General features: G+C 38.7%; 3 protein-coding genes, 3 long non-coding RNA genes, 1 other non-coding gene and 3 pseudogenes across 11 annotated transcripts; 8 read left to right on the plus strand and 2 right to left on the minus strand.

The window, feature by feature from the left end:
- Positions 1-2,217: 2,217 nt before the first annotated feature.
- TRNAV-CAC (transfer RNA valine (anticodon CAC)) lies at positions 2,218-2,290 on the plus strand. Its single transcript has one exon. It is a non-coding gene; the product is annotated as a tRNA-Val (tRNA).
- A 54,004-nt stretch (positions 2,291-56,294) lies between these two features.
- ANXA5 (annexin A5) lies at positions 56,295-87,712 on the plus strand. Of its 2 annotated transcripts, none has more exons than XM_004320984.4 (13): positions 56,295-56,413; positions 56,599-56,646; positions 70,056-70,140; positions 71,446-71,540; positions 72,714-72,827; positions 74,814-74,904; positions 77,704-77,783; positions 78,221-78,277; positions 82,719-82,812; positions 83,750-83,845; positions 85,382-85,440; positions 85,648-85,770; positions 87,183-87,712. In XM_004320984.4, exons 2-13 carry the CDS (start codon positions 56,638-56,640, stop codon positions 87,240-87,242), a joined length of 963 nt encoding a protein of 320 aa, XP_004321032.1. In that variant the 5' UTR covers positions 56,295-56,413; positions 56,599-56,637; the 3' UTR covers positions 87,243-87,712. The 2 variants fall into 2 exon arrangements, with proteins under 2 accessions (XP_004321032.1, XP_073660987.1); XM_073804886.1 differs by having other exon boundaries at positions 56,295-56,407.
- A 19,871-nt stretch (positions 87,713-107,583) lies between these two features.
- LOC141278747 (uncharacterized) lies at positions 107,584-242,261 on the plus strand. The gene is made up of 3 exons (XR_012331887.1): positions 107,584-107,810; positions 135,719-135,882; positions 223,889-242,261. It is a non-coding gene; the product is annotated as an uncharacterized lncRNA (long non-coding RNA).
- LOC141278748 (uncharacterized) lies at positions 153,256-324,440 on the minus strand. Of its 4 annotated transcripts, none has more exons than XR_012331891.1 (5): positions 324,304-324,440; positions 264,948-265,036; positions 263,291-263,339; positions 190,303-190,363; positions 153,256-153,425 (listed from the first exon to the last, which is right to left on the minus strand). It is a non-coding gene; the product is annotated as an uncharacterized lncRNA (long non-coding RNA). The 4 variants fall into 4 exon arrangements; XR_012331890.1 differs by having other exon boundaries at positions 153,257-153,425; positions 190,303-190,368; XR_012331888.1 differs by lacking the exon at positions 153,256-153,425 and adding an exon at positions 177,403-178,011 and having other exon boundaries at positions 190,303-190,368.
- On the plus strand, positions 277,590-286,586 carry LOC109548761 (lysine-rich nucleolar protein 1-like; annotated as a pseudogene).
- Positions 324,441-335,385: 10,945 nt separating the features above from the next.
- Positions 335,386-416,758, plus strand: QRFPR (pyroglutamylated RFamide peptide receptor). The gene is made up of 4 exons (XM_019927878.2): positions 335,386-336,856; positions 347,411-347,504; positions 415,166-415,251; positions 416,272-416,758. The coding sequence occupies exons 1-4, from the start codon at positions 336,520-336,522 to the stop codon at positions 416,406-416,408; spliced, it is 654 nt and encodes a 217-aa protein (XP_019783437.1). The 5' UTR covers positions 335,386-336,519; the 3' UTR covers positions 416,409-416,758.
- Positions 416,759-450,186: 33,428 nt separating this feature from the next.
- On the plus strand, positions 450,187-546,188 carry TNIP3 (TNFAIP3 interacting protein 3). Its single transcript, XM_033856723.2, has 14 exons — positions 450,187-450,362; positions 453,913-453,998; positions 486,485-486,605; positions 508,705-508,791; positions 512,221-512,301; positions 514,234-514,299; positions 515,717-515,824; positions 517,869-517,997; positions 522,533-522,652; positions 525,544-525,669; positions 529,733-529,783; positions 530,918-531,016; positions 533,903-533,963; positions 543,071-546,188. The coding sequence occupies exons 2-14, from the start codon at positions 453,967-453,969 to the stop codon at positions 543,100-543,102; spliced, it is 1,113 nt and encodes a 370-aa protein (XP_033712614.2). The 5' UTR covers positions 450,187-450,362; positions 453,913-453,966; the 3' UTR covers positions 543,103-546,188.
- Positions 522,540-534,788, minus strand: LOC141278749 (uncharacterized). The gene is made up of 3 exons (XR_012331892.1): positions 534,723-534,788; positions 527,648-527,745; positions 522,540-522,734 (listed from the first exon to the last, which is right to left on the minus strand). It is a non-coding gene; the product is annotated as an uncharacterized lncRNA (long non-coding RNA).
- Positions 546,189-555,208: 9,020 nt separating the features above from the next.
- Positions 555,209-555,326, plus strand: LOC117312492 (small nucleolar RNA SNORA11; annotated as a pseudogene).
- A 6,585-nt stretch (positions 555,327-561,911) lies between these two features.
- On the plus strand, positions 561,912-562,371 carry LOC101325788 (NADH dehydrogenase [ubiquinone] 1 subunit C1, mitochondrial pseudogene; annotated as a pseudogene).
- The last annotated feature ends 4,504 nt before the right edge of the window (positions 562,372-566,875 follow it).

The raw sequence follows: 566,875 nt of genomic DNA on the forward strand, positions 1-566,875 counted from the left end.
GCACATGGGATCTTCCCGGACCGGGGCACGAACCCGTGTCCCCTGGATCGGCAGGTGGACTCTCAACCACTGCACCACCAGGGAAGCCCCTCAAATAACTATTGTTTTGACTATGTGGGACTATTTCTGGGCTCTGTATTCCATTACGTAAGGTCATCCTTAGGCTACTACCTCAGTGTCTTGATTACTGTATTTTCACAATAAGTCTTGGTATTCACCACAAAATGTTACGAATCTGAACTTTTTAAAAATAAACTTCTACTAAAGATTTAGTTTACACACAAAAAGTAATTTCAGTTGAAAATGGTTAAATTCAGTAAGAAAACCCGACTATGATACCAGGCTTCCTTTATTCTTGCTTGTAGCCCCACCCATAATCTGAATCAAGATCTAGAGTTGAACTTGGTTAAAAGGATCCTTGTAAGTAGAAAATATCCTTTTTTTCTGTTTTTATAGTTGAGAACAAACTGTACTTTTTAAAGGGACTTTTTACTAGAAAGCTAGAGTGATACAAAACAAACCAAAAAGCATAGAAGCTCATGAGTTGTTAAGGTCCCAGCCTCTTTACCAACCTAAGTCTAGCCACAGATTGGACTGCCTGGCTCAAGTATCAGGACATCCATTCTGATGTTTTCCACTCATCTCCACGGTGGCTGACATTTGAGTGGTTGGATACCAGATCATGCTTTTTAGAAATCTAGCTGAGGTAGTTTGATTGGCACCAAATCATGTCTCATGCCCCATTTTATTTGCATGCAGTTTTCCAGACACACTATTTCTTGTCCTTCACACATCTCAACTGGGGACTCATTGTGAAGTCTCAACCCATTATAGGAAAAGCAAATGGTCGCATCCATCTCCTACTACTATAATCTCACCCCACTCCTCAGAGCTAACAGTTCTTAACAGTTTGCTATCATCTTTTGAAATGATATTCTGTGTATTTTCATGCTCTTACAATGTGACTTTGACATTGAGAGATAGGGTCTGTATCCCTTCCCCTGGAATCTGGGCAGGCTTGCGACAGTAGAAATTGGCAGAAGTGACACCGACTTATGAAACTAGGTCAGGAGAGGCAACGCAGTTTCTCCATCGTTTGATGGAATATCTACTTTTGGAGCCCTGAGTCACCATGTAATATTGCAGTATCCTGAGGCCATCATCATTTTCTGAAGAAGCTCAGGCAAAGGGAGAGGCCCCTTGTAGGGGCTGTAGTTGAGTGTCCCCACAGATGAATAACTCAGTGAATAACTGTTGAGTCCTCGCAGCTCCTTCCAGACTTCCTGGAGCAGAGACCAGGCAGTCTCACTGTGCCCTGTCTGATTCCTGGTGGTTGTTTTAATTCACTAAGTTTGGGAGAGTTTGTTATAGCAATAGTAACTGGAGAATATGTCTTAGAAAATTTTAATAAAAATAGAATCATCTTTATTTTAAATTGCTGCTCGAATTCTCAGCAATTTAACAAGCATATGCTACTGATAGACATGAAATTCATTGCCAATTTTTCTACAGATTGTATTTATACAAGTACGATTGTTGGGTTAATTGGTTTAGAAATCTCAAGAGTTGGTAGATACTGACAATCTCAATCTTAAATGACTGTGCCAGTATCGATCCATCTGCTTTCCTATACTATTTGACATTATGGGTCTTTTAAAAATTTGCCATGATAGTGAACAAAAAACAATAGAACCTTATTGGTTTGATCTGAACCAAAGAGGACTTTGTTCCTCGTTTCATGTTTATTGGCCATTTTAATTTCCTCAGCTCTAAGTACCTATTCATATTTTTTACCTATTTTTCTTACAGGTTGTTTATCTTTTTATAAGTAATTTATATATACTAGAGATATATAATGACTACATATATAATGAATATATACATAACATAATACATATATAGTGACTATATATATATATAAAATCACTAAACATGTGCGCATATATACATACAATCAGTAATCATTCATCAGCCGGAAGTTGAAGCTTTTTTCTCCTAGTCAGTTGTCTGTGTGTTAACTTTGTTTTTATTTTATCATACTGATGTTTAAAACTATATATACACATTGTTTAACTGCCATAACTATTTGTGGTAGCACAGTCGTCTCCCTCATTTTATCTTCATTTTTCAAAATTTTCTTGGCTATTTGTGTGTGTGTGTGTGTGTGTGTGTGTGTGTGTGTGTGTATTTCACATAAAAAGTTAAGAATCAGGGACTTCCCTGGTGGCCCAGTGGTTAAGACTCTTTGCTCACAATGCAGAGGGCCCGGGTTCGATCCCTGGCCAGGGAACTAGATCCCTCCTGCTACAACTAAGAGCCTGCATGCCGTAACTAAAAAAGATCCCTCATGCTGCAACGAAGATCTCGCAGGCTTAAATATTTAAAAAAAAAAAAGAAGAAGAAGTTAAGAATTTGTCAATTTCCATTAAGTAAAACTCCTTTGGATTCTGGTTGGGATTACATTGAATTTATACATTAATGTTGGAGAAGAATTGGCATCTTTTAGTCCTTTAATGATGGCTTAGATTGTTCACCACATATGGGCAATCTTGGATATTCCTGCTTAAGTATTTTATAGTTTTGCTTGATAATATATAGGGGATACTAAGGGGTTATTGCTCATAAAAGAAAGCAATTGACTTTTATTTTATTTTATTTTTGAGTTTATTATATTTTTATTGGTGTAAAATTGCTTTACAATGTTGTGTTAGTTTCTGCTGTACAATGAAGTGAATCAGCTATATGTATACACATATCCCCTCCCTCTTGGACCTTCCTCCCATCCTCCCCATCCCACCCATCTAGGTCGTACCATCTAGGTCGTAGAGGGCACCAAGCTGAGCTTCCTGTGCTATACAGCAGGTTCCCACTAGCTATCTATTTTACACACAGTAGTGTATTTATGTCAAGCCTAATCTCCCAGTTCGTCCCACCCTCTCCTTCCCCCACTTTGTCTACATGTCCATTCTCTATGTCTACATTTCTATTCCTGCCCTACAAATAGGTTTATCTGTACCATTTTTCTAGATTCCACATATATGTGTTAATATACGATATTTGTTATTCTCTTTCTGGCTTACTTCACTCTGTATGACAGACTCTAGGTCCATCCATATCTCTACAAATGACCCAATTTCATTCCTTTTTATGGCTGAGTAATATTCCATTGTATATATGTACCACATCTTCTTTATCCATTCATCTATGATTGGACATTTAGGTTGTTTCTATGTCCTGGCTATTGTAAATAATGATGCAATAAACATTGGGGTACATGTGTCCTTTTGAATTATGGTTTTCTCAGGGTATATGCCCAGTAGTGGGATTGCTGGATCATTTAGGTCTTTAATGCATTTAGAGTTTATTTTTGTGTATGGTGTTAGGTAGTGATCTAATTTCATTCTTTTACAGGTAGCTGTCCAGTTTTCCCAGCACCATTTATTGAAGAGGCTGTCTTTTCTCCATTGTATGCTCTTGCCTCCTTTGTCATAAATTAGGTGACCATATGTGCGTGGGTTTATCTCTGGGCTTCTATCCTGTACTGTTGATCTACATTTCTGTTTTTGTTCCAGTACCATACTGTCTTGATTACTGTAGCTTTGTAGTATAGTTTGAAGTCAGGGAGCCTGATTCCTCTAGCTGTAAGACCAGAAACTATAAAACTCTTAGAGGAGAACGTAGGAAAAACACTCTTTGACATAAACCACAGCAATTGACTTTTATACATTGATCTTATATCTCGCCCCTTATTAAACTCCTCTATTTATTGAATAATATTTTTTTGGTGATTTCTTTGCATTTTCTAGGTTGTCAGTCATATTGTACAAATAATGAGTTTTGTTGCTTTGCAACCTGCATTTATGCAGTTTATTTCATTTCTTTTCATATGGCAATGACCAGGACAGTTAGTACAATATTGAGTATTACTTGTGATAATTGGGTATTCTTGTCTTTTATCTTATTTCTAATCTTAATGATTGTACTTCTAATGTTTAACCTTTAAATATGACATTTGCTGCAGGTTTCAGATATTTTTCTTTTCATTTTTTTAATGGGAATTCTTGTTGTTTTCTTTTGTAATCTGTTTTCTTTTACTCAACAATATGTTGTGAACAGCTTTCCAAATCTAGAAGTATATAAATAAACAAATTTAAATATCTGCATGATATTTCATTGAATATACATACTAAAATTTACTTACTGTGATACTGTGATTAATAATAAGAAATACATATTTGGTCTTCATCCCTGTTACTGGCACAGAGCTCCTAAAAGCCTTGGAATTTCCTAAGTGACAGAACAACAAAGGTGTCTTTTTATACATTAATGATGTGACTTTTGAACTCTACCTAAGGATTGGGGCTGGTTGCCAGGAGAACCAACCCTGTGATTAGAGGGTTGAAACTTTCAGTCCCATCCCCATGACCTCCTTGGAGGGGAGAAGGGCTGGAGATTGAGTTTAATCATGAATGGCCAATGATTTAAACCATACCTATGTAATTGAAGCCTCCATAAAAATTTCAAAAAGATGGCTTCAGAGAGCTTCCAAGCTGGTGATTTGGAGATCTGGGGAGTGTCGTGTGTCTAGAGAGCACATGAAAGCTCTGCATTCCTTCCCCATACCTTGCTCTATGCATCTCTTCCAACTGGCTGTTTCTGAGTTATATCCTTTTATAATAAACCAGTGATCTAGTAAGTAAAATGTTCCTCTGAATTCTGCGAGCCACACTAGCAAATTAATTGAGCCAAAGGAGGGGGTTGGAGGAACCTTTGATTTATAGCTAGTTGATCAGATATACAGGTAACAACTTGGACTTGCGACTGACTTCTGAAGGGGAGGTGGGGCAGGGAGGTGGCCGTCTTGTGGGACTGGGCCCTCAACCTGTGGGATTTGATGCTATCTCCAGGTAGACAGTGTCAGAACTGAGTTGACTTGTTAGGACACCCAACTGGTGTCCAAGAATTGCTTGGTGGTGTGGGGAATAACCACACACCTCTACCCAACAGTGGAATTGGGTTCATTATACCTAGTCTTCTATTAGTAAACAAAAAATTTTCCATGTGTATATAAAATAATCTACATTGCTTTTTTTTTTGGCCGCACTGGATGGCTTGTGGGATTTTAGTTCCCTGACCAGGGATCAAACCCAGACCCTTTGGCAGTGAGAACATGGAGTCCTAACCATTAGACCAGCAGAGAATTCCCATAATCTACATTGCTTTGAATCTCTTTGTGCAAACAACTTTTCACATTTCTTTTATCCTTGGCAGTTAGATACCTTGGGTTAAAGGCAAGGAAGGTATCTAACTTTATTATACATTTTGTTACAAATTGTTGAAGGCTGATTTGCCCTCCAGAAAGGATATACTAATTTATACTGTCATCAACAGTGAACGAATGTGCCGTTTCCCTCTACCCTTGTTAACTCTACATTTTGACGATCTTTTTAATCTATAAATTTGATAGGTAAAAGCGATTATTTGTTTTTACTGGGATTCATTCTATTATTAGTTTGAGTATTGATCATTTCTCTTTCTTCTTTTGTGAGTTGCGTATTCATATCTTGCCCATTTTTCTATTGAAGCATTCTTCAGTTCCTTATTGATTATTTTTGTTGACCACAGTGAGGTTAAATCCTCTTCCTTTCCCTAAATACCCGTCTCCATTTCTTCTTCCTGGTTACCAGATTCATATGTATCCTTGTAGAGTAAAAAAATACATATTCATGCATATATATTTATATCTTTTTAATTTACATAAATGAAGCCACACTATACCCACATTTTTTGTTCCTTGCTTTATTTATTTATTTATTTATTGGATTTTTTTTTTTTTTTTTTTTTGGCTGCGTTGGGTCTTTGTTGCTGTGTGTGGGCGTTCTCTCGTTGCGGTGAACGGGGGCTACTCTTTGTTGCGGTGCCTGGGCTTCTCATTGTGGTGGCTTCTCTTGTTGTGGAGCATGGGCTCTATTCGCACGGACCTCAGTAGTTGTGGCACGCAGGTTTAGTAGTTGTGGCTCTTGGGCTCTAGAGCTCAGACTCAGTAGTTGTGGCGCATGGGCCTAGTTGCTCTGCGGCATGTGGGATTTTCTCGGACCAGGGCTTTGAACCCGTGTCTCCTGCATTGGCAGGCGAATTCTTAACCACTGTGCCACCAGGGAAGTCCCTGTTCCTTGCTTTAAAAAAGTATAACAATTATTCCCTACTCATTTATTCAACAAATATTTATTGAGCACTCTTCATGTGCTAGGCACAATACTAGTTATTTGGGATATATTAGTGAATCAAAAAAGAACAATTCCTTTCCTCACGGAGCTTATTTACATTCTACAAAGAGGCTGCTGCTTTTTTAACTGCCTTGTAGTATTCCACGTGTAAAGGAAGCACAATTTACTTATCCAATTCTTTTGTAATGGATATTTAATTGTTCCCTGGCTTTTGCTATTCCTAACAGCACTACATAGTCCTTTGACATAAATTTTTGATTAATGTTTCCATATATCTATAAGGATAAAATCCTAGATATGGAATTTCTAGATATGTACACTGTATAAATTTTTTTGTTATAGAAATTTGAAAGATATATAAAGGTAGGGGGAATATTACTATAAAATTTATTCTCATTGATTATTTAAACATTAATTTTTATTTATTTGTTTCAAATCATATTCCATTATCTGGATATACCACATTTTTTTATCCATTTACCTATTGAAAGGGCATCTTGTTGCTTCCAAGTTTTGGTAATAATTAATAAAGCTGCTACAAACATCTGTATGCAGGTTTTCATGTGGACATAGTGTTCAACCCATTCAGGTAAATACCAAGGAGCACAATTGCTGGATCATATGGTAAGAATATATTTAGTTTTGTAAGAAGCTGCCAAAGAACATTTACAGATGAGGTAAGGTATTTAGCGGAGGTGTCTGTTTAGATCTTTTGCTCATTTTTAAATTGGGTTTTTTCTCACTGTTGAGTTTTAGGTGTTCTTTACGTACTTTGGATATAAGTTCTTTATTTGCAGTTACGTCTTTGCAAATATTTTCTCCCAGTTTGTGGCTTGTCTTTTTGTTCTCTTAACAGTATCTTTTGCAGGGCAGAAGTTTTTAATTTTAATAAAGTCCAACTTATCAATTTTTTTCCTTTATGGGTCATGATTTGGTGTTTTATCTAGATTTTCTCCTATGTTACCTTCTAGGAGTTTTATACTTTTGCATTTTACATTTAGGCCTATGATCCATTTTGAGTTGATTTTTGTGAAAGGAGAAAGGTCTGTGTCTAGATTCATTTTTTGCATGTGGATGTCTAGCACAATTTGTTGAAAAGTCTCACTGATTTTTAAAAAACAAAACATGTCATTGGAGGATGAATCCTCATCTCTTCATGCTACAAAGTTCTACTCATTAAATTGCCTGTCTGTTTTTATCTCTTTTGCCAAATGATTGACATATTCTGAACCTAATGAATTATCAAGCCCTTACTGGGTTAGACTGCTTGTCCTGCCTATTTCCCTATTGCCTTTTGGTTGCAAGTAAGAGAAATCCAAGCTCAAACTGGTATAAGCAAACAAAGAAAATTTATTGACTGAATGACCTAGGGGTAAATTTAGCTGAGGTACAGAGATTCAAACAATGTCATTAAAATTGAATTTTTCCTTCAACTTTTAGCTCCATTTTCAGATATTTAGCATTCAGTCATATTTATTAAGTATCTACTTTGTTCCAGACATTGTTTTAGATGCTGTGGAAGCAGTGCAAATAAGACAAGGAAGGAAGTTCCCTACTTTCATTGGGTTTACATTCTAGTAAAAGTCTTGAGATTCACTCTGATTGGACTAGCTTAGGTCATGTGCTTACCTCACGAACCAATCACTTGGCCAGCAGTGGGCTGATCAGGCCTAAGCCTGGGTAATGTGTTGCATCCCTAAAACTAGGGATGGGCCTGCACTGGACCACATGGACTAAGAGTGGGATAGGGCTGGATACCCAAATGAAAACCAGGGATGTTGTTGAGAAAAGGCAGAATGGATGCTGGGAAACAAGTGACAAATGTTCCTTTTAATTATGTCTTTGGGATGACTGAGTATGAAAATTCTCCAAGAAGCTATTTCTTTAACCATGATTCTTGAGGGGTTAGGCTATATTAGGGCCAACCAGCTAGCTCTTACAACTTTCATATTTCTTGAGCCTCTATGGAAGAAACCTGATTTTATTCTGAGTTGTACACGTGAGACTCCCTTGCCAATGAATTAAAAGCAAACATGGCTGGACAATGTTCTCTCTTTAAAAGGAGAAAGTGCTAGGACATGCCCTATTGCCCTTTCTGCCTTTCTCTTTCCTATTGCTTGAAGCATGATCACGGTGGCCTCCACTCCAGCAGTGCCCTGGAACGTTAGCCCACCTTTATGATGGAAGCTTGTGCTGAGAATGACAGGTGTGTACGTATAGGATGGCTATAAGAAGAGCGCTTCTCATGTCCATCTATGTATGTATAATTTCATGTGGACAGAGTCTGTTCACCTCAATTTTTAAATGAGAATAGCTCTGTTCATTTCAAATTTCTCAAGTAACAAATGCCTAAATTACTCAACATATTTATCCCTCCTCCATACTATTAATGTATTGGTGTTTCTGAATTCTTCAAGATTTGGAAAAGATGAATTTCCAGTCAACATAGATGCTAATTGGATATGATTTATGCTAACAGTAGATTATCACAGTGTTAATTTTTATGTGGGACCTGAAGTACATATAGGCTTTTTATTGGACTACTCATAATTATTCATAAAACCATGATAAAATTTGATAAGAATCATCTGAAATCACATTGTAATGGCCAAAATGGTTTTCTTAGTCATTCTATTTACTGAGTTCCAAACACTGCATAGTAAACACGATTAGGATTTGGAGTGCCTTGAGGGACTCACTATGTGCTAAGGTTTCTGGGAAATATATTTGTTCCTCAACAGCATCCCGGGAGAACAAAGATTAAGCAGTCAGTGAAATTCTTTGGAACTAAGGAATAATTGGAGAGGTTTCTGGGAATGTAAAGTGGGCAATATAATGAGGTTTTCTTTTTAAAGTGTTTTTCTTTTGATGTTTCAATATGAGCTTTAAAATATGTTATTTAATTACGTGGCCATTTCAGTTTTTGTTGGCCTTGTACATGATTTTAATTGCTCTTATTTCTGTCCTAGAGCCTTGTACCCAGATGTGAAAGTACTTAAAAAGTTAAAATTGCACTCACAAATATAAGTTATCGATGTCATGACCATATCATTATCCTGCCGGTTTTTGGTCTGAGGCAATATCAAAAAAGGCATAATCATTGAAGGAGAACAAATAAAAATAGGAATTTTACATATCACAAATACATATATGTTTGGATTAATTTAGTAATTCCAGTAATCCCCTCTCTGTTGCTCTGGATGACATTATCTCCTAAACTTATTAATTTTGTGTGGATCATAGATTTTCTTCAGCTGCTTCTAAGTTTCTTAAAAATTGTTTCATGTCCCCTCTGTTTGGTTGAAATTCTAACAAAGGGGACACAAACTCAGATTCCTTCAAAGGTCAGGTAGGTGGCATAAAGGCATAAAGCTATGTGTGTTTGTGTGTAGGTATGTGGTTATGTGTGTTTGTGTGTATGTATGTAGTTGTATATATATGTGTGTGTGGTTGAGTGTGTTTGTGGATTGTATGTGCAGTTGTGTGTGTTTGTGGTTGTGTGTATATTTGTAGCTGTGTGTTTGTAGTTATGTGTATACTTGTAGTTGTGTGTGTATGTGTGTATGATTGTGTGTATTTTTGGATTGTACATACAGTTGTGTGTATATGGTTGTGTGTGTTTGTATGGTTGTGTGTATTTGTAGTTTTGTGTGTGTATGTGTGTATGATTGTGGATTATATGAACAGTTGTGTGTGTTTCTGTGATTGTGTGTTTGTGTGTATGTGTGTAGAGGTATGTGTGTGTGTGTGTGTGACTGTGCACACTCACATGTCGGTGAGGGGTGCACATGGGGTGAGGGGTGAAGACTATGGCTGGCTGCACGTACCGGCTCTATTTTTAGATGTGCTTGTCCACAAGTTTGTAAAATACCATGCTGGCCAAACAAAACATCATAGGAAACAAGTCTTTATGCTCAGACTAAAATGCCTTAGTATTGCAAGGCTGTTTAAGTTGTCCTTTATTTACTTATTTGTTTGTTTATTAAAATTTTTATACAGTTTCAAAGTTATTACAAAATATTGGCTTTATTCCTCATGTTGTACAATATATCCTTGAGCTTATCTTATACCCAACAGTCTGTACTTCCCACTCCCCTGCCCTTACACTGCCCGCTCCCACCCCCCCAACCTGGTAACCACTACTTTGCTCTCTATATCTGTTGAGTCTGCTTCTTTTTTGTTATATTCACTAGTTTGTTGTATTTTTTAGATTCCACATATATGTGATATCTTGCAGTATTTGTCTTCCTCTCTCTTATTTCACTTAGCATAATGCCCCCCAAGTCCATCCATATTGCAGCAAATGGTGAAATTCTGTTCTTTTTTATCTCTGAATAGTATTCCATCGTATATATACACCACATCTTGTTTGTCCATTCACCTGTTGATGGACACTTAGGTTGCTTCCGTATCTTGATAATTGTAAATAATGCTGCTATGAACATTGGGGTGCATGTATCTTTTTGAATTAGTGTTTTTGTTTTTTTTCCTTATATATTACCAAGAGTGGCATTGCTGGGTCGTATGGTAGTTCTGTTTTTATATTTCTGAAGAATTGCCATACTGTTCTCCATAGTGGCTGCACCAATTTACATTCCCACCAACAGTGCATATGTGTTCCCTTTTCTCCAAACCCTCTACAACACTTGTTATCTTTGTTTTTTTAATAATAAGCCTCCTAATAGGTGTGAAGTTATATCTCATAGTGTTGATTTGCATTTCCCTGATAATTAGTGATGCTGAGCACACTTTTATATACCTGATGGCATATTTGTATATTATTTTTTGGACCATAAATTGGAACCTACTCTGTATGTTGTTTTTCTTATTTGCTTTTCTTATATAACGATGTTTTTGACAATTTTTATTCACATTACTTTTTAACTTGGACCCTGTTATTTGTAATCACACCAGACATTTCTTGAAAATAGTTTAATGAATAGCCTGTCTCAGAGAAGTATCAGAAAAGATAAGTTACTAATTATCCAATACAGCTCTTCATGTACATATTCTCACTCTGCTTCAAAAGTTATAGCTAATGCCATTATAGCCATGGCAGTCAAATAGCATGGCTTTTATCCTTTTGAAGATTCTTTTTAGGATAATAACAGTAAAATGTTCCCTATTCTAACACACTTGCTATAAATTTGTTCTGCTTTGATCTTCACCTTTACTTCTGTCTGCTGCTTTTATTAGCTTCACTATATAGCCTTGGTTGAAAGCAGTAAAATTATTAGCAGAGGTTATCATAGACCAAAATAGAGACTTTCAAACAGTTTTGACCAAGATTCACAGTAAGAAATGCATTTTGTCTTGTGACCCAGTACACAGACATGTACATGAAAATAAACACATTTCATTATAAAGTATACTTATGTGAAATACACTCTGATATTTTCTATTTTAATCTAATTCTCTTCTAGTCTCTTTTATGTCATTAAAAAATACTGCTTGCCCCTTCCCACTCCATCCACTAAATTGATTTCAGGACCCACTCCTGGGCCTTGGTCTGCATTTTATAAAACAGATTTAGAAGGTAACTTCTGCCTTGTTGGTAGAGGGAATCCATATTACCTATGAAAATAAGTCCAGTGCTTCTTAGAGATTGTTCCTATCCCAGCTATAATCTAAATTATTAGTGTTTAAAAGCTAACCTTGATAAGATCTTATATATTTAGAAAAAATGTTTGAAACATAATGTATAAGAAATATGTCTTGATATTGAGAGAAAAGCTATTCTCATTTAAAAATCTTCCCTGAAGTTTTAAAATTAAGGCTGATCACCTTATATGTTTTTATTTTGAAAGTATATTAAAGAAGGTAATTATGTGATTGTTTAGATACCTGACCTTTCTCCACTTAATGGGATTCTTACTGCTTTATTTAAATCCGTGGTTGTCTGGGGGTCCTTCTTATCACCCTGACACTTCAGGACATGTTCCCATTTGCTTATCAAAGTGTTTTGTAACAGATTACTTTTTCTTCTTCAACTCTCAGCTTGATACTTTTCTTTTTAAATGGCACTCTAAAACAAGGTACAATAGTTAGTATAAAAAGCTGCAAATTTTTGTGCGTTTTAAATTCTGCATGCATCTAAATTTTGTTGTGTCCCATAAGCAGCAACATATGTTTTGATATACAATTTTGGACTAGTTAAGGTGAAATTCTCTGCATTTCCTTACTCCTTTGTCTTTGAACTGTCAAGAGTGGATGGCAGAAGCTAAACCTGTATTACGGAACTGTGGTAAGATCAAGGGAAACCAGCAAAGGCTGGTGAAGCTCCCCAAGCATAGTGACAAGGGGGGGCCGAAGCTGTTATCACCCCTAGGCCTAAAGAGTAAAGGGAAGTGTGGTTACTAGGACCTAGGAGTAGTGGCAGGACAAGGCCACTTAACAAAGGCTGAGGTCTTTGGAAGAGGGCCACAGGCACCAGGGGTGACTCAGCAGAGAGGAAACAGGATGAAATACTCAGATTGTACAATCTGCCCAACTATTCATTTCCTACCAGTTCCTCCCAGCGACCAAACCCAGCCAGAAGCCAGAGACAAGGCAACCCATTCATGCCGCTCCTGGGGCACCAGGCAGGGTGGACAAGGGTGAAAAATAGAGCTGGGGGTGGAGTAAAATGGGAAATAATCCAGCACACAGATCTACTTCAACATTTTAATGGCTACATGTATTCCATCATACCTAATACCATAATTTACATAACAAACTGTGCATAGATGGCGATTTAGATTGTTTTCAATTATTCATTAGTATAAATGAATGACTTTGGATGTCCTTATTAACTCAGTCATTGTGCATATCCATAATTATTTTCTTAGGATGAATTCCTAGAAATAGAACTCTTGAGTTAGAGCGTGTGCACATTTTGTATTTCTGTCATTGTTAGATTTATTTCCAGAAGGGTTATACCCATTTATACTCTACCCAACAGTACAGCAAAGTGTTCATTTCCTTACACCTTTGCAAAAAGCTTTTATTGGTTTTTTTTATATATTTTCCAGTCTAACAGGTTGAAAAAAAACCTCTTACTTGTAGATTAAAAATTATTGATGAGATTGAACATCTTTTCACAAATTAATTGGCTATTAGGCAATTTTTATCTAAGACATGTCATCTTAATATCAGGGTGCAAATAAAAGCTGAGAAGTTATTACATTGTTACAACTACCTTATAAGATGGAGTCAGCTCCTTAGCAAACATGATACCAAAAAAGATAGGTTACTCAGTTGGTATTTTGTCCTATGGTCATTATGCAAATGATTTGAGTCATTAGTATCTTTAGGAACATGTAATAACATGGAATTTAGAACCAGGTGTGGGTGGACTTACTTGCCTTGTAGCTGTGTGTGGGAAAGCAGAACTTTACCCACACTAGAGATGATAAAGAATAATTTGAATTCTTTCACATGTGGGTTCTTTAAAATTTCTCTCTTCTAGATTAAATATCTGAAGTTTCTTTTACAAGATGCCGTACTCTACCATTCTGTTTGCTCTCCTCTGGAAGGGCTCCAATTTGATAATATTCCACTTAAAAAGTGGTGTTGTTGGCATGGGTGTGGGTGAGAGAGTCCTCTCATACACTCTGGCAAGCGTGTGAATCTGAACAGATACATTGGAGGGCAACTTGGCAGTATCTACTAACATCGAAACTGCACATAAGCAGTAATTCTACCATTTCCTTTTTCTTTTAGAGAAAGACATAGACATGCAATAGATAACACTGTGTGGGCCGTCAGTCCATTGACAATGGGTCAGTGGCTGGAACTAAAGGAAGCTGGACCAGTGGGTTAGAGCAAAGGGTAAGCCTCCAGGACACACTAGAATTAGAGAGGAAGGCGAAGCAACTGGGCTAGAAGCCTAGTCATAGGGTCTAGGCCAACACAGCAATGAGTAGAAATAGGCAGTCAATCCGAATTTTACTGGCTGTCTGGTCGGTGACAGAAGGACTGATTCCAGATTCCCCATTGCCAGCACATCCGGTGTGCTGAGATGGTTGGTATACTTTCTAACCTGGCGGGCACAGTGGATTCTAGGCAGGAAAGGCTGGCGTTGAAGGAACAGGAAACCATTGATTTACATCTAGAATATTATCTTCACCCCTGCAAAAAGAGAAGTATGATTCAGTGGTTTTCAGATGGCTTCATTTCTAAATGCTCACAAACTAGGTTTTGAAATACATAATTTTGATGTGGGTTGACATTAAACCTTCCTTCATAATTTACAGATTCCTCGCCCCAACCCACTCTGCCTGCTTTTTGAAAACAGGACCATTTTGCCTGCCTCCAAACTCAAAGTTTCCACCCTGTTCTTGTGGTTCATCTGCGCCCCTTGCAGTCTTGGTGTGAAACTGTCTCTGCCAACCTTGGCTTCTCGAACCCAAGCGGAGGAAGGGAGGGCATTTGGACAACAGCTTTCCGGAGAGCCGAAATTGCCAATCTCTACTACATTTATCTCGGTGCCAGTTTTCCGTCTGAACTAAACTGCATTATTATGTCTGGATGTCTGGCCGGGATGCCAATCTTATAAGAATTTCACTTTTCTCTCTCTCATTTTACTTCCAACTGAGATCATCTCACAATGATTCCACTCTGTAGCTTATGAATTTCTCTCAGCCCATATTGGATAGCTCTAATCTGTTAGAGAAACAGTGCTTAAAAACTTGGACACTGATGCCAGAGTGTTGCATTTAAATCCTAGTTGCATCACCTTTCTGTGCCTCAGTCTCCTGTCTGCAAAATACAGATAATAATACCTGCAAAATACCTTGAATATACGTGACCATATGTGACATATAGTAAGTGCTCGATAAATGTTAGCTAGTGTTTCTATTAGACATGATATACTCTTCCATCACCGAGTTCTAGCTGTTTGTCCCTTTTCACCATATCTTCTTTGTCTGACATAGCATTCCTCTCCTTTGGCTAAAATTTCAAGTTAACTTGATTCATAGCCTATACTTTGTTCATTTGTATATAGACATGTGAGGTCCTAGTACTGTTCCCAATTCAATTCCTTGTTTTCTGCCAAGACTTACCAGTCTTCTGTAACGTTGTTGTTCTTCTCATGGTATTCTCCGTATGAGTACAGTTTTATCTGGGCATTTTTCCTTCCCTGCAAATTTCAGGTTGGCACTTTTCTGCCAAACGTAGTTCTTCCAGCCATGCAAAAACACTCCAGCCTCTGCAGGAGTTCACTATCCCAGAAATCCATATTCATCCCTACCCATAAAGAAAGCTGGCTGGTCACTTCTCACATCCTCCTTTATCTTACAAAGACACAGCCTTTTCCTGGAAGGAAGATAAAAGCATATCTTGTGCCCTGAGGTCCTTCAGCTTCCTGCCTAGAACTTCAAAAATTCGCAGAGAGACATTTTGGACAGTTGTGGCTATGGTCTATAAGCCCAGATGAGCCATTAGAAGTTAGTACTAAAAGGATTTGATCAACAGCAGACTCTTTGTCTTAACCCAGATATAATCGAGAGCCAAAAATATGTGGGCACATAGCTAATGAGTATCTGAGTGGTCGGGGAGGAAAGAGATGCAAAGTTGGACTCTACTTCCAGTGTGAGCTCTCTGATGTTCAGGAGGGTCTGAAGGGTCATACATTCATTATGCTTGTGAGGTTTCTGCCCAGCAAGGTGCTGGAGACACTCCGAGTGTGGGTTGTGTGATGTAGAACAAGGGGAGCAAGGACTGAAGTGTTTTCACATTCATTATACCTAGAGATTTTATTCCATGTAGAGACTCTCAGAATTATAATCGAAGCCTGTTCCATATGTATAATCTTAACTGGGTCCTTTCTCCTGTGGGAATTTATGATATGTAACAAGATGTGAGCTCAGGCCTCAGATAAGAGCTTCTCTCCACATTCACTAAATTTCATCAAATTCGTAGTCTCACTCTCTGTTTTCTCATGTGAAACTTCTGTGCTGGGAGAGGGAGTCTACCTTCTGTATATCATCTTACCTCTCAGATCTGCCCTCGACAACCACAGTTCCCTTTAAAAGTGGAGTTTGGGTTAGTCTTTTATTTCCATGGGCTCCCACCACATGTCTTCATCTTAGACTAATGATAATAAAAGCATCTACTAATATTAAGTATTTACCATGTGGCAGGCTCTGTGCCGATGACATACAGTTACTCAATCCCGGCATCAGGGATTGAGGAGGGTGCTGTTTTCAGGCCCGTGTCACTTTCCCCGCACCTCCTTTCCTTTAAACACTGTGTGGCCACAGCACAGACGGCTCCCCCATTTGCCCTTAGCCTTGGGCCCTGGGGTCCACCATTGTGACCAGAGGACTCGGCACCCCCAAATATATTTTGGGGGACACATTGCCACCCTGACTGACCTTAACTCTTTATGTCCACCAGGTGGGAGTATTGAGATTTTAAAGAACCCTCCAGAAAATAGACTCAGCGTGTGAGGTGAGCCACCTCAAACAGGTCGCTTGTGATTTCAGTGGGTGAAAAGGCTTATCAAAATCAAAACCAAAACCAAACTTCTTTTATAAAAGCATATTTTAGCTATTTCAGTGATACCAGAGAGTGGGATATATCAGAAACACTGCATTGTTTTGAAGATTTTCTGGATGTAATAACTCCATACACATTCACCCTTAAGCACAAACATTCTTGGATTTACAGTTCTTGTTACTAGTTCTAATGGTTTCCATGAAAGCTTGGATTATCATTTCCTGGGCTGATGCTTCTCCAACTTGCTCCCAACGGCAGAGGAGAGAGAGTAAATGTGTACCCCAAGAACTACGGACTAGCATAAAGTGGCTCTTTGGAGAAAAGCAATGTCTTCGAAGTCCCAGGTTTCATTTTACAAGTTGTGTGGATTTTGCTTTCTATTTTTTAATATATGTAAGTGTTTTTAATTTCAAAACTAGCATTAAGTAACATGGCCATGACTGGGAAATGTGGCACGCTTAACCTCTGGTCAGTCTGGGAGCGTGGCGTTATTATTTCTGGAAAGGCAGGAAGGGATTGGACATGCAGTGTCCTTCAGTATGGAGAGCTCATCAATCTGTGTCTCCCTAGGGATTTTCCTGTGCTTATCTTCTCCATGTTTGACCCCTCTTCGCTGCTTAGATCATTTTTCATTCTGCATTTTGGCCCTCCGTATTTGTTTCGATTAATGTTTTGATTATTTTTCAATTAAATGTGGTCTTGCAAAAACAGGGCTTCATTTCTGGCCTTCAGCTTCATTTCTGGCCTTCAGCCTTCATTTCTGGCTTTCTTCCATTCCTGAGGCTGCCACTTACTCATGATAACTCCCAGACTCTTCCCTGACTTAAACCTTTCTGATTAAACTTGGGTTTATCTTAATTCTTTCACACTCTCATTTTAGTACTGTTCACATTGTCAGATTTTGTTTTAAAAATAACTAAATAATATAGGTATGACAGCCTTACATCTTCTACCAGAACAAATTTAAAGTGATTCCTATAAATACATACAAGAGCATCACAAATGGGAGAAGGAGAGAAGCATGACTAATAATAATTATACTGTTCATGATATCTATAATGATGATGATAATGATGATGGTGGTGGTGATGGTGAATAAGAGTGGTAAACATAAGAAGCAGCGAGGGAGAATGTTAGTTCACATGGTCTTACTTAAAGGCCCAGTCCTTATCTTCAGACATCCCTCCTGAATGTTTGCCAGACTCAGAGTAGAAATGCTGCTGATGACTATAACCACGTTTGGGTGAATTTGGAAGTGTGTTGCTGCTTCACTGTTTTATTTATAGCTCTCTTTTACTGCCCTCATTTACCCCCATCCCCATCATCCTTTATTAAAGTTGAGATGTTGGAATTAGTAAATGACTGAAGGAAGAGTGTTGCTGAATATTTTGTCAGTTTGATTGACACAGGAACTTACTTTCATACAATTACAGTATAGGATTAACTCAGGGAAGCTAAACATTTATTACAGATGTCAGATTCTGGAGGACTTCCCTGGTGGTGCAGTGGTTAAGAATCTGCCTGCCAATGCAGGGGACACAGGTTTGATCCCTGGTCCAGGAAGATCCCACATGCTGCAGAGCAACTAGGCCCATGCACCACAACTACTGAGCGTGCGCTCTAGAGCCCTCAAGCCACAACTACTGAGCCCGAGTGCGACAGCTACTGAAGCCTGTGCGCCTAGAGCCTGTGCTCCGCAACAAGAGAAGCCACCACAATGAGAAGCCCACACACCGCAACGAAGAGGAGCCCCAGCTCACCACAACTAGAGAAAACCCATGCACAGAAAAGAAGACCCAATGTAGCCCAAATAAATAAATAAATTTATTTAAAAACCCCCACAAGATGTCAGATTCTGGACCTTCCTGTTAGCAGTTGTGGTAGATTGTATCATTTCTTCAAAACATTGCCTGCTCCTCTTATTTTTTTTTGAATTTTATCTTATTTGTTTTTTTATACAGCACATTATTATTAGTTGTCCACTTTATACATATTAGTGTATATATATCAATCCCAATCTCCCAATTCATCACAGAACCACCACCCCCACCCCCGCCGCTTTCCCCCCTTGGTGTCCATAAGTTTGTTCGCTGCATCTGTGTCTCAGTTTCTTCCCTGCAAACTGGTTCATCTGTACCATTTTTCTAGGTTCCACATACATGCATTAATATATATTTGTTTTTCTCTTTCTGACTTACTTCACTCTGTATGACAGTCTCTAGATTCATCCACATCTCTACAAATGACCCAATTTCGTTCCTTTTTATGGCTGAATAATATTCCATTGTATATATGTACCACATCTTCTTTATCCATTCGTCTGTTAATGGGTGTTTAGGTTGCTTCCATGACCTGGGTATTGTAAATAGTGCTTCAATGAACATTGGGGTGCATGTGTCTTTTGGAATTATGGTTTTCTTTGGGTATATGCCCAGTATTGGGATTCCTGGGTCATATGGTAATTCTATTTTTAGTTTTTAAGGAACCTCCATACTATTCTCTATAGTGGCTGTATCAGTTTACATTCCCACCAACAGCGCAAGAGGGTCCCTTTTTCTCCACACCCTCTCCAGCATTTGTTTGTAGATTTTCTGATGATGCCCATTCTAACTGGTGTGAGGTGACTGTGGTTTTGATTTGAATTTCTCTAATAATTAGTGATGTTGAGCAGCTTTTCATGTGCTTCTTGGCCATCTGTATATCTTCTTTGGACAAATGTCTATTTAGGTCTTCTGCCCATTTTTGGATTGGGTTGTTTGTTTTTTTAATATTGAGCTGCATGAGCTGTTTATATATTTTAGAGATTAACCCTTTGTCTGTTGATTCATTTGCAAATATTTTATCCCATTCTGAGGGTTGTCTTTTTGTCTTGTTTGTAGTTTCCTTTGCTGTGCAAAAGCCTTTAAATTTCATTAGGTCCCATTTGTTTACTTTTGTTTTTATTTCCATTAGTCTAGGAGATGGATCAAAAAAGATCTTGCTGTGATTTATGTCAAAGAGTGTTCTTCCTATGTTTTCCTCTAAGAGTTTTATAGTGTCCAGTCTTATATTTAGGTCTCTAATCCATTTTGAGTTTATTTTTGTGTATGGTGTTAGGGAGTGTTCTAATTTCATTCTTTTACATGTAGCTGTCTACTTTTCCCAGCACCACTTATTGAAGAGACTGTCTTTTCTCCATTGTATATCCTTGCCTCCTTTGTCATAGATTAGTTGACCATAGGTGTGTGGGTTTATCTCTGGGCTTTCTATCCTGTTCCATTGATCTATATTTCTGTTTTTGTGCCAGTACCATATTGTCTTGATTACTGTAGCTTTGTAGTATAGTCTGAAGTCAGGGAGTCTGATTCCTCCAGGTCTGTTTATTTCCCTCAAGACTGCTTTGGCTATTTGGGATCTTTTGTGTCTCCATACAAATTTTAGGATTTTTTGTTCTAGTTCTGTAAAAAATGCCATTGGTAATTTGATAGGGATTGCATTGAATGTGTAGATTGCTTTGGGTAGTACAGTCATTTTCACAATATTGATTCTTCCAATCCAAGAACATGGTATATCTCTCCATCTGTTTGTATCATCTTTAATCTCTTTCATCAGTGTCTTATAGTCTTCTGCATACAGGTCTTTTTTCTCCCTAGGTAGGCTTTTTTTTTTTATTTATTCATCTAAGTTGCTGCTATTCCTCTTTCTTTTTTGTTTTTTTTTTTTTAGAAGATGTTGGGGGTAGGAGTTTATTAATTTATTTATTTATTTTTGCTGTGTTGGGTCTTCATTTCTGTGTGAGGCCTTTCTTTAGTTGTGGCAAGCAGGGGCCACTCTTCATCGCAGTGCGCAGGCCTCTCACTATCGCAGCCTCTCTTGCTGCAGGGCACAAGCTCCAGAGGCGCAGGCGCAGTAGTTGTGGCTCACGGGCCTAGTTGCTCCACGGCATGTGGGATCCTCCCAGACCAGGGCTCGAACCTGTGTCCCCTGCATTAGCAGGCAGATTCTCAACCACTGCACCACCAGGGAAGCCCCCTAGGTAGGTTTATTCCTAGGTATTTTATTCTTTTTCTTGCAATGGTAATTGGGAGTGTTACCTTAATTTCTCTTGCAGATTTTTCATCATTAGTGTATAGGAATGCAAGAGATTTCTGTGCATTAATTTTGTATCCTGCAACTTTACCAAATTCATTGACTAGCTCTAGTAGTTTTCTGGTGGCATCTTTAGGATTCTGTATGTATAGTATCATGTCATCTGTAAACAGTGACAGTTTTACGTCCTCTTTTCCAATTTGGATTCCTTTTATTTCTTTTTCTTCTCTCATTGCCATGGCTAGGACTTCCAAAACTAGGCTGAATAATAGTGGCGACAGGGCTTCCCTGGTGGTGCAGTGGTTGAGAGTCTGCCTGCCGATGCAGGGGACACGGGTGCATGCCCCGGTCTGGGAAGATCCCACATGCTGCGGAGCGTCTGGGCCCGTGAGCCATGGCCGCTGAGCCTGCGCGTCCGAAGCCTGTGCTCCGCAACGGGAGAGGCCATAACAGTGAAAGGCCCTCATACCGCAAAACAAACAAACAAAAAAAAAGATCACCTCTTCGGGACTTCCCTGGTGGCGCAGTGGTTGAGAGTCCGCCTGCCGATGCAGGGGACGCGGGTTCGTGCCCTGGTCCGGGAAGATCCCACATGCCGCAGAGTGGCTGGACCTGTGAGCCATGGCCACTGAGTTTGCGCGTCTGGAGCCTGTGCTCCGCAACGAGAGAGGCCACAGCAGTGGGAGGCCCGCGTACCGAAAAAAAAAAAAATATAGTGGCGAGAGTGGACATCCTTGCCTTATTCCTGATCTTAGAGGAAATGCTTTCAGTTTTTCACCATTGAGAATGATGTTTGCTGTGGGTTTGTCGTATATGGCCTTTATTATGTTGAGGTAGGTTCCCTCTATGCCAACTTTCTGGAGAGTTTTAATCATAAATGTGTGTTGAATTTTGTCAAAAGCTTTTTCTGCATCTATTGAGATGATCATATGGTTTTTCTTCTTCAGTTTGTTACTATGGTGTATCACATTGGTTGATTTGCATATATTGAAGAATCCTTGCATCCCTGGGATAAATCCCACTTGATCATGGTGTATGATCCTTTTAATATGTTGTTGGATTCTGTTTGCTAGTATTTTGTTGAGGATTTTTGCATCTATATTCATCAGTGATATTGGTCTGTAATTTTCTTTTTTTGTAGTATCTTTGGCTGGTTTTGGTATCAGGGTGATGGTGACCTCGTAGAATGAGTTTGGGAGCGTTCCTTCCTCTGCAATTTTTTGGAAGAGTTTGAGAAGGATGGGTGTTAGCCCTTCTCTAAATGTTTGATAGAATTCACCTGTGAAGCCATCTGGTCCTGGACTTTTGTTTGTTGGAAGTTTTTAAATCACAGTTTCAATTTCATTACTTGTGATTGGTCTGTTCATATTTTCTATTTCTTCCTCGTTCAGTCTTGGAAGGTTATACCTTTCTAAGCATTTGTCCATTTCTTCCAGGTTGTCCATTTTATTGGCATAGAGTTGCTTGTAGTAGTCTCTTAGAATGCTTTGTATTTCTGTGGTGTCTGTTGTAACTTCTCCTTTTTCATTTCTAATTTTACTGATTTGAGTCCTCTCCCTCTTTTTCTTGATGAGTCTGGCTAATGGTTTATCAATTTTGTTTATCTTCTCAAAGAGCCAGCTTTTCATTTTATTGATCTTTGCTATTATTTCCTTCATTTCTTTTTCATTTATTTCTGATCTGATCTTTGTGATTTCTTTCCTTCTGCTAACTTTGGGGTTTTTTTGTTCTTGTTTCTCTAATTGCTTTAGGTGTAAGGTTAGGTTGTTTATTTGAGATGTTTCTTGTTTCTTAAGGTAGGATTGCATTGCTATAAGTTTCCCCCTTAGAACTGATTTTGCTGCATCCCATAGGTTTTGGGTCATGGTGTTTTCATTGTCATTTGTTTCTAGGTATTTTTTGATTTCCTCTTTGATTTCTTCAGTGATCTCTTGGTCATTAAGTAGTATATTGTTTAGCCTCCATGTATTTGTATTTTTTACAGATTTTTCCCTGTAGTTGACATCTAGTCTCATAGTGTTGTGGTCAGAAAAGATACTTGATATGATGTCAATTTTCTTAAATTTACCAAGACTTGATTTGTGACCCAAGATATGATCTACCCTGGAGAATGTTCCATGACCACGTGAGAAGAAAGTGCATTCTGTTGTTTTTGGATGGAATGTCCTATAGATATCAATTAAATCTATCTGGTCTATTGTGTCATTTAAAGCTTCTGTTTATTTATTTTCATTTTGGATGATCTGTCCATTGGTGAAAGTGGGGTGTTAAAGTCCCCCACTATGATTGTGTTACTGTCAATTTCCCCATTTATGGCTGTTAGCATTTGCTTTACGTATTGAGGTGCTCCTATGTTGAGTGCATAAATATTTACAATTGTTATATCTTCTTCTTGGATTGATCCCTTGCTATTATGTATTGTCTTTCTTTGTGTCTTGTAACAGTCTGTATTTTAAAGTCTATTTTGTCTGATATGAGAATTGCTACCCCAGCTTTCTTTTGATTTCCATTTGCATGGACTATCTTTTTCCATCCCCTCACTTTCAGTCTGTATGTGTCCCTAGGTCTGAAGTGGCTCTCCTGTAGACAGCATATAGATGGGTCTTGTTTTTGTATCCCTTCAGTGAGCCTGTGTCTTTTGGTGGGAGCATTTAATCCATTCACGTTTAAGGTAATTATCGATATGTATGTTCCTATTACCATTTTCTTAATTGTTTTGGGTTTGTTTTTGTTGGTCCTTTTCTTCTCTTGTGTTTCCCACTTAGAGAAGTTCCTTTGGCATTTGTTGTAGAGCTGGTTTGGTGGTGCTGAATTCTCGTAGCTTTTGCTTGTCTGTAAAGCTTTTGATTTCTCCATCGAATCTGAATGAGATCCTTGCTGGGTAAAGTAATCTTGGTTGTAGGTTCTTCCCTTTCATCACTTTAAATATGTCATGCCACTCCCTTCTGGCTTGTAGAGTTTCTGCTGAGAAATCAGCTGTTAACCTTATGGGAGTTCCCTTGTATGTTATTTGTCGTTTTTCCCTTGCTGCTTTCAGTAGTTTTTCTTTGCCTTTAGTTTTTGCCAATTTGATTACTATGTGTCTTGGCATGTTTCTCCATGGGTTTATTCTGTATGGGACTCTCTGCGCTTCCTGGACTTGGGTGGCTATTTCCTTTCCCATGTTAGGGAAGTTTTAGACTATAATCTTTTCAAATATTTTCTCGGGTCCTTTCTCTCTCTCTTCTCCTTCTGAGACCCATATAATGCGAATGTTGTTTCGTTTAATGTTGTCCCAGAGGTCTCTTAGGCTGTCTTCATTTCTTTTCATTCTTTTTCATTATTCTGTTTCACTACAGTGAATTCCACCATTCTGTCTTCCAGGTCCCTTATCTGTTCTTCTGCCTTTGTTATTCTGCTATTGATTCCTTCTAGTGTACTTTTCATTTCAGTTATTGTATTGTTCATCTCTGTTTGTTTGTTCTTTAATCCTTCTAGGTCTTTGTTAAACATTTGTTGCATCTTCTTGATCTTTGCCTTCATTCTTTTGCTGAGGTCCTGGATCATCTTCACTATAATTATTCTGAATTCTTTTTCTGGAAGGATGCCTATTCCACTTCATTTAGTTGTTTTTCTGAGGTTTTATCTTGTTCCTTCATCTGGTACATAGCTCTCTGCCTTTTCATCTTGTCTATCTTTCTGTGAATGTGGTTTTTGTTCCACAGGCTGCAGGTTTGTACTTCTTCTTGCTTCTGTCTGCCCTCTGGTGCCTGCCCCTCTTTAGTGGATTTATTTCTACAAAATCCCTCCCTTGGTAAGGAGTTGTATTTGTCAGGCTTGGCCACATAACTTATTTCAGCCAGTGAGCTGTGAGCTGGAGTAACATATGCCTCATTCAGGAAGATGGTGTAAGAGCCATCCTGTGGTTTTTCCATTGCTCTTTCCCTCTGCTATAAGAACAACATGCCCCAGTGAGGGGTATCTCCTTTAATGTGGATCCTGGAATGAGAAAATCATGTGAAACAGAGCTACAGTGTACCATTATGAGTGACAAACAAACCTCTTTTGTTAGCCACTGAGATTCTGAGGTTATTTATTACAGCAACATAGCCTAGCAATAGCTGTGTGACGTGCCAGTGAAATCTTGTTTTTTTATAATTTATTTTTTATACAGAACATTCTTATTATTTATCCATTGTATGCATGTTAGTGTATATATGTCAATCCCAATCTCCCAATTCATCACACACACCCCCGCCACTTTCCCCCCTTGGTGTCCATACGTTTTTTCTCTACATCTGTGTGTCTATTTCTGCCCTACAAACTGGTTCATCTGTACCATTTTTCTAGGTTCCACATATATGCTTTAATATACGGTATTTGTTTTTCTCTTTCTGACTTACTTCACTCTGTATGAGTCTCTAGATCCATCCACATCTCTACAAATGACCCAATTTCATTCCTTTTTATGCATGCCAGTGAAATCTTATCAGGCAATTTTACCTAACCATGAGAAATAGTAGTTGGTCCTTGATATAGTGTATCTATTATATCTTTAATATATTAGTCATGCAAGAACAAGTGTAGCTGGAGTCTATAGCCCTTGATTATTTTCAGCAAAATCCTTTCTTAAATTTTATTTTTTAATAAATAAGGACATGTACGTTCTATTATTTTGGTATTCTTCCTTTTCCACTAAGAATTTTAGAGAAAACCCATGTATGAGCTCAGTGTACAGATATATAGTACATTGTCAAATGAACTGGTTTTCCAGGTACAATTATAAAGGATTGTTCAGTAGTCAAGATTCCTGGGTTTCAAGGGATGGTAGGTTGGGTTCCTTGGAAGAAGAATCTGAGATGGAGATTAGTGTGCAGGAAGTTTAAGGAGAACCCCTGGTGTCTATACTTTTGGAAGGGAAGGGAAGGGAAGAAAGTGTGACTGGGAAGAGAGGAAAGTTGGACTGCAATGCATTCTGGAGAAAGGACTCAACCAGCCTCACAGGGAGCTCTGAAGCTGGGCTGGCCCTTCAGAGTTGTCCCAAGTTGAGATGGGAGGCGGGTGTGGAACCTTTATACTACATTAACCCGTCTTGGATGTGAGCTTTCTAAGGGGGCGTTATCTTGGGCAAGGCAACTCTTTTCAGCTGAGGCAGTTCCCCCAGAGAGCTGACAGTGGAGTCCCCTCTGCTGACTGCACTCTCAGCTGCTGGGGGAATAAGTCCTTTTGTCCCAAAGGGTATCTGTGTGACACATCATGACCTCCACTAAAGTCTTCCCCTTGTGCCACTCAGAGTCATTTCATTATGAAAGTTCTGGGAGCATATCATCCAGGATTTTGATGGGCTTCTTTTCCTGGGGAAACTTATGAGAACAAAATTGGTGGATGTGAACAACAGCACCTACTGCTGCCATTGGTCTCAGGGCTGCAACCAAAATCCACTGTCTCGCTCCCGTATGATCCATTCTAGATTGCTCTCACTCTCCACATCTCCACTGGTCTCTGTGGCCTCCCTAGCATCATGATTTTGCCGCTGGTAACCATGCCCTTCTCAGGCCATGGCTCATATACTTGTCCGTTTACTATCAAAAGTCGGTGATGGAGTACGTGGAGATGCCTAAGTGAATCACCATATGTTGACATTTTCCTCCCTGGGCCCATTGTGTAACAGTAGCTGTTACCTCCTCCTGATGATTGGGGTCAGTTATCCCAGCCAGGTTGGTTCTCTATCTCTCATCTGCTGGTCTCTTGGCAAGAGGAGCCTGAAACGCCCAAGAGGCAGCTGTAGCTTATGGGGCTCTTGCCGTGTCCCCTGGAGGAACTGTTTCCCCTTTGTGAACCACGATCTCTAAACCCACAGAACCCAGAGTTAACAGGACAGGAAGCACAAATTCTCCAAGTATTGATAGCTCACTGGGAGTGATAGTAAACGGGCTGTTTCTGCTTCCATCCCTTGATTCCTAGGCTCGTGGATTCTGCCTACTGGGGAACACAGTACCACAGAAGTCATCTGATTTCCAATGTTTATTGCAGGATCCTGGAGGATGATGCCCTATCCCCGCAAAACTTTAGATAGTCATATGTGCTGATAAAAAATAATAACAATAATAAGGCAAGGAGGCAAAGGGAGTATAGGGTGGGATAGTTACAATTTTAGATAGGGTGGCCAGGGAAGGCCTCACCAAGCAGTGACATCTGAGTACAGATCTAAAGGAAGAGAGCAATTTAGGGTGAGATCATTCCAGGCAGGCGGAGCAGAAAGTGCCCTGGCCTATGGCAGGAGTTTTCTGGGAGTGCTCAAGGCACAGTGAGGTGATCAGCATGCCAAGGGTAGAGAGAAAGAAGCAGAGAATTGGTAGATGAGGTCAGACTGGTGGTAGGTGACCATACTATGTAAGGTCTTAGAGGTCATTGTAAAACGTTTGCTTTAACTCAGAATAAACTGAGAAACCACGGGAGGTTTTGAGGTGAGAAGTGATATATGTTTTACCAGAATCTCTGTGGCATCACTGAGGACAGACCAAAGGGGAAAAGGTGGAAGCAGAGGTGCCAGTGACGAGGCTGCTACACAACTAGCAAGAGATGGTGATGGTGGGACCAGGATGGTGACGGTGGGGGTGATCTTACAGAGCAGGCTTCCAGAGGCACCTGTCACAGTACATTCAATGTCAGAGGGGCCTCTTAGAATTGTGTAATGTGGTAATACCGGGTGAGTCAAATTTTGCTACAGTTTAAGGCAGGGGCAACCAGATTTGATGATACAGAATGTGAGAGGAAGAGTGGTGTGATGGACGGCTCCAAGGTTCTTGGCCTGAGCACCTGGGAAGTTGGGGTAGCCATCCATCGAGATGGAGGAGAGAGTACAAGGAGCAGCCTGAGAGATGGGAGCAACAATGGGAACTCAGGAGCAAACACATTAAGCTTGAGATGCCTGGGACTTCCCTGGCAGTCCAGTGGTTTAGACTTCGCACTTCCACTGCAGGGGGCGCGGGTTTGATCCCTGGCTGGGGAACTAAGATCCTGTATGCCTTGCAGCGTGGCCAAAAAAGTTAAGCTTGAGAACCCTGTTGGGCATCCAGTCAGCAACCAGATATTGAGCCTGGAGACCATGGAAGGCTTCAGAGTTATGCATTTGGGAATCATTAGCATTTAGATGGCATTTGAAGCCATGAGAATGAATGAGATGGCTTAGTTAGTGTGGTGAGAATGTGTGAGATCACTTAGAAGTGAGAGTAGGTAAGAAAAAAAAAAAAAAAAACCCGAACCAAACCAAAGACTGGACCTAATGCACTCCATGGTCAGAGTGTGGGGGAATGAAGAGGATCCAGTAAAGAGATAGAGCAGGATCAGTCAGAGAGGTGGGAGAAATCCAGGCCAAAGAGCTATCCTGGATGCAAATGAAGAAAGAGCTTCAAGAAGAGCCCCAGACGGAATGAAGTAGCCAGGCATACGGTCTCAAGGATGTTCCCTGGGCTATTTGAATCTGATCTAGACTTATGCCAGTGAAGTATCATAGAATGTGCATCCTGGCATCCCTTCAGAATGTTGGTCCAGCTCATCATTTCCAAAGCAAGCCTGGTATTCTAGAGGAGGGACCCAAGGGTACAGAAGACGTTTCAAAGCATTTGGTCAGGACGGTAGTTCTTTCATTTCTATCTTTCTGAAAACGCCTATTTTAACAAGTTGTTTTTGGAGTCTTGCCTGGAAAGCTAAAAAGAGCCGGAAGCTGCCTGTTGTCCAGAGCCCACAGCTGAGCACAGTACATGAGAGGATGTGTGAATATCCATCGCTGCGCTTGTGTTGAGGCACTGCTAGAGCCATGCCCAGAAGCGGCAGCAGCAGCTAAAACCACCCTGGAAATTCCATTTGTTACCAACCAACTTTGAGAATGCTTTTCTGTTTTCTTAAATAAGACTTTTGAGGAGGGGGAGGCGGCAATGGGAATTTTAAAACAAATATTTTCAGGAGACAAAGGATTGTCATATTTTGTTATTAGTAACTACAAGCAGAAATGTGAAAGCACTTTTTAAAAATGTGGTGAAAACGACTCTTTTCTTGATAAGAATACAATATTTGGGGAGAACGTGGATCAGATATTTCCTCCTGAATTACTGCATCATAACAAATTCTGTATGATTTTGCTCATTTCAAATATATTTTAAGACAGGGAAATGGGGGAGAAGGAGTTAAATAAATGAATATCCAAAGCAGTTTGAAGTAATGAAAAGTTTCCTTTTCCATAGGATATAATATTTTTTTAAATGTTTACTTTTTTTAATGCTGTTCATTTCAAATTTAAATGTTATTCACAGGATAGCTATTGGAAAGTTTGTACCTCTGAGCAAATTTTTTTTTAAAGTTGGAGGAAACAAAATTGGGGGTTTTTGTTATTTTGCTTTTGAATAGCTTGTTAAGAGTAAGCAACTTTGTTAAGCAACTATCATTTATTTCTAGCATATTTTGGTTAGTTATGAAAATTAATGGTAACTAACTTCTTCAAACCCTGGGTTTAAGCATTATCTGAAATAACTCAATGTTACTGGATTATTGTCCCAACCTGCACATTATTGGCCCCAAGTCCCTTCCCTAGCTTTCTTTAGTTTCTCAATGAGTCTCTGGGTGAAGGCAATGATTCTTCTCTTGCCCCATAAGAAACCACTTGGGGATGACATCTCACCACAGTCCTGGCTGCCTGAGCCCTGAGAAAGAGGTGGGTCTCTGACACCCCAGACCTTGGGTTAGAAATTGGGAGAAGGCAGCCCCCTGCTAAGCTGTTTCTCTTTTGCCATCTCTGCCCTGAGGCAGCTCTTTCTCTTTGTGAAAACAGATCCTTCACCTGTTGCTCAAGGCTTCTTTCTCTATAGCAGGATTTTTCGAAACATGAGCTGATGAGTTGTGAAACCAATTTAGTGCGTAAGGAGGGAGTTATCAATAATTACATGGGGACAAGAGGCATAAGCTGGGACTGCCCTGGACAAAGCAGGACATGTGCTCACCCGCTAGCTCAAGATCAGAATTAAAGAAAGTGAAGTTGAATCGGAAGAGAAAATATCAGCGTGTCACATATAGAAAGTGTAAATAGTATTTTATGACACTTTAGCTGGGAGCAGGTCAAACACATTTCTTTCTGGAGTCAAGGACAAAAACATTTGAAAATCACGGCTCTATAGGGCTGAGACTAGTCTGCAGAGGAGACTTTGGGTAAGGCCATTATGCTTTCCTTCTAGGTTGTTCTCCTCTACTCTAGCCTCCTTTTGCCCTAAATAAGGCTCTCAAACAACGCAAGTCTTATAACTAAACTCCTCCCACTTGAACCCCAGCACTGGGCCTGGAGTAAGCCAAGTTCCCTGAAACGTCATGTCTTTGCTTATAGGATAACACTTTGCTTGTCTGAAATCATTGAGGAATGTAAGCGGTTCATCTATTATAAGGGTATCTAAATGCGAACTTTCATGGAATAGAAGCTGATATAAATATATTTTTTCTCTGCACGCTCCTTAAGGATAAAAGCCTTCTGAGAAAATAGCAGCACCCTGACAGGTAGAGGTCCTCAGTAACCGCTCATTGAACTTTGCTGGTCTGATGACTGGGTTTTCTCTCCTGCCCCGTCCTGTGAAAACTGATAGCCACATGTTGTTTCTTGGGTGGTATAACTGCCCTCTTTGTGGAATGTCTTCAGTATTTTCTCTCATAACAAGGATAAATCTCTAGCAGGAGAAAATGTACACTCTGGAAATAATAGTGCACTGGGGAAAGGTTCAGTTAGAGAGTTCACATAAAGCAGTTGGCACAGTGCTGGGTACCCGCTAAGTGCTCAGTAATGTGGACTGTTGCCATTATTAAGTAAACAGAGTAAAGACAGAACAACACAGAAAAAAAATTGTTGGCTCTTTTGTCACTTCACAAGAAGAGCCAGGGCCTTTAGCACTTAGCTGGGTGGTTCTGTTTATTAAATAACCATTAGTGAATTGATTTTCTTTTCTTTCTTTCTTTTTTTTTTTTTTTGCGGTACGCGGGCCTCTCACTGTTGTGGCCTCTCCTGTTGCGGAGCACAGGCTCCGGAAGCGCAGGCTCAGAGGCCATGGCTTATGGGCCCAGCCGCTCCGCGGCATGTGGGATCTTCCCAGACCGGGGCACGAACCCATGTCCCCTGCATCGGCAGGCAGACTCTCAACCACTGCGCCACCAGGGAAGCCCTAGTGAATTGATTTTTAAGTGATACCATGGATTCTCAGGACCCCTGACCCCCCCACTTTTGTATGTCTTCTCTGTGCACTCTCTTTACCCAGATAATGCAGAGCAGGCTTTCCACCAGGTTGTGAAGCAAGAGCGGGCTCATGAGCTCTGGTGCTGATTCCTCTGAAATTGCAATCTCTGTGGTTTTGTTCAGGGGGGCTCTTGCCCTGGACTTGGATGGTATTCTGAGACAGAATCATGGCTTCCCAAGCAGTTAATCAGGGATTCTCAACCTCAGCACAACTGACACTTGGGCCAGGATAATTCTTTGCTGTAGGGGTTAGCCTGTGCATTGCAGGATGTTCAGCAACATCTTTGGCCTCTGTTCACTAGATTCCAGTCGCATCTTCCTCCTCCACCAAGCTGTAACATCCAAAACAGTTTTCAGACATTACCAAATGGCCCCTGGGTTCAAAATGGCCCCAACCAAGAATCACTGAGCTAAATTAAGGACAAAAAGGCAAGATAATAGTCTTAAAATACACCAGTCTTCAGTGACTTTAATTAGTTACATATATTTTAGGACTTACCGAGTAGACATGCTTAAAGGACACTTTTGCAAGGTTTATTAGTATTGTGTCATGAATAACATAATTTAAAATGTCTCACCTTTTAAAATGCAGCGTGAATCAAGAAATCACTCAACCTGATTCCCTCACACTCCACGCACAAGCCTTGCCTTCTGCTTACAACGTACTTCCCTTTCTGGGCAAACTCCTACTCACCCTCCAACACCCAGCTCAAATGTCACATCCTTTTAAAGAATTCCATGTGTTCCAGTGGTATTTTATGTATATCTTCTACCACCATATTTACATATTATTATAATTATTCATAGGTCTGTCTCCCCAGCAAGGGTAGGAACTATGTCTTACTCACTTTTCCACCTCTAGCCCTTGGTACAGTGCCTGTCACAAAGCTTTTCCACAGCTGGTTGTCAGAGAGTCAGTGTGGAAGCTGCAAATCTGAGTTTCAATCCTACTCCGCTCCTTATTAACTATAGGACTTTAGACAAGGCATTTAACTCTCAAAAATGCTGTTTCTCCACCCATAATATGAAGATAATAGTATTTACAACTTGATGGTTTTAGTGATTTCAAAACAATGTTGTGATTTAAAAACACCCAGTTACATCAATGCCTCTTTGAGAAATGAGCTGTGGCTGACCATGGGTTAGAATATATGAAGTCCCTCCTTCGAGTTTTGTAGCTGGGCAGAGTGTAGTTCAGACACCTTGGGGAAATGTTGTGCGTTATTACTTAATTATGACTGTGTAATAATTTAATAGTGATTTTCATTAATATATTTTTTCAAAGAATTGTGTACTTCAACTCCCAGAAATATATCCAAGGGGCTTCATTCAGGGCTGGAAGGAGGCCTAAGAACCACCATTATTTGTATGTTACTGTTCATGGGACCTCATTAGCACCACAGGCTGAAGAGGCCTGGTGACACTGGCTTATGTCCTCATAAATTGGGTGCTGCTCTAGGGAACATTAATCATACTCCTGTGATTCATCTGCTCTCTGCTTGTTCCATTGGAAAGCAACCAGGAACAGAAAGCTCATGGACTCTGGGGCCAGATAATCCACTTGTTAATGTATAATCTTTAGTAAATTGTTTAACCTCTCCAAGCCTCATTTTTCTCATCTTTTAAAAATGGGATGAAGAATAATTGTTCTCATAGTTGTTTTGAAAATGAAAAGAGGTCACATACAATGGATTTTTGGCACAGTGAAACTACTGTGTATGATACTATAATGATGGAGACGTGTCATTATACATTTGTCCAAACCCACAGAATGTACAACACCAAGAGTGAACCCAAGTATAAGCTATAGTCTTGAGGTGATTGTGATGTGTCAGTGCAGGTTCATCAGTTGTAACAAATGTCCCACTCTAGTTGGGGATGTTGATAACTGTGGAGGCTACGCATGTGTGGGAGCAGGGGGTAAACTGGAAATCTCTGTACCTTCCCCTCAGTTTTGTTGTGAACCTAAAACTTCTAAAAATTAAACTCTATTGAAGAAAAAAGAGGTCACATATATAAAACATCTAATACATGCCTGGCTCATAGGAAGTACTTGCCCAATATCAGCTACATTTTGTTCACAGGTGACATAGTGCATTTCAAACATCACTCAGCTGTCTGTCCACCATGTGGAATATATCTGGCTTGCCTCCTTACTGTCAAAGGCTCTGGTATAAAGAACTGGAACCCATGTCAGGAATTATTCCAGTATTAGTAACGGTATTATTATTGCCTAGTAATAATAATCATATTAACGACGATATCAACCACAGTGAACAGGTATTAAACATTAGTGTGCCTACATTTTTCTACATGCTTCATACACACTACTCAACAAACCTATGCAGGAAGTTCTATTCTTAACCCCACTTAACAGATTAACTGAGGCACAGATGGGTTAATTATGCCATGTCTCACAGTTGAAAGGTGGGGCAGCCAGACCTGAAAACCACAGACATCTGGCACCAGAGTGCATCTTTTTAACCACTGGGCCTAACTGATGGCCGTTCATTGTTTTGTTCACTGGCTCAACAAACACACAGTGAACAGTTATTTTGCTCTAGGCACTGAAACTCTGGAGATAAATAAGACATAAGTCCTCAAAGAGTTCACAATCTAGTGTGCAGGACAGATATGTGAACAGATTTTCCATGAAATGGGATAGGAACAACAACAGAGGTCGATGTTACATACAGGGGAAGCACCCTAGTGGCAGTGGTGGGTTCTCTGGGTTATACCCTCCTGAGAAAGGGCCCCTGGAGTGGATTAAATAGAGGAACAGCCTGCCACAGCAATGAGTACTTGGCAGCTGGGGTGGCTGGTCAGACACAGGTAACCCCTGATAAACTTAGTCTGAAACCGACTTAGAGATAATGTAGCTTGTCATTAGTCACTGGGCCCATAATTTTACTACTTGGTATCTTTGTCTGGGAAAAGAACAATAATCAAATATCATGTGACTCAGAAGCTAGGCAGTTGCTTATATTGTTCTCATTATCAATGGAACTGATAAACTGTGAAGCAGGTACTCAACTTGTTCTATAGAAATAAAAAAGTGCTGTACTTTGATGTGTACGTTCTATGATGAGACTGTGTTTTCCGTGGTAGGCTGCAAAATGGTGATCTCAAGGTTTGTTCTGAGCAGGAGGGAATTAGAAAGAAATGTTTCGGATTATGTCCTTCCTCTGTGAGTGCTTGTTTTCTGAGTTGTTAGGGAAAATGTGAAATGGCAAGACTCCTCAGGAAGGCTGCCCCACCGAGCATATGTTTGTGCTCTTCTCATTTTCAGTGATGTCCTGGAAGAGAACTGTGACCTTGGAGAAAAAGCCATTGTTCCAGGAACGCCCATCTATAATGCATTGTGGCTTTCAACCAATACATCACTTAAGGGATGGAAAATCCGTATGCGTCCTCAGTGCCTCGGGGTTTCCAAATGAGCAGAGAAATGAGCTTCTCTGGATTCCAGTGTTGCAGTTTGGCAATACAGGCCTTTCCCTGCAAAAAAAAAAAAAAAAAAAAAAGAAAGTTGTGAATTTAAGGGAGACTTCTTACATAGATCTCCTTGGTAGCTGGGTTAAAATGTGGAGGAATTGTAAGCATTTAAAAACACCAATAAGAGCTAATTCCAAGCATGGTGAATTTGCCTTCATTATGAAACAATGTCTTGTGTTGTGAAGGGAGATATTACACAGGGATGTGATGGTGACTTGGAAAGAAGAGGGGCTGATGAGGGAACAGGAGGACTGCTGAGGGGGAAAGCCATGCAGAGCTGATGCTTTCTGTTGTAGCTACAGACTCAGCATGGCAAGGGGCTTTTTTTTTTTTTTTTTTTTGCGGTACGCGGGCCTTTCACTGCCGTGGCCTCTCCCGTTGCGGAGCACAGGCTCCGGACGCGCAGGCTCAGCAGCCACGGCTCACCGGCCCAGTCGCTCCGCGGCATGTGGGATCCTCCCGGACCGGGGCACGAACCCGTGTCCCCTGCATCCGCAGGCGGACTCTCAACCACTGCGCCACCAGGGAAGCCCGGCAAGGGGCTTTTAAATGATCTGGACCAGTGCCGCTCCTCTTTTTTCTCTGCACCAAACACTTGACAGACACAAAATATTTGTAGTAGAAATCATTGCAGGGCTGGGTATCAGAACCGGGGTGGAGGTGGGCGCATTGGGAGGAAAGGGATGAGGTGGGGAAGGGAAGCAAGGCGGTTCTAAAAACAACCCAGCCAGGTGAGCGGGCACTTGCCTCCTGAGCCTCCCAGGAGTCATTACTGCTCCAGGGAGCCGCTCTCCTTTGGGACTGCTGTGACTGAGGCCACCACCCCTCAAGGGTTACACTGGGTCATACGCAGGCCACTCCTCCACGTCTGCTGGCCCTAAGTTCTCTGGAATTCCGCCAAACACACCTGCTATCCCTTCCTACGTGACCGTTCTTCAAATACCAGGAGTCAGATCCCTTCTAAGACTCCTTTTCTACATGAAACTTCTGCTATTTTTTTTTTTCTTACCCATCCTACACTCTCATCCCTCAGGACGCCGCTATGTGCCAGGTGAGGCCAGGTAACCTGAAAAACAAATCCATGATACTGTGTCAGTCAGTGGTAATAAGTTACTCTTATGTCTACAATCGCAAAACAGGAAGAGGCCTTAGAGGTCAGCTCAACCCAACTCCACATTGATACGTGGAAAAAAATGGAGGTTCAGTTGTTGGTGGGTAAATTAGGACCAACATGCAAATTTCTGAACCCTCAGCATAGCAGGGCATGTGCCAGACCACATTCCCGGGAAACATTTTAACAGGCAGCAAATCAAAGTTTAAGGCGGGATTAACTAACAGCGCGATAAAGAATCCAGCCTGCTGTAGTTTTTGCCTCTTTCGGCACACTCCATATAATTTACTTTTACAAAATAAGATCCTCCCGAAACCAGTGGGTCTCCTAAGGATGTTTTTTTCTTACTATTAACCTGATAGTTTGTGGTTGTTACTGTTTTGTGGGTAAAATACTCACACAAAGTGAGTTGTTCTTCCCCTTGTTTTCGGTTGGTGGTATTTTACCTTCAAAGACGTAGCTCTATGGATGCAACTTATTTCCAAAATTGAAAGATCCTCAGAGGACCAAATAACAGTAAAGTGTGGGATTGTATTATGTAGCAGGTGTATCATTCCCTATGAAGGAAGGAGAGAGGAAAAAAATTCAAAGCAATATTATTGGTGTGAACAGTTTGCTGAAAATACACAAAGAGTTCATATAATTCTTTTAAATGAACTTTTAATTTAGAATAGTTTAAGATTTACAAAAAATTGCAAGGATAGTACAGAGAGTTCCATATACCCCACACCCAATTTCTCCTATTATTAACATTTTACATTAGTATGATACATGTAACACAATTATGAACTAATATTGATGCATTATTATTATTAACCAAAGTCCTTTCTTTATTCAGATTTCCTTTGTTTTAATCTAATGTTCTTTTTCTGTTCCAGGGTTCCACCCAGGATATAACATTACATTTAGTCATCGTGTCTTGGCTATGACAGTTTCTTAGACTTTCCTTGTTTTTGGTGACAATTGTGAGAAGTGTTGGCCAGGTGTTTTTTTTTTTCCTAACTTTTGTGTTTTTTTTGGCCACGTGGCGTGGCTTGCAGGATCTCAGTTCCCCGATCAGGGATTGAACCTGGGCCATGGCAGTGAAAGCCAGGAAAAGCCAGGAATCCTAACCATGAGGCCACCAGGGAACTCCCACCGGCCAAGTATTTTCTGGGTCTCTCAATTGGGACTTGTCTGATTTTTCCTTATGATTAGAGTGGGATTATGGGTTTTATGGAAGATGATCTAAGAGGCAAAGCGCAGTTCTCGGCAATTGTATCAGGAGTATATGCTACCCACATGACATAGCTGTTGTTAATCTGGATCACTTAGCTGAGGTAGTATTTATCAAGTTTTTCCACCATGAAGTTATTCTTTTTTCCCCCTTTCCATACTGTACTCTTTGGAAAGAAGTTGCTATTTGTAGCCCACACATAAGGAATAAGGAGTTATGCTCCGCCTCCTATGATCCATTTGGAGTTAATTTTTGTGAAATGTATAAGGTCTTTGTCTAGTTTTATTTATTTTTGCATATGGATGTCCAATCGTTACAGCACTGTTTAAAAACTATCCTTTGAATTGCCTTTGTGCCTTTGTAAAAATGAGTTGACTATATTTGTGTGGGCAATTCATTTGACATTGAAGGTACACTTGAGAGTGATTCTTGAGAAAATTAGTTGACTTTGATTTTATTTCCACTAGTCTGTGTAATTTCATTTTATTAAAATCTTTTATCTCCATACAGGTAGCTGTCATCTCAGCCTTTGCAAGTGGCTTCTCTTAATAAGAAACAAAAAATCTTCAATTTCAATTTTCTCTTCCATAGGTAAGATTAATAGAAAGGAATTTTAGAAAACCTCCACTCTCCCGGTATTGTTTATCTTTTGAGAAAAGGGAAGATGCCTGTGAATGACTTAAGATCAAACAGCTGGCAAGTGGTAGCACCACTAACCAATGATCAATGATTCATCGAGGACTCCAGCCAGGACTGTCACCCCGCATGGTCTCCTAATTTGAACAGAGGCTTTTGTCTCTTCAGATCATTTTCTCCAGTCATACTAATTCATAAATATACATACTTCTCAGGTGACTGAGTAAACAAATCCTCCACAAGGCTAACCAGAAAACTAGCCCAGGGGAAATCACCCTGGGAAGGTTGGTTAGAGCAAAGCACTAACGAGGCAACTCCTGAGTTCTTGCATCCCGGGAGACAGCTTATTTTTGATCTGCATCCAAATGGCACCTATAAAATCTCTTAAGTTTCTGGTCACAAAAGGAACTCAATGAGAAAATGCTGGATTTTATATGTGCCATCCACTACTATTATTGGGAAATATAGCTCAATAGCTGAACGGGCACATCCTGTGGATACTGTTAGGAAGATAATTTTCACATGAGAAAAACAATAGTGCACCTAACCTTGTGTGGGTGGGCATTATATTAGGTGAGTATTTTGTTCACAAGCAAATAGACATATGGAGAGATGATGAACCACTCAATAAATGGAAGGAGAAACTTGACATTTTGATTCCACAGAATTTCTTAAATATATTAAATAGATTTGTGAAGCTATGAATAGTTAGGTCTGTATGCTAAACAGTTAGATCACAAGATGCTTCCTAGTCTTTCATACATCATCCAAAGCAGCAAAAATGATCTTGGACGGTGAATGGAGGGGTTAATTTTATTCTTTCATTAAACTTTATTCAGATCTACTGCCCTAACCATCTTGCCAATTCTTTTAAAATATATTTGACTTTAAAACATTTCTCCATTATCTCCAAAATCATTATAATTAATTATAAAAGTCATCATTTGTTAACCCCCTACTGTGTGCATAATATTATCTTAAGCATATTTATGCTCATTAGTCGCATGCAGTCTTCACTTCAGTTCTATGAGGTGCATTACATCATTGTTTTCATTTTGAGTGATTAAGAAAATGACAACAACCCTGTAGTTTATGTTCAAAATTGTTTTGACTTGTGCTTACTGCGTCCCAGTCAAAACTCTAACTTCTTTATGTCCCTGATCACAGCTAGCTGCCCACGAGATTGAGTCATTTCAGTAATTCATACTACTATGAAAATGATGACAGATGTTTATCTGTATAGAAGATTTGGAGAAATCAAATCTAATGGTAGATTTTTATGTCAGTGAAAAGACATTGTTGGGAAAGGGAGTGCAGGAGACAGAGAAGGATTTCATACCTTCCTTTCAAATACACTTCTTAAATGTTTACCTGGTAAGATGGAAAACCAGGTATGTGTGTCTATCAATAAGAACAGCGTGTATTAGAGAATGAAGACTTGGCTTCTTCAGGGAGTACTGCTGGAAAGAGTAGAGACCTATGTATGTGGTGGGATTTTCTGTCAAGGGTTATCTACCCACAGGTGGGATAAGTGAATTAACTGTAGTTCTGCAGCTAAGAATTCACAGGTTACAATTATAATAATTAGAGCATGTCCAGGAAAAGGTTTACAAAAATAACTTAGGTGATGGTTAGTATTGGGTACTATTTTTGGTCAAATATACATCCTTGTTTTTATTTTCTATTTTTCTTCCACTTAAAATTAGACACATTTCTTCTTGGTCTTTTGTACTTTAGACAGACATTATTGGGCAGCGTGGATTCAAAAATACATCTCTATTCAGTTTAGGCTAAATTGGAACTCTCACATTCTTATGGTTTGGGGCTATGAGAAAACAGAAGAACATTTTGGTGACCTAAATAATTTGACCTGTCGGGATTCTACATCATTTTAACCGAAACATATACTATCTATGGCTACTGTAGTTGTACAAGACGCATACCGTATATAGTGTTGTGATTAAAAGTGAGGGCTCTGGAGTCGGACTATCTGAGTTCAAATTCTAGCTCTGCCATTTACTAGTCATGTGACCATAAACATTTGTTTAACTACCTTGTACCTCAGTTTCCTCATTTGTAAAGTGAGAGCAATAATAGTACTTTTTTCATAGGATCACTGTGAGAAATCAAAGAATCACTTAGAACAATGCTTGGTACAAAATAATCATTCATGTTTGTAGCCACATAATTTTGAAAAAGATGAGACAAATTATTAACAACAGGAAAATGTGATCGTGATGAAAGTGACAATAGGGCTCATAATTATGAAGGCAAGTTGTGGGGTTATAAAAATCTTTCCCTTATAGAATATTCTTGGTTTGGTCACATACACACACACATAAAAAGAGTTTGGTAAATTCCAGCTATAGTTTTTTCTTTAATTCAACAACTATTTATTGAGCATCTACTATGTTCAGGCATTTTATTAGGCACTGGGAATTCAGCAATGAAGAAAGCAAACTCCTGTCCTCATTGGAGATTATATATATTAAGGAGAGATATAGAAAATACAGACATGAATAATGGGAATTCCCTGGCTGTCCAGTGGTTAGGACTTGGCACTTTCACTGAAGTAGCCTGGGGTTCAGTCCCTGGTCGGGGAACTAAAATCCTGCAAGCTGCACAGTGTTGCACTCCACAGTTCATATCTGTAGTTTTAACTAATAATATACATTCTTTTCATCTATTTTTCTTGAGCATGTTAATCATACTTAATATCTGGATCAATATCTCTTTGTATCTTTTGTTTGCTTTTTGATTTACAATGTTGTGTTAATTTCTGCTGTAAAGCGAAGTGACTCAGTTATACATACATTCTTTTTCATATTCTTTTCCATTGTGGTTTATCACAGGATATTGAATACTGTGCTATACAGTAAGACCTTGTTGTTTATCCATTCTATGTATAATATTTAGCATCTACTAATCCCGAACTTCCAACCTATTCCCCTCCACCCCCCTTGGCAACCACAAGTTGGTTCTCTATGTCTGTTTCCGTTTCATAGATAAGTTCATTTGTGTCATATTTTGGATTCCACATGTAAGTAATATATGGTATTTATCTTTTTCGGACTTACTTCACTTAGTATGATAATCTCCAGGTCCATCCATGTTGCTGCAAATGGCATTATTTCATTCTTTTTTATGGCTGAGTAGTAAACCATTGTATATATGTCCCACATCTTCTTTATCCATTCATCTGTCAATGGACATTTAGGTTGTTTCCACGTCTTGGCTATTGTAAATAGTGCTTCTATGAACATAGGAGTGTATGGATCCTTTCAAATTATAGTTTTGTCTGAATATATGCCCAGGAGTGAGATTTCTGGATCATATGGCAACTCCATTTTCAGTTTTTTGAGGAACCTCCATACTGTTTTCCACAGTGGCTGCAGCAAATTTTAAAATGAATTTTTATTGGAGTATAGTTGCTTTACAATGTTGTGTTAGTTTCTACTGTACAGCACAGTGAATCAGCTATATGTATAAATATAGCCCCTCTTTTGTTGGATTTCCTTCCCAGTTAGGTCACCACAGAGCATTAAGTAGAGTTCTATTACTATCTTTCTCTTTATGGTTTTAGTACTTGTTTCTGTGTCCTGCAATGCCTGGGAAATTTTGATCCAATTTGATCCAGACATAGTATTTTAAAAATTAGAGGGCTTTGGGGTAAAATCTTCCTCCAGAGAGGCTTTACCCCTTCTACTAGGGAGCTGATCACTTTAATCCAATCAGAGGTAGAACCAACTGCAGGCTGCATTACAGATTTTTATATTTAGACTTTATTTTTTAGAGCAGTTTTAAGTTCACAGAAAAACTGAGCAGAAAGTACTGAGTTCCCATTTGCCTCTTGCCCGCACCCTTGCATAGCCTCCTTCATTATCAACGTCCCTCACCAGAGTGATACATTTTTTTTTAATTTATTTTATCGAAGTACAGTTGACTTACAATGTTGCATTACTTTCTACCGTACAGAAAAGTGATTCAGTTATATATATACAAACATATATATATATAAACACGTGTATATATATATATATATATATATACACACACACACACATATATATATATGTGTATATATATATATATATACTTTTTCATATTCTTTTCCACTGTGGTTTATCACAGGGTATTGTATATAGTTCCCTATGCTACACAGTAGGAGCTTGTTGTTACCCATTCTACATATAATAGTTTGCATCTGCTCATCCCAAACTTCCTGTCCACCCCTCCCCCACCTCCACCCCCTTGGCAACCACAAGTCTGTTTTCTATGTCCGTGAGTCTGTTTTGTAGATAAGTTCATTTGTGCCATATTTTAGATTCCACAGATAAGTGATATCATATGGTATTTGTCTTTCTCCTTCTGACTTACTTCATTTAGTATGATAAACTCTAGGTCCATCCATGCTGCTGTCAGTGGCATTACTTCATTCTTTTTTATGGCTGAGTAGCATTCCATTGTATATATGTACCACATCCTTTTTGTCCTAGAATGGTACTTTTTTTTTTTTTACTAGGGATGATTCTACATTGACACATTATTATCACCCAAAGTCCAGAGTTTATGTTAGGGTTAACTCTTGGTGTTGTACATTCTACAGGCCTTGACAAATGTATAATGACATGTATCCATCATTATAGTGTCATACAGAGTAGTTTCACTGCCCTAAAAAATCCCTTGTGTTCCACTTATTCATCTCTCCGTACCCCTAACTCCTGGCAACTACTGATCTTTCTATTGTCTTCATAGTTTTGCCTTTTCCAGAATGACATATAGTGCATTACAGTTTTTGTGAGACTCTTTTACATCTCTGATCTGTCCCTGTTCCTAGAGAGTAGCCCTCTGCTATAGACTGAATGTTTATGTCCCCCCAAATTCATATGTTGAAACCCTAACCCCCAATGTGATGGCAATAGGAGGTGCAGTCTTGAGAGGTGATTTGGTCGTGACGGTGGAGCCCTCATGAATGTGATTAGTGCCCTTATAAAAGAGACCCTGCAGAGCTCCCTCATCCCTTCTGACAAGGGAGGACACAGCAAAAAGATGGTCATCTATGAACAAGGAAGTTGGCTCTGGCCAGACACTGAATCTGCCAGAGTCTTTTATTTATTTACTTATATTTTGGGCCGTGTTGGGTCTTCGTTGCTGTGCACGGGTTTTCTCTATTTGCGGTGAGTGGGGGCTACTCCTTATTGTGGTGTGCGGGCTTCTCATTGTGGTGTCTGCCAGAGTCTTGATCTTGAACTTTCCAACCTCCAGAACTGTGAGAAATAAATGTTTGCTGTTTAAGTCACACAACCCGACCCAACTAAAACACCCTCCTGGAGTTCCACCTGAGGACTTGGGGTGCTCACTGTAGCCCTGTCCTCCTGTGAGTCTTTTAAGTTTGCAAAATCTCTGTTCTACTTTATAGAGGCTTTCTATTTAGTTTCTTAACATCTTGATCCATGTAGTGTCAGAACCTGGGAAAACAGGTCAAGTGTCAGACTCGGTTTTCCAGACACCCTTCTCACTGGCATCCCAGCCTCACAGGATTCTGATTTTTCTCTCCAGCCCCACAAACTGCTGACAATTCTGCTGCCTTCTCTGCCCCTTGGTAATCTCCTGCCCAAATCTCTGGCTTAGATTCCTGGCCCCTTGCCAGGTACTCAGAACTGGCAAGTGCCCCCAAAGAAAACTCGACTGCAGAATGCCAGCACTCCTGTCCAAGTTTCGTCTTTCTCCAGAATCTTATTGCTCAAGTCTGAGTTTCCCCAGCAGTTCTTCAATGCCTTCAAACAGGTACTGTTCTGGGTATTTTGTCCAGCTTTTCTAGTCATTCTCAGTGAAAGCATTGGCTTTCATCTCAGCTGAAAGCAAAAGTCTTGACATACATTCCTGACAGATGCTTCTGTATTTTCTCATTTATTCTGTTAAGATTGACAAATAATAGAAACAGTTTAGCCAAGCAATCTACCTACATGCTTGATTTTATGGATGATTTGTCATTCACAAGTATAAATCTGTACTTTAATTTAGGATGTTGCTATATTAACATATTTGATCATCTGTTGTGTAAATACTTATGAATTTTTTCATGAATTTATAAATGAATATCTGGTGGTCAATAATCACCATATTTGTGTACTATACATGAATTTCAACTGACCAATAGAAATATTGGGGAAATATAATTTTTTTAAACTGAAGTATAGTAGATTTACAATTTTGTGTTAGCTTCTGATAATTTTGTTTTATTTTTTTGTAACTCAAATTACTTTCAATCTTGAGCTTCATTTTACTTGGGTGGCAGAAACTAATCTCAGTCAATGTGGGGATTTCCCTAGGACTGTGTTTAAATAATGAGGGACTTACATAGTGTCAAAGCATCAGGGATGGGAGGGATCTCAGTGTCATCTGTCCATGATGTATCTGCCACACGGGCATCATCTGTTCATGATGTATTCACTGACATGGCACCATCCTGTCTCCCCACTCAGTGGTCTAGTCTGGCATTTCTTGACCTTCATTCTTATCTATGAGGCTCCTTTAGACCCACTGGCTCTCTCTGTTTACCTTGTTTTCATCCATGAATGCAAAGGAAACTTTCCGGGGCTCCTGAACCATTCCAGTGGGATGAAATGATCCCAACTGTCTAGACACACTATCTATTTTTTCTGTAGGACTTTGATGCCTCCCTGGAGCTGAGCTCTGACTCTCTTTTGGATCAATCTTCCAGATTTATGGGAGAGATAGAGGTATGCTTCACAATGCTTTGCCCCAATATTTTGTTTATGCCGTAAGCCCTTTGAATTTTCCTAACAACCGAAACATTTGAAACTCAAAATCCTGGCAGAGTTTGCTTTCTGTTGTCCCATGCATTCCCTGAAGCCATAATAACAGATTAGTCTAGCTGAAAAAGGGAAAATGAAATACTGGAGAGAAAAACAAAGCAAAACATTGGTTACTATTTCAAAAAAATTACCGTGCTACGTGTGTTTTCATTCCATAAACCCTTACTTTCTTACTGAGCGCCTCATCTACGCCAGGCAATATGCAAGACACCAGACTATCATGATAAATGAGACACAGTCCTCAGCTCAGCTACCACCAGACGGAACACAGACAAGAAAGAGGCAATTTCAAGACTTCTGGTTAAAATATGGCAGAGTAAACGTGTTTACTCACCCTCCCTCCCAAAATTACATAAAAGTAACAGTGAAGAGTTTTTTAAGAAACCATGAACATATAAAGACAAAAAATGAAATACTTGTAAGTAGAGTATATGGCAGCAATGGAATGTTGGAAACTAGAAAGAGGTGGACTAGTGATAAAACTGATTAATAATTGAAACCAAAGCTGGCAGTAAGGAAAGCTAAGAAGAAGGCTGATGTGAACTACAGGATCTCAGAAATATTTAGAGATATTAGAGTAGGGGTGCAGGTGTTGCTGGCAATGGGAGGATTCATTGCTGTTCTGTAAAAGAAATGAACTGGCAGCCAAACTTCTTTTATACTTTCCTGGTGAGAGTGTGGTTGAGTCATCTGTGGGAAGCTAGCTAAAAACAGAAGCAAAGAAACAAACAAGAAACAATGTAAAACCTAGTCAGACCTGCTGTATAAAAAAAAAAAAATTAAATTAAAAAATTAAAAAAAAACAAAAAACAAAGAAACAAAAACCTAGTCAGATCACCTACAGGGATGTATACCAGTCTATTCCAGGCAGTTTTTAAAAATTGCTTTATTTTTAAATATGAGCAGACAACAGTGTTTTAAATTTTAATGTAGTCAAATTTATTAGTTTTCCTCTTACGATCTGTTATTCCTGGTCTTAATTTCTTTGTTAATGTAATGTCAAAACAAAGTAGAGTGAAACAATTGCTAAAAAGCACGTGTAGTATGTTACTAATTACATTGAAATGGAAACATATCAAGAAATACTACACATTGTTTTTCATTAGATACATGAATATGTAAGGGATAATAACAATAGTAATACTATTCTGTGTCTACAATATTTTATTTCTTTATTTTAAAATCTGTTTAATTAAGGTATGAATTGTAACAAGGTTTAATTGGGAACAAAGTCTCCCTTTTTACTTTTCTATAATTTGAGATATTTCATAGTTAAAAGAAGATAAATAGGCAGCCACAATACCCTGAGGCAAGGCTTACCATAGAGGAAGGTACTTGGTGTTGGGGAACCCATAGAAAGGCAGATTGCTGGGTGGCTAGGGAGGAGTTGGGACGGAGTGATGGCATGCAGTCTACAACCCAAGGGAAACACTGGCAGTGCTGGAGGGGGGGAAGCGGGGGCGGGAGGGGGGGCACCAGGAGTGGTGGAGCTGTGTTTCCCTAAGAAAGTTAGGGGCATTTGTGGTATGTGTGTTGGGGGAAATAGTGAAGATCCTATAAAACCAAGTTCTGTGAGTCTGGATCTCATCCCCAGGAAAAGGTGAAGCATAAAGAGGGCTGAGCATCAGGGCCAGGGAAGGACCCTGGAGACCTAGTGAGTGAGGAACCTGGTGTCAGTATGTAATTGGCAGGAGCTCAAATTCTTTACAAAGGGGTTTTCCCCTAACATAATGCCTTCCTGTCTCAGCGGGCTATAGTGTTTTTGCCTTTTCCCCTTCCCCGCGGCAGAGGGGAGGGAGGAGCCCTTGTTCCTAATTGCTTTCCCCTTGTGTCGCAGCCCCTGGCCTTCTAAAGTCTCCGCTAAGCGTGCCCAATGCTTCCTTCCTGTTCCATCAGCCGATCCCAACAGTCTCTCAGGCAGCCCCAGTTTGCACCTGTGAAGGCCTTGTCAATATGTTTTTTCCTTCTTAGTCTCCTTTCTAAGCCCAAACCCTTCCTCCTCTGTCCTTGCGGGGTTCCTGCACGCTGAGTCGCCCGCGGAGCCCTCTAATTCCTGCCCACTGCCCTGACTCCTTTGCTCTGCCTGCCGGCCTTTCTGCTGCATGGCAGATCCCCTTCCTGCAACGTGTGCTTGAGCAGAGCAGTGTCCCAAGTGAGCAGAGGTAGACGTTGATTTTCCTATCCAAGCCAGCTTGAGAGACAAGGCAGGGCTTGTGCTATGAATCAGAGGGTATTTGTCATGGCTCAGGGGCTGGGGTTTACTTTTCTCAAAGGTAATTTTGGGAAAATATTTGGAAATATTTACTTTCTTTCACTTGTGTGATGTGAAAGCTCTTTCTATTTGGTGTTCTGAATTCCCTGTTTACACCTTCTAAAAGAGAGGTTATCCATCCAAAGGGGAAACATGATTTGGTTTTGGTGTTATGCACTACTTTTTTTTTATGTTGTCTTTTTTAGATTGAGGTAAAATTTACATATAGTAAAATGAATATAAGTAAATTGTGATTTTTGATCAATATCTACACCCATGTAGTTATAATCCAATCAAGATAGAGAAGCTTTCCATCCTTCGCAGGAAATTCTTTTGCTGCTCTTTTTGTTAACTTCACTCCTACAGCAAACTACTCTTGATTTCTCTCAGCTTAGCGTAGTTTTCATGTTCCTGAACTTCATAAAAATGGGATCAGATAGAATCTATCCTTCTTGTGTCTTGCTTCTTTCTCTTTTGTTCAACACGTTTTTGAGATTATTCCTGTTGTGTTCTTTTTTTACTGCTGAATACCATCCCATTATATGAATATACCGCAATTCATTTATATATTCTCATTGTGATAGACATTTCAGCTGTTCCTATACACTAGTGTAAACTAACTGTGTAGAAAGATGTAGAACTTTTCTTTATAGTGGAGAGTGTTCTTTATAAAATCAAAATTACATCAAAATTACTTGTAACTAGTAGTTACAAGTGAGGAAAGTGGGAGGAGCAAGAGGGTAGGGGATTAAGAGGTACAAACTATTAGGTATAAAATAAAATAACCGGGCTTCCCTGGTGGCGCAGTGGTTGAGAGTCTGCCTGCCGATGCAGGGGACGCGGGTTCGTGCCCCGGTCCGGGAAGATCCCACATGCCGCGGAGCGGCTGGGCCCGTGAGCCATGGCCGCTGAGCCTGCGCGTCCGGAGCCTGTGCTCCGCAACGGGAGAGGCCGCAACAGTGAGAGGCCCGCGTACCGCAAAAAAATAAAAAAATAAAAAAAATAAAATAACCTACAAGGTTATATTGTACAACATGCGGAATATAGCCAATATTTTATAATAACTATAAATGGAGTATAACCTTTAAAAATTGTGAATCACTATATTGTACACCTGTAACTTATATAATACTGTATAGCACCTATACTTCAATTTAAAAAAATTACATCCCTAGCTGATTATCTAACATACTGGAATTAGAGTCTCTGTATCTTATAGACTCTTCTATTATTGGAAAAATAGAAGCTTGAATGTCAAGATCCTTGCAGCCCTACTCCCCAGTTTCCTGAGTCAGCTGGCTTCTGGGAGTTCCCTGGCGGTCCAGTGGTTAGGACTCCACGCTCTCACTGCCAAGGGCCCGGGGTTCAATCCCTGGTTGGGGAACGAAGATCCTGCAAGCCATGCGGCACGGCCAAAAAAAAAGACAAAAAGAAAAAGAAATGTCTTGATGTTTCCTCAACTCCCATCCTGAGTCTTTAAGGCCATATTAAATAATAATAATAGAATTTTGAACTGTTACTCTGCATATTACTGTATGAACATTGAGTAGTTAATCCACTAAAAATATAATTAGTTTTACCGTGTTTCAAAAAGAAACTGGAGGAATAAAAGACAGTTCCTGGGTATTGTTTAAAGACCCCCTGGAGGCTTGAGTTAGGAGGACTGAGCACCCCACACTTGAAACTTGGGTCTGGAATTTCGTTCATGCTGACCTTTGCAGGTAAACTGTTTGAACTGGTTTTCTATTGCTCTGTCACAAAGTACCCCCAAACTAACTTGGTGACTGAAAACAGTAAACACTTTTTATTTCATCATTTGTGTGGGTCTGAAGTTCAGGAGGCGCTTAGCCGGGTGGATGAGCTCAGGGTCTGTTGTGAGATTGCCGTCAAGGTGTCGGCACACGTGGCCAGAGAGGAGCCTTAAGAGAAAATTGAGAAGAAGATGCTTAGCGATGGGCCTTGAAGGAGGAACAGCAGCTCACCAGGGAAACTGAAAGAAAGAATGTGCTTGAGGCAGGCAGAGGCGGTAAATGCAAAATAAGAACCTTTTTTTTTTTTTTTTTTTTGTGGTACGCGGGCCTCTCACTGCTGTGGCCTCTCCCGTTGCGGAGCGCAGGCTCCGGACACGCAGGCTCAGCGACCATGGCTCACGGGCCCAGCCACTCCGCGGCATGTGGGATCTTCCCGGACCGGGGCACGAACCCATGTCCCCTGCATCGGCAGGTGGACTCTCAACCACTGTGCCACCAGGGAAGCCCAAAATAGGAATTTTTATGTGGTTCATTAGCAAGAAAGTAGAGAGTGCAGTAAAGTTGGAGGAAAAACTCAGGAAGGCCACAGTAACATCTCGCTAAAGAATTCTGAATATTTCCTGCAAGCAATTTGGATCTGCAAAAAATCTGTTGATTTCAAGCATGAAGTAACACAATCAGATGCGCATTTAGAAGACAAATTAGAGAGAGGGAAAATTAAGAGGCCAGTAGAAAATGATTGCAAAGCAAATGGGTGGAAGGGAGCCGGAACAAGACAAGGAAGGGTGTTATTAGAATCTACCGCCTTAGATGTGGTGGTGCGAGGGGCTGGCGAGGGAAAGTGAAGGATCCAGAAGTATTGCCGGGATTCTGCATCAGTGACTGCTTAACAGTGATGTCTTTAACCAGGACAGGGAGTGTGGAAGAAGCTGGTCTTGAAGGAAAAATGGTAAGTTCGGTTTGGGCATGTTGCTTGTGAGTTACCTGTGGCCCATCCTGGCTGAGACATGAGAAGCAGGCAGGGAGCATGTAAGCCTAGAGTGCAGGAGAGAGGTCTGAGCTGAAGATGAGGATTTGGAAGTGTCCTTTGTTGTGGCCGGGCCTGCTGGAGGCTGGGTGACACGGTAACGAATGAACATGGAGCTGTGGCTCAGCAAGGAACCCCTTATATAGGTTAGTGGTTCTCAGCTGGGGACAATTTTGCCCTGCAGGGGACTTTTGCCAATGTTGGGAGACATTTTTATTTCTCACAACAGGGGCGGTGGAGGGGGTACTACTGACAGTGGGTAGAGGGTGGAGAGGCTGTTACCAGAAAACTGGGTTTGCCTCTTGGTGGGTATTGAGCCAAAAGACACAATCAGCCAAAGAGCAGGAGAAAGAAAGATTTATTATTACTTGCAGCAAGTAAGGAGAACACCGGGGATCTTTCCCAAAGGTCCTGGGATATCCTGGGATATCTCCCAGGATAGCAAAATTGGGGAAGTTTTAAGCTAAGGGTACATGCAAATTAATGAAGGGGCTTGAGCAGAGGAGAATTCAGTGTAGAATTGGGGCAAAGGTTGACGGAGTCCAAGCTTTACTTGACTGAAGTCAGAAAACGTCAACATCATCATTCCATCCTCCGCCTGGGTGGGTGCTTTATTTCCTGCAGAACTCAAAGATATATATCGGATTGTTATGTGTATCCCTGGAGGAGGACCTAGGACTCTATTTCATGCTGAACTATTATTTCTTGTAGCCATGTTTTTGCCACAAGAAGAAAGCTGGTCTCTGAGAGAGGAAAATGAGACAGAGAGAGCTAAGAGTGTGTGATCAGTCATACTTTCCCTTTATTGGCATTTCTGTTTCTGTTTTTCTTTTTTAATTTCTATGAAATTAATGTGGGAAGGAAGGATCCTGCTTCCATAAAGTTGAAGTTAGCACTCACTTCCCAAGACCTTGAAGTATGACTGATGACATGCTCTTAGCTCTCTCTCTTTTTACCAAAACTAGCTTGAGCTGCGTTTCTGTCACTTGAAACTAAGAAAGTCCTAACTTAAACAGCTTTGTTAATTTAGCCTGAGAAGAAGCTAGTGAAAGGAAAAGATTTAAATACAGATGAGAATAAGATCATTATCCTGGAGGATGAACCTTAAACCTTGGGTAGGAAGAGGGTCCTCTCACCTTCTGAGTAAGAAAGAAGGAGGTAAGAATGGGCATGGGTGAAGATGAGTTTGTAGGTGTAGGGTGAGAATTCAGGGCAAGGAGACTGGCTGAGTAGGAATTAATGTCATCTGCTGGGAGAAAGGATGAGGGCTAGAATCTTAAGGAGAGCAGTGAAGATTAAAATAAATATGATGAGGGATGGAAAAAGAGCTGAGCAGGGACATATTAAAGGGTCACTAAGAAACGCCAAGGGCCCAGTTGAGACGGAAGACTCCAAATCTGTTTCATGGCCACTCTATGGTATGATTTTGTTGTGTCCAACTGTCCTCAGCAGCCTGCATGTAGGGGCAGATGATGATGGGGTAGCAGTTACTTGGACGTGTGAAGAGAGTAGGCTGGAGGAAAGTGACAAGACTGTGGGGAAATGACTTACTCTATAGGCCATAGGTAGGATAGACAGGGAACGAAGCAGGAGAAAGGATGGGTGGTAGTCTGGGTGGGAAGAGAGGCTAGGGGTGGGTGAAGTCTGAGAGTACTAGCAGATGTGGCTGGAATGCCAGGAGAACATGGAGGAAAGGAGGGAGCTTCTGGGGGTGGGAATTAGTAAGGTTTTAGAGGAGGAACCGTGTAGAGAATGGCAGTGTTCAGGGTGTGAGAGAGCGAACCCTCATTCCCTCTCATCCAAATAATAAGGTTGCATAAAGGGGAAAAAAATAACACTACTTCCATCCATCTCGTGCCTTGATATCCCCGTTAGGCTGACTTCTGGGAAGGACACCACCCTCCCGCCCTCCTTCTTCCAGCCCTCCACGCTGCACATACACACCCACCCGGTGGCAAAGGCTTTCCTTGTTTAAGCCTACTTCCTACTCTTACCTCCTACCCTAAGGTTAACAGAATTCTGCTGTGTCATCTCATTTAATCTGCTAGACTGAGCACTGTAATTAGACAGATTCTATCTTTTCTTTTTTTTTTTGAATCACTGTATCCTGAGTGCCTATGACAGGGTGTGGCACACAATAAAGTTGTTGAATGAATGAAGATAAACTTCAGATAAAGAAACCAATGCTGAGAGTACCATAAACTGGCCCCAGAAATGGGAGTGGGCTGGGGGTAGGGGACCAGTGCTGAGAAGCTGGCTGTTGATGGGTCAAGCCTGCTGCAGTGGAGCAGTGGATGCAGAGGGACTTAATTTGGGTTTTTAAGTGGGATGGGTGGGGACTGAATCATCAGCATGGAAGAGATGAGGGTGGGGTTTCGTGGTGAGAGTTTTTTGGAAGGAGAAAGAGGGATGAGAAATTGAAACCAGTCTTCCTGTTATTTTTAGGCATTAAACAAGTGAGCTCATCTAATCCTAGCCACCACCCCAAATTAGGAAAAATCAAATCATTGTCCAAGGTCACACACTACTAAGATCATAAAGCAAAACTTTACCCACCCGGGGATGAGTCCTCCCCAGAATTCAGAATCCCTGTCTGGGACTACATCTATTCCACTGGCAAAATTCTCTCTTACAAGGTTTCCTTTTCACTTTTTTTATATCTTCCTAGTCATTTTGAATATCAACGGTTTGCAGTTAATAACCCACACCACAGTGGATTCAGTCAGCCATTCACGCATCCATTCAAAACATTCACTGCGCTGCTATGAGCAGGTACTGAGTGTTCCTAAGGGCACTGTGCTAGGTGTTGGGGACTCAGCAATGAACAAGAGAGACAGGATGCTTGTCCTTTTATAAACAGGCTGAGTAGTTTGGGGTTTCTTTTTACTAATTGCTCTGAAGATCTTAATCAAGCTTAAAAATCCTTCCTGAAAGATTCCTATCAGAAACTTTTTTTACCTAATTATTTACCCAAGACCTATATTCCAGTCTCCTGCTAGGGAAGCTGACTTACATGTTACTGGATAAACACAAATATTGTTTTGAATAAAAACAGTGGAAGGCCTTCTAAAGATAAAAATCTCCTGAGGAGTCTCTGCTTTTAATTTCTGGTGAGCACGTGGATCTCAATAAGGGGAGATTATTAAAGAGTCTCCTCATAATTTCACACTGTTGGCTCAGGATGAGTTTCTGAAAGTAAATCTGGACCTATTTCTCCAAAGGACATTACAACCACTTTAAGTCTAAAGGGCAAGGTTTGGGGGGGGGGGGGCACTAGAATGCTGGCTACGTTCCAGGATTACTTCTGGGAGGTAGAAGTGATGGTGAAAATGGACAGGGCAGAATCTGCAGAAGAATGAGGCCTCACCTTCTCACCCTGGGAGGTTCAGGGATGGATGAGATGAGGCCACGTAGACGGCTTGAATTAAATTCCAAATGGTGCTTCTGGAGTCTTTGGCCACATCAGATGGGGGCCGTGGGAGCCTGCATATGGAGAGGAGTATAGAGGGTGGGAGTCTCATTTTGCTGTACTTGATAGGGGCCACTGATGGGAGACTCTAGTAGAGGAAGGATAGGAGGGAACCAGGAAGCATCAGCTTGGCCCTGGAGAGTTGGGGCCTGCCAGGCCTGAGGGATTGGCTGGTGATAGGACAGGTCCTGATGCATGGGGCAGTGGGACCATCAGAGAGTAATTTGTTTTAAATGTGAGAGTAGGGGCTGAATCATCAGGTTAGGAGCCGAGAATGGTAGTGAGGGTTTTTCAAAGGAGGAAGAACTGTGGAGGAATGAAACCAATCCTCTTATAATTGCTAGGCATTTTTACAAATTAGCTCATTTAATCCTTAATTTCTTGCAATTCACTATCTTGTCTTCTTTTCTTCTTCTTTAAGTAATCATAATTTGTAACAACTATATTTATTCAATGAAATTAATTTAAAAAGAAGACTAATTGAGAATTTTATATTCTAAAAAACAAGACTAACTCTTCTAGAATTAGGGAAAATTGTTTTACTTATACAAAGCCTAATACTCATTTTTTTTCTCTTTATGCATCAGTATAATTAAGGGAAGCAGTAGGTCAATGAATATATGATGAAAATATTAGATTTGAGACATGTAGAAATTACAACACAAGGAAGCTAGACCTGTTTAGAATAAATTGGCTAGTTCCTGAATGATCCAAATAATTGAGGTAAAGAGGGAAATCAGGAAAGTCTCCAGTTTACAAATAAACTGAGGTTCAAAAATGTGTTTGGGGACTTCCCCTGGTGGTTCAAGGGTTAGGACTCTGTGCTTGCACTGCAGGGTACGTGGGTTCTATTCCTGGTCGGGGAACTAAGATCCCACAAGCTGCGTCGCTTGGCCAAAAAAAAAACAAGAACAAAAATGGGTTTGTAAATTAGTTATCTGAGATTTGGTACATTTCCCCAATGGAAAGAAAATTTTAGGTATGGCTGTAACCTGATAGCTGATTATCTCATCAGAAAATAACTGAAATCCATTATTTGTACACAAGAACTGTATAGCAAACAAACCAAAATTATCACAAAATACTTAAAATTAATGCAACATAAAGACAACGCACTAAGAAGACTTTAATTTTAAATTCAAGAAAGAGAAAGTTTAATTAGGAGGTTGAAAGAGTTAACTGAAGAATCTGGTGGAGAGTCTGAGGATGCCCTTTGGACACTGAGTAGGGACTTTTGGGCTAGATGACAGATACTGTTTTTAAGACATAATAAAGGAGATTTTCTGAGTGCCCATCATTTATAACACCCAGTAGGTAAAAAACACCACTCATTCAAAATCCATCAATTAAATATACCATTCAAAGCAGAGTCTTTAGGTGGTAGTTTTTATGCACTTTGCACTCCAGCCATTTTAGAAATTCAATTCACACACACACAAAGGCACTTTCCTTCTTTTGGTTTTGCTGTTCACTTAACCAGATCACCCTTTCTCCTCTTCATTTCCTGACAAAATATCCTCCCTCGAAGCCTAATTCAAATGACACATCCATCAATTTTTTAAAATCCCTTGACAAAATATTAGCTGTCTCTCTTCTGAAACCAGTTGCATTTTGATTACATTTTATGCATCTCGTTTATGATTTACAGTTTGTCTCCCATTGTAGTATTTGTATTCATGCTCTGTCTGTAATGTTAATGGGAGTAGACTCTTGTGTAGGCCTTCTCCACAGCTTCAGACCACCTTTGCAAAACCCTCAGCCTGATTCCCCAGCTCCATTTAATTTTTTTTATAGAAGACTTCATACTGGACATAATAGGTATTTTTTATTGTCTGTCCCCTCCCCCAGAATGTATGACTTATGAGGGCAGGGACTTTGTTTCATTTACTGCATTACCCTATCCCCAGTGCCTAGAACTGCACCCGGCCCACAGTAGGAACTGAATAAATCCATGTAACTGGAAGTGAAAGAAATACCAACTGGGGTATGTATATCAAAACACTGAGTCTAATAATTCATTAATTCTATCACTATTTACCTGCAGGACACAGCAAGTCATTAACCTGTGATGGGCATCATTTTCCTATAAAATCAACAACATCGTTAAACATAGGATTGCTGAGCTCTGGTGTCATTCCATTACTCTGAGAGTAGAAACTGAGAGAGATGATGAAGTAAAGGACTTCAAGTAAGTGGATGTGTGAGGGGAAAAGAATGCTCCAGGCCACACTGAAGGAGCTACTCTTGGTGAAGGTCAGAGAGAAAATGATAAGCAGAAGTGAGGAGAAAAAGATGCAGAGGAAAGGGCTGCCTTCAGACTCCTTTGCCTGTCAACAGTGCTCTGGGAGAGGTGCTCAAAGCAGAGAGGAGATGTGCTCAAACTAGGGAGCCTGAGGCCACGTAGAGAAGCCGGCTGCTTGGGAAGAGGCTTCCAGGGAAGAGGAAAGGCAAGATGAAAGGGGAGTGTGCGCGCGCGCGCGCGTGTGTGTGTGTGTGTGTGTGTGTGGCGAGCTCCACATGCTTTGCAATTTTGCCTTCTCTCCAGCAAACAATCACTCTGCTGTGACTTTGTCAAGGCCTGATTAAGCGTGTGGCTCATATGTGAAAGCAAATGAGAAGTTCTATCTATACAAAGAACACATTCGTTCTACATTTAATTTATGACAAAAGCTCTTCTTTATTCCCCAAAGCAGACTAGATTCTTATCTCTTACCTTGAATCTCCACAGCACTTTGCGCTTCTCATCCTAGAATATCTTACTGCGTCTAGGGTTGCCGGCTTCTGTCCTCTTGCTTCCCGGCGCCCGCCCGGTGCCGCCCCTCTCGCCACGCTAGTAAGTCTGAGGAGGGCACTGTCTTTCTGTCTTTGCATTCTCTGCACCAGCCTAGTACAATCTCCTGTAGTGTCTGTCTCCGTCTGTCTTTCTCTCTCTCATACTCATGTATTTTACGTTTAACTAATAATAGGGAATGGCTCAAATTTAAGTTATTTGAAAGTTCTAGGCTGGTTCTGAAAATAGGAACCGATCCCAGGCGGAGGTTTTTAAATTTCCCAAGCAAGTCACCATCGAGATATATACATTTAAGAGAAGGCCATCTAGGAAGCAACGATTGACACTTTTTTTTTAAACAAACTTAAAAATAAACTTGGGAATTCTAAACCGTGGTCAAAGACGCGCTGTCCTTGCCCGCAGAGACTGTCTGGTCTTCACGCCCCTACACCGTTAAGGCCGAGCACCGGGTGAGGCCCGCGTTCCTGCGGCCACAGAGGGGAGGGAGGCCCCAGCGATCCCAAACACGGAGTCCTGGACAACTCCCCACGCCCTCCCGCTGCGCGAAGGCCAGGCTGTCCCCGGGGCCTTCAGGGAGCCGCGCCCCTCCCAGGCTGCGAGAACTCGGACCGGCCGGGCTGCACGCAGGCGCACTGAAGCCCGGGCAGGGGCGTGTCGGAGGCGCGTAGGGATGGGCCGGCGGGGGCGGGGCGGGGCGGATGCCGTTTCCGTTGCCTGGAATCCCCAGAAAGCAGCTGCCTGGAGCGTTCTCTGCCCGCGTCTCTGCCAGCCGTCTGCGCCGCCGCTCTCCCGGAGGTTCAGGTCTGGGTGAGTGAGAGCGCGCCTAGCCCGCCGAGGGCAGCGGGGGCGCCGGGGTGGAGCGGACGCTCGGCAGAGGGCTGTCCCAGGAGCTGCGGAGAGGGCGGGTCTGCGGCGGCGCCCGGGGGGCTGTCTGGACGCCGCGGCGGCGAAGTCCCGCTCGCTGAACCCGCCATCTCTCTCTTCTCTTGCAGTCCTGCATCAGTCACCTTCTCCTGACCTGGGCAGTCGCCATGGCACAGGTAAGACCGTGCGCCCCCGTGCAGCGCTCGGATTTACGAACTTTGTAAACTGTTCAGGAGTTCTAGAATTTGTTGGAAAGCCAGAAGAGTTTAGGAGTAAACTGAATCTGTCTTCGGGAATTTCTTACACTTTCTGTTTCCCCTTTGTTCCCCTTCCTAGGGAGCGCCCGCCCGAACCTGCTCCCACCTGGCGCTGCAGCGCAGCCGCCGGTGACGTGGCCGGATTTGGGGGGCGCTCCCTCTTCGTGAGTGAATGTGTAAAAGGGAGCCTTCCTAAAAATCCAGAGAGTGGCTGAAATTAGAACCAGAGCAAGTACAACTCCTTGTGGTCATGTGAAGCGAACGCATTTCTTTTTTTCTTTTCTTGGCTTTATTTATTTATTTCGCCAAGTTTCCTGTATTTGAATACTATGAGTGGGCGTTGGCTTTTTCCAGTAGAGTTGTAGTGGAGCTTTTTCCAATCGCTCAACCCAATTTAACTAAAAGGAACATTTCGTCGTTGGCACAGATTTTTTTTTCCCCCCCAAGCAAAAAGATTAAACCGAAGAGCTGCTTTTCCTAAGTAACGAACTCGCGGAACGAGTTATGAATTGAATCTGCCTTGGGACTGTTTCAGAATTTGATTACCTAATAACGGCTTTCTTTGCTGTTCTTAACATTTATCAAAAATGTAGGGAAGAGAAAATCATTTAATTTATATAGCACTCTTTAAAAATTGACCGTGTTGTACAATCTTTTGTGAATAAAATATCGGTGCTTACGACAGCTCCACCCCGAAACTAATTTTACAAGATCTCATCGATCTAACTGGCTTGTCAGAGTCCAGAAACTTTTTTTAAACAAGTGGTTCAACTCAAACAATGCCCTCTTTCATGTATAGTTCACTTAAAAAAAAATCAGATTGACTTATCAAAATTGAATAAGGTTTCATGATCCTTTCCAAGACAAGATGGGAGGATTAAGAGGAGTTGGTAATTTTATTAAATTTATACAGTACTTCCATTCTTACTTCCTCTTTTGCACTTAAGAAGTGTTACAAAAAACCAGGTCTCATATTACTTCAAGTGGAAACTTCGGTTTAGATTCTTCAACATATAAAAGGATACTTTTATATGGAATTAACTTTGCTGAGCATTATTTTTCCAATCTTGATATGCTGGTGTGGTGATGTAAATGATGATTTCGCAAGCATTAAAGAATAATTCTCTTTATCCTAGCTCTTTTGGCTGTTTCTCTTTTGTAAATTTACCCAGTGATTTCTGAAGTTTTTCAGTCAGTTCCTTTAATTATGTAGACTCTACCAAGATAGCATAAGTGAACACATTTCCCCAAATGTGGACATTGATAATTTCAAAGGATGAAAATAGTGTAAAAGCCCTTATATATACAAAACCTGGGAGAATGGTGGCTTGTATTATAGAATTTTGTACATGACCGCTATTACAATATAACCAGGACTGTTTTCTATCCAAGCCACAGTTTTTAGTTATCATAAAAGTTACAAGTACTATTAAGAAAGATAGTGTTGAATTTACACTAGCTTTGTTATTAGTTATCCTTGGAAACCATGGAAGTAAAACATTTTGTTAAATATTTAATATTAAGGTGAAGTTTTGTTGGCTTTATACTTACATTTGATGGTGTGCAGAATGCCTACATTATGGAATTGCACTTTTACTGTCTAAAATTTCCTTTGGACCCCAGTGTAAGCTGAAGTACTTCAGTGTTGGGTTTCAAACAGTTTCCATGGTAGTACCTTTTGTTGACGTGCGGTATGGGCTTCCACTCTCTGGCCATCTGTAGAGTAATGGCATCATGGCTGAGTCTTAGAGGTGCACGTTCTGGCAATTTAAAATATGTTGTTAAATATTAATGTCTTTTATTTAATGAAAAGTGAAAATATAGCCTTCCACAAAAGTGATTCTTCATGTTTATGAGCTACATCTTCCATACCAGTGGTTTTCTCTTCTTACTTAACATTGGGACCACCCTGCAGATAACAGTTTGCAGATATCCAGGAATCAATTATCGCATATGTAGATCACGGGCACGACTGTCTTATTACAAATTTGATTGATCTTTGACAGATACATTGGAGTTTCTTTTTTTATGTAAACAAATATTATTAGGTATATTTTACACTCTTATGAATATTTATATTAATATATTTATAAGTAAATTATACATTATATTGTAATGAATGTACTTCATGTCAATGCTGCTCTTTTTTAAAATTTTTTTAAATTTATTTTTTGGCTGCGTTGGGTCTTCGTTGCTGTGCACTGCACTTTCTTTGGTTGCAGCGAGCTGGGGCTACTCTTCATTGCGGTGCGTGGGCTCTAGGCATGCGGGCTTCAGTAGTTGTGGCATGTGGGCTCAGTAGTTGTGGCTCGCGGGCTCTAGAGCACAGGCTCAGTAGTTGTGGTGCACGGACTTAGTTGCTCTGCGGCATGTGGGATCTTCCCGGACCAGGGATCGAACTGTGTCCTCTGCATTGGCAGGCAGATTCTTAACCTGCCTGGCAATACTGGGCAAATATTGGGAACAACATAAAAAGTGACTTATCATGTTAGGTAAATACATTCAGAGTTGGAGGCATTTGTTGGGTACCACTACTTGAGCTCTGCCCTTCTTCTGGTCCTAATTCTTATCCATTAGTATTGAAATATGTGGGATTCAACCAGTTAACGGTTATTTGGAGAGAAATAGTCTAACCTGAGGCTTCCCAGTTTTTCTCAAAGAGAGCACCCTGGTTAACTCTATCTTCTCCATGACATACAAGAATATAAATTACAGATATACCTGCATGTAAACAGTCCCTGGACAGTACTTTTTTTTACAGGTTTGAAACTATTCATTTGAATGGTTTTATATTTATCTGGTTTGAAACCACAGCATCCATGTTATTTTAGCATAAAAGGCTAAATGAGTAATAAATTATTATGATTATTGGATCAGTAACAAAATCTACTATGTTAAATTTGGGTACAAGCTAGTTGAATATATTTACTAAGGAATAGCCAAAGAGCTGTTAAAATTGCCTGAGTTATCTATGTATAGTAAATATTTTTGAATCCCTTCATCTTTTTTCTCTCAACAATCAACTTCTGTTTATGTAAGTGTGAATTTTTCATTAGGTTTTAGGGTCATTTCTTTAATCTGACTTACAGTATTTTGGGTTGGATTTCTTAAATAGGCTTCTGACCTATTTCTCTCCTATAGCTTTACTTGCTTACACAGGTTTGTTTTTTTTTAAATCTAAGTATTTAGCTACGGCCAAAGTATTTCATAGATATTCTAATTTATTTAAGTATTTGAAAGTACATTGTGTAGTTCTGTGTTCTTTGGTTTGAAAAAATCAAGAGTTGGCTATATTTCATAGACAAATGATCCATTTAATACATTTTAATTCAATTTAAGGCTTTTATGTCTTTAATTTTCTTTAGGATAATGAAACTTTAAAAAATTACATTTTGGGCAGTCTGAACCTCGTTTAATTTATAGTGTTGTTTACAAAGAGTTAATGTATTCAGGGCATCAGGAATGTCATGAAGCAAAAGCAGGGTACATAATTTTTGACTAGAAACTTCATGAACATCATAGCTATCAGCCTGATACATATTTAAACTGTACAAAATTTGAAGAGAAATTTTTTTGGTTGGCTTGAAATCACTGCACTATGATCATTTACAAGGGCCCTGAGCAAGCAGGATCAATATAAATAAGGAAATTTGAGATGAGGTTCATTCCAGAGGAGTTGACTGGAGGTTGAGTGCATCTTTTCATGCCATTCACTTTCAGGCCAAATCTCTCTGTAGTGATTCCCTTGGGGGTTCTTAGATCAGGTTACCTGTTTACCCATGGCTTTGGGTTAGTCTTTCTCAGTTCCTGATTCCTTGACTATGGTCTTCATTTTGGATGCTGAGAAAGAACTACATCACACGCTGCTTGGCTGCTTTGCAAGCCGCTGAGCAATTCATTGGTGTTTAGTAAACCTTAATTCTCTTATCTTGAGCGAGTGCCCCTTGGACACAGTTGGCAAGTTAGTCTGAGGTCCAGTTCTGAAATAAATTTTATTCGTATAACCTGTATACTCTTCTAAAACTTCACAAATATATCAGTTGATTTTGTTTGTTTGTTTGTTTACCAAATTAGTGCTCCTAAGACCTTTTCTTTGTGTTTTATGGACCCATCTTTCAGTTTATTGGTTTGTATAATATGTACATCTGTAAGCAATTGATTAATTGAAAGGAATACATATTCCGGTTGGTATCATTTTCTTTGGACTCCAGTTCCTAACTGTTCTCTTTACTTTGTCATTCATGCATACATTCATGAATGTTTGAAGCTTTTGAGTTCCTACTATGTGTCAGGTATTATTAGACATGGGAAATAAAAAGGGAAATGGAGCTAAGATTTATTGATACAACAGGTGCATTGCCAAGTCCTTCTATGCATTATTTAGTGCTCATAATACAGTTTTGGAAATAAATATTACTATTTCAGTTTCACAGAAGAGGAAACTGAGGTAACTTAGCCGACGTTAGTCATATGGGACAAAGGAGGAAAGGCATGATATGTAGAGGCAACAGGAGCAAAACTACACGCTCGGGGGTGTAAAGGAGTTTGGCAGGGCCAGGAGCTGCGGGCAGTCTGGTCTTGCTGGCGTGAAGCTGCAGGCAGTTGGGGAGATGGAGCCCTGCCTCGGAAAGGGGAGCCAGAGCTAAAGAATATGAGCCATTTTGTAGGTAATGCAGAGCTACCAGAGAGTCATTAGTTGGGGTATGCCATGGTCAGATTTGTGTGTAACAAAGATAGCCCCGGGGCCAATGTGATACTGTGCTTCTGGGGGCTGCAGAGGCGGGATGGTGGTGTGGGAGTTGAAGAGGGGAGAGGGGAGCGGGACATTGGAAGTCTACTTGGGCATCTGTTGCTGTAATCCCGGTGAATCTTAAGGGCTTAAACTAGGCAGTAGCTGGGACTTTAGATAGGAGGGGACTGTAGGAGAGAGTGGGCAAATTGGATGCATGAGTGAGTGGGAGTTGGTGAAGGGCCAGGTTAAGGTAAAGATGAGCGGCTTCCTTGATGGAGTGGTTTGAGAAAGGAATGCAGGTTGGAGGTGGGAGAAAAGCAGAGTTAGTAGATTTGTTGAATTTGAGTTCTTTATAAAACATTTAGGTGGTGCTATCTAGTACACAGCAGGGTGTATGTGGTCTTTAAATCTATTTTCATCTCTATAGGTCATCCATTTGATTATGTATTATCTGTCTCTTCCTACAACTAAAGATTTGAAGCTAACTTATTTCTTCCCTTTGTCTAGGACCAGCCAAGTTCATTAGATTTCTGTCTCTCATTTAGATGCAAAAGGAAGTAAAGTTGTGAATCGATGCACACTCTTCTCTAATATGGGAAATCTGTAAACTTGATTGTTTTCTGAAGCATCGATGTGAATGAATTGGTTAGTGAAATAGCTTTTCACGTGCTATGTGCAAAATGGCCAATTCAACAACTAGGTAAAATAGCCCCTTTGGAGGTTAATACATTTGCCCGCTTTACCGACTCAAAGGTATCACCATTATTCACGGACAGTTAAACTTTCCACTTTATTAGTATTTGCCAAGGGAAGGCATTCTTATACTAGCAGGGAGGTAGCCATAGGCGCATTAAAGAAACACAACAAAAATCTAAATAATGTTGACAAAACCTTTATTAAGTTACTAAAAACTTTTCTACCGCTGTGCACATAATGTAAACTATTTTATAGTGATGCTTTTTTTCCTTACATCTGACTTTGAGAGGTCAGAGGTAGTTGGATGATTAGACAAAATGGAAAGAAGCAAAAATAAGGAGGATGAAAGGGAAAGGAAGTTATGTGAAAGTTAGCAAAAGTTATAGACCAGTTTGAATTTGAGGCTTTGAACTATAATTTTCACCTCTTTTGATGGGATTGAGCAACAGTGAAGATTAGGACTTGAGATCTTATTTCTGACGCCTCATGGTATGTGTTTGTGCCCCTCGGTCCTCTTGGAGGTTCTAGTTTTTTCTGATATTTAATTTACTTTGCATCTCAAATCACAATCGTGTTTCCCTGGCTTTTTCCTCCTTTCTTGCTCATCTCATTTCTTTCCTAGTACAGTGATTTTCAATTTTTTTTTTCTTTGCTGATCAGTGGGACCCATCATCAAAGGAAATATTAATGGGCCTGTTCTGTATTGTGTCCGTCAGATAAGACCTGAACTGCTCTGCCTGGAGAAGGAAGGCAGAACTCTGCCCTTGGCCTCCTCACCCAGCCCTTTCTTGGGGGAGGGGGGGAAAGACTTTGCGAAACCTGAGCCTCAGAAGAACCGTAGGTAAAAACCATTGTACAATGGCCATCATCAAAAAATCTAGAAACAATAAATGCTGGAGAGGGTGTGGAGAAAGGAGAACCCTCTTGCACTGCTGGTGGGAATGTGAATTGGTACAGCCACTATGGAGAACAGTATGGAGGTTCCTTAAAAAATTACAAATAGAACTACCATATGACCCAGCAATCCCACTACTGGGCATATACCCTGAGACAACCATAATTCAAAAAGAGTCATGTACCACAATGTTCATTGCAGCTCTATTTACAATAGCCAGGAGATGGAAACAACCTAAGTGTCCATCGACAGATGAATGGATAAAGAAGATGTGGCACATATATACAATGGAATATTACTCAGCCATAAAAAGAAACAAAATTGAGTTATTTGTAGTGAGGTGGATGGGCCTAGAGTCTGTCATACAGAGTGAAGTCAGTCAGAAAGAGAAAGACAAATACCGTACGCTAACACATATATATGGAATCTAAGGAAAAAAAAATGTCATGAAGTACCTAGGGGTAAGACGGGAATAAAGACGCAGACCTACTAGAGAATGGACTTGAGGATATGGGGAGGGGGAAGGGTAAGCTGGGACAAAGTGAGAGAGTGGCATGGACATATATACACTACCAAACATAAAATAGATAGCTAGTGGGAAGCAGCCGCATAGCACAGGGAGATCAGCTCGGTGCTTTGTGACCACCTAGAGGGGTGGGATAGGGAGGGTGGGAGGGAGGGAGACACAAGAGGGAGGAGATATGGGGATATATGTATATGTATAGCTGACTCACTTTGTTATAAAGCAGAAACTAACACACCATTGTGAAGCAATTATACTCCAATAAAGATGTAAAAAAAATAACAATAATAAACGCTTTACATGTTAATATTAAAAAAAAACAAACCATTGTACAGCTGCTCAGCTGTAGTGTTTTGCTTAATGATTTCTGGCTCTTAGTTAGTAGTATGTGGAATGGTGGGTAGCTGTTTAGGTGTTGATTTTATTGAACTGGATGACAAATTTAAAGATGGTTTATTTCTCCTCTTAAAATGTTCCAGACCAGGTGATGTTTTCTCATCTTTAAATTTGAAGTGTTATTTCTGTATTATTTTCCTGTGCATTTAAATTCTGTGTCTAGAAAAGCAGCTCTTCACTTGTGTTTTGGTTTAATTTTATTCGTTTTATTTTGGCATAACTAGTCTTTGCAGGCAAAGAACTTTTTCATTTAAAGCAAACAAGTGAAAAAAGCCAACAAAATTATAGAGCCAAAAGAATGGATAATTTTGAAGTTGAGAGTTAACAGACCGAATTATATGTTTTGGCCACGTACTGTCTGAGCATATATAATAATTCCCTTGGTACGGCTCTGGTGGCAGAGGATTGAGGTAAATGAGGGTGAACTGAGGCTGGGTGAAGGGAACAGTAGCTACTTACGGTTGGAATTCATCTGGGGAAGGTGTACTTGTTGAACACCTTGAGGCCAGTGGCAAAGATGGGAAGCAGGGGAAGCCCTCTCCGTGAGTCATGTAGAGTCCCATTTGCCCAGTGTAGATGGTTTTGAGTGGGTGGGGATGGAGCTTGGACAGGATGTCCAAACAAGGGTTCGCTCTGTGTGAGTCACGTCCTGCGATTCACATCTGCTCCCTTACTACCGCTACGTGGCTTTGCTAGCTTTCACAATGACTGATCAAATGGAAATGTAGCAAGAATGTTTCCCAATCTTTAGAAAGCTCTCAAAAATACAATCAGCAGTTATGTCTTCTTCACAGTAACTGAGACTCAAGGATACTTCTCTTCTTTCCATTGTTCACCTCATCTCCTTCAGGCTCAGGGGTCAGATGTCTCTTCTCTTTAAGGCAAATTCCTCCTGTCTTCTCTGTTCTTAACCTTTTCGCTGTTTCTCTATCTACTAGAAACTTCTTCAGAGCCTATAAGCTGGAAAATATTTTTAAAGTGTGTGTTTTCTTTTACGTATTTTAAAAAAAAAAGCCTGTTTGTAAAATGGGAGTGCACAGAGATGCTCTGCCTCTCAATTCACTCTTTAGTGTCCTCCAATCAGGCTTTTACCGCCACCAAAGACCTCCTAGTTGCCAAATCCAGTGGACCCTTTTCCATCTTCCCGCTTACTTGATTGCCCTATGGTTCGGGCACTGCCTGTTCTTCCTTTCCTTGGAATGTTTTTCTCCTTTGTCTTCCATTCCATCACCTTCTTTGGATTTTCTTTTTGCCTTTGGGAGGCTGTGTAGAGCCCACAGTTAAGAGCCCACAGTCCCATGGCCTGTGTTCAGGTGCCGGCTCTGCTACTTGCTTGGGTTACCTGGGTGATTCGCCAAACCTTTCTAAGCCAGTGTGTTTCTTTATCTGGAAAATGGGGTTTCACTGAGGTGGTCCATGTGAAGCTCTGAGCTCACTGCCGCCCTTAGCTGATATTAGCTGCCATTCCGATTGTAGGTGACCTTCCCTCCTCCAGCTCTTCTTTCCATTCCATTAATATTGCCTTTCGTGAAGCCTCCTCCCACAGCTCTAGTTATCACTTATGTGCCCCAGTAACTGACAAGCCTGCTTCTCTTTCAGTATGCGGAGAAGTGCAAAACCAGCCACCCTGTTCCTTATCCAAAAAATGAATCATCCTCAGTGGTTTCCTTCTGCCTTGGCCCCGTTCCTGTCTGCCTTTTCCTTTCCATTTCCACTGCTCCTGACTTAGATCAGGTCCTTTTTAATCCTTCTTATGTTTAGTAGTTTTTAAAACAGTCTTTCTGTCTCCACACGTGCACAGTTCTGTCCTTTTGTCTCCACTGCTGCCCTAGTGATATTACTGTGCAGAGTCGACCTTGTTCCTTGCCTGCTTGCTTAAACGCCCTCCAAGGGCTTCCTTTGCCAGCGGGGTGAAGGCTGCTCTTCTCAGCCTGGTTTCCAGCTGTCCTCGCTCCCCACTGTGACCTTTCCCTTGTTTTTCTATCCAATCTTACTGCTTGCTCTAGTCTGTTGAAATACTTAACCCTTTGTCCAAAGCACCACATTGTTTCCTTCTTCCATGTTTTTAATCCGTACTGAAATCGCTGCCTGCCCTTTTCTACTTTGCTGAGCCAGCCTGGCAAAATTACAGGCAACTTTCAAGACATTTTGGGGAAGTTTCTCTGATTTCTTTTCTTTCCACTCCTCCTGTCTCAGTCCCTCCTTTATGTGCTCATATTACCCTGAGGAAACCTCTGTGTGTATACTCTACTGCGCTTGATTACTTACATGCCTATCATTTTCTCCTGACTTCAGAGATCTTGACTTTTTCCTAGTGATTAGTACAATACTTGGCAGTGGAAGGCATTCAGAAAATGGCTGTTGAGTGAATAGATAAGCAGACAGGTGAGCTAAGTCATTCAAGTTCTCACAGTGAGAGAACCCATGGTATTTGTTCATGTTTATGATGATACTGATGGTGTCTTCCTCATCAATCTGAAGTGGTCTTACTAAACAGAGAGGAACTGCAGTTTGCCTTGAGAGAAATAACTTTCCTAACCCATACCAATTTTGAAGGGCCATCTCCTCAAATCTTACCAGTTTCTCTCCCAACCTATTGCTCCTTTTAATTATGTTGAGCCATTTGAAGCTGCCGGTATTCAACCATTCACTTTCCTATGGTCAAGCTATAGAACAAATGGCAGGGAGTTTATTGGCCCTTATTGCATCTGTGCTTTTTAGATAGGGTGGAAATGGAGACTAGCCTGGCTTTGGGTGGATTTCTCAAAGGGTTCTGAACCCACTTCTAATGTGGGGTGTGGTTTCCACACACCAACAAGCAGTTCTCCTGTACCAGATGGGTGTCTTGCTATTCAACTCAGTTCTGCCATTGTCTGCTGCAGATAGCATCAGCTCAGCCCACAGGTTGAGGGCTCAGTTCTGCAAGACCACCCCTCTTCATACTCCCACCCCCATTTCAGACGCCAGTTGCAAGGCCAGATTGTCACCTCTGATTCTGCCTGACTGGCTACAGATCGGAGTTTCCAGTGACCCCATCATTGGCTCACAGAACTCAGAGAAACATTTTACTTACTAGATCACTGGTTTATTATAAAAGGACACAACTCAGGATCAGCCAGATGGAAGAGATGCGTAGGGCAAGGTGTGTGGGAAGGGGCAGGGAGCTTCGGGGCCCACTCCGAGTGAGCCACTGTCCCTACAACGCCATGTGTTCACCAGCCTGGAAGCTCTCCAAACCGTGTCCTTTTGGATTTTATGGAGGCTTCATTACATAGGCATGATTGATTAAATCATTGGCCATTGGTGATTGAACTCGATCTCCAGCCCCTCTCTCTTCCCTGAGGTGGGGTTGTGGGTGTGGGACTGAAAGTTCCAACCCTCTCATCACATGGTTGTTTCCCCGGGCAAGCAGCCCCCAAACCCCCATCCTTAGATGCTTCCCAAAAGTCACCTCATTAACAAAGTCAGGTGTGATTGAAGGGGGTTTGCTATGAATATCAAGCTCTTATCATTATGAAATTTATCACTCTTATCATCTGGGAATTCCAAGGGTTTTAGGAGGTCTGTGCAGGAAATGGGGACAAAGACCAAATATATATGTTTCTTATTATAAATCACAGTATCGCATTTTCCCACTTAGTAGAATGAAGAGCTCTGGCTTAGTTTCATGACCTCCCCATGAGATAAGTGAGGCTTCCCTGCCCCTCCTTTTCCTACTTGGCCACAATCTTTTGTTTGGCTGTGGGCGTGTGGGGGGGGGTGGCTTGAGGGGATGAAAGCTGCTACCAGTCAACACTCTGGGGCTGGGAGATGGAACTGGGAAAAAACACCTCTTTTCTTGGATTGTATGCTTTTGGCCACATAATTACAACACTAAGGTTTTCCTGTAGGTTCTCTCAAGGCTGACTCTGTTCAGAGGAAAGAAGAGTCTTTCTTCTTTCCTTGAACAAGAGGAGACTATTGTTAAAGAAAAAATTATTCTCGTACTTGTTAAATGGTAAAGAAGACTTTCAAAACTACTGCAGTAAAGGTCATGCCTATTGCAATGGAAGAGAAGAGATTGGGTTCAAGTCCAAGTATAGCAAAGGCAGCTGGGAACTTACAACCAGTGAGCAGGATGAAGGGGGTCAGTGGATGGAAAGTTACTAAGAGGAGACATTAAGGGTAGAGGGATTCTTGCTGAACTGGCCTAATAGGATTCTTGCTTAAGGCAGCCCATGGATTTATACATCAAAGATGGAGGATGAGGAACTTGAACAGATATTAAGGTTTGCGGGATTCTCTGTAAACTGACTTTAGCAGGATTCGTGCTACAACTGGGCTTGGCAGCCTAGAGACCAGTCCTAGTCAAAAAGTGTGCTCTGAGGAGCCTGTCTGAAGTTTGGTCAAGGAGAGAGTCTGTCTCCTGGAGCCCTGAGTGCTACTTTTTCAGGAGGCGGAATGCAGTGCCACTGAAGAGAGGTCTCAGAGCTGACCTCTGGTGCTTTGTCCCATGCAAGTTCTTCCCCATGGATATGTCTCTCTGTTGTCTTTTTTTTTTTTTTTTTTTTTTTAATGTGGTTGGTGTTAAGATACTGTAGGCAAATGCAGCAGTTGGATGTTAAGGTGGAAGAGAAATTTTTTTCCTTGTAGGTGATCGTGCTTCCTTGCATTCATAATAAAACAGAAGTGATCATAAACCAGACAAGTCTTCTCAGTCCCCAACCCTTATAGCTGTTTATTTCTCAGTTTTGGATGGAACCTTGACAGGAGTTGTGAGGGACTTCAGGAACATTTATTGGTAAAAATAAATCCTGGGAGCCTCCCTTTATCATAAGATAAAAATTTATGGCTCAGTATTAATAAAGCTTTCTGATTCTAAAGATCTATTGATATTACAAACAGTTTTTGGAGGTATTAAAATATTTGGATGATTAAAAGTACTAGATATGATAACATAAAATAAGAACTCTTACAAACAGTATCTTCTAATATATCTTGAAAAGTTCTAAATTCAGAAATTTGTATTCTTCTGGCACATGAACTACTGAAAATCTTTTCAGGTTTTGCCAGGTTATCTTAAAATCCCTAAATAAGTATAAGGAAACAGGACTAGATTTATTAAGAGCATTGCTTAGAGTTCAGTGCCTAGGGTAAGGCCTCAAGTTTTTTTTTTTTTAACATCTTTATTGGAGCATAATTGCTTTACAATGGTGTGTTAGTTTCTGCTTTATAACAAAGTGAGTCAGCTATACATATACATATATCCCCATATCTCCTCCCTCTTGTGTCTCCCTCCCTCCCACCCTCCCTATCCCACCCCTCTAGGTGGTCACAAAGCACCGAGCTGATCTCCCTGTGCTATGCGGCTGCTTCCCACTAGCTATCTATTTTATGTTTGGTAGTGTATATATGTCCATGCCACTCTCTCACTTCGTCCCAGCTTACCCTTCCCCCTCTCTGTATCCTGAAGTCCATTCTCTAGTAGGTCTGCATCTTTATTCCCGTCTTGCCCCTTGGTTCTTCATGACCACTTTTTTTTTTTTTTTTAAGATTCCATATATATGTGTTAGCATACCGTATTTGTTTTTCTCTTTCTGACTTACTTCACTCTGTATGACAGACTCTAGGTCCATCCACCTCACTACAAATAACTCAATTTTGTTTCTTTTTATGGCTGAGTAATATTCCATTGTATATATGTGCCACAAAAGGCCTCAAGTTTTAATACAGGCTCAGCATGCTCCCAGATCAAAGTGGCGAGAGGCTTAACGGGAATGAAGCCTGCGAGGAAGTGCCCTCCGTGAACCAGGAGGTGCTGGTGGAGCTTGATCACTGGGGCGATGCCTGAAGGAAGAGGGCCTTGGAAGCCAGCCTTCCCGCTAATGGTATCGCAGGTGGGCCAGGAGAGCTCGTGCACTGAATTGGTGCACTGCTAATCCACATTGTAATGGTCTGTTTCCCATTTCAGATGGGGTTATGTTGATATATCTTATCAAATGATAAGTTTATGTAAAGTCTGAACATGAAACAGAGCAAGCAGCTTACTGTTTATGTTTATCGTAGTAGTCATGCTGTGAATAATATTGCTGTTTTCCCTGTGTCAGGCGCTCAGAGGCACTGTGACTGACTTCCCTGGATTTGATGAGCGGGCCGATGCAGAAACTCTTCGGAAGGCCATGAAAGGCCTGGGTAAATTCAGCCTTCTTTTTGTTCTAAAAAAAAATGTGACATTTGTTTTTCTGAACAAAAAAGTCATTGTTTTACAGTAAGATTAACTTTAAAATATTTTGAGCTGAACATATATAGAGAGAAACATTAAAGGAACAAAAAAAATGACTGACCACCCCTAGTATTTAGTCTCTAGAACCAAACAGGAGTTAAATTCAGCCTCTTTGTTTTTTTAGCTTTTCAGCTTTACCCATACGGTAGCTGACTGAGTAGATAAACAGACATTCCTGAGGGTGATCAGCTGTGCAGCCTTTTGCTCTCAGTGTCCAATCAGATATCCAGTTCTATCAGTTTCTTACATCCCACTGTCTTCACTTTCTCAGCTTTCCTTTTTTGCAGTTTAAAAACCTCTCTTCTTGAGGACTTCCACATATAATTAATCCTCCTGTCCTCAGGCTCCTTCTGTACCAGTGTCCATGTGAAGGGATTCATCTTCCTCAAACTTGGCTCTGACCCCATCACTCTCCATTCTGAACATCTTGTGAGATTTCCTGTTGTAGCAGGATCGGGTGCAGGCTTTCTGGCCTTGTAAGGCCTTCCCTGGTATTCCAGCCCACCTTGTCGGTCTCAGCGCACATTACTGCCTGATGTGTCCTCTGATCCATCCATGCCAGGTGATCTGCTACTCAGGAAAGCTCTGTATTTTCCTACTGTTGAGCTTTTCCTGGATTCTAAAAGCCTGTCTTTCTTCCTTACATCACTGCCTGTCAAAATCTTTTCATCCTTCAAGACTGTTTTGGGTGGGTGTCACCTTCTCCATGAAGCTTTTCCCAAAACTGTCTTCCGCTGCCTTTCAGCTACGAGAACCTCCTCTGAACCCCATTTAACACCTGGACCTCTCCTGAGGCCCTTGTCACATTCTGCCTTACCTCACACAAAAAAATTTGTATTTTTTACCCTAAATTGTTCATAACTTGAAACCAGGGTCTATATCTTTTCTCCTTTCTCAACCCCCTGGAACACCCAACACATCATGCCTTGTGAAGAGCTGTTATTTGAGTAATTATTTGTTGCAAGAAAAGCTAGGTGCACTCAGTTTTTAAAAAGTCAGGAGAATTTTTGCGTCTCCTTCACAATGTGTAGGGGTAGTACATATTGTTGGAAACAATAACATTTTGATATTGTAAATTTTATAGTTTAATAAATTATTTAATAAAATATATTTTATGAGGCAAGGAATTAAAGTGACTGGGGAGCTGGTTACAAAGGTTATTGAGAGAAGGGGCATGTGGGAGCCTGGATGTAATGGTTGGAACATAATTGCAGGCACCGATGAGGAGAGCATCCTGACTCTGCTGACATCCCGCAGTAATGCTCAGCGCCAGGAGATCGCTATGGCTTTTAAAACTCTATTTGGCCGGGTAAGACTGTACTTCATCCCAAGGTGGAATGTGAGAGCAGCTTTCTCTTTTAAGACTAGTTTGAAATCTACTAATATTCTTTTGTAAATATCATTAATCTTATGATTCTGACTTTCCTATTCCTCGTTTTTTCTTTTCTAGTTTGTTTCTTAGTTATCAGCTGTTGGTTAAAATGCTCACTCAACTTATCCTCATATGATTGTTTTTCCTCACTTGACACTGTATAGGTGCTGAAAGATCCCAATGGGGATAACTGCCCTTCTTTCCTTCTGTGTTTCCCACTCAGGATTGTTGTATTATTTTCCAGGTGTAAACCTGTATTGCAATATGTTTTGCTCTGACACAGTCACACTTGGTTCCTTTTGGAGTGATATTTTAATAAATGAGTTTTTAATTCATTGATTTAAATGTTCTTATTTGATTAACAATTCAAAGTAAAAATTAAATTTGTCACTAAATGAATTAGTACAGACATAAAAAACTTAAATGTAGTTTTATTCTGAAAATTTTTGTTCATTATTTCGAGAAACAAATGCAAAGAAAAAAAAAAAGCATGTATTTTAAACACAAATTCTAGTTGCCTGTGTGCTGAAACTGAAATGGATGAGAAATACTGCTTTTATCTTTATAATTATGCAAGTTCCCCGTAATAGCAGCTGTCCTGCAGTAGTCAGGGGCATAGTAATGAACATAATCTATTATGTATGTATTAGAATATTACTAGATATGGAGAGAAAAGAAAACATTGTTTTGTTTAGGTATGATAGGCCAAATTTTGTCCTTTGTAAAAATGCATTATGATATTTTGGGGAAATTATTTTTTTGAGATAGACATGTTTCTCAGAAGAGTATTTTTAAAATATTTTAGGCTTATTTTAAAATATCTTAAAATAAATATTTTTTATAAAAAGCATTCATTTTTTAAAAACTCTGAGATTAAGAAAAACATCTTAAAAACAAGTACCTTGACACATGAGTGGCTTTGCTTTAGCTTAAGGTCAGATGTCAAAAGTACATTATTAAAAGCCACAGGGTGTTGTTTAGCTCATGTGTCTTCTACTTGGAGATAGCAATGTAAAGAATTCATTAGAGCAAAGGGCTATCGTTCATATTTAAGAAGAACCTCCTTAAAATTTCTGCATGGTTAACCAATTTATATTTTCTGTGAGTTAGGACCTTCTGGATGACCTGAAATCAGAACTGACTGGAAAATTTGAAAAATTAATTGTGGCTCTGATGAAACCGTCTCGGCTTTACGATGCCTATGAACTGAAGCATGCTCTTAAGGTGAAAGGATGAGTGCGAGGAATATTCCTGTCATGTGTATAATATTATTTTGTGTTGGTAATTACTTTATGGTATTTTTATTTTTATTTATTTATTTTTATTTTATTTATTTTTTATTTTTTTTGGAACATATAAATCATCACATCAGTCTATTACAGTCATTAACATGACAATTAGCTGTTTCAACAACTATTTCTTTTTTTTAATTTTATTTAATTTTTTTTATACAGCAGGTTATGGTATTTTTATATTAAAACAAATTGAATTATTTCACTGAGGGTTTCTTGAAGGACAAAACTGCGTATGAGGCAATAAGAAAAGGAGAGAGGAAATGACAAGTGTGTCATTTAGTCTTTTTGTATAGTTAACTCAGTAGTAGTGGGTTTTTAAAATTTTAGTGTATTTTACAGCCTTTTGTACTTTATTTTCATGCTTGTTTTCTAATTTTGAGATATGTTTTTTTTGTTTGTGTTTGTTTTTTGGTTTTTTTTTTTGGCGGTACGCGGGCCTCTCACAGTTGTGGCCTCTCCCGTTGCGGAGCACAGTCTCCGGACGTGCAGGCTCGGCGGCCATGGCTCACGGGCCCAGCCGCTCTGTGGCATGTGGAATCTTCCTGGACCGGGGCACGAACCTGAGTCCCCTGCATCGGCAGGCGGACTCTCAACCACTGCGCCACTAGGGAAGCCCTGAGATATGTTTTTAAAATGTTACAGATTAGGTATTTTATCTTTTAGTTTAGAAATTTGCCTGATTAGGGAACAATAATATTGTTAATCGTTTTAGCATAAAAGATGAAGCTTTGGAGAGAATTTTGAGATAAGAAAGATTTTCTAATACCCTTTCCTTCTTTCCTGTACTTCTAAATACTAAAATGAAGCAGCTGGTAAACTTGATATAATTTCATTGTAGCAAGTAACTAAATGTATATTCCCTTGCCTGGTGTTTGCAATGTTGTATAAATGTGATTACATTGAATCATTTGTTTAGACTTATGGGACAGGGAATAACTCAGTCACTAGTAGTTAGGTTTTGAATGGACAAACTGAAATTAACAACAAGGAGATGATGTAGCTCAGGTGGAGGGAGGAGAGGGTTTGTCAAGTTAGGAACCTTTCTGTGCGTCTTCATTTTCCTACAGTGATTCTTTGGAATAAATAAAATCTTAGGTTATTGGAAATGGGCATTTTTGCAGCCTTCTGAAATATTAGCAGTGGCTAAAATTCTGCCCGAGCATAAACCTAGTTCTTTCAGTGTTTGATTTTTTGGTAAAGCAACAGAAATATAAGGAAATTAAGGCTTAAATATGCTATCTTTTAAAATTAAGTTCAGCTATGTCATTGCTTGTATCTTCTAATTTAGTAGTGTAGATATGACTTATAATCAGAAAAAGGAAAACCAACTACAATTATTCTTTAAAAATCCAGAAAGCAAGTCCCAATTCCTTTATGCTGATCCAATAACTGATTCCTAATAACCAAGCCGTGCTATATTTATTTTTACCTGTGTTGCAGAATTTCCCTGTGATCCATAGAGAACTTAATTTGAGAGCAGGGTTGTTTATGTTTTGAGGTACATATTGTTTAAGTATCAGTGTTCTTCCATGTAAATTTATGTGAAGTTTTCATTTTTACTATTTCAGCCTTTTTTTAATTTCCTGTTTCATCAAAATGTTTCCCTTTAAAACTATTTAGAATTAAACTGATAAAATTACAAATTTATGTAATCTGTTATATGTCATATATGTAGACACATTCATACAATCAACATTTTTTTCATTAGGCAAAAAAGGATAAAATTGTCTTTGGAAAGAAAACTAATTTGAAATTTCGTATTTCTATAACTAATAGAACTCATATAGAAAGTGAACGTTATGTTGGATAATATATATATATTTATGCAGTTGGGGTAACATCTGTTCTGGGAAAATCACTTTCTTTTTAATCTTATTAACATGTTTTTTTCTTTTAAAAATAAATCTCCAAACAGGGAGCTGGGACAAATGAAAAAGTCCTGACAGAAATTATTGCTTCAAGGACACCTGAAGAACTGAGAGCCATAAAGCAAGTTTATGAAGAAGGTAACTGTTTCGAATTACATCTCCCTTCACTTCCGCTGTCACTTTGTCATTTCTCTAAAGGGAGTGGAGTTCTTTGGAGTTATGGGAGGGCAGGCCATACGTGATTTCTGGATGAGTGAAGGAATGAGTAAACAAATAAGCAACCATTCAAGCTAGTTTCTCTTTCAGTAGGGAAGAGACTGCCTTTTTCTATACCTATAACTACTTTAGTATTTGTAAGAAACTTCTGTTGAGGATGGGACTTATTTTCATATAGGATTTACAGTCAGTGTTGGGATATACAGGTTGTCTCTTTCACTTTACATTTAAGATGTAAGTGGTTTTTCTTCCTTAAAAATTTCAGTTTTATGTTGGTAGAAGTTAAGAATTACTAAAAAGGAAAAGAAACCTTGTCCAAATCAGAGTCGATAATGTCTGAGTAAATGTATGTCATTCTAGCTAAGGGGGGTGCTTGACTACTCTGCATTTTGACTTTGGTGTCTTTTCTTTTGCATTTTTAAATTTTTTGTGTGTGAAAAAAACCCTATATTTCAATCTGAAGCATATCCTGTTAATGGAACCAAGAAAATGTAATAAAAAGCAAAAGTAGGGAGTTCTTTTCTCATCAGATTTTCTGTAAAAGACTCTGCCCTCTGCGTGACTTAGGAGGATCAGACTGTCCAGATGGTCAGCTCAGTCAACAGACCTCCAAGCCTAGTGCTTGCAGCTAGGAAAATGGGTCCCTATCTTGGCATTAGTTGGTTAATCTTAGAAATGACCCTGTAACCCAGCAAGTTAGAATGGTGTGAAATTTATGGCCACTAAACAATTACCTTTTTTTTTTTTTTTTTTTTTTTTTTTTTTTTGCGGTACGCGGGCCTCTCACTGTTGTGGGCTCTCCCGTTGCGGAGCACAGGCTCCGGACGCGCAGGCCCAGCGGCCATGGCTCACAGGCCCAGCCTGCTCCACGGCATGTGGGATCTTTCCGGACCGGGGCACGAACCCGTGTCCCCTGCATCAGCAGGCGGACTCTCAACCACTGCGCCACCAGGGAAGCCCAACAATTACCTTTTGAAGCGCTGGAATCTTTCTTTCCTGCTCCTCTTTTTGTAGTTGGATAGGACCCAACCACTAAGGCAGAGGTGATACATGTATCTCAGCTGCAGGTGATCACGCTTGAGTTTTTACCTGATATAATATTCACATATCTCCTTCTGGGGTTGTTGACATTGATGAATGAGCCTTTGTGCTGCCGGGTGACAGATGGGGTGCCACAAGAGGTATAGTAACTGTGTGTGGTCCATCCAGTCAGCCGTGCTGTTGTGCACTAGCTATGTGTCCAGCAGCGTACTGGCTGTCATGAATGATGCAGAAGATGCACATAACAAAGCTCCTGTCCTCAAGGAGTTTGCAGTCCATTTAGGGATGACATGACTTAGAAAAAACTGCAAGAGTTACAGGATAGTAAAGTTCAAACATCGAACATGTTTAATGAAAGAATTCATTCAGAGAAGAGAGGTCATTTTGGCTTTGGATGTCAGGAGAGACTTCTTCACAGTGCAGCCAGACACTGAGCCAGGGTTTCAAGACTAGATAGGTTTCGAGTGGGTGAAGAAGGCATTTTTGGTCAAGGTCCACCCACTGTCTGCCATGGCATGGAGACCAGTTTGAGAAAAGTATGCTGAGGGAACAAAGAGAATGTGACTGTAGTGGAGGGAATGTGCATGTCCATTGTGGAGATAAACTGAATAAGTGCAGTTAGGCTCTGTTACACATGGTTTTGTATGACTGGATTAGAAGTTTGGACTTGGTTCAAAAGCATTGTAAGCTCCTGAATGGATAGTAGAGTATTAAAGGGACAATTGAGGTCAGGAAGAACGTTTGAATTAAGAGGCTGATTAGTTAGCTGTGTTGGGAGAGGTAAGCTGGGCAGTTATGGCTCAGCCTAGGCTGGTGGGAGGTATGAGGCAAATCAGAGAGAGGAGAAATATAAATGGATTTGATGGTTGATTATATATAGGTGTTGGAGTAGAGGAAGGAATAAAAAATTCCTTCAAGGTTTTGTATTTGAGCAACTGATTGAAGTAGATATGTATCTTTTGTATTTTTAGAAGTGTCAAACTTTTAAACTTTGTCTCCTTTCAAATAATGATGAAATGTTTAAATGCCTTAGAGTAATACCTCCTCTCCTTCAATGGCAGCTGGTTGTGAGACGGTGAAAAGTGCCTGTAGACTCTTGTAGATCCTGGTTTTCCCCTTTGCTGTGGCTTTATGTCTGTCGAATAGCTGGAAATGGAGGGGAGAAGGGCATATTTTAAAATATCACTGCTGTCTCTCAGAGTTAACTTTATTTGTTGCAGAGGAAAAATATCTTATTAGGAGAAGGAATGCCCATGCCCCAAATGAAAAAAAAAACTCAGAATATTTGAGAGTGGAAGACCTTTCGAGATGAATCATGTAAAACATTTGAAAGAAAGGGAAACAAAGTTTAAAATTAAGATTGATTGTATTTTAGAGACTTTCCAGTACGATCATGTATCTGATTAATAACAGATTAATAACTACATTGGTTGAGAGCATTTCTAAATGGCCAAGTCATGATTTAGGTTTGAACTGAGTGCTTTTGGGAGACTTTAATTTCTTTTCTTCCAGCCACTCACCACTTAAAACATTTGCCTTCAGTCTTCAGAGTGCTCAGAGAAGCATGAACTATTATGCTAATCAGATATTTCTTATGTCTCTTCCATTTGATTAATGGGGCAAGATATCCTTTTCTAGTTGAAAGAAGCTGTAAATAAGTGTGAAATTATTCTGTTGCAGAATATGGCTCGAGCCTGGAAGATGATGTGGTGGGGGACACTTCAGGGTACTACCAGAGGATGTTGGTGGTCCTCCTTCAGGTATTGGGTGGAGGCTCTTTGTGGTTTAAAAAATCTGAAGCTGGACTGGTCTGAATCTAGTTAAGTCAAGTCACTTAAAATTCTTTTATCTATTTCTGGTACTTGCTTGATTCTGGCTGTGTGGTGCCAGTGTGTGTTTGTGTTTCAGAACATCTGACCTGAACTCGTAATAGCTAACTCATAGTTTTTTGTTTTTTGTTTTTTTGGATATCACTGTCCTCTTTTATTCATAGATTTTAAAATCAAGAGGGTCAGATTGGTTTTGGACAGTGTTTGTGTGATAATGTAAAAATACTGTAGAATTGATAAGATCTTAATTAATGCATATTATTCCTAAGAGAAAAAGCTTTATGTGCATAACCATTAGGTGGAACCGTTTTTTCTTTAGAACAAAAATACTCATGTAATGCAATAACGTGACATATTATCTCTTCTAGGCTAATAGAGACCCTGATGCTGGAATTGATGAAGCACAGGTTGAACAAGATGCTCAGGTGAGTGAGACTTAATCTGTGATGACTTTATTATGACATAAATGAAAAAAGAATCCATGCTAATGGCAAATCATAATATGTTGTAATAGCATCTAAAAATAGTCTAACGGGTCGTTTACAAATCATAAGACCCATGTAAGTAGATGGCCAACAAAATGTTTTATCCCAAGGCTGAAATGAAATAAAATAAATTACATGTAAATAATGAGTTCCACCTGGATATGTTATTTTCCTTTAGATTATGGGACATTCTCAAAATAGAGAATTTTACAAGAAAACCAGGTGTTATGGATGGTACTGCCAATGTGGCAGTCTCTTCGTAGAAAAGGATAAAGAAGAAAAAATACTTTAGTGGTAAATGGTGTTTTATTACATAATAGATGACACGTTATTGTAGAATTTGAAAATTCCTCCACCTTTCCTTTGATAGACTTCTAAACAGGATTGTTCTTTTGTCAGTTGCTCTTTAGTCACTCCCTAATGAAATTTTATACTTAAGTGGCTTTTAAATTCCATTATTGTCTCAGTATGGTTTATAAAGTAGTCAAATGTAGGAAATAAGTGTTAGGAAATTTGAAACATGAGACCTGAAAACTGGAAAATGGTAATAAAGGAATTACTTGGGTTCTTAGAATCACATATCATAGTCCTGTCTCTCTGGTCACATGTTTCCAATATAGGCGTACCTTGGAGATATTGTGGGTTTGGTTCTAGACCACCACACTAAAGTGACTATCACAGTAAAGCAAGTTACATGAATTACTTTGGTTTCCCAGTGCCTATAGAAGTTATGTTTACACTATACTTCAGTAACTATGCAATAGCATTATATCTAAAAAACAGTGTACGTCCCTTAAATAATTCCTCTTCAGGGGTCAGTCCTCAAATTAGCTGCTTTTCAGGTCTCCCTGCCTGACCCCCAGGTGTGTGTCAGGTGCTCCTTACAGGGGAGACTATAGCATCTCAAGCTTCCTGCCACAGTTCTTGCCACCTAATATGGAAGCTGCCTATTTACTTGACTGACCACCCAGGGCACTCTGAGCTGTCAGTTCAATCTGTATCCTTTGTCCCTAGCATATGGTTAGCACTTAGTAACTATGAGTTGCTGACGAGTGACCCAATGCATAACTCTAACATAGAGGGGATCATTTCTGTCTTCTAGATAAGGAAACCGAAGCTCAGGGGTTCGAGAAACAAGCTCATAGCCCCCACTGAGTGGGAATGGAGCTGGAATTTCCACCTGGGCCCATCTGACCCCAAAGCCCTTCCTCTTTCACTAGACAACAGTCTTGGCGTTCTTACCTGTTAGCTCCTTTCTCTCCTTTCCGCTACGGTAAAACAGGCTTAGTAAGTATAGATTGGAAGGAAAGATCTCGCTTAACCCTGCCTGCTTACAGACCCGTCCTCCCAAGCTGTTAGGGGCTTTGCTCATTGCTGAGCCGAGCCTGTTGCTTTCCAGGCTTGCACTGTCTGTGGGTCTGTAGGAGATGTGCTGGTCCTCACACTCCTGCTCTCAGGACTGGGACCTCTGGATGCTTTTCAGCGGTCGTGGTCACGGTGAAAGGAGCAGCTTAATAGTCTCAGACGACTGCAGTGAGGCCTGCATTAGCGGGCGGTGGGCAGATTTCCCAGCACAGCTGGTGGTGTGACGAGAGCACCGCTGCAGTGTGAGGCTGCTGAACGGGAACAGTACATTTGTACCTCGTTTTCACTGATTTCTCTGCTTGGAGCACTCACTGTGGAGCAGTGCTTCTCAGACTTTAATGTGCCTATAAATCCTTTGGGGATCTCCTTAAAGTGCAGATTCTGACTCAGTAGGTCTGGGTGGGGCCTGGGATCTGCATTTGTAACAAGCCCTCAGGTGATGCCCGTGCTGGTCCTGGGGCCACACTTTGAGTACTGAGGCTATATAGGCATCACTTAACCTCTGCTGCAGGGGATATGACCATTCAGAACCCTGAAGGGGAAACTTTGTACATCTGAAAACTGACTTACGAAGTTACTTTAACATACCCCTGAAATAGTATCCAGGCTTTCTTTACCTTTTCAGTGACCAGGGACAACACAGAATACAGGCTGGCTGTTGATCTTTGATTCATAAAAATCTTATTAATTAATTCAGCCTGTTGAAAACAATTACCCTTTCAGCATTATAAAAAAGGAACACACCCATTTATACCTTGTAGCAAGGGTACCTGGGCTGTTATCACTGATGGGAATTTCAGATTTCTTAATTGAGAGTCATCCAACTAAGGGGCCCTTTTATAAGCATTTGAATTTTTTTCCCTACTGATACCTGGCACTAAGAGGAGTCCTGTTATTTCAGGGATTTGATAAGCCTCAATGAGTCATTCACCTGGGAATTGAACATTTTGTAGTTAATTCACTTAACTTTTTAACATTTTTGATGCGTTGAACTGATTTTACTTTCTCCCCTACCAAATCCTTGTGTTATGCTTTCTCTGGAGAGAAAGTTGAACTCTTAAGGAAGGAGAGAGAAGGGAGTCAGTGCTTATTGAGTACCTGCTATTGATTGCCTGACACTGTTCAGTGCATTCATTATGTGAGTTATATAATCTCCATTAATAACTCTATAGAAATATTATTCCTACTGTGTAGGTGAAGACACTGAGCCTCAAGAAGAGATTAAGTAACTCATCTAAGACTCACAGATAGGACAGGACCAGTTCTGTTTTGATTCCAAAACCTCTGTACTTTGCACTGAACCAGAGGTTATCAAACTGCTTGGGCTAAACTGTAAAGCCCCCTCTGAGGGAAGGGGGAGGGTGAGGAGGTGTGAGGGTCCCTCATCCAGAAGAGCTCCGTGGATACTGGGCAGCCTCATTTAACCCTTACATTAAGACAAGACAAAACAAAAGGCTTTTAAATATTGCTGTATATGATGATACCGTCATTATTATTGCATATGATTCAGTTAGTAGTAGTTTTAGACTAGGTAATGATCCCAAACGTAATTCTTCCAAGAAAATTAAGAGATTATAGTTAAAAGTAGCCATCTCACCAGGTTTTTCCATACAACTGCTACAGCTACTAGAGAACATCCCTAGAAATAGAGAACAATTGGTAAGAAAGGAGGCTTCAGCAGCGCTTGCAGTATTGTACAGGATGAGCCCTTCACCACTTTTAGGCATTAATGTATACGTATATCTCATCTGTGTGTGGAAAACATACTAGAGGTAGTAGCCAGTATCTTTGGGATGTTGATATTCTTGGTAATTTAAATTTCCTTATTTATGTGTTTTCTCTGTTTTATAAAATTTATCAATGAACATGTGTAATTTTTGTAATTAGATTAAAAAAGTTATCTTAAGAGAAGTGTACAGCACCCTGATATAGTTCTAAGGTTTAGATACTTGCATGACTTTCATAGTAACACTCTTTTTAGTTTTGAAGAGCATGCTCACATGACCAGGATTGATGTTGTGTATTTTTATCATTAAAATAAATTAATTTCAATATTGAGTGTAGAGATGATTCTCTGGAAGTGTAATACAAAATAGATCTGTAGTAGCATAGTCTATATTCTTAAACATACTGTGATCAAAATTCCTACATCCAAACACGTGCTTTGATCACCTCGTATCATTCGTTTTGCCGCTTGTGGCCGTAAAGGCAGCTCGGAGTGGTAGTCTCAGCAAATTGCATTTGGCTTGCTTTAATCGGTATACTTACCTTGAAATGATTAAAAGGGTAGTATAGACATTTTAAAGATTGATGCTTTGGGTTTTAATAAATAAGCTACAACCCAATAAGTGGACTCAGAGTTAATGATGTTTGTATATAATTTTTTCAGCAATGATATGGACATTGGAAAGCATATATTCTTTTCCATGTAAAAAGGTAAATGTAGACACTCAAACTACTCAACAAGTATATGTTAAGTGCCTGCTGTATGCCAGGCACTGTGCTGTACTCACAATGTTTTAAAAATTCGTTGTGATCTCTTAAAAATGGGAAAACTTTTTGTAGCTAGCATTGGTTAAATTTCAGCTGTAAAGAGAGAATATGGAGTTTTATCATGTATTACTGAACAGCTACAGAGCAAGCAAAACAGAAAACGCAGACCCCTTAGCTCCTAGTTAAACTTTCCCAGTCTGTAAATGGATGTATCAGCAGTGAGGTAGGTAATCAGAACTTTCCACCAACCATATCATTGCTCCTGGAAGTCATGGTAGACATTTTGGGGACATTTAACCTGGCACCATTGCTCTGCTTTATTGCTTTGCCACAGTTTAGTGGCAAGCTCCCAAGTAGCCCCAGACTTAGTGAGCTGAGTTTCAGAGTAGGAAACATCAGAACTGAAAAACATAAGATGATGAATCAGGCAAATTCATATTCAGGGAGTAAAACCCAAGTGTGATTAAGAACCTGGACATGAGATGGGAGAACAATTTATTAATTGAGGTTGAAATTTTCACAGGCTTTGTTTCAGGCTGGAGAACTTAAATGGGGAACAGATGAAGAAAAGTTTATTACTATCTTCGGAACACGAAGCGTGTCTCATTTGAGAAGGGGTGAGTGATAAAAATGTGTGTGATACGTATGGTACTTTGATTAATTTTGAAAGTACGGGAGTCAGTATGCCAGAATACCTGCTGCAGAACAGGCCCTTGCTGAATGGATCAGTTTTTAAATTTCTTCCTTTTGGTGACCTTGAGAGATCTCATAGTTCTCTGCTTCTCTTGTAGCTTTTACAAAACTTAGAGATCCTTAGTCCACTCTTTGCTATCAGGGTGATGAGGGAGATAGGCCTCTAGATTGTTACTCATAGTGACAAACCACTGAGCTGTAGCTCACTCCAAGTATTTCCTCTTAGATAGTGGTACCTAAGAGCTCACTTCTGGGTATTCATCAGTACTTGTGGTATCAAGTGGGAATAAGTTCACTGGCAAGTGACAGAAAACCCTACTAATAGTGGCTTTAATATTGGGCTTTCTGTAGGTAAGATTCCTTGGCTGATTTGGCAGGACGTAGGCTCTTTCTGTTTTCCTTCTCCACTGTCCTTAGCACTTTGGTTCTCTTTCTCATCTTCGGTACCTCATTGTCACACGATGACTGCTGTTGCTCCAAACATGCCAACCATTTTCACAGCAAGAAGAAAAGAAAGGGGTAAACTCACCATATCTGTCTTATTACTTTTAATTGGGAAAGAGAAAGATTTTTCAGAATCGTCTCCCACAGATTTCCCTTTAGATCTCATTGGTTATAACCAGTAAGGAGGGGATGGGAAATGAGTGAACAAAGAACACTTAGAATCCATTAGATCCAATGGATCTAATGGATCCATTAGAATCCATTGTTTCGGGCTTGGCACGTTGAGGCTCTGAACAAAATCAAGGTCTGTCAGCAAGGAGAAAGGGGAGATTTGTGTTTGGTAGGACAGTGCCTGGTTAGAGTATCTTTCTGGAAAGAGTGATTCTTATGTGATTCATAAATTGTCCTGTTTTCTAGTGTTTGACAAATACATGACTATATCAGGATTTCAAATTGAAGAAACCATTGACCGAGAGACTTCTGGTAATTTGGAACAGCTGCTCCTTGCTGTCGGTAGGTAATTTTATAATGTATATAATATTCATGGTGTTAAGAGGTAAAGTATTTTATTCAGTTGAAGCTGTATCTGAAAATAACCATCTATTTCTTTATTAAAAAAGAGCTTATCATGATATTTGGGTGAAGCAAACTCCTAAATTTCCAATTCAAAATCTGTCTTGATGTTGGAAATACGTGAACTATCTGGTTATTTCATTTAATCTTATGGAAACATTAAGAGAATTGTTTAAAACTCATTTTGAAGCTGCATTAAAAGTATTACTGTTTCATTGTGAACCTGAAATGTGGGCATTGTAATCTCAGGCTTGTAAATGTTACTTCTGATATCTGTGGAATTTTATTTTTCTTTAGAATACCATCCTCACAGTTTTGAAGCAGACTGAGAAATTGGAATCTGATTTAGAATAAGTATCTTTGACATAGTGGAAGATGTGTGATAGTGGTTATTTTTCTGAGTAAATAGTTTAGAATTTTATTTTAGCTAAATATTCAGAATAACCTGGAAAAATTGGAGAAACGAGTTTGTGCAGTTTATTGTCGTATTACGTACTCACCAAATTCCAGGGAGAATCTAGTTTGTGAGTTCCCTGTGGTCCCCGTTTTCATATGGGTTTGGAGTGAACCTCTGTCTGCTGTTTGTTCTGAGTATCTGGTGTTGAGCTGAAGCTTCTGTGCTCTCTGTCTTCTGGAGAATAAGCTACATGTGTGCATGTACCAGCACTAACAGTAACCTTTCATTTGAGTCCACAGTTAATGAATTTTAACAGAAATCTTTTAGATGACCCCTTCATAATAGAATACACATAAAAGTTATGACAGATTTAGTTACTGGTGGCTGTTTTCTTAAGCATTGGAGAAGAACACACCGCCCCCAATCAAGGATTTGTTATTTTTGTATATTAGGGAATTTTTATGATAGTTTCTGAAGCTAAGCAGACTGAGTTCTGAGGAGCCCTAACATACAATAGATATGTGCGTGTTCGAGGAAGATACTCTTTTCTGTTACCAGTTTATCTGGATGTTTCTACCAAAATGGGTGAGTCTCGTGCTGCTCTGTGTGAATCATGGACGCTATATCCATAGAATACCTATATTAAGATTACAGACAGATAGTCTAAGGTTTGTCAGATGAGATGGGGTAGTAATCTTACATTATTTGCTTGAATATAGTGGAATGAAAACTCCCAGGAGGTTTGTATAATTTACTGGGGATGAAGAAGGTTGTGGCATAACAGCCCAGGCTGCCAAAACTGTTACAGCAAAAAGGTGCTCATAGAAGAAAGGGGCACTGAAAAACTTGCAGCCCCTGTCCTACGTGCCTTTCTGTGTAGAACTCAGAACTCTACGGAAAACTCAAGCCTGTATCTATGGAGATTCTCTGTAGTCAGGAGATCAGAGCAGCTCTTGAGCCTGTGTTACTTTCGTACTGTATTTAAGTAGAGCTATAAGCGTCAGGCAGCTTTGATTTTAATTACTTTATCCTTTTCACATCAGAATAGCACGTGACCATTATATTACTTATTTTTGTAGTGAAATCCATTCGCAGTATACCTGCCTACCTTGCAGAAACCCTCTACTATGCTATGAAGGTAAGTGCATGCCTTGAGTCTTCTATCTAATTAATTTATCTCTCTAGTATGTTTTAGATGATAGACTTTGAGGCTTTTTTCCTCCTTAAAACAGGTAGTTCAATTCTACTAAATGGTTTTACTTGATTGACTCACCCCAACTCAGGGGAGTTTGATGCTATAATTGACATTTTTAAACATGTGCCTCTCTTTTGTTCTTTTTTAAAGGGAGCTGGGACAGATGATCATACCCTCATCAGGGTTGTGGTTTCCAGAAGTGAGATCGATCTGTTTAACATTAGGAAGGAGTTCAGGAAGAATTTTGCCACCTCTCTTTATTCCATGATTAAGGTAGTAGAACCTTTCTTTAAATGTTGAGAAATCCACAGCAGCCCAGTGCATAGCTTGCGAGACATGGGTGGGAGAACCTAATTCCTGTGTTAAGTTTAGAGTTTTAGGGATGTGATTAGAGCCGTGAGTTACAAAGTTTGGCATCATGTCCCCTGAAGTACGGGTGATGGCTCCTGAGTGAAAGACTGGCTCTCGGTGAAGGCCGAGGCTCCTGGTGAGCTTAGAAGCATTATTTAGTAGTGGTGACAGATGACTCACTAAACCCAGTCTTGTCCACGGTAATAATATGTTGGTTCTTTCTGCCTTTTATCAGTTCCAGCTGTCTTGATTAGTTTCTCCTTTCTTTCATATCAGTGTTTGCTTTCTTTATTGTCTGTTATCACCTTATCTCTGGTATTGGTTCATAGTTCAGGAAAGAACCAACCAGGTCATATCAGGAGTAAGTAAAGAGCTTAAGTATTACTGTCATTTTTATCCTTTTAAGAGCAAGGGACACTGTGGCCTATAATTAAATTTGGCTTAAAGCCTTTTGACTTCCTCATTCTTTCTTTTCCTCCCTCCCTCCCTCCCTCCCTCTGTCTGCCTTTCTGTCTTTTTTTGTCTCTCTGTCTTGGTCTTTCTTTTTGATAAAGGGGAATGTGGGCTGTGTGCAAAGCAGCATCTCAGTTGAGAAAGCATGGAACTTTGTGTGTGTGTCGTGTGCTGGGCTGAAGGGTACTAGAGAGTTCTTCCAGTGACTCATAGCTTGAAACGTTAACTTATCCCACACATCTGTGCATGACACAAGCAGAGGCAAAATGTACTTTACCCTTCTGTCTTTGAGGCAAAGCCATAACAGCCAGGCGGTCCCAGCCTTGCCCCCCATAGCCAGCCATATGCTATGTGATAAGACAGGGGTCCCCAACTCCCGGGATGTAATGCCTGATGATCTGAGTTGGAGCTGCTGTAATAATAATAGAAATAAAGTGCACAGTAAATGTAATGCCCTCAAATCATCCCGAAACCATCCCCTGCCCCCCGGTCCTTGGAAAAATTGTCTTCCATGAAAACAGTCCCTGGTGCCAAAAAGGTTAGGGACTGCTGTGATGAGAGACTTAGAGTTTGTTTAGAAACCTTGACTTGAACATGGTTGTAAAAGCTTCCCTGTTCTCTGTGTTACTAGAGGGAAGAACATACTTCACTGTCTTAGGTAGAACTGTGCTTTTAAGGGGTAAAATTAGAAAGTTAAACATCAGTTGCATCAGTAGGAAATTCTCTGTAAAGCATTCCTGTTGTGAAAGACACTCACAGAGAGATTACCCACATGGGGGAAACGTCATGTGAATAAAACCTGTTGCCAGATATGTCTTAGTTTTTTATTTTCTTTGGCTTCTGTGAGTCATGGGGGTTAACGGAGTACATTTGGCTTTCAGGGGGACACATCTGGGGACTATAAGAAAGCCCTCCTGCTGCTCTGTGGAGAAGATGACTGATGTGCGCCTGGAGAGAGACCCTGCACCGTGCCTGCCACTGTCGCCACTGCCTTCCTGCAGTGCATCTCACTGCACTTCTTGCACGCCAGAGCGTGGCACGTTGCCTTATTCATGCCAGCATGCTATGACCAAAACATATATGTTGTAGAAGAAAATAGTAGTGCTCCTTTCTGATCTTCGCTTAAAATCCTTCTCCTTGACTGTCGTAGTCCTGAAGTGTACTTACGTTACTAAGACTAAAGTCTGGATCATTTATATTTTCCTTTAAGAGGTCAGACTGCTTTCAGCCTTTTTTAAAAACTTCATTTATATTAAATTGATAACCGCATTACCTTAACCAGAACCTTAGCCTTGAAATTGTGAACTCCTGGAAATGTTATTAATCAAGTTTGCTACTAAATTAAACCTGAAACATTATGGAGGTTGCATTCAAAGGGTTAATGAATAATAAACGTTTCCTTCCTCCTGAATTACGTGTGGGTGTGTGTCTAAAGAAAACTTATTTAATTTACCTACTTAACAATGATATGTTTTTTCAAGCTAGTCGGTTGACAGTGTTGTCAGTTGACAACTGAATTTATAGTTGGCTTTTGGGTGAAAAGCTTGAAATACAACATGCAAAATGAATTGTCTGTGCAGTGTGGAATGAGGGAAGAGTTGAAGGGGGTCTCTGATTTATTGGTGGCGTGTTTATGTGGGCATCAATTAAAGCAATGCTTATGTTAGTTGCTTACTAGAAAAGCTGATTTTAAAACTTAACCTAAAATTTCAGTTACTTTTCACTTTTCTGTTATCAACTTGTTTTTCCTGTTTTCATCTACTACCTTCTTTGAGATAAAAAAGCAGGCAATATAGAGGCAAAAAGAGAGAAGTGGCTTCTTTCTTCTAATATTTACCTTTCAGTTTTCTGCTTTCAAACTGCTTCTTGAATTGGTGTCAACTTCCTTTTTTCACTTACTCCCTTATAAATGTGTGTTTTTAAAAGCAAGTGATTGCTATTAATAAGACATTTTGATAAATGGACTACTCTCCTACTGGAAACTCTTAATTAGTGATATTGTTCTTTTCACAAGCTTGGCTGGTCATCAGAATAACCGTGAGAGCTTTGAAAATTATGTGTGTGTATATATGACATGCTATTTTTTTTTTTGCAAAAGCTCCGTAGGCAATTCTAATGCAGAGCCAAGTTGAGAATCAACTGCCTCTACTGCCCCCAGCCCCGCATGCTGAGATATAATTGACGTACAACACTGACAGGTTTAAGGCGTACAGCATAACGGCGTGACTTAGGTATGTTGAAAATGATTATCACAGTAAGTTTAGCTAATATCTATCATCTCATGTAGATTAAAAAAAAGAAAGAAGAAAACGTTTCTCCTGGTGGTGAGAGCTCTTAGGGTTCTCTCCTAACAAGTTCCAAAAGGCCAGACAGCAGTGTTAAGTATAGTTACGTTGAACGTTACATCCCCAGGACTTACTTATCTCATAACTGGAAGTTTGTACGTTTTGTCCACTTTCTTCCAATTCCCCACTCCCCACCCCTGCTTCTGAGAGCCACAAATCTGACCTCTTTTTCTATTAGTGTGTGTTTGTTTGCTTTTTAGATTGTACATATAAATGAGGTCGTGCAGTATTTGTGTCTCTCTGACTTATTTCACTGAGCATAATTCCCTCAAGATCCATCCACGTCGTCCCAAATGGCAAGAGGTTCATTTTTACGGATGAATAATATTCTGCTCTGTGTGCGTGCGTGCGTGTGTGTGTGTGTGTGTGTGTGTGTGTGTAGCTATCACTTTTTCTTTGTTCATTCATTGATGGATACTTAGGTTGCCTCTATGTCTTGACTACTGTAAATAATGAACATGGGGGTGCATATATCTTTCTGAGTTAATGTTCTCATTTTCTTTGGATAAGTATCTAGAAGTGGAACTGCTGGATCATATGGTAGTTTTAATTTTTTGAAGACCCTCCATGCTCTTTTCCATGGGGGCTGTACAAATTTACATTCCCACCAACAGTACACAAGGGTTCCCTTTTCTCCACATTCTCGTCAACGTTTGTTATTTCTTGTCTTTTTCATAATAGCCATTCTAACGGGCAAGATGATATCTCATTGTGGTTTTGATTCACATTTTCCTGATTAGTGACGTTGAGCACCTTATCATGTACCTGTTTTGGCCATCCGTATGTCTTTTATAGAAAAATGTCTATTCAGATCCTCTGCCCATTTTTTCATTGGATTATTTTTTGTTATTATTATTTGAATTCTTTATATATTTTGGATATTAACCCCTTATCAGACATATGATTTGCAAATATTTTCTCCCATTCTGTAAGTTGCCTTTTAATTTTGTTGATGGTTTCCTTTGCGAGGCAGAAGCTTTTAGATTGATATAATCCCACATGTTTATATTTGCTATTGTTGCTTTTGCTTTTGGTGTCCAAAAAGTCATCACCAAGACTGATGTCAAGGAGCTGACGACCTATGTTTTCTTCTAGGAGTTTTTGTGGTTTCAGGTCTTACATTCAAATCTTTAATCCGTTCTGAGTTAATTTTTGTGTATGGTGTAGTTTAGTGGTCCAGTTTCATTTTTTTACATGTGGCTGTAAATTTCCCAGCACTGTTTATTGGAGAGACTGTTCTTTTCCCATTGTATATTCTTGGCTCCTTTGTCAGACACTAATTGACCATATATCCCTAGGTTTATTTCTGGTCTCGATTCTGTTGCGTTGATCTGTGTGTCTGTTTTTATGCCAATACCAGACTGTTTTGGTTACTGTAACTGTGTAATATAGTTTGAAATCAGAAAGCATGTTGCCTCCAACTTTGTTTTTCTTTCTCCAGATTGCTTTGGCCATTCGGCGTCTTTTGTGGTTACATACAAATTTTAGGATTGTTTGTTCTATTTCTGTGAAAAATACCATTGAAATTTTGATAGGGATTGCATTGAATCTGAGGATTGCTTTGGGTAATAGGGACATTTTAACAATATTAATTATTCTAATCTATGAACATGGAATATCTTTCCATTTATTGTGTCCTGAATTTCTTTCATCAATGTCTTGTAGTTTTCAGTGTAGAGGTTTTTCACCTCCTTGGTTAAATTTATTCCTAAGTATTTTATTCTTCTTGATGCAATAGTAAATGGAATTGTTTTCTTAATTTCTGTTCCTGATAGTTTGTTATAGGTGTATAGAAATGTAACAGGTTTATGTATATATATTTTTTATCCTGTAACTTTACTGAATTCATTTATTCTAGCAGTTTTTTAGTGGAGTCTTTAGGGTTTTCTCTTTAGTATCATGTCATCTGCAAAAAATGACAGTTGTACTTCTTCCTTTCAGTCTGCTGTCTGTGTGCTGTGCCCTGAGTAGGGGTAACCAGTCAAGGATTATTTGTTTGTAAGAGTCCTGTGGGACATATGAGTGCAAGCCCCGCTGGCCACCAGAGCCAGGTAACCACGAGATGTCTCCTGATCAGTAGCTGCAAAAATTGTTGCATCATACAAGTGCACAAGCTCCTTCCTGGGAGAGACTGGCAGTCTGGAGCGAGGCAGAGTGAGTGAGCAAAGATGTCACCCACGGGCATCCTTCCCCAGAGAGCACCTCTACAGGTCTCTATAATTGTGCCAAACCAGAAGCCTGCCCTCTTATCAAAGCTCCAAGATAAGCAGATAGGCCTCTTACGCAGAAAGACTGGGGGTGTGTTTTTGTCTGCTCTCTGTGAAGTGCCCTGAGAGTGGCAGTCTGCCAAGAACTATCCCCACATTTGTTACAGCCTCAGGAAGGCGAGCAGCGCTGACCACCAGAGCCAAGGGATCAAGGGGTGTCCCCTGGGCGGCATCCACAAAAACCAGGGCACCAGACTAAAAACTGGGGCACCAGATATGTGCCCAAGCTCCCCTATGGGAGATACCGGTAACCTGGACCGTGGCAGAGGGAGAGCACGAAGATAGTGCCTGCCCTCCAGGGTCTCTGGAGAGAATTACAGTTAGCTCTAAGCTGTTGTGTTCAGTTAGAAACCTGCCCCTCAGGATGCAGCCAGGAAGATATAATAGGCCTCTTTCACAGAGAGACTGGGTGCCTCAGTCTTTTGCATCTCTGCTGTGCGCTGGGGGTAGCCAGTTAGGAGCCCTTTCACCATTTGTTACAGTTCCACGGGACCTGTGCATGTGAGCTGCGCTGGCCGCCAGAGCAGGCGATTTAGATTTGGACACATCTGGGCAGCAGCCGCAACACCTGGAGCACCAGATGAGTGTGTAAGCTCTTTTCTGGAGATACCAGTGGCCTGGAGCGAGGCACAGGGAGAGTGAGGTACGGTGCCTGCTGGCCTCTATCTTTGGAGAATATTTCAGGAGGCCTTTAGAGGTGTGTTCAGTTAGATGCCTGCCCCTCAGGCTGACACCTTAAGATATTCACACAAGTCTCTTTCACAGAAAGTGTGGGCACTTTTCAGTTAGCTGCCTCTGTGCTGGGCCCTGGGTGGGTGATCTGTGCCAGCCTTTGAAGAACTGTTTCTCGCTTTGCTGTAGTCTTGTAGGTCTCATGGGTATGAGCCCTATTGGTTTTCAAAAGCCAGAAATTTTGAGGGTTTGTCAGGGGTAGGTGTTAAAAATCGGGGTGCCTGGTGTATGGTTCAAACCCTTAGCTCCTCAGGGAGAAGCTTGGGGTTTTGAGTTCTGTCCCCATTGTGGGGTGTCGCTCTGGGGTGGGGTTTATGGTGAGACTGTGTCTCAGCCTCTCCCACCTGCTTCGCTGTGGGGTTTTTCCTCATTTGTTTGATGTGTAGGAGTCACTCAGCTAGGTGGTTTTTTTTTTAACCCTACAGAGGAAATTGTTCCCTATGTAGCTGTAGATTTGGTGTGTCTGTTAGGGTGAATTCAAGATCCTCCTATGTTGCCATCTTGAACCAGACTCTTGTTTTTTCTTCTTTTTCTATTGATAAGGTGAATTACATCAACTGATTTTCAAATCTTGAACAGTCTTGCATTCCCAGTATGAACTGCACTTTGTCATAATGCTTTATCACTTTTCTATGTTGCTGGATTTGTTTTGCTAATATATTTTTGAGAATTTTTGTTTCTATGTTCATGAGAGATACTGGTCTGCGGTTTTCTTTTATTGAAATATTTTTTTGTCTAGTTTTGGTATCAGAGTAACGCTACTGTCATAAAATGAGTTGGGAAGTATTTCTATTCTATCTTGTGCAAGTTTGTGTAGAACTGGTATGAAAAATTTCCTTTTATGTTTGGTACATTTTCCAGTGAAGCCTGTCATGAGCTTTTTTTTTTTTTTTTTTTTTTTGGAAACTTTTAAACTACAAATTCAAATATCTATCTATCTGATTTTTATTTTTTAGCCATGCCGTGTGGCATGCAGGATCTTAGTTCCCCAACCAGGGAGATTGAACCTGTGTCCCCTGCATTGGAATCGTGGAGTCTTAACCACTGGACCGCCAGGGAAGTGCCACTATCTGATTTTTAATATATAGACATCACATATTTATCACAAACTCAGTGGCTTAAAATAACACAAATTATTATCTAACTGTTCTAGAGGTTGGAAATTCAAAAGCATTCTCACTGGGCTACAATAAAGGCGTTGGCAGGACTGTGCTCCATTCTGGAGGCTCTAGAGGAGAATCCATCTCCTTGTCTATTCCAGCTTCTAGAGGATGCCTGGATTCCTTAGCTCTTGGGCCCTTCCTGCCTCTGCAAAGCCAACAATTAATTCACTGCAATTTCTGCTTTCTGACCTCACATCTTCTCTGTCTCCGACTTTTTCCCTTTTTTAAGGGCCTTTGTTGTTTACACTGGTCTTGCCTGGGTAGTCCAGATGCTCTTTCCATTTCAAAGTCACATCTGCAAATACCTTTTTGCCATGTGAAGTCATGTACTCACAGATTCCCGGGATTAAGACATGGATTTTTTTTTTTTTGAGTGGGAGTGGGGGCATTTTTCCGCCAACCACAGATGGTTTCCAGAAAATGTTTTTGTGGTATACAGAGCATTTTCCCTTTATTAGGGTAAGAATGATGCTCTCTATATATAAGTATATATATAAGTATAAGTATATGGTATAAATGAAACTTCCAAATAATATATACCCTTAGTTAATTTAGCTGACATAAATGGGGAAAAACATTTTATTCCTGGATGTTGAATGTATACTTAATTTTAATGATCAAAAACCTCTGAGAATGTTTTTCCCGCCTTGAACATATGTATGTACACATGCGCTTTGAAGAATCTCCCACCAAGTCTGTAGTAGTCTATCTTGTGACAGTGGGTGGTGCTGTTGGCACAAATTTACTTGCATCACATAAAACTGCACTTCTACTTAACTGAACTTGTTGATTTTTCCGCAGCAGAGGGTATTCCTACACAATCTTCCTCACCCCAACACTCAGACAAAAAGTGAATTTAAAATTTACTTCCCTACTTGGTTACTCATCTGTCACTTGGTGGCTTAGAATCATCTTGTTTTCCCTGGTTTAGGATGTTCAGTGTTTTCTGAAGCACTGGTTTGTCTTTTGCCCCTGAGATGTTTGGTAGTTAAGTCCCACCTTCTCTTCTGCTCCCAGCCCTGCAGTGGAGCATGGAGCACGTCGCCTTCCCTGTAAAGTCTTTGGATATTTTCTGTGGATGATGTATATTTCTCTTCATTTTTCAACCTGACAGCATTTAAGATACAGCCAGAGGTGCACATAGAGAGAAAAAATCCCCTTCTGCAGAATGAATTTGTCTTCTGGGTTTTGATACTTGAAATGAACGAATATTTTAAAAATTTAAATTCACTTTTTTAAACCATTGTCTTTTCATACACAAATGTCTAAAGCTGTATTCATCACACATTCCCACAGACAACTTTGCCCTCCCAAATTCCCTGTTTTTGGTAGTAGCTCTAAAATTCTTCTAATTATTCAGTCTCAAAACTTTGGGACTATTTTTATATCCTCCCTTTCTGTGTCTTTCATGTTAAACTAATTATCAATCAAGTCCCAATAATTCTTCCTTCATTATGTCTATCACATCTGCCCCCTCCTTTCCATTCCTGCTACTCCCCTATTTCTAGAACTAACTTATTACTACACAAATGACTTCCTTTTATTAAAGAAACATTTCTTTATTTTTTATCAAAGCAATAAATGCACCAGGTAAAAAAAGTCAAAAAATGTGGAAGTATAAGGAAAAGAAGTCCTTATCCTCTCACTTCCCAGCCTATTCCATTCCCCACTGGGGTGGGTGTCAAAAGCCTTAAATAGCCTTAAAGCCTTAAACGTTTTTATCACTTTCCATTTAAATTTTTCCAGGAAGTTTCATCCATCAAATATATATATTTGTATGTAATACTTGTTATACTACTCTTTCCTCATTTATTCAGTTCAAGGTTTTCTGTTGGTTCTGTGCCGTAGTAGGTGGTGATCAAGCTCATCTACTCCACTTTCCTTTCATCTTCTCTTCTCCCTCCTCTCAGTGTTCTTATGTTGCTCTTTTTTGTTCCTCCCAGGTTACCTATGTACCTTTAAACAATATATTTACATTTTCATTTTTTGTTCCCACAACTGTCAAAGAATCTCTAGAACCCTCATTTGGAAGGTAAGGGTACTAGAGACACTTCACCTCTCCTCTCCCCTTTTCATCTTCCAACTCTTGTCAACTGTAATTTTGCTTTGTAAATGGTCAGGATTAATGCTATAAACACTCTGGTCCATGATCCCAGTTAAGTCTTTTGTCAGTATATTGATTCTACAATTTGAAATGCGAAAGTTCAGATTATTGACTAATCTCTAACCTAGGTGTGTTCTGTGATTTTATTTCCCTCCTGGTATACCTTTTTTTTCACACACACACACACACACACTGTATTTTATTTTTACAAGAGATAAATAAACTGACACCACCTGGTATACTTTTATCTTCCAACCTCATGATATCTGCCTTTATTGTTTCTTAAGTGTCTGTAATATCCAAGCATTGTGGGAACTCTACGGCACCTTCCCCACATTTTTCCTCCTGGGATATCTTTCCTGGAGCCCCCATCCTTTGATTGGACTGATTTCTCTCTAGACCTGCTGCATACTGGGCACCTCCAAATCTCAGCATGTGCATGGCTTGGCTCTGAGTGTGGCCGTACTCACTATCGGACCTGGTTCTCCTTAGACATGCCCTGCAATCTTTTTAAAAGATCTTCCCTCCCCTCCCCTCCCTGCCTCCCTTCCCTTCCCCCCTCCTCTCCCGTCTCCTCTCCTCTCTGTTTCCTTCCTCCCTCCCTCCGTCCTTTCCTTCTTTCCTTCCTTTCTTGTTTTGTGGCTGGGGGTAGGGGTAAGGAGGTGGTGAGAGGGGTTCTGAGCTCCAGGGCATTGTGTGTGTATGTGCCTTGTTTCATATACAGATTTTCAATTAATTCTTCTGTTTTAGGCCCTGCATGCCTTTCTCACCTCCATGCTACTTGATATTTGTGAGTCACAATCTTTTCTGGGGTGCCGTGGGGCAGTCTGTCTTTCTCATTGTGTGCAGCCTCTTTTCTGTGTATTTTTGGTTAGGGCTTCATCAGACAACACTTGTCCTTCCCTTCTTTCATTTCCCAGAAATTTGATGACATTTCTCTTGCGCTGATGGCTTCCCCACCCACCCACCCCACATTCTTTCTTTTGTGAGATTTTTAACGCCTTGATACTCATTCTTAGAGTCCAAGGTTCATAACCACTCAGACTGCCACCTAGAACTGCATGTCTTGAAATGACTTTGTAAGTGCCCGTGCTGGTTAGAGCCTCTTCTGCCAGTCCTGCCAATTTCCCGTGCCCTTGCTCTCCTACTTCCCTTTGCACCAGGAGTGCGTCTCCTTTGCAGAAGCCTTGACCCCGTTCCTAATGCACCAAGCAGGTTGATGTAAAGAAGACGGTATCTAAACTGCTTCCCTACCTCCCTCACGGAGGATGGTCCTGCTGGGCGGGATTCCTACTGCTGATCTCTGGGTCCCAGATTTGTCTGAAGACACCACTTCTTCTGCCCCTTCTACCAGGCTCCCAGGACTTCACCTCTGCTTCATTCCACTTTCTAGCAACCTTGTCTTGTGTCAGCCTCTTCTCTTGCCTGTTGGCAGTCTTGTGAGTTGGCCACGGTGTAGCACATCTCCAGGGCGATCGTGGCTGGCAGGCCCCAGTCACCATTTCGGATGCCCTGGTACTATGTTCCGTCTGCCTCGTTGGGCCTCTTGCCTTCTGGAAATCCAGCCTCAAGCTGCTGCCCCATCTGCCCTGAAGTGGCACCTCTTTGAACCTTTCCTTGTCCTCCTGGTTGCCCTTCCTGCTGTTAGCTCATTCTGCCGCCAGATAGCGCTCGGACCTAACACGTTTTCTCTCATTAGGCGCCAGCTTCTCCCTTTCCTTGCTTGCTTAGGTTGCTACAAGGAATACAAAAATACTTTGTACTCCCATCTGTTGATATATCACCCTCCAGTCCTACACATCTTACAGTCTATATATTCTCAATGGGGGAAATATCACCCCTAAGAGGGTGAAAGTTGGTTCTTGGGGGCTGAAAAAATTTACTCTTTTTGTGTGTAAAGCATAGATATATACATACAGTACATAAACAGATAAGCAATGTATCTGTGGTATTAAAAATTCATGAGGGCTTCCCTGGTGGCGCGGTGGTTAAGAATCTGCCTGCCAATGCAAGGGACATGGGTTTGAGCCCTGGCCAGGGAAGATCCCACATGCTGCAGAGCAACTAAGCCCGTGCGCCACAACTACTGAGCCTGAGCTCTAGAGCCTGCGTGCCACAACTACTGAGCCCACGTGCCACAACTACTGAAGCCTGTTCGCCTAGAGCCTGTGCTCTGCAACAAGAGAAGCCACCACAATGAGAACCCTGCCCACCACAACAAAGAGTAGCCCCCGCTCACCACAACTAGAGAAAGCCCGTGCACAGCAGCAAAGACCCAACACAGCCAAAAAAAAAAAAAAAAAAATCACAGGGAGTGGTGATTAGGGGAAAAAAATGCCTGTGAAAGCTGCTTGTTTGTGTGTTAGGGGACAATAATAAAACAAAAGTTAAGGAACGCTGCTATAATCTTTGCCAGTTCACTTTTTAGGTCTCGTTTTCATCATGTCTCCACTTGCCCAGAAGCCTTCAGTAGCTTCCTGTGGCCAACTCTATAAAGCCTGAGTCGTGTTCTGTAGTTCAAAGCTCTTCCTATTTGGCCCCCAACCATCTTTCCAGTCCTGGATCCCATGTTCTCCTTACATAGATCATCCACTCCAGTTAGATTGCTGTTCATAGCCTCCTAATCACAGCCTCTGCTCTCCTACTTTGCTCTTATCAGCTTGCATGGTTGGCCTTTGGCTGGCATCTGGGAACTTGGGTTTTGAGAAGGTTCTCATCATGGCTACAACTGATAAAAGCAGCTCACTGGATTTGGCTTGTGCTGAACCCCTGCTTTCCTTCTGGGAGTCTGGAATTTGGGTATGTGCTAGGCAGAGAATGCCTGCGTGACCAGCCCCCAAGGAAAACTTCGGGCAGTTGAGTCTCTGATGAGCTTCCCTGGCACACAACTTTTCACATGTGTTGTTACAACTTACAGCTGGGATAATTGAGTGCATCCTGTGGGACTTCACTGGGAGTGGGCTTTTGGAAGCTTGTGCCTGGTTTTTTCCAGACTTCTCTGCATACAGCTTTTTCTGTGCTGATTTTGCTTTGTATCTTTTCACTGTAATACATCTTAGCTGTGAGTATGAGTATATGCTGAGACCTGTGAGTTCTAGAGAAAGATGGAACCAGGGGTGGTCTTGGGAACCCCTGCAATAACATGACTAGTGATTTCCATTGTCCCTTTGGTTCTCAGCCAATCCTTCATGAAACGAGAGTGATAGTAGTCTTGTTGCCCAAAGATGTACAATGAGGCTTAATAGCTTTGGAAGGAAAGTAACGGGCAGGACATACGTCCATGGCCTGTGGTGGATTGTATTAGGTTAATTTAGCTAAGCTGAAACTGTGTTTTCCAGAATTCCCTTTCCGGTATGGTTCTGGGTTAGCATAGGTCATGAGAGAGATTTTGCACAGGATTCAGAAGGCAGAAGTGGAACAGCAGTCAGCTTGCTTTTTATTCTCTAAAGCTTAGTGAGGCGCTGTTACAGATCGTGAGTGCTGTCGTTTATCCACTGGCTCGTCTGGTTGGCATGGGACAGCAGCTGGGCTTGTATCAACTGCAGCTCCTGCCTCATCCTCCTTCAGGCGCCCCCTACCCCCAACTCCTGGGCTTAGGTGTGTGTTTAGCTTTAAGGTGAAGGGCACTGGGTCTCTTGCAGGACACACCCATCATCAAAGTTGGAGACTTGGAGGTGGTGAGAGACAGAGGCAGGTTCCAGCCCATCCATATTGTTCAAGCTCAGCCTCCCAGGAGCGAGGGAGGCAATCCACCATGGGCTAGGAGTGTCCACTGACGTTCTTGTTGGGAGAGCCGAGAGAGCAGGTCTCCTCCTACTTGGACATTTCTCAGGGCTGTGTTTACAGCAAGCCCACCTTGAGGGTGAGATAATATCTTACTTACAAATAAGAACACGTTTGCTTACTGCTTACTACAGTTACTTATTTTGGTGAATTTTCCAAACTCAGAGTGTCTCAGCTGGGATGCAAATTCACTGTATGTGCAGCATTCATCTGGGACCCTCTGCATTGCCCCCATGGGACTTGGGGGACAAGGGGACCCCAGACAAACCTCATGGTCATGCTGCTTGTTGTACTGTGAGTAAACAGTAAAAGGCTAACTTAGGAGCTTGTTAGTAGGTTAAACTCCTAGACTCTGACAGCAGGTTCTGGTTTGTCCTTCTTCCATTCTGTTTCCATCTTCCCTTCCTAACTGTCGGCTCTGTGGACTTCAGGCACCAGACACAGAAACACAGACTCACATAGATTATTTAATCAGATCCCACAATTGTGTAGGGATAAATCCCCCAAATAAATACCTATTACATATATTCCTCAGTGGATCTGCTTCTCTGATCAAAACCTGATTATTACAGTTCTCACAATCAGGCTAATCAGTTTCCTGAAGTTTCATATTGTTTCAGGTTCTGTGTAAATATAATATTTAATATAAATATCAATATTTAATTAAATATTATTTAATGGCAGCAGAATATTTCACATTGGGTATGTTAGACATAATTTATAGACCTGAATTTTTGGCACAAAAAATATTTGGGCAGTCTAATTATTCTAAAAAGAAGAGGGATTTGTGAAATTGAATTAGATTTTTGAAAATAACCTTTATCTTTCTGCATTATTAATTTTGTGTAAGTATTGGAATGCTCTGTTGTGTACTATTCTGGTATTTGTTTTTCATCTGTTTAGATCTGTACCACCTGCAATGTAACCTTGGGAGAGAAAAAGAACACTGAATTACAATATTCCAGGCTTTGGGACTACGTTCTTGTTTGATAGGGGGAAAGGTTGCTAAAGGAGAGGGTAATGAAACCCAGGTCAGTTAAGGCCCTCTATAAACTCCATGAACATTTTCATGTACTTACTTGCTATAAGAGTTAATTTTAAGGTATAGTCAACACAAAAACCAACCTGATTCTTGGATGTAAGGCAGTATGAAAATGTGTTTTGTGACAAACAATATCTGCATTTTTTTCCAGTTAAAAAGTTCAAATGACTCTGTTCATTAAATATGATCTTTAAAGAGGGAGAAATCATTATTTGCATTTCCTGGCAATGAAAATGACTGTTATTTTGGTCTGTGCGGTTCTGCTTCTGCGGAGGGGAAACCAAAGATCTTTCGTAGAATAATTCTTCTGGCAGTGTCCCAAGTATAAAAATAGCTTAACTATCCTAACATTGCTGGAACATGATAACACCTATTTTTTTTTTTTTTTTTTTTTGCGGTATGCGGGCCTCTCACTGTTGTGGCCTCTCCCGTTGCGGAGCACAGGCTCCGGACGCGCAGGCTCAGCGGCCATGGCTCACGGGCCCAGCTGCTCCGCGGCATGTGGGATCTTCCCACACCGGGGCACGAACCCGTGTCCCCTGCATCGGCAGGCGGACTCTCAACCACTGCGCCACCAGGGAAGCCCCCTATTTTTATTTTAAGTGGACAGCAGATATGAGAAGAGATTCTTGCTTAATGTAGTAGGAAGAATGTGACCCAAGAATGATCTTTTCTACTGAGAATGGAACAGAAGTGAAACACTAGACTGCAGGTTTTTTTAAGGAAGTGATTACAACTATCTGATTTACTGCTATATTCTTAGAGCCCAGCACAGTGTCTGGCACAAAGGAGGTGCTTACAGATTATTTGTTGAATAAATGAATGAAGAGGAACTCAGAGAGAGACTCATCAAGCTTTACCCCTAGAGGGCAGAACCCTCCTGAGTACAGATAATCCAACTAAATTCCTGAATTTGGAATTTAATTCCACAAAGGACTTATCAGTCTTACTATATATGATTTCCTGATATTAGTGTTTATTATTTTGACTTACTCTTGGTCAGTATATATTCTATGAGTTTTTTGAGCAAGGATGTTTGTGAAATATTTTTAATATCTGTGCATATCTGTGAATGTCATTTTGTTGTCTTCTGCATGAAAAGCAACTTGGTTGGTTGTAAAATTTGTTCTTGTTGAAAAGCTATAGATGTTTCTTTTTTTCATTTAGCACTGTAGAAGAAATTTTTAAAAATGAGACCAATCTGTGTTACTTTTCCTTCTCCCTTTACCTCCATCAGACCGGAAGTTTATAAGATTTTTTTTTCTTTCTTGTTTTAATTTAAAAATTTTACCAGGCTGTGTCTAATGATGAATTTCTTTTAGTTGGCTTTCCCTGGAATGAGGTGAACTGTTTTAATCTGAGACCCCAAGACTCTTTTTAAAATTTAGAGGATTGCTTAATTATAGGTTTGATTTTTTTCCAATTGTTTTAGTTGCTTCCTGAGAGAAAAATATAATTCTTCGGTTAGATCTCTCTTCTCTCCTTTCCTTGGTTTTCATTTCTTTATCATTTTTCTCTATGCTTTGAGACCATGTCTCAAATTTGTCCTTTCCCTCATGGTCTCAAGTTTTTATAATGTGAATTCTGATCTTTTCTTCTCCCGAAGTTAATTATAAGTGTTATTGAATATTTACTTTCTCTGCAACCCTCTTATCTGGTTTCTTTCCTGTCTTGCCATTTTATTTCAGGATCTTATTTCTTTATGCAAGCTGTACCTTTTCCATGGAGGTCCTGAAATCTGACTTCTTATAGAAGATGCCAAAATGTTCATCACTTTATAAAAAAAAAAAAGGGTATTATTTTCAGAATACTGCTAAGTCTTATTCCTATTGACATAGGCAGTTGCCTCAAGAAGAAATTAAGAAAACAAATGGCAGCTTCACAAAAATTATTCCTTGCTGGCATTAATCCTGCTACCACTAAAACGTGCTGAATAAATATTGGTGAAATACAGTTTTATAGGGGTGCCATGTTATTAGTCTCTCTAGAAGATGCGTATGTTTTATAATAGCCTGATCCTAAAATTATATGTGGTAGGAAGCAGAACAGGACATCACGGTACTTATGTAATTATTTATATCTATAGGTTGTTGAGGTTACATTCTGGAACTTAAGAAGAGGTTTATCATTTGGAGAAGCTTGAGGAGTCCCTGTGAGTGAGACAGGCCCCAATCATTTACTGGAGATAGAGGGCTGAGCCTTCTCTGATAGTCAGTCTTGGGCAGAATAGAGAAGCTCTGGATATACAGGAGGCATTGGCAGAGTGGAGGTAGGCGTAGGAACTGGGCAACTTACAGGGGACTGAATGCCTGTTCTAGTTAATTGAGGTGGGTCGAAGACTAGGGGGGAAAGAATGAATACATAAGTGATTTTTGATAAAGGTGGGTCCAGGTGAATGTCAATCTCCTGAAACTTCTGAGTAAGGCTTTTGAGGTCTTTATTATTTCTTTCAACAAAAATACTGTGCCCTTACTCTATGCAGAGCCATCAGTGGTCCCCAGTTGTCTAAGATGTGGTCCCCACAGCCACCAAGTGGTTTGCAGTTGAGTTGCCTTTACTATCAAGTCTTTTACTGTGAGTCAGTTAATGGCGTGTAACTGAGAACCCTGCAGGAAAAGGGCAGGCTGGGAAGCTCCTTGTCCCAGGCAAGCATTTTTAGAATTTATGCTAAATGTTTATGCTAGCATTTTTAGAATTCCATGGAATAATAACACATTATAATACTAATAACATTTCATTTGTCTTCTGCTTTTAAAAACCTTTTAAGGGTAGCATATTTTGAAAAATAAGAAAGGGAAGCAAAGAAAAAAGTCCTTCAAAATAATAACAACCAGAACAAACCACTCTTAACATTTTAGTGTACAACACTCTCCTTCTGAAATAGCCATTTACCATATTTTCCAATGTGAATAGTTTTACAAAATATGATACATATTTAACTTGTCTCTTTTTTCCCTAAATATGTGAGTCCTTAATTTTGAAGTCAATGCAACTAAATTATAAGTAAGGATGGGACTAGAATTAAAAATACAAACTATTACAGTCCACAGATGACAATGAAAACACTATCATTTGTTGGTTCACCAGTTCAGAGAAGAGTTAAAAATATTGTTACATGATTAAACATGTTCATAGTAGAGATATTAGAAAATATGGATATGACAGAAGATATAAAAGTCATTAGTAATCTCAGTGGTAACTGCAACTAATATTTTGTGTTGTGTTCAAAGAGAATGTCTTTCTTGAATTTTTTATGAGTGCAGAAGCATTTTTTTTACCAAAATGGGAATCGTAGTTTTACCAAAATGTTTCATAACTATTTTTTTTCACTTTTCAAGTTCCTTGCAGTCAATACATATACTTTGACTATGTTTTCTTCAACAACTGCATGGTAATTCCATCATATGACTATATCATAATTTAACTATATAGGACAATTAAATTGTTTCCAATATTTCATTAAGAATGATGAAAGACATATTCTCTACATACATTTGCCTCTCATTTTTATTTCCTTGATAATAAAATAGGCTTTTAAGGTGATGGAATATATCTGTCAGAATACAGAAAAAATATGATTGATGATTTTATGTCAAGATGTTATCACTCATTGTGTACTGAAGATTGAAAGCTATTTATCAAGTGGTGTAAGAAAAAATGACAGAATAATCATCTATACACAAGGCTGATACATAACTTGGGAAGTGAGACAATGTGGAAGGACTTCTCCCAGACAACTATATAATCTGTTCTTACATAACATCAGTTAACTGACTCTCCGACCTTGGTTTTGAGTCTGGTTACTCCTTAGTTGTTAGAGTTTGTTTGGTCAAAGGTTATATAGGGTTTGCAATATTTAGACCAGCTACCAGATTTCAACATATAAGTCATATAAGAAAGAAAGAAAAGGAAGCACAGAAACTGAATAGAGGGCTGTACTGACTGAACTAAGTGTATGATATAAATCTTGTTCAAGATGGGAAGAAACAGCTACAGTTGGGGATAAATATCTGATGAACATAATAGAACATTATGTTTTTGAGGCAGTAAGTTAAGACTATAAAAACAGTAGTGAACAGTATTACATCTTAGAATTTTACCAGACAAGATCCAGTAAATGATGCAGAAATGAGCTGACTCAAGGACCCAGAACCTGAATCCAGACCTCCAATGCTGGAGATGGGCTACAGTGTGCAGCTGTGCAGTACACGGACTCTGACATAGGAGCTGGGACTAAGTTCACCCCAGGAGGATGAGAATGTTTACAAAGCGTTTGGTAAGAGACAAACAGGTAGTACAACAGAGAGACTGTATTATTTTTTCCCCAAATTTTGTTGAGACATAATTGACATACAGCACTGTATAAGTTTAAGGTGTATAGCATAATGATTTGACTTATGTATATTGTGAAATGACTACCACGATAAGTTTAGTTAACATCCACTATCTCATATAGATACAAAAAAAGAGAAAAAGAAAAAAATGTTTTTTTCCTTGTGATGAGAACTCTTAGGATTTACTTTCTTAACAGCTTTCATATATACTGTACAGCAGGGTTAGCTGTGGCCATGATGTTGTACGTTACATCCCTAGTAGTCATTTTCCTTTAACTAAAAGTTTGTACCTATTGGCCACATTCATCCAATTTTTCCTTCCCCACCTCCACCTCTGCTCTGGTAACTACAAATCTGTTTTTCTTCTATGAGTTTTCTTATTTTTTTTAAGATTCCACATATAAGTGAGATCATACAGTGAGATCATCATACAGTGAGATCAAACAGATCTCATCATACAGTGACATCATACATGGTCTTTCCTTGTCTGACTTATTTCACTTAGCATTATGCACTCAGAGTCCATCCATGCTGTTGCAAATGGTAGGATTTCCTTCTTTTTTATTGCTGAATAATATCATATATACCACAATTTCTATATCCACCCATCCACTGATGGAAACTTAGGTTGTTTCCATGTCTTGGCTATTGTAAATAATGTTGCTATGTACATGGTTGTGCAGATGTCTTTTTGAGTTAGTGCTATTGATCCCTTTAAAGATATTCCCAGAAGTAGAATTGCTGGATCATATAGTAGCTCTATTTTTAATTTTTTGAGGAACTTCCATACTGGAAGTTTTCCATAGTGGCTATACCAATTTACATTCCTACCAACACCGCACAAGTGTTCCCTTTTTTCCACATCCTTGCCAGCATTCGTTATCGCTTGTCTTTTTGATGATAGCCATTCTAACAGGCATGCAATGATATCTTATTGTGGTTTTGATTTGCATTTCCTTAATGATTAGTGATGTTGAGCACATTTCCATGTACCTGTTGGCCTTTTGTATATCTTCTTTGGAAAAATGTCTGTTCAGGTCCTTTGCCCAATTTTAACTGGATGATGATGATGATTATTTTGTGCTGTTGAGTTGTATGAGTTCTCTGTATATTTTGGTTATTAACCCCTTTTCAGATATATGGTTTGCAAATATTTTTTCCCATTCTGCAGGTTGTCTTTTCGTTTTGTTGATTGTTTCCTTAGGCAGGAGACTTTCAGTTTGGTGTAGTCCCACTTGTTCATTTTCGATTTTGTGGCTTGTGCTTTAGGTGTTGTGTCCAAAAAGATCATTGCCAAGACCCATGTCAAGGACCTTTTTTTCTGTTTTCTTCTAGGAACTTTATGTGATGAAAATGACATTTATATCTATGGTCTTGCTCCTAAAAATCTGTAACTCCAGTCATGAGAAAAAACATCAGATAGAGTGCAGTGGATGGGTATCCTATAAAATACTTGACCAACACTCCTCACATTCGTCAAGAAAGTTTGAGAAACTATCACAGTCAAGAGGACCCTGGGGAGACAAGGCAACTAAAGGTGCTGTAGTATCCTGGTGGAAAGTTAGTAGGTAAATACCAAGGAGATCTGAATAAACAATTGACACTGTTTAATAATATATCGAGGGGCTTCCCTGGTGGCACAGTGGTTGAGAGTCCGCCTGCCGATGCAGGGGACACGGGTTCGTGCCCCGGTCCGGGAAGATCCCACATGACGCGGAGTGGCTGGGCCCGTGAGCCATGGCCGCTGAGCCTGCGCGTCCGGAGCCTGTGCTCCGCAACGGGAGAGGCCACAACAGTGAGAGGCCCGCATACCGCAAAAAAAAAAAAAAAAAAAAAAATATCGATATTGGTTCATTAATTGTGCCGTGTACCAAACCAATAGAAGATATTAATTAAAGGGGAAACTGCGTGCAGGATATATGAGAACACTATACTATCTTAGCAGTTTTTTGGTAACTCTAGAATTACTCTAAAATAAAGAGTTATTAAATATAATAAACAGATTTAAAAAATTTTTTAAGTACCAGAGTCAGGAATGGAAGAAGAGCAAGTTTGGTTGAGATGAAACTAGTAATAGGCAGAGGACTGGAGATAGAGCAGATGTTGCACTAGCACATGACCTGGTTAGGAGGCCTATCTGGCTGGTGGTTGTAATTGTCAAAAACAGTGGCCATTTGAATGCAATAGCATCAGTGACAAAGTAGATTTTCTGATGCCATTTACGAAATTACTATATTTATATTTTATTAAGCTCTTATATAGAGGACAGTGGTCCATTTTAACAACTTATTCCTTGAGGGGACTGGCTCTTCATTCTTTTAGAAGCTTTAAACACTTAAAAGTTATCACTTTAGGAGTAGATAAATGTATGAGAAGAAGTTTCAATCAAAAAGAATTCACCTGTGTTCACGCACACATGCAAAATATATACCTATTTAGTCTACAATAGTGCTTACTTCTCCTTCTACCAAAAACCCCACAAAATATCCCAGACTGAATAATGGGTTAAAGAATTATGTATAAAGGACGGAAGGTGTAGTAGATGCATGGATTCTTGCCAAATACAGTCGACCCTTGAACAGCACCGGGTGGGGCGCCAACCCCCTGCAAAATCGAAAATCTGCAGATACTTTATAATTGGCTCCACAGGAGCCTTGTGGGCAGCTTCAACCAACCAGATCATGAAGTACTGTAGTATTTACTCTTAAAAAAATCTGCATGGAAGTGGACCTGCACAGTTTAAACTTGTGTTGTTCAAGGGCCAACTGTAATGTAGTTATGCCTTTGCAGCAGCTTGGTTTCCATAAGTGCATTATAGATCAGAGTCCTGGATCTTATGGCGTCTCCTCCCCTCCCCTCCCCTCCCCTCCCCTCCCCTCCGTCTTCTCTTCCCTCTTCCCTTTCCCCCCTCTCCCCTCCCCTCTCCTCTCCCCTTTCCTCCCTCCATCTCTCTTTCTTTCTTTTCTTTCTCTTTTTTTTTTTTTTTGTCATGGTGCTGTGACCATATATAGAAACCTTTAGATACCCAATCAGAACAAGAAAAGTGGACATGCATAGGGTCTCTAATTCATCCTTGCAGTGAGGAGAAAGGCTCCGGGCCTCCACCCTCCTAGCTTATCTCATGTAGTCTCATTACATAAATACTCTCCAGGTGCTGGTTGTATCTCTCGCTCTGACCTTCCCACTGAGATTGAAAGCACAGATCCACCTGCCTACTCGTCATTCCCACTAGACCACTTCCCTCCAACCTACCCCTCTCTCTTACCCAGCCCAGTAAACAACATTCCTACCCCATCTGTATCCATTTGCAACAGATCAGCCAGGGTAAGCTTTTAAAACACAATCCCATCATGCCACTTCACTATTTAAAAACCTCCCAGTGGCTTCCCCTACCATTAAAATAAAATACAGTCAGTTCTACTGTAATGCTTTTTTGAAGAAGTGACTGCTATGTGTAAGGAACAATTTTAAGCATAATGCGAGTTTCACATTTGCTTATGTGTGAAAAACACCAGGTGAATGCAGGAACTGCCCCTGGTGAATGAGGCACACGTGCCCGCACCTCACACACCCAGCAGCCACCGCGGTTCACTGAGGGTTGTGAGCCACACCTGTGCACAGCAGGTGTTACAGCTCTTCCTGGGTTTCAGATAACCCTCCTTCCGCCACTGCAGAAGAACTCGGAGCCGCAACCCTTCAGACTCCCGCTTCCACCAGCAAACTTCGGGTCTTTTTAAAGGTAAAGTGCCATGGTTTTTGTAGTATCTATGTACTTAATTGTTAAAAAATATGCTGCTATGTTAGGTTTCTATCCTTTTTTAAAGTGTCGCAAAGTTTTTGAGTCTTTTACCTTTAGCCCTTTGTTTTCCCGTGAGCCCTGTGTTTTCACTGTAGGATTTTGCATAGCTCTGTGGTTTTCAGAAATGTGTATGTTGTAGTATAGCAGAACTTACTGTACAAATTCCTTACTTATAAAGACCTGCGTGTTGACCTCAACTTGTCTCTCCAAGCTCGTCTCGTACCACCCTTCCTTTGGCTCATACCGCCTCAGGCTCTCCTCCAGACTTGTTCTTTCTGCCTGGGAAGTTATCCTACCAGCTTGTCATGGCTGGTTTCATTGTTTTCTTCAGGTTTTAACTTCAGTTTCACATTTTTAGAGTAGCCTTTGTCAACCACTTTTTCTGATGTGTCACCCCCCAAATCTCCATCCGATATCTCTATCGTATCACCTTGTTTATTCCTTTTGTTGAATTTGTCACAATCTGAAGTTATATGAAATATAAGATTATTTACTTTTTCTGTTTACTAAATTGTAAGATCCTTAGGGTTACTTCTTTATATCTGTCAGCTTTAACAAGTTCTGGTACACTTAATTTTTTTTTTTTTAAACCCCACATTTGTTTATTTATTTATTTTTGGCTGTGCTGCGTCTTCGTTTCCGTGCGAGGGCTTTCTCTAGTTGCGGCGAGCAGGGGCCACTCTTCATCGCGGTGCGCGGGCCTCTCACTATCGCGGCCTCTCTTGTTGCGGAGCACAAGCTCCAGACGCGCAGGCTCAGTAGTTGTAGCTCACGGGCCTAGTTGCTCTGCGGCATGTGGGATCTTCCCAGACCAGGGCTCGAACCCGTGTCCCCTGCATTAGCAGGCAGATTCTCAACCACTGCGTCACCAGGGAAGCCCCACTTAATATTTTTTGAATGAATGGACGGAAACAAATATTTCATCATCTTTTTGCTCTACCATAAATGCTTTCACGAAAAACCCTTATTTTTCTGAAGTATAAGATCATGTCAGAAAATTTTTCATGTACTGAAAATCTTTCTCCAAAGGGAACTGTAGCATTTTACTAGAGTGAATAAACACTGGGAAAAAGGAAATACCCAGACTTTTGAAGGATTACTACAAGGCTCTGAATTGATGCTAAATCCAGGGGAACCAAAATGCCACTGTTGTCCACTAGTCAAAGTAGCGTGTATGGTGGTCAAGTGATACATAGGGAGGTTTTGGGCTAACTTTGAATCACTGTGGGCTCAATAGATCTGCAGACTCCTGTTATTTCCTAAGTTACTGACTGCTTAATTTGAATAGACATACTTGTCAGTTGGAAGGATCATCAGACAGCTTTCCTGACTTATGAAGTAAAGACATTAGATACAAAGGACCACGTGGATGCCCCTAGAACTTCCCCTTCCTGCCAGGATGGTAAACAAAAGCAATACTGCATCTCTGGAGAAATTGCAGGGATTGTTGCCACCATCAAAGACTTGGAAGATGCAGGTATAATGATATGAGTTGCATCTCTATTTAATTTGCTTGTTTGGACTCTGCAGAAGTAGGATGGATCTTGGAGAATGACCGTGGAATAGTGTACATTTAATCAGGTGTTGAGTTTAATTGCAGCTGCTGCTCAAGATGTGGCACCTTTACTGAAGCAGATAGTAAAGCAAATCACAACCTGGCATCTGGTGTGCAGCTATTGACCTGGAAAGTGCTTTTTCCCCTCCATATTAATTTGCAAGAACCACAAAGGTAGTTTGTTTTGCATGGTAGGACCTATAATAAACTTTCGTGGTCCTTCCTCAGCACTACATTAATTTTCTTGTTTTCTGTCATAATATCTTCCACAGAGAATACCCTGACATTTTAAACAACATCACATTTCCCCACTGATGGTAGAAGTGATGCGTTGTTGATGATATGCTTATTGTCTCTGATGAACAGGAAATAGCAAGTTATTTAGATGCCTTAGTAAGACATATGAGAAATAAAGACTGGGTTATAAACCCATGAAAATTTAGAGACCCGCCAAACCAACTCAGCGAAATTTCTGAGGTACCACCACAAGGGTGAAAGACAAGTTGCTGCACCTTGCACTACCAAATAACAAAAAGAGGCACAATGCTAGGTAGGCCTTTTTGGATTTTGGAGGCAATGTGTATCATATCTGTGTGTTTGCTACCTCTACTGAGTAACTGTAGGCTGCCACTTTTGAATGAGAACAGCAAGAGAAGGCTGTGTAGCAAGTCCAAGTTGCAATGAAAGCTTCTTTTTCACTTAGGGTTTATGATCTGATGGTACTGAAAAGCCTGTGGAATCTAGTGATGCACTATGAGGGCTTTGACAAGCAGTAATAGGAGAATTATAGGGCAGATAATCTAGAGCTTTTGAGCAAACCCATGCTCTCTTTTACAGATAGCTATTCTTTTGAGAAATAGCTCCAGATTTGCTACTAGGCCTCAGGAGAGACTGAATGTTTAATCATTAGACGTTAAGTGACTAGATGATCTAAGATTTCTGTCATAAATCAGGTGTTCTCTGAGCCACTGAGCCCTAAATTTAGGTATGAGCAATAGCAACCAATTATCAAATGGAAAATGGCAAATAAATTCAGCTGAGCTTGTGCTAAACAACACAACAAGGGAGTTGCATGAGCAGGTACCTCAGGCTCCTTCAGCACTAACTGCTGGTGTATTGTCTTTTTCTTTCTTCCATACCTATGGCTTCATGGAGAATTCCTTATGAACTTATGACTGAGAAGGAACAAACCTTGGGTAGGCCTGGTTTACAGATGGTTTGGTGGTCTTGGTTCCCAAGGGGGACACCACAGTGGTTCTGTTGAACTAAGTGTTGAGACTGCCACTTGAGTCCTCATGTCATTGAACTAACAGGTCAAGAAGGAGGTTATTCTACTGCTTGATTCTAATTTCCAGTGGGGAACTGGATTCCTGCTATACAGTCGTGGCAATGAGGATGTCTTAGTCTTTTTGGTGACAAAATACCATATACTGTTTAGTTTAAAAAGAACAGAAATTTATTTCTCACAGTTCTAGATGCTGAAAGTCTGAGATCAGACAAGGATAGTCTCAGACATGGTCAGGTGAGGGCCCTCTTCAGGGCTTCAGACTTCTTGTTGTATGTAGTCTCACATGGTAGAAGGACAAAAGATCTCTCTGGGGTCTCTTTTATAAAGGCACTAATCCCATTTGTGAGGGCTCCATCCTCAGGACCTAATCACCTTTCAAAGGCCCCACTTCCCAATACCATTACCATGGGCATTAGGTTTTCAACATATGAATTTTGGAGGGACATGAACATTCAAACTACATCAGAGGAATATGTTTGGAACCCAGGAAATTTTTTGGAGATTTCTTGGTACTTCCTGTTCAAGAGCAAAAGTTAATAGGAAACTACAGAAACTAAAAAAAGATAGGACAACTAGAGATTTAGAGCCTTCAGAAATAAAGTTTTGGTCTGCATGTAGGGTAGAGAATCCTGACCACCTGAGGCCCTGCCTGAGGACAAAGAAAACATGAATGGGATGAAGAAGAAAGGGGTTATAAATATCAGCAAAGGCTGAAATGAGGTCTGCAGCAGCTATTTATATATCTTCTTTCTTGTCGGTGTATGTGTGTACATACACATATACATTTTCCTTTTCTTTAGAAACTTATGCAAGTTTTGTTGGCGGTAAACTTTACAACATCATCTTTAGATAACAGAACATTTACGTATGGCTGTGACTGAATTTGAGGTGTAATTAACATAGCTCAAAGAGGGATACAATGATAGTTGGGACTTTGCATCTCCACATTTTGGGGAGAGTAAGAATGCCTTCACTTGTCTAAAGAATAGTTCCATTATGTTAGGTGCAAATACGGAGTTCTTCTTGTTGTTGTATGAAAGTTCAAATATATGTAGAATAAGTGTGAATGGATGCTGAGTACCAAAGGGGTAGATTGCATCAGTTATGCAGCTTGTGAGATTGAGCCTGAAATTGTGTCTCAGGTCCAAATCCACCCTTTATACTCTGCTTTGTGATGTTAGGGCTGGATTCTGCAAGTAAGATTTTCTTGTCAGTTAGCTTACTGTTAGACCCTGACAAAGGGGGCATCAGCGAGAACTACAAATCTGGAGGAGAAAGAAGAAAGGAGGTTCTTCCCATTCTTCTGGTCAGCTTGGTTTCTCATCAGTATCACTCTCCGACAGTGGCACTTAATTCGCATAGAAGCAATTGAATTCAGTTTGCAGATTTTCTAACCTTTGCAGAATTAAGTTTCATTGTGTCCCTCTGGGACACCAGCAGCTGTCACTAAGCATCCCCTCTGAGAAGTCTGAATCCCTGCCCCATGGGGTCCCTCCTCCAAACTCAGAGATACCTGCTACAGCTGAGGAACATCTTTTCTTCAGAGATCTGAATATCAGCTCCATGGGGCTCCTTGTTCAAAGTTCTAATTTTAATAGTTCCAATGTCTTCCCTTTGTTGTCCTAACCCTAGAGGCGGTAGCTGCTTCCTATGGTTGTTAGTTTCATGACACTTTATTGTTCTTTAATTTTTTTTGAATTCTTAGTTTTTCAGTTTTTCATTCTTTTACTTAGTTTAATTCTCTTTTTTTAGACATCTTTATTGGAGTGTAACTGCTTTACAATGTTGTGTTAGTTTCTGCTGTATAACAAAGTGAATCAGCTATACATATACATGTATCCCCATATCTCCTCCCTCTTGTGTCTCCCTCCCACCCTCCCTATCCCACCCCTTTAGGTGGTCACAAAGCACTGAGCTGATCTCCTCGTGCAATGCAGCTGCTCCCCGCTAGCTATCTATTTTACATTTGGTAGTGTATATGTCAGTGCTACTCTCTCACTTCGTCCCAGCTTACCCTTCCCCCTCCCCGTGTCCTCAAGTCCATTCTCTACATCTGTGTCTTTATTCCTGTCCTGCCCCTAGGTTCTTCAGAACCTTTTTTTTTTTTTTGATTCCATATATATGTGTTAGCATACTGTATTTGTTTTTCTCTTTCTGACTTACTTCACTCTATATGACAGACTCTAGGTCCATCCACCTCACTACAAATAACTCAGTAGAAAGCCCAGAGTTCAATTCTTTATACTAAATTCTCTCTGCTAAAATAATTTATGTGATTTTTGTCTCCTAACAAGGATCCATCAGTATATAAAAACCAATACTGTATTCACTGATTTTAACACTGAGTAGAATTCTTAAAAAATTCAGAAACCTTAACTGAACAGTTCTTGTGAATTTACATTACTCATAAACCATTTGTTATTCTTTGTACATGCATCTTCCCATTGTCATCCCCTTGGAGATACATGCTATTCATTATCACCTGGTTTCTAAGCAAAAGAGAATTTTAATTGATATCGTTGTTCTAAGCTCTTTCTTTTACATCTTTTAGATTTTCCAAGGGTAATCATTCAAAATGAACTGAATTAGAGTTGGGCATATGCTGACTTAGGTCAGGCAAGAAACACGCTAATCTAATGTATTGCTGAACTTCGTTTTTGATCTTTTAGAACAAATAGAATAACACAACATAAAAGTTGCTTCTGAGAAGTCAGGCTAATAGAATAATGTTTAAAACCCAAGAACAAGGTTTTCCTATATTTACTTCATCTTGATCAGCATTATTAAAGCAAGAGACCCAAAGCATGCACGATGTTAAGTACACAGACCAAGCCAACATGATGGCGGGTAGGGGAGCCTTTCAGTCACTGATGGGCTGAGGATTTGGACATTCTCTTCTTGTGTTTATGAGTAGGAGCATTTAGAGACGTCATCTGCAAGGGTCTAGGAAAGGCAGGAGCTGACACTCTTCAAGGAATTAACTAACAGACAAGGTCAGAAGCCCCAAAGCTGTGCTATTTGAGGAAATTTCTTTGCTAGCCTCCAAACTGCTCTAATTGTCTTATCAGCTAGTGTGTCTCTATTTTATAGCTCCTATATGGCAGGCCTTCTAGATGCTATGGCTGCTGGAGCACAAAGACAAGACATGAATGCTACTTCCATGAAAATTGCACTAAAATGTACCTAAATACGTGGGTAGCAATTAACGTCAAATTTGGTCTGTCAGTTTCTGACTCATCTTTAAAATTATAACTGAAAATTGAATGCGTGATAGGTAGATGATTTATTAATTTGTGCTTCTAGCCTGCATTCCTCCTTACCTTTTCCTGCCATCTCTCCTGAAGAGTTTAGTCTGTACCATCCAGACTCTGGACTTGTGAAGCAGAATCATGAAAATTGGGGGGAAAAGGATTGGAGTATCTGAAAGGACCAAGGAAGGTAGCAGAGATTTTTAAAGAGACACGGGGGCAGAGATTAGAGAATGTGGTGGAGTTTGGCTATGAGAGGTTGTGGAGCATTTGTGGAATGAGAAAGACTTGGGGAGGGGAGGGAATGGGCATTTGAGAAGTGTTATTGTGAGTTATCAATTCAACCTCACTCTACATTCTTAGAGAGATGCATATAAAGATGTGAATTCCTTTTAATACGCGTTTGGTTTCTGAACTGTGCTTCTCTGAATGTGATTTCATGCAAGAACTGGACTATATGGGTACTGACTTATTTCTGGGCTTCATATAAGTTACAGTTAACTCAACTTGTCCTCCTACAGTATCATGTTAAATCAGGCAACACCAGCATATGCAATTTCTATTATTTAGGGAACATTATTCAGTTGTGGTTTAGGTTTCAGTTGTGGCTCAGTGTCTCTTTCTCTTCCTGCTTCCAGTTCACTGTAATACAGATAGGTTCTCTGAGAACATTTGGTCAAGTTAGGACAAGGGTTTTGTATACCCAGTAAGCAGGGATTTTTAGGCTTTTTGAAATCTACAAACCGATATTAAGTGGCTTGTAAACCACTGTTCAGGGGAGTCCATGGACTCGGTCCTAGAACTTCACATGGTAGCAAGGCTCTTTTGCCAACCTCTGATATTCCCAATGATTTTGTCATTTTCTGGCAAATGGTCTCTTTAAAATAATCCCCTGTGTTAATGAATATCCAGATTCTGCCTTGTCCTCAGTTTAAATTATCTGGCACTTTTATGGCTGTAGCTGCTATTACTGCTGCTGATGATTCTATTACCTAATCTGGTTGACTAACTCTTTTTTTTTAAACATCTTTATTGGAGTATAATTGCTTTACAATGTTGTGTTAGTTTCTGCTGTATAGCAAAGTGAATCAGCTATATGTATGCATATATCCCCATATCCCCTCCCTCTTGCGTCTCCCTCCCACCCTCCCTATCCCACCCCTCTAGGTGGTCACAAAGCACCAAGCTGATCTCCCTGTGCTATGCGGCTGCTTCCCACTAGATATCTATTTTACATTTGGTAGTATATGTAAGTCTATGCCATTCTCTCACTTGTCCCAGCTTATCCTTCCCCCTCCCCGTGTCCTCAAGTCCATTTTCTATGTCTGCATCTTTAGTCCTGTCCTTCCCCTAAGTGTGTGTGTATTTTTTGTTCATGTCCACAGACTTTTAACCTAATAGTCTCAGTGTTTTTCTAAATTATTTGGATGATATCAGGAGTAACCATTGTTTGTTGTAAATTTTCCCAGTTCAAAAGCCTTTTACATAATTTTTATGCAGTTTTAAAATTTCATGTTGTCAAATTTTCTTCCTTTTTCTTTTAATTTTTAAATTGGTTTTAAACTTAGAAAGTCTTTTCTAGACATGCATGAGATACTACTTTGTATTTCCATTGAGTTGTGTTATGGATTTTTTTTAACATATTTCGTTCTATCTACCTTTTAATGTGGTGAATGATTTGGATTGAGATGCCAAATGAACTTTTTCCCAAATAGTTAACCAATGGCCCCAGCAATATTTATTGACTAATCCTGCCCTCCCAACTAAACTGAGATACTCTTTTTATCATGTATTAAATTCTTGCATAGACCTGGGTCTGTTCCTGAGTCTCCATTCAGTTCCGCTGGTCTCTTTTTGTTGTCAGCATCACACTTTGTAATTTTCTTTCTCAAAAAAGCTGAAAACCATTTAAAACTATTTGTTGTAACAGAGGAAGTTTAGAATAAGTTTTCCAAGTTCCAAAGAAAACCTATTGGTGTTTTTGTTGAAATGCTTAAACCTATACATGAATCCAGCCTTCTTCAAGATTCCAAGTTAATTTTTATTTCATCAGTTCATGTTATGATCAGAATTATTGATTCATAAATAAAACAGTAATATAAATTTTCGGATCACTTGGTGCATCCCAGTTGTTTGGAAAGAACTCTAAAATGGAGTGTTTCAAGTTCCCTAGAATTTCAGTTATTAATTGATCATTAATGACAAAGTCTGTCTCTGGGTCTATATTAGACAGAACGTAGAAACTGGTTGAATGTAAGTCAGTGGATGAATGAATGAGATTGCAGATGGGCCATGAAAAACAAAAGATCTGGCTTACCAGAGGCCTTCAGTGCCATCTGGGCAGAGTGACTGTTACTTGTAAATCCCTGATACTACCAGTGGTTCCCCATGTATGATACAGAGATTGGAAACTAAATATTTATTGAACTATGCTAGGCATTTTGCTAGGTGCTTTTCACATGTTATCTAGAAGAAAATAAGGTAGAAGAAAGTAAGAGACTTTCCAGAAGTCATGGAGTTTATAAGAGGTAGAGCCAGACACAGATTCGCCTCTCTCGGTGTCTAGAGTCTTTGCAATCTGTTTCTGTTGCTATAGCCTATGCATGGGCAGGTCAAATGAATCAGTTCTTAAAGAAGGTTATTTCATCTCTTCTGATTTTAATGTGTCAAAAACAGCACAGGAAGTAACATCTTAGAAATAGAGTCCCACTGATGATTATTTATTCTTGGAAAAGGCCCAGAGATTAATCGTCTATCCCTATTACATGGAAGTGGATCCACAAAGACGCGGATCACACGTCTACCGGAGGTGTGCTTGGGGACCAGAGGACGTTGCATAGATTAAAGTCCAGTCCGTATCAATTGTGATTGCATAGACATGTCTCATGAAGCCTTGACCTGGCATCTAGTCTTAACAAGAGCAGACCTTCTTTTATCTACTTTCCACGCTGCCACTCTCCATCCAGGCGAGATAGTCTACTTATGGCCTATGCGAGTTTATGAACTGTGGTTTACTCTTCCTAAAAAAAAAAAAAATGCATTAATGTTGCTGTAATCATTCTTTAGCTGCATGTATTAGAGATTCCTTCCCCAGAGCTCTAAACACTTTGCAAATACGATCTCATGAACCTACATGCCAGCCCACCGTGGTAGGTCAACCGTCTTGGCAGCATTCGGTAATTGAATTATCCAAAGAGAAAGTGGTCTTTTCAGAGCTGCCTGTCATCTGGGGATGGGATCAAAATTAGCAAGGAATCTTAGAATTGTACAGGGCTCTAGGTATCACCTGGTCCAAAATTCTTGTTAAATAAACAGGAAACTGAGGCTCAGAGGGACCATATCACTAAAAGCCAGGATTCTCAATCAGGGCTGTTTGTTATCATCACCTGGGAAGTTTTAAAAATAGGTGCCCTTGTCCAGGTTCCCATCCAGACCAGTTTAATCAGTGTCTTTGGGACCTTCCTGCATGAATGGTTTTAAAAGCTTTGTAGATGATTCTAATGAGTAGCCAGAGTTGAGATTTAGGTGGACAGAAGCAAACCCAGGGCCAAAAAAATGCAAAACCAAAACACCAAAAAAAAAGCAACACCAGGCACAAAAGCAAACCCAGTCTAGGGATCTGTCCATGGGGTCCCTTTTTCATTCTACGTCATACAGTTTGGCTTTATGGCAAAAGTTCCTGAGGTTTTAACAATCCAGGCTAGCATCTTTGAAATGGGAAATATCTGTAGTAATTTCATTGCCTTTCACTTCATTTCATCAGCAGAGACACATTGCAAAGCTGTGGCAACATGATGCTGAAGTAACTGTGTTATTCCACCGAGCCAGTCAGTCAGTCAGTTCACTGGACAAAATCAGTCAGATCAGTTGGTTGGCTGACTTAGCCATTTCAGGTAGAATGGTCCGGCTAGTTGTCTAAGTGTAGACATTACTTTTCTAGACCTTGCCTAGGTGTGATGATATTATATTCATGTATTATATTATTTTCTATCATAAGCTCTGTTCTGGGGGGCACTGGAGAGGCTCAGCATTAGCCTTGTAAAGGAATCAATGAAATCCTATCCTCTGGCATTATAGGGATTAGAGATTCAAGAATCCCTCACTGTGCCCATAGTAAGTGCTTGATAAATGGTAGCAATTTTTATGCTCACATTGCCTTGGGATATTGTAGCGACCTAGACCTAGTTCCAGATAGGCAGACGTGCATGTGAGCTTGCATGCACACACACGCACACACACGGTGCACCAGTATGGAGCATGTTTTTAGATTTAGCTATTTGCAAACTGGGCTAAAGTTGAAGGTGGGAGGAAGAAACAACAATCTATTCACACTTTCACCTCCAGGAAAAAAGCAGCCCTACAGAAAGTGGCACCGAAGGGGGAACTGGAAACGCAAACAACCTAAAGCTATGTCTGAATCAGACAGTGCAGTTCTGCTTACTTTTTAGCCTTGTGTGAGGTACAGCTCTTGTGGGTCCCTTAGCTCCAGCTCCTTAGCTTGCTGGCTCCTGAAGCCAAAGTCCCTTGACCCCGGAACCTGGGATCACTGTTGTCCCTCAGCTCTGTAGTTCTGCATGTCCTTTTCAGTTTTATTATTTTTGACAATAAGCCAGTCTCATTGAAGTCCTGCCCAGTCCTTCCGTGACCTGAGTCTCACTATGTTGCCTGTGAACCATCTCGTCTCTCTTATTCAGAAACTGAGCCTTGGTCTACTTCTCTCCCTTTTCCTTTCTTATGAGTCCCCGTACAACCTCGGTTCTCCCCAGCCTCTGCATAACACAAGCAACAAAAATGCTCCCAGTTCCTAAGGCAGGCTGCTGGGGATCTGTCTAGACCTCTCTGGTTTCAGCAGCTAGACCTCTTCCTTCCTTCCCTGATGAAGTCTGTAACGTTCGCTTGTCCACTGGCACATCCCCTCACTGCCTGCCTCCCACACACTCTAGCCCTTCTTGTCTCGAAACCTGTCATGACAGGTGCTGTGGCACGTGGCCAGGTCGTGAGCCATGTCCCTGAGGCACTCGGCAGGTTATCACTAGGCTCCTTAATCTAAACAGCTGTTTCACTGTCAGATGGTTGGAAGAACTGAAACGACTGAATTTGCGGTCCTTGAAGACAGGTCACAGCCTAAAGACCAGGCAGAGGCTCTGGAGCACGTCTCTTATTGACTGTAATCACTGCCCGCTTTCCAGAAACTCTCTTACCTTCATAGAAGTCCTTAATGTCTGCAGCAAATGATGATGTGTTTCCATTCCTACAACTATGTTTACATGCCATGCCTAACCAATACTTTCATATACCAACACTTTCAATAAAGGCATGGACTTTAGTCTCACTTTAGTGAGATTAATGTTTACAGAAGAGTACCAAAGAGGATCCTTGGTGACTTTGATCCCATTCTTTGGTATAGGGCAGAGTTGGTTATGTAGTCCCAGACACCTTTGCAGCATCATTTCCTGCCTCTTCTTCAGAGAACTGAAGATGTTCCCCCTTATGGAATTCACCCTACTCTCTCACAGCTCCATATCTTTACACTTGTTGCTTCTTTTCTCTTGAATGTCTTTTCGCATTCTCTTCCTGGTTAATTTTTACTCATCCTTCAAACCTCAACCCTAATGTCAACTCCTTCCCCATGTCTGAGTGCCTTTTGTATACATCCCACGGATCATATTTCTTTGAGCTCTTCAAGGAGAGCTTTGAGATCCCACGGATCATATTTCTTTGAGCTCTTCAAGGAGAAGCCTGAGCATCATTTAGTTTCACATACATGATGTGCACAGTATGAGTGAAATAGGTGTTTTGGCACAAATGAATAAATTTATGTGCAAAGTAACAAACACGGGGCCCTCGATGGCCATCTGTTACTTCTTGATCAGTTGTTAAGTGGCTTGAGGAATGAAGCCCTGATTAATTCATCTTTGTATTCTTCACCCAGCACCTAGCACTGTGTCTAGTACATAGTGGGTGCATAATATATATTTTCTAGATGAACAAACCATTACCAGATGGCTCTCTGTTGTGCCAATATGCCCTACCTAAAAATGATATTTGCTTGGGTTAGATTGAGACTGACATGAAACATGCAGGAGACTGGACTCCAGGAAACTTTTTTTTGTTGAGTGAGTTTTGATCCCTTTTTGAAGGCTCCCAGGGCAATCCTAGGGACATTTGTCTCTGCAAACTCAAGAAGCAGAGGGAGGAAAGGAAGACTTTACATTTCCATTTATTTTTCACCTGGATTTTGGCCTCCCACCACCTAGACTCTGACCTCCTCCAGTCTGGGGACTGTGTGTTATTTCCCTTGAACTCTAATTTCCTAGCCCAGGGCCTCGTACACAGTCAGTGTTTTGTAATTATTTATTGAATGACCACGCGGTGATCTCTGCATTACTCAGCAAGCCCTCTAGCACCATCTCTCCTAACATACTTTTTGGTTCAACATCAGTCGTTACGGATGCCATTTCCTCTCTAGGTGAAGTTATTTGTTCAGCTGCAACTTGCTTGCCTTTGGACTGTCCTCGAAAAAGAATCTCTGATGGTTGTGCTGATGTTTAGTTAAATGGAATGAGGTGCTTCCATTTTCATAATGTTGGGAACTGCCGCTTGCGTTGGCTCACGGGTAATGGTGAGGACCAGGGAGCAGCCCTTGTCCTTTTAGGGCTCTATAGAAGTTTCAGATAATGCAAGGGAAAGAAATAAAAGATTGGATGGAAGAAGGCGAAAAACTAAGTTAGGCAAAGAAAACGAATATGAAAAAACTTCTCCAAAGGACACATTCATCACATTGGTGACATTCATCATTAAAAAGAGGAGCATCAATCATTCTCAGTTTCATTTTTATATTTATTTATTGTTTTGCGGTACGCGGGCCTCTCACTGTTGTGGCCTCTTGCGTTGCGGCGCACAGGCTCCGGATGCGCAGGCCCAGCGGCCATGGCTCACGGGCCCAGTCGCTCCGCGGCATGTGGGATTCTCCCAGACTGGGGCACAAACCCGTGTCCCCTGCATCGGCAGGCAGACTCTCAACCACTGCGCCACCAGGGAAGCCCAATGTGATACTTCTTGTCAATGATTTAGAGCATATTCACCTTGATCCCTCCTTTCTCCATCAGAGGCACATTCAAAACTGCTTTTGGTTGAAGATGCTGCCTTCTTGGACTCTTCAAGGATCCTCTACTTGAACTATACTTTATAAACTAAAGCAGAAGAGAGCACTGGATCTGTTGCTAAACAATTAGGAGAATGGTCTAGGAGGCAGTATAATGTAGTGGGAAGGCGGGCTTGGGTTCTTGGGTTCAATCACGGTCTAATTAATTATTAGCAGTGCGAACTTAGACCAGTTTCTAAACCTCTCTGAACCTCAGTTTCCTCATCTGTAAGATGGATATATTAATACAACCTCAGAAAGTTGTGAATATTAGAGAAAATGTATATACAGCACGGTAGGTGCTGAATAAATAGAAACCACCATTATCCTTAGTGTTTACTAGAACTAAAGTTGCGTTGACCTCATCTTTGTTTTGTCCTTACCTCCCCACTTCGTCTACCCTTCTGTTTCCTGTTACACGGCTCTTCTGGTTTTCTGTTCTCTGTTTTCTGTCTCCTCACTCCCTAATTTCTTCCCCTCTCTCTTGCTCTCTCTTACATCTAACGTTATGATATTCCCATTCTCTCTTCCATCTAAGGGTCATCACATTTCAAATCTAAAACAGCTCTTGGATATTCTTGGATCCAGCTCCTGTGTGTCAGATGAGAAAACTGAAGCCCAAGGAAATTGACATTTATACAAGGTCACCAGGTAGTGGAATCCTGGAGAACTTGGGTGCATGCTTAGCCTACCTGCTCCTTTATGACTCTGTCTCTGGGGGTGAACACGTGAGGGATGACTATCCCCAAGGAGCCTAGTGGGGACAGGGATGTTACAGTGCTTAGTCTCCCTAGAGGACAGTGTTCTTCTTCCTTCCTTTCTTACCCGTCAGGAGCATTTTATATTTCAAAGTTCTTTGATAAAACAGCTCTAAACCAGCTCATCTCCCGGGGTAGCAAAACTCAGATGAGATTTCTCCTGAAACTTCCTTGGTGTTGAACTGGGAGTATTTAAAAACTTCTTTAGTCATTAAAAAAATCTACAGTTTCTCATCAGGGATAGTACATCATGAATGAAAAGTAGTGGGCCTTTGATCTAATTTTGTGCGTGTCTGTTTTCTCAATAATAAATGGGCTTTTGTTATGAGACAAGTCGACACTGAGTTTGCTTTTCATCGGTCTGTGGTGAATTGGGAGCAGCTGAGGCTGTGTTCTCTTTTCTTAGTCCTATAGCAAGACTGTGACTTGACACCTAATTGGACATTTTTGCTTAGGCCCTTTCAATATTCCAGGCATTGAAGAGAGAGAAAATTGTTTCCATCCAGGAGAATAACATCCAAACTGAATGTCAGGTGACAGTGTAGCATAGTGGTGCCTCATATGATCCATTACAAAGGAGAGGTGAACTATTGATTATGATGCTGAAAAGAGAAAAGCACATCCCCGAGAAAAAAGGAAAAAATGGGGAGCCTAGAATGTAGCAGCTACCTTTAAGTCAGTGCCCTTGAGGAATGATAGATATCTTGCACAGGCTCAGATTTCTTTGAATCAGCCTGGAAATGGAGCCCAACGCCTCTACCATCAAAGGCAGCAGGAGTGATGATGTTAAAGCTGTTTTGAGTAATGTTAATGTTGAGGAGAATGGCTTACACAACAGGGCATCCGTCTAGAATGTGGTCATAGGACATTGTGCAAAAGGGTCTGAGAGTAAGGACTCAGGGATCAGAACTGGCATAAACACATCAAGAAGGCTTATTATTATTTTTTTTTTACATCTTTATTGGAGTATAATTGCTTTACAATGGTGTGTTAGTTTCTGCTTTATAACAAAGTGAATCAGTTGTACATATACATATGTTCCCATATCTCTTCCCTCTTGTGTCTCCCTCCCTCCCTGCCTCCCTATCCCACCCCTCCAGGCGGTCACAAAGCACCGAGCTGATCTCCCTGTGCTATGCGGCTGCTTCCCACTAGCTATCTATTTTATGTTTGGTAGTGTATATATGTCCATGCCACTCTCTCACTTCGTCCCAGCTTACCCTTCCCCCTCCCCATATCCTCAAGTCCATTCTCTAGTAGGTCTGTGTCTTTATTCCCGTCTTACCCCTAGGTTCTTCATGACCATTTTTTTCCCTTAGATTCCATATATATGTGTTAGCATATGGTATTTGTCTTTCTCTTTCTGACTTACTTCACTCTGTATGACAGACTCTAGGTCCATCCACCTCACTACAAATAACTCCATTTCTTTTTATGGCTGAGTAATATTCCATTGTATATATGTGCCACATATTCTTTATTCATTCATCCGATGATGGACACTTAGGTTGCTTCCATGTCCTGGCTATTGTAAATAGAGCTGCAATGAACATTTTGGTACATGACTCTTTTTGAATTATGGTTTTCTCAGGGTATATGCCCAGTAGTGGGATTGCTGGGTCATATGGTAGTTCTATTTGTAGTTTTTTAAGGAACCTCCATACTGTTCTCCATAGTGGCTCTACCAATTCACATTCCCACCAGCAGTGCAAGAGCGTTCCCTTTTCTCCACACCCTCTCCAGCATTTATTGTTCCTAGATTTTTTGATGATGGACATTCTGACTGGTGTGAGATGGTATCTCATTGTAGTTTTGATTTGCATTTCTCACAAAGCTACAGTAATCAAGACAGTATGGTACTGGCACAAAAACAGAAATATAGATCAATGGAACAGGATAGAAAGCCCAGAGATAAACCCACGCACATATGGTCACCTTATCTTTGATAAAGGAGGCAGGAATGTACAGTGGAGGAAGGACAACTTTTCAATAAGTGGTGCTGGGAAAACTGGACAGGTACATGTAAAAGTATGAGATTAGATCACTCCCTAACACCATACACAAAATGGATTAAAGACCTAGATGTAAGGCCAGAAACTATCAGACTCTTAGAGGAAAACATAGGCAGAGCACTCTACTACATAAATCAAGATCCTTTTTGACCCACCTCCTAGAGAAATGGAAATAAAAACAAAAATAAACAAATGGGACCTAATGAAACTTCAAAGCTTTTGCACAGCAAAGGAAACCATAAACAAGACCAAAAGACAACCCTCAGAATGGGAGAAAGTATTTGCAAATGAAGCAACTGACAAAGGATTAATCTCCAAAATTTACAAGCAGCTCATGCAGCTCAAAAACAAACAACCCAATACAAAAATGGGCAGAAGACATAAATAGACATTTCTCCAAAGGAGAAGGCTTATTTGTTTGTGTTCTCAAACAGGTGAGGTGAGTGGCAAAGGCACATGGAAGGCTACTCTGGGGAGCGATAATTGTGTTTGGAGACTTTCACTCCGGTGCAGGTCACTGGTTCAGTTCAAACCCAAACTGCAGGGATCATTATGACTTGATGGGTGATGGGAAATCAGGTCCTGGCTTTCAGTTCGCTTCCTAAAAGTAGTCCCTGTAATTGGTCTCCTTTCCTAGAAGACTGCCGAAGGCTGCGAAGGGCGACAGACATAGTACTGTTCTGAGGCCAGGAGGGGGTTCTGCTGGGATGGGAAGGAGAGTACATGCTGGGCGGGCACAGAGAGGAAAGGCAGTGCAGTGGAGGGAGGAAAATGCTTTACTCCTCTGGTCCCTGAAAATGCAAGTGTTGCTGGGATCCTGAGGCCAGGCTGTAGGCAGACCAGCTTGGGGACATTGGACAGAGAGTTGGACTGAGTCCCATGAAGAAACTATGTCTGACCCACAGGCCTCTTTGTCTCTCTCTAGTTCACCTCTAGCACAATTCCAGAGAGTGCTAATCTAATTTCAGGGCACGAGAGTATAACTTGTGAGCTAGCTTCCGAATCCCTTGTTTAAATCTCCAGCCTTTCAGGTTTTAGGCTGTTGCAAAGCCTAGGCTCTTGCAAAGCAAAAGTTTTTGTTCTTAGATTTCAACTGCTTTTCTTGGTTTTTCTACTACTGTCACCCCTTTCCTGATGCAGTGAATGGGGAAAGGTGGGTATCAATAGGTAAGAGGAAATATATGGAATAAAAAGCCCATCAGTTATTATCTCAAACTGTCATCCTGCTGCACTTCATTATGTGTTTCTTTCACGAATAACCCTATTCCTGGGCTTTTGAAGCCCGCACCCAGGTCAATCGGCGGACCCGCCTATGGGTCCGTCGGCTTCTTGTCAAGGAGAAATTCTCCCTGTGGGCAATTCACAGATCCAAAAAGCCCTGCAAAGGTCTATTTTGTAGAGTGAAATAGGGGACAGAGGAAAGAGCCCATGAGAAACCTGGCTGGGTCTAATACTCTATGGCTTACAACCTTTTGGTCACAGGATAGGAGATGAGGGAAAAAACTCAATACAGCTCATCACCCATCATAATAAGTAGGCAGTGTCATTTTTGTATAGATGAGAAAGTTTATTTGTTTGCTTTGCATATCGTAATGATTTCATGTCACTTTGCAGACGATCTGTTTCTAAACAGTGTGCCTAGCATGTCAAGTGTGTGATCTTGGGCACATTCTCTCTCCTCCCTGGAGATGGGAGCCCGGCCCATGGGAGAGTGGGGAGGCTGGTGTGCTCTAGCTATTGGTAAGCTTGGAAGAAGCCTAGAGAGTGGTTTCCACCTGTCTCTGCAACACAGGATTTGTGCAAAAGCTTCCATGCTGGGGTATATTTCTTTGGCCCTGCCAAGGCAGAAGGTGGGATGGAAAACAAGGGTCGTGTTCTCCAGAACAAGTTGCCACATTTGTGCTCAGTCCCAGAAGGAGGTGGATGTGTTTGAAGTATTTGTGTGTATGTTTGTCCTTCATTACACCTTGGACTCCCTGGGGGTAGTATCAGAATCATCTCCGTTTCCTTCATCCCTGGTGGCTGCCAGACACATAGTAGATACACAGAAATTGCTCTTGTTTTAAGAGTGAGTAAAGGGGGAAAACAGAGCGTGGGGTAGTTCTATCTTTTCTGAACATGATGCTTGGCTGCCTTGACGTATTTTTAGTCAGTTCCTACCTGGCCTGCTCTTCAAACTACACTTAAGCATCTAGAAAGTCATCAAAAAACATTTTGCTGAGTACACAAGAAACAGATTTTAAAAATTAGAACTTAGGTTTCCATGTGATGATAATGGAAAGGATGTTGGATGTATTTGGAGAATCTCTCGCCATCATCACCTTCCTTCTTCCTTGTGGCATCTGTTCCCACTACAGTCCTTGGGTTGTGCTAACGTGAACCATTCACTTCAGCCGAGGGTGGTGCTCAGATCTCCCCTGGGTGTCCAAGGATTATCTTTCCACACGTGGCTCCCTCCTGCATGCTCCCAACCCCACGTGAGCCTGTCATGTTGCAGTTGGGCCCAATCAATAGACTTTTAAAATAAGCTTTGCCCTTTGAAAACCATTCCTAAGCACTTTGCATTCCTTTCCTGTTTGAAAAGTTCATTTTTGTTCTATGCTTTGTTCTAAAAATACCCAAGTGTGTGGGAGGCCCAAGCCACGCAGTTCAAAGCTGTTCTAGTGGGTGAGGGTCTTGAGGGCTTGACAATGAACTCATTGAGGTGAACCCATCCCCTTCACAGCTTCAGGAAATGAGTTGTGTGAAGGACAAAGTAGGAAGGTGAGCATTCCATCACCTGGTAATCTCAACTCAGTGGAAGACAGGAGGCACCGAACAAGATCCTGAACGTTGTTGAGATGCCTGAGTTGAAAAGGGCTGTCACGTGGCTTGAAGTTGTTTTTCAAGATTGATGCAGTGTTTAGACAGTATTGACTGCAAGTCAATTGATAATCTTCAGTCTGTGTTTCTGAGTGTGCCTGTGGAAATCAGGAGTCGATACCCATTGTCCTCAGGGCTGGGATTCTTGATCCACAATTGATGCTGGTTATTAGTTTCTCAGCATTCCCAAGATCAAGAAGGCCTATCCAGAAGCCCCACAAATGAAAGACTGTTTCTGGGTGTGAGTGAAGTGCTATACTTGTCCCCGTTACTTATAGTTGTGTCAAAGTGGGTAGCAGAGGCCTGATCTCTGTTTTGACTCCACGCCGTTGGAGAATAAAGGCACGGTGAGATACGTGCTGTTCAAACACTAAGCTTTTTACGCTCTGTTTATCTGATTCTTCTGTCTAATTAAAGTTACCTCTACACTTGATTGGTTTTTAAAGCCCAATATTTGGCAATTAAACCTTCTTTGTTCTAACAACCGGGTGGTACTTCCCTGAGTGATTTAGCACGTAATGGATTATCTGCTAAACCAAGAACTGGCTTCCTTGGAGAGCTTCTCTTGCAGAATTTAATGTTTGGGTGGCCGCTAGGAACACCCACTGAGGAATCTGTAGACAGAATTGTGTGGATTCACTCAGGAGTCCATGGAGCAGGTGTGGGGGGATCCTTGACTTGGATTAGGAATCGGGAGACCTGATTTAATCCCCAATGAGACCACTTTTCTAGGGCTCCCTCAAGGTCTTCGAAGGTGTGCTTTATCCATGTCTATGAGTCATACCCAGAGAAGCAGGGTGGGTGTTGGTAGGGAAGCTGGCCTGCCCCCACCATCATAGAGGGAACTTAGCCCTGCCAGCCCGGCCCTGAGCTAAGCCTCTCTGGTGTGCAGAGTGCTTGATGGGAGGATGCTGGCAGATCATCTCCACTTGGTCCTTCCTGAGAGCCCACCACCAGTCAGACCACCACAAGGCTTTCCTTTATTCCAAGTCCTCTCAGACAGGAAGACCTGCAATAGGACATGCAGGGAGTGGAGGGGTGCCAACGTCGTAATCATAACCTCTCCCTTCACCTCACAAGAGTGGACTCTATTTCCTAGTCACATTTGTTAGGTTTTTGAAGGACAGAGTTTGAGTGTCATCTTTGCCAGGGAAAGAGAGAGGAGGCTGTTAAGGAGCTGGCAGCCGTTTTAAAGAGAAAGGATCAGCGTGTTTACCTCTTCCTCCCGGCCTTGCTCCTGCTGCCCTCCCAGCAGACACACACACACACACACACGTGTGCTCATACCCCAGTGGAAACACCTGCACACGCATACATGCAGGCACACGTGCACATACATACAACCTTGCGTCTTCAAAGCCAGTGAATCTGAGCTGTCCGGAAAGGCACACGTGCTGTCATTCTGGCCTGTTCTCACTCTGGTGGGAGCAGGTCTTCTCCAAGTCTAGCATTTGTGCCGAAGGTTATTCAGTGATAGTGGCCCTTCCTGGGAAGCCCGTCCAACCACAAAAGGCGTTCTTTATTTGTTTGGGAGTGATTTCAGTCTTTTATCCTCACATATGAGTCCACAGTGATGCTTAAGGGAGGCTAAATTACTGCCACCAAGCTGATCTGATTCACTGGACACCAAGGACTATGGGGCACATCTACATACAAATATGTATTTCCTGTACTGTGAATGCAAATGATTTAGGGTTTTTTCCTAGACTTTTTATCCTTTCCTGAGGACTCCCCTGGGGAGGATAACTGAAACCATTGAAGACCCAGTGTAGTCATTCTGGCACGTTTGTAAGCTTCCTCTGTGACACCTCTGTGTACTGGAGCCCTTCTATACCTGAGTTCACTGTTTCCACCAGGTGGAAGACCGGGCTGGTGTGCGGCAATGGCATGGAAAGCAAGGGGCCTGTAGGAATGACCCCTGAGATTCTGTTGTTCTGGGAACTTCTGGCTGGGTTGGTTCTGGGTGAGCTCACAAGCTCAGGGCAGTCAGAGCTGGAAGGATGTCTAGTCCCTCCCTACTCAAAGTTTGGCCTGAGGACCAGAGAAACGAACATGATCCAGGTGCTTGGTAGCCTGCAGTATCGCAGCCCCCAGCCTAGGCATGTCGAATCAGAATCTGCATTTTCACAAGAGCCCCCAGTGATCTGTAGGCATGTAAAAGAGAACGGCCAGTCAGCTCCCTCATCTTATGGGCTATTCTAATAACTGTCCCTCTGAGATATATTGTACTGAGAAAATGTCTACATGGGGAATGGAAAGGAAGCAAGGCAGCAGAAATTTACAGCATGGAACTCTGACTCTGGGGTCTCTGGGTGGCAGAAGGACCAAGGAACCCAGAGGTACGCAAAGAGATAGACAGTGGCATGAGAGGGCACAAAGGGAAGGTCTGAGTGGACACAGACTTCCTTGATATCCCTTTCTCCTCTCCTCTTCTCCTTCCCCATAAAGTCGCTGCCACTAACCTCATGGGTGCCCACTTCTAGGCTGGGTGATGATTTTAAGAGACCTTGGTCTCTAAGAGTTTTATGGTGTGTTCATTTGTCCACTCCTGCCAGAGAACTAAAAGTAAAATAACAGTAAGCTGTAAAACAGGTATAAAAAGTCTAATGAGGGGCTTCCCTGGTGGCACAGTGGTTAAGAATCCGCCCGCCAAGGCAGGGGACATGGGTTCAAGCCCTGGTCCGGGAAGATCCCACGTGCTGCGGAGCAGCTAAGCCTGTGCGCCACAACTACTGAAGCCCGCGAGCCTAGAGCCCGTGCTCTGCAACAAAAGAGAAGCCACCACAATGAGAAGCCCAAGCACCACAACGAAGAGTAGCCCCCGCTCGCCGCAACTAGAGAAAGCCCATGCGCAGCAATGAAGACCCAACACAGCCAAAAATAAATTTAAAAAAAAAAGTCTAATGAAATTCTGTTTCTCCCATCAATGAATACTTTGATCTGTGCTTTAAAATAGCAAATGCAAGTCGCATGTGTGAGCCCCAGCTTTGCTGGTGCCCTAGGCACATCAATGGGGAGTCAGACCCTGCCCAGTGCACCCTCGTCCTGCCCTTGTAGTGGTTTGAGGAGACTCATTCCTGACACTAGATGAGGAAAGGTCCCAGCTCTGTGGCTCCCTCCCAGTGACAGAGCCACTTATCAGTAGATTGGGGACCAGAACCTGGTTTCTGGGTTCCACCTGTTGAGGCGTTTCTACTCAGCTCACCAGCAATCCTAGGTCCACCTCAGCACAGCTGGTGCCCTGAAGAAATAATGAAAATAATGTTAGCTTCCAAGGCTTGGCACAAACTAGGATCTGATTTGAGTTTATCCACATCTTGGTGTCTGGGAGTTCTCTAGTCTTTGAAAATCATGTGACTTTCAAAATGATCTAGAATTTGTGAAACACCCTATGAGGCCAACGCTTTTCTTGCTGTAACCTTTATGGTTCTCCTTCAAGGCAACACTTTCTCACTAAAACTTTGAATTACAGCAATTGCTCATTCTCATATTCATTGGATTGTTACTATATTCCAGCCAGGAGGCTAAGCAGCTCTACTTAATTAATTTAATCCTACAATAGCCTATGGGTCAGTACTATTATTATCCCCATTTTACAGATCTAGTAACTGTCTCAAGGTCACTCAGTAAGTGGGGAAGCAGAGATTTGAACACAAAGAAATCTATCTAGATGAGCCTAAGCTATTAATCACTGTGTTATCATCCATTAAAGGTGTATGCAGCCCTTCTCTCTGTTTTTTTTTTTTTTTTTAAACCTCTGCTTTGGCTTTTTTGCAAGGGAGGGAGACTACTCATATCCTACCTGGTGGAACTGGTTTCCAACTATGAGTAAGAGGTTTGGGATATAACATCTCAGTCCTCCACCTCATTCTTCCATGTGGTATTCCGCTACTTGGGAGAGGTTTCCTTCTCTCCTAGTGGCATGACTATCTCCAGTTTCTTTGGTTAGCAAAATACCAAGACTATATCACCTCACTAGGTCAAGTGTTTTGGTAACAGAAATAGTCAGCTTCAGTGAAACATTTCCCCGACCTCCAAGTTAGAGAATGGTTTTGCTCAGATTTCAGCAAGACCTGAGGGTTAGAAAGGATTTTAGAAGCCCTGTTGTCCAAATTCCTATCTAATTTATGACTCCCCTTTATAACCTTCCACGAAGCGTCATGTTGTGTTTTGGTTTGTCTTTTAATCAGTCGAAGGTGGCCTTGTGCTTATTGACACTTCCAATGATTAAAATAAAAAATATTTTCTTTTGCCTTGTTCTGAACCTTCAACCTGGCTTTCTTGTCTCCATCTTTTTTCTTCTTTGAATCTATTTGTCTGCTTGATGTGAACATCCAAGTTAATTACATCTGGAAATAAATCCCTTCTTTCAGTTGTAGAATGATTAACTGTGTAAATTTAAATTAACCCAGCACCAAGTCAGAATTTTGAAATCATCTTTTTGGCAACTCTTTGGTGAAGCTTGTTTCATCTACTGATTTTTCTTGGGGATACGATTAAAACCGTCCATTTTCAACGAGAGGCCATATACACACAATGGAAGTCATTTAATTGTTGTCTCTGGTTTTTATATTTCTCTTCTGGCCTGAAGAGCTGTACCTTTTGTATTTTATTGGAAAAATTTATCAGACATGTGGCATTCTATTTTTATCTCTTAGGCTCACCTCAGAGTCCAAATGTCAGCATTTTTGGAAAAAACACTGGGCTAGAAGCCAAAACAACCAAGTGAATCCTAGGTTGGACTCTTCCCTCTTAACCTTTGGGAATCCTGGTTTTATCCTCAGGAAAATGGGCATTCTGCCAGCTCTGCCCTTGTCATAGGAATGTTGAGAGGCTTGAAATAGGGAACGTATGTAAGAGCACTCAGTAAACTGTAATACAGGATGGAAGATATAAGGCCAAAGCCCTGGGTTCACAGAATGGTTATGAAGTGGATAAGTATGGAGATGGGGAGCCAGAGAGCATGAGAACCCCAAACTCTCAACTTGACAGTTGATTCTTATCTATCTGGAGCATGTGTGTCTGCAGATGTCAGGGAGGGGTTGAGATTAAGTTGCCTCAGAGCTGAGCATTCCTTTCAGTGAGAAATGTGTCTGTCAGGGCATTTCAAAGCAACACAGAGAGAGTGAGTGGACAGTCATTGTACCAATTTAATGAACACTAATTAAGCACCCTGTTTGTAAATAGCACTGAAGATAGTATAAGGTGAACCTTACCTGGCCATTTCAGGAGGTGTCATTAACCAGAGGTGTGTTGCTCCGGCCACCACTGTGCATGGCTCTCAATGGCTCTGAGCATCGTCAGGCACCTGATTTACATCTTTCAGACATTTTCATCAACAGGATTAGCTCTCAGTTGGATATTATCCCATCAAATTGTATTTTTCCCAAGATTTTTAAAACTCCAGTGCCGTCCTAGTTCTAAGACCTTCTCTTTAAAGAAGTCTTCACATTAAAGAAGTCTTCACAGATCCTCTTCCTTCCCCTGTTCCTTTCGAGATTCTAAATTAATTTCTTTCTCCTTTAAATTCTTATTTTTTATGACGCTTTTTGAAAATAATATAATTTTATGAGGAAGTCCATGAAACAAAATTCAGCCCAAAACGCACGTAGTGAATGCTTAATGCAATAAATACTTCAGCTGTCATTTCCACCATCCATCCCAATGGATAAATGTTTTACTTGTATTTCTTTGAAAAATAATGAGTTTCAGTTATCAATAATTCTTAATTTTATACCAGAGAAACCCATCATTATGTAGTGAGTTTTGCCTTCTATGGGCATCAATGGCAATGCCTTTTGAGGGAATCTACCAAGGTAGTAACCGGTGAACTCAGAGCTAAACCCTGCCAAAGGGCAGAGGCTTCCTCTCCCAAGTCATAAAGAACAAAGGGGACTGGAGGAGATGTCGGTGGCAGGGGGAAGCTTTGGAGCCGTAGAGGAGAGCGCAGCAGCAGGGGTACAGAGGGCAAATCGGAGATTCCCACACAAAGGATCGGTGCCAACCAGCACTCACCAGCCCAAGAGGCTTGTCTGCTCATCCGCCGGGGCGGGCGGGGGCTAGGAGCTGAGGCTCGGGCTTCCGTAGGATCCCAGGGAGAGGACTGGGGTTGGCTGCGTGAACACAGCCTGAAGGGGTTAGTGCACCACGGCTAGCTGGGAGGGAGTCCGGGAAAAAGTCTGGAGCTGCCGAAGAGGCAAGAGACCATTGTTTTGGGGTGCGTGAGGAGAGGGGATTCTCTCAACCACTGCGCCACCAGGGAAGCCCCACATGACTCTTTTTGAATTATGGTTTTCTCAGGACATATGCCCAATAGTGGGATTGCTGGGTTGTATGGTAGTCCTATTTGTAGTTTTTTAAGGAACTTCCATACTGTTCTCCATAGTGGCTGTGTCAATTTACATTCCCACCAACAGTGCAAGAGTGTTCCCTTTTCTCCACACCCTCTCCAGCATTTATTGTTTCTAGATTTTTTGATGATGGCCATTCTGACTCGTGTGAGATGCTATCTCATTGTAGTTTTGATTTGCAGTTTTGATTCTCTAATGATTAATGATGTTGAGCATTCTTTCATGTGTTTGTTGGCAATCTGTACATCTTCTTTGGAGAAATGTCTGTTTATGTCTTCTGCCCATTTTTGGATTGGGTTGTTTGTTTCTTTGTTATTGAGCTGCATGAGCTGCTTGTAAATTTTGGATGATAATCCTTTGTCAGTTGCTTCATTTGCAAATATTTTCTCCCATTCTGAGGGTTGTCTTTTGGTCTTGGTTATGGTTTCCTTTGCTGTGCAAAAGCTTTTAAGTTTTATTAGGTCCCATTTGTTTATTTTTGTTTTTATTTCCATTTCTCTAGAAGGTGGGTCAAAAAGGATCTTGCTGTGATTTATTTCATAGAGTGTTCTGCCTATGTTTTCCTCTAAGAGTTTGATAGTTTCTGGCCTTACATTTAGGTCTTTAATCCATTTTGAGTTTATTTTTGTGTATGGTGTTAGGGAGTGTTCTAATTTCATACTGTTACATGTACATGTCCAGTTTTCCCAGCACCACTTATTGAAGAGGCTGTCTTTTCTCCACTGTATATTCTTGCCTCCTTTATCAAAGATAAGGTGACCATATGTGCGTGGGTTTATCTCTGGGCTTTCTATCCTGTTTCATTGATCTATATTTCTCTTTTTGTGCCAGTACTATACTATCTTGACTACTGTAGCTTTGTAGTATAGTCTGAAGTCAAGGAGCCTGATTCCTCCAGCTCCAATTTTCGTTCTCAAGATTGCTTTGGCTATTCAGGGTCTTTTGTGTTTCCATACAAATTGTGAAATTTTTTGTTCTAGTTCTGTGAAAAATGCCAGTGGTAGTTTGATAGGGATTGCATTGAATCTGTAGATTGCTTTGGGTAGTAGAGTCATTTTCACAATGTTGATTTTTCCAATCCAAGAACATGGTATATCTCTCCATCTATTTGTATCATCTTTAATTTCTTTCATCAGTGTCTTATAATTTTCTGCATCCAGGTCTTTTGTCTCGTTAGGTAGGTTTATTCCTAGATATTTTATTCTTTTTGTTACAATGGTAAATGGGAGTGTTTTCTTAATTTCGCTTTCAGATTTTTCATCATTAGTGTATAAGAATGCCAGAGATTTCTGTGCATTAATTTTGTGTCCTGCTACTTTACCAAATTCATTGATTAGCTCTAGTAGTTTTCTGGTAGCATCTTTAGGATTCTCTTGTATAGTATCATGTCATCTGCAAACAGTGATAGCTTTACTTCTGCTTTTCTGATTTGGATTCCATTTATTTCTTTTTCTTCTCTGATTGCTGTGGCTAGAACTTGCAAAACTATGTTGAATAAGAGTGGTGAGAGTGGGCAATCTTGTCTTTTTCCTGATCTTAGTGGAAATGCTTTCAGTTTTTCACCATTGAGGATGATGTTGGCTGTGGGTTTGTCATATATGGCCTTTATTATGTTGAGGAAAGTTCCCTCTATGCCTACTTTCTGCAGGGTTTTTATCATAAATGGGTGTTGAATTTTGTTAAAAGCTTTCTCTGCATCTGTTGAGATGATCATATGGTTTTTCTTCTTCAGTTTGTTAATATGGTGTATCACATTGATTGATTTGCATATATTGAAGAATCCTTGCATTCCTGGAATAAACCCCACTTGATCATGGTGTATGATCCTTTTAATGTGCTGTTGGATTCTGTTTGCTAGTATTTTGTTGAGGATTTTTGCATCTATGTTCATCAGTGATATTGGCCTGTAGTTGTCTTTCTTTGTGACATCTTTGTCTGTTTTGGTATCAGGGTGATGGTGGCCTCGTAGAATGAGTTTGGGAGTGTTCCTCCTTCTGCTATATTTTGGAAGAGTTTCAGAAGGATAGGTGTTATCTCTTCTCTAAATGTTTGATAGAATTCACCTGTGAAGCCATCTGGTCCTGGGCTTTTGTTTGTTGGAAGATTTTTAATCACAGTTTCAATTTCAGGTCTTGTGATTGGTCTGTTCATATTTTCTAATTCTTCCTGGTTCAGTCTCAGCATGTTGTGCATTTCTAAGGATTTGTCCATTTCTTCCAGGTTGTCCATTTTATTGGCATAGAGTTGCTTGTAGTAATCTCTCATGATCTTTTGTATGTCTGCAGTGTCAGTTGTTACTTCTCCTTTTTCATTTCTAATTCTATTGATTTGAGTCTTCTCCCTTTTTTTCTTGATGAGTCTGGCTAATGGTTTATCAATTTTGTTTATCTTCTCAAAGAACCAGCTTTGGTTTTATTGATCTTTGCTATCGTTTCTTTCATTTCTTTTTCATTTATTTCTGATCTGATCTTTATGATTTCTTTCCTTCTGCTAACTTTGGGGTTTTTTGTTCTTCTTTCTCTAATTGCTTTAGGTGCAAGTTTTGTTGTTTATTTGAGATCTTTTCTGCTTTTTTTTTTTTCTTTTTTTGCGGTACGTGGGTCTCTCACTTTGTGGCCTCTCCCGTTGCAGAGCACAAGCTCCGGACGCGCAGGCTCAGCAGCCATGGCTCACAGGCCCAGCCGCTCGGTGGCATGTAGGATCCTCCCGGACTGAGGCACGAACCCGTGTCCCCTGCATCGGCAGGCAGACTCTCAACCACTGCGCCACCAGGGAAGCCCATCCTGCTTCTTAAGGTAAGATTGTATTGCTATAAACTTCCCTCTTAGAGTTGCTTTTGCTGCATCCCATAGGTTTTGGGTCATCGTGTCTTCATTGTCATTTGTTTTGTAGGTATTTTCTGATTTCTTCTTTTATTTCTCCAGTGATCACTTTGTTATTAAGTAGTGTATTGTTTAGCCTCTATCTGTTTGTATTTTTTACAGATCTTTTCCTGTAATTGATATCTAGTTTCATAGCGTTGTGGTTGGAAAACATACTTGATACAATTTCAGTTTTCTTAAATTTACCAAGGCTAGGTTTGTGACCCAAGATATGATCTATCCTGCAGAATGTTCCATGAGCACTTGAGAAAAATGTGTATTCTGTTGTTTTTGAGTGGAATGTCCTATAAATATCAATTAAGTCCATCTTGTGTAATGTGTCATTTAATGCTTGTGTTTCCTTATTTATTTTCATTTTGGATGATGTGTCCACTGGTGAAAGTGGGGTGTTAAAGTCCCCTACTATGATTGTGTTATTGTCAATTTCCCCTTTTATGGCTGTTAGTATTTGCCTTATGTATTGAGGTGCTCCTATGTTGGGTGCATAAATATTTACAATTGTTACATCTTCTTGGATCGACCCCTTGATCATTATGTAGTGTCCTTCTTTGTCTCTTGTAATAGTCTTTATTTTAAAGTCTATTTTGTCTGATATGAAAATTGCTACTCCAGTTTTCTTCTGATTTCCATTTGCATGGAAAGACTTTCAGTCTGTTTGTGTCTCTAGGTCTGAAGTGGGTCTCTTGTAGACAGCATATATATGGGTCTTGTTTTTGTATCCATTCAGCCAGTCTCTGTCTTTTGGTGGGAGCATTTAGTCCATTTACATTTAAGATAATTATCAATATGTATGTTCCTATTCCCATTTTGTTAATTGCTTTGGGTTTGTTATTTTAAGTCTTTTCCTTCTCTTGTGTTTCTTGCCTAGAGAAGTTCCTTTAGCATTTGTTGTAAAGCTGGTTTGGTGGTGCTGAACTCTCTCAGCTTTGCTTGTCTGTAAAGGTTTTAATTTCTCCATCCAATCTGAATGAGATCCTTGCTGGGTAGAGTAATCTTGGTTGTAGGTTTTTCTCCTTCATCACTTTAAATATGTCCTGCCACTCCCTTCTGGTTTGCAGAGTTTCTGCTGAAAGATCAGCTGTTAACCTTATGGGGATTCCCTTGTGTGTTATTTGTTGTTTTTCCCTTGCTGCTTTTAATATGTTTTCTTTGTATTTAATTTTTAATAGTTTGATTAATATGTGTCTTTGCATGTTTCTCTTTGGATGTATTCTGTATGGGACTCTCTGTGCTTCCTGGACTTGATTAACTATTTCTTTTCCCATATTAAGGAAGTTTTCAACTATAATCTCTTAAAATATTTTCTCTCCTTTTCTTTTCCTCTTCTTCTGGGACCCCTATAATTAGAATATTGGTGTGGTTAATGTTGTCCCAGAGGTCTCTGAGACTGTCCTCAGTTCTTTTCATTCTTTTTTTTTTATTCTGCTCTGCAGTAGTTATTTCCACTATTTTATCTTCCAAGTCACTTATCCGTTCTTCTGCCTCAGTTATTCTGCTATTGATCCCTTCTAGAGTATTTTTAATTTCATTTATTGTGTTGTTCATTGTTGTTTGTTTCCTCTTTAGTTCTTCTAGGTCCTTGTTAAATGTTTCTTGCATTTTCTCTATTCTATTTCCAAGATTTTGGATCATCTTTACTATCATTATTCTGAATTCTCTTTCAGGTAGACTGCCTATTTCCTCTTCATTTGTTAGGTCTGGTAGATTTTTACCTTGCTCCTTCATCTGCTGTGTGTTTTTCATTTTGCTTATCTTACTGTGTTTGGGGTCTCCTTTTCACAGCCTGCAGGTTCGTAGTTCCCGTTGTTTTAGGTGTCTGTCCCCAGTGGCTAAGGTTCGTTCAGTGGGATGTCTAGGTTTCCTGGTGGAGGGGACTATTGCCTGTGTTCTGGTGGATGAGGCTGGATCTTGTCTTTCTGGTGGGCAGGTCCACGTCTGGTGGTGTGTTTTGGGGTGTCTGTGACCTTATTATGATTTTAGGCAGCCTCTCTGCTAATGGGTGGGGTTGTGTTCCTGTCTTGCTAGTTGTTTGGCATAGGGTGTCCAGCACTGTAGCTTGCTGGTCGTTGAGTGAAGCTGGGTGTTGGTGTTGAGATGGAGATCTCTGGGAGATTTTCGCCGTTTGATATTACATGGAGCTGGGAGGTCTCTTGTGGACCAGTGTCCTGAACTCGGCTCTCCCATCTCAGTGGCACAGCCCTGACACCTGGCTGGAGCACCAAGAGCCTGTCCTCTACACGGCTCAGAATAAAAGGGAGACAAAATAGAAAGAAAGAAAGAGGATAAAATAAAATAAAGTAAGATAAAATAAAATAAGTGTATTAAAATAAAAAAAAAAAGAAAAAATGTTTTAAAGTAAAAGAAAAAAACGGACGGTCAGAATCCTAGGACAAATGGTGAAAGTAAAGCTATACAGACAGAATCTCACACAGAAGCATACACATATATACTCACAAAAACAAGAAAAGGGGAAAATATAATCTGTCTTGCTCCTAAAGTCCACCTCCTCAATTTGGGATGACTCGTTGTCTATTCAGGTATTCCACAGATGCAGGGCACATCAAGTTGATTGCGGAGCTTTAATCCGCTGCTTCTGAGGCTGCTGGGAGAGATTTCCCTTTCTCTTCTTTGTTCTCACAGCTCCCGGGTTTCAGCTTTGGATTTGGCCCCGCCTCTGCATGTAGGTCGCCTGAGGGCGTCTGTTCTTCTCTCAGACTGGACAGGAGCAGCTGATTCCGGGGCTCTGGCTCTCTCAGGCCGGGGGGAGGGAGGGGTACGGATGCGGGGCGAGCCTGCTACGGCAGAGGCCTGCGTGACGTTGCACCAGCCTGAGGCGCGCCGCGCGTTCTCCTGGGGAAGTTGTCCCTGGATCCTGGGACCCTGGCAGTGGCGGGCTGCACAGGCTCCCCAGAAGGGAGGTGTGGATAGTGACCTGTGCTCGCACACAGGCCCCTTGGTGGCGGCAGCAGCAGCCTTAGCATCTCATGCCTGTTTCTGGGGTCTGCGCTGATAGCCGCGACTCGCGCCCGTCTCTGGAGCTCCTTTAAGCAGGACTCTTAATCCTCTCTCCTCGCCCACCAGTAAACAAAGAGGGAAGAAAAAGTCTCTTGCCTCTTCGGTAGCTCCAGACCTTTTCCTGGACTCCCTTCCGGCTAGCTGTGGCACACTAGCCTCGTCCAGGCTGTGTTCACGCAGCCAACCCTAGTCCTCTCCCTGGGATCCGACCTCCGAAGTCCGAGCCTTAGCTCCCAGCCCCGCCCGCCCTGGCGGGTGAGCAGACAAGCCTCTCAGACTGGTGAGTGCTGGTCAGCACTTGTCCTCTGTGTGGGAATCTCTCCGCTTTGCCCTCTGCACCCCTGTGGCTGCGCTGTCCTCCATGGCTCCAAAGCTTCCCCTCCGCCACCTGCAGTCTCCACCTGCGGAGGGCCTTCCTAGTGTCTGGAAACCTTTCCTCCATCACAGATCCCTCCCACTGGTGCAGGTCCCATCCCTATTCTTTTGTCTCTGTTTATTCTTTTTTCTTTTTCCCTACCCAGGTACGTGGGGAGTTTCTTGCCTTTTGGGAGGTCTGAGGTCTTCTGCCAGCGTTCAGTAGGAGTTTTTCCACATGTAGATGTATTTCTGATGTATCTGTGGGAAGGAAGGTGATCTCCACGTCTTACTCTTCCGCCATCTTCTCCACCAAGATTTCCTTCTTTTTTATGGCTCAGTAATATTCCATTGTTATATAGTTTATTTATATATATATATAATATATCCAACGTCGTCTTTATCTTCGTTTATCTATCGGTGCTTGTCTTACTTCTGTATCTTGGCTATTGTAAATAATTCTGCAATGAATATAGGAGTGCATGTACCTTTTGGAATTAGTGTCTTTGTTTTCTTTGGAAAAATACCCAGAAATGCAATTACTGTATCATATGGTAGTTCTATTTTTTTTTTTTTTTGAGGAACCTCCCTACTGTTTTCCATAGTGGCTGCATCAATTTAACATTCCCATCAACTGTACGTGAGGGTTCCCTTTTCTCCACATCCTTACCAATACTCGTTATTTGTTATCTTTTTGATATTAGCCATCTGACAGGTGTGAGGTGATACCTCATTGTTGTGTTTGCATTTGCTATTTGCGTTTTCCTCTTAGGATAAATGTCTGTTCAGGTCTTCTGCCCATTTGAACTTGGGTTGTTTGTCTTTTTGATGTTGAATGTATGAGTTCTTTATATATTTTGTATATTAACCTCTTATTAGATATGTCATTTGCAGATATTGATATTTTCTCCCATTCAGTACATGGATTTTTTGCCTTATTGATAGTTTCCTTTGCTGTACAAAAGCTTTATTGTTTGATGTACCCATTTATTTATTTTTGCTTTTGTTTCCCTTGCCTGAGGAGACATATCAAAAACATATTGCTAAGGTCAAGATCAAAGAATATACTGCCTATGTTTTCCTCTGGGTGTTTTGTGGTTTTGGGTCTTCCATTTAAATCTTTAATCCATTTTGAATTTATATTTGTGCATGGTGTGAAAAAGGAGTCCACTTTCATTCTTTTGCATGTAACTGTCCAATTTTCCCAACACCATTTATTGAAGAGAATTTTTTGCCATGTATATTCTTGCTTCCATTGTCATAAATTAATTGACCATATACACATGGGTTTATTTATGGGCTCTCTGTTCTGTTCCATTGATCTGTGTGTCTGTTTTTGTGCCAGTACTATACTCTTTTGATTATTGTGGCTTTGTAGTGTAGTTTGAAATCAGGGAGCATGATACCTTCAGCTTTGTTCTTTCTCAAGCTTGTTTTGGCTATTTGCTATCTTTTGTGTTCCATACACATTTTAGAATTATTTGTTCTAATTCTGTGAAAAATGTCATTGTTGTTTTGATATAAATTGTATTGAATCTGTAGATTGTCTTGGGTAGTATGGTCATTTTAACAATATTAATTCTTCCAATACATGAGCCCAGTGTATATCTCCATTTGTTTGTCATCTTCAGTTTCTTTCATTAGTGTCTTATACTTTTTTGAATACAGATATTTTACTTCCTTGGTTAGAGTTATTCCTAGATATTTTATTCTTCTTGATGCAATTTGTAAATAGGACTGTTTTCTTAATTTTTCTTTATGATAGTTCATTGTTAGTATACAGAAATCTGTTGCTTTTTTTTTTTTTTTTTTTTTTTTTGAGGTACACGAACCTCTCACTGTTGTGGCCTCTCCCATTGTGGAGCACAGGCTCCGGACACGCAGGCTCAGCGGCCATGGCTCATGGGCCCAGCCGCTCCATGGCATGTGGGATCTTCCCGGACTGGGGCACGAACCCGTGTCCCCTGCATCGGCAGGTGGACTCTCAACCACTGCGCCACCAGGGAAGCCCTGTTGCATTTTTATACACTAATTTTGTATCCTGCAAATTTACTGAGTTCAGTGATGAGTTCTAATCATTTTTTGGTGTTGTCTTTAGGATTTTCTATCTATAGTATCACGTCAGCTGTAAAAAGTGACAGTTTACCTTCTTTCCGATTTGGATTCCTTTTATTTTTAGTGTCTGATTGCTGTGTCTAGGACTTCCAATATTATGTTGAATTAAAGTATCAAGAGTGGGCATCCTTGTCTTATTCCTGATTTTAGAGGAAATGCTTTCATTGTTGATTACAGTGTTAACTGTGGGCTTGCCATATATAGCCTTTGTTATGTTGAGGTACGTTCCCTCTGTATCCACTGTATTGAGAGTTTGTTTTTTTTTATCATAAATGGATGTTGAATTTTGTTAAAAGCATTTTCTGTATCTATTGGGATGATCATGCAATTTTTATTCTTCACTTTGTTAATGTGGCATATCACATTGATTTGTAGATATTGATTTTCATCCCTGGAATAAATCCCACTTGATCATGGTGTATGATCCTTTTATTTTATTGTTGGATTCAGCTTGCCAATATTTTATTGAGGATTTTTGCATCTATATGTTCATCTGTGATATTGGCCTGTAATTTTCTTTTTTTGTGATTATCTATCTTGTTTTGGTATCAGGGTGATGCTTGCCTCATAGAATGAGTTTGGAAGCACTCCTTTCATTGCAGTTTCTTGGAATTATTTGAGAAAGATAGGTATTAACTCTTCTCTAAATGTTTGGTAGAGTCACTTGTGAAGCTACCTGGTCCAGGAATTTTGGTTTTTGGGAATTTTAAAAATTACTGCTTCAATTTCATTACTGGTAATTGGTCTCTTCATATTTTCTATGTCTTCCTGATTCATTCTTAGGATACTATATATTTCTAGGAATTTGTCCATTTTATTGGTGCGTTTTATTGGTGCATAATTGTCCATTTTATTGGTGCATAATTGTCCATGTAAAAAGTGCAGTGCACTTTTTACACCTGTGGTTTTGGTTGTAACTTCTCATTTTCCATTTGTGATTTTATTTGGGCTCTCCTTTTATAGATGAGTATAGTTAAAGGTCTACCAATTTTGTTTATCTTTTTAAAGAATCAGCTTTTAGTTTCATTGATCTTTTCTGTTGTTTTTTAGTCTCTTTTGCATTTATTTCTGCTCTGAACTTTATGATTCCTTTCCTTTTACTAATGATGAGTCTGGCTAAAAGTTTATCATTTTGTTTACCTTTTTAAAGAACTAGCTCTTAGTTTCATTGAGCTCTTGTTTTTTCTAGTCTCTGTTTCATTATTTCTGCTCTGATCTTTATGATTTCTTTCCTTTTACTAATTTTAGAGTTTGTTTGTTCTTTTTCTAGTTTTTTTTTTTTAGGTGTATGAGTAGGTTGTTTATTTGATTTTTTGTTGTTGTTTTCTCCCGAGGTAGGCTTTTATCACCATAAAATTCCTTCTTAGACCTGTTTTTGCTGCATTCCATAGATTTTAGTTTGTTGTGTTTTTCTATTTTCATTTGTCTCCAGGTATTTTTTATTTCTTCTTTGATTCCTTCAGTTATCTATTGGTTGTTTAGTGGCATATTGTTTAGCCACATGTTTGTGTTTTTCGCAGTATTTTCTTGTAGTCTCATAACATTGTGGTTGGAAAAGATGCTTGGTATTATTTCAGTTTTCTTAAATTTGCTGAAACTTGTTGTGTGGCCTAGCATCTGATCTATCCTGGAGAATGTTCTATGTGCACCTGAAAAAAATGTGTATTCTGCTGCTTCTGGGATGAAATATTCCAGGTATATCTGTTAAATCCATCAAATGTAAGTGTTGTTTAAGGCCAGTGTTTTCTTATTGATTTTCTGCCTGGATGATCTGTCCATTCATGTAAGTGGGATGTTAAGGACCCTTATTATTATTGTTATTGTCAGTTTCTCCATTTATATGTTTTTTTTTCCATTTATATGTTTTAATATTTGCTTTATGTATGTAGGTTCTCCTGTGTTGGGTGCATATATATTTATAATTGTCATATCTTCTTCTTGGATTGATCCCTTGATCATTATGTAATGAAATTCTTTGTCTCTCATTACAGTCTTTTTTTTTAAATCAATGCTACCTATTCTTTTTTTTAAAGATAAATTTATTTGTTTTTGGCTGTGTTTGGTCTTCATTGCTGCAGGCGGGCTTTCTCTAGTTGTGATAAGTGGGGGCTACTCTTTGTTGCAGTGCACAGACTTCTTATTCCGGTGGTTTCTCTTGTTGCGGAGCACCGGCTCTACTTCAGTAGTTGCAGCACACGGGCTCAGTAGTTGTGGCTCGTGGGCTCTAGAGTGTAGGCTCAGTATTTGTGGCACATGGATCTAGTTGCTCCATGGCATGTGAGATCTTCCTGGACAAGGGCTTGAACCCATGTCCCCGGTACTTGCAGGGGACACCAAACCACTGCGCCACCAGGGAAGTCCCAAGTTTTTGTTTTAAAGTCTATTTTGTCTCATATAAATATTGCTACCCTAGCTCTTTTTTCATTTCCATTTGCATGGAATACCTTTATCCATGCCCTCATTTTTAGTCTGTGTGTGTCTTTAGATCTGAAGTGAGACTCTTGTTAGTGAGCTTATATATGGGTCTTTTTTTTAATCCATTCAGCCACTTTTTGTCTTTTCTTTTTTTTTAGGTGACTTTGGGTCATTTATTTTTTATTTAAAATAACAACTTTTTTCACACTTATTTTACTTTTATTGGAATAAAATTGCTTTACAGTGTTGTGTTAATTTCTGCTGTACAATGAAGTGAATCAGCTATATGTATACCTATATCCCTCCCTCTTGGACCTCCCTCCCACCCCACCCATCCCACACATCTAGGTCATCACAGACCACCAAAGCTGAGCTCCCTGTGCTACACAGCATGTTCCTACTAGCTACCTATTTTACACATGGTAGTGTATTTATGTCAAACATAATCTCCCAATTCGTCCCACCCTCCCCTACCCTCCTGTGTCCACATGTCCTTTATCTATGTCTATGTCTCTATTCCTGCCCTACAAATAGGTTCATCTGTACCATTTTTCTAGATTCCTCATATATGTGTTAATATATGGTATTTGTTTTCTCTTTCTGACTTACTTCACTCTGTATGACAGACTCTAGGTCCATCCGCATCTTTATGAATGACCCAATTTCGTTCCTTTTCATGGCTGAGTAATATTCCATTGTATATATGTACCACATCTTCTTTATCCATTCATCTATCATTGGACACTTAGGCTGTTTCCATGTCCTGGCTATTGTAAATAGGGCTGCCATTAACATTGGGGTAAATGTGTTCTTTTGATTTATGGTTTTCTCAGGGTAAATGCCCAGTAATGGATTGCTGGGTCATATGCTAGTTCTATTTTTAGTTTTTTAAGGAACTTCCATACTGTTCTCCATAGTGGCAATTTACAGTCCCACCAACAGTGCAAAAGGGTTCCCTTTTCTCCACACCCTCTCCAGCATTTATTGTTTGTAGATTGTTTGATGATGGCCATTCTGACCAATGTGAGGTGATACCTCACTGTAGTTTTGATTTGCATTTCTCTAATAATTAGTGACGTTGAGCACATTTTCATGTGCCTCTTGGCCATCTGTATGTCTTCTTTGGGGAAATGTATGTTTAGGTTTTCTGCCCATTTTTTAATTGGGTTGTTTGTTTTTTTGATATTGAGCTGCAGCAGCTGTTTTTATATTTTGGAGATTAATCCTTTGTCCATTGATTCATCTGCAAATATTTTCTCCCATTCTGATGGTTGTCTTTTTGTCTGGTTTATGGTTTCCTTTGCTGTGCAAAAACTTTTAAGTTTTATTAGGTCCCATTTGTTTATTTTTGTTTTTATTTTCATTACTCTAAAATGTGGCTCAAAAAAGACCTTGCTGTGGTTTATGTCAAAGAGTGTTTTTCCTGTATTTTTCTCTTAAGAGTTTTATAGTGTCTGGTCTTACATTTAGATCTTTAATCCACTTTGAGCTTACTTTTGTGTATGGTATTAGGTAGTGTTCTAATTTCATTCTTTTACATGTAGCTGCCCAGTTTTCCCAGCACCACTTATTGAAGAAGCTGTCTTTTCTTCCTGTATACTCTTGCCTCCTTTATCAAAGATAAGGTTACCATAGGTGCATGGGTTTATCTCTGGGCTTTCCATCCTGTACCATTGATCTATATTTCTGTTTTTATGCCTGTACAGTACTCTCTTAATTACTGTAGCTTTTTAGTATAGTTTGAAGTCAGGGAGCCTGATTGCTCCAGGTCCGTTTTTCTTTCTCAAGATTGCTTTGGCTATTCGGGGTCTTTTGTGTTGCCATATAAATTGTGAAATTTTTTGTTCTAGTTCCATGAAGAATGCCATTGGTGGTTTGATAGGGATTGCATTGAATCTGTAGATTGCTTTGGGTAGTAGAGTCATTTTCACAATATTGACCTTCCAATGCAAGAACATGGTATATTTCTCCATCTGTTTATGTCATCTTTGATTTCTTTATCAGTGTTTTATAGTTTTCTGAGTACAAGTCTTTTGCCTCCTTAGGCAGGTTTATTCCTAGGTATTTTATTCTTTATATTGCAGTGGTAAATGGGAGTGTTTCCTTAATTTTCTTTTTCCAAGTTTTTATTGTTAGTGTATAGGAATGCCAGAGATTTCTGTGCATTAATTCTGTATCCTGCAACCTTACCAAATTCATTGATTAGTTCTCGTATCTCGTATTAGTTTTCTGGTGGCATGTTTAGGAATTTCTAGGTATAATATCATGTCATCTGCACACAGTGACAGTTTTACTTCTTCTTTTCCAATTTGTATTCCTTTCATTTCTTTTTCTTCTCTGATTGCTGTGGCTAGGACTTCCAAAACTATGTTGAATAAGGGTGGCGAGAGTGGACATCCTTGTCTTGTTCCTGATCTTAGTGGAAATGCTTTCAGTTTTTCACCATTGAGTATGATGTTTGCTGTGGAGTTTGTCATATATGACATTTATTATGTTGAGGTAGGTTCCCTCTATGCCCATTTTCTGGAGAGTTTTTATGATAAATGGGTGCTGAAATTTTTCAGAAGCTTTTTCTGCATCTACTGAGATGATCATATGGTTTTTATTCTTCAGCTTGTTAATATGGTGTATCATATTGATTGATTTGCATATAATGCATAATTCTTGCATTCCTGGGATAAATGTCCCTTGATCATGGTGTATGATCCTTTTAATGTGTTGTTGGATTCTGTTTGCTAGTATTTTGTTCAGGATTTTTGCATCTATGATCATTAGTGATATTGGTCTGTAATTTTCTTTTTTTGGCATATATTTGTCTGGTTTTGGTATTCAGGGTGATGGTCACTTTGTAAAACCTATTTGGGAGTGTTCCTCCCTCTGCAGTTTTTTGGAGGAGTTTGAGGAGGATGGGTGTTAGCTCTCCTCTAAATGTTTGATAGAATTCACCTGTGAAGCTATCTGGTCCTTGACTTTTGTTTGTTGGAAGATTTTTAATCACAGTTTCAGTTTTGTTACTTGTGATATGTCTGTTTATATTTTCTAATTCTTCCTGTTTCAGTCTGGGAAAATTTTACCTTTCCAAGAATTTGTGCATTTCTTCATGGTTGTCCATTTTATTGGCATATAGTTGTTTGTAGTAGTCTCTTATAATCCTTTGTATTTCTGTGGTTTCATTTGTGATTTCACCTTTTTCATTTCTAATTTTATTAATTTGTGTCCTCTCCCTTTTTTTCATGATGAGTCTGGCTAAAGGTTTATCAATTTTGTTTATCATCTCAAAGAACGAGCTTTTAGTTTTATTGATCTTTGCTATTGTTTTCTTTGTTTCTATTTCATTTATTTCTGCTCTGATATGTATGATTTCTTTCCTTCTACTGACTTTGGGTTTTCTTTGTTTTTCTTTCTCTAGTTGCTTTAGGTGTAAGGTTAAATTGTTAATTTGAGATTTTTCTTGTTTCTTGAGGTGACATTTAATTGCTATAAAGTTTCCTCTTAGAACTGCTTCTGCTGCGTCCCATAGGTTTTAGGTCATTGTGTTTTCATTGTCATTTGTTTCTATGTATTTTTTTTTATTTCTTCTTTGATTTTTTCAGTGATCCCTTGGTTATTTAGTAGCACACTGTTTAACCTCATGTATTTGTGTTTTTTACTGTTTTTTTTTTCTGTAATTGATTTCCAACCTCATAATGTTGTGGTCAGAAAAGATGCTTGACATGATTTCAATTTTCTTAAATTTTCTGAGTCTTGATTTGTGACACAAGATGTGATCTATCCTGGAGAATGTTCCATGTGCACTTGAGAAGAAAGTGTATTCTGCCACTTTTGGGTGGAATGTCGTATAAATATCAATTAAATCTGTCTGGTCTATTTTGGCATTTAAAGCTTGTGTTTCCTTATTTTCTGTTTGAATGATCTGTTCATTAGTGTAAGTGGGGTGTTAAAGTCCCCTACTATTATTGTGTTAACTGTTGATTTCCCCTTTTATGGTTGTTAGCATTTGCCTTATGTATTGAGGTGCTCTTATGTTGGGTGCATAAATATTTATAATTGTTATATCTTCTTCTTGGATTGATTGATCATTATGTAGTGTCCTTCCTTATCTCTTATAACAGTCTTTATTTTAAAGTCTATTTTATTTGATATGAGTATTGCTATTCCAGCTTTCTTTTGATTTCCACTTGCATGGAATATCTTTTTCCATTCCTTCACTTTCACTCTGTATGTGTCCCTAGGTCTGAAGTGGGTCTCTTGTAGACAATGTAAATATGGGTCTTGTTTTTGTATCCATTCAACCAGTCTATGTCTTTTGGTTGGAACATTTATTCCATTTACATTCAAGGTTATTATTGATATGCATGTTCCTATTCCCATTTTCTTAATTGTTTTGGGTCTGTTTTTGTGGGTCTTGTTCTTCTCTTGTGTTTCCCCCCTAGAGAATTTCCTCTGGCATTTGCTGTAAAGCTGGTTTGGTGGTGCTGAATTCTCTTAGCTTTTGCTTGTCTGAAAAGCTTTTGCTTTCTCCATCAAATCTAAATGAGATCCTTGCTGGGTAGAGTAATCTTGGTTGTAGGTTTTTCTTTTTCATCACTTTAAGTATATCCTGCCACTCCCTTCTGGCCTGTGGAGTTTCTGCTGAAAAAATCAGCTGATAACTTTATGGTGATTCCTTTGTATGTTGGTTTTTGCTTTTTCCTTGCTGCTTTTAATATTTTTTCTTTGTATTTAATTTCTGTTAGTATGATTAATATGTGTCTTGGTGTGTTTCTCCTAGGGTTTATCTTGTATGGGACTCTCTGTGCTTCATGGACTTGGGTCACTATTTCCTTTCCCATGTTAGGGTAGTTTTTCTCTATAATCTCTTCAAATATTTTCTCAGACCCTTTCTTTTTCTCTTCTTCTGGGACCTCTATAATTGGAATGTTGGTGAGCTTAGTGTTGTCCCAGTTGTCTCTGGGATTGTCTTCAATTCTTTTCATTCTTTTTTCATTATTCTTCTCCTCCACAGTTATTTCCACCATTCTGTCTTCTAGCTCACTTATTCGTTCTTCTGCCTCATTTATTCTGTTATTGATTCCTTCTGGTATATTTTTCATTCCAGTTATTGTGTTGTTCATCTCTTTTTGTTTGTTCTTTAGTTCTTCTAGATCTTTGTTAAACATTTCTTGTATTTTATCAATCCTTGCCTCCATTCTATCTGAGATTCTGGATCATCTTTCATTACTCTGAATTCTTTTTTGGGTAGGTTGCCTATTTCCTCTTCATTTATTTGGTCTTGTGGGTTTTTACCTTGCTACTTCATCTTTCACATAATTTTTTGTCATCTCATTTTCTTTTTTGATGTGTGGGATTATGTTCCTGTCTTACTGGTTGTTTAGCCTGAGGTTTCCAACACTGGAGTTTTGTAGGCTGTTGGGTAGAGATGGGTCTTGGTGCTGAGATGGGGACCTCCGTGAGACCTCACTCTGATGAATATTCCCTGGGGTCTGTGGTTCTCTGTTAGTCCAGTGGTTTGAGCTTGGGGATCCCACCGCAGGAGCTTTGGCCTGACCTCCAGCTCATGAACCAAGATCCCACAAGCCACGTGGGACAGGAAAAAAAAAGAGAGAACAATAACAAAGTAAAAAATAAAATTAGACTAGGAAAGTAACAGATATGTTAGAAAGAATATAAAAATAAAAATATAGATGAATCAACAACCAGAAGGTAAAACAGTGTGACAATAGTAAAAAAGAGGAGGGAAAAGAAAAAAAAAAAAGGTGGGGGGTGGCCTTGGTTATGGCATGTGGGACCTAAGCAAGGGTGAGATTTGGGTGGTGGGTGGGGCCTAAGCTTAGAACCCACAGGGCTGGAAAAGGCTGTCGGGACTGTGGAGGTGAGGCTTAGGCTCAAGAAACAGAAGGAGCCCAGGTGTGCCCCCCCATCCCTGGTCTCAGAGGGTGGAGGACCTCACCTGGGAGCCCAGCAGGCTTCCTGGGCTCGAGTGGGTGTGGCAAATGCCCTCCACTCCTCTCCCTCTCTTCCCTGTTGTTTCCTCCTGCTTGCCTCTCTTGATCTCCCTGACCTCCCTCCTATACCCGCAGGACCAATGTGGCCAGGGTGGCCTTGGAGGGCAGGGGACTGGCCTGGAAGCCCAACAGGCTTCCTGGGCTCGAGTGGGCAGCACAGATGCCCTCCAGTCCTCTCCCTCTCTTCCCTGTTGTCTCCTCCTGCTTGCCTCTCTTGATCTCCCTGGCCTCCCTCCTATGCCCTCAAGAACCCATGTGGCCTGAAGAGGGCTTTGGAGGGCAGGGGACCAGCCTGGGAACTCAGCAGACTCCCCAGGCCCAAGTGTGTGGGGCAATTGCCCTCCACTCTTCTCCCACACTTTCCAGAGGGCCCCTCCTGCCTGCCTCTCCTGATCTCTCTGACCTCCCTCCTATACCCGCAGGACCAATGTGGCCAGGGTGGCCTTGGAGGGCAGGGGACTGGCCTGGGAGCCCAGCAGGCTTCCTGGGCTCGAGTGGGCAGCACAGATGCCCTCTACTCCTCTCCTGCTCCTCCCAGAGGACCCGTTCCACCTGCCTCTCCTGATCTTCCCAGCCTCCCTCCTATGTCCCCAAGGATCCACGTGGCCTGGAGGGGACTTTGGAGGGCAGGGGACCAGCCTGGGAGCTCAGCAGGCTCCCTGTACTCGAGTGGGCGGGGAAAATGCCCTCTTCTCTTCTCTGGCTCCTCCTAGTGTGCCCATCCCACCTGCCTTTCCTGATCTCCCCGGTCTCAGGGACACCAATCCTGTCTGGCCTCCAGTTCTCCTCCTCCCTCAGTCCTCCCACATCCTACCGGTTCATTTGGGGCTTCATCCCATCTCCTCGGGCATCAGGGCCCCCCACCAGCAGCCAGCAGGCACCCTAGTTGTGGGGAGATGCTAACTCAGCGTCTTCCCACACTGCCATCTTCTGTGTGCTCCTATTCTTTTTAATTTTTATGTTCAAATTTCAGCTGGCTCTGTGTTCAGGAGAGAGGAGGGTTGTGTGGAGAGAAAACCAGGGGTAAAGCATAATCTTACATGGCTTTCTCCCAAAGCTTAAATCCCACTATGGAAGAAAAATCTCAGGTGCAGACAAAATCTCTTGGCTGAGAACAAAAAAGGAAGGCTTTCCCAGAGTTTAGAAAATACTCCCTTCCAGCTGGGAGGAGGAAGATGAAGGCAATGGTGGGACCTGTAGGTCTGGAGGGGCCAGGATATGTGTCCTGCTCCGCTGGAAGAGCCCTGGAGGGGAAAACTCTGGGCAGAATGGCCAGATTGTGAGTCCAGGGACTGTTGGTATGAAAGGAGCTTTGGCATAAAATATTGAGATCTGGAACCACCGTTCTTAAACTGCAAAACAACTCTCTGCAGCTGGTATAGAGGTTCCTCTCATAAGCTAGGACCACGGAGGATTTAAAGCTTCATTGGCAGGACTGGGCTAACTACAGGTCAGACTGTGCTGTCTCCAAGAAAGAACAATTGCTTTTCTTGGCAGGTGTATTATGCTAGAGCTGCTGTAGTAGAGAACCACTAGCTGGGTGGTTTAAGCAACAGAACTTTGTCTTATAGTTCTGGAGGATAAGGGTCTGAGATCAAAGTATTCCCAAGGTTGGTTCTTTCTGAGGGTGGGGAAGAAATCTGTTCTGTGCCTCTCTCTCAGCTTTTGGTATTTAGCTGGCAATCTTTGGCGTTCCTTGCCTTCTGGATACATCTCCCTGGTCTCTGCCTCCACCTTCATGTGGCATTCTCCCTGTATGTGTGTCCTTGTGTCTAAATATCCCCCCTTTTCTTAAACGAAGACACCAGTCAAATTGGATTAGGGACCTCATGCTAACTTGGTTACTTCTGTGAAGACACTGTCTCTAAATATAGTCCAAATAATTCTACAAATAATTCAACCTATAACAGCAGGTGAACTTGCTAGTGAGGAAACCAGTTGAAGTTCTCTTTGCTAGTTGAAGAACCATTTCACTTTCAGCTAAGGATATAGGTCATCAATGAAAAGCGGAGAACAAGCATTGCATCTTACTACCGGACAGAATAATGTCTTCAAGGTTCAGGGAGGAACTGAGGTAAAGGATTGGAACAGAAAATTTTCTTCCTGTGGTAAGGTGAGGGTTTCCCTGGATAGAGAGAGGGGATTGGTCAAAGGATTTGAAAAACTAGGCTATGTGGAAAGAAGAAGAAATTAAAGATAGAAGGGGGAAGAGACAGGGGTTGGAAAGAGAGGAAATAGCCACCTGAGATACCCCCTCTGAGTCTTTGTATGCTATAAAAGAAATGCTAAGTTAGATAAAAGTATAACTTCTCTTCATCCTAACTTTGTGTGATTTTGCTTTCTGAGATGCACGGGTCCTTTGGTAAAGCGCTTTGTGTGCCTCCTTCATAGTCCTGGGTGTCCTGCTCTGGGGGAGACTAAAAGCAGGAGGTGTCCAGGGACTTCTTTTGTCATCTTGCAGGGACTCCATAGGATGTAGCCTTCCTCCTTCCCTGTTCCTCCCTGGAATCACCAGGCTGTTGGCATAGTAGAGAAAACCACAGGCCACCAGTGCAAAGCAGAGACCATAAGTCTGAGCTCCTTCAGGAGATCACAGACCACCTTTCAAGACAGAAAAGGAGGTGTCCTGTCCAGTGTGATGTCCTAAAAAAAAACAATCCACAGGTGAATGTTCAAACATTCTGTCGATTCTACTGAGGAACAAAGAATATCCTTTCACCAAAGAGAGACAACTTCTGAACCTTGATTTTTTTACTTCAAATGAAATTTGAACCTTTTGAAGTTTGTCACTCTTTCTCTAGGGAAAGGAAATGAGGTGAGGAAGTTCTTAAAACATTTATGACAAAAAAATTCTCGACATTAAAAATCTTTCATGAAACAATATTTGATGGCTTAAATGTAAGTGAATTGCAAGCTTTTAGTTTGAAAAATTTTCAATTTCAAAAACTAAATAGAAAAGGAAATTTGGAATGTGGGAGAAGGTAATACAGTTAGAGGAGATGGAAAATTATTTAGATATACTTTCCATTTGTATATCTTGTAATTTTCCACATGTTGTCAATATATTTTCCAGGACTCACTATTTGCTTTATTCCTTTTATCTTCAATTTAAAATAAAAACCTTGTGCTTGGTATGTGTAATGTATGCATGTATATATGCGTTTATATGCATTTTTAAGCTAGAGCTCATCAACAACTTTAAAAATAGTAACTTACTTTCTGCATTTGGCACAGTATGGATATGTGTTTACAATCAACACCTTTATTTTCAAGATTGAGACAGTTACAATGTTCAAAACCCATAGAAACACAATACGACATTAAAAATAAAGCCTGAAAAGGAAATTTTTTTTTTGTTTTTGTGGTACGTGGACCTCTCACTGTTGTGGCCTCTCCCGTTGTGGAGCACAGGCTCTGGACGTGCAGGCTCAGCAGCCATGGCTCACGAGACCAGCCACTCCATGGCACGTGGGATCTTCCTGGACTGGGGCACGAACCCGTGTCCCCTGCATCGGCAGGCGGACTCCCAACCACTGCACCACCAGGGAAGCCCTGAAAAGGAAATTTTAAACATGTTCTATCCCCTTCTCTGGCCTGTAGGTCGATTGCTCAGGAGAGGAGACTTTCTTGAGAGCAGCAGCATGTTTACTCATTTTTGCATCCCTGGACCTTAGCACAGTGCTTGGAATGAGTAGCCCCTCAGAATATAATTGCTGAATGAATCAAAACCCTTGGTAGCTTCTCCCAAGCTGAGTATCAGAGATAGTTTGTGTTTAGCTGTTCTTCTCTCTGATCAGAGCTTGAGTTGGGACACCTAGCTCCATTAATACTGTATTCATAATTTGGAATGAGGAATGAAGAAATGTCTCCACTTTTTTTTTCTTTGTAAATATTTTTTTCTTTTGTACAGAGCAGGAGAAATTAGCACATTCATATTAAAAGTAATAAGTGCAACCTCCAGGCAAGGTACCATGGTAATGAGTGAATAAAGAGAAGGGACCCAGTAAAGAGTGCCTTCATCAAGAACAGTGGAAGAGGAACTTTTGTACCTTTGTAAAGTTAATTACTATTTATCAAACTCTTCATAGTGGCAGACAAATGAATTTAATAAATGTGAACTAATTTTTATTAATCAAATACATCACACCATATAATCTTTTCTACTCTATCTTATGGTATCTTATTTTTTTAAATACAACTTCTGCATTAAAAAAAAATTACAACATAGCAGGATTCATGGAGAAGCCATTTTATATCTCTGTTTTAAAAAGGCTTATGATGTTCTATTGAAGTACTGCTTTAAAATAAACTTAGATTATACCTGCAAGTTCTTACACTAAAGCAGAAAGGAGGAGTGATTAAGAGCTTTGGCAATAGATCTGCGTTCCAGTGCTATCATTAACTAGCTCTGTGACCTTGAGAAAATTACTTTACCTCTCTGATCTTCAGTCCTCTAACTTATTAAATGGAAAAGATAATAATAGCAATTCATAAGATTACAGATTAAAAGAGTTTATGCATATACAAACACTTATTCACATCTATGGCATATAGTAAATGATCAATAAATTATTATTTATTCTGAAGTATTTCATTCTTTTTGATGCTTTTGCTAATGGGATTATTTCTTTTTCAATTATTTCATTTTTAGTGTATAGAAATGCAACTGATTTCTATATTTTGATTGTATATCTTGCAACTTTACTGAATTTGTTGATTAGTTCCAACAGTTTTTTTCACTGAATCTTTAATTTTCTATATATAAGATCATATCTCTGCAAATAATGATAACCTTCTTCCCTTCTGACTTGGATGCCTTTTATTTTTTTTCTTGCCTAATTGCTCTAGTTGGACTTCTGGTAATATGTTGAATAAGAATGGTGAGAGTGGGAATCCTTGTCTTGTTCGTGATCTTAGAGGAAAAACTTTCAATCTTTCACCTTTGAGTATGATGTTAGCTGTGGGTTTATTTCATATGACCTTATATTGATGTATAGGATATATATTCTATATCCAATTTGTTGAGGGTTTTTATCATGACATGGTGTTGTATTTTGTCAAATGCTTTTTTTCTTCATCTATTGAGATGATCATGTGAGTTTTATCTTTCATTCTATTATTGTTGTGTATCACATTTATTGATTCATGTATGTGGAAAAATCCTTGCATCCCAGGTATAAACTCCACCTGATTATGGTGTATGATACTTTTAATGTACTGCTGGATTCAGTTTGCTAATATTTTGTTGACTAAAAATCTTCTGCTCCGTAAAATAATCAACAAAATGAAAAAGCAACCTACGGAATGGGAGAAAATATTTGCGAACTATATATTGAATAAGAGGTTAATATCCATAATATATAAAGAACTCATAAAACTCAGTGGCAAAAAACAAAACAATCCAGTTAAAAATGAGCAGAAGATCTGAAGAGACATTTTCCAAAGAAGACACATATGGCCAACAGGTACATGAAAAGGTGCTCAACCTCACTAATCATCAGAGAAATGCAAGTCAAAACCACTATGAAATATCACCTCACACCTGTTAGAATGACTGTCATCAAAAATACAAGCAATAACAAGTATTGGTGAAAATGTGTAGGAAGGGGAACCCTTGCACACTATTGATGGAAATGTAAATTGATCAGTATGGAAATAGTATAAAGTTCTTCAGATATTAAAAATAGAACTACCATATGATCCAGAAATCCCATTTCAGGATATATATATTCAAAGGAAATGAAACTGGGATGTCAAAAATATGTACATATACTCCATGTTTATTGCAGCATTATTCATAATAGTCAAAACTTAGAAACAACCTAAGTGTCCATTGCTAGATGAATGGATAAAGAAGATGTGGTATATACACACAATGGAATGTTATTCAGCCACAAGAAAGAAGGATATCCTGCCATTTGCAACTACATGCACGGATCTTGAAGGCATGATGCTAAGTGAGATAAGTCAGACAGAGAAAGACACTGTACAATGTCACTTATATGTGGAATCTAAAAATGCTGAATTTATAGAAACAGTAGAATGGTGGCTACTAGGGGATTGGGTGGTGGGGGAATTGGGGAGATATTTAAGGGTACAAACTTGTAACTAGTAGGTAAATCAGTTCTGGAGACCTAATGCACAGCATAGTGATTATAGTCAATGATACTGTATTGTAGACTTCAAAGTTGCTAAGAGACTGGATCTTAATTGTTCTCACCACAAAAAAGAAACAATTATGTGACATGATAGAGATGTTAGCTAATGCTACAGTTGTAATCATATTGCAAGATATAAATATATCAAATCAATACATTGTACACCCTAAACTTAACCAATGTTATATTTCAGTTATATCTCAATTTTTAAAATAAAATAAACTCTTTTTTAAAAAGGGGAAAGGAGGAAAGACAGCCCAGGCTCTATACTGAAGGCTTCACTGAAGGCTTCAATGAATAAAAGCTAGGCCTTATGTGAGGCTGGACATAATAGATGAATAGTGACTAATTTAAGATAATGTTGGAGAAGAAAGGAACTGATGTTGCCAACAATAAAAATAACAAATTTAATTGGAAAAGGAAGTCCATACTGAATGTGTCAGCTTTGAGAAACTGGTGGGACACTCACTTAACAATATCTTAAAAAAAATTTGGAAATATGCATCTGTGGCATAGGTGAGAGATTTGGGCTAGAAATAAAGATTTAGAAAATATTTACCATGAGAATGGAGAGACTCACAATAGTAAAGTTAGCATGGGCTTAAGATTTACCCAGTTGAAGGAAAGGTGATAAAGAGGAGCAACAAAGAAGAGAGAAACAGACCAGATGGAGCAGTTACCAAAATATAGAGAGGGAGATTTCAATGCATTATGGCTGTAGTAAGAGGTACAGCTGTTGAAGACAAGGGAGTTTTCATTATCATAACCAGTAAAAAGTTTATGTAGGAAACCTAAGAGACTCAACTGAAAATCTCATAGGACTAATAGAGGCACCAGTAAACTAGTTATATATAAAGAGAATATATCACAATTATTTTTTTTTCTGGCTTAAGGGCCATGTAGGAAGATCTTGAACTTACCTCCTTCCATGGACACACTGAATCTACAGCTACATATGAAAGAATTTCTTCTTAAAAACCCTAAAATCTGGATAAGCAATGACTGCACATCTGACCAATGAGATGAAAACCACATTGAAGTGGGTAGGAGAGGCAAGGACACAATCTCATCATAAATCCTACCCCCAGCATGGCGACCCAAAACTGGGCAAAAACTCAAAACCCAGAGCTTCTCTTTGAGGAGAGAAGGGCTTGAACCCCAGGCAGGACACCTCAACATTTTGGGCCTTCACCTGAAGTTGAGCCTCCAAAATATCTAACTTTGAAAGCCATCAGGGCTCACATCCCAAGACCCACAAGAATGTGGTGATCTGAGAGATAGTTCTTAAAGGGCCTGTATACTTGTACTCTTTATTGCTCCTTCAATTCTGAATGATAACCTTGCTAGGTGGATTATCCTTGGTTGGAAGTTCTTTCCTTCAGCACTTTGAATATATAGTGCCACTCCCTTCTAGCTTGCAAATTTTCTGCTGAAAAATCCTTTGATAGTGTTATGGAGGTTCCCTTGGTGCACAAGAGTTGTTTCTCTCTTGCTGCTTTTAAGATTATCTCCATGCCTTTAACTTTTGTCATTTTAATTATAATATGTCTTGGTGTGGGCCTCTTTGAGTTCCTCTTATCTGGAACTCTCTGGCCTTCCTGGATCTTGGATTTCTTTCTTCAGGTTAGGGAAGTTTTTAGCCATTATGTCTTCACACTAGATTTTTGCCTTTCTCTCTCTCTCTTTTACTTCTGGGACCTCTGTAATGTGAATGTTAGTTTGTCTGATGTTGTCCCATAAGCCTCTTATACTGTCTTTGTTTTTTCCTTTCTTCTCTCTTTTTGCTGCTCTGATTGGGCAAAATCATCTGCCTTGTCTTTCAGTAGACTGATCCTTTCTTCTGCTTAATCTAGTTAACTGTTGAACCCCTCTAGTGTATTTTTCAGTTCAGTTATTATATTTTTGGCTCTGTGACTTCTATTTGGTACTTTCTTATATTTCTTATCTCTTTATTGAAGTTCTCACTGTGTTCATCCATTCTTTTCCCCAGTTTGGTGAACATCTAAATGACTATTACTTGGAAATCTTTGTCAGATAAATTATGTATCTTTGTTTCATTAAGGGTTTTTTTTTTCTGAGCTTTTATCTGTTCTTTTAATTGAACATATTCATTTGTTTCTTCATTTAACTTGACTCTCTTTGTTGGCTTCTACACAGTAGATGAAACAACCACATCTCCCAGTCCTGCACAAGGAATGCCCTTGTACAGGAGGTGAACCTTGTCATTCAACCCTGCCCTAGCTCTTTGTTGTCTCTCAAACCTTTGTGCTTATCCAAGCAGCCTATTATATTTTTAATAGCCCCTGGTATTTGAGGATGTGCCAAGACATGTCAGTGTCTCTAAGGGGAATATCCTAGCACCTAGATTCAGGGTATTTGGAAGCCAGACACTCAGGCAGCAGCTTTTAAAAGTATGAAAATATATACAGTCTTGTGGGACTGCAAGAGTAAGCCTCACTGGCCAGAGGATCTGGCTGTGTTCTCTGGGTGGCAGTCACAAAACCTGGGGTCTCCAGACAAGGGTATAAGCTCTTTACTGAGAGATACCAGTGAGCTGGAGCAAGACAGAGGGAGAGGACCAAATGGTGTCCACAGCCTCTGTTTCTTAAAAGAAGCTCCTTAGCCCGTTAGATGCATGCTAAACCTGAAGCCTGTCCCTCAGGCTGAAGCTCCAGGACAAGCAAAGAGATCTCCTTCACAAGCAAAGAGATCTCCTTCACAGTACCTTCACAGGTACTGAGTGATGTACCTCTGTCTTCTGTCTGTGTAGTGTGCTGGGGATGGCAGCAAAAACTATCTCTCCAATTGCCACAGTTCCATGGTCCCCAGGAATTCAAGCCCCACTGACCACTTGAACCAGGGGATCAAAGGGTGTCCCCTGGGCAGCAGCTGCAAAAACCAGGGCACCAGACATAAAAACCAGGCACCAGCCACGTGTAAAGCTCCTCTCCAGTAGATACTGGCACTCTGGAGCATGGCAGTGGGAAAATACAAAGATAGTGCTTGCTCTTCAGGGACTCTGGAAAGAATTATATTTAGCCCCTCCAGATGCAGCCATGACAGTTGGCTAATAGGCTTCCTTCACAGAAAGATCAAGCTCCTAGCTCTGTGTCTTTTGCTGTGTCCTGTGGGTGATAGTTGTTTAAGAACTCTTTATCTATTAGTGACAGGATCCTGTGGGACCCATGAGCATAAGCCCCACTAGCCACCAGAGCCAGGCAATGTAGAGGTGTTCTCTGGCAGCCACCACAAAAATTGGGGTTCTAGATAGGGAATGAGATCCTTTCTGGATGACACAGATTATTACAGTCCCATAGGACCAGGAATGCAAGCTCACCTGGCCCCTAGAATCAGGCAGCCAAGAGATGTCCCATGGGTGGCAGCCACAATATCAGGGCACCAGACATGTGCAAAAGCTCCTGTATAGGAGATATTGGTGCTCTGGAGAACAGGAAAGGGAAAGCATGAATTTGGTTCCTGCCAGTTTCTATCCCCTGAGAGTGTTCCAGGAGGCTCCTAGATGTGTGTGTTAAGTTAGATGCTTGGCCCTCAGGCCAATGTTTTAATATAAGTAGGTTAATCTCCTTTACTTTAAGTCTGAGCACAATCGGCTGCCTCTACACAGCCTTACAAGAACTATTAAAGGGAATTCTTTAAGCTGAAAAGAAAGGTCACCAATTAGTAAAAAGAAAACATATGAAAGAATAAACCTCACTGGAAAGGTAAATATATAGTAAAGGTAGTAGATTAATCACTTATAAAGCTCATATGAAGGTTGGAAGTCAAAAGTACTGAAAATAACTATGTTTACAATAATTAAGGTATACACAAGGTAAAAAGATGTAAAATGTGGTATCAAAAACAGAAAACGGGACATAGGGAGGATAAAATTTGAGCTTTAGAATGAAATCAAACTTAAGTTGTTACCAGCAATAAAATAGACTGTTATAAATATGAGTTGTTATAAGTAAGCCTCATGGTAACCACAAAGTAAAAACCTATAGTGAATACACAAAAGATAAAGAGAAAGGAATATAAGTATACCACTAAAAAAAGGCATCAAACCACAGAGGAAGAGAGCGCAAGAAGAAGAAAGGAACAGAGAAGACCTACAAAACAGACAGTAAACAATGAACAAAATGGCAATAAGCAAATACCTACTGATAATTACTTTAAATGTAAATGTACTAAATGCTCCTATCAAAAGACATAGAGTGACAAAATGGATTAAAAAACAAGACTTATTTACATGTTGCCTACAAGAGACACACTTTAGAAGTAAGTACACCCACAGAGTAGAAGTAAAGGGATGGAAAAGATATTTCATGTAAATGGAAACCAAAAGAAAGCTGGGGTAGCTATAATATATCAAACAAAAATAGACTTTAAAACAAAGACCATAATAAGAGATAAAAGTAGGTGTTACATAATGATAAAAGGGTCAATCCAACGAGAGGATATAATATTTATAAATATTTATGCACCCAACATAGGAGTACCTAAATATATAAAGCAAATAATAACAGACTTAAAGGTAGAAGATGGCAGTAATACAATAATAAGGCAGATTTTGTTATTTTTTTAATTAAAAAAAATTTTTTTGGCCACACTGTGCAGCATGTGGGATCTTAGTTCCCCAACCAGTGATCGAACCTGCATTAGAAGCGTGGAGTCTTAACCACTGGACCACCACAAAAGTCTCAATAGGGGGGACTTTAATATCCCACTATGTCAATGGATAGATCAACCAGACAAAAAATCAATCAGGAGACTGCCTTAAATGACACATTAAATCAGATAGACTTACTAGATATATACAGAACATCTAACCAAAAAGCAGCAGAATACACATTCTTCTCAAGTGCACAAGGAACATTTTTCAGGATAGATGCTGTGTTAGGCCACAAAACAAGTCTTTTTTCTTTTAATCAGGTTGTTTTTTGTTTTCTTTTTTAACATCTTCATTGGAGTAAAATTGCTTTACAATGGTGTGTTAGTTTCTGCTTTATAACAAAGTGAATCACTTATACATATACATATGTTCCCATATCTCTTGCATCTCCCTCCCTCCCACCCTCCCTATCCCACCCCTCTAGGTGGTCACAAACCACCTAGCTGATCTCCCTGTGTTATGTGGCTGCTTCCCACTAGCTATCTATTTTACGTTTGGTAGTGTGTATATGTCCATGCCACTCTCTCACTTTGTCACAGCTTACCCTTCCCCCTCCCCATATCCTCAAGTCCATGCTCTAGTAGGTCTGTGTCTTTATTCCCATCTTACCCCTAGGTACTTCATAACCTTTTTCTTTTTTTCTTAGATTCCATATATATGTGTTAGCATATGGTATTCGTTTTTCTCTTTCTGACTTACTTAACTCTGTATGACAGACTCTAGGTCCATCCACCTCACTACAAATAACTCAATTTCATTTCTTTTTATGGCTGAGTAATATTCCATTGTATATATGTGCCACATCTTCTTTATCCATTCATCTGTTGATGGACACTTAAGAAATTTAAGAGTATTGAAGTTACATCAAGCATCTTTTTAAACCACAATGGTATAAAACTAGAAATTAATTACAAGAAGAAAACTGGAAAACTTACAAAAATGTGGAGATTAAACAACATGCTACTAAACAACCAGTAGGTCAAATAAGAAAAAGAGAAATAAAAAAAAAACTTGAGATAAACAAAAGTGGAAATACAACATGTCAAAAATTGTGGGATGCAGCAAAAACAGTCTACTGTTTATCATACTGATAAATGCCGACCTCAAGAAACTAGAAAAGTCTCAAATAAACAACCTAAATTTATCCTCAAGGAACTAGAAAAGGAGAAACAAACAAAGCCAAAAGTTAGTAGAAAAAAGGAAATAATAAAGACTAGAGGAGAAATAAATGAAACAGAGACTAAAAAGACAATAGAGAAGATCAATAAAACTAAGAGTTGTGTTTTTGAAAAAATAAACTAAATTGACAGGCTGTTAGCTAGACTCACCAAGACCAAGAAAAAAAGAGACAGAACTTAAAAAAAAAAAACCAGAAATGAAAGAGTGGATGTTACAACTGATACCACCTAATTACAAAGGATCATAAAAGACTATGAACTATGAACAATTATGCACCAACATATTGAGCAATCTGGAAGAAATGAATAAATTCCTAGAAACATACAACCTCCCAAGGCTAAATCATGATGAAATAGAAAATATTAACAGACTTATTACAGGTAAAGAGATTAAATCAGTAATCAAAACCTCCCAATGAACAGAAGCCCAGGACCAGAAGCCATCACTGGTGAATTCTAGCAAGTACTCAAAGAATACCAAACCTTCCTACATTGTTCCAAAAAATTAAAGAGGAGAGAAATCTTCCAAGCTTCTTTTATGAGGCCAGGATTACCCTGATACCAAAACCAGACAAGGATACCAAGAGAAAAAAAAAAATGACAGGCCAGTAAGCCTGATGAACATAGATGTAAAAATCCACAACAAAATATTAGCAAATCAAATTCAACAATACATTAGAAAGGTCATACACCATGATCAAATAGGATTTATTCCACATCTAAAGATCAGTCAGTGTGATACACCATATTAACAAAATGAAGGATAAAAATCATATTATCACACAAACAGATACAGAAAAAGCGTATGACAAAATTCATCCATTTATGATAAAAACTCATGACAAAGTGGGCGTAGAGGAAACATACCTCAACATAATAAAGGCCATATATGACAATCCCACAACTAACATCATACTCAACTGTGACAAGCTGAAATCCTTTAAGATCAGGAACAAGACAAGGATGCTCACTCTTGCCACTTTTATTCAATATAGTATTGGAAATCCTAGCCAGAGCAATTAGGCAAGAAAAATAAATAAAAGGCATTCAAATTGAAAAGGAATAAGTGAAACTGTCACTATTTGCAAATGACATGATATTATACATAAAAACCCCTACAGACTCCATCAAAAAACTGTTAGAATAAACAAATTCAAGAAAGTTTCAGGATACAAACCAATACACAAAAAAATCTGTTGCATTTTTATATACCAATACTGATTTAATAGAGAGAATAAAGAAAACAATCTATTTACAATTGCATAAAAGAATAAAATACCTAGGAATAACATTTAACAAAGGAATGGAAGCTACATGTAAAAGAATGAAATTAGAACACACCCTAACACCATACATAAAAATAAGCTCAAAATGGATTAAAGACCTAAATGTAAGGTCAGATACCATAAACCTTTAGTGGAAAACATAGGGAGAACACTCTTTGACATAAATTACAGCAAGATCTTTTTCAATCCACCTCCTAGAGTAATGAAAATAAAAACAAAAATAAACAAATGGGACCTAATTAAACTTAAATGCTTTTGCACAGCAAAGGAAACCATAAACAAAATGAAAAGACAACCCACAGAATGGAGAAAATATTTGTAAATGAAGTAACCAACAAGGGATTAATCTCCAAAATATACAAACAGCTCATGCAGCTCTACGTCAAAAAAACAAACAACCCAATCAAAAAATGGGCAGAAGATCTAAATAGCCATTTCTCCAAAGAAGACATACAGATGGTTAAAAAGCACATGAAAAGATGCTCGACATCACTAATTATTAGAGAAACACAAATCAGAACTACAATGAGGTATCACCTCACACTGGTCAGAATGGCCATCATCAAAAACTATAAATAATAAATGCTGGAGAGGGTATGGAGAAAAGGGAACCCTCCTACACTGTTGGTGGGAATGCAAACTGGTAGAGCCACTATGGAGAATAGCATGGAAGTTCCTTAAAAAACTGAAAATAGAGCTACCATATGATCTAGCAATCCCACTCCTGGACATATATCCAGAGAAGACCATAATTCGAAAAGATACATGCACCCCAATGTTCATTGCAGCACTATTTACAATAGCCAGGACATAGAAGCAGCCTAAATGTCCATCAATGGAGGAATGGATAAAGAAGATATGTTGCATATATACAATGGAATATTGCTTAGCCATAAAAAAGAACAAAATAATGCCATTTGCAGCAGCATGGATGGAACTAGAGGTTGTCATACTGAGTGAAACAGAGAAAGACAAATATCATATGATATTGCTTATATGTGGAATCTAAAAAAAGGCTACAAATGAACTTATCTACAAAATCAAAATAGAGTTACAGATGTAGAAAATAAACTTATGGTTACCGGGGGGTAAGGGGTGGTGGAAGGATAAATTGGAAGACTGGGATTGACACAAACACACTACTCTATATAAAATAGATAACTAATAAGGACTTACCATATAGCACAGGGAACTCTACTCAATACTCTGTAATGGCCTATATGGGAAAATAATCTAAAAAAGAGTGGATATATGTATCTGTATAACAGATTGACTTTTGCTGTACACCTGAAACTAACAAACATTGTAAATCAGTTATACACCAATAAAAATTTTTTAAAAATTTAACTGACACGGTGGAAGACTCATACATTGAAAACTATAATACATTACAGAAAAAATAAGAAAAAAATAAGAAGATACAAATAAATGGAAAGATGGTCCATGCTCATAGATTAGATGAATTAATATTGTTAAAATACCCATACTACTGATAGCAACCTGCAGATTTGCTGTAATTCCTCTCACATTTCAAATGGCATTTTTCAAGGAAATAGAACAAATAATGCTAAAATTTGTATGTAGCCACCAAAAAAACCCCAAATAGCTATAGCAGTCTTGAGAGAGAAGAACAAAGCTGGAGGCATCAGGCTCCCTGATTTCAAACTATATTACAATGCTATAGTAATCAGAACATTAGGGTATTGGCATAAAAACAGGCACATAGATCAATGGAACAGAATAGAGAGTCCAGAAATAAGCCCATGCCTATATGTTTAATTGAGCAAAGGAGCCAAGAATATACAATGGGGAAAGGATAGTCTCTTCAATCAATGGTGTTGGAAAAACTGTGCAGCCGCATGCAAAAGAATGGAATTCAAGTACTATCTTACATCATATTCAAAAATTAACTTAAAATGAATCAAAGACTTGAATGTAAGACCTGAAACCATAAAACTCCTAGAAGAAAACATAGGCTGTAAACTCCTTGACATAGTGTTGGAGATGAGTTTTTGAATTTGACACCAAAAGCAAAAGAAACAAAAATAAGTGGGACTACATCATTATAAAAAGCTTTTGCACAAAAAAAGTGATCAACAAAATGAGAAGACAACCCACTGAATGAGAGAAAATCTTTGCAAATCACATATCTGATAAGGGACTAATATTCAAAAAATATAAAGAATTCATACAACTCAATAGCAAACAAACAAGCAAACAAATGAGAAAACTCCAACAATCGAATTAAAAAATGAATAGATCTAAACAGACCTTTTTCCAAAGAAGACATGATACATGGCCAAGAAGTACGTGAAAAAATGCTCAATGTTATTAATCATCGTGGAAATGCAAATCAAAACCACAATGAGATATAATCTCATACCTTTTAGAATGGCTAATATCAAAAAGACAAGAAATGACACATTTTGGTGAAGATACAGAGAAAAGTGGACCTTTGTACACTATTGGTGGGGTTGTAAATTGGTATAGCCACTATGAAAAACAGTATGAAGTTTACACACAAAAATATTTAGAAATATAACTACCATATGATCCAGCAATTCCACTTCTGGATAGTTATCCAAAGAAAACAAAAACACTAACTCGAAAAGATACATGTACCCCCATGTTTACTGCAGCATTATTTATAATAGCTAAACTATGGAAATAATCTTGAGTCTCCATTGATAGGTGAATGGATAAAGAGGATGTGGTGTTTATGTAGATTCACACACACACACACACACACACACACACACACACACACTGGAATGTTATTCAGCAATAAAAAGAATGAAATGCTGCCATTTGTGACAACATCAGTGGACCTTGAGGGTTCATTATACTATGTAAAATAAGTCAGACAAAGAAAGACAAATACTGTATGAATGATCTTTCTTATAAGTAAAATCTAAAATAACCCCAAAAAACAAGGTCATAGTTATAGAGAACAGATGGGAGGTTGCCAGAGGCATGGGTTGGAGGGTGGGAGAAATGGGTGAAGAGGGTCAAAAGTTAAAAAGAAAAAAATAAATAAATTTCAAAAAATTAATTGCGTCTATTTAAATTTGCTAAAACCAATTAGAAAGCAAAATGAAAAATTTGATTCTACTCAGAAATCAATAGGAATTAAATATCAAGAAACGACTTTAGTGAGAATTATGAAAAAAAGCGACACTTCAGTGAAAGACATGAGATAAGATTTAAATTAAAAGAAACACTATTTGAACATATCAGTTTCTCCCAAGCTGGTAAGTTGAATGCTATTCTAAGTAAAATCCCAGTAGAAATTTTTTGGGGAAAATGGATGAAGAGTCCCATTTCTATTGGGAGAGGAATCTTTAAAGGGCTTATAAAGGGGTCTCTCCCCAGCCTTCATTTAGTCTAAACATCATTGAAAAGTTGAATAAAAATACCCAAGAAATTCAAGAAATAGAAGAATAATAAGAGAGAGACTATTAATAATAAGATGTCCTATAACCCTATAATAATGAAATAGTTTGGTGCTGACACTAGTATTGACAGATGAATCAATATATTTATACAAAATTTGCCCTGCTGTTGAATTCTTTGAGCACATACATCTTTTCACCACAGCCACTCTGAAAATAATCAAGGCCAGTGGCTTATCAAAATGACAGATCCTGCAAATTGTCAAGGAAGTCTTACAGTTTCTTAGAAGGCAGTGCTATTTTTGGAGTTTTTCTACTCTTCAGCTGGTGGGGCCTCTGGCCTCTGCCTTTTGTGGGGTTTTTTGGTGTTTTTTTAAGTCTTTGCTTCTCTTCTTACACAACCTGTTCCCTCTGGTGACTAGAGATCCTTACTGCCCAGTCTTAGCCATGTGTCTGACGCCTGCTTCCCCAGCTTGCCAGGTCTTTTAGAAGAACCCTTGTGGCCTTGCCCAGTCCTCCTTACTCTATCTGAGATAACAGACTACATCTTTCAACACCACCCCTCTCACCCCTGTGCCCCAACATATTTCTCTGGCTCATTCCCAGGCCATGATCCCGTTCTGTCCAGGCAGGCTGCAAAGGGGGCACGACGTGGACTAATCCGTGGAATAAGGTCTTTGAGAATGGGAAATTACTCTAGTCATCTTCAACCTACCTCCTCCAGACTAAACAATCTGTGTGATAAGAATTGTCACACAGATAGCCTAAATTCTTTATTGTTTAAACAAACTGAACATAACCACAAGCACTCGTTTCTGCATACACACCACTTATGGCCTATTTTCTAAGTATGTCAGTCGGGCCTTGGCACACATGGTTTAATTGATCTCTTCTCGTGTAACTGTTCCATATCTTGACTTCAGTTATTCTTTTGCCACAGGAAGATTTTAAATAATTTGGGTTGGAGCTTTTCTTTGTTTTTCTGTTTGTTTCTTTTTTCTTTATATAATTGAAAAAGAATTGTAGGCTTAACCCTTCTGAAGTATTTCAGTTTTGGGAACTCAATAAATGGAGACTGTTTTTAGTGCAACATCATATCTAATGGGAGAGTAATCTTTATTTTTTTATTTTATGGAATTTATTTTATTTTTCAAAAAGTTTTTATTGAAGTATAGTTGATTACATTATTATATAAGTTACAGGTGTACAGTATAGTGAGTCACAATTTTTAAAGTTTATACTCCATTTATAGTTATTATAAAATATTGGCTATATTCCCCATGTTGTACAATATATCCTTGCAATTTATTTTATACATAATAGTTTGTTCCTCTTAATCCCCTACCCCTATGTTGCCCCTCCCTCCTTCCCTCTCCCCTTGGGAGAGTAATCTTTAAAAGTCCTATAAAGCAGTCACTCCTTGGCTTTGATTTCGTCTATCAGCACACCATTGTAAGTAATATGTAGAAAGGACCAGAACTGGATAAATTAGGAAGGACTTACGTCAAGAATGGCACATGTAAATGATCATTTGTCAAAACATTTGAGAAGCCAACTGAAAATCTCTATCTGCTCCTTCTTATGATTCATGCCTTTTCTTATCACTCTATTTTTTTCTGAAGATGTGGAAATAACAAAGGTGGCCATAAAGTAATATTAGCAATTCAGTATGAATAAGTTGAGATTCCTGGGCTAATGTCCCAGTGAAAGTTATTTCTAATGAACTTGGGGGTTACTCTCTTTAGCAGCCACACCTGCTATGAAGGGATTTTGAGATCCTGATTCCCAAGGTGGTTTCCTCAGGAGCAGGTTAGCCACAAGATGATTTTTCAGGGGACCTTTTCTTCCAAAGAGACTCATTTTAAAAGGGATAAGTGAAGACAAAATCCCATTCATCAGTGGTACACATTTGTGGAGAGCAGTGTTTCAATGCAGAGAGAATCTTCAGTTGACAAAAACAATGCTGTTCAATACCTCAAAAATATTATAACTTTCAGGAACTAAAAACAGAGGTCTTTTTTTTTCTATCTGAAGATTTCTCTTTCCCTTAATTTTTGACCTGAGTCTTTAGTTCTGTTTCTAATTTCTCAGGGGAAAAGGAAATGATGAAGAAAAGGAGGAATCAAGTAAAGAGCATGTAAATTTTAACTGAGACTTTTTCCGTGGGTGTCTGTGAGTTAATGCAGTGATGTAAAGGGCATTTTATTTTATTATTTTTTTAATAGATCTTTATTGGTGTATAATTGCTTCACAATACTGTATTAGTTTCTGTTATACAACAAAGTGAATCAGTCATATGCATACATATACCCCATCCCTCTTGAGCCTCCCTCCCACCCTCCCTATCCCATGTCTCTGGGTCATCGCAAAGCACCAAGCTGATCTCCCTGTGCTATGCTGCTGTTTCCCACTAGCTAACTGTTTTACACTCGATAGTGTACATGTGTCAATGCTCCTCTCACTTCGCCCTGACTTTCCCCTCCCCTGCTGTGTCCTCAAGTCCATTCTCTATGTCGCTGTGTGCTCAAGTCCATTCTCTATGTCTACGTCTTTATAAAGGGCATTTTAGAGTTATCCATTTTTCTTATTGAACTTATTTTAAAAACGATAAAATAAATACACAAGGGCATTTATTGTGAACCCAAATTTGCAGCCATTTAGGTTACAAAAACAGCCAAGTTACTCTCTGTGCCCTTTCCTTTACCTCAAAGTGTTAGACAGCTGTTCTGAACAGTGAGAGAAGAAAGCTGAAGGACCACATCCTCTGGGTTACAGATGGCAAGCTGATAGTTTCATTAATGACATTCTCCTGGACAATAGCACTAGGAATTTATCTTAATGTACACCCTCATACTTATATCTTCTCTGTATTCACACAACATTCACCCCTGTCTGTCTGTCTCTGTCTAAATTTCCCTTTTCTTGTAAGGACAATTATAAGGATGAGGGCTCACCTTAATCCAGTATCACCTTATCTCCACTTGATTACATCTACAAAATACCTAGTTCCAAATAAGGTCAGAGGTATTGGGGGTTAGGACTTGAACATATATTTTTGGGGGACCCAATTCAGCCCACAAAAGGCAGGTAGAGGGCATGATGGTGGTACAGAAAAAGGAGCAACTAGTAGCCTGGGGGAGGAAGGAAGATCTTTCAGGGAAAGTGATGCAGGAGCCAGATCTTGAAAGATAGGTAGGTATTTCCCACATAAAAAGCAAGGGGAGGTCATTTTAGACAGATATCACAGCATATGCTAAAATACAGGCACATTATGGGAATGACAAGTTTTGTGTAGTGAAGCATGAGGCATGTAGTGTCAGAGTTTTGGGGAAAGAGACTGGACATGCAGGTTGACACCAGCTTTTAAAGGTCTCTTACAGGCTTGCCCAGGAATTGGTCTTCATCTTAAAGAAAGTGGGAATCTGCTTAGGCTTCAATGCAGGGAAGGAGTGCAATCAGATTTGGGTTCTAGAAAGATGTCTTCATGCTGCTTTGAGGATGATGGCAGGAGGCAGGAAGAAGTTTAGGGATCTTACTTGGTTTCATGGCTATTTTAATAGTCCTAGTAAGAGGGGATGAGGGCTAAGGATGTGGACAAGGAAGAGGGCAGAAATGAGGGAGACTTTGGAGGCAGAGTTGATGAGACTTAATGAGGAAGGAGTAATTTGCTGGATTTTCTAGATTAGGAAACTGAGTAGATGGTGAGATCACTATCTATGACTGAAGCAGGGAAAGAAGGGATTTTGGTGAAAAGACGATGGGTCAGTTTTGATCATGTTGACTTGGAGAGGTAGGTGGACATCCAGGTGGAGTTGTCAGGTATGAATTTGTATCAGTATCAGGGTCTGGAGCTCCTAGTCTGGAAATAATTGTGAATTGTCCTGAGGGGATTAAACTGGTGTTGAAGACCTTGGGCCTGTCTGTCTAGGGGAAATGCATGATGTCTATAGGATTCCTTCTAGCTTTCCCATCTGATGTTTTGCCTGGGTGCAAATTTTGCTAAGGGAAGTGAGAAGGTAGTAATTGGTTTATAAGTTTGGCACACACTTACCAAGTGTCTTCTATGGAACCAAATGCAGTTTTAAAATGTGGGGTCGCCAGTGGCCCTAGAACTCAGTGGAGAATCTGACTTTGGCTTCTGTAACTTATGAAGGGTGTTTTGTCAAAAAAATTCCTGGGCCTTTGTTATACTCCCTTGATTATAGAAATATTGAGGAACCACCCCGGTGGGAGTGCTAAGGCAAGGGACCTGCTTAAGAATTTCCTAAGTGACATACAGTAGTACAACAACACTTCACATGAGATTTGATCTGCACACTTTTCTAAAAATCATTATCATGAATTTCCAATACATAACGAAACTTCATTAGTTTGGCATATAAAGAATTGTTCTCTGCTCTTGAGATCACACATGTGGAGGAGGCCGTGAGAGCTCAGCTAGATGTAAGGTTTTCAAACTGTGCTCTGGGGAAGCTAATGTTCTGCAGGGGAATATGGAAAGGATAAGCCCGAGTTTTAGAAAATCTGCATGATTTGTCTTCCACCCTGAATTATTTAGTTATCCTCTCTTCTTTCTTTAAATGAGTTCCTTTATTTACAGGAAACATTTTTATTTATGGTTCCATAGCTTTGTTTTTTCCCTTCCTCCCATCCCATGGGTGTCCTTCAGCCCTTCTTTTTGCCTGTAGCTGGCTGCTTCTGCAATCGGCCTGCAGTTTGCTCTGGGCCTAAGGCATAGTGTTCTCGTTAAAAAAAAAAAGAGAGAGATTATCAAATGCTAGAGGTAGTTGTTAAAGGCAAATAATAGATGCTTGAAGATTCCCTTCTAATGTAATTAGAGGAATTTAATAACAGCTTTGATAAAGGTAGAGCTTTGAAAAGAAAATGGGCAGCTGAGGGCTTCCATGTCTGCTAGAAGATGTACAATGCATTTATGTTGAATGAATCGTGACTATCAGAAGTACTGGCAGGCTTGTCTAGTTCTCAAGGTGTTTAGACATGCAAGTTTTAGAATGTGAAACATAGCTTGTCCTCATAAGGTTTGGGTTTTGATAAAAGTAGTTTTCTAGGCAACACACCCCTGGGTGTGACTATATGAGATGCAGGTGACGCACATGAGAAAGGGCATCCATGCATGTTTCCATATTAAGTCCATTTCTTTTTAAACTAAATATATTATCCCCCAATCACTGATTTTATAGTTTTCTAAATTACTTTTCCTGTCTGGTATGCATGTTTCAGATCAATTACTTCTGGTTGAGAACATTTGACAGTGAACTTCCTTTCTACTATTCCCGCCATTCCCTTCTTCAAGTAAGATTGCCAGGCTAGGGAGAGCAACATTCTGATTTGGTTCTGGCTGTGGTTATTTTTGACTCTTTTCTTGAGATGGAAGAGATCATTACCTCCTCTTAGGCATTTTCACATATTCTCCCCTATGTCTAGGATCTCACCTTTGAAATAAAGCCTGTGCTATAGTAGAAAGAACATGGGTGTTGGAGACGTGGTTTGGTTGAATCCTGGCTCTGCTATTATCTAATGGGCAGGAAAGCAAATTTTCCCAAGCCTCTATTTCTGTCTGTACCATGGGATATAACAACCCTGAGCCCAACAGGGTGATATTTACCTCCTAGCACAGTGCCTGTCGCTTCATAGGTAGATTCTCAACAAATGGTAGTTTTTCCTCCCTACCCACCAAGAATTGGTATTGGCTGTGACATGTGTGGCGCAGAATCTTTGAAGGTTATTTTTAAGGCTGAGTCTTAAAACACCCACAATATGCTTCCGTTTGTACCTGAAAATTGCATTAGTGCTTCATTCCTGAAAGGATATGTTCATCTCTTGATGGAACTCAGGGACCTTCCTTTCCCCAGCTTTTACCATTTCCACAAAAAAAAAGTCAGAAGCAAAGAAAGGAAATAAGCTTCATTCCACAAGGAGGAGAGGAGTTATTCAAGTTCAGAAACTCTGATGGAGCCACATTTTCTAAGGCCGAGATGTCAAAGGGGCTGAAAGTCATGTGTGGGTATAATGTTGATCCTCTCTTCCGGTCCTTCAATCTGGAAGAATAAGGAACAAATGGGAGGGGGTTTCTCCTTCTCTCTGCTTAAACTCCCTGCTCCACCTCTTACTTTGACCTGAGAAGGCCTGGAATAGGTGGGGTTATGAATGCCATTACTCTCTCTTTTAGTCTTTTTTCTCATCTGTTATTTTCTGGCTTGGAGGTAGATTTTCCATGTGATACCACACCATGTATTAGTTGGAGTCAGCAGAGGAAATCGAAAAAGCATGACTTCACACTGTTCATTTTCATCCATGCCAGCCATCTTTGCTTGGGTAGCAGAGATCTCCATGTAGTCCAGTCTAGTTTATTGGACTTGTGCACTGGGCTTTGGGACAAAAGCCCCCAACTCTGTAACTGGGAACTTCTTTGCTTCATCTGTGCATTTTTCTAAGTTGCACTTTCGAAGACTTTGTGAGTTGGTCATATGCTTCTCCCACCACAATTTCTACTAAGTATACACTTTACTGTGCTTTGTTAGCAAGGAGGATAGGTTGGCAATAATCATCCACATTTTCTTTTTACTTCTCCTTATTTATTGCCTGAAGCACACATTTGCTAGATTTGAGGTGAATTCTGTAGAGCAGAGTGAAGCTAACACACCCACAAGGGGCTGGAAGACAGAACTGGGACTATATTAATATTATTTTCTGAGTGAGTTAACTAGTTATAGATGATCTGGATACAAGTAACTATGTGCAGGGTGGGTGTCCTGGGGAAGGGGAGGATCACTTAGCCATCAGCTTAATAACCTATCAGGTTATTTTGGCTGTTAAGACAACAGAAGTGTGTTTTAGTAAATGTACTTATGGGAACAGAATATCATAGGTTGGCTTATCTTCTGTAGGTACACTGTCACATCTCCTAAACTTTTGCCTAACCAGTATGCACACACACATTCGCAGACCTTTAGACCTTTAGGTTAAGTTGGTAAACTGTCCTCATTGTTTGAGAAAATTCACCCTGCACTGGGTCCCTGATCTCTGCCTGCCTGTCTCTGGAGTGCAGTTGTAACAGTCTTTCTCCATATGTCTGCTCTCCTGATTGATAAACAGTTACCTTCACCAAAAAGGAATCCTAAATTCCTTAAATCCATGTATAAAATACTAGCAATGCGTAACTCAGTATGCTGAGCATATCTGGCTACATTAAGACCCCAGAAACATGACCTGTAGGAACCCCCAAATTTCTTAGACGTAAGACTTACATTTTGAGAGAAACACCAGGTATGGGATGTTAGCATTGCAGACTGTCTGAAGTAGACAGAATAAATCTACTCCCCCTTTAACGTGACAGCTCTGCCAACGTTGTTCCCCAGTTTAGCCATTTCTTTCTCTAGGGATCAGTACTCATTTGATGCCTCTCTTGTGGGATCATCGAATCTCGGTTGTATTCCTCTAAAGCAGTAGTTTGCAACCTTGCATACAAATGTTATCACCTGGAGAGACTTATGAACTTCTGGTACCCAGGCTACACCTCAGACCCACTACATCATCTTCCCACTGGTGGGAAGCTGACATCAGTGTTTTTTAAAGCTCCCAGATGATTTCAATGTACAATCAAGGTTGAGAAGCACTTCTATAAAGACCCTATAGCTTGACAATATTCTCCTTAAACTTTATTACCTGAAGTGGGTACAGCACATATGTTGATCATACATAAAGTAGAAAAGCTATTAATATTTTATTTTCTTTTATTTGAATCTCATGCTTTTTTTAATGCAACCTAAGTCACATAGGTTTAAAAATTTTTTAGCATATAACTGTATAATACATAAACATGGAATGTAACATGTTTTGAAGTATAGTAATAAAATGAGTACCCACAGCCAACCTATCAACTAGACTATTACCAGCTCCATTGAAATATTTCTTCTCAATTCTAATCTCTTTCTTCCCTCATGAATTTGATGGTTATACTTTCATTGCTTTTTCAAGTATAGTTATACTACTTATGCATGTATCCTTAAACAATATAGTTTGTTTGCTTTGGAGCTTTATGAAGATCATATCATGCTGTATATAGTAGTTTTGACTTGCTTTATTCTCTCAACGTTATGTTGCTAAGAATCATCCATGTAGCTATAATTCACTCATTTCCTACTGTGTGAGAGTTTGTTTTTCCTGTCTATGTATACAACTGGACATAGACCTAGGTACAATCCTCTTGTTTCCACATTTTTTTGAAATTGCTAACAGTGCCGTGAACTTTTTGAACATATAGCCTAGTACAGTTTTCCCCCCTAAAGTGTTGGGGTAGATCATATGGATTGGCTTGTTTTTCATTCATCTTTCTTTTATTTATTCATCTGCCTTCTTATTTAGCAGAGCTTGGAAAGCAAACAACTGTTATTTCCTAGATTTCCTTGCAGCCAGAGTTCTGGGATGGGTTTCTCAGTCAGATATACTCACAGGAGACTTCAATGAGAACTGAAGTCAGTGGACAGATCCATTTTACTAATGGCTCTTAGCAGAGGCCAGACAGTTCTTCTGGAGGTGGCAGCTTCTCACCTTGGCATGTGGGTTTCTTGTGGTAGAGAAGTGGCATGGTTCTTGGAGCTGGCAGCTCTAGGGAAAGCCTCCTGATGTACTTGCCAAATGGTTTCCTGCTGTGTCAGTTGAGTTTTGTGTTATCACTTTCCATTCCTGGAAGCTGAGCCAATAGTCTGATTTTTCTGCTAGCTCAATGATTATATAAGCCATTTATTAGCCAGTAATCAATTCTTGGTGCTTAAGCAATATCAGTGTGAACTTAACTCTTTCTGTTGGAACCCTCACAATGCAAAAATCAATACCAAGAATGGTGCAGGCCACAAACTCTCAAGGAATTGTGACTACATAACTGGTCGTGTTTGAAGGCTTTAAAGATATCACTAGGACCAGAGGATGGAACACCGAAACTATAGTATATTGTGGTAAAACATGTACTTGAACACAATGGAGGTGTATTGGAAAAAAAAATTGGTTTTGTCAGACAAAATTGTGATATCTTTAAAGATATCACTAGGACCAGAGGATGGAACACCGAAACTATAGTATATTGTGGTAAAACATGTACTTGAACACAATGGAGGTGTATTGGAAAAAAAAATTGGTTTTGTCAGACAAAATTGTGATATCTTTAAAGATATCACTAGGACCAGAGGATGGATCACCCAAACTATAGTATATTGTGGTAAAACATGTACTTGAACACCTAGAATGAAGTGTGTATTGGAAAAAAATTGGTTTTGTCAGACTAAATTGTTTCTAAAATGAAACATGATGACAAGAAGGAGGAATACATGGACTGTAGGTGGGCTGCATATATCTAACTGCACTAAAGAGCTTAAAAAATAGCAAGACTAAGGTTTTAAATTCAAGACATGATCTCAAGTGCTAGGGAGCCTCCACTGGTGCACTGAAGGCATCTCTTGTCCTTTTAGATCCAGAGCCAACATATCCATAAGTCAGATGTAGAATCTAATCTTAGTTTGTTGAATTAAGACATAGATTTAATTCATAATTTACCAGTTCTTTTAAGGGAAAGTTAAGATATCAGTTGGGAAAGTCAGAGCCCAAGAATTGGAAGATGAATGTTTTGGAAATTCAGATGTACTTGAGTGGCCCCAAACTTTCCAACCCACCGAGTCTCCCTTAGGAGCGCAAGCAAATCATCCTTTGTTGGCTAAGTTATTCTTCTTCCTGAAGAACTTTAAGGACCTCGCCTGAGCCAGCTGCCTCCCAGCGAGATGCAGTTCTACATCATAGCCCACCACTAGTCATTGCCAACTGATCTGTAACTGGAGCCCAGGTCTAGCGTGCCTCAGGGGGCAAGGACAGAGTAAGCCGTATGAGTAGAGGCTTAGACTCAATTCTATATTCTTTTTATTAATGTTTGTGGGCAGAAACCTGGATGGTATGCGTGAGAATGTATTCTAAAAGCACTAGACCCATTTTGTTGAACCGAAGTCTGCTTGAGTCACCAGTATATAAAAGTCATGGCCTCTCATTGAGTGATTCATGTATTCAGGGATCCTTGAATAAAGGGAAAGTGGGATAAAAAGGTTCTGTGATGATACTTCAGGTACATAATGTACTCTTAGCCTTTCCCAAAGAGACATGAAGCCACTGATTTATATAACTACACACTGGGGAAAGGAAAATAGCTACAACTTATAGGGGCTTACTGGGGACCCAGAATACCACTGTGGTCCATTGGTGGTAGGGACTTCAGTGGGTCAGGTGATTAAAACATTTTGGCTTAGTTGTTTTTCATGAAAGACTGAGTAGATTTGTGATGCTCTCATAATTTCCCATTTCCAGGGTGTATCACTGGTTTAGGCAGATGCAACCACCACAGAATTCCTCCCATTTACTTCCTAATCCATAGAGTAAGGGTTATTTTGATAGAGCCCATTGAAAGCCTCTGAAATTACCCTCACCTACCAAAATAGTAAAATAAAACAATCCCCTAACCCAGGGAGAGTCACAGAAAATTAGTGTCACTGTAAAGTCTACAGAAATGGTTATTTCTATAATATCTACATTTAGTTTGTCTTTTTGCCTTGTGAAGAATAAGTTTGGATCCTGGAAAAATATAGTAGATTATTATAAATTTAATCTTGTGGTGACTATGACAGTGTCTGTTATTTCAGTTGAGATCTCTTACCAGAACAAATCAATATGACTCCTGACACATAGACCACTGTTAATCAGGCAGAACCTTTTTTTCTCTTTTTCATCTATTTTAATAAGTAGAGAACACCAGAGGCATTTTGTTTTTCCTTGGCAAGGGCTGAAGCATATCTTCACAGTCTTCCTCAGGGATATGTCAATTCTCAATTCTCAGTTACTATTTGGTTTGCAAGAGCCTTGTTATCTCAGTATCCAAAGAACATAATGCTCATCCACAATCTTGATGAAATCATGCTGATTAGACTTGATGATTGGGAAGTAGCAAGAATATTCTATGCTTCAATAAGACACTCGCCAGAGTGGGGATAGATTCTTGAAAATTTATCAGCCTTCCACATCAGGAAACGTTCTGGAATCCAGTAGTCCAGAGCAAGCTGTGATATCTTCTCCAAAGTAAAAGAGAAATTGCTGCATCTCAAGTCCCCCATCACTAAGAAAGAAGTCCAAAGCTTTTTGGTTCTCTATGGATATTTTAAGCAAAGTCTGACATGTTTGGGTGTACTGCTGGACTAGCTATGACATAACCTCTGAGGTTTCCAATTTGAATGGCACTTAGAATAAGAGAAGGCTCTTCGGGTTGTTTATGTTGCTGTGGAAGAGGCTCACTGCTTAATCTTGAAGATGTAGTAGATTCCATGGTTTGGCATCTTTGTGGTAGCTCACATTGCTTTCTTGGGTCTGAGCATACCCTAAAAGAAGACTCACAGTGAAGGTCCTAGGGTTTGGGAGCAAATATATGCCATATTAGTCAAAGAATGATTTTCTTTTTAAGAAACAGCTTCTTTAAAAATTTTTTTATTTTATTATTTATTTTTGTTATGCACAAAATGATATTCAGTGAATAAGTAAGTTTATAATAGGTGACATATATTAGAAAAAATAAACACTTTGTCTCCTAGATTCATTCACGATTTTCAGTAGCTATGGACTTCAGTGCAAACTTTTAGCCCATGGGATGAAAAGAAAACCAAACTATAAGAGTAGGGTCAGCACTAGGATTCAAGCCTTCTGGCCATCACTTGAAGTTCTGAGTCATGCACTAACGATTTTCATACAGTGCCCGAGAAAATTGTACCTAACACTGTAGACAAGATAACCTCTCAGAAACAGCTTCTTTTTGAGAAACCAGAACCTCCCATCCTGAATGCTCAAATAACCATGAGAACTAAACTGCCCATCACAAAAATAACAAAATGGGAATGATTTTATTCATAAAGCCTTGGATTTGGTGTGCCTGGCAGTGCTCTATCATCAAGTGGATGCATCAAGATGGCATCTGAGCAGGACTCTCTCAAGTTATGTTCATGATCATGTGGTTCACACTCCCAGGGCACCAATTTCTGCTGTATTTCTAACTCTTCCTCAGCCTATACCTATAGCCTCATGTGGAATTCCATATGACCAATTGGCCGAGGGAGAACAATCTGAGCATGGTTTGTGGATGGTTTCACACACTATCCAAAAGTGAGCTGTTGCAATGTTACAGCCCCACTCAGGAGTAGCTCTGAAAAATACTAGAGAAAAGAAACTCTTAGCTCTCATTGGGTTGAACTTCAAGGAGTACCTATGATTATTTGTTATGCCTGGAGGGAGAGCTGTGCAGAAGCATTAGTGCACACCAGTTTGGGAGCTAGGAATTATGCTCTGGTGGAAAGAATAAAATTGGAAGCTTCACAACAAAGAGAATTGGGGAAGAGTATGATGTGGATGAACCTCTCAGAATAGGCTCAGTGTGGAAGAACATTTGTGTCCCATATGAATGTTCACCAGATGTTCCCCTCTGCAGAGGGAAAAAAAAATCAGTAAAGACATAGTGCATCTGAACCACATTATCAGCCACCTTGACCTTAATAATATTTATAAAACACTGTAGTCAATAACTGCAAAATGCACATTCTTTTCAAGTGCACATGGTACATTACACAAGAAACATTATATTCTAGGCAATAAAGTAAGTCTCAATTTAAAAGAATTGATATTGTACAGAGAATGTTTGCTGACCATTTTGAAATCAGATAAAATATCAATAACATTAAAATACCTTGGGAAACACCATCCAGTACTTGGAAATTAAATAACACGCTTCTAAATAATCTATGAATCAAAGAAGAAATCAAAGGAAAGTTGAACATATTGATACTTTAGATAATCTATGAATATAGATAATACAAAATATCAAAATTTATGGGATGTGGCTATAGCAGTGCTTAGAAGAAAATTTACATCTCTAAATGCTTATAGTAGAAATGAAAAAGAAAAAAGGGCTAAAATCCAATGACCTAAACTTCCACTTTAAGAAGCTAGGAAAAGAAGAGCAAAGTAAACCCAGAGAAGTAAAAACAAAAGAAATAATAATAAATGCAGAAATCATTGAAATATCAGTAGAAAACAAGGAACAGAAAAAACTTCAAAAGCCCAAATCTTGTTCTTTTAAAAGTTCAGTAAAATTGAGAAACCCCTAGTAGACTGATTGAGAGAGAAAGTAGAAGGGAGGGGGGTAAGGAGGATGGGAGAAAGAGCCCAAATTATCAATACCTGGATGAAAGAGGAGTTTCACATTTGAATTTATAAACCAATTGGTGAAGAATTAACACTAAAACAAAATATATTCTGTGTATCAATAAATGTGGCTTTATTTAGTTCTTTAATATATCTCAATAAACATTCCAAATTTTCTCTAGATATCTTTATTATATTATTTGTAGATATCTTGTTTTTGTTTGTTGCTGATGTGTATAAATATAATTGATTTTGTATGTTGATTTTAAAGGCAGCTCTGTTGCTAAATTCTCTTATTCTAAGAATCTGACATAGATTTAAATTTTTTCTGTGTGTTACTCAATGTAATGTGTGTGTTTCATGAGCCAGTGCTAGTTCCCAAACTGTTTGTTACTGGTCTGCAATGAGATAAGAAATTGAGAGTAAGAGGTAAGAAACTTTCATAGTACTTTGATAGGGTAATTATATATCTGCAGAATCTAACAATAAAAATTTTGGTTTGTATTTTGTATGTCTTTATTTTTCTTTTTCTCAAGATTCTATTGTATTTTACAAGCTCAGTCTGTGAGAGATCAGGGAAAAAAGCTGATTCTTACCATGGAAAATTTGAGAAGCACTGATGTGTAGATAATGTTATCATCTAAAAGTAATGAGATTTTTGTTCTTTCCTTTCTTAGTAGGTTTGGGCTGTTATAACAAAGTAGACTGGGTGACTAATAAACAACAGACATTTATTCCTCACAGTTCTGGAGGCTAGAAGTCTGAGATCAGAGTGCTAGCAGGTCAGGTTGCTTCTCTGGTCTGAATGGCTTGAAAGCTGTGATGACCCTATAGCCTCGGAAATAGGATACTAGTAATAATGACATACAGTGCCAAACATTTACTTTACTCATTATGTGTGGTCATCTGGAATGCAGGTCTTTGGCAAACCAGCTGGCTGGTGTGTGGTGTGTGTTAATTTTATTGGAGTAGAGTTGATTTACAATGTTGTGTTAGTTTTAGGTCTACAGCAAAGTGATTCAGTTATATATATACATATATTCATTCTTTTTAGATTCTTTTCTCATATAGGTTATCACAGAATATTGAGTAGAGTTCCCTGTGTTATACAGTAGCTGTACTATACATTATTATCCAGTGGCTGTTGTATTTTAATAGGAATAAAGAATACAAAACTGTGAGATGGGCTGGATATTTCTGACAGCACTTAGGATAGGTTAAGAGTTTTAAATTCTTTGCTGATGAGATAGTCAGAGGACCAGCATTACAATGATTGACCTCAAGAAAGTTTATTTTTTGTAGCTCTAGGGCTGGTATAGCCAAAAAACAGACATGAGTGTGATCTTGAGTGCTGCTAAATTACAGGCTTGTCAGGACTCTTATGTAAGAGTTAGAACATTGATACAGAAAGAGAGGGAAAATGGCAACTGGAATGGAGACATTTAGTTGGGTTCAGGTGGCTCAAGGATCTGGAACCTTTAAATTCCACTGAGCTTTTGTTGCCAAGTGGTTCTCTCCATAGTGCATCTATGTGGCAGCTTGTTTTATTAGACCAAGCGAGAAAGAAGGCAACAGAAAATGTCAGCATGAGAGAGCATTAGCCAGTTGTAAGTCACAGTCTTTTGCATCCTTATCATGGAAGTGATGTTCCATCACTATTGCTATATTCTGTTCTTTAGAGGTAAGTCACTAGGTTCAGCCCAGTTTCACAGGGAAGGTGTTTCACAAGGATGTGAATATCAACACGTGGGGGTCACTGGGAGTCACATTGGAAGTTGCCTACTGCAAGTGTCTATACAAAATTTACAAGAATTTCATACAAAATTTTATAAAATTGTATGCAAAATCCGAAAGTAAACTATGTATTAAGGCTTATTAAGTTACTTGATGAGACTATGAAGGTAGGCACAAAATTCAGGATAGTCATTACTTTTGAGGAGGAAGGAAGGGTGATGCCTTTGTAAAAGGTAAAAAGGGACTCCAACTCTATCTGTGACTGTATTTGTCACATTTTATTTCTTTACCGGTGAGGTAAATACATTCATAATTTATTATATTATTTTTATACTTTTATGTATATATAAGATATTTCAAAATTTAAGGAGAAATAAAATTCTCTTTCTTTGCCCCACATGATCATATTGTGGGGAGGCAGGCACTTAGGACAGAAGCGAAAGTTCTGTTGAAGGTGCTAAGGTGCTCAGTCTCTCCTGATAATTTTCCCTTCCTTATCCCCATCTCTTGTGCCTTCCTGCCATTAGTCCATGTGGATGTTATTGAAATAAAACTAGCAAAATTCAGTTTATAGATCTGTTGAGAATTTTTGTGCTTCTGAATTGGGCTGGAGAATTTGGCTCAGGAACTTGCTTAGTGCATGGGTACCATATCATCAAGAGATTCTCCTGAGATCTGCCAGCCAGCTAATAGTTTGTGCCTTAATGTATATTTCCTAAGAAAACTAGGGCAAAGTAGAGATGCCTTCTGGAAGTCATAACACCATTATTATATTGGCCATCCATGTGCTGAAGAACAAAGAATGTAGATCTTGGGTCAAACAGATATGGGCTTGAAATTTTGTTAAATCACTACTCGCTATGTGATCTTGCACATTTTGCTTAATCCCTCAAAACTTCTGTTTTATGTGAAATGAGGAAAACGGTAACAATTTTATAGGTGTGCTGTGAAGATTAAATTATTTATGTAGAGTACCTAGTACAATACAGATATCTAATAATTGTTGGTCATATGTTATACTATTTGATTCTCCAGTTTTTTTCAGATCAACATGAAATGTAGAAATTATTATAAAGATTAGCTTATGACTCTTTATAAAGAAATAATTTCTACAGCTTCCTGAGGTGCTTGCTAGGAAAGTTGTTTACATCCAAAGACTCAGTGTTTTTTTTTTTAAATAAATTTATCTATTTTATTTATTTATTTTTGGCTACGTTGGGTCTTTGTTGCTGCCCACAGGCTTTCTTTAGCTGCAGCGAGTGGGGGCTACTCTTTGTTGCGGTGCACGGGCTTATCATTGCAGTGGCTTCTCTTGTTGTGGAACACGGGCTCTAGGAGCACAGGCTTCAGTAGTTGTGGCTCACGGGCTCTAGAGCACAGGCTCAGTAGTTATGGCGCCCGGGCTTAGCTGCTCCACGGCATGTGGGATCTTCCCAGACCAGGGCTCGAGCCCATGTCCCCTGCATTGGCAGGCAGATTCTCAACCACTGTGCAACCAGGAAAGCCTGGGAATCAGTATTTTAAGGAATTTGATTCCTGTGGGAAACATTTTAAGGAATTTAAACTACTTTTAATTCTCTAATTACAGAAGGAAATTTTTAAAATTCTCTTACAACATTTGTCACCATCTTAACTAATAGAATTTTCTAATTGAATTTTGCTATTCTTTCAAAATGTGTATATGTTTTGGTGGTAGGGGCAGGCAAACAGGTAGAAAGTGGCAGAATAGAAAATGAAAGAGAACATCTGTTTCTATTTTCATAATGGCTTGTATCAGTATCTTTTCTAAAAAAAAAGTTATTCCATTCATTTCTGATGTACTGACCTGGAGGCTTCTTCATAAAATTTACAACTCATTATGAGTATCATACATTCTCAGTGTGTATGTTTATATCTCATGTTGTAACAAAACAAGATTTAAGAAGGCTTATCAAAGACATAAAGCGCTACCAAGAAAATATAGTGAAATGGGGGTACAAGCTTAAAGCAAGAGGAGGCCATAAGTGAGTACAGTTCCAAAGGCACATAGTAAGTTACTAAGAGGGATTCAACAGGCCGAGGCACATGCATGGTTCTTGTTTCTTGCCTTTTATTGCCTTATATTTGTTCTTTTTAAAGAGAGAAATATGAGCTATATAATTCATGATGTACATAAAATAATAGTAATAATCACTGTGGCCCTTCGCAGTGAAAATTACAGCTCTTCTAAATGTGGACAGCCATGGAATAATTTCCTACTAGACCAAGAAATTATCTCTATGGTGACCCACCTAATAAAAATATCTTCTAAGTCTGGCACCTGTCCCAGTCCTTTGAAAGACCAACATTGTTTTCTAGATTTTTAAATACTATGTTTTATCAATTTTAACATAGACTTTAAAAAATATATATTTTAACATCCTTGAAGTTGGAATGTATCTCACAATCCATGGGATTTTATGTTCAATGAAGCATGCTATTTCATTTGAACTGTTTCACTCAAATACCCAGGAAGTGTTTTGTTATGTACAAACCTGGTCTTTCATTATGTGCAAGCCTCAGTGTTTAAAAATGTTTAATTAAGCCAAAGAAATCATCTGATATACATTCTTCAAAGGCATGTCATGTTAAATTTAAGTTTCACAGATTTCCCTAGACTATAATGTCCATTTGGTCTCTGAATGCATAACATGTATTTATCTGTGCTCACCATGTCCTTAGGATAATATTAAATTTATTTGGTATTTTGAAGGCCACAGAACTGTCTGGAACAGTACTGGGTAGCAGCCTTGTTTGGAATTTAAAAGAATACATGCAGGTAATTGAAAGTAGTTATGAAGAGATAAACAAAATTTCAGTTATTGTACCAGAGTGTTTAATTTCCCTCTCTAGAGATGAATAAACAGTAATTTTTCTGTGAATGGCACTACACTATTATGTGATTTATTTGAAGAAATTTGTTAGTAAGTTTACTAAAATATTTATCTGAAACAGTGGAAGCAGTAAGCTAGATTTAGAAGACTAGGGTGGAAGTAGGGCCAGAATGTTCTGGTCTTATTAAACTTCTAGTGCTACTTTCAAAGATCTCTTTTGATTAAAAAATGGTGCAGGCTAGGAGATGTGTACTCTAAACATGATTTGAAATTTTATTGACAGATGACTTCTTTCTTTGAGTTACCAGTGCCATTTATTAAAAGCAAAATAAATACACTTTACTTTCCTGCAGCACAGAACAGCTACAAAGCAAAGTGAAGCTATTTCAAAATGAATTGCATTACATGTTAAATTATTGCTTGAGGGAGTGTAAATAGGAATTTAGAGATACTAATGTTTTCTTTCGTTAGTTCTTTTTTACAATTAGATTTAGAGGCCATACATATGTATAGCCATGTGTATATCCATATATATATGCACACACACAAAATGAGTCTTAATTTAAGTTTACATTCGTTAAATTATTCAGATATTTAAAGGTTGAAAATATACAAAATAATAAACCTCATGAATGTATGATGGTAATGGACAATAACGATTCTGATTTTTCTGGAAGATAGCTGGGAACAACCAATGAAAAGACTCAACAGGAAGAAATTCTAAAATAAAAGTCTATATTGTTGTAGGGAATAGAGAATAGTTAAGCACCATTCTCTATTTCTATAGTTTATTTTAACCAAAATCTGGCTCTGAATCAAGACAGTCTGGCTTAAGTCCTGGTTTTAGTAATTATTACCTGTGTGCTTTTGGGGCAAGTTTCTTAACTTATCTATGCCTGCATTTCTTCATAAACAAGATAGGAATAATAATAATAGTTCCTTGTTGAGGTTTTTTATGATAATCAAATGAGTAAGTACATATAAAGTATTTAATTAGAACAGTGCTTGACATGTAAGTACTCAATATATGTAAGCTATTGCTGCTGCTTTGAGATGTCAGTTATTGACATATGTTGATGTTAAGATATCTGAAATCGGCCTTTATAAACATGTAGGAGTAGAGAAAAATAATCAAGTCATGTTGGGCTTTACAAGAAGCAGGACATGCAATATTTAAGTTAAAGGAAGATAAGGGTCATCTAGTTGATCCCCTTATTTTTACAGATAAAGAAACAGATGCTTGTGGGAGAAAGAGCTTCATCTAATATCTAATATACACCAAACTACTGGCACAGTAAAATCTAGAACCAAATTTAACACTTTTTCCAAGGCTCTAGGTGTCATAACAAAAGTGTCACTGTGGAGCATTTCAAATGAAGTCTGAATCGGTGAGGCCACCACTCAAAATATGAAATGAAAGTAAAAGATAAAAGATTCATTCAATTATGAAGAGAAGTACGAACAGAGGGAGGGCATATACGTATAGCTGATTCACTTTGTTTTACAGCAGCAACTAACATAACAATGTAAAGCAATTCTACTCTAATAAAGATAGTAAAAAATATCTGAAATGAAAACTAAAGCTGAATTTACTGATTACTTAAGTAAGGAAGAACTAGACTGAATAGGCAAAGGCTCATTAAGTGAAGTGGTGATTTTATATAGGGTTTGGGGGGAAGAATTTGTTCAAGTGTGTATCTGTTTCAGGGGCAGGAGTGGGTAGATATCAGTCTGAGAGAAACGGTTGTGTTGCTTCCACAGGAGAATGTGTTGATAGTGTGTTGACCTCAGCCTTAGAAGCATGTTTTCTAGAGTAAGTTGTCTGCTGACTGGCTGACTTTCAAAGTTGCAAGGGTGCCCCTGGTTGGTTGGCTTTCAGAGGCGTGTTCATTGAAGCAAGTTGACATTGATCTATTATACAGGTTTAACTAGCTTTGCTGGTTATTGCCATGGCTATAGAACAACCAATGTTTTCCTAGGAGTGCAAGACTACTTTTTGTTTTTAAAACAATACTCTGGTGGAAAATTGTTCAGGATGATGAATAAGTAATTATGAAGATGATTTGTTTGTTTCATATCATATAGAAGCATCATGTTAAAACACCAAGATAAATACACAAAAAAGAGGGAAACTTACAGTAAGGAAGACACATTGTTTCCTCACAAGAGCCAGAGCTTAGGGAAGGCCACTTTTCTTCCCCTTCCATGTATCCGTTAAGCAGAAGGAAGCAAATGGAAAATCTTTTCTTCCCAGTTGGAGAGCTTGAAAACCATAATTACTCCATGAAAGAGCCTTTCCAACCTTGGCATTGAGCACACACTCCTCTCCTGGCCTCTCTTACTGTGTCTCCTCCAGAATTGGGTGTCTTGCCTCCACTTTGAGGGCTCCATCACTGTCTCCAGATCCTTTTCTTTATTATACAATCCTGAGCCACAATATCTGCTTGATGAATCAAACCACATTCTATGAGCAGGGGACACAATTATATCTATCTACTCCTGCATTTTTCCTCTTGTCCTGACTCACCTAACATATTTAATAAGATATTAAACCAAATGTGTCACCACCATTAAAAATAAAAATAAGCAATGGGAAGGGATTTCTGCTCCTCTTTCTTTCACAACTATATCATCTGAAGGGTAAGCCCAACAAATAAGTGACTTCTTGAATCAAGAAATATACCTAGTGATTGATGCTCCTTGGTCAATGCATTTAATCTGTTATTAAACTCTGTTGTGATTGCAACTGCACTATGTCTCCTCCTCATAACAAGAGCCTTAAATTGGACTTATGACAGATCTCACTGGAATTAATGCCACCTGTTTCTCGCCGGACTGCCTGCCTTATCTGGGATACTATCAATACAAATAATGCTATCTTTATTGCTGGAACTTTGAACTGGCTACTCCTCTGCACAGGGATTAATATAAAGATCAGAAGATTTAACCTATAGTTTAAAGGCTTAAAGTAGTTAAAGTATTTTAAGCTTCTGGTAGCAAGGGACTCTCCTCCCTACTTTAAGGCACAAACCAATGGGCAAGACATGGGCCAAACACATTAGTGATTGCAGGCACATGGTAGATGATCAAGCATCTCAGAATTACCATCTCAATCTTTGTCTGGGTTTCCCTAGGAAAATAATGGCTGCAGGGCAAACTCAATAGGCTCAAGAACTCTCTCCAGTCCACAGCTACCAAGAGATCCACCAAGAGAGTCTAATAGCATACAACTTTTTCATATAAAAGAATCATTGGAAGTCATTTCTAGGAAGCTAATTTAAGTTGTATAATAATTGCTGTAGTCAGTGTTTACCTGCCCAAACTGTGAGAACACCATGTCTAAAACATAGATTGGAATGAAACTAATCTTTATTGAACACTTGCAATGTACAGGATTCTTTACATGTATTATTTAAGTTAATCACATAAGTCCCACAAGACAGGTATTATTACTCTATTAGTCAGAGGAGGACATTGAGGCTCAGAGAAGTTAAATTACTTGCTTTAAGTCAGTCAGAAAGGGAGAGCTGGCATTACACTCTCCAGTTTATTAATTTCTAAAACCCAGAGTCTTTCTACACCATGTTGACTCCTGAAAAAAGAAATGACATTTTAAATAACTTTAGTAAGTTTTTCTTTGCTCTATGGTAGATGATGCAAAACAGAAATGTAAAAGGTAGAATATTTAAAATAAAAATTTATTTTTAAAAATAGCTTGTGTGGAAACAAATGTTTGGGTGGCTGCGAATGAACTTAAGAGAAGCTATCTGTTGGGGTGAAAAACATACAGGATGGAAGTGAGAACACATAGGATGCTGGGTGCAAGCACTGGAGGAATGTCACCTGAGGATGAACAACACAGAAGATGTGAGGACTTAGTCTGATGGTTTCCTACTTTACTAACTTTTGTGTTCCTCAGCATCTATCATAGAGTAGATTCTTAGTAAATGCTTTTTGAATTCATGAATTAAGTGTGACAAGATTAGAGATTGTCTCCTTTATTAGAGCCTTGCACCCCAGGATTGTAAGGAAGACTTGGAAGATTTTGACTTGTCTATTCTTTGTGTCAGGCATAGCTGAACATCCTGGTCTTTCAGCTCTGAAAGATATTGGCTGTATCTGACCTGTTGTGGAGATGTGATAGAATGAGAACAGAGCACCCTGGAGTAGAGCAGCCCCAGAGGCATATCATGGCTGCTTCCAGGGCTCTCTAGAATGGCAGCCCCAAATATATTATCAAAGGTGGAGCCATTTTCTGAAGACACTGTCAGCACAGGGTGCTATAAGATTATTTATTATCTCATTTATCTAGATATTTAGGTTATGTATGTCATAGTGATATGTAGCACATTGGTTTGTCAGGCTGTGGATAAAGAAGAGAATGAAGCATTGTTCTATTGTAACAAATCTATCTTTCATCTTAAATAATTATGTTTAGTGTTTCTTTGCAGACAGAAGTTTAAAATCCTTACATTATGCTTCCACCAGGGATTAACAATAATCAGAGATTTGGAAGGAAAGTAGAAGTATATAATTGTCATTTGGATTCCAAGCCTCTTTTAAAAATGTCTACCCAGAGAGAGCCAGCTGTTTCTTCTAACAGGGTTTTATGAGGTAATACAGTTGACCCTTGAATAACACAGGTTTGAACAGTGTGGGTCCACTTTTATGCAGATTTTTAAAAATACATACTAGAGTACTACAAAATTGGCAGTTGGTTAAATTGTAGATGTGGAACCACTGACACAGAGGGCCAACTGTAAAGTTACATTTGGATTTTCGATTGCACATGGGTTTGGTGCCCCAACCCCTGAGTTGTTTAAGGGTCAACTATTCTTTTAGTGGAAAGGGGCAAATGACATAGATGGGATTATAGAGGCATTTGTAGGATCCTGTTATGTGGTGAATGGGCAGCATTGTGCTTCTTTAAATGTCTAACCCATTGAGTGTAGATAATTATTAAAATTGATACTTGTCAGAAAAGATTCCATAGAGAATCAATGATTCTTTAATGAACAATTGTTAGAAAATCTAACCAGAAAATTGTAAATCTAGTCAGAAAATAACAAAAATTAGAGCAGAAATAAAATAAAGACTAAAAAGACAATAGAGAAGATCAATGAACGTAGGGGCTATCCTTTGAAAAGATTAAAAAAAAATTGTTAAGCTGTTAGCTAGACTCACCAAGAAAAAAAGAGATAGAACTCTGATTAAATAAAAAATGAAAGTGGAGTTGTTATAACTGATTACAGAACACAAAGGATCATAAGAGACTACTATGAATAATTATATTTCAACAAATTGGACAATGTTGAAGAAATGAATACATTTCCTGAAACATACAACCTACCAAGACCAAATCATGATGAAACAGAAAATCCGAACAGACCAATTAAAGGTAAGGAGATTAAATCAGTAATCAAAAAGCTCCCAACAAACAATTAGTAACTTAACTAATAAAGGACATATACGACAAGCCTGTAGCTAAAAGCACACTCAATTGTGAAAAACAGAAAGCCTTTTTTCTGAGATCAGGAACAAGACAAGAATGCCAACTTTCACCACTTGTATTAAACATAATTTCAGAAGTTCTAGCCAGAGCAATTAGATGACATATTATATATAGAAAACTCTAAAGACTTCATCAAAAAACTATTAGAACTAATACATGAATTTACTAAAGTTGCAGGATAAAAAAAAATCAATACAGTAAGTCCCCAACATATGAACGAGTTCTATTTGGAGAGCACATTCATAAGTCCAATTTGTTCATAAGCCCAATAAAGTTAGCCTAGGTACCCAAATAGCACAATCGGCTATATAGTACTGTACTGTAATAGGTTTATAATACTTTCCACACAAATAATACATAAAAAACAAACAAAAATAAAGAAAACATTTTTAATCTTACAATACAGTACCTTGAAAAGTACAGTAGTAGCAGCTACATCACTGCTGCTTTTATGCTTGCTTCTGGACATCCTGGGCTTGAAATAAAGATAATGTATTATTGTACTATGTACAGTACTGTACAGTAAAGTACACAAATGTACAACCACTTGTAGAAGATGCATGCATGTGACAATGTATGCCAGACATGTGAACTAACTTATGTGATTGGACATGCAAACACATGTTCGCATCTTTGAAAGTCAGCAACTTGGAGGTTTGTATGTAGGAGACTAGTGTACACAAAAATCTGTTGCATTTCTATACACTGATAACAGACTATCAAAAAGAAAAATTAATAAAAGAATCCCATTTATAATTGCATCAAAAGGAATAAAACATATAGGAATAATTTTAACCAAGGAGGTGAAAAACTTATATATTGAAAAATACAAGACATTAATGGAAGAAATTGAAGAAGACACAAATAAATGGAAGAACATTCTGTGATCATGGATTGGAAGAATCAATATTGTTAAAATGTCTCTTCTACCCAAGGTAATCTGTAGATTCAATACAATCCCTATCTAAATTTCAATGGCATTTTTCAAAGAAATAGAACAAAAATTGTAAAGCATGTGTGGAAGTTAAAAGAACCCCATATAGCCAAAGCAATCTTGAGAAAGAAGAACAGAGCTGGAGGCATCATGCACCCTAATTGTAAACAATATTACAAAGCTACAATAATTAAAACAGTATGAAATTGGCATAAAAGCAGACACATAGATCAATAGAACAGAATAGAGTGCCCAGAAATAAACCCATACATATATGGTCAATCAACTTATGAAAAAGAAGCCAAGAATATACAATGGGGAAAGGACAGTCTCCTCACTAAGGGGTGCTGGGAAAACTGGACAGCCAAATGCAAAAGAATAAAGCTTGATCACCTTCTTACACCACACACCAAAATTAACTCAAAATGGATTAAAGACTTGAATGTAAACAAATAAAAAACAAGGTCATAGATGCAGTGAACATATTGGTAGTTGCCAGAGATAGAAGGTGAAGGGTGGGAGAAATGGGTGAAGAGAGTATAAATTTACTAATAAATGTTTTTAAAAAGAATAAGACATTTTCCTAGATAACTACCTTACAATTACTGCCCTTAAATCACTAACAATAGTTTCATGATATCATCTAGTATCCAGTTCATATTCAAAAAAAAAAAAAAAAAAACTTGTGTGTAGTCAATCACAGTTCAGCTTACTGTGTGGTTATAGGCAGAGTAATTGCCTTCTCTGTGTCTCGTTTCCTAATATGTAGATTGAGAGGGTTAACTGGAATGTGTGGTACTTTCTGGCCTTATGATTCCATGACATTACCTGAGGTTAGGAGGGTTTAAACAAACAATAGAGCAAAACAAACAAATCAAATTTCCTTGACTTAATGGGTCCCTGGCTCCCTGAAGCCCCTGAGGCATTTCTGCATTACCCGCCATGGCAGTGCTTCTAACAAGAGTGGTCTGTAGGGCAGTCTCCATTCCACTGAAGGTGCTCATGGTTTCCAATGACTGCCATGCTGATACGTGCAGTAGTCACTTGGCTGCTTCCTGGCAGCATCTGATCATGCTCACCTTGAAACACTCTCTTCTCTTGGCCTCCATGGAACCATTTCTCCTGCCTCACTAGATGATTCTTCTCTGTCTCTTTTGTTCTTTTTGGATCTTCTTTTTCTGCTCAACCTTTGAAAGTTAGAGGATCCCAGAGTCCTGGTTCTATCCTTCACTAACTACATTCTATTTTTAAGTGGGTCTTTTTATTTTTATTGGCTTTAAATGTTATTTATATGTTGATGGCCTTCAAAATTATAACCATTGTTGACTCCTCCACTTAACTCCAAATGCATGGCTAACGGACATTTCCAAACTCAGCACAGCCAAAACAGAACTTGTAATTTTACACCTCTAAACCCTTCCTCCCTCAGCATTCCCCAGTTCAGCAAGTAGCACTATTTTTTAACCAATTGTTGAAGCTGAGCATTTAAGACCTATCCATAATTCCTCTATGTTCCTCACACTCCAGATATTATCTGTTTCAGCTATGTACTGCTACATAAAGAACTACCACAAACATAGTGGCTTAAAAACAGCAATTTATTGATATTCTTTCTCACAATTCTATGGGTTAGTTGGGAGATTCTCCTGCTAGTTTCACCTGCACTCATTTGGCTCATTCAGCTGACTAGTTGGCTGAACTGTAAGGAGACTTTATCCACATGTCTGGCAGTTGATGTTGGCTGTTAGCTGGAGTGCTTTGGCTCTTTTCCACGAGTCTTCATCCAATAATAAGCTAAATATGCTTTCCTGTAAAATGGTCTCACGGCAACATTTCAAGAGAGCAAAACCTGAAGCTGCAATATCTCTCAAGGCCTAGCTTTAAGATTTGCATAAAGTCACTTCTTCCCTAACTTACTGGTCAATCAAGTCATAAGGCAACCAGATTCAAGAGGGTGGATAGATTCCATCTCTGGATTGGAGGAGAAGAAATTCACCTTGCAACAGGTCATGTATGTTGGGATGGAAGAAATTTATGGAAACTAATTTATCACATAACCCATAGATTCCACCTCTGGATGGGAGGAGAAGAAATTTACCTTGCAATGGGTCATGTATGTTGGGATGGAAGAAATTTGTGGCAGCTAATTTATCACATAACCCATCTACATATCCTATGAGTTCCAGTTCCAAAATATATCTTGAATATAACTACAGTTGATCCTTGAACAACACTGGTTTGAACTGCATGGGTCCACTTATAACACAAAATTTTTTTCAATAGTAAAAATACTATAGTACTACATGATTGGTTGTTGATTGAATCAGCAAATGCAGAACCACAGATGCAGAGGAACTATGTATAATTCACAAAATTATATGCGAATTTTTGACTGTGTGGAGTGTTGGCACCCCTAACGCCCACTTTGCTCAAGGGTCAACTGTACTACTTCTGAACTACTGCAGCCTGTCCATGACAGTAATATCTTAATAGCTTTTCACTGTTATTAGGACAAGATTTAAAGTCTGGAGACAACCCCGGAGGTGCTCCACAATTCAGCTCCCACTTAACACTCTGACTTTATCCCCTAAAGTCACTCTCCTTGATTACAATGCTCCTGGATAATTCAGCTGATATTCAGTGAAAAAGGTACATTGTCTTTTTTCCCCATTTTTTGAATTTTTAAACATGTTGAGGTTTTTTGTTTTTTTGTTTTCTTTTAATCTTTGGGTCTTTGCCTTGAATGTCTGCAACCAAACATTCACTTGGCTCACTCTTCTCATTGACATCTCACCCAGCTCAAACAGCTCTACAGAGAGGCCCTTCTTTGACCTTCTTAACTGTATCTAACAATTATTTTCTCTAGCTAGCCACTCTTTTTTAAAAATTGTATTTTATTGTGATAAGAACACTTAACAAGAGATCTTAGCAAACTTTTAAATGTACAATATGTTACTGTGGACTATAGGTACAATGCTGTACATCAAATCTCTAGAGCTTATTCATCTGATTAAATGAAATTTTATGCCCCTTAATTCATAACTCCCATTTCCTTCTCCCCACTACCCCCTGGAAGTCACCATTCCACTCTTTGATTATGTAAACTTCACTATTTTACTTTCCTTATATAAGATGAATCATGCATATTTGTTTGTATGTGATTGGCTTATTTCATTTAGTATAGTGTGCTCAGGTTCATCCATGTTTTCACACATGACATAATTTCCTTCTGACTTTCCTTCAGAATTAAGGCTGAATAGTATTCCATTGAATGTATATACCATATTTTCTTTACATATTCATCTGTTGATGGACATTTAGGTTGTTTCCACATCTTGGCTATTGTGAATAGTGCTGCAATGAACATGAAATGCTAATATATCTTTGAGATCCTGATTTCATTCTTTTGGCTAAATACCCAGAAAAAGGATTATTGGATCAAATGGTAGTTCCATTTTAAGTTTTTTGAGGAACCTCCATACCGTTGTCATAGTGGCTACACTATTTATCATTCTCACCAACAGTGTGCTAACGTTCCAATTCATCCACATTCCTGCCAACACTTGTTGCCTATTTTTTTATAATAGCCATCTAAATAGGTGTGAAGCGACATCTCATTGTGGGTTTGATCTTTATTTCCCTGATGATTAGTGATGTTGAGTACTTTTTAATGTATCTGTTGGCCATTTGTATGTTTTCTTTGGAGAAATGCCTATTTAAGTCTTTGACCCATTTTTTAATTGGGTTATTGATTTTTTCTTTTTGAGTTGTAGGAGTTCCTTACACATTTTGAACATTAATCCACTGTTGGATATACGGTTTGCAAATATTTTCTCCCATTCCATAGGTTAACTTTTCCATCTGTTGTTTGTTTCCTTTGCTGTATAGAAGCTTTTTAGTTTGATGTAGTCCAGCTTGTTTATTTTTGTTTTTGTTGCCTGAGCTTTCAGTGCCATATCCAAGAAATTATTGCCAAGACCAGTGTCATGAAGTCTTTCCCCTATGTTTTCTTCTAGACACTTTTATAGTTTCAGGTCTTATATTTAAGTATTTAATCCATTTTGAGTTGAGTTTTGCATATGACATAATTTAAAGGTCCAATTTCATTGTTTTGCACATGGATATCCAGTTTTCCCAACACCATTTGTTGAAGAGACTATCCTTTCTCTACTGTGTATTGTTAGAGCCCTGGTCAAAGATCTGTTGACTGTATATATGTGGATTTATTTCTGGGCTCTCTGTTCTGTTCCATTGGTCTATATGTCTGTCTTACACAAGTGCCATAATGTTTTGATTACTGAATCTGAGTAATATATTTGAAATCATGAAGTGTGATACCTCCAGCTTTGCTCTTCTTTCTCAAGATTGATTCAGCTATTAGTGGTCTTTTGTGGTTCCATACAAATTTTAGAAATTAAAAAAAATTTCTGTAAAACATGCCATTGGGATTTTGATTTAGATAATTTTGGGTAGTTTGGACATTTTAATAATATTAAATCTTTCAACCCATGACCACAGAATATCGTTCCATTTGTTTGTGTCTTCTTTAACTTCTTTCATCAATATTTTATAGTTTTCAGCATACAATTCTTTCACTGCCTCAGTCAAGTTTATTCCTAAGAGTTTTATTCTTTTTGGTGCCATTGTAAGTGGGATTGTTTTCCTAATTTATTTTTCAGATAGTTTGTTTCTAGTATATAGAAAAGTAACTGGTTTTTGTATGTTGATTTTGTGTCCTGCAATGTTACTTAATTCACTTATTAGTTCTAAGAGTTTTTTGATGTAGTCTTTAGGGTTTTCTACATATAAGATTATTTCATCTGCAAACAGAGAAGATTTTACTTCTTCCTTTCTGATTTGGGTGCCTTTTATTCATTTTCCTTGCCTACTTGATCTGGCTAGGGCTTCCAGTACTATGTGGAATAGAAACGCTGAGAGTAGGCATACTAGCCTGGTTTCTAACCTTAGAGGAAAAGCTTTCAGTTTTCACTGTTGAATATGATATCACCTATGGGATTTTCATATATGTACTTTATTTTGTTCAGGCACTTTCCTTCTATTTTTAGCTTGTTGAGAGTTTTTATCTTTAAAGGGTGTCAAATTTTGTCAAATGCTTTTTCTGCATCTATTGAGATGACCATGTGATTTTAATCCTTTATTCTGTTAATGTAACATATCACGTTAACTGATTTTCATATGTTGAACCATCCTTGCATCCCAGGGATAAATTTCATTTGGTCATGGTATATGATCCTTCTAATATACTGTTGGACTCAGTTTGTTAGTATTTTGTTAAGGATATTTGCATCTATGTTCATCAGGGGTATTGGGATGTATTTATCTTTTCTGGTGGTGTCTTTGTCTGGCTTTGTTATCAGCATAATGTGGGCCTCATAAAATGATTTTGGAAGTATTCCATTCTTTTCAATTTTTGAGAAGAGTTTGAAAATGATTGACATTAATTCATCTTTAAATGTTTGATTAAAATTGCCAGCAAAGTCATCTGGTCCTGGATTTTTTTTATTTGTTTGGAAGTTTGTGATTACTGATCTGATCTCTATACTAGTAATACATCTATTCAGATTTTCTGTTTCTTCATAATTTAGTGTGGGCAGGTTATGTTTCTAATAATTTGTCCATTTCTTCTAGGTTATACAGTTTGTAAGCCTGTAATTTGCTGCATCACATACGTTTTGGTATATTGTGTTTTTCTTTTAGTTTGTCTTGAGATATTTTCTAATTTTCTTGTTGATTTCTCCTTTGACTTTATGGTTATTTAAGAATGTGTTGTTTAATTTCCATCTATTTGTGAGTTTTCCAGTTTTCCTTCTGTAAAGGAAAGTTATTGATTTCTAGTCTCATCTATTGCAGTCATAAAAGATACTTGATGTGATTTCAATCTTCTTAAATTTGTTAAGATGTGTTTTGTACCTAAATTGTGATATATCCTACAGAAAGATCTATACACACTTAAGAAGAATATGTACTCTGCTACTGTTGGGTGCAATGTTCTGTGTATATCTGTTGGGTCCATTGGTCAACAGTGTTGTTCAAGTCCTCTGTTTCCTTATGATCTTATGTCTGGTTGGTCTATCTACTATTGAAAGTGGGATATTGAAGTCTCCTACTATTTTAGTATTGATGTATATTTCCCCCTTTAGTTCTGTCAGTGTTTGCTTTATATATTTAGGTGCTCTGATGTTGGATGCATATATAATTGTAACTGTTACAGCTTCCTGGGATTGACCCTTTTATCATTATATAATGTCCTCCTTTGTTTACTGTGGCAGTTTTTGACAGTCTGAACTTAAGGTCAAACTTATTTTGTCTGATATAAGTATAGCTACAGCTGCTGACTTTCAGTTACTATTTGCATAGAATATCTTTTTTTAATTTTTTTTACCCCTTCACTTTCAGCCTGTGTGTGTTCTTAAATCTAAAGTGAGTTTCTTGTTGACATAAGCTGGGTCTTTAAAAAAAATTTTTTTTAATTTAATTTTTTTGTGGGGTGTCTTATTTTTTAAATCAATCATCCAATCTATGCCTTTTGATTTTAATCTATTTACTATTACTAAAGTAACTATTGATAGAAAGGATTTACTATTGCCATTGTGTTGTTTTCTGTTAATCTTATACTTTTCTTTTTCTCTCTTGCATCCCTTTATATTTTGTCAATTTTTTGTATTGCTATGCTTTGATTCTTTTGTTTAATTTCTATAGGTATTTTTTTATGGTTATCTTGGGACTTACACAAAATATTTCATGGTTATTGTATTCTATTTTAAGCTGATAATAAATTAAGGTTAATTACATTAAAAACTATAACTCCTCCCTCCCACTTTGTTACTATTATCACAATTTACATGTTTTCATATGGTATATCTTTACATATTTTATAGTTATTTTTAATACTTTTGTCTTTTAACTTCTATACTAGAGTTAAAAGTGACTTACCCACTACCACTACAGTAATATAGTATTTTGTATTTGTCTGTATATTTTACCTTTACCAATGAGTTTCATACTTTCTTATGTTATCATATTTCTATTTAGTGTCCTTTCATTTCAATTTAAAGAACTCTCTTTAACATTTCTTGTAGAGTAGGTCTAGTGGTGATGAACTTTCTCAGCTTTTGTTTGTCTGGGAAAGTCTTTATCTCTCTTTCATTTTTGAAGGACAGTTTTGCTGCCTATAGCATTCTTAGTTAGCAGTTTTTTTTCTTTCAGCACTTTGAATATATCACTCCACTCTCTTCTAACCTGCAAAGTTTCTGCTGAAAAATCCAATGATAGTCTTATGGGGATGGGGTTCCTTTGTATGTGACAAGTCTCCTTTCTCTTACTGTTTTCAAAATTCTCTCTTCACCTGACTTTTGACAATTTGAATATAATGTGTCTCAGTGTGGATTTCTTTGGTGTCTTATTTGTGTCTTTTGGGATTCTTGAATCTGGATGTCTATTTCCTTTCCCAGATTTAGAGAGTTTTCCGCTATTATTTCTTTGAATAAGCTTTCTGGTTCTTTCTTTCTCTCTTTCTGGGAATCCCATATGTGTATATTGCTATGCATGATGGTATACTGTAAATCCCTTATGCTTTACCTTTGATCATTCTTTTTTTAAAATTTTGTTTCTCTGATTGAAGATTTCCAATTATCCATCTTTGAGTCCACAGATTCTTTCTTCTGCTTTACCTACTCTGATGTTGAATTGTTCTAGTGACTTTTTCAGTTTGGTTATTGTAATCTTCAGCTTCATGATTTCTGTTTGGTACTTTTTAATGTTTTCTACCTCTTTGTGGAAATTCTCCCTTTGTTCATGTATTGTTCTCTTGACCTCAGTTAGCAACTTTATGACAGTAATTCTGAAGTCTTTCTCAGGTAAATCATATAACTACATTTCATTAGGGTCAGTTTCTGGAGATTTTTATCTTTGCCTGATTCTTTATTTTTTGACTCTGTTTTGGTGTGTCTTAAAGACAGAAGCCAGCCCTCAATAAAGGAGCAGCCTCCTTTATTGGAGGCTGCTCAATAAAGTTGGAGTACTGGTTGCATGAACCAACCTTTTCCCTCCTCTGGGAGAAGTTGGGACCTAAGGGATCTCTTCCTGATCATATGAGATTGCACCAGGGCCAAGAAGTCTGGCTACAGAGTTTGAATCTCCCTACCGGCTTCAGTCTGGTTTCATGTTTGCCCAGTGTGCAGAAATCTTCTGATTAATTCCTGGACTCCGCACACAGAAAATTTGCCCATGAGCTGTTTCAGAATCAGTGTGTTTGTGGGAGGAAGGAAGATCTAGAGCTTCCTACTCTGCCATCTTGGTGACATTGTTTCTTTGCCAGCCACTCTTTTGTTTTTTGTATTTATTTATTTATTTGGCCACACCATGCATCATGCAGGATCTTATTCTCTGACCAGGGATCGAACCTGTGTCCCCTGCAATGGAAGCATGGAGTCTTAACCACTGGACCACCAGGAAAGTCCCACGATTTTTTTTTTTACACACACACTGTATTTTATTTTTACAAGAAATAAATAAACTGACACCAAGCATTGTAAATGGATGACCACAACAAAAGCAACAATGATTGAAATTACCAAACATGAAACACACTCATACTATGTCATAATATTGACATTCAGTCCAGTAAGCCTCCACTGTAACAGGTCATTTACTTTGCAGTGAAAATTCATTTGTATATTTTTTGCCTCTGAGTCCTTGTGGGATTTTTTTTTTGTTCAAACAGAAAGTCACAAAAATTATAATCATCATCATCAGTTCACTCAGTCCCATGTAATTAATTTTTTTTCATCTTGATCTTTTGTTAGCACTTTTATGAATTCATCAGTTTTCCATTAGAGTTCTGAAAATGCTTATTCATTCAGTTCAGCAGTATAGTCAGTTACCAGAAACCTGTACTGGTCAGAGTCTTTTCCATGAATTCCTTGAAGATGAAACCATTTTATAGGAACATTTTTGCAAAAGCATCAGAGTACACCCAGAACTGTCTTAAAAGAAAAAAGACTTAAAAATGACCATGGTTAAAGATTGGATGAAAGTTCATAATAATGCAATTGACAAGGAAATTTAGTTATTTCTGAGATATACATTTTAAAGTAATAACTAGAATTATGACTTACAACATTATACCAGAACATATAAGATTTTTAGAAATTTCATGTAATGTCTGAAACATTTATATTAACATATTACCATACAAATAACCCAAAGAAAGTTTAGTATCATTTGTTTGTTTGTTTGTTTATACTGCAGGTTCTCATTAGTCAACAATTTTATACACATCAGTGTATACATGTCAATCCCCATCGCCCAATTCAGCACACCACCATCCCCACCCCACCATGGTTTTCCCCCCTTGGTGTCCATACATTTGTTCTCTACATCTGTGTCTCAACTTCTGCTCTGCAAACCAGTTCATCTGTACTATTTTTCTAGGTTTCACATACATGTGTTAATATACGATATTTGTTTTTCTCTTTCTGACTTACTTCACTCTGTATGACAATCTGTAGATCCATCCACATCTCTAAAAATGACCAATTTTGATCCTTTTTAGGGCTGAGTAATATTCCATTGTATATATGTACCACATCTTCTTTATCCATTCGTCTGTTGATGGGCATTTAGGCTGCTTCCATGACCTGGCTATTGTAAATAGTGCTGCAATAAACATTGGGGTGCATGTGTCTTTTTGAATTATAGTTTTCTCTGGTTATATGCCCAGTAGTGGGATTGCTGGATGATATGGTAATTATATTTTTAGTTTTTTAAGGAACCTGCATACTGTTCTCCATAGTGACTGTATCAATTTACATTCCCACCAACAGTGCAAGAGGGTTCCCTTTTCTCCACACCCTCTCTAGCATTTGTTGTTTGTAGGTTTTCTGATGATGCCCATTCTAACTGGTGTGAGGTGATACCTCATTGTAGTTTTGATTTGCATTTCTCTAATAATTAGTGATGTTGAGCAACTTTTCATGTGCTTCTTGGCCATCTGTATGTCTTCTCTGGAGAAATGTCTATTTAGGTCTTCTGCCCATTTTTGGATTGGGTTGTTTGTTTCTTTAATATTGAGATGCATGAGTTATTTATATATTTTGGAGATTAATCCTATGTCCGTTGATTCATTTGCCAATATTTTCTCCCATTCTCAGGGTCGTCTTTTTGTCTTGTTTATGGTTTCCTTTGCTGTGCAAAAGTTTTGAAGTTTCATTAGGTCCCATTTGTTTATTTTTGTTTTTATTTCCATTACTCTAGGAGGTGGATCAAAAAAGATCTTGCTGTGATTTATGTCAAAGAGTGTTCTTTCTATGTTCTCCTCTAAGAATTTTATAGTGTCCAGTCTTACATTTGGGTCTCGAATCCATTTTGAGTTTATTTTTGTGTATGGCATTAGGGAGTGTTCTAATTTCATTCTTTTACATGTAGCTGTTCAGTTTTCCCAGCACCATGTATTGAAGAGACAGTCTTTTCTCTGTTGTATATCCTTGCCTCCTTTGTCATAGATTAGTTGACCATAGGTGCGTGGGTTTATCTCTGTGCTTTCTATCTTGTTCCATTGATCTATATTTCTGTTTTTGTGCCAGTACAATATTGTCTTGATTACTGTAGCTTTGTAGTATAGTCTGAAGTCAGGGAGTCTGATTCCTCTAGCTCTGTTTTTTTCCCTCAAGACTGCTTTGGCTATTCGGGGTCTTTTGTGTCTCCATACAAATTTTAAGATGATTTGTTGTAGTTCCAAAAAACTGCCATTGGTAATTTGATAGGGATTGCATTGAATCTGTAGATTGCTTTGGGTAGTAGAGTCATTTTCACAATATTGATTCTTCTAATCCAAGAACATGGTATGTCTCTCCATCTGCTGGTATCATCTTTAATTTCTTTCATCAGTGTCTTATAGTTTTCTGCATACAGGTCTTTTGTCTCCCTAGGTAGGTTTATTCCTAGGTATTTTATTCTTTTTGTTGCAGTGGTAAATGGGAGTGTTTCCATAATTTATCTTTCAGATTTTTCATCATTAGTGTATAGGAAAGCAAGAGATTTTTGTGCATTAATTTTGTATCCTGCAACCTTACCAAATTCATTAATTAGCTCTAGTAGTTTGCTGGTGGCATTTTTAGGTTTCTCTATGTATAGTATCATGTCATCTGCAAACAGTGACAGTTTTACTCCTTCTTTTCCAATTTGTATTCCTTTTATTTCTTTTTCTTCTCTGATTGCCATGGCTAGGACTTCCAAAACTATGTTGAATAATAGTGGTGAGAGTGGACATCCTTGTCTTGTTCCTGATCTTAGAGGAAATGCTGTTAGGTTTTTACCATTGAGAATTATGTTTGCTGTGGGTTTGTCGTATATAGCTTTTATTATGTTGAGGTAGGTTCCCTGTATGCCCACTTTCTGGAGAGTCTTTTTTTTAATCATAAATGGGTGTTGAATTTTGTCAAAAGATTTTTCTGCATCTATTGAGATGATCATATGGTTTTTCTTCTTCAGTTTTTTAATATGGTGTATCACATTGATTGTTTTGTGTATATTGAGGAATCCTTGCATCCCTGGGATAAATCGCACTTAATCATGGTGAATGAGCCTTTTAATGAGTTGTTGGATTCTGTTTGCTAGTATTTTGTTGAGGATTTTTGCATCTATATTCATCAGTGATATTGGTCTGTAATTTTCTTTTTTTGTAGTATCTTTGTCTGGTTTTGGTATCAGGGTGATGGTGACCTCGTAGAATGAGTTTGGGAGTGTTCCTTCCTCTGCAATTTTTTGGAAGAGTTTGAGAAGGATGGGTGTTAGCTCTTCTCTAAATGTTTGATAGAATTCACCTGTGAAGCCATCTGGTCCTGGACTTTTGTTTGTTGGAAGATTTTTAATCACAGTTTCAATTTCATTACTTGTGATTGTCTGTTCATAATTTCTGTTTCTTCCTAGTTCAGTCTTGGAATGTTATACCTTTCTAAGAATTTGTCCATTTCTTCCAGGTTGTCCATTTTATTGGCATAGAGTTGCTTGTAGTAGTCTCTTAGAATGCTTTGTATTTCTGTGGTGTCTGTTGTAACTTCTCCTTTTTCATTTCTAATTTTATTGATTTGAGTCCTCTCCGTCTTTTCTTGATGAGTCTGGCTAATGGTTTATCAATTTTGTTTATCTTCTCAAAGAAGCTTTTAGTTTTATTGATCTTTGCTATTGTTTTCTTTGTTTCTATTTCATTTATTTCTGCTCTGATCTTTATGATTTCTTTCCTTCTGCTAACTTTGGGTTTTGTTTGTTCTTTCTCTAGTTCCTTTATGTGTAAGGTTAGATTGTTTATTTGAGATTTTTCTTGTTTCTTAAGGTAGGCTTGTATAGCTATAAACTTCCCTCTTAGAGCTGCTTTTGCTGCATCCCATAGGTTTCGATCATCATGTTTTCATTGTCATTTGTCTCCAGGTATTTTTTGATTTCCTCTTTGATTTCCTCTTTGATTTCTTCCGTGATCTCTTGGTTGTTTAGTAACGTGTTGTTTAGCCTCCATGCGTTTGTGTATTTTACGTTTTTTTCCCTGTAATTCATTTCTAATCTCATAACATTCTGGTCAGAAAAGATGCTTGATATGATTTTAATTTTCTTAAATTTACCAAGGCTTGATTTGTGACCCAAGATGTGATCTATCCTGGAGAATGTTCCGTGCGCACTTGAGAAGAAAGTGTAATCTGCTGTTTTTGGATGGAATATCCTATAAATATCAATTAAATCTATCTGGTCTGTTGTGTCATTTAAAGCTTCTGTTTACTTATTTATTTTCATTTTGGATGATCTGTCCATTGGTGTAAGTGAGGTGTTAAAGTCCCCCACTATTATTGTGTTACTGTCTATTTCCTCTTTTATAGCTGTTATCAGTTGCCTTATGTATTGTGGTGCTCCTATGTTGGGTGCATATATATTTATAATTGATATATCTTCTTTTTGGATTGATTCCTTGATCATTATGTAGTGTCCTTCCTTGTCTCTTGTAACATTCTTTATTTTAAAGTCTATTTTATCTGATAAGAGTATTGCTACTCCAGCTTTCTTTTGATTTCCATTTGCATGGAATATCTTTTTCCATCCCCTCACTTTCAGTCTGTATGTGTGGTCTGAAGTGGGTCTCTTGTAGACAGCATATATACGGTTCCTGTTTTTGTATCCATTCAGCGAGCATGTGTCTTTTGGATGGAGCATTTAATCCATTCATGTTTAAGGTAATTATTGATATGTGTGTTCCTATTACCATTTTCTTAATTGTTTGGGGTTTGTTTTTGTAGGTGCTTTTCTTCTCTTGTGTTTCCCACTTAGAGAAGTTCCTTTAGCATTTTTTGTAGAGCTGGTTTGGTGGTGCTGAATTCTCTTAGCTTGTGCTTGTCTGTAAAGCTTTTGATTTCTCCATCGAATCTTAATGAGATCCTTGCTGTGTAGAGTAATCTTGGTTGTAAGGTCTTCCCTTTTCATCAGTTTAAGTATATCATGCCACTCCCTTCTGGCTTGTAGAGTTTCTGCTGAGAAATCAGCTGTTAACCTTATGGGAGTTCCCTTGTATGTTATTTTTCATTTTTCCCTTGCTGCTTTCAATAATTTTTCCTTGTCTTTAATTTTTGCCAATTTGATTACTATGTGTCTTGGTGTGTTTCTCCTTGGGTTTTTCCTGTATGGGACTCTCTGTGCTTCCTGGACTTGGATGGCTATTTTCCCATGTTAGGGAACTTTTCAACTATAATCTCTTCAAATATTTCCTCTGGTCCTTTCTCTCTCTCTTTTTCTTCTGGGACCCCTATAATGTGAATGTTGTTACCTTTAATGTTGTCCCAGAGGTCTCTTAGGCTGTCTTCATATCTTTTCATTCTTTTTTCTTTATTCTATTCCACAGCAGTGAATTCCACCATTCTGTCTACCAGGTCACTTATCCGTTCTTCTGCCTCAGTTATTCTGCTATTGATTCCTTCTAGTGTAGTTTTCATTTCAGTTATTGTATTGTTCATCTCTGTTTGTTCTTTAATTCTTCTAGGTCTTTGTTAAACATTTCTTGCATCTTCTCGATATTTGCCTCCATTCTTTTTCCGAGGTCCTGGATCATCTTCACTATCATTATTCTGAATTCTTTTTCTGGAAGGATGCCTATCTCCACTTCATTTAGTTTTTTTCCTGGAGTTTTATCATGTCCCTTCATCTGGTTCATAGCCCTCTGCCTTTTCACCTTGTCTATCTTTCTATGAACATCGTTTTTCTTTCGTCTTTCTTTCATCTTTCTTTCACAGTTCTTCTTTCTTCTGCTGTCTGCCCTCTGGTGGATGAGGCTATCTAATAGGCTTGTGTAAGTTTCCTGATGGGAGGGACTGTTGGTGGGTAGAGCTGACTGTTGCTTTGGTGAGCAGAGCTCAGTAAAACTTTAATCCATTTTACTGTTGCTGGGTGGGGCTTGATTCCCTCCCTGTTAGTTGTTTGGCCTGAGGCAACCCAACACTGGAGCCTACCTGGGCTCTTTGGTGGGGCTAATGCCAGACTCTGGGAGGGCTCATGCCAAGGAGTACTTCCCAGAACTTCTGCTGTCCGTTTCCTTGTCCCCACGGTGAGCTACAGCACCACCCCCCAACCTCTGCAGGAGACCCTCCAACACTAGCAGGTAGGTCTGGTTCAGTCTCCCATGGGGTCACTGCTCCTCCCCCGGGTCCTGATGCGCACACGACTTTATGTGTGCCCTCCAAGAGTGGAGTCTCTGTTTCCCCCAGTCCTGTTGAAGTCCTGCAATCAATTCCCACTAGGCTTCAAAGTCTGATTCTCTAGGAATTGCTCCTCCTATTGCTGGACCACCAGGTTGGGAAGCCTGACGTGGGGGTCAGAACCTTCACTCCAATGGGTGGACTTCTGGGTATAAGTGTTCTCCAGTCTGTGAGTCACCCACCCAGAAGTTATGGGATTTGATTTTAAAGTGTTTGCGCCCCTCTTACCTTCTCATTGTGGCTTCTCCTTTGTCTTTGGATGTGGGGTATCTTGTTTGGTGAGTTCCAGTGTCTTCCTGTCAATGAGCGTCTAGCAGCTAGTTGTGATTCTGTTGTTCTCACAAGAGGGAGTGAGAGCACGTCCTTCTACTCTGCCATCTCGGTTCCAATCCTCTTGGAAGATTTTTTTTTTTTTTTTTTTTTTTTTTTTGCGGTACGTGGGCCTCTCACTGTTGTGGCCTCTCCCATTGTGGAGCACAGGCTCCGGATGCACAGGCTCAGCAGCCATGGCTCACAGGCCCAGCCGCTCTGCAGCATGTGGGATCTTCCCAGACTGGGACATGAACCTGTGTCCCCTGCATCAGCAGGTGGATTCTCAACCACTGCGCCACCAGGGAAGCCGCCACTAGGTTCTTCATGACCTTTTTTTTTTTTCCCTTAGATTCCATATATATGTATTAGCATATGGTACTTGTTTTTCTCTTTCTGACTTACTTCACTCTGTATGACAGACTCTAGGTCCATCCACCTCACTACAAATAATTCAATTTCGTTTCTTTTTATGGCTCAGTAATATTCCTTTGTATATATGTGCCATATCTTCTTTATCTATTCATCTGTTGATGGACACTTAGGTTGCTTCCATGTCCTGGCTATTGTAAATAGAGCTGCAATGAACATTTTGGTACATGACTCTTTTTGAATTATGGTTTTCTCAGGGTATATGCCCAGTAGTGGGATTGCTGGGTTGTATGGTAGTTCTATTTGTAGTTTTTTAAGGAACCGCCATACTGTTTTCCATAGTGGCTGTATCAATTTACATTCCCACCAACAGTGCAAGAGGGTTCCCTTTTCTCCACACCCTCTCCAGCATTTATTGTTTCTAGATTTTTTGATGATGAGCATTCTGACCGGTGTGAGATGATATCTCATTGTAGTTTTGATTTGCATTTCTCTAATGATTAATGATGTTGAGCATTCTTTCATGTGTTTGTTGGCAGTCTGTATATCTTCTTTGGAGAAATGTCTATTTAGGTCTTCTGCCCATTTTTGGATTGGCCTGTTTGTTTTTTGTTATTGAGCTGCATGAGCTGCTTGTAAATTTTGGAGATTAATCCTTTGTCAGGTGCTTCATTTGCAAATATTTTCTCCCATTCTAAGGGTTGTCTTTTGGTCTTGTTTATGGCTTCCTTTGCTGTGTAAAAGCTTTGAAGTTTCATTAGGTCCCATTTTTTAATTTTTGTTTTTAGTAATCAAGACAGTATGGTACTGGCACAAAAACAGAAATATAGATCAATGGAACAGGATAGAAAGCCCAGAGATAAACCCGCAGACATATGGTCATCTTATCTTTGATAAAGGAGGCAAGAATATACAGTGGAGAAAAGACAACCTCTTCAATAATTGGTGCTGGGAAAACTGGACAGGTATGTGTAAAAGTATGAAATTAGAACACTCCCTAACACCATACACAAAAATAAACTCAAAATGGATTAGAGACCTAAATGTAAGGCCAGACACTATCAAACTCTTAGAGGAAAACATAGGCAGAACACTCTATGACATAAATCACAGCAAGATGCTTTTTGACCCACCTCCTAGAGTAATGTGTTTACTTTTTGCTCTCAAGTTGCTCGGAGGCCCCACTTCACTCCTCAGCTTTCCCTAAATGAGAATCTGTAGTGCGGGCTCCACAGCAGCTGAGTGATTTTGAAAGTTTCACCTGATAACTCAGTTTCTATTCTCATGAGCTTCCAGTGTGGCTTCATTTACTGCAGGGCATGGAAAGCTAGAATCCATACCTTATATAGACTTTAAAATGTGCTTAAGTGTGATTTGGGAGGCAGAAGCCATCTTTTTTCTTCTTTTTATTTGGCCTTTCTCTGTTGGCAAGCACAGAAATGGGATGTGGGAATTTTCTGCAGTAATATTAGAGTGCCCATACAGCAGTTTTGTGGTTGTCAAGAGACAGTTGCCATTGGAGTAGCCATAGCTTCCTGCTTCTGCTTTATCACTGGATTGCAGCTTGGTGATACACTTTTCTCTCAAATGTTCCACTGGCAGCCTCTGATCTTTGTAAGCACCTAATTCCCATTATTAAATCTCTTTCTACTTAAAATACCTAGTGGGATTTCTTAGTTGCTGCACTAAGCACAAATACACTGACAAAAAGAAGTCATTAATTGTATAGATGAGGCAGTGTCAGTAATTGCCCAACTTCACCCTACTATAACTTAGGGCAGAACAGAAATCCAGGTTTTCTGTCTCTAAGCCTAATTCACATGGTCTGTTAATAACATAGGATCTCAACATAATTTCAAAGAGCTCTGAAATATGAAGTAATTTTTCCCAGTGCTCAGTGAAACAGATGATTATTGCTTGAATGAGGTATTATGTTTTTTGGAAAACAAAAAAATTCAAATTCACGAAGGCAGAAAACATGTATTGATATAAGAAGGAAATTACAGCCAGAGAAAGTAAGATGGATTTTGTATGACTTAATGTATATATAATACCTCCTAATTTGCATACAAATCTCTCAAATGTGTGGAATTAATTTGAAACTTTTCTAAACATTATCCTAGTTTTCATCAGTCTTAATAGAGACTTGAACCTTGGATTGATGATTCTGCTGAATATAATCTAAAGGTAAAACCCTTTAGAATTCATGCATGTAGATGTGAAAATAATAGGAAACATGTCGTATTTCTTCTAATTTTCAAAAAAGGGCAAAGAAGAATACTACAGATCAATGTTTAGTGTACATCATGTTAAATTCTAGGAATGATTATTAAGTAGATATTTGGGGCTTTTAGAAACAAATGAGTAAACATTTTACTTATTAAGAAAACGTTTAAGAAAACATAATGACAACTGAACCTTGAATAATCTTTCTTACAGCTGTTAAATTGATAAATAAGGGCAAAACCATAGGCATATGTGAAGACGTGTTTTATAATAGAAATAACTTTTACCAAATAGTGAGAAAATTGCTAAGATTCAGCTTATGATAAAATTGCTTTCTGAATACAAATGTTGCTGTAAATGTACATAATACAATGCTTGGGGAATTAGAGAGTCATGAAAGAGCTGTCACCTTGCTACCATTGATTATATTGAATACTATGTATACATTTAACACTTATATAAACACTGAATGGTATACATTGAATACATGTATAAGTAGGTTTAAAGTATTATTTATTGTAGCACTATTAAAAGTGTTCAAAAATGCAGATAGAGTTTTACCCAAACTAGATGTTTAAAATAATTTATTTTTTTAATGCTGTGGATAATTTCACTATAATTTAAGATTTTAATATCTAACATATAAAGAGCTTAACACACCTCCCCACTACCTCTATTCTTCACTCCTGTTTATTCCTCTCTCCACTACTAGTTGGCCCTCTGGCCTCCCTTCCATAGAAAATTTTCTCATCCACGTCATCATGACTTTATTACTAAATATGGAGAATACCTTTAGATAATTATTTTAATTCATTTACTTCTTGACAGGATTTTATACTTCTGAAAATTCCATTCCTTCTTATCTGCTGCTGCTCTTCCACCTCCTTTTTACAATCATGATTCTATTATTTTATTAAAATGATTTTACAAATGATCAATAAGAAGAAAAGGAGTTTAGAAAGAGGGAATACAGAAAGAGTATGGAGATGAAAGTAAAATAATAATTTCCATATCTAACCAACTTAATATACCCATTATTAACATTCAATAATCATTATTGTAGACAACTATGAGGGGACTTATATGAGCACATACATAGTAGTTAACTCAAGAAAAAATTTATAATTCCTGTTATATTTCCACTAAAACGTATTAAATTTTACTTGCAATTAACAGAAAAAATAAAACTCAAAGAACTGATAAACTTTATATAGTAACTACAGTCACTTATGGTCAGAAACTAAGATAGTTATCTTGTTAAGGAAAAATGATTAATTGAAAACTTAGAGGCTTGAGTAATTTTTTAAACTATACTATTCACTTTAGTTTGTATTTGTTGATTCTGTTATAAAAGTTGAAGAAATTAGTACATCTCTACTTCCTCCTAATTCCTAACTCATCTGTCTGATTCGTATTACATTATTATGTTTATACTATCAAAGTTCACAACATTTATAGGCTGTCCTGTATCCATAATTGTCATAATTGTCATTGTATCCATAATTGTTCATTTGTATAATTTTTGTTCTATATTTGAGTCCATCAAATGTTTACCATCAGTCCTTTACCATAATTTCTTAATTTCTGACCTGTATATTTCTCTTGTTTGGCTGAATTTTGTCTACAATTCTTGATTGCTTGAGAATGTCAATGGCAACTCAGAAGAACAAATTGGCTGGGTTAAATTACAGTCCTCATAGTCTTCCTTAAAACTCTGTAATGGTTGCACTGCCATCTTCTGTTATGGAGAAAACTGAGGCAAATATAATTCCCACCCAACCTGCACTTGACTTCCCTTCTTGTCTAGATGGCCATACAAGTCTTTCTTTACCCTTTATTTATATTTTGTGGGGTATAGTTGATTTACAATGTTGTGTTAGTTTCAGGTGTAGAGCAAAGTGAATCTGTTATACGTATACATATATCCACTCTCTTTTAGATTCTTTTCCCATATAGGCCATTACAGAGTATTGAGTAGAGTTCCCTGTGCTATACAGTAGGTCCTTATTAGTTACCTATCTTATATATAGTAGTGTGTATGTGTAAATCTCAATCTTGCAATTTATCCCTCCCCTCCCTTACCCTCCAATAACCATAAGGTTATTTTCTACATATGTAACTCTATTTCTGTTTTGTACATAAGTTCATTCGGAGCCTTTTTTTTTACATTCTTCATATAAGCAATATCATATGATATTTGTCTTTCTCTGTCTGGCTTACTTCGCTCAGTATGACAATCTCCCATCTCTAGGTCCAACATGTTGCTTCAAATGGCATTATTTTGTTCTTTTTATGGCTGAGTGATGTTCCTTTCTATATATGTACCACATCTTCTTTATCCATTCATCTCTTGATGGACTTTTAGGTTGCTTCCATGTCCTGGCTATTGTAAATAGTGCTGCTATGAACACTGGGATGCATGTATATTTTTCAATTATGGTTTTCTCTGGATATATGCCCAGGACTGTGATTACTGGATCATATGGTAGTTCTGTTTTTAGTATTATAAGGAACCTCCATACTGTTCTCCATAGTGGCTGTACCAGTTTACATTCCCACCAACTATGTAGGAGGGTTCCCTTTTCTCCACAGCATTGTTTGTAGGTTTTTTGATGATGGCCAATCTGATCAGTATTAGGTGATACCTCATTGTATTTTTGACTTACATTCCTCTAGTAATTAGTGATGTTCAGCATCTTTTCATGTGTTTTTAGCCATCTGTATGTCATCTTTGGAGAAGTGTCTATTTAGATCTTCTGCCCATTTTTTGATTGGGTTGTTTGTTTGATATTCAGCTGCATGAGCTGTTTGTATATTTTGGAGATTAATCCCTTTTCGGTTGCTTCATTTGCAAATATTTTCTCCCATTCCTAGTGTTGTCTTTTTGTTTTGTTGATGGTTTCCTTTTCTGTGCAAAAGTTTTTACCTTTAATTAGGTCCCATTTGTTTATTTTTATAATAATTTTCATTACTCTAGAAAGTAGATTGAAAAAGATCTTACTGTGATTTATGTCAGAGAATGTTCTACCGAAGTTTCCATCTAAGAGTTTTATAGTATCCAGCCTTACATTTAGGTTTTTAACCCCTTTTGAGTTTATTTTTGTGTATAGTGTTAAAGAATGTTCTAGTGTCATTCTTTTACATATATCTGTCCAGTTTTCCCAGCATCACTTATTGAAGAGACTGTCTTTTTCCATTGTATATTCTTGCTGCATTGTCATAGATTAGGTGACCATAGGTGTTTGAGTTGATCTCTCTCTTAAGTTGATCTGGACTTTCTATCCCGTTCCATTGATCTACATTTCTGTTTTTGGGTCTGTAGCATACTGTTTTGATGACTGTGGCTTTGTAATATAGTCTGAAGTCAGGGAGCCTGATTCCTCCAGCTCCTTTTTTCTTTCTCAAGATTGCTTTGGCTATTTGTGGTATTTTGTGATTACATACAAATTGTAAAATTGTTTGTTCTAATTCTGTGAAAAATGCCATTGGTTATTTGATAGGGATTGCATTCAATCTGTAGATTGCTTTGGGTAGTATAGTAATTTACACAATATTGATTCTTCCAATCCAAGAACATGGTATATCTCTCCATCTGTTGGTGTCATCTTTTGTTTATTTCATCAGTATCTTACAGTTTTAGTACAGGTCTTTTGCCTCCTTAGGTAGGTTCATTCCTAGGTATATTATTATATTTGATGTGATGGTAAATGGGATTATTTCCTTTATTTCTCTTTCTGATCTTTCATTGTTAGTGTATAGGAGTGCAAGAGATTTCTGTGTATTAATCTTGTATCCTGCAACTTTACCAAATTCATTGATGAGCTCTAATAGTTTTCTGTTAGCATCATTCGAGTTTTCTATGTATAGTATCATGTCATCAGCAAACAGTGACATTTTCACTTCTTTTCCAATTTGGATTCCTTTTATTTCTTTTTCTTCTCTGATTGCCATGGCTAGGACTTCCAAAACTACGTTGAATAACAGTGGTGAGATTGGACATCCTTGTCTTGCTCCTGATCTTAGAGGAAATGCTTTCAGTTTTTCACCATTGAGAATGATATTTGCTGTGGGTTTGTCATACATGGGCTTTATTATGTTGAGGTAGGTTGCTTCTGTGCCCAATTTCTGGAGAGGTTTTATCATAAATGGGTGTTGAATTTTGTCAAAAGCTTTTTCTGCATCTATTGAGATGATCATACTGTTATCGCTCTCAATTTGTCAATGTGGTATATCACATTGATTGATTGATTTGTGGATATTGACAAATCCTTGCATCCCTGGAATAAATCCCACTTGATCATGGTGTATGATCCTTTTAATGTGTTGTTGGATTCAGTTTACTAGTATTTTGTTTAGGATTTTTGCATCTATGTTAATCAATGAACAGTAATTCATCAGTGAAGAAAAAAATTTTTTTTGTGATATCTTTGTCTGGTTTTTGTATCAGGGTGATGGTGGCCTCATAGAATGAGTTTGGGAGTGTTCCTCCCTCTGCTGTATTTTGTAAGGGTTTGAGAAGGATAAGTGTTAGCTCTTCTCTAAATGTTTGATAGAATTTTCCTGTGAAGGCTTCTGGTCCTGTACTTTTGTTTGTTGAAAGATTTTTAACCACAGTTTCAATTTCAGTACTTGTGATCAGTCTGTTCATTTTCTATTTCTTCCCGGTTCAGTCTTGGAAGATTGTACCTTTCTAAGAATTTGTCCATTTCTTCTAGGTTGTCCATTTTATTAGCCTATAGTTTGCTTATAGTAGTATCTTATAATCCTTTGTATTTCTGTGGTGTCCATTGTAACTTCTCTTTTTCATTTCTAATTTTATTGATTTGAGTCCTCTCCCTTTTTTTCTTGATGAGTCTGTCTAAAGTTTATCAATTGTTTTTAATCTTTAAGAACAAGCTTTTAGTTTCATTGATATTTGCTATTGTTTTCTTCATCTCTATTTCATTTATTTCTGCTCTGATCTTTATGATGTAGTTCCTTCTACTCACGTTGGGTTTTGTTTGTTCTTCTTTCTCTAGTTGCTTTAGGTGTAAGGTTATGTTGGGTTTTTTTGAGATTTCTTGTTTCTTGAGGTAAGATTTTATTGCTATAAAGTTCCCTGTTAGAACAGCTTTTGCTGCTCCCATAGGTTTTGGATCATCGTGTTTCCATTGTCATTTTTCTCTAGGTATTTTTTGATTTCCTCTTTGATATCTTCAGTGATCTATTGGTTATTTTGTAACATATTGTTTAGCCTCCATGTGTTTGTGTTTTTTAACAGTTTTTTTTTTCTTGTAGTGATTTCTAATCTCATAGGCTTGTGTTTCAAGAGGTTGCTTGATATGATTTCAATTTTCTTAACTTTACTGATGCTTGATTTGTGACCCAAGATGTGATCTATCCTGGAGAATGTTCCATGTGCACTTGAAAGTGTATTCTGCTGTTTTGGGATGGAAATATCCTATAAATATCAATTAAGTCTATCTAGTCTAATGTGTCATTTAAGGCTTGTGTTTCCATATTAATTTACTGTCTGGATGATCTATCCATTGGTATAAGTGGGATGCTAAAGTCCCTATTATTATGTTACTGTTGCTTTTCCTTTTTATGGCTGTTAGCATTTGCCTTATATATTGAGGTGCTCCTATGTTGGGTACATATATATTTATAATTGTTATATCTTCTTCTTGGATTGATCCCTTGACCATTATGTAGTGTCCTTCTTTGTCTCTCTTAACAGTGTTTATTTTAAAGTCTATTTTGTCTGATATGAGAATTGCTACTCTAGCTTTCTTTTGACCTCCATTTGCATGGACTATCTTTTTCCATCCCCTCACTTTCAGTCTGTATGTATCCCTAGGTCTGAGATTGGTGTCTTGTAGACAGCATATATATGGGTCTTGTTTTTGTAGCCATTCAGCCAGTCTATGTCTTTTGGTTGGACCATTTAATCCATTTACATTTAAGGTAGTTAGCAATATGTATGTTCCTATTACTATTTTCTTAATCTTTTTGGGTTTGCTTTTGTAGGTCTTTTTCTTCTCTTGTGTTTCCTGCCTAGAGAATGTCTTTTAGCATTTGTTGTAAAGCTGGTTTGGTGGTGCTGAATTCTCTTAACTTTTGCTTGTCTGTAAAGATTTTAATTTCTCTTTCAAATCTGAATGAGATCCTTGCTGGGTACAGTAATCTTGGCAGTAGGTTTTTCCCTTTCATCACTTTAAATATGTCCTGCCACTCCCTTCTGGCTTGCAGAGTTTCTGCTGATGAATCAGCTTAACCTTATGGAGATTCCCTTATATGTTATTTGTTGCTTTTCCCTTGCTGCTTTTAATATTTTTTCTTTGTACTTAATTTTTATTGGTTTGATTAATATGTGTTTCTCCTTGGGTTTATCCTGTATGGGACTCTGCACTTACTTGACTTGGTGACTATTTCCTTTCCCATGTTAGGGAAGTTGTCAACTATATTCTCTTCAAATATTTTCCCTAGACCTTTTCTCTTTCTCTTCTTCTGGGACCACTATAATTCAAATGTTGGTGTGTTTAATGTTGTCTTAGAGTCCTCTGAGACTGTCCTCATTTCTTTTCATTCTTTCTTTTTCTTCTTTTCCACATCAGTGATTTCCATCATTCTGTTTTCCAGCTCACTGATCTGTTCTTCTGCCCCAGTTATTCTGCTATTGATTCCTTCTAGTGTATTTTTCACTTCACTTATTGTGTTGTTCATCACTCTTTGTTTAGTTCTTCTAGGTCCTTGTTAAAAATTCCTTGTATTTTCTCAGCCTGTACCTGCATTCTTTTTCCAAGATCTTGGATCATCTTAACTGTCATTACTCTGAATTATTTTTCCAGTAGATTGACTATCTCCACTTCTTTGTTCTTCTGGGGTTTTATCTTGTTACTTCTTCTGGGACATATTCCTCTGCTGTGTCATTCTGTCTAACATTCTGTGATTTCAGCTTCCATTCTGAAGGTTGCAAGGTTGTAGTTCTTCTTGCATCTGCTCTCTATACTCTGGTGGATGAGGCTGTCTACGAGGGAAAAGCAACAAGTAACATACAACGGGATCCCTGTAAGGCTATCAGCTAATTTTTCAGAAGAAATTCTGCAGGCCAGAAATGAGTGGCAGGATATGAAAGGAAAAAACCTAAAACCAATAATACTCCACTCAGCAAGGCTGTCATTCAGATTCGACAGAGAAATCAATAGCTTAAGCAAAAGCTAAAAAGAATTCAGCAGAACCAAACCAGCTTTATAACAAATGCTAAAGGAACTTCTCTAGACAAGAAACACAAGAAAAAAGAAAAAAAGAGGAAGGGGAAAAAAAAAGGCCTACATACACAGACTGAAAACAAACAATTAAGAAAATGGTAATGGGAACATACATATTGATAATTACCTTAAAAGAAAATGGATTAAATGCTTGAACCAAAAGACATATATACTGGCTGAATGGATACAAAAACAAGACCAGTATATATTGTCTACAAGAGACCCACTTCATATCTATGGACACATACAGACTGAAAGTGAGGGAATGAAAAAAGGTACTCCATGCAAATGGAGATCAAAAGAAAGCTGGAGTAGCAATACTCATATCAGACAAAATAGACTTTACAATAAAGACTGTTACAAGAGACAAAGAAGAACACCACATAATGATCAAGGGATCAATCCAAGAAGAAGATATAACAACAATTGTAAAATATATATGCACCCAACATAGGAGCACCTCAATATATAGGGCAAATGCTAACATCCATAAAAGGGGAAATAATAGAGAGTAACACAGTAATAATGGGGGATTTTAACAACCCACTTACATCAATGGACAGATCATCCAGACAGAAAATCAATAAGGAAACATAGGCCTAAATGACACATTACACCAGATGGACTTAAATGATATTTATAGGACATTCCATCTGAAAGCAGCAGAATACATGTTCTTCTCAAGTGCACATGGAAAATTCTCCAGGATAGAGGACATGCTGGACCACAAAGAACCCCTTGGTAAATTTAGGAATATTGAAATCATATCAAGCTACTTTTCCGACCACAATGCTGTGAGATTAGAAATCAACTACAAGAAGGAAAACTGTAAAAACACAAACACCTGGTGGTTAAACAATCAATGGATCACCAAAGAAATAATACCCAGAGACAAATGAAAACAAAAACACAAAAATCAGAAACCTATGGGATGCAGGAAAAGCAGATATAAGAGGGAAGTCTATAGCAATATAATCTTACATTAAGAAACAAGAAAAAATGCTGGAACCTACCAAAAAAGTTACCTTATACCCAAAGACAAAGAAGAAGACACAAAAAGATGGTAGGAGGAGCACAATCACTATAAAATCAAATCCCATACCTATCAGGTGGGTGACCCACAAACTGAATAATTATACCACAGAAGTTCTCCCACAGGAGTGAAAGTCTTGAGCCACACATGAGGCTTCCCAGCCTGGGGGTATGGCAAATGGAGGAGGAGCCTGCAGAGAATATGGCTTTGAAGGCCAGCGGGGTTTGATCACAGGAACTCCACAGGACTGGGGGAAACATGAACTCCACTCTTGGAGGGTGCACATAAGATCTTGTGTGCACCAGGACCCAGGGAAAAAGCAGTGACCTCATAAGAGAATGAGCCAGACTTAGCTGCTAGTATTGGAGGGTCTCCTGTGGAGGCAAGGGGCAGCTGTGGCTCACTGCAGGGACAAGGACACTGGCAGCAGCAGCTCTGGTGAGTACTCATTGGTGTGAGCCCTCCTGGAGGCCACCATTTCCACCACAAGACTTAGCCCCACCCAAGAGCCTGAGACTCCAGTACTGAGATGCCTCAAGCCAGACAAACAACAGGGCACAATCAGCAGGCAGGCTGCTTAAAGTCTTCCTGAGCATGGCCCTGCCAAACAGAGTTGCAAGACCCAGCACCACCAATCAACAAGCAGGAACCAGGCTTTCCCAAGTGTAAGACTGTACAAACCTTGTAAACAGTTTCATCCACCAGAGTGCAGACAGAAGAAGCAAGAAGAACTACAACCCTGCAGCCTCTGGAATGGAAACTGCAATCACAGAATGTTAGACAAAATGACACAACAGAGCAATATGTCCCAGAAGAAGAAACAAGATAAAACCTCAGAAGAACAAATAAGTGAAGTGGAGATAGGCAATCTACTGGAAAAAATAATTCAGAGATTCAGAGTAATAACAGTTAAGATGATCCAAGATCTTGGAAAAAGAATGCAGGTACAGACTGAGAAGATACAAGAAGTTTTAAACAAAGACCTAGAAGAACTATAGAACAAAAAAATAGAGATGAACATACAATACTGGAAATAAAAAATACACTAGAAGTAACTAAGATAGAAGAAAGAACAAGTGACCTGGAAAACAGAATGGTGGCAATCACTGCCACAGAACAGAATAAAGAAAAAAATTAAAAGAAATGAAGAGAGTATAAGAGATATCTGGGACAACATTAAATGCATCAACATTCACATTATAGGGGTCCCAGAAGGAGAAGAAAGGACCTCAGAAAATGTTTGAAGAGGTAATAGCCAAAAACTCCCCTAACATGGGAAGGGAAACAGTCACCCTAGTCTAGGAAGCACAGAGTCCCAGGTAGGATAAACCCAAGGATGAACACACTGAGACACATAGTAATCAAACTGACAAAAATTAAAGACAAAGAAAAAATGTTAAAAGCAACAAGGGAAAAGCAACAAATAATATACAAGGGAACTCCAGTAAGGTTATCAGCTGAATTCTCAGAAGAAACTCTGCAGACCAAAAGGGATGGGCACAGTATATTTAAAGTAATGAAATGGAAGAATCTACATCCAAGCATACTCTACCCAGCAAGGCTCTTATTCAGATTTGATGGAGAAATCAAAAGTTTTACAGACAAGCAAAAGCGAAGAGAATTTAGCACCACCAGTAGCTTTGCAAGAAATGCTAAAGGAACTTCTCTAAGCAGAAAAGAAAAGGCCACTACTAGAAACAGGAAAATTATGAATGGAAAAGCTCACTGGTAAAGGCAAACATGAAGTAAATGTAGGAAATTATCTGTACACAAATATGATATCAAAACCAGCAACTGTGGGGCTTCCCTGGTGGCACAGTGGTTGAGAGTCCGCCTGCCAATGCAGGGGACACAGGTTCATGCCCTGGTCCAGGAAGATCCCACATGCTGCAGAGTGGCTGGGCCCATGAGCCATGGCCACTGAGCCTGCACGTCTGGAGCCTGTGCTCCACAACAGGAGAGGCCACAACAGTGAGAGGCCTGCGTACCGAAAAAACAAAACAAAAACAAAAACAAAAACAAGCAATTGTGAGAAGAGGAGAGCACAAGTGCAGGATATTGGAAATGCATTCGACATTAAAAGACCAGCAACTTAAAATAATCTTGCTTATATATAGAGTATTATATCAAATCCTCATGTTAACCACAATTGAAAATCTACAAGAGATACACACACAGAAAAGAAAAAAGGAATCCAAACACAACACTAAAGTCAGTCATCAAATCACAAGACAAGACAACAAAAGAGGAAGGGAAGAAAAAAGACCTACAAAAATAAATCCAAAACAATTGAGAAAATAGCAATAGGAATATACATATCAATAATTACCTTAAATGAAAATGGATTAAATGCTCCAACCAAAAGACATAGACTGGCTGAATGGATATGAAAACAAGATGCATATGTATGCTGTCTACAAGAGACCCACTTCAGATCTAGGGACACATACAGACTGAAAGTGAGGGGATGGAAAAAGGTACTCAATGTGAATGAAATTAAAAGAAAACTGGAGTAGCAGTACTCAAATCAGACAAAATAGACTTTAAAATAAAGACCGTTACAAGAGTCAAAGAAGGACACTACATAATGATCAAGGGATCAATCCAAGAAGATACACCAACTGTAAATATATATGCATCCAACATAGGAACACCCTGATATATAAGGCAAATATTAACAGTCATACATGGAGAAATCAACAGTAACACAATAATTGTGGGGGGTTTTAATACCCCACTTTCATCAATGGACAGATCTTTGAGATAGAAAATCAGTAAGGAAACACAGGCCTTAAATGACACATTAGACCAGATAGACTTAATTGATATTTATAGAGCCTTCCACCCAAAAGCAGCAGAATACACATTCTTCTCAAGTGCACATAGAACATTCTCCAGGATTGACCACATGCTGGACCACAAAGTAAGACTCAGTAAATTTAAGATAGCAAGAAAAAAACTGTAAAACTGGGGGCTTCCCTGGTGGTGCAGTGGTTGAGAGTCCGCCTGCCAATGCAGGGGACACGGGTTCATGCCCCGGTCCGGGAAGATCCCACATGCTACAGAGCAGCTGGGCTCGTGAGCCATGGTTGCTGAGCCTGTGTGTCCGGAGCCTGTGCTCCGCAATGGGAGAGGCCACAACAGTGAGAGGTCTGCATACCGCTAAAAAGAAAAACAAAACAAAACTGTAAAACTCACAAACACAAGGAGGCTAAAAAATATGCTACTAAAAAACCAGTGGATCACTGAAGAAATCAAAGAGGAAATGAAAAATACCTAGAGAAAAATGAAAATGAAAACCTGATCCAAAACCTATGGGGTGCAGCAAAAGCAGTCCTAAGAGAGAAGTTTATAGTAATAAAATCTTACCCCAGAAAACAAGAAAAAATAAATAACCTAGACTTAGACCTAAAGGAACTAGAGAAAGAAAAACAAATAAAACCTAAAGTCAGTAGAAGGAAAGAAATCCAAAAATTTAGAGCAGAAATAAATGAAACAGAAATGAAGAAAGAAATAAAAAAGGTCAATGAAACTAAAAGCTGGTTCTTTGAAAAGATAAACAAAATGAGTAAACCTTTAGTCAGACTCATCAAGAAAAAAATGGGAGAAAAGATGTTAAAAAAAGAAAAGAAAAAAGAAAAAAATGGGAGAGGGATCAAATCAATAAAATTAGAAATGAAAAAGGAGATGTTACAATGGACACCACGAAATACAAAGGATCTTAAGAGACTACTACAAGCAACCATATGCCAATAAAATAGACAGCCTCAAAGAGACAGACAAATTCTTAGAAAGGAACAATCTCCCAAGACTGAACTAGGAAGAAATAGAAAATATGAACAAACCAATCACAGGTACTGTAATTGAACCTGTGATTTTAAAAATTCCAACAAACAAAAGTCTAGGACCAGATGTCTTCACACAGACACAGGTGAATTCTATCAAACATTTAGAGGTGAGTTAATACTTATCCTTCTGAAACCATTTCAAAAAATTGCAGAGGCTGAAAACTCCCAATCTCATTCTGTGAGCCCACCATGATGCCAAAACCATCACCCTGATGCCAAAACCAGACAAAGATACCACACACACAAAAATTACAGGTCAATATCACTGATGATACAAACGCAAAAATCCTAAACAAAATATTAGTAAACTGACTCCAACAATACATTAAAAGGGTCAAGTAGGATTTATCCCAGGGATGCAAGGATTTTTTAATATCAGCAAATCAATCAGTGTGTTACACCATATTAACAAAGTGAAGAATAGAAAGCATATGATCATCTCAATAGATGCAGAAAAAGATTTTGACAAAATTCAATGCCCAATTATAATAAAAACTCTCCAGAAAGTGGGCACAGAGTGAACCTACCTCAGCATAATAAAGGCATACATGACAAATCCATAGCTAACATCACGCTCAATGGTGAAAAGCTGAAAGCATTTCCTTTAAGATCAGGAACAAGATAAGAGGTTCACTCTTGCCACTTTTATTCAACATAGTTTTGGAAGTCCTAGCCATGGCAAGCAGAGGTGAAAAAGAAATAAAAGGAATCCAAATTGGAAGAGAAGATGTAAAACTGTCACTGTTTGCAGATGACATGATACTATACATAGAGAATCTTCAAGATGCTATCAGAAAACTACTAGAGCTCATCAATGAATTCTGTAAAGTTGTAAGATACAAAATTAACACACAGAAATCTCTTGCATTTCCAAACAGTCACAACAAAATATCAAAATGAGACATTACAGAAACAATCTCATTTACCATCACATCAAAAAGAATAAAATGTCTAGGAATAAACCTACGTAAGGAAGCAAAAGGCCTGTACACTGAAAAGTATAAGATGCTGATGAAACAAATCAAAGATGACACAAACAGATGGAGATATACCATGTTCTTGGATTACAAGAATCAATATTGTCAAAATGACTCTACTACCCAGGGAAATCTACAGATTCAATGCAATCCCTATCAAATTACCAATGACATTTTCCACAGAACTAGAACAAACAATCTTAAAATTTGTATGAAGACATAAAAGACCCCCAATAGTCAAAGCAATCTTGAGGAAGAAAAACAGAGCTGGAGGAATCAGGCTCACTGACTTCAGACTATACTACAAATCCACAGTCATCAAAACAGTATGGTATTGGCATAAAAAGAGAAGTATAGTTCAGTGGAACAGGACAGAAATCCCAGAAATAAACCCACACTCCTATGCTCAATTAATCTATGACAAAGTATGCAAGACCATACAATGGAGGAAAGAGAAGTCTCTTTGATAAATGGTACTGGGAAAACTGGACAGCTACAAGTAAAATGAAATAATAACATTCTTTAACACCATACACAAAAATAAACTCAAAATGTATGAAAGACAGTGTAAGACGACACTATAAAACTCTTAGAGGAAGAGATAAGCACAACACTCTTTGACATAAATTGCAGGAATATCTTTTTCAAGCCACCTTCTAGAGTAATGGAAACAAAAATAAGCAAATGGGGCATAATTAAACTCAAAAACTTTTACACAGCAAAGGAAACCATAAAAAAAAATGAAAATACAACACACAGAATTGGAGAAAATATTTGCAAACTATGCTACTGACAAAGGATTAGTCTCCAAAATTTACAAACAGCTCATGTGGCTCAATATCAAAACAAACAAACAAACAACCCAATCAAAAAATGGGCAGAAGACCTAGATAGACATTTCTCCAAAGAAGACATACAGATGGCCAACAGGCACCTGAAAAGGTGCTCAACATCGCTAATTATTAGAGAAATGCACATCAAAACTACCATGAGATATCACCTCATACCAGTCAGAATGGCCATCATCAAAAAATCTTCAAACAATAAATGCTGGAGAGGGTGTGGAGAAAAGGGAACCCTTCCACACTTGGTAGGAATGTAAATTGGTACAGCCACAATGGAGAACAGGAAGGAAAGTTCCTTAAAAAAGTAAATAAAGAGCTAACATACAATCCAGCAATGCCACTCCTGGGCATATATCCAGAGAAAAAGATGCTTTGAAAGGATATATGCACCCCAATGTTCATTGCAGCACTGTTTACAATAGCCAAGACATGGAAGCAACCTAAATGTCCATCAACAGTGGAACGGATAAAGAAGATGTGGTACATAATCAGCCATAAAAAGAATGAAATATTGCCATTTGCAGCAACATGGATGGACCTACAGAATACTATGCTTAGTGAAGTAAGTCCAACAGAGAAAGACAAATATTATATCACTAATATAAAAACAATACAAATGAAATTTATATATAAAACAGAAACAGACTCACAGACATAGAAAACAAACTTATGGTTACCTAAGGGGAAAGGGTGGGCGAAAGGGGTAAATTAGGGGTATAAGGTTTACAGATACAAACTACTATACATAAAATAGATAAGCAACAAGGATTTACTGTTTAGCAGAGAGAACTATATTCAACATCTTGTAATAACATACAATGGAAAATAATCTGAAATATATATATATAACTGAATTACATTGCAGTACATCTGAAAATAACCAAATATCATATGTAAATCAACTATACTTCAATTAGAAAAAGGAATACTCTCACCAGCAAAGTTGTCCTTCAGAATTGAAGTAGAGATAAAGAGTTTTCCAGACAAGCAAAGCTAAAGGAGTTTATCACCACTAAATTAGCCATACAACAAAGGTTAAAAGGACTGCTTTAAGCTGAAATGAAAGGGTGCTGATCAGTAACAGGAAAACATATGAAAGCATAAATCTCACTGGTTAAGATAATCATATAGTAAAATTCAAAATAATCTTATATTGTAAAGGTGGTGAGTTAATCACCTATAGAACTAGTATGAAGGTTAATAAACAATAGTAGTAAAAATAACTAACATAAATAATTGTTAACACAGAAGAAGACGTAAATTGTGACATCAAAAAAATAAAATGTGGAGGACAGGAGTAAAAATGTAGGGCTTTAGAATGACTTAAATTTAAGTTATCATCAACTTAAAATACACTGTTATAAGATGTTTTAAGTAAGCCTCCTCTAAGATCAGGAACAAGACAAGGATGCTCATTCTCACAACTTTTTTTTTTTTTTTTTTTTTTGCAGTATGCGGACCTCTCACTGTTGTGGCCTCTCCCATTGTGGAGCACAGGCTCCGGACGTGCAGGTTCAGTGGCCATGGCTCATGTGCCCAGCTGCTCTGCGGCATGTGGGATCTTCCCGGACCGGGGCACGAACCCGTGTCCCCTGCATCAGCAGGCGGACTCTCAACCACTGCGCCACCAGGGAAGCCCTCACAACTTTTATTCATCCTGGTATTGGAAATTTTAGCTAGAGCAATTAGGCAAGAAAGGGAAATAAAAGGTATCCAAATCAGAAGGGAAGAAGTAAAATTTCACTATTTGCAGATGACATATTATTTATAGAAAATCCTAAAGACTCCACCAGAAAACTGTTTGAACTAATTAATGAATTCAACAACGTTGCAGGATACAAAATCAGTATCTGAAAATTGTTGCATTTTTCTATGCTAACAACAAATATTAGAATGAGAAATTAAGAAAACCATCCATTTACAACTGAATCAGAAAAATAAAATGCCTAGGAATAAATTTAACCAGGTGGGTGAAAGACCTGTACCCTGAAAAATATATGACATTTATGAAAGTAACTGAAAAAGGTACAGACAAATTGAAATATATTTTGTGCTCATGGATTGGAAGAAGTAATGTTGTTAAAATACCTGTATTACTGAAGCAATCTCCAGATTCAATGCAATCTTTATCAAAATTCCAATGGCATTTTTTTTTACAGAAAGAACAAAAAAATTCTAAAATTTGTATGAGACCACAAAGGACCATAAATAGCCAAAGCAATCCTGAGAAAGAACAAAGCTGGATGCATCATGCTCCCTGATTTCAAACTATATTACAAAGCTATAGTAATCAATATAGTGTTGTATTGGCATAAAACAGACATATAGATCAATCGAACAAAATAAGGAGCCCAGAAATAAACCCATGTATATATGGTCAAATAGATCATGACAAAGAAACCAAGAATATACAATGGGAAAGAATGGTCTCCTCAATAAATGGTGTAGGGAAAACTGTACAGCCACATGCAAAAGAATGAAATGGACCACTACCTTACGCCATACTAACTAACAAACAAACTACTAAGTACTAACTACAAAATAATACTACTAACAAACTAACTACTAACACATAAAAACTCAAATGGATTAAAGAATTGAATGTAAGGCCTGAAATCATAACACTCCTAGAAGAGAAACCGTAAACAAAATGAAAAGACAACCCATGGAATCGGAGAAAATATTTGCAAATGATGTGACTGACAAGGAATTAATTTCCAAAATATACAAACAAGTCAAACAGTTTAATATATATTAAAAAAATCCAATCAAAAAATGGGCAGAAGACTCAATAGACATTTCTCCAAAGAAGACATACAGATAGCCAACAGGCACATGAAAAGATGCTCAACATGGATAATTTTTAGAGAAATGCAAATCAAAACCACAATGAGGTATCATCTCATGCCAATCAGCATGGACATCATCAAAAAGCCTACAAATAATAAACGCTGGAGAGGGTGTGGAAAAAAGGGAGCCCCCCCTTCACTGTTGCTAGGAATGTAAATTGGTGTAGCCACTATGGAGAACAGTATTGAGGTTCCTTAAAAAACTAAAACTCGAACTACCATATGATCCTGCAATCCCATTCCTGGGCATATATCCAGAAAAGACAAAAACTTCTAAGTCAAAACAATATATGCATTCCAATGTTCATAGCAACACTATTTACCATAGCCAAGACATGGAAGCAACCTAAATGTCCATTGACAGATGAATGGATAAAGAAGATGTGGTGTGTGTATACACACACACACATATATATTTATATAATAGAATATTATTCAGCCATAAAAGAGAATAAAATAATGCTATTTGCAGCAACATGGTGGACTTATCATACTAAGTAAAGTCAGAGGAAGAAAAGTATAATATGATATCACTTATATGTGGAATCTAAAAAACATGATACAAACGAACTTATTTACAAAACAGAAATAGACTCACAAACATAGAAAACCAACTTATGGTTACCAAAGGGGAAAGCAGGGGTGGTGAGGGGAGGGATAAATTAGGCATTTGGGATTAACATATACACACTACTACATATAAAATAGATAACCAACAAGGACATACTGTATAGCACAGGGAACTATATTCAATATTTTATAATAACCTATAATGGAAATGAATCTGAAAAAAGAATACATATATTCATATATATATATATATAACTGAATAACTTTAAAAAGAAAACTCCTAGAAGAAAACATAAGTGGTAAGCTCCTTGGCATCATTCTTGCCAAGTGGCACTATGTCAAACTAAAAAACTTCTGCACTGTATCAACTAAATGAAAAGGCAATCTATTGAATGGGAGGAAATATTTGCAAATCATATGTCTCACAAGGGGCTAAATTCCAAAATATTAAAAACTCATACAACTCAATAGCAAAAAAACTCCAACCAATCTGATTAAAAAATGGGCAGAGGCTCTGGATAGACATTTTCCCAAAGATGACATACAGCTAACCAACTGGTACATGAAAAGATGCTCAATGTCACTAATCATCAGAGAAATGTGAATCAAAACCACTATGAAATATTACCTCACACCTGTTAGAATGACATTATCAGAAAGAAATAATTATTGGCAAAGGTGTGGTAAAATGGGAACGTTTGTGCACTGTTAGTGGGAATGTAAATTGGTGCAGCCCCTGTGGAAAACAATGTGAAGGTTCTTCAAAAAAATTAAAACATAACTACCATATAATCCAGCAATTCCACTTCTAGTCATTTATCTGAGGAAAATGATAACGCTCTCTCAAAAAAGGTATATGCACTCCCACATTTTAAAATACATCTCTATTAGAGTATAATTGCTTCACAATACTATGTTGTACAACAAAGCAAATCAGCCATATGCATACATATATCCCCATATCCCCTCCCTCTTGATCCTCCCTCCCACCCTCCCTAACCCACCCCTCTAGGTGGTCACAAAGCACCGAGCTGATCTCCCTGTGCTATGCGGCTGCTTCCCACTAGCTATCTATTTTACGTTTGGTAGTGTATATATGTCGACGCTACTCTCACTTTGCCCCAGCTTCCCCCTCCCCCCTGCATCCTCAAGTCCATTCTCTACGTCTACGTCATGTAGATCTCCACATTTTTTACAGTATTATTTACAACAGCCAAGACATGAAAGCAACCTTAGTATCCATTGATGGATGAATAGATTCATTCATATAAATTAATATAAATATATATAGTATATATACACACTATATATATCAAATACATACACACACATATATACAACGGTGTTGTATTCCACCATAAAAAATGAAATCATGAATTTGTGGCCTCAGGGGTGGACCTTGAGGATATTATGCCAAGTGTAATAAGTCAGACAGAGAAAGACAGAAACTGTATGATCGCACTTATATGTGTAGAATTCAAAACAAATGAAAACAAATCTGAGCTTATGGACACAGAGAACAGTTGTTGGTTACCAGAGGTGAGGGGTGGGAGGTGGGTAAAATGCGTGAAACAGCAAAGGTACAAACTTTTATTATAAAATAAATTATGAGGATGTAATATACAGCATGGTGACTATAGTTAATCATACCCTATTTTATATTTGAAAGTTGCTGAGAGAGTAGGTCATAAAAGTTCTAATCACAAGAAAAAGCACTATGTCTAGTGGTAGAGGTTAACTAGTCTTATTGTGGCGATTAACTTGCAATATATACAAATATTGAATCAGTATGTTGTACACCTGAAACGAAAAGAATGTATGTCAACTATATCCCAAAAAGTCAATGTTAGCTAATATTTATATTATTCTTTGCAGATATTATTTCTTTCGCTTTTCAGGTACCTTTATGATCTTTTCTTTGTCTTGGTGTTCAATTTCATTATGATTTGTCTAGGTTTGGATTTACTTCTATTTATCTTTTTAAAAGTTTGTTTTTCTTCCATATCCTATGAATTCATATCTTTACATCTTTATTTTTATAATTCTCAGCTATAATCTCTTCAAATATTGTCTCTTCCTCATTCTCTATTGTATCTTTCTGACACCCCAATTATATGACACTCCAATTTTAAAGATGTTAGAACTTATCATTATAAATTAAATGTCTTTTAAACTCTAATATTTTCTAAGCCCTCTCTACTCTGAGCTAATAATTTTGTTTCTAGTTTCATAATTCTTTCTTCAGCTGTGCCTAATCTGTTCTTTATCCCCTGAGATTATATTTTTAACTTTTTTTTCCACTCCTAGGGGTTTGATTGTTTTCAAAGCTTGTCTCCATTTTTGTTGGTGATTTATTTTCTTGATGAGCATTTGAGTATCTCTTTTACTTCTTTATACATTTAAACACTTCTATTATTTTTTGTTTTCTGGCCAATAATTCTAATATCTGAAGTCTTGGGTGGGTGTTGGAGGAGGTAATCAAGAGGACATGACCTCCAGTTGGCTCTCAAACTGGACACAGCAGAGGCTTTTCACCTCTCTCCCTGTGCTTGGAATGTACACTGTCCCCCGTTCCCACAATGGGAACCATTTTCAAGGATGCAGCCTTGAGAGAACAACGTGTTATTGAGACTTTCTGGATGGCATGTGTGACTGACCTTCTACATAAACTTTCAAAATTTGGGGGGGGGGTCAGTGCAGAGATATCCTTGTCTTGCAGCTGCTCAAGAGAAGCTTCATATGGACGTTCCCTGCCCTCTGTGTATGGGGACCAGTTTCACATTTCATCTGGGATGCTCTTGAAGCAATTGCAAACTAACTGTGGGGGACAGGAATCTCTGCTGGTTGTTGTTTCTGCTGTTTCTTGTTTATGGAATCTTGAAAGGATTGAGGTATGTCCCTTCAGAAAGACAAATATCATATGATATCACTTATATGTGGAATCTAAAAAATATGATACAAATTAACTTATTTACAAAACAGAAATAGACTCACAGATTTCAAAAACAAAATTCTGATTACCAAAGGGGAAACATGGTGGGGAGGGATAACTTAGGAGTTTGGGATTAACATATACACACTAGTGTATATAAAATAGATAATCAACAAGGACCTACTGTATAGCACAGGGAACTTTATATTCTGTAATAACCTTCTTTTCTTGGGAAAAGAATGTGAAAAAGAATGGATATATGTATATGTATCCACTGAATCATTGAATTACTTTGTGGTACACCTGAAGCTAACACAATATTGTAAATCAACTATACTCCAGTATAAAAAAATTTTTAATAATTTAAAATTAGACTAAGAAACCTACTAGAGCGTATCACTAATATAAATCAAGAACAAAGAAACATAGCAAAGTCTCAAGCACAAATATTAGGTATAAAAACATAGTACTTGAAGTAAAAGACCTAATAGGTAGGCTGGATAGCAGAATGGATATGACTGAGGAACAAATCATTAAATTGGAAGATCTGATAGAGGAAATATCCCTGAAGGAGAGAACAAAGACAAGGGATTTTTTTTTCATTTAGAAAGACTAATACTCAAATAATGGGAATTTTAGAAAGAAGGAGAAATAAAATTGAAGAACTCATGAAAAAAAAACTTTCTTGGAATTAGAAAAAAAGATGAAGACCTCAGATTGAAGACATCACAGAATGACAAAGAAGATGATAAGGGCAGAGCCACATGTAGGCAAATGGTAGTAAAATTTAACAACATCAAAGACAAATTCCAAAAGCTGATAAAGAGAAGATTACATACACAGGAATGAGTATTAAATTTCCATCAGATTTCCAACAACAACACAATGAATGAAAGGAAAAGAAGAAATATACCTGTAATAACCCAGAATGAAAAGTCTAGAAAATAATATAATGAGAATTGGGAAATAGGGGAGACAAAAGGATATGAGATTAAACTATTATTTTTGCCTTATGCTATCAGTATATATATCAACATTTCTTTTTAGATATAAGAAAGGATATAAAAGAAATGAAAATGGGAGACTAAAGAAATATGTCCATTCTTAATTAATGCTTCTCTCCTTAAAGCAACAAAACACAGTGAGGTTTCCTTCCCTCTTATTCTTCTAAGTTAGTCCTGTAAGCTTGCAAGGACAGTGAAATGAGAATGAAAGTGACATGCGTCACTTCCAGACAAACACATTTCATTTCTGTGAGAAACTGCAATTTCCTTTCCCCAGCCTCAGTAACTGATGAAGTCTATGTTGAGATGGAGTCTTGGTAAGCCTGGGAACCTGAGTGCCTATGATGAGCAGAGCCCTACTATCAAATCTTGTTAGTAGCAAATAAACTCTGTATGCAGCAAATGAGGTCTTGGAATTGATTGTTATGGCATTGTAACTGAGCCTCTGCTTACTGACAAAGATGTATGCGTATATTTCTAAGACATTTCTCACTTATTTATTGCTATTCCTTAAGGGCTTATCTGAGAAAAGAAATTGTAAAGTCTTGCCAGATCCTCTCCCTAGTTACCTGACTTCAGAGACTGACTGATGGACTGTTGGGTTATGTCTAGCAACACTTCAGATGCCTTTCCAAAGAGTATGTGAGTCCTCCCCGAGCTAAGGAGTGCTAATAAACCTCTACTTTTAATAACTAAAGTGCAAAAATGATTGCTTTTGTGCTTAGAAACATGATATCATGTGCTTTATGATATCCAATTGGTCTTTGAAAGAGGTCCTCCGAAGAGCTGTATGCCAGGGCCCTCTAGAGGGAACCCTGAACAAGAAACAGGGAACTGGGCTATTTCCAGACTGAAGAAGTACAAAAGGTGGGACAGGAAGCATTCTTGGGAACTGTTGACCAGATAAATATTGAAAAGAATGACCACCAGAAGACTCTGTTGCTGGTGAGATTACCTATGCTAAGAGAAGCTGCTGAGAGATATTGCTGGAAACATCAAGCTAGAGCTGTGCTTCTCAAACTTGAACGTGCAGGTGAATCACCTGGGAATCTTGTTAAAATACAGACTAATTCAGTACCTCTGGGCTGGGGTGGGGCAGGATTGAACACTTCTAACAATCTCCCAAGTAATGCCAAGGCTACTGGTCCTCATTCTGCACTTTTAGGAGCTAGTGTAATTGTTCTCGCTCATGACTGCACATTCAAGTCAGCTGGAGAGCTGTAAAAACAATAATGTCACCTCTAGATATTCTGATTTAATTAGTCTGCAAGTGGCCTAGCATCAGGAGCTTTAGAGGCTCCCCAGGGGATTTGAATGTGCAACCAAAGTTAAGAACCAATGAGAGAAACCTTTGGGCTCCTTCCAGTGGGCATAACATCAAGGACATAGTTGACCCCACACAAGATATTGTTGACCCTATAATTCTTTCTCACAAGAGTCCTCAACCAACTACTGGCATCCATAGAGGAGAGGAGAGTTTCCTAGCACTTTAGAAACAATGATAATTACAGTTAGGAATAACATTTTCTGAGCACTTAGTGTATGCCAACAAATTTACAAATTACATTAATTCTCCCATTTACTCATTACCAAATGTTATAGGGCAGGTACCATTACCTACATAATAGATGAAAAAATTGGGGTTTAGAGAGACCAAGTAACTTGCCTGAAGCCACCTAGCAATTAAATTATGAATCTAGAAATAGTACCAGGCAAACTAATGCCAGAGGCCATATGTTTAATCACCATACTGCTCAGTGCTTTGCGGTAAGAAAAAAATGCATAATCATTTTCTCTATCAAACTCCATGGAGATGAGCCCATAAACTGTAAGTGGGAACTTAAATGATCTATAGAGAAACTCTAAATACAAACCAGGCCACTGTTTGAAAAAATAAGAAATTTCACATATTAAGCACCTATCATGACCCAAAGGTTTATCCTTGTACAGAATATGTGTAATTTAGCCTCCCTCCAGACACTTCCTCCCTGTCTCTCCACCTCGTTCTATATGACTTTTCTAGAATCATCTGTTCTTAGTTACATGGGGAAAACATACACCCGTGTGAGAATGGGTTATAGGCCACTTTTCCAGGTTTACCTTGTTCCTACCAGTCTCAGGTATCTGTTCATTGTATAGCTTCTCCCTGCCTAGAACTTCTCATTATGCTGTTTGGGGCATCTGGTGAGCCCTGAGGGACAGTAGAGGAAAGGGGACACCACCCTTTACTTAGGAAGGCACAGTGTTTACTGCTCCTCCATTAGTTTTCAGAGTACCAATGCCCAACACAGGGCTGGACAAGAAACAGACTTTATCAGATAACTACTGAAGAATAACTAGAGAAAACTGCAACACAGGGGAAAACAACATTTGATGCTAAATATTGGGTTGGCCAAAAAGTTCATTCAGCATATTGCAGAATTTAACCAAGAGCCTCCTCTGCTGAGATGCTGCCACCATTCCTGAGAAGACCGCGCTATACTGTTTTATTTGACAATGCTGCTTTTCTTGCTAGTACCCTGGCTTTGAGGCTACAGCTTGGGGAGACAAGACACATCAAACAGTCTCTGTGCTGTCATCATTGAAAGATGATATACTTTAATTTTACTAGGAGGCTGTATGGCTTTTTTTCAGAGAGACAAGGATTGAAGCTTCTTCCTATTTTTTTTTTTTTTTTTTTTTTTTTTTTTTTTTTGCGGTACGCGGGCCCCTCACCGCTGTGGCCTCTCCCGTTGCGGAGCGCAGGCTCCGGACGCGCAGGCCCAGTGGCCATGGCTCACGGGACCAGCCCTCCGGGGCATGTGGGATCTTCCCGGACCGGGGCACGAACCCGCGTCCCCTGCATCCGCAGGCGGACTCTCAACCACTGCGCCACCAGGGAAGCCCTTCTTCCTATTATTTAATACCTCTGGGACCTTGGACAACTTACTTATCCTTTCTACTTTCATATACAAAAGTGTGTTAATAATTTTACCTAATCAAGAGGAAAATGTCATCAGAATCACCAAATAATATGTCCTTTGCATGTTTCCCTCCCCAACAACAATTTATCATACAACCACAGACAAAAGTGTCTTCCTGGGAGTTTTGGGATCCAGGTAGGAAACAGTGAAACCCAAGTGCAGTCCAAGAACAGAGAGAGCCATTTTGTTAAGTAGGCTCATACCAAGGTAGCTGACTCACTGACCATGGTCCCAGCTATAGAAACAGAAACAGCTCTCTACCCATGGGAAACTTGGCTATAGCTCTGTTTGCCTTGGTCCTGTCACCAGCATCATATACCAAGGGACCCAAGAGGAGTCACGCCCACTCTGTATCTGTTAATAGACGTACAGTCCTTGGTCCCAGATGTGGAAACTGAAGTGACCTGTGAACCAACTCCAGCCCCTCTTGGCTATAGTCTGGGAGACCCAGAGGTAAGCCCACCAAACTTGGTTAGACTGTAGATACTAAAAGAGCCTTGTAAATGAGTAAAGGCCATTTAGATAAGATAACTAACATCATGCTCACTGGTGAAAAGCTGAAAGGTTTTCTTGTAAAATCAGGAACAAGACAGGGATGCCCACTGTTACCACTTGTATTAAACATAGTATCAGAAGTCCTAGCCAGAGCAATTAGGCAAGAAAAGAAATAAAAAGCATCCAAATCAGAAAGAAAGAAGTAAAATTGTATCTGTTTGCAAGTGACATGATCTTATGTATAGGAAACTCTAAAGACTCCACCAAAAAACTTTTAGATTAAATGAAGTCAGTAAAGTTGCAGGATACAAAATCAACATACACAAAATCAGTTGCTTTTCTATACATAATAAAATAACTGAGAAATAAATAAAAAATCCCACTTACAATAGAATCATAAACAGCAAAGTAAGTACTCATACATTCTGGGAAAAAATAGCAATGTAGGAGATCCCAACTTCCCCATCCCCCCTACATGATCAGTGATTAGACAGCTATCCACAAAGAAAAACAGCTTCCAGAGACCCCTAGATTCCACTTAGGAAGTTTTAGCAATACCATGGAACAAAAAAACCAGAGTAATTGCACGAGAAGAAAAGAAAGAAAACTTCATTTTGCCTGCATTATACTATCCCCCAAGTTGGCATCATGCAGCACCAAGAAGAAACTTCCCAGCTAGAAAGAATTCCTTTCACCAAGAAAGGAAGAGTGGGGTGAGTCACTAGCTTCTGTAGCCTTTCCTAGCACATCATTAATGTCTAGCTTTGGTTTTACCCCATCCAGATAAACAAAGAGAGCTGGCCAGGAACAAGAAAGAAAAGCAGAGGCTATCATTAGCAAACACATAGCAAGAGTGATTATGGTTCACAAAGACCTGCTCTGCAGACAAACTAGCAGCTTCCTCAACTGGCAGTCAAGGGTCAGCTACGTAGATCTTACCAGTTGCCCCATAGGTATTTATGTTTGCTAATGCCAACCTTACCTCAGTGCCTCCCTACCCCTTCCCTACCCTGTATTCTCTCTCTCAGCCTTCACACCACCACTAGAGCCCAGGTTCACAATGACAGCCATCCAAGCTCTCTGTGCCTGTGCAAGTATAAAATATCAGATACCCGGGTCCTTCCCTGTCCCCCACCAGAGCCTAAGAGGTATGCTGGCAGCTAACTTAGCCTTCTCCAGCTGCATGAGTGCAAGAAAACATCATAGTGTTTCTATATTCCTTATCCCCACCAGCATGTCCACACTTGGGGCTAGTCCCTTAAGCTGTGCATTGCATGCCACTGGCCTGATGCCCAAAATTGGCCTCCACTGCAGCGTGAGTGCACACAGGAGAAAGTATGCAGCCATGAGTGAACACATCAACAGCCAGGGCCCCCACAGGAGCTTGTGGAATTGCAGATACACAGGGCCAACTATAAACTTATATGCAGATTTTTAACTGCACAGTGGGTCAGTACCTCTAACCCCTGCATTGTACAACGGTCAACCATATAGGTGCAAAAATTCTTAAATGTTAAAATTCTAAAATATTAACAAACCAAAGTTAATAGAACATTAAAAGAATCATTCACCATAATCAAGTGGATTTTATTCCTAGGATGCAAGGATGGTGTAACATCCAAAAAATTGATCGGTGTGATAAATCACATTGACAAAATGAAAGATAAAAATTATTTGATCATCTCAATAGATGCAGAAAAAGCATCTGACCAAGTACAAAATCCTTTCATTATAAAAACCCTCAACAAAATGGGTATAGAAAAAAATACCTCCACAAAATAAAGGCCATGTATGACAAACTCACAGCCTAGATTATATTCAGTGGTAAAATGTTGAAAACTTCTCCTCTTAGATCAGGAACAAGATAAGGGTGCCCACTCTCACCACCCCTACTTAACACAGTACTGGAAACCTTAGCCAGATAAATTGGGAAAGAAAAAGAAATAAAAGGCTTCCAAACAGGAGAGGAAGAAGAAGCAAAATTGTCTTTTTTTGCAGATGATATGATCTTACATATAGAAAATCCCAAAGTCTGCACAAAACACTGCTAGAACTAATCAACAAATTCAGTAGGGTTTCAGGATACAAAATCAACATATAGAAAAACACCTGAATATATATAACAATAATATATTCAACAATCAATAAAATGTCTGAAAAAAGAAAGAAATACTCCCAGCCACAATAGCATCAAAAACAATAAAATACTTAGGAATAAATCTAACCAAGGAGGTGAAATTCTTTGAACTGAAAACCACAAGACTTCAATGGAAGAAACTGAGGACGCAAACAAATGGAAAGATATCTTGTGTTCATGGACTGGAGGAATTAAGGTTGTTAGCATGTCCATACCACCCAAAGCCATCTATAGATTCAATGTACTTCCAGTGGCATTTTTCACAGAAATAGAAAAAAAAATCCTAAAATTGTATGGGGCCACAAAAGACCCCAAATAGCCAAAACAATCCTAAGAAAGAAAACAAAGCTGGAGGCATCACACTTCCTGATTTCAAACTATACTACAAAGCTATTATAGTCAAAACAGTATGGTACTGTTTGGAACAGAGTTAAGAGCCCAGAAATGAACCCCTTCATATACAGTCAACTAATATTTGACAAGGGAGCCAAGGATGTTCAGTGGAGAAATGTCTCTTCAATAAATGATATTGGGAAAACTGGATAACCACATGCAGAAGAATGATATCGGCCCCCTACCTTTCTCCACTCACAAAAATGAACTCAAACTGGAATAAATACTTAAATTTAAGACCTGAAACCATGGAAGTCCTAGAAGAAAAGAGAAAATCTCCTTGCATTGGTCTTAGCAGTGATTTACTGAATGTGACAGCACTATCAACAAAGCAAAACCAATAAGTGGGACTACGTTAAACTGAAAAGCTTTTACACATAAAACAATCAATGAAATGAAAAGGCAACCTATAGAATGGGAGAACATATTTGTAAATTATATATATGATAAGGTAATATCCAAAATATATAAAAAACTCACAATTGAATAACAAAAAACTAACAATTCAGTTGTTAAAAAAATGAGCAGAGGAACTGGATAGATAGTTTTCCAAGGAAGAGGTAAAAAATGGCCAACATGTGCATGTATAGGTGTTCAACATCACTAATCACTAGGTAAATACAAATCAAAACACAATGAGATATCACCTAACACCAGTTAGAATGCCTCTCATTAAAAAGACAAGAGATAGCAAGTATTGGTGAGGGTGTGCAGAAAAGGGAACCCTCTTGCACTGTTGGTGGAAATGTAAATTGGTATAGCCACTATGGACAAGAATATGGAGGTCCTCAAAAAATTAAAAATAGAACTACAGTATGACCCAGCAATCCCACTTCTGCATATATATCCAAAGAAATTGAAATCAAGATCTTGTAGAGATATCTGCACTTCCATGTTCATTGAAGCATTATTCACAATAGAAAAGCCATGGAAACAATATGTGTCCTTCAACAGATGATTATATAAAGAGGATACACACACACACACACATACACACATACACACACACACCTTGAGGGCATTATGTTAAGTGAAATAAGTCAGAGAAAGACAAATACTGTATGATATCACTTATATGTAGAATCTAAAAAAGACAAACTCACAGAAACAATAGAGTGGTGGTTACATGAGGTTAGCATGTGGTAGAAATGGGGAGATATTCATCGAAGTGTGCAAACCTCCAGTTATAAGATTAATAAATTTGGGGATCCAAGGTACAGCATGGTGATTATAACTAATAATACTGTACCATATACTATGTTGCTAAGAGAGTAAATCTTAAATGTTATCACAACAGAAAAGAAATGGTAATTATATGATGGGATGGAAGTGGTATCTAATAATATGGTGGTAATCATTTTGCAATCTATAAATGTACCAAGTAAATGTGTAAACTTACACAATGCTATATGTTAGTTATATGTCAATAAAGCTTGAGGAAAAACAGTAAAATACTTAGGAATAAATTTAACCAAGGAGTGAAAGATCTCTACACTGAAAACTATTAGACATTGATGAAAAAAATTAAAGAAGACACAAATAAATGAAAAGATAGCTCAAATTCATGGATCAAAAGAATATTGTTAAGATGCCCATACCACCTAAAGTCATCTATAGAATGAAATTTCTATCAAAATTCCAATGGCACTTTTTGCAGAAATAGAAATAACAATCCTAAAACTCATAAGAAACCACAAAAGACCCTGAATAGCCTAAGTAATCTTGAACAAGAAGAACAAAGCTGGAGGCATCACACTTTCTGATTTCAAACTGTACTACAATGATTTAGTAATCAATAAGTATGTTAATGTCATAAAAATAGACACATAGCCCCATGGAATAGAGAGCTCAGAAATAAATCCAAACATATATGGTCAACTAATATTCCACCAAAAATTACTCAATGGCAAAAGATAAAGTTTTCAATACATGGTTTTGGGAAAAATGGATATTAACATGCAGACCCCTATCTCACACCACTCACAAAAATAAACTCAAAATGGATTAAACACTTAAACGTAAGACTTGAAACCATGAAACACCTAGAGAAAACAGTGTAAAATCTGCTTAACATTGGTCTTGGAGCAATGTTTTGGATATGACACCAAAAAAACAAGAAACAAAACAAAAATTAACCAACTACTGCATTAGTTTGATGTTTGAGGGACTACGTCAAATAAAACACTTTTTCATAGCAAAAGAAGCAATCAACAAAATGAAAAGGTAACCAACATATTGGGAGAAAGTATTTGTAAACAATATATCAGATAAGGGATTAATAATAAAAAAAAATAAGGAATTCATACAACTCAATAGGAAAAAAATCCAATTAAAAAATATGCAGAGTCTGGAGACAAGATGGCTAAGAAGAAGGACTTGAGCTCCCCTCTCTCATGAAAACACCAAAAGTACAGCTAACTGCTGAACAACTATCAACAAAAAATACCAGAGCCTACCAAAAAAGATATTCTACATCCAAAGACAAAGAAGAAGCCATGAGACAGCAGGAAGTGACCATTCACAATAAAATCAAATCCCATACCTGATGGGTGGGTGAACCACAAATTGGAAAATAATTATATCACAGAGGTTCTCCCACAGGAGTGTGAGTTATGAGCCCCACATCAGGCGAAAAGGTGAAAGCATTTCCTCTAACATCAGGAAGACAAGGATGTCCACTCCCAGCACTTTTATTCAACATAGTTTTGGAAGTCCTAGCCACAGCATGCAGAGAATTAAAAAAAAAAAAAAAAAAGGAATCCAAACTGGAAAAGAAGAAGTAAAACTGTCACTGTTTGCAGATGACATGATACTATACATAGAAAATCCTAATGATGCTCCCAGAAAACTACTAGAGCTCACAAATGAATCTGGTAACATTGCAAGATTTAAAAGTAATACACAGAAATCTCTTGCATTTGTATACACTAAAAACAAAAGATCAGAAAGACAATTTAAATTAAAAAATCCCATTTACCACTGCATTAAATAAAATAAAATACTTAGGAATAAACCTACCTAAGGAGGCAAAAGAACTGTACTCCAAAAACTGTAACTTGCTGATGAAAGAAATCAAAGACAACATAAACAGATGGAAAGATATACCATGTTCTCAGACTGGAAGAATCAATACTGTTAAAATGCCCACATTCCCCAAGGCAATCTAGAGATTCAAAGCAATCACTATCAAATTATCAATGGCATTTTTCACACAACTAGAACAAAATTTTTTTTTAATTTGTATGGAAACACAAAAGACCCTGAATAGCCAAAGCAATGTTAAGAAAGAAAAATGGAGCAGGAGGAATCAGGCTCCCTGACTTCAGACTATACTACAAAGCTACTTTAATCAAAAGAGTATGGTACAGGCACAAAGATAGAGTTATAGTCCAATAGAACAGAAGAGAGAGCCCAGTAATAAACCCACATACCTATGGTCAATTAATCTACAACAAAGGAGGCAAGAATATACAATGGAGGAAAGACAGTCTCTTCAACAAATGATGCTGGGAAAAACTGGACAGGTACATGTAAAAGAATGAAATTAGAACATTTTCTAACACCATACACAAAATAAACTCAAAATAGGTTAAAGACCTAAATGTAAGACTGGATACTATAAAACTCTTAGAGGAAAACATAGGCAGAACACTCTTTGACATAAATTGCAGAAATATCTTTTGGATCCATCTCCTGGAGTAATGAAAATAAAAACAAAAATAAACAAATGGGACCTAATGAAACTTAAAATCTTTTGCATAGCAAAGGAAAACATAAACAAAACAAAAAGATAACGCACAGAATGCGAGAAAATATTTGCAAACAATGCAACTGACAAGGGCTTAATCTCCAAAATTTAAAACAGCACATGAAGCTCAATATCATAAAAACAAACAACCCAATCGGAAAATGGACAGAAGACCTAAATAGATATTTGTCCAAAGAAGACATACAGAGGGCCAAGATCACAGGAAAAAATCCTCAACATCACTAATTATTAGAGAAACACAAATCAAAACTACAATGATTAAAAAAAAAAAAAACTACAATGAGATATTACCTCACACCAGTCAGAATGGCTATCATCAAAAAGTCTACAAACAATAAATGCAGGAGAGGGTGTGGAGTAAAAGGAACACTCCTACATGGTTGATAGGAATATAAATTGGTACAGTCACTATGGAGAACAGTATGAAGATTCCTTTAAAAACTAAGAATAAAGCTACCAAGTGATCCTTCAGTCCACCTCCTGGGCATATATCTGGAGAAAACCACAATTCAAAAAGAAATGTGTGGGGGGACCTTCAAGATGGTGCAGGAGTAAGATGTGGAGATCACCATCCTCCCCACAAATACATCAAAAATACATCTACATGTAGAATAACTCCTACAGAACACCTACTGAATGCTGGAAGAAGACCTCAGACTTCCCAAAAGGCGTGAGCCAGAGCCCCGTAATAAGCCGCTGCTTTAACCCCATCCTGTCTGGGTGGGAACAGAGGGCTGAGGGCGACCTACAAGCAGAGGTGGGGCCAAAACCAAAGCTGAACCCCAGGAGCTGTGCAAACAAAAAAGAGAAAGGGAAGTTTCTCTGAGGAGCTCAGGAGCATAGGATTAAATCCCCACAACCAATGTGAGGTACCCTGCATCTGTGGAATACCTGAATAGACAATGAATTATTCCAAAATTGAGGTGGTGGACTTTAGGAGAAACTGTAGACATGGGGTTTGCTGTCTGTGACTGAGTTGTTTCTGATTTTTATATATATCTTAGTATAGTTTTTAGCACTTGTTATCATTGATGGATTTGTTTATTGGTTTGGTTGCTCTCTCTTTTTAAAAAATTACTTTTTACTTTAATAATTGTTAAAAAAATTATTTTAATAATTTTTAAAAATTCTTATTTATTTACTATTATATTTTTCTTTCTTTTTTTCCTCATTTTTCATCTGAGCCATGCGGCTGACAGGGTCTTTGTGCTCCGGCCTGGTGTCAGGACTGAGCCTCTGAGGTGAAAGAGCTGAGTTCAGGACACTGGACCACCGGAGACCTCCCAGCCCCACATAATATCAGTTGGCAAAGAGCTCTACCCAAAACCTCCATCTCAATGCTACACCCAATGCCAAACAACTGGCAAGACAGGAACACAACCCCACCCATTAGCAGAGAGGCTGACTAAAATCACACTAAGTTCACAGACACCCCAAAACACACCACTGGATGTGGCCCTGCCCACCAGAAAGACACGATCCAGCCCCACCCACCAGAACACAGCCACCAGTCCCCTCCACCAGGAAGCCTACACAACCCACGGAACCACCTTGGCCACTGGGGGCAGACACCAAAAACAATGGGAACTATGTACCTGCAGCCTGCGAAAAGGAGACCCCAAACACAGTTACTTAAACAAAATGAGAAGACAGAAAATATGCAGCAGATGAAGGATCAAGGTAAAAACCCAACAGACCAAACAAATGATGAGGAAATAGGTAGTCTACCTGAAAAAGAATTCAGAATAATGGTAGTAAAGATATCCAAAATCTTAGAAATAGAATGGAGAAAATATAAGAAACGTTTAAAAAGGACCGAGAAGAACTAAAGAACAAACAAACAATGATGAACAACACAATAAATGAAATTTAAAATTCTCTAGAAGGAATCAATAGCAGAATAACTGAGGCAGAAGAACAGATAAGTGACCTGGAAGATAAAATAGTGGAAATAACTACCATGAAGCAGAAAAAAGAAAAAAGAATGAAAAGAATTGAGGACAGTCTCGGAGACCTCTGGGACAACATTAAACACACAAACATTCAAATTATAGGGGTTCCAGAAGAAGAGAAAAAAAAAGGGTCTGAGAAAATATTTGAAGAGATTAGGGAAAACGTCCCTAACATGGGCAAAGAAATAGTCAGTCAAGTCCAGGAGTGCAGAGAGTCCCATACAGGATAAATCCAAGTAAAAACACACCAAGACACATATTAATCAAACTATCAAAAATTAAATACAAAGAAAAAATATTAAAAGCAGCAAGGGAAAAGCAACAAATAACATACAAGGGAATTGCCATAAGGTTAACAGCTGATCTTTCAGCAGAAACTCTGCAAGGCAGAAGGGAGTAGCAGGACATATTTAAAGTGATGAAAGGGAAAAACCTATAACCAAGGTAACTCTACCAAGCAAGGATCACATTCAGATTTGACAGAGAAGCAAAAATAACACACAAGAAAAAGTTAAGATAATTCAGCTCCACCAAACCAGCTTTACACCAAATGCAAAAGCAACTTCTCTAGGCAGGAAACACAAGAGAAGGAAAAGATCTACAATAACAAACCCAAAACAATTAAGAAAATAGTAATAGGAACACACATATCGAAATTTACCTGAAATGTAAATGGATTTTATGCTCCAACCAAAACACATAGACTGACTGAATTGATACAAAAAGAAGGCCCATATATATACTGTCTACAAGAGACCCATCTCAGATCTATGGACACATACAGACTGAAAGTGAGGGGATGGAAAAAGATATTCCATGCAAATGGAAATCAAAAGAAAGCTGAAGTAGCAATTCTCATATCAGACAAAATAGGCTTTAAAATAAAGACTATTATAAGAGACAAAGGAGGACACTACATAATGATCAAGGGATCAATCCAAGAAGATATAACAATTGCAAATATTTATGCAACCAACATAGGAACACCTCAATACATAAGGCAAATTCTAACAGCCATAAAAAGGGAAATTGACAGGAACGCAATCATAGTAGGGGACTTGAGCACCCCACTTTCACCAATGGACAGATCATCCAAAATGAAAATAAACATGGAAACACAACCTTTAAATGACACATTAAACAAATTTCACAATTTGTATGGAAACACAAAAGACCCCAAATAGCCAAACAATCTTTTGAAAGAAAAATGGAACTGGAGGAACCAGGCTATACTACAAAGCTACAGTAATCAAGACAGTATGGTACCGGCACCAAAACAGAAATATAGATCAATGGAACAGGATAGAAAGCCCAGAGATAAATCCACGCACATATGGTCACCTTATCTTTGATAAAGGGGGAAAGAATATACAATGGAGAAAAAACAGCCTCTTCAATAAGTGGTGCTGGGAAAACTGGACAGCTACATGTAAAATAATGAAATTAGAACACTCCCTAACATAATATACAAAAACAAACTCAAAATGGATTAAAGACCTAAATGTAAGGCCAGACACTATAATACTCTTAGAGGAAAGCATAGGAACAACACTCTTTGACATAAATCACAGCAAGATCCTTTTTGACCCACCTCCTAGAGAAATGGAAATAAAAGCAAAAGTAAACAAATGGGACCTAATGAAATTTAAAAGCTTTTGTACAGCAAAGGAAACCATAAACAAGATGAAAAGACAACCCTCAGAATGGGAAAAAATATTTGCAAATGAAGCAACTGATAAAGGCTTAATCTCCAAAATATACAAGCAGTTCATGCAGCTCAATATCAAAAAAACAAACAACCCAATCCAAAAATGGGCAGAAAAGCTAAATAGACATTTCTCCAAAGAAGATATACAGATGGCCAATAAACACATGAAAGGATGCTCAACATCACTAATCATTAGAGAAATGCAAATCAAAACTACAATGAAGTATCACCTCACACCAGTCAGAATGGCCATCATCAAAAAATCTACAAACAATAAATGCTGGAGAGGGTGTGGAGAAAAGGCAACACTCTTGCACTGTTGGTGGGAATGTAAATTGATACAGCCACTATGGAGAACAGTATGGAGGTTCCTTAAAAAGCCAAAAATAGAATTACCATATGACCCAGCAATCCCACTACTGGGCATATACCCTGAGAAAACCATACTTCAAAAGGAGTCATGTACCACAATGTTCACCGCAGCATGACTTACAATAGCCAGGACATGGAAGCAACCTAAGTGTCCTTCGACAGATGAATGGATAAAGAAGATGTGGCATGTATATACAATGGAATATTACTCAGCCATAAAAGAAATGAAACTGAGTTATTTTGTAGTGAGGTGGATGCACCTAGAGTCTGTCATACGGAGTGAAGTAAGTCAGAAAGAGAAAAGCAAATACCATATGGTAACACATATATATGGAATCTAAATTTTAAAAAAAACGTTCTGAAGAACATAGGAGCAGGGCAGGAATAAAGACTCAGATGTAGAGAATGGACTTGAGGACACAGGGAGGGGGAAGGGTAAGCTGGGATGAAGTGAGAGAGTGGCATGGACATATATACACTACCAAATGTAAAATTGATAGCTAGTGGGAAGTAGCTGCATCGTGCAGGGAGATCAGCTCGGCGCTTTGTGACCACCTACAGGGGTGGGAGAGGAAGGGTGGGAGGGAGATGCAACAGGGAGGTGATATGGGGATGTATGTATACATATAGCTGATTCACTTTGTTATACAGCAGAAACTAACACAACATTTTAAAGCAATTATACTCCAATAAAGGTGTTAAAAAAAAAAAGATACATGCACCCCAATGTTCATTGCAGCACTATTTACAATAGCCAAGATATGGAAGCAACCTAAATGTCCATTGACAGAGGAATGGATATAGAGAAGGTGGTACATATATACAATGGAATATTACTCAGCCATAAAAAAGAATGAAATAATGCCATCTGCAGCAACATGGAATGACCGGGAGATTATCATACTAAATGAGATAAGTCAGACAGAGAAGGACAAGTATCATACGGTATCACTTTTATGTGGAATCTAAAGAAAATGATACAAATGAACTTATTTACAAAAGAGAAAGAGACTCACAGACTTTGAAAACAAACTTATGGCTACCAAAGGGGAAAGGTGGCGGGGGGATAAATTAGGAGTTTGGGATTAACATATACACATACTGTATATAAAATAGATAACAAACAAGGACCTACTGTATAGCACAGGGAACTCTACCCAATATTCTGTGATGACCTATATGAGAGAAGAATCTAAAATAGAATATATGTATGTGCATATCAAATCATCATGTTATACACCTTAAATTTACATAATGTTTTACGTCAATCATATCTCAGTAAAACTGGAAAAATATAAGTATACCTCTCTAGATCCAAGGACTAAGGGAGAGATGTGTATAACTTGCCTGGAGTATAGCTGTCAAACTTAAGTATTAGTGTCCTTTTTGGTCCCTTCTAACTTATGGGATGTTTCTAATTTTTTTCTGGGATGTGTACATGGAACTTTTGGCTTGTTTTCTTATAGCAACATCCTGATGTGAAATCAAGTCATGCTAAACAATTTGTTGTAATTATCCTTTTTAATCCTCACAACAGCCTTATGGAATTGATATAATCCCCATTTCACAGGCAAGGAAACTGAGGCTAAAGTGATGTGCTGCAAGTTATTCAGATGTTATGAGGTTCTGCACATAGAACCTGGTAAAGGAGAGAGGCACAAGACAAGTAATAGCAAAATGGAAATTTTTAAATTAATGTAGAAGAAATACAATAGCCCTTTTAACTGTGGGCTCCTTAAGACTAGAAGCTATATAATATGGTAAAGTTTCCTTAATTAGACCAAAGCAATATTTGAGTGTGCATCCTTTAAATTTTGACATCTGGCATTCAGTCATGCCCTTGTCTGAGGAAAGAACAGAAAATGTGACCTTGAAGAAAAACTTGAATGTAATTAAAGTTAGCAGGATAGTAGAGTTTGTAAGTAATGTATCAAATATGTTGTACACGTATTTTACTAAACATCCCCTCTTAATAAGCATTTTTTAAGTTTTTTTTTAATATCTAGTTTTTACTTCTAAAGAAATAGAAGCAAACTCTTACTTTAAATTCTCTTCAGAAAATCTATTTCATGCCAATTACCCGAGGCCTGGGTGCCTCTAGCCCAGGCTCCTGGTAGAACATTTACCTGATAATGGTTTTCACAGGGAGGATTCTAGTCATCTGGTCAAGAATTGTCAGAAAAACTTCCTCAAATCATGTCAGAATGAAGTAATTATTATAAGTGCTGCTTCTGCTTGGTTATCCAAGACAGGTATTTCAGAGCTGATGCCTCACAAATGCTATTTAAAGAACAATAATTTACACTTTCTGAACATTTATCCCTTCTCCACAGCCCTTTTTCTTTGTGTCTACAAGAGAGAAATGTCCATTTTATAAAAAAGATTTGGCACACAGTTTGTTTTAATAATGGCCCTTGTTTGTTTTCATGGGGCTCCTTTTCTCTCTCTAATGTTAATTTAGAAAGGGATATTTCTTAGCAGAACATCCATTAAAGTACATGATTTATGGTAGGATCATCATTCTTTTATGGAACCATCCAGTACCTCCATGAAGTTGATCTCATCTATGAATCTTTAATACAAACAGGCTGACTTTCATTTATCCTAAATTGAGCTTTGGGAAAACTCATTAATTAAACTGTTTAGAAGAGATATACAAATCACTGATCTGTCAGTTTTCTGTCTGTGAAATGGGGAGAGTCAATGGTATTTGTCTAATTTCTATAGATACTGTTATTAGGGAGTATATAAGTTTCTTTTTGCTGCTCTAACAATTTGTTACAAACTTAGTGGCTCAAATTTGTTAACTTACAACACAGATTTATTAATTTACAATTTGGAGGATGGAAGTGATATTGGTCTTGAAGGGCTAAAAGCAAGGTGTAAGCAAAGTTGTGTTCTTTTCGGAGGCTCTAGGGGAGAATCCATTTTCTTAGCTTTCCCGGCTACTAGAGTCCATATTTATGTTGTGACACCTTCCTCCACCTTCAAGGCCAACAGTGTAGCGTCTTCAAATATCTGATTTCTGTCATCCCTTTCCTATTCTGACTCTGACACCCCAGCTTCCCTCCTGTAAGGACCCTTGTGATTTCAATGGGCATACTCAAACAATTCAGGATAATCTCCCATCTGAAGGTCCTTAACTTCGTGGCATCTACAAAGTCTCTTGCCATGTAGAGTAGCATATTCACAGGTTTCAGGGTTAGGATGTGGACTTCTCTGGAGGGCCATTATTCTGCCTGCCACAGGGAGGTACTGATTAAATGTCTGTGACATTAACCTTTACTTACACACAACAAAAATATGTATGTTTGCACAAATTAACACATTTAGTGACTGGCTTGTTGTGGACAGGGAATGCATATAGCACAGCCTTCTTGGAAGCTACATGGCTTCAGTAATATAAAGGACAGATGCTAAAGAGAACAGTTTATGGAACAGATTTTCTTGATGGGTCAGCAAAGGCAGCACACGAAAGTTTCCCCTTCCCAGGGCTGAGAAAGTATCACAAGGGATCTGGTGAACCATCAGATGGTGAACCATCACATATGCCAAAAGCATACAAAAAGAGACTAAATTTCATGGGGGCATGTGGCTGCATTTTATTACAGTTCAGGAGTCCCTTATGTTTGAAGGGTTTTTTCCCTGCTTTTTGACTTGCCAGCAAAGTTGTCCTGTAGATTACACAACATGTCAACTCACTGGATATTTTCTACTCATTGTAGAGTCTGTGCCTTTAGACTTTAAGAGATAGAGGAATTCTAGACATGTTTTAATCCAATTGTGGATTAGACACACAGAGGCTAATTAACCTGCCCAAAGTCATACAGGCAGCATCTGAGTTACAACCAGTGCTTTAACTTGACACCCACTCCAGGGCTCTAACTTCTATGCCAGGGTACTTCTTACTTCTGTCTGCAAATAAGATGGCAGGTGGCTAAATCTGGATATAACAGTTTTGCTTTCATAATCAATAGAGGGGAATTAGTGCTAGTTTCTGAAATTCAGAGACTCTCTTTTATTTAGGACTGATGATGTTTAAACTAAAAGGAATATAATATTTTCACACTAAAATTTATATTCCACAGGTCTAATAAGAATCGATAAATTATTAGTGCAATTATTATTGCATCTACAATCATTTGGTAAAACAGTTATTGTTCTCTATAATGCTTCTTTTACCCAAATAAAATTTTTAATTGTTTTTTTTTTCCATTTAGTAGAGTTCTACCAACTTCTGAGTTAAAATAAAATCCAAACTTCTCTTAACTTGTAAGGAAAACTGGGCAGTATTCTATTGCTTACTGAGGGAAATCGTAAATTCTTTAATATTCCCCTCAGGGAGAAATGTCAACTTTCTGGGATCTGAGATTATTTTAAGTACTTTATCTTTATACACCCAGAATGTCCCCAGGCTTCCTAAAACAGAGTTTACAAATGAGACCCCATTAACTGTACAGATCTGAATTTCCTTGGTTCGTTACTTCCCATATGCTGCCTAGCCTCCATCCCATCCCTGAGGCCACCCCTACATTCCATCCTGGTCTCTCTCCAGGGTGGGTCTCAGTTGTGCTCCTCTACCATCATCTCCTCTCAGAGCAGAAGGGAGAGAGCTTCCCTCCCACACTCAAGCCTACATTTGGTTGTTTTAGTCCCCAAAGAAGCACTTGGTTATCCCCAATTTGATAAGTTCCCTAGAAGTCTGTTAGCTTCTGCTTTCTCTCTACAAGATCTCTCTTGTCCTGTGGGTTGAAGAATAGAAATGATTAGGTTTCTCCATTTCCCAGTCTCTCCATCCCAGGAAATAGCATGGATCTTAACTGCATGCATATCATCAACTAATGTGGAGAGGTAATGGGGGGATGGGGTGCTGTCAGGCTATCAGGCTCAGCTGGTACCTCCTTTCTACACTGAGTTGTCACTGCCTGTTAACTTATGGTCATGCTGAGTGACTTCTAAGTGGCAGGAATGTCTTCCCAACAGGTCCCTTTTTAATTTTATTTTAGTTTATTATTTAACTAATCTCACTTTTACCCATTACTGTCAGAATTAAACAAAATCTGTTATGTAGGAAACATTAAACCTTTTTTGTTAAGAATTACTTCATTGAAAATGCTTTCAAAATAAGGGAAATCCAAGACAAAAATGACCAAATATCCCATGCTGAATTAAAAGCCGTGTTTTCATTTGCCCAGGTTACCATCCAGTGCATCTTTTAGTGTGTCTGTAACTTATTTTTAAACATGGAAAGAGGTGTGGAAGGAAAACCCTCTGTGCAATCAAGATGTACTTTGAGGGACTTCCCTGGTGGCACAGTGGTTGGGATTCTGTACTCCCAACACAGGGGGCCCGGGTTCGACCCCTGGTCAGGGAACTAGATCCCACATGAATGCTGTAACTAAAAGTTCACATGTCACAACTAAGGAGCAGGTGATCTACAACTAAGACCTGGCACAACCAAATAAATAAATAAATAAGATGTACTTTGATTCTAATATTAGTTTGCAGATTGTTTTCAAATAGGATGAGTCATTTCTTTGAAAACTTTCTTTTTTCTCTCAAATTCTGGCTCCCAAAGACATGAAACATACAGATGCTTTATGACATTTTTCCTCTTTTTTTCAACCATCCAAGTATAAATATTTTTCTTCATCGCTCTTCAGGCAGACTCACGAAGGACTCACTTGTGGCAGTAAGGCTATGGCGTTAATGTTGTTTCCCGGCCTCCGAGCACCTTCTTCGAGCCCCTGGCTCCTCTTGTTTGTTCAAGGGTCTTGGTGTAATAAGTAATATTTAAAAAGTGATATTTCCTGCTGTAGCCTCCTTCATTCTGTCTTCCTGTATTACATGCTATTTTGAGATTACAGCATGTTTTCTGCAGCTGCCTCTCTCAGATTTTGTTCTGTTTCTCTCGTGAAAGCTTTTATGTCGGCCTTCATCTATGTGCTCATGGCTCATAGGGAGAAGTGACTCCTTTGGCTGATTTGTCTGTCTCATATTTTGTTGTAATGTTCCAATTCTGCTTTTCTTGAGATTTCAAGTCTCTCAGACACATTACTTGTTTCTTTACAGGACAGAGGAGTTTTGAGTTCGGTAGAAAAAATGAGAAAGGAGAGAGATTCATTTGTCCTTATAACCCAGATTCAAATATTTTTAGTACCTGGCAAGCACTGGTCAGATAAAGAAGATATGGTCAAATATGTGTAAAATAGATAACTAAGGAGAACCTGCTGTAGAGCATAGGGAACTCTACTTCACTTTGCTGTACAGTAGAAACTAACACAACATTTTAAAACAACTATACCCCAATTAAAAAAAAAGAGAGAGAAGAAGATATGGTATTGTTTTCCCATAAAGTACAACCTGAGGTGGGGGTGAGGGCAGGTGCAGATCAATGAACAGAATTTAGTAACTGGGAAGGAAAGGGACACGTACGTTGCTTTAAGAACTCAGACAGGCTCTGGTCCTTGGGAAGTCTGCTCAGTGAGACTGACATCCACGTGGAGATCTGACAGCTGAGTGGGAGTTAGCTTGGCAAAATCAAAAGGCTTGTTCCATGGGAAAGAAAGATTTGATGTAAGGGAAAGCAGGATCAACTCAAATTTCTAAAAGGAGTGCATGCAGTGAGGCTTAATCATGTGAGAGTAGAGTGGTAAGCAAAGAGGGGTCTTCTACACAATGTTCAGAAGAGGGACTTTTTCCCGAGGGAAAATAGTCTCTAGGAGAGAGATAGGAAGTGTTATAAGTAGGGAAGTGACAGGGTCACTGTGTTATTGCCTTGAGAGTAAATACTGGGTGTGGGAGGCTACAGGATAGGAAGCTGTTTTACATAATCTAGGTAAAATATGCTGGTGGTCTGAACCGAAAGGTAGCGGCAGTGTTGGGGAGCAGTGAGTATGTTGGAGAGATACTTTGGCAGTAAGATTGACAGGACTTAAGGAATAATTCTGAATGTAGATGAGGGAGAGGGATTTTCTTGGATGACATGTGTTTCCAGCTTCAACAAACAGGTAGATGTTGACACCTTTCATTGGGTCAGAGAACACGTGAGGAAGAGTGGGTTTGAATTCAGTTTGAAAAACATTGTGGTTTTCTGTGTGTGAAAGTTAGGGGTGGACATAAACATATAAGGATACAGAGCTCAGGACTGGAAGTACAGGTGGGGAATTATCAGAGCCACAATTCCAAATCTCAGATGCTCTGAAAACTGAAAATATTTTGTTTAGAAGTTTCTTGCAAATGCATTTGTAAGCAAAGTCTGACAAACTGATTTAAACTTTAAAATATCTTTATTAACCCCAGGAGTATGATTATTTATACCTATTGCTGTGGAAATGTTAATGTATTCAATTATGGGGTACTGTTTAAATCCTGCCGTTGGTATTGGTAATAGTATATGCAGGTGCCTTAGATTTCTAAAATCTAAAGAGAAAATCTAATTCTGAACTATCTGGTCTCAGGTGCTTGTGGACTATAATTGAAGTCCTGTGAGTGGGTAAGATCCCTGAAGGATTATGGGAGCTAATGAGTCCTGTCATGGATGTGGTGAACTGTCACTCCATATCTATTCCAAACTCTGCTCTGCTTTACAGAAACTTGAAAGTGAGAAACTCCATTTTCTCCTTGGAAGCTGCTGTTTGGGATGTAATTTCACAAGACAAATGCACCTCTGCAAGATTTGGAAGATAAAAGTGAGGTGGAGGGCTTTCCTGGTGGCGCGGTGGTTGAGAGTCCGCCTGCCGATGCAGGGGACATGGGTTCGTGCCCCTGTCCGGGAAGATCCCACATGCCGCGGAGCGGCTGGGCCTGTGAGCCATGGCCGCTGAGCCTGTGCGTCCGGAGCCTGTGCTCCGCAACAGGAGAAGCCACAGCAGTGAGAGGCCCATGTACCGCAAAAGAAAAAGTGAGGTGGAGACTGCCCCCTAAGGTGCTACTGGTGAGCAGGCCCACAGAGGGTGGGAGAGTCTGGCCTTGGTGGTAACGACCTGAATGTGCTGTTCTCCCTTTATGGGAGTTCATGACTACGGTAATGGAGGAAGTTACAAATATCAACTACAACCTTGTGAACAGTTGTAAAATAGATTTTTAATCACAGTTTCAATTTCATTACTTGTGATCGGTCTGTTCATATTTTCTATTTCTTCCTGGTTCAGTCTTGGAAGGTTATACCTTTCTAAGAATTTGTCCATTTCTTCCAGGTTCTCCATTTTACTGGCATAGAGTTGCTTGTAGTAGTCTCTTATGTTGCTTTATATTTCTGTGGTGTCCGTTGTAACTTCTCCTTTTTCCTTTCTAATTTTAGTAATTTGAGTCCTGTCCCTCTTTTTCTTGATGAGTGTGGTCAAAGGTTTATCTTCTCAAAGAAGCAGCTTTTAGTTTTATTGATCTTTGCTATTGTTTTCTGTGTTTGTATTTCATTTATTTCTGCTCTGATCTTTATGATTTCTTTCCTTCTGCTAACTTTTGGTTTTGTTTGTTCTTCTTTCTCTAGTTCCTTTAGGTGTAAGTTTAGATTGTTTATTTGAGATTTCTTTTGTTTCTTGAGTTAGGATTGTATTGCTATAAACTTCCCTCTTAGAACTGCTTTTGCTGTATCCCATAGGTTTTGGATCATCATGTTTTCATTGTCATTTGTCTCTAGGTATTTTTTGATTTCCTCTTTGATTTCCTCAATGATCTCTTGGTTATTTAGTAACGTATTGTTTAGCCTCCATGTGTTTGTGTTTTTTATGGTTTTTTTCCATGTAATTTATTTCTAATCTCATAGTGTTGTGATTGGAAAAGATGCTTGATATGATTTCAATTTTCTTAAATTTACCGAGGCTTGATTTGTGACCCAAGATGTGATCTATCCTGGAGAATGTTCCGTGCGCACTTGAGAAGAAAGTGTCACCTGCTGTTTCGTATGGGATGTCCTATAAATATCAATTAAATCTATCTGGTCTATTGTGTCAGTTAAAGCTTGTGTTTCCTTCTTAATTTTCTGTCTGGATGATATGTCCATTGGTGTAAATGAGGTGTTAAAGTCCCCCACTATTACTATGTTACTGTCCATCTCCTCTTGTATAGCTGTTAGCATTTGCCTTATGTATTGAGGTGCTCCTATGTTGAGTGCATAAATATTTATAATTGTTATATCTTCTTCTTTGATTGATCCCTTGATCATTATGTAGTGTCCTTCCTTGTCTCTTGTAAAATTCTTTATTTTAAAGTCTATTTTATCTGATATGAGTATTGCTATTCCAGCTTTCTTTTGATTTCCATTTGCATGGAATATATTTTTTCCATCCTCTCACTTTCAGTCTGTATGTGTCCCTAGATCTGAAGTGGGTCTCTCATAGACAGCATATATATGGGTCTTGTTTTTCTATCCATTCAGTGAGCCTGTGTCTTTTGGTTGGAGCACTTAATCCATTCACGTTTAAGGCAATTATCAATATGTATTTTCTGTTGACATTTTCTTAATTGTTTTGGCTTTGTTTTTGTAGGTCCTTTTTCTTCTCTTGTGTTTCCCACTTAGAGAAGTTCCTTTAGCATTTGTTGAAGAGCTGCTTTGGTGGTGCTGAATTCTGTTAGCTTTTGCTTGTCTGTAAAGCTTTTGATTTCTCCATAGAATCTGTATGAGATCCTTGCTGGGTAGAGTAATCTTAGTTGTAGGTTCTTCCCTTTCATTGCTTTAAATATATCATGCCACTCCCTTCTGGCTTGTATAATAGTTTTTGAGAAATCAGCTGTTAACCTTATGGGAGTTCCCTTGTATGTCATTTGACGTTTTTGTCTTGTTGCTTTTAATAATTTTTCTTTGTCTTTAATTTTTGTCAGTTTGATTACTATGTGTGTCAGCATGCTTCTCCTTGGGTTTGTGCTGGCTGGGACTCTCTGTGCTTCCTGGACTTGGGTGGCTAATTCCTTTCCTATGTTAGGGAAGTTTTCGACTATAATCTCTTCAAATATTTTCTTGGGTTCTTTCTCTCTTCTCCTTCTGGGACCCCTATAATGTGAATATTGGTGCGTTTAATATTGTCTCAGAAATCTCTTAGTCTGTCTTCATTTCTTTTCATTCTTTTTTCTTTATTCTGTTCCATGACAGTGAATTCCACCATTCTGTCTTCCAGGTCACTTATCCGTTCTTCTGCCTCAGTTATTCTGCTATTGATTCCTTCTAGTGTATTTTTCATTTCAATTATTGTATTGTTTCATCTCTGTTTGTTTGTTCTTTAATTCTTCTAGGTCTTTGTTAAACATTTCTTGCAACTTCTCGATCTTTGTCTCCATTCTTTCTCCGAGTTCCTGTATCATCTTCACTATCATTATTCTGAATTCTTTTTTGGAAGGTTGCCTATCTCCATTTCACTTAATTGTTTTTCTGGGGTTTTATCTTGCTCCTTCATGTGGTACATAGTCCTCTGCCTTTTAATTTTGTCTATCTTTCTGTGAATGTGGTTTTCGTTCCACAGGATGCAAGATTGTAGTTCTTCTTAAGGAGTGTTCTAATGTCATTGATTTACAAGTAGTTGTCCTGATTTCCTAACAACACTTGTTGAAGAGACTCTCTTTTTTCCTTTGTGTATTCTTGCCTCCTTTGTCATAGATTACTTGACTAAAGGTGTGTGGATTTACTTCTGGGCTCTCTACTCTGTTCCATTGGTCTATATGTCTGTTTTTGTGCTGATATCACTGTTTTGATTACTGTAGCTTTGTAGTATTGTCTGAAATCCGGAAGTGTTATGCCTCCAGGTTTGTCCTTTTTACTCAAGATTGCTTTGGTAATTCTGGGCCCTTTTTGGTTCCTTATAAATTTTAGCATTATTTGTTCTAGTTCTGTGAAGACTGTCATGGGTATTTTGATAGGAGTTACCTTAAATCTGTATATTGTTTTGGGTAGTGGAGGCATTTTAACAATATTAATTCTTCTAGTCCAAGAGCATGGGATATTTTTCCATTTTTTGGAATAATTTTCAATTTCCTTTTTCAGCACATAGGTCTTTCAACTCCTAGGTTAAGTTTATTCCTAGGTATTTTTTTAATGCAATTTTAGATGGGATTGATTTTTTTTTTTTTTTACTTTCTCTTTCTGGATATTTCATTGTTAGTGTCAAGAAATGCAAAAGATTTCTGTGTATTAATCTTATATTCTGCTATTTTGCTTAATTTATTTACTAGTTCTAATAGTTTTTGTGTGGAGACTTTAAGTTTCTATATATAGAGTCATCTGCAAATAGTGACAGTTTTACCTCTTCCCTTCCAATTTGGGTACCTTTTATATCTTTTTCTTGTCTGACTGCTGTGGCTAGGACTTCCAACGCTACATTGAATAAAAGTGGTGAAAGTGAGTATCCTTGTCTTATTCCTGAATTTCGCAAGAAGGCTTTCAGTGTTCACAATAGAGTACTATGTTTGCTGTGGGTTTGTCACGAATGGCCTTTATTAGGTTCAGGTATGTTCACCTTATCCAATTTGGTGAGAGCTTTTATCATGAATGGATGATGAATTTTGTCAAATGCTTTTTCTGCATCTATTGAGATGATCATGTGGTTTTTGTCTTTCTATTTGTTAATGTGGTGTATCATATTGATTTGTGTATGTTGAACCATCCTTGTGACATAGGAAGGAGTCGAACTTGAGTATGGTGTATGATACTTTTTACATTTGTTGGATTTGCTTTGTTGAGGATTTTTGCATCTTTATTCATAAAAGATATTTGCCTGTGATTATCATTTTTTGTAGTGTCTTTGTCTGGTTTTGATATCAGAGTGATGGTATCTTCATAGAATATATTTAGGAGTGTTTCCTGCTCTTCAATTTTTTGAAATAGTTTGAGAAGGATAAGTTCTTTGTTGTATGTTTGGTAGAAGTCCCCAGTGAAGCCATCCAGTCCTGGACTTTTGGTTGCAGGAATTTTTTAAAATTACAGATGAGATTTCACTTTTAGTGATCAGTCTCTTCAAATTATCTGTTTCTTTTTTACTCCATTTTGGCATCCTGTATGTTTCTAGAAACTTGTCCATTTCTTCTCAGGTGTCCAATTTATTGACATATAACTGTTCATCATGTTCTACTATAATTTCTTTTGGTATTTCTGTGGTATCAGTTGCTTTTTCTCCTTTTTCATTTCTTATTTTGTTTATTTGGGTCCTCTCTCATTTCTTCTTTGTGATCTGGTGAAATGTTTGCTAATTTTGTTTATCTTATCAAAAAACCAGCTCTTGATTTTATTCATCTTTTCTATTTTTTTTTACCTTGATTATTTCTTCTCAGATCTTTATTATTTCCTTCCTTCTGCTGACTTTGTCTTTGTTTGTTCTTCTTTTTCTAATTCTTTTAGATGGTAGGTTAGATTATTTGAAATTTTTCTTGTTTCTTGAGTAAGGTCTGTATTGCTATGAACTTCTCCCTTAGGACTGCTTTTGTGGTAGCCCACAGATTTTGTAGCACTGTGTTTTCATTTTTGTTCATCTCAAGGTATTTCTGATTTCTTCTTTGTTTTTGTCACTGAACCATTGGTTTTTTAGTAGCATATTGTTTAGTCCTCATGTGATTATTTTTCTCATTTTTATTTCTGTGGTAGAATTCTAGTTTTATACCATGTGGTCAGAAATGATGCTTGAAATAATTTCTATCTCCTTGAATTTGTTGAGGCTTACTTTGTGACATAGTATGTGTTCTATCTTAGGTAGTGTTACATGTGTGCTTGAAAAGAATGTGTATTCTGGTTTTGGGGGATGTAGTGTAGATATGAGTTAAGTCCAATTGGTATATTGTGTCATTTAGGACCTATGTTGCCTTATCGATTTTCTGTATGGATGATCTATCCATTGATGTCAGTGGGGTGTTAAAGTCTCCTACTACTATTGTATTATTGTCAGTTTCTCCCTTTATGTCTGTTAGTATTTGTTTTATATATTTTGGTGCTCCTATATTGGGGGCATATATGTTAATGAGTGTAATATTTTTTTATATTGATCCTTAAATCATTATATAATGCCCTTGTCTTTCTTCATGGCCTTTGTTTTAAAGTCTATTTTGTCTGATATAAGTAGTGCTATATTCCTGCTTTCTTGTCATTTCCATTTGTATGAAAGATCTTTTTCCATCCCCTCACTTTCAGTTGTGTTGATCTTTTGCCCTGAAATGAGTCTCTTATAGGCAACATATTGCAGGTTCTTTTTTTTTTAATCCAATCTGCCACTCTGTGTCTTTTGATTGAAGCATTTAGTCCATTAACCTTTAAAGTAATTATTGATAGATATGTACTTATTGCCATTTTAATCCTCGTTTTCCAGATGTTTTTGTAGTTCTTCTTTGTTCATTTCTTATTTTTGTTTTTCCTTTTTTTTTTTTTTTTTTTTGGTGGTATGCCGGCCTCTCACTGTTGTGGCCTCTCCTGTTGCGGAGCACAGGCTCCGGACGTGCAGGCTCAGCAGTCATGCATCACAGGCCCAGCCGTTCCATGGCATGTGGGATCTTCCCGGACTGGGGCACAAACCCGTGTCCCCTGCATCAGCAGGTGGACTCTCCACCACTGTGCCACCAGGGAAGCCCTGTTTTTCCTTTTGTGGTTTGATGATTTTCTTTTGTAATCCCTGTGTTCTCTTCTTTTTGTTTTTTGTGAATCTATGTATATTTTTTATTTCTGGACCATGGAGTTCAATTATGTTGACACATAACTACACCTACTTGCTTTACACTGGTAATCATTAAGTTCAAACACAGTCTAACAGATATACATTTTTATACTCTTCTCCCCCAAGTTTTGTGATTTTGATGTCCTATTTTACATATTCATTCTTACCCTTTTGCTGTTTGTTGTGGTAATAATCACTTTTATAATTTTTTGAGTGTTTTTAAATCTATGTATCAGCTTATTTAAGTGATCTTCAATCTGCTTATATATTTGCCTTTCCTACTGTGATTTTCCCTTTCCCATAGATCCTTTTTTCTTTTCTATTTTTTCTTTCTTCTTTCGTATTTAGAGGAGATCCCTTAATAATTCTTTTAGGTTAGGTTTAGTATTGCTGAATTCTTTTAGTTTTTCTTGTCTGAGAAATTCATTGTCTCTCCTTCTATTCTAAAGGATAATCTTGCAGGCTTTCCCCTTTTAGGACTCTGAATATGACATGCAGCTCCCTTCTGGCCTGCAACATTTCTGCAGAGAAATCAGCTGATAGACTTTTGGGGCTACCCTTATAACGGACTGTTTTTCTCTTGCTACCTTTAGAACCCTCTCTTTATCTTTCACTTTAGCCATTTTAATTATGATATGTCTTGGTGTGTGTCTGTTTGGGTTCATTTATTTGGGACCCTCTGTGCTTCCTATACCTGCATATCTGTTTCCTTCTTTAGGTTTGGGAATTTTTCATCCATAATATCTTCAAATACATTTTGATCCCTTTATCACTCTCTCTTCTCCTTCTGGAACCCCTATCATGCATATGTTGGCACATTTTATATTATCCCATAGATCTCATATGTTGCTTTCATTTTTTTAAATTTGTCTCTCTGTCTACTGTTCTGATGGGGTGATTTCCATTATTCTATTTTCCAGATCAGTTATTCATTATGCCTTCTTGTCATTTAAGTGGCTATTCATTGCTTCTAAATTGGATTTTATCTCAGCAATTTAATTATCTAATTTTGATCAGTTTATCTGTATAGTTTCTAGTTCCTTGTTACACTGATCTGCATTTCTATTAATAATCTTAATAGAACTAACCCCTGAGTACTCCTCAGTGTGCTGACAATAGTCATCACCACTCCACCTGGACCACAGCCTAGGCCCTCCATGTTGTCTCTGTGTAGCTAGATGAATCTCCTCCCAGGGCCTGTCTACTGGAAATTCAGTGCTTAACCACCATGCACTCCTGTCAAGCTGTCCACGTTCATTTTGACAACATTCATGTTGCTACACCCACTACCCTTTGCAGGTACAGACAATGGTCTCTGAGACCCTGCCCAGGTCACACCCCAGGCACCCCAGTCTGTCTATACACAGCTAAACAAAGTCTCTGCCCAGATCTTTTGCCAGATTGTGGTGTGGAATAAGCAGAGCTGGGGTGTTTGATCCCTTTGATTGTGAAGGGTGGCAAGGTGGAAACTCCCAGTGCCAGGATCTTTCTGCTCTGTCAGCAAGCCAGCACACGTGCAATTCTCATGAGTAGATTCTAGGTTTCTCCAGCACTTTCTCCTGACTTAGTGAATTTTCTGGCAGGAGAGGGGGCCTGTCTCCTCCACACAGGACCCCAGGACTGGGATGCCCAGACTGTGGTTCAACCTGCTCACTTCCCAAGGCAAGGGTACACCCATGTAAAACTTCTCTTCCTTACAGATCTCTCCCAGGGGTGCAAGTTCTGGCCTGATGCCTTCTTTTCCCCCATCATACCTGGTTATATGGAAATCTTTCTTGCAGCTTTGGTTGTGTAGGAGTTTTTCTGCCTGTTTCCAGTTAGTTTCCTGTGAGAAGCATTACACATGTAGATGTGCTTTTGATGAGTTTATAGGGGGATATGAATTTCACATCCTCCAATTCTGCCATCTTGACCTCCCTCTCTCTACATTTTCTTTATCCATTCATTTTTCAATTGACACTTAGGTTAATTCCATATCTTTGCTATTGTGAATAATGCTGCAATGAACATGAAAGTACAGATATCACTTCAACATACTGCTTTCATTCCTTTTGGACATATACTCAGAAGGGGTATATATTACTGGATCATATGGTAGTATTTTTAATTTTTTGAGGACCTTTTGTATTGCTCTCCATAATGGCTGTACCAACAGTGCACAAGGATTCTTTTTCTCTGCCTCCTTGTCAATAATTTTTATCTTTTGTCTTTTTGATAATAACCATTCTACCAAGAGGTAATATCTCATTGTAGTTTTGATTTGCATTTCCCTTATAATTAGTGATTTGCGCATTTTTCATATACCTGTTGGCCATTTATATGTCTTCCTTTTAGAAATGTCTATTTGGGTCCTCTGCCCACTTTTAAATTATCTGTTTAGGCTATATGTTTATTTGCTATTAAATTGTTGGTAGCATTTAAGTGTGGATAGAAGAATGTATCTGGGTATTGAGTAACCAATGGAAAATAGATCCAATTCATTCTATTCTAATATGCCATCCTTACTTCAGAGGCTAGAAGGCCAAAACTACATTTTCCATACTCCTTTGCATTTAGGATTCTGGATATGATTTGGAATCTACCAGTTGGGTGCCCCTATGTGAGATTTAGAAAGTAAAAGTAAAGTGAGGGTAATTCTGCTGCTGTGTATGCTGCTTCAGTTTTAAGAACCATCTGGAAGTGGCATCTTTCCCATTCTGGAATCAGTAGATGAACCAGTGGCACCTTCACAATCCAACAAATTGCTTCCTGGTTTAAGGGACAGTCTTTTGTTTTGTGTCCTTGAAGATGTTCCTGAAAGTTCAACCTTGAGTCTGTTTCTTAGACTTTCCCAATGACTCTGTAGGTAATTTAATACACTGTAGCAAATCCCTTACTGCTTACACTAGCTAGAGAAAACTTTGTTATCTGCAGTGAATTCCAAGTGACAAAATTGCTCAGGGCACACTCTGAGAAAAAACAATTTATGACTCATGATAAGAGGAGAGAACTCCACAAAAATGAAATGGAGTAAACAGAAAGGAGAAAGTGGAAAAAAAAGTGTAATGTCATGGAAGGCAATAGGAAAGAAATCAGCAACAGATTTAACATAGGCCATGCCATGGATGGTAAGAAAAATCATTTTTCTACCATTATTGTCAGAATAGGCAAAATGAGGGCATTTTTGTTTGTTTGTTTTTACCCTCTAGTGTTTCTAGTGAATATATGACAGAACATGGCACAGGCTTATCACAGAAATCAGAATAAAGCCAGCTTTGTGGAACCCTTCTTCTAGAGAAGAGAAATAGGAAGAGAGGCTTGTTCTATCAAGAGAGAATTGAGAAAAGATAGGCTCTAGGAAACTCACTGCTCCATGGCTCACTTATCCATTCAGGGTCAGGGCAGTCTGTAGCTTTGGGAAACCATGTTTCTTGATATTCTCACTGCTCAATAGCCATCCACAAGAGAAGCTCACTCAAATTTCTTTGGTATTGGGCAAGTATGCACAACTAAAGAGATGCTGGCCTCTTATTTTCACTCTATTCTGACCAATTAAAAGATGATCACTACCATATACTTTGCTTTCAACATGATAGAAACAACTCGTAGTTAGCATAGTTAGGTGCTAGCAATCTTGTGTATTTCTTTCATAGTTAGGTGTTATAGTTGTTTATTTCAACTCATAGTTAGGTGTTAGCAATCTTGTGTATTTCTTTCATACTCTTCAACTATTTTACCGCTTACAGCACCCCTTATTCCTCTACATTTTTGTCTCCATCAGGTTGCCATTATATTACTTAGAGCTTACTAGGGCTGTTGTATATATCAGTTAAAAGCCTTTTTAAAAAATATAGAAACTTAGAAACTTTCCCTTCCAATCTTTAATATGAATCTTCTAATGATTTCATTTACCTGCTTTTGTTTCATAGTAATGGCCATTTTGTCTTTGGTATCTTCTTCTAGAGAGGATCATAGATACCACAGTATTAGCTCCTGTACTACCAAAAAGCCTCTATGTAACCTACAATATCAAAAGCACACTATTATAGTTACCACTTACTAAGATGAAGTCAAGCTGGGACTATCACAGTCACTGTGAAATTTATAGATAATTATGATGGCACATCTTCTACTGTTCCATATTTTTAGCATTTAGAATAATGTCTAAACCAAAAAGGTACTTGTTAATTATTTGACATCCATCGACTTCCTCTCATAAAGATTATTTTGGCTTCATGGTCTATCTATTTGCATTTTTTAGTCCTTTACCAGGACAATGTCATCCTCGAGCCTATGGAAATTATGCTTTATTGTGTTTTTCTTCTTCTAGGCCATTTATTCAAATGCTTGATGGAAATGACCCCAGATGAAACTGGCAGACTGTGCTATTAGCATTTAGAAAAGTACTCATTTGCTCCTTTTGTTTTCTATTTCTTGGACAACATTCTATTTCTTAGGTTACGGTTAGGGTCTTAGAATTCATTATTAAAACATCCCAATGCTAATTTTTAAAGAAGGCCTTAATTAGGGAAACTTATCAATTTTTGCTAGTCTGAATACAATACATAGTCTAGATTTCACTTGCCCACATGATTATTCTTCAGATTTCTACTATATTAAAATAGGCATTGTGGGAAAAATCCCATTGTCTCTCACTTATTACTTTAGATAAATGAAACTAAGATTAGTTTACTAAACATGGCATTCACAGAAACAACTCAATAGCAGAGGGACAGCATAGCAGGTGCTGTATTTTGGTAGGTGATAATAAATTCAATACCAATGTTTTTGATAATTCTTCAGGAAGAAGTATAATCCAAAGGTGTGTCATTTTACACAGATTGAGTAGAAACTGCTACAGAAATGTACAGATTTGAATAGAATTACTCAAAGGTATACAGTACAAAAAAAGAAAGATTGTTAGACAAAAAAGCCAAATGATGAAATATAACCACTGTGCCATCTTGAAATAGCTATGTGCTTTGATTTTTGAAACTTCTATAAAAAAGAAGCCTATAAATATAATACAATGTTCCTGCCTCTTGCATATATATGCTTGACTGTTCTGATTGGCAGGTAGGGTCTATGGGTATGTGTTTATGTGTGTATATATATATATGTTAAAAATTATATACAACTAAAAATTATATATAATTTAAATTATATATTAAATTATTAAAATTATATATATTAGCAAATGTGAATTTATTTTTAAAATTTTTCTTGAAATATAGTTGATTTACAATGTTGTGTTAGTTACAGGTGTACAGCAAAGTGAGTCAGTTATATATATTATATATATATATATATATATATATATATATATATATTCCTTTTTAGATTCTTTTCTATTGTAAGTTTTTACAAGATATTGAGTATAGTTCCCTGTGCTATACAGTAGGTCCTTGTTGGTTATCTATTTTATATATAGTAGTGTGTATATTTTAATCCCAAACTCCTAATTTATCTCTCTCTCCCCCTTTTCCCCTTTGGTAACCATAAGTTTGTTTTCCATTTCTGTGAGTCTATTTTGTGGGTATAATCTATTCTTTGTATTGAGGGAAAGACAACTTTAAGGGTAACAGGAATTTTTTTTTCTATTATGGGTAATCAGGCCACAGGTTTGCATCAGTAAGCCTTCTGTTGTGCACACTCCCTCTTTCTCTCTCCCATGAACATGTATGCACACACACACACCATCCCCCCCACATACACACTCTGTCTATCATTTGATCTCCACACCCATCCAACCAATCCTACTTGATCCTCAATGTCAGCACTGTAAGTTGGTCTTTTTTTTCTGTCAGGACATCTAACATCATTTCATTTCTAAAGCTTTCCTAGAACTGAATCACTATGTGAATTAATGCTTTGAGGCTCTGTAGGTATGTGTACCTGCAAATCATCTTATTCACCCCAAAAGGTAGATGTTTCTCAACAATTCTTTGAGAAACACCACCATATTCTCTTTATGCACACATCTATTAAATTGTGTCTTTTCAGTGAATTTAAGCCACAGGTGTGGACTTGGAATCTTGCTCCCCACCACCACCCCCACCCAGGTTGTTTTAACACCACACCCAATATTGTTTTCTGGCTCCTTACCTGCCCTGTTCAGGTCTTCTCGTACATTTCTATGCAAGTGCAAGAAGGGCTGTGAAAACAAATTTTGACACAGTAATGTCTAAATAGGCATTAAACAAGTACTCTCCATGAACACTGTCTAACTATTTAGTGTACTTTTCAGCTGCCAGAGGAAACCAGGAAACACGACAACATGGTTAGGCATAAACAGGATGTTTTTAAAATAATTGCTCTTCTTTTTAAAAATTGTTATTTTAGAAAATAGGTTTTATAGGAATTATCAGGTACCTTTTGTAAGGAAGAATTTAAGACTTTGGAATAAACTAAAGAAACTACTAGATATCCTTTCAGTGGAATGCTGGAGCCTCCAGGAGATTATCTGATTCTGTAAAGGACTCTGCACCTTTCATTGCTTTTGAACTATTTTACAACTCTCTAAATTGTAGACAGCTGATAACCATATAATAATTCTTCTAATTCTACCCGTGGAAAAAGCCACTTTGGGTCCATTTGTAAGTTAATTTCAACATTCCCTTACTTCATATAAATTAATGGGTCTGACTTCTCCTTTGAACAAGCTGCAACATTGATCTGGTTCCCTTTTTATTTAATGAATTAAATAAAATCTTTTGATATGTTCATTTTATATCTTTAAGAGAGTCATGATTTTACTATCCTCTCTTAAAATTTCTCTTTTAACTCTACAGTATGGAAATTTAAAATCAAAGTTTAATATTTTAAAAGACTTCTACTGGTGTGGGTGTTTTTCCATCTTAACTGAAATAATATGAAAACTCAGTTGCTACTATCTATTTAATAGCACCATAATTACTACTGTGATTAAACACATATGCACATAAACACACAACAAAACTCTGATTTGGCCTGCTAAGAAGCAAAGAAAAAAATGCATGATTATTATAATAGCTTATTGTGTTTTTTTAAGGAATATAGTGAGTGAGGTGATTCCATACATCCATCTTTGGCTGTTGATATTTTATACATAGGAAACCTACCCAGAGCAAGCCCTCATCCAAAGGTGTCACATGAGATGACTGTTAATAGTGAAGACTGCTTAAGGCAAAACCGTGAGGTGGTGAAGTTTAACTTGACATATCTTGTTTTTATGCAACACCTACTGATCACTTCCTGTCCCCAAGCATATCACTTTTTCTTTCTTTTATTGAAGACACATTTCCAAGGCCAGTATATATTTGCCTAGGAAAAGTGGAAAACAGAAAGAGTTTGGGCTTTTGTTTGAATCTGACCTTGGTTCAAATTCCTGCTATGTCAATAGTGACATGAACTGGGCAACTTAATACAACTTCCTTGTCAACTAGAGGTTCTGACCTCCAGTTGACAAGGAAGTAACAACTGTCAGAAGAGCATAGTATTAGGTGCTGCTTATATGATGCCTAGCTCAGTATGTATGCATTCCCTTCCTCTTCTCACCCATGATGTTCACAGTTTTATGGAGGGGCAAGCAGCAAATACACTACAGCCATGCCTCATATATATTGTGGGTTCTGTTCCAGACTACCTCAATAAAGTGAATATTGCAATAAAGCAAGTCACATGAATTTTTTGGTTTCCCAGTGTATATAAAAGTTATATTTACACTATATTGTAGTCTTTTAAGTGTGCAATAACATTATGTCTAAAAACATAATGTACATACCTTCGTTAAAAACAATTTTGTTGGAAAAGTGGTGCCAATAGAGTTGTTCAGTGAAAGGTTGCCACAAACCTTCAATTTGTAAAAAAAATCTGCAAAACATAATAAAGCAAAGCACAATCAAACAAGGTACGCCTGTAAACGTGGTTTTGTATATGCAAACCTATATGGAAATTCTTGTGAATACTAAAGTTTGACAAACCCTGATCGATTAGAGAGAGGAACAAGAGGAAAATCTATACGCAGGGTTAGGATATATTGAGTTAAACAGGATTGTCTGGTTTATGACCATATAGGCACCCAAACCTAAATTTTTCATTCCCTGTCTACATAGCCATTCACATGCTTGTCTTACAGTTTTATCCCATTCTACTATACCATTAAGCCCCTACCATCTTAATAGATGTTCAAATATTTCTTTTAAGAATTAAATGGGTTAATGTATTTGAAAGCACAAGCCCAGGATGTGGCATATGGAAAGTGTTCAATAAAATTTGTTGGATTTGAAACTAAGTCTTGCTTTTTTATTAAATCCACAAGGACACTATTCTTTTTTTTAAATTTTTCATTTTATATTGGAGCATAGTTGATTAACAATGTTGTGTTAGTTTCAGGTGTCCAGCAAAGTGATTCAGTCATACATATACATGTATCAATTCTTTTTCAAATTCTTTTCCCATTTATGTTATTACAGAATATTGAACAGTGTTCCCTGTGCTATACGGTAGGCCCTTTTTGGTTATCTATTTTAAATATAGCAGTGTATACATGTCAAAAGACACTATTCTTTGAAACAAAGTGGAGTAAAACATGGCCAAATGCTTCCTGAATTTCCAGCTTTGCCATTTTCCATCACAGTCCTTCTGAATAGCTAAAAGTCACACACATTTGGGTTTCAGTCTCTAGACCCCTGGCCGGCTCTTAGCTGATTGCTGACCAGTCCCACTATGCTTAGTCACTAAAGTATTAAAATAACTGTTAATATATTCTCCCTTCGGGGATCTCTGATCTTAACTGGTGAAAGAGGATCTTACCATTGCTCTAGTCTTGAGAGCCCAAGCGGCTGGCAAGAATCTCCCTCTCTCATTTTACTCCTCTCAGGCCTGCCTCTTAGGTTAGTAAATTTTGTGATGGACAAAATACAAAAAGCAAAATGAAGACATGTATAGATCCCTGACAGTAATGAGCTGCTAGTTAGATGGAAGGCGGGTTTTTTTGAGATTTTTATTTATTTATTTTTGTGAAAGGCAAAATTACTGAAAACATTCTAAGTTTAAATTATTAACCTTATCACTTCTTACTTTTATGGAACACATTCTAAACATCTTCTCAGATCAGATGGAGAGAGAAGTAGGAATATATAATTATTGCTATTTTTAGTATAAAAAGAAACTAAACGGAGGAATGAAAGGATGCTTTAAAGATGTTTTTACTGACTTTTTTATTTTTTATTTATCACATCTTTAAGCAATGCATACCAATGAATCATAAATAAATAAGTTTTTCACCAATGTGTACAAAACTGTACCAACTATTCCCTTTTGGCCTTTACTCTCAATAGAAATTAATTATTCCAATAATAATTCAAGGAGGGGGGGTTAAGTAGATTTCATTTTAATATTGTCTTTGGATTCTCAAACATACTGAACTGTTAATCAGAATTTTATCAGAGCTGAGTCCCCTACGTGAGAAAAGCAAAGATTATGTAATCACAGGAGTTCAGTTCTTCCCACTGAGCAGAAGAAAGAACTGTATTTAATTTCTTATCACTCTTTTAATATTTCCCACAGTTCCAAGTACATTGGGAATACAGTGAGACCCTGATTAATAGATATTTTAGGAATGAAATTCATTTATCAAAAAGTTTAAAAAATAGTTCAACTCAAAAATCAATACATTATTTAATCAAAGTTGCACAATCCACGGGCCTGAGGGTCAAATCCCTGTATAGGTTCTAGTAGCCACCCCCAGCTGAAGGTTCACAAGTTTGAACTAGACAAAATTGCAATTTCCAAATTTTATCTTCCATTTGTACATTTTCTTGAATCAACTTTTTAAAAAATTCATTGCCTTTTTTATGATTTCCTCAACTTTTCTAAAATAGGAAAGATTCTGATCTCCTTCATTCAAATATTGACCTTTATTTCCCTTTTATGCCTTTAATTTTTAATTCTATACAATCTATGTTGGACATCTATAATCAGGTAGACCTTTGGTGGGGCTGACAAGAGTCACTGAATCACATTTGTACACTTAGATATCAATTCCCAGGGGGTTCAGGGAGTAAAAGTGTCCGTTTTCCTTGGGTTTTGAAATTTGGAGTCTTCTTTTCCCACCATAGCCCTATCTTCTTTTTGGATCTATTCTCAGCCTCTTTCCCACTTCCCCTCTGAGCAAGGAGGCAGGGTGGCGAGATGGAAAGAGTTTTGGGAGCCACACAGACCTGGGCTTGAGCTGGGTTATGAGACTTGGTTTTTCAGCTGAAAAGAAAACAATACATACTTTCTGGCTTGAGACAGAGGGAATGTATGTAAAGCCTCTGATACATTATAGACACTGAATAAATGTCAGCTGTTATTGCACATAATACAGACACTCCTTTACACAATGTAACCCATCTCTCCACCCTATGATTGCCAACTCATATTTTCTGTTTCCCAAAACACTTGATATTAATTCAATTAGTATTTAATGCAACTTTTCTGAACCCCTAGAAAGTAGTATAATCTAGTAGTATTTTACCCCTGGTAATTAAATTTCTGACCAATAAATATATCTTTGGAATTATCTTTTTCATTAACAGAGACATGAGTATATTCACTATTCTTAAACACTGACTGATTATCTGAATTCAGTAAACAATAGATTTTGCTGTCTTCAGGCAGAAGTTGATAAAGTATCTTTTGGGAAGAGAGATGAGAAGAGGTTCTTTTGATCTCTTTCTAGATTATAGAGCCGGAAAAACACACTTTTTCTCCAGATGTAGAAATAGAAGGCTTAGGAGCTGAATTGCCTACACTTGGAAAGCTAGCAGTTCTCAGAAAAAGCCAGGTGATCTGACTCCTTAGTTTGCTCCCAGTGGGAGGGTTGACCACAGGCAAACACTGTGTCTACTGCAGCTAGTTCTTTCCCCCTGTTTAGTTGCTGGAAGAAAGTTCCCAAGTGTGACCTAGAGATCAAGATGAGGGTAGGCTTTAGGCCATCTCTGATCCCTATCTTTGTTATATGCTCCAAAATTCTGCATAGACATCCTTCACCTCTGAGAATCAGAAATTAATTTCTCTAATTTGGGAAACTAAAGAATTCATTGGTCTCCTTTTGCTCCTTCAGAGCTGTCTGTTTTTGCCTTCTTTCTTCCCTGGCTGCCTTGATTATTCTTTTAGCCAAATGTCATGGCACGTGTGGACACCTGTGGATGTGAGAACGTTCTTTTCTTCTTGTGGCAATGAATGGTTATATTTGCTTTATTTTGATTCTTAGTAGTGGGCTGCCAGGTCTAAACTGTGTTTACATTTTACCTGCAAACTCCCAAGAGAAAGCACAGCTATTTCTTAGGGCAAATGTAGCTGTGTATATATGTTTTCCATTTTTCTATGCACAAAAGGTTATAATGCATTATAAGTTTGACATCTAGCATAAGAAATAAGAATCTCTGTGGTCCACAAAAATATCAAGTGCAATGAAAGAAAGATTACTATGATGTGGAAGACCTAGGTTCTAGTCTTATCTTTTTTTTCTGTGAACTTATTTCTAACATATGGTTTTATATCATTTCTGACATCTTATAACATCTGGGTTTAATCATAAAACAAGTTGACTGGACTTAATAAATTGTTCTCAAACTTGTTCAGACAGCAGTTTCTGTAAATCAGTATAATTTTGAGGAATACGGATCTATTTAATTCCATCAAACTAATGGGTTACAAATTTACAATTAGGTTATATAATGATAAATCACAACCACTAAAAGTATTTAATGCACCCATTCAATTAAGATAACACTTAATAGTAAATGAAGAAACGATGAAATGACCAAAAGTTTATGAAAAAAATGATAGGAAAGAACACTTAAAATTCCAAGTATTTTAAATACTGACTAAATATTCTCTTTATATTGGAGAAAATGCCAGAGTCCAACATTAGATTTAAACCCCTTTTCCAATGTGCTGAAGACTAAGATTCTTAAAAAGAACTGTTTAAGAATCTCTGGATGTATCTACAAGCTCTAAGATATCTAAAATACCTCTTGATAAAAGGTTACTTCTTGGGCTTCCCTGGTGGCACAGTGGTTGAGAGTCCATCTGCCGATGCAGGGGACATGGGTTCGTGCCCCGGTCCGGGAGGATCCCACATGCCATGGAGCGGCTGGGCCCGTGGGCCATGGCCACTGAGCCTGCGTGTCTGGAGCCTGTGCTCCGCAACACAAAAGGCCACAACAGTGAGAGGCCCGCGTACTGTAAAAAAAAAAAAAAAAGGTTACTTCTTCTGATTTTAATTGTTTTTCAGTTGCAGATACCAGGTAGGTATTTTTTAACTTACTATAAACTCTAACTCACATGGAATAACCATTCAAAATGGAAATTTGTTTCAGGTACAAATTATACTCTAGACCAAAGCTTCTGGAACACAGTGCTTTTTCCAGTGGTACTCCAACGTCTCCATGGAAACACTCCTTCCCACAGAGGAGACCAAATGTGCACCCCAGGGCCTGGGTATTTTGAGGCCCATTGTAGGTACATGATATCTTTGAAATCTGGATCCTGTCTTTAGAATTATGTAAAAAATTTTCTTATAAAATTAAAAAAATTACTTATCAACAGAAAAAAAACAACAACCCTACAGTTGGAACTGAGTTCAGATAGCTGTACTCTCTCCTGAGACCCACTGCTCTGTGGGTGGTGGGGGGTAGGGGTGCACATCCTTCACTTTGCCATCCTCATCTCGGCTCATGATTTCTTTTTATCTATCTAGCACAGAACCACCATCAAAATATCACTGCAAGGACAGAGAAAATTTCAGTTGACCTACAATAAAGAAAAGTAGACATACAGGAGCGGGAAGGGCACATACAACACCAGTAGTGATTAGTGCTACATAGAAAAATAAAGCAGGATAAGGTGATAGAGAGTGCCCAGGCAAGACTATTTAGAAAGAGTGTTCCGAGAGAGCCTCGTTAAGACATGCTATCCTTGACATCAGTCTTGGCAACGATTTCATGGACTTGACACCAAAAGCAAAGGCAATAAAAGTAAAAATAAAGAAGCAGGACTACATCAAACTAAAAAGCTTCTGCACAGCAAAGGAAACCATTGACGAAATGAAAGGGCAACCTACGGAATGGGAAAAAATATTTGCAAATCATATATTGACAAAGGGCTAACATCCAAAAGATATTAAGAACTCATATAGCTCAATAGCAGAAACAAACAAAAAAAACACAAACAATCTGATTTTAAAATGTGCAGAAGATCTGAATAGACATTTTTCCAAAGAAGACATACAGATGTCCAACAGTACATGAAAAGTGCTCAACATCACTAATCATGAGGGAAATGCAAACCAAAAACCATAATGAGATATCATCTCATACCTGTTAGCATAGCTATCATCAAAAAGACAAGAAATAACAAGTGTTGTGAGGATGTGGAGAGAAGGGAACACTTGTGCAATGTTGGTGGAAATGTATAATGGTACAGCCACTATGGAAGACAGTATGGAGGTTGCTCAAAGATCTAAAAATAGAACTACCATTTTAATCCAACAATTCTACTTCTGGGTATTTATTCAAAGAAAACAAAATCACTATTTCAAAAAGATATCTGCATACCTGTGTTCATTGCAGCTTTATTCAGAACAGGCAAAACATGGAAACAAGCTAAGTGTCCATCGATGAATGAATGGATAAAGAAAATGTGGCATAGACACACACACACACACACACACACACACACACAAATATATACACAAACACTGGAATATATTTAGCCATAAAAAAGGAAATTCTGCCATTTATGACAACATGTATGGAACTTGAGGGCATAAATATTGTATGGTCTCACTTAAATGTGGAATATAGAAAAAGAAACCATTGATATCAGATACAGGGAACAGATTGGTGGTGATGGAGGCAGTAGGGGTGGGTGAAATGGGTGAAGTTGATCAAAAGGTATAAACTTCCAGTTACAAGTCCTGAGAATGTAATGAAAACACATAAAAATAAAGACATGTTATTTGAGCAGCAACCTGAAATAAGTAAGGGAGAGAACCTGGTGGAGATCTGGAGGAAGGATGTTCCTGATTCCAGGGGATCACACTTGGTATAGTCAAGAAAGAGCAAGAACTCTCTGTGGCTGAAGCAGAGTGATCAGGGAGACTGGTGGTAGGAGATGAGTTTGGAGTGGTGGGCAGGGGCCAGACCCTTCAAGGCCTTGGAGGCCTTTGGTGAGGACTTCGGATTTTGTTTTAAGTATGATGGGAAAGTACTGGAGAAATTTGAAGAGGGAAAAGCTATGATTCTATTTACATTTTAAAAGACAACTTTGGTTGCTGTGCAGAAAGAATAGACTGTGGAGAAGCAGAAGCAGGGAGACAAGTTAAGTGGTTGTGCTGAGTCTAGACAAGAGATGATGGTGGTTTCAAGTAGACTGGAAGCTGTGAAGATGGTAGAAAATGGTTGGATTTGGGACATATTTGAAAGTAGAGTTCACAGAGGAGTTGTGTAGGGGGTTGAATGGTGGCCCCTAAAAAAGATATGTCTACATCCTAGCCCCTGGAACTTGTGAATATGACTTTATTTGGACAAAGGGTATTTGCAGATGTAATTAAGGATCTCTAGATAAGTTCCTTCTGTATTATTTGGGTATGCGCTAAATCTAATGACAAGTGTCCTTGTAAGAGACAGAAGAGGAAAAGCTACAGACAAAGGAAAGAAGGGAAGAAGGCCATATGAAATTGGAAGCAGAGAGTGGAGTTATGCAGCCACAAGCTAAGGAATGCCTGGAGTTTCCAGAAGCTAGAAGAGACAAGTAAGGATTTTCCCCTATGGCATTTGGAGGGTAGGCAGCCTTGCCAACACCTTGATTTCAGACTTCTGGCCTCCAGATCTATGAGACAATTAATTTCTGTTATTTTAAGCCACTAAATTTGTGGTAATTTGATACAGTAGCCCTAGGAAATAGGCTGGTAAATTGGAGACAGTGTGTGAGGTGAGTCTGTAGCTCAGGAAGAGGCCAGGGCTAGAGATGTACATTTGGTACATGTCTGTATATTATTACATTGAAGGCCATGACTCTGAAATCAATCAGCAGGAATCAGTGTAGATAAAGGAGAGAAAGGAAGTGATGTCATTGAAGCTAAGGAAGTGTGTCAGGGAGAGTGCAACCAACTTTATCAAATGTTGCCAAAAGGTTCAGTGAGATGAGGACCAAGACTTGGCCACTGGATTTGCTGAGACTGCTCATGATCTTGTCAAGGATGGTTTCAGTGGCAAGGCAGCAAAGAATTTTAAGAAACTTCCCAAGGTTACCCTGCTAAAGGAGTTCCAGGGCTCAAGGAGACAGAAAAGTTTAAACATTGTCAAATCTTATAGGTTCCATTCTGCTTTGTTATGCAGCTTGACAAGGGGTGTACTCAGATAGAACTGGAATAAATGTTACTTATCTAGTTTATTGATATAATAGTACTCATCATCATTACGATCGTAGCTATCATTTATTGAATGTTTACTATGTGTTAGGCCCTGTGTTGAATGATATAAAAATATACATATGTAATCTTATCCTTCCATCAACCTTGAGAAGTAGGCTTTATTCCCATTTCACAGATGAACAAATGAAATCAGCTTTGGCACTTAATACTTATTGTAGTTACAACCTCTAACATCAAATGATTCCATATCTAAGGCCTAAGGCATTTTACATTACTTTTGCTTAGGGAATTGTTACAATATCTTTTGCCAGAGACATGGTGATACGTTCTTTACTTCTCTTCCACTTCCACTTGGGATTTCTATAACTCCAGAGCAAAGATATTGAAGACCAAGGTACATCTGAAATTTTTACATCTCTACTTGACAGGTGATATAACTGACAAGATGTCAAAACCCACAAGGAGAAAATAACGTTACGGAGTAATTATTATGTATCAGGCACTGTGCTAAACAGTCTACATGCATGAATTAATACACCCAGGGCTCAATGAGGCTTGGAGTGTTTAAGTGATTTAGCCAAGGACCCATATCTAATAAGAGGTGAGGCTAAAGTTTCAACCCACTTTGGTCTAGTTTTAAAATCCATTTCCTTTACCACAAACTGCTTAAATACCCTACACATTGGGATATTGGTTGTTACCATGAGAAGAGAGTATGAAATTGGGAAGGAACCTATAATGTATCTGGTCTTATCCTACCTTTCTAGATTTTGTTTATGTTCCCTTATATGTACCCTGTGTTTTAGATAAATGTCTTACATTTTCCTGACTGTTAAGGTTTTGCTCACCGTCATTCCCTTTGTTTTAATTCTGTTTATACCTGAAATACCGGCTCAAAGGCTAACTCCTACATGTAGTCTTCCTTGATCTCTCTCAGGGCTGCCCTTCCTTAATAGTTCATAGTTCTCGGGCTTCCCTGGTGGCGCAGTGGTTGAGAGTCTGCCTGCTGATCCAGGGGACGCAGGTTCGTGCCACGGTCCGGGAGGATCCCACATGCGGCGGAGCAGCTGGGCCCGTGAGCCATGGCCGCTGAGCCTGCGCGTCCGGAGCCTGTGCTCCGCAACGGGAGAGGCCACAACAGTGAGAGGCCCGTGTACCGCAAAAAAATAAAAAATAAATAGTTCATAGTTCTCTTACAGAAAGTATCCCTAAGTGCCTTGTACTGAGATTATGTCCATATTTTTTTATCTCTGCTCTAGTCTGTAATGTTCTTTAGAGGCAAAGGCTGTCTTCCTGATCTTTGCATATTGTCAACAGTGTCTTTTCTTTAAACGGTACTCAATTTGTGGACTTTATTATTTTGAAAAAATAGGAAACTTTTATAAGTTATGATTAAATGCAATCATGCTTTTACAGATACCTTTCTTATGGTTTTAACTATAGGGTCAACTCTTTCAAAAACAGATTATGCCAATGACTCTCAAATTTTATTGTGCATAGGAATAAACAGTGGATCTTGTTAAAAATGAAGATTCTGATTCTGTAGGACTTGAGATTCTATATTCCTAACAAGCTCCCAGATGATGTCAATGCTGTTGACTCACAAACCGCTTTTTGAGTAATGAGAGATTTTTAATCCTAATGAAACACAATAAATCATTGTCAACAATTAAGGATGTTTCATCACCTAACTAGGTAATACCCTACATTCCAGACAGGCTAGCCAAATTCCCTTTATTCCCAAGGCCACACATTCTCCAAACCTATACCTAGACAAGGAAAAGAGAGAAGGTTATCTTTAATCCACTAAGTAGATGTTCAATTGCTACCTGGAGGACTTTAATAAGGAAAAAAATTCTTTCTCCACTGACTTAGCACCACCTAATTTCTGTGTGCACTGTATTTTCATTTTTGGAATAAGAAAAATTAATTCAGTTGGGAAAATTCTTAAAATCTTGGATTTAGGTTGCTAACAAAGTTTTATGAGTAAAAAGGATTTGAAACTTTAAAATTTATATAGTGTTTAGGGATAGATACTAAGTATTATATGTTTCTCAATTTAGTCTTGGAAAAAGCATAAGTGAAGTTTTAAAATGTTTACTTTAATACTAAAATGCTTTTAAGACTGTTTTTTTTTTTAAGATAAGCAATCCTGGCAAATAATAGCCTTTCTCAGGAACCTGGCAGATTTCTTTTCCTTGGCATTATCAGGCGAGTGACTGACCAAGACTTAGAAAGCATTTTGTGCTGCTCAGTGGAATGCAATAATATATTAATACATTGAGCAAAAATCTAGACAACATTCAGTGGAAATATTTCCATCTCTTGTTTTTATTTTAATTTTCTCTTATTAAAATTTTTTCCTTAGGGGACATCTAAATCAAAGATGTTCTGAGAATTCTGCATATAGTTTTTCCTAGTTCTTAAATATATTTTGAATATATAAGAATGTTTAAGGTAGCACTTAGATATCAATATGTGATGTGTTCTCAAAGACACAGAATGGCAACACTTCAATTTCAGATTTGTAATTATGAAATTATGAGAGTCTCACTGTAAGATTAGATAGGATAATGGTAGCTGCTTAAATCTGAATCTCTCTCTCTCTCTCTTTCTCCCTGTCTCTCTCCCTGTCTCTCTGTCTGAAGTTGGCCTATAGCCCCACAATTAGGTCATTTGCAGCATAACTGGGAAAAATTCTACGAACTTTATTTTTAAAGAGGAAATAATCATCCAAGAGCAGCATAGTTGGTTCTGGAACTCAGAACAGAGTGAAGTTAGTAGGGAATACAAAGAAGAGAGGTGAATACAGGTGGAATTGGGTCATGGTGGTAGTGGCACACATATAGTATCAATTAGGGTTCAGCTCCAGAGGTAGAAGGTTCACCTCAAGTCAGAAAATACTGGAAATATATGTAAGCCCTGGTAAATCTGAAAAAGAACTACTAAGGACTCAAAAGGAAGGAGCTCAGGAAGTATATGGAACTAGAGGCAGCAGTCTTGAGAAGTAATTCCCAGCACTTAAGAAACATTTCCAGAGGTGGCCATAACAACTCTTTCATCCCTTGTGCCTTTTTTTTTTTTTTTTTTTTTGCAATGTGACTTTGCATTTTTCCCACTAAGAGATGGAGTTTTGAATCCGGGTTCCTATTGTGACTTTCTGTGAGTTATAGATTGTGGAAGAAGTGAGACTATGTAACTTCTGAAGCTAGGCCTTAAGAGTCCTTGCACCTTGCACTTGTGACCTGTTGGAACTCTGAACCACCATGTGAAGAAGTCAAGCTACCCCACTGGAAATTACATGAACACAAAAGGACATGAAGTTGAAAGGTCTTGAGAGGAGATAATTCCTGGAGGATAAAGTGCCACAAGGAGGATAAAGTGCCACTAGGAAGATAAAGTTCCATAAGGAGGATAAAGCGCCACAAGGAGAAAGTCCCCAGTCCTCCAGTCATCCTAGCAGAAGTTACCAAAGCCATCTTGGATCTTCAATCCCAAATTGCATTGGCATAAGTGAGCCCAGTGGATACCATGTGAGGCATAGACAAGCTGTCCCAGTTGAGCTCTTCTCTGCTAACTCACAAAATCATAAGCAAATATTATTTTTAGCCATTAAGTTTTGGGGTGATTTATTATGCATCCATAGATAAGCATTACAGAAGGGTACCACTCCTTCCCTGGAAGAAGGAGGTAGCCCTGAATTGTTGATGGTGAAGGGAAAAAAAGAAGGTGAGTAAAAATAAAATATCCTACTAAACCAACATAGAATTGAAACTAAGAAAAATACAGGATAGCAACAACAGCAATAAAAAAAAAATTTAAACTGTTTATTTAAAAAACTTCACTCCCTGTAGCAACATTAGAGAGCACTCATGAAGTAAGGAACTGAGTTAGTCATCCAAACTCCCCTTTTGCTATTGCTATTCCAGGAAAATGTAACACAAATAAACATGAACAGAAGACAAAAGACACTCAACATCTAATAGAAATTCCAATAATTATAAAGCAGAAAATGATTATCAAGATACTTTGGTGCATTAAAACCTAAAAGATGAAAACTATGAGGCACATAAACACTAACACGACTTTCCAAAATGAATTTAATGTCACTGAACAAGTAATCGCTGATATGAGAAAACAGCATAAATCAAAAGTTCGAAGTCTGAAAATAGAACTGGAAAAACAAGAGGAAAATATGAATGGATACTAAACAAACTCAGGACAAAAACTGAAGGAAAAAACAAAGACATTCAGGAATGGACAATGAATTACAGGGTATCCAAGGAAGAATAGATATGCCCAAAACAATAGCAAGGGACAGAGGATGAGAAGAAAAAAAATGATTAAAAAAATTAAACTATAATAAAGGTATGTGATAATATATTCAAAATACTAAAAATTATCAACCAAGAACACTATGCCCAGCCAAGCTGTCCTTCAGAAATAAAGAAAAAATAAAGGCTTACCCAAACAAATGAAAGCTGAAGGAGTTCATCACCACTAGAACAGCCTTGAAAGAAATCCTAAAGGGAGTTCTTTGAATGGAAGTAAAAGGATACTAACTAACATCGTAAAAACATATGAAGGTAGTGTAAAATTTCCTGGTAATGGTGACTATATAGTCAAAGTCAGATTGTCTAATGTGGTAATGATATTGCATAATTCACTTATAACTCTAGTTTAAAAGTTAAAAAATATTGAAAATAGCCATAACTACAGTAATCCGTTATTGGATATGCAATATAAAATATATGTGAACTGCAACATCAATAACCTAAAACGTGGAGGAAAGGAGAATTGTAAAGTTTAGGAATGCTCTCAAAGTTAAGTTGTTATCAGTTTAAAATAGGGTATTATCATCTTAAGATATTTTACATAAGCCTCATTATAACCCAAGGGGGGAAAATCATGTAGTAATTATACAAAAAGAATAAAAAGTCAAAATGCAGACAACGAAAGTCATCTAATCACAAAAGAAACCAGCAGGATAAGAAGAAACAATGAATCTACCAAAAAACCCAAAAACAAAACAACAAATGACAATAGTACACCCTTACCTATCAATAATTATTTTGGACGGCGGAACGGGCTCTCACGTGGAGGCGGGGAAGTTTGGCCTTCGGGAATGATCACTAAGACTCACAAGGGAGACCTGGGCCTTGGGCTCCCAGAGAAAAAGAAGAAGAAAAAGAAGGTAGTTAAAGAACCAGAGACTCAACACTCGGTTTTAAACAGTGACAGTTATTTTGCAGAGGTTTGTCCCACAAGAGCCACATCACCCTCGAAGAATATGGTCCAAGAGCAGGCACCCGAAATGCCTCTAATGAAGAAAAAGAAGGGCCACAGCACCGTCTGCGAGGAGCCCCTAGAACCTGAGACCATGCTACGTGCCAGACGGATTGAGCCATCGCCCAGCCCCAGGAAGCAGGCACTTGGTCCATCTGAGTCCCTCGGTAGGGAAAAGAAGAAGAAGAGAAAGTCCGTGTCCCCTGGCTCAAGGGTGAAGACCTCCCCAGACCCCAGGCAGGGCAAGGGGGTGACCAGAGCTGGCAAGAAGCTCAAAAAACACAAGAAGGAGAAGAAGGCACAGGGAGCTACAGCCTTCTCAGCCAGGGACCCTTGGATCTGTGAGGCCAGGGATGCTTTGTACACTTGCTCAGTTGGGAAAGGTGGCGTCCCTGAGCAGGCAGCCTCGGGACAGAAACGGAAGCAGTGGAGCCCCAGGGAACACAACATGAGATGAAGAAGAAAAAGAAAATCCACCAGGAGGGAGATATCCCCCTGGGGCACCCTGAGCTCTCCAGGTCTGTGGAGAGCAGCAGTAGGAAAGGAAATAAAAAGAAGTCAGTCAAAGTTGAAGCTCCAGAATACATCCCAATAGGAGATGACCCCAAGGCCCCTGTGAAGAAGAAAATGAAGTCCAGGAAAAAGACAGAGCAGGCAGACACTGAGGAGCCCGCTCTGAAGAGGAAGAAGAGAGGCAGGAGAGCAGAGTAGCAGGAGAACCTTGGGAGGAGCAGCCAGACACGGACTTGGAGGTAGTGTTGGAAAAGAAGGGCAACATGGACGAGGTGCACATAGACCAGGTGAGGCGAAAGGCCTTGCAAGAAGAGATCGATCGTGAGTCGGGCAGGACGGAAGCTTCTGACACCAGGAAGCAGACGGGAACTCAGTTTGGCCAATGGGATACTGCTGGCTTTGAAAACGAGGAACAGAAACTGAAATTTCTCAAACTCATGCGTGGCTTTAAAAATCTGTCCCCTTCATTCAGTCACCCCCCCTAACATGGTCGGCAGGCCCAACATGGCCCTCAGCAAGAAGGTGGCCGACACCCTGCAGCAGAATCTGCAGCAAGACTACGACTGGGCCATGAGCTGGAAGTACAACCGGACGGCCGGCCTCAGCTTCTCCACGGCTCTGGACAAAAATCTTTTATATTGACAGGAGTGCATCCAAGTCAATCAGGTTTGAAGGTTAAACTCTCCTGTCTTGTCCCCCAAAGCGGTTCTGTTATGCAGATGAAAGCCATAGGACAGTTGTCTCGAATCAAACTCCTGCAGAGATAAAGGACAACTATGTTGATGTGCTTGGAAAAACTGGGGTGAGGGCAGCTCGTTTCAGGAACCAGGAGAACATGTGAGTGGCTGAAACCTACTGTTTTCTGTGTGAAGCTTCCATCCCTGTTGAAGACAGTGAGTATCAATAGCAGTAGCTCACACTCGTCTAGGGCTTACTGTGTGCCAGGCACATATGTCTCCCTTGCATTAACGTATTTAATCTTCATGATTCTGAAACAGGTGCTATTATTATCCCCATCTTATAGATGAGGAAACTGAAGTTCAGGAATGAAGTAATAACATTGCCTGGGGTCACCCAACCAGTAAGTGCCAAGCGCACTTTTGTGCCCCAAGACCGATGTCACTGTTCACCACACTGAATGTCCCCTCTAGGGAATTTCACCCAGAATACTCATTGAGGATTAAAATGTCTCAACTGAGGAAACAGAAGCCTTTTACATGCCTAAAACTCAAACAGGAAACAGGATTAATGTAAACAGGGAGAAGCAAGCTCATTTTCCCTCCCCCTTCTTGGAGTAGCCACAGGCAAAGAGGCCTCTGGATTGCCACCAAGCAGATGCGGCCGAGCTTCCTCTGCTGCTGGGAGATGTGCTTCTAAACCCATCTTGCCTTTTGCGTCTGCCGTCCTTCCATCCCCAGTGGCAAGCTTGCATTTCAGCTTTCTGCTTTAACTGCATTCTGAACAGGCACTTTAGAGAGCAGGTGGTTAGTCCTCCACGTGAACCGAAGGCACATTAATTCCCAGGGACGTGTTTATTGGATTCTTTTCAAACATGAGGAGGAGAATCCCAGGCGACTTCCCTGGAGGAGGTCGAATGCCGGGAGGCACAGACGTGGGGATGACAGGGCGTTGCCTCATCAGCCTGGGAACAGTGTTTCCAAGCCTTGATGCTACAGCCAGCCTCACAAAGCTCCAGGTATAGCCACCCGAGTGACATGTGACCACCTTCTCCGCACTCACCTAGCATTTTACTTCCCAAAATATCAGTTGTGATTGGGTCTTTTTCACACCACTTGGCTTGAACTCCTGCTACAGACATCCTGTCTCAGGCAGGCCTGGACAGCCAGGAAATTCAGTTCTCTCACGTGGCAGGGAGTGCTGTCCTGTCATAGGGGGTTGATTCAGCTTCCCATGAAGGAAACGAGTGTTTCCTCTCTGCTCCATCATCCTCAGTGTTGGCTTCATCAGGCTGGTGGAAAGATGGCTGTAGCAATTCCAGGCAGCGTATCAAGATACTAGACCATTACAGAGGAAGAAGAAAAACCTTCTTGTGGTTCAAGGAAACTTCCAGAAGCCCTTTGTCATAACTCATTGCCCAGGAGTGGGTCACATACCCATTCTTGAGCGAGCCCCTGGCATGTGGAGGGAGACTCTCAGGCCAGTCAGGAAGGAAGACTGAGGTTTGGATGCTGGTGAGATGAACATGGGTCCACTACTGTCCCATGGGGCAGAGGTGAGGCAGGCCTGCCTGGGCCCTGACCAACAAGCATCGGCCAGGTCTAGAGTCCTACGAGTCTGTGTTAGCAGTGATTCAGGTGGGCCACTTCCCTCAGAAGGTGAACTTGGCCTTTCACGGATTCAACCTTGAGATGCATAACGGAAGAGGCCTACATGGTAAGATTCTGCATTTGAGTTAGCTTCAGGGCACATCCCCTTCCGACAGGGGAATAAATCTTTCCCAGTCTTGATCCACACTACAGGAACTTGCCCAGTGTAAAAGGAATCAACCACTGCTTCTCTAATCATTTTTATCTTGCTGAGAGATCACACTACAGTTTGAGCCTGCTCGGCTGTCAGGAAGGATTGTGCTCAGCCATCTACCGGGTGCTTCCGGAGAGTGGCTGAGCGATTGTCCCTGACCTATCCCCACAGTGGTAGCTCTCACTAGGGTGTGGTGGTCAGGCCTTTCCCCTCTTGCTGTTCAGTGTCTTCAGTCTGTGTGTGATAGGATTTGACTTTCTAGCTCAGTGTGAATGAATGAGTTCCACTTGGCTTGGGAAGGTTTATTAAAGTCTGTTCCTGAAGCAGGGTGTAAGCAGAGAAGGCTGGGCAGCCCAGATGGCAAGATGCCAAGTGTCCTCAGATTGAACTTAGCCTTGTCTCGGCTGCTCTCATAGGTGCAGACCACTGTTGCTCTAGTGACAGCTCCTGCCCTGCAGTTAGCTGGGCCTCCGTCCTTTTGTAAATTAAACAACATTGTCTTGAGTCACCTACCGCCCTTCTTCCCCATGTCCTGGGCCCTCCTCAAGCTGTCTGCAAGTTTTTGTGGTGTGGTTTCCCATGTTTTTCCTCATTAGTTGACTCCGTGTAGCACACAGCCTGTCTCCACTGGAACAAGGCGGTTTTTGGATTTTTACTCAGAATCTGGGAGATGGGTGGGAGGTCTGGTATTTAAGCACAGCCAAGGTCTTAGCTGAATATGTAACAACACTGTTCTCAAACTTGTTGGCTGTTTCTCCCTTGGGGGTTGCTCACTGACTGACCCCCTCCTATGGCAAGGTCCTTCCCTCCTTATAACTGCCTTTATCCATCACCTCATGATTCTTAACCACTTTTTTATTCCTTGGGGTGATTCCTGCTGTTTTGCCTTAGCCCACTAGGCCCCTCCCTGAGGCCACCTTTCTGTAACTAGACTGGCCCATCAAAAGTATTTGCCAGGGGCTTCCCTGGTGGCGCAGTCATTGGGAGTCCGCCTGCCGATGCAGGGGACGCGGGTTTCTGCCCCGGTCCGGGAGGATCCCATGTGCCGTGGAGTGGTTGGGCCTGTGAGCCATGGCCGCTGGGCCTGCACGTCCAGAGCCTGTGCTCCGCGACGTGAGAGGCCACAGCAGTGAGAGGCCCACACACACACACACAAAAGAAAAAAGTATTTGCCAGATAGACACAGTTCTCCCCTTAAAAATTGTGTGTTCAGCTCTGTAGACTTAGAACTGTTCAGGTTTGTGGTTGGAATAATGCCTCCATGCCCCGACCCCCCACCCCCTGTCCAAGTCCTAATCATTGGAACCTGTTAATCTGTTGTGATACAAAACAAAAGGGAGTTTAAGGTAGCAGATGGAATTAAGTTTGCTAATCGGCTGACCTTAATATGATTAGACTGGGCCTACCCAGATAATCCAGGATTAGAAGTAGAAGAGGGGACAGAAGAGTCAACAGACTTGCAAGAAACACTCAACAAGCTGTCACTAGTTTGAAGATGAAGGGACCACCAGCCAAGGAATGCAGGTGGCCTCTAGAAGCTGGAAAAGGCAAGAAAACTGATTCTCCCCTAGAGCCTCCAGAAGGAATACAGCCCAGCTGACACCTTCATTTTGAAGGTAAGCCCACTGGACTTCAGACCAGTAGAGCTGTAAGGTGGTAAAATTGTGACGTTTTAAGCCACTATGTCTGTAGTAATTTAAAGCAGCAATAGAAAATCAATACAGGCCTCATGCAGAGGTTTTTCTCACTTTCACCTTATTTCCTAAAACTTTTTGATTTTTTTTTGTGTTGTTGTTCCATCATCCTTCATGTAGTAGTAGTAGTAGACTTCATCTCATCTAGGCCATGGTCTTCAGAGACTGGCTAATTGATTTAGTAACAGGCTGAGGAAACCACACAAGAACATAGAAAATCTAAGCTTCCACCTGGGCCAGGTAACATATGGTTCAGAGGCTGCTTTGGTGTAACGGATACCTGACCAAATGTGAAAGTCCAAGTCCAGGTTAATGGAAGAAGGGCATTAGGAATTCACTGACTCAGGCTTGGGCACTGATGCTGTCTGATGTGTACAGCCTCAAAGTAGATGACTTAAAAGTGCATAATTTGTAAATTCGCCAATTGATTTTCATTTGAATAGCATCATATAGTAAAAGTGGTATAGGAAATAATTTGAATGATAATAATTTTGTGAAATAAAGGCCACTTGGGAACATTTGAGCAATACCAAAAAAAAATTACTTTGAACATAAATGGATTAAATTCTCCAATGAAAAGACATAGAATAGTTGAATGGATAAAAAGAAAAAAACAAGGTCCAGTGATATACAGTCTACAAATACCCACTTTAGCTTTAAAGACACATAGATTGAAAGTGAAGGAATAGAAAAAGATATTACAAGCAAATGGTAACCCTAAAAAAGCAAGGGTAGCTGTAACCATATCAGACAAAATAGACTTTAAACTAAAAATGGTAAAAAGAGATGAGGTCATTATATAATAATAAAGGGGTAAAACAAAAATATCACAAATATTTATGCACCCAAAAACAGAGCACCTAAATAAAAATATAAACCAAATGCAAACAAAACTAAAATGAGAAAAAAACCAGCAATACAATAATAGTTGGGGATTTTAATACCCAATTCTCAACAATAGATAAACTATCCAGACAGAGAATCAGTTAGGAAACAACAGATTTGAACACAATTGACAAATGAACCTAATAGACATATACAGAACAGTCTATCCAACAACAGCAGAACACTCATTCTTTTCAAGCATACATGGAACATTTTCTAGAATAGACCATATATTAGGCCACAGAAAAGCCTTGGCAAATTCAAGAAGATTGAACTCATACCAAGTATCTACTCTGACCACAATAGCATGAAACTAGAAATCAATAACAGGAGGAGGAGGGGGATCAAGATGGTGGAGTAGGATGACACAGAGCTCACCTCCCCCCACAAACACATTGAAAATACATCTACATGTGGAACAATTCTCATAGGAAATTAAGCAGAAGTGGAAACTGGCAGAAGAACTCCTATACAACCAAAGCTGAAAGAACAATCTCCACATAACTGGATAGAACAACAACAACAAAAAACCCCCAAAACGCATCAGGTCAGGACCTGAGTCCCTAGGGGGGATCTATCAGGAAGAGAAGGTCTACACAGGCGGATCTCTGCCTTGGGAAGAGAGAGCAAGTCAAGCAAAAATCTAGGCATCCCAGACCCGGTGTCCTGCATGGAAGACACAAGCCCCCTTTCTGTTGGGAAATTTGTTCAGACAGACAGAAGGGATGGAGAAGCCTAGGCTTTACTTGCAAGGAGTGCACTTATGTTGGTTTGCCAACAGTCAGGTGGGAAAGAGCCTTACACTGGTGGCTGCTGCCTTGTCACACTCCCCAATCCGAAGGCATAAACATCACAGCCCCACTCATTCCACATCACAGCCTGGTGCAAGATATGGGCAAAGACTTGGTCTAGCTGTGCAGAGACAGACTGGGGTGCCTGGGGTGTGATCCAGGTGGGATGAATGTGGCCATCGTCAGCATGTGCAAGGAGTGGTACAACAAGAGCATGATAGGATAAGTGCTGAGTCTCAGGCAGACAGTGCCTGGGAGAATGCTCAATCTGGCTACACAGAGACAGCCTGGAGGGCCTAGGGTGTGGTCCAGGTTGGGTTGTGGCAACCACTGTCAGCATGCTCAAAGGTATGCAGTGGTTTGTCTTCCAGTGAGAGCACCTTAGCTCTGCCCACTCCACAGTGCAGTAGACAAGTCCTGAGAGAAGTCTGCCACAGAGGCAGCATAGATATTAGATGGCAGGGCAGCCACCTCAATTCCTGCAAGCACAACTCCCCAACTCAGAGCTCCAGCCTACTCAAGGGCAAAGACTTGCACTATATCTGGGATGAACACAACAGAGAAAAGAACATGACCTTGGTCTGCCACTGAGCAGAACTATAGATGACTACACGGTGAGTGAATATATCCTCTGTTACTGCACAAGCCTCACTTCCTTCAGCAATCATCTTCTTTAAGCCAGAGCATGCATTCAAGGGCAATGGAACCAAATCAAACCAAATCTTCAGGGTTTCTACTCCAACAACTGGGGAGCAGACCCCACACCTGACAGGGCAACAAAAGGCAGTAAGCAGAAGGCCCACATGGCAACTTGCACAGCTCTAGATACTCCAAAAAAAACCACAGCACATCAAGGGGATAATGACCAGCACATCCTGAGGAAAGACGTGGCTGGAATCCATACCAAAACCAGCCCTTGCACCAAAATCATTGGACACACACAGTATACACAGGGATGCTTCCACATAAAGCGCCCTTCAAAACCAGAATAGATAACTGTTTCTCCTAAATTCACAGAGACAGAGAAAGTTATGTTAAAAAAAAAACCAAACACAAATGCAGAAGAACCATTCCTAGTTTAAAAAAACAAAACAAAACAAGAGAAATATATTAAAACAAATATTAAACAGAGTTCAACAGTTTACTAGACTGTGAGTTCAAAGAAGTGGCAATAAAAATGCTAACTGAATTAAAGGTTATTAATAGAAATGCAGATCACTGTAACAAGGAACTAGAAACAATACAGATGAACGAATCAAAAAGTGACAATTTGATTGCCAAGATAAAAACAAATCTAGAAGCAATGAATAGCCAACTAAATAACAAAGAAAGAATAAGGGATTTGGAATATAGATTAGTGGAAATTCCCCAATCAGACATCAGACAGAAAGACAAATGAAAAAAAAAATGAACACAACATACGAGATCTATAGAAAAATATAAAACATGCCAATCTATACATAATAGGGGACACAGAAGGAGAAGAGAAAGAGAAGGGGATCAAAATGTATTTGAAGAAATTATGGCTAAAAGCTTCCCAAACTAAAGAAGGAAACACTTATCAAGGTACAGGAAGCACAGAGGGTCTCAGACAAAATGAATGCAAACAGACCCACACAGATATATAATAATTCAAGTGGCAAAAGTGAAAGATAAGGAGAGAATATTAAAGGCAGAAAGAGAAAAACAGAGTCAGTTACAAGGGAACCCCCATAAAGCTATCAGATGACTTCTCTGCAGAAACTTTGCAGGCCAGAAGAGAGTTGCATGATCTATTCAAAGTGCTGAAACATAAAAACCTGCAACCTAAGATACTCTACACAGCAAGACTATCCTTTAGAATAGAAGGAGAGGTAAAAAATTTTTCATATAAGCAGAAACTAAAAGAGTTCAGCAATACTAAACCTACCCTAAAAGAAATATTGAAGGGTCTTCTCCAAATAGTAAAGAAGCAAGAAGCTATAGGAAAGGGGAAATCACAATAGGAAAGGCAAATATATAAAAGGATTGAAGATTACTTAAATTAAAAAGTGCATAGATTTAAAAACAATAAAACATGTAAAAGCAATTATAAAAAAAAGCAAAAGGATAAGAATGAAGATGTAAAATATGACATCAAAATCATAAACGGGGGGAGGGGAGGAAGAAAACATAAATCTTTTAGAATGTGTTTAAACTTATATGACTACCAGTCTAAAGCAAGCAGATACAGTAATGGGTTCACATATTTGAACTCCATGGTCCACAAATCAAAAATACACCTTAGGTTAACAGAAACCAAAAATGAACTCAATTATTACAAAAGAAAATCATCAAACCACAAAAGGAAAATCAAAAAGAAGAAATGAAGAAAGAGGAACTACAAAACAACTAAAAAATAAGGAATAAAATGGCAATAGGTACATGTCTATCAATAATTTTTTAAATGTCAATGGACTAAATACTTCAATCAAGACAGAGAGTGGCAAATTGAATTGGAAACAAGAACCTACAATATGCTGCCTATACCTAAGGGCAAAAGACACACAGAGTGAAAGTGAGGGAATGGATAGAGGTATTTCATGGAAATAGAAATGACAAGGAAACAGGGGTAGCAATAGTCATATCAGATAAAATGAACTTTAAAACACATAACTATAAAGAAAGACCAAAAAGAGCATTATATAATGATAAAGCAATAAATATAAGAAGAGGATATTACACACATTAACATATATGCACTCCATATAGGAGTGCCTAAATATATAAAACAAATACTAACAGACATGAAATGAGAAATTGACAATACTACAATAATAGTAGGAGACCTTAACACCACAGTGACATCAATGGACAGATCATCCAGACAGAAAATCAATAAGGCAACAGTGGTCTTAAATGACACAGTAGACCAGTTGGACTTAGTTGATATCTGCAGGACACCACATCCCCCTAAAATCAGAATGCACATACTTTCAAGCAAATATGGAATGTTCTCTAGGATAGACCACAAACTAGGTCAAAAAGCAAGCCTCACAAATTCAAGAGTACAGAAATTATTTCAAGGATATTTTCTGACCAGAATGGTATAAAGCTAGAAAACAGCCACGGAAAGAAAAATGGGGGGAAAAAATTACATGGAGACTAAACAAGATGCTACTAAAAAACCAATGGCTCAATGATGAAATCAAAGAAGAAATCAGAAAATACCATGAGACAAATGAAAATGAAAACACAACTTTACAAAGTCGATGGGATGCTGCAAAAGCAGTCCTAAGAGGGAAGTTCATAGTACTACAGACCTTACTCAAGAAACAAGAAAAATCTCAAATAAATAACCTAACCTACCATCTAAAAGAATTAGAAAAAGAAAAAACAAAAAACAAAATCAGCAGAAGAGAGGAAATAATAAAGATCTGAGAGGAAATAAATAATCAAGGTCAAAAGATGAATAAAACCAAGAGCTGATGTTTTGAAAAGATAAAGAAAATTAACAAACCTTTCACTAGACCACCAAGAAGAAAAGAGAGAGGACCTAAATAAACAAAATAAGAAATGAAAGAGGGGAAATAGCAACTGATACCACAGAAATACAAAGAATTATAATAGAATACTATGAACAGTTATATGCCAACAAATTGGACAACCTAGAAGAAATGGATGAGTTGCTAGAGGTTCCCTGCCAAAACGGAGTCAGAAAGAAACAGATAGTTTGAACAGTCTGTTCACTAGAAGTGAAATATTATCTGTAATAAAAATACTCCCTGCAAACAAAATTCCAGGACAGAATGTCTACTGGGTAATTCTATCAAGTATACAAAGAACAACATATCTATCCTTCCCAAACTATTCCAAAAAATTGAAGGGGAGGGAACATGCCCAAATTCATTTTAATCACCCTAATACCAAAATCAGTCAGATACTACAAAAAAAAAATTACAAGACATATTTTTGTTGAATATAGATGCCAAAATCCCCAACAAAATTCTAGCAAACTGAATCCAACAATACATAAAATGTATCATACATAATTATCACTTTGGACTCATTCCTGTGTCATTAGAATGGTTCAGTGTATGCAAAGCAATCAATGTGATACACCACATTAACAAAAGGAGAGACGATAACCAAATGATTATCTCAACAGGTGCAGAAAAAACATTTGACAAAATTTAAAATCCATTTATGATAAAAAACTTTCACCAAAGTGAGTATAGAGGGAACGTATCTCAACATAATGAAGACCATTTATGACAAACCCATACCTAACATCATACTCATTGGTGAAAAGCTGAAAGCCTTCCTGCTAAATTCAGCAACAGGACAAGGATGCCCACTCTCAGTGGTTTTATTCAATACCGTATTGGAAATCCTAGCCACAGCAGTCAGAAAAGAAAAAGAAATAAAAGGTATACAAATTGGAAGGAAGAGGTAAAACTGTCACTATTTGAAGATGACATGATACTCTAAATAAGACCCTAAAGGCTCCACACAAAAGTATTAGGACTAATAAATCAATTCAGCAAGGTAACAGGATACAAGATTAGTATACAAACATCTGTTGCATTTCTTTACACTTATAATGAAATACCCAGAAAGAGAAAGTTAAAAAAAAATTTTAAATTGTGTCAAAAAATGAAATATCTAGGAATAAACTTAACCAAGGAGATGAAAGACAAACACTGCTAAAGGAAATTGAAGATGATTCCAAGAAATAGAAAGATATCCCAAGCTCTTGAACTGGGAGAGTTAATATTGCTAAAATGGCTGTACCGCCAAACAATCTACAGATTTAATGCAATTCCTATCAAAATACCAACGACAGTCTTCACAGTACTAGAAAAAAAAAATCCTAAAATTTATATGGAACAACAAAAGACCCAAAAATGCCAAAGCAATCCTGAGTCAAAAGAACAAAACTGGAATAATAATCCTTTTAGACTTCAGACTATACTACAAAACTACAGTAATCAAAACAGTGTGGAACTGGTGCAAAAACAGACATATAGATCAATGGAAGAGAATGGAGAGACAAGAAATAAACCATGCACCTATGGTCAAATAGTCTATGACAAAGGAGGCAAGGATATACAATGGAGAAAAGACAGTCTCTTCAATAAGTGGTATTGGAAAAGCTGGACAGTTACATGTAAATCAATGAAATTAGAACACTCCCTCATACAATATACACAAATAAAATCAAAATGGTTTAAAGACATTAGTGTAAAGAATAACATCATAAAACTCCTAGAAGAGAGCATAGGCAAAACATTCTCTGACACGAATCATAGCAATATTTTCCTAGGCCAGTCTCTCAAGGCAAAATAAATAAAAGCAAAAGTAAACAAATGGGACCTAAACCAACTTAAAATCTTTTGCACAGCAAAAGAAGCCATTAAAAAAATGAAAAGAAAACCTATGGAATGGAAGAAAATATTTGCAAATGATATGACCAACAAAGGGTTAATACCCAATATACAAACAGTTCATGCAACTCAGTACTGAAAAAATAAATAACCCAATCAAAAAAAATGGGCAGAAGACCTAAATAAACATTTTTCAAAGACACACAGATGGCCAACAGGCACATGAAAGATGTTTGACATCACTAATTATTAGAGAAATGCAAATCAAAACCACAATGAGGTATTACCTCACACTGGTGAAAATGGCTGTCATGAAAAAGTCTATAAATAATAAATGCTCGAGAGGCTGTGGATAAAAGGGCATCCTCCTATACTGTTGGTGGAAATGTAAATTTGTATAGCCACTATGGAAAACATTATGGAGAGTTCAAAAAAAAAAAACCTAAAAAACAGACTACCATATGATCCAGTAGTAACATATCTCAGTATATATCTGTAAAAAATATCTTAATTGGAAAAGATACATGCACACCAATGTTCATAGCAGCACTATTTAAAATAGTCAAGACATGGAAACAACACAAGTGTCCATCAGTTGATGACTGATGTAAGAAGATGTGGTATATATACACCATTGAATATTACTCAGCCATAAAACGAATGAAATTTTGACATTTGCAGCAACATGGATGGAGTTAGAGGATATACTTAGTGAAGTAAGTCTGCCAGAAAAAGAACAATAGTATATGATATCACTTAAATGTGGAATCTAAAAAATAATACAAATGAATTTATGTACAAAACAGAAACAGACTCACAGACATAGAAAAGAAAATTATGGTTACTAAAGGTGAGAGAGAGAGGGACAAATTGGGAGTATAGGATTAACAGATACAAACTATTACACATAAAATTATAAACAACAACTATTTACTGTACATCACTGGGAATTATGTTTATTATCTTGTAATAAACTATAATGGAATGCAATCAGAAGAAATTGTCTGAATCACTATGCTATATACCTGAAACTGACAAAATATCATAAATCAACTACATCAATTTAAAAAAAACCCACAATATAGGGAAAGAAAGAATAGGAGGAAAACTATAAAAATTACAAATACAAGGAAATTAGAAAACAGTCTCCTGAACACTAATGGATAAAGAAATAAATTAAGGGAGAAATCAAGTATCTTAAGCAAAAGGGAAACAGAAACACAACATACCAAAACTTATGGGATGCTACAAAAGGAGTTCTAAGAGAAGTTTATAGCTATAAGTATATATACAAGAAAATGGAAGGTTCTCAAATGAACAGCCTAAATGTATACCTCAAGTAAGTAGAAAATAAGAACAAATTATGCACAAAGTTAGCATAAGGAAAGAAATAATAAAGATTAGAGCAGAAATAAATAACCTTGAGAACAGAAAATGAAATAGAATTTACAAACTTAAGAGTTTGTTCTTTGAAAAGATAGATATAATTGACAAAACTTTAACTAGACTAAACAAACAAACAAAAAGACAAAGGATCCAAATAAACAAAATTATAAGATGGCAGAGTAGAAGGATGTGAGCTTACCCTTTCTTACAAAAACACCAAAATCACAACTAACTGCTGAACAACCATTGATAAAACAAAACAAAAACACTGGAAACTGCCAAAAAAGGGACCCTACACCCAAAGAAAAAGAAGAAGCCACAATGACAGTAGAAGGGGCCCAATCATGATAAAATCAAATCCCATACCCACCAGGTGGGCAACCCACAAACTGGAAAATAATTGTACCACAGAAGTACTCCCACAGGTGTGAAAGTCCTGAGTCCCATGTCAGGCTTCCTAGCCTTGGGGTCTGGCAATGGAAGGAGGTGCCCCCAGAGAATCTGGTTTTGAAGGCCAGTGGGGTTTGATTGCAGGAATTCCACAGGACTGAGGAAAACAGAAACTCCACTCTTGGAGAGCACAGTCATGGTCTAGTGCACACAAGGACCCAGGGAAAAAGCAGTGACTTCATAAGAGACTGGGCCAGACATACCTACTAGTACTGGAGAGTCTCCTGCAGAGGTGGGGGGTGGCTGTGGCTCACTGCAGGGAAAAAGACACATGCAGTAGGAGTGCTGGCAAGTACTCATTGGAGTGAACACCACAGAGGCCCACCGCCCCCCAAGAACTAGCCTCACAGAACAGCCTGTAGACTTCAGTGCTGGGATGCCTCAGGCCAAACAACCAAAAGGGCGGGAACACAGCCCCACCCCAAAGCAGACAAGCTGCTTAAAATCTTCCTGAGCCCACAGCTGCCCAATAAACACACCCCCTGACACAGCCCTGCCCACCAGAGTGACAAGACTCAGCTCCACCCACCAGTGGGCAAGACCTTCCCAACAGTAAGCCTGCACAAACCTCATAGACAGTTTTATCCACCAGAGGGCAGAAAGCAGAAGCAAGAACTATAACCCTGTAGGCTGTAGAATGGAAAACACAATCACAGAAAGATAGACAAAATGAGATGGCATAGGAATAGGTCCCAGATGAAGAAACAAGATAAAAGTCCAGAAGAACTAAGTGAAGTGGAGATAGGCAATCTACTGGAAAAATAATTCAGAGTAATGATGGTGAAGATGATCCAAGATCTCAGTAAAAGAATAGAGGCACAGATTGTGGAGATAAAAGAAATGTTTAAGACCTAGAAGAACTACAGAAAAAAAAAAAAACAGAAATGAAAAATACAATAATGGAAATAAAAAATACACTAGAAGGAATCAATAGCAGAGTAACTGAGGCAGAAGAATGGATAAGTGAGATGGAGGACAGAATAGTGGAAATCACTGCCACAGAACAGAATAAAGAAAACAGAATGAAAAGACATGAAGACAATTTAAGAGACCTCTGGGACAATATTAAATGCACCAAATTCACATTATAGGGGTCCCAGAGGAGAAGAGAGAGAGAAAGGACAAGAGAAAATATTTGAAGAGATAGTAGCTGAAAAATTCCCTAAGATGGAAAGGAAACTGTCACCCAAGTCCAGGAAGTGCAGAGAGTCCCAGGCAGGATAAACCCAAGGAGGAACATGCCAAGACAGATAGTAATCAAACTGATAAAAATGAAAAACAAAGAAAAAATATTAAAAACAACAAGGGAAAAGCAACAAGTAACATACAATGGAACTCCCATAAGGTTATCAGCTGATTTCTCAGCAGAAACTCTGCAGGCCAGAAGGCAAGATAAACTTACCTGCAGGCATGATAAATTTGATGTGATGAAAGAGAAGAACCTTCAACTAAGAATACTCTACCCAGCAAGGCTCTCATTCAGATTTGATGGAGAAATAAAAAGCTTTACAGTCAGGCAAAAACTAAGAGAATTCAGCACCACCAGACCAGATTTGCAACAAATGCTAAATGAACTTCTCTAAGCAGAAAAGAAAAGGCCATTACTAGAAACAAAATTATGAATGGAAAAGCTTACCAGAAAGGCAAATATAAAGTAAAGGTAGGAAAACATCTGAACACAAATATGATATCAAAACTAGCAACTGTGGGAAGAGGAGAGCACAAATGCAGGATATTGGGAATGCATTTGAAATTAAAAGACCAGCAACGTAAAATAATCTTGTTTATATATAGACTGCTATATCAAATCCTCATGTTAACAGACTGAAAATCTACAACAGGTATACACACAAAAAAGAAAATGGAATCCAAACACAACATAAAGTTAGTAATCAAATCACAAGAGAACAAAAGAGGAAAGGAAGAAAAAAGACCTACAAAAACAAATCTAAAACAATTAAGAAAATGGCAATAGGATCATACATATTGATAATTACCTTAAATGTAAATGGATTAAATGATCCAACCAAAAGAGCTAGATTGGCTGAATGGATACCAAAACAAGACCCATATATATGCTATCTACAAGAGACTCACTTCAGATCAAGGGACACATACAGAGGGAAAGTAAGAGGATGAAAAAAGGTAATCCATGCAAATGGAAATCAAACAAAAATTGCAGTAGCAATACCCATACCAGACAAAATAGATTTTAAAATAAAGACTGTTGGGGCTTCCCTGGTGGCACAGTGGTTGAGAGTCCGCCTGCCAATGCAGGGGACATGGGTTCATGCCCCGGTCCAGGAAGATCCCACATGCCATGGAGCAGCTGGGCCCGTGAGCCATGGCCGCTAAGCCTGCGCGTCTGGAGCCTGTGCTCCACAACGGGAGAGGCCACAGCAGTGAGAGGCCCACGTACCACACACACAAAAAATAAAATAAATAAATAAAGACTGTTATGAGACAAAGAAGGACACTACAGAATAATCAAGGGATCAATCCAAGGAGAAGATATAAAAATTGTAAATATATATGCACCCAACATAGGAGCACCTCAATAAATAAGGCAAATACTAACAGTCATAAAAGGTAAAATGGACAGTAACACAATAACAGTGGGAGACTTTAACAGCCCACTTCCACCAATGGACAGATCAGCCAGAGAGCAAATCAACAAGGAAACACAGGCTTTAAATGACACATTAGATCAGATAGACTTAATGGATATTTATAGAGCATTCCACCCAAAAGTAGCAAAATATACATTCTTCTCAAGTGCACATGCAGCATTCTCCAGGACTGATCACATGCTGGGCCACAAAGTGAGCCTCAGTAGATATAAGAAAACTGAAATCATATCAAGCATCTTTTCCAACCACAACACAGTGAGATTAGAAATCAACTACATGAAAATAACTATAAAAAACAGAAACACCTGGAGGCTAAATAATATGCTACTGAACAATCAATGGATCACTGAAGAAATTGAGTATAAACAAAATGCTACTAAAAAACCAATGAATCACCAAAGAAATCAAGGAGGAAATCAAAAAATACCTAGAGACAAATGAAAACGAAAGCACGAAGATCCAAAATCTATGGGACGTGGCAAATGCATTCTAAGAGGGAAGTTTATTGTAATACGATCTTACCTTAGAAACAAAACAAAACAAAAAATCTCAAATAAACATGCTAGCTTTCCACCTAAAGCAACTAGAGAAAGAAGAACAATTAAAAAAAAATAAGAAACCCCCCAAAGTTAGTAGAAGGAAAGAAATCATAAACATCAGAAATAAATGAAATAGAGACGAGGAAGACAATAGAAAAGATCAATGAAACTAAAAGTTGGTTCTTTGAAAAGATAACACAATTGATAAACCTTTGGTGAGACTCATCAATAAAAAAAGAGAGAGGGCTCAAATCAATAAAATTAGAAATGAAAAGAAGAAGTTACAACAGATACCACAGAAATACAGAGGATAATAAGAGACTACTACAAGTAACTGTATGCCAATAAAATGGATGACCTAGAAGTAATGACAAATTCTTAGAAAGGTACAATCTTCCCAGACTGGACCAGGAAGAGACAGAAAATATGAACAGATCAATCACAAGCACTGAAATTGAATATATGATTTTAAAACTCCCAACAAACAAAAGCCCAGGACCATATGGCTTCACAGGCAAATTCTATCAAACTTTTAGAGAAGAGCTAACACTTATCCATCTGAAACTCTTCCAAAAAATTGCCAAGGATGCAACACTCCCAAACTCATTCTATGAGGCCACAATCACCCTGATGCCAACACCTGACAAAGATACCACAAAAAAGAAAATTACAGGTCAATGTCACTGATGAATATATACACAAAAATACTCAACAAAAATCTAGCACACCACATCCAACAATACATTAAAAGGATCATACACCAGGATCAAGTGGGATCTATCCCAGGGATGCAAGGATTTTTCAATCCACAAATCAATCAGTGTGATATACCACATTAACAAATTTAAGAATAAAAACTATATGATCATCTCAATAGATGCAGAAAAATCTTTTGACAAAATTTAACACCCATTTATGATAAAAATTCTCCAGAAAGTGAGTATAGGGGAAACTTACCTTAACATATTAAAGGCTGTATATGACAAACCCTCAGCTAACAACATAATAAACGGTGAAAAACTGAAAGCATTTCCTCTAAGATCAGGAACAAGACAAAGATGGCCAGTCTTGCCACTTCTATTCAACATAGTTTTGAAAGTCCTAGCCATGGAAATCAGAGATGAAAAAGAAATAAAAGAATCCAAATTGGAAAAGAAGAAGTAAAACTGTCACTGTTTTCAGATGACATGATACTATACATAGAAAATCCTAAAGATGCTACCAGAAAACTACTAGAGCTCATCAATGAATTTGGTAAAGTTGCAGGACACAAAATTAATACACAGAAATCTCTTGCATTCTATACACTAACAGTGAAAGATCAGAAAGAGAAATTCAAGAAACAACCCCATTTACCATTGCATCCAAAAGAATAAATTACCTAGGAATAAACCTACCTAAGGATACTCCTAAAACTATAAGATGCTGATGAATGAAATCAAAGATGACACAAACAGGGCTTCCCTGGTGGCACAGTGGATGAGAGTCTGCCTGCCGATGCAGGGGACACGGGTTTGTGCCCCAGTCTGAGAAGATCCCACATGCTGCAGAGTGGCTAGGCTCATGAGCCATGGCCGCTGAGCCTGCACGTCCGGAGCCTGTGCTCCGCAACGGGAGAGGCCACAACAGTGAGAGGCCCATGTACCGCAAAAAAAAGATGACACAAACAGATGGAAATATATACCTTGTTCTTGGATTGGAAGAATCAATATTTTCAAAATAACTATAGTACCTAAGGAAATCTACAGATTCAGTGCAATCCCTATCAAATTACCAATGACATTTTTCACAGAAATAGAGCAAAAAATCTTAAAATTTGTACGAAAAAAATATAAATGAAAGAGGAGACATTACAAGTGATACCACAGAAATACAAAGAATTGTAAGAGGTGACTGTGAATATGCCAACAAACTTGACAACCTAGAAAACATGAATAAATTCTTAGAAACATAAAACCTACCAAGATTGAAACATGAAGAAATAAATAAATTTGAACAGGCCAATTTCAAGTAAGGATATTGAATCAGGGATCAAAAATCCCCCAACAAATTTAAGCACAGGACCAAATGGTCTCACTGGTGAATTCTACCAAACATTAAAGGAAATTAATACCAATTATTTTTAAACACTTCCAAAAAAATAGATGGGGAAGGAACACTTTCAAACTCATTTTATGAGGTTGGAATTACCCTGATGCCAACACCAGACAAGGACACTACAAGAAAAGAAAATTACAGACCAATCTCCATCATATGTACAGATGTAAAAATCCTCAACAAAATATTAGCAAATCCAACTTAGCATCACACTAAATGGATTTTACACTATGATAAAGTAGAATTTATTCCAGGTATTCAAGTTTAAGTTTAGTTGAACCTCTACAAATCAATTTGATACAACACATTAACAAAATCAAGAATGAAAACAATATGATTATCTCAAAAGGTGCAGAAATAAGGATTTCACAAAATTCAACATCCATTTATGATAAAATATCTCAACAAAGTGAGTAGAAAGGGAACAAACCTCCATGTAATAAAGGCCATATGTGACAAGTCCACAGCTAACATCAACTTCAATAGTGAAAAGCTGAAAGTTTTTCATTTAAGATCAGAAACAAGACAAGGTTGACCACTCTTACCACTTTTATTCAACATAGAATTGGAATTCCTGGCCAGAACAATCAGGCAAAAAAGAAAAGGTAACCAAGTTGGAAAGGAAGAAGTAAAATTGTCTCTGTTAATAACATGATTTTATATATAGAAAATGCTAAAGACTCCACTAAAAACCTGTTAGGTCTAATGAATAAATTTAGTATAGTTGCAGGGTACAAAATTAACATACAAATTATCAGTAGTTTTTCTATATACCAATGAGGGATTTTCTGAAAAAAATAAATGATCCCATTTACAATAGAATCAAAAACAATAAAAATATTTAGAAATAAATTTAACCATGGAGGTGAAAGATCCTTACACTAAAAACTACAGGAATTTGATGAAAGAAATTGAAGACTCAAATAAATGGAAAGATATCTTATGTTCATGAATTGAAATAATTAGCATTGTTAAAATTTCCATACTACCCAAACCATCTATAGATTTAATGCAATCTCTATTAAGACTCCAACACCATTTTTTTTTAACAGAAGTAGAACAATTCTAAAGTTTGTATGCAACAACAAAAGACTCTGAATAGCCAAAAGCCATCCTGAGAAAGAAAAAAGCTGGAGGCATGCATTTCCTGAATTCGAAGTATATTATAAAGCTAATCAAAACTGTATTGTACTGGTATAAAAATGGGCACATAGACAAATGGAACAGAATTGTGAGCTGAGAAACAAACCTAAGCAAACACAGTCAACTAATATTTGACAAGGAAGCCAAGAATACACAGTGGAGAAAAGACAGTCTCTTCCATAAATGGTGCTGGGAAAATGAAATATTCCATGTAAATGAATGAAACTAGACCCCTATCTCACACCACTAACAAAAAATAATTCAGAATAAATACTTAAATATTAGAGTGGAAACCATAAATCTCCTAGAAGAAAACAGAGAAAAAGCCCCTTGACATGGGTATTGACAATGATGTTTTTGCATATGACACCTAAAGCATAAGCAACAAAAGGACTATAGCAAACTATAAAGCTTCTATACAGCAAAAGAAAAAAAATCCAGAAAATGAAAAGACAACCTAAAAAATGGGAGAGAATACTGGAAAATCATATATGTGATAAGTGGTTAATATCCAAAATATATAAGAAACTAGGACAACTCAATAGCAGAAAAACAACTAATCCAATTTAAAAACAGTCAAAGGATTTGAATAGACATTTTCCAAAGAAGGTTTTCAAATGGTCAACAGTTACATGAAAAGGTGCTTAACATTAGTAATCATCAGGGGAATACAAATTAAAACCACAATAGATATCACTTTACACTTGTTATAATGGCCATCATCAAAAAGACAAGAGATAACTAATGTAGCAAGGATGTAGAGAAAAGGGAACCCTTGTGCACTGCTGGTGGGAATGTAAACTGATGCAACCATTATGGAAAACAATATGGAGGTCTCTCAAGAAATTAAGACTAGAAATACCATATGACCCAGCAATTCAACCTCTGGTATATATCTAAAGAAAATCACTATGTTGAAGAAATATCTATACCCCAATGTTTATTGCAGCATTATTCACAATAGCCAAGACATGAAAACAACCTAAATTGTCCATGGACAAGTGAATGGATAAAAATGTGGTTTGTGTATATATACACAATTGAATAGTATTCAGCCCTAAAAAAGAAGGAAATCCTCCTGTTTGGGACAATGTGGGTGGACTGTGAGGGCATTATTCTAAGTGAAATAAGTCAGACAAAGACAAATACTAAATGATCTCATTTATGTGTGAAATTTAAAAGAAAAAAACCGAACAAACTAACTAAAAAATAAGTAAAAATTTGTGGTTACCAGAGGTGTGGGTAAGGGGTTGGGGAATTTGATTCAGGTAATCAAAAGTTACAAACTTTTAATTAAAAGATAAATAGCTACTAGGGATGTAATGTACAACATGATAACTATAGTTAATACTGCTGCATCGTATATATGAAAATTGCTAAGAAAATATCCTAAAAATTCTCATCACAAGAGAAACTTTTTTCTTTTTTTGTATCTATATTAGACGATGGGTATTAACTAAACATACAGTGGCAATCTTTTTGCAATATATGTAAGTCAAACCATTATGCTGGGGCTTCCCTGGTGGCGCAGTAGTTAAGAATCTGCCTGCCAATGCAGAAGACATGGGTTCGAGCCCTGGTCTGGGAAGATCCTACATGCCATGAAGCAACTAAGCCCATGTGTCATAACTGATGACCCTGTGCTCTAGAGCTCACGTGCCACAACTAGTGAGTCTGCATGCCACAACTACTGAAACCCATGCACCTAGAGCTCGTGCTCCACAGCAAGAGGAGCCACCACAATGAGAAGCCCATGCACTGAAATGAAAAGTAGCCCCTGCTCACCGCAACTAAAGAAAGCCCACACAGCAATGAGAACCCAATGCAGCCAAAAATAAATAAATTTATTTTAAAAAAATACCATTACGCTGTACACCTTAAACTTATACAGTGCTGTATATCAATTATATCCCAATAAAATTAGAATTAAAAATAAATAAATATACAGAAGTGAGGAACTATGAACAAGGTAGAAGAAAGTAAGTAATAGAAATAAAAGAGAGGGACAAAAGATCTATTATATATATAATATATAATTTGGGTCCTTATATAGGGGAAAATACAGTTAAAGAGAACATTTTAAACTATGCTTAAAGAAAAAATCATGTTTCCATTAAATACCTGACAGTATTGATCCCAGAAGTTCAGTTATATCTCACAATCTAGTAAAACTATTGGACTTTAAAGATAAGAAATAAAAAATAAAAGAAAGGATACACTGTGCCTCCAGGCAAATACATAAGGTCACTTACAAAGGAAAGAAATCAGGTTGGTGTAACTCTGCTTTTCAACAGCAACATACTAAGCAAAGAATAAAGTCTGTATAAAGGTCATTGAAAAAATAGTTTTAAACATGTGATAACTCAAAGATATATTTTATCTACATGTCCTTTCTAAAGAAACAATAAGAAAATGAATTTCAGAGATGATCAGGGAGACTTCTGTAAAAAAACAGTGAGCATTTAACACTAAAATAAAGGTAGAAGAAAAGCATATAAATATATGTTTGACAACCAAAAAATGGAATAAGGGAAAGAAAAGAGGATGTAATTGCCTCATGAATTGGCCCATAAATAACAGATGACAGTTGAAGAATATTTTTTAAAGATAATAAACTTAACAGTAAATGCCCAAGTAAAGAAAAAAGGGACTAGGGAATTATATAAAAGTATTAGAATAAAGATCACTACTAGAACAAAAATACACACCTTCCTAAAAACCAAAAAGTTCAAAATAAAATAAACAATAGAGAACATTTAATGAAAGACACATAGTAAATATAACTTGAAATATTAAAAATATGGAGATAAAAAATGTTGGTCATATTAATAAATGCAAATGGAATCAATTTACCTGCTAAAAAATAAGGTTGGCTTTAAAGTGGAATTCAACTCTATATCATATATAGGAGATGCACTTAAAAGGGAATGATTCAGAAAGGCTAAAGTAAAAAAGGCTAAAAGTAAAAGCAAAGGAATGGAAAGTATATCAGACAAATTCAAACAAAAGTAAAGCAGAGGGAGGGCCCAATCAAGATGACAGAATAGAAGGAAGTAGAACTCAACTCCTCCCACAAATACATCAAAAATACATCTAAATGTGGAACAGTTCTCAAAGAATACCTACTGAGAGTTAGCAGAAGATCTCAGACACCTAAAAGTGCAAGAAAGATCTCCATGAAACTGGGTAGGACAAAAGAAAAAATAGGAAGCAGGATGCAACCTGCACCCCTAGGAGGGACCTGTGAAAGAGGAAATGTTCCTTCACACTGGGAAGTCCCCTCACCAGCAGACAGATCAGCCAGGACAGAAAGAGAGCCTCAGAGGCTCAAAGAAGAATGCAGCAGCCAGTTTGTGACAGGCAGAACAGAAAGAGACCTGCAGATGGTCCATGCCACTCTCCTGCACTCCCCAGCCTGAGACACATGTCTGCTGGTGCAGGCGGGGGCTGGGCACTGAAACTCGGGTTTTAGATGACAGACCTTGGGAAAGGAATGGGGCTGGCTGCATGGAGACAGCCTGAAGGGGCTGGAGTGTGGTATGGCCACAAGTGGGGGGTGTACACAGAAGAAGCCCGGGCCCACCATAGAAACGAAGTACCATTGTTAAGAGGTGTGAGAAGGCAGGGGCAGGCCCTGCCATAACAGCCTCTTTCCCAGCACACTCTCAGCCTGCTCAGAGCCACCTCTATGAGGTGGCTCACTAGACTAGACAGACTTACCTGCTAGTATTAGAGGGTCTCCTGCAGAGGAGGGGGGCAGCTGTGGCTCACTGCAGGGATAAGGACACTGGCAGCAGTGTTTCTGGGAAGTACTAATTGGAGTGAGCCCTCTTGAGGCTGCCATTTTCTCAACAAGACCTAGTCCCAACCAACAGCCTGTAGGCTCCAGTGCTGGGATGCCTCAGGCCAAACAACTAACAGGGTGGGAACAGAGCTCCACATCAACAGCAGACAGGATGCTTAACGTCTTCCTGAGCATACAGCTGCCTGATAAACACACCCACTGACACGGCCTTGCCCAACAGAGGGACAAGATCCAGATCCACCCACCAGTGGGCAGGACCAGTCCATCCCACCAGGAATGCTGGACAAGCCTCTTAGCCTCATTCACCAGGGAGCAGACAGCAGAAGCAAGAAGAAATACAATACTTCAGCCTGTGGAATGGAAAACGCAATCACAGAAAGTTAGACAAGATGAGATGGCAGAGGAATACATCCCAGATGAAGGAACAAGATAAAACCCCAGAATAACTAAGTGAAGTGGAGATAAGCAATATAACCAAAACAGAATTCAGAATAATGATAGTAAATATGATTCAAATCTGGGAAAAATAATGGAGGTACAGATCGAGAACATACAAGAAATGTTTAACAAAGACCTAGAATAACTAAAGAACAAACAAACAGAAATGAAAAATAAAACAACTGAAATGAAAAAAATACACCAGAAGGACTCAATAGAATAATAACTGAAGCATAAAAACGAATAAGTGAGCTGGAAGACAGAATGGTGGAAATCACTGCTATGGAGCAGAATAAAGAAAAAGAATCAAAAGAAATGAAGACAGTCTGAGAGACCTGTGGGAAAATATTAAATGCACCAGCATTCACATTATATGGGTCCCAGAAGAAGAAAGAGAAAGACCTGGAACACTATTTGAAGAGACAATAGCTGAAAACTTCCTTAAAGTGGAAAAGGAAACAATCACCCAAGTCCAGGAAGCACAGAGAGTCCCAGGCAGGATAAATCCAAGGAGGAACATGCCAAGACACATAGTAATCAAATTGTCAAAAATGAAAGACAAACTATTAATAGCAATAAGGGAAAAGCAACTAATAACATACAAGGGAACTCCCATAAGGTTATCAGTTGATTCCTCAGCAGAAAGTCTGCAGGCCAGAAGGGAGTAGCATGATATATTTAAAGTAATGAAAGAGAAGAACCTTCAGCCAAGAATATTCTACCCAGCAAGGCTCACATTCAGATTTGACAGATAAATTAAAAGCTTTACAGACAAGTAAAAGCTAAGAGAATTCAGCACCACCAGACAAGATCTAGAACAAAGACCAAAGGAACTTCTCTAAGCAGAAAAGGCCACTAAAGAACAAGAAAATTATGAATGGAAAAGCTCACCAGTAAAGGCAAATATAAATAGGAAAACATCTGAACACAAATATGATATCAAAACCAGCAACTGTGAGGAGAGTACAAATTCAGGACATTGGAAGTGCATTTGAAATTAAAAGACCAGCAACTTAAAACAATCTTGTTTATATATAGACTGCTATATCAAAACCTCATGGTAAGGGCAAACTGAAAATCTACAAAGATACACACACACAAAAGAAAAACTCCAGACAAAATGCTAAAGTTACTCATCAAATCACAATAGAAGAGAATAAAAGAGGAAGGGAAGAAAAAAGACCTACAAAAACAAATCCAAAACAATTAAGAAAATGGCAATAAGAAATACATATTGATAAGCACCTTAACATAAACGGATTAAATGCTTCAACCAAAAGACCTAGACTGGTGGAATGGATACCAAAACAAGAGCCATATATATGCTGTCTACAAGAGACCCACTTCAAATCTAGGGTCAAAGACTAAAAGTGAGGAGATGGAAAATGGTATTCCATGCAAATGGAAATCAAAAGAAAGCTGGAGTAACAATAATCATATCAGACAAAACTAGAATTAGAATAAAGACTGTTACAAGAAACAAAGAAAGACACTACAGAATAATCAAAGGCTCAATCCAAGAAGAAGATATAACAATTGTAAATATATATGCACCCAGCATAGGAGCACCCCAATATATAAGGCAAATGCTAAGAGTCATAAAAGGAAACACTGACAGTGACATAATTGTGGGGGACTTTATAAAACCCCTTTCATCAATGGACAGATCATCCACATAAAATCAAAAAGGAAAAACAGGCCATAAATGACACATTAGACCAGATAGACTTAATTGATATTTATAGAGCATTCTATCCAAAAGCAGAAGAATACACATTCTTCTCAAGTGTACATGGAACATTCTCCAGCATTGATCACATGATGGGCCATAAAGTGAGCCCTGGTAAATTAAAGAAATATGAAATCATATCAAGAATCTTTTCTGGCCACAAGGTTATGAGATTAGAAATCAACTACAAGAAAAAAAACCTGTAAAAAACCAAACACATGGAGGTTAAACAATATGCTACTAAACAATCAGTGGATCACTGAAGAAATCAGAGAGGAAATCAAAAAATACCTAGAGACAAATGAAAACAAAAGCACAATGATCCAAAAACTATAGGATGTGGCAAAAGCAGTCCTAAGAGGGAAGTTTATAGCAATACAAACTTACCTCAGGAAACAAAAAATCTCATACATACAACCTACACCTACACTTAAAGCAACTAGAGAAGGAAGATGAAGAAGAAGAACAATAACAACAACAAAAAATCCCCAAAGTTAGTAAAAGGAAAGAAACAGTAAAGAGCAGAGCAGAAATAAATGAAATAGAGACAATAAAAACAATTTAAGAGATAAAGGAAACTAAAAGCTGGTTCTTTGAAAAGATAAACATAATTGGTAAACATTTAGCCAGACTCATCAAGAGGAAGAGGGCTCAAATCAATAAAATTAGAAATAAAAAAGAAGTTACAAAGGACACCACAGAAATACAAAAAATCATGAGACTACTACAAGCAACTCTATGCCAATAAAATGGCCAACCTAGAAAAAATAGGCAAATTCTTAGAAAGGTACGATCTCCTAAGATTGAACCAGAAAGAAAGAGAAAATATTAACAGGCCAATCACAAGTAGTGAATTTGAAACTGTGACTTAAAAACTTCCAACAAACAAAAGTCCAGGACCAGATGGCTTCACAGGCAAATTCTATCAAATATTTAGTGAAGAGTTAACATTTATCCTTCTGAAACTCTTCCAAAAAATTGATGAGAAAGGAACACTCCCAAACTAATTCTATGAGGCCACCATCAGCCTGATACCAAAACCAGATAAAGATACCACACAAAAAGAAAATTACAGGCCAATACCACTGATGAATATGTATGCAAAAATCCTCAACAAAATACTAGCAAACAGAGTCCAACAATACATTAAAAGGATAACACACCGTGATCAAGTGGAGTTTACCCCAGAGATGCAAGGATTTTTCAATATCCACAAATCAATCAGTGTGATACACCATATTAACAAATTGAAAAATAAAAAACATATGATCATCTCAATAAATGCAGAAAAAACTTTTGAAAAAATTCAACACCCATTTATGATAAAACCTCTCCAGGAAGTGGGCATAGAGAGAACTTACCTCAATGTAATAAAGTCTGTATAGGACAAACCCACAGCTAACATCATTCTTAATGGTGAAAAGCTTAAAACATTCCCTCTATGATCAGGAACAAGGCAAGGATGTTTATTGTCACCCCTCTTATTCAACATACTTTTGGAAGCCCTAGCCAGGGCAGTCAGAGAAGAAAAAGAAATTAAGGGAAATCAAATTGGAAAAGAAGTGGTAAAACTGTCACTATTTGCAGATTATATGATACTATACATAAAATTCTAACATTTCTACCAGAAAACTACTAGAGTCCATCAATAAATTTGGTAAATTTGCAGGATACAAAATAAATGCACAGAAATCTGTTGCTTTTCTATACACTAACAAGGAAAGATCAGAAAGAGAAATTAAAGGAACAACCCCATTTAACACCACATCAAAAAGAATACCTAGGAATAAACCTACCTAAGGAGGCAAAAGGCCTCTACTCCAAAAACGTTAAAACACTGATGAAAGAAGTGGAAGATGACACAAAAAGATGGAAAGCTATACCGTGTTCTTGGATTGGAAGAATCAATACTGTCAAAATGACTATATTCCCCAAGTCAATCTACAGAGTCAATGCAATCCCTATCAAAACACCAATGGCATTTTCTACAGAATCAGAACAAAAAATCTTAAAATTTGTATGGAGACACAAAAGACCCTGAATATCCAAAGCAATCTTGAGAAAAAACAAAAAATAGTTGGAGGAATCAGGCTCCCTGACTTCCAACTATACTACAGAGCTACAGTTATCAAAACCATATGGTACTGGCACAAAAACAGAAATATAGATTAATGGAACAGGCTAGAAAGCCCAAATATAAGTCAAACACCTATGGTCACTTAATGTATGACAAAGAAGGCAAGAATGTACAATGGAGAAAAGACAGTCTCTTCAATAAATGGTGCTGGGAAAATGGGACAGCTAAATGTGAAAGAATGAAATTAGAACATACTCTAACACCATACACAAAAATAAACTCAAAATGGATTAAAGACCTAAGTGTAAGACCCAATACTATAAAACTCTTAAAGGAAAACATATGCAGAACACTCTTTGATGTAAATTGCAACAATATCCTTTTGGATCCACCTCCTGGAGAAATGAAAATAAAAACAAAGATAAACAAATGGGACTTAATTAAACTTAAAAGCTTTTGCACAGCAAAGGAAACCATAAACAAACCAAAAAGACAACCCACAGAATGGGAGAAAATATTTACAAAATATACAAATTGTTCATGTAGCTCAATATCAAAAAAAAAAAAAAATCAAAAAAATGGGCAGGGCTTCCCTGGTGGCGCAGTGGTTGAGAGTCCGCCTGCCAATGCGGGGAACACAAGTTTGTGCCCCGGTCCAGGAGGGCCCCACATGCTGCAGAGCGGCTGGGCTCGTGAGTCATGGCCACTGGGCCTGTGCGTCCGGAGCCTGTGTTCCACAATGGAAGAGGCTGCAGCAGTGAGGGGCCTGCGTACCGCAAAAAAAAAAAAAAAAAAAAAGAGCAGTAGATCTAAATAGACGTTTCTTCAAAGAAGACATACAGATGGCCAAAAGCACATGAAAAGATTCTCTACACCACTAATTATTAGAGAAATGCAAATCAAAACTTCAATGAGGTATAATCTCACACCAGTCAGAATGACCATCATAAAAACTACAAATAATAAATGTTGGAGAGGGTGTGGAGAAAAGGGCACCCTCCTACACTGTTGGTGGGAATGCAAACTGGTACAGCCACTATGTAGAATAGCATGAAGGTTCCTAAAAAACTAAAAACAGAGCTACCATATGATCCTGCAATCCCACTCCTGGGCATACATCCAGAGAAAAACATAGTTTCAAAGGATACACGCACCCCATTGTTCATTGCAGCTCTGTTTACAAGAGACAAGATGTGGAAGTAATCTAAATGTCCACTGACAGATGAATGAATAAAGAAGATGTGGTACATATATACAATGGAATATTACTCAGCCTTTAAAAAGAATGAAATAATGCCATTTGCAGCAACATGGATAGACCTAGAGATTGTCATACTAAGTGAAGTAAGTCAGATAGAGAAAAACAAATATCATATCATATTTCTTAGATGCAGAATCTAAAAAAAATGATACAAATGAACTTACATAAAACAGAAACTGACTCACAGACTTAGAGTACAAACTTATGACTACCAGGGGGGAAGAGTGGAGAGGGAGTGTTTGAATGAGAGTTTGGGATTGACATGTACACACTGCTATATTTGAAATATATAACCATCTAGGACCTAATGTATAGCACAGGGAACTCTGCAGTATAATGTGTAATAACCTAAATGGGAAAAGAACCTGAAAAAGAATGGATATATGTATATAACTGGATCATTTTGTTGTACACCTGAAACTAACACAACATTGTTCATCAACTATACTCCAATATAAAATAAAAATTAAAAACCAACAAGAAAACAGTATAGAAAATATGGGCTTATGGGTTTGTTGAAATTTTTTGTAGTTTTGAAATATTTTTGAAGATTTTACACTAAACCACTTTTAATATTTTTGGATATCTTCTAAATAACAGGACTTCTAGCTGAACTGATAAGTATTTCTTTTTCTGTAAATTTTCCACTAGAAAGTGCAGAAATTAAATTTTTAGGCCTTAAAAAGTAAAAAATTTTTAAATTTTTAAAAATTAAAAAAAGCAAATGCAGATTACTGTAAAAAGGAATTAGAAACTAAGAAAAATTAGGAAACTCTTTTGCCAAGACAAAAGCAGAGCTAAAGGCAATAAATAGCATATTGGATAATGCAGAAGAACAAATAATAATCTGTAAGATAGAATAATGGTAAGCACCCAATCAGAACAGCAGACAGAAAGACAAATGAAAAAAAATTAAAGCAATATAAGAGACATATGGGGTAATATAACATGTGCCAATCTATGCATAATAGGGATTCCCAAAGGAGAAGAGAGAGAAAAGGAGATTGAAAATGTATTTGAAGAAATTATGGCTGAAAACCTCCCAAACCTACAGAAGGAAACAGAAAACATAGAGGGTCCCAATCAAGATGAACCCAAACAGACCTACACCAAGACATATTATAACTTAAATGACAGAAGTTAGAGAGGATTCTAAAGGCAGCAAGAGAAAAAACAAAAAGTTAATTACAAGGAAACCCCCATAAGGCTATCAGCTAATTTCTCTACAGAAATATTGAAGGCAGAAGGGAGTGGCAAGATATATTCAAAGTCCTGAAAGGGAAAATTCTGCAACCTAGAATTCTCTACCCAGCATCATTATCATTTAGAATAGAAGGAGAGATAAAGGATTTCTCAGGAAGCAAGCAAAAACTAAAAGAATACAGCAATAATAAACCTATCCTAAAAGAAATATTGAAAGGTCTTCCCTAAATAAAAAAGAAGAATCCATAGGAAAGAGAAAATCACAATTGGAAAGTAAATCACTTAAAAAAGCCCATATACAGATTTTTTTTAAATCAAAAAAAATTTTTGTGAAAGTAATGATACCCACAATGAATAGAAAAAGGGTAAACATGAAGATGTAAAAGAGGTCATCAAAATCATAAAATTGGGGGGAAAAAGTAAGAAAATGTAGATTTTTTTTTTAGAATGTGTTTGAACCCATATGACTATCAGTCTAAAGCAAATAGATACAGGAAGGGGTTAACATACTTCAAAAACAGGGTAACTGCAAATCAGGAACATACAATAGATTCACAAAAACCAAAAACAAGAGAACAAGGGCATAAAAAAAGAAAATCATCAAACCACAAAAGGAAAAACAAAAAGAAAGGAACAAGAAAGAAATAAAATATCAAGTGGAAAAAAGGTTTAAAATGGTAATACACACATATGTATCAATAATTACATTAAATGATAATGGGCTAAATGCTTCAATCCAAAGGCATAGAGTGGCAGATTGGATTAAAAAAAAAAAGAGCCTACAATATGCTGCCTACAAGAGACCCACTTTAGGGCAAAGAACACACATAGACTGAAAGTGAGTGGATGGAAAAAGGTATTTCATGCAAATGGAAATGAAAAGAAAGAGGGGGTCACAGTACTCACATCAGACAAAATGGACTTTAAAACAACGTCCATAAAGAAACATAAAGAAGGACACTATATAATGATAAAAGAATCAATACAAGAAGAGGATATTAGAATTGCCAATATATATGCACCCAATATAGGAGCACCCAAATGCATAAAACAAATACTAACAGACATAAAGGGAGAAATGGATGGGAATAAAAAAATACTAGAATACATTAACACCTCACTCATATCAATGGACAGATCTTTTAGACAGAAAATCAGTAAGGTAATAGGGATCCTAGATGATATAATAGATAGTTAGGTTTAATTGATATTTTCAGGATATTACATCCAAAAAAACCAGAATACACATTCTTTTCAAGTGCATATGAAACATTCTCTAGGATTGACCACATAACTAGGGCACAGAACAAGCCTCAACAAATTTAAGAATATAGAAATTATTTCAAGCATCTTTTCTGACCACAAAGGCATGAAACTAGAAATCAACCACAGAAAAAGAAATAAGAAAAAAGGGATTACTGAAAAACCAATGCATCAACAAAGAAATCAGAGGAAATTTAAAAATACCTTGAGACGAATGACAATGTAAACACAACCATACAAAATATAGGGATGCAGCAAAAGAAGTTCTTAGAAGGAAGTTCATAGTAATACAGGCCTTCCTCAAAAAACAAGAAAAATCTCAAATAAACAACCTAAACTACAACCTAAATAATTAGAAAAAGAAGAACAAACAAAACTTAAAGTCAGCAGAAGGAAGGATAATAAAGATCAGAGAGCAAATAAATAAGATAGAGATTAAAAATAGTAAAAATCAACATAATCAAGAACTGGTTCTTTGAAAGATTAAACAAGATTGACAAACCTCTGGCCAGCCTCACCAGGAAGAAAAGAGAGAGGACCCAAATAAACAAAATAAGAAATGAAAAATGAGAAATAATAACTGATACTGCAGAAATACCAAAAATCCATAAGAGAATACTATGAACAGCTATATGTCAACAAATTTGACAACCTGGAAAAAATGAACAAGTTTCTAGAAACATAGAGCCCACCAAAACTGAATCAAGAAGAAATAGAAGACCTAGAGTCTGTCATACACAGTGAAGTAAGTCAGAAAGAGAAAGACAAATACTGTATGCTAACACATATATATGGAATTTAAGAAAAAAAAAATGTCATGAAGAACCTAGGGGTAAGGCAGGAATAAAGACGCAGACCTCCTAGAGAACGGACTTGGGGTTATGGGGAGGGGGAAGGGTGAGCAGTGACGGGGCGAGGGAGAGTCATGGACATGTACACACTAACAAACGTAGTAAGATAAATAGCTAGTGGGAAGCAGCCGCATGGCACAGGGATATTGGCTCGGTGCTTTGTGACAGCCTGGAGGGGTGGGATGGGGAGGGTGGGAGGGAGGGAGACGCAAGAGGGAAGAGATATGGGAACATATGTATATGTATAACTGATTCACTTTGTTATAAAGCAGAAACTAACACACCATTGTAAAGCAATTATATCCCAATAAAGATGTTAAAAAAAAAAAATATATAGCCTTGTAAAATAAGATCTTTTTTTCAACATTAAAACCTTGTTTCAGAAGTTTAAAAAAAAAAAAAAAAGAAATAGAGGGCTTCCCTGGTGGCGCAGTGGTTAAGAATCTGCCTGCCAATGCAGGGGACATAAGCCTGTGCACCACAACTGCTGAGCCTGTGATCTAGAGCCTGCGAGCCGCAACTACTGAAGCCTGTACATCTAGAGCCTATGCTCCGCAACAAGAGAAGCCACTGCAATGGGAAGCCCATGCATCACAACGAAGAGTAGCCCCCACTCGCTGCAACTAGAGAAAGCCCGTGTGCAGCAATGAAGACCCAACACAGCCAAAAATAAAAATAAGTAAATTTATATAAAAAAAAAGAAATAGATATGAACAGACCAATGACCTGAAGTGAAATAGAATCTGTAATTTAAAAAAAACCTCTACAAACAAAAGTACAGAACCCAATGGCTTCACAGGAAATTCTACCAAACAAAGAAGAATTTATACCGATCCTTCTCAAACTCTTTCAAATGATTGAAGAGGAGGGGAACACTCTCAAAGACATTCTTTGAAGCCACCAAGACCCTGATACCAAAACCAGACAAAGATACTACCAAAAAAGTAATTATAGGCCAATATCTTTGATGAATATAGATGCAAAAATTCTCAACAAAATATTAGCAAACTGAATCCAACAATACATAAAAAGATCATACACCACGACCAAGTTAGATTCATCCCAGGGTCATGAGGATGGTTCAACATATGCAAATCAATCAATGTGATGCACCGTATCAACAAAAGAAGAGACAAAATCCACATGATCATCTCAATAGATGCAGAAAAAGCATTTGCTAAAATTCAACATTCTTTCATGCTAAAAACTATTGCCAAATTGGATAGAGAGGGAACATAACTCAATATAATATAAGCTATTTATGAGAAGCCAATATAATACTCAAAGGTGAAAAGCTGAAAGCCTTCCTGCTAAAATCTGGAACAAGAGAAGGATGCCCACTCTCACCACTTCTATTCAATATGGAATTGGAAGTCCTAGTCACAGTCATCAGACAAGCAGGATACAAGATTAACATACAGACATCAGTTGCATTTCTTTATACTAACAATAAAATACCAGAAAGGGAATGTAAAAAAAAAAATCCCTTTTAAAACCACATGCAAAAAAGTAAAACACTTAGGAATAATCCTGACCAAGGAGGTAAAAGACTTATATGCTGAGAACTACAAAACATCAATAAAGGAAACTGAAGATGATTCATAGAAATGGAAAGACATCCGTGCTCTTGGATTGGAAGAAATAATATTGTCAAAATGGCCATACTACTCAAAGTAATCTACAGATTTAATGCAATCCCTATCAAGTTACCCATGACATTTTTCACAGAAATAGAACAAAAATTCTAAAATTTATGTGGAAACATAAAAGACTCAGAATTGCCAAAATAATCCTGAGAAATAGAATGAAGCAGGAGGCATAACCCTCCCAGACTTCAAACAATACTACAAAGCTACAGTAATCAAAATAGCATGGTATTGGCACAAAAAGAGAGATATGGATCAATGGAACAGAATAGAAAGCTCAGAAATAAACCCATGCATCTATGGTCAATTAATCTTTGACAAAGGAGGCAACAATATACAATGGAGGAAAGACAGTCTCTTCAGCAAGTAGTGCTAGGAAAGTTGGAAAGACACATGTAAATCAATGAATTTACAACACACCATCACACCATACAAAAAAATAAACTCAAAATGGCTTAAAAACTTAAATATAAGATATGACACAATAAAACTCCTAGAAGAGAACATAGTCAAAACATTCTCTCATATAAATCATACCAATGTTTTCTTAAGTCTCGCAAGGCTATAGAAATAAAAAATAATAATAAACAAATGGGACCTCATCAAACTTACAAGCTTTTGTACAGCAAGGGAAGCCACAAACAAAATGAAAAGACAACCTACAGACTGGGAGAAAATATCTGCAAATGATGCAACTGACAAGGGGTTAATCTCCCAATTATACAGACAGCTCATACAACTCAATAACAAAAAACACAAGACACCCAGGCGGCCAGTGGTGAGGAGCCTGAGTGGGAGGCCTCCCCAGGGCCTCACCCAGCTGCCTGGCAGCCCAGGAGAAGGAGGAAGGAGGAAGGAGGATGGAGGCTCACAGGTGTGGCAGCCCCTGCCCAAAGTGGGGAGCACTACTTGAGACTCCTGGGAGTGGCTACATGCAGCACCTGGTGGCTGCTGACTTTGCTGCTGGAGCACACCTGCCCACCAGTGGGTCCTGAAGTCTAGGCCACCTGCTGGCTGCTGGACTGCCATGCACTCTTCTTGTTCTTACTGGTGGTGATGTGGGGATGCTGTTTGAAGCCACCAAAGTCCAGGTGCACAAGCTCCAGCAGCTCATCGAAGATGTTCTGGAAATTCTCCCCAGCAGGCAGGTACAGGAAGCTCTTGGAATACTGGGCTGAGGAGATCACACCCTGTCTAAACTTCCCTGAGTGGCTCGAACTTGAACTTGCTGAAGTGGGCCTTGTTGATTGGCAGGAAGTCCTTGGTGGACTGAACGAGCTGCACGGTATCTTCCATTGAATATTTCTGTCTCTGAGAACCAGTCCACTGCACTGTGTGGGTGACAGGATCTTGGTGCTCTGGCTGGGTGTCAGGCCTGAGCCTCAGAGGTGGGAGAGCCGAGTTCAGGACACTGGACCACGAGAGATCTCCAGGCCCCACGTAATATCAATCAGCGAGAGTTCTCCCAGAGATCTCCGTCTCGACGCTAAGACCCAACTCCACTCAACGACCAGCAAGCTCCAGTGCTGGACACCCCATGAAAAACAACTAGCAAGACAGGAACACAACTACACCTATTAGCAGAGAGGCTGCCTAAAATCACAAGAAGTTCACAGCCACCCCAAAACACACCACCAGACACGGATCTGCCCAGCAGAAAGAAAAGGTCCAGCCCCACCCACCAGAACACAGGCACCAGTCCCCTGCACCAGGAAGCATACACAACCCACTGAACCAACTTTACCCACTGGGAGCAGACACCAAAAACAACAGGAACTATGAACCTGCAGCCTGCGAAAAGGAGACCCCAAACACAGTAAGTTAAGCAAAATGGGAAGACAGAGAAATATGCAGCAGATGAAGGAGCAAGAAAAACCTACCAGACCAAACAAATGAAGAGGAAATAGGCAGTCTACCTGAATAAGAATTCAGAGTAATGATAGTAAAGATGATCCAAAATCTTGGAAACAGAATGAAGAAAATACAAGAAATGTTTAAAAGCTACCTAGAAGAACTAAAAAGCAAACAAACAATGATGAACAACACAATAAATGAAATTAAAAACTCTCTAGAAGAAATCAATAGCAGAATAACTAAGGCAGAAGAACAGATAAGTGACCTGGAAGATAAAAGAATGGAAAACTACTGCAGAGCAGAATAAAGAAAAAAAAAAAAATGAAAAGAATTGAGGACAGTTTCAGAGACGTCTGGGACAACATTAAACATACCAACATTCGAATTACAGGGGTCCCAGAAGAATAAGAGAAAGAGAAAGTGACTGAGAAAATATCTGAAGAGAATTATAGTTGAAAACTTCCCTAATATGGGAAAGGAAATTGTCAATCAAGTCCAGGAAGCACAGAGAGTCCCATGCAGGATAAATTCAAGGAGAAAAAGCCAAGATGCATATTAATCAAACTATCAAAAGTTAAATACAAAGAAAAAACATTAAAAGCAGCAAGGGAAAAGCAAAAAATAACATACAAGGGAATCCCCATAAGGTTAACAGCTGATCTTTCAGCAGAAACTCTGCAAGCCACAAGGGTGTGGCAGGACATATTTAAAGTGATGAAGGGAAAAACCTACAACCAGGATTATTCTACCCAGCAAGAGTCTCATTCAGATTCGACAGAGAAATTAAAACCAAAAGCTAAGAGAATTCAGCACCACCAAACCAGCTTTACAATAAGTGCTAAAGGAACTTCTCTAGGCAGGAAACACAAGAGAAGGAAAAGACATAAAATAACAAACCCAAAACAATTAAGAAAATGGTAATAGGAACAGATATATTGATAATTATCTTAAATGTAAATGGATTAAATGCTCCAACCAAAAGACACAGACTGGCTGAATAGATACAAAAACAAGACCAGTATATATGCTGTCTACAAGAGACCAATTCAGATCTAGGGACACATACAGACTGAAAGTGAGGGGATGGAGAAAGATAGTCCATGCAAATGGAAATCAAAAGAAAGCTGGAGTAGCAATTCTCTTATCAGACAAAATAGACTTTAAAATACTGTTACAAGAGACAAAGGAAGACACTACATAACGATCAAGGGATCAATCCAAGAAGAAAGTATAACAATTGTAAATATGCACCCAACAGAGGAGCACCTCAATACATAAGGCAAATGCTAATAGCCATAAAAGTGGAAATTGACAGTAACACAATCATAGTAGGGGACTTTAACACCCCACTTCCATCAATGGACCAACCATCCAAAATGAAAATAAATAAGGAAACACAAGCTTTAAATGACACATTAAACAAGATGGACTTAATTGATATTTATAGGACATTCCATCCAAAAAGAGAATATGCTTTCTTCTCAAGTGCTCATTAACATTCTCCAGACTAGATCATATCTTGGGTCATAAATCAAGCCTTGGTAAATTTAAGAAAATTAAAATCATATCAAGTACCATTTCTGACCACAATGCTATGAGACTAGATATCAATTACAGGAAAAAAACTGTAAAAAAAATACAAACACATGGAGGCTAAACAATACACTACTAAATAACCAAGAGATCACTGAAGAAATCAAATAGGAAATCAAAAAACACCTAGAAACAAATGACAATGAAAACACGATGGCCCAAAACCTACTGGATGCAGCAGAAGCAGTTCTAAGAGGGAAGTTTATAGCAATACAATCCTACCTCAAGAAACAAGAAAAGTCTCACGTAAACAACCTAACCTTACACCTAAAGCAATTAGAGAAAGAACAAAAAAACCACAAAGTTAACAGAAGGAAAGAAATCATAAAGATCAGATCAGAAATAAATGAAAAAGAAATGAAGAAAATGATAGCAAAGATGAATTAAACTAAATGCTGGTTCTTTGAGAAGATAAACAAAATTGATAAACCATTAGCCAGACTCATCAAGAAAATAAATGGAGAAGACTCAAATCAACAGAATTATAAATAAAAAAGGAGAGTAAAAACTGACACTGCAGAAATACAAAGGATCATGAAAGGTTACTACAAGCCACTATATGCCAATAAAATGGACAACCAGGAAGAAATGGACTAATTCTTAGAAAAGCACAACCTCCCAAGACTGAACCAGGAAGAAATAGAAAATATAAACAGACAAATCACAAGCACTGAAATTGAAATTGTGATTAAAAATCTTGCAACAAACAAAAACAAAGGACCAGATGGCTTCAGAAGCAAATTGTATCAAACATTTAGAGAAGAGCTAACACCTATCCTTCTCAAACTCTTCCAAAATATAGCAGAGGGAGGAACACTCCCAAACTCATTCTATGAGGCCACCATCATCCTGATACCAAAACCAGACAAAGATGTGACAAAAAGAAAACTATAGGCCAATATCACTAATGAACATAGTTGTGAAAATCCTCAAAAAAATAGAAGCAAACAGAATCCAGCAGCACATTAAAAGGATCATACACCATGATCAAGTGGGGTTTACCCCAGGAATTCAAGGATTATTCAGTATATTCAAATCAACCAATGTGATACACCATATTAACAAATTGAAGGATAAAAAACATATGATAGTCTCAATAGATGCAGAAAAAGCTTTCGACAGAATTCAACACCAATTCATGATAAAAACTCTTCAGAAGTAGGCATAGAGGGAACTTACCTCAGCATAATAATGACATATATGACAAACCCACAGCCAACATCATTCTCAATGGTGAAAAACAAACCATTTCCACTAAGATCAGGAACAAGACAAGGTTGCCCACTCTCACCACAATTATTTAACATAGTTTTGGAAGTTTTAACCACAGCAATCAGAGAAGAAAAAGAAGTAAAATGAATCTGAATCAGAAAAGAAGAAGTAAAACTGTCACTGTTTGCAGATGACATGACACTATACATGGAGAATCCTAAGATGCTACCAGAAAACTACTAGGGCTAATCAATGAATTTGGTAAAGTAGCAGGACACAAAATTAATGCACAGAAATCTCATGCATTCCTATACACTAATGATGAAATATGTGAAAGAGAAATTAAGGATACACTCCCATTTACCACTGCAACAAAAGAAATGAAAGAAATTAAAAATGATACAAACAGATGGAGAAATATACCATGTTCTTGGATTGGAGGAATCAATATTGTGAAAATGACTATACTACCCAAAGCAATCTAGAGATTCAATGCAATTCCTATCAAACTACCAATGACAATTTTCACAGAACTATAACAAAAAATTTCACAATTTGTATGGAAACACAAAAGACCCCGCATAGTCAACACAATTGAGAAAGAAAAATGGAGCTGGAGGAATCAGACTCCCTGACTTCAGACTATACTACAAAGCTATAGTAATCAAGACAGTATGGTACTGGCACAAAACAGAAATGTAGATCAATGGAACAGGATAGAAAGCCCAGAGATAAACCCATACACATATGGTCACTTTATCTTTGATAAAGGAGGCAAGAATATACAGTGAAGAAAAGACAGCCTCTTCAATAAGTGGTGCTGGGAAAACTGGACAGCTACATGTAAAAGAATGAAATTAGAACACTCCCTAACACCATACAGAAAAATAAACTCAAAATGGATTAGCGACCTAAATGTAAGACTGGATACTATAAAAACTGTTACAGGAAAACATAGAAGAACACTCTTTGACAAAACTCACAGCAGGATCTTTTTTGACCCAACTCCTAGAGGAATGGAAATAAAAACAAAAATAAACAAATGGGACCTAATGGAACTTAAAAGCTTTTGCACAGCAAAGGAAACCATAAACCAGACTAAAAGACAACCCTCAGAATGGGAGAAAATATTTGCAAACAAAGCAACTGTCAAAGGATTAATCTCCAAAATAGACAAGCAGCACATGCAGCTCAATATCAAAAAAACAGAAAACCCAATCAAAAAATGGGCAGAGGGCCTAAATAGACATTTGTCCAAAGAAGATATACAGATTGCCAACAAACACATGAAAGGATGCTCAACATCACTAATTATTAGAGAAATGCAAGTCAAAACTGCAATGAGGTATCACCTCACACTGCTCAGAATGGCCATCACCAAAAAATCTACAAACAATAAATGCTGGAGAGGGTGTAGAGAAAAGGGAACCCTCTTGCACTGTTGGTGGGAATGTAAATTGATACAGCCACTATGGAGAACAGTATGGATGTTCCTTAAAAAGCTAAAAATAGAACTACCATATGACCCCACAATCCCACTGCTGGGCATATACCTTGAGAAAACTATAATTAAAAAAGAGTCATGTACCACAATGTTCATTGCAGCACTATTTACAATACCTGGGATATGGAAGCAACTTAAGTGTCCATCTACAGATGAATGGATATTACTCAGCCATAAAAGGAAATGAAATTGAGTTATTTGTAGTGAGGTGGATGGACCTAGAGTCTGTCATACAGAGTGAAGTAAGTCAGAAAGAGAAAAACAAATACCGTATGCTAACACATATATACGGAATAAAAAAAAAAAGTTCTGAAGAACCTAGGGGCAGGACAGGAATAAAGATGCAGACTTAGAGAATGGACTTGAGGACACGGGGAAGGGGAAGCTGGGAAGAAGTGAGAGAGTGGCATTGACATATATACACTACCAAATGTAAAATAGATAGTTATTGGGAAGAAGCCACATATCACAGCGAGGTCATCTCAGTGCTTTGTGACCACTTAGAGTGGTAGGATAGGGAGGGTGGGAGGGAGATGCAAGTGGGAGGGGATATGGGGATATATGTATACATATAGCTGATTCACTTTGTTATACAGCAGAAACTAACACAACCATGTAAAGCAATTAGACTCCAATAAAGGTGTCAAAAAAAAAAAACAACCAAAAATAAAACTACCATATGATCCAGCAATTCTACTCCTGTGTATATATGTCCAAAGAAATGAAAACACTAATTCAAAAGTATATATGCACCCCAATGTTCATAGCAGCATTATTTACAAATTGTTAAAATGTGGAAGCAGCCTAAGTGTCCATCAACAGATGAAAGGATAAAGAGGATGTGATATATATCACACACACACAACGGAATACTATTCATCCTTTAAAAAGAATGAAATTTTGCCATTTGCAGCAAAATGGATGAATTTGGAGGGTATTATGCTAAGTGAAATAAGTCAAACAGAAAAGACAACTACTGTATGATATCACTTATATGTGGAATCTAAAAAATACGACAAACTAGTGAATATAGCAAAAAAGAAGCAGACTCACAGATATAGAGAACAAACTAGTGGTTACCCTTGGGGAGAACGGGGTGGGCAAAATAGGAGTGGAGGAGTGGGAAGTTTAAACTATTGGGAGTAAGATAGGCCACAGGGATGTATTGTACAACATGGGGAATATGGTCAATATTTTGTAATAACTGTAAATGGAGTGAAACCTTTAAAAATTGTATAAAAATTAAGAGGAAAAAACAAGTTCTATTGCAAATATTTTTCCACTATATTATTTTAGTAATAGAAATGCATACCATTCTCTAAGGAAGAAGAGGAGTGTGTAAATTTAGGATGATGAAAGTTTGCTTGGAACTTAGAAACAGGGTTAGGAGCATAATAGAAAAAAGATTGTGTTGCATGTTTCTGCTGTACTTCCAGTGGGGCAGGAGCCCAGTAATTACCACAGGCAAGAAAACAGCCAATGGATAATAATCTAAAAGGGAAATTTTGGGTCTAGAAAATAATATTTAATGGGATGGGTTAGGCAATCTAAGTAGCACAGCCAGATTCCTCAAACTTTCAGTCCACTTTGGGATAAACTCAGTAGGTCGATTGGCATTATTGCCTTGAAATCTACCCAAAGCTTCATTCATAGCTCAAACTCGACAATTCACTCTGTGTTTTTTTTTTTTTTTTTTTTTGAACAAAATAAGGTAAATTTTGAGTTGTATTAATATGATCTCCGGGCTTCCCTGGTGGCGCAGTGGTTGAGAGTCTGCCTGCCGACGCAGGGAACACGGGTTCGTGCCCCAGTCCGGGAGGATCCCACATGCCGCGGAGCGGCTGGGCCCGTGAGCCGTGGCCGCTGAGCCTGCGCGTCCGGAGCCTGTGCTCCGCAACGGGAGAGGCCACAACAGTGAGAGACCCACGTACCGCAAAAAAAAGAAAAAAAAAAAAAAAATATATATATATATATATATATATATATATATGATCTTCATTTTTAAGTGTTTTAACACAAATCTACTTTGCAAGTCTAGCTGTAAAGAGAACAGCAGAGGAAGAGAGAGAAGGTACAGTCTGTAGCAATAGGGCTCTAGGCCAAATGCTCTTTGGGAAAGATCCCGAGAAATCCTGGGAGAGGTGTCAAAGTCTTATGACACTTGCACACATTAAAAAGGATAAAAACTTAAAATCCCAAGTGGGAGGGTGTCAGCTGTTTATGCCACTCAGGATGCACGGTGCTGGCATCCATTCCTTTTTTCCCGCTCTGCGCAGGTATGGCCAGAGGAGCTCCTTAGAGTCATCCTTTTACCATGATGATGCCATGTAGAAACTGGCTGAGGGTCAACAGTGTTTTGCCACTAAACCAGCTGAGAGAGTCACTGGCCCGTCAAAGACAGAGCTTGTAACCAGTTAGCCAGAGCACTTTGGGGGCAGAGTGTCACTGGGTAGCTTCTTTGAGTCCATGCTGCAGATGCGGTGAATTTGGGCTTCAGCTTCTATGTGATATAGAAATACTAGCCCCTGCTTTTCTGGTAAGTGGCCTGAGGTTGACCTCTAAAAATGGTTTGCTATTCACTTGACCCAGAAAACCCCACAAAATCATGCAAGTCAAGAGGTTCAAATCTTCATGTTCACTTTAAGAACACTCGTGAAACTGCCCAGGCCATTAAGGGTATGCAGAGCAGAAAAACTACCAAGTGTCTGAAGGATGTCACTTTACAGAAGCAGTGTGTGCCATTCCTTTGTCACAGTGGTCGAGTTGGTAGGTGTGCCCAGGCCAAACAGTGGGGCTGGATGCAGGGTCGGTGACCCAAAAAATTCCTGAATTTTTACTGCACATGCTCAAAGATGCAGAGAGTAATGCTGAACTTAAGGGCTTAGATGTAGATTCTCTGGTCATTGAGCGGAGCGTACCCAGGTGAACAGAATCCCCAAGATGCAGCACAGGACTTACAGAGCTCGTGGTCAGATCAACCCATACACGAGCTCTCCCTGCCACAGTGAGATGATCTTTACTGAAAAAGAACAGATTGTTCCTAAACCAGAAAAGGGGGTTGCACAGAAGAAAAGGATAACCCAGAAGAAACCGAAGAAACAAAAAACTTATGGCCTGGGAATAAATGCCACAAAAAAATAAATGCAAATAAAACTAAAAAAAAGAAATACTGGCCCCTTAGGACTGTGTGGCCATTCATTTTTCCTTGTGGCCGACACTGACCGAGACCCATAATTGAAAGAGCTGTCTCTGCCCTGAGCGTTGCCAACCCCAGAACATCCGAGAAGCATAGGCTTCTGCAATTTCATGTCTCTTCTCCAGACTGTAAAAAAGCTGAATAATAAACATAAAAACCAAACAAACAAACTAGCAAACCAACCAACCAGCCAAACAAATACAAACACTGGGCAGAGTTTTGAGGATGAACGGTTGAATCTCATGCGCTGTTTGGTATTCTTGACATCCAAGGAAGTTTATTTACATCCTATTTCCTGATATGAGAGTAATAGACAAATGATGCCTTCAGATTCTTAAATTGCATCCTGTCTGTCATCCTGATACCCTCGAAGTGGGTGTTATAACACAGTGCTCATTCAGGTAGAGATAATCCCAGAAAAACACGTTTCCAAAAGAAGTATGGCTTATCTTATTTTCTGCACATCTGTATGCCAGAGTTGGGACTTTGATTATCAGATAGACACCTGATCCAGGAACATGACTACACATAATAAAGTCAGAAGGGAATGTCTAATTTGAGATTTGATGAAGCTTTACTTATTTCGGAAGCATTTCTATAGCAGTGTGAAGGCACTCTTCTAGGTGGTCTACAAATATGAATTCTTTTAATCTACATAACAGCTTTTTGAGAGAAGGTACTTTTATGGACTCTATTTTACAGATGAAAAAACTGCCCAAGCTTCCCCTGTGAGTACATGGCAGAGCCAGGATTCAAACCTGGGAAGTCTGAATCAGTCGTGTTGTGCTGTGCTATGCCGTGCTACCTCTCACGTGGACTTGCTGAGACTGACTGTAAATTTATCCTGTGATGGGAATTATACACATTTAAGCATACATGGGCTATATAAGAAGGGTATATGGTAGGTGTGGATGGTCTCTGTGTCTTCACTCAAAAACTATCCATTGCCTTTGACCAGTGCAGCTAAAGGACTCTTCCCTTACATCCTATGCAGTTCAGAGTTCCTGATACAAATCATAGAGAACTTCTATGCCTTTGTTTATTGTTCCAAATTTAGTCTTTAAGCAGCATGCAATTAATTTCTTCAGAAAATGTTGTTTCCTTCCAAAACACTGCACAAAATTCTGGCTGCCTGCCTTGCTTACCAACCTCAGGAATTTTACAGCTCCCAAACTCTCTAATCTGAATACCCCCGGGTCTGCAGTGATCTTGTGGCTGTGGTCTTTCTGCAATCACCGGATTCTGCCTTTCTAACAGGCGACACACACTTTAACCTCCCTTCGGCCCGAAGAACTATCTGCTACTCAGACTCTGAAATAAAAACTGATTTCTCATTCTATGATACTCTGGCATTTCCTGGAAAATGTAGCATCAGTTACCATTTTTGTACTAGTGGCCCTGGGGGAAAATCCCTGTTTAAACCAGTAGCATGTGGGCTACACTATCCTGGGAACATCAGCAATTCTGTGTTACCCTCATCGTAAACAAATCCACAGGAATAATAAAAGCTTCTGAGTATAGTCTTTGCATGAGTTCATACACCATCCTGAGGACAGAGGCCTTTTTCCCCTTGTGGCTCCCTTGATAAAGCACCTGCTCAAATGATCCCTTGCTCCATTGATTTGGCAATTATTTATTGTTTTTCACAGTGTTTACGGCGTTTGTCATAGTACTAGAATTATGTAATACATAAAACAAGTATTATGAACTCAGTGCAAGTACCTCCCAAATTGGGTCACAAAGCTGATTCTTTTCAGTTGGTTTTATATCTGCAGTTTGGTTAGCTGTCATTAGACTCATTTATTATAAAATGACCTATTTAATTAAATGAGACTCATTACTTAAAGCAAGGGAGTCATTATTTACATTAATGATTCTCAAACGTAATTATCCATTACAATCATCTAGGGAGCTTCCATTATATAATAACTCGGGGTGGGATCCAGGTGTCATACATCTTAAAGTGCTCCAGGAGATTCCAACATTTAGCTAAGTTTGGGAACTACTGATTTACAGGGAGATTTAACATTTTTTATATTATTTAATTAGACATAATAATTGAAAACACTTGTGATATTGTACCTGCTACGTACCAGGCACTGCTGTAAGCATTTTATGAATATAAACTCACCTAATTTTCCCTATGACCCTATGGTACTATTGTTGTCTCCATGTTACAGCTGATGGAAATAAGGGACAGGAATTAAGTGACTTATCCAAAGTCACTCTCGTTGATGGAACATGATTTTTGTGCCATCGGTTTGGCTCATAACCATTATTCTGCCTATTAAATGTTTACGCTTTTAAATAGAGTAGCTGCAGCAGCGGTGGCAGCAGGCACTCAGAGCACTTTTAAGTGCTTTGTATGAAGTAATACGTTGATAATAATGCAAAACTTCCTAAATGCCAGCTCCTATTTGTAACTGCTTAATCTAATTCTCTTTTTAATTGTTCTGCATTCAGACGAACCTCTTTTCCAATGTTATACAACTGAAATTAAGCCATATACTATGTACCAGGAACTTAAGCTTAAAACCCTTTGTTAACAATGTGCTGTGAACATCTCAATGTAATTGTCTTCCCTTCATTCTCTTAAAAAAGTGATTCTCCCCTCCCCAAACAAATGAACAAACACACCTCTTTTGCTCTCGCCTGCAGCCGCATCATTACAGAACGTGTAAAGTCCTCCCTGGTAGCCCTCTCCCGTGTTGCGGGCATTCTTACCCCACGCTAACTGCCTTCCCAACATTCCTTGTTTACCCCCTTTCAGCGTTTCTGACAGCCAAGTTCAGCACAGAAATAAATAGCTCAGGGGCCCGCAAGATCCAGGGAGAACTCACCTTTCTCTGATGTGCAGTGGGAGGGAGAGAGGGGCTCTTCCAGCCTTAGGCCTTAGGAAGGGGGCCCTCTGATTGCCCCCTTCTCCTTGGATCTATTTCCAGTCTGCCTCGCGATAACCGGCGGGGCTTGCGCATAAGAGGTCCTGCAGCTGGAGCCACTTAACTGTAGCTGCCGCCAGCTGAGCCTGGCTGGGGGCCCTGAACTCTTCCTTCATGAAAGGCGCCACGTCACGCTTAATTTGGCCCATACATAGCCGTTGATGTAGTCTGACTTTTAGTCCACTCTCAAATAGGCTGTTGACTTACTTCTGTGGTCATATCCTTCTTTATATCTTAGTTTTAAGAATGTGTCTCTGTTTTTCTCTTGCCCACGCTCACCTTCACCTTGCAGCCTCTGATGCAGGCCCCGACCTGAGATAATCACCCTTTCTTATTCCCTTTCATCCCTCTGGGGTCTGTAGTTCAAGCTCCAAGTATCTGCCCCAGCCTAGGCCGGCCACCTGCTGCTGTATCTTGCTGATATCCACAGTCTGATTTCATGGCCTTAGGACTGTTGCCAGGCCTCTTGAAATCCGTTTGTCAGTCTCCCCGTATGTTCTTTGCTTTATTGTCAATAACTGCTGAGACTTGTCCCAGTGACCTTCTCTGCGCCTGCGGTTTTGATGTGTTTCTGATTATTGTTTTTTTCTAGTCTGACCCACCGCAAGTGCCATTTGAGCTGAGGTTTGACAGCCTTCGCTCCACTGGAGCTGGGGTTTATGATAAATTCTTTATACGCACATGGAATTTTGTTTTTACTGAGCTATGTCACAGGCTTCTAGCAGTTTTCCCCACCTGTCTCAGGATGGCTGGCACAGATTTTTCCTTTATTAAAGGGGCCAGGTCCTTTTTAGTAAAACATTTAAAAAACACATTTACACAGGGCATACCTGTAAGCAGGTGCACAGAAGTTTCTTAGGGTATCACTGGGCATCATTCTTTCCCATGTCCTCCGCATCCCTCATCCACTTCTGCCATCACTGACCAGCCTCTACCCGGTCTCTTTCTTCCCTCCATCCCTGCACGCCCCTCCTCATATCCCTCAACGGTCGGTTTCAATACCCATTCTTCAGGCTGTGGCTTCATATTAGAGTCACCTGAGTCACTTTTAAATTAAACTAGAGTCTCTTCAGGTGGGGCCTGGGCATTGGTGATGTTAAAGCCTCCTCAGATGATTTTAATGTGCCTCCAAACCTGAGAACTTCTGACTTAGGAAAATTTAGGCTTTGCTCTTTTCTAGGAAGGGCAAGAGGCTCTGCCACCCAGAATTATGCTCTATCTAACCTATCATTTTACTCCTAATATATAACACAGCATGTGGCATATCTTGGGGAGAATGTGTGCTTGATGAATAAATAAATGGACATTCTGAAATGTGTTTACAAATTTTTCCTAAGGCTGGATGCTATGATTTCTATCCACTAAACTCAACTGGCTAGAAAATTTAAACAAATACATTCCAAGCATGTTCTCATCCTATTATAAAAATTTTAGATTTTGACATTCCTGATCACTCTACATCTTAAAATTCAAAATATTTCCCCCGTTTTTATATATACTCATTGTAGGAAAAAATGGAAAATACTTCTAATTAAAACAAAGTAACTAAAAAGCATCTGTACTTATACCACCACCGCTAACCTTTATCATCTCTCCATTTACTATGACCACACATTATTGCATATATTAAATTGAATCATACCTTATTCCTTCAGCAATATATTGTGTAAAATCTTAGTCTTATTAAAAAGTAACTTGGGGCTTCCCTGGTGGCGCAGTGGTTGAGAGTCCGCCTGCCGATGCAGGGGACACGGGTTCGTGCCCCAGTCTGGGAAGATCCCACATGCCGCGGAGCATCTGGGCCTGTGAACCATGGCCGCTGAGCCTGCGCGTCCAGAGCCTGTGCTCCGCAACAGGAGAGGCTACAACAGTGAGAGGCCCGCATACCGCAAAAAAAAAAAAAAAAAGAAAAATGTATCTCATTTATCTCAATTTAGAGCCATTTGCTATACAGCTCCTGTCCAAAGCCTGACAAATAGAATTGATATTCAGGGCTGGTAGTTTATGAGACATGAATAGTAATACATTCCCTAAGCTTTTTCCCATGGAATCAAATCACCAGAAAGCACCATACCTGCATTTTATTATTTTGGTTTTCCATACACATCATTTTATAGAACTATGACTTGAATTATGCCAACAGCTGGCATCGTTTGCTATGGCTACATGCAGAATGTCTACCAGTACTGAAGACACCATCCATTATGTACTTCAATGTTTCTTCTATAAAGGCTGATGTGGTAAATTACTACCCCCCGTCACCGCCCCCAAGAGTTCAGAGCCAGAAAGAGCTTGGTCTCTTCTGACATACCAGCATGCTTCCTTTCTTTTTTGAGTAATGAGGATTGCAGTACTTTATATTTTTCTCCTGGCCCTGACTCCCTTCTGGTCAGGAAGCTGGTATCTAAATATTCTACTCAGTTGCTGTAGTTCCTGTAATCTAGGTTCACTAGTATAAATACCTGCTTGGCTTCCTTCATTACCAACTTCATGCCTCAAGCCCCTGCCTCACCATTTTTTTGTTTTGTCCTGATAAGTTTATAGCTTTTTGCTGAGTAGTAAAGAGAGCATGGACTTAAAAGCCTGACTCACTGGAATTTTGAGAAACAGACTAACAGTTTTTAGCTGTGTGAACTTGAGTTTCGTAATATTCTCTATCCCTCCCTTTTTCATTTATAAAATGAAAATAATAAAAGCACCTGCCTCATATGGTTGTTGTGAAAATAAAATAATGCAGGTAAAGTATAGTTCAAATGATATTATTAATGAATTTTTCCCTTTATTAAAAACTGTGTTCAGGGGGCTTCCCTGGTGGCGCAGTTGTTGGGAGTCAGCCAACAACTGATGCAGGGGACACGGGTTCATGCCCTGGTCCAGGAAGATCCCACATGCCACGGAGCGGCTGGGCGCGTGAGCCATGGCCGCTGAGCCTGCGCGTCCGGAGCCTGTGCTCCGCAACGGGAGAGGCCACAGCAGTGAGAGGCCCGCATACCACACAAACACACAAAAGACGTCCGAGGGCTTCCCTGGTGGCGCAGTGGTTGAGAGTCCGCCTGCTGATGCAGGGGACACAGGTTCGTGTCCCGGTCCGGGAAAATCCCACATGCCGTGGAGCGGCTGGACCCGTGAGCCATGGCCGCTGAGCCTGCGCGTCCGGAGCCTGTGCTCCGCAACGGGAGAGGCCACAACAGTGAGAGGCCCGCGTACCACAAAAAAAAAAAAAAAAAAATTGTGTTCAAATACACATAGCATAACATTTACTATCTTAACCATTGTGAGGTGTGCAGTTTAGTAGTGTTAAGTGCATCCACATTGTTGTGCAACCAATCTCCAGAACTCTTCACAGCTTGCAAAACTGAAATGCTGTATATCCCAACAGCTCTCCATCCCCTCCTACCCCTAACTCCTGGCAACCACCTTTCTACTTTCTGTCTCAATGAATTTGACTACTCTAGGTACCTCAGATAAATGAAACCATACAGTATTTGTCCTTTTGTGACTGGAATTTTACATTCCTACCAACAGTGCACAAGAGTTCCAATTTATTTGCATTCTCACCAACACTTGTTATCTTGTTTTTGTTTTTTAAATAGTAGACATCCTCATGGGTGTGAGCTGGCATCTCACTGTGATTTTCAGTTGCATTCCCCTAGTGATTAGTGATGTTGAGCATCTTTTCATGTACTTGTTGGCCACTTGTATGTCTTCTTTGTAGAAATGTTTATTCAAGTATTTTGCCTATTTTTTCATCAGGTCGCTTTTTTGTTGTTGTTGAGTTGTAGGAGTTTTTAATATATTCTGGATATTAACCACTTACCAGATATATGACTTGCAAATATTTTCTCCCATTCTATAGGCTGCTTTCACTCTGTTGATTATATCCTTTGATGCTCAGAAGTTTTAAATTTTAATGTAGCTCAGTTTATCTATTTTTACTTTTGTTGCCTGTGCTTTTCATGTCAAATCCAAGAAATTATTGCCAAATCCAATGTTCTGTAGCTTTTTCTCTATGTTTTCTTCTAAGAGTTGTTTAGTTTTAGCGCTGATGTTTCAGTCTTTGATTCATTTTGAGTTAATTTTTGTATCTAAGTAAGGTCCATTGTTTTTTGCATGTGATATCCAGTTTCCCCAATACCATTTGTTGAAAAGGCTGTCCTTTCCCCATTGAATGGTCTTGGCACCCATATTGAAAATTGTTTGACCATATATGTGAGGTTTTTCTTAATTTCCTTTTCAGACTGTTCATTGTTAGTGTATAAAAACATAACACAACTGGTTTTGTGGGTTGTGTTTGTATCCTGCAACTTTGCTAAATTGTTTATTTTTACAATTTTTTGTGGGATCATTAAGTGCAATTTTTAAAATATAAGTTATTGCTAATCCTCTTTTATGGTAATTAATATGGATATAAAATATCCAATATATAAAATTATATGATCTAGTACCCAAATTAGTGGAACCTAGCTCTTATTTGTTCAACTTCTTGCTCTCAAACAGAAAAAAAGCCTTTCTCTCTCTCTCTGGCTCTCTGTCTCTGTTTCTTCCATTTTCTTTTTTACCATGATCACAAACATTAGTTTATTCTCTTCTTAGAAGTTTTTGTGTCTGTTTTGTGTGTGTGTGTGTATATATATATATATATATATATGTGTGTATATATATATATATATATATATATATATATATATATATATATATATATACATATATATGTTCTACCTCACCTCACACTCAGAGTTGACAGCAAAAATCATCCCAAACTTTCTGTCACTCCCGTCATACCATCAACTCTTTCCACATTGGTCAGAGTTAAAAACAAAACACCAGTTCTACCAGATACTTCTTTTTTTTTTTTTAACATCTTTATTGGAGTATACTTGCTTTACAATGTTGTGTTAGTTTCTGCTGTATAACAAAGTGAATCAGCTATATGTATACATATATCCCCATATCCCCTCCCTCTTGCATCTCCCTCCCACCCTCCCTATCCCACCCCTCTAGGTGGTCACAAAGCACCGAGCTGATCTCCCTGTGCAATGTGGCTGCTTCCCACTAGCTATTTTACATTTGGTGGTGTATATATGTCAGTGCAACTCTCTCACTTCATCCCAGCTTCCCCTTGCCCCTCCCCGTGTCCTCAAGTCCATTCTCTACGTCAGCGTCTTTATTCCCGTCCTGCCCCTATGTATATATGGAATCTACTTCTTCCTTCTGAGTGACAAGATTCTCAGCAAAGTGAAGAAAACATTCACCATACACTATGTTTTTAGACTACTTATACTTTCAGTCAGTGTCTAGTTAATCCCCCATCTCGGACAATTTTGTAATCTTTTCTGGGAAAGACTTGATTATTACACCCTCTGACTGGCAAGATAAACTCTAGAACATTCCCATAAAGTACCTTTGCCTTTTCTTTTCTTTTTTTTAATTTTTATTTATTTATTTATTTTAACATCTTTATTGGAGTATAATTGCTTTTGCCTTTTCTTTTACATTTATCGAAATAATTTCTCCCATGTTTCTATCCTCAGGAGTAGAGAGTTCTTCATTGCTTCTCCTTCATTTGGTCAGCTTGTTTCTTTCAGAAAAGGAACCCTCTTTCACTACTGTCTTCTAGTCATTTTTTTTTTTTGGCCATACCATGGGGCATGTGGGATCTTAGTTCGCCAACCAGGGGTTGAACCCATGCCCCCTGCATTGGAAGTGTGGAGTCTTTACCACTGGACAGCCAGAGAAGTCCTCTTCTAGTCATTTTTATTGTCAACAAATATCAGAAGCCGATCCTACCTTCCTTGCCTTACCTTTTCCAGCTTCCCCTATCTCTAGCATAATCATTTCCACCTCAGTGCCTTTAGGGAGGCAGTTCCCTCAGTGTGAAATAGGTGGCCTTTCTTTCATCTCTCCCTTCCTTCTAGGCCTGGGTCACACTCTACTTTCTCTATGCAGCATTTGTAGATTTGCTTGCATTTTTTGGAACATGTCTTTTCTGTGTGTGGATGTGGCACATATCACCTTGCTCTGGGTTATGAATACTTGTGTCCATCCTGCCTCTCCAAGAAGATGAGAGGTTGGCAAACATTTTCTGCAAAGGGTCAGATAGTAAATATTTTCTGCTTTGAGGTCCAAACAGTCTCCGTGGCAAATATTCAACTCTGCCGTTGTAGTATGAAAGCAGCCATAGACAATATGTAAACCAATGAACATGGTTATGTTCTGAACAAATTTTTCTGTTTTTATAGTCACTGAAATTTGAATTTCATACAATGTCCATGTGTCATGAAATATGTTCTCTTTAAGATTATTTTCAGCCATTTGAAAATGTAAAAACCATTCTTTGTTCATGGGCAGGACAAAAACAATTAGTGGGCCATCTTTGGCCCAGGCTGTAGTTCGCAGACCCCCTAAACTAGAGTATGAACTGCCTAAAGTCCGAGCTGTGTTTTATGCCACTGTGTGCATGCCATGGTGCTTTGTCCATCAGAAGTTACCTCTTAAAGGCAGGGGATATGTCTGTTTCTTCATCACAATTATGAACATAGTGCATGGTTTGCTACTGCCATCCAAAAAAGGTATTGGATAGAGAGATAACTGTTCATTTAGTTTTTCAGTTTTCTAGCAGTAAGCAGAGATCTGAAGAACTGGATCACTTAGGGTTTTCAGGGTTTGGGTGAGGAGGTCAGGAGTGCCTTGTGAGATCAGACTTGGGCTGTCTTCATAGGAATATTTTCACTTGGGTGGGGATTGGCAGTAGATGGGTGAGATGGAGTGGGTTGGGAGGATGGGGGAGTAATGGTCGAAGAGGTGTGAATAAGTGGTGGAAATGAGTACTTGTACGGTATCAGTAGGGAGAATAACAAACACAGAATTTGAAACTTTGAAGATGAATTTCATCTTTTTTCATATTTAGCTCTAGTCCAACCCTAACATGAATCATGTATTATTTCAATTAACATTCTCCTACTCTAGCTCCACAGGGTTTTGAATATATCTCAGGGAGCCACTGAGAGCTAATCTTTGCTTCTCACACCTCCCTGATTTCTAATACTCTTTATCTGTTTGAAGACTGCTGAGTAGACCTAGGGCTGAGGCATCCAGGTCAGTACCACCGCTATCCACAGTAACATGGGTCCACATAGCGCAGGCGATTGAATATGGTGACACCAGACTCACTCCAGCTTCTAACAGATCCTGAGATTTCTTCTCTGGATTGGTGTGCAGCTGTACTACTAGGCTTCTTTGGTCCCAGTACCAAGGCCCAGGGAGAGGTGGGGCAGGTCTTCAATTTCTGTGACTTCTGCACTATTTGAGGGCTATCCTCTGTGACCCAAATCTACAACCCACAGTCCAGAGAATCAGGATCACAGATGTGGGCTATCAATTCTACAAGGAGGTTTCAGTGGGCTGCAACCATTAGGACATCTTCCTTTCTTAGGCTTCCATCAATAGTTACAATGTTGAACTTCATTTATCATTGCTTTTTTGGAATGCCAGATTCTTTAAAATATAATAGCACAACACTGTTGCATTGTTTTTAAAAATTACCATAAAAAAATTCCTAGATGTTTGCAGTAACATGTGGGTAGATGCCAACATTAGATTTAGATAACTACTTCATTTCCAATACCAGATGTAGGTTAGCAGGTGTATTTCTGAATATTTATATTCTGAGTTTTTTATGTTTCTCAGCTTTTTATTATCATGAAAGTTAGTGATAGAGAACAATGGCTACAGGGTTCATGTCAAATTAAGGAAAGAGTTGGGGCAAAATTAGAAAAATGTAGGTATCTTAGTCTACTTGGGCTGCCATAACAAAATACCATAAGCAGTGTGACTTACATACAGCAGTCATAGAAAATGGGTACGTAAAGAGATACAGTCAAAACCACTACAGTTAAATCTAAATGAGATGCTAAAAGATGTTTATATAACCCACAGGCAGGAAAAACAAATTAGAGAAGCTAAGAACAAACAGAAAACAAACAAATAAACAAATAGAATGGTTGACTTGAATCCTAACATAGCAACAATTGCATTTAATATAAATGGTCTAAATATACAAATTAAAAGAGATTGGAGAGTGGATTTTTTTTAATTGACCCAAAGATTTATTTCTATAACAACCTCAACTTAAATGTAATGATATAGATAGGTTTAAAGTACAAGGACAGACAAAGAAATATCATACAAACATTAATCAAAAGAAAGCAGGAGTGGTTATATTATTATAGCATAAAATCAACTTCAGAGCAAAGAAAACTACCTGGTACAGAAAGGGACATTGTATAATGATAAGGGAGTTAATGCATCAAGAAGACATATCAGTCCTAAATGTGCATTCATTAAGAAATAGAGCTACAATATATGTAGGACAAACACTAATAAAGCTGAAATGATAAATAGACAAATCCACAATTATAGTTGGAGTTCCTCTCTCAACAAGTAATAGAATAAGTAGAGAAAAAATCAGCAAGGAAATAGAACTCAACCACACCATCAACCAACAGGACCTAATCCCCTAAGACTGGTGGTAAGACAATGATATCCATTCTCATTACTGCCATTTATCATACTACTGGAAGCTCTAGTCATTGCAATAAGGCAAGAAAAGGATATATAATGCATACAGGTCACAAAGGAAGAAATAAAACTTCCTGTCTTCTCAAGTGACATGATTGTCTACATAGAAAATCCCAAGAAATCAACAACAAAAAAAACTGCCCAAAACTAATAACTGAATTCAGCAACATTGTAAGTTTCAAGATCAACATACAAAATAATCACATTTCAATGTACTAGCAATGAATATGTGGAACTGAAAATTAGAAATACTATACCATGCACAAATGCTTGAAAAAAAAACTTAAGTGCAAATCTAATAAAATATATACAGGACCTATATGCTGAAAGCTGCAAAACGCTGATGAAAGAAATCAAAGAAGATCTAACTATACAGTGAGACCTACTCGATTCACAGATTGGAAAACTCAACATAGGAAAGGTCTCAATTCCTATCAAAATCCCAGCAAGGCATTTTGTAGAGATACACAAATATATTCTAAAATTTATTTGAATGGGCGCTGGCCCTAGAATATCTAAAATAATTTGTACAAAATTATTTTATTTTACAAAAAGTATTAAGTGGCAGAAATCACTCTACCTGGTTTCAAGACTTACATAGCTGCAGTATTCAAGCCTGTGAGGTATTGGAGGACAAAGAAACACTTAGGTCAATGGTACAAAATAGAGAGCTCAAAATGTCAAATGTAAAGCCATAGAACTTTTAGAAAAAGACATGGGAGAAAAATCTGGGGACACAACATTTGGTGAAGAGTTCTTAGACTGGACATCAAAAGTGTAACCTATAAAAAAAATCAAAAGTATAACCTATAAAAAAATTAATAGAACTTCATCAAAATTAAAAACTTTGATCTGTGAGAGACTCTGTTAAGAGGATAAATAACAAGGTACAGACAGAAGAAAAATATTTACACACCACTTATTTGACAAAGGGCTGGCATCTAGCATATAAAAAGTACCCTCAAAACTCAACAGCAGTTAGGCCAAACAGTTGAATTAGAAAGTGGGTAAACTATATTTTTAAAAATTTCACTGAAGGGCTTCCCTGGTGGCGCAGTGGTTGAGAGCCCGCCTGCCGATGCAGGGGACATGGGTTTGTGCCCCGGTCCGGGAAGATCCCACATGCCGCTGAGCAGCTGGGCCCGTGAGCCATGGTCGCTGAGCCTGTGCATCCGGAGCCTGTGCTCCACAACGGGAGAGGCCACAGCAGTGAGAGGCCCGCATACCGCAAAAAAAAAAAAAAAATTCACTGAAGATATTGGGATGGCAAATAAACACATGGGAAGATATTCATCATCTGCTATTAGGGAAATGCAAATTAAGACTCAATAAGATATCACTGCACTGCACACTTATTAAAACAGCTAAAATAAAAGTAATGAAACTACCAAATGCTGGCAAGGATGTGGAGAAACTGAATCTCCAATGTATTGCTGATGGCAACGTAAAATGGAACAACCACTCTGAAGAGTAGTTTGGCAATTTCTTAAAAACCTAAACATACAGACCATAGACTCAACAACCAAACTTCTTGGCATTTCCCAAAGAAATGAAAACATGTCCACACAAAAATCTGTACCTGGTTCTTCATAGCAGCTTTATTTGTAATAGCCCCAAACTGGAAACAACCAAAACATCTTACTATGGGTGACTGGTTAAACCGTGATACATCCTCAGCAATAAAAAGGAACTACGGATATACCTAACAACTTGGATGAATCTGCAGAGCATGATGCTGACTAGAAAAAGAATTAGTATCGAATGTAAATTGATACAGCCACTATGGAGAGAAGTATGGAGGTTCCTTAAAAAACTAAAAGTAGAACTACCATATGACCCCGCAATCCCACTGCTGGGCATATACCCTGAGAAAACCATAATTCAAAAAGATACGTGTACCACAGTGTTCGTTGCAGCACGATTTACAATAGCTAGGACATGGAAGCAACCTAAGTGTCCATCATCAGATGAATGGATAAAGAAGATGTGGCACATATATAAATGGAATATTACTCAGCCATAAAAGGAAACGAAATTCAGTTATTTGTAGTGATGTGGGTGGACCTAGAGTCTGTCCTACAGAGTGAAGTAAGTCAGAAAGAGAAAAACAAATACCGTATGCTAACACATATATATGGAATCTAAAAAAAAAAGTTCTGATGAACTTAGGGGCAGGACAGGAATAAAGACGGAGACATAGAGAATGGATTTGAGGACACGGGGAGGGGGAAGGGTAAGCTGGGACAAAGTGAGAGAGTAGCATGGACATATATACACTACCAAATGTGAAATAGACAGCTAGTGGGAAGCAGCAGCATAGCACAGGGAGATCAGCTCGGTGCTTTGTGACCACCTAGAGGGGTGGGATAGGGAGGGTGGGAGGGAGACGCAAGAGGGAGGGGATATGGGGATATATGTATACATATAGCTGATTCACTTTGTTATAAAGCAGAAACTAACACAACATTGTAAAGCAATTACACTCCAATAAAGATGTTTTAAAAAAAGGTTATATACTGTAAGATTCTGTTTATACAACCTCTCAAAATATAGAGATGGAGAATAGATGAGTTATCAGCAGGGGTTAGAGGTGGGAGGACAGGCTGGGTGTGACAGTAAAGGGGTAGCTGCACTGAGGCCTCTGTGGTGATAGAAGAGTTTTCTATCTTGATTTTGGTGGCGGTTACAGGAATCTACACTTGGTATAAAATGACACAGACCTACACACACACATATCACACACATAGCAAATTCCTGGTTTTGTATCGTACCATAGTTAAATAAGATGTAATCAACTGGAGAAACCAGACGAAGGGTGCACTGGACCTCTCTGTACTATCTGTGTAATTTCCTAGGCGCTGTAATTAATTTTTAATACAGAAAAATAATTAAAAATAAATCTTCTTTTGCCTTGGCTAGCTGTGGCCCACATTATTTCTTAAGAGGAGAAACCGTGAGACTGTGGAAAACCCCAATACTCAATTTTACACATAAGCGTGATCTGAGGCACGAGAAAGGGGCTCGGTGGCAGAAACTGGGGAGCCCGGGAGGAGTTTCCCTTGCGCAGAGGGTTCGGAGGCGGGGTCCCCGCTGCTGAAGCCGGGAGTGAGGGGCGCGCAGCCGAGCTCCAGACCCACCCTCCGTCGCCCCCGGAGCCGGTGCGGTGTCTTCACCGCGTGGCCAGAGGCTGGCGAGTGAGAAGCACGGGCACTGTCGCTCCGGCATTCCGGACGGCCACAGCGCCGGGCCTCAGAGAGGGGCGGAAGACTTTGAACTACGAACATTTTTGGTCAACGGGATCGTCTCCCTCGCTTTGGCTTCCTGCCTGTTGATTGTGAGTTAAAACCCTGCACTGCTTTCCTTCTCCAGAACCTCCCGAGGTGCTGACGGGAGCCCTCTCGTGCGCCCGAGTCCAGAGCAGAGGCTGTCCCGGCCTGCAGGGGAGGGAGGCGGCCGCCGCGCGGGTCCCCCGGTAGCCCGCGCCCTGCCGCGCGGGAGTCCGAGCCCCGGGAGGTGGATGGCACGCGGGGCGCGCGCAGCATGCAGTCGCTCAACATCACCCCGGAGCAGTTCTCCCGGCTGCTGCGGGACCACAACCCGACACGGGCGCAGTTCATCGCGCTGTACGGGCTGCGGCCGCTGGTCTACACCCCGCAGCTACCTGGGCGCGCCAAGCTGGCCTTCGTGCTCACCGGCGTGCTCATCTTCGTCCTGGCGCTCTTTGGCAACGCGCTGGTGGTCTACGTGGTGACCCTCAGCGAGGCCATGCGCACCGTCACCAACATCTTCACCTGCTCCTTGGCGCTCAGCGACCTGCTCATCTCCTTCTGCATCCCGGTCACTATGCTCGAGAACATCTTCAACAACTGGCTGGGGGGTGAGTCCGCGCGCTTTCCTTCTCCCCTAATCCCCAGCCTTCCAGGGGACCCCCTCCACAACACACACTCTACTCTTCTGACTTTCTTCCATTTTTCTCTTTACCAAATGAATCCAGTACCCTTTCTTAGAACTTCCTCACCTGCCCTCACTTGGAGATAAGTTTTTGCTCCTTTTGATTCCGTTCCAGCATTTTTCTCCGTGTCACTTAGAGACACAAGTTAGGGAAATGCTTAGGAGAGTCTCACCGCAGTGGGGTGGGAAGTGGCACCAGTTAATTCAGCTCCCTTTTCCACAATTACCAAGACTTTTTCCTATTTTTAAAATAAAAGTAAGATAAAATAATTCAAATAATAAAAACCTCAACATCCCCTCACTCCTCTAACCTCCAGCTTCACTCCCCAGTTGCCCATGGGGCTTCCAGACAGGTATTTGTACTGCAAGTATATATATGGACTTAAAACTTTAAAACAAATATAATGCATTTGCAGAAAAAAAAATCTAGTCCTTCTTTTTAAAAAATACATGAACAGAGTCACACTTGGAGAAGGAACACAGAAAATATATGTCCTCTTGACTGATAAAGGAAGAGAGATTAATTTCTCTTCCTTAGAATGGGAGCAGAAATGGCAGAGAATCATTTGGAGCCTTTGTTGGGAGCAGTGTGTGGGAAAAAAATAAGACACTGCACTTCTCTAAATGATGCAGTCTTTCCAAAGAGACATGACTAGAGAGCGTGTTTTGTAACCCATAAATAGCAGTGGGTTGTATTCTCACCAGTGCTTATGGAGTGCCTTGGGGACGAGGAAACATTGATTGTACCTGTGTTTTCATGGGTGGATGTACTCTTGTGACCATCTCAAAATTCATAGAAAGTGATTGGAAATATAGGGAGAATGTGAGAGAAATGAATCATTGTGCTTTCAAACTCTGCTATTTCCACCCCTTCCTTAGCTAATTCCTTTTATTCTCATGGCGGGTGTTTCTTTCATCCTACCATTACCAACTTGAGATCCTCAAATTAAGTCCCTGGCATTGCTTTTTTTCATTAATTTGCGCCGGGTTTATTGTTAGTGGATAGGTTGCTAAAATCTTTGATTCCCATCCCATCTATGATATATATATTTCCCCCAATACACTAAACATTAGAGTACATAGTATTAGCTTGAAAGTGACACATAATGCAGTCATAAATTGACTTATGGATTATTGACTTTTTTATGCACTCTGATGAAATCATTATACTTGGGCATTTTAAAGTTGCCCAGTGCAACTAACGCCACAGAACTAATGGAAAAACTTTTGACCAGTACATATGGCTTATTTTTTGAGAAAAAGGCACAGGAGCGTTCCCTTTAATTAAAGCAACTCTGTACATGTCCCCATTTTTTTCTCTTCTTGGAAAGCAACTCTGTACATGTCCCCATTTTTTTCTCTTCTCAACTCTGTACATGTCCCCATTTTTTTCTCTTCTTGGACTCTGTACATGTCCCCATTTTTTTCTCTTCTTGGAAAAAGGTATATAGCAAAAAAAAAAAAAATTGTTTAAAAAAGGAAGAACTGGGGGAAAAAAGCACCCACATTTTTCTATTATTGTCAGAAACTCTTGACTTACAGATGTTACTGACAGATGGGAAGCTGACTATATGAGAATGGGATGTGATTATCTTCCACTGAAAACCTGAAGGAAATCTAACAGAAAAACAATTGTTAAGTGAGAGGCATAAGCGCCAAAATAATATACTGAGCTATTTGGTTTCGGCATGACTTTTATACATCTTTTCAACATGCTTCAGTTCTAGGTAGCGGCAATGCAGAATGTTGTCGGCAATGAAGTCCTTGATGTAAAGAGGTAAATAAGAAAGGGCTGCTTCACTGGTAACTAGAAGATATCTTATTCTGGGACAAATAGTACTTGTTCCTTTTAATTTGAAATTCTGTGGAGGGAGGAGAGGCTGCTGCTTGGCTAAAACAGTTCCTCCAGCACAAGTCATTAGGTCAAGTGGTCACAGGACCTGCTTGTGGCCCGGTTACCTTGGTAACAGAAATATTTGAGTTAGGAAATAATGCTTCCTAGGAGCAAAACAGAATGTCTTCAATAAATTGTGTACTTTTCTTTCTATTTAGAGTCTAGGCCGTGGGCCCACAGCATGAGCATCACCTGGAACCTTGTTAGAAATGCAGTCTCAGTCCCCATTCCAGACCTATTGAATCAGAATCTGCATTTTAACAAAATTCCCTATGTGGTCCAAATTCACAAGGAAGGTTGAGATTCATTGGTCTCTAATACACCATTGCTGTGTTCCACTTTGGGGACAGGTTATTTTGACCAATGGTAATAGGCCACCACTGAGCACTTTTCGTTAGCAAATAGACAGGCTAAATATTTCTCTCTGATTGTCTGTTATACCATAGAGGCCGTTACTACAATAACTAGGACTTTTCCCATTAGAGCTTATTTTTCCAAGTCATAATTATACCAAGGAGGGTGTGGAATTTAATACACAATCAACTTTACTTGTCTGCCTGATTTGTTGATGACCAAAATCCAGCTGAACCAAATTAAATGGGTAAAAATTTCCTCAAAGTAAATAAGCTATTATGAAGCTGTTTACTCCGGTTTCCAGAAATTACAATTTTCCTTAATAAATCTCTAGGTTATTGGGTGTTTTTTCTCCCTTCTGTAGCCTATACCTGCATTTTCAGAGTGAAATCTATGGGATGTTATTGACAAAGTACATTCTTTGCATAGACTTTGATATAATATTTTTCATTTGTTTATTTATTCATTCCTTTACTGATTCAACTATTTATTGAATGACTAATATATGCTAGTCGTTATGCTGAACTCAAATACAAGGGTGAATAGTACACAATGTATGTCGTGTAAAGATTTTGAGGAAAGACAGCAGTTTTCCTGGAGAATGTGAGTAGTTCTGTAGGCCTGGAGTTTAGCATTCAAAGGGGAAGTGGTGAGAGATGAAGCTGGAGAGAAAAGAAGAGAAATCATGAAGAGCCTTCTAGTGCTATGTTAAGGAGTTTGAATTTTATTCTGAAGCAGATGCATCACTAATCTGAAGCAACGAATTTCAAACTAGGAGTTGCAACCTATTAATTAGTCATGAGTCATTGGGTGAGTCAGGATTAGCAATTTTTAAAAAAATGATATATATTAGAATAGAGAATTTCAGAGAGCATTTACATAGTAAAAGTTTGGTTGTGTGTGTATATATATGTATCTCCACATGCAATAAGAAATATCTTTAAATTACGTGTGTGTGTGTGTGTGTGTGTGTGTGTGTGTGTGTGTGTGTGTAATGTAAAGGTATTTCCTATTGTGGATCATGGTTAAAACCACTAGTATAAAGGGAGTCAAGTTAGAGCAAGTATGGTTGACCATAAGCAAATTAAACCCATCAGAATTCATCAGCCATGGTTATGTTCCATTGCTACCCTGTGGCAGTACTTTGTTACAGCCAACTCTCTGAATTCGATTACTAAAGTGGTGGAATTGATGATGCAATTTTAAGGAACACAGATAATTAAAAAATTGATTTACCTGTGGCTGGTTGCTAATAAAGCAGAAGTTTTTATTCATCTTGGAATGTGTGGGTGTGGATGAGACTGTGACAAAGGCAGACTGTTTAGACGAGATTATACAAAAAGATGCAAGTCATGGCGAGTGGAAGAACAGCTATACACATGATTTTTGCCTAGGGCCACCTAGCCCTCTGACTATTTTTATTACTGCAGTAAAATCAGAGCTGTTCTTGAAAAATATATGCTGTAGTCTCTCAGAATAATATATTTTAATCCTCGAACTGTGTTAAGTGTAGAGATTACAAAATTGTAGGAGACCCACTACTCAAATAAATTTTAGAAAAATGTTATCCCGACAAGATTTGCAAAGTGGTGTTCAGAAAAACAGGGTGGGAAGGAAGCAGGGAAATGTGAAAGATAAAGAGATGAGATGTAGAAAAGAAGGAAAACAGTGATAATCAGCTGTCTTCCAAGTCATAATATAGAGACAGGTAGAGAATAGAATTATACTAATTTGGCAAGTAGAAACGTAAGTTAAAAGAAATAGGATTGATGCTTCCAAACCATTGAATACCCTAAATACTTACTTATTTTGTAAGGCCTCTTCTCCACCCTAATTATGGAAAACCTGTGGTTTGGGGACTGTTTTTCACAGTGGCTGAGAGCATAGACTCTGGAGCCATCATTTTATGGGATATAGGAACAACCTTGGGTAAGTTGCTTTATTTCTCATCTCTTTCTACAGATGGAGGTCATAACAATACATATTTTATGGTGTTGCTGCCAAGCAGATTTTATGAATTTATGAAGTTAATGCTGATTGTAACACAGTAAATGGTAAAAAGTGTTCTAGATTGGAAGTTAGTCTTTTAACTTTGAACATTATCATCATTGTGGCTCAGTCAGGACAAAGGACACTTCTGGCAGGTATAAGGCATAAACAGGGACAAAAGAAAAGAGAGAACAGAGGAGAGCAGAGATAGACTTTCATGATGTTGCAGAACCACAGAAGTCAATGAGAGCAGCTCAGGGGAAGAGATGAAAGATAAGCATATTTGGGGCTTCCCTGGTGGCGCAGTGGTTGAGAGTCCGCCTGCCGATGCAGGGGACACGGGTTCATGCCCCGGTCCGGGAAGATCCCACATGCCGCGGAGCGGCTGGGCCCGTGAGCCATGGCCGCTGAGCCTGCGCGTCCGGAGCCTGTGCTCCGCAACGGGAGAGGCCACAACAGTGAGAGGCCTGCGTACCGCAAAAAAAAAAAAAAAAAGATAAGCATATTTATTAGTCAGAGTTCTCCCGGGAAAAAGAACCAATAGTATGTGTGTATATGTATGATGTGCTGTGAAGAATTGGCTTACACAATTATGGAGGCTGAGAAGTCCCACAATCTGTTGTCTGCAAACTGGAGACCCCAGAAAGCAGGTGGCAGTGGTCGTTCAAAAGCCTGAGAGTCAAAGAACCAACGTTGTAGATTCCAGTCTGAGTCTGAAGGCCTGAAAACTAGGGGCCTCAAGGACTGAAGAAGATCAGTTTCTCAGCTCAAAGCAGTCAGGCAGAGAACAAATTCCCACCTTCCTCCACCCTTTTGTTCTATTTGGGCTCTCAACAGATTAGGTGATGCCCACCCACACTGGGAAGGGCCATCTGCTTTACTCAGTTCACGCATTCAAATACTAATCTCCTCTGGAAACACCCTTACAGACACAACCAGAAGTAATGTTTAACCAGACATCTGGGCACCCCATTATCAATACAAGTTGACACATAAAATTAGCTATCACAGAGTATTGAGTAGTGTTCCCTGTGCTATACAGTAGGTCCATGTGGGGTGATGGGATGTTAACTACATTTATTGTGGTAATCATTTTGTAATATATACTTGTATCAAGTCATATTTTATACCTTAAACTAATACAAGGTTGTATGTCAATTATATCTCAATACAACTGGAAAAAAGAAGAAAAAAATTAACTATCATAAGAAGTCATATCTAAAACACAAACTTTCTTTTACAACTAGTCTGTTCAGGAATAGTGTTTTAGATACACAGAGAGAAAGAACAGAGAAGAAGAAAACAAAACCAAAAAATAAAAGAAGTCATAAAACATATATAGATTGGCATTCTTTTTAGCTATCATTTTTTTGAACATAATTAGGTATCCAATGGTGTGCTAGAGCTAATTTGTACCAACTCATGATAACCAACTGTGTATACATCTATTCCAGGCTCCACACTTATTGATATCCTTTTGGTAGTTTGGGATTGGCCATGGTGACCATATTTATACCAGGGAAATTAGCAAATAATTAATGATCAGAAACTTTTTTTTTAACCTGGGGAGCTGGTTGTTAACATTTATTAGCACACCACTGCTTGTATCCCTTGTAATGTACAAGATAATCAATCATCAATATTCTAGGTATTACTCACCACCATTGCTTTAATGTATATTGTCATTTTCTCAACCAACTTTAATCCAGCATTTTACTTTTGTTTTTTTAAACTTTATCCTTGTATGCATTCAAACAGAATTTCTTGGAATACTGCTTTGTAATTATACATTTATTTGTGGGATATTGTTTAACTCCTGCTCTCCTTCCGTGAAGAACAGCTGGGAGTGTTTATGTTTTGTCTCGGTCTGTAGTCAGAGCCTTCAGTAGTATATGATCCATAGGTGAGCGAATGAACAAACGAATGAATGAGAAGACAGACTATAGCATGAAAAATTAGTGTGATAGACTAAGATATCCTCCTAAGCCCTCCCCAAGCCCCCACAGTTGGAAGCAATGTTAGAAAGTAGACCCTGAAGAGAAGGCTCACTCTCAAATCCATTCTCTCACCCAGTGGTTCTCAAACGTTGCTGCATATTAAAATTACCTGGGTACTTTTTAAAACCCTAAGGCCCCACTCACTCCCCACAATTCAGAATCTCTCAGAGTGAGATCTAGGAATCAATTTCTTTTAAAGATCCTCAACTTATTACAACATGTAGCCAGGTTTGAGAACCGGTGCTTTCTAGGGCTTGGAATTCCCAGTGTACACATTTCTGTTGTTGGGAAGGGTGTCTGAATATCCACCTAGGAGTAACTGCTGAGAATTGTAACTGATGGTTACTGCTTCCATCTTCAGATATGACTGGCCTAAAGTTTTAGTTATAGCTTGAAACAAGCAAACAAAAATTCCCATTTCACCTTCTCCACCTTGTAAAAACTGTTTGTAAATTTCTCTCTCTTTCACCTTCCATCCTACAACTCTCTCTCATTCTTGCTTTTGTGCTCTCTTTTGGGATCTCAGGTTCATAGTGTTGAGTTAATAATATGATATTATTATCATTCTGGACAATAACCTTCTCTTGTTTTATTATGTTTATATTCTTTTTTTCCCTTAAATCCCCATTCCCTGCTATAATTCATCTCCCCCTGAAAAGGTGGCTACAATAATGTGTTTGATATGTACCTTTAAATTTGTTTGTATTCTTCTTACATATGTTGCATAAATATGCATTGTTACTTTGCTCAGTGCTGTTTCCAACATCTTTCCATGTTGCTGTGTTTATCTAATGCTTTTATTTTTAACAGATAATTTATGTATTTAGAGTCCACCTTTGTATGTGATACAAGATAGGCAGATTGGTTTATTTTTCTCCATGTAGAGAGCTAGTCTTTTTTACACTTCCTATAAACAACTTATAATTTCTCCCTTGATTTGTGGTGCCATTTTAATTATAAATCCATTTCCCATCTTCTTTTCTGTCTATTTTGAAACATTGCTTAGTTGTCTAAGTCCACACCAGTGCTATAGTGTTTATTGCAAAGGCTTTTTAGCATATCTAAATATTGCATTGGGAAAGTCCCCCATTTCTTTGACCTTCTCTTTCAGAGTTGATTTAGTTATGTATGGACCTTTAGTTTTCCATAAGCATTTAAAAATAAGTTTGTCCCCCTGGAATTTTGATTGATATTGTATTCAATTTATCTGCTGTTTTGGAGATAATTGACATTTTAATGATAAGTCACTGTGCAATATTGTCATGTTAATCCTATGTGATAAGACAGAACAGTGGTCCCTCAAAGATGTCCATAACCTAATCCTTACAACCTCTGACTATGTTGCTTTACATGGCAAAAGAGATTTTGCTGATGTGACTAAGTTAAGGATCTAGAGATGGGGAGACCATCCTGTATTATCTAGCTGGACCCTATTAATCGCAAGGGTACTTACAAAGGGAGTCAGGAGTGTCAGGAGCAGAGATGGAGATGTGGCAACCGTGCCAGAAGTCAGAGTGACGCAGGGCCTTGAGCTAAGGAAGGCAGGCAGTCTCTGGAAACTGGAAAAGGCCAGGAAACAGATTCTTCTCTAGAGCCTTCAGAAGGAATGCAGCTCTGCAGGCCCATTTTAAACACCTGACTTCCAGAACTATAAGATGTAAATGTGTGTTCTTTTGAACCACTAAGATTGTAGTAATTTGTTAGAGCAGCAGTAGAGAACTAATACAATCACCTCTTACACATAGAATGACTCTGTTTAATTAGGTCTTGTTGGATGTTATTCCTTCCAGACAGAAACCTGGTGTGTTAACGTATTGGGTGGGCATGTTCTTCAGGGGAGGTTAGGATACTTCTTAGCTCTAGGAGTTGGATTTCATTAATGTAGGTCAATATTTTAAATTTCATTCTCCTTGGCGATGAGTTTTAAAATGGGCATGCAGCCCATTTTGGCCATAGAGTCTGAGGTTTTCCTCACTTTCATAAAGGGACTGAGAAAAGTGTATATTTTCCTTTCGAATCCTAAGAACAAAAGCATGCTGAGGAGGATGAAGTAATCCAAAGGAGAGAATGCCAATCCATGCTGAAATCATTCAGCTGTAGAATTTACTGCCCCATTATTGCTCTACCTCTGGAATCACTTTTATATGAAATAGAACATTTCCCTTATTGTTTCAGCCAGTTGAGCTGAATTTTCTTTTATTTGCAGTCCAAAACATCTAACTAATATATAGAACAAACAAATACAAAGAAAATAAAAATTATGTATTCCAAATCCAGAGGTAATTATGATGAGAATTTTAGTGTGTTACTAAAATTAGTAACATTTAGTAGTTAGTTTTCTCCTGAATATATTTTTAGCAAAATAGAAACCCTTTAGTGTTTGAGTGCATGTGTGTGTACATGTATATATCACTTGTTTACTGCTTGTTTCCGTTAGTTTTCATTTTAAAACGTCCATTGAAAGATGATTTAATAATTTACATTACATTGACATATATTTTATTTAGCCATCCCGCTATTTTTGGCATTAGTTTACACTAATTTGAGGTTATTTTATGTTTGGTGAGCAACTGAGTACATAAATTACATGAATATTTAAAAATTTTTATTAAGCATTTCTGGGGAAGAACACTTTATAATGCATTTTGTTGCCTGATAACTTTCACATTCGAGAATTTTTTCCTAATGGCTAACCTGACCTTCTCCATTTCTTTCCTTGTATACAAAAAAAAAAAAAAGAAAAGAAAGAAAAATCCCTCCTATATTATTTGACAGTGAGTTATTTTAAGATTTTTAGCACAATGAAACCACCTTGTTTCTGCTTTATTACCCTAATGTTTAACCTGGGCTTATTTTACTCTATTATTTGAAAGTCTAATTATTGCCATTAGTGGAAAGTAAAAAAACAATTCAGTTACTTTTCTAAAATGGTATTTGTAGCTATTAGAGTAATGAAAATAGGAAGAGAAATACCAGAAGAGACATAATTTTACTTTGGTGAACTTGTTTTCTGACACAAATATGCACCCAGAAGGTTCTTCTTGTAAAGTAGTTGAAGGAAGCACTCTGAGCAGAACTACAGTTAGTATCAGCTTGGCTCCACAAAGAAAAACCTCAGGGTCTCGCAATTTGTATGGCCCCTTGTGGAGGGCCACTCATCCTAAATCAAAATCTTTCTGAGGACAGCTCCAGCCTATGTACACAGAGAAACCAGAAGTCTTTCACGTTGCCCCATTCTTAAATATGTAAAGGCAATCAAGGATTGTTAGGCAGTTGAAGAAAGTTTGCAGAATAAAAGGGAATACAAACAAACAGATAAATGAAACTAGCATAAATGGGTGATTTATAGATTTCTTTAGAAAAAATTCTAAGTGGTATTTTCATATCTATGGACATATTCTGAAGAATGTCTCCTCATTTGATATTTTCATAGTGGAATTCCTATTGGCTTTTAGTCTCAAACTTCTACAATAAATGTATCATTCAATACAACACTTTTTAAGATGATTTTACATAAGAAAAATGTATGTCCCAAAACTTAAGAAAACATTTTAAACCAAATGATTTATCTATAAATAAAAATTATCCAGCTATATTCCAAATACATTTGGTAGAACATCAAAATCACAAATAGATATTTTGAAAAGCACGCCTAGTGTTCACAATGGGATGTGTGTACTGAATGTTGCTGACACTAAGAGAAGCATCACATCATTTTACACATTCTTTGTGACTGAACCATTCTTTGCAATTGTTATTCTTGAAAAGAAGAGTAGCTTTGCAAAGAGGTCAATGAAAAAGATGTTGAAGAATTATTTAAATGCCTGATGAGAAATTAGCAAGTACTAAAGTTGTTCAGGATATCAGTCTGAAAAAGTTAATCACAGTGATAACCAGAAGGTATTCAATTAAACCACTAGACATTGCTTGCTGAAAATTATTTGTGGGCTCTGCTGATACAATGATAATCATTATCTTTGAACTTGGTGGAGATATTACTGCCAGATATCTCTTATATCACCATGCAAATACTTCTATAAACATACTACAGGAGAGTTAGTAAAGCTTTATTCTGTAGTGTTTCATCCTAAAGAGTCAACTACATCCCTTGAAGATTCATTCAGGAGTCCCTACCTGAGCACAAAAGTGATTAAAAAAAAAACAAAACTGAAAGCTTCTGAGTTTTATAGTTTGCCTGAAATTGCACCTTTGCAACCCAACTTATTCATGATATCACTTTCCACAGCCAGTGACAATGATTACATTCAGCCCTCCTCGCCTTTCAACTTTCTTCAAGTTTCCAGTCTGTTCCTTTCTTCATGGGTATCAGGTCATCCAAGGTAATTGTCCTGTTTTTGTTGCAAATTATATTTGAAATTTTCTAACATATTTATTAATTTCTGTGTGCTGGTTTGCTATGCCTTGTTGGAAAAAAATATTCATGATGCACCATGAAAATGCTGCATACAGAGCAACATGCACACAAACCATTTGATAAAAACCATTCTAATTGTTCTGGAAATTGGGAGCAATATTTTAAACATTTCACATACTAAATGATGACTTAACTATATTTTAGTTACACTTCAGGAATTCTGTTGGGAGTTTGATTTGGCATTTTAAATAACGGGGAATAGGCTACTAGTGCACATTTTCACACAGAATGTCTCATTTTCATGAATGAGTTACTAATGGTAAGTGGGAGATGTCTTCATTTAAGAAGATATTGACTTCATAAATCAAGAGTAAGCATCTCTGAAAAGGAATATTTGAGAATAAGAAAAAGTTCTTAAAAGTGAAAATATGATTGCTGAACTTATATATAAATTATAACAGCTAGAAGATAAAGAGAAGAAGATCTCTGTAATGTGGACCAAAAAAGACAAAGAGAATTTATAAAGCAAAAAATATGTATAAACAAAAGATAGAAACATGAGGGATACAGCCAGGAATTCCAAAATCTGATTAATAAGAGTTCCACCAAAAAAATGCACAAAACACAGAGATAAAACACAGAGATAAGAGAGTCAGAGGTCTCCAAATTCAAAAGGCACACAAAGAGCAAAAGAATAAAAAATGGCCTAGGCTTCAACTCATATCCCCATAACATTTCAGAAGTACAATTACAAAGAGATCAATAAAAGCTTCCAAATAGTAAACCAGGATACTCATAAGACAGCAAAAATCAGTCGGACGGTATAGATGTGTTAGCACCAAAAGTGGATGCTAGAGGTCAACAAGGCAAGATCTTCAAGATTCCAAAGGAAGATAATGTTGAATTTAAAGTCAAATTATAGCCACTTTCAGATAAGCAAGAACTTAAGGAGCTTACTTTAAACTCATTAATTTGAAGAACTTACTTGAAAAAGATTCATGCAAAACAAGGGTGAAATACAAGAAATAAGAAGCCATGAAATAAAAGGAACAGTGGAGAAGGAATCCATTCTAAATGAATTTCAAGAACATGGCTATAGAACAATCTTTAAATAAATAAATAAACACAGTCATCAAACTTAGAAGTCAGTAGTCTTCCAGAAGAAAGTCTTAAAAGAACAAATACTAGAATTGATTCCAAGTTGTGTATATGTTATGTGAAAAGTTGAGATGTAATAGTAAAAATAATGATGATGATGATGATTACGGCAGCAATAAATGTAGCTAACACTCATGAATGCACTTTCACATAGTGCCAGGCTCTGTCCTAAACACATGGCATTTATGATTTCATTTAATCCTCCAAGAGTCTTATGAGACAAGTATTGTTTCATCATCTACATTTTATAGATAAGAAAACCCAAGACACAGTGAAGTAAGGTAATTGTCTCTAGGTCACACTATTAACTAGTGGTTAACCCAAGATCCAAACCCAGGCAGTCTAATTCCAGAGCTTATACTCTAAACTGCTATACTGTGTTGAAGAAGGTACCTGTTTCTTCTTCAAACTGGAACAAAAGAAATGCAAATTAAAACTCCAGGAAAAATTAAATAAATGAAAATACTCTACAAAAGGTCATGGCCCGGATACAAAGCACATTAAAATATGGCACACTTTAGAGCAATGAGTAAATTCACAAGGATCATTACTATAAATTCAGAGAAAGAGAAATGTATTTGGAACATGTATATTGGTTTTGTAGTTATAATGTTTAAGTAGTCATAATAATGAAAATGCTGCTTATAGTTTTAATCTTTTATAATTAAAATGTAGGCCAAGTACAGAAGACTTAACATGGCAATGGAACAGAATGCAAAGCTATCAGTCTTGATAAAGTAAATATAAAGGTATAGCTGAAAGAAGTTGGAAGGAAGAAGAGAGGAAGAAAAGGAGGAAGGAGGTGACATGAGGAGGTGAGGTATCATCATCTTACAAAGTGAGGGACAAGATAAACTGTTGGAAGCTGATAGACCAAGGAAAAGGGTGTTAAGTATATTACTTTATGAGTCAAAGATAGAGGAAACCACGTGCAAGAATTTAGTAACACACTTCTCTAAAGCTTTTCAATTGAAGAAATTGTTATAACTATAAGAAAACTAAAAGATGTGGGGAGAAGCAGAGGTGGGAGGTAATAAAAATGAACTAAAAGCCTATCTATCCGAGAAGAAAGTCAATATAGACCATCTAAAATCAGGATATCAAGAATATAAAGCAACCTGTTTAGCAATGTGACGGTACCTGGCAGAAGAACTAAACACAAATAGATGTCGGGGAGTAGGACAGCAGGTGAGAGGGGGTGGGCAGAGACCCATTCTTTTTTTATCGTAGCCCTTCCGATTCTGAATGATTTGCTCATAATTCTTTGATTAAAAAGACATTTTTAAAAGGAAGAGACAAATTAAATTTGTAACTGAAAAGCTGCCCCCCCCAAAACATCTCCTAGCCAGATGGTTTCACTGGAGAGTGCTGCCAAACACTTAAAGAAGAATTAACACTACTTTTACACAAACTCTTCCAGAAAATAGAAGAGAAGGGAACACTTCCTAAACCACTTCATGAGGCCATTTTTACTCTGACAAAGTAGACAAAGACAGTACAATAAAAAGAAAACTGCAAACCAATGTCTCTCAACTGCAAACTTAGACATAAAAATTCTCAGTGTATTAGCAGACAGAATCCAACAATGTATAAAAAGGATTACACACATGATCAAGTGGGATTTATCCTAGGTATGTAAGTCTGGCTCCATATTCAGATATCAATGTAAAGGCTTCCCTGGTGGCGCAGTGGTTGAGAGTCCGCCTGCCGATGCAGGGGACACGGGTTCGTGCCCCAGTCCCGGAAGATCCCACATGCCGTGGAGCGGCTGGGCCCGTGAGCCATGGTCGCTGAGCCTGCGCGTCTGGAGCCTGTGCTCCGCAACGGGAGAGGCCCCAACAGTGAGAGGCTCGCGTACTGCAAAAAAAAAAAAAAAAAAAAAAAAAATCAATGTAATCCACCAGAGCAACAAGCTAAAGAAGAAAACTCATATCATAGCAATTGACACACAAATAACATGTGACAAAATCCAACATCCATTCATGATAAAAGTTCTCAGCAAGTTAGTAATAGAGAGAAACTTTCTCAGCTTTATAAAGAGCATGTACAAAAACCTACAGCTAACATCATATTTAATGGTGAAAGACAGTGCTTTTTTTCTCAAATTGGGAACAGAGCATGGATGTCTGCTCTCACCACTCTTATGTAGCATAGTGCTTGAAGTTCAAGCCACTGCAAGGAGGCAAAGAAAAGAAATAAAAGATATAAAGGTTGGAAAGGAAAAAGAAAACTACCTCTATTTGCAGAAGACATTATTTTCTACATAGAAAATCCCAAGAATCTACAAAATCTCCTAGAATAAGTGAATTCAGCAAAGTCAAAGTATATAAGATCAACACACAAAACTCAGTGGTATTTTTATATTAACAAGTAACGTGCAGAAAATGAAATGAAAAATACCATACTACTTATAATTACTCCAAAGAAAGTGAAATACTTAGGTATACAGTAAACAAAACATAGTTTTCAGTTCTGTGCGTTGAAAATTACAAAATGCAGATGAAGAAAATCAAAGAATACATAAAGAAATGGTGAGACATACTGTGTTAATGGATTGGAACTCTCAATATATTAAAGATGTCTGTTCTCCCAAAATTGATCAATAGGTTTAATGTAATTCCTATCAAAATCCCAGCAAGGATTTTTGAAGACATAGACAAGCTTATTCAAAACTTTTTAATAGGCACAGGGCCTAAAATAGCTAAAATAATCTTGACAAAGAAGAAGTGGGAGGAATTCCTCTGCCTGATATCAAAGCTTCTATGTAGATAAAGTAATCAAAACAGTGTGGTATTGGCAGAGGGATAAACACAGATGAATGAAGCAGAATAGAGAATTTAGAAATAGATCTGCACAATATGCTCAAAGGATTTTTGACAAAGGTGTGATTCAATGGAGGAAGGATTGCCTGTTCCACAAATAGTGCTGGAGCAATTGACATTTATAGGTGAAAATAAGCAAACAAAACAAACAAAAACTTAAATCTCACCCTTTATACAAAAATTTATTCAAACTGGATTGTAGACTTAAAAGTAAATGTAAAGCTATGCAACTTTGGGGAAAAAACATAGAAAATTATCAGGGCTGAGCACAGAATTCTTAGAGTCCTTAACTGACACCAAAAGCTCAATGCATAAAAGGAAAAATTGATAATTTGGACCTCATCAAAATTAAACACTTGCTCTGTTAAAGCCCATGTGGAGAGATGAAAAGACCAGCTACGGACAAGGAGAAAATATGTACAAAGTATATATCTGACAAAAAACTAGTATCTATCAATAGAATATATAAACTCTCAAAACTCAGCAGCGCAAAGACAAACAGTCCAATTAGAAAATGGACAAATCACATGACGAGAAATTTCATCAAAGCGATATACAGATGGCAAACGAACACATGAAAAGATGTTCAGCATTGTTAGAAATCAGGAAAATGAAAACTGAAACCATGATATCAATACACATCTATCAGAATGGCTAAAAGAAAAAATAGTGACAACACAATGTTGGCAAGGATGTGGAGAAACTGGATCACTTATACATTGCCAGCAGGAATATCAAATGACACAGCCGTTCTGGAAAATAATGTGGCAATTTCTTATAAAACTAAATATGCAATTACCATGCAGCCAGGGGATTCCATTCTTGCGTATTTATCCCAGAAAAATTAAACGTTGTGTTCACACCCAAACCTATATGTGAATATTCATAACTGCTTTTTCGGTAATAGTCAAAAACTGGAATACCCCAGATGGTCTTCAGTGGATGAATGATTAACCAAACTGTGGTACATATATTCTGTGGAGTATTAGTCAGAAATACAAAGGAACAAACTTGATAAATGCAACAACTTGGATGCATGTCCAGGGGACTCTGCTAAAAGAAAAGAGCCAGGCTGTAGGCGCACGGGCTTCAGTAGCTGTGGCACATGGGCTCAGTAGTTGTGGAGCATGGGCTTAGTTGCTCCATGGCATGTGGGATCTTCCCAGATCAGGGATGGAGTCCGTGTCCCCTGCAATGGCAGGCAGATTCTTAACCACTGCACCACCAGGGAAGCCACTGTAATGAGAAGCCTGCGCACCACATGAAGAGTAGCCCCTGCTCGCCGCAACTAGAGAAAGCCCGCACCCAGCAATGAAGACCCAATGCAGCCAAAAATAAATTAATTAATTTAAAAAAAAGAAAAGAGCCTATCCCAAAAGATTATTTAGTATATTGCTCAATTTATATGCCATTTTTGAAATGAGAAAATTTTAGAAATGGAAAACAGACTAGTGGTTGCCAGTGGTTAGGGGCAGGGAGGGGCAGAGGTGGGAGGGGCATATGAGTGTGGTTATAAAAGGGCAACAGGAGGGGCTTTTGTGGTGTTGGAAGTGTTCAGTATCTTGGCTGTGATGGCAGGTACTTGAACCTATTAATAAAATCTATAGAACACACGCACACTGAGATGAGTACAGGTAAAGTTGGAAAACCTGAATAAAATCAGTGGATTGTATTAACGTCAATATCTTGGTTGTGATAGTTTACTGTAGTTTTACAAAATGTTACCATTGGGGGAAACTGGGCAAAGTATACAAGGGATCTTTCTGTATTATTTCTTACAACTGCATGTGAATCTATAATTATCTCATAAAATTTTCAATTGATAAAGAGAAAGAAAAAATGAGAGGTCAGGAGGGTATAGCCTTCATGAATGGGATTTGTCTTCTTGTAAAAGAGATGCCACAGAGCACTCTCTCGCCCTTTCTGCCAAGTGAGAATACAGTGAGAAGTCTGCAACCCGGAAGAGGGTCCTCACCAAACCATGCTGGCACTCTGATCTCGGGCTTCCAACTCCCAGAACCGTGAGAAATAAATCTCTGTTGTTTATAAGTCACCCCATCCACGGCACATTGTTATAGCAGCCCAAATGGACATGCCTCCTCTCAGAGCCAGCTGGGCAGCTTCCATCTCCTTCCCTAAGTCTAATAAGAATTCTGGAGAAAAATGGCTCATCTTCTTTGCTGTCAGTTTCCTCTTGCAGTCTCTCTATTGAGTCTTCTTCTTGGCACTTGGAAACTGTAAGAATCTTCTCCCTGTCCCTCCACTCTGCAGGAGTTAAGGTTCCTTCTGGCAATGAGCTAAGCCAACTGGACTCAATTCCTCCAGAATTTCTACTAAAGATTGGAAAAATGATTGGATATGAGATAATACAATAAAATAACGATTGGACTAGAAGAGAATAGATGTGTATAGCGATGAAGAGAGAGAGAGAGAGAGGGACAGAGACAGAGACATTGATTTGTGAGCCATAGTACTATCTTGAATTATTGATTCATAATGACTTTCTATAGGTGGTGTCAGTTCATTTGTATCTTTATCATAAACCCCAATTTGGGACTGAGTCTCAGTTCCTTGAAACCCACGGCAGTACAGTGTTTTCTTTTCTTTTCTTTGTTTTAATTTTTATTGGAGTATAGTTGATTTACAATGTTGTGTTAGTTTCAGGTGTACAGCAAAGTAAATCAGTTATACATATACATATATCCACTCTTTTTTAGATCCTTTTCCCATATAGGTCATTACAGAGTACTGAGTAGAGTTCCCTGTGCTATACAGTAGGTTCTTATTAGTTATCTATCTGATATATAGTAGCGTGTATATGTCAGTCCCAATCTCCCAATTTATCCGTCCCCCAGCCTTTCCCTGTGGTAACCATAAGTTTGTTTTCTATATCTGTGACTCTATTTCTGTTAAATAAGTCCATTTGTACCATTTTTTTAGATTCTGTGTATAAGTGATATCATATATCTGTCTTTCTCTGTCTGACTTACTTCACTCCGTATGACAATCTCTAGGTCCATCCATGTTGCCACAAATGGCATTATTTTGTTCTTTTATATGGCTGAGTAATATTCCATTGTATATATCTCTCCCCCTCTTACCCCGTGGTTACCATAAGTTTGTTTTCTACATCTGTAACTCTATTTCTGTTTTGTAGATAAGTTCATCTGTACCCTTTTTTTTAGATACCACATATAAGTGATATATGATATTTGTCTGTCTCTGACTTACTTCACTCAGTATGACAATCTCTAGGTCCATCCATGCTGCTGCAAATGGCATTATTTTGTTCTTTTTATTTATTTTATTTATTTATTTATTTTTTGAGGTACACAGGCCTCTCACTGCTGTGGCCTCTCCCGTTGCGGAGCACAGGCTCTGGACGCGCAGGCTCAGCGGCCATGGCTCACTGGCCCAGCTGCTCCACGGCATGTGGGATCTTCCCAGACCGGGGCACAAACCCATGTCCCCTGCATCGGCAGGCGGACTCTCAACCACTGCGCCACCAGGGAAGCCCTGTTCTTTTTTAATACAGTGTTTTCTTAATGCTTCCACTCAAAATAGAAAGAACAAGCAGTGCTTGAGCTGGGAAATTTTCTTCAAAATCCATGTTGGGGCTCTTGGTTCTGGCCTTTCCCTAATCCATTGAGATTCTCTTTTGTTCCTTGCTCAGGGATGCATCATTAAAGTAATCCTCTCAACAAACTCATGGAAGACAGGAAATCTGGAAAGAGCACCCTGGTTTCTGATGTTACAAGTGTTTGTTTTGTAAACAATAAAATAATGCTCCCATAATTATGCTTAAGATAAATGTGCTTTCAATTTTAAGATGCTGTAGAAGGTTCTCTATACCATGCTTAAGTTATTCATCCATTCAACAAAGAAGCAGTAGGTGCTTGATCGACAGCTACTGAGGGCCAGGAATTTCCCTGGGAATTTTATCTGGGGAAACAAACACAAAAAAATAAATGGCATTGTCCTTGCTCAGAGGAAGTTGAGAAGAAACCAGGAAGGGCAACAAAGGTGCTACTCTGGAGGGCACATGGAGACAACAGTGGTCAGTTCTATCTGAAAATGGTGGTGGCCTTCAAAGGTTTCCAAAAGAAGATGACTTCTGAGTCAAGTCCTAGAAAATGGGTCCACAGTTCGATAGTGGGGATAGGGTGCCAATCCAGGGTGACAGCATCCAGGCGTGGAGCAGCACAATGTATTCTGGGAAATGGGAACCGAAAGCAACTCTGTAAATTCCTCAGCAGAGGACTCAGGCATGAAGAACACGGGCAGAAATGTCAAAGACAGACAGGCAAGTGAGAGTGCAGAGAACCACGGGGACCATTTTAAGGCACTTGGGCTTTAGCTTTTAGGCACATTTTAACATTTAAAATGTATTTCAGGAAGACTATTCCAGCAGCAATTTTGAGGGTAGTGAAGGAGTGGAGGTGAGAATGTATGAGGAAACGATTGCACTGCTCCAGGGCACAGGTGATGGGGTGCATTGAACATAAGGAGTCTTTATGGTTAGAGAATTAAGCACAGATGTATTTGGCTTTGCCGAGTTGTATTCTGATGATTTTAACGTTTTTGCACATATGGTCTGGCTGGTGGCAGTCATCATAGGCTCCCCCATGTGGCATGTGCAACGACTTGAGGTAGATTCGGGGCTGGGATTGGTAATCAATCACACAATTGAAATGTCTTCCCTCCCCTCTTAATTATAATCATTTTCCTTCCTGCAAGAGTGTTACAGCAAATTTGTATGATCTCAGTTATTTCACTGGAGGTTTCTCAAGTGGAATAAAATAATTTGCTTTAAGATTTTTTCCTCTGCTTTATCCAGATCTTACATCGTTAAGACTTTAATGTTTAAAATAAAATGTACCAGGGACACATTCTACATTTTCCTGCCAGCAGAACATGGCTTTCCTAGTGTTCTTCAGTGTCTTGTTATGTTTTAAGAGTTCAATGCTCGCTCTAGACTTTTCTTTTATTTTTAAGACACATGAAAAATTTGTAACCTCTTATCTACTTATTGGTTGATTCTCCTTCGTAAGCCGTTTCTCACCTGCCTGCCTATTCATTGACAAATTGAAATCTGAACTGGAACATGTAAAAGGATGTTCCAACCTCTCTGCTTCCCCAACATCTTTGTCAGATGGGCCCAGGCTTCTGGTAATTCACAGTGAAGGAAGCACTGCACCATTTTTGGTGACCCGGTCTCTCCATTGGGGTGTACTTGAATGCGTCCTGCCTGGAAGATCTAGCGTGGACAGTAGTCATTAAGGACACTAGGGGGTTGCTCACATACCCTCTAAGATAATTTTTGAAACTACGTGTCTTTTGTACCTTTTAAATTGACATAAGCAAATGTGAAACTTTACTGGGCACTCAGTATCCACTGGCAAGGGTATGAAATGAGCCCTCAGGCAAGGGTACATTTAAAAAGTGGCTTGACGTTTGATGCAACTGGTATATTGAATGAGCTGGACTCCACAGGTAAGAGCAGAAGGCAGTTCTATTCTATCCCTTGCCACCTACAAAAATGCAGTCTTTCCAGTCCTCTGATGAAATGTGGTGGATGAAGCCTTGAGCGGGCCCTGTAACTCTTGCGGTCATTCAGAGAATAAAATTCCTCTGGTCACTTTCAGTCATAAGAACAGTGACGGGTCACTGAATAGAGTTAGTTCCCTTATCAAAATGTCTAGTCCAGTGTCACAATCACAAAAGTCCATACCCTCAATCAATTTAAAACGTCTTCCTTCCCCCAGTTTGAGCCATCTTTAGGCCTAGAATCCTACAGTATGCAGAGGGGATACTATCCCCTTATTCTGCATATGACCGTTTCCCACGACTGATTCTTTACTTCATGGGTTTCTCACAAATAACAACCCTGAGGCTTCCAACGGCTACTCCCTTTAGTCAGCTGCTAGTGAAGACCTTTCAGCTTCCACACACAACTGGACGTGACCAGCTCCTTTCTCTGAGGCTGCCCTTATCTCCAGCAGGAAACCCACACCAATGAGGCCCTTTTATAAATGACCCAACCCAGTTCCCACGTGGGGTCCATTTCTGACCCATAGAACACAAGGAGATGTGTCCATTTTTTAAATAAAATTATGTTATCATATATATAAATAATTTTATATATAAATATATAAAATTTATATATTTTAAATATATAAATCATTTCATTTGTAGAAAATGCATAAAATCTAATTGGCAAAGCTGGTCCTCTCTGTCACAGATCAGCCAAATCAGATTTGCTTTCATTTTGCAAATCAAATAAACGTATTAACATGCTTTCCCACGGCCACCTTCTCATTCCTAAGTCCTATTAGCGAGAGTGCGAGCATACAAAAAGCCTTCATCCCTCAGTTGGATGAAATGAAGCACCACTAACTTCACCATTTCCACTAATGTTCTCTTTGCTTTGCTCTCACTGGCTCTCTCTCCGGAGTGATGTATTTGACAACTTTCAGGGAATGGAAGCAATGAGGTGGTTAGGTTAAAGTTGCCCCATTACTTCTGCCCCTTCACTGTACAGAAAATGGGAATTCATAACATGTCATCACCTGTCAAAACACCTTTTTTCCAATGCCAAGTTTTCCCCTGAATAGAAATACAGGGAGAGGCACAAAGCCCCGTCATGGATTTATGGTGCCTCGATCAAGGTGGCTTCACTGACATCAAATGGTTTGAACCACGTCTTGCTTTGGTGGGCCCATAGTGAGATTGGGGTTGGGTGAGAGATATGACTTGTGAAAATTGAAGGAAGGGTGATTATGAAAGAGGAACTGAGAATGTACACTCAGCATGACACTTCAACCCCAGGCCTTCTCTTTGGCAGTGGAGTTTTAGAGAAGTATGTGTTTGGAAATAGAAGATCTGAGATTGGTTCCCATGAAACCACCTGAGCGTGCCCTCAGAAGGTCTTTGCTTGTCCCCAGGGGAACGTGCACCTGTTCAGAGACTGTCAGTCTCGCCTTGTGCTTTAGAATGTGTCAATACGTGGCCCCCATGGTTGTTGGCCCGGTGGGCTCTGCCTACATGGAGTCAGAATGAGTTTCACCATAATATCCTCTTCTCAGAGAGCGTGGATCTTGAAATTATTGTTCAGTAAGTGTTTTCATTCTTAGTTGTATTTGAAAAATTACACCTAGATCAGAACTTGAATTTTCATACTTTTGATAACTATACCAGAAAGCTTGTTTCCCCCATTTAATTGACTTTGAAGATTGGTGAAAATCCTCTGGGAATGGAGGCAGAAATATGTCTTAAGACCTAAGTATTCTTCACCTGGAAAGCTCCAGAGTGACTCAAACTACAACAGTTTCCATAAATTCTCTAACTTTAATTCCTATTATCCAGATATGTGACTTTTGAATATGCTTTAAATGTTTGGTTTGTCCCTTATTAGCATTTTCTATTACTATTGATATTTTTTAAACATCTTGATTGGAGTATAATTGCTTTACAATGCTGTGTTAGTTTCTGTATTAATACTGTTATTATTAATTTTTTGAACCCATGAGACCAGTCTGTTAGAAATAGTATTAATAAACAGAAATTGCCTTTCTGTAAAATATACAGCTCAAAGGCTTATAATTTGGTCTGAATATTCATACATTGGCAATAGTTTGAATCCCAGTTTCTCATTCATCTCAGAATCTACAAGCTACCACTTGCCTCTCTGAAAGCTTTGCAAGCAACCTGATCATTACAATCTGAAATAGCAGTAACAAAATACAGACTTGCAATACGAATTCAATTGGAAGAAGTCTGATGCCATGTCAGAATTGGTCTCTTCAACAACTGAGGGAGCAAAATAATGTAACAGTAAATTAGCTGGCATGCTAGTACAAAGTATTCTTTTCATACATACTTTGGTCATTGTAGTGTTCTTTCTTTCACCCAACTAAAAACTTAACGACTATCGTGTCAAAAGATGAGAAAGATAAAAAAAAGTGAACAGGCTATGGACCTCAATTCCATTTAAAATAAAAAAGGAAATATGAACCTCTTAAGAATTTAAGCAGTGGAGTGGAAAAAACCCCACACCTCCCAACAAAAGAACAATCAAAATTGTCTCTCATTTGAAATATGTACCCACGGTAAATATGTAAGGATCTGAAAAATGCTGCATTACAGTAGTATTTGGCTGCTTTTTGTTCTTTTTTTTGTGTGTGTGGTACGCGGGCCTCTCACTGTTGTGGCCTCTCCTGTTGCGGAGCACAGGCTCCAGACGTGCAGGCTCAGCAGCCATGGCTCACGGGCCCAGCTGCTCCGCCGCATGTGGGATCCTCATGGAAAGCATGAACCCGTGTCCCCTGCATCGGCAGGCGGACTCTCAACCACTGCGCCACCAGGGAAGCCCTGCTTTGTGTTCTTTTGATGCTGCCTCTGGCTCTTCTAACTGAATTGTGTTTATTTTAAAGATTAAGTATAACTTCTTATATGAAAAAGAACACATCTGCTGCTTGGAAGAGTGGACCAGCCCTGGGCACCAGAAAATCTATACTACCTTCATCCTTGTCATCCTCTTCCTCCTGCCTCTTATGGTGATGCTTATCCTGTACAGTAAGATCGGCTATGAACTTTGGATAAAGAAAAGAGTGGGGGATGGCTCAGTGCTTCAAACTATTCATGGAAAAGAAATGTCAAAAATTGCCAGGTCTGATTAATGGAATATTCACCTCTGTTTAAAATATTTTTAGTTTGATATATATACACAAATATGCATAAAATAGATAACTAATAAGAACCTGCTGTATTAAAAATATATATATATTTTTTAATTAGTTGTGCTGGAAGAGACCATTGCCAGAGATCTCAGAATTCCTGGGTAATTTGGTCAAAGTGTCATTTGTAATTCACATTTAACACATGGACTGATTTTAAACTTTTGAGATTTTACGTATGGCAGGAAGAAAGGGTGATTACCAGTTCCCAAATCAAAGAGGAAGTCACTGTTATAAATAGTTACTCGGAATTTTAAAAATCGTTATATTTTCTTCTGCATGTCAATATGACGCAGTAGGAATGGCTGTGGCACTCTCCTCTCTCTGCCACTCCTCACCAGCCACGTGATGTGGATAAGTCTCCTTACTCCCAAGGCCCCTGCTTTCCTCATGTGTACCAGGAAGCATGATAATATCCATCCTTGCTTCCTCCCACCCAAGGATGATGCTAAAAAATGTGAGATGAGGGGCTTCCCTAGTGGCGCAGTGGTTGAGAGTCCACCTGCCGATGCAGGGGACGCGAGTTCGTGCCCCGGTCCGGGAGGATCCCACATGCCGCGGAGCGGCTGGGCCCGTGAGCCATGGCCGCTGGGCCTGCGCGTCCGGAGCCTGTGCTCCGCAACAGGAGAGGCCACAACAGTGAGAGGCTCGCGTACCGCAAAAAAAAAAAAAAAAAAAAAAAAAAAAAAAAGTGAGATGATATGTATGAAAATCCTTTGGAAATGAGAGTATGTTATTTATTTAAAATTATTATTATTGATATATTTTTATTTTTACCTAAAAGCTTTACTTTCTGATCATATTGATTAATAGAAATTTAAAAACACAATTTACTGCTATGATACTCATGGGCCGTATGGTTTATTTTATAATCTACACTGAATGGCCATTAAAAACAAAATCTTAGGGGCTTCCCTGGTGGCACAGTGGTTAAGAATCCGCCTGCCAGTGCAGGGGACGCGGGTTCGAGCCCTGGTCCGGGAAGGTGCCACATGCTGCGAAGCAGCTAGGCCCGTGCGCCACAACTACTGAGCCTGTTCTCTAGAGCCCACAAGCCACAACTACTGAAGCCAGTGCCCCTAGAGCCCGTGCTCCACAACAAGAGAAGCCACTGCAATGAAAAGCCTGAGCACCTCAACGAAGAGTAGCCCGGCTCACAGCAACCAGAGAAAGACCGCGCGCAGCAACAAAGAGCCAACACAGCCAAAAATAAATAAATTAAATAAATAAATTTTTTTAAAAAACACCAAAATCTTAGCAGTCTAGTGGTTTGATGAAGTTTATCATTTCTACAAGTGTACAGCGACCTCTAGTGTTTATATAAAGAACTCCTCCCTCTCGACGTACAGGGTGCTGGACTGTTCAGCACCTTGGGACATACTGCAGATTTAGCTCTCACTTCCTCAGAAGAAAGGACTACTATGCTGAGATAATAAATAATGAATATGACTCCTTGTAAACTTGAAAATGTGTAAATCTCTTGCAGACATTAATCTCCTTTACAGGACTAATGGAGAAAACTCCGTTTCAGTAAGGAAAAACTATTTTTCTTAATGCTTAGCAAAAAGTTTTGCCTTTGCTTTTAAAGGAGACCTGGATTTTTTTTTTTATTGCAATGTATTTCACATACCATAAAATTTACCACTTAAAAGTATGAAATTTAGTAGTTTCCAATATATTCACAAAGTTATGCAATTATTGCCACAAACTAATTTCAGAATATTTTCATGGCCCTGAGTTAAAAATACTGTACTTATTAGCAGTCATTCTCCACTGTGACCTTCTTCCAGCCTCTGGAAACCTCTAATCTATATTCTGTCTCTATAGGTTTGCCTTTTCTGGACATTTCATAAAAATGAAGCCGTACAATATGTGGCCTTTGTGTCTGGTTTCTTTCACATAGTATAATGTTTATAAGTATCATCATGTTGTCACATGTTAGTTCATCCCTTTTTATGGATAAACAATATTCCATTGACTGGATATACCACATCTTGTTTTTCAATTCATCTGTTGATGGACATTCGGGTTTTCTTCTATTATGAATGATGCTGCTATGAACATCCCTATATAAGTTTCTGTTTGAACATATATTTTCAATTCTCTTGGATATATATACATAGGATGGAATTGCTGGGTCATAAAGTAACTTTACATTTAACATTTTGAAGAACTGCCAAACTATTGATATTTTCTACAGTAACTGAACCATTTTACACTCCCACCAACAATGTTCAAGAGTTGTAATTTCTCTATAATTTCACCAGTACATGTTACTTTCTAATTTGTTTTAATGATAAACACCCTAGTGAGTATGAAGTGGTATTTCCTTGTACTTTTGATTTACATTTCACTGATGACTAATGATATTGTGCATCTTTTCATATGCTTTTTGTCAACTTGTATATCTCCTTTAGAGAAACGTCTATTCAAATCTTTTGTCCATATTTTACTTAGATTATTTATCTTCTTATTTTTAAGCTGAAGTAATTCATTATATATTCTGGATATAGCTCCTTAACAGATTTATGATTTACAAATCTTCAACTCATTTTGAGGTTATCTTTTCTCTTTCTTGATAGAGTCCTTTGATAGACAAAAGTCTTTTTTCATTTGATGAAGTCAAATTAATCTGTATTTTCTTGGGTTACTTTGTGTTTTATGTGATAATATTAAAAAAAAAATCACCTAATCCAATGTAACAGAATTACATCTAAGTTTTCTTCCAAGAGTTTTAGAGTTTTAGCTCCTACATTTAGATCTTCAATCCATTTTGAGGTATGAGTCCAAATTCCTTCATTTGCATATGGATTGCACATGAAGAAATTGTGCAAGGAATTGTGCAAGGAATTGCACAGTTGTCTCAGTGCCTTTTATTGAAAACATGATTCTTCCCCCCATTGAATGGATTAAGCACATTGACCAATAATCAACTGACCAGGATGTTTAGGTTTATTTCTTGACCCACAATTTTCTTCCATTGATATATGTGTTAATTTTAATGCCCATACCACACTGTCTTGATTAATGTAGCTTTGTAATATGTTTTGATATCTGAAAGCATGAACACTCCTACTTTGTTCTTTCTTTTCAAGATTATTTTGGCTATTCTGGGTCCCTTACATTTCCATATAAATTTTAGATTGTTTGTCAATGTCTGTAAAAAATGTAATTGGAATTTTGATGAAGATTGCATTGAATATGTACATCAACTTGGGTAGTATTGCCATCTTAACAATAGTCTTTCAGGTTCATGAGCGCAGGATGCCTTTCTATTTATTTAATATCTTCCTTAATTTATTTCGTTATATAGTTTTCAGTGTACTATTCTTGTACTTTTTTTACAAAATTTATTCTTAAATATTTTATCCTTTTTGATGTGACTATAAATGAAATTTTAAAAAAATTTTTTTTCTAATTGATCATGGCTGTTGTACAGAAATTCAACTGATTTTTGTATATTGATCTTGCACCCTGCTATCTTGTTGAATTATTAGCTCAAAATATTTTTTGTGGATTCCTAGGACGTATTATGTATAAGATTGTGTTTTCTGTAAATAGAAGTAGTTTTACTTTTTCATTTCCCATCTAGATGACTTTTCTTTTTCTTGTCTAATTGTCTTGGCTAGAACCTCTAGAACAATGTTGAATAGAAGTAATAAGAATGGACGGCTTGTCTTGTTCCTGATTTGGGGGGAAAGCTTTCAGTATTTCACCATAAAGTATGATATTAATTGTAGGTTTTACATTAATGTCCTTTATCAGGTTAGATAAGTCCCCTTCTATTCCTGTAACATCTATTGACATGTTCATGTGGTTTTTGTCCTTTATTCAAATAATATGAGGTTTTACATTGAATGATTTTCATGTGCTGAATTAATCTTGCGTTCCTGGAATACATCTCACTTACCATAATTAAATAATCCTTATATGCTGCTGAATTTAGTTTGCTAGTGTTTTGTTGAAGATTTTTGCATATGCATTCATAAGAGATATTGGTCTGTAATTTTCTTTTCCTGTGATGTCTTTGTCTGCTTTTGGTATCAGGGTAATACTGGCCTCATGAATGCATTGGGAAGTTGTGCCTCCTCTTATGTTTTTGTTTTGTTTTGTTTTGAGGAGCATTTGCAAATATGTTAATTTCTCTTTAAACGTTTAGTAGAACTCACCAATGAAGCCATCTGGGCCTGGACTTTTCTTTGATTATTAATTCAATCTGTTCACTTATATTAGGTCTATTCCGTTTTTCTATTTCTTCTTAAATCAGTTTCAGTAGTTTTGTGTCTTTCTAGGAATTTGTTAATTCTGACCAAGTTAGCTAATGTTGGGGCATACCCTTTTTATGGTATTCTCTTATGATTCTTTTTATTTCTGTAAATTCTCAGTAATATTCCACTGTCTATTCTACTACATACACCTCTAGAACTAAATACAGTTATATTTTCTTCAGTTTCCCAGTGCTAGGCAGGAATCCACTAAAACATAAAAGCACATCGTTGTTGATTTTATTCTAAATTTTCTGGAAATGAGCCACAATTCTTCCTCAAGAAAAATTTTTTTAAATTACTCACATTTCCTATTATTAATCTGATTTATTGCGCTGTCATCCTGTATCAGTTGGGATTCAGTTACCAGATGCAGAACACATAGACTCTAGCCTAGTATGTTTAAGCAAAATAAGTCTTTTTTTTTTTAAAGCCAGATATTTGGCACCTAACATTGATGGGTAGGGAATTGGGAAGCCAACCCCCACTGCTGGCTCCAGGAGCACACCACTTCCACCATGATCCATTCCATGAAAATGGATGTCCTATGTTTAACACTGGAGAATGAGGAACTCAGCTGTGGGACCCCTGTAAGAGCTGCCACAGAAAAGCCAAATGCCTCTGTGACTATCTTTACCAGCAGGATCCAGGTTTTTGCCCACCCTACCTTTATTCATTCTCAAGGCGATACTGCTGGGACACACTCAGGTTTCTTAGTGTTTTCATTATAATTTATTTAGTCACCACTTTGAGCCACTTAGAAATGTAAACAAACTTTAAGAGTAAGTTTCTCTTTAGATGGAAAGATCTGTCTCCAGTGGTACCTTTTTAAATGTGTCCTTTGTTTCTTTCAGCTTTTATATATTTTTAGAGACTTTCTATTGTACTCCTTTTCACATAACTCTTGTATACATAACTGCTAATGTTTGCGTATTTTCTTCCTTGAGTTAAAGTTTACTTCAATTCCCTCTCTACATCATCATTACATATTTCTGAGATGCAAAGTACTTATATTTTCCAGGTATTTGAAAGAAGAATGTCTACATTTAAAATGTCTGTGTCTATGATGATATAATGTTAGAGAAGCAAATATTTACATGAAGCCAAAAGGAAAGAAAAAAAATCATGTGACAAGGGGAAAAATCTATAATCAAAAACTATACTCTTTACTTAAATCAGTGGGGAAAACTGCCAACTGAGACCCTTGAATGAAGGGTAATTTTCCGTTTGTGTTATGGTACAAAATAAAAGACTCTTGAATTTGGAAGATAATATTCTATAAGGAGATTCACAGAACACAGTATTGTATAAATCTTTTTCTTGCTCTCTTCATTCTACCTAGATATCTACTCTGCATTTGTTGTGCATTCTTTCAGTAAAATATGTCATTTCTCTAGCTTAATCCACCTATGTCCAAGTATGAAATGTCTTGTCAGTTCTCTCCTTTTATTATAAACTCTTTTCGGTGTCCAAGGTACATAGAGAAATGTACACAGCTGTAAGCATGAAGCTAGATGAATGAAAGTGATTTTAGCGTGTTTTTTGTTTGTTTGTTTGTTTTTCATTTATTTATTTTTGGCTGTGTTGGGTCTTCGTTGCTGCATGGGCTTTCTCTAGTTGCAGCGAACGGGGGCTACTCTTCATTGTGGTGCATGAACTTCTCATTGCAGTGGCTTCTCTTGTTGCAGAGCACGGGCTCCAGTAGTTGTAGTGCATGGGCTTCAGTAGTTGTGGCTCGCAGGCCCTACAGCGCAGGCTCAGTAGCTGTGGCGCACGGACTTAGTTGCTCCGTGGCATGTGGGATCTTCCCCGACCAGGGCTTGAACCTGTGTCCCCTACATTGGCAGGCGGATTCTTAATCACTTCACCACAAGAGAAGCCCTTAGCATGTTTTATTCTGACACCATGTTGGCTTTATTATAAACTACGCCCCATGTTTCCTTACTGAGTGACATCCTACGATATCGTATAGAAAATAACTGTCAAATAGAATATATTTAAATACCTCAAAACCTGATTATTTTTTGCATTTCCGGAGAGATCAATGACTATAGTAGAGCCTTTGAAAAATTAGAAAATACCTAACAGTATCATTTTCAGAGCCACGGGCTGACTGATCTGGCAAGCATTTACAAGTGTTCTGACTGGATCCTCCTGGGAAGGTGGACGCCAAAGCTTAGAGAGGTTAACAGAGGTAGAGCAGGATAAGCCCTAGCTCCAGAGTCTGCACTCTTTCCATGCACCAGGGTGCTCAGCAGTAGCACACAAAATGAATCTGGGGCGGTTTATCTTAATGGGTCCTAGAAACAATATAATGGTTACGTCAAGCTCGTGATTTCTCAGAATACTTGCGTAGGAAAATGCTTAAGTTAAAATATTCAGAGACTTTTAAAAACATTAAACAAGTATTAGGCCTGACTGTGGTGCAAGAATGAGTGAAGCTTGGAAAACATGGTACATCACCAGCTGCCCTTGCTAAACAAAATTGCCTCTGAAATGAGAACAAAGAGGAGTTTGGCGAAGCCTAAAAAGAAGTTTTAGGCTGAAACCACATGAGGCCAGCACTGAAGACTGGCTCACTACCTGCATTCCCACCGACAGGGAAGAGACCTTACTGCACACGGTAGTCTGGAAGCTAAAGACTACATTTCCCACACACCTTTGCGGTCAGGCCCCATCATGATCTCGCGTCAGCCTGGGATGTGGGAGACACACCTATCACACCTATTTATCTACCTTCCTGTCACTTTATAATCATCTAAGAGCATAAATGAAACCGAAGAGGAGGCCCTACTTCTGCTGCTTGTGCTGCCTTTGCAGGAAAGTGCTGCTGCCTCTTCAGGGATTCTGGGCCATGGGAGCATTTGGTTTTCTGTGGTAGCTGCAGCAGAGGCCCCCTTGACCCGGGCCTCACTCCATCAGTAACCTATTTCACCTCTGTGTGTCGTCACACAGAGTTAGGGTAAGGTTGAAGGCAACAAAACAGCCTCTAGTCAGTTTATGTAAAAAAAGAGGTCAATTAGAAGTTCTGGGGTGACTCCCAACAATTTTGGAAAGGCTGGAGGAAGAGGCTGTGGCCTGAATTTGCAGGGATTACTCTCATAAGATATAAATGGCCTGACTAGAAACTGCTTCCTCTGCTACAATCTGGAAGATGAGGACTCAGGAGACCAACGACACCATTGCTGGCTTCAGGACCCCATTTCATTTATCATGATCCACGTGCTACATGGATTGTGATGTGTTCATTCCAACTTCATTATCTTTTCTATTTTATTTTTGTACACCTCTTTTTCACATTTTAAAACACACTATCAATGATGAAAAATACACAGATTCCCTTTAAATGTAATGGCAACATTAGCTTACCAAATGCACATATAAAATATACTGTAAAGTGTTACACTTAAAAAAAAATTATTATACCTCTCCCTCCCCACTAAATCAGACTTCCAGCTCTGTGGGGTTTTTTTCACACATTTCTCTGTAGATGGCGCCATTGCTTCACAGCGCCAGGTCAGTTGTATAATTTTAAGGATCCCTCTGGAACTCTGGCTTATGGCTGGGTCAGAGCTAAGTATTTTCAAGTTTGGTCTGTGCTTAGATGTCGGCAAGTTGCCTCTACTGTCAGGGAAGTAAAGGTTAAAACAAGCTTGGAGGTCACGATCCACAAGTGGATTTGTTAGCAAGAGACACGGTGCAGTTCAGTGGGATACTCGTGACAGCCCAGTTCATGTCTTGTTTCACTCCTTTCAGGGCTCACCTGGGCTGGTATAAAAACATGCCACCCTACTCAAGAGTCTATCTTCACCTGTGGGAAGGTGGGCGAGGACAGCTGCCTGAGAAAGGAAGACTTGACAGTGAAGGAGATGTTTTTCATTTTCATAAAAACTCATCATCTTTCTTCCTCTTGTCCAGATGACCTTTCTTTTTTTTTTTTTTTTTTTTTTTTTTTTTGCGGTACGCGGGCCTCTCACTGTTGTGGCCTCTCCCGTTGCGGAGCACAGGCTCCGGACGCGCCGGCTCAGTGGCCATGGCTCACGGGCCCAGCCGCTCCGCGGCATGTGGGATCTTCCCGGACCAGGGCACGAACCCGCGTCCCCTGCATCAGCAGGCAGACTCTCAACCACTGCGCCACCAGGGAAGCCCCAGATGACCTTTCTCACCTTAGTAACAAAACATTGTGTCTCTTTCTGACTTTTGCTTCATGGAATAAATTATTCCCTCCAAACTTTATTTTTGGAAGAAAAATTAGATTATGAATGTGAGCAATAAAGCCCAAATAAAGATAAATTCTGAGACTCGTTGACCTATTCAGAAAGCCAGACAATGTAACTGCATTCCTTTCAACTCTTCAAATCCTCCAGCAAATTTGAAAATAGGTACAAGAATAGTAATTCCTAGAAAACCCCAGTAACTTAGAAATCAGTTTGAGTCACATATTTGTGAAAGTATGCAGTCACCTTAATAACATACTCAGATAGATAGATAACTGGGCCTATCAAACAGACACACTTAGTAGAGACTCACCCAGTGATGACTCTATGGGCCGGAAGTCTATTGTCTTTCCAACAGTATGATCTGCTATGTGCTTCAAAGAAAATTGTTTGTACAGCACAAGTACATTTTCAGTAGGTAGAAACATTTGCTTGTTTGTGTTTTTTTTAAAAAACAACATAGCCTGAAAGAGTGATTTCTGTACCTCAAAACAAAAATTACTGAACACACCCACAAAGATTATGATGCAGTTAGCTCTGAGACAAGACTTGAAAATCTATATTCATAAATGCTCTATAAATCCCTCCAAGAATTTGGTAAGTCTTGGCCTGTACAAAAGGAATAAGAAAATTGATGCTAGAAACCAGAAAGAGCATGGCTACACTCCCAGTATTTAGGATACAATTTAAAAACCTCTGCATTTACAAACTTGGAAATGAATAAAAGGAAGAGCTAGGGTGAGAAGTAGAGATTTGGATTTCAAAGCTCTGGAATTTAAATCCTTTTACTGCCTTCCGATGGTCCCTCGATCAACATTACTTTCTCAAGTTCTTTTTAATATATTAAGAGAGGAATAATACTCACCTTCTGATGATATCTAGTAGAGGAATAGGATATAATTTTGGTAAAACAAATAGTAAATTTTGTGCTGGCCAGATTCTTTATAAGCTTGTCTCTTTGGCTATTGGAGGTACCGCATACTTATCTTACGCATCTTGGTGTTGTAAACTAGGTAATACATAAAGTGTCAAGTGAATTGAGAAGGTGGTGGAAGCTAAATGCACATGAGTGTATAATTTAAACTGACTGAAAGAGACCAATAGTCCCAGGTTGTGTGCATACTGATATGGAGTGGGACAGAAAATAAACACTGCAGTAAGTAAGTGTTGCTTCTAACAGTATTAAAATAACATAAAAACATCCAAAGCGGAAGCTCTTAGTTCAAATAGTTCAATCTTGTATTTTAAAAAAAGTCAGAGTCATGTGATTCTTTCGTTCTTTCCTGACTAAGGATACTACTTTCTGCATTAATAAATTACATTTTATTATTGAATTTTATCTTCTTTATTAGCTTTTTTTGCTATACATTTTTGTAACACTATTTTAGAGATTACCCTGCAATTACAAAATGCAACCATGACTGCAGGCTACTTTTACTATTTCCTAAATACTACAAGGAGATTATAATAGTTTAACTCCTTTTATCCCCTTACTATCATTTTTTGCTATTGCTGTCACATTTTTTTCTTCTACCCAAGTCATAAACACTTGAACATCTATTCCATTATCTGGGACCATTATCCTTCGACGTCAAAAATGTTCTTCAGTATTTCTTCTATTGTAGATCTACTAGCAACGATTCTCTCAGTTTTGGTTATCTGAAAAAGTTTCTTCTTCGTTTTTTTGAAGGATGTTTTCACTCTGTGTAGAATCCTGGGTTAGAAGGCATTATTTTGTTTAGGTTTTCAGTTCTTTAATAAAATCTTCTAGTATCTAGATTTGATCAGTGGTATTTCTTACTGTTATTTTTCTGATGGTGGTGTGTTTTTTCCTATGTTTTAAAGATTTTCTCATTATTATTTTTTAAAATAATAAGAGCTGAAGTTTTCTTTGTATTTATCTTGCTTGGAGTCCACTGAATTTCTTGAATCTGTGGGTAATTTTTTGTCAGATTTGAAAAGCTTTCGGCCAAAATGTCTTCAAGTAGTTCTTTTGTCCCAATCTCTCTCCTCTCCTTTTGAGACTCCAGTTATATGTCAGTTAGGCATTTTAATCATGTCTCATATCTCCTATATGTTTTATTTTGTTCCTTCCTTCTTTCTTCTGTCTGTGCTTCTTGAATATTTTCTATTGACCCATTTTGACAGTATAAGTACTGTCTTCTATGTTCAGCCTGCTCTGTATTTTGCATTTCTAGAATTTTTTTATTGTTTTTCATGGATTCTAATTCTCTATTGTAACCCTCCATCTTTTCATCCATTTTGTTCATATTTCCCTCTACATTCTGTTTTTTAACTTATTAAGCATATTTACTTAAAGTTTTACCTGCTAAATACAACCTCTGGATTCTTTTAAAGCTTGTGTCTACTGGCTACTTTATCTCATGTCTCTTTTGGATCCACCACTTTATTTTGTGTTTTTATAGTATTTTGGGTTCTCTTTTGCTTCCTATACCGTTTGTTTCTTATGAGGTCTGTGTTGGAAGAAAACTTTTTTTTGTAACATAGCTTTCAATACCAATTGCAGAGAATTCTAAGTTCTTTGAATTAGAAAGTTGACGAAAAGTCACACCTTAAGAATAGTGTTTTAAGACACTGTATTTCTGTGTCTGGCCACTGCTTGGAAGATGAAATGCTGGAATCTAAGGATTGTTCTTGCTTAATATATCCTGCAAATGCTGTCTGCAGCTTATTAGTCAGGAGTAGCTTCATTTATCCATGCCTACATTTCTCTCTGTGACGTTATTATTACTAGTGGCAAGAAGAGTATTTATTTTACTGTGTACTTTCAAAAAAGGGAAGAAAAGCTTCTAGATTTGTTCCAACATGAAAAGGATTCTAATTTTCTCTCAAAAAATTATAGCTCACATAGAATACTTTTCTTCCCAAATTTATCAACTCCACTTCTTCTGTTGCAAGTATAACTTTTTATTATTTAACTACTTCATAGCCATATGAGATACACCAATATTATTTATTTATAGGCTGATGCCAGAACGGTTATTTAGCTATGAGCTGAATTTCCTTCGGAGACATGAATATGTTACATGTGCTTTGTACTTGAAGAGCCTCAATCAAACACTGAGGCGATCTTAATTCTAGGGCAGAAAGGGAGATAAATCTAAAGTATTCAAGAGAGTGCAATACTGGAACCCATTTTAAACCAGCCTCATACATTTTAAAATCAATTCATTTTCTTTGTTTCCATCATATAGTATGAAACCTTTACTATTAGGAATGACTCATAAAGGAATATGCCTTCACTATACAGGCACCCTCTCTTCTATAAGTATTCTTTTCAACTTCCGGGAGATGATAACCCCAGATTTATTTATTCTTTAGAGCCCTTTTAGGTTATATGTACTAATATAAATTTGCTTTAGATGATGAGCCTTTTAGATGATTAGCATCTAGGAGCTAAGTACTGGAAAAGGTATCCTTCGTGATATTAGCCTTTGTGCTCAAGAAAAGGACTTGCCAAATCCCAGCCTTTAGCTTGTACATGGAGTGTTATCCCGGTTCTGTAGATGAGGCAATGAAAGAGCGATTTGCCATGTTTACTCTGTGGCAAAATCACCATCAAGGCTGAAGGGATAAATACACCCTAAAAGAGCCAAAAATTTGGGTGGTTTGGAGGACTCACTTTAGAATAAATACAGACCCTTGGTTAAAGTCTGGATTAGCAAATTAATTTAATTATAAGCTTCAGATTTCTCATAACTAAAATAGGAGTGATAATCTTTTTTTACATTGAATTTGAATAGAGCTTTAGTCAACTGAAGGTCAACAGCCAATATAGCCCATAGGGTGGAGGAATCCTTAATTTGGGCAGTCTCTAAAACAGTAGGGCAGTTCCACAGCCCTGACAGAAGGTAGGGCCCATCCTAGCCCGAGTCTAACACCTGGGATACAAGGTAGATACTTTAAGCTACCAGTATTTATTACATTTCCCTAGAATTTCTCCTTAATTTTGATTTTTACCTAGAACTTAGTCAAGGTGAAAACCTAAAAGAAAAATGGACTGGGGTTTTTCATTTCTAAGTGACTTGATTATATCCTCTTCCTATTCCTTCGGTGTCCATTTGAACCCAGAGAACCAAAGGTATAGAGGAGGGAGAGGGCTATATATACTCATTTATGCTTTGGTGAGAAATGAGTCTATGGCCATCTCTGAGCTCCATGAACAAGAAGATGACAGAGAAAATTCTTGGGATTTCAGGATAAAAGTTGTAATTTGACTCTTCCATTGTGAAGTGTTGCACAAAACATTTAGCCTCGCAATTGGGTGCAGTCAGATTGTCAAATAGTGGTAGCTTATAGTATCTACCTTGTATCCCAGGTGTTAGACTCTTAGGCTAGGATGGGTCTTACCTTCTGTCTGGGCTGTGGAGCTGCCCCACAGTTTTAGAGACTGCCAAAATTAAGGATGCCTCTACCCTATGGGCTATATTGGCTGTTGATATATTCAATTGCCATATTTTAGAAAATGTAAGATACCAAGGGGTTCCTTAAAAGGTTTGATTCTTGGGACTTCCCTGGCGGTCCAGTGGTTAAGACTTCGCCTTCCAATGCAGGGGATGCAGGTTCAATCCCTGGTTGGGGAGCTAAGATCCCACACACCTCGCAGCCAAAAAACCAAAACATAAAACAGAAGCAATATTGTAACAAATTCAATAAAGATTTTTAAAATTGTCCACATCAAAAAAAATCTTTAAAAAAAAAAAAGGTTTCATTTTCCTTCTATTCCTACATTACTCCTTTGTATGTAATGCCATACAAATGGAGAGGATTCTTTTTTGATGCTAACATTTCTAGGCCCTCAGGTGGCATCACTCACTTGTCAGTAGGTGTGAACCTAGATGGGTCCTTCACCCTAATACAGACTGAGGCCAATCCACTGTGAGGATAACTGGGGATCTGTTCTTTTTTTTTTTTTTAATTAATTCATTCATTTAGTTTTGGTTAGGTTGGGTTTTTGTTGCTGTGTGCAGGCTTTCTCTAGTTGTGGTACGTGGGCTTCTCATTGTAGTGGCTTCTCTTGCTGCAGAGCACGGCCTCTAGGCACACGGGCTTCAGTGGTTGTGGCACACAGGCTCAGTAGTTGTGGCTCATGGGCTCAGTTGCTCCGCAGCATGTGGGATCTTCCCAGACCAGGGCTCGAACTCATGTCCCCTGCATTGGCAGGCAGATTCCCAACCACAGCACCACCAGGGAAGTCCCAGGGATCTGTTCTTACACATGGTTGGAGATGGTAGTCTTCTAACCCTCTTGATTACCTTTGCCATGTTGTGAACCCATGGTGATAGCCAAGCAATTTTTTTCTGTCATATTTGGACTACACAGGGAAAAATACAATATATATATATATTATATAAATATAAAACTTATATGTAATAAAAGAAGGTTGGTGTGGTTTAGCTTTGCTCTTGAAATAATATGGATACCTTTGGCACAACTTGTTTAATAATAGATAAAGTCATAGCCTTTTGAAACCAACTTGTTACTTTAGAAGGAAAAGTTGGACACAGTAGTGCCAAGAGGGCCTCAGACCCATGTAGGGGATTTTTCCAATGGTTTCCAGTAATACCCACTCACCTTCTTAAACTCTGGTTCCCTGCCTTGACATATAATTCTCATTTAACACTATACACAGTTTTCCTCTGATTGATATTTCAGTCATCAGATTAAGATTCACAAAATTTTTAATTAGCAACCTTTCCTCTTTATCTTTTAGGGTTTATAGAGAGAGTCTTTAATATATCCTACCTATTATCACTCCATCTATCTACCTTCTGACTGATACCAATAATTTATAATCTCCACATACAGTAACCCACACTCATGAGAATATTTTCTAGCACTGAAACAGAGACTCATTCAAGTATATCACTGGAAAATTCATGAAAAAATCATTAGAATGTATCATTGGTAGATAGATTGAGACCTCCCACAAATATGATCCTACAATGTCCCTCGAGCACATCTGATGCAGGGCTGCTGCGGGATTAACTGAAGTACTACACATAAAGTGCTTAGTGTGATGCCCTGCACTCAGGAAACTTAATCAATTTTAGCTTTATTATTAGCATTATCAATATGATGGCAATGATTTTTCCAATACAATACATGGCCATATCTTTCATGACATCGTTGTGTTCTTTTGCAAACAAAACATGAGGGGGAAGGGTAAGCTGGGACAAAGTGAGAGAGTTGGCATCGACATACATACACTACCAAAAGTAAAATAGATAGCTAGTGGGAAGCAGCTGCATAGCACAGGGAGATCAGCTCGGTGCTTTGTGACCGCCTGGAGGGGTGGGATAGGGAGGGTGGGAGGAAGATGCAAGAGGGAAGAGATATGGGGACATATGTATAACTGATTCACTTTGTTATAAAGCAGAAACTAACACACCACTGTAAAGCAATTATACTCCAATAAAGATGTTAAAAAAAAAAAAAGAAAGAAAATGCCAGAGAGAATGGCAGTAAGTATGACCGTGAAAAAAAGCATAGACTTCAGTACTGAATATTTCCGTGTGTCTGAAAATATCTAGGAAACCCCTCATTCCTCTTTTTTAGCTCTGGGGCGCCAACATCCCCAAAAGATTAATGGTCATAGAGATCCATGTGGTTCTGTGTTTGCAAGTTTTACCCAAAGAAAGAGAGGAAAATGTGCTTAGGGACTTCAAAGAATGACTGAAAAAACATTAACAAAGCTTCTGGGACTTTTCTAGGAAAATTCATGAAACCATGAGATCATAGACCCAGAAAAGAGCCTAGAGACCAGTGATGCAGGTCCCCTTCTTTGACAGATTGGGCTAATGAGACCACACAAGGTTAGGAAGTTATCCAAAGCTGTCGCATTGCTAGGCAGCAGCAGAACTGATGTTAAAACTCAATTCTCCTGACTCCCTATTCAAGGCAGTGGAGGGAGGGTGAGGCAGAAGTGTTTAGGGGAAAAATTAATCTGGTATTTAAAAAGTGGGTGATAGTGAGGTAGATAAAAAATGTATTTTCAAATTTGGAAAATGGAGTTAGATGAAAGTTTAGAAGTGCAAGAAGAAAGCATGTCATTAGGAAGTAAAGACAGATAGGAAGGAAGGGGCAGACAACAGTGAGGATTAGGGGGACAAAATTGAGAAGAAGCTCTAAAGGCAACAAACACGTCACTTGTCACCAACTAGGGTCACTCTTGCCATGCATCACGGTCACCTGGATCGTTTCCTGGACAATGATATTTTAGAGGAACTTCCCTGACATTCTTTGTTCCCCGGCACCTACAACGTTTTCTTCTGTGTAATCTAAAAACGTCTTGTAGATTAGTCAAAAAGGTTTGTCTTGGTGTCCGTAAGTTAGGGAGTGGCATTATGACATGGATCCAGATCTGGCCTCTGTATTTTATGTACAACTTGTCCAGAATGAAAATTTCCAGCTCACAGACGCAGATGGCACGTAACGTAGGCTGCTGTATTGCTTACATGTGTCTTACCATTTGGCTGTAGCGAGATAGTCACGATGTTCATTATCTTTCCTGGAACACTTTTCTCCTTAATGAGACTGTGAACTCTTTGAAGCCTAGAATTAGATTTCGCTGACCTCTGCAGGTCCATTACTTATGACATACCTGGAACATAGTGGGTGCTCAGTAAATGCTTTTTGAGTCCATGAGGGAGGGGTGAGTGAATAGCAGTCACTCATACATGACTTAGTATGCTGAATCGCTTAGAGCATCTTATTCAAAGGAGAACTTGTTATTTATTATTGGGACGAGGAAGGGAAAGAAAGTGACATATTACCGTTTATACACACAATTTTACAACAAGCCCTGATAAAGTGTGATAACCAGGCAATTACTGGGGCATGTCCTACCCCCAAATAATTTTCCAAACGTGAGCTTTTTTCATGACCCAACTTCTCTACACTTTGTAAAAACCAAATACAGAGGGCTTCCCTGGTGGCGCAGTGGTTGAGAGTCCGCCTGCCAATGCAGGGGACACGGGTTCGTGCCCTGGTCTGGGAAGATCCCACATGCCGCAGAGCGGCTGGGCCCGTGAGCCATGGCCGCTGAGCCTGCGCGTCCGGAGCTTGTGCTCTGCAATGGGAGAGGCCACAGCAGTGAGAGGCCCGCGTACCGCAAAAAAAAAAAAAAAAAAAACAAAAAAAAAACCAGAAATGAAGACCATTATAGGTCTGTATTTAATCTATTCCCTTGATCTTGTTTCACTCCTCAACTAACCAAAGTCAAATGAAACCTGCCTGAAGGAGCTGAATCTTAATGAAACAAAATAAAAATCTAAAAGGAAAGCACACACGGGCAATGTAACTAAACTGCAGAAGTTATTAAGTCACAGCAGCAGGAAGCAGGTGTCACTAAGGAGGAATCGAGCCACAGCCCTAAAGTTCCCCAAGTAGCAGAGCTGCAGGCGGGCTGCAGCCAGCACAGACTGCACAAGCCTGGGCCGCTGACTCCCCAGCCCCACCCGGGCTACCTCCCTGCCAGCACGATCAGTTCCCGCCAGAGAAGTGGCCAAAGACTATTTTTTAAAGACTTTTGCATTGTTTTGACTGAAGAAACAGTGGAACTAGTAGCAATCCTTTTCTCCCTAGTACAGCTAGCTCCTTTAGCAAACAGGATGCGTCTGAGAGGGAGAGACATTTAGAGCATATGAAGTGAAAAGCAGCCAATCAGGAAGTTATCTTCCCTGGAGGAAACTGTGCACACCCATCCACCAGCTGACATTTTTGGAGGCAAATTCCGTTACCTGCGGAGAGTCAATCACTTTAAGAGAGCGTAGAAACTGCCTTCTGGGTATTTCAGAGACGTGTAGCAGAGGTGCAGATTCATGAAGATAGTCAAGCACAATAGAATCTCTTCCTTTTCTAGAACTCATCGGATCTTTCTCATGAGCTCCTACTTAGCGGAGCTGTAGGGAAAAACGTTGAGCCCCACTTGGAAAGCCAAACTTGATCTAACAATACCAATATTTTCTTACATAACTGTCTTTCAGGAATGGCCTCCTCCCCCACTCGAGGGCTCTAGACAGATGGACCCCACCAGACAGACAGACTCCCCACCCCGTACAGTGGGCAATGGAAAGCTTGCATAACCTTATAGCAACAGATAAGGGGGTTATGGGAGGGTCTCTGCACAGACACTAGCAAGGCCCTCAGCTCTTCTGGTTTCCACATGGTGTCCCTTCCGCCTGATTACTGTACAACCTACGGGAATAGGAAGCTAAATTCTTCAGGTAATGAACTGAGCTTGCTCAGCGCCTCTCCCTGCTCACTGGGCCCTATCTCAACTCTTACTGGTTCCATTTCTGTTCCTGAGGTCGGGCGGTAACTCCCACTTGAGTGAAGTTTGTGGCCTTGGATCCAGCAGCATTTTGCCTGTCCTGCAGTGACACCCCTCCTTCACCTGAGCTGGTCGACCAGGACCACTGCCTACCTTCCCCATCCCTCCCAGGGAACTCAAGGTGATTTAAATACATCCATGCCATGAGTTTGATGCAGACTCTGGCAAGTTGGACTCAGACCCTCCACTCCGACCCTATGGTCACCCAGTTTGTGGCTCCTCAAAGAAGAGAGGTGCAAAAGTCTCTATTTGTTGTTGTTGTTGTTGTTGGTGGTGGTGGTGGTGGTGGTGGTGGTGGTGTGTGTGTGTGTGTGTGTGTGTGTGTGTGTGTGTGCGCGCCTGTGTGTGTGTTGCACTGCCTTTAAATTATTCAGCATTCTTTCTACACCCAGGACTTTTGCTCAGAGACAGGACACCTGGAAACGGTGTCATTTTACCCATTTCTAGTCTTCTCTGTTCATCTTTCTCCCACAAGCCAGACTTTCCCTGGAAGGGTCAGACGTTCCCACTCTTCCTCTCAGGTGAAGAATTCCCTTCCCCAAAACTGGAGGATCAGATCTACCAGGCCAGGATTTTGAAATGTTTAATAAATAAGGTGAGTGAGTTAAAGTATCTTTTTGCATTTTCATAAAGACTGTGCTTCAGCGCTGTTGTCTTGCTCTAGCCAGAAGGAATCCACCTTTAAGAGGCAAGGCTGATGGCAGACCTCCTGCTCTTGGAGGGATCTGTCCTCTCCTTTCCTACAGAGCTTCAGAACTCAGTTGAGGGACTTCAAGGGAACAGGATTCAAAGGAGGAAATGAAATACATCATTCTATTTTTCTAAAAATACTATCCCAGTTCTAAGAGTGGGACGTAACTGCCGATATCTCCTCTGTGCCCTCCTTCACTCTCTCCAGGCTCAGTCAGGCCCTCTCAGGGTCCACAGACACCCCCCTCCTCTTTCCCTGGCTTCCTCAGGGGACTTACAAGGCCCCCATAAAACCTGGCTTCAACATTAATTCCAGGAGTGAGGAGATGAGCATGTGAGTGGGAAGAATAAATGATGATGTGGTTTTCCAGAGACAACCTCAGAAGCATCGTAACTGTGACTAACAGGGGGAAAGGCATACACACACAGCACTGTCTTATAAGCCCTTCTTTCTCTAGTAGGAAAACTTCCTGCTTTTTCTTGCATGCAAGTGGAAACAGGCAACAGAGCCTTTCCATACTTTTCTTACCTCTGTCATCAAATCTGGAACTTGATATTGTAAACTCATTTCTTACTGATATTCAGACATTCCAGTGTTTTCTGTGCAGCTCGATAGAGGTGAGTGATATACAAATAATAATAATAATGCTAATAATTACAATTCTCCTAAGTGAATAGAGTGAATGTAGTTCAGTATCTTTTCTTGGTGAACGATGGCACTGACTCTCCCAGATGAAGAGCTGCTTGAGGCAGCATCCTTGCTTTGCATATTTTCCCCACAATACTCATTTGTATACATCATGACTAATTCAAAACCCAGAACAGGGGCTTCCCTGGTGGCACAGTGGTTGAGAGTCTGCCTGCCGATGCAGGGGACACGGGTTCGTGCCTCGGTCCGGGAAGATCCCACATGCCACGGAGCTGCTGGGCCCGTGAGCCTGTGCTCTGCAACGGGAGAGGCCACAACAGTGAGAGGTCCGTGTACCGCAAAAAAAAAAAAAAAAAAAAAACCCAAACTGAAATAAAATTACATTTTAATTTCACACTGTTAAAACTAGAATGGTCCCTGCTAGGTCCAACTTGTCCTAACAGGGTTTTACCGTTTTGCTTTTTAGCATTTTATAGAGTCTTCTAATTCTCTTGCTTTTGTGTTGCATTAAAGACTAAATGAGGAAAAAGAAGGAAAGAATCAGAACGATTATGTCTTTCAAAAGGTGGCTGTTAAAAATAACCTTGAATGGAGGTCTAGCAGCCACCTATTCATTCACTGACTCCAGAATCTACCAAGTCACCTTGACCAGAACTTCTCTGATGGAGGGTTGCTGGGAGGGAGAGTTGAGAAGATTCTGAATGGCCAAGAGACATGCCTTGCCCCTCGAGTGTATGATTCAGATTCAGAGTCTTTCAACTTTTGAGTAATTTTGGTTTTTTGGAGGTTCTGATTTTTTGTTTATTTGATTTTTTAATGTGGCCCTGACCTTCTGTGTGCAAAGCTTAGGGAAGGGGTGAATGAATTTGCATAATGAGCCCAAAAATCTTTGGGGAAGGAAAGGACAGCGTCAACTTCCCTCCCCTGTCCCATCACCCTGACTCCCTTAAAAACTGAAGTTAGGGAAATAGGCCACGATGGAACAAGGTGGCCCTAACCAGAACCTGAGGGCAGAAAAAAAAAAAAAAAAAATCTATGAGTCCTTAAGGGAAAGAGGAATGATTTAAGCTGAGGACCAAAGGTCATGGCCTGGGGCTAATTCTTAAACAAGGCTTGTTCATCATAGGAAGCCCTTGCGGACTTGTCCAGAGCGTAGTCCTTGGGAACAATAACTGAGCGTGTAGGCCTGACCTTGGGGCACAGCATGGGCTCCACCAAGGCTTGCCTAGGGATCTGGGCCAGCGAGGACATCCTGTGCTAATGCAATTCCAGCCGCCAGAGTGTACAGGATCTGAGTAGACACAGGGTAGCCACTGCCTTGTGTTTAGAAGTGGAGCTGACTCTTTTGGGATAACATAAGTCCCGGAGGGCAAACAGAAGAGCCTGGATTAACTGCATGCAGCTAAGAAGTGGGAATAGACTTGTATCCTGAGTTGGTGAATGAGTATACCCAGGTTACTAATCAAAGCATAATCAAAATTTAGTGAACTACTATGAACCTCGTCCTAGTCTAGGTGCTTTCAGGAGTATAAAGAAGTTTAAACCATGGTACCTGTCCACAAGGAGTTACTGCTGAATATGAGAGAGGCAATACAGTTAAAGAATAAGAGACTGTATTGACAGCATTAATTGTACATAAATAATAATAATGCGTGTATAGTGTTACTAGGTACCAGATCCTGTTCTTAGTACTTTACATCTAGTAACTCACTTAAACCTCTCAAACAATCCTATTATCTCCATTTCACAGGTGAGGACACTAGGCACAGGAATTTAAGTAACTTGGTAAAAGTCACACAGCAATAAGTGGAGAAGGCAAGACCCCCATTCCAGGGTCTGTGCTCCTAACTAACTACATCGTACAGCCATTATGCATGAGGACCACAGGAGTTCAGAGTGGACAATAGCAAAACTTAGGTACTACAGATAAATGCACAAGATTAATCTAACCTCTGGAATGAAAGCAAAAATTTTACAGAGAGCCAGACAAAGTAAAGGGATGCATTAAGAGCAGCTTACCACGTGTGTTGTTTAAGCAATGGTAGATTGACTTCTTTAAGCTACCTTTTGCAAGTGGTAAGGTAAAGAGCATTTATAGAAGCCATCAAGCTATTGAACACTATGTTCTCCTTCTCAGAGGATAATCAAAATAGCTTAACGTCATCCTCATACATCTAGCTTCATATCGAACTTGTTCTTCTATCCTCATGTTTATGTTCACTCATCAAATATTTAACAAGCACCAGAGATTCAGTGATGAATAAGATACCCTCCTTGCCTCGTCCGAAATTACAGAGTAACAGGAATAATAACAAATAATCAGGCAGGGTGCTCAGGGTGGGCTGTCCTTGGGGGTGGGAGTCAGGAAGGAGAGCCTAAGGAGGCGATGTTTGAGTTGATGCAGGGAGGGGTGTGTGTGGAGGACAAAGGAAGCAGCACATTTAACGCCTGGCAAGAGAAAGTATGATGCATTTTAGGAAATGGAAGCCATTCAGTATGTCTGGAGAAGTTAATTTTTTGTGGGAAATGGCTTGGAGGGCATAATACCTGATGGGACCAGGGACATATTTGAGTTGTTATCATGAGGGTCTTTTATACAAAGTTAAGAATTATTATGAGGACAGTAGGGAACTATGGAAAGGCTTAAAGCAGGGATGTAATAAAATCATGTTTGTATTAAAGAAAAAAAATCCTAGTTGCAGCATAGACCATGGTTTGGGGGCTGCTGAGACTGGGGGTGAGCTGATCAGTTACAAGCCTGTAGCAGTAAGTCAGGTGAGACATAATGAGAGTCTGACCTTAGGCAAAGGCAGTTAAGACAAAAAGATACAGGTTGATTCAAGAGATGTTAAGGAAAGAAAATCCATTAATCACTGATTGGAAGTAATGGACAAAGGAGAAAAAGGAGTCAAGAAAGATTTCCACATTTCTGATTTGGTTAGATGTGTGGATGGTGATATCACTATGTGTGGAACAAACTGAATTTGAGTCTCATTGAAAACCACTACGTGAATATGACTGGTTGCCTGTGACTACACTGACCTGGAGCTGGGGGGCTGGGAGACTGGGCAGCCAGGGGTGAGGGTGTCTTAATGGAAACTGAAGCCATGCCGGTAGGGTTGGGAGTCCAGATAAGTCATGGAAAAAAGAGTCTGTAGAGGAGAAAACAACGCTAAGCCAGGTGGATGAGGAACGCTGAGTTTTAAGTGCTGACCCCGGAGAGTGACAAGGAGGTTTGTGGTGATTCTGATGACAGCAGATTCAGCCAAGTGAAGGTGGTAGAAATGGGATCCAGATGGGTTGAGGCCAGGAAGAAAAGACACTAAAAGCAAGCAAACTCTTCCCAGAAGTTTGGGACTTTAGGGCAAGTTAAGAGAGCTTTTGTCTTCCAATAGAAAAGATTAAAAACTAATGCCCAAAGGAAAATAGATTTTTGTTAGGCAATCTGAACTCTTACTTTGAGGTCTTTCTTGGCTTCTAACCTAACTCCACAGAGAAAACTTGCAAGTTTAAAAATGATGAAAAAAACCCCCAAATCCAGAGAATTACAGTAAGTTATTTCTCCCCACTCTTATGCCTCCTTTCCTGGACCTGGGGGGCAGAGAGTGAAAAAATAGTATCGTGGAGAATAAAGTAATTAGAAGAGTTTGATATTTTAATTTTAAAATTTTTAGTTTCTTTTTGATTCAATCATCTTTCCCCCATCTTGCACAATCCACTTTAACTAAATGAAACATAATAAGTGATTACTTGGTAAAAAACCAGAAATTATAATCGATACTCATAGAAAAGAGCTTGAGTAAACATTGGAAATTGCATTCATGTGAATATATGTTATGGCCTCTCTAAAACATAATCAATTATATTAATTAAAATGAGGTTTCACAAATTTATTTAATCTCATCTTACAAGTACACACTATACAATATTTCCGAGATATTTTTGTTTGTTGCACTAACTACAAAAAACGTATAACCAATGAACCTTTTTCTTTTTTCAGAGGCCTGATTTTTGCTTATAAAGTAGCTACTTCCCCATTTAAAGAGCTCCACAAAATGTTCTCATAAATACGGTCTCAAGACTATTTTCTCAGCTGAGGTTTCCTCCTCCTGACAGCCCCTCACCACACTTTCCCTGTCCCTCTCTCCCACCATGTCCACCCATGTCTGGATTAAACCAGTCTTGAGCATTTGCCCCACGTGCTCACAAGAAACCACGTACATTGTCCCCAAAGTCTCCTCTTTGCTTTGGCTATCTTCATTGCATGTACTCAAAGACAGATGGGTAAAAAGAGGCCCTCCTCTCTTTATGAACTTGATTAAATGACCTACAGCTTGTTTTTCTCTCTGTGGTCAAAGGTTTACATGGTTCATTTAGAGTCTTTACACTCATGTGTGCTCTTTTGCTCAATGTACCTAGTGACAAAATTAAATAACTGATTCAACAATGATTTATTAATGTCTGCCAGTGTTTGTGATAAACCTTAAAAACACAAAGATGAATAAAGCAAGAATTTACCATCTGATAGAAGAGGACAGATATTTACTGTTAAGATGCTATCATAGAATTATGTCTGTTGTGGAGTGGATCCACAGAGAAAGAAGCAGCTCTTCCATTGAGGGCCTGGGGTAGTTAGGGGAAGCTCCATGGAGAAGATGATTAGGACCAATTGAATTATAGTTCCCAGGTCTTCACTACCTCTCTATAACAGAATTATGCATCTACACCATTTTCCATGAGACGTAACTGTGACTCTGACTGTCAAACAGGCAAAGTAAACTTTTCCATTCCATTGACTTTGTGCTTGGCAATATGCCTCACACTGAAAACTGGAATGTTAAAGACCTTTAAATGTACTTTACTGATTGAGTGCTTCTCTTGACCTGCGATCCACCAGGAGAAAAATAGGCCCCGGGTAGCCATAGATCCCATCATGAGAGACAGGAGGAATGGATGTAAACTTAAGCCACAGCCTGAAACAGAGCTGCCCCAGCTGACCTGCAGACTTGAGAGCATGAGATAAGTGATTATGGCTGTTATCAACCAAAATTTGGGGATTATTTATCACCTAGCCTATAGCAACTGAAACCTCTCTAATACAATGATCCCTGATCAAAACAAGGAAGACATACGTAACAGGATGATGGGGTATAAAGGGTATTCCAAGCAGGAAGAACAGCATGAACAAGTTCCTCCAAGCCTAGAAAGGTTGCTGTGCACTGCAAGTTGTTCAATAGATGGTAATGCAGGGTGTGAGTGCAGCACGGGATTAGACTGGAATAATCAGGAACCAGAGTGTCAAAAAAGAGTTTATTGCCAAATATGAGCATTTAGCATCGATCCTCTAGGTATTAAGAACCCGTTGGACTAGTCTAAGCAGATAGGAGATATAGTTAGATCTGCATTTAGAAAGAAGAAGTTAGCAGCATGTGGCAGATGGTTTGGAGCCAGGCAAGGGATAGGTCAGGATACCAGTGAGCAATGCTGAGGATGGAGAGGAGAATGCAGGCTCTAGAGAAGTTAGGAAGTTAAGAGTGTCATCAACAGCACCATCACGCTTCACAAAATCAACCTTCTACAATACTCTTCAAAACGAGCTCAGAGGAAGTCCTCAATAAGTCAAATTTACAGACAGCTAATTTTCAGAAAGAGCAAGCCTCCGAATTACCAGTTCACTGAAAATCAATTAGCCAAAGGCAAATTTAAAGCCAGCTGACTAAAAGTTAGTTTCCACCCAAACTACCAGATGATAATGTAAAGTGAGTCTAAGACAGTGTGAAGATGCAGAAGAGAGAGAGGCTGGGCAGATGCAGGGGTTGGAGTGGGGACTGGGGAGGAGAGGTAGGGGAACTACAGCAAAGAGAAAATCTTGCAGATAACAACCTCTATAAGTCAGCAAGTTAGCTTTTGGCAAACGGGTTTTCATTGATTTTTGGTGAATTGCTGTTTGTCAGATGGAGCCCCTCAGGAAGCAGATAGCACAGTCATGGGGTAAGACTGTTGGGAAGTTAATGAAGGGACAATTTAGAGAGGAGCTGGCTGAGTTCAAACCAACAAGGTCTGATGAAACAGCAAGAGACAAGAAAAATGCTTTTCCTGTAGCCAGAAAAGACAGGGGAGGGAGGAATTCCTGGGGTTCAGGAAAAGAGGCTGCCCAAGGAACGCCGCTGCTCTTCATCCTGCTAAAACTGCCAGTTCTCCCCTCCTAAAAGTGTGCTCCATGGAGCTTGGTGCGTTTGCAGCAGGGGTGGGCTGGGGAAGGGACGTGTGTGTGCCTGTGTGTGCGTGTGTATGCAGGTAGGTGGAGGGGAAGGTAAGAAAAAGGGCTTGGACCTCTACCTCTGCTTCAATTAGGACAGCTCTATTTTCTATGCTCTATATTAGAGTTTCTGATAACAACAACAAAATGAAAAACAAAGACTCATTGGATTACAGACCTTGTATGATGTGTGCACTAAAATATACAAAGCAGTAAGGAATAGTCTCTGCTCTGAAGAGTCTACAATTATTAGGTGGGGAGAGAAAACATGCATAGAGAGGTAAATAACTGTACAAACTACAACATACTAAATGCTCAGTGAGGGCAGTAGATAATTAGGACCACAAAAGTTAGAAAGAAAAGTAAGAGGAAAATTAAGGATACTGATTCTCTTTAGTTTATCTTTTAGATTTTGTGAATCATGTAGCTGAAAATGTTTCCCTCTTTTTATTTCAGGGCAAAATTTGTGGTCCAGCCTTAGGCAGTCTATTGAACTTTACGGCAGGCATTTTATGAATATAAACTTTATCCCTGGCTCCATTTTATAGTGTGATTTGTGTTTTTTCTTTGCTCTTTCTCACATAAGTCCAATTTAGTTATTTTAATGCATTGGAGTCAGAAGACTGTGATTCATATAAGTATATGTATAGCTGATTCACTTTGTTACACAGCAGAAGCTAGCACACCGTTATAAAGCAATTATACTCCCATAAAGCTGTTAAAAAAAAAAAAAAGGAGACTGTGATTCAAATTCTGATGTGGCCATTTGTTAGCTGAACGACCTCAGATAAATCATTGAACTCCCCTGAGTTTTCTCACTTGCAAAAGTTTAACCTATCACAATTTTGTGAGAATCAGTATTCTCAGTGCATAGCACAGTAAGTGTAGTTTAATCTCAAACTCCTAGTAGTGGTTTCCTGAATCAGGACCTTTGTCTTCAAGATTCAGCTAAAGGCTCAGAGTTGAGAACAGGCAGTAATATGTCCCCATGCTCAAAAAGTAGCTGCTAGACGTCTCAATGAGGGCAATACAATTCCCCGTTGGGGTGTTTCTGGAAATTTGAAGAGGTAGTTTTGTCTGTCACAATGCTGGGGGGCTGGGTGCTGCCTTTGATGCTTAGTGGGCGGAGATAGGGATGCCTGACATTCTGCAGTGCATCAGCCTATCCCACACAGCAGAGAATTGTTCCACTTCCCCCATAACCTTCAAATGTCCCACTGGGGAAAAGCCTCTTTATACTTCTCTGAACCCAGAACTTAACTCCATTGCACACATAAACACCCAGTATTTTTGGTGCCTTTTTGACATACTCTGATATTTCAGGAATGCAGCTACTGAATAAATAAAGGGAAGAATTGTATTGGATTGGTCAGAAAGTTCACTCAGGTTTTTCCATAACATCTTACGGAAAAACCTGAAAGAAGTTTCTAGCCAACCCAATGCTTTGCCATGTTTGGAAATTAACCAAGAGTCACTCACCATTTCAGAAAACTACAGAGGGAGCCTCCCATAGACACTCACAATGTGCTCAAGGGGCATCTAGCTCTCCTGCCTCACATAGGCACCTGCCGTCGGACCATGACTGCACCAGTCAGAAGAAACTCAGGTTTGTGTCTTTCCCCTCCTCCTACCTTCTGGCTGCATCACACCAGAGAAAGAAGCAAGACAAGCAAATAGCAGAGATGGAAAGGCAGTAGGAAAAACGGGCCATCCCTCCTCCCCACTGTAGTTCCCAAGCCATTGTAAGATTATTATATTGACTGTAAGAGTAAAAGATTGAAGTTTTGCTTTGGACTGGGCTGGATTAAAGCCTGAAAGCAAGTCCTAATTACTGGAAAGAGGCATAACTAAAAGCTACAGGACCTAAGATGATTTCGAAGGAATGTCTGACAATGGAGATGCCTACAGGCCATGATGAGAGGAAAATGCAGTCAATTCCCAACTGTTCCCCAAGATAAACCCATTCAATTCACCAGTTGCATAAGGAATCTAAACATTATTGTTACTTACCCTTATCAGGGTCATGCTGTAAACAGACGAGCTGGCAGATGCTGTAACCAGGTTCTTCTGGCGGCATGTGTGAGGCACACTTTAGCCTTCCAAGCCTGTCCACGTCACACAGTTGGATGCTCTCTAAAACCAAGTGAAAGAAAATAGAATTTTCAGGGACTCTCAATTAGATAACCACATAAGGAGACAGAACTTGTTGTTTTATGAAACTGGACTAAGACAAATCCCACTCCTTTGGAAATCCCTTCCATGCAGGGACTTATGCTCCTTCAGATAGCTCCACTATGTTGCTGGCTTGGTCTTTGGAAGACCAAGAGGGGCCTAAGATGGAATCGGGGAAATGCAGCCACGGACTGAGTAACCTGGCGCTGTCCCCATGCTCGCACAGGAACGTGTCACTAGGACTGGCATGAAGATAGTGATTAAGGACCCATGCCAGCTAGTAATCAAGCAAGGGCATTTGTTTAGCATATATTCTAACCGTGTACTACTTCTCAGGAAGCTGGTATATTTGTAGGCAACAGGATAAAGATTTGAAAGTGAAAATCCTGCCAAATCCTTTCTCTAGATCATGACAACCTACCAACCAACCCCAGAGCAGCCCGTTCCAATAGATTGGTTCTGCATCCTGTAAAACTTTCAAACATTTTCTCCTCTAGGGAAATTGGTTTTCATCATTATTTAATTATGATTATGAGTAACCTAGGTTAGTCATTTGACATTTTATCTGTGGAACTGGGTTTAAGAAATACTCATAACAAGAGATAAAAATAGCTCATTTTTTGCTACTTGAAGAGTGCCACATTTTTGCATACTTATTAAGTAGTAAGTTTTTGTTTCTATTCAACTTATGGTGAATGTGTTTTAAGGAAGTTTTATTTCTTATGAGTATAAATTTTGCTAAGTTTAAGAAACAAAGTTGTATTTACATATTAAAATTGTATGAATTCCTGTCAAAATTTGTATAATTGTTATTGCCTGAAGAACAAATTCCTAAGAAAGTTTATTTAGCCTTGACAATTCCGGAGTGCAGGTTCTGTGTCGATTTTAAGTTATGTTCAAATGGCATTCTCCCTGGCTTTTCTTAAGAGTTATATGCCATTTCTCTCCTTTGTGTATCTGAGCCTAGAGAGTATTATAGGACAGGAAGGAAACGAATAGCCTTAATTAATTACCTGTAGTTTGTCATGGAGCTAAGTGTTTACTTCTTGTAGTGAAACTGTGTATTGCATTGTAGAGTCTCTTCCTAATGAGAATCCTGGAGAAAAACTTCTCTCTGGCCTTCTTGTGGGTGCTACAAGCAACCCTGAGCATTGATCTTTTAGGTAACTGATATGATGGAGCTGATCATGGTTCCCTTTCTTGTTCTTTTTTTTTTTTTTAACTACAAAAATTAAAGCCAAAATTGAGTTCCCCAGTTTACAAGTATTTAGAACTTCATGGAATGCATCTGAGGAAGAAATTTCTGGCTCTGATACATGTCACTATTTTCTTGTCTCTTTACATCATTTTTGAATTGATATTATCTTTCTGTTTATATATCTCTCTATAAAATGACCTGAATCCTCATATTCTGGAAGAATAAGGCATCAACTTCATGTGTGTGTGTGTGTGTGTGTGTGTGTGTGTGTGTGTGTGTGTGTATGTGTGTGTATGTATATATATATATATACATAGTATATATATACATATATATATATAATGATCTCATTTAATCTTCAAGACTGCCCTGTGAAGTCCAATGCCTTTTTCTGACACACAATTACAATAAGAAATAATATATAGTTTTCCAATATTATTCAGTACACATACACAAGTATATGACTGAAACAAAACTCACCCTTACTACATGTGATACCCTCTAATAATTTCTATTCCATTCTATATTAGTTAAAAAAGAAAAAACTAATGTAGGTCTTGTTGCACAAAACTGATTTTGCTACCTAGTAATTGTTATAACCAAGTTATAAGACTTGAGAGTCTTTCTTGAGAAAGACTGCTTCAAAATATAACTTCCATCAAGGTAGAACCCATGTCTGTTTTGGTCTTCCCCTATAGTCCTGTAACTTTGCAGTGCACAGTAGCACTCAATACATTGCTGCTGCTTATTAAGTAACTCTTCAGCTCTCTTGTGATCTTTTCTATCAATTCACACTTCCTGTCAGCAGTGCAAAAATTCCATAATTATTTATGGACTAAGAAATCCTGGGAACTACTGGATGATATGCTGATGTGGCAGGATGGCTTATGGGTTAAGAGCGTGAATTTTGAGGCAGACTAGAGGGCTTTGGGTTCCAGCTCTGGCAACTACTACCTGGCTAATGTTGAGCAACTTGCTTAATTCATTTGTATCTTATTGTATGCATTTGTAAAATGGCAAACAGCCATACTTCATAGAGTTATAGTGAAGATTAAATAGGTTCACACATGTTAAGGTCTTAGAATATTGCCTAGCAATATAGATTATATGTAGTTACTTATTTAGTGGTTGTAGGCATTACTCAGGGAGAGAAAACTCAGTAGAAATGAAATTTATTCTGTTGTCCTAGAATACTTCTATATCTCTAAAGCTATGGAGAATGGGTGACAATTAACCTGTTTCTAAAGAAAACTGCAAGACCTTATTTCTATGGACCCACTGAGAAGTAGCTAAACCATCCTTTGCCTCTCTACTGCAATGTATACCTCCAGCCTTTGTAAGAGAAGACTGGAGATTCTTTGAGAGAATTCAGTAAAGAGCTTACATGGAAGTGGAGAACACTTAACATTTTTCTCCCTTTCCCGCCTTAAGCCTTTGGGGACCTCCTAAAGAAGAATTACATAAACTCTGGAAATTTGCAGACCATCTCTATTCAACCACCAGGTGAGGAGTGAACTCAGTTGAACAGCTCTGAGGAGAACATGATGCATGCTCCCCAGGGATAGGAAATGTAGGCATAGAACTGGTCCCTTCTTCTACCTGAAGAACTCTAAAGGCAGGGGGCTAGTGGGAATAGCTTGTAATAGCAAGGCAATGAGCCAGGGAAGTGGTGAGAGCAGCCCCATTTACAGAAAATTTTATGGCAAGAACATAGCTCCCATTGGCCAAGTAGGTACCTCCCAAGGTAGAGAGTCTCAAGCTTCTTGAAACCACTCCTCCCAGTGGGGATCTCCTGCAAGGACAAGGTGACTACAGGGGTAAACCACTAGAGACAGGAGCTGAGTAGGGGGTCACAAGATTTCAGCCAGGGAGTGTATTGCCCGTGTTGAGAAACTGCAGTTCAGAGGTTCCCAAGGAACCCACATCTATGCCTGGGAAACAGCCAGTATTTGAATATCTGCATCTTGGCCCTATTCCTTTAAACCTCTCTTCTCCCGTCCCAACTCTGGAAGACTCAGATGATGGAAGAGAAAAGCAGACAGAGCACCAGGAAATAAAAGACATGACCATATTCCTTTTCCTTCATGATCCTGAAATGGAGAGGGGAAGGAGGAAGAGAAACTTTTCAAAATTATTAATTAATTAATTAATTAAATGTAAGACTAATGTCTTGATTTAGTCTGAATAGCCTTTTCCATGCTTTTACTCTTAACCTACCTGAGTCCTTATATTAAGTGAGTTTCTTGTAGACAACATATAATTGAGTTTTATTTTTTTATCCATTACGAGAATCTCTGACTTTTAATTGGTAAATTTAGACCATTCACATTTAAAGTGAGTATTGATATAGTTGGATAAATACCTATCACGTTTGTAATTATTTTTTATTTCATTGTACTTGTTCTTTGTTCTTTTCCTTTCCTCCTTTTTCTGCCTTTTCTGGTTTTAATTGAGCATTTTACATAATTCCATTGTATTTAATGTCATGGTATATCAATTATAGTTCTTTCTAAAAATTTCAGTGGTTGCCTTGGAGTTTGCAATATGCATTTACAAATATTCTCAGTGTAAAAACACTATACCACTTCACAGGTACGGAAGGTACCTTATAACAGGTTATTCCCAATTCTTACTTTCCATCTCTTATGACATTGGTGTCATTAATTTTCTTATCTATATGTTATAATCATCAAATACTTTGTTAATGTTATTACCTTAAATAGTTATGTTGAGGAAAGTTCCCTCTATATCTACTTTCTGCAGGGTTTTTATCACAAATGGGTGTTGAATTTTGTCAAATGCTTTCTCTGCATCTATTGAGATGATCATATGGTTTTTCTTCTTCAATTTGTTAATATGGTGTATCATGTTGATTGATTTGCATATATTGAAGAATCCTTGTGTTCCTAGAATAAACCCCACTTGATCATGGTGTATTATCCTTTTAATGTGCTGTTGGATTCTGTTTGCTAGTATTTTGTTGAGGATTTTTGCATCTATGTTCATCAGTGATATTGGCCTGTAGTTTTCTTTCTTTGTGACATCCTTGTCTGGTTTTGGTATCAGGGTGATGGTGGCCTCGTAGAATGAGTTTGGGAGTGTTCCTCCCTCTGCTATATTTTGGAAGAGTTTGAGAAGGATAGGTGTTAGCTCTTCTCTAAATGTTTGATAGAATTCGCCTGTGAAGCCATCTGGTCCTGGGCTTTTGTTTGTTGGAAGATTTTTAATCACAGTTTCAATTTCAGTGCTCGTGATTGGTCTGTTCATATTTTCTATTTCTTCCTGATTCAGTCTTGGCAGGTTGTGCATTTCTAAGAATTTGTCCATTTCTTCCAGGTTGTCCATTTTATTGGCATAGAGTTGCCTGTAGTAATCTCTCATGATCTTTTGTATTTCTGCAGTGTCAGTTGTTACTTCTACTTTTTCATTTCTAATTCTATTGATTTGAGTCTTCTCCCTTTTTTTCTTGATGAGTCTGGCTAATGGTTTATCAACTTTGTTTATCTTCTCAAGGAACCAGCTTTTAGTTTTATTGATCTTTGCTATTATTTCTTTCATTTCATTTATTTCTGATCTGATCTTTATGATTTCTTTCCTTCTGCTAACTTTGGGGTTTTTTTGTTCTTCTTTCTCTAATTGCTTTAGGTGCAAGGTTAGGTTGTTTATTCGAGATGTTTCCTGTTTCTTAAGGTAGGACTGTATTGCTATAAACTTCCGTCTTAGAACTGCTTTTGCTGCATCCCATAGGTTTTGGGTCGTAGTGTCTCCATTGTCATTTGTTTCTAGGTATTTTTTGCTTTCCTCTTTGATTTCTTCAGTGATCACTTTGCTATTAGGTAGTGTATTGTTTAGCCTCCATGTATTTGTATTTTTTACAGATCTTTTCCTGTAATTGATATCTAGTCTAATAGCGTTGTGGTCGGAAAATTACTTGATACAATTTCAATTTTCTTAAATTTACCAAGTCTTGATTTGTGACTCAAGATATGATCTATCCTGGAGAATGCTCCATGAGCACTTGAGAAAAATATGTATTCTGTTGTTTTTGGATGGAATGTCCCATAAAAATAAATTAAGTCCATCTTTTTTAATGTATCATTTAAAGCTTGTGTTTCTTTATTTATTTTCATTTTGGATGATCTGTCCATTGGTGAAAGTGGGGTGTTAAAGTCCCCTACTATGATGGTGTTACTGTCGATTTCCCCTTTTATGGCTCTTAGTATTTGCCTTATGTATTGAGATGCTCCTATGTTGGGTGCGTAAATATTTACAATTGTTATATCTTCTTCTTTGATCAATCCCTTGATCATTATGTAGTTTCCTTCTTTGTCTCTCCTAATAGTCTTTATTTTAAAGTCTATTTTGTCTGTTATGAGAATTACTACTCCAGCTTTCTTTTGGTTTCCATTTGCATGGAATATCTTTTTCCATCCCCTTACTTTCAGTCTGTATGTGTCTCTAGGTCTTAAGTGGGTCTCTTGTAGACAGCATATATATGGGTCTTGTTTTTGTATCCATTCAGTCAGTCTGTGTCTTTTGTTGGGAGCATTTAATCCATTTAAATTTAAGGTAATTATCGATATGTATGTTCCTATTCCCATTTTCTTAATTGTTTTGGGTTTGTTATTGTAGATCTTTTCCTTCTCTTGTGTTTCTTGCCTAGAGAAGTTCCTTTAGCATTTGTTGTAAAGCTGGTTTGGTGGTGCTGAACTCTCTCAGCTTTTGCTTGTCTGTAAAGGTTTTAATTTCTCCATCAAATCTGAATGAGATCCTTGCTGGGTAGAGTAATCTTGGTTGCAGGTTTTTCTCCTTCATCACTTTAAATATGTCCTACCAGTCCCTTCTGGCTTGCAGAGTTTCTGCTGAAAGATCAGCCATTAACCTTATGGGGATTCCCTTGTGTGTTATTTGTTGTTTTTCCCTTGCTGCTTTTAATATGTCTTCTTTGTATTTAATTTTTGACAGTTTGATTAATATGTGTCTTGGCGTGTTTCTCCTTGGATTTATCCTGTATGGGACTCTCTGTGCTTCCTGGACTTGATTAACTATTCCTTTCCCATATTAGGGAAATTTTCAACTATAATCTCGTCACATATTTTCTCAGTCCCTTTCTTTTTGTCTTCTTCTTCTGGAACCCCTATAATTCGAATGTTGATGTGTTTAATGTCCCAGAGTTCTCTGAGACTGTCCTCAGTTCTTTTCATTCTCTTTCCTTTATTCTGCTCTGCAGTAGTTATTTCCACTATTTTATCTTCTAGGTCAATTATCTGTTCTTCTGCCTCAGTTATTCTGTTATTGATCCCATCTAGAGTATTTTTAATTTCATTTATTGTGCTGTTCTTCATTGCTTGTTTCATCTTTAGTTCTTCTAGGTCCTTGTTAAATGTTTCTTGCATTTTCTCTATTCTATTTCCAAGATTTTGGATCATCTTTACTATCATTATTCTGAATACTTTTTCAGGTAGATTGCCTATTTTCTCTTCATTTGTTAGGTCTGGTGGGTTTTTATTTTGCTCCTTCATCTGCTGTGTGTTTTTCTGTCTTCTCATTTTGCTTATCTTACTCTGTTTGGGGTCTACTTTTTGCAGGCTGCAGGTTCGCAGTTCCCATTGTTTTTGGTGTCTGTCCCCAGTGGCTAAAGTTGGTTCAGTGGGTTGTGTAGGCTTCCTGGTTAAGGGGACTAGTGCCTGTCTTCTGGTGGATGAGGTTGGATCTTGTCTTTCTGGTGGGCAGGTCCACGTCTGGTGGTGTATTTTGGGGTGTCTGTGGACTTATTATGATTTTAGGCAGCCTCTCTGCTAATGGACGGGGCTGTGTTCCTGTCTTGCTAGTTGTTTGGCATAGAGTGTCCAGCACTGTAGCTTGCTGGTCGTTGAGTGAAGCTGGGTGCTGGTTTTGAGATGGAGATCTCTGGGAGATTTTCACCGTTTGATATTATGTGGAGCTGGGAGGTCTCTTGTGGACCAGTGTCCTGAATTTGGCTCTCCCACCTCAGAGGCACAGCACTGACTCCTGGCTGCAGCACCAAGAGCCTTTCATCCACACGGCTCAGAATAAAAGGGAGCAAAAGTAAAAGAAAGAAACAAAGAGAGAAAGAAAGAAAGGAAGGAGGGAAGGAAGGGAGGAAGGGGATAAAATCAAATAAAGTAAGATAAAATAAAATTATTAAAATAAAAAATAATTATTAAGAAAAAAGTTTTTTTAAAAAAAAAAAAAGACAGACGGATAGAACCCTAGGACAAATGGTGAAGGCAAAGCTATACAGACAAAATCTCACACAGAAGCATACACATACACACTCACAAAAAGAGGAAAAGGGGAAAAAATCATAAATCTTGCTCTCAAAGTCCACCTCCTCAATTTGGGATGACTCGTTGTCTATTCATGTATTCCACAGATGCAGGGTACATCAAGTTGATTGTGGAGCTTTAATCTGCTGCTTCTGAGGTTGCTGGGAGAGATTTCCCTTTCTCTTCTTTGTTCTCAACAGCTCCTGGGGCCCAGCTTTGGATTTGGCCCCGCCCCTGCGTGTAGGTCGCCGGAGGGCGTCTGTTTTTCGCTCAGACAGGACGGGGTTAAAGGAGCCGCTGCTTCGGGGGCTCTGGCTCACTCAGGCCGGGTGAGGGAGGACCACGGAGTGCGGGGCGGGCCTGCGGCGGCAGAGGCCGGCGGGACATTGCACCAGCCTGAGGCGCGCCGTGTGTTCTCCCGGGGGATTTGTCCCTGGATTATGGGACCCTGACAGTGGCGGGCTGCACATGCTCCCCGGAAGGGGGGTGTGGATAGTGACCTGTGCTCGCACATAGGCTTCTTGGTGGCGGCAGCAGCAGCCTTAGCGTCTCATGCCCGTCTTTGGGGTCTGCGCTGTTAGCCATGGCTCGCGCCCGTCTCTGGAGCTCCTTTAAGCAGCGCTCTTAATCCCCTCTCCTCACACAGCAAGAAATAAAGAGGGAAGAAAAAGTCTCCTGCCTCCGGCAGCTCCAGACTTTTCCCCGGACTCCCTCCCAGCTAGCCGTAGCACACTAACCCCCTACAGGCTGTGTCCATGCCGCCAACCCCAGTCCTCTCCCTGTGCTCCGACCGAAGCCCGAGCTGCAGCTCCCAGCCCCGCCCGCCCCAGCTGGTGAGCAGACAAGCCTCTCGGGCTGGTGAGTGCCGGTCGGCCCTGAACCTCTGTGCGGAAATCTCTCCGCTTTGCCCTCCGCACCCCTGTTGCTGTGCTCTCCTCCGCGGCCCCGAAGCTTTCCCCCTCCGCCACCCGCGGTCTCAGCCTGTGAAGGGGCTTCCTAGTGTGTGGGAACCTTTCCTCCTTCACAGCTCCCTCCCACTGGTGCAGGTCCCGTCCCTATCCTTTTGTCTCTGTTTATTCTTTTTTCTTTTGCCCTACCCAGGTACGTGGGGAGTTTCTTGCCTTTTGGGAGGTCTGAGGTCTTCTGCCAGCGTTCAGTAGGTGTTCTGTAGGAGTTGTTCCACGTGTAGTTGTATTTCTGGTGTATCTGTGGGGAGGCAGGTGAATTCCGCGTCTTACTCTTCCGCCATCTTCCCGATTCTCTCCTCTGGTTTTTTCAAGGCTTTCTCTTTGGCTTTGGCTGTCTGCTATTTGAATAAGATATGCTTATGTGAGGTTTGTTTTGGATTTTGTTTCTTTTTGGTATTTATCCTGCTTGATATTCTCTGAGCTTCCTGGGTCTATGGTTTGGTGTCTGTCATTCATTTTGGAAAATTATTGACCATTTTTATTTCAAATATTTCTTCTGTTCACTCTTTTCTTTTTGGTATTCCAATTATAAACGTATTACATCTTCAAAAATTGTCCCACTGTTCTTGAATGTTCCAGGGTTTGTTTGTATGGGTTTTTTTCTCCAATCTTTTTTCTCTGCATTTCACTTTAGCAAGTTTCAATTGATATGTCTTGAAACTCACTGATTCTTCCCATGGCCAGGTCCAGTCTAATGATGAACCCATCAAATCCATTCTTTGTTTCTGTTACAGTTTTTTTTCTAGCATATCCTTTTGATTCTTTCTTAGAGTTTCTGCCTGTCTACTTACATTAGCCATCTATTCTTGAATGTTGTCTACATTTTCCATTAGAATGCTTAACATATTAATAATTAGTTAAATTCTCTCTCTGATAATTACAATATCTGTGTCATATCTGAGTCTGGTTCTGATGATTCCTTTGTCTCTTTAGACTGTGCCTTTTAACTTGCCTTTTTATTTTTTGTTGAAAGACATGCTTAGAGTAGTGATTCACTGGGCAATAAGAACTGAGCTAAAGGCCTTTATTGTGTGGTTTCATAATACAGTTAGGACTTGGGTTATATTTAATGTTTTCTGTAACTGTAGGTGGCAGAGGGTTTAAATTCCTCTAGTGTATTTGTTTTTGTCCCCCTGTTTTTTTGGGCTCTCCTAGAAATTCCTTCTTAAATCAAGTCTGAGCCTTGCAGCTCTTCCAGTTGTTATTATTCTGGAGCCCTGTTGATGTGATGATAAGATACCGGTAAGGGGAAGTGTTCTATAACCTTATGATTAAATCTCAGTTTTTTAGTGAGCCAGTGCTTCAGGCTGTGACCTTCATAAGTGCTTCTTCAATTTTTTTTTTTAACCTTTTTAAGTGAGACAGGGAAGCTAACCACAGCTGGAGTGGGGTAAATGCACTTCTCCCAAGTCCGAATAAGGCTTTGGCAAGACCCAAGATCAAGCTCTACCATCAGGAATTTTTAGTTATGACAGATAGAAGTACCTTGCTAGGTCAGACTGGTTGACAGTTGAAGATCTCATTACTTACAACTGTATCATCGACATATTTCTCTCTCATGTGTAGTACGGCAATAATGCACTTAAAACTACTCTGTTCTTTATAAACACTGGCAGTGAGTTTTCATTTTCACTTTTTAGGATTTAAAAAATTGTACTCTCCTTCATTAGGGAGCATATTTTAATTATTATATGGTGAAACATATTGGTAAAATGACATATTGTTAAAATAAATTTTTAGCAAGGAATCCAAATCAGAAGTAATAAATAAAACTACACAAGTGCCAAACTCTAAGATGACATTTTCAGTGAGAGTTGTGATGGAATCTCAGGGTCAGGCATTAACTCATATTTGTTTTCTATTTAGAAGTATGGAGAAGGTAGAGAAAGTTTAATAAAGCAATGTCTCTAGAATCAAATCCTTTTTTCCCTCTCTTCACCCATTTCTCCCATCTCTCATCCCCTGACTATGGCAAACACCAATCTGTTCTCTACTCTGTATCTACAAACTTGTTTTATGTAAAAATTTTAATATATTTTTTAGACTCCACATACAAGAGAGATCATACAGTATTTGTCTTTCCATGTCTGACTTATTGCACTTAGCATAATGCCCTTGAGGTCCATCTAAGTTTGCACAAATGGCAAGACTTCATTCTTTTTTTATGGTTGAATAATATTCCTGTGTGTGTGTGTGTGTGTGTGTGTGTGTGTGTGTGTGTGTGTCTATCACATCTTTATCCATTCATTCATCAATGGACACTTAGGTTGTTTCCATATATTGGCTATTGTAAATAATGCTGCAATAAACATGGGAGTACATATATCTTTTCCAATTAGTGTTTCCATTTTTTTGAATGAAATACCCAGAAGTGTAATTGCTGGATCATATGATAGTTCTACTTTTAATTTTTTGAGGAACTTCCATACGGTTTTCCATAGTGGCTGTACTAACTTCCCTTCCTACCAACAGTGCATAATGTCCTCCAGTCCTTGCCAACACTTGTTAGTTCCTGTCCTCTTAATGATAGCCATTCTGACAGGTATAAGGTGATATCTTTTTGTGGTTTTGATTTGCATTTCCCTGATGATTAGTGATGGTGAGCATTTTTCATGTGCCCATTGGCCATCTGTATGTCTTCTTTGTAAAAATGTGTATTCAGATTTTCTGCCCATTTTTTAATTGGATTGCTTTTTCGCTATTGAGTTGTATGAGTTGTTTATATTTTTGGATACTAAGCCCTCTGTGTTGACATTGTACAAAAGCAATGGTGAGCAAACTACTGGCGCTTTAGCGTAAACCAAGACAGCAGCACCAAACTTGTGATCACTGTGTTTTTCACCACTGTGCACTCATGGTAAACAAAACAAAATAAAACAACACAAAACAAAAAGGCCAATTTTAATGAAGAATGTTCTCGATGAAGCAGTAACATTATGTTATCAGTTTTACTAAATCTCAGTCCTTGAGGACACAACTTGTTAGTTTGCTGTGTGACAAAATAAGAAGTATGAACAAAGCACTTGGGCTTCCCTGGTGGTACAGTGGTTGAGAGTCCGCCTGCCGATGCAGGGGACACGGGTTCGTGCCCCAGTCTGGGAAGATCCCACATGCCGCGGAGCGGCTGGGCCCGTGAGCCATGGCCGCTGAGCCTGCGCGTCCGGAGCTTGTGCTCTGCAACGGGAGAGGCCACAACAGTGAGAGGTCTGTGTACCGCAAAACAAAAACAAAAACAAAAAAGCACTTTTGCTGAATACTGAAGTATAATAGTATCTCGAGAAAGCACTTTGTGATTGTTTAAACTGCAAGAGGAACTCGCCATTTTTTTTCATGGAACAACATTATACTTGAAGGAATTGACAAATTATGGTTATTTGAACTTAGGTATTTGGAAGACATTTTCTTGAAACTGAACTGAGTAAGCTCTCACTTTAATGAAAACAATTATATTTGTTGCCAGTGACAAAAAGCTGAGTTTTCAAGTGAAAAATCAGAATATTGGAAAATGTGTAACTACTATGGTAAACTTGACCGCTTGCCAGTTCTTCAACACTTTTCTGATGAGGTTGGTGATAATATTAACAAATTTGAGTTTTTGATACTTTGTAATGAAATGTGATAATGTTTGGAAGTTTTAAATAACTCAGCAAGTTAATATTTTCTAAGTGGCTTAGGCATGATTTTTTTTTTTTTTTTTTTTTTGTGGTACGCAGGCCTCTCACTGTTGTGGCCTCTCCCGTTGCAGAGCACAGGCTCCGGACGGGTAGGTGCAGCGACCATGGCTCACGGGCCCAGCTGCTCCGCGGCATGTGGGATCCTCCCGGACCGGGGCACAAACCCGTGTCCCCTGCATCGGCAGGCGGACTCTCAACAACTGCGCCACCAGGGAAGCCCTAGGCATGATATTTTAAAATCATGCATGGGTAGAAAAATATATTGAAAGTCCTAGAAATGCCAATGGATTTTACTGAAAAGAACACCAAAATTTCGTTACTATGGTTTCAGATTCTGTTTTCAAAGTAACCTTTAAGAAGTAGCCACTTGGTGAGTTTTGTGCAGTATCAAAAAAAAAAAAAAAGCAACCTACAATTTTCAGAAAGGGCTATTAAAATATTCTTCCTTTTCCAGCTACACATCTGTGAGATACTGAATTTTCTTCTTATAATTCAACTAAAACAACACATTGTAATGGATTGCGTACCAAAGCAAATACGAGAATCCAGTTGTCTTCTAACAAGTTTCAGATTAAAGCTGTAAAAATATAAAACAATGCCACTCCTCTCAAATTATTTTTGGTTTTAGAAGCAATTATTTTTCATTAAAATTTTATATTTGAAAACATATAATAGGTTTTTTCAATTCATTAATAAGTGCCTATTGTAAGACTTGTTAGTTTTAATTTGTAATATGGTAAAAATATCAAAAGATATGATCCACATAAACAAAAGCTTTGAGGTCCTCAATATTTTTAAATGTGTAAATGGGTCCTGAAACCAAAAGTTGAGTACTGTAAGAAATACAGCTAGTTAGCATAACAATAGAAAGATGTACAACCCCGTTTGCAATCAAGGAGATACTTGTTTTGAGGTGATTCCTTACCCAGCAATGAAAAATGGGAACACACTCCTAACCTTAAATCCAAGATAATAGATTTTTTCCTATTGCTATGATAGAAGGCATATATTTTTTTATTTTTTGCCTCTTTACATCTCTCTTACTCACTCACACACACACACCCTCTTTTTCCTACACACACACACATGTTCTAATTTTTTTTAATTATTTAAAGCCTAGATCTAGACAAATACTGAGATCAGCTACAGAAGAATTCCCTGAACATGATCTATTCCAGTAGCAGGTAGCCTGAGAGAATAAATGTGCTTCCCAGCTCAGGCTATACATTGATGACTTATAGCAAAAGAACACATCTGGAGATAAACACAGCTGATTGTAAAGGACAGTGGGTTTAACAGTACAGAGAGATGGTGTTTCCAGCATACACTAGCATCCTGTTATGAGTCACTGTGTCCTCAGGCATGAAAAGGCACAATGTCTGTTCCCTTATCTTTAGAATATTGGAGGCATTTTGTCCTTATTTGACAAAACTGAAAGAACAGATGACTAAGCAAGAAGGGTTGAGAGTAGCGCTGATTCTTTCGACTACATTCAGAAGATCTCTGGTTACAATAATATAAGAATGTAATTATCCCTATTTTTCTCCACTGATGCTTAGTTTAAAACAACAAATATTTGGTCCCTCTCTTGTGTCAGGCACTATGCTAAGCTTGGGTTTGGGTTACCATCCTGAGCAGGGCACAATCCCTGGCCATAAGAGTCTTGCATCTAGAAGAGAAACAGGCACATATAGAGACAATTTCAGTGCAGAGTGATAAAGGCTACGATGGGTTAAATGCACAGGTCTATGTGCTCCCAGAGGATAGACACTAAGCAAGTTTGAGGAAGGCTGCTTTCCAGGAAGACTTTCTGGAGAAAGTATGATCTGAGTTCAGCCCTGAAGGAAGAATAGGAAAGGCAGGAGAGGGAAGGAAATATATGCTTATGTTGGGTGCAGGGCTGGGTGGGTAGGTGGGGGGTCAGAGGGAAACTTTTTCATGCAGAGGGCATGGTATGCCCAAGTGATCAGAAGCAAGACACTGCAGGACACTTGGGGTTGGAAAACACCTTTTCTCTCCTTGTTTGATCTGTTGGCTTTTGTTTGTTTTAAAAATAGAATAAAGAGGTGTGCTAAGAGTTGAGACTAGAGATGTGAGCCCCTGTCTGAACAGAGAGCACTAATGAGTTTCAATGTGGAGGCCACTGCAATAACCATAAAAACTAGGGAGTAATATAATCATATTTGTGCCTTAGGAAAATACACTCTTTTTGCACCTTGGAGATCAGGTCAGAAGGGGCTGGATTCAAATGGAGAGCTATTGGTTACATGCCGGTGAGAAGGAGAGCTGCCTCTGGTAATTCCCTCAGTGCAACTAGCTCCCCCTCAAGTCCTGGAGTAAAGGGTGATGGTGGCTTCTGTGTTCAGTCTAGTAACATCATGCCACACTTTGGCTGCTTGTTGAGGCAAGCACCTTTCTCAACATCCCAGCCCTAACATATCAGTTCAGCTATTCATCTTCCCCCTTCCACCTTTTAGCTCATTCTACTTTCTGCTATTAAATAGTAAGAAATGAAAAATAATTACCACAATAATGCTAACCACTAATAATAAATAATAATAAAGTTCTGTTAATAACATTGATGAAATCTGTACATCCCTCAAATGCCTCTACACAGGTACTATCTCTTCAGTTTAAAGGTAAGACTGTAAGTAACACAATAAATAAAACAGAATGGTAAATTTTGATGGTAAATTTTTATCAGGAAGGGGGTAATTTGTGTAATATCTAATGTTTAAAAGTCAATGTATATTATTTCTAAATCCTAATTTTAAAATCTCATCTCTATAATCATTTTCTACTGTGACTCTATGTAACTAGTACTTTGCAAAATAAATCTGGGAATGTCAGAAGTGATTGCACCATACCTTTGAAGCATTTTATAATGTTTATATTTAAATGAATCAATTTTTAAAATGGCCCCCATTTTCACTACAGCTTATATTCACACCTTTGTCACATAACTTTGTAATGCCCTACCACTTTGACTTTGGGCTTAACCATGTAACTTGATTTGGTCAGTGGGATGTTAACAAATTGGAAGCAGGAAAAGACTTGAAAAGCACTTGCACAATTGAGCTTCCTTTGTCTTGCACCTCTACCTTTACAATGAGACCAGCCTGCTGGAGGATGAGAGACGTGAAGCAGAGCCTCATCACCGTGGTTGTCATAGCCAAGAGCCAGCCTAGATCAGCCTACAGTTAGCTGATCCCCAAACGTATGAAGAAATGAAGCTAAGATCGAGAGAGCCATCTGGTCAACCCCCATCTTCCTCCAGTCTCATGAACAATAATGCTTATCCGTGAATGCCACTGAGATTTTGCAGTTGGCACACAGCATTATCCAGGCAATAGATAACAGATACAGAGAATAGAAAATTTTCTCTAGCAGCGTTTGTCAAAGTTTGTTTTCTTTTTTAAACTGTTGCTTACTTAGAAAAACTTCTTTCAACTTCATAACTCATTATTGATAATGAGTTAGACACTCATTATCAATTTTTATTAAGCTGAAAATTGATCTTGGTAATATAACTTTTTAAGATGATTGTAAAATTTGGGGAAAGCCCTATCAAATTTCTTTAATATTTGTTACAGATATAATTGCTTTCTGTATTAATACTGCTACTATTGGTTTGTGTCCTACAGACACGGGAATTCTGGAAATATCTATGTTGAATGATATATATCAAAATATCTTTTTTGAGTGATATTTAGCAAAAAGCATATGGTACATTCATATTGGTATTTGCTGTCTTACTGACTATATTCCTATGCTCCTTTGAATAGCCCTCTACAGGATTGGAACCCTCTAATATAAATTTTATAAATCTAATTGGAAGAGTTTTATGCAAATTATCTTCTGGATTTGTACATTTCACAACTTGATTTTTCTCCTGTATCCACATACTTCTGATGCCATGCTCTGCAGTAAAGTAAGAATATTTCTGGAAGCAAGTAAAATTTAATCATACATGACAAAGTGATTGTGAAACACGTACTTATATCTTTCTACACTCAAGTTAAATATATGACCAACTAAACTTCCCTGTACCTGGATCCCAGAAATGTCTGTGGCCAGTCTATATACCATACAATGACAGGAATTGCAACAAAGGAAGACAGACATCAAACATATCATACTGTTGCAAAATTTTCAAGAAGATATGACTAAGTAAAACACATTACTAGTGCTCTTCCTCCCAAGACTTTGAAGGGAACCTGTGCAAGAGAAGAACCCTAAAGCTTAAGCTTTGATAGTTTCATGTTAAGTCTGCCTCTGTAGATTGATGCTACCAATATCTTTCCTTTATAGTTTAGAGAGATTTAGAGATATTAAGTAATTTGTCCCAGGTCACAGAGCTAGCAAGGGGCAAACTGTTTAAATTCAGGGTGTGAACATTTTCACCACTCTGGTATGCTGACTCTTGCTGCAGGAAAATGCTTACCACAATCCGAACCAGAGTTAAGCATAATGAGGAAGGAACAAGAAGTATTTGGATGAAAGCGCGACTAACTTGTTACTAACTGGATAAATTGGTGAGGAAGACCTGGAGGTTCAACTAAGACGGTCTTCAGGCAAGGATTAAATATCTCCAGCTGTGGGAGAGCAGAGATACAGAGACTAGAGGGCCAGTTGGGCCTGGAAGTCCTTGTGGCAAGATGATTGACCCTGGAGTAGGAGTCATGTTAAGTAGTTGAGAGGAAAGGACAGGATAGTGAGTGGAAGGAAGCAGTGACTGAAAGGTGGGTTGAGTGGACAGAAATTACAGATTCTGGGGATGGAGTTGTATATATAAGGCCCTACGTATGTCATGGTGGCAAGTTAAATTTGTTATAAATTTGAAATGAATGTCTTCAGGGTTAAGAAGCAACTGATTTTTAAGGTTGCAAAAAACAGAGAGTTGGCGAGAAGATGGAAAGAATAAATTCAAGCAAAGTAATAAAGGCCTATTAGGAAGATAAGGAAAAAACTTATTGCCTCCTGTTAAAAACCTTCTCTTATTTGAAGGCTACTATTTTTTTTTTTTTTTTTTTTTTTTTTTTTTTTGCAGTACGTGGGCCTCTCACTGTTGTGGCTTCTCGCGCTCCGGAGCACAGGCTCCGGACGCGCAGGCCCAGCAGCCATGGCTCACGGACCCAGCCACTCCGCAGCACGTGGGATCCTCCCACACCAGGGCACGAACCCGCGTCCCCTGCATCGGCAGGCGGACTCCCAACCACTGCACCACCAGGGAAGCCCAAAGGCTACTATTAAATCCCTTTCATATGTCTCCATTAACCCAAAGTAGACCTTCAGGCCTTCATCAAAGGATCTTCCTAACCTTATAGTCATTTTTGACTTCTGAATACTTCTTAGGTTTTCTTACTTTTAATTACAGTATCTCCAAATGAGTCTATTTCACAACCTTCTAATAATGGTCTGACTGAGGTCAGAAACAGAGAGAACTTTATTTCTATTAGTAAACCACAGTAGTGTGTTCGTTTACATCTGTGATATTGTGGTAGTACATCACCCTCATTTATATCACATGCTGATTTCACAGTATGCAAGAACTTAGGGGTAAGTTGGTTAGGATCCCCCAAATCAATACCCCCTGACTTCCCTTCCAAAGTTCATGGCTGTGTGTTCATGACTTTTGACGTGAGGTCTAAACGAGGTAAACTTGTTGCAAGGAGACAAGGGCTAAGACACTCTAACTCTACAATGACAAATGGACTGTGGACTTTAATCTTTGGAAATACTTTGCAATGAAGAACTGTAATAAATTAGAGACATAGATAGACAAAGAGAGGTTTATTTTTCTCAGCCAAATAATGAAAATAGAGCCCAGTCTTTTCTCCACTTGGCTTTCTGCTTAGACAGCAGCACTTCATCTTCGTGTTCTCCTGCTTAAAAGAGACCCCAGGCTAAAAGAAAATTGAATGGCAATGGCAGTATAAATTACCCCCTCGGTCCCTTGGCCCACTTATTGATCTAATGGGATCCATCTTTTGAAGTCATAGAGAGTGGAGGCCAAAGCTTTCACTCCTGAAATGTCAAGAAATAATTAAAATCATAACACAAATGACACCAAAGGAAAGTTGTGGTGTTCTTGATATCCTGGGGGAGAATTTCAGCTTATATATAAGCTTTAAATGCATAGTTCTGCTGAAAACACACAACAGTGAAATTGTCAGTGGTTTGGAAAGCCCAAATCAAATAGCCTTTGATGGGAAATGGCTTTTTAATAATTTTAATGCAATTTTGACTGTTCCATTACATAAAGAGGCCTAATGAATGCTGCTTTGAACCACTGAAAGGAAAAGGTGACCTTAGAGAGACTACTTTTTCACTAATTAGAATAAAATAAACAGAATGTGCATACAGAGTGTTGAATTACTTTAAAGAGAAAAGAATTTTCGTTGTTTTTATACAAAATTTGCTATTTCAAAATACCTATTTCAAATCACTGTAAAGTTTACAAAGTTTGTTCTTAAACATGAATTTCTGTTGTCAGTAAACTAAACCTATTTGGTAAGGAGGGCACATATTATTACTACAGTTTTATATATGAATAAGCTGAGAATTTGTGATGTCAAGTTCACTTTGAAAGGCCACACAGGGCTTCCCTGGTGGCGCAGTGGTTGAGGGTCCGCCTGCCGCAGGGGACACGGGTTCGTGCCCCGGTCCGGGAAGATCCCACATGCCGCGGAGCGGCTGGGCCCGTGAGCTATGGCCGCTGAGCCTGCGCTCCGCAACGGGAGAGGCCACAACAGTGAGAGGCCCACGTACTGCAAAAAAAAAAAGAAAAACATAAGGCCACACAGGGCTCCCCTGGTGGCGCAGTAGTTAAGAATCTGCCTGCCAATGCAAGGGACACGGGTTCGAGCCCCGGCCCGGGAAGATCCCACATGCCGCTGAGCAACTAAGCCCACGCACCACAATTACTGAGCCTGAACTAGAGCCCGCAAGCCACAACTACTGAACCTGCGTGCCTAGAGCCCATGCTCCGCAACAAGAGAAGTCCCCACAATGAGAAGCCCGTGCACCACAATGAAGAGTAACCCCCGCTCACCGCAACTAGAGAAAGCCCGCACAAAGCAACGAAGCCCCAACACAGCCAAAAATAAATAAATTTATTTAAAAAAACAAAAAGGCCACACAGCTAGTAAGAAGTAGAGCCCAGACTTGAACCCAGCTTTCAGTCTTTTGGGTCAGTGATCTCATTACATCAACATTATATCTACTCCCTTTGTAATCAGTATTAACCTTGCCCCCTGTTCCCAGTCACTAAGGGAGAAAGCTCCTTAGGGTCCTCCACAGAGCTCCTTCTAGGCAAATAATTTTTTTTGGATCCTTTGTCTATATCCACATCTAGACTAAAATGCATTATAAAAGTCATGGGTCGGTGGGAGGAATAGTATTTTATTGATGAAGATTTAGAATAAACGGGAGAGAAGAAGTACTTAAGTAATTTCTTATTGTTTAATCGGTTCAATAAAGATGCTTTGTGGCATCCAGGCACCGTTTCTTTCTGCTCAGATCTGGGAACCATCTTTTCCTGTTTTTTATTGACAAAGTTTCTGCACAATTTCATATCTCTTACCACAAGCAAATGGTAGCAGTGCTGTTGTAATGCTGGTTCTTTATATGTGGGAAACAAAAGCTCTTCTTGCCTCTGCAGTTGTTCAATACCATTTATTTAATGCTGGTTATATCATTACTTTAAATACTGTGCTATCTATTGTGCTGTCCGTGAATGTTGGCTTCCAGTGACTTAGAAAGTGTTTCAGTGCTTTGTTGGAGAAGCCCACAAATGTAAGTCTTACCCCATCTATGCAGGGAAATTAGAACAATAATTTATTCACGATGATGTTAAATTTACCATCCAGAGCTTTATAGCTTAAATATATAGCAAAACGTTTTCCAATCATATCTTCTCTTGAACTCTTTAGTCCTTAATGTATTCTTAGAATGTTCTCTCTTTCAGTGTCACCTGTACCCTTGCCTTCCACACAGTGTCGCCAGTGAGAAGGACAGGCAAGAGGCCAGTGATTGAAATGAGAAGAGTGGTCCCATTGTGCAAGGATTGTCACCCTTACCTGGCATAGTCTCAGACAGACCTCAGAGCACATCACAGTTCCAGAGATAAGAGCGGACACGGACCCATTGGCTTGTAGTGCATTGGTCTTGAAGTCTATCAGCCAGACAGGTGTGGCCTGGTCTGGGGCACTGACCAATATATGGCATGGAGCCTTCAGAGGGGGTGGGAGACTGCTCTGGGTACCAGAGGTGGGGGATACACAAGCCAAAGGATGCCTTCTGCCATGCCCACCACTCATGAGTTCTAGAGATGAAGGTGGCACCCTGATTGGAACCTTGACAATTGAGAGGCCACACATGCTGCTTGAGCCAAGGGTCAGCAGTAAAATAGAGTCCTGAACTCATCCTGTGTCTAACCTGAGTGAGAGTCACATCAAGTCAGTCTGTCACCACCATGCTGGTGGCCCAATTTCACGTGATCCCGTAAAAGAACTACACGAGTCAGCAGAGTGAGCCACTTGTCTGGCCCCCACCCTGGAACTGGGGTCTGGCGAGGATCACTAGCAACAATCCCACAGCACAAGTCCCAGAGCTACTCCGAGCTTCTGATGCCCGTTTGTGTGTGGAATAGAACATCAAAAAGTGCCCTGATGGAACTTTCCTCAACATAATAAAGGCCATATACGACAAGCCCACAGCAAACATCATCCTCAATGGTGAAAAACTGAAAGCATTTCCACTAAGATCAGGAACAAGACAAGGGTGCCCACTCTCACCACTCTTATTCAACATAGTTTTGGAAGTTTTAGCCACAGCAATCAGAGAAGAGAAGGAAATAAAAGGAATCCAAATCGGAAAAGAAGAAGTAAAGCTGTCACTGTTTGCAGATGACATGATCCTATACATAGAGAATCCTAAAGATGCTACCAGAAAACTACTAGAGCTAATCAATGAATTTGGTAAAGTGGCAGGATACAAAATTAATGCACAGAAGTCTCTGGCACTCCTATATACTAATGATGAAAAATCTGAAAGTGAAATCAAGAAAACACTCCCATTTACCATTGCAACAAAAAGAATAAAATATCTAGGAATAAACCTACCTAAGGAGACAAAAGACCTGTATGCAGAAAACTATGAGACACTGATGAAAGAAATTAAAAATGATACAAATAGATGGAGACATATACCATGTTCTTGGATTGGAAGAATCAACATTGTGAAAATGACTCTACTACCCAAAGCAATCTATAGATTCAATGCAATCCCTATCAAACTACCACTGGCATTTTTCACAGAACTAGAACAAAAAATTTCGCAATTTGTATGGAAACACAAAAGACCCCGAATAGCCAAAGCAATCTTGAGAACAAAAAAAAGGAACTGGAGGAATCAGGCTCCCTGACTTCAGACTATACTACAAAGCTACAGTTATCAAGACGGTATGGTACTGGCACAAAAACAGAAATATAGATCAATGGAACAGGATAGAAAGCCCAGAGATAAACCCATGCACATATGGACACCTTATCTTTGATAAAGGTGGCAGGAATGTACAGTGGAGAAAGGACAGCCTCTTCAATAAGTGGTGCTGGGAAAACTGGACAGGTACATGTAAAAGTATGAGATTAGATCACTCCCTAACACCATACACAAAAATAAGCTCAAAATGGATTAAAGACCTAAATATAAGGCCAGAAACTATCAAACTCTTAGAGGAAAACATAGGCAGAACAGTCTATGACATAAATCACAGCAAGATTCTTTCTGACCCACCTCCTAGAGTAATGGAAATAAAAACAAAAATAAACAAATGGGACCTAATGAAACTTCAAAGCTTTTGCACAGCAAAGGAAACCATAAACAAGACCAAAAGACAACCCTCAGAATGGGAGAAAATATTTGCAAATGAAGCAACCGACAAAGGATTAATCTCCAAAATTTACAAGCAGCTCATGCAGCTCAATAACAAAAAAACAAACAACCCAATCCAAAAATGGGCAGAAGACCTAAATAGACATTTCTCCAAAGAAGATATACAGACTGCCAACAAACACATGAAAGAATGCTCAACATCATTAATCATTAGAGAAATGCAAATCAAAACTACAATGAGATATCATCTCACACCAGTCAGAATGGCCATCATCAAAAAATCTAGAAACAATAAATGCTGGAGAGGGTGTGGAGAAAAGGGAACCCTCTTGCACTGCTGGTGGGAATGTGAATTGGTTCAGCCACTATGGAGAACAGTATGGAGGTTCCTTAAAAAACTACAAATAGAACTACCATATGACCCAGCAATCCCACTACTGGGCATATACCCTGAGAAAACCGAAATTCAAAAAGAGTCATGTACCAAAATGTTCATTGCAGCTCTATTTACAATAGCCCGGAGATGGAAACAACCTAAGTGCCCATCATCGGATGAATGGATAAAGAAGATGTGGCACATATATACAATGGAATATTACTCAGCCATAAAAAGAAACGAAATTGAGCTATGAGGTGGATAGACCTAGAGTCTGTCATACAGAGTGAAGTAAGTCAGAAAGAAAAAGACAAATACCGTATGCTAACACATATATATGGAATTTAAGAAAAAAAAAATGTCATGAAGAACCTAGGGGTAAGGCAGGAATAAAGACGCAGACCTCCTAGAGAACAGACTTGAGGTTATGGGGAGGGTGAAGGGTGAGCTGTGACGGGGCAAGAGAGAGTCATGGACATATACACACTAACAAACGTAGTAAGGTAGATAGCTAGTGGGAAGTAGCCGCATGGCACGGGATATTGGCTCGGTGCTTTGTGACAGCCTGGAGGGGTGGGAATGGGAGGGTGGGAGGGAGGGAGACGCAAGAGGGAAGAGATATGGGAACATATGTATATGTATAACTGATTCACTTTGTTATAAAGCAGAAACTAACACACACACACACAAAAAAAAAGACTATAAAGTAAAAACATACTATAGGGTGCTAGGCTGGTAAAAGTGAAGACTAACATACACTGTGAAATCAGAGAAGATTTTTTGGAGAAATTAGATAGGTTTAAGAATAAAAGTAGCTATGTAAAAATTTAAAAAAAAAAAAAAAAAAAAAAAAAAGTGCCCTGATGGAAAGAAACGAAGACCAGGCCCACACAGGTCTCGATCTGCTCTCAGAGCACCCTTCCTGGGTGGCTCTGCTGGTCCCAGCTGGTCCCAAGCACTGGAAGGGTCTCAGATATTGTGGAGGAAGTCACTCCAACCTGCACAGGGGCCCTGTTTGCTCAGGTATTAGAGTGCTCTGGTCCCTCCAGCCACTACTTATTCTGCTTAGCAAGACAATCAAAAGATCCAAAATATATGATAAAAAGACTCACTTGCTGTACCAAATCTCACCCATTTGCCCCTGCAAATGCATTTCCACCCCTTTTTATATGCTCTGTCTTGACTGGTAAGTATTACGTCTTCAGGGTTTCTGTGCCTTCTCACCTCCAGCTAGGTTTGACCAATGGGGAGCCCTGGCCAGAGATGGAGGAAAATAGGTGGAAGATATGGAATTTTTCTCCCCGTTCCTTCCTTCTGAGGTCACTTTGAATGTGTCCATCCATTAAAGGCCACTCTCAGGCAGCCATCTCCACACTCATCTCTCTCCTAGACTCTGGTCACCACCTTCTCAGTGATACCATTTTAGCTGCTTCTAGCCCCAGGATACTGCACTATTCCTAGGGGTGGCCTCAACACAATGCTTTGTTAAAAGATACATAAGTTAGAGAGAGAGGGTCGGCAATTGGAGAGGGCTCCTGGTTAGGGGCCTGCTGCCCATGTGAGCTGCCTGCGAGCCTGAGGAATAAGCTAACCTCATACAATTGGCTATCGCGGCCCATGCTTTCAGTCTAAGATGAGTGAACTGTTTGCAAGAGAGGACCTGGCAGTCCTCCAGCTGAGCGCAAGGAACATGCCACTCTGCCTGCTTCAGGGGCCTCCATTTCCTGGTCTATGCAGACAACGTGATGGTTTGGCTTAGGCTTGAAGCCAACCATCAGGGTTCCTCCATCTGTAAAATACAGGGGTCTGATTAGGGGATCTCTAAGTCCAGCACTAAGGGCAGGGACCTGGAGAATGTTACAGGAGTGGAAGTGCCTCTCCCCAGGCCCACCCTTAACATTTGTAGGGCCCTGGGCAAGAATACAAATGAAGGTCAGTTCAACAGAGCCCTAAATATTTAGAAGTTACAAATAACAGAAGCAAACAAATAAAATGAGTCCTATATGTCTACCCTGACAAATATGCCTCATCACAACCAAAATTTTAAAATATTCATCAAACTATAGTTTAGTGGCAAAATGTCAAAGACGTATGAATTTAATCATGATTGCTCATGTATGAGTGTTGCTTTGACAATATTTGGATGAGTATATATAAATAAAAGCACATATAAATCATAAATAATTTTATATTAATTCCAATTTTTTTGGCCTTTAATTCTGTAAGGTTACTAGCTGTGTTGTCATCAACACTTCCTCATAATTTGTGTTCTACTTATGGGATCTACAAGATTTAAAAATAAATATAATCATATTCAAAATGTACAAAATGTTAATGTATTTTATACAAATATAAATTACAGTAAATGCAAAAAATGAAAAAAATAAAAATCATTTTCATAAATGTTTCAAGTTGTCTTCTAAATATTCATAACTATGAGAATTCAAATGCAAAGTAAAAGTAGTGATATCCAACATTCGAATCAAAAGTATTTAAATCAGTCTGAACTTTTTATTTGGTTGTTTGAAAATAAAATTATATTTCCTAATATTAAAAGAACACAATTCTAGAGTTCAATATTCAGCTAGTTGCCGATGTAAGATATCAGTAATTGAAAGCACAAACTAGAACACAAAGAGTAGAAAAAAAAAGACACAGCACTGCTGAGAAACAGTGCTTCATTACACATGGTGTCTGATACATGGTCGGGCATAATAAATTGTAACTATTAGTAGTAAAAATAGTAGTAGTTGTTACTAGTAGTGATTGTTTATTTTTTATTTTGTGGCTCTCTCGTCTGTATCACAGAATTATTTGGGAGCTAATTTTAATAAAGTGAACCTATTCAATTCCTCCTTTATTTGACCAAATTAAGATCTTAAAACTCCAGTTATGAGAGAGTTAATTACTGTTGTCTCAAGAATTGTCTCGATTTTACTTAGAAAGAAGAGTTTTTTGTTGTTAGAATCTAATTGATTCTATTTAGCAAAAAGTTATCTTTGATTCCAGTATGTTTTCAGCCAGATTACCCTCATAACCTGAACACAGAATTTTGGCTTCTAATTTCAAGGAGAGAAATGTAACTGCAAAGCAAAGATATATGCAAAGCCTGATACTTAATTTATCTTGTTCAAGCCAAACAAGGCTAAGAGTATCATGTACAGAACCTTAAGAAATAATCTTTGCATTCAGTTAATCTATATTAGTTTTCACTTCATTGTCATTTGCTCTTTTAACTTTCTTCACTGGCTTATCAAACAGAAATTGGCAGTGATAACATTTTCTATTTCTTTGATTTTCAAAATGTATCTTTAAAAACATGTGGATTGGCTAATAGAGCAAAAGGGATGGAGTTGATCAGAATTCTTTTTCAAGATAGCTCTTCATGCCAACAATTGGCCAGAAGACACCCCAGTGCCTCTTGTAAGATGGGAAGATGGGTTCTTTCTCTTCCAGGAAAAAAAGTAGGATTATTAAAGTCCTATTAAAGTAGTAATGACCCCTGGAAATATTACCTTTTAGTACTACTTCAAAGATCATCTCCAACAAAATAACTTATCTTGAAACTGCCAGAAATATCACCTAACTTCTGCATGTGGGGGGCACCTATTAGAATTAAGAGGGCACAATATATAGATATAGTGATGACTGTAAGAGTGTTGGGATGAGATCCTGCTTTTTCCAGCTGTTTGCCTATTCCTCTTTGCTTCCAAAGATGGAAAGAGGGGGCTAGAGGCCCCAAAGAGAAGGCTCTGTTCTCACTAGTGGAATTGGTTTATCAAGCAGAATTCCCTAAAATTTTCCCAAGACATCTGGCCTGAAGGCCCACAGTCAGATAGAGAAAACCTATATTGATTCCCAGCTGAGCACAGATTATATGAGGCTTCTCTGTTTGCAAAACTATTTCTAAACGTCCAAACAAATGGACAAGTCTCTGAAAAATGGGGCAGTAATCAATGTCTCAATAATGGCAGATCTAGTAGTCCCAAGCATGGCTTATGTGTATCATTCAGCATTTTTGTTATGAATGGCCAGACCCTAAAAGCCCCTGATGGAAAACAAAATGAAGTTAAATAGTGTTGGAACTGGACTGGCTCTCAGCGTTAAATATCTCATTTTTCAGAAGAAACAATTATACAGAGAAGTAGTGACCTGGCACAGCACTGAACCTTGGCAAAGGCCATGATTACAAAGAATTAGAGAGAGTATGTTGTGGTGGGAAGATCACGGGTTATGTGAACAGGAAATCCCTGACTTCACTTCCAGCCTGCCACATCCTAGTTTATGTTGGAGAAGTCTCTTAGCATAACTAAGCCCCTGTTGCCATTTTCACATTTTTCAGAGTGAAGTATTATGCCTGTTTATGGACTAAATAAAATAGTGTATAAAGTTCCAAGCACATAGCAGATGTATTGTGAATATAGATTAACTTTTCTTTCCTCATTCAAGAAGTCTCTGAACTACATACACTTATATAAAATCCCACCGAGGGGACTGAATTAAGGAGAATGTTAAAAAAAAATCTCTGACCTAGAAAGTCCTTAGTTTCAAAGCAATAGGCAGCAGTGACTCATTACTACGGTCTTCAAAAAGCTGAGGAAGGATGGGGATGAGGGGTTCCTATCAAAGCAAAACATAGAACACAGATGAATAAAAATACACACATACATGTTTTACACACACATATTAAGGTATCTGCGAATATGTGTAACTACATAAGAGTTCAGTCATCACGGATCCAACTCTCTTCTGACTCATAAGCAACATTAAGTAGCTTCCTGTGCTCTCCTGAAATGAGTTCTCTCTCTGCTAACCCCAGCACCCTGCAGCCTGAGAACCTGGCTCTACTTCAGAAGTTGAGTCATTGTTACCTTTATTTTAAAGGCTGTTTCTGCCAACAGATCTCTCCATCCAATTTCAGACGAGAAAGATTCACAAACTCAGAGCGCCCCATTGAAGAAGCAGGACCTTGTTTTCCCTGGTGCAGGTAAATGTCTTCCTATGTTTAAGACTGACCTCCAAAAAATAGAAAGGTGGTTTTGAGAAGCCATATGATCAAAGAAAGTTCATACAAAATTCAAACTAAGAGAAAAATATCAACATTTCAACATCTCTCACAGTTGAATTGAACTGCAATTTCTGATGTGTTAGAGGAAGTGGTGATTCATCTCAGCTCATAATGGGCACCCAAAGTGCAAAATTTCTCTTGCTTTAGTTAGTCACAGACTCCAAAGGGATCTCAGAGAAGTGGATTAACAATGTGGAGGGTTGAAATTCTTTTGATTCGTTTTAGTGCTATCCATTAGAATACATGACCCTTTATTAATTTAATGGATTGCAAATTGAAGGGAAAAATAGTTACTTTATAAATTTATATAGAGTTAAGCATAGACACATTAACAATAAAACCTTGACTTTTCACATGAAGGAAGAAGTGTGGCAAATGTATTCAGTTTCAGTATTTTTTTAAAAAAAACACCAAAAAAGAATGTTCTGTTAAAAATGAGCCATGTAGCATAGATTGCAGAAAGAAAGGGGAGGGGAAGTATCTTTGATGTGTACGGTTATAAGTGTGTAGTTGTATCTTGTCCACTCCTCTAGCTGTGAAGCCTGCAGTTTCGAGCAGTTTTCAAGCAGGTTTGCACAGGCACAACCCGCCAGTCTTGCTTTGAGCCACGTCATGTGTCTCACAATGTGGCATGGGAAGCCTGTAAGAACCCACTTGGCACTCACACATGTGTATCCTGGAAGTGCTGGAGAGTCAACACCCATGGAGCACACTTGACCAGTGAAGGATGGGGCTGATGGAATGCTTGACATGCAGTTCATAAGGCTCCTCAGAAAGTCCTGCTGAATGGAGCATCCATTGACCATAGCAGCAATGAACATATCCTTACATTGACTTTCCCTCCCTCTCTGGTTGACTTCCTGTATTAGTTATCTACTGCTGTGTTAAAAGTTACCTCAAAACTTAGTGACTTAAAATAACAAATTTTTGTTCTCACAGGTTCCACAGTCAACAAATCAGAATCCGCTTCAGCTGGCTGTTTCCAGCTCAGGATCTCTCATGAGGATTTAGTTCAAATGTCAGCCAGGGCCGTATCCATCAGAAGGCTCGACTGGGGCTGGAGGATCCACCTCTGAACTTACTCACGTGGTTGTGAGCAGGAGTTTTTCCCAGTGTGGACTGCGGCTCACCTTATGGCAGCTGGCTTTCCCCAGAGCGAGTGATCCAAGAGAGAGGACAAGGGAGAGTGCAAGCAGGAAGCTACAGTGTGTTTTATCACTTAGCTTTAGAAGGGACCTATCATCACGTCTGCTGTATGCTGTCAGCGACATAGATCAACTCTGGTGCAATATGGGAGGAGACTCCACAGGAGTGTGAATACCAAGGGGTGGGGAACATTGGGCGGTCTTGGGAGTTGGCTACCATACTTCCTCTACCACTCATTCATGATCCTGGAGTCACTTCCAATAAACTACTTGTACAAAAAGCTTTATCTCAGGCTCTGCTCTTGGGTGGAAACTAGGCTAAGGCAGCCAATGATTGTCTCTATGTAGTTTTCTTCAGCGAGGTGGATCTGTATGTACCTGTGTTGATACAGAAAGATTTCCAAAATATATTATTAAGTGCAAAAAGTAAAAGGCAGAACTGTTCAGGCATGTGTATATAACTGCAAGAGTATAAGAGAAGCTTAGTAATAGCTGACAGTGGTTATTTGAGGGAGAAGGTGAAAAGAAAAAGGCTGATTAATTTTCATCTTATTATTCTTAGCACTATTTGAATTTTTGAAACACATTTATGTATTCTTTTAAAGAATCACTTTTGGGGGGTGGTGAGATTGGGAATTAAAAAAATTCTCTGTAAAATTGTATGTATTAAAAGTATAATAGTGCCTTTAAAAAACAATAACTCTAGCAGTCAGAAAAGTTAGGTACTATAGAAGGTGTTCAAAATAAGGGTCAATTCAAACAATACAAGGGACCCTTTGCTCAGTCTTTCCAGGCATTGAGTTGTGGTGTTAACCCAACTATTTCACACCAAAAGAGAAGTGGGGACGCATTCCCCTTCTATGAGGAATCCATGCCCAATGACACAGTACACTTCTTATCCTGCTGTCTGCCCATTCCCTTACCATTATATCAAACCTGGGAATACATGGAAGAATCATCTGGAACCATGCCTCAGGATTTTGCTCTTGTCCTCTGCTATTTTTCATACCTTTAAATTAAAGTAAAATCCTTTCACACAATGGCGCCAAGATTGTGCAATGGATACTTGGTTCCTATTATCTTCTCAAAGAACAGGTAAAAATTCTTACCTTGGAAATGACAGGCAACATTGTCTGGCAAAGTAGGTGATAAGGTGAAGAGTGGCTCCCTGCATAGTCAGTATGTTCCTAGCCCAGTCTCTCCAAGTTAGAGCCAGTGAAAAAGGAGCCAAACAACCAGAAGATTCCTGGAAATCGTTGGGCCTCTCCTGGAATGCCCACCACTCCATATTTAAGCTGTGGTGGATACGTGCCACCAGATGGTGCCAAACCGCGGTTGGGACCAGGATAGATTTGCATTACGACTTCAGATCTCTATTGCCAACTGGATGCATAAGTCCATCAGGAAGCAAACCACGAAGAACCTCAAATAATGCCACTCTGCATTTTAATCTTGACTTTTTAAAAACCCCACCTATCTAGTTAAAGCAAGACTTTATTATATAACTAAAAGACGTCTCTTAACAGCCCAGATGATCTCTTAATAATAGTCACTTTTGTGACAACCAGATAAAGAATTTATATTAATTTATTGAAGAATTCAAACAGTCTACTTCATTTGACTACAGATGTAAGGAATGGAGGAGACAGACCAAAAAGCCCACAACACCCAAAATCTCTTTTCTTCAAAGGAAGAAAAAAGCTAATTTTAGAAAATCAACATGTTTCCTGATTACAGGAACATTTATCAGGAAGCAAGTTAATTTCCTAAAATTTAATTGCAAATCCAAGCATCCTTGCCAAGTTTTCCATGTAGTCAGTAAGGAACAGGGACATCTGTGGCTCAGGCATCATGTCTTCTGGGTGCTCTGAGCCACGACCACAGTGCTATTTCCCCTCTGACACATATGGACACTAGCAAGCCTCCTTATCCTAGTCAGTATTGGAGCCTGCTAATATCTGGAGTGCTAACTTCGGTCAGTAGATTGGTCGATACCTATTATATGGCATCACCTTCTACTCCTTCAATGTCAATCTCATTAAAGTGATAAAGTTCAACATATGATGTAAATACAGACAAAAAATGTTGAAAGTTTTTTTCACTACCTAACTTCCCCTACAAGTTCTTTCCCCTAAAAAATTATGGGTTTCGGGGGGTGGGGGGTAGGAAAATTGGATGAAGATGGTCAAAGGTATAAGATAAGTAAGTTTTGGGATGTAACGTACAGTGGGGTGACTATAGTTAACAATACTGTATTGTGTATTTGAAAGTTGCTAAGAGAGCTGATCTTAAAGTTCTCATCACAAGAAAAAAGTTTGTAACTATATGAAGTGACAGATGTTAACTAACCTTATGGTGGTAATCATTTCACAGTATGCACATATATCAAATCATATGTTGTATATCATAGACTTATACACTGTTATATGTCAATTATATCTCAATAAAATTGAAAAAAATCAAGAGCCCACCATATTCCACTGAATGGCCCTCTGAGTGAAGCTATGTATTCTCAGGCTGTTGTATATTGCTTGGATTTTCATTTTTTCCTTCTTATGGCAATTCTGAACATATAGTAGATTTAAGAAAGCATAGAATGCAGTGGATAGGCATGAATAAGGCTAAGTAAGTGTCACTAAAAATAGCATTGCCAGCAACCAGTAACTATAAATTTAAATTCTATGCAAATCCAATTCCTTTTGCTCATTTCCCCTTAACTCCTGTTAATCAGATTGGACTGAGGTCAATATTGATATTAAAAATATATGTAGATTTATATAAAAAATTTTCTCAGTTTTGTCTTTTGCAGTAAAAAGTCTCGAATTACAGAGAAAGCGATTCTTCCTCTTTTCAATCACTCTTCTGGCTGGGAGAGACATTACATTTTTCATGCCAAACCACGTATATTCCACTCTTGACTCAATTAATTATTTTCGTAATCATCATAAAATATAACCATGAAACCCCTGTCCACCACTTCAAGTTTTTTTGTTCTGGAAATAAAAGTAGAAAGAGATTGTTTATGTGAGTTCCCTGTTTGCTCATGATTTAGATTTGCTCTTTGGAAAACCTTCCCAAAGATTCTGTGGTAGCCCAATAAACTGCAGATACCAGCCTCTTAACTGAAAGTTCTTTTAGACATGGAGAGTAATTAAAATATTTATATGAAAGTTTTATCTAAAGAAATAAAAAAAATACTATCTGGAGACTGATTTGAGGACATCAATATAAATATAACTAACAGAAAAAAATAGTTTTTTAGCCACATTCCAAAAGTTTCCCCTTGGGGGAGAATCGGTTTTGGAGTTAATGCTCTGACAGCCTCTTTGGAGTTTCCAAGGCAGTAAGAAGGAGGGCACAGGAGAGGCATTGAGAGGGATGACAGAGAGCTCTAGAATCTGAAAAAAAAAGATACAAATGAACTTGTTTACAAAATAGAAATAGGCCCACAGACATAGAAGACAAACTTGTGCTTACTAAAGGGGAAGGAGGGAGAGGGGTAAATTAGGAGGATGGGCTTAACAGAGACACACTACTATATATAAAATAGATAACCAACAAGGACCTACTGTATAGCACAGGGAACTCTACTCAGTATTTTGTAATAACCTATAAGGGAAAAGAGTATGAAAAAGAATATATAAATATTATGTATACGTATAATATATACACATACATATATAACTGAATCACTGTGCTGTACACCTGAAACTAAGATATTGTAAATCAGCTATACTTCACTATAAATAAATAAAAATAAAATTCTACAAACAATAAAAAATTAATCCGATATAATCCCCCCCAAAATAAAAAGTTTGAAAAAAATAGGAAAGACTTTCGGGAGATATTATTTGAGACTTCACGGGGGAAAGATGGCCAGAGGGAGACCCAAAGGCTGATAATCAAGACAGATGGAGAAAAATTCAATGTGATCTGTAGTGAAATATGATACTTTACCTGATGCAAGTTCTCCTGTCTTCTCCTCTACAAAATCATTAGTAAATTTACACTGCTCACTCACGCTTTCTAGAGAATTCCTGTAGCAGGAAACTAGACAGTTACTGAATTCAAGGCTGGTGTGAGATGAAAGCAGCTGTCCACAGAAGAGATCACATATGAGGTGAGAAAAGATTTCAATGTTACGATTTTCAAGTTGGAGAATCATTTCCTTATCTAAGACCCTGCAACTCTCATAGTTTGTATGGATAGAGCAGAATCTTGGATTTTCTAAAAACATAAATCTTTATAGTATTTGAAAAAGAATGTTTAGTATGTGCCGTCCTGGGTTTGTCAGGGATCAAGGACTTGAAGACAGGAATATATAAGCGTGGTGCCTGAAGTGTCTTAAACCCACAGTATTGTAATATACGTAAACCAGTAGATTTAAGTGGGTCCGGTTTGGATTTCTGTCCCTTGCAATGAAAAGTCTCCTGTTTTTGATGCAAAGGGCAACTGTGGTTATCATCAGAAGGACAGTCAGGACAAATAGGGCCATAGGGACGAGAGGGAGAACGGATATATTTAAAAGGAAAAAATTTGGTAACTGAGGCAACTTGCCGTCCTATCTACTTGGGTCTGATCAGCACCTGAGCTCTAGTTTCAGCACTAGAGAATGGGAGAAACATTCTATCAAATTTCACTCGTGCCTTGGGTATCGAGGAGCTAGCCAGCTGCCAACTTGCAGCTGGAGGATTAGCTGGGGAGAAATTTCTTTATGGCTGGGCTTAAGCTGGATGAGGAGGAAAGAAGTGAGTATTCCGCATAAAGGTGCACAATGAATTGTTACTGTCACTCGTGGTTTAAACATCTGGGCCTTACTTCTGAGCTAACATTGGCCTTTCTCCCTTGGCCGTGCTTCAGCCCGTTTTTCCCACTTAACTGTACATACGTCCTATTCACGACGCTGGCTGAAACCACCACTTCATCCTTGACCCTGCTGGCCCAATTATTCCTCCCCCGTACCTCCCTGGTGATGGCCTGAAACTGTCATCTACCAGGCTGACCATGCCTCCCTCTTTAGCTGTGTTTGTGATTGAAGGTGTAGACTCCTGCCATCTGCTTTCTTCTCCCGCAGGCCAACACAAAGAAGTTTAATCACGGCGCTAACTATGGGTTTTCGGAGATTTGTATCCAATTTACTGCTGTGAAAGTCATCAGTGGAGGCTTGTGCGTGGCAATAACAAATGCTTCAGATCAGGGGAAAGTATAAGGACAGAGAGAAGACACAGCTTGGCTGAGAATGGGAAAGCAGAATTACAGATGATTAATAATATTTATTTTCACACTCTCTCCATGAAAAAAAAAATCTCTGTTGTCCTTTATTCTATCTCCTCAAATTAGTGGAAGAGTGCTACTCATGATTCATCAGTGATTCAGGATGAGCTGCCCTGCTGATTTCTACTCTTTATCCTCTGGCCCATCAGGGCCCAAGTCAGAGGAGTTTGTTGACCTTAAAAATAAAACAGCCAGTTATTTTACCAGCAAAATGCATTTATTCAGGAAGAGTAGAGGAATTGCAAGTTGGAATATGCAGGCTATGGCAAAACCATAGGCAAATAAAGGAGAGGAACATTACTTAATATAGAAAAAGGAGGAAGCTGGGAGGAGCTGCTTCCAACAAAAATCCATTGGAGGAAAGTGAGAGTTCGGGGTGACCGTCTCTCATTGGCTGGGCCTGTTGCTGATCTAGGAGACAATCTTCCTTCCTCCTGTTGGAGATGTAGGGTAGGTCTCTTCCTGTTTGCCCTCTTCCTATGGTAACGAGGGGTAGTGCCTGAGAGCTCCCTCTTCGGGACTCCACCTTCAACGAGGTTTCCTTTTATGAATTTTCACAGGGTCAGTTAAATAGCAGAATGCTGTTAGTTATTAAAACTTGTTTTGACCCGCAAACTCTTCTCTTTTTTTTTTCTATAACTCCTTCCAATCTGGCCTTCACCTCAACCCTCCAACAAAACAGCTCTTGTCAAGGTCACCAAATGAACTCCACTTTTGAAAATCCAGTGGGAAGTTTTCAGGCAGCTAACTTGACTTGTCAGATCCTTTTTCGTCCTGGATATGTTTTCTTCACTTGCCTTCCAGGACACCACACACTCTAAGCCCCAGACACCTCCCCCCTCCCCCCACTAAGTAGATGCTTCCTTCCAGCCTTTTTTCCCTGATTCCTCCTCTTTCCCATTCTTTCAACGCTGGTGTACCCTGGGGCTCAGTCTCTGGACCTTTTCTCTTCTACACTCACTGTGTTGGTGATATTTCATCTAGTCTCAGAGCTTTCAGTTCTTTCTGTATACAAATGCTTCTTTAATTAATATGTCTGACCTGGACTTCCCTCCTTAACCCTCAGCTAATATATACAATCATTTACTTTTACTGGCTCTACTTGGATGTATATTAACTGTAACATATCACTATTCAACCTCCTCCTCACATAGACCTCCTCATCTCAGCAAGTAACACAGTCTATCCAGTTGCACACACCAAAAACCTTGAGATCATCCTTGAATCCTCTTTGTCTAATACCTCATATCCAGTTTACCGGCAAATCCTACTGGGTTGACTTCAGATTATTCTCTGCCAATACTACCCTGGTCTCAGACATCAGAATCTTTTGTCCTAAACAGCCTCCTACCTGGTTCCTTGTTTGTACCTTTGCTCTTCTAGAGTTTATTCCAAACACAGCAACTAGAAATATTCTATTGAACACAAAATCAGATTATGTTATGTCCTTCCTCAAAACTCTCCAATATTGGGCTTCCCTGGTGGCGCAGTGGTTGAGAGTCTGCCTGCCGATGCAGGGGACACGGGTTCGTGCCCCGGTCCGGGAGGATCCCACATGTAGAGACTGGCTGAGTGAATGAATCACTGACAAAAATAAATTGCTATTTCTATTACATAACCTTACCGCTTCCTCCAAAGAGAAAAATTTAGTTAATAATGTTACCCTCTGTAGGCAGTTTTGAATTTAGACACATTTTTCCCCCACTCATTTGTATGCGTCATGGTTTTATCGTATATGTTTCAAGACATTTAAGTATTTAAAATAAGCAAAGTTGATGAGGACAAAAAGCTGATGAGAGCTAAGGTCTCCAGGATACTAAATGTAAACAAAAATTTAAATATATAATGATTATAAAAGATTTAGGGGGAAAATCACATTGGGGGGATATAAAATCAAAGCAAACATTTAAAAAATTAAACAGGTAGATATAGATATATTTTTTAAAATCAAAGCCAGATGACAAATTTTCATTCTTGTTATTGATTTGCTATGAAATCTTTAGATTATAGATAATATAGTAACTTGGAGCCAAAAAAGGTTTTGTTTAAGTCAAGAAATGCTTTACCTCATCCACATAATGCCAATTGGGAGAGTTCTGAGACTATTACATTCAACAGCCTCTGAACAACTTTAACAAAGTGTGATGATATGTCTGAGACATCATTTTTCTGCTAAAACATTAATGACATCTAAGCCAAGGCACTGAGCAAAGGAAAAGTTCAGTGTTAAATGGGGAAATTCCACTTAAGTATCACTTTAATCAATGGAGACAAGAAACTTTCTTGGTTATATTAAAATCAGTTTAGGGAATGTATTTTATCAATAATTTACCTGTAAGCAAATTAAATCAATTGGAGATTTTCAAACAGAATTTTGTAAAATATATCCTAGGGATTTTTTTCTTTCATAAAAGGAGTATTTAAGATTATCCTCAAAGGACAAGCTTTCAATAATTTGAGCTTCATCCTGGGAATCCCAGAGGCTGAGATGGTGGAATGTAGGTTTATGCTTGCTAATAATGAGGAGGAACACTGAGAAGATACCAAATAAACCCGAGGGTAAACCTGCAAATGTCTGGCTTCTTATTTACTGCCAAATCCATCGCTTGCTATTTGTGTCTGCCAACCCTGGAGACTTCCAAGAACTAAAAGTATCCTGGGAACATGTGAGGCAGTACCCTTCTTCCCCCTATTTACTTCCTTTCTCTCAACCTTGGTCTACCCTCCTGTTAGCTTCTCCTATCTAGCTGGACTCAATCCTTCCAGAAGTACTCTTAGTTAAACAGACACAAGCATTTTATGCAGACACAGCACTTCCCCCACACTCACGTGCATACACGCACACACACACACACCTTATCCTATGCTTATAGTAATACATTTCGTACTACAATATATGGTGCTTCTATAGACAAGAGTACCAATAAACTAGTTTATAGTCCCTAAGACCAACATTGGCGGAAGCTGAAAAATGAAATATTACATCCACATCTATTACAATCTTTTTAAATAAATGTATTTATTTTATTTATTTATTTTTGGCTGTGTTGGGTCTTCATTGCTGCACGTGGGCTTTCTCCAGTTGCGACAAGCAGGGGCTACTCTTCACTGTGGTGCGCGGGCTTCTCATTGTGGTGGCTTCTCTTGTTGTGGAGCATGGGATCTAGGCGCGTGGGCTTCAGTAGTTGTGGCATGTGGTCTCAGTAGTTGTGGCTCACGGGTTCTAGAGCACAGGCTCAGTAGTTGTGGCGCACGGGCTTAGTTGCTCCGCGGCATGTGGGATCTTCCCGGACCAGGGCTCGAACCCGTGTCCCCTGCATTGGCAGGTGGATTCTTAACCGCTGCACCACCAGGGAAGCCCCAATTACAATTTTATTTGTCAATTATACCTCAAAAAAGCTAGGAAAAATAAAATAAAATACATAATTTTCAGATTGAGAAATAAATAAGTTAACAGGATTTATTTTATTTTATTTTTAATTGGTGTACAGTTTCTTTACAATATTGTGTTAATTTCTACTGTACAGCAAAGTGAATCAGCTATACGTATACATATAACCCCTCTTTTTTGGATTTCCTCCTCATTTAGGTCACCACAGGGCACTGAGTAGAGTTCCCTGTGCTATACAGTAGGTTCTCATTAGTTATCTATTTTATACATAGTATCAGTAGTGTATATATGTCAATCCCAATCTCCCAATTCATCCCATCTCCCCCTTCCCCCTTGGTATCCGTATGTTTATTCTCTACATCTGTGTCTCTATTTCTGCTTTGTAAATAAGAACAGGATTTTTAATTATATGTAATTCACTGATGTTAAATATTGAAGAAATGTTATTATATGTTAGGCTATAAAGATGTGTTAGGCTATAATTTGCTTGAGAATATTATTTGTTGAAATTATTTTTTTCTGCAGGGCTTAAATTTCCTTTATCTTATTATCTTGGTTAACAGGATTTTTTTTCCTGCTTTCTCCTTTCCTTCTACAGTCTCCTGGAGACTGTAGAAATGGATGTTTTATTCAATCTATTTATACGTATATTAGGAGCTTTTTAGCAAATAGTTTGTGAAAGAAAGGAGAGAATCACAGAGGGGAAGTTTACATGAGAGTTTTTGTTTCTCTAAGGCAAAGGGTAGGTTCTAAGCTCAGCACAGGTTGAGGTTCCCCAGGTCACAGGCGTTGCTGGGCTATGAGAACTGTACCCCAAATGAACAACGTCACCCTTCAAAGGAAGTGTAGACAGATATTTTCACATCTAACCACCAGGCTCATTTCTCATCTCAGGGTTCTGTAAAATTCCCTGCATTTTAATTGCCCAAATTAAAGGGTTAGAAAATCAGTCATAATAATAATTTTTAAAACGTTTCCCACAAAATCATCATCGATTCCTAATTTTTCATTCATCAGTATGTCTTGTCCAAGTCTCCTAAATTCTAGCACTGTCCTTGATACATGAATTAGTTAATGTACAGCCAAAGTGGATTGTGTATGTCAATTTCTGTCATCTAAATGGCTCCTGTTCCTTTGAAACTCTTTACAAAAACTCTTTGGAGTGTTTTGCACACAGTGGCCAGTTTTGAAAGACCTTTTCTAAAAAAGAAAACTACTCTTTAGAGGAAGCATAAATGAAATAGCCATCAAAATTCGCTATGCCCCTGCGAAAGGTTGAATTCAGAGAGTTAAGTGAAGTACTTCATCCAGAGCACCGCTATGATGTGGATGAAATGAAATGAAAGCAATCTTTATGCGAGAAAAAAATCTAGCCCCCAAGAAATCTTATAAATGCTTACTAGTTCAGTCTTTAAACTATGAGTCATGAGCCACGATTAGTGAAGTATTCCTCTTCAGCTTTCAGTAACCATGAAGGTAGTTTTTATAAAAGTAGTTTTTACCCTGCCCATAGTGATAACTAGAAAAGATAAACTCCTACACAAGGTAATGGCGAGGGCAGCGTGAGAGGAGGTTCCGATCTGTGTGGGAAGCTGTAGGTGGTCAGGGACGACTCAAGAGTCCAAGATCAGCCTCCTAGTCATCTAGCTTTAGCAGTTCCCAGCTACTTTTTAGTTGCCTGGTTGGTCTGTTTTCTCTCTCTCTCTCTCTCTCTCTCTCCCTCACATTCAACACATATGTTCAAAAAACAGCTTAGAGTTCTCATTAAAACACTTGAGTTTGCATGAACTTGCATCAGCGAATGGAATAAATTATTAAGAGCTTATTCACACACACTTTATCATTCAAGCCATGTGTTCCTGTAAATATCTTATTGAGTTGTTCCATTTAAAAATAAAGATGCTGTGTCATTCAATGTATTAAATTCAGCTTTTCATCTGAAATTCTCCAAGGCCTTGAGTTATAGTGTCATAGTTTTTTGCCAAGGAAATAATTTCTATCTTTGCATCATTCAATTTAAGATATTGTGGCTCAAAATTACCTTAGCAGAGAATGCACTCTCCCACAGAAACACTTACTGGACAGGAACTGATATTCTGAACGGTTTTTTTTCTTCTTCTTCTTAAAAGAATTAGCACATAGCACAGGGAGATCAGCTCGGTGCTTTGTGACCAGATAGAAGGGTGGGATAGGGAGGGTGGGAGGGAGGGAGACGCAAGAGGGAAGAGATATGGGGATATATGTATATGTATAACTGATTTACTTTGTTATAAAGCAGATACTAACACACTATTGTAAAGCAATTATACTCCAATAAAAACGTTAAAAAAAAAGAATTAGCTTTGAAATCTTTATTTAAAATGTTAATTAACTTCTTTTCTATCAAAAACCGAACAATCTCAAACTTGCATATTTTGTGTGTTTTGTGTAAATGTATTATATGTGTAAGTATCTATGGCTTTATATATATTTTGTGTATGTGTACACACACATAGAAAGGTAAATGAAATAAAAAATAAAACAGAAGTCATAGTAGAACATTACATTTTCACAACTCTTCTGTTATTTTTACAATCCTACCACCACCAGAAAAGGTCCCTGGTGGGCACTGAAAATCTAGCAGATGGAGATGACTACATGCACCCGTAGAGCTTTGAAATGATCGTGAGGCCAGGCCTGTCTGTCATTCAAGGAGCCCTTCTGCTCTGCATTAATACGGGGCAGTTAAACTGAGTGCAACACTTACTTCCCGGGTCTCAACGCCTATCACCACAACCTGAGGAGGTAAGAAGGTACTTCCTCTTTATCCACAATTTTGGCACAAGTTTCTTTGACCAAATTTCCAGAAATTTGCTCAAATCATCCACCCAGTTATATCTGAGAGCCCAAGGGAACCATATCACATACCCTCCAGGATAAAGATCTGAGGCTTTCAGATTCCGGAAGACTTGACCTACAGTCACTCAGCTGCCATGGCTGAGAGACCCTCACAGGCTTACGGTCCTTTGAGACAGCCCTCCAGCATGACTCTGCTGGTGTTCCCTAGGTGGCCTCGGAAGGGTGCTGCCGTCCCTAATTATCATCGCGCAACTAAGACCAGGATGTGATTTTTACCAGAATTTCCTGAAGAGTTAAAGGTAACAGACACAAACTCCAAAAGCAGTTTACAACTGTCACTAGAGACTCAAACATGACCCTTTATAACACTGGGTAGCCTGCGGTTGAGGATAGCATAACCCCGGACTGATAGGAAGCTTCGGACAGCCACACTTCAGGATCCAGGCTCTGTTGAAGGGAAATGTTCTCTTCTGCCCAAGCTGATTGACAGAGTGCTTGCTATGTTCTCGTTACTTTATAGGCGCCACCTTCAATCCTCACAACACCACGGTGATGTAACCACCACCATAACAATCCTCTTCACGGCCGCCGAAAATAAGGCCCAAAGAGGTTAAAAGTCGTGTTGCTGAAGATCACAAAGCCACGATTTGAAAAACCAGAAGTGTCTGACTCCCTCACTTCAGAGATCAAGAGGCAACTAAAACTCGGGTAGTGTTCAGACAGCTGGCCTCAAATATGATTTAGTAAAATTCTGACAGGTTACCGGGTGAAGGGGATGGCGGGCACTTGGCTATGAGGAGGGATCCAGGAGAGGGAGAGAAACACCCCATACTCTGCATGGGCTTGGAGGAAGCACTGACTCTGAAAGAGAACCTACTGCTTCGGCCCTCCGATCTTTGCAGGGTTAAGGTTTATGACTCTGAATCCAGAGAAAAAGGCCTTCCTTCAAACAGCTGAGCCGCACCTGCCTCGCCTTGTGGCAGGACTCCCAACACATCCTAACACTGCACCCGCAATGTCGTGAGCAGCAGTAGGGAGCAAAGAGAGAGAGAGAGAATATGATTTCTATTGTCCTTAAGAACACTTCCTATTCTAAAGAATAGGAATATGCTTACGGGTAAGCATCAGGTAAGCCATAGTCCATCTGCTGGCTTGGACTATAAAGGTGAATATGTCAGAAGTTAGAAGTTACACTGCTATCTTGCAGAGACGTAGAAAGTGATGTGTACGCTGTAGAGCCTAAAGCTAGACCCTGGGGACCCAAAGACCAAGGCTGAGGATATGGTGCGTGAACTCCACGAGAGGATGGTCACCACTGGAGAGAACAGAGGCCAGAGGTGAACAAGAAATAGTGGGTCTCCACCAGGTGGGCCGTCAGGAGTCAAGCAGTAAGACCCAGGCAAGTTACTCATCAGTGAGACAGGCGAGAATGCACGTTCTCACCTCCTCAAAAATATGAGTGACAATTTGTAGTTATGCTCATTTGATATAATTAAACTCACTGCAGATGGAATAATTCTCTGCATTGTCATGTGGATTATATGACTACTCTGAATATACAGCCATCTTAGTGGCCCATTACTTCATTTCCTCTGCTCTCTCAAATTTTTCATGCAACAGTTTCATCTTCAAGTCATAGCACTGTTACCTTCAAGATTCTGCAAGCACTAAGCAGCAATTATAGTGACAACAGTTCCTGTAGAATTTATGAAGTGTGTGCTCAACTTAAAGCCTGAGCTGAGAAAATGGAATGCCTTTATGAGATTTTATTGCAGAAATCTCTATCCTAACAACATGATACTATCTTCAAGGTGGTTAATGTAGGGCCAAGATAGCACACTTCTTCCCCAGTCAGGGTATAAAGATGATTACTGACGATGTCCAAATATTCCTAAACAACATATTTTGGCTCTACTCTCTAAGTATAACTGAACTTGACTTCATAATCCCAAACTCTCAGACTAACAGTAGAAGAGCATCTTTCAAACAGAGCTTCCAGAGTTGTACAGGCATCACCAGCCAGCCAGCAATCCTGTCTAAAGAACAGTGTCCATACGCTAACACTATAATCTGCCTTACTTAAAATGACCTTCCCCTGGAAGTTATGTTTTACTAAACTTTCCAGACTCTGACCCAATACAATTTAGTGCTTTTGTTCAACCACACACATGTATGATCTCAAGTCATCGTTTCATTTGTCAAGATTACTAACAAATGGCAAAGGGATGAAATCATACTGAGAGAATTTCTCCAGGTCAGAGACAGACTGTGATTCTCGTTTCATTCACATATAATTTCTTATAAGTAAACAGTTATGTCATTGATCCCTTCCAAATATTTTCAACTCTATTGTAACTGCTACATCCATGTTTACCTTGATTCCTCTTCTTTTTGGCCAGCTTAATTTTGCTGTCTAGCTGTAACCATCAAAGTGAAGAGTCAAAAAGAATTTTCAGTCCAGGATAAAACCTTTAATCTCCAACACGTCTATTCCATGACTGTGATGACGTGGACCCAGAGAAAAGCACTGGGAATTGGATGATTTCAGTTGGGGCCTTTGACCTGTTTCACCTTCTACTGCTCATACCAAGCAAGCTTAAAGCCTCACCTTACTCTCCCCCTGGGGTTTTCCTAACAGTGGGCAGTAGCATACTGTTTAGCTCTGTACAACTTTCCACTCATAGATACAGACCCTTTTTAGGAAGCAAAGAACCAAGTAAGAAATTTTAGTATCTCATCTCAAGGGGTTCTGGGTACAATCATTTTGCTTACTCCTGACCCTCATGGCTGATTCCAAGATGCGACAACTGACTCTGACCCAGCTCCTTATCTGAATGCTTTGGCTTGTTTATTTCTTGGTTCTCATTCCTGAATTTCTCCAGTAACTTAATATCCTGATTCATTGGTTTGACTGAGTTTTTGTACTAATTGGCAAGTCAGGCCTCCCAGCCTCCCACAGGAAGCCCCTGAGGCCCACAACTTACCCATACAGCACTCCAGCAGTACCAGTGCTGCCTGGTAGTACTAATACTGTCTAGCAGTGCTGTCAGCTGACACTGAATCTATGCTGAGGCATTTGCATTAAAGTTCTAGCAACTACTAAAACAGTTGCTTTCTGATTGCCACTTGTTTCGGAGCTACTTGCCCATTTGAGGACATTATGTACATTTATTTTTTTTAAAAAAAGTTGTCTTCTACTTGTAAATTTGCTCAAGCTTCACCTCACTTTTTTTTTTTTTTTTTGCCCCGTTCAAGCTCTTAGCCTGGGTACATTCTTGAGGGCTGACTTTGGCAATACGTCCAGTAGAGAGTAGAGACAGCCCCCATCTGAAGGTGTGAACGAGTCTCACACTCCCAGGCTACTTCTACCGTATCACGCCCAGTAGAATTTGCTTAGGCAACAAGTGGAGACGTGGGTTTTTTGTTTTTTTTTTTTTTTGGAAGATTTTTAGGAGGTTCTTTGTAAGAAAAGCCATCAGGGTGAGAAAAGAGCCCAGCTTTTCCAAGAAGCACGGCCACAGATGTCTCTGTGAGCGAGCAAGGACAATACGGCAGGCAGCTGCTGGATCCTTCGGCTGCCTCTGAGCAGGCAGGGGCAGGTCCCCGGAATCACCCCTCACAGGGGCAGCCAAGCGTGCGTTTTCGAGAGGCAGGAAGTGAGAAGCGTGGGTGGGCAGGGCGTTCGACAGAATTTTGAGGAGTGGTTTCAGAATGAGGCAAGAAGGGCTCCAGATCTGCTCGATGGATTATAGAGCGAAGGACAGGAGATTGTGCCGTTTTGTTTATTTTTCTCACAAGTGGTGCTGTGGGCTGTGAGATACCCTTTAATGTTTTTCAAAAGACAAAAATAGGGCTTCCCTGGTGGCCCAGTGGTTGGGAGTCCGCCTGCTGATGCACGCGAGCTCGTGCCTCGGTCCGGGAGGATCCCACATGGCGGGAAGCGGCTGGGCCCGTGAGCCATGGCCGCTGAGCCAGCGTGTCTGGATCCTGTGCTCCGCAGCCGGAGAGGTCACAACAGTGAGAGGCCCGCGTGAAAAAAAAAGAAGACAGAAATAAAACCAGAATTAAATTTTAATGTTTGATGGTTATTGTACATTTTTTAGTGTCTCACAGGGCAGTCTATCACTTAGTATTTGCTGTGTAGCAAATCACTCTAAAACTGAGTGATGTAATAAAACAACTAATTATTTAGCTCGCAATTCTGTGGACTGCCAGTTTGGCCTGGGCTCAGACAGGCAGTTCTTGTCTCAATGGGACTCATATGTTTGCAGGCAGCAGCTGGTCAAGAAAGGCAATTACGCTTTGGGGGGTTGCTGGCAATTAACTAGGCAGGAGGTGGGGGGCATCTGGGATACATGTCTCTCCTCTTGTTGGGAGAAACTGAAAAGTCGCATTGCTTCTACCAGCACTAGGGTAGAGTCTCTTTCTCTGCTGCCTGAATCTGGGCTGGCCTTGTAGCTTGCTTTGCTGATTTAATGTGTAGGAAGCCAAGTTGTATCATTTCTGAGCGTGTTTGCTTCTGCTCTCTTTTTTTAGAACCCTACCAGGTTACCAGTGAAACAATGATGAAATGTCATTCAACTCTGAATTGCAATATGGGGGTGAACACACGGTTCGAACCTGGCTACTTCAGGTAGAGAATCAAACTTACATGATATTGTGTTGCTTCAATAACTTAAGGAAAACTCAATATCTCTCACATGAAGTTGTGAAGCTGTCATCAGTTTTCACCCAACATCCACGAAGCACTAAGTTTCCTGAGAAATGACAAATAGCTAAGCGGGTAACCTTCTTGCTTGGATTATTGCAGATGTAATTGCTCTGCTTCACTAATTGATCCCAGATTCTTTATGGAGGTGCCTACTACTGTGTGACTTGTAATCAAGCAAGCTTTGAATTATGGGCATAAGGTCTTTCACCATAAACTGGACAAATTCACAGAAAGCGTGCATCTCTGAGACCCTAAGGAGAAGACGGAGTCTTGTAAACTATACCAGTGACACAAGACAGGATGGAAGTCTCAGAGGCTGAAAAAAACCAGCAGGCAGAACAGAGGTTTCTGGAGGTGGTTCATGATCTCAGAGACACACAGTCCACGTAGAATGACCTCACTTTCCAAGAACTAGTGATTCAGAGTACAGTGAAAGGATTCTCATGGCTCCGGCTTCCCATTCCAATTGGAAGGCAACCTGTGGTCAAAGAATGTCGCCTGCCATGTCAGTAAACAAAGGATGTTGGGGCCGTCTAGCCCTCAGCCACTGCAGCTGCCCTGACTGTGCACCCTGAGGGGATTCAGGATGGAAAAAACCAGGACGCTGGCCCTGGACAGCTAAGGTGCATATCAAAGGAATGATCTCAATGAGCCCAGACTCGTGCATCTTCCTGTACATAGAAAGTGCTAAATTCATTAACTTGAGATAGCCGGATTTTTTTTCAATTAACAGTAATCTTTTGATATTCTGCCTGGTTTTTGTTGTAAAAACTCCTGTACACCCTGGCTTCTCCCTCACCTCTTTGGAGCAGTCCCTCAGAGCTCTGTGAGAGGCTATCTCCCGCGCCTTGAAAGGCTATCTCCCGGGCCTATGTCCCCAGTAAGTTTGCCAAATAAAACATGATTCTCAACTTTTAGGCTGTGCATTTTTTTTTTCAGTCGGCAAACCATAACAGATCAACTGGGAGAAGTGAGAGGAAGATGTTTGACAAAGGAGAAGAAAGGTCCAAGTGGAATATACTTACGGCTAACGATGGCTGAAGAATCTTGATATTCCCACACTAAGATGAAGTATAAAGAGATGAGTCTTCTGTGGCTCTCCAGGAGCAACGTAGAGGATGGAGAGTCAATCCCAGAAAATGCAGTGGACTTTGAGAGCTGCAAATAATGCCACAGCTTCTAAAGTCAGGCCCAACAAACAAGAACCTGGTGGTGGAAATAATCAGGTTCCCCTATACTAATCAGCAAACATCCCAACCGCAACTTACTGTCCAAGTCCACACCTTCCTGTCAGCCTGGACCTCAGACTGTGGCTACATTTACAAAGTTGACTTCATCAGCCTGAGATGGGTCACAAACAGGAGGGCTGCTTATCCCCGGCAATTCACAAACCCTGCCATGAATGGGCAGCTAAAAGGCTGCCTCCTTGGTAATGTTCTGTTTCTTGAACTGGGTGTTGGTTACACAGGTATATTCAGGTTTTAAAAATTCATCAAGCTGTATACTCATGATACATGCACCATTTCTATATATTAATACATCAATAAAAAATTTAAAAGAAAAAATGCCTACTCCCTAGATGCTTCCAACACTGGGGTTTGGACATATCTCTGGCTTTGCTTGTAACTGTGAGATGATATTTTCCAGAGAAACAAATATTCCTTTTTCCCATTATCTGTGGTCACAACCCTAGGAATAAAAAAAGAAATCATGCAGACACTTCCCCAGCAAAGCCTGGCGAAGGCAGGGGAAGTGCAGTGACACTGACCAGGGAAGAAGGAGATAAGGTTTCCTGCTGGACTGTGAATAGAAGCCCTGCGAGGAACAAAAGGAGTCTGGACTTCCTTGAAACAGAGGGTGACATAGATTTCATTTGGGTGTCACCAGGAAAACTCCATGATCACTTATTGAGAGAAGAGCAGTCACAGAGACAAAACTTTTACATTTTGGAGGATGGGTTATAAAACACCCCAGTTCTCCACCTGTGAGTCTTTCAGCTGTTGTGTCTCTTTTTGCTTTTAAACTATTACCACACTCACATAGGACACTTCACACTTGACCCTGTGCTCACAGTACGTGTGGAAGGTTTCCCCCGCAGCAAGTAATTCTCTGCCACATCAGCTGGGTGTCCACGAATTCAGCTCAATTCTGGTAGGGCGGAGGGATTGAAATGGAGAAGTAAACGGGTAGAGAAAAACCAGAAATAGCGAAGGCTTTTAAGTTTAGCTTTGAATCTACTTCTCACCCCAACTGACCTCAGAAATTCTTGATTTATTTGTGTAACAGTCATAAAATCACTCTGTGGGATAGTGTGAAAAATATGTTTCTGCCACTCATAAACCAGGGTCTGAATCTTAGCTATGCTAATTACCGGCTGAGAGAAGGTGGCTCAGATGGGTCCTTCAGTTCTCGGCAGGGTTGAATTGGACACCTGCACCTACTCTTGTTCCGTTCTCCTCTCTTGTTGGCTGACGCCTGTGTTGAATCAGGTGTCAAATATTTTGAATATTACCTCTGCTTCTCTGAGCTTCCTTTTCCTCATAGGGGGCGAGTGACACCTTATGTGCTAGTTACTGAAAAGAAAAAATGAGACAATGCAGTGCTTCTCAGACTTTAGTGTTCATTGATGAGATCCCCTCTTATAGCTACCTGGAGATCTTGTTAAAATGCAGAATTTGATTCAGTAAGTTTGGTTTGGGGCCTGAGATTCTGCCTTTATTACACCTTCTTACAAGTTTTTTGCTGGTCCAAAGACCTCACTTTAAGTAGCAAGGAGATAATGTTTGTAAAGCAACTGGTACATAATAGACGATCAGAAATTATTGCTAGTCATTATTTTCAATTATTATCATCAAACTCATAAATGTAAATTGCCTCCATTTATATTTAATTACCATGCAACAAAATAATCATAAGTTATTAAGTTATGCGCTAACTTTTCTTATAAACTTGGCTTAATTTCAGCAATGGTCTCTGTCCATATGTGTTTATTCTTTATATTACATGGCTCATTTATACACAATTTTAAAAACCACAGAGAGAATGACACGAAAATCACTTCAACTTATAATGTTTCTCTCTCTCCATTTTAGTATAGAAAGAAGAAACTATAATTTATTAAACTGCAAGAGATATTCCTAGTTTCACCCAATCAAAAAATAGTATTGTCACTAGTAATACTTGTGAGCTTCATCCAGTAACAAAATATTATGCTCAATAATGATACCAATTATTATGTGTATGGAGAAGAAATAAACCAAATAATAATAATAATTTGGTGCACCAAATTATCTGAAAATGGTGTTGTCTTTTGACATCACAGCCTTATATCAGAAGTTCTTTCTCCATTTTTTCTCTTTCCTTAATATAGTTGTATACTCTTAAACTTTGCCTAAGTCCTATGTTTGACTTTTGTAATTAAAAAAATTAAAGGAAAAGTATTTATTATTTTGGGTCCTTGTTTACTCTTGACTTTCCAAAACGCTAACATCTTTGTAAAATAGGGAAAATTTCCTTCAGAGTGAAGTACTTTCCCTTACTGTCAAACATTTTTACAGAACAATGAAGGACATGATGATAACCGTTTTTCCTAAGGCCTAGTTACTCCTTGGCAGTAAATTCGGTATTCAAGTGTACAACTATTAATTGTGCCGGGAGTCCAACTCTTCTAAGTCTTTAATACTTTGGTTTAAGAGCTGAACGAGTTAATATAATTCCATGAGTAGTATCCACTCAGAGTAGACACGTGGTGGAACAATATGAGTGTTAAATTTTTGTGAATTTTGTGAATTTTTTTTCTCAACTGTACAAGGGATCTTAAAAAGCATAAAGCCAGTCAAACTGGAAATGTGTTGTTTGCTATTTAGGGTGTTACCAAATTATAGAATCTTTGACCTGGATAGGATTTTCAGGCATCATCTGTCCCAGTCTCATCTTTAGGAAAAGGAACTGAAATCTCTGAGGGTTAAATGAGTCTGATTTGTAGTGAGGTTGTTAGAATGAATGCCATGGGAGAATAATGCATTGGTTTAAATTAAACTTCTATAAACAGATCTCAGCATTTTGCTCCTTGGTGTACAAAATTATTTCCAATACAAGCTTCAAAATTATCTTGTGAGTTTCAAAGTGCTGGAGGGAAAGTTTTACCTTTGTTATGTAACCTTCTGAGTCCTTTGCGATAAAACACTGAGGGCCCCTCCCAAACTTTAGCACAGTAAATGGCTTTTCCTTAAAATATCCATAAAGCTAATCATTTTAGTAACTGTTGCTACAGTTTTAAAGTTCCTGTCTATTCCCAAGTGTGCAGACCCCGCAATGCTGAAGATTTGGAGTTAAGATCTGAAGATCACATGAAGACCATTGGCTGTAAATGAGGGTCATAGAAGGTAGAAATCACAGCTTAAGATCAGAAGTTATTTTTCTGTTTTAGATTTTCAAATGAAAACAAGAAAATGCTGTAAGAAATATGTCTCTTCAAGTAGAATGTGTAGGCCTTCTAATATCCAAATTCAGTTTTGGCACAGATGGAGAAAGTATAAATGATTCAGTGTTGGTCTTATAAAATTTGGTCCAAAATGCCTGACTTCTAAGTTAATGCTCTTTGGGTGGTAATTCCTGTAAAGATAGGAATGATCAAAAGCAAATTTAATGTTGAAAACAGGTATGGTTCCTGAATTTGGATGAGAAAGTATATTCATGCATATTGAAAACAGGAAGGAATACAGTTGTGGTGAGGGTAAAAGTCTAAGAGGTTGAGTGTCAAAGAGTTCTCCTGGGATGTCTCTACACTGTCAACACCTGGGGTTGCCTTTTAAAGATCACCATGTCTCTGGGCGTGGCATATAGTGATAACTAGACTTTGGTCCCAAACAGCTGCATTTCTGATTTATCTACAGCCATGATTCATATCCATTCTCTCATTTTCTTTAGAAATAATATTTTTGCCCCTTCTCCCTCCCTACTGTTTGCCTGATATATCCCTTTTTTTTTTTTTTTTTTTTTTTTTTTGCCGTATGCGGGCCTCTCACCGCTGTGGCCTCTCCCGCTCCGGACGCGCAGGCCCAGCAGCCATGGCCCACGGGCCCAGCCGCTCCGCGGCATGCGGAATCCTCCCGGACCGGGGCGCAAACCCGCGTCCCCTGCATCGGCAGGCAGACTCCCCACCACTGTGCCACCAGGGAAGCCCTGATATATCCTCTTTTATGGTAGAATTTTTCAGAAAAAAAAAAAATCATATCTAGTCAGGAAAAAATGATATTTCAATGGTTTACATTATATGCTATTTAGCCCTTTGTTATATACACTGGAGTTTTTTTTTAAAAAAAGCACGCACGCGTGCACGCGCGCACGCACACACACACACACACACACACACATACAGTAACGAGGAAGAACTCAGTGAAAATGTGTAGAACTACTCAATTCCTTAAAATTTTTTTCCATCGGGAAAAAAAAGAATGGACAAAAAACTCAAATTTAACCATTATAACTTGAGTACAACTGTTCCCAGATTCTTATGAAGGGGTATTCAGTTTTGCAAAATGATGACAAAAATGATCTGTTCTCTATGTCAATTTTCATCCAGGTGAAATTTTATCACATAGTGAAATCAGTTCTACTCCTGGTTGTTATGGGAGTTTGAGAGAAAAAAAATGCCATTTTTTTAATGACGTAGAAAGCCCAAATTAATACTAAGGTTTATTCTTCATAAACTAGGCCAGGAGACAGTAGAGCAGAAGTCACACTATTACTCTTCTGGTTGGACAGCCATCCAGCTGAGGCTCCTGGCACAACTATCTCCGTCCTTTAAGTAATACTACAGGTGATGTCCTGAAGTTTTAATGGAAATACACTCTCTAGTTTGAATCTCTCATGGAAACAATGAGGACCAAAGTTTGGCGAGAGGTCATGGCTTCCCTCTTGAAGGACCCTGGAGGATTATCAAATGTGTCTTATCTGCAGGAAGCTGTCACCCAACACATGGAATCTAGTTTGAACAACTCCTGAGGACCCTGTATTTTAATGGAACAAACATTGCTACGTTCGTTTTACCACATTTCTTTTAAAACCTTATGATGATGAAGACTTTGAAAGTGAATTTCTCAACTGTAGTACCTACATGATTGTCTCCATTCAACCTCCACTCTTACTCATGATTCGGAATCTGGGATGTTGAGAGGCTGGGAGGAAAAGGAGCCTGAGTTAGGGGTAGAGAGGGAGAGGAGAGGGCCTGGAATCATGCCAGAAAGGAAGCATGTGGAAGCACTTTGCCTGTCTTCCTCGGGATGCCTGCGGACTGCCCGCTCACGAGGCACAGCTGAGGCCAATGGGAGCCTGATTACCGAGCGACACATTCAGCTCATCTTTAGAGACAGGTTGGATTTGCCCTTTCCCAAGCCTAAAGCTGGGAAACTTCCTTACCTTAGCCTCTTTAATACTCTTAATATTACTTCCAGGCAAAGGAAGAAATACTGAATATGACTCTCTTTTTCCCAAACTCAACTCTCAGTGGGCTTGTCTTACACTTTACCAGTCTCGGTTTCTCCGTTTTCCCCCTTTTCCCTCAGACACTTGCACCCTCAAGCCCTGTGAAATTAGTTTTGGATCAGTCACTTTAGGTACTAGTCTTCACGTTTCATTAAATTTTTTTCAACTCATTTCCTTATTTTTCCCTGAAGGTAAATCACTAAACAAAATGCTCTTTTGTGAACAGTAAAAATCACCTGGTCGGCAGATAGCCAGCTTTTGCTTGCCATTGATGTCACGTGGCTTAGATGTGTACTAGAAGCAATGCAGTGCTTTACGGACCAGTAATGCCTTTATTTCATGACGGTGTTCTAGAGAGAGTCCAGCTTCCCTTTTACAGTCAGAATGATGGGCAGTAGAGATAAGGAGATCTGTCCTTGAGTTTTAGAGACTCTCCCTTCTCCAATATGTCATGAGGTAAATGAAAATGATGTCTTATTCCATTTTCCACTGACCATCCCCCCGTCCTTCCCATAGTTTTTAATGGAAATAATCTTCTTGCTTAATTGTCAATAAACTCTGAAAGAGATGTCTATGCTCTGTCCAACACTTTTATCTGTGGGATCATTACTAGATTGGTCCTGAGACACTCTGGGAACACTTCAAAGGTTTAATGGCAGCAATTACGTGGTGCATTTGTATAGCACTCTGTAATTTTTATAGAAATTTCAGAAAAGGAAAATATCAGTTAGATCTAAAGCTTCCAATCTATAAGAATGACTTGACTTTCCACCTTATTGCTGTTGGGTGATAAATGTCTCCTTGCTCTTTTGACATCACACTAAAATGGCATATCCGTGTGAAACATTAAGTAATTATTCTTCTCACATGGAAAGAAACAGACATGGTAAATGTCATTTTGTGTTAACTCAAAAGACCTTTTAGAAGACATGTTCAAAAGATTTTAGGACACCTTAAAGCAACAGTATTGGTATTTCCAGGTCAAATATGTTTACTTTAATAACTCAGATTAAAGACATTGTTTACTTCTAAGTTTCTGTTGAGATTTTTTTTAGGTTGATTGTATGTGCAGACTACATTGCATTATAGGCTTTTCTTCTTGTGGAAAATTTTTGAAAACACAGAAATAAAGTGAAAAAATATAACAGTCATGATTTCACCACTCAGTATTGATATTTATAACATTTTTGTCATAAAAAGATAATGTTGAAGTTCTCTTTGGAATCCACTGACTTTCCAAAATGTGTTTGTGGAAGTGGAATTGTAGAAGTGGGATCTTCTCATGGTGTCAGTCTATTTTTCTGAAGTACAATGCCTGTTGTGATAAGAGCTGAAATGTACCAAACAGTCAAACTCCAGTACAGTCTGTCTTCTCCAGCATATTGCCCACATGCTGTTGGCAGTTTACTCTCACCATGTCTACCAGAAAAATTAATACTCCAATATAATCAAATGGTGTAAATAACCCCTAATGATTACTACTGGGTTCTTCATCCACAAGGATTTCATTTCTGAACTTGTAAAAAAAATTTTTTCTTACTTTGGAGAGGTTTGCCACTGCTAAAAATTCTATGGACTATGTTCTCGTATAATGAGAAAAACATACATGATTCCTATCCTATAATGCCAGTGAAGCAATCTAGAGGCCATAAATACAATTTCCCCTCTAAGAAAACACTCAGCAACTCCTTTTTAAAAAGGGAGTGGGCTTATTTCTAAATTACTTTAAAGAATGAGTGTTTAAATGTTAACCTGGCTGCTAGCTCTCTCAGGGAAAGAAATAGGAAGATGAAACAGAGGAACATTCCTAGAAATGAGTGTGTGACCTGTGTGGTCTTTACAGTAAATTATACTAATTCTACATTTATGTTTATGTGTTGTGGCCCTATTGAGCTGATATAACTTTTCCATTAAGTGGGCAGGTGGTTTTCCTGTAGTACCCCCAAGTGCCTGAAGAGGTATATTGTTTTCTTGTTTCCATTACAGCATAGAGACTAAGAGGGAATCCTCTGTGGTACTTTCACATAGGTTGTGAATCTTTCATCTGTAGGTTGTATTTGTATCCAAGAGGTGAATATTAGTAGCCTCTTGGTGGCAGAGTGACTTTCTTAAAAAAAAAGGGGTTTCCCTGTGCATGGGGGGATTAACCTTTCAAAATATATGTTTCTACTTCAACCACTTACTTACTGTTTGATTCAAAGGCTGTCATAAAGACAACCTCTCCACGTCTTTATTAGACCTCGTAGTACACTTACCTAGATCTGAGAGGAACTTTCAGTATAGAGCATGGTGAGTAACGTATTCTCCTGCCTTTACTTTCATTTCGCTTACTTACCAGTTTGCCGTAACTTAATTTCTTTTTAAAATGCCTAGAGTTTTCATATTAAAATGGCATGTGTGATTGGTTTTTGGATTTGGTAATATTAGCAATTAAGATCTGGTTTTTTGTATTCCAGGCGGGAAATGAGATAGAAGGTATAAAATGTAATAATGTGTGATGTTCTCCTTTAAAATCTTCATAGCTTTCACCAGTTAGCCCCTTTGTCCATGTCAGGTAAGAGATTTTGAAATGACACAGTTAACTATGTGATGTTATCCTATTTACTGTTTCTAACAATTCTGTAAATAAAAACCAAATCGAAGCACTCATATGAATAATTTTACTATGATTGTCCTCTTAGGCAATATTGCAGGGTTCAACAATCTTGATAAAGCAATGAGCGTGCAAGGATCCAGGCAATGTGTGTCGCTGTAGTGGATAGCTTTCATTGTATTCTTCATGGTATTATAGAATCATGTTGATGGGAAGCATAAAAAGTTCTAAAAGAATGTATTTCTAAATATAAAGTCACTGGGTTGATTTATTTAAATTGTCAAATCTTCCAAAGGAGATTGGAAAATAAACTTCCCTAGGTGCAATTTAACTATAAGCAATCAGATTGACATCCAAGGAAGGTTCATTTTAAAAGCCAGCAGTGGACAAAGGGAGACGAGATGGCTGTGAACACAGTGATGATTTTTTTCATTAATCTAGCAACATTAAGTTTCTGGCTTAGCCACAAAATTTTCTGTTGTGAAATACTACGGGGCTTCGTTATTCTTGGGAATCTCAGGCAATGCCCTGTTGCAGAAACTCTGAAAGCCCTTTTTTAAATGGCAAAGCATCCAAGGACCTGTTCCCACAGCACAAGGCCTTACCATGATGGGTGACAAGCAAATATCTGTAGAATGGGTCGATGTTAACATAGACAACTTTCAGAAATGCTCTCCTCAAATTTTTGAGGCTAATTTTTTTTAAATCGGAATTGTAACATATTTTTAAAATCCAGAAAATAACGGGAAACAAATACTCTCATTTTCTCCTTTCCTTTTCACTCTGTATCTTTGTCTCTCTCTGTCTCTTTCCTGTCTTTCTGTCTCTCTCTCCCTCTCTCTGTCTCCCTCTCCGCTGGCTTCCCTCGCTCTCCACTAAGTCTACATTTTAATTAGTACATCATTGGCTTCCAGTATAATTATTCCATTGAAATTTGCAGTCACTGTACAATTTCCCAGTTTTAATGAGATAAATGAGGCATGAATGAGGAAGAAATAATCATTCTTAAACATGGGAAATGTAGTATTAAACTCAATTCCTCCAGTTAAAGGAACCTGAAACACAGGTGTGAGAGGGGCCTGTGGAACAACAGAAGAGACAGACACCATCCTGTATGCTTCATCAATCAAGGTCCTTTACTCCTTGACCATCTTCTTCCACTGAGGTTAAGCATCTTTACCTAGATAGTGAGGGGGGAGGGGGAGGAGGGAATGAAGATGCTTACTAAGTTCTTTGTCAACCGAATACTTCCTGCAGAGAATAAAACCTTAGGCTTTGTTTTAACTGTTAACTTTAAAAAATTGCTCTCTAATGTTTTATGCTTAAGTGCTTTAGCTATCAATTTGTAAACTTTGTTTCCTCATTAATATTAGATAATGAAGAGGTCTCAGAGGAAAACCTGTTAGTCACGGTTGTTCTCCCATCTGTTTGGAGCTGTGACAGTTTAGATATTTCAAACATTGTTTTCATGAAGGAAGAAGGATTTAAAATAAAAGAAACATTTTACACACATATGTCCTCAAGTCTTTAAGAAAGATGAGAGAATTTAAAAAATGTCTTTCTACTGAAATTGCACAGAGCATGAGTCAACAATCAATTTTATTTGAAAACACTGCCAAGATGAAATATCCCCAAGGTTTTAAAATAAAAACAACATATGGGTGAAAATTATTCTAGTGGCTGCAAAGCACAGTCCCAACGAATGGATCCCTTGATTGATCTAAGAATGTAAAAAACTGTGGATGACAGAGAAAGAGTTGCAGTGGGGCAGTTAGTACACAGTTAATAGATTATTATGGTAAGTAATCAAAGTTAATTATTCTATACTTCTGCTAATCTGACACACAAATTCTGAGAGAAGAAATATATTAAGTGGCGTAATTCATAAAATACATTCAAAAGTAAATTACTCCTTTCACAGTTTTAAAATACATCTTAAATTACAAAGATGGTGAAATATTTCCTTTTGATGTGAATAAATATTGATAGGTTATGTCCAGATGACAGATTGCATGCTTACGAGGTATATCAGTACATTCTTCAGTAGGTTGCCGTATTCACCTTTTTTCCTTCAGTTTTGAAGAATATGTTATCACTTTTCACAAACTCTTTACTAGGAGAAGCTGTTCAAAAGTGTTCTGGGAAGAAAGCTTACATTTTTTTCAACTACAAAAGGCAAAACAACTGTAGATATTAAAATAAGCAAAAAACTGTTCAGCCTGAACAATAGGAAAATGTGCTTCCTCTTTGAATTTTTCTTGTAGAGAGGAACATAAAACATTGGAACAGTATCAAAACAATCAAATTTGATTTATAGTTGAAAAAAGTGAGTAGGAAGATTCTCAACCTTGAAGTGTTTCATGTAGACAAATTTAATCCTCCCTAAATGTGTGTCAAAAAATAAGATAAATTTCTAATTAGAGATTATTCTGTTGCTTTTTTAAAAATAAGAAAAAATATCAAAAAATAAAACCATTAACATTAGATAAGACTAAAGCAGAGACTATGTAATTAGTCTGAAAGGATCTTGAATTTCACATGTAGAAACAAAAGGATGGATTCTGTATCTGAAATCCAGTGTCCAGAGGTCAGGTCTTATCTCAACTTTTCCTTACCAACAGAAAGCATTTATTAAAATCTCAGGACTGAGCTCATTAACTATTCATTTTTATTATACTAAAACAGTCATTTATTTTCATTTGAGTTGTATTGAGATAGCATAGTTCTTTATATATATATATATATATATATATATATATATATATATTTGTTTGTTAATCTGGTGATAATCACCTGGACGTTAAAATTCCAAGGTAATTTCTATGTAGTCACAGATATTTAGATTTATCACAATTCCTTGATGTTAATAATAATCTTATATTATTATAATAATAACATGGTAATTAATGTTAGGTACTTATAATAATAATAACATATTATTATCATTTTGAAAGTACACAGACTCGGACATGGCTTCTATTGCTAAAAATTTGGTGCAGGTCAGAATACACTCATCTGAAGTATATTCCCATAAAACAACACCTCCTTAATCTCCCAGTTTCATGACTATCAACAAAACAATCAATACCCATAAATAATAACATACATAAAATACTCATGTCCCATAAAAATCATTTTCTCTACAGGTTTTCCAATGAGTTTTGAATGTTAAACAGTATTTAAATTCGACAATATTTATTTAGAACTTACTATTCACCAGACAACTCCGGGCAAATCTCCTTGTAGTGGAGGCAAACTGGCAGTGCTTTCAAATGCAATCTCTCGTTTAATCTTTATGTTTTTCCCTTTGAAGATAGGAAGTATTATTGTTACTTCACAGATGAGGATATTGGGGCTCTGAGAGTTTAACTAATTTGCCAAAAGTCACAAAGCTTGTTGAGTATAAGAGATAGATTGGGACTCACATCTTTTGACACTTACTTAATCCAATCATTCTTTGTAATATGCATGTTAAAAAAGGTGAATTTCTAAATTGGGGTACCTCAGGGGAGTCCTTCAATAGAACTCCACAGAAAGAGACTAATTCCCCAGATAGAGCTGGATGAAGGCCCAGAGCAAGCACATGCTTGTCTTGCTGCAGAATGAAAGGCCATGCTATGGACAACAGGACCCTCTCTATGAGGTAAGAACTGGCCATTGGTCATATTTCAGTAAGCCTCTAACACGTTGTTTCACAAGAGATAGTGCAATATATATAACACTAGGATGACCAATTTCACAGCACCTAAGTGTTGGAAAAGTTCCTAGCCATTATAATGTCCAATCTCTTCAAATCTGTGAGATGATGATAAACAACTTATCCAGGGATGAGCAAGTTTAGTGACAGCCCTGGTAACAGAATCTTGGTCTCTTGACTCCTGATTCAGGAACTTTTCCAATTTCAGTCCCCAAATGTTAGTTTTTCATAAAGTAGTGCAGGTGCCCTGAAGTGCTTGAACAATAGAGTACCTGTGGTGGTAAAGAATTTTACTCTATTGCTATAAAACAAAAAGACTTCTTAGAAGGAAACAGATGATGAAAGTCCCCTGATTGGGCAACTTTCTCAGAAATATGAAATGGAAAAAAAAAAAAACACAGCTCTTCTTTTAGGTATCTCTTTCTTTTGGTTTAGCCAAACAATGTGTAGCCAAAAGTCTCTTTCCTATTCTCGATCTCCCTTGAGCCATTACTGTAAATGAGGGTGATGTGTAATTTTCCTCTCTTCCAATTTCTTCCACAACTGTAATCAAAGGGCCTTAAGTACCTGTTTAGATATAGGGATCTTTTTTTTTGCCAGAGAAAATAAATGAATGAAAACCTAGAACAAATGCTTATTTTTTTGAATGGCATTATCGTATTCTTAAAAAACCCTGTGCATTTGCCTTATTTATCATAGAAATTATCTGAAATATTCCAGTGGAATTTAACCCTGTTTCTAGGCTAAGTGAATTCCCTTTTCTTTTTTAATTTTTTTGACTATAAAATTATTTTGATAGGGAGCTCTGGGGATAAAACTTCTTGAACATACAAACAGGTTTAAAGAGTGATTTAGACTAAACTAAGGTATTATTAGGAAAGCTTATTCAAGATTTTGTATTAAAAATGTTAAAATTCCATGTACAACTTACTGCTGGCATAATTAATATCCTTCAATTCATTCATTCAACATGTGTGGCGCATTTAGCATATTACAGACACTGCACCAGGTACTGGGGATTCAGTTGCGAGCAAAAAAGATGTAAAAATCACAGGATTTACAGTCTGGTGGAGAAGAATGGCCTTAAGCAAATACTCACACACCAAAATAGAAATTACAATTATGATAAATGCTACAAAGGGGAGATGCATACAGTTGTAAGAATGGATATTAAAAGAATTTGTACAAGATAAGTCAGGAAAGATTTACTTTGAGGGGAAGAGCAATCTAAGGGGGAGCAGCTTCAAAGGTTACAGCAGAAGGGAGCGTGGTACCTTCAGGGAACTGACAAAAAGGCAAATGGGTGATAAGAAAAGTGGTTGGAAGGTGCTTGTGGGTCAATGGCAGAGAGAGGGGAGCATTTTCAGTTATCGTAATGACTGGAGGCCGGTGATGTCAATACCAGAAGAGTTGCCACACGTCAAAGAACCATCACTTCCTTACGTGACTTCCTTAACCATCACTTCCAATAGTGACTGGTTTGAGACAAGCAGAGCCCTTTAGTTACGATAAGGACTTTGGTCACTGTAATGGAAAACCATGATGGTGGTTTCTTTGGGGGGTGGAGAGAGGGGAGATGACAAGATCAAATATGTGTTTTGAAAAGAACACTATGTCTACCATGTGAAGAGCCAACCGAAGGGAGCCAATACCAGGAAGAGGCAGGCCAGTTAGGATGCTACTTTAGTGGTCCAGGTAAAAAGCAATGGTATTGTCAGTGGTTTGCAAGCATTGCAAAGAAGCTATACAATACTTGAAGTTATTTCTTACCAGCCAATGTAATAGAACATTAAGCATAAAGAAAAGTTTGTCTGGCCCTTTATCTCCCCAATTCGTTCTTGAGTTTTATACAAGTCATTTAATTCTACTTTAAGGAGAACCAAACACAGAGAACAATAGCACCTGTGTCTCCTTCCCACCATAAGGGTTAACCCAGTAGTGATCCTGGTCATCATTCCCAGTGCTGACAGTAAATATCTGGCAATAATCATCATGGAATTTTAGAATTCAAGGGACATTAGAGATAATGCAATCAGGCCTTGATTCTGCCAAAGAGGGCTGAAATCTAGAGAAAATAATTAAAATGCTTAAAATTTTACATCTAGTTAATTTAGGAATTGGGACCAGAAAAAAACTAATAAAAACGAAAGACCCTCTAGTTTCTAATCTAGTGCTTTTTTTCATATTTCTTTCTTACTAATAATCGCAAGGATCTCAAAACTTATGCATGAGTATCTACATATTGGCAACAAATAAGCTCACGCTTTGGAAGTTACAAACGGCTATGAAAAATAGACTTGATAGTTGCTGAAAGTCAACAGAAATATATTTTAAGAGCATTGTTTTTTGTTTGTTCACTTTGCTTTTTTAAAAAAAAAAATTGAATTTGAAAGCCTTGAGGCAGGACATTCATTTACTTGTTCTCCACAGGCCCTCCCACCACCTAATGTGGCCAATTTATCTTAGCTTCCTGATACGCTGCAGGCACTTTCCCACTCCTGACTGAAAGCTCTGCTCTTTTTCCAAACTCCACTTAACCAACTCAGCATGCATTAACCATTCTGTCTATTGTCTCTGTAAACTGGCACTCAAGGCACGCCTAATACTCGCAGCTAAGGACATTCTCTTATTTCTGCCTCCAAAAGTTAAGTGGTACGTTTACCAAAGGTCAGTCTTCTTTTTTCCCCCAAGCTATATGTGACAATTTTAATTTTTTTGCAATTACATAATTTAAATAAAATTTGTATAAGCTGATGTTTCATGAGTACAAAAAATGTAAGAGAATTGTTCTGTACAAGCTAATGGGAGTACCTTGGAAACATCCAACACAGGTGAGTTGCCCAATTTAAATTGGATGTGGGTGAGGCAAATTTAAAAGACTGGAAAAATATAAGCATCGAAAAGCATTCTATTTTCAGACAGCTTTGTAAATGTCTTACAAGTCTAATTCCCTTGTAAACAAAATGAAAACTAGAATTCATGGAGGATTTGCTGTGGGCCAGAAAGGCTCTCTGGAACAAAATCAGTTGATCCCTGCTGGGAAGAGAGGGCTTGGTGACTGAGGTGCACTTGTGTATCTTAAGTTATAATAACTTATTATGATAGTAGTGTGTTATTCTTCATGAGTCCCAGTTTTAACCAATTTTTTGATCAACTGACTACTTGTAGGTCTCTTATGTGATGATAAGAAAACATTTGTGTATTAGACACTAATAGATCATTCCTTTAAAAATCAATATAAGTGATTTCATATATGTAAGTTTGAGGGTATAAGTATGTATGTTTTCAGCATATGATAAAATCTTTATTATTTATCATATATATTTAGATATAAGGATAATAATTTTCATAATGGTTTAGTACTTACCTAGGACATTTCATCCTAAATGCATTGGACCTGGTTAACGTTTGATTTTGAATTTAGTTAAGGTAGACTCTGGAATGAAATAGATTTTCCGGGTAAATATTATGAGTTCTAAATCATATGCCCCAGAGGGCAGAGCATTCTATATAGATAAAAATCACTTGTCAGCCTCAGCGGACAGCCTTCTTTATGTTTTAAGTAAAACTTTCATGCCTTTGATTGCTCATTTATTTTGACACATTCCAACGCTATAGCATAGACTTGACCAACATAACAATGTTATACAATTGTAGAAGAATTCTTTGGCCATTTTTAATGTGATATTTTCAAGGTCTGTAAAAACCATTTCTGCACAGTTGACCATGACTGGTAATGCTCACACCCTAGTCCTTGAACCTGACTTTAAAAGTCCAACTGTATTAAAAACTTGTCACCACAAATGGCAAATAGCTCATAAAACTTGGTTTACTTCCAAAAGTAAGTTTATCCTCTAAAGTTGGGTTATTTTGGAACTGTGGATTGTGTAAACTTCTGCTTAAACAATCAAAGAGTTTATGATCTTCACTGATGTACTGAAATCCATCCAAGAATCCAGGACATCTTTTGGTTAAGTTAAACAGAAAGCAACAGCTGCTTCTTGAGCAGTAAGAAACTCCTTAAAAAGAGGAGGAACTGGTGGGGGAAAAGAAGAGGAAGAAGAAATTAACCAAACAGTGGAAACAAAAAATGTGTTTGCTTTTAGCTGAGAGGATGCTGTCAGCCAGTTAGGTACTCTAACTTCCATGGTCTTTAATTGGAAATCTTTTGGTTCCCAGAAATTGTATGTGGTTTATACTAGTCTTCCCCCAGGAAAACAAAAGTATAAAACAACTTAAGTAAACTTTTAAGCCCTCCTGTTGTCAAATTTCCTTGATATAAAAGGTAAAAATAAAACAATGTAAATGATCCATTAAAAACATCAGAGCAACTGATGCTGGCCATAGTTAGGTCCTATAATCCTCAAACTCTTAATGTCAGTATCAGTTATTTTTCATTTTCACATCTATCCTTTTATTCAATTAGGTATCCTTCTTAATTCTACTGTGAAAATATTTGGTCCTCACTGTGAGATAAGTACCAGGTAGGATCCTGGAGATATGAAAATAAGAAACACCTGGATTTGAGCCTCTAAGGCTTAGCATCCTACTTTCTCAATAGGATGTGAATTCTTTGAAAGCAAGCACCTCTTTCTTTCCTCGGAATCTTAGAAGCAGAGAATTTTAGAGTCAAAAGGAACCTTAAAAGATGTCATCGGGCTTCCCTGGTGGCGCAGTGGTTGAGAGTCCGCCTGCCGATGAAGGGGACACGGGTTTGTGCCCCGGTCCGGGAAGATCCCACATGCCGCGGAGCGGCTGGGCCCGTGGGCCATGGCCGCTGAGCCTGTGCGTCCGGAGCCTGTGCTCCGCAACGGGAGAGGCCACAACAGTGAGAGGCCTGCGTACCACAAAAATAGATATCATCTACACCAACCCCCATACACCAAGCTCTCCCGGTACGAGCCCCTCCTACCCACCATGAGTCAAGGTGATGAAACGATCAGTTATTTACCTCCTTCCTCCTCAGACTCTGTCAAAATGACACCCATAAACAAGTATAGCACACTAACTACAGGCCAAACACTACTGTATATATTTTACATATATCAACATATTTAAGCCTCATTACGGCCCTAATGAGGCAGGTACTATTATTATTCCCATCTTACCAGAGAGGAAACAGAGACACAGGAAGACTGTAATCTCTCAGTGGGTCACTAGAGGAGCCGGGACTGCACTTGGGCAGTCTTGCTTCCCAGCCTGTTCTTAATCACTATGCTACTCTGCTTCTATCCATACAAAGAAAACATATTTTAAAAGTTTACAAACGAGGGAAGGAAGACAGCTCTATTTTTCACCCTATATTTTAAACCACTGTTATTACTTAGCCTTACTGTCTTCACCTTATTTCCTGAACTTTAACCTGACAACTTAGGCCTTTTCCAAAAAGTTTGAAAAGAACATATGTCATATTACGGTCACACTTCTTATCAAGGATGATAGGGTACAAAGGTTCAGTGGCTCGTGGACCACATAGTGAACATATCTGGGAGAAATAATGGCTTCTCGGATGACCCTGCAGGGTAGAGACCAATATCACAGATATGAGAGAAAGATCTGTTGACTTCTACCTAGAAGTTAATAGAAATAAGAGTAGAGCAGGCAGACACCATGATCAGCAGTACAAACTAGACTAGTTTATATTGCAAGTACTTCGGGATAAACTGAGAAATTCACCTTGAATGGGCAAAGGCTAAGAGGCGTCAGGTACCCTATCTTTCCTTTATCTTTCTACTATTTGATATTCAGATACTATTCATTTTAATGAAAGTTCACCCTGTTCTATGTCTGACTTGGTTGTCCCATTTGGGATCTGCCTCAAACATTTTAAATGTTTAGCAAAGCAAAAATACTTGAATTACACATTTTGCAAGAAATGAATGAACCTCAATCAAGCTGCAGTAGGCTGTGATGTGCTGCTATAGATGTGGGGGTTCTGACCACAGTGTCTCCTGGTTTGGTGTAGCAGGTGCTTTGCTCCTGCCTGTTTCACGTCTCCACACTAGCCAATTAAATTTCAGGAAGTCCATTACCTCCCTTCTAGGCTGATTCTGTGAAAAATTAAAGGAGCAAGAACTTCAGTAGAATTCTTTATCTTATGGTTTAACATCACCCTGACTTACAGTTTGTAGAGATAAAGTGCAGAGAGGCACACACATGTTTACTAAGTCTTATGAGACTCCTAAAGTGGTTCATTTTCTCTACGACTAAAAAAAAAAAGTGAGGCACCGACATTGAGAAAGGCCCTATGTCTTCAATGTTGGCTGGATTTATTTGCTTCTACTTGAAAGAGAAGCTCTTTAATTGCTCAGTGTCTTTTTCTGATTGTCTTCTTTGTTTCTCTTCTCATGGAAAAACACCCCCCATCAGGGGAAATGTATAAACTATTGGAAATTATGATTATTCCTGTGATATTGACTTTTCTGATTATCATTAGTTGATATTTCGACTTCCTGGGTAGAAGAATAACAAGTGTAAAATTCCAGCCTATGAAAAGGCTATTTAGAAGGAAATACAATGTTCAGTAAAGTACACCTTTGAGACAGTACCTAGTCCATCTGTTTCTAGTGCCTCGGAGGTATTACCTGTGAATTTTAAACTATAACATTTGGTTTGTTGGTTTGTTTGTTGTTTTTATTTTTTCATTGTGGTATAAACTATAACATTTTAAGTTTGGAAATTTCCCTCTCCATATGCTGTTTTCGGGGATTTTTTACCACCAGAGTTCAAATAATACAATGTCCTTGCCTAAGAAATATGTTTTTATGAGGTTTCATTTATAATGTAAACATTTCCTATATAACTTTTTAAATATTTTAACATTAGATCTCATCTTATTTCAAACTTGAAATTTCACCTGTATAACGTTCAATTGTGGAACAACAATAGAAAGTCATGGACTAGGGGTCAAATGGCTTGACATCTAATCCTAGATGAGGCATTAGTTAGTCAAATCATTTGTCCTCTATGGGCTTCTGTTTCCTCTCTTGTAAAATGATGATGTAATAATTCTCAGTATTCTCCAAGGTCTCAAATTCTAGGATTCTGTAATACTCCAGGACTCCATGTGTCATTTCAGCTCTGCTAGGAAATTAACATTTTTTAAAAAGTAATTTTAGGAATAATGAAACCATTGAAGATATTTTTTAAAACTTACTGCAATTTTATTTTATAAATGAAATGTTTTAAAAACCTCATCTTCCAGAAATGATAGAGTGCACACTTAACTGCAAGTCATGCTTTGTCAGGTAGCACCTCACTTGCATGCCTTTTCAAAGCATCCGCAGAATTGTATTGTATTTCCAGAGCGCCCCATGAAGAAACTGGGCAATTTTGCAATTTTATATAGCTAAAAGATAGTTGTACTAGTTGGTGGTCTAATTCCTACAACAGTCCTGAAAGGCATTTGCTTTCATCTAGCAACTGGCTACCATGGTGGTAATGGATGACTTTTAAACAGCTGTCACAAGCTGAAAAAAAACAAAATAAAAAAGCCACCCTCCTACACTATGTAAAGACAGCCTGCCAATAGCTAAAACAAATCCTTCTTGGAGCAATTTAACAAACAAACTTTTTTTTGTTGTTGTTACTATTAAATAGAAACTCATAAAACTCAAACAAACTGGCTTCATGTTTCCCACACACTTGAACAGCCTAACTTTTCTTATGGGATCACAGCAATTAGTGGTTTCCAGATGCATTTCAAATGTGTTAAGTGCCTGCAGGAATTGGCTTTTAAAACATACCCATGTCTTCAAATGTTTCAATCTCAAGAATCTACTATAATCCCCATGAGGGCCTATGATGTCTGTGTAATGTTTGACCATAGTTTGGTGCTTAAGTTGCAATTAATATTAAACAGGAAAAAAAATTGGGAAATGAAAAAAATTCTGTCTTACACGCCTTTTAAAATTTCCTCCTTTTTTAATGATCACATTACCAGTTCCCTTGTTATCCTGAAAATCATGGAAATAATCATTAACTTCTATTGGAGAAAAAGCTGGAATAAATGAGATTCTGAGAAGAAAGCTCTTGGTGTCACTGCGTTGTTAGGCACTCCTGGAAAACTCATTCCTGGACTGTGGCTAATTGAACTACAAACATGTCAGTCTGACAGCATTAACAGTTTATGACTCGTGCGTTGGAATCTCCAGCTTTCTTCACTTGCTCCTGGACAATTTCTCCCTGTCATGAGACTCTTCCTTAACTGGAAGACTGGGTCCTTATGTTTACACCCAGTATTTTACCTTTGATTGAAACTAGACAGAAGGCAAGTTCACGGTCTGTCTTCTCGTAACTGTCAGTGCTGAAAACAAGACATGAGAATAAAAACATGGCTTTTGGGAAAAATGCATTTAACAAGTGGTTTCTCCTCCATTGACTGACGTAGTTATCTTCCCTTGAGATACGGCCAAGTCTCATGTTCTTTATATTTTTTCCTTTTAGTTTCCACGTGGACAACTCTTAAATAAAAATGAGAAACACGAAGAGAAATTAGTCATGCTCACCAATCAGTCAGAAGATTCTGAAAGGTAATTACAGACACATCATTTAGAGGATACATGCCTCTAATAGTAATATTCTAGTAGGAGCACCTCAGTTTCCAGACAAAGGTTTTCAGTCTATTAAGAGTAGACGAGAACTCATCTGGATACAACCATAAAGAGTTGATAAGAAATATATGGTGGATAACAGTGTGGACTATTTGAACACATTTTTTTTCGCTGCTCTTCAAGGGGCAAGAATCATAGCAAGTTACGGAAGTTATTTTATTTGTTTTTTAAGTATTTGATAAATTCCCCTTGACAAGTTTGGATCTTCAGATGATTTCTCCTCAATAGCACACATTTTCACCTAGGAAACAACTCTATATCTTTTTTTAAAATTTCTTTTTAATTTATTTTTTAATTTAACTTATTTAATTTATTTTTTTAATTTATTTTCGTTGCTGCGCGTGGACTTTCTCTAGTTGTGGTGAGAAGGGTCTACTCTTCTTTGCGGTGCACAGGTTTCTCATTGCGGTGGCTTCTCTTGTTGTGGAGCATGGGCTCTAGGTGTGCAGTCTCAGTAGTTGTGGCACACTGGCTTAGTTGCTCCGCGGCATGTGGTATCTTCCCAGACCAGGGCTTGAACCCGTGTCCCCTACATTGGCAGGCGGATTCTTAACCACTGTGCCACCAGGGAAGTCCCAACTCTATTTCATTAATAGGGTGAAGAGTAGCTATATCTTCTCTCCTGTGTTCTTAAATCCTCAGCTCAGGTATAGGATGAGAAATTTACTAAGTCCCTTAAAAAAAAATCCCTTCTTCAGTCACTTTCTACATTCTATCGACCATTTATGGCTTTTCTCAAGCTTCACTCTAGTCATTGACCCATGTAGTTACTTCTTTGACTTCTTATTTGGCACCTTTTTTGTGTGCAAGATATTGGGCCAGCTGCTTCTAGACAATGAATCAGATCCTGTCCTTTTCCTCTAGCTGCTTGCAGTTTAGAAGTGAAAAGCCACACACACACCTAAGTATAATAAATGTTGAATGTTTCGTGTCACAAAAGAGGCACAGATAATCTGCTCTGAGACATCAGAGGAAGGTGAGAATCCTAGTTGTGAGCATAAAGAGATGCGTGAAGAAGGATTTGTTTGACCTAGTTTCTGGCAAAAAGAAAATAGGGGGACAGATGGAAAAAAAGAAAAAGGAAAGCGTATTCCAGCTGAAGGCAGAATGTATACAAAAAAGTTGTGTAGGTAAGTTGAGGACTTGTGTTGGTTCCAGTGAGCTTTTTGGTTTGACTTCCACATCTGGCATGTAATACAAAACTCATCTTGAGTGAGATACTAAATAGTTGAGGACTTATTGTACACGCCAATGATTCTCTGTGTATAAAGACAAAATTTCTTTCAAGTGAAAGATAATTTAAAGAAATAATTACCCTCAGGTTCTCAAGTCGGTGTTGCTCAAACATGGGTTCTCATAACCTGTGGATCTGGAGACATATTCTCAGGGTTCTTGGTCTGTGAAAAACTTTTCATTAAAAGAAGCCTATAGGTACTTCCACTGTGAGAATCACAACTGTGCACAAGGGAAGCCAATAAGAATTGAACAAGGATTGACAATAGGCTAACCTGGCCACAGTGTCTGAAATTGGCAAAGGTGGGGAAGTGACTAGAAGCTTGAATGAATATAGAATTGCTGATTTATCCCATTCCTCTCAACCGGTTACATTCAGTATCAATAACAAGCATTTTAGCCTTTAATTGTATAAATTTAGCCTTTAATTGTATAAATTTATACAATTTATAAATTGTATAAATTTAGCATTTTATTATGCATCACAGTTTATTATTCTATAATTGTGCTGTATGTATAAGTCTTGTCTCGTTGATGAGATTTTCTCTACCTCAAGGGAAAGAACTCAGCATACAACGGTATAACCCACTTTAGCAGCAGGCCTATAATAAGCATTGATCAATTTCATATAAATTATTATAAAATGTGTAAGCAAAATAGAAATTCAGTTCACAGGAGTAGTTTGAGGATTAACCAATTATACTGACAACCTCTAAGATACTATAGATATTATAGAAGCGTAGAAGACAACATATGATGTTGAACGATTTCTAGGAAAGATGATACCCCACATTTGCCAAATATGGACCTTTGGTAGCAAAGGTCCATATTTGGCAAATTTTACCAGTTTAAAAAAAAAAAGAATGAAAGAGAGGAAAGGAAAGAGAAGAAGGGAGGAAAGAAGGAAGGAAGAAAAGCAGGCAAACAAACTATTGTTTCTGTGTTTTGAAGTTATGTATAGTCTAGCTTTTCCTTCAGTAGAACCACAATGCAAAGAAGTAGGGATTACCTCCCCATCCCATCCCACCCCACACACCATTTTCTTCCAGGTGGAGAATTACAAGGACTCTGTAAGCTCCTGAGTCCCATTCTATTGCCCCCTCTCCTCAGCAACCCAAATTAATGTTTAGAGTCTCTCCATTTACCCATGATGAAAATTACTCAGAAGTTAGTAGTTAACATATTTTTTTCTACAGTAGTAAAACTTTTGTATTTCTAAGAGAATGAGACAGGTAGGTCCTTTGACAGTAATTTAAACTGCTCAGGAGATGGTTTTCAGGTTAACCTCTTTGGTGTATATGACTTGGAGTCCAGAAGAAGAATGGTGGATGAGGCAGATGCTGCAGTCCATACCCCCCTCTCAAGGGAGGTGAGAAAGAGAGAAGAAAGCAGGGAGATGAGAGGCCACAGAGTAGGAACTGAATAGTGAGTGCTGGTCATCTTTCCCTCTTCCTCTCCTGAACTGACCCCTTCCTACTTGAACCGTTTTAGGTTCTGCAGGGTAAAACCTGCCACTTCTTGAAGGTGATACACTGATATCACGGTTGTCATACCAAACTTCTTTCTAAAGTAAAGGGGCAGAGGAAACAACTTTGATCCCAGTGAGAAACTATCAAAGTAAAAACAGTATTTTATGGTTTTTATATTTCCTGTTAACAAAATCTCGAAGCATATTGTTTAAAAAGCAGCCCCACTCAATATATCATGATCCTGGGGTCATCCTTGCTTTGATGTACTCTTATAAGACCAGCTCCTCATTTAAATTTTCCTAAAGCAGAATTTTTTCCCTGTCCTAACATCTATTTTAAGAAATTTATTTTTAATAAATTATGTGTTCAGAAAATTATAATTATTACCTAGCAAGGAAAACTATTATGATTCATTATAGCCTCAAGTAGAGGTAATCACAGTAGAATAAAATGAATGTTAAATTCCCATGACGTGCCTCCTTTACCTGGCATTAAACTCACTCACATTAGCACTTGTTCAACCTACGTATTGAACGTGGTCAAATACAATCTCTGTTATTCATTGCTTTCTGGGAACAATACACTGGTTTCAGATGCCCTTAAGGAGCTCCTGTGTCTTTCCCCACATTCAAAGCGTTTAAATATCTTGATGCAAAACACTGGTGGACTTTAAGAAAATTAAACAACAGGTTTTTGTTTTTTGGTTTTTCTTCCCATACATGAAGAGTACACTACCCTCCAGATGCAGTATTTGGCAGCCAAAAAGCTGCTGGCTATTAAACATCCCTTAAAGCTTCATTTTTTGCTCATAAAGGGAGGAACAGTGTAGGGACATTTATAGGGTGATAGGCAAATATTTTGGTTGAAGCAAGACTGTGTGGTAAGCGAAAGCTAAAATGATCATTTTTATGATATCATAAGCATTTTTACAATTCTTTTGGCCTCTTCATTTTTAACCTACTTCTTACCTGACCCTAAATTAAACTATTCTGGGAGGGCCATTTATACAGTTGCTGTCCACATGGTGAAGAGAGAAGTGAATGGTGTCATCTACTTTCTCAGACTGGCATACGTATTTTCTATCCATTCACATTGTTTTGTCAGATAAAAGAGAAATTAATTTTGAAGTGCTAAGTGTTTTTAATTACTCACAGAACATCACAGATCCTCACCTATATTTTCTCATAAATTTTGTTAATTCTTAGTCATGCTTTAAACAGTTTCAATATTTAAACTTATGAGACAAATTTGTCAGTTTTTCAGAAATTATAGTTCTTCAAACTAATAAACATCAAAGTTACATTGGGTTTCTGGACAACAGTCTAATTAAGTCTCTTCTCTTTCCAAAATAAGAAAGTAGCATCTCAAGCATGTGTTTATGTGTAATATATTACATAACATTAACTTTTATTGGATGGATACATTCACAGAGATATAAGACAGGGGGCTTTTAGAAAACTTGTGTTTTCAGCCAGACTCCATAAAGCACATTTCAGAAAAGCTTTTTCCATACAAACAACACCCATGGGATGAACATAGACTTTCCATTTTCTAAGGCCCAGCTTAAACAAAATGCCAAAGAAGGTATCTATGGTATACCTTCTGTCTGTCTGTTTTTAATACTTTATGCCCACATAAACTCTTTGTTTGATTCAATGCGACAATAACTTGTAAAGTTACTACCATGTGCTAGGAAGTGTTTGGGGAAATACTGTTGGAAAGAATACCAAATTAGAATTCTCCAAAGGAGCTACTTATCAGTTAATCTCGGAAGAACTGGCACTACCTCTCAGCATGAAATTTGTGTATCTGGAGACTGGATCTGCCAGCTTTTACCTCAATGGAAACATCTTTGGCATTAACTGGGAAGGCACAGAGCTCACTTGGAGGTCTAACTAGGCCCCAGGCAGGCTGCAGACAGCATGCAGCCAGCTGAAGGAGTCATAAGTCTGTTCTTTCTGTGTGTGGCAGTTCTTGAGTTGCCCTTTTTTTTGCAGAAGGCTTCAGAGTTTAAGCTAATGACATGTCCTCCAGCATGGTAATTAAATACACAGAGACCCTTCTAAGGCAGTACATTTAGTTTCCTGGCTTGAATTTGATGTGGCTCAAGGCCAATTAACATGATGGAAGATATTGCATTAGCAAAATTCCAGTTTTCAGGGCAATTTGGAAATAACAAGTTCACAACTCTCTTTATGCTGCTCTGACAGGAAGTTATATCAAAACACTAAGCGAGGAAATAATGCGGAAAAATGAAGGGACTTGAGTTTGGAAAATTCAATTTGGTTCTGGTTTGGATCTTTCTCTTTTATTCCTTCATATAAATTGAAATTTAAGTTTAATGCCCTCAGTGAATTGGGTTTTTTCATTGCTGGTAGGCTTCTACTTTGAATACTATATATGTCTCTGATCAAACATAGGTTTACTTTAGAAAGTAGGGAGGTTATGTTCAGAATTTGTTTGAAATCAATTTTTATTCCCTGTTTTTAGTCATTTATGTCATTTGCTAATTTTTATATTGACACAGTGCTCACTTTATATTCTGAATATATTGCTCTGTTAGGAAGGATTGTAATTACTTAAATCACACATCACCTCACTTTCCAAGGAAACTGCACTAGGGAATCATTTTTTCATTTCACATCTAGGAAATATTTCTAAGCTGGAGACATTTACTTTCCAAATACAATGACTTTCATTGTTCTAACCATGTGAGTTCCATTATTCTCCTTATATTACCAGCTCAGTATTTTCAATTATCACAGAAAATATCAGCACATTAAAAAGTGAAATAAAATTTATTTTAAGACTCCAACCATTTGGATGATTTGCCTTTTTAAAAGTTTTTATTTTACTCTGTACTATATCACACTTTATTTATTTTAGAATATAAACAGGAGGGGAAATGTAAATATTAGAAATGAAACTTAGATGAGTTTCACACCCTATACTGTTGTTATTATCAGTACTTGAATACAACACTCTTGAGGTGTTACTGTTCAAAATCAGATTTACATTTATTTAATATCTTATACAGCTTGGACAGTCTTTTCACATTTATATCTAAATTTAGAGTAGATTACAAGCTACACAGAAAAGTAAACTTCAATATGTGATTCCTGGTTATTTCCAGTTGCTTCTGTGTCTTACCTGCCAAAAGGTTAGTTGCTCTTTATAGGAAGAGAGCTGATCACAGTGAGTAGCACATGGTAGACTCTCTGAAATGTTTGTTGAATGAGTAAGTGGAGACTAATTTAGCTGATAAGTTTGCTCTGCCCCTCTGCTAAACAGAACATTTTTCTGACCATTACAAATGAACCAGCCACCATGCCATCTTATTCTCCTTGTCTCTTTCTTTTTTGAAAATAGTTTCTATTTTCTAATTATAACAGTAAAACGTGAGTTATAAGTCAGTTCTTTCTGTGTGTGGCAACTCTAAGAGTTGCTATATTTATGTAGAAGCCTTTAGTGTTTGCAAATACAGATGAAAAGGAAGAAAACTCAGGTTTAGTCCTAACACCCAAAATAACCACTGATAGAATTTTTCAGATCTCTCTACCTCTTTTTATCTTTTTCTTTAAAAACAGGACTATAGAGAAAAGGTTGCTTTTGAAAATTTTTAAGTAGGTATATTATAAATATTTTCCCAAGTAAATATTCATCTCATCATATCCAGTTATATAGCCATATCAATATTGATTTAACTGATGCCCTGTTTGAGACATATAGGTTGTATTCAATCTTTTACTATTAGGAACAACGCTGCAACAGATATACTTGTATTTAAATCTTTGTGCACATTCACCTTTGTTTTCTTAGGGTAAATTCCCAAAAGTGGAGTGTTGAGTGAAAGTACAGAAAAAAGTTAAAACTTTTGACATGTACTTAACAATGCTCTCAAGCAGAATAACCCCAGTTTACCTTCCCTCCAGAAACAGAGTAATTTTTCTACATTGTCATTATTGCTCCAAATATTATTCACTGTTGAACCAAGTACTTCACTCTGGTCAAAATTCCTTTCCTAAGAATACTATCCCTTACTGGAGTTAAAGTTGCTCTGCCACCTCAGTTGGTCAGCTTTCTGGAAGTCCTTCTCACCAAGTGAGACAACCTACCCATACTATTTTCTCTACAGTCAACCCCATGAGTTACTTTTTTTCTAACATCCTCACTTCTTGAGCTCTCTGTCGTTCTCTCCAGTCTGGATTGTTACTCTTTGGCCAACAGTGCAGTCTTTCCTAGAACCTTCTTTACTACCTCAGAATTTCTAATCGTTGGTCTTTTCTGGCTGTTCAGTTTTTCTAGTGAGGGTCTTTCCAATCTGTAGTCTTGAGGTATATGAACGGCTGTACTATTTAGAGCAAAAGTGAGGGACGAGATCTCAGACTACTACAGTTTACTATGTAGATTTCCATGCAACCTCTCAACCCCACCCCAGACCTCTTCTGTGCCTCTGTCTCTCAATCCAGAGGCTTTGGGTTTCATCTTTCCAAAAGAATCAGCCTCTGGCCATGCCTGGGGTATTAAGACAGCTGCCTGGGAATAAAGACGCAGACAGAGAGAACGGACTTGAGGACATGGGGGGGGGGGCGGTAGGGTAAGCTGGGACAAAGTAAGAGAGTGGCATGGACATATATACACTACCAAATGTAAAACAGATAGCTAGTGGGAAGCAGCCGCATAGCACAGGGAGATCAGCTCGGTGCTTTGTGACCACCTAGAGGGGTGGGATAGGGAGGGTGGGAGGGAGACGCAAGAGGGAGGGTATGGGTTTTGCTTTGTAAGCCACATTCAAAATCGTGTTCATTAAATAACCTAGTTAAGCCCATTTACATTTGTTGATATGATCGGCATGTTTGTTCTCAATTCTGTCGTATTATTTGATGTTAATATTAATGTTAAATTTACTATGTTTCTCTCTACTTGATCCGTCTTCTTTGCTTATTTTTAGTACTTGTTTTTGCATTTAGAAAAGCTTATATTTTTATTCTAGTAGTTGCCTAACTCTATGCTAATAACTCAAACTTCCCTTGATCTTTTTTTCCCCCCCTTAATTAGGCTTCTCCTATCTGGTTTGTTAGATTTAAGTGATACTCTTTGACTCCTATCTATAATCTATGCAGCTATGAACTTATGCTAATTTTTACTTTTTCCCTTCTCCTACAACTTTTTAAATTACTTTTATTTTGTCAGAACCCATATTTAGATAATGCTTTTTCATGCTTGTTCTCCCTTTTTTTTTAGTCTTGGGTATATTCTTAGATCTACTATTTTAATACTCATCAGCAGTCCTTTTGCCAAAGTTTTCTTTAGTTTTAATACATGTAAAACAGCTTAACTGGATACAAGATTCTTTACTCATACTTTCCTAAAATTATTTTTTTTATTTTTTATTTTTATTTTTTTGCGGTACGTTGGACGCGCAGGCTCAGCGGCCATGGCTCACGGGCCCAGCCGCTCCGCGGCATGCGGGATCCTCCCGGACCGGGATATGAACCCAAGTCCCCTGCATCGGCAGGCGGACTCTCAACCACTGTGCCACCAGGGAAGCCCCTAAAATTATTTTTAAAATGCTGTGTCATTTTTGTCTTGCTTCTCATGTTTCAGTCAAGAAACTTTGTACGTTTCTTGGTAATTTTTACCCCAGATGACGGATTCTTAAAAACTAAATAGTTTTACTAGACTCTGTCTTGTAATTTCGAAGGCATATGGGGGTGGGGGGGGCACTTTCAACAATAAAATTAAGATTTCGTTTTTTACTTTGATTATAGTTTTAATGGTTGTTCTATTTCATTGTTTTATTTTTCTTATTCAGGAAAATCAAATGTGTACTGGATATTTTTTTCTGTTCTATATCAAGCACTTCCTTTCTGATCCTATTTATTTCTTCATTTTATTTTTGTTCCTCTACTCAAAATCTCTTATGAGACTCTTAACTAAATCTCTTCTTCCTTGGATACTTTGTAATTTCACCTTCACCCATGAGATGATTTTTATCTTTTTTTCAATTTTTCTTTCCTGAATTTGGTCATATCTCATCTTAAATTGTGCTTTTGCTCACTTCTGTCCTGGGTTTTCTTGAATTTATGATTTAAGGTCCTCTTTTATATCTAAAAATGTTTATTTAGAGATGTTTAAAGCTTGTTGGAGTTTTATTACAGTTTTCCTGTGCATCATGTTTGGTTTTTTAGAGAATATTTTGATCAGCTAAAATCTGTTGATTTTCAATTTCTGTTTTTCTTCTTGTAGTTTTTAGTGGTTGTCAACTGCCCATTTTATAATCAGTTTCCTAGACTGGAAATAATAGATGTCTCGATGTAAACTTGGTGAGAATGTCTTACTAGGTTTCCTAGTTCAAGAGGACCCTCCTCTGATGGTAAAGATAAACGCTTTTTCTTTGGTGGTTGGTGTGTTCAAGGTTAATGTATCTTCTGATTTTGTTTTTATAGGTAGGGTTCAATTCCACAGCCTGGTTTATTACATCCCTTCATCACCAGACTCCACAGGATGCTCCCTCCTTCCAAGTCTCATACTCTCCTTCACAGTGGTGCCCACCCAAGGCCGCCACTGTCAGGGGACAATTCTGCATGGGTCTTTCATGTTCATGCATGTCTTACAAGCAGAGACACTGAGTGCCTTTGTTCTGGGTTACCTTCCCAAGACATTTATTTTTAAAAAATTCTTAGAAGACAAAAGTAATGTCTTCTCTGGACTGAAGGGCACAATTGCTTACAGTTTTGGAATATAGTGTCCCCCTTCATAGCAGGGGCAGTCATATTTACTGTCCAGTATAAAATATTCATTTTACTAAGATCAGGGCTCCTCCTCTGTAATGCAATAAACTTGGTCACAAGTGCTACCTGGCTACCTTTGCACCTCGCTACAAGAACTAGGCTTGAGGAACTAGCCCAGCTTATCAAAAACACCAATACCTGGCTACTGCTATTTCTGTGAGCAATAAAGTCCTTTGTCTCTGATATATAAGTCTCATCTCTTCTGTCAGTATCCATGAAACACTGATGGGCTAAATTGTTAGCCTGCAAGGAGAAAGTCTCAGCCTCTTCACAGTTCTTGATGGCGGCCTTTTGATCTTTGAGTCCCCAGAAGCCAGTTCTCAGACATGTTCTGAGTGTTTTCTCATTCAGAAGGGGACTTTCACCTCCTTTTTTTTTTTTTTTCAAAATTCTGATATATTCCTTTTGAAAATATATTATGAATATTTTCAAACATATACAAAAGCAGAGAGAATATTATGGTGAAGCCCTTAATCATCACAGCAATTTTTATAATATTCAATACATGGGCAGTCTTATTTCATCTATATCCACACCTATCCCCCAACTTTGAATTATTTTGAAAAAAATCGAAGATGTCATTTCATCTGTGGATATTTCAGTATTTCTGAAAGATAAGTATATCTTTTAAAAAACATGCCCACAATATCGTTATTACAACTAACATATTTAACAATTCCTTAAAATCACAAAATATCCAGTGTTAAGATTTTTCCCAATTGACTTGTTTCTATTTACAGTTTATTGAACTAGGATCAAACATTTGATAATTCTAGCTAATTATCTTTTGTTCTACAGCTTCCTCTTCTTTTTTTTCTTGCAGTTTTGTTGTTGCTGTTTTGTTTTGTTTTGCTGTTGTTGTCTCTTGAAGCTGGGTAACTTATAGAGTTTGCCAACAGCAATCACATTGATCATATAATAGATGTTCCTCTGTCCACTGTATTTACTATAAATTGCTCCTTAGATCTAAAGGCTTGGTCAGAATCAGATTTTATTTATTCATTTGCCAAGACTACTTTATAGGTGACGTTGTATACTTCTACCTGAAAATGCTTAATGTTTGCTCATCTCTTTTTTGGATTACTATCAGCCTCTGATAATTGCTTAGATCCATTCATTTATTATGATTATAAAATAGCAATAGAGCATTCTACCATTTCTTCTTTATTATGTAGAATAATTCTATAAAAAATTTCCCCAAAACTATATGACTATTCTGAGATATAGATTATATAGGAGAGGCAATATAAATAACTTGATTCTGTCATGTACCTGTTTTTGAAATAATGGGGACATTTTTTTCTCATCACCACTAGACCACAATGGGTTTGCTCCTCTTTTCAACTCATTGTTCACCAGACCCTGCTCTGGCATGGTTCCCAAATCTAGCTTTGTTGGTTTGAGATTGAAATTTGTAGTACTCTCTGTCTCTTATTGCTATGGACTGAATTGTGTTCTCCCCAAATTCATATGTTGAATCCCTAAACCAATATGACAGTATTTGGAGATAGGGCCTTTAGGGGATAATTAAGGTTAAATGAGGTCATAAGGGTGGGGTCCTGGTGCAATAGGATTAGTGTCCTTATGGGAAGAGACATCAGAGAGCTGCCTTGAGCTCTCTCTCTCCACACACACATACACACACGCAAAAAAAGAAGAGATCATGAGAGCACACAGTAAGATGGCACAATCTGCAAGCCAAGAGAAGAGGCCTCAGAATAAAACCTACTTTGCTGGCATCTTGATCTTGAACTTCCCAGCCTCCAGAACTGTGAGAAATAAATTTCTGTTGTTGAAGCCACCCAGTCTGCAGTATATTTTTATGGAAGGTTGAGCAGGCTAAGACACTTATTTATGCTACAGATCCCTATTGTGGATTTTATTTGCCCTTCTTGTTGATCTGTAAGCATTTTGGAGGATGTGTGGAGGAATTTGGATTAGGCAACTGCTAAAATGTAACAGGAATCTAGAAGTCCAGGCAATATATTGAGAAATAATCCCCTAAAGAAACACATGCACTTTTATTATCAAAGGTATGATTACCAAACCTGGTTCAATTTAAGACTATTAGAAATGTTCCAGAGTACAAGGATTTATTTCATCTCTATATAGTGGTAATCTTTCTTTTCTTTATCGTATGGTATAATTTATTAGAGGATGATGAGACCCCTTCTCATCAATGGCTCAGAGAAACTCCTACCTATCCTTTTGAGCAAAGCTGATAGAAGTTCTTATTTACTGACAAGTAAAGAGCATCCACTATATCAGTGACACCATTTAAAAACAGTCTTGTGGTGGAAAGTGTGGCTTCTTGAGTCAGACTGCCTGAGTTCAAATCGCACTTTTTAGGTAAATTACTTAATCTCTCTAAAAATCGTCGTTTTCTCATCTTCCTGATGGGAATAATAATAGTTGTAAGGATTAAATAAGATAATACATATAGAGCTTCTGACACATAGTAAGCATTCAGTCATCCTACAGATGCATTTAAAACAACCAACTTACTTTATGGTTAGAAAATGTTTCACCTTAAAAATATTTCAGTTGTCAATAATTCTCTCTATACTTAGAAGCAGTCATGTAAAATTAGGTAGAAGTCTATATAATGCCCCCAAATGTGTCACTGACTTGTTTCTTACAATCAGAAATATAAGAAGCATTGAGGACAGTTCTTGGCCCATAGTAAACTTCAATAAATATTTGTTGGTGAGTGAATTAAAATCACATAGTGAAATTATATATATAATATTTATCTCACCCCATCTGGGATCAAAGGATAGAGGACGTTGATTCTTCTGCAATTATTTTATAGAGCTTCAGAGACACACATGAATACATGTGAGACTTTCCATAACTTTACTGATCTGAATTTACAAGGCAATATTCTTTCTGTGTATAATGCTGCTTGGATTTATATAAGCATCACTTATGCCCATTGTAACATCTTTTTTTCTGACACCAAATGAGTGACTTTTTCCACAACCAATTCTCCAACACCAACTGTGTGTCCAACAATTCAATTCAATTCTGACACTAGCTACTTGGAGTTAGACCCCACAGGTTAAGGGCTCAGTCCCACAAGACTGGCCTCACTTTGAATTCCAGGCACAGGGGCCACCTATACTTTTGACTGACAGGTTATAAATTTGGGGGATCCTATAACCCTCTCCTCAGGTTCTATAATTCACTAGAATATTAATACCTTAACTCAGTGTTACAGCAGTTAAACAGAACATTTAAAAATCACCAGACTTGTGAAATAGTCTAGAGAGATTTAAAGAAGTAGAGCATCTATATAGAATTAGTTGCTTAATTCATCAACATTTAATAAATCATGTACAGAAGTCCCCAACTTATGATGGTTTGGCTTATGATTTATTTAATTTATGGTGGTGTGAAAGCGATATGCACTCAGTAGAAACTATATATCAAATTTTGAGTTTTGATCTTTTCCCTGGCTGGCAATATGCATACCATACTCTCTCATGATGCTGGGCGGTGGCAGTAGACAGAGTTCCCAGTCAACCAGGTGATTGCGAAGATAAACAACCAATGCACCTACTACCATTCTGTCCCCATACAACCATTCTGTCTTTCACTTTCAGTAAAGTATTCAATAAAATAGACTTTGTGTTAGACGTTAGATGATTTCGCCCAACTGTAGGGTAGTATGAGGCTAAGCCTTGATATATTGGGTAGGTTGGGTGTATTAAATGCATTTTCGACTTATGATGGGTTTATTGAGATGTAGCCCCATCTCATAAATCAAGGAAGATCTGCACTAGTGTATCCTGGTTTCTACAAAACTAGAATAGATTTAATATTAATGAAATCTTTGATTTTCCTGAGACTTGTTAATTAGTTTCTCTCTATGATTTAGAAGTTCCTGCTCTTAAAGCTGTCAAAGCTTAATGTCTTCTTTATGTTCTCAGTTATACATCATTGATCACTGTTGTTTTACTGATCTTGAGGTTAATTTTCTCTATGCCTCTGAACAATTCTCTGAACTTTCACGGTCCCTTTATCTTTTCTCTTCAATTGTGGGTATTTAACAACACCAACAAACAAACGGCAAAAAACATAAAACAAAACAAAAAAAACCCAGACCACATGTAAAGTAGTCTCACTAATGTGACTCTCCATGACTGTTCTTTTCCAATGAGAAGATTTTCCTCTACCTGACCACCTGTTTCTGCTCTTAGCTCCTTGCCCTTTGGAGTCGATACTTAAATTTGTTTCTATTTTGAAGCAAAATGTCAAGAGGCAACCCCGATAAATATAAAATTAGATAGCTCTGTACCCTCAGGGGCTTAGTACAAGATCCAGGTTATATATAAGTCTAACATTTCAACACCTTTAAGTAAACTTTTATTTTAAAAGTCAGAACACTAAGTAATGTGTCTATGATAAAATGCGTCTGACAATAATGAATACTTTGTAGACCTCTCATTTCTCAAACTACCCAAATTTGCTCCTCCCTCAGTCTTCTGTCTCATTAAAGGGCAACTAGCATCTCTGCCCAGATTATTGAGTAGCCTTCTAAGTAGTCTCCATGCGTTTTCCCTTGCCTCCCTGCAGGCTACTCTAAACCCAGCAACCAGAGTGATCTTTCCAAAATATGTCACATCATATTACTCTTTTGCTCAAAACCCTCATCTCCTCAGAGTAAAATTCAAGATTTTGTTAATACCTACAAGCCCTCCATGAGCTGGCTCCCTTTTATCTCTAGTATTATTGACTACAACCTCCCCTCCATCTCTGTCTACTCCAGGCATACCTTCCTCCTTGGGTTCATTGGACACATCAGGCAAGCTCTAGCCTTCGAGTTTTGACACAGCAGGGAGTGGAATGCTGTTTCCCCAGTAAGCCATAGGCTCACTCCTACACCTACTGCAAGACTTGCTCAAATGTCACCTTCTCAGTGGGCCTTGCCTTTGATTACCTTACATAAAGTTGGAATCCCTACTTCCCCTACTTCTGATGCTCCATAGTTCTGATCCCACTTCCCTTGCTTTGTATTGTTTTCTGTAACACCTCTACCTGTTAAAATGATGACTAGACAAAGAAGTACTGCAAATGGGAAAGGGAAAAGGCATCCGCAAAGAAAAGTCAGTCAAGAGCCAAGACTAACAGTTACAGAAGAGAACAAGCAAATAAAAACAAATATATTGAAATAGGATCAACATCATTGGTAATTAGGAAAATACAAATTAAAACAACAGTGGAATACTCATTGTTGGCAAAGATATTAATACACATAGAGCTGACGTCAGTTGTAGGAAAATAGAAATTCTTATATATAGCTGATAGAAATGAAAATTGCTATAACCAATTTAGAAAGTAATCTAGAAGCACTGTTAAATTTTAAACGTTTATACCCTTTGGCTAACAATCTAAATCTATTCTATGTAAATAAAGCACCAGTATGTAAGAATATATCTAGACAAATATTTCTTTTATGACGTTAACTAAAATGACATCAAAAAGAAAAAACTGTTAGAAACAACTTGATATTCCATCATAGGGAAATAGTTAAATAAATTTGGCCCATTTATAATTTTCAATATTATTCGGCCATTAAAAATAATTGGTTAGATCTATATGTATGAACCTGGAGGAATGTTCAGAAAAATGCAGAATAAACAAATAATTAGCAGGGTAATGTATAATATGACTATATTTTACTTTTTTAGAAAAGGAAGAAAAATTATCATATATATCATATAAATATACACATATTTGTGTGAGTATAAAGAAGAATATGGGATTGGTGCAAATACTAATTATCACAGTAAGGTGGAACTGAGGGAAGAATAAGTTTATTATTTTTTAATCTTCTCTAGTGTTGGCTTGTTAAAGTGGGTGTACTTTTATAGTGTACAATACAGAAAAAAATAAAACAGGCTTTTATTTGAAAATACATAGCCTAATGCTTTGATAAATGCAGAATAAGTGTATGTATCATATCAGAGGACCTAGGTTTTTATCTCAGTTCTCACAAAAAGGTGACATTTAAAATTAATGATATGATTCCAACATTGAATTGATCTAGGGTAATTCCTTTAATTCACACATGAAGAAAATGAGATTACCATGCACAAGGCAGGTTCTCAGTATAAGGCCACTGAATAAATGAATGGATGCATTAATTACTAGACAAAGAACGAGCTAAGTACTTGCTCAAATCACAGCTAGTTAGTGGCAGAGGTACATCTGGAATACAGATCTTCCAATTCCAGGTGCAGGGCTCTTTCCCTTGACATAGGCTTGGGAAAGCAACATGGAGAAAGATATGTGTATGGCCCAAAGCAGTGATAAACTGGCTCTAAATTTGCCTAAGGCAAAAATCATGATGCACAGAGTAAAGGACCATAATTACCTTTTCCTCTTAGAAAGCTTATTACTTTTTGTTTGGGGTTTTTTGTTTTTGTGTTTTGCTTTTTGAAACATACAAAATAATGTTTAGAAATGAATTTTAAACACATGAGACACAAAACAATGTCTAACAACCAGATGTTCTATGCTGGGGCCTGCTGCTCTGTCAGAAGCAGGCCAGTGACTACACACCATCTTGCATGGAACAGCCTCGTGCTTTCGGTGCTGAGTCCTACTCTGGTCCTTCCAAGCACTAACTAAAGTATCAATATGGCTACCCAGTTGTCCCCTTTTGTGGAACATTTGATTAGCATGTTTTCTGGACTTTCCTCACACCCCAAACTTCCTCTCTTGCCCCCTACTCACTCAGGCACGTCAGAAGCATTCACTGACGAAGCCTAGAGTCCATTCATAAATTAACTCTAGTTATTGCAGCCACCAAATTTCCCCCTTGACCTTCAACTCCTACTCTTTTCCCCAACAGACAGTTCTGCTTTTACTAACATTCAGAGCCTCTTACCAAAAAGTGACCTTTACTTTCACTCTCACCTAGCAGATCCAAAGAGCCAGTTTCGCTTTTTAATACTTCCCTCCGGATTTAGTTCCACCTAAGGTACATTATTTTCCAGTACAGTTCTGTTTTTCCTCTTAATAGAGCCTGAGCAGAGGACTTGAAATGGCCAGCTGGGCTGAGGGTTCCAGAAATATGCTGGATGAAAAGGAACAAAAAGCTCTCTGCGGGAATAAAAACAAAAACAAACAAACGAACAAAAATCTTTTGAGGAAAATATAATCAACATGCCTGTTAGCTGGCAGTCATTCCCTGATCGTTAAATCAGCCACAGTTCTGTTTGAACTAGATTGTTCTGTCATAGGAAAAGGATGTTTTCTAATCAGCAGTGGTTACCTAAAGCACCAGAGGAGCTGGGAGCCTGCTAGTTAGGACGTGTGTTCAGGGGTCCCTTTCTGCATCCAGAGACTGCTGGTGACCCGACAGCTGCCAACTGCCAAAATTTTGTGTAAAGATGAAAAACGTTGTTCAGAGGTGTGGAAAACCCCCCTGAGCCTAGCAAATTCTAACTAGGTACAGTTTTGAGAAATTGGGTCTAAATAAAGACAGTTGAGGCCCCTACTATGAGGTTTTTGAGAAATCTTGGACTCAAAAGTGTCCTCTTCTTAATTTAAGATTATGCAGAGGGAATTTGTCATTTTTATAGTGTCCTATTCATCACAATCTTTCTGCAGTTATCCCAGTAAACCCACTGTTTAGCACTCTCAGGTGTGGTTGGTGTCACCTATTGGGGTGAGAACAAAAGCAAGAGGAATTTCCTGTAGCGTGTCTGTGTCCATTTGGGGGCATTAAAGAACCAGTCGCAGGTGGTTGCCATGTCTCAACATACAAACAGAAGAAATGTCAAATGCCACCCCAATGTTGCCAGGTATGGGCTTTGCCTCTGACGATGGTTTTTGACAGCGGACACAGTTTCCAGGGCGCTGCTAGCCCAGAGAGTGCCTTTGTGTAATTGAGAAACAGGTGCTCTTCTTTCTGGGTGTATGCAGCCCCACGCAAGAGCTCCTGGCTTGGCCAGAGAAGCATGGGTGAGATCTCAGCCTTCCGCGGCACCAGCCAGGTGCTCTGACACAACCACCCACAGAACTGTCCTCAGTGAGCTACCCTGACAAGTTACCTGCCCTGTCACCTCAGAAGGATTAAGTAAGCTTCCTCAGCTTCCTTTCTTATCTGAGGTTATCAGGGATGCTTCAACTCCAGACATTGTGTCTTGGGGTTGACATGACCTGTTTCCTCTTCTCTGGGACGTTATTCCCCAGCCATTGTAGCTAGGTGCACACAAGTAGTTCCAGTTCTGTGGGGGGGAAATTTGGAAGATAAAAATCAGTTCAGTTATTAGTTTAGTTTCACATCTCTCAGCTAGTCATGGGTTGAAATCTTCAATCAATGATTCCCAGTTGCCACTTCCTTTTCTAATCCATTGACCCTGACTCATGGCCAAGACACCTAAAGTCCTTGTTTTCCCTGCCCAGGCAGGGGTATTTCCAAGCTACATGAATAGCAAGACTCCTTTCTTATAGGCCCCATGCCCGACTTCTTTTACTTTTAAGTGAAAACTGCTGTCAAAGTAACAATGAGCTTCATCGATATATCTTTAAGCTCAGTAGCCTACCGATATTACAGATACTTTACTGAACTTTTCCTGGCTCTCACATTCCTAACTTACAGCGTCCCTAAGGTGGTACCAGCCCCCATCTCCTCGAACACTTCTCGGCTTTCCTTTTCTCCTGATTTTCCTCTAGATTTTCTTGTTCTGTTTTGGGGTTTTTTTTTTTTTTTTTTTTTTTTGGTTTGAACTCTCTCTTCTCTTGTCCTTGCACAGTGCTTTCAACTGAGCCAGCCATGTTGCATCTGGGTTCTCCCAAGTTTTTTATTTGTTTTGTTGCTAGTTTCACTAAACCTCCTCCTAAGTTTTTTCCAACTTTCTATCTCTAGCCATCATAGAAGATCTATACCCTTTCCAAAACACCTCTTTAAAAACATTGCATGTTAAAGATAATCTTTTTCTTAGTAAGCTCCATAATTATTATTATTTTTTTTTAAATTTAAATACCTCAGAGCTGTATGAGTATTTTATGAGGAAAAACTCTAGGGTCACAGCATCAACGGCAGTCACTTTTGAGAGGAAGGGCTCTTCTCATAACGTATCCCATGATTTTGTTAACACTCTCTTTGAACCTACTCATGTCTTCCAAGCAGATATACTGAACTCTTGATAAGCTTCAGGCAGTGAATCTTCTTGGTCAGCATAGCTGGCCCTCACTGGATCTTCTGAGCCATGTTCATTAATGAACTTGACAGCAAATTCACTACAGTTTGTTTGGAGGCAGGAAAATGTTATAGCGGCCGTTTGTAAGAAATCCTGTAAGCTCCACAAGCGGAGGCATTTTTTTTTTTCTTTTCTGCTCATTGAGATAATGTGCCAACCACTAGGAAGAGTGTCTGCTGTATAATAGATGTTCAATAGTTATTTGCTGAAGGGATAGATGATAAAATCCAGTCATTTTTTATTTTACTTTTTTACCTCTGTAGCACTGTGAGGATGATTCATAAGAAAAAAATCTTCAATGCCTTCAGTGCCATGTAAACCTCTTTGTAACTAAAAATTTAGGCCGCAGATATCAAACTCATATGTTTCGGGTTATATTTTCTCTGAATGTGATTCTCTACAATGAAGGTCATGTACTACTTTTCAGCCCATTCCTTTAAGTTTTTGTATCTTTCCTGTAGTCCATTCCTTTTGCTTTAACATTTTGGTTTGCAAAGTCTATTAAAATGTCATTCATTGCTACTGTTTACCTTTCCTTTCCTGTAGTTTACAAAAAAAAAAAAAAAATGAAATCTTTCCTAGCCCAGATCCCTAAGAGAAACCAGATCGCTATGCTCACCCAGAAATTTGTCTATTATCTTACTCCCTTCAGTTCTTTTCTAGAATCTATTTTTAAAACATGACAAAACGTTTTTATATGCATTCAATTTTTAAAATTGCCTTTGCCTATAATCTTAGTGGAGAGATTTTATGTGTGTATTTAATCAAGCAAGCAAGATTTGTCCTTACAGAAACTTTTCTTTCCACTGCTTAAATTACTTTCATGTTAGTAAATCTGTACCATAAATTCTACTTCTCACTGATAAGGTCTTTGAATTTCTTACATGGCTATTCATAATTAAAATAGTATTAGCAAGCCTTATTTCTGTGTTGGCTAATAAATATTGAGGAAAAATCCTAAATTTGTCCTCAAATTCCTTCAGAATTCTTGGGTGGATCCCACTATTTTGGTTTTTTGTTTGTTTGTTTTAATATTTATTTACTTACTTATTTGGCTGCGGGGTCTTAGTTGTGGCATGCGGGAGCTTAAATTGCCATGTGTGGAATCTTCCTTGCGGCGGGTGGGCTCTTTTAGTTGCCGTATGTGGGATCTAGTTCCCCAAACAGAGATCGAACCCGGGCCCCCTGCATTGGGAGCACGGAGTCTAAACCACTGGACCACCAGGGAAGTCCCGCACAATTTTGGTTATGTTTAGCTTTATAGCTAGGCTTAGAATAGATCTTATGTGTACTTAAGCTTGGCCCTAGATGTTAAGGGACACTCAAAATCTTTAACAGTTAAGTCAAAAATCAAGCTTCTTAACTCTGAACAGCCATCTACCTGATGAGCACAACTTTTACATTGTACTGATAACTTTCTAACTGGTTTAAGTTCATTAAGGCTAATACTTTGAGCCAAGTGTGTTCATATTTGTTCTTGAATGTTTTAAATTGAATTTCTATGCTACTCATGGATCTCTTTACTGAAGGAAAGGCGTTTAATACTCTGATGATGTATTAATCAGAAAATACAATACTTTATATACCCCTAGTCCCAATTTACAAAAATATATATGTGCATAGAAAGGAAAAAGGTAAATTTACCACGATTTTATTCTATATTAAAGTTGTATTACTATTATATTAATTATAAAAGTCTTTATTACTGAAAATGCTACTAGATATACATACTTATATTTGATATGAATGTATACTTTTAAGTAATTATTAATTCTTTTCATCTTCACAACTAAATACTTTTCCCTGGCTATTTATAATTCCATTTTTAATGACTAAGTCTGACCAATTCTTTAGTTTTCCAAACTTCACTGGAATTCTGAATTTAATTGTGTTATGATCTCCATTGCACAGTCAAGCACACGCAATTACTTCCTGAACAAGTTCCTAATTTTTAGCTCTTAAAAACCGAACATCGTATGTGGCCCTTTCTTTCCTTACTGTCTTTTTTTTTTAAAAAAGTACTTATATAGAAAAATGAACTGTTTATTAAAAAGATCTGTTTCTACCAGTATTAGAACTGGTGATCTCTTCTAATTCTTTACCTTTGGCAATCTACACAAAAGCTGTGCTCGACGAAATGCAATGAGAAGAGCTCACCTTGGGCAAGTTAATCATCTCTGTGAACCTCAGTTTCCTCACCTGTAAGACAGGGGAAGCAGTTCCTACCTCAAGGAGGCCTTCTATGGAGTGAATGCGATAAAGCATACACAGTGCTTAGTGCAGTGCCTGGCTCAGTAGACGCTGCCATCGCTGTGACTAGCCTGGCCAGGGGACTGTGTGTTTGTACGTATTTCAACAAGTGTCAGGTGAGTAAAGGTGAATGTCGTTTTTTTAGTAGAATGCTACTGTTTCCCATCTATTCTGTCATTGCTCATCAGAACAATGTTGCCTCACCCACCTGCTGGTCTTGTTTTCACTACAGAATGCTACCTGGCCTTTGGAGATGATTTTTTTTTTCACTTGATCTCAAAAGTGCCAGTTAAATGTGAGATTTGCTTTTTCTGCCAAGTATTCTAACTTACCGTGTTTTAGGAACGCCTCCTCTAGTCTTGGTGTAGTTGCATTTATACAAATACCTGAATTGCTTTTATGTCAATCTTGTAAAGATGTCTGAAGAACAAAAAACAATTTATACCAAATAACTGTTTCACTTTGCTGGTTTCCCGCATAATCATGACCCTTGATAATTTCCTTCCGAATTCAATGATTTGATGTTTTGTAACAAAGAGGAACCAGTGTTGTTTTTTTCCATTTCACTCAAGAATAAATGATCCATTCTCTCTACTCAGAAATACACAAGGTCAACAATAGTTTTATTTTATAGTTTTTGAATCTAAAAATAATGCTGTGATAAAAATCCATTTTATTTATTTATTTATTATTTTATTTTTGTCTGCCTCAGGTCTTAGTTGAGGCATGCGGTATCTTTCTAGTTGTGGTGTGTGGTGCAAGGGCTTCTGTAGTTGTGGCGCACAGGCTCCAGAGCATGTGGGCTCTGTAGTTGCAGCACACGGGCTCACTAGTTGTGGTGCGCAATCTCAGTAGTTGCGGCATGCAGGCTTAGTTGTGCCGCAGCATGTGGGATCTTAGTTCCCCGACCAGGGATCAAACCCGCATCCCCTGAATTGGAAGGCGGATTCTTAACCACTGGACCACCAGGGAAGTCCCTAAAAATCCATTTTAAACCCCTGTGCTATTCCTTGATGCCAAAAGTCATATCATTGTGTTTAAAAAAAAAAGTAATTAATGAAAGAAAAACACTCCCTTTACGCACATTTCTTTCTTTTGGAATCTCACCCAAAATCATGAGGACATAAGCTCTTGAAGGTTAATGGACTTTATTACACAAAGAAGTTTTAAAGAAATATTTGTTGAATTAAATGAGAAAAAAAGTCTTCCTGAGTTTGGGTTTTTTCTTTTTCTATTGTGCATGGATTTTAGCACTAACCCACATTTCCAAAGGCAGGCTTCTATAATCTGAGGATTTCAACAATTTTTAATATGTTTATTATGAGAAGTCCACAGGGAGGTGAAATGCCAGACATTACAGAGCAAAGATGAAGACATTCAAGGTTTGGGAGTCTTGTTTATTTATTTTGTGTTTTTTCCTACCTGGGCTTTAAATATTATGGTGGAAATAGCTCATTTCATTTTTGGAATCCTTGGGCTAGAACAGACTATCAAAGTAATTTGATTCACACACATGCTCTTCTTCCACATTCTTTTAGAAAAGCAAAACACTAAATCATCTTTGCTTTGTTTCGGTTTGCACTAATTCCACAAATCTCAAAGAAGATTTATAGGCCTGCATCTTAGTTTCTGCAATATAATGAAATGCTAACTTCATTTTCATAAGATGATTTCTACATTGAGTATAAGATAAAGTGTGAAACCGATTTTATTTTTTTAGGTTTACTATTTATGTACTTTTTTATTTTAAAATAATTTCAAACTCCCAAGAATTTCTAAGTGTATCAAGATCTTTCTTTTTTTTTTTTTAACTGAGCAAATTCAGAAATAAATTAACACTGGATTATTTCATGTGCATTTCCTACAACCAAGGACATTCTCCCATGTAACCACAAGAAAGAAAAAAACTTTTCCTCTACCCTGTTAGGTTCAGTGTCGGGGGGCCTGCTACTTTAACCGACACAGGTTGATTAACAGGAGAAAAGGAATACACATTTATTAATATTTGTATTTTCATGGGATTTCACAGAAAAGAAATGAAATTCAAAGAAGAAGTTAGACTCAGGAGCTTCTATACCCTTCTTAGCAAAGGAAATAGTGTTTGGGCTTCAGGGGACAATAAATTGTATGGAAGTAACTAGGAAATATATGGGCTATTGTAGTAAGGTTTGTTTATGCAGACTCATTTTGGTTGCCGGCTTTTGATCTCCGGTGATGAGTTGTTCTTCTCATCCTGGTATAGGAAAAGGGCAAAATTTATGCCACCTTCACAAAAGGAAATTTACGCCCTGCTTTTAGGGAGATCAAGGAGGGCGGATAACTCTTACCATACTTGTTGATTCTTCAACTCAAAATGATCTTCATATCAAAGTGGCATATTTTGAGTGTGGCAAATTCTGATCCCCTTTGAATCAAAATCAGAAAACGAACATTGTTACAATACTATCATATAATCCTCAAAGCCATTCAAGTTTTTGCCAATTATTCTGTTCGTGTCTTTCCTAGACAAAGAAGGATCCAATCCAGGAACATAGATTGCATGTAGTTTTCATGATTTTTAGCCTCTTTCAATCTGGGACAGTTTCCCAGTCTTGCTTGACTTTCATGACCTAACACTTTATACATTTTTAGCAGGAATACCACAGATGTGAAGCTATGTTTTGATGCATCCTATCAGATGGTTAGTTTGGATTTTTCTCATTACAGGTGATTTTATTCTTGATCATTCCGTTAAGGTGGAGTCTGCCAATATTCTCCAATGTAAGGTTACTCTTCCGTATTTCCTTTAGTATTAACTAAGTATTTGGTGGGGGGGGAGATCCTATGAAATGATGTAAAGATGCCATTCCTCATCAAAATTTCAGGCATGAGTTTTAGCATCCATTAATATTTCCTATTTAAATTATTACTATGATGGCTGCCAAATAGTGAATTTCTGATACCATAATTTCTTCTACATTTATTAGTAGGTATTCTAACGTAAAGAAAAAAGATTTCTCCTGTCCCCATTTATGTCTATTTCTAAATTTTTTATCAGTATAAATTAACTAATCCTATTTTATTTAATGAGTTAGAATGCATTTATATCACTACTTATTTTGATGTGAAATTGTCCCATGTTTAACCAGTTCTTTAGGTATTTCCTAATTTCTAGCACAAAAAGAAATTCTAGGCTCATCAATTTCACATCCATATGAACACTGAAAAAAACAGAGAAAGAAAGAAAGAAAGTGAATATAGACCATTTCAATCTTTAACAAAGTTAACTTACCACTATAGTAGGAAAGCTATTCAGTGTAAGTCTATTACATAAATGTTAAACAACTGCAAATTAAAAAAAAAAAAATCTATTAAAAAAGAAAGAAAATTTTTATTAAAAGTTTAAAATTCGGTAAAAAAGCTACAATTATTACAAATGTACACACCACACACTTCTCTCTCTCTGCTGACCTCAAAATTCAAAATAAATATAACAGAAAATGTGAGCAACATCAGAAACTAGTTTCTACCTGAACTGAATGCAGAGTGCCCTCTAGAGGCATCATTTAATCAATGCAATATTTCCAACTGCAAATGAACCTGTTTATAATATAGCTCTGTAGAAAGTTTTCAGAAGCAGTTCTCATTCAATACGTAGGTTTACTCTACGCATACTAATAACTCATAATGATTTGATTCAGTGTATTATGTACCACCTCTAACAAAACTAATGCAAGGGATCCAACAAAATGTGGCTCTCACTTTATCAGCTAGACAAGAGAATTGAGACACGTGATCACAAGATAAGACATCAAATTGTCATAGGTCAGTTTGTGACTTCTGGTAAAGCTATTACCAAATCTGAGACCTCCCAAAAATTTTATGCAGAAGAAATGTCTCCATAATTTATTCCATTATTTCCTCACCATCCATAGACGAATCAGCTGTAGATTCAGCTTGCAAACTGCCTCACTTGGCTCTGTACTTTTATGTACTGCTGCAAACTTCAAAACTGCTGGTGAATTAAAATCGAGAACTGTAGTCACATCTTGAAATGAAACTCCAACACAGATGTGAAAAATTCACATTTAAACTGATATCGTTTAAATAAGTATTACTTAAAGATCAAGTAAATAGAAAGGTAAACTACTTCTCCTATTATAAAATTTTTATACAGCTCTCAAGTATATGGGGGTCCAAATTACTTAATACTTCAGCTATAGTTATTAAAAGTATCACTTTCTCACCTTCTTTGCAATAATTTAAAATAATTTGAATAAAATTATTTTACCAATGGCTGTTCCTTAAAAAAGTCCTTTCAAATATTTGTCCCAATGAAATTCAGCTGTAACAATATAGATTTGAGTTAAGAGAATAGTTTTAAGATAATATTGTTTTATTTGATCATATGTTTTACCTAAATACATACTCAATATTAAACAGCAATGAGATACTAGGGAAAATATTATAATTAGACTTCCAAAGTTTAGCCTTCCGACCTTCCTAGAGAATGTCACAACTTGGTATTGTGTAAAGAAGAGATACATTTTGATAAATTAAAGGAAAACTATCGTCGACACCGAAATGTGGTTATATCAGATGAGTGTACCCAGATCTAATTTATCTACTTTGCTTTTCTGATATAGATACAATTGTAAAATATATAACTTAATGTTCCTGTTGAAATGCTTATTTCCAAGTACAGTGCAGGGGAGGAAAATTCTTGAATGGGCTCTGCAAGAAAAGACAGCTTAATAGGAGAAAACCACACAAACAAGTTTTTGGGGACATGGGAGCCTAAGAGGTTAGGAAATGAAGACCCAAAGAAATGGCAAAACCTAGTATACAATGCTTTTATACTAAATTGATCAAAGAAAGACAATTAGGGAAAAGTAACTGAAACATGATGAGGCTAACGGAAGATACGAATTATTTTAACAAGGTCTGTTTGTACAGATTTCTCTTCATCTTAATTTCCCATCCTTGATGATAAGAATGCTTCTTTCTTCCTAGTATAGGGGGACATCTTTCACAAGGGAGTTTTATCTCCTGTTTTCAGGAAGAAAAGGGGGAGATCAGAATGCTTTTTTTTGTATCTGCTGTTTTTCAAGTATCTTTTGTTCAAAATAATCCTTATGCTTAAGTGGCATATTTTGGGCTGGCATTCTCTGCCATCATTCAACATTCACAATAAAATATATAATTTTGCTCTGCATGTATAGCTAGCTTCATTTTGTTTTCAGTAAATCAGCATGAGCATATTTACTCTGCAGAGCAATGTGCAAAAGCTTTATCCACGTGATACAAACGCTAAAATGCCAAGGTTTTCTTGACCTTCAGGTCAAGCTTAACGTAACAGGCTTAACTTATTCACAATGCTGGTTGGGAATTATGTTTCCTAACACCTGAATCTTTAAGAGTATTCACTTTTTATAGTCTCTGCTTCTTCAAAAGAATGGAATTTTAAGTAAATAAAGAACAACCTTCATGATAGTCTGCCATATTCAAAAGAAATAGTAACAAAAACACCAAGGAATCTATCCCCTATTGACCCATAAACTCTCAAGCTATGTCCCTCCTGTATCCCTGTTAGAGGGTGTATTTTGTGTGTTTTCAACCCCATAATAAATAGTAGGGAGAGTAGCAATATTTGCGTGACTTCTTCGTCTTTCTGCTGTTCCTCCAACAGGGTCCCTGCTCCCTGGAGTAGAGAAACTCACATCCTAACAAACCTTGGTGTTCCAGGCTCAGTCTATCCAGAAGATCTAAGATCTAAAAACGGTGTCATTTTTCTCTCAATAAAAACTCAGAAAACTTGTTAGGAGAGGAGAGAATCATGCTTACTACTTGCCCTCGGACAAGATTTTATCCTGACTTATATTTCTTCTCAAGCATCAACCTGACTACAGGTTTGATTCCAGGGAATTTGGAAGGACTCCACAACTCCAAAATCCCTCCAGAACGCTGCTTGCTGATGCCTAAAGCTCTATGGCTTGTAGCAGAAAGTTGTGTGCCCTGTTACAATCTCCATAGCTGTTAGACTTTGTCAGCTCCTTCTCCCAGAGGCTGACTACTGAGATGAGGAGGGAAGAAATCATATAGATCCCATGGAGAGAACACGTCTAGAGAGAACAGATGAGCAGCCTACACGTGACTTTTTAATACAAGCGTCCCGTCCTTCAGGACTACCTGGCATCCTTGTTGACCTCAGACCTAGTTGTTCTTGACTATCTGTTCTCTTGTCAAACATTTCATAATCACTCTGAGACTCTGGAGTTACAATGATAAGCAAGCCAAACCTGTGCCTGCCTCCAGGGGTTTCTAATTTAATGGAGGATACATGTGAGTAGACATGCAATCAAGTGTAATAAGCTGCCTACTGTAGGAAATACACGTTGCTATGGAAATACATAGTTGGAACATCTCATGCAATCTAGGGTCTTGTCATGCTCCCATACTTAAGGTGAGAACTGCACAATGGCTAACATTCAGCCAGACAAAAAGGCCAAGGTTTGCATGTATCACAATATCTCCTGTTGAAACAGTGTGTATTTATAGACGCTGTATCCTGCCTCATCTGTTGCTCTGCCCTTGTGAACAAGAATGTTTTACTGATGCAGAATAGTTCCAGTAAGATGGCCAAACCTTAACTCCGTAGGATAGTTATAGGAAGATGTGGTTTCTACAGAACTATGCTCACCTGTAACCTTTCGCGGGCTGAACAGCACCTGCAGCTGCACCTTATCTCCACTCCAATCTGGCTCTTCTGTCCACGCGTTCCTCCAGGGAGCAGCCACAAGAGGTTTGGCTGGGGTGTGTGGCATCAGTTCAGCGACCTGGCACATCACAAAAAGCAGAGAGGAGATAAATAGGGATCCAACCAAGAATGCAGATAGAGGGCAGTAACAGAGTCCATGTTTATAAGAAACATCCCGACCCTCCAGGCTTTTGTTTCAGACATGCAAAGACCATTTTTAGATATTTATTTAAATTATTAAGCCACATAGCCTTGGGTTGAACTCTAGAAATAGTCACTCTTGCCCAAGGCCGATGCTACTCTGAAAATTTTGTGAGCAAATCTTTTCTCTTCCATCACCTCTTTAAGCCACAACTGTTAAAGCTCTCAATTACGAAATAATTAAGACACCATGACTTGTGGATCTAAAGCACATTTACACAGAGTAACTTCTTCATTGAGTAGTTTGTTTCTCCCCCTTATAGCCAGTAGCACACTCAGACTACTAATCACAATAACAAAAAGTAAAACCCAAAAGTCACAGAAAAAAGTCACGGGAAAAGAAAAAGTTTCCGTTTTCTTAATTGTTTTGGATTCGTTATTGTAGGTCTTTTCCTTCTCTTGTGTTTCTTGCCTTGAGAAGTTCCTTTAGCAGTTGTTGTAAAGCTGGTTTGGTGGTGCTGAACTCTCTCAGCTTTTGCTTGTCTGTAAAGGTTTTAATTTCTCCATCAAATCTGAATGAGATCCTTGCTGGGTAGAGTAATCTTGGTTGCAGGTTTTTCTCCTTCATCACTTTAAATATGTCCTACCAGTCCCTTCTGGCTTGCAGAGTTTCTGCTGAAAGATCAGCCATTAACCTTATGGGGATTCCCTTGTGTGTTATTTGTTGTTTTTCCCTTGCTGCTTTTAATATGCTTTCTTTGTATTTAATTTTTGACAGTTTGATTAACATGTGTCTTGGCGTATTTCTCCTTGGATTTTTCCTGTATGGGACTCTCTGTGCTTCCTGGACTTGATTAACTATTTCCTTTCCCATATTAGGGAAGTTTTCAACTATAATCTCTTCAAATATTTTCTCAGTCCCTTTCTTTTTGTCTTCTTTTTCTGGAACTCCTATAATTCGAATGTTGGTGTTGTCCCAGAGGTCTCTGAGACTGTCCTCAGCTCTTTTCATTCTTTTTTCTTTATTATTATTTTATTTTTTTATTTCTTTATTATTATTTTATTATTATTTTTTTTTTTTTCTTTATTCTGCTCTGCAGTAGTTATTTCCACTATTTTATCTGCCAGGTCACGTATCCGTTCTTCTGCCTCAGTTATTCTGCTATTGATCCCATCTAGAGTGTTTTTCATTTCATTAATTGTGTTGTTCATCATTGTTTCATCTTTAGTTCTTCTAGGTCCTTGTTAAACGTTTCTTGCATTTTCTCTATTCTATTTCCAAGATTTTGGATCATCTTTACTATCAGTATTCTGAATTCTTTTCAGGTAGACTGCCTATTTCCTCTTCATTTGTTAGGTCTGGTGCATTTTTATCTTGCTCCTTCATCTGCTGTGTGTTTTTCTGTCTTCTCATTTTGCTTATCTTACTGTGTTTGGGGTCTCCTTTTTGCAGGCTGCAGGTTCGCAGTTCCTGTTGTTTTTGGTGTCTGTCCCCAGTGGTTAAGGTTGGTTCAGTGGGTTGTGTAGGTTTCCTGGTGGAGGGGACTAGTGCCTGTGTTCTGGTGGATGAGGCTGGATCTTGTCTTTCTGGTGGGCAGGTCCACGTCTGGTGGTGTATTTTGGGGTGTCTGTGGACTTATTATGATTTTAGGCAGCCTCTCTGCTAATGGGTGGGGTTGTGTTCCTGTCTTGATAGTTGTTTGGCATAGGATGTCCAGCACTGTAGCTTGCTGGTCGTTGAGTGAAGCTGGGTGTTGAGATGGAGATCTCTGGGAGATTTTCGCCATTTGATATTATGTGGAGCTGGGAGGTCTCTTGTGGACCAGTGTCCTGAAGTTGGTTCTCCCACCTCAGAGGCACAGCACTGACTCCTGGCTGCAATACCAAGAGCCTTTCATTCACACAGCTCAGAATAAAAGTGAGACAAAGTAGAAAGAAAGAATTAGTAGAAGTAGAAAGAAAGAAAGAAAGGAGGGAGGGAGGGAGGAAGGGAGGAAGGAAGGAGGGAAGGAAGGAAAAAAAGAAAGAAGATAAAGTAAAATAAAATATAATAAAATTATTAAAATAAAAATATAATTATTAAGAAAAAATATTAAAAAACAAAAAAACGGACGGATAGAACCCTAGGACAAATGGTGGAAGCAAAGCTATACAGACAAAATCTCACACAGAAGCATACACACTCACAAAAAGAGGAAAAAAGGAAAAAATCATAAATCTTGCCCTCGAAGTCCACCTCCTCAATTTGGGATGACTCGTTGTCTATTCATGTATTCCACAGATGCAGGGTATATCAAGTTGATTGTGGAGCTTTAATCCGCTGCTTCTGAGGCTGCTGGGAGGGATTTCCCTTTCTCTTCTTTGTTCTCACAGCTCCTGGGGCTCAGCTTTGGATTTGGCCCCGCCTCTGCATGTAGGTCGCCTGAGGGCGTCTGTTCCCGCTCAGACAGGACGGGGTTAAAGGAGCCGCTGCTTCGGGGTCTCTGGCTCACTCAGGCCGGGGGCGGGGGGGGGGGGGGGGGGGGGGCACGGAGTGTGGGGCGGGCCTGCGGCGGCAGAGGCCTGCGTGACGTTGCACCAGCCTGAGGCGCGCCGTATGTTCTCCCAGGGGAGTTGTCCCTGGATCCCGGGACCCTGGCGGTGGCGGGCTGCACATGCTCCCCGGAAGGTAGGCGTGGAGAGTGACCTGTGCTCGCACACAGGCTTCTTGGTGGCGGCAGCAGCAGCCTTAGCGTCTCGCGCCCGTCTCTGGGGTCCGCGCTGTTAGCCGCGGCTCGTGCCCGTCTCTGGAGCTCCTTTAAGCAGCTCTCTTAATCCCCTCTCCTCACGCACCAGGAAACAAAGAGGGAAGAAAAAGTGTCTTGCCTCTTCGGCAGCTCCAGACTTTTCCCCGGACTCCCTCCCGGCTAGCCGTGGCGCACTAACCCCCTGCAGGCTGTGTTCACGCAGCCAACCCCAGTCCTCTTCCTGTGCTCCGACCGAAGCCCGAGCCTCAGCTCCCAGCCCCGCCCGCCCCGGCGGGTGAGCAGACAAGCCTCTCGGTCTGGTGAGTGCCGGTCGGCCCTGATCCTCTGTGCGGGAATCTCCCCGCTTTGCCCTCCACACCCCTGTTGCTGTGCTCTCCTCCGCGGCCCCGAAGCTTTCCCCCTCCGCCACCCGCTGTCTCCACCCGCAAACAGGCTTCCTAGTGTGTGGAAACATTTCCTCCTTCACAGCTCCCTCCCACTGGTGCAGGTCCCGTCCCTATCCTTTTGTCTCTGTTTATTCTTTTTTCTTTTGCCCTACCCAGGTATGTGGGGGGTTTCTTGCCTTTTGGGCGGTCTGAGGTCTTGTTCCAGCATTCAGTAGGTGTTCTGTAGGAGTTGTTCCACGTGTAGATGTATTTCTGGTGTATCTGTGGGGAGGAAGGTGATCTCCGCGTCTTACTCTTCCGCCATCTTCCCAGAAGCCTCCAAGGGGTTGTTTTTAAGGGACGAAAAATGATGAGGAAGGGAAAAGAAAAAAAAAACTATGTAAAGAAAAATAACAAAATGAACGTATTTTTCTCTTGAATTGTGGGGTTTTTTTCCTTTTTTTTTTTTTTTTTTTTTTTTTTTTTTTTTGCGGTACGCGGGCCTCTCACTGTTGTGGCCTCTCCCGTTGCGGAGCACAGGCTCCGGACGCGCAGGTCAGCGGCCATGGCTCACGGGCCCAGCCGCTCCGCGGCATGTGGGACCTTCCCGGACCGGGGCACGAACCCGTGGCCCCCGCATCGGCAGGCGGACTCTCAACCACTGCGCCACCAGGGAAGCCCTTGAATTGTGTTTTTAATGAGAAGATTTCTCCATCATGCCAACATGATATAATGGAAAGAAAAATGGACTGGAGTCAGAAAATCTGATTTAAATTTTGATGTTACCTGTTAATAGTCATGGGAATGTAAGCAATTCATTCTTGTTCTCATATAAATGATGCAAGTTGGACTAAGTTCTTTTTAAGGTAATTTCCAGGTACTCTTTGACTCTAATATTTCCATTTGGTGGCAAATAATTCCTTAGGGATTTGTTCTCAGTTTAACTGAAGACATACAGCAAACATAGCCCAGAGACAGGCCATAGAACCCTACAGATCTGCGTCTGATCTTGGTCCTGCCAATGTTCTGCAGTGTGATATCATGTAAATTAGTAAGTTAATTAACTTCCTAAGTCTGAGTTTGCTCATCTGTATAACGCAGGTAATGCTGACTATGGTAATGCGTTGTTATACCCACTGAATAAGAATATGGATGTAAAGCATCAGGCTTACTGGGAGTGCTCAGCTCTGGTCATCGTTATCAGACTGTGAAAATCCCTAAACCTGCCTGTATCTTACTTGATTACTTGGAATAAATGTGCAAGTAAGTGAAAATTAAACTCCAATACTCTTTAAAGTTCTCTAATGGCAGCAACTAATGAATACAAAATGAAATTAGAGAACTGGAGATTTTAGAGGGGTATCGTACACGAATAACACCTCCACATCATTCACAAAATTATAATCATTTTTAATTATCTTTGTAAAATGTGACTTTCCCATGTCCCCTGGGCAGATGTGAAAGCATGGAGCTGGATAATAAAATCTGCGATCTGATTGAGAGGAATGTTTCTCCTGATCCCAGAGGGGTCACCCCGGGACCAATGCCAAGTCACAGAAGTCCATGTTCTGTGAAGGTAAGAAAACATCTTCTTTCGCGGTTTCTCAATACACCCTTCAGCAGCGTGTTCACCGAGAAGAATGCATGGGGACAGTCCCCAAATCATTTACAGTAATGCACTTCCTTGATGGCTGAGAGGACAAAGTGAACCAGTACCAACTTCTCATACACAGTCACTTCCTGTTACCAAGGAAACCCTCAGCAGAAGCTCCTTCCAGTTTAAAGCGTGATACCAGGGGAAGCAGAGCTCAAGCCGCAAGAAAGAACGCTTATTGCAGCGACAGCTCTTTTACTGGGAGGCGCTAACCTCGTTTTTGTAAACCCACTTACACTGGGTTGCGAAAGTCTGCACAACTCACGTCCATTTTTTTGATGAAAGAACAAGGTTTTCCTGATTAGAGTTGTTTGACTTTGACTTTCCTCTTGTTTTAGGATATTTGTCTATAGTGCTTTATGTAAGCAAATAAAATTCAAGGGTAAGCTCAAGCTAGGAATTTTGTGCATGACTTTCTAGAAATACATCATAAATGACAACATAAGCTCTTAAACTCTGCAGCCCTTCTGATTAGAAACCGTCTCTAATGATCATTTCAAAAGAGATCTAATGTAAGTAAATTAGAGAGCATGGCTGACATTAAAAACATTTACATAGGGCTTCCCTGGTGGCGCAGTGGTTGGGAGTCCGCCTGCCGATGCAGGGGACACGGGTTCGTGCTCCGATCCAGGAGGATCCCACATGCCGTGGAGCGGCTGGGCCCGTGGGCCATGGCCGCTGAGCCTGCGCGTCCGGAGCCTGTGCTCCGCAACGGGAGAGGCCACAACAGTGAGAGGCCCGTGTACCACAAAAAGAAAAAAAAAAAAAAAAAAAATTTACATAACTTCTGCTTTGGTTCTTAGTTCTAAAATAATTCATGCTCATTGTGGAAAAGCTATACTAAGCATAGAGAATACTATAAAAATCATGTAGAGACAGATTTGTTGTGGAGCTAATTAAGCTTGGATTCCCCTAAACAAATATTTACTTTTGTAACTAATTAGCATTCACAGATTTGTGTCTTTTTCTCTTAAAGGAGGTCCTGGAATTGTATAAGCCTTAGGCCTCGCCAAACATGTATCAGCCTCTGAAATCCCCTCCATGCCCACAGCTCCTAGAGAGCCTCTCTCAGCATTTGGGGTCTGTCTGTGTGTCTCCTTCTGTCACACACACACACGCGTGCACACCCTGTTTTGTTAAACTCACCTTTTTTCACTTAATAAAATGTTGTGGATATTCCTATAACTCTTTCATTCGTTTAATGACCAAATAGTATGGTGTGTGTTCTTCCCACTTCTCCCTGAAAAAGAAGTATTTCTTTTCAGAGTTAGAAATGACTCTCTGCTAATGATGAGGGGCAAGGAGGCTTTCCTCCCCTTTTCTTTCTTCTCTTCTCACTCCCACCCCCATACACATATCTCTAACTCCCAGTTAAGACTTCCTTCCTTCACGAAATGTGTGCTTCTTTGTAGTGGCCATCTTGTCTAATCCCGGAAAGAAATTTAATGATGAAAATTTGAATTCCCTCCAGTACCTCTGATCTGCATATTCTCTGATTATCAGCCCCCAAGACTCATTTGACTGACTTCCCTCCCCATTCCGTTCATTTTGTTTTCTGGATTCCTCCTTATGTGCTAAAGACCTCTTCTCCATCCTTATTGCTACTCTCCTGGAAGTTAGCTCGCTCTGTGCTGGGGACTTAACTGGAACTTCTACCTCTCTTCAAGATACTGTTTCCCCTATCACTTTGTTGATGAAATTGGCTCGTTTTCCGATACATATCCAGGCAAAGGAGAACAGGTACCTGGCTGATGTTTTTTATTGTCCTTGTGAAGTGTGAGGTAAAGACATCTACAGAGAATGAAAGCGAGGGTAAACGTGAAGTCCAGTGGTTAACATAAGGGAAGATATGAAATGGCCATTGAGAGACTGAGAGACAGGAGAGAGGTGCAAAACTAAAATGAGTTGCTGAGTAGCAGTGAGGACCACTTAATAAGACCAGTCACTAAAGAGTGTTTGGGCTCCTAAATCTTCACTCTCTCCATCACCTCTTGCCAGCTTAATTCTCCTCAACTTTAAACATTTATGAGACCTCATGTTATTTTATGGGTAATGTTCTTTCTTTCTCACCATTAAGTATGATTTTATTTTATTTTTTAATTTTTTTATTCAAGTACAGTTGATTTACAATGTGTTAGTTTCAGGTGTACAGCAAAGTGATATGTATATATTCTTTTCCAGATTTTTTTCCATTATAGGTTATTACAAGATATTGAATGTAGTTCCCTGTGCTATACAGTAGGTCCTTGTTATTTATCTATTTTATATATAGTACTATGTCTCTGTTAATCCCAAACTCCTAATTTATCCCTCCCTCACCCCCATTTTAGGGGTAATGTTCTAACTCACTCTAATATATCATAGCCAAGCTTATTGATCATGACGTCCAAGACTTTGCAGCCCCTTATCACACCACTAATAAGCTCTACCCTGATAAATCCACAGTCATTTTGCATCTGATTTTTCACTTGTCCTTCCATTTGCAATTGATACTATTCACTAATTCAACTTTCTTAAAATGTCTTACTCCATTTACATCTATAAAAGTATCCCTCAACACCCTCCTTTTTCCTTCTGATCTTTTCTTCTCACTCACCTTCACTGACTTCTCTTTCATCACCTGCCCGTGTTATACTAGTGTCACCCAGGGATCTGTCCATAATCATTGGCTCACTAAACTACAAAATATAGGCTGATGACTTCCGACACATACACCTACTAAAGGTCAAGTACTTTTCTATACTCATATCAACTTCACTCAGCATTTTCAAAGGTGAATTCAGTATCTTTCCTGTTAAAACTGCTCGTTTTCTTTTTTCCACTCTCCATTTCCCACTTCCCAAAATGCACCCATGTCCCACCATTCCACAGTCCTCTAACAGACCGTGCAGTTTCATGTACTATGCCTTTTCACATGCTGGTTATTCTTCATGGAAACCCTTGTCTCCTTGCCCATTGGATGAACTATCTTTTATGCCAAGGTTTGGACATTTCATGACTCTTTAGTCCCACAGAGTTCTCCAGCTCCCTTTTGCTCTGTCCTAAATAAATACCTTCTTTATACCTCATTCATAGGCTTTATCACCTTGGTTTTGTAATCATTTATGTATAGACATGTCTTCCCCACCGGTCATGGACTTCCTGTGGATGGGGTATAAAGTGTCACATGAATGTGTAAAGTATCACAACATAGGTTTTTCTAGAAGGTACCAGGGTTATGCAACATGTTTGTTTTCATGCACTGTGAGAAAACTAGATATACAAAATCAACTTATCTCTAGAATCCCTTCACAAATAATTCTCAAAGTCTACAGGGGAATATTGAATATACACTTATAAGCCCAGTTTCTCATCCTCAAGCTTTTGACTGCCAGTGATTGTCAGATGCCCACCTATCACTGCTGCTTCTAGACGTCAGCTTTACCACTCTCGGTGGCATTGTTGTGGTACCACTCACTGTGACAAGTCAGCCTAATATTTGGATATATTCTCCAGAGCCCAAATGCAGCTAAATGCTATTGCTCTCTCCATTTCAATGGAAAGACATTTCCTTTTGCAACTTTAGTTACACAGGCCCCTAATGCTACTTTACACATCCAGTGTTTGCCAGAAATATGTGTAACAGTTTGACTTTCATTCTTCTGCAGATGGGGAAACTGAGGCTCGGTGAAGCTAGATCATTTTCTCATGGTCCTATAGCTAGTAGAAATTGGTTTCTGGACCTAAAGCCAGATTTGTCTGGGTTGCCCTATATATCCTGCTCTCAACTTTCCCTCCCTCACATAAGAATCATTCGGTGACTGGGCCCAAGTTCAAGCTGGTATCAGGAATGATGCTATTGTCAGAGCAAACCCTCCTTTCTGGCTTAAAGCATCACCATTGGATCAAGCTACTGTGCCTTTACTCTCTCTTTGAGGGTAAGATCTCCCAGGAAAAATCCCTGGAAGTTTCTCTTTATCTCACGGACTTCTGGCATCTCCTCCTCAATTGTCATCTGAAGTATCTTAAAATATTTGCTTCCTTAAGTAAACACAGCTTAGTTTCCAGCTGGAAGCTCTGCTGAATTACTGTTTACAATAGCACTCTGCAGAAGTAAATCCTACATTCAAAACAAACAAAAACTGTTGCATTCTCACTGAGATACTGATGGAACTAAAAAAAGTATAGGAAAAATCTTTTGGGGTAAGACAAGGGTGAGCCAATGACAGAAGAACTGTGGAGGGCATCTCTCATTTTTCCACTGGAGGAAGTAAGCATGAGAACGGTAAGGTAGACTCCCTTTCCAGGAAGAGGAAATGAATTTCTTTATGACATTATGAGATGGGAAGAGTGTGGCTGCATAAAAGAAATATGATTTAATGAAAACTTCTGAGACATATGTCATGTTCCTTTTTTGCTCTATCTTTGCCAAGAATAAGGAAAGAGGAAGAATTACTATAAGAGAAAATGAGCAGACTGACTCATTGCTTTGAGGAAACAGAAAAGCATTATTGATGAACATGAGGAACTCCATCAGTATGAAAGCAGGTTTTAATATTCTGGGAGAGCTGAAGTAGACAGCTGGTGAACAGAAGGCATTAAAAGTCTTATAGGCGAAGGACAAATAATTTTCTAAGTGAGATTAACATTCAATTCCAAAATGGGTGTTAAATGGAAGTTACACTAAACCAAGACACGGTCTTAATACTATGAGAAAATTAATATATGAACATTAATTTATGACCCTGTAATTGTATGTCTTCAAAGACAAAAGAAAGTGATAGGAGGCTTGAGATGTATTTCTTGGACAAACACATACATTCCAGTAATGCTTGGAAACAAGGGTGCCACTTGGGAAAGGGAAGGAAAAGTGTCCAAATTTTAAGAAGATATACCACAACTGAATTTGCTTAAGAGCATTGTCTTGTGTTTAAATTCTATTTTGCTTTTCTGATTTTAACTGAGACAGCACTAGAAATTGGCTTTTAATAACTTTGGTACCAGCTGAGGGAAGATTTCCCAGTAACTGCAGAAAAATTCTAGCTCTGGACATTCTTCTCAAGGCAAAAAGCTTTGGGAAAATGTTTTGAAATGTTCAGAGAGTAATATGAAACTTCTTGGAAAGTACAGTAAGTCGACACACGTTTTTTGTAACCACATTTGTTGAAAAAAACAAAAGATCTAGTTTCCGTTTCCTTATTTCCCTTTTTAGAAAGTTAAGCTATTTCTTTATCAAAATAAAATTTTGATTATTGAAATCTTGTTTTCCCATCTCTAAAATGGGTTGTCACAAGAATATACTAAAGTGAGTGAAGGAGAGTGAAGCTGTGTGCTTGCTCAGCGGCTGCAGGCACCGCTGCTCCTCTGCTGCACCAACGCCGCAGCCTCAACTCAGATTTTCCCCTGATTTCATGCCTCTTGACCAGGGTCTCTTACCGTTCTGTGGAAGCTAGCTCCACCCACGCCTTCTCCTCGAGGTAAATACTTAGGAGTGGAATTGCTGAGTCGTATGGTAAATCTGGGAGGTCCTTATCCTGGGATCATTTAATCTGCAGTTATCTTGAAGGCTCCACTGTGGCTGGAGGGTCCAAGTTGGCTTCACTCAGATAGGTGGCAGTGGGTACTGGATATTGGCTGAGTCTCCTCATTTCTCCTCCACATGATCTCTCATCTTCTGCCACGTGGCTGACAGGGTCTTGGTGCTCCAGCCTGGTGTCAGGCCTGAGCTTCTGAGGTGGGAGAGCTGACTTCAGGACATTGGATGACCAGAGACCTCCCGACCCCACATAGTATCAATCGGCGAGAGCTCGCCCAGAGATCTCCATCTCAACAGTAAGACCCAACTCCCCCCAATGGCCAGCAAGCTCCGGTGCTGGACACCCCATGCCAAACAACCAGCAAGACAGGAGCACAACCTCATCCATTAGCAGAGAGGCTGCCTAAAATCACACTAAGTTCACAGACACCCCAAAACACACCACCAGATGCAGCCCTGCCCACCAGAAAGGCAAGATCCAGCCTCATCCATCAGAACACAGGGAGCAGCCCCCTCCACCAGGAAACCTACAGAAACCACTGAGCCAAACTTACCCACTGCGGGCAGACACCAAAAACAACAGAAACTATGAACCAGCAGCCTGCAAAAAAGAGACCCCAAACACAGTAAATTAAGCAAAATGAGAAGACAGAGCAATACACAGCAGATGAAGGAGCAAAGTAAAAACTCACCAGGCCAAACAAATGAAGAGGAAATAGGCAGTCTACCTGAAAAACAATTCAGAGTAATGATAGTAAAGATGGCCCCAAATCTTGGAAATAGAATGGAGAAAATACAAGAAACATTTAACATGGACCTAGAAGAAGTAAAGAGCAAACAAACAATGATGAACAACACAATAAATGAAATTAAAAATTCTCTAGAAGGAATCAATAGCAGAATAACTGAGGCAGAAGAACGGATAAGCGACCTGGAAAATAAAATAATGTAAATAGCTACCACAGAGCAGAATAAAGAAAAAAGAAATGAAAAGACTTGAGGACAGTCTCAGAGACCTCTGGGACAACACTAAACGTACCAACATTCGAATTATAGGGGTCCCAGAAAAAGAAGAGAAAAAGGCAGGGTCTGAGAAAATATTTGAAGAGATTATAGTTGAAAACTTCCTTAATATGGGAAAGGAAATAGACAGTCAAGTCCAGGAAGTGCAGAGAGTCCCATACGGGATAAATCCAAGGAGAAACACACCAAGACACATATTAATCAAACTATCAAAAATTAAATACAAAGAAAAAATATTAAAAGTAGCAAGGGAAAAGCAACAATTAACATGCAAGGGAAATCCCATAAGGTTAACAGCTGATAGTTCAGCAGAAACTCTGCAAGCCAGAAGGGAGTGACAGGACATATTTAAACTGATGAAATGGAAAAACCTACAACCAAGATTACTCTACACAGCAGGGATCTCATTCAGATTAGACAGAGAAATTAAAACCTTTAGAGACAAGCAAAAGTTAAGAGAATTCAGAACCACCAAACCAGCTTTACAACAACTGCTAAAGGAACTTCTCTAGGCAGGAAACACAAGAGAAGGAAAAGACCTACAAAAACAAACACAAAACAATTAAGAAAATGGTAATAGGAGCATACCTATTGATAATTACCTTAAATGTAAATGGACTAAATGCTCCAACCAAAAGATATAGACTGGGTGAAAGGACACAAAAACAAGAGTCATATATACTGTCTACAAGAGACCCACTTCAGACCTAGGGACACATATAGACTGAAAGTGAGGGGATGGAAAAATATATTCCATGCAAATGGAAATCAAAAGAAAGCTGGAGTAGCAATTCTCATATCAGACAAAATAGACTTTAAAACAAAGACTATTATAGGAGACAAAGAAGGACACTACATAATGATCAAGTGATCCATCCAAGCAGAAGATATAACAATTGTTAATATTTATGCACCCAACATAGGAGCACCTCAATACATAAGACAAATGCTAACAGCCACAAAAGGGGAAATTGACAGTAACACAATCATAGTAGGGGACTTTAGCACCCCATTTTCACCAATGGACAGATCATCCAAAATGAAAGTAAATAAGGAAACACAAGGTTTAAATGACACACTAAACAAGATGTACCTAATTGGTATTTATAAGACATTCCATCCAAAAGCAACAGAATACACTTTCTTCTCAAGTGGTCATGGAATATTCTCCAGGGTAGATCATATCTTGGGTCACAAATCAAGCCTTAATAAATTTAAGAAAATTGACATCGTATCAAGTATCTTTTCCGACCACAATGCTATGAGACTAGATATCAACTACAGGAAAATATCTGTAAAAAATACAAATACATGGAGGCTAAACAATACACTACTTAATGACCAAGAGATCACTGAAGAAATAAAAGAGGAAATCAAAAAATACCTAGAAACAAATGACAATGAAAACATGGCGACCCAAACCTATGTGATGCATCAAAAGCAGTCCTAAGAGGGAAGTTTACAGCAATACAATCCTATTTCAAGAAACAAGAAACATTTCAAATAAACAACCTAACCTTACACCTAAAGCAATTAGAGAAAGAAGAACCAAAAACCCCCAAAGTTAACAGAAGGAAAGAAATCATAAAGATCAGATCAGAAATAAATGAAAAAGAAATAAAGGAAACAGTAGCAAAGATCAATAAAACTAAAAGCTGGTTCGTTGAGAAGTTAAAAAAAATTGATAAACCATTAACCAGACTCATCAAGATAAAAAAGGAGAAGACTCAAATGAATAGAATTAGAAATGAAAAAGAAGTAACAACTGACACTGCAGCAATACAGAGGATCATGAGAGATTACTACAAGCAACTCTATGCCAATAAAATGGACAACCTGGAAGAAATGGACAAATTCTTAGAAAAGCACAACCTTCCAAGATTGAACCAGGAAGAAATAGAAAATATAAACAGACCAATCACAATCACTGAAATTGAAACGGTGATTAAAAATCTTCCAACAAACAAAAGCCCAGGACCAGATGGCTTCACAGACTAATTCTATCAAACATTTAGAGAAGAGCTAACACCTATCCTTCTCAAACTCTTCCAAAATATAGCAGAGGGAGGAACAACTCCCAACTCATTCTGTGAGGCCACCATCACCCTGATATCAAACCAGACAAAGATGTCACAAAAAATGAAAACTACAGGCCAATATCACTGATAAATATAGATGCAAAACTCCTCAACAAAGTACTAGCAAACAGAATCCAACTGCACAGTAAAAGGACCTAGGAATGCAAGGATTCTTTAATATATGTAAATCTATCAATGTGATACACCATATTGACAAATTGAAGGAGAAAAACCATCTCAATAGTTGCAGTAAAAGCTTTCGACAAAATTCAACACCCATTTATGATAAACACTTGCAGAAAGTAGGCATAGAGGGAACTTAACATAATAAAGTCCATATATGACAACCCCACAGCCTACATCGTTCTCAATGGTGAAAAATTGAAACCGTTTCCTGTAAGATCAGGAACAAAACAAGGTTACCCACTCTCGCCACCATTATTCAACATAGTTTTGGAAGTTTTAGCCACAGAGAAGAAAAAGAAATAAAAGGAATCCAAATCGGAAAAGAAGAAGTAAAGCTGTCACTGTTTGCAGATGACATGATACTATATATAGAGAATTCTAAATATGCTACCAGAAAACTACTAGAGCTAATCAATGAATTTCGTAAAGTAGCAGCATACAAAATGAATGAACAGAAATCTCTTGCATTCCTATACACTAATGATGAAAAATCTGAAAGAGAAATTAAGGAAACACTCCCATTTACCATTGCAACAAAAAGAATAAAATACCTAGGAATAAACCTAACTAAGGAGATAAAAGACCTGTATGCAGAAAACTATAAGACACTGATGAATGAAATTAAAGACGATACAAATGGATGGAGACACATACCATGTTCTTGGATTGGAAGAATCAACATTGTGAAAATGACTATACTACCCAAAGCAATCTACAGATTCAATGCAATCCCTATCAAAAACCAATGGCAGGGCTTCCCTGGTGGTGCAGTGGTTGAGAGTCTGCCTGCCGATGCAGGGGACACGAGTTCGTGCCCCGGTCCGGGAAGATCCCACATGCCGCGGAGCGGCTGGGCCCGTGAGCCATGGCCACTGAGCCTGCGTGTCTGGAGCCTGTGCTCCATAACAGGAGAGGCCAAAACAGTGAGAGGCCCGCGTACCACAAAAAAAAAAAAAAAAAAAAAAAAAAAAATGCAATGACATTTTTCACAGAACTAGAACAAAAAATTTCACAATTTGTATGGAAACACAAAAGACCCCGAATAGCCAAAGCAATCTTGAGAAAGAAATACGGAGCTGGAGGAATCAGGCTCCCTGACTTCAGACTATACTACAAAGCTACAGTAATCAAGGCAGCATGGTACTGGCACCAAAACAGAAATGTAGATCAATGGAACAGGATAAAAAGCCTAGAGATAAACACACGCACATATGGTCACCTTATCTTTGATAAAGGAGGCAGGAATATACAATGGAGAAGAGACAGCCTCTTCAATAAGTGGTGCCAGGAAAACTGGACAGCAGCATGGAAAATAATGAAATTAGAACACTTCCTAATACCATACACAAAAATAAACTCAAAATGGATTAAAGACCTAAATGTAAGGCCAGACACTGTAAAACTCCTAGGGGAAAACACAGGAAGGACATTCTTTGACATAAATCACAGCAAGATCCTTTTTGACCCACCTCCTAGAGGAATGGAAATAAAAACAAAAATAAACAAGTGAGACCTAATGAAACTTAAAAGCTTTTGCACAGCAAAGGAAACCATAAACAAGATGAAAAGACAACACTCAGAATGGGAGAAAATATTTGCAAAGGAAGCAACTGACAAAGGATTAATCTCCAAAATTTACAAGCAGCTCATGCAGCTCTATGTCAAAAAAACAAAGAACCCAATCTAAAAATGGGCAGAAGACTGAAATAGACATTTCTCCAAAGATATACAGATTGCCAACAAACACATGAAAGGATGCTCAACATCACTAATCATTAGAGAAATGCAAATGAAAACTACAATGAGGTATCACCTTACTCCGGTCAGAATGGCCATCATCAAAAAATCTACAAACGATAAATGCTGGAGAGGATGCGGAGAAAAGGGAACACCCTTGCACCGCTGGTGGGAATGTAAATTGATACAGCCACTATGGAGAGCCATATGGAGCTTCCTTAAAAATCTAAAAATAGGACAACCATACGACCCAGCAATCCCACTACTGGGCATATACCCTCAGAAAACCATAATTCAAAAAGATACATGTACCACAGTGTTCATTGCAGCATGATTTACAATAGCCAGGACATGGAAGCAACCTAAGTGTCCACTGACAAATGAATGGATAAAGAAGATGTGGCACATATATACAATGGAATATTACTCGGCCATAAATAGAAATGAAAGTGAGTTATTTGTAGTGAGGTGGATGGACCTAGAGTCTGTCATACTGAGTGAAGTAAGTCAGAAAGAGAAAGCCAAATACCACATGCTAACACATATATAGGGAATCAAAAAAAAACCAAAAAACGGTTCTGATGAATCCAGGGGCAGGACAGGAATAAGGACGCAGACATAGAGAATGGACTTGGGGACACAGGGAGGGGGAAGGGTAAGCTGGGATGTCTCAAGCTGTGACGAAGTGAGAGAATAGCATTGACATATATACACTACCAAATGTAAAATAGATAGCTAGCGGGAAGCAGCTGCATAGCACAGGGAGATCAGCTCGGTGGTGCTTTGTGACCACCTAGAGGAGTGGGATAGGGAGGGTGGGAGGGAGACGCAAGCGCGAGGGGATATACGTATACATATAGCTGATTCAGTTGTGGTAATCGTGGAGTATTTCAATCCTTTCTTTGTTAGGAAAAAACGTTGCATTTTTGTGTGAGGACCTGTTTACTGTTCCCTGGGAAATGTTTGAATAGCTGGCTGGAAAAACAGCAAGTTCTTAGGCAACAAGAAGGCCTATCTCAACTCAGCTGCTGCACTTTGTGGTGTTTGAAGCTCACAGTTGGCAACCTGGGTGAAATTTAAATGATCTATGTATCTTTCTCTTATCTCTTAGTTCAGCTAGTAGTTTTTAGTCTTATAGTTCTAAAAGTATAATCAAATCTCAAAACTAAACAGATGAGTGGATAAAGAGACCATGTTGTGTTTCCCTAAATATCACCATGCCTTATCTATGACATATTATTCCTCCATTCATTACAAAGATTTTAAAGGCTTCCACTATGCATGAATATCAGGTATATGTCCAGATAAGGAGATCTTGCTGTGTCTGTCCACCTTGAACTCTATTTTATAATAAGGTATAACACCAGGCACCACAGGAAAACAGACACACAAGTCTGTAAGCTAAAATCGAACTCTAAGACACAATTAAAACTCTTATAAAAGAAGGGAGACAGAAACTCTCCCTAACACTTGAGAGGCGTCCATTGTTGGACAGATGGCTGTCTATTGGATAGAAGTGAGGTGATAAGCTCAAGCTCCTCTTGGTTAATAAGTAAGAGACACTTTTGAGTAGGACACTTTCTTACTCAAAGGTTTTCTCTTCCATCGCTGGGAGGATTTGCCCCAAGTTCCACAAGAGAGGGATTTAGAGAACACTGGAAGATGCAGGTTGTCCTTTGGAGATGTGAGCAGTAGGTGCAAGACGATTCCATCTGCCTCTGAACATAGTGATCCTGGAAGCTCCAATGCAGGCTGCTTCGGTGGCCAGGAGAGCAGCATGCCAACACGAGGGGGTGTTAGTGGAGGAAGCCACCAAGTCTTGAAGTGAAGGGTGACATCTGGGTGGAAATTATAATACATTTTATAATTTTAACGGAATAAATGAACATAAGGCATCCAAGAGGCTGCAAAGAGAAGAAAATGAATTCGGAGTGTCAGGGCTTCTAGCAAACAGACTTTCAGAGCTAAAAGTATTATCCTTACTTTTGGAATCGTTGCCCTCTCATAGACTTATATGACTTCAGCAATTACACTTGAAAAAAACTTTAGATATGTCTTTCTTATTATGCAGAAGGAAGAGTAACGTCAGTCTCTGGGTTCAGAGATTTGTAAATTTGTGACACTATTAAGGAAGCTAAATTCTTGGCTTGGGAGATACCACGAATAAACATGTTCATAAGAGTTGTTTAGCAAATATGTATTCTTTATATTCTTGATCTGTTTAGCTTTGTGACAGAATGTGGATCTCTCGTAAGGACTTCCAAACCTAAGATGGGTTTTGGAATCTAATGCCTCAAGAAACCTTTTTTCTCAAGCAAGCCTTCCCATTTCTAGTTTGGTTAGAAACAATTTCTTTAATGGGCGTGGGGAAAATACTAGCGAAATGGGCACTTTCAGCTCTCACTGAAGAAGGTTCATAGTATTCTAATGTCTACCATCTAGATGAAATGCATCTTAAGACTCTTTTTACCTTCTTTTGTACTTGTGAGGGGAGTGAGGCTGGACCCACAAAGTATATAAATATCTTTTCCTATGGGATTCTGGGTTAGGTAGCAAGAAGTGGGATAATTTATTCCTTTTATTTTTTTCTCCAGTAAGGAAGATTTAGTTTTTTAAAGTAAATGTTCCTTAAATCAGTAAGATCAGCTAGTAAATATTTACAATATTTTCAAGCTCTCATATTGAGAGATTTTCTTTGAGTCAGGCTCGTTTTCAGACAAAACAGTCCCAATGTACACTATTTGATCACTTGTGTTTCCACAAGTCATCACCGTAGGCTCCCATTATTCCCACGTCATCTATATATGTACATGCCCTTTCTTAATTACTATATGTAACTATAATTTTTGCTATTTAAAAATAGTATCTAGGGGGCTTCCCTGGTGGCGCAGTGTGCAGGGGACACGGGTTCGTGCCCCAGTCCGGGAGGATCCCCCATGCCGCGGAGCGGCTGGACCCGTGAGCCATGGCCGCTGAGCCTGCGCGTCCGGAGCCTGTGCTCTGCAATGGGAGAGGCCACAGCAGTGACAGGCCCGCGTACCACAAAAAAAAAAAAAAGTATCTAAATCTATGATATGTTGAGATGTATTGTCTCAGGAAGAAAGTAGTCTCTTTCACCTGAGGTCTCCAGGCTAATCGCTTGGTGATTATGAAATGATGCAGAAAGGATTTCATTATCAATGGAATGATCCCTCTAATCTTCAGATTTTATTTTCAAAAACCAGAAAATACATGAAAGACATGTCTGTTTCGCTCATCTAGTACTTACCTCATGTCCAATACACAGTCCATAATCAATAAATATTTATTATAAGAATGAGTACATGAATGAAGGTGAAGTCAACACATGTAAGCTAGGTACAAGGGAAAAATAAAGGGATTTGCAAAGATACCGAGTGATCAGGGATTAAAGTCTGGCAGAGAAGAGAACATTGAAAACTTCAAATGCAGGATTACAATTTTCGAAGGCTAAATTTCTCTTTTCTGACCACCAGTTATTGGCAGTAGAAATTAATCTCTAGGCAAGTAGTGATGGCAACTGGTAAGAGTTTGTTTGGATATGATCTTGAAGGTCAAGCCAGTTCATATGTAGCCCTCAAGAAAGCTCAACTCCCTTGAAACTTTTCTGAATTATATTTCTTAATGGCTCAGGCTCCTGTATCAAACAAAGTAAATTATGTTTTGTCCAATAATCTTTAGCTATGTTATTCATGTCTCCTCGCATAGGTAAAAGGTTCTTTGTGGGGAATAAGCCAGGGGGACTGAGGTCTGGTATGGGTTCAGCCAGCCACTCATCATGTAATGACCATGGGCAAGTCACTTCTCAACTCTGAACCTCAGTTTAATCCTTCTTTACATCAAAGATGCCTCTCCTGACAGCTGCACGGGACTGTTATGAAGTTCAAATTGAAGCAGGTAAACGTTTGCAAACCACAGAACTCACATGTGCTAAATTGTAATTTTCTCCCTTTTTTAAGCTGAATTTAGTTTCAATCTAGGACCCCTATCCTGTCTTTTAGAAGATAATTTAATCCAGTTGACTTCAGGAAATCTCAGCCACTTCAGCGTTTTCTCAGGCAATTTATATTTTCAGTGCAGTCTTACGCAGGGATTCTCTCCTCTGTCTTCTTCTCCCTACAGCAGCACCTACAGTCTGTGATGGAGATTTTGTGGGAAAATGCATGTGGAGTAGAGTTGCCAGATGTGGCAAATAAAAATACAGGATGGGGTTTCCCTGGTGGCGCAGTGGTTGAGAGTCCGCCTGCCGATGCAGAGGACACGGGTTCATGCCCCGGTCCGGGAGGATCCCACATGCCGCGAAGCGGCTGGGCCCGTGAGCCATGGCTGCTGAGCCTGCGCATCCGGAGCCTGTGCTCTGCAATGGGAGAGGCCACAACAGTGAGAGGCCTGCGTACAGCAAAAAAAAAAAAAAAAACAAAACAAAACAAAAAAAACAGGATGCCCACTTAAGTTTGAATTTCAAATAAACATCAAAATATTGTATCAGACATACTTTTACAAAAAAGGTTATTGTACATCTAACACTCAAATTTATCTGGAGGTCCTATATTTTTCTGGCAACTTCAGGGTGAAGGCACCAGGTTGCAATAATCCGTCATCTTACACTGCAATTAGCACTGGTGTAATCTGTTCCTTATGCTCTTTTCATTGGCTCATTGCTTCACTGGCAATCACTGAAGCTTCCAGGTCCCTCTTCTCATCTCCTATCCTCAGATCCATGTGATAAATACTGCATTTTCCTCAATTTTACAGCAAAGCATTCTTAAATCCACAAAATCCTAGTTAACCACTGTTACATCCTTCTCAGGAGATGATGGATGAGTCCCTAGAAGAGTTGGACTCATTTTCCCCAAGAGGACTCACAACATTCAGGGCTCTTTTCCCCTGATTCTTTTCTCATTTTCCCTCAGGGCCATATACTTCTTTTACTCTTCTCTGGGTGGGATGGGGTAGGGAGTGTGGAAGAGGTAAGGAATAGGTTATACCATCTCTTCATCTACCCTCTTTTCTGTCAGTTGTTTATGGTGTAAGATTTTACGGCTTGATTCTGATTTTTCTCAAACATTTTGTTATGAAAATTTCAAATATATAGCCAAGTTGAAAGGATTTTATGGTGTACACCCATAGATTTTACTGTTAAAACTTCACTCTACTTATTTATCATATATCTATCCATCTACCCGCTGCATGTTTCATCCATCAATCCACGTTACTTTTTGAAGCATTTAAAAATAATTTCACAAAAGGAATTAATCTTTAAAAACATTTTTTTAAATATATTACTTTCAGAAATACTAGCTCTTAAAATTCAAAGCTTTGGTTTTCAGCATGGTCTCTAGAGTTTGAAGAGTCTATTTCGAAGTTCAAAGGCTGAACAGGGACTGTTTTTCCCTTTGCATTCAATGACAAACTTACTCAGCCCTGAGACGAAAGATATCTCTTACTGAACAAAGAAAGGATTACTTACATGAAACAAAGAACCATATGTGTTTGGGGGAATCACCAGTTAATACTTCAAGAGGTTAACTTATAAGATATAATAAAGCACGGTACAAATGTAGGAGATATTATTAAAGACCACATTTATACCTTTTAAAAATTCCCTCATAACATGTATAATCATTTATATTATTTATTTATTAAATATTAACTAGGATTAGGAGAAAAAAATTTAAGGAGGTTTTGTATGGAGACAAAACAATATTGATCATGTAACCAAAATAAAAAAGGGTGAAATATTTACCTATAAAATGAATAAAAAGAAAATACATTTAAACAGAACAGCTTTTTAAAAATGGATACCCCTACTTGATCCTTTCTGATTTGGAGACAAAACATATAACTTTGTTTATCCCTGTGGTCATTCTCCTCTGGGCTGTGTTCTGAGATGTAGAAGTGTACTATGATTTCCTACTGAAAATTTATACATAATCAGGTTCATTTTTTTTCAGTGTGTATGTCACTACTCTGTCCTCTGAAGGTACTGTGTCAGTTCCCAAGGCTGAAATGATAAATATCGACCCTACCTTCAAGAAACTTACAGCCTTGGGAGAGAAAGGTACATAAAATTAATGACAGTTTTACAGTAAGTGCAGGAATTGATGCTTCACAAAGTGCCCTGGATCACAAAGGAGGAGGTAACTAACTGCTCTGGAAAACCAGGGGAGACTTCAAAGGGGCTGGTGGTCAGGCTGTGTCAGCTAGTTTACTACTTTGGGCAGTGCTGAGAAATCTTTAGACATGGAAGTTTCATAAATTCTGCAGTTTCCTAAAGACTAGAGAAGAGTCAACAAAGCCCAATTTGCCCTGTGATGTATCTGCAATGCACTAAAAACTAAAAGTGTGCAGTGGAAACAGACATGTATGTACTGCATGGAAGAAGTGCTTCAAAGCACCAACCTGGAGGGACACAGCCTGTATCCCCCTTGAGGCTCTGGAATTTGGGACATGCCTCTCATGGGGCTCTTCTAGTCCAAACCCAGGTTTGGGGTATGCAAGAGAGGTTATTTACTAGTTTGGAGGCCAAGAAGTTGACTTTTCTGATCTTGAGATCTTCTACAACCTCTTGAGAAGATACATGACTCAGCAACATTACAGATTTAGTTTTGGGTAAGGAGGAGGCTTTACGTGTGTCTGAGCACTGTGTGTACTTGCATAGGCACTAATATAATTGGCACTATTTTAGGTTCGAGAAATACAGAATGAACACAGCAGACAACAACTGCTGTCATGGAGTTTAAGCTCTAATGGTGGGAGGCCAAGAACAAAGAAGAAAAATATATAGGGTATGATATACAGTGCTGTGGAAAAAGTATAGCAGGAAAGCACTGGGATGGAGAGTAATTTTAAATGGAGGGGGGGTGGGTAAGATCTTAATAAAGAGATGACATTGAAGCAATTACCCGTTTGGGGTGGAGGGTGGGATGAGCCATGAGGTTATCTAGGAGAAAGATAGTTCTGGGCGGACAGAACAGGGAGTGCACACGACAGGTTCATGGACCAGCAGTGTGGCCAGGACATAGAGCAGAGTGAACAAACAGGAGGATACTGAGAAAGAGGTCAGAGGGGCACAGGCTAGAGTATCTAGTACCCTGTGGGCCACTATAAAGAGTTTTGCTTTCACTCTGAGATGGGAAGCCATTGAAAGGTTTTGAGCAGAGGAGTGACATGAAATGACATATTTTAAAGACCCACAGTGGCTACTGGGCTGAGAATAGATGGGAAAGGAGCCAGAGGGGAAGCAAGGAACATTGCAATAGTATTGCAGTAATCCAGGTAGGAGATGATGGTGGCTTGATAAATGCAAAGATGCTAAGCCTCTTGCCCAAGCTCACATATCTAGTAAAGGATGGAACTAGGATTTGACACAGAGACAGATGTCAGTAACTACTGGATGCTCTCTTAAGAATTTTCATGTGAATAAAATCAGGAAGTAATCATTAAAGTTTCCATTTTGAAAATTTATAAAATTGCACGTTTATTTCACTCTCTCCTTAAACTGGGAAGTCTCTAGTGGCAACATGCTGCTCTCCTTTCTGTGTATGTTTTTTTTGTTGTTTATTTGGTTTTTGTTTTGTTTTGTTTTTTGCGGTACGCGGGCCTCTCACTGTTGTGGCCTCTCCCGTTGTGGAGCACAGGCTCCGGACGCGCAGGCTCAGCGGCCATGGCTCACGGGCCCAGCCGCTCCGCGGCACGTGGGATCTTCCCGGACCGGGGCACGAACCCGTGTCCGCTGCATCGGCAGGCGGACTCTCAACCACTGTGCCACCAGGGAAGCCCTCTGTGTATGTTTATAGAGAGCCTAAAAAATGTTCAGTTAGATTGGGTATAAGCTGTGAGGAAAAAGAGGAGTCAAGGATGACTCCAAAGTTCTTAGTCCAGAGCATGAAATTTGTCATTGTGATGGGGAAGACGAGTCTTGTGAGGGAAGATCAAGAAATAGCTTTTATATAAGTGGATAAGAAGGTACCTATTAAGCAACCAAACAGGTATGGTGAGTAGGCAATTAATATAGGTGTCTGGAGTTCAGAGGTGTGGTTCATTCTGAGTGCCCCAGGTGAGCTGATTATTAAATATTTTGATTACCACGAGATGTTAAGTATTTTGAATATTACTTTTGATAATATCTATTAAGTGGTATTGCAGTTGTCAGTCTAACCCATTTAGTACATAATGTGCATATCCAGGTTTATTTTTACTAAAAAGCCACTTTGATCATATAATTCCTTTCCTCAAGGGTCTTTAGAAGTGCCCCATGGCCTATGCAATAGACTTAAAATTTCTTAGTCTGAAATTAAAAGCCTTTCACAATTTGATCTAAATCGACTTTAGATAGACCACATGAGCCCCCCTCTAGTTACACTGAGCTTGCTATAATCCTTCATATTTAGGCTTGTCCATCTCTGTTTCATTTAAGTTGCTCCCCTTACAATAATATATCTCAGTTCTCACCATCTATGAAAATCCTATCCAGCCTTCAAGGCCCAGCAGATATTCCAACTCCTGCAATAATGATTAAAGCTCTGAATGAGCTCTCTCTGAATTCTTACAGTCATATCTCTCTCTCTCTCTCTCTCTCTCTCTCTCTCTCTCTCTCTCTCTCTATATATATATATATATATATATATATTTATTTATTTATAGATATGTAAATTTCATTAGAAGTAGGAACTTTTGTTACTTTTGTTTATTTTCCTTTGGAATCCACTTAGTGCCATGTGCATAGTAAGTGATGTGTAAATGATTGATGGTCCCTATCTTTAAGGTCATATTATTATTAACATCTAAGCTCTTCTATATATTATCACAGACAGCAACCCCAGGAAGAAGACACCTCTACTATCCCTAGTTTACAAATGTGGAAGTTGAGACTTAGGGGCCTTAAGCATCATCCCCAGATTTACAAGCAGTGAAGGTAGAGCTGAGATATGAATCCAGATGACTGGACTCTAGAGTCAGATGTTTAGTCACCACCACGTACTCTCTCTCCTACCTAGATAGCACATTCACTTAAAAATCTATGCAAATAGATTCAGGAAGCAAAGGAGGTTTTTTAACCCCCATTCTAAATGGATATTAAAGAAAAAGCCGTGTTTATTTTACCTGCCAAAGAATCCCTCCAAGCATGTGTAGAAATGTGATGATCTCTCTTGAACTAATTTTGAGAGAATTATCATCAACCGGAATGATAGTTACAGACCGCTGACCGGTAGTTCCTTGGTCCTTTACTTCACCATATTTCCCTCTGTTAGTTATTTTCCTCTAGAGATTATTTTAGTCACTTGAGAAATGAAGACTCTTCAAAATCACTTTGGAAACATGGAGTGACATGTCCATTTCTCTGAAGGTTATTGCAGCTAGTGAGACTTCTCATGAAACAAAGCTTGACTAAAAGCCAGACTCTTAAAGTATACAGCATATGTGAAAGGGATGGAGGTGAGGTGAAGAGGGCATATGTAACAGAAAATATCCAGTTTATTCCTAGGACAGTACTAATGCAAATTCCCTTTTTCTCAAACCGAACTTGGGACACTCCAGAAGTTATTGTTTATTCGTAAATCACCACATGGCTCTCTGGAGCTAATAGAAAATCTGTTTGTTGTTAAACTGCCATAGCAGAAAAAGAGGGAAAAAATTATAATAAAAAATGCAAAGATACAGGATTTCCATTCAGTAGAATCACTCACATCATGATGGGCTACAACGATGAATGTGCAACAGGAGGCCCATACAGAGGGGACCCAACGACGACAGTGCCTGGCCAGAAAATGTGCTTTCTAACCACTTCTTTAGGTCAGTGTTAACACGTCCACTGGGTTATTATTACCAAATACACAAATAAGGCTGAAGGGAACCTTGAACCTTGTATAATTATGTTTTGTGTGTGTGTGTGTGTGTGTGTGTGTGTGTGTGTGTGTGTGTGTTTGCAGCAGGGATTGGGAGGGAAAAAATATATTTTTATGTTATTGTCTTTTTTATTCTTTTCTGATGTGTAGATTTTACTGTTAATGAAGTGTCAGTCTCCAGGAAATCCCTGCTTATATTCCCTAAAGTCAAATCATATGTGAGTCATAAGTTTTACCTTTAGAACTGTGAACAATTTCATTCCCACTTGTACTTTTGGATATTTCCTTAAGGAAATATCATTCTGTTTCACTCGAGTGTACCCCCCAAACAGACCAAGAAACCAGAAGAAAGTAAACACACACACACACACACACACACACACACTCCAGGTGGAGAGAGCCACAGATGTCAAGGGGCGTGACCAGTTCAGGAAGCAGAGGGAATTCAGTTCGGCTGGAGCCCAAGAAGAGACGGGTAGAAGATCTAAAGGAGAAAAAGGAGGGCCAAATCTTAGCCACCCGTTCATTCCCTTTTAAAGAATCTGAATTTCAGGAGTTTTAGGATTTATCCTACATATATGTGGATATCAAATAGGGAGGTCTAAAGAAAAATGTAAATTAAGTGATTGACTAAATTCTTCCTTTTCTCCTTTCAGCAACACATTCTTTCCTTTCTATATTGTTGCCTTTTCTTCTGTTCCCTCTCCTCCAAGTCAAGAATGAGGTCTTCTGCTCTATCACAGCCCATCTGTGTAGCTCCAAACATCTGCTTTCCGTGCTTTTTTTTTTTAACATCTTTATTGGAGTATAATTGCCCTACTTATCACGTGCTCCATTATCTCAGTGCCCTGTAAAACGACAAGCCAACTCATTAAAGGTAAATGTTAGTGCAAAGATTTTACTTCCATGGGATCATGGAGAAAATGTGGACAACCTACGGAAAAGACAGTCTTGAGACTTTAAACTTGAGAACCAAGTTTAAACTTCCTGCCAATACAGCAGATTAGTTTTACGAACAATACCCGATAACCTTGTAATGAATTATTTTCTTTTTAGTTCCATGAGAATTATGTATGACTCATTAAATTCTGCACAGCTAAGCTGACATGTATAAGGCATTGCCAGAAAATCCTTCCCTTAGGGAAGCAAGGAACTGGGCTGTCAAAAAGTCAACAGTTCCTAATTGATCTGGAAATACAGTGAAGTTACGGCAGCTTGTCTACTGAGGAAAGACTTGGCTTGCCTAGGCTTTCTGTGGTAACTTCTTCCTCCAGTGGGAGAAACTTCCAGTAAGGGAAGAATGACAATTTACATACCATAGCAAGGCTTATCTGCCTTGCGTGTTAGTCACAGCCTGCAGCTTGAGACATCCTGGGAAATCCCTATCTGGAAGAGAAGAAAAGTTATAATCACACTTGCTGTGCTTTTAACCTTATTCTGTATAATTCACATACAGAGTCACTTCTGTACATTTTCAGTGAAAAACTGTTGCTATTATTTTCTATCATCAGTTAACTATTTGTGTGGTATTTTAAAAATTATATATATATTTGCTCTGACTTTAAAAGACACCATTCAGAGATATTTTCTTTGCTTTTTTCTTTCTGCTCTCCAAGACTCCAGAAAAACCAGCTTCCGTGGCACATTTCCTACAGTGCACAACTAGAATGAGTGGTACAGAAACTTCTACTGAGCATGCAGAGGTAAGAACGCATTTCTAGGGGATGAATTGACCATATATATCATCGACAGCATTGCTAATGGCGAGTTATGCAATGATTAATAAAAGTAGAAATGGCTAGTTTGCTTTCTTTAACTAAGATCTGCTCTATATATTTCAAGGATGTTATTCAACAAAGGAAAAATATCTAGGTGACTGTTTACATTTCCTTTGACACCTTTGAGCTACATTTCTTCTTTTACAAAGTGAGAAATAAAATCTTGTCCTGTCAGCTTTTCGATTCTATGTGTTTCATATTTTGCTCTTGATTTCAAGGAATTTGGTTTAATGCAAAATGTAAAAAGAATATTATATTTGTGTGGTTAGAAGTAAAAGCTATTATAGCAATAGAGTATCTATGGTGAAATACTTCTATATACGTAATTAATACCACAGTCATTGTTCTGTTACTGGTTACTGCAACAGATACTTACTAATTGAATGAATGAATGAAAGTGCTTTCTTAAAGATTTTTTTAGAGATAACTAAGATATAATAGGACTCTGAGACTTTTTGGTACATTTAGGTATTTAATTTAGCAGTCTCAGAACTTGGATCTTTTAGAAGTTGGTCTGGGTATTAGGGTAAATGAGAAATCAAGGTCCAAATACTTTGAACACAGATTACATTTTATAGGGAATAAATGTTCTTTAAATGAGCCCTTAGAAGGACCAGTGACTAAAATTCTTTCTATGCCTTTATTAGCAACAGGGAAGCACAGCAAAAACAAGTGAAAAGTTTCCCCAAAACTTTGTATTTAATTGAGTTTCTTTCATTTTAATGCACACCTAAGACATATGAATGGTGGTAAAATGTTGATTAATCCTCAGAGAAATCCGTAGTGATACATTTATGACTTATAAGCCATACCTATTGCTGTGCTTTCTCTGTCTTGCAGATTTAATATCTCTACTAAATCATTTTATAAATGATTTTTATAAAGTTATTTAAAAATAACTCAGGGCTTCCCTGGTGATGCAGTGGTTGAGAGTCCGCCTGCTGATGCAGGGGACACGGGTTCATGCCCCGGTCTGGGAGGATCCCACATGCCGCGGAGCGGCTGGGCCCGTGAGCCATGGCCGCTGAGCCTGCGCGTCCGGAGCCTGTGCTCCGCAACGGGAGAGGCTACAGCAGTGAGAGGCCTGCGTACCGCAAAAAATAAATAAATAAAAATTAAAAATAACTCATTTATAAGAAAATCAAGGGTCAAAATAATTCATAATTTTTTTCCAGAGAAAATTATATATGGAAAAAAATGCATGCTATCTCATTACTCTTAATCTAGATTCCCAGAAAGTAGGGTCATACAAATATTTGTTGGTCACAGATTTTTATTTTTTTATTTTTTTGGTCTATATCACAAATAGAAAAAAGACTTTTTGAGGACCTAAAATTCATATTCCGAAGCGTGGTATGGAATGGAAGAACCTTGAACTTTAGTGTAACTCATGATAATCAGTGATATTTATTAAAAATAGAGGTGGGTAAATAGGTGGCGCACAGAGGATGTTTAAGACAGTGAAACTATTCTCCATGGTACTATAAATGATAGATACAGGTCATTACACATTCGTCTAAATCCATAGAATGTACAACAGCAAGAGGGAACCCTAATGTAAACTGTGGATTTGGGTGATAATGATGTGTCAGTGTAGGCTCATCTATTAACAAATATACCACTCTGATGGGGGATGCCAATCATGGGGAAGGCTACCCATTTGTTGGGGCAATAGGTATGCGGGAAATCTCTATACTCTCCACTCAATTTTTCTGTGAACCTAGAACTGCTTTAAAAAGTAATCTATGAAAAAGAAGGTAGAGGTGCTATGGCTCCCTTTCAGAAATTCTGATCAGTGTTCAGGGTGCCTTATGTTTAGCAAGCTCCCAGGGTGATTCTGATGCGCTCCAGTGGTGAGAACCACTGGTCTAGAATCCAGTCTCACCAAACCTCTGCTTCACAGAGCCCAGGACACACTAAGTAGGGTTGGCTCACAGCATTCTCCAAATCAAAGATGCCTAATATTTAGTCTGTGCTGATCCAGAATAAGTCCAGTCCCTTGGAAGTCTTCCTAAAAGAGGGAAATCTCAATTGCAGGACGCAACATACTTGTCACCTGGAAATTGATGTCACTTCTGGCACTGGGCTAAACCACCTTGAGGTCAGAAGCGGGTATAATCATTCTGATTGTGTTGACCTACGGAAGAATGTCTCTCTTTAAATGCAGTCTTAGTTACACATGGATCTGAATAGGAAGTAGCTAAGTAAACTAAGAACAGCATCTATTGAGGTATAAAATACCCTCGAATCCTAAAACATTGTGAGACAAAGATAAGTAGAGAAAAGATAGAAAATAGTTTTATAAATCATTTCTAATGAAAAAAGTCCTTAAAATCCTGTGATGATTGCAAAACGGCATTTCCTGTAACGTTTGTGGCAAAGGCCAACATGTTTTGAAAATATTTCTTAATTGTTCATGAATACCCTTAAGCAATTTCGTGGTCCACAATAGCTATTGAGCCTGAAACTGAATAGCAGATTTAGGGATGATCCTCATTACTCCATTCATTGTATTACTTGTATGACTCAGCCATGCGATGGTTTTAAGACTATTGAGTTAAAAGAGAGAAAACAGTACTTAAGAGAACTTTGTTGATAGTCGATTTAGACAGATGGCAGGCAGTTTCCAGAGCTTTTGTGCTTTCTTTAAATGAATAATATTTTTTAAAAAAAAACTGAAAAGAAAGGTGGTTAATTTTTCACCATACCAATGATTTATTATTAATCTAAATTTGTCACCTAGTAGCTTTATACAAAGGGCTGGTTAAAATTACAAAATACCAGATAATCTATGCCCACCTCTATAACATAATCATAATGATGGTCACTGAGGTAGTTAATTTATTGTAGTATTGTTTCAGGATCAATTTGTTGCCACTTAACTGTAGTGTGTTGGTCTTTTTTTCTTGGTGGTTCTATCACTTCTCTGACTTTTGCCAGGGCCGCTCTTCAGATCATGGGTATGTCTACAAAAATGATTTTTTAGAAATGTTTACCAGGTAAATACCTAACATATATCCATGCAACTTACCTGATTTCTATATACATTATACTCTGAATTTTCATTTTTTTGGAAAAGGGTTGAAATCCAAATTCATAAAATCCTAATTTCTTACTTGCCCATTATATAGATACATTCGTAATTTATTAGAGAATTATTTTGGTACTTAATTCATATAAAAGAGTCTAAAATATAAAGCTTTTTCATCAACAGGTCTCTATGAAGGACTATGGTGTGAGCATTATTATTGCTAAAATATTTTTATGAATTACAACATGAGAGTTTGTGAAGAGAAGCATTTCTCCTGTTTATAGACTATTCTGTTTCACTCTTTTTCTTCTTTTTTTTTTAAGTGGACTCAATCATCGAGAAGAAAGAACTTAACAAATTTCCTTGAACAAAAGATAAGGTGCCTGGAAAAACAGAGAAAAGAGGTAATTTTGAAATATTAGTTGAAGCAACATGTGCCATGGATTAATGCTGAGAATAAAATAGGCATCTAGTGCCTTTTATTTTTGTTATTGGGTCACAGTATTTATCTTAAGGATACTGGACTGCATTATTTTGAGAGCAAATACTTCTTTCTTATTCACCTACATATCTCTTACTCGGTCTCTCAGTGCTTGTGCAAATGAATAAAAATGACAAAGCCATAAATCCAATAATTATAATCTTAATTTTTTTCAAAACTTAGACATTTCCTCCACATGGGCTAGGTGAGCTTATCATCTGTGCCATTTATGCTCAGCACTTGACACACCTTGAAACTCAAACTGTCAGAGGCTTTATTGTATCACTGATTAGGTGCTATGACTTCATGAGTTGGGCATCTGACCAACAGGGGTTAAGGAGCTTTATCATAAAAGAAATTTGTTTTAAAATGTCATTGGGAATGTGATGGATATTATTTTGAGTTCCGTTTTTCTGAGTTTAATGAATATTAGAACCTCTTTATTCTCCTTGACAGAGAACCTCTTTATTCTCCTTAACAGTTCTGGCACTCTGTTGTCAATTTTGTAATTCCTTTTCGAAATCATTTTCTATGCTACAGCCTTCATGTTTTCTTCTATGGTTTCCTCTACCCTTCTTTGATACTGCATAAAATAGTGTGCCCTTCTGGAAAATTACTGAACTATAGCAGAGTAATGTTACCATAGCATAGAAATGTTAGTCCCTAAAATAACAACAGATCAGGGATCTTTACATAATAATATTATATAGTCTTATACTAAATAGTCATATCTATTTCCAGCATAAGAGTTACCTAGCAACTGCCACTCTGGATTAGATATTTTGTTTTGTAATTAAGAGAAAGTCTTGCTACATTTTAGTCATTGCGACAGTCTTCTCCATGTCTGTCCCATATTTATAGGTGTTGGAATTTCTCTTAATGTGGAAAGTTGTAGACTTCCCTTACAAGAAAACTGAAAACAGGTCTTAGTGTTTTTTCTTTCATCTATTTGGCACACAGTTTTAAAACTTTCAAATTGTTTGCAGCCTAAATTGTTTCTAAATATTGTCTTATGACAAAAACTATTTTTCCCTGAAAAACCTATGCTTCCAAAAAGGTGATATTATCCATTAGCTGAGTATATAATACAAATCATGTACTGATTTTTTTTTTAAAAAAAAAACACAGTATTGCAAGCAAATGATTATCAGTTAATTGAACTGGGAATTTTTTTTTTTTTTTTTTTTTTGTGGTACGCGGGCCTCTCACTGTTGTGGCCTCTCCCGTTGCGGAGCACAGGCTCCGGACGCGCAGGCTCAGCGGCCATGGCTCACGGGCCTAGCCGCTCCGCGGCACGTGGGATCTTCCCAGACCGGGGCATGAACCCGTGTCCCCTGCATCAGCAGGCGGACTCTCAACCACTGTGCCACCAGGGAAGCCCGAACTTGGAATTTTTTAATATAAATTCTGCCTTTAAAAAGCTAGAAGAAATATTTCATTTTAATAATCAATATAAGCACATAAAAAATATGGAAAGGTTTGAAAAAAGGCCCTTCAAATATTAATAAATCTTACATAAAACCATTAATACTTACAATTTTTTATCAGATTCTGGTTAGATTAAACAAGAAGATGAAAATTCAAATAACTAAACAAAGTTAGAAGTTGCTAATAAACTGTTCAGCTGATTAGTCAAGATATACCTAAGGCTTAATAGTTTTTCATATGTGAACCAATTATGAAAGGCGAATGTGTTCAATTAACTTATCCCAGGTCTACCAGAACTTGGTGGAAGGAATATTGTCTTCACCCATGGCTTCCAAAACCTTAGTAGCCTCGAGAAGTGATTTCACTATGGCTAAATTTCCAAATGGGCAAAATCCTTTGTTGCTTTACCAAACTTTAATAATTTCAGCTCCTGGAAGTTAACCAGCAATGGGATCAGCAATTTAGAAGCATGAAAGAGTTATATGAAAGAAAGGTAAACACCTCTCTGTTTGGTATTTGCTTTAAATCGGTAATCTCGGGGAGACAAGTATGTGAAGATTCTCACTGATTTCAACTACAGGAGATTTGTGGGTAGCCAGCTGTCTGTTGTAAAATGATGAAGGGGAGGGTGCTGAGTGCATTATTGGCCTCTTGGTACTGAAGATTAATGAACGAAGGAACGTGTCAGTGAATTGTCTTAAGCATGGCAGAAGAAAGGTACTAAATATAGCCCCCAGTGCCCTCTCTAGAGCTCTTGCCCACATTTATCATAACTCACACAGTATCCTGGCCTCGGCTTTGTTACTAGCAGCCATAAAAACACAAGGTTATATGTGAGGTGAGAAATGGCTTAAAGTTCATACTTTTTTGTGCAAGGCTACTTCTCTAATTCTTTATAGCATAAGCTGTTTTCCACAGAAAAAGAGACAAGCAGTGTTAACAGCGTGTGAGGGGAAGTGGGGAATCCCTTCTTCTCTCCAAAGCATGTTCTCTGTCAAGAAACTTTTGCTTTGGTGAGAAAGAATTTTTTTTGGAGGAAATATATTTTAAAGGGTAAAAGTCAGTTTATAATTTAAAACCATTCCATGTTCTAAAAGAGAGGAAAGAGAAGGTAAACTCCCCAAAATAATTCAGAGTCAAGAAACTTGACCACACATGAGAAGTACGTTAGTATTGCTCTTTTCTTCCTCATTTTGATACTCAGAGTATTAAATTTGGAAAGAGCAGGGTAACGTTTCACTACACCAGGCCATGGTCAAGCCACCTTATAATATTCGGTCTGGACAGCTTTGGGATCTCCAAATTTTAAAGCACATGATCCCAGAGAAAATTGTTTAAGCTGCCTTCCTGAACGGCTTGCAGCTGCATGAAGACCCAGGGTTAACAATGGTCACAGTTCCCATCTTTGATGAAGCGCCTGTCCCTAAGGCTTTTCTGGACCCTTGTCACTCAGACGACTAATTTGGCATTTAGTAGCAGGTCAAATGCTGCACGTTACTGATGAGTTAAAGGTCACGTCTGTTTTTCGGCAAGGTAGGTATATTCACTTATCCCCTATCCTTCGCTGTCCTTTTCAGATCAGATGAGGCACACCTTGCGACCTGAGAATAGAATGACAAGCCTAGAAGGCTCCCTTAAGGTCTACGGGTTTATTTCCTCGAAAGTGGTGTGGTCTAGAGAAAGGAGGCTGGAGGCCGTTTTGGTGTTTGCTTTTTTCTCTTGTAGAGGAAACTTCTTTTTAAAAGCAAAAGACCCGATCTTGGTTTGGGGCGGTGGGAAGAAGAGCCACTCCCTAGGGGATGCCCAAGACTGAGCCAGTTCTGTCCCCGGGTGCTTAGGCTGGGAATAAATCCAGGGGGTTGTGGGCTTCAGGCGAGGTGTCTGCAGCTGTCTGTGAACCACTCCTTCAGGTCGCAGAGCTGAAAACGAAACTGGACACCGCAGAAAGCTTCCTAGGCACGCTGGAGAAGGAGCTGCAGCAGAGCCAGAGGGAGAGCGACCTGCAGCAGCGCGAGGAGGTGGGCGGGGCTCGGGGAGCGACCTCCCTGCCCCCAGGAGCGCGCGGTAGGGGGAAGGGGGGGCCCCTGCCTCCAGATGGTTGAGAACCAACCGTTTATTCAAATCAACCCTCTGCAGAGCGGTGACCGATGGGCAAGGGTGTACGGGTTACGCAAGTCCCCAGAGCCAAAAATAGGGGCCACTTCTCTAGAATCAGAGAGCGGGAGGTGCCGGCTCACTTCCTTCTGTGTCGCGCAAACAGGCAGACCTTAATTTGCCCGGCTCCACCCGCGGGCAGAACTGAGCCAGGGCTTTGGGGTATCTTTCTCGGACGTTGCAGCCTAGGAGAAAATTCATTTTGCGTTTTTGCTTTTACTCATACTAATCATTTTTATTACCAGTGTTGATAATATGACAATTCCTTGTATTTGTACAGCTGCTTTTCAGCTTACAGAGAGCTTTACAAATAAGTATTACCTTTGTCATCTTAAAAATATAACATTTTTGAAAAGTATCTCATCCTCATCGTCTCATTTAACATCCTCAGCCCATCTGTGAGGAAACTCTTATTTTTGCCGTTTTAAAGATGAGAAGGCTGAGACGTAGGGCTTAGATGACTTAATGTCAGTAACGTAGCACATGGAAAAATAGGACTTGAGCCCAGTCTCCAGATTGGAAGGCCCCTTTAATCCTCCTGAGAACTAGAAGGTGGCCATTGAGGTGATGGCCTCTCTTAAAATAGATTCCCGGTTTTACTTTTAGTTATGGGACTACATGGATTTGTAGAAAATGGGAGGAGGCCCTTGAGCTCTAATGGCCTCTCATTTTTTCAGGCATGTTAGGAAAGAACGAGAAGGGTAGATTTTCTCAGGTGAAGTCTTGTGACTAATATTGTGATGCAGCAGCTGTATTTTAAAACATGCATAAATCTTAAGGCAATGTCACCAATCAGTGCATCCATCATCAGTTCAGGTTCCCTTCCTTGCTTAGCAACTCCCTTTCTGCCATGTAAGAGTCCCTTTCGGTTCCATTTACATGCAGCACAGGAATCATGGTAATTTCTTCCCTATGCAGTTGGGACCATTTTCTTGTGGAAATAATTTTCTCTTAAACTATGCTGAGTTAGAAAAAGATTGCTAAATTTTCTGTGTACACATGGACCTATTCTGTTTAAACAAAGGCAAAGAGAAGTGTTTTCACTTGTAAAGAAAACGACTCACCTAAAGTAGATTTCTTTAATCATTGTGATGGGAAATATTAGCTATTAAAATAATATACTTTAACGTATATCTTAGCTATTTCCTCATCTTGATTTACCTAAATTCCAGAATGTTTATTTTACTGGGTTAAAACTGCAGTCTCGTTAAAAATTCAATTCACTCCACAAAAAGTTTACTGTCCAGAATATAAAATTAAGAGATAGGAGGCAGATGTTGTCTGAATCCTGTTATTGTCTAAGCCACCAACCTTGCTTCAGTTACTTAAAACACTGGATTCCTTGAAGGTGATCTGAAAAGTGGAGGAGTGATGGCAGTTGGACTAGCTCATCTCTACCTTTTAAAAGTAATCATCAGAACAATACAGTGCTCTGAATAATTATCTGTGGTGAAATGTCTTATTGCCTGAGGTTTTATCTTTTATCCTCTTCTTTGTCTCTCACCAGTCCTGAATGATGCAGGATTGGGCTTTGAGATATTTGGTATTTTTTGTTGCAATGACACTTTGCATATTAGAACTTTCAGTTATTTTTAGTGAGTCACTCTTTCATCACCTTGTAAGAGCAAGTAGCTTTTTCTGCAGACCCATTTGACCCTTGAAAGTGAGGAGTGGGGATTTTGATAGCTTGTTCTGGGGTCGCAAAACGTAGTAGCAGTAAGGATAACATAAAGATTTCTTCTATCCTAATCCTGACCTCCACCCAGAGATTATTGCTCGAATGGAATGTTAAGTGAAAATCTAGCAGGTCCTGTTTTTTGTTTGTTTTTTATTTCAGAAGTATTCCTACAATATCATCTCATCTGAATTTTATTGATTTTGAATTTGTTTTCTTGCTTTCTACTTCAGAAGGAAAAGGAGAGCCTAAATGAAGAATTACATGAATTGAAGAGAGAGAATACGCTTTTGAAGGAAAAAATTGCTCTCGCAAGCCAGAAGAAGCAACACTTTGAATGTGAAATAAAACGCCTCAATAAGGTATCAGGCCAGGTGAAGCTGGAGAGATGAGAGGTTTCTGTATAAAGAGCACTTTCTGGGCTGAGGCTCACAGCAAAATCCACACTGCAATGCGGCTCGTCTCGGGGGCTTGCACGGAGGTCTCTGTAATTGCATAAATCACTCCTATCTGCTTCGTTCAGCCATACTTGGCTAAGAATTTTGGGGGGAATTCATGTCTCTGCAAAGAATTGTCATTAAAGAAAGAGATAAGGAGAAAGTATAGAAGAGAGTAAGAACTTTTTTTTTTTTTGGTAGATCAAAGAACCACATAAAGCAAGTGGGTGTTTGCGAATAGTAGCGTTATCTCTTGGTCAACCGCGAAAGTTTCCTGAGGAAAACAGGCTGCTCTTTAAAATCATCACTGTGGAGCTCCTGAGTGTAATACAGACTATATGGAAGCAAACTAAATGCCAAATCCAAAAATGAGATGGCGGCCTTCCTGAGAATAAGCCTAAAACTCACCTTTAATGGGGGGGTGGGGAGTAGTGTGTAGGTCTATTAAGAAAATGCTGGTGATTTAATGCCTTTGCTCCAACAACTATTCAAAGGAGCTACCTGTGAATTGCTGCAAAAGGACGACATGTAAGTGAGTGTGTGTGTGTGTGTGTGTGTGTGTGTGTGTGTGTGTTGTTTTAATGGACTAAACCTTAATTTTCTTGGGGGGAGGGATTGCTGACTTGTTCAGGGAAAAAAATTAAATCCTTTGCTGTTGACTTTTCCAAGAGCCACATCGTATGTGGACCGTAGTAATACGTAGTAATACATGGTTGAGTTGAGATAGTCATCTCTCAAGCTAGATATTTCTTGACCAAAGTAACAGAAATTATCTTCTAAAAAAAGAGCAGGTGGTTGACTGGCCTTAAACACGTGCTCAGTGCTTGCCTTTGGGACCGTGTGCCATCTTGTAGTTAAGTAGTGTTCAGAGGTGTAACTTAAATATCCCCAAAGCGTTAACTATATGCCTGTATGGTTGATAGGGTGCTTTACAAATGTGATGCTATGTTTGATCTGTTTATGGGGCAAGTTATTATTCAGGAGAAAATGAGAAATTGGAGACTGACTTCGTAAACCATGTACTTCTCTGTCGTTTAAGAGAGAAAAACAATGTTCAGAGATACAAGTTCAGGGCAAATGAATTTTCTGTCTTAATCACTGCTGGAAATCCTTCGCAAATGAATTAGAGGAACTGACATTAATTGAGATTATATTTGAAATCTCTCCCATTTTTGATATGTTATTACTTATCAGTCTTCTTCTGTTCTCTATTTCTATAAATGTAGGCACAAGGATATAAAGCCTGTAGAAATTAAAACAGCCGAGAACTCTGTGTTTTACTCAAACCCATGTAATAACCTTCATTTTTGTGTAGGTGTGTTTATAGAAAATCTTTTTTAATTAGTAAAAACTTTAAAAATCATGATTATAATCATAAAATCCCAATGAGAAAAATTAATTTGAGTAAAATTCAGAGCTTGTCATCTTCTCAAAGAGGATTTTTCTGGTTATCTTAATTAAAATTACATACTCCACTTCTAATATTTCCTGTTTTAATATTTCCTTGGAATTCATTGCATTCTAGTGTATGCATAATGTCTCATATTTATTATCTTAATTGTTTCCTGTCTCCCAGTCTTGATTGTAAGCTCCATGTGGGCAGGATATTTGCAGGGCAGATTTCTCTCCTAGGCAAGGTGGACACAGTATTGAGGGCCCACAATACTTATAGTGGCCCATTAATATGCTTAATTTCTCTTAAAGTCAGAGGAAAAATACTAAAGTATGAGGTTGAAAATATATTTTCATATTAACATATTCATCTTTGTAAGAATGCAATTATAATATATAATTTTACTACATATTTATTTGGAGGAAGGGACTCACAAAGACAACAGTCATAATGGGGCCCTGAGTTTCTCTATTTTGTTCACTGCTACATTCCAAGTGCCTAGAACAGGGCCTTGCTCATAGTATGTTCTTAAATATTTGTTGACTGGATGAATGGATGAAGTAACTAATTAATGTAATTTGCTGGTACATAATATGTTCAGTAGCCAATTTTGGCCCTGAGATTCATGTTTTAATAGGCATAACACATTACTTATGAGTAGTAAGAAAAAATAAAAGGTACTTCAAGCCAGAAAAGATTTCATCTCACACATCTATACCTTCAACTGTCACTTTAAAAACATAGATAGAAAGTGATGAGCTATAAAGAGATTTTTTTTTCTCATTTAGTGCAAAGAGATTTTTTTCTCATTTAGGTTTTTTCTCATTTAGTATTAGTGTCTAATGAAATGTAAGAAATTATTATTTTACAGTATAGATTTTTCTTCTGTTCTCTTTTACCACTGTAATAAATAGAAGTTACTCAAAATGATGATTTGGGTAGCTAATTGTGTGCACCATTCATTACAGCGTGGAAATTTGGGGTCCACCCCGCTTGCACAAACCCACTGCCTGCTGACCCGGTCTCAGCAGAAATTGGTAGCATGTCACCTTAGCAATTAACATATGGTTTTCAGAAGTTCACACAACTATGTGTACTGAATTTTACTTATTTGCTTTGAGGGAGATACCTAAGGGCATTGTTTTCATCAGGTTCTTGACAGAGAAGCCAGATGTTTGATCAAAGTGAGAGAAATTACCTGAGGCTAGTCAACCAGGGCCACCCATGGGCAAAACTGATGTGTCTGACATCTTGCCATTGTGAGATGGGTAGATCTGTTTAGTATATCTGTGCTTATGGTAAACTGCTGCTCTAGAGTAGGTTACAGGTGTTTGTTCAAAGAAGTTGGAAAACCCCAAGATGGAATAAATGTCTACTAGACTCGCCTTTCGTTTATGACTCATTTGCAAAATTTCTAGAAGTCTGAATAGCATGAAAGGTAGATCAGAAAATTCAGATATTACAAAACCTACAAAAGTAGTCTATTCATAGCTGTAGGATATAGAACCAGCATATTTGATTATCTTGACTCACTTGGTTTACCCCACCCTAGATTCTATTACTAGTGACACATGTTTTAAAAATATAACTATTATGATAATTCCTAGAACTATGTAGCTTAGCAATAAATTCTAACAAAACATAAATTATTAAACAACTTCTGTTGTCTAATAATTCTTGGAGGAAGAAAAAAGTTCTTGTTTTTCTTACAACTTCCTGAAAAATGATATTTACATCAGGCTAGACTATAAGACATTCTATTAGGAAACTTCTAATCTTAACTATGCATATTTAAGACCTTAAATTTGCTTTTCTTTTCTATCCTTATGACCATATTGTGTAGTAATGCAGGGAAGTGAGTTACTAATAGAATCATCAAATGAACACCATCGAAGCTACTAAAGAAATACAGAGGCAGTAAAGTCTTGGAGCTTTGGAAGTGAACCTTTCTATTTGTGTAGAGGACTCATTTGATAATGAGCAAGTAGTCACATTGTGTGTGGGCTCTGAAACCACAACAGGATGAGGTATGTTCTGTCACAGTTTTTGGCGGCCGTTTTATTTAACTCATCATGAGCCCAAAGTCTTCAGAATAGAGACAGTGTCTTTCATATAATCTGAAAAAGTATAGTATATGTAAGAGTGCCATGGAATTATGAGTAAGGATGATGATCTGGTTGGCAAATCTAAGTGTCTCTTATTTGCTTCACTTCCTCACCCCACGGTGAAAACACCAAGTTGTACTGCATGTCAAGAAAGCAGAGCACTCTCTCCACCCTCTAGTGGGTTAGTGGGTGTTTTATTGGAGAATAATTATGACTGTGTCTAGGCCAAGGCATGTCATGCTAAAGGAGTACAGAGCAGAGCCGTACAACAATGGATAATGAATCTGCCTGGGTTCCCATTTATGTGAGTTTCCCTCTCTCCTGTAAGGGACATGGTTATATAGCAGAAATATATCATTCAAAATGTCATCTGATGGGGATATATGTATATGTGTAGCTGATTCACTTTGTTATAAGCAGAAACTAACACACCATTGTAAAGCAATTATGCTTCAATGAAGATATATTTTTTAAATGTCATCTGAGAGCAGGAACGGCAGCTTTTGAGGAATGCAGATTCTCAGGCCCTGCTTCGAGATATACTGATTCAGGATCCTTGGAGGCAATGCCCAGGCGTGGGCATGTTTGCTACCTCTCCGGGTGATTCTGATGCTCCCTGAAGTTCGAGCCTTATTGATGGAGCATATATTTGACTGAAGCAGACTCTAGAGAAAGGCTATGTATCTGTTTTCCACTCATGGTTGGCTAGGTGGAAGGATCTCTAACACCAAAGCCTTCTCAAGTAACAATGAGAGTTGAATAACATAAGCACCATCATGGAGAAAAGATGGAGATTCTGAAAAAAAAAAATGCATATATGAAGAAAGTTACTCAGTGATGAAGGTAGCATTAAAAATGAAATTCTACCTTATGAGTGCACTTGAGATGACTGTAGGAATTGTAGAGAAATTCGTATGATGTGGCAACTCTCAGGTCAACAGTGTGCTTATCTTATAACACAGGCTCTTCAGGATGCCTTGAAAATGGAGTGTTCTTCATCTCCTGAGGATTGTTTGCGGAAGTCTGAAATGGAGTGCAGCCGTGAGGAGATGAGGACAGAAATGGAAGTTCTCAAACAGCAGGTGAGAAGTTGAAAGTGGAGCGGTCATGTGGAGAACTTAGGGCCCATTGTTCATGCTGCTTTAGCCATTTCTGGAAGTCCTCCTATTCAAAACATGTCAAAGGTTTTTGCATGTATTTTAATTAGAATTACCTAATTTTAAAGCTTTATGGGAAAATATAGATCAGCTAGTCCAACTCTAGAGAAAAAAAAGAGAAAAAAAAAGAGAAAATTGAGTTTCAGATGGATTAAGTGGCTCGCCCAAGATTATACACTTAAAAAGGGGGCATGCTAATTAACCTTTTAGTGAAATTCTATTAGCACTGGGTCTAGAGGGTTTCATGTAGACATGATTTATTTTGAAGACACTATTAACCCAAACTCTGGACCTTTTCAGAAAATGGTAGCAGCCGGGCTATTATTCTGTAGCTGCAGGCCTCTGGGCTTTTGAACAATGAGGGCAGTTTTAAAGGGAATACTCTGCACTGGTCATAGTCACTGAAGAGCCAGGTCTGTTCATCTATCCCTGCATACAGATGGCACTACCTAGGAATTTCCTGATGTACAATGGTTTCCTCCTCCTAACTCACCCAGCTTCACTCACTGTTTCCAAGTGCACAGCAAGAGTAAAGGATGCTCTCTCTAAGCTCCTGCATGCACCAGCAACACAGGGCTGTGGGGATATAGCACTGCCTAAACTACTTGAGGCTAATTTTAGTTCACCCAGCTGGAGCTGGCTTAGCTGAGGAGCCACCCATGCATATCACATCTCTTTTCCTGTAAGAGGTTAAATAAACTAATATAAGCAAAGGGCTGGAACAGTTCATAGCGATATTGATAAGTACAGGAAATATAGGAATTCCAATCCCAGAAGCACACATTGTCAGAAATATGTTAGCAATGGCAGGGGCAGGGGATAGGGTGACATAGAACAAAGAGCCGGGAAGTATTATTTTCTGATGCCCCTGGGTATGACTTGTTGGCTGTTTTGCTCTGAGCAAGTGCCAATTACAAGGATTCCTGATGCAATACAAGGAAGAATAGAACAATTGTGTTATTGTTGTTGTTGTTTACTTTATTGTTATTACTTCATAGGAAGTAACCTATCTATAAATCTAAAAAATTCAGAGCATTTGACATAAAGTTGGATTTTCTCTTCTATCAACTCAGTTTGAAATAATCTGCTTCATTACATTCAGGATCAAATATAGAGCTTGAAAATAGACCCATGGAAAGAATAAGTGCATAATCAGAGTGTTAAAACTGCCAAATTCTCATCCCCTAAAGTACCACTGGCTCTAGCCAGGATTCCTCTGAAAAAGGTACTGCTTACGTTCAGACACCTGAGTCATCTTCAGTGCTCCCGTATAATGTACACCTCATGCGAGAGAGTTGTTCTTACACGTGTTTACAGTAAAGGTTTAATTCGTATTTGATACAGACAATGGCAGGTATTCTTCTTCTCATAAACCCCAAGAGTAGACCAGAATCCGTCTCCTTCGTTTCTGTATGGCCCTTTTGCTAGCTTTCGGCATTCACATTTTAACTGTGCACATTTCTAATTGGGTACCCACAATCATTACATCACCAAGTGCTGCGTGAAACCCTAAAGGATTTAAATTCACAAAGAAACTGAGCTCGAATCTTGGCCATCTAAGTGCTGAAATCGCTATCAGTGTTGTGTTTGATAAAGAGCGTCCATCTGTTCTAATCAGATGGACTTCTCCCACTTCAGATGCCTCTGGTAATTATTTACAGAGCATTGGTTTAACTGTGTCTGGATTTGAACCTCAGCTCTCAACTAAAAAAAAAAAAAAAACCACCCCAAAACAAAATATCAGATTGGCTGGGTATAGTTCCCTTGCAACCTTCTGGTGAATAAAGCCTTGAAATTAAATATGTCTATCTGTATCTAGATCCATGTAAAATATTTAATTCCCCCCCCTTGCCTATTACATTTTGTTCTATTATTATTGACTTAAAATTGATAATCCTGTAGTTAAAATTTGTTGCACTGTTGCTGATGGTGGTGCAATGTGCATTAACTTTAATAGACGAAATCTAGCTACTAGGTTCCCATGTAAGTCGTAGTTTAAATCTGGTTTTAGAGGAAATCCTTTGCTTCATTTCTTAAGCTTCATTTGTTTTCATAACTCCACATTCTAGTCTCCAAGCCATCAGCCAACACTACGCCAATTAAAACAACAATAATTAAATCTGGTTTGGGGGGCTTTGTTTTGATTACTTTTCTGGAATATTTGGAGTACCTCTTGAGAGGCATTCCACTAGAATGTTACTCTTTTTTATGATATACTCCCACAATTACTTATAAAGGCCAACTCTGGTGAATATCTTTCAATAAACATGCTTTGCTCTCCCACATACATGAGCCTTTCATTTCTATCTTGTGCTAAACTTATAATTTATATTTAGAAACTTTGGCATGTCAGTATTTAGTGGCTTCACTTAGCAGCTATTGTCAGTAAACTGTCTTTCAGAACTTCAAGCAGTATTTATACATCAAAGCCTTGTTTTAGAGATGGATGATTTGCTCCAAAACAGTGAAACTTAACACTGATGGGGTGGGAGGAGCAAGACTTCATCACAACAATGGAATATGCAATAAAAAATCGGGGAGGGGAATTATTTTCAAAATATCCATGTTATTACTTTATTTATGAATTTCTGATATATGCTCAAGGAGAAAAAAGTTGAGAACTGCCATTATAAACAAAGTGAAAGGTAAAATTATAGTCATATGTATCAAGATAGAGCCCCACCATAAAGAAATATTCATGAAAAGAGGACGGAATGTCTCAGATTGGACAAACCCAGATAGCACCTCTCCAGAACTCATTTAAATGGCTTAAGAGAAAAGGAAGCTAGCAGTAACAGTAAGTTAATATTTCCTAGGTGCAAATATACGAAGAAGACTTCAAAAAGGAGCGGTCAGACCGAGAAAGACTTAGTCAAGAAAAAGAGGAGCTACAGCAAATTAATCAAACTTCTCAAACCCAGTTGAACAGGCTGAATTCTCAGGTATAAGTCCAATAATCTTTGCCAGCACGTATGTATTTTATTTTTATTTTCTCATTTAAAAATCTAGACATTTTGGCTTCTGTTAATTGCTGTTGGATTTTTTTTTCTTTTTTGAGAGATTAGCACCTGGGATGAAATCATTCTTAAACAATCTTGTAAAGAGATGAAAATGACTAGAGATTTCTTTCATCTTAAGTATATTAAGGAGTTTTCCAAGAAATTGGATTCCAAAGTCTTTTATAAAATCCAATTCTTTTGATCTTTTTCTCATAATATTTATCTTGGTAGAATGGGAGTTGGAACTACCTAGCACTCAAATTCAAAGCCAAAACACTCTAGTACAGTGAAGTTGTTTCTAAATTCTTATCATTTTCTTTGAAGGGCTATGTTGGAATGTTCCTGTCTTCTAAAAACATACATACTAAATGTCATTTATATACCTAGTGAAACCAAGAATTTTGTTCAGTGGTTTCCCAGATTTAAAGTAACTGGAGTGCTCTCAAGGAAGCCAGATAATGTTAACCACTTTATTAGAATAGAATATTAAATGTAAGCATACTAAAATTAGGTGCAATAGAATTTATTAAACATAGACTCGGGAATTTGCCATGATGGGTAATTATTGATGTTAATGAGGGAAATGTAGCTAACACAAATTTGGCTTAAGAAAAAACAATGAATCACGAAATTTTTAATTTGCAAAATTATGCAGTGTTTTTCAATAAATAAGGAATTGTTGTGGGACAGGCTGTGACAGCTCTGTAGCTTTAAGATTCTTAGTCTTAGAAGAGATTTTAAACTCTTTGTCATCGCCTTCTTCCTAATACAAAGTAGATTGTCAATTAAATTTAGTTTCTTCTTTGACATCTTTTTTAAGGATTAACTTTAAATCCCTAGTTTTACATGGAGAATTATTTGGCAGAACCATTTCCTTTCTAAGAAACTGGAAGGAATAAAATAACGGTAAAAATATAATACAATGTTTTTCTGAAAATAATTCATGCAACATACTTTTACAACAGTGGGTGAGAAAAAGTTCTGATCGTTCTTGGTGAGAAAATCACTGTCTCAATTTGTATGCCTTACATGCAAAGCTGCCTTAATTTTTTTGAAGTTGTCACTGCACAAATCATTTTAGTTCCTGCCGTATTTTAATTTTATTCATTCTACTACATTAAATTCAGATTGATGATAAATATTTGTCTAGACTGGCAATGTTCTTGCCTTTATAAAGGCTGTAGTACAGCCAGAAACACACAACCAGATACTTACATTATAGACTATAATTCACAGTAATTTTCATTCCCGTGTTATCTGTAATTTTTGATTGATATCAAAAAATAAATGTATTGTCTAATTACAGTACAGTATAACTGCTTATGAACTAGGGGAGGATCCTAGTGATATGCTAAAACTATCAAAATTTTCTTTATAATGATAATCCAAGCATTCATTCTTCAAAAGTTTCATTTACTCAGGTGAAAGGAAGACAGAATTCACCGGATGTAATAGATGGTTTAACAATCTATGTTAAATGTATTAACAGCAGATTAAATGCCATGTTAGAATAGGCATTACCTTATTTGAGTAGCGTATTACCAGTGGTCCAAACGGACCACTTGACCAAAGGAATTTTTAGGTCAAATCGATCTGCCACTAGTTGCTTACATACCAGAGTTTATTCTTCCTATCACGAAGGACATTTTAAGGCAGTGACTGGTAAAACAGTCAGTGTGGTGAAGTGAAAGATACTTAGGAGATATTTAAGGATAAAAGCCCGATGTTCATGCCTGCTTTGACCATCAGTGAGGACCTTGGGCAAATATTCAACCTTTCTTCTCTTCATCTGTAAAATGACAAAGTTGGAGTAGGTGGTCTCTAAAATGTTTCTTATAACTCTAAAACCTCTGTCTCTAAAAATAGGTTGCTTAACCTCTCTTAGCATTCTCACCTGTAAAACATAGATAATGATACCTACCTCATGACTTCACAAAGTTGTTCTCAGGGTTAAGTGAAAAACAATCTATGCAGAAACATCTAGTTCAAGTAATGGCTCACAGGTATTTCATAAATAATCTGTTGGAAGGGAGAATTTTTAATAGTTTCATTTAGTTGTATAATTAGCCTGCCACATTCAGTGCCTCATAATCTAATTTTGATGCTTTCTTTCCGCAAGGCATTCTGCTATATGCTGTGAGGGAACTAAAAAATGATCCATTCTATTAAAAAACTCACAAGATAATGAGGGGGACATATATAGTCTGTCCTCATCATTTTTGCAGATTCCATTTTTGTGAATTTGCCTACTCACTAAAATATATTTGTCACCCCAAAATCAATTCTTGTGCCACCTTTAAGGTCACTTGTGAACTTGTACAGAGCAGCAAAATACTTGAGCTTCCTGACACACTTGTTCCCAGTGGAGGTCCAACAGTTGATGCTGTCTTCTTCTTTCAGATCTCATACTGTAAAAAGTGTCCTTTTCATGGTCTATATAGTGCCACATTTTTCACATATTTGTGCTTTTTGGTGGTGATTTCACTTTTTTTTAATAAATTTATTCTATTTTAATTTTGGCTGCGTTGGGTCTTCGTTGCTGCATGCGGGCTTTCTCTAGTTGTGGCGAGCGGGGTCTACTCTTCGGTGTGGTGCACGGGCTTCTCATTGTGGTGGCTTCTCTTGTTGCAGAGCATGTGCTCTAGAGCACAGGCTCAGTAGCTGTGGCCCATGGGCTTAGTTGCTCTGCGGCATGTGGGATCTTCCCGGACCAGGGCTCGAACCCGTGTCTCCTGCATTGGCAGGTGGATTCTTAACCACTGCACCACCAGGGAAGCCCCCAGTGATTTCATTTTTTTAAAATGGCCCCCAAGCATAGTGCTGAAGTGCTGTCCAGTGTTCCTGAGCACAGGAAGGCTGTGATGTGCCTAATGGAGAAAAGGCATGTGTCAGATAAGCTTCATTCAGGGATGAATATAGCGCTATTGGCCATGAGTTCCATGTTAATGGATCTATAATATTTATTAAATGAGGTGTCTTTAAAAGAACACACATAAAACAAAATTATGTATTGATTTATTTACAAAAATGGCATGACCAGAAGCTGGTAGGAACCTAAGCCTGCATTTCCCTGGGAGAATGGTGCAGTGTTTGCTACTTCAGTATTCACAGTGACTTTATAGAGCATAACTACCATGAATCATGAGAACTGACTGTACATAGTACACATTAGACTATAAAAAGTCATATAGTAAATGTAAAATGCTATCTATATGGGAGGACCAAAGGAGAGAATAATTCTGATAGGTAGGACTTGGAAAGGTATCATACAGTAGGGGACATTTGACCTTGCTTTATAGGGATATAGGGATGACAATAGCATTACTAAAGAGTCCAAAGAAAACCAGCTTTCCCTAGATGTGTCAGATGTTGGGGGAACCCAGCATAGGTGACTCTGCTGGATGAGGTTGGGCCTCAAATAGTGAGAAGCATGAAGTGTAGCAGTGTGCCTTTGAACAAGTTACTCAGCATCTCATGCCTTAGTGACCTCGTCTGTAAAACAGGAATAATAATGTTAAGTATCACATAGGGGTATTGGGAAGATTGAATGTGAGTTATTAAGTGTAAAGCACTTAGATCACTGACTGGCATGTATTAAGTGCATATGCAACTTTTAAAATTTATTGTGGAAGCCTTTGACTGTACAATTGACCAATTCCAATTACATTCAATAAGCAGTAGAAGCTGTTTCTATATCCATATCTATGTCTATATCTATATTTATAGCTAGAACTAAATACATCAACCTAAAACTGAGAATTATAATGGCCCCAACAAATTGGAATAACAATTTTAAACTATCCAACTTTCCAAACTTCATTTGGGAATTTCAAGATAGAACCAGTGCCTGTCTGAAAAATCCAAAACTCAGCTATTTTCGTTGGCATGACTGTTATCAGTGCTTCACCCCCTTGATTTCTGAGTAGATCACTGCCCTCTGGGCCAAGAGTAGCTTTAGAACATTTGAGCTCTTTCTGATATACAAATGCCTTTGTTTTGTCCACAGATAAAAGCTGGTCAGATGGAGAAAGAAAAACTAGAAAGGCAATTAAAACAGGTATGTTGATCCTTACTGAAATTCACCAGCCCTCTTGTCGTGGTTTTTTTTTTTTTTTTTTTTTTTTTTTTTTGCAGTACGCGAGCCTCTCACTGTTGTGGCCTCTCCCGTTGAGGGGCACAGGCTCCGGACGCGCAGGATCAGCGGCCATGGCTCACGGGCCCAGCCGCTCCGCAGCATGTGGGATCCTCCCGGACCGGGGCACGAACCCGTGTCCCCTGCATCGGCAGGCGGACTCTCAACCACTGTGCCACCAGGGAAGCCCAACCTCTTGTCGTGTTTGAAATTCCAACTTTAAGTTTTACACATTTATTCCCAAATACAGCAGGTCCTCATGGTCCCAATTGAAGGCATTTTCAAACTCTGGTACAGATGGCCTAGGACAACTCATGCTTTTCATTGTCAACTAAAATGTCAGTGGAGAGTTAATGCTTAGGTACCCCCAAGGCCTCTCAACCCTAACACTCATGAAAAGCACATGTTACAGAACACGTTTTTACAGTAGCACAAGCTTCAGTGTGTGTTCATGCAAACAGAGATTTCTTCATAGACTCACAAACACCTGGGAAATATATTTCCTTGGTATTTCTTGCAGTTGCTTCCACAACAGTGGAAAACTACGTCAAAGACTTGTGCCTTCTTTTGAGAAAGTAGAGTATCTTCTTGGGTATTGGAGCATTCTAGTCCATTGGTTCGCTAGTAGCCTTAAGGAATGTATATTGTTTCTCTTAATTCCTAATTTCCTCTCTGGACTTTAGTTATGTCATCAGTGTCTCCGGCTGCAGTTTAAGAAAATTTACTTTATGGCTTAAAGGCTGGTTCTTCTTAAGCAAGGACTCTGTGAAGATAACTCAGAGACACAAAGTTAACTCTACATACATTTTCAAGTGTTTCTAATTTCTTCAACATGGAAAAGTAGCTACAGCTTCACCTTCAGTAAAATTTGGCCTGTGAGCTTCATCTGTATCGGTCCAGAGTCTGCATTGACGGGCCTCCTATCTTGAATTTGTATTATGCCAGATTTAGGCTAAACCTTAAGATTTTAACCAAACCTTGTGGTTGTATAAAACAAGTGTTGGTGTGCTTCCCCAATTTCACCCACTTCCCATGAACCAACAGCATTGTTCTCCTCAGATGTATTTCCTAACCAGTAACTACGGCTGGAATTTCCACCTACGGGATCCATGCGTACCGACAGGCCCTGGGGCGGTGCAGGATCTACAGAAGTACCCAGTAAGTAAGAGCTCTCATTGCAACAAATAAGTGCTTATATCTCTAATAAGTGCTAATATTCTCTTTTGGTAGAAATGATGTCTGTCTCAGGAATTTTGGCACATAATACTGTCTACATAAAGAGCCTCTATTTATCTCAGCCTCTAATTTGCAGAGTTACAGTGGTCTATGTACATTATAATTATCTTTGGGTCACTGTATCCATAGGACATATAGATAGGAATACATTAACTGAAAGGTATCGAATTGAGCTAAAATTCCAGGAACAAACATATAACACTTTATATGGGTCATTTTTAATGACATACCTGACTCTACCGAAAAGACATTTCCGTGTATAAAGAAAAGCAAAGTGAATACAGCAAAACAGTCTGGGTGATACCTTTTTCAGTTGTAGACTTATATTCAACTACTATGAATATTGCTACATCTGTGCAAAATAGTTTTGGACATTTTCCAGTTGAAAGCATCTTCTTAAAGGATCCAAGAAAAAGTGACCCACTTAAGTTGCTCTCTATGGCTGTCTACCCAAGCAAAATGAAGTGAACAGTGGAGCCATTAGTTGTGAGTGAAATTGCTTTGGACAGTCAACCTGAATAAGTCAGACCCAGAGCACCCTCCCTTTCCTTCTCAATAACAGTGTTCCACCCACCATCCCCCATGGTCTGGAAGTTTGTCTCTACCCTCTATTTTTGCCTACGTAGACAGAATCTTCATACAGGAAATAAATCATGCATTTTTCTGCATTTTGGATTGGCTCAGACAACCTCCTCCCCCTTAGTTATTATTAACTGTGTTTCTAATTAGGCAAAGAATCTGAGATTTTAAATCCTAGCAGGATTTTCCTAGCAGGACACTTAAGGAGTACATAGTTCTCCTAGTTGCCTGAAACTTCTCACACCTTTGTATTTGAGTGTGACTCAGAAGCCCTTTTCCCAAGGGAAGAGATAATGACTCTTTGGGTGGTGGAAGGAAGGATGTCAGAATTTAATGAGCATCTCTTAGTTGACCCTGGTGTGACACAGCATACAGCTGAGAATTTGGTTCTTTTTGTGTTGTTGTTGGTTGCTTCTTCTGTCTGCTCTCCCTCCTCCATTTTCTTTTTTCTTTACCCGTTTGCTTACTTTTTACTTTTCACTAGAAACGTTTCTGGGAATCTCCAAACACAGCTATCATTCTGTATTTTTTTCAGAATGTAGAAGGAAATTAATATTGTGGGAAACAAAGAGATAGAAATTTACTAAGGAGTTTAGTTGTCTGCAGGTTAGGGAATTGGGGGAAATACTCTCGTGGAAGGTTAACTATAAATCCAAGGACTCATTCAAGTTTGCCTACAAGTAAAAATGACTGTTTTCTTCAAATCTTTGTTTGTGGAAAAAAGGCAGAAGTTCACCTACTATAAAAGCTCATCAGACCTTTTCTATCAATTACAAGAGATAAGGCAGTCCCGATCACTTAAAATTATCACCAAATAAACATCTGTTTTTGAAACAAGATTCCACGCCATGTAACGACTACATTTTCAATCAGTATTCACTTAAACAAAATCTCAGTATAAGGAGAGAAATTACAGAAACTCCCAGAGTTCATTTTAAAAGAATATTTCATGTCTCATGCTTATTTCTAAGCCTGAATTAAAGCACATGCGATAGTGTTTGTAAAATTATGGTATAGTCACCTTCTTTTGGCAACTGTCCTGGAATATAAAACTGAGGCTCACGTCACTTATCCTATGTGTTATTTGAGACATCTAAAAATAAACGAGGAGATGAAAAACGGAGGTGATCTCATTTCCTCTTCTAGCTTTTTGTGGACCAAAAAGAGCCAGGAGCCTAGGTGTCTGAGTGAGGGTAAAGTGGGGTCAGGCAGTACCGAATGCAGCATTTCTTAGCATCTTAGATAATTGAACTCTTAGGCTACTTTCAGTGGTCTGGCAGCCCTGTAAAATGCCCCCATTGGCTCGTTGTTAGAGAAAATTCTCCTGAGTTATTTTCAGGTGGTAATTGGATAATAGAACAAAGGGCCTGTCTTCTCTGGGTCTTGGGGAGAAGGTAGAGGAAGCAGGAACAAGCATCTGGAGCAGGAAGACAGACCAACCTCCTTGGCAGGGAAAGCTGAGATTCCTCGGTTCTAAGTGGTTAAATACAAAGATTCTGGCCTTGGAACTGTATTTTGAAATTCAGGTCTATAGTTTATGATTTATTTCAATGCAATTTGTTTAACAGGTTTCCTGATGTTCAATGTCTAGCTGTTCTTAATTGGTGTAAATCTAGGAAAAAAAGCCCAAGAGAAAAAGCCAAGTCTACCCTCTCTTCTCACTGACTTTCTAGTCTAAACTAAGCAATTTAGAATAGTTTCTGCAGAGGAACAGTACAAAGGGAAAGATTTTCACTCCTTTACCATCCTGAGCCTCTATAAGCCATGTCCTCATGTAATGGCTTAGATTTCTTCCTTGAGCCACCAGAAAACATTAAACTTGTACATTGTTGTCTTGGTCTTCCTGTTGCCTCCTGTGCGAGGGTTTTATAAAGAGTATTGTTGATGATAAATTCTTCTGTTTTATTTACGGGCTATAGTAAGTTTTACAAAAGTCTTTATACTTCTGCACATATCCAAAACACATCTGGTTTAAAAAAAAAAAAGCCACAGTCGCAAAGTAGTAGACTTTCTGGCTGAACACAGAGTGGATTTAGGAGGGGGTAGGGAGATGGTAATAGTGATGAGGGAGATAAGAGGGGTGAGCAAGATTGGCCACAGGTCTGGGTAGAAACCCCTTTTGTGTTGCCTGCGTAACCAAAGCCACATAGGGTAGTTATATTTGTAACACACCACTATGTTTGGTTTGAAGCCCGTGTTGCTATAATAATGTTTTATTGTTCCACACAGCCAGACTGTCAGTGGTATGCTCCCGACCTGTTTCCGCCAGATGTGCAGGACAAGGCGAATGGTAAGACCGCAGCTGTATTGAGCATTCCTTCATGTTTACATTTTAATGGGCTCTTTTGGGGATGTTTACTCAACATACATTCACTCATACTCGGGGAGGACCCACTATAAAGTTGAGTTGCATACACAACTCTAATGTGATGCACCTGGGGTTAAATTGAACTCCTTCAGAAAAAGAAAATGTTCGAATGCAGAAATGCATGGATCTCAGTTCTGGCATCTGTTCCTATTCCATCTCAGAGTCAGTATTCCATCCGGGGTTAGAAATGAGAACTTCCAGCAGAGCTGCATTATAACAACAACAACAAAGTTCTGTGATTCTGCTGCAAAAGACAGATGCACATCCACTATTCCAGGTTGAGTTTGCTAGACAGATGTTTTAAATGTCACTGGCAGACAGACAGAGGAAACCAAAGGCTCAGAGCTGTGTTCCCTAATGACTAAGTGTCAGGCTCCAAGTTTAGGCCAGAGTTGCCCACAACGCCCACTTCTAAGTGTGCTGAGAAAAATGGAAAAGTCACCTACCAAGTACTCACAACTAAGAGTACTCTTTTACCTTATTTTTCTTTGGTTTACCATTCTCTTCTTTCTTTCCAGCATATGCTATACTTTCTACTGCTTGTTTCTCTGGTCTCATGAGGCCACCCAGGAGTGGGCTGAATAAACTGGGCTATAATTATAACCCCTTTTCTGTTTTCATCACATATAATCAGAAGTCAGCAATGTCTGCTGCATGTTTAACATTCCATATGACACATACCTGTGACTCTAAGTTGTTAATTTCCAGAGATTGGAATCTATCTACAAAAGCTGAAGAGGAGCCATGCTCCAATTTCAGGCCATACTTGGAATGTTATCTCATTTAGTTCAGATCTGAGGTCACAGAATTCTAGTGTTTAGTACAAGGAATCCATTATGGAGTGGAAGTAGAGAGCCGGGGATACCATATGTAATTTTCCAGTTGGGAACTTCACAAGTCCAAGGACTTTTCATGGTAGTCTGCGTAAATGGAGCCTCCTACAGTTGTGCAGCACACAACCTGGACAGCTGTACACAGCAGCACTGAGAGTGGCAAAGGCCATAGCTCACAGTAGCATTATGGAGAAGAAAGATAAAAAGTGAGAACTCTATAATAAAATGTCTAGGTATTTATCAGAAAACTGTAGGACTTTCTTTTTTCTTTTCTTTCTACTACTAATATAACCATTGGTTTTAATGAAGTTCTTGGGTTCCAGTCATAAAGGAGAGCTTTTAATAGAAAGGCATACTATTAACCACAATGATTGTTGCATAATGTCTGTGTTTCTGAAATACATTAGCTGAGTTGCCATCCAATTATAGTTTCCCATTTTATATTATATTGGTCTGGAATGAATATTAAAGATATTTTCTCCTGAGTTGGAGTTTAATCACTAGAAAATACAATTATGCAGTAGAGAAGTCGATAATATCATAAAGCCATTTATATATCACTATAGTATTCGTCCTGGACCAAAGTAATAGAAACTAACGATTATATAAAATAGGACTGAATTGTGATGATCTTCAAAAACTAAATAACATGCAAAAATATAATTTTATAGTCAGTGTGTGAGACCTACTGATTTTTGTCTACTTGGGAAGAAATATAAGAGCTCTGTGATGTATAAACATGTTGTGTGACAGGGTCTACAGATATAAAGCAAGTTTTATTATTATACCATTTTACAGATGAGGAAACTGAGGCTTGGAGAATTTAAGTAGCATGCCTAAATCACAGAGTTAGGAAGATTTAACCCCGGGATTAGATTCCAGGTATATAACACCTCAAAACCTGTGCTTGAATCATATCCTGTAGGGCCCTTGAAAAGCTACCTCTCTTACTATATTAAAACTCTCTAAAATGGTAGATATAAAAATGACAATGGGGGTCTTAACTTGGATAATTATAGGTCTAGTATCTAACCCTCAATAATCTCTTCTTCCTAAGAACTCATAGCATATATTATCTGTGCTCCTCATTTGACACTTAGAATATCACAGGTAAAAGACACAGTACTATGTAAGAATCAGTGCATAATAAATGTGTTATGAGGTAAATCTTGCTTGGGCAGTCCTGGTGGAAACTGAAGGGTTATATTACCATTTGAAACCTGTCCTCCGTACCAGCGCTGCTCTGCAGCTGACTGTGGCTTGTCTACAGGGAAGAGGGCTGATCATGACTAGGGGACTATTATAGAAAGAAACCTCCTTACTTTAAAATCTACCTGCTTGGAATTCCTGTTGCCCCTTTTCTAGCTTCCAAAGCTGATGCTGTTTCAAAGCTCAAGCCAGGTCATGACACTTGGCAGAAGCTCTGAAATCACCCTTGTCACAAACATCCCACGTGCCATTATTTAATTTCGGTAGTGAATCTTGTTATTTTTTGTTTTATTTAATTGGAAAGCTCCTTTTGCTTTGTCGATCCAACACAATTGCTCAGAGTTCTTAAAAGTAATTGTGTAGTATTGATTGTTAAAAAAATATGGGTTTAAAGAGCTTTTATTATAAAGATATTTTTATTGTCTCATCATATGACCAATACATTTATTCTCCACTATTCAAGAATATACTGCTAGTCAATATAGCCTGTGTTTTGGACTAGAAATACCAAAATGCAAGCAATGGGAAGAAAAATGAGTGGAAAAATTAGACTCTGTTTCTGATAATCTATAAACAAGCTATTTCTGAAAACTGCTATACGTTTTATTCATATAATACTTAAAATATTTTATTTATATTTAAATAAAAAGGATCCTTTTTAAAATGTGGATATTTAAATTAATATTAATTAGTACATATGCTTCCTAGATTGTCCTAGTTCTCGGTTTTTATTAATTTCCTATTACTCCTGACAAATTTATTTTTCTGACCCCAATATATGTAGGATATTTTTATCTTAGTATCTTCCTTTATAATTATTCCTCTTATTATAATTTAACCTGAAATAGTGGCTCCAATGTCTACACATAGAGCGGCAGCCTTGTGATTTTTAAAAGGAACAGTGGGTACAAAGTGGGTGACTAAACGTCTATGCTACCGCTAGAGCCTCCTCTGACATTCCCAGGGTCTGCGACAAGAACACAAGGAAAGCTGCATACTTTATTTGTAAATATTTAAACATTATGGATCAGGCTTAGAAGCTATTAAAGTATAGTCTATCCTCCTATTGATAAATATAACTGGAAGGCCAGCGTCAAATTTAGAACACTCAGATTCCAACCAGTTCTGTGCCAGAAAGCAGTGGCACAGGAAGACCTGAGCCATGGCTCACCCCCTTCCCTCCCACCTACCCACTGGGAGGGGTCTTGAGTGTGAATTTGAGGACAGCCAGCAGGCACATCCCAACTTCATATACCCCTCACTACCCTACAAACGGCACCCCTTGGCTTCAGGCCTGGGGAAGAAGACCCCATGGGGCCTGGAAGCAGACCCGGGGTCACCTGGCAAAGAATCTGGGGGTCTGCTTGTGGGTGCCAGGAGCTTGTTCTAAAGGAAGGTAGGCCCACATGATGAGAGGGAGTCTGGCTGGAGGAGGGCCAGAGCAGGGTCCTCTGAAGAGTGGGGACCCAGTGAAGGGCTCCCTGGCCGAGGATTAAGGTCAGTTGGTACTGAGTACAACATGGAACAGTCTTCAGGTCAACTGATTTCCAGCCTTGCTCTCAGCCACTGTCTGTGGTTATTTTAGAGTGCTTTGGGGACACACTGAAAATCAAATCTTCTTTCAGAACCTCAAGATTTGAATAAAGGTTTTCAAGGCTTTGAGACTTTCCTAGCTTTCTCTCTGCATAGCATTAAATAATGGCATTTTTCTACACGACGTCCCCAGATGTCAACGGGTTACAGTTTCTGTTTAAACATGTGATTTTACAAAGAACTTTTAATCTCATTTTATCTGTTATCAGAATGAGATGCAAAATGACTTCCATGTTTCCAGAACAATTACGGCACAGCAGAGTTAGTATAACCTTGAAAGCATGTTGTTTGTTTCCTCCTTTTTGAAATGTCAGAAGGCTATGTTTTCTGACTCTATTGTATGCCAGTCACTTCTGCACCTTCCAAAATTTTCATATGGTATAGAGCTGAACTTTGTCTAATGAGCTGGACCTCAACACTTACATATTTGGAATGGCATGAAATATAGGCACGCAAGATTGTGTTGTGAGCAAACATCATTATTTCTTTACAATATAGAAGATCAAAGCCCAGCCATTATAATTGGCCTTTACCGATGTCTAATAATAAAGAATTAATTGAATACTGCCTGAATTCATTTCCTAGAGCTACCATAACAAAGTACCACAAACTAGGTGGCTGAAAACAGCAAAAATTGACGCTCTCACAGCTCTGGAGGCTGGAAGTCTGAAATCAAGGTGTTGGGACGGTCGTGCTGCCTTCAGAGCCTGTAGGGGAGGGTCCTTCCTTGCCTCTTTCAGCCTCTAGTAGTCCCAGATGTTCCTTGGCCGCGGCAGCATAAGGCCAATCTCTGCCTCTCTCTTCACGTGGCTATCTTCCCTCCGTGTCTGTGTCTAAATTCTCCTCTTCTTATAAGGACACCAGTCATATTGGATTAGGCTAATCCAGTGTAACCTCATATTAACCTGATTATGTCTGCAAAGCCCCTATTCCCAAATAAGGACACGTTCACAGGTACCAGGGGCAAGGACTTAAACATATCTTTTGGGGGGGACACGGTTCACGCAATAACACTAACTGTATGCCAGAAACTATTTTAGGGGCCTTCTATTTATTATCTCGTCAAAACCTTACAGCAGCCATGTGAAACGAGGACTGCAGTTGTCCCTGTTTTGTAAATTTGAAAACTGAGAAGCAGAGAGATCATGTAACTTGTCCAACCCCACGTGGTTGGACGTGGCTGGTTATTGGCTGGGACACAGACAAGCTCACACAGTCTAGCTCCAAAGCCCACATTGTAACCACTAAGCAATGTGGACCACCCCATGCTCTGCATTAAGTAAAATGTAATAGTGTCATACTTTGCATTTATTCTATTTAAATACATTCTAATGGTCCTGTCCTGAAAACCAGAATCTTTATGTCTCAGGGTGTGTTTTTTTTTTTTTTTTTTTTTTTTTTGCGGTACGCGGGCCTCTCACCGCTGTGGCGTCTTCCGTTGCGGAGCACAGGCTCCGGACGCACAGGCTCAACGGCCATGGCTCACGGGCCCAGCCGCTCAGCGGCAGGCGGGATCCTCCCGGACCGGGACACGTGTCCCCTGCATCGGCAGGCGGATTCCCAACCGCTGTGCCACCAGGGAAGCCCCCAGGGTGTGTCTTTTTATAACTGTCTTTATTTAAACATTACAGGTAATTTTACCTTGGTAAATGGCTTGGATTCGTTGGATTTTTTCCAGTTCCTAATAGTATGAAGAGATAAAGGGACCAGTGTAAATAGTAAAAAGTACTTAAGAAATGTAAGAAACAGAAGAAACTTAAAGACAGTACTTTGTATAATTTTCAATACAGATGGATAAAATATTACAATATTTTTCTTTTATCAAATACATTACTGTCTTAATAAAGGAAATTAATTGAAACTTAGAGGCAGATAATTTTATGCCTGTTTCTAGATTGTTTGAAAAGAATTACAGGAGAAATGCCACCTCACCTTTAATGCTCTTAAGGTCAGCTTATCAGTAAACTAAATGATTTTGCTAAAAGAATAACAAAGTGCAAAAGTATATTTACATGTACAGGAACATATGAAAATACAGATGGTAAATATCTTCCCAGTCAAACACTGATTTTATAAGCAAAGACTAAACATTCTATTTAGCATTTTGTATGAATAGATACAGAAGATAGATCGATCCTAGATGAGAAAAATGCACACAGGAAGTCTAGACTAGTCACAATTCCACCAGGTAAATGAAATTGTAGTAATTCTATTAAATGGAAGATAAAAATCCATAGGGAAGGAAAGCAAGGTATATATTTTATTTTTCTGCATCCCAGCTGGGAAGAAAGTCTACTTACCTAGGTTTCCTTACTGTTCATGCCTAAGCGTTCACATTCTAAGAGGTTAGTGGGCATGTAGAGAGCAGAGTCCCCTCAATCCTTTCAAAACCCCTCTGCGGCGCTGATACCCCCTCCACTCTTAACCACCAACTGTACTTTAGATTCAGCTCCTACTTGATGTAGAGTTGAGACATGGCTTCTGTCACCAAGATCTCTGGGGTCTATTCAGATCACTTTGGCATCAGGCTACTTAACCTGTGCTCCTGTGAACATGGAAACCTACAGTGTAACCAACACCATTAATAGATAATTACTTACCCAATTAGTGGGTAGAGTCCTTCACCAAGCAATAAGGCAAAGCCAATTCTTCCTAGCAGGTGAGGACCCGCATTCCCTTGTGGTGTTTCTCTTGTCCTGCCCCCATAACTGCAGAGCCAAGTCTCACGACAGAAGTCTCTAACCAACTTCACTATATAAGGACACTCTGCCTTCCATTCTAGGAACTCAAGACCTGTATTTGCCTTTGTTCAGATTTCCATTCTGCCATGGATTATCTCATGGGCCATAGCTGCTCTCCATCTAAAACTTGTGGGTAGTAGCCCTTGCCTCTATACCTATTTCACAAGAGTGCTGTAAAAACTACACAGGAACTAATTTTTCTTAATGTTTTAAGATACCTAGAGGTAGGCACCATTAATTAATGGATTAATTCTAAACTTCAGGATTGGTTAGACCAGTAGATCATGCTTCTGGATCCAAATTTATGTTCTCACCATATTAGATATCTTTTCTTTTTGGAAATGCAAAAACTTTTTAATCAAATTAAGGAATGCTTCCAGACTTTAAAAAATTATTATAAAGTTACATTCCCATCTAAACACATTTTTACCTATATTTTTATATTTTCTCAGTTTAGTGCATAATCATGTCTAGTCTGTCTTTAAAATACACCAAAAGTTCAGGTATATATTGTAAATGAATTCTTTGCCATAAATTGTAATTCTGTGCCATAAATTGCCTGTGATTTCAAAAACGTACACCACAAATATCTTAAGAACGTTATGCGGCTAAGTTCCTGTAGAAACTGTAGCTAACATTTCTGAGAAAGTAAGATACTTATTACGTTTAATATAACTTTCCAAAAAGGCATTAAATATTTTTTTCTTTTTTTATTGAGGTATAGTTGATTTACAATATTATGTAAGTTTCAGGTGTACAACATAGTGATTCACAATTTTTGAAGGTTGTACTCTCCTCATAGTTCATTATAACATATTCATCCATTCATTATAAAATATTGGCTATATTTCCTGTGCTGTACAATAAAGACTTGTAGCTTATTTATTTTGTGCATGGTACTTTGTACCTCTTAATCCCCTGCCCCTTTCTTGTCCCTCTCCATTCCCTCTCCCCACTGGTAACCACTGGTTTGTTCTCTATATCTGTGAGTCTGTTTCTGTTTTATTATATTCCCTAGTTTGTTGTATTTTTTAGATTCTACATATAAGTGATATCATACAGTATTTATCTTTCTCTGTCTGACTTATCTCACATAATACCCTCCAAGTCCATCTATGTTGTTGCAAGTGGCAAAATTTCATTCTCTTTTATGGCTGAGTAATATTCTGTTATATATGTATTATGTATTATATATATTATATATATCCATTATACATGTAATGGATATATATAATGCATATAGTATATATTTTTATACATATATATATATGTATATATATCCCACGTCTTCCTTATCCATTCATCTGTTGATGAACACTGAGGTTGCTTCCATATCTTGGCTATTGTAAACAATGCTGCTATGAACATTGGAGTACATATATCTTTTTGAATTAGTGCTTTTGTTTTCTTCAGATACATACCCAGGAGTGGAATTGCTGGATCATACGGTAGTTCTATTTTTAGTTTTTTTGACGAAACTCCATACTGTTTTCCACAGTGGCAACACCAATTTACACTCCCACCAACAGTGTCCAAGGGTTACCATTTCTCCACATCCTTGCCAATATTTGTTATTTGTGGTCCTTTTGTTGATAGCCATTCTGGCAGGTGTGAGCTAATATCTCATTGTGGTTTTGATTTTCATTTCTTTGATGATCAATGATGTTGAGCATCTTTTCATGTGCCTATTGGTCAAATGACTGTCTTCTTTGGAAAAATGTCTGTTCAGGTCTTATGCCCATTTTTAACTGGGTGGTTTGTTTGTTTGTTTTGATATTGAGTTGTATGAGCTATTTATATATGTTAGATATTAACCCCTTATCGGTCACATCATTCGCAAGTATTTACTCCCATTCAGTAGCTTGTCTTTTCATTTTGTTTCCAGTAGATACCTTTTTATATAATGGCCGCAGTTCTCAGAAGAATATTTTTTCAACCTGAAAAAGTAACCTTTTATCTTCCTGTTACTAAAATGTTAGTTTAGCGTATCTTTGAAATACCAAATGCAGGGCAGCAAGTATAAAACATTTAACATATACTAAAACGTTATCATGAATCAGAGAAACACCTTATTTCTTGGCATTTATGCGATTTTTTTTCTGTTGCCATGAGTAGACTTCTTTGATTTTGTTTTCCCTATGGCACTTATTTGTGGCATTTTATCCTGGTCTTACTAAAATATTCCAAATTTTTCATATTGGTTTTCATGACACACTCTCACATCGTAAGCACTGTGATCTTTTCTGTGGCTTCGGCAAGAACGCACCCAGTATCGTATTTTTAAAGTACTTCATTTGGCAGTTATCTCTCTGTGGGATGAGTACTGAACCAAAGAGTAATACATATGACTCACTTTCATAAGCAAACGCCAGAGCCACCGAAATGACAGCAAGGATGAGAAGTAGTGTATCCTTGTCAGGCACGATCAGGACGAGGCCACAAGTGATTTCACGAAACGGTAAGCATGTGTCAGTCCTGAAAATAATAACCTTCCGTTTGCTGCCTCTTGATTTCTCAGTGTAAACTTGTGGGTGCTCATGGATAAAATACTTCTTTTCTCGCCAGCCTCGAAGCTTACGTTAGCCCTAAGCCAGAAGAAGAGAAATGAATTCTTAATTTTCAATCTGAAACATTTTCCTGCTGTTTTTCGTAGGTTTCTCCTCAGAAAAGAAAGCCAATGCGTAGAAGCACACGCTGTTGGAGGAGCACACAGGCCGAGGGAGAGCTCGGCTGAGGGCCCTCGTTCCTCTTTTTACTGTGGCTTGTGTCTGCCACACCTGCACATCACCGCCTCCACTACTCATACCTGGTAATGTTTCCCTTTGGCACGGATGGAGGACAAGGCTGTGACAGCTGAGATCCTGATCAAGTCCTAGGGGCCAAAATTATACAACCTATCACAACTTCCAGCTTCCTCGAAATGAGAAAATCCTAATGTGATGGTGATGGCTTTGCTGCGTACATATATACTTAGAGAAGTAGTTCAGAGACACATCGATTTGCAGTTAAATCTGTGTTTTTCTTCCTGTGCATTTGCGTAATTATTAACAAAAACGTAACTCCGTCTTCTCAAACCAATTAAAACGGAAAACGAACGTATCCAAATTTTATTGCAATTAAATTATACAGTGACATGACAGATGTCTAAAGATTAAGCAGGTTTAAAAGTATTCATCCATTTAATAAGGATTCTACTAGGACCAACTGGAGATCATCTTTGCGAGGAGGTATAAAGCAGGAGTGTGAGATTCACGGATATCTGTACTTCTAGAAGTAACTAAAGAAAACCAGGAGCATCAACTGAAGCTGCAGTCCAATAAACAATCCAGAGATAAGAGCTGAGACTATCTAGCTCCAACTTCCAAAAGTTATTTTGCTTAATTCCAGTTCAATCGTTTTTGTTTTTTCAATTTCTGGAAATACTTGAAGCTTTGTGTAATAGGAAGACAAAAGAGCCTTACTAAGCAGTTAAATACTTTCAACCTCAATCTTTGACTATTTAATTCTTGATAATTCTTGAGAAAGAATTATCCTTCTCTTACGTTAATTCACTAAAGTTTGTTTTTTCTACAACTGATTAAAGAGACAAATCATTCTTGGCCAATACTTCAGTATAAGTGAATCAGAAAAACAATAGTTGCATCATAACATTTTGGTGTATTTTTTTAAATTTCGATTTCCTTGAATTAGTGAAAAAGTCATTGTAATCCAACTTCTAGTAGTGAATTAAATTTGCCAACTGAGGTGTGCTCACCAGAATAAAAATTGAACGTATATATAAGAAGTACCCCTTGGTAGCCTTGTTATAGGTCAATTCAACAGCAGTAAAACATGATTTAATCATACCATTACTATTACTGAAGTCATCCTACTACTAATTAGCAAACGGCCAAACATTGTCAAGATTGTACAAATGCTAATGTATTGGGAGAAAATCCAGTTTAGGCGAGATCTAATTTCATTTCAACTCCTGGTGGGTGACTGCAAATGTGCAAAGAGGACCCCTTGCTCAGAGTACTACTGTAGTTCCAAGAAGACAGGTTTCCACATCCCCGGCCTGCAAGTCAGCCAGTCCCTCTTGTGACCCTCTCCCAGGATCATTTGGGGACGTCTTTGTCTCAGCTCATTATAAAGGTCACACCCCTGTGCTGTGGCACTTGCTTCATTATCACACACAGTTTGTAGAAACTGTGTGAGGAATAGCTCTATCCCTTTGAAAAGATAGGAAGTCACACCACACGGTGGTCTCTGTTACTTTGGAAATGTAAGGCCAGGGGCATATTTTAAGTTTTCAAAGGTCATGGAGAATTCAATCTTTGACTTGAAGGTATCACATGAGGAGAAAGATGTATTCACTTTGTCATGGTTGTGATATGATGTCAGAAGAAAACCTTCCTTGGAGTCTAGTTAGGTCTGGGAGTGAGGCCAGCCTGTAACGCTCACTAGCATAGATTTTTTTTTTTAACCCCATTTTCCTTATCAACAAAAATAATATTTCAGACTAAATTTCTAATATTATTAAGCATGGACTAACTTCAGATGATTTTCCTTAGTTTATTTATTGAGCTCTATCACCCAGCAAGAGGGATAAAATTATCCCTTTGTTACAGGTGATTAATCCAAGTCCCATGGCAAGAAAATGGCAGAGCCAGGATTCAAAACTGCCTCAGGGCTGGCCTCCCAGTTCTATGCATGCTATAATTCTGCTTCCTAAATTATTCCAGCAAGTTCCACTTGTTTTATGGTTCTTTGGGTCTTCATCAATTTGAAGTTACAAGAGCATACTTCTAGGAGAAAGTATTTCGATAAAAAATACTATATATTTTATAGAATTTATGTTACCCCCGGGTTAAGGGAAGTATCTCATTTAAGCTCCTACATAGAAAAAGGAAAATGTACATTGAACGTTAAAATGCATTAAAGGTAGAAGTGTGGGCCTGATTGGTTGCTTTCATGTATTGATACTTTTTCATGTAGCTCAGACACTGCTAGAATTGAATCTAAAAGACATGTATCTCCCAATTCAATGATTCAATTTAACAATTATTCTTTAAACACTCACTTATTTTCAAAAATGTCCAGGCAGCTCAAAGCATCTCACACTGATTCTTTGTCTATGCACTAATTTTGGTTGAGTGCATATTTGGAGGGGAGGACAGAGTCATTTAGCAGCCATTATTCTCCCCAACTTGAGGGTCCCTTTGCCCCATTTCACTTCTGTCACTTTCTTCTAATCATCCTGGGCACCTGCAGGATGTTAAATCCTAGGCAGATATAAAATCAGTTGCACTGCTGTTGCCGCCACACTATGATCCTTTTGCTGGCTTAAAATTGCTTAAGCTCCAGGTACAAGCTCAAAAGAAAAGAAAATGTTTGCTCTAATCCTTACTTTTCAATAATTTTAGAAATAGTTTCTCCTGCCTAGTTTCCATCTTATATAACTACCTCTTCACTTTCATCAGTCTTTGCTCCAAGGGAAAAAGGTGTTAGGGGAAACAGTTATACCTCCAGCCTTTGTGATTCCATAGAAAAGGAAAGTTTTACCAGCACACACATGCTATACACACATGCACACACACCAGGCACCTCCACACGCACACACACACACACACACACACACACACACACACACCACACACACACCGCACACACGCCCCACCTTTGCCTCCCCAGCTTTCCAGGCAGCACTGTGGGACTCTAGTTTCTCCATTTGTGGCTGGGTAGATATATTCAAATTTAAAATTTTGCATAATAAAGTTATATCTTTCCATTTTGCCTCAAATGCTGGTGTGTGTGTAATATATTGCCAAGAATATTGACAAACTCTATCTTAAGCCTCCTACAGGAAGTGATAATGTTGAGATCTAGAACCAATTAACTTGCCAATAATTGCTGAGTAATAGGAGGGGAATTTAACGTTTGTGGAAATGCGTGAGTTTCACCACTTTGTGTCCTGCGCTCAGAAGGTAAGATAATTTCTCTCTGCTCTTCTTCCACTTTGTTCCACTCCAGCAGCAGAAGGGGGAGCACAATATATGAGGCTCACGAAGTACTGCTTTGGTAAACTAAACCCAACCCCAGGGCTTCCCAATGCTCTTAACCTATTCCTGAGAATTAGTTTGTTGGGAGAATCATCATATGAGCCGATTTCCCCGAGTCTCCCCTTGACTGGGGGGAGCATTTGCACATCTTCGGGGGAACCTCACAGCTCCCTTCTCCCTCTCCCCCTCTGCGGCCGTCAGATGACGACCCACATCAGCCAGCACAGAGGCGTCTGGCAAGCACGAGGCCCCCTCCACTTGGAGACGCCTCTGCAGGCCGAGAGGCTGGCTTTGTGCTGGGGAAGTTGCTCAGTGTGTCACTTCACGTGCATTTGCCACACTCGGGCCATTTCCATCGCCCTGGGAAGGGGGGGCTGAGGGAACACATGTGCGATATCGCAGGGTCCGGCCTAGGCTGAGATGATACTCCACATTTCTCATGAGGGGTTACAGCATTGAGCCGGATTTAGCATGTAAAGAATGAGACTTAAGCCTTTCCTCCTTTGATTCTGTTTAACTTCCATAGGTTCTTTCTCTCTGTTCCTGGGTGGAGACCCTAATGTCTTCCTGCTTCCTGACCACTCCTGAATGCCAACCAAAAACATGTCTTTCCCTTCTGTTTCCTTTTTTCAGACTTTTCTCATGTTCCTTTTAAGTAATGGAAGTTTCAAAAAGGCAAGATGGATGCTAGCATGAATGTAAACAGTATGATCTCAAGTTCTCTCAGATGTGGTAACTTACACGGGGGTCTCCAGATTCCTATTACTTAATCCAGACCCCTCTCCTGATTCCTAATAAAGAGCTCAGTGTGTCCCAAACTGTGATGGATGCCATCGTCCCTTCTAAACCCACTCTGTATATTTCCTATTTTCATCTACAGAATTGTCATTCATCTAGTCCCATAAACCAGAGACCTTTGAAACAGCAGCAAAGCAACATTTTCGGCATATTATGCTTTACTATTTCGAGAAAGGTAAAAATGCAACTGAAACACAAAAAAAGATTTGTGCAGTGTATGGAGAAGGTGCTGTGACTGATCAAACATGTCTAAAGTGGTCTGCGACGTTTCGTGCTGGAGATTTCTAGCTGATCGATGCTCCACAGTCGGGTAGAACAGTTGAAGTTGATAGCGATCAAATCAAGACATTAATTGAGAGCAATCATTGTTATACCATGCAGGAGATAGCCGACATACTCAAAATATCTGAATCAAGCATGGAAAATCATTTGCACCAGCTTGGTTATGTTCATTGCTTTGATATTTGGGTTCCACATAAGTTAAGTGAAAAAAACCTTGGCTGTACTTCTGCAATTCTCTACTTAAACATAATGAAAATGTCCGGTTTTTAAAACCTCTGCCACGCAGCACAATAACTCTGGGAGTTTGACCAAAATACTCAACCTCTATGAGCATCAGGTTTTCCTTGAATAAGTATCCCACATAGTATTTGGGGGCGTCAAGGACTTCTGGCTTGCCATCTCTGTTTTGCCATCTCTGTTTTGCCATCTCACCATGACCTCCAAACCTCATGTCACCCTGGATGTAAACCTGGATATGAAATTCGGAACCTTCCAGGGGATCCGCAAGTAATCTAATCCCTGAAATGAGTTTCTCATGGTTTGTACAGTCCGTCCTAAATATTTGTGGGATCATGGGGATTGCATTCATAGCATCCCACTACAGGCTCCTATCTAGTATTTGTGTACCCTGCCTTGCCCTCTACCACAGCTTTATTGCCTTGTTATTTTTACTCTCTCTTCTGCCTTTTTCCACTTAGTATTCAGTCTTTGACATTTTCTCTAACTTCCAACTCTTTCCCTTCTTTCAGTAGCAACAAACATTTACCCCTTTGTCATAAATATAATGACAGTCATTTATTTTTCAAATGTGTCCTTGACGTATTACCCTCTACCCAAGAGTATTATCAATGTATTGTGTCACCAAAACAGACAGACAGACAAATGGCAAGGCTCTCTCTGAAAAGAATTCTAATGAATTCTCTAAGTGCTAAGGCACAAAATGAAGAAAATAGTTATCAATTAATGGGATTATTTAAGGATTAAATTATGTATATGAAGAGCTTAACACAGTGGCTGGTACATGGTAGGGACTCAATAAATTCCTTGGTTTCAATATCTATAAAGAAAAATGTCAATGTTGATAAAGGCTGCTATTGTCAAGAGCTGTAAAAGTCTGAAATACATAAGTCAGCTGCCATAGTTTCAGGAATGCTAGCAGAAGACACAAGATTCCTGGGTCAGAGACAGAAGACTTCATTACTCCCAGCAATAGCAGTAGCCACAGTATCAGCATTTCCTTGTGCCCGTTATCTGAGCCTGATTCCCACAGGGCAAAGTGAAGAGGGCCAGGTGACACCTACACATGCAGTGGCCACATTACAGGAAAGGAACCCTAAACTTAGAGAACCCAAGCCTTTTATGATGGGCAGTAATCCTGCCTGACTGTTGCTTTGGAAAGAGACATTATCTTTATTATATTGGGCAGCAAACCTGTCTGCCACCTACTCCAGAAGGAGATACTTCCTCTATCTTCTGAAAAAAAAAATATATATATATATGTATATATATATACATATATTTTTTTTTTTTTTTTTAATTTTTGGCTGTGTTGGGTCTTCGTTGCTGCGTGCGGGCTTTCTCTAGTTGCCGTGAGCGGGGGCTACTCTTCATTGCAGTGCACGGGCTTCTCATTGCGGTGGCTTCTCTTGTTGCAGAGCACGGGCTCTAGGCACGTAGGCTTCAGTAGTTGTGGCACACGGGCTCAGTAGTTGTGGCTCACGGGCTCTAGGGTGCAGGCTCAGTAGTTGTGGCACACAGGCTTAGTTGCTCCGCAGCATGTGGGATCTTCCTGGACCAGGGCTCAAACCTGTGTTCCTTGCATTGGCAAGTGGATTCTTAACCACTGCGCCACTAGGGAGGCCCCTGAAAAATATCTTTGAAAAGATAATCCAGAACTAAGGCAATCAGTGTCTCTGCTTGCGAGATGTAAAGAAATGGGATATTCCCAAGGAGGATTCTCTCCCAACAGATATATGTGAATAAAATCACCAGTTTTCTAAATGCTGTAACAAATTTCTCTATCTATACGAGCTCGGAGTTAAAACTTGGGTTACATATATGGTAACTACCTCATTTATAAAATGGGATACTTCCAATTAACTCAATCTTAGACATAGCTCAATACCTCTTGTCAATTATATGCTTTAAGGTCAATTATTAGGCAATATTATTCCTTATATATCTTTGCATGTGCATACTCAAAAGAATGATAAAAAATACACATAAGATTTCCTGGTTCTCTGAGCAAAGTTACTCTAGCATAATACTTTATTAAAGGTATTTGAGAGACTGTTGCTTTCTTGATTTCCAAACATCCGTTCCATCTTCTTTTCGGAATAGCACCTTAATATCCTTTAGGAAAATTATCTTTTTCCCCACTGGACCTAGTTTGATCTAAAGTGTCCTGTCCTCTCCTAGGCAAGGGACAACCATGTGATCCAAACCAGGCTGGTTGGACTTTCCCTTGCTGGAATTTGAACTTCAAGGCAACAGAGTGCCTTGAGGGGATCGTGGTTGCTACCTTGGCCCCTTAAGATTGACCATGTTCTACAACTTCCCTCTTACTCATGTGAGTAACCCAGTATCTCTCCAATCAGTTGTTTAAGTCAGTCAGAGTTAGTGTCTCTAGTTTGAAACAAATGAATCTTAATCACAAATGTGGGAGTTAAAGCTCAGAGTTTAGGTCAAGGGTCTTGTGAAGAATATATGTACACATACAATATACACATTTTTTTCTTTATTATATCTCTGAAAATGGAAAGTAGGACTGATGGTAGCTTTATAATAATATAATCAGATCCAATATAATCAGATGAGTTAAACAATTCAAATGCTATGCTTGCAAGTCTGACAAAATATTACCTTGGATCATTGCACAGTACACTCAAATATATTTTAAAGTGGAAAACTTCATAATAAAAATAAAATACAATTATTCATTTGAATCTCCTCCAAAACCTGACAAAGCTCCTTAAGAAAATATTTTCATGAAGCAACTTTGGGAAAAGTTCCAGTGAAATAAAACCACCAAAGCCCATGTCTAATTTCCTTATTTCTTTCAATGAAGTGCCTACTTGCATATAACTGATGATCTACATTTTAATACGTTGTTAATAAATAAATCATAGGTAATAGAATTCCTTTTTGAAAGAACTACACCAAATGAGTTCTGCTTTAAAAATCAGTGAGATGGTGGTGTTACTTTCCAGCAAAGTTAAACTCTAGCATTATAAACTTCAGATTATTCTGCAGCAAAATGTGAATTCAAATACAGAGCAGCTCCTCAATAAGAAGTTAAGGTAAAATTTCTGATGGCTTAAAAATTTCTTGTAAACCAATACATTTTTGGACATTTGGCCAATACTACACATATCGTAACTCTCATCTTGATCAATTATCTATTTGGGATTATTATTTGTCATTGTCATTTTATTGGAAATTTATTTGCATAAAACTGTACCTTGTGTGGCATGATGCGTGGGTGATACTAAAGAGAGGCAGTTCCTATTCTTTCTAATGTCTAAGGAAAAGTATTCTAGCAGCTGTGGGGAGAATGAATTGAAGCCAGGGGAGATTGAATCTCCTTTTAATTTCCAACCTATTCCTCGGTCTTTCAATGTCTCTAGAAGTATTATCTTCCTTCTATAAATCACAGAAGGCAATCAGTCAAAATTTGGCAATTTAAAGTGAGCAAACTATTATAATATTCAAATATTCTAGCAAAACTTTATAAGTTTTTTATCAAAATGTATTATTTAATTAATTAGCAAAATGTAGATCCATTTTCCCCAAAAGAAAAACTAGCCTTTAATTTTTTCTTTAATTTATTATTACTCCTAGTTCAATAGGTTCCAACAGTATGGCAGAAATCTATCTTCCCCATAAAACATAAAAGTTAATCCCAGGACATAGATTAATCACTAAGAAACTTTAAGAACAAAGTTAAAATGAATTTTTTAAATATAAGGAAGTGGTAGGCCAATGTTTCTGACATAAATTTATATTTATATTCATAAATTTAATTTTTTTCCAGTTTGTCATATGTTTTTCAAAAGAAATTACCACTAACAATGTTTAGCAAACTTTTAATTTACCTTTAGACATTAATTCTTGCTTCATTACCAAATTATTTAGCATCTATTGCCTTTACCCTCCACTGATTGCTTTCCAGTAAAATGAAAAAATCATCAGGTAAAAATAGGAGTTTTTTTCCCAATAGGAATAGTTGAGATAATTTAAGAGCTTTTATCTGAGATCTTCAAGAGATTCACTTCTATCAAATAAGAATGTAATGAATGAGTAAGTTTTGTAGAAAAAGCCCGGGATTTGGAGTCAGGTACAGATTCTGGCCCTGACTGCACAGGTATGAATGTGAGCAAGTGTGTCTGATGTGAATAAACCTCAGTTCTCATAACTGAAAAATGACAAGAAAACAATCTCAGATTTTTGTATAAAGTTAAACGATATCAAATATGTGATGTTTGGCGGTTGGGTGGTTTTCATCATATGTTAGCTCCCTTTGCTTACTGTGACGGTTAAAGAAATTTCTCTTGGGTAACATTTCCCAAAATGTGCTTGATAGGAGGAAAAATAGGAGCTGTGCAGGAAAGGATTTCCTCATAAACGTAAGAAATGCTTTGTCCAACCCAGCTTTTACTGTAGGAGTTCTCAGATCTTTTCATGTGAAATTGCAAGTTATGAAACTCACTCTGTGAACTGTTCCCAGCTTGTGGAGAATTTAAGTCATGTTGATAAAGATACCATAAATAGAATTAACACAAAAATCAGATGCCATCCAAAGATTATCTCTGCAAGACAAAAGCATAAAAAGTGATTATTCTCTGTTAAGTTTAGATATATTATGCTTATTAAAAGAGTGGCTCAAACACAGAAAGGGTTATCCTATCACATACCACTCAAAGACATAGGGTTAACTTCAGTGGCTGTGACAGGCTAGAAGTACAGGAAAAGAAGTACAGCACACCCATAGGGTGGGTGGTATAGACCCAGTTGAGGAAGACACAGCTGCAGATGATGGGAAGAATGGGTGGGATGTTCCAGGTCGATGGTGATAGACAGAGGGGCAGACCAATCAAGATGTAAGCCCCAGGAAAACCCAACAAGGAGTGATAACGATGTTCAATTTGAAAGCAACTGAAAATGGATCAAAGCATGCAAATTAAAAGAGCTCATCTTGATCCAGACAGAATGAACTAAAATAAAGACTATACAGACACACTCTGAAAAAACTATTTGTATTACAAAAATAATAATCATAAACTTTAAAAAATTCTCATACAAGTTTCTAAACTAAAAAAATCAGTTGGTCTACAAAGGAACTGTAGAGGGAATACCAACCAATGCTGGACAACTTGACATACAAGGCGATAATGGAGAAACACTTGTCATTTTTTTGGCATTATACTTTCATTTTTCATTTATCTTTTCAGTCATCTTTCAGGGGTATCCTTGTATAAATAATATGCAAAAATTAAATTACATTACATTTTATATAAATGGCTTTATAATGTCTTAATTTATGGTAAAGTGATTATAAATACCTTATTTCTTAGTAGTATATATTTTCATTTTAAAAAATACATTAAAGTGCTCCCATATCTAGGGTTAGTTAGAATGTAGCAATGGTACCATGCAAAGAGCCTGCCTCCCTGAGAGTTTATCTTTCTGTTTAAAAATCTGAAAGTTATTAGTTTCATTATATATAGGCCACAGTTCAAAGCCAAGGGCTACATGAGCCAGAAGTGTTTACTTTTAAAACCTAAGAGCATTTTACATTTTGGCTATTACACAAAATTCTTTTCATAATTTTTATTCTATCTTGCAGTTCTGAGGAATTTCAAGTTAAACTCAGATTCCAGTTTTCACATTTACCTTCTTTAGAAAAACAAATCATATCACTCAAGGAGAGGCTAAATCACAGGTGTGGATATGGGGTTAGCAGTTTGCAGAATGAGGACTTTTTATGCTATAGCCTAGTTTGCAAGCTGAACTTACATATGTCACTTTATATAGAGCCATTCTGGAGATCCAAAATGGCAATATTCCAGCTTCAGGCACACTCCTGATGTTCATGTCTGCAAGACAACTCCAATTTCCAAAAGACAATCAGATTGTCGATTAGTTTCAATAGAATATGCCTCCTAGTTCCTAATTAGATTATTTCAAAAACTGGAAGTACAGATACTCCAAAGATACACCTGAAGCTATTTGTTTAAGTAAAAAAGGAAATTAATGGCAAGAAACATATATGCCAGATGTTTTCCCTTTATAGATAATATGTAAAAACAATTTATATATGATATATATGTTAAATCTTATATATATATATATATATTAAGTACAGAATTAAATAGTCTGATGGACAATAATCCGACAAAAAATTAACAATAAAAGAAAAACTAAACTTCTGATAAAAATTATTTTCTTCTGATGACTTTCTGAAAGTTTTTTTGCACCAATAAACATACCACCTGAGTACATTTCAAATTCTTTATAAGCGAAGTCCAAACTGATTGCAAAGGATGTTACATTGCAGCTTGTAAAAGTTAGCAACAGTCAAGCCAGTGTGGCATTTACATGTTCTTGGATTGAGGATTGCTAGAATAAGAAGCAGAACTCAGAGTGTGGTAAACTTTAAAAAATTATTCTCCCATTCTCATCTAAATTGACCTCATCACAATCTTCTGATATTACTAAGCTTTTGCAAGGGGAAGGAGGCAGTTGGCAGAAAGAGGAAAGGCTGAGGGTTTATTAGTGTAATGGAGAAAGGACGACATCAAAGAACATCCATCATCTGACACTCCAGGAGCAAAACCAATCAGCTTCTCTTCACTGGGAACCGCAGGAACATTACGGCCAGAAGTTCCTTTATACTTAAGTGTCAATGTCTGAAGCATTGAGGTCATCTTTGGTTAATTAGCAGCCACTACAAAACCACATTACGATTATCAACCAGGCCAGCAGAGAACACTTTTCTGAGAAAGGCCATCTGTTATGGCTCTTTATGGAATAAGAATCATCAAGTTCTTTTCTGGAGTTTCTGAATCTTCGCACACAGTTCACGGTCTAAGACATTTCTCTGTGTTCTTGACTAGCATCCTGTTAGCTCGCGCAGAAAGGGGCTGCCTCTCTTCTGCTATACTGGCATTCACTGAAATTACTGGGTTTTCTTTTTCCACTCTTCACGAACTTTCTTAAGAAAAAAGCTGCTTTTCTTTCTTCACTTTTTCATCCACTTGGATATCACTGTCTTTGATTTTTTGAAGATAATTCTTAACTAAGAACCTTCCTCATACTGACCCAGCACCTGCAGTGTTGGACCACGTGGTCCTTACTGACAGGGTCAGGGCTCTAATCCTAAACCTTCCACGTGGTTGAGAGCAGTTCTCTGAGCCAGATGGCTCCCAAAAGTCAGAGAGGATCCTCAGAAAGTACCTGTCAAAATCTTATACCATGTGCAAATGCTCATGTTTATATATATCTATATATATAAACTATATATCTATAATATCTATATAGCTATAATGTATCTTTAAAATGTTTTTGTTTAGAAGTTACATTGTAGCTGAAGAGTTTATTCTAGATGGATTGAGGGGTAAAAAGGAAAATATAAAATCTTAAAAGAAAGACATAACTGAAAACATCTTATAGGGGTGTGCTCAGAGTAGGGAGCGTGAAGAAATGGCTCGTCTGTTTACAACACACTTGACAGGAATCTGAGCTCATTGTGACACGGGGCACAAAATACCCAACAAATACCCAACACATGTCCTCCACGTGGCTGCTGGGCAGGACCAGTGGGACAGGGCTCAATATTGGAAGAAAAGCTACAGTATTTAGTGGGGGAGTTTGCCACCTGGAGCCTGTCCAGTCCACGCATGGGCGGGCCATGAGTGGTCTTATAGACATAAAGGCTTTGAAGCTCTCTTTTCAAGGAGAAAAAAAAAAAAAGAAAAATAGATTCTATATGCCATTCTGGAAAAGGCAAAGCTGTGGAAACAATAAAAAGATCAGTGGTTGTCAGTAGTTTGGGGGGAGAGGGGAGAGGAATACAGATTCCAGAAGTTTTTATGAGCAGTGAAAATACTTTGACATTATGATTGATATATGTCCTCATACTTTTGTCCAGACCCATAGAATGTGCAACACTATTCACTTCATTAAAGTGAACCCTAAGGTGAAACAAACAAAAAAGAATCTACAGGTTTGGTCTACAGATGCAGCCATGAGTATGATGACACCACAGGTATCATATGTGGTATTTATTGATACATGTAATATCTGTAAATATTTTTAAAAACAACATTAATAGGCAAACATAAACTAGAAAAACATATACATCAAATATGGTGAACAATTGGCTAACATGCTTAAAATATATTTCATACATTTTTAATATGTAAGCTATTTTGTCACTATCAAAATTGTTTACAAAACCTTAACATGATAGAATGTTAACATAACTTTTAAAAAAGTTCTTTTTTTAAAAAAATTTTTAAATTTTTTCTAAAATATAACTTTAAGAAACGACACCATTTAAAAAAATGTGCTTAGGTTCACAATTCGTTATCTGCAATTCTGAAATCTAATAAGCTCAGAAAAACAAGAGACTATTTGTGATGAACTGTGAGTCAATTAATAGCAAAATATGACTGTAACTCATATGAGGCTGTTTATGGTCTTTATTAATCTCATGTATTATGAACAAACATTTCACTATTAATGTATTGGATTGCAGGGTCCTGCCCTAGACCACACTAGGGATATTATGTAATGTACAGTTTATATAAAATTACCTTTTTATACCCAATCAATTCTCAAGCACATTTTGATTCCAGAGTTTTCAGATAAGAGATTGAAGACCTATGCATAGCCTCAATTAAAAAAAAAAAAAAAACCCTATCCATTTATATAATTATTTTTAATTCTATCTAGGTGGATAAAAGGAAGATTGGAAGGAAGGAAGTGAAGGAGGAAGGGGAGAGGGAGGGAGGAAAGAGGAAAAAGGACAGGTATGAAGAAAGGGAGGAATCTTTCTAAAATATTAGTATTTATCTATGAGCAGTGGGATTATGGGTGATTTTTGTTTTCTTTCTTTTTAATATTCTGAATTTCCTAAAATAAGCAAGCTGTTAGAATCAAGAAAAACAAAAAATATTATAAAAACATTCTTTGAAGTCATTTTATGCTATTAAAAGCTCTTCATGGAAAACACAAAGGTAAATTTTTAACCAATGTAGTGTTTGAATTAATCGCAAATTTTAAATTAGTGGGAAATATATTAATAGACTTTCAGTGTAGAAACATACATATAGTTAATATTTCATTTTAACGTAGCTTGTATTTATGTACTCATGTAAATATATATTATATTATATATACACATACTTTATAAGATATACATACATCTTTCACCATGAGGTCTACCCTATCCACCTCATTTAAAAAGGCAACGTCTGCTGTGCAGTAGAAGCTAACGCAACATTTTAAAGCAACTATACTCCAATAAAAATTAATTTAAAAAAAACATAAAAAAAGAGGCAATGTCTCTTATGCTCTAGATTTTCTCACCCTGCTCTGTATTCCCCCATTGCACTTATTACCTTCTATCATAGTATATCTATTAATCTGCTATGTTTATCATTCGTGGTCTCTCTTTTCCTCACTAGAATATTAGCTCACAAGGGCTTCAATCTTTTGTCTACTTTTGTTCACAAATGTATCCCAAGCACTCAGAACAGTCAGTGCCTGGCGTGTATGAGTTACTGAATAAATAGTTGTTAAATTTATGAAGCTGTGTAGTTTTCAAATACTCAGTAACAAAAAGAACAACAACATTAAGTAATACATAAAATCTTAGAATTCTTGGAATCATATTAGATCTGAAAAGAGCCTGAGCTTTCTTTAGTACAGCTAAATATGGTTTAGCTAAATATAATTTTAGGACATTAATCGCTATTAGATAGGATATCCAAGTACAATTTTCTTTTATGCTTAAAAATGTTTATAACCAGTTTTTTTAGTAGAAAGTCTTGAGGCTTGCCTTTCTTTAATGTTTTTCAAGTTTCCACAGAGAAGGTTAAGAATTCTTCTTCAAATGATACTGTTATGTGATTCTGGCTCAGAGATTTATTAAAATAACATCCCTTTGAACTTTTCAATCTTGTTTGAGGAAAAAAATCCTATAATCTACTTTGTAACCATAATGTAGAACATGATAAGAATATGCACTGTAAATGAAATTGTCAACATAAACTTCCATTATATTATCTACATAATCTACATTGTTTGACAGGACCCTTACATTGAATTCTTCCTGAGAACAAACACCTTCCTTTTCATCTCCTGTGCCCCTTCTCCCACAGGATGCCACAACCCAAGATCAGGCACTCAGCAATGCTAGAAACAGCCTTTATGAATTTGTGTGTGTGTGTAAGCCCAAAGAACCCATGTAGTTGTGCTGGGGAAAGAGGCAGCCAGACCAAAACCCTTTTGCTGTCCCAGTATTTTGCAAGACAAGTCATTATCCTTCTTGTACTTCGTATACATACTAGCTGAGAAAAGTAGCCTTAAGGTGTAGTCTGCCTTTGCCTTTGGTGATTAGGAGTCAGAGATAAAATTCCCAGATAGCAGAAGGGATAGATGGAAACACTGACCTAATGTGTTTTCCTTTCTTTAAGTCCTCTAAGCATATCTTTCACTTATACATTCTATTTTTTTAATTAATTAATTTATTAATTTATTTTTTGACTGTGTTGGGTCTTCGTTGCTGTGCACAGGCTTTCTCTAGTTGCCACTGCTACTACTCTTCGTTACAGTGTGTGGGCTTCTCATTGCGGTGGCTTCTCTTGTCACAGAGCTCGGGCTCTAGGTGCAGGGGCTTCAGTAGTTGCAGCATGTGGGCTCAGTAGTTGTGGCTCACGGGCTCTAGAGCACAGGCTCAGTAGCTGTGGCACACGGGCTTAGTTGCTCCACGGCATATGGGATATTCCCGGACCAGGGCTCAAACCCATGTCTCCTGCATTGGCAGGCAGATACTTAACCACTGCGCCACCAGGGAAGTCCCTATACATTCTATTTTATATCAAGGTACCTTCCATGCTAAAAGTTTCTCCCCATCGATCCTTGGGGATGTTAATTTCTGTTGCTTTATGATGTGCCGTGTAGGAGACACTTGGTTTTTTGCCAAGAGCCCTTTTTCCTTCTGTAGAACCCATATTTGATGCAGGTATTAGGGCTCAGGAAAGATTAGTCCTGCCCCAGTCACAGCCCCAAGAATCCTGATTGCCTTCAACCAATCATAACACAGTAGTTCAATTTCCCTTTCCATTTGGAGATTGAGCTGGAAAGAGATACCTGATCCCAATCTAATAAGGCATGAGTGGAAATCTGCTGGAATAACTCCTGGAGAAAGATTCTAAGCTCTTAAGAAAGACATGTGAGAGAGGGCTCTTGAGTTTGTTTTTCCTCTGGACATTGATGTGTGAGGATGTAAAGTTTGCAGATAGAATCATTTTGCGAGCATGAAAGGGCCTATCCCAGATGGCAAGGCTGATAGAAGAAAAAGCATAATTCTGGGTATTTAACGGCTTTCTTAAGTTGCTGAATTAACAAACCCTGGAGGCTCCCTACTTCTTAAGTTGCTGAATTAACAAACCCTGGAGGCTCCCTACATCTGAGACACTAGTTACGTGCAACAATGTTTCCATGTTGACCACGTCGCTTTGACTAAAAGCCAAATGCGTGCCTCTTCAGCAACATGGTAACAGCTAATTTGCACCCATGTGAGCCTGGCTGGGCTATCTGCTGCAGTAATGATCCTTACATATTTTCAGTTCTTATTTTTGCCAACCTCAGTCTATGATTTCATTTTGAAGAATCATTTGGAAATTTTGAAGTTATCTGTCTACTGTTAGGCCACATCTAAGTCCTTTTGCTTTCTGATAAAGCAAAGTAGAACACAAAGACATGTAGGACCCCAAAAATCTGGATATCTAACTAGCTGCACATCAAACAATAAACACTCATTGGCAGTCTTATTTTAAAGCTATTCTTTGAACTTAAAAATTTGGCCTAAATTTGAGTATCTTTCATTATATGGAATAGATGTGTTTCAGAATGTTAACTGTGCTATAAAGCTAATGCTGGTGATTTAATTGCTGTCTTACATGATAAAATTAAAGGCATATTCATAACCAAAAATTCCTCTAAGCAGAATTGAATTTTAAAACTTCCAGCAAAAAGAGACTGACGATGAGCAAGAAGACGTGCTTGCTGTTGGAATTGCTCGACGTCACTCATAGTCCTTTGAGAACCTGCAGAATTTCTCCCATGGGAGATTTTTATTGTAGCATTGCTACCAATTTTCAGTGATTCCGAGGTTATAGAACTTCTCACATTCCCCAAATTCTTTTGACCACGTGTTTGTGATTCCCCAAAGTGAACATTTTTTTTCCTATTTGGATTGAGTATCTACCATACAAACGGGGACCCTGTGGTAAATTCAGATGGAAAGAATGAAGAATAAGAGTCTGTAAGTCTGTCTTCCCTGAACTTTTCTCTGAGCCTAGACACAAGCTGGCACATGACTTTTCTCATCTTTCAAACAAAGGGAATGAGCTAGATCCAATATTTCTAAAAGTTTTCCACTGAAGAACCTCTAATAGCAAGACGAAAATGAATGCGTTTGAAACAGAGACACTTTTGGAAGATTTCCATCATAGATAAAAAAAAAAAATCAGGCTAATTGTGCCATCTAAGTCACAATAAACATTTATTTTCGTATATAAATGTCGAATAAAATTGAGATGTCAGAAAGATGTGCCGTGCATATTCTGTAACTACTTATACTCCAGACATAGTGTATTTTTCCAGGAAGATGCATTCTGTAATTTTAAAAACCTGACAAAACAGGGGCTTCCCTGGTGGCGCAGTGGTTAAGAATCCGCCTGCCAGTGCAGGGGACACAGGTTCAAGCCCTGGCCCAGGAAGATCGCACATGCCACAGAGTAAGTAAGCCTGTCTGCCGCAACTACTGAGCCTGTGCTCTAGAGCTCGCGTGCCACAACTACTGAGCCCGCATGCCACAACTACTGAAGCCTGCGTGCCTAGAGCCTGTGCTCCGCCACAAGAGAAGCCACTGCAATGAGAAGCCTGCGCACCACAACGAAGAGTAGCCCCCCTCGCTGCAAACAGAGAAAGCCCACACACAGCAACAAAGACCCAACGCAGCCAAAAATTTAAAAAAGTAAAAAATAAATAAATTTTAAAATAAATAAATACAAATTAAAACCTGATAAAACAGGTTCTTCCTATATTAAAGTCTTTAGAATTTCTTTCTAATGATGCTAGACTGCAATACATACATTGTCTGTAGGTGCCACTACTTCACATAATTTACTAGAAGGTGAAAATTCCTTAGTTCACTGTCCATCAACTAATCAGTATATTTTAAAATGAGTGTCAATTAATGTAGAAGATGCAGAAAGTATCTTTATTTACCTTCTGCTGAGACGTCAGTCTCTTTTTGCTGGAAGTTTTAAAATTCAATTCTGCTTAGAGGAATTTTTGGTTATGAATATGCCTTTAATTTTATCATGTAAGGAGGGATTTTTCCTCCAGGAATCTAGAAAAAGTTAAATTCTGTAGATGAATGCTATGCGAAATCAGTGGGGGAGAATTGCTGCATCCTTTAGAAAGGCGTCCATTATTTTCCTGGAGTTTGCGATACCAAACGTACTTTTATGATAGATTATGTTCCTATTCTGCCTTGCAAAATCTTAAAATAAAAAGATAATATTGTTTCCAAATATATTAAAATAATTTTCCTTCTTCTTAGAGAAAAACACTAAAATGATAACACATTGTTGTGGAAACTCATGGGATTTGGAGTCAGACAGATCTAAGTTTGAGCCCATCTCTCCCACTTACTACTTGGGCAATCTTAAGCAATTTACTTGGGCTTTTTTTTTCTTTTTTTTTTTTTTTTTTTGCCAGAGTCCCTATATCTTAATTACAAGGTTTACACATCTGACAGAGTTTTTGGAAGACTAATAATGTACATAAATCCCCTGGCACATAGTAGGCATTCAAAAAGCAGCAGTTATTAGCAGTTGTCATGTTTCAGCAAAGCCTCAGCAACTACATTACCACCATGGCATTAAACATGGTAGTGTTGAACATTATTATTAATATTAGTAATATTAAAGTTAATTTTAATTTGCTCTAATGCATATGAATCTAACATTTAAGAGGTAAATATATTTCCTTATCAAATCAAATTCCACTTAACTTTGAATCTGATCTTGAATCCGATCTTTTCCTTGGATTCATTTACGGTGAGCACACTGTCTGAAGGCCAAGCAGTAGGGTATAAACTGTAGGGACCAGGTCATCCTCCTTGCTGGGAAAGCCCAAATACTCACAAGCGCTGAGGACATAAGGGTGCTGAGCGTGTCAGAAGTGCTTCAAAGAGGGGGTTAGCGCCCGCAGTTCCGCACCTCCGCCCGCCAGGGTGCGCTCGGCTGGACACCGACCCCCGGGAGCGGCGGGGCTGGAGGAGGCGGAGCCTAGCCCGGCAAGATGGTGCCGTCCGCCTTGTTGCGCCCTTTGTCCAAGCTGGTGGCCTCGGCCAGGCTCCCCAGCAGCTTTTCAGCGCGGTCAAAGTTCTACATTCGGGAATCGCCACTTGGCAGACCTGACTGGCTGAAGGTTGGACTGACCTTGGGCACCTCCGTCTTCTTGTGGATCTATCTCATCCAACAGCATAATGAAGATGTTTTAGAGTATAAAAGAAGAAATGGGTTGGAATAAACTTTTGAAATACCGATACAGTAGTGTTTATAGCAGTTCCTCTGGATTCACCAATCTGTTGAGCTGTAAACGTGAGAGAGTGAGTTACATGTGAATATATGTCAAGTCAGCATTTTGTGTTTCACATAATTAAATTAAAAAATACTTCTGTATTAAAAAAAGAAGAAGAAGTGCTTAAAAGAACATGAGCTGCTTGACCGAAGTGGGTTAGAGTGAGTCTTTGCTGATCAGCCCAGCTGGGATTTACGGTTACCTGGCTCTACCCCATGGGCAGAGTGCAAAATGGCAACCATCAAAATACTTACACCATGGGAAGAGGTCTAACCGAGGAGCCTTTGTGTGTACAGTTTAAAACAACACTCTATATTGGTCTTGGCGTCTTGCATTTATAGAGGCACATTCAAGACACTCACACCACAGAAGCAAAGCATGTAACTAGAAGGGGAACAACTGCTTTTTCCCAGTATAACAGAGCCATAACTAAAGGTGCTGCGAAGCCCCTGTCACATTGATCTCAGCTAGTCTTTATTTCACCATCTGGCTCCTTTTCCAGGGCTCCCTCAAAAAGGATATCCCTAACTAACCCAACAGGGCCTTCTCTCCCACACATCAGTCCGCATAGAAACAACAAAAGATGTCAATTGTGCTGATTTTCTGTGTAAGGCCCCATACCAGGCTTGTTAGCAGAAGCCTCCTCCTTCACCCAGCCTGGCTGGCCTCCCCTTCACAGTCAGGAGTCTTCATTTAAGTCCCTTTTAATGAGAGGAGCTGAGAGCGAACTCAATAGTCCCAACCTTCCTCTTAAAGGAACTGGGCCCCACTCTCCCATCACAGCTACTTCCAACGGTATTCCTAATAAGACTTGGTAATGTTTTCCTGTGATACTTATTCAGTGCCTGCACAATTTTATTTTCGGAACCAACAGGGCTGTTGGTTCACCAATCTGAGCTTATTCCACAGTAGTTCCAAACCACGTATCATTTTGTTGGGTGAAACCTGTTCATTGAAGAGATGAGTCCAGTGATCAAAGAAAGGAGGACAGTGTACAAAAGCTCCTTCTGCTTCCAATTATTTCAGTGATTTATTTGGGGCCAGATAAGCCACTCAATCTAAGGGTGTTTAAATAACGCACGTGTGAGTTGCAGCTGAATCTCAGTGGTGGCTCTTTTGATCTAAGATGCTTATGGGCTCCCAGACCTGCCTGTGGACATCACCAGGAAGTCTATTCCATGCTATTCTCTTTGTGCTTGTTTCCAGCGGATGGTATTCTTCAAATACAGAGTGGCACGTTCAAAGATATGTGTAGCATAAATTTTGCTCTGACAGATGATTGGAGCAAATATATGCCCTCACATTTACCTTTAGGGAATCTTTTAATCATTTAATAGAAAATTCACGACAAACGTGTCTACAGTTTCCACATCCTCCATTTACTTGGTATGACCCAATCAGCCTTGCCTATTATAATCAACTCTCACCCACTGAGGTCAAATTTATGAAACACTGCTATATTGCACCTGTCACTTTGGGTATGAGATCCTTGGTAAGCAGACTGGGGCAAACTGGCAGTCTCTCTTTGTGGCAGAGTGAGAGGTGCCCATATTTCCTGGGGTGTTGTCTTAACTCAGTAGCTGTATCACACTGCTTTATGAACTGTCCAACAGCTGTGACTTTGGGCATTTAGACACTGATTTCTTCATTGTAAGAAATGACATTATTAATGTTTACAAATGGTGGTTCTCAAAGTGTGGTCCCCAGACCAGCTGCGTCAGCAACAGCTGGGAACTTGTTAGAAATGCAAATTCTCAGGTTATACATGAGAAGTTGAATCAGATGCTCCAGAGGGTGTTTTAACAATCTCTCCCAGGGCCTTGATGCCTGCTGAGTCTTCACGTGTGAGATACTTTGCAGACAGCAGATTTTTACCTGCACATTAACTGGGTAACACAGAGAACAGTTTCTCTTGTGTTGAGGAAAGTCTGAACACTGCACTCTTAGCAGACCTTAAATAATCTTTTCTGAAGCCTTTTGCCTTTGCTACAGAAAGGTTGAAATTTCAATATTTTCTTGTTCTCACCCAATCCATTTTATCACATGAATCTTATTCCCTGAAACCAAAAGCCCTGTTGAAAAGAAGCGGGTGAATAATTCTAGGCAGTGGAAACATCCTAGATATGTACAGCAAGCATGGTTCCCACAACATAACTGGCAGGCTGTGCTTCTTTTAAATATTTAAAAAATGAGAATCTCCATCTCTAGGCTATTCCCTTTCTTCCTTACTCAGCAGAATCTCTTATTTAGGATGTTATTTTGTCCAAAGACTCTATCCTTCTCCTAATAGGCTTTCTCAAGCAACATTTGCTTAATTCTCTCAGGTCAACTCCAAATACAGCCACTCTGATAGTCTTCTCTGTTATTGTTTCTTGACTTGAAATGCCAGTAATTTCCTTTCATCTTTTCCCATTAATCACCAAGTTCATATCTTGAGCCTTCATGTTCTCCAGTAATCTTCACCAGGCTTCTTGGTGCTGTGTGGTCTTCTCCATTCATTCACCATCTTCTACCCAAGCCATTTTTTTATTAGTTTCCTTCAGTTGGTCCTTAGAGTCCCTTATCTTTGCCTTTTTCTGGGATCTATTTAATATCTGATAGCGTCACCTGGTCTGGATGTAGGTAAGCTGAGGGGCTGTCCACAGTGACAGAATGGATCCAAGACAGGATGAGAATCAGACAGTCTCCTTGTGGGTGAAACATTTTAACATAGAATCTATCTGTGTGTGGAAAAGGATAGAGGTTGTTGAGTGAAACAGACCACAGTTGGAAGTCAGGTTGACCAGTGCGGAGCCATAGCTTCACCATCACTTGTTTTGTTCTGGGCACTCTAAGCCACCTGCAATTCCATCTCACTTGCCCTGCTTTGTGTGTTGCTTCCAGCCTTTGGTTTACCCCATGCCTTTGTGCAAGTTCCAAAAAAGTGGTCCCTCTGAGGAGACATACCCACAGGGCAGACATTTAACAAAGGGGCCCTTTTGGGTGGACAAAATACAGACCAGCGGCCCTTCCCGAATGCTTACATTGCCCTCAGGGCCTAGCAAGTGCAATAAGGGCTGGATTTCAAGGTCCGTTGCGGCCCCACAGCCCATGCTGGTGCCTTTGTTTCATGCTAAAACTGCACAACCCGACCTGTGGCACTGCTTGCTTTCCCCCATTTCGTACTGCTCTGTCTAAATCAGTGGTTCTCAAAGTACAGTCCTTAGATCAATATTACCATCACCCAGAAACACGTTAGAAACACAGACTCTCAAACCCTGCTGCAGACCTCCTGCCTCCGCAAACAGCAATCTGTGTTTAAACAAGCCCTCCAGATGATTCTGGTGCACACTCAACTTTGGAAACACTAGAAAAATATCTGACGTGTAACAGGTATTTAGTAAATGTTTGTTGGTTGAATGAGGAAATTAATTTCTCCATCAAAATTAAGCTCAAGCATCATTCCCCTGAGCCTCCTCCAGCCTCCATCTCATCAGGCTACGGCCCCTCTGTGTTCTCACCTGAGTCTGTATCACTGCACTGTGCAATGAGATTTAACGCACTGCAGGAAATAAATTGGACAACGTGGCTCTCTCCATGACTCAAACTGGCGCTCCTTCAGGAGGAGAAGAGGGTAGAAACTGTGTTTACTGAACTTCATTTTTGTACCCCTCAACACAGTGCTTTGTCTGCAATAGGAACTCAATTCCCATAGAAGGAAGCGACGGAGGATGATGCAAACAAACAGGCAAAGAAAAAGTAGTCACCAGGCTGGGAATTGGTACTCCCGAGAGGACCCAGGGCTGGAAGTTTTCTTTGTATAAAATTCCAATCGATTCACAAACTCATGCTCAAAAAGATCTTCCTTATTGTGCCTGAATATGCTACTTCCTCTTGTTCAGTTGTTTTGCTTACTTTTAGTTAATAATAAAATTTGTTTATTAAAGTATTTAAGCGACTTGTGTCTAGGGTGGTATTTGTTTCTATTTCTAGGTCTATATGGAAACAGGATCAGGGAATGAATATTGCTGGACCCTTAAGATGCTGATCTAATCAGTAGCAAGAAATCGTAAAATATTGTCTTTTTGTGTCTGGCTTATTTTACTTAGCTTACTTCACTTAATGTTTTCAAGGCTCATCCCTGCTGTAGCATGCGTCAAAACTCCACTCCTTTCAAAGGCTGAATAATATTCCATTGTATGTACACACCACATTTGTTTATCCACGCACATGTTAATGGACACTTGGATTATTTCAACCTTTCAGCTATTGTGAATAATGCTACTGAAAACAATAAAGTTTTTACCGTATAGAGTAATGCAGTAGTTTCAAATTGCTTTCCATGGAGTTTCATTTGCTTTATATATCAACACTCCATTTGAGGGTTAAAAGTAATAGTTTTACTGGTAAAGTAGAACAAGCTAAAGCTTTGGAGTCAGACGAGATGCCATTTCTGCCTTCTGTCTTCTATGTGA

This window comes from Tursiops truncatus, chromosome 5, assembly GCF_011762595.2.
Source record: "Tursiops truncatus isolate mTurTru1 chromosome 5, mTurTru1.mat.Y, whole genome shotgun sequence".
NCBI lineage: Eukaryota > Metazoa > Chordata > Mammalia > Artiodactyla > Delphinidae > Tursiops > Tursiops truncatus.

Bases quoted from the DNA above. Each gene is read 5' to 3' on its own strand.
- TNIP3 (XM_033856723.2), top strand. From the start codon at position 453,967: ATGCTCACCAATCAGTCAGAAGATTCTGAAAG. The intron at 453,999-486,484 runs GTAATTACAGAC...TCCCCTGGGCAG, and splicing joins CAGTCAGAAGATTCTGAAAG to ATGTGAAAGCATGGAGCTGG. The intron at 508,792-512,220 runs GTAAGAACGCAT...TTTTTTTTTAAG, and splicing joins CTTCTACTGAGCATGCAGAG to TGGACTCAATCATCGAGAAG.
- QRFPR (XM_019927878.2), top strand. From the start codon at position 336,520: ATGCAGTCGCTCAACATCACCCCGGAGCAGTTCTCCCGGCTGCTGCGG. The intron at 336,857-347,410 runs GTGAGTCCGCGC...CACTTTCCACAG, and splicing joins CTTCAACAACTGGCTGGGGG to CCAGTGACAATGATTACATT. The intron at 347,505-415,165 runs GTAATTGTCCTG...TTCTGCCAACAG, and splicing joins TGGGTATCAGGTCATCCAAG to ATCTCTCCATCCAATTTCAG.
- ANXA5 (XM_004320984.4), top strand. The intron at 83,846-85,381 runs GTAGGTAATTTT...TTATTTTTGTAG, and splicing joins ACAGCTGCTCCTTGCTGTCG to TGAAATCCATTCGCAGTATA. The intron at 85,441-85,647 runs GTAAGTGCATGC...TCTTTTTTAAAG, and splicing joins CCCTCTACTATGCTATGAAG to GGAGCTGGGACAGATGATCA.